This window comes from Nyctereutes procyonoides, unplaced genomic scaffold (assembly GCF_905146905.1).
Source record: "Nyctereutes procyonoides isolate TBG_1078 unplaced genomic scaffold, NYPRO_anot_genome, whole genome shotgun sequence".
In the NCBI taxonomy this organism is placed as follows: Eukaryota; Metazoa; Chordata; class Mammalia; order Carnivora; family Canidae; genus Nyctereutes; species Nyctereutes procyonoides.
The window spans coordinates 11,690,104-12,154,811 of record NW_026575130.1 but is presented as its reverse complement, the minus strand read 5'-3'; the positions used below and the strand labels follow the sequence as shown (position 1 = coordinate 12,154,811).

At 37.6% G+C, this 464,708-nt stretch overlaps 4 protein-coding genes across 10 annotated transcripts; 3 read left to right on the top strand and 1 right to left on the bottom strand.

Moving 5' to 3' along the window:
* The first annotated feature begins 51,603 nt into the window (after window positions 1-51,603).
* Window positions 51,604-173,121, top strand: ARHGEF38 (Rho guanine nucleotide exchange factor 38). Its single transcript, XM_055342357.1, has 14 exons — window positions 51,604-51,925; window positions 84,195-84,379; window positions 108,169-108,292; window positions 126,816-126,963; window positions 133,314-133,331; window positions 143,565-143,764; window positions 146,129-146,262; window positions 151,129-151,233; window positions 153,305-153,427; window positions 157,124-157,435; window positions 160,713-160,856; window positions 161,644-161,842; window positions 161,991-162,250; window positions 172,936-173,121. Exons 1-14 carry the CDS (start codon window positions 51,730-51,732, stop codon window positions 173,119-173,121), a joined length of 2,334 nt encoding a protein of 777 aa, XP_055198332.1. The 5' UTR covers window positions 51,604-51,729.
* INTS12 (integrator complex subunit 12) lies at window positions 168,834-206,957 on the bottom strand. 4 transcript variants are annotated; one of them, XM_055342364.1, is made up of 9 exons: window positions 206,876-206,957; window positions 198,054-198,127; window positions 197,603-197,767; window positions 193,506-193,658; window positions 191,382-191,569; window positions 189,764-189,923; window positions 184,133-184,279; window positions 180,073-180,666; window positions 168,834-168,965 (listed from the first exon to the last, which is right to left on the bottom strand). In XM_055342364.1, the coding sequence occupies exons 3-8, from the start codon at window positions 197,756-197,758 to the stop codon at window positions 180,082-180,084; spliced, it is 1,389 nt and encodes a 462-aa protein (XP_055198339.1). In that variant the 5' UTR covers window positions 197,759-197,767; window positions 198,054-198,127; window positions 206,876-206,957; the 3' UTR covers window positions 168,834-168,965; window positions 180,073-180,081. The 4 variants fall into 4 exon arrangements, with proteins under 4 accessions (XP_055198339.1, XP_055198338.1, XP_055198341.1 ...); XM_055342363.1 differs by lacking the exon at window positions 168,834-168,965 and having other exon boundaries at window positions 179,979-180,666; XM_055342366.1 differs by lacking the exons at window positions 168,834-168,965; window positions 206,876-206,957 and adding an exon at window positions 206,808-206,826 and having other exon boundaries at window positions 179,979-180,666.
* Window positions 206,958-206,969: 12 nt separating this feature from the next.
* GSTCD (glutathione S-transferase C-terminal domain containing) lies at window positions 206,970-332,718 on the top strand. Its single transcript, XM_055342358.1, has 12 exons — window positions 206,970-207,249; window positions 217,113-217,550; window positions 218,347-218,814; window positions 225,643-225,894; window positions 230,014-230,107; window positions 303,053-303,168; window positions 303,322-303,366; window positions 305,360-305,488; window positions 321,782-321,915; window positions 323,816-323,846; window positions 326,946-327,015; window positions 330,209-332,718. Exons 2-12 carry the CDS (start codon window positions 217,134-217,136, stop codon window positions 330,343-330,345), a joined length of 1,893 nt encoding a protein of 630 aa, XP_055198333.1. The 5' UTR covers window positions 206,970-207,249; window positions 217,113-217,133; the 3' UTR covers window positions 330,346-332,718.
* A 43,096-nt stretch (window positions 332,719-375,814) lies between these two features.
* Window positions 375,815-451,730, top strand: NPNT (nephronectin). Of its 4 annotated transcripts, XM_055342359.1 has the most exons (14): window positions 375,815-376,301; window positions 378,564-378,664; window positions 393,432-393,482; window positions 407,710-407,802; window positions 412,205-412,297; window positions 416,685-416,804; window positions 418,128-418,247; window positions 420,426-420,560; window positions 420,850-420,972; window positions 422,785-423,168; window positions 438,354-438,440; window positions 438,924-439,022; window positions 447,349-447,605; window positions 448,970-451,730. In XM_055342359.1, exons 1-14 carry the CDS (start codon window positions 376,231-376,233, stop codon window positions 449,078-449,080), a joined length of 1,845 nt encoding a protein of 614 aa, XP_055198334.1. In that variant the 5' UTR covers window positions 375,815-376,230; the 3' UTR covers window positions 449,081-451,730. The 4 variants fall into 4 exon arrangements, with proteins under 4 accessions (XP_055198334.1, XP_055198335.1, XP_055198336.1 ...); XM_055342360.1 differs by lacking the exon at window positions 393,432-393,482 and having other exon boundaries at window positions 375,816-376,301; XM_055342361.1 differs by lacking the exon at window positions 412,205-412,297 and having other exon boundaries at window positions 375,817-376,301.
* Window positions 451,731-464,708: the final 12,978 nt, after the last annotated feature.

Genomic DNA, 464,708 nt, shown 5'->3' with positions numbered 1-464,708 from the left:
CAGGTGGCACCCACCTGCTTCATCATTCATTCTGTTCCAACCCCAGCCATCATCTGACTGTGACTGCATGAGCAATTGCATGAGCCAGAACCCTTAGGTGAGCCTTTTTTCAGCTTCTAATCCATGGTAATAATTAAGCAGAACACTGTCACTAAGAAAAATCATTTGTGATAATTATCTGTGTGGTAGATGGCATTAATTGCTCCAAATTCTTCATCCTTTCCTGTCTCCATGCCCTTCCCATGTATCTTTGCAGCTCCTTGAGGTGGAGTATATTTGACAACCCCCTTGACTGCCAGTTCAGCTATGTCATTTCTTTTGGCCAAAAGGATATTAGTAAATATAACACAAGTAGAAGCATAAAATGAACTTACATATTTGGGTCTGTTCTCTGTCTCTGCCATCAGCGTGAGAAGATTATGCCTTGATTATAGCCAGTCCACTGGCCCAAAGAGGCCAAATAACATATGGACTAGAGCTATCTCAACTCAGCCTAGCCTAGATCAGCTGACCCTCAGCTCATCTGCAGTTTCATGAAAAATAATACATTATTATTGTTTCCAGACATTGAATTTTTGGATGATTCGTTTTGCACAGTGGTTAACTGAGACACTAACCTTCTTTGAAAAATATATATCCTCTTCAGACATGCAAAAAAAATATGTATTACTCTGCATAAGTCCTATTTTGTTCTTTGAAAAATCATTCTTTATCTTATAGTCATAATTCATTAATCCTCTGTTTTGGAAGATATGGCTGAGGTTAGCTGGGGTGTGACTCCTGTCTTTGCTATTCATAAGCTGTTGATCTGGGCAAGACTCGAACCTCTCTAAACTTGGTTTCCTCAGCTGTATAAAGGGAATAAATAGTATCTACTACAAAAGATTAGTGAGAGAATTGAATGAGATAATCCATGGTGTTAGCTTTATGCTTTTGTTATAAGGAACACAATCTAAACTAGTCTAAGAAAAAAATGGCGATTAGTTGACAAGATACTGTATATAATTGAAGGAAATACTGAGCAACAGAACTGCAAGGACACAGCTAGTTCTTAAAAATAATTGAAGCTCAGGTCTTTTTTTTTTTTTTTTTTTTTTTTGAAGCTCAGATCTTTAAGTAACTTCTTTTTCTCTTGCTTTCTCTCCAGGTATTGTACCTATCTCTCTTGGCATACCGTTATTACTCTTTCCTACCAGCTTCCTTAGTAAAGCACAACCATGGCTGCTAACAACTCCCAAGTCTGACGCTCCTACCACCATATTCTCTCTGGTCTTAAGCTCAGAATTCTCAGTGGTGGTTCTAATTGCTGTTCTTGGGTCAAGTTATCGATCTTGAATCAACTAAATGTATCCAGGGGCATATTCTGTGAGATGGCAGCTCTTGTATATACTACATTGCAGAGAGAGGAGGATAGTAGATTCCATTAGAAAGGGCACTGTTACCCAGAACAGGTACGAGTATGATATAACAATTCCTTAGATGGCCACTATACACGTTAATCATATAGTACAGTGGCTAGTTTACTGTAAAGGCACAGCATATATTACCATCTTTTGACTGACTCAAAAATTGTAATAATCATCACTGGGATATTATCTAATATCCATATACCTAATTTATAACCCATTTTTGCAGCACAGTCTAATGTAAGTTTCTACTGACATTCACCTTCAGCTTCAAGCACATTGATAGACCTTCCCTGGTAATACATGATTTGACAAGTCAGTGAAACCTTGGGATTTTTCTTCCTTTTCTGAGACATCTTTGATCAAAATTCCCTTTATAGGCCTTGTAATGGTGAATTTTATGTGTCAACTTGACTGGGTTAATGGATGCCCAGATAGTTGGCAACACATCATTTCTGGGTGTGTGTCTGTGTGTTTCCAAAAGGATTAGCATTTGAATCAGTAGACTGAATAAAGAAGATGCCCTCATCAGTGTGGGTGGGCATCATCCAAACTGTTGAGGATTTGAGTAGAACCAAAAGCCAGAGGAAGAGTTAATTTGCTCTTTCTGTTTGAGCACCATCTTCTCCTGCCTTTGGACATTGGTGCCTCTAGTTCTTAGGTTATTAGACTCAGACCAGGATTTATACCATTGGCTACCTGGTTCTTTCCTGGATCTCATACCATTGGACTGGAACTACACCACCAGCTTTCCTGTACCCAGCTTGCAGAGAGCGCATCATGGGGCTACTTAGCCTTCATTATTGTGTGCGTCAATCCATCATAATAAATCTCTATCTACATACATCCTATTGATTCTGTTTCTCTAGAGAATCCTAATACTAGCTTGAAGCCTGTTTTTATCACAGAAATAAATGAAATTATCATATGGCATCTTCTGTCTACTGTACTTGAATTACACTAAGCTGCCTGTGCACATACTGCAGAAGGGAAATTATACACATTGCAATAAAATGGACTGTGTCCTAGAAGATGTATCTTCCCACATAAACACACTTAAACAAATAAAAGAAAGAGACTTGCCTTTTCTTTTACAAAAATTGTGAGGAAAGTTCCCAAGTGATAAAGTCCTGTCCTCCCAACAGTGAAAGTAACAAGTAAACAAAAGTCTCTCTAGCTATCAGATTCCACTCCTACCCCTCCTCCCCTCTTAGGAAAGCAGTAGCTGTATAACTAACAAACAGATTTTCCTCATCTTCCTCTGAGGAAATATTTGTCTCTCTGGCTAGTTCTCTCCAAAAGGTGGGTGAAGAGCAGATAATGTAGTATCGGGGTGCCACGTGGCTCAGCTGGGACCCAACTCTCCTGCCTTTCTCCTTTCGCTATGAGTTAGGTGGGACCATTTGAGGATAGTCTGAAACTCAGGTTTTACAGATGTTCTATCTTCAGGTGTTTATTTAGAACCCTGAGAGAGTTTTCTGCCCCTCCTTTCTGAGTATTATAATTAATACTGCCTGGAAAGGTGAATTCTTCCAGTCAGAAAAAATTTGGAGGTTCTTCAGGAAATAGATGTAGTAGACATTAACTGGTATGATCACCTGGCTTCCAGGGATCTCCCCAGTAGTCAGTCTTTGATAATCCTCTTCTTTAAGGGCTGTTACTTCTGTGCCCACTCCCACTCCGGCATATGGTCCAATGGAAGCTGTGTGGTCTTATCTCCATGGTTGGGGAAGTTAAACATAGGCTCACTACTCAGGCTAGGCCAGACAGAGACCTTCCCTGGGATTGTTGACACTGGAGCAGTAAGTAATACATGTATGAGTCTAGAGCCATGCCCCACTACTCTACAATACAAAGAAACCTGTCCACAGCAGTGAGAAGCAGAAAGAACAGAAAGCACAGAGGGAGAGCTGATGGCATTTTAATCTTTGATTCCAATTACTGGAAATCCTGGAGCTGCACTAATTCCTGTCTTTCCAAGAGGTGATTGTTTAATCTTGCATTGGCTCTGGGAGACTCACCTGTTCCCTGCCAACAAATCCTCTTTATTATTTGCACTTCAGTTATGTTTCTGTTACTCACAACCAAGAGTCCTAACTCCCTAGAAAGCAAGTAGCTGCCTTTAATTCAAACAGTGTGAGAGTTCAGCATGTTCAGAGCCCCCAACCCTGGACCTTGCCAAACCTCTGTCACCCTCAGTGAAATCAGGGATCACCCTCCCACATGTAATCATCTTGTCCTGGGTAAACTAACAATCCTAAGGGCCCCTGTCTATAATCAGCTTCTTATTTCAGAAGAGGAGAACGATTTGTCTACCAAGTTCTTTTTTTCCCTCATAGGGTTGAAATTATTCTTTATTTCAGCCCTTTCACCATTTCTTTACTTAGTGGCTTAAATTTTTTGCAAGAGGTCTCATGATGGTGTGCCCCCTTTGAAAGCTACTGGTCACTACAGACTAAATGTTTATGTTGCCCCAAGATTCATATGTTGAAATCCTAATGCCTAATGTGATAGTATTAGAAGGTGAGGCCTTTGGGAGATGCTTTAGGTCATGAGGGTGAAGCCCAATTAGTGCACTTGTAAAAGAAGCCCCAGAGAGCTTGCTAGCCCTTTCCTCCATGTGAAGACACAGTGAAAAGGTGCCAGCTATGAGCCAGGAAGAGGGCTTGTACCAGAATGTGACCATGCAACACCTCAATCTTGAGCTTCTCAGCTTCCAGAACTGTGAGAAATAAAAATCTGTTGTTTATAAACTACCCAGTCTGTGGTATTTTGTTATAGCAGCCTGTATGGACTAAGACACCAGACATCACCAAAAGCAAAACTAATGGATAAGCATTTTTCTCCTCAGAGAACTGAACAGCATTTTGATTTTTGTTTCTCAGACAGGAGTGCCTGTGGGAAGAAAATAAATATTTATATGTTCTTTCCAGAGCCCCAAGCCTGTCTGAGGAGCCTGCTGACCAAGTACAAAAGAAATTATTTATCCCAATCCTTGCAACTCTGCTTGCTGGGGTTTTGACTTATTTTGTAGTAGGGGGGCAGAGGATGAGGGAAGTAGATGTAGGGATAAAATTATATCTGTATCAAATTTAGTTCTCCAAATATGAACTGCTGTCTTCCAACAACACCAGTTGATCTGCAATCTGGAAGCCATGAATGTTACTTCCTTCACTGACTTCTATAGAATGACTCTTACGGATCAGGAGAATATTGGAGGTGGGGAGAGGGAAGTATCAATATTCATAAAAAGTGGGTCTCTTTATTCTGGCTACTTATGGCTAAGTCTCTGTGAGTGATTAGTAGTGTTGCTCCAAAGGAACCTGATTTTTCTAAACTGTGTTCCATAAAACCTATGTTTCACTGCAGGAGTCTCTTGCACATTTGTAGTAATATTTTCTCCTTTCTGTTGGTTGATACATGATCAGAAACTTAACATGCAACTTTTAGCCTCTCCCAACATAACTGAAAACCTGTTGGGCATTCTATTTACAGAGAAGGAGGCATTTAGGCATCAGGTCCTTAGTGCTTCAAACAGTGTCTGACACATAATAGACTCAATAAAAATGTAGCAATGAATGAATTTAATGTTCTGTGACTGTGTATAATTCTTAATGCTAGAAAGAGGCCCAAAGGAGAGAAAGCAGGCTGTATATGTCTTGTTTTAGAGTTAGTGGGCTCAGTCTTTTTTGAGTTACAGAACCATTTTAGAATCTGATGAAGCTAGAGACCTTTCCTCCCGCAAAGTACCTAATACCTGCAAAAGTTGGCTTAAAATTTTAGGAGGTTTCCTGACACAAGTGTCTATGGCCTTTACATTGAGAATGTCTGATACAGTAGAATACTAAGTAATGCAGAAAAAACTCATAATTATTGGAGAACGGCTTTGGAACTAATTTGTGTTCTGACAGCCTTATCAATTCTTCCTAGCCTATTGTCATGATGATGAAATTGAATTAAGCAATCTTTAAACAGTCATTAAAAAAAATAGAAGATCTCTATGATTGGACCGTAGGCAAAAAAGGACACACAGAAAGAATATTCCTCCTCTGTATGGACTCCCACTCCTAGTCCCAATTTAGAAGATTCTTATCATATCTACACTGTCAGGCTGGCTGTGACTGTCACGATATGTGATGTTAATGATCGTCTTATGACAAAATTTACCATCTGAATCTGAACATTTACATGGACTGTGCCCTCTATTTCTTTTAAAGTTAGGAGAAGAAGGAGGAAACCAAATATTTCATAGGGGAAATTCCCTGATAGACCTGCTGACATCTGCTTTATCATTCCTCACTTCAATCAAAGTTCAATAACTCTAATAGGTACTTCAAAAACAACAACAAAATTTCTCTAGTAATATGCTTCAGTATATCTCTGTTCCCTGAGAACCAGGAAGGTTTACAGGATGACATAGAGCTATGGCCATATAAGTTTAAAGCTAAACAGAACAGGTTATCTAACCTGACACTTTGGCTTCACAAATTAAATACCAAGACACAGAGAGGTTGAAGTAACCTTTCTACAATCTCTATAACTTTTTCAAGGTCTTCATAACAGATTCATCCCCTCCCTGTTAGTAAATTATTCATCTACACGCATTACCCTGTGTAATTGCAATTTCTCTCAATGGAGTAAATTGAAGTATATTTTTCCATCTAATTGATGTTGAACTTGGTCATGTGAATGAAATGCCAATAAATGTTAGCATCAACTTTAAATGTGTTTGTCTGATTTGGTTTGTCCTCTTGCACTTCTGCCATTCTATCGTTAGAAATAGATAGTTCAGGTAGCTTCTGGGCCCAGATGATGACATGTGGAACACACCTGATCCTGACTTGGAGTCTGGTGTTTAGTCAAGCCAAGCCAAAAGCATCACCGTGTTCAAGATCAAATGAATAGCAGCCAACACACAGACCCATAAGGAAGAAAAGTCTTTGCTATTTTAAGCCATTGGGGTATTAGGGATTGTCTGTTAAACAACATTACCCACAGTGAAAAAGCTGATAGAGTCTTAGAATTAGCAAAAGTAGAATATTCAAACACTTTTCCCCAAATCATTGTATTGGTTGTGATTTGAGTCATGTGCATATAATAGAAAAACTCAAGTAACCACGGCTTGATCAAAATTGAATTTTATTCTCTATTAGAAAAATTGTTCTAGAGTTAGGCAATTCAGACCTAGTTTAGTGATTTTATGAGGTCACCAGGCTCTTTCCTATGCATGGCTCTGCCATCCCTAGAATATGGGCCTTGTTCTTAATGGCCCAAAATTGCTAGTAGAACTTCTACTAGCTTTCAAGATTCAGGAAGAAGAGTAAGGAAAGGAAGAAAAAATTATGCATGCTCTCTCTTTTAAGGAGAAGTTCTAGAAGTTCCAGAGACTCTCTACTGAGATTCTATTGGCCAGAACTCAGTCAAATTACCACAAGTAGATTACAGGGGAGACTGAAATAGAGACTTCTGGCTAAATAGCAATGTGTCAAGCAAAAATTACAGGGTTGAATTACAAAGAGAAGGTGAGAATAGATACTTTGAGACAACTAGCAACTTCTATCATAATGAACAAATAGTTGCTGCCCTACAGAAAGTGCCCAATAAGTGTTAAGTGGGTAACTAAATGAAAATGTGAATTAATTTTTATGATCTCAATCACCAAAAAGGAAAAAAGGTGAGAAAATTTACTCTTTTAATAGCTAACCTATACATCATACATCAGTGTGCATATATCAGTCATCGTGTTGTGCATCATATCCCTAGTACTTATTTATCTCATGACTGGAGGTTTGTATCTCGACTAACTACCTGCCTCCAACTCTTTCTCTCTCTCAACTTCACCTGCCTGCAAGTCTGAACTCTTTTTCTATGAATTTGGCTATTTGTTTGTTTGTAGATTCTACATATAAATGATGTAATGTAGTACTTGTCTTTGTTGGTCTGACTTATCTCACTTAGTATAATGTATCTGAGGTCCTTTTATGTTTTTGCGAATGGAGAATATCCTCTTTTCTGATGGCTGGATAATATTTCACTATGTGTATATACCACACCTTATCTATCCATTCATCCATTGATAGGCATTTAGGTTGTTTCTATATCTTGGGTATTGTGAATAATGCTAGGATAAACATGGGAGTGCATACACCTCATCGAAATCCTGTTTTCATTTCCTTTGGTTATAGACCCAGAAGTGGGATTGAGTGGTAGATTTATTTTTAAGGTTTTGAAGAACTTCCATATCTTTTTCCACAGTGGCTGGACCAATTGATAGTTCTATTAGTGCACAAGTGTTCTCTTTTCACCACATCCTCACCAGCACCTGTTGTCTCTTGTTTTCTTGATGATTGCCATTCTAATGGGGATGAGGTGATAGCTCATTGTGGTTTTGATTTTCTGTAGAATCCTCAACAAGTAGCTTTTAGAAAGCTCTATATTCAGATAAATAATATTTTATTAGATCAGAAGGCATCTAAGTGAAATATTATTAGATAAAGAGGATACTAAGTGGGTTCATTCCACCATTAGCATCTAGTCTTATCCATCTCTCACGATATCCACCAACTATCACTTCTCCCAGCCATTCTCATGCCCTCGCTATCTATTCTATTTTTCTAGATTACTTAACTAGCTTCTGGTGGTGGAGGCTTGTAACTACCTCCACAATAACCATTTCTAGTTCTTCCTTAATGACAAAATCCCAGATTTATTTGGAGTTGCATGTGCCCAGCTGAATGAATCATTTCCCAGCCTCTCCCATAGATAGGCATAGCCATGTGATGAAGTTCTGGCCAATGAAATGGAAACAAAAGTGTTGGAGGAGACTTCCTGAATGTCATCCTGAAGTTGCTTGGCTCACTTTGCCTCCTTCCTGCAGCCTAAGCAGTGAAAGTAATGGTCAATGTTCCAGTAGCCTACTGGGTAGCTAACACCGATATGATAAAGGGAAACCATCATATTAGCCCTGGACTATCAGCTTCCTTAACTTCTTTTACTTAAATAAAAAGTAAACTACCGAGTTTTAAATATGATTGTTGGAGTTTTTTCTACGGTACACAGTTAGGCTCTTAGTGGCCAATGGATGGCAGGCTGACGCAGAGTTACTGAGGACAGTTTACTTAAGGGTATAGGCAGAATTAAGACACAATAACATTTTACCCACTGCAAGGAAGCCTGTTCAGCCACTATGCATAAAGAATCAAGGAGAGACAAAAAAAAAAAAAAAGAATCAAGGAGAGAGCCATTATTGGGCTCCAGGTTGCTATAGAATTTGGCCTCCTGATTGGAGCACTGGTCTTCTAGCAGATGTACCCATCAGAGAATAACTCAGGATAACAGTCACTCTGTCCTCACTCTTTACCGGCTCTCTTTTCTCCTGACATATGTCCTCTGTTGGCCAAATTCAACAATAAATTAGAGGATAGAGGCGTCTGTTTAAATAGTCCATGAAAATCAGCCTTCAGAGACACCAGACAGAGTAAAGTAGGGTAGACAGTGAATCCAGAGGAGCAAAGGGAGAATGTCCAGCACCACTGCCTACTTACTTTCCTGCCTTCAACTCCATTGCCCCCTCACCAATCTATCCCACCTTCCATAGCTATTTTCTTAGAGACTAATATTATCATTTTCTCCTTTGCTTAAAATTCTTCAATGTATCTTAGTTGCCTAAGAAGGCAAGTCTAAACTGAGTGACCAAAGTCATCACCATCTTGCTTCATCCCACTTTTTTAAGCCTATTTTTCTGCCATTTGCTACAGTATCCTATGTTGTAACCAAATTACAACAATCACCATTGCAAACAATAGCCCATGCTATTCCTGTTCCCGTGCTTTTGCTCTTCAAGCTCAAAGGGCAGGGCACTCCTTTCTCATCTGTGAAAACTTCATCCATATATTAAAGTATAGCTTAAAGACATGAACCCTGTGGAAACTTCCCTGACATCTTTAGGCAAATAGTCTTTAATATTCTTGTGAATATTAGCACCTTAGTGTCTGCCCTTACCAACTACCAATTGGACCAGTTGGACTACCAACTGCCAATTCCTTCCTCCACTGCTCACAACATAGTCTTTCTCAGCAAATGGAATGCCAACTGCCCAAGCCATGCTTAGGAATCTTTTTTGGCTCCTATTTTTACTTCCCATTTCCCATATCCAATCTTCCAGCAAATCCTAGCAATTATATGTTCAATATAAATCCATAATTCAAAGCCCCCACCCTGGTTGCTCCCCACTGTTGTCCAGCTGTTATCCAGTTCTTGTTGTGCTACCATAATAGTCCCCTTTTCATCAGTTTTTACCCGTCACCACTCTTTTATCAAAGTGATAGAGTCATCCTTTTTTTTTTAAGATTGATTTATTTATTTATTTATTTATTTATTTATTTATTTATTTATTTATAAGACAGAGAGAGACACAGGCAGAGGGAGAAGCAGGCTCCATGCAGGGAGCCGGATGCGGGACTCCATCCCAGACCACTGAGCCAAAAGCAGACGCCCAACAGCTGAGCCACCCAGGCGTTCAGAGTCATCTTTTTCTTTTCTTTTTTTAAAAATGCTTTATTTGAGAGAGAGAGAACAAGCACACGAGTGGGAGTAGGGACAGAGGAATAAGCTGACTCTCCACTGAGTGAGGAACCCAAGGTGGGGCTTGATCTCAGGACCCTGAACAGATGCTTAATCAACTGAGCCACTCAGCAGCGCTCCCCCTCTTTTTTTAGGCATCATCCTTTTAAAATAGAAATGAGATAAGGTCACTCTTTTTGTTCAACTTCTTCAGTTGGTTTTTCATCTACTCTAGAGTAAAAGTCAAAGTCCCTTCAATGCCCTACACGTTATGATGCCCCTCACTCACCCTACACACACCCACACCCACAACTTCTTACTTTGGTAGCACTTTCTTTATAACTCCTTCCCTCACCACCAGCATTCCCTCTTCTTTTTAACACAGAACTATCCATATCCTGCTGATTTTCTATGTTCTTGCTAGTTTTATGTATTGTCTCTTGTCACAATAGTGTTAACTCCATGATGACAAGGACTTTATTCACTGCTACCTCACCAGTACCAAGATCAATGCCTGGTATGCAGCAGCCACAGAGTATATGGAAAAAATAATCACGTAAGTTTCTCTTCTTTTTGTAGTTATGTAATTCCCATGTCTTTCTAGTAGAGATGTAAAGTGAGGTGCACAAGAAATTTAAAATTTTTAATTGCCACATTTTAAATGCTAAAAAGAAATAAAAATAATTTTAATAATATATTCATTTAACTTAATTTACCCAAATAATTTTCATTTCAATATGAAATCAACATAAACACTATCAATGATATATTTTAATACTTTTTTCACACTAGGTCTATAAATGTTAGGATAATTTTTACATGTATAGTACATCCCAATTTGGATGAGCCAGGTAATAGGTGTTCAATGGGCACATGTGACAAATGGCTACTATATTGGACAGTGTAGCAATATAAATATAAAGGTAAAAAAAATGCAAGGAGATAAGAAAAATACTCAATAATCCAGTATTTCTGAAGCATGTAGCAAGTAGGAGAATACAGAGGCTTCAACTTGAAAAAGCCATAATGAAGAGGGTAGTTGGGAAAAATGGGCAGGATCATTTAAGGCAAACAGGTTGTTTTATAAAACATCTGAAGTTGTAGCTGGTTGTCGTTACAAGGAGATGGATGTTCCAGGGACAGAATGGGAAGAGTGGTCAGGAGAGATAGGAATGGGGACACAAGCACAGGATGAAGTGCAGAATGGCAGGCCTGCCTTTTGGGTGGTGTGTAAGGTCAGAAAAATGAGAAACCTTACAGAGCTACCTGGTCAGAGTTTCCCAATGGAACTCTAGTGAGGTGTTTTTTGTTTTTTTCCTTTCTGATATCAGTAGAGGTTAATGAATGGCCCAGTAAGCAAATCACAGAACTTTGCTCAAAGGTACAAGTTAATGTTTGGTCTTCCAGTCCAAGTTCATAGTTTGAGAGTAATGTTACACTAGAAGTACAACTCAATGAGAGAGAGTAAACTGACCAAATGTATCTCCAATATTAAACTTTTAATATTCTTTAGAATGCTTCTTTACTCATTATTTAACTGAGAAGAGTGTCCTGGCCTGTAGTCAGAAGAAATGCAGGGTAATTTTTTTGGTGATTCTTTCAGAAGCCTTGGCAAGAAAAAAAAATATGTTTGCATAAAGAAATAATAATATTATTTGAAATAATCCAAATTTGAGGGATAGGAAAATTTTATTATTTTTTCTCCTACTCACTGTGCTACCTATGGCTTTTCCAGAGATGGTATAGTTTAGAGGAAAAAGAAACAAAGGCAACACTGTTGTTTAGTTCATATAGTTTTTGCCATTTGGCCTGCCCCAAAAAAAAAAAAAAAAAAAAAAAACTACTGTTTTTGCCATTTGGGCAATGTTCTGTGTTTTTAAGAGACCTTCAGTTGGGGTCAGCTCACCTTCCTAGGAAGTTACCTTGGGAGAGTCCCTTTCAAAACAGCCCAAGCGATTCATACGAGGCCCACATGTTTTGTGTACATCCCTGCCCTACCAAATTGCCCCCTCCTAGCCCTGTCATCTTTTCTCTGCTGTGATAACCAGCCTCTACTTTCAACATTTGTTGGGATTTAATGAAGTATCAGTCCCCAGGGCTCTCAACTATAGATAAGGGTGAAATGCTTCTGTTCTGTCCCCCAGTTTTGGGTGGGGGATGTCTTAATACTCTGGAAATAAATGAAGATCATCTAAGTAAGAACTGAAGCTATGTGATTGGAGCCTGCTATTCAAAGGGAATCAGGATCATTACTTGCATTTGGCAGAGACTAAAAATGCAATCAGGGGAGGGGGATTGCTTGAAGATTAACAAAGGAAAGCATTCAGGTATGCTCTGGGTAGAGGTGTCCGTATGGAGAAGCTAGAGCAGAGCTACCTAGAGCAGAGAATCTTAGATGATGGGTTTGAGGAGCATGTTTAGCTTTTCCTGGCTGGTCCTGAGTTGAAAATGAGGGCAAAAAACAGGGAAGCTGGCAATCATCGACAATGTCCTAACTGTTCCATCTGATTGCTACAGAGGTTGTGGTTTGGCTTCCGATTGCTACAGAGGATGTGCATCAAAATTCTTTTGACATACACTGTCTGGTCTTTGTTCATTTGTATATTCAATCCGTCACAGTTATCCCTCTAAAGTAGTCCTACTTATCCATGTCCATTAATTTGCAAACTTCCCCTCAAAATATCTTCAAGGTAGGCTAAGGTCAAATCACCTGATTAGTTTTTAGGCTGGCTCTTTTGAGTCACCCTTTGATTTGAAGAGTCTTCTCTTATATTAAATCTTTATTTATATATTTTGTGTATAATAAAACATTTTGTTCTTAGGTTTACAGCCTCACCAAAAACTGAGAAAACACTTGAATGTCTTATTACATAGGTCTCAGGATAGAGGACTAATTTGAGAAGTTTGGCAGCAAAAAGACTAAGAGAAATTGGATAGCAGCTAGAATGAACCATCAGGCAAACAAGAGTCCCTTTTCTTTTGGTTCTCTTTTTCCCTTCTCTTTTTATCCTTCTCCACCTCCCCCACTCACCAAAAAAACATAAGGCCTCACAATCAGTCCAAGCTCCTTGGCATGGCTATATTCTTCAGCCCTCAAGACTCGGTCCAGCCTTGTCCTTCTCATCTCACTTTCTACCATTCCCAAACACTATCTTGTACTTCCACTACTACTTGTGCTTTCACAGGTGCTGTGAAAACCAGCATAGTAAAGACAGGAAGAGGGTATGATATATCCAGATTAGGAGAGTGCCTCTAATATAAAAAAATAGAGGGTCTATTAAGATTATAAATTGGGGAGCACCTGGGTGGTACAGTTGGTTAAGTGGTGGACTCTAGGTTTCAGCTCAGGTTGTAACCTCAGGGTCCTAGGATAGAGCCCCACATGGGGCTCTGTGCTTAGCACAGAGTCTGCTTGAGTTTTCTCTCTCTCCCTCTGCCCTCACCCTGTGCTCTCTCCCTCTTTAAAATAAATAAATAAATAAATAAATAAATAAATAAATAAATAAATAAATAAATCTTTAAATAGAAAAAGACTAGAAATTGGCCTAATCAATTATAGAGTGGCAATTACTGCAACAACTTCCATTTCTTTAGTTTCTGAATTCAATAAAATAATAAAGTTGGTGACTCCTCACTCAGGCTAACCTCATATGAGAGTAAGCTGTGGGAAAAATTATGAATGTCAGTAAATCGGTACAAATATAGAGTATGAACAAAGTATTTTACTTGGAATTCCAGAGAAGAATTTCTAGGGTTCTCCATCTTAGTGTTCCCAGCCCTGACTTTGAAATGAAGTGAAAAGATCCTGACCTTTCAATTCGTGAAAGTTGCTATAAAGTTGTGATTTATTTTTGGTACTGGGAAACTTTACCAAAAGACCTAAGTATTGATATGGTTGCAATCTAAGTAGCAATTTGAGTGATGTAGTATAATGTGTTCCAAAATCTGTTTGTTTTTTCCTAGTTTTGAGAAACCACAGGCAAGCTAAGTGGAATACTCATAGATATTAGCCCAACAGAGATTTTTTCACAATTTACCATTATTTAGAAAGGAAATGTTCTATTGTTTCACAAGTTTGTTCATCACTTCTGAAAGGCTATCAAAGGATGCAAATAACCCATTAATACAGTCACTCAGCAAATATTTATTAAACACCAAGTACGCACAAGCAGTGTTCTAGGCAGTGGAATATTGAAGTGTATAAGACAGACTCCCTGTCTATGATGAGCTTCTAATCTCTTGTAGGGATTTCAAGAAGTGCAAAGAGCTAAGAAGACAAAACATGGAATTGCCATTCAGAGTGAGGGGAGTTGCTTTAACTAAGGCAATAAAAAAAAAAAACTAAGGCAATCAACTCTAGGTACTTTCGCTTGAGTTTAGATTTGAATGAGGAGGAGGAGGCAGACATGTGGAGATCTGGGGAAGAGCAATCCATGTGTGGGAAAAAGCAAATGCCAAGGTCCTGAGATGGAAAGAGTTGATGCATCTACGAGGCAGAAAAGCCACTGGGGGTGCAGAGTACAAACAAAGGGGAGCACAGAGGTCAGGAGAATGAGGACAAATAGACCAGCAGTGATCTCATCATGTAGGACTGGTGGGCAGTAGAAGGACAGGGGATTTTTTTTCTGGTTGTACAGAGAAGGCATTGGATGAATTTAAACTGAAGTATGGCATGATCTGAATCAGATTCTCGAAAGCTCACTTTGGCTTCTGTGTGAAAGATGGACTATTAAGGAGACAGGAATTCCCCCAAAGTACATGATGTCACTATTTGAAGATTTGTTCTGCTCAAAAAACAATTTAGGGTCACCTGGGTGGTTCAGTGGTTGAGCGTCTGCCTTTGGCTGAGGTCGTGATCCCCAGGTTCTGGGATCGAGTCCCGTATCTGGCTCCTTGCAGGGAGCCTGCTTTTCTCTCTGCCTGTGTCTCTGCCTCTCTCTCTCTCTCTCTCTCTCTCTCTCTATGTCTATCATGAATAAATAAAAATTTTTTTTAAATATTTAAAAATAAATAAAATCTTTAAAGAAAAACCAATTTAGAGGTTGTTGCCACAGTCTGGTCAAAAAATAATGGCTGACCAATATTCATGGCAGGATATATTTTGGAGATGGAACTTGTAAAGCCTACTGATGAAGTTGTGTGATAAAGAGAGGAATCAGGATGACTCTTCAGTTTGGAGACTGAGCAACTGGATGGATACATAGAGGCTGAGAAAACTTTTGGATAATTTAATTTGGAGGGCCAGCAGAAAAATCCAAAGCTCTCTTTGTCTAGTCCAGTTTAAGATGCCTGTGAAACTTATATATCAAGAAGCAGTTGGACATACACAGTGAGAAATATCAGTTGAGTTATACAGCAGTTTGGATTTCAATCCCATTCCTGCCACTCAGAAGCGGGGTTTCTTTGGTTGACTTAGTTAATTTTCTTCATCTCTAAAACTGACATAATGATTCTGAAAAAAGTAATATTTAATCCCAAATCTTAGTTCAAAACTCTTTTCAACTGCACTTTATCCCCTCATTCTACAGCTTCCCTTTCCGGCCGTTATTTGAACACTCTTCAATTGTGTAATTATGTAACCTATTTGCAAATGTGGCCACATTGTGTTATTTTTCCAATCAATCCCCGAGTATCCAAATGCCTATCCTAGTAGCTTGCCTCACCCTTAGCTGACCAGGGGCTCCCGAGAGCTGTGTAGCCCACACTCCAAAGTCACCCATGCTGTTTCTTATCAGCTCATGTTGTCATCAGTTGAAGACTTGTTCTGTCACTTTGGCATATTCCACAAGAACAACCTGCTGGGGTCAGTTTGATGGCCAGGCCCCAGGGGGTCAATGCTGAGCACCAAGGTTATCACTTTTTAGTCTATATGCAGGCTGAGATATTTTTCCTCAAAGCTCAACTGCTGTGTCAGGGTTGTCGAATCTATAGAAGTTTTCAATGTCAACCATGCACTGTACCTGGGCTCCCTGCAGCCTCACCACTCATGGGACTCCCCATGTCACTCCTGTACTCAGACCTCCCAACTGTTGCACTGTGTACAATATTATCTTCCTGGTCCCTTCAAAAAAAAGTTCCAAACTCCAATTTCCTTAAGTGCATTCACCCTAACATATATAAATAAGAGACAACCATATTAAGCATTTTTGTCACAGAATAAAAACTTGCCCAAAAGTGACATGTAATCTCCACCCTTAAATATAGGGAGGCTTTGTTTTTAAGCACTCCCAACACACAGAATCTTATTTACACTCTGCCTTAACTGACATTAACTAACACCTAATTTCAATGTATTGAAATTTCTTTTTTTTTTAATTTGTTTGTCTTTGCATCTAGAGTTTAAGTTCCCAAGAAGGCATATTCACACATAATTTATCTCTGGATTCTCATCCCCAGACACTAAATCAAAGATTGATGAAAAAGGAAAAAAGAAAAGTTTTTTTTTTTTTTTTTTCGGTTGGGACCTCGAGCAGTATCCAGCTGGTTTTGGTTTTCTGTGATATCTGTCATTAAATAAAACCCTTCTTTCTATTTGATACAAGAAATATGGGTCATTGGTAGTGATAAGAGAGAATCGCAGAGGATGATTTGCGCTGATTTTTTAATATATTTTGAGAATCATCGGTAAAAATTATTGCAACTGCAAAGCAAAATGTGATGTACTGAACACTGATGTTACCAAGAACTGTGAATGTCACATTTCCTAGCCCTTACACTTTCCCAAGTAATCACCATTCTTCAATATTTGACTTATATTGCTTTATCCCTTCATTTAAAATTTTCTACTAATTTCTAATATTCCATGTATTGTCTACTAATACATCACTCTGCTAATAACTTGAAATGAACTTTTAAACAATTTTGAGTTACCCTATTAAGTGTCAGTGAAGTGTCAGGTAAATATATCAATAATAGTTATTCAATAGCATTAATTAAAAGCATTAATATGGTATGTCTTGAAAAATTATGTATTGCATATTTTTAGATATATAACTTTATATATATACATTTCTGATAAGAGTGTTATATGCCCACTGTAAAATACCAAAGTAACATAGAATAGATAAAGTTGAAAAATCCACCTTTATGTGGACTTTTTCAATAAATATGGTATAGTACTATAAATGTATTTTTTCTTCCTTATGACTTTCTTAATTACATTTTCTTTTCTCCAGCTTACTTTACTGTATGAATACAGTACATAATACATATAGCATACAAAATATGTGTTAGCCAACTGTTTACATTATCACTAAGTCTTCTGGTCAATGGTAAGCTTTTTAATAGTTAAGTTTTTGGGGAGTCAAAAGTTATATGTGGATTTTCAACTAGCCAGTGCTCCTAATTCTCATGTTCCTCAAGGGTCAACTGTACAGATATATATTTTTTAAAGATTTTATTTATTTTATTCATGAGAGACACACAGAGAGAGGCAAAGACATGGGCAGAGGGAGAAGTAGGCTTCCTGCGGGGAGCCAATGTGAGAATCAATCCCAGGACCCCAGGATCACAACCTGAGCCAATGGCAGACGCTCAACCACTGAGCCACCCACGCATCCCCAGATATTTTATTTTCTATGCAGTTAAATTTATCTTTTTTTACAGTTTCTGATTTTTATGTCAGACCTAGGTAGAATTTTGTCAAGTTATGAAATGACTTAACCATATATCCCGCCTATACTTTATTCCCTCATCTTTCATTTAATTATGACTTCATATTTATATAAAAATATTCTTGCTTACATGTTTAATATCCATGAAATAACTGTAAATTTCCAAGTAATATAGCAATATATAATTTGTGATTGTAACTTTAAAAATGAGAAATATTTAAAAAGCTGTGTCTGAGAACTCAAGACAATACTTCCAGAAAAGAAGGTGCAAATTTAGAAAACAAGTGAATAAATTAACATGTATTTGCTAATATTTATAAAGAGGAAAGTATTTTGTTCCTTATAAACATTGGGCTTTTCATACCCTGCTGAATGTTTTATGACTTAATTATCTGTGGAGATGCAGGTCAATTGAACAGATATTAATTAAGGGCCTCCACTTGGCCCAGCAGTACAAGGGCTCTCAGAAAAAGAGATTTGCTAGAGCCTTCTAAAGAAAGAAGTTTCCTCATTTCTTACAAAAAGCTTCTGTGTCTCCTTGTTCATGGATTAGGGAAACATTAAACTTTGTGTATTTGGTAACCATTCGATACCACAAGGGGGAGCCAACAGTAGAATGAAATTGAACTGACCCCCAAGGATTGCAGAACTGAGGAAGAAACATTTGCCATAGGATGATGTTGTTTAGCTGCTGAATCAAACCGGTTCTGATCTCTCTTTAAACTCACCAGTTATTTGAACTAATACATCCCTGCACATGTTTCAGCAAGTTTCTGCTACTTATACCCAAAGTTATCCTAACCAGCATAGTGGTCCTCTTAGGTATTGCATAATTACTATGCACTTTTCTACACCGACATTTTTCTTGTGGTGTTGTGATTATCAATTTGTACTTGTCTGTATCCTTTTTAAATTTCAAGCAGGACTTTTATCTGTCTTGTATATCAGTCTATACCTACTCAGTACGGTGCCAGGGATGTCTAGATACCTCAGATATTTGCTGAATGCATGAGAAGAAATTTTGCTATCTGAAACCTTATATTATTTGATTTCTTAACTTTCACTTATGCAATTTTCCTTCATTCATTTATTCTTTTTGTATAATAAAGATTCACAAAACATCCCGATCCATGTACATGCCACCTGCAAAAACCGAATTATTTATATTGCATATTCCCCATAGTCCCCAATTTCTTCTTTTTATTGAGAAACAAATATTATCATTACCTACCAAGTAGGCAGACCAAGTTTTTAAAATGGTATTGCTTTGTATGGTTTTTAAAATATATGCAGAAAAAATTATACTGTATTTAACAGCAACCTATTTTTGACACTCAACATATGTGTTCTTGACATTTATCAGTATTCATTTCATATAGAACTACCTCATTCATCCTAACAGCTGTATGGGTTTTCATTATGAAAAGACAAAACATGTTATTTACAGAGTGACCTGTTACTGGATTTTTGCATTGGTTCCAGTTTTCACTATTAATCAATACTTTGGTAAATACCTGTTAATGCCTTCTGTGAGAGGTCTTCTATGATAATAGGCCTAAGCAAGAAATTGAGGGTCACAGGATATGCACATTTTTAAATGTATTGGATATTGCCAAACTCTCTTCTCTCCAAAATTGCCACAAATTTTCAAATTTTTCTGTATTATTAAATTGATTTCCAAAATAGATGTACCAATTTATGTCTTCCACCTACAATTTACCAATTTATACTTCCACCAACAATCTAAATGAGTAATCATTGGTCCATATGACTGCTATCATTTGGAATTATTAGAATGTTTACATTCCACCTAACTTTCTCATTATTATTGTGTCATTCTGTAGTTTCACATTTAAGCACAAAATAGTTACTATTTTTGCAATCAATTTTTAATTAGTTTTACAAAATACTTTGCCTTTTTTTTTTTTTTTGCTGTCTTTTATATATCCCGCCTTTCCTCTGGAATATAGTCTTCTTCATGAAATACATCTTGTAGTAATTATCATGGACCTAAAAATATATTTTACTCTCACTCTTGGAACACAGTTGAGCCAGGCACATTTATTTTTGATTTTCTTCTCTCCATCAAACTTCAAAGATGTCACTTTCTCTTAAGAAAAATGTAAATTCTACCTGAGTTCCAGTGGTGAGACTCTTTTCAATCTTATTCACATAATTCTTCTGAGCAGTTTCCCACATTCCCATCACTGAACTTCAGTAATGATCAATTCATGGTCAGTCTCGTTTAATCTATCTCCCTACTCATCCCCCCCCTTATATTATTTTAAAGCAAAATCCTAACATCATATATTTTATCCATAAATATGTTAATATGTATCTCTAAAATTAGACTATCTTCTAAAAAATTTAAAAAAATAAAGACTATCTTCTTTTAGCTTAATACTACTATCACAGCAAAATACAGCAAAACTAAAAATAATTGTTGAATTATCAAATATCTAGTCAGTGTTCAAGTTTTCAATTACCTCACCTACATCATAATTTTGAAACAATTGTTTTGAGTCAGAATCCAAGTAAGGTTATAACATTGAAGTAGTTACTATATCTTCTAACTCTCTTTAAATCCTTAGGTTTCCGGGATCCCTGGGTGGCTCAGCGGTTTGGCGCCTGCCTTTGGCCCAGGGCGCGATCCTGGAGACCCGGGATCGAATCCCCCGTCGGGCTCCCGGTGCATGGAGCCTGCTTCTCCCTCTGCCTATGTCTCTGCCTCTTTCTCTCTCTCTCTCTCTCTCTTTCTGTGTGACTATCATAAAATAAATAAAAATTAAAAAAAAAAAAAAAAGAGCTGGCAGGGAAGCCCGGGTGGCTCAGTGGTTTAGCGCCGCCTTCAGCCCAGGGCATGACCCTGGAGTCCCGGGATTGAGTCCCGCATCGGGCTCCCTGCATGGAGTCTGCTTCTCCCTCTGCCTGTGTGTGTGTGTCTCTCTCTCCCTGTGTCTCTCATGAGTAAATAAATAAAATCTTAAAAAAAAAAAAAAAAAAAAAGACGGGCACTGAGGGGGACACTTGTCGGGATGAGCACTGGGTGTTATTCTGTATGTTGGTAAATTGAACACCAATAAAAAAAAATTAATTAAAAAAATAAAAAATAAATCCTTAGGTTTCCCTTGCAACTCAAGTTTTTTTGTAATTTTTAATTAAATAACTCAAGTCGTTATTTTCCTGATTGCTGATGTAATTTAACGTGTTTCTTTATCATCATTATTTCCTATCAGCTGAACCAGATTTGTTAACTGTGTGTGTGTGTGTGTGTGTGTGTGTGTGTGTGTGTGTGGCAATGATTAGCAGTCATTGATGGTCAATACCTAAATCTGTTATGCCTTTTCATTAGGAAATTTTAATGTATTAAGGGCCTAAATATAGACCAGTCATTTTATCAAATTTCACTGAAGCATTTATAATTTACCATTCTCATAACCTGAACAAAAGAATGGTTGTTTTGTTACTGTTTTTTCCCAGCCCCTGGCCTTCCAACAGTTTGGCTACATGGATGTCTGAACCACCACTCAATATAACTTTGTGATTTGGGCTAACACACTAGTACTCTCATGACATCCCAGTGGATGAATCGGTAACAGGCTGGGCTCAGCTACATCGAAAACTTTCAGATCTCTGCACTAGATTAAAAAATGCACTGAAAATTGATGTCAAAGCAAGTGCTGAGAAAGCTTTTGGCAGCAGTGTAAAAAATGGCAAATGTAAAAAAAAAAGGCAAATGTAAAAAAGGAATAATGTTTCCTGGCAAAAGCTTGAAATGTTATATTTTCAAGGTAAATATATGTGGGCATCTATTTTGGCAAATTGAAAATACTCTCACTTCATAAAAAACAAAACAAATCAGTTCATCCTAGATTGACAATGCCAATAAACTAAAGTGTGGTTCAAAAAAACAAACCAAAAAACTCCCTCAAAGTAGACACTCTGCTTCCTCCAAAGTAGGAAATAGAAGAGACCATGCATGCTATTGGTTTCCTTGTGGGGAATTTGGGATTAAAAAAAAAAAAATGGTTGAGAAAACTTGGAAAAAGCAACAGAGAGAGCATGAAGAACCAGAGAAACTGTTCTTATCACAACAGAAGAAAAAAAAAAAAAGAACCAGAAAAAGAAACAACCAGAGAGATGTTGAAAGTAGGAAAATGTGGGGGTGGGGGTTGGGAAGAGACGACATAAATAATAAGTCTGAAGTAAGAAAGAAAACAAAGGTAAGACATAATTCAACCTCCTGGTGAAGTAGCCTTGCATGATTTAACAAGTAATGAAAGTATTAATATCCTTCAATTCAGTTATTCTACATTTAAGAAGCTATCCTAAAAAAAAAAAAAAGTCTGAAATTGAAAAAATAACTATACCCAAGCTGTTCAGCCATGATTAATTAAGTACAAAACTTAGAAACAACTATCCCAAGATATAGATCTGGGGATGATTAGAGGAATAACAGCATATAGTATAAAAGCAGTCATTCAAAATGTCATTTGTAAAATATTTCATAATCTGGGAAACTGGATATGCTACAGGATTAATTATTTTATATATACACATATGTATGTGAAAACATGTGTATGATATGGTATTGATACATATACAATGATAAAGATGTGTAATGATCACCATGAGATAAAGTGAAGGTGTGGCTGTACAGTCCTTTGGTAAAACCTCAGAAAACTCTAAGGGGAAAATTTCTGTCAAACAAGAGGCTTTTAAGAAGCATATGGTATTTTACCTAAGCAGTTTCAGCAGAAGCCTAAGGTAGAGAAGGGCTTATCTCAAAAAAGTTTTTTGTGTGTGCCTTTTGTCTAATGAGGCAGATCCAAATAAGATTCAAGGAAAACAAAACAAAAATTTAAGAGAATTGTATTGTAGAAATGCCAGCAGTTTGAATGGGAAGGGATAGAAATAACACAAAATGAAAAGAGACCTTACATGATCTCAAATTTCTAGAGAAAGATGATATTCTCATACATATAAAAAAACACACAAAGGTATCCTAGAGGTTCTGAAAGAGAATTCTCTAAATAACCCTGTTTCTGGGTGGTGGGACACTGAGTGGTGTCTTTTTTTCCTATTTCTTCACTCTTACCTGTACTTCATAAATTTTCCATAAGTGTAAATTACATTGATGAGCCCTCCAAAAAACATAAAAACAATCTCAACAAAAGGCAAAAAGTTCAAATGAACCAAGAGTCATTACCTCTTAGACATATGGGTCAGTAATAACCGTCCCTCCTTCTAAGCTCTTGTCCCCTTTCACCACCTTCGTTGACAAGCTTCGTGAACATGTGATCTATGTTTAATCCTGCATTTTTTTCTTAGTTTTCTCTTTGAGCCCTTGAAATCTGGCTTGAGTCACTCCAGTCTTCTGAAAATGGAGTCTAATCCTAACTTTCTGCTTTCTAACTAACATTCTCTCAGCTTGTGATAGTATAACTTTCTTCCTTTTAAAAATGGTAGGAAGTACTTAACCGCAAAGAGAATGGACATAAAACTGTTTTCATCAGGGAAGTCAATATGATTCTGTTCTAGAAAAATTACTCTGCAATCCACCGGAAAAGTAAATGTACCAGAATGACCGTTTGTATATCTGTATTTCCTTTTCTGTGACATCTGTTCACAATCTTTTTTTCTTTTCTTTTTTTTTAAAGATTATATTTATTTATTCAGGAGAGACACACAGAGAGAGGGAGGAAGAGACCTAGGCAGAGGGAGAAGCAGGCTCCATGCTGGCAGCCTGATGTGGGACTCGATCCCAGGACCCCAGGATCATGACCTGAGCTGAAGGCAGACGCTCAACCACTGAGCCACTCAGACATCTCTGTTTATGACCTTTGACCAGATATTATTATTAAGGTGTTGGTGTTCTTGTCAATTTGTTTGAATTCTTTCCACTATGATGTTGTTAGAAAATCTTATTTCTTTTTCATTTGTATGATTAATTTCCTTCCTGTTTCTTATTTGTCTTATGATTTTATTTTGTATATTTGGGTCTTTGTTTTTATTACAAATGTAATAGATATTTCCTGTAACAGATTCAAACTGTACAGAGACATGCATTAAATATAAAGCAAAAGGTAGGATAACATGATGTAGAAAATCATCCTGTACTTAAACCCTCCCCCTTTCATGCCTTCTTGGTTTGTTTATAGAATTTTAAAATTCTGTGATGTATCTGTGTATTTTCAAGAGTTTTTTATCTCTCTAGATGCATGGTGCTTTGGATCTGAGGAAGAGAAAGGGAGGCTCGTTTCCTCCACTGAAGCCCCAGTATCCCTTCTGCTCAACATTCTGAGAGGACAAGTCACTTATTTCAGAGAGGAAAACTTACTGATCCTTAGTCACACTTTTCTAGTACTTCTATAGCAAGTATGGCAAAATATTTTGGTGACTGAAGGGACAATATGAGCTTACCCTTTGTTTCTGATGAAATCTGATAAATCATCTATAAGAACAAATAACAAAAATTTTTAAAAAGCATCAGGGAAAGCTATGTAAGCATAGCTTTATGAATACAGCTCCTCTACAGACACAAAGACATCAAACATCTGTTTCCACAAGAAAGCATTGATGGGCCTCTTAATACTAGTATCTACACTTCCATCCAGTGCATTGTTTTCTGCAATCCAGGAACACTCTAAAGCTTGGCAGCCACATAAAGCCAAATATATGGTAGCTTTAGACTGCTAGCATTTGCTGATCTTTGTTTTCCTTGTGAAAGTTAAAAGGGGGAAACACAGAATTGTTTAACGGACTCAGATCAACAATTTTTTTTACCTAGGTTTAAAACCTTCATAAATTTCCTAGTATGATGATTTGTGTTTGTATTGTTGAAGTCCATATTGTTTGTTTAACCAAGCAGATTGTGTATATCAATTCCCTGGACACAGTGAGAGCCATTGGAGTTTGCCTTTAGACATAGCTAAAACTTCCTCTTTTTCTTCTTCCTCCTCCTTCCTTTTTTTTTTTTTTTTTGACAGTTCATTCTTTTCAGGCAAAAAACAAAAATCCAGGAGTCCAAGCAATACATTCTCCTAACCTTTTCCCCTTGTTCCTAACTATCAGAACAGTAAATATAACCTCTTTTCAGAACTGGTAGACTTTGCCATTCACTTTTTCATTCATTCTATAAACATTTTTAGAATCACTTTTATATGCTAGTTCTCTTTTAGTCATCAGAGATAGAGATGAATAGAGTGCAGACCTTGCCTTTAAGTACCTTCTAGAGGACAAGTCAGAGCTACAAAATACTGTTACAGTGATGTCAAGCATATATACATGAAGGAAAAAAGCAGGATTTGTAAAAAGTGGCTGCCAGTATACACATAGAGCCACTACAAACACCTGAGGGGATGAGGGAAAGCTCCCTAGGGAGGTGATCTTATAGTGAAGTGTAAATTTAGAAGACTGAATAACATTTATTCGGGTAGACAAGGCAAGAGCACGGAAATAGCAAGAGTGAAAGAATAATGCGTAAAAGAATTTTTCCCACTTTTTTTGTTTCTCTGTTCTCTCAGTCAATAAATTCTTTCCTGCTAGTTTCTTTCAACCTGTCATTTTTAAAAACTGACCCATTGAACAACAAAAAGTAAGTTTTAATGTATATAAAACTGCTCAAAATGCTCAGAGGAAGGATACTCCATAACTATCAATGTAAACAGTTTATAAAATATCATTAGGTTAACAGATTAGTGTTTCTGGAATCCAATTTTAACTTTCAGAGGGTGCCTGAGTGGTGCAGTTGGTTAAGCATCCTACTCTTGGTTTCAGCTCAGATTGTGAAATCGAGCCCTGCCTGGGGCTCCACACGCGACAAAGAGTCTGCTTGGATTCTCTCCCTCTCCCTCTCCCTCTGCCCCTCCCCTCCACACTCTCTCTATAAAATAAAATAAAATAAAATAAAAGTAAAATAAAATAAATAAATCTTTAAAAAATTTATGGAAAGGTAAAAGAAGAACATGCTTGCAAAGATTTATGTACAAGGTATTTAATGTCATTATTTATAATGAAGAAAAAAATGGAAATATTTAAATTTTAACTTGAGACAACCATTTCTATTAATTATACACATTAATATGTGATATAGAGATATGCTCATTACACATCCCTCATTGAAATATTTACAAGAAACTGCAAAGTATGGCCTCATATTTATATAGAAATGTATATAGAGAGATATATAATTGGAAAAATCATCAGAAGTATATGCTATCTGAAAAAAAAAAAAACCCACCCAGTGTTCTTTCTAGCTTTTGGAATTATAAATAATTTTAATTTTGGTATCTTTTCTATATTTTCAATGCTGTCTATAATGAACATGTCTCATTTTATAATCAAAAAAGCACAGTAAAATTCAGTGGTAGAGTTTGGAGGATAAACATATTCATTAATAGTTTAATGAACTTAATAATATTTCAGTTCTAACCTTTGTTAATTTTCTAAATTAAAGGCCAAAGCTAAGCACAAGGAACACTTGCTTGTCTCATAAAGAAGAACCATGAAATTGAATTTTAATCTGTTGGATAAACACTTCTTAAAAGTAAGGGAGACATACAGATTCAGGTACTTCTGCTTGAAATCAAAATTTCAAATATTTTACTGCCTTCAACTTTGTATAAATGACTTTTTAAAACATCACACATATCTCGAATTAAACATGCTTACTTTGTATGAACTTTAATACATTAAGAGATTTCTGTGATGGATAATTGAGATTGAATTATTATTGGGTTAAGGACAATTTTCCTTTTTTTGTACCATACTCTCTTGTACCATGGGTTAGCAGCCAAATACAGACTAACAGTTATCGATAAGGTGACCTTTGCTCTATCGATGGTGTTGCTTAGAAATAGGCTATTAAAATTTGTTAGTAACCGTATCGGTTCTGATTTTAAAAGCAAAGTTCTAGAGGCGCCTGCGTGGCTCGGTCAGTCGAGACTCTTAGCTCTGTCTCAAGATCTTGGGGGTCATGATCATGATCTCAGGGGTCCTGAGATCAAGCCCCATGTCTGGCCTATGCTCAGTGAGGAATCTGCTTGAGGTTCTTTCTTCCTCTCCACCCACCCCCCTCTAACTAGGGCACTCTCCTTCTCTCTCAAATAAATAAAATCTTTACTTAAAAAAATTAAAGTTTCCAGCATTTTGCTATTATTATTTTTTAAGATTTTCATTTATTTATTAGTGAGAGACACAGAGAGAGAGGCAGAGACACAGGCAGAGGGAGAAGCAGGCTCCATGCAGGGAACCAGATGTGGGACTCGATCCTGGGACTCTGGGATCACGTCCTGAGCCGATGGTAGACACTTTTCTTTCACAGATGAGAAATATGTAATCAATGAGGAAGTGACTTACTTATTTGTTGAAAATCATAGTAATAATTGTATTTCTTCACTGTTGGCTACGTGTCAGTGTCACACACATGGTAAAGGGGGGGTGCCCTATTATAAGAAGTTGAATAGGCAAAAATCATTAGAATGCAATTTCTTTAAAAAGTAAGTGTCTGGGGTACCTGGGTAGCTTAGCTGAGCAACTGACTCTTGATTTCAGCTCAGGTAATGATCTGAGTCATGGGATCAAGCCTTGTATGGGGCTCTAAGTTCAGCAGAGAGTCTACTTGAGATTCTCTCTCTCTCTCCCTTTGCCCCTTCCCCTGAGCACACCCCCTTCTCTCTCTCAAATAAATAAATCTTAAAAAAAGATAAGTGGGCTTTTTTCCCAATAATATGTGTATATAGTACAATGGTTATAAACTTATACCCGAGTTTGAATTCTGACTCATCACTTACTATTTGTAATGTTAGAAAATTAATCCCCTTAACTTGAGTATCCCTCTCTGTAAAACAAGAGTTGTACCTATATAACAAGGTTTTTGTGAGGATTAAGTGCCATGATCCATGAGAAGCACTCAGAGTGCATTGCACATAGTAAGTGCTCAATAAATGTTAGCTAGTAATATACTTCCATAGCATCTTGCCACTGGGTACAGAAAGAAGCAGAAAACCCCCCATTTTGTTTTGACTCTCTTATATTCAATACCTACTAACAGGATAACTTTTCTCATTCTTTGGAATGTTCTAAATAGGAAAGGTGAGATATTAACTCTCTGTGGTAAGTATTAAAAGCTCTTGTGATTTTTCTACATCTCCATTAAGATGGTCTTAAACCTGAGTTAAAAGATTGAATATTTTCAAATCACCCAAATTGAACTTACTCATGTGTAACAGTGTTGAATAAAAGCCATAAGGGTATGAGAATGTGTTCCTAGGATTGTGCCATGATGTCATATTTTCCCCAATTAAAAAAAATAATAAAAGTTTAGCTTACCTTAGAGACACATTCTATTCTTGCATCCATCTTATATATTAGGTACACAGGAAATTTTCTTTAGGAAAAAAAAAATAACTTGCCTACCCTCCACCCTAAACCAAACCAAGCAAATAATAAGCACGCTAGTTCAGGAAATCACACTTTTGGTGCCAACTTGAAGCTATATTTTCAGGAGGTCCTGAAGCCACAGTAGAGGTATATTCCTCTCTCTTTTATCCTGAATGCCTTAACTGACAAGTGGAGGAGAGCTTTGGAAGCTAGTTTTATTTGGAAAAAATCACAGATTTGATGTAGTAAGATAGCTGAGCCACCAACTTTCATGTCTGTTCTATCTTGAGCTTTCATTATTGTCCCAATATTCATCACTGCTTTTGCCCAGTACTCAAATCAGATGGTATTTCAGATAATATTTCATTTTCTCTTTTGAGTTCATATTTAGGCCTATGTCTTGATTTGTTCTTCTGTGGACAAACATGTGGAGAATGTGCTTTCAAGTCACAAGTTGAAGAGAAAGAGAAGTTACCAGTCTATAACCATTTTCTTCTCCATTTTGTTTACAGTTAAAACAGTACTTTTCTCTAGATTGTTGAAGGGAGGAAAAGAGAACTTGGTGACTATTCTGGGGAATAAATCACTCCAAAGAAGGGAACTCTTAAAATTAAAAGTTTTGCTATGAAACGAGATTGAGTAACCCAGCAATTATATTTAAGGGAAGCATTTCATTGACTAAGAAAAAAGTTATTGATTTTGATTTAATATTATCAATATACTTCTGGAAATGTTTTACCTATTATGAGGGTTATACATATTCACTGGTAGAGTTGAATGTACTCCATTTTGTCTATTCATTCTAATATTTTAATTAACTGTAAAAATATAACTTAAGGGCAATTTCATCATCTAAAACTATTAGGTACAATCTTCTAGTTTCTATAGCTCCTAATAACTAGAGGTGGAGAGGTTTACAATGACAGGTCCTACACCAAATTCTATCTCTCTCTCTCTCTCTCTCTCTTACACACACACACACACACACACACACACACACACACACACATTTTATTAAACAAAATCTATTGGCAAATAGGCTAATAACAGTAAATACAACTTTGTAAAAATTGGGTATGTCCACATTATCTTTCCTTTGAGCGCTCCAAACACATGCATTAAAGGTTTACTGGAGGCAGATGCATGTATTTTAGGGGCAAGATTCAGTTTACTTATTATTTGCATAAAACAAGCAGAATACTAAGAATCAATGACTGGATGTGGTAGTATGTAAGGGTCAAGGCTAAGGCACCATCACTAAATACACTTACTATAGGATTTGCTAGATTCTTACTTGCTGAAGAGACTGGACAATTTATCCTATGGAATGCCCTCACTTTCCAAGTTTTCCTCTTTCTGGTGTCATTTATTTTGTGCCTTCAACTAGAATTCAAATCTAAAGTCTGGGTTAGAAGCTATCATTGTTTTTTTTTTTTTTTTAAATCTTTTTTTTTTAATTTTTTTTTTAAATTTATTTATTTATGATAGTCACAGAGAGAGAGAGAGAGAGGCAGAGACACAGGCAGAGGGATAAGCAGGCTCCATGCACCGGGAGCCCGATATGGGATTCGATCCCGGGTCTCCAGGATCGCGCCCTGAGCCAAAGGCAGGCGCCAAACCGCTGCGCCACCCAGGGATCCCAGAAGCTATCATTGTTGATGTTGTGTTTTTCTTTTTGTATCACATCTTACACCAAATTCTCTCTCTCTCTCTCTCTCTCTCTCTCACACACACACACACACACACATTCATGCTCACATTTTATTAAATAGCAGTTATTGACAAGCAGACCAAACTATGACCTAATTTTGGTCATTCTATCTATAGTGACACTAAGACCAAATGAAAGTGGTAACAGTATGACCTTAGAGAAACAGTGGTAAACAAAGCAGAAAAGATCCCTGATCTCATGGAGCTAAAATGTTAGTGGGATAGAGATTCTATAAACAAATAAGTAAATACGTAAAGAGAATAATTTCAAATGGCAATAAAGTTATAAATGAAACAAAGTAATCAGTCAGTGAGATAAAGAGTGTAAAAGGTGGTCCAGGAAAGTCTCTATAAAGAGGTGGCATTTGAGCACAGCCTGAAAGACAAGAAGCAGCCACCAAAGTGAGGACCGAGGAAATGGGATTCAGAGAGAGTGGAAATATACTTCCATTTGTGGCATAAGTGGAGTGAGTTTGGGAAAAGAAAAGGGCATTAGTGATTAGGAGAAATGTATTTCCTGCTATGTGGTAGACCAGATGTATTAATTCTTTGCCGTCAAACACATAGAAATAATAAATATAATATTAACTGTTTACTTTTAAGTGGATTTCTACCAGGTGACTAGAAAAATTTCCCCACCAGCAACACAAAGACATCACACCAAAATCTAACTTTCATGAGAGCAAAGGCTTTGCCTGCTTAATTCACTGCTACATTTCTGGTCCTTAACACAATGCTAGCATTTGGCAGTAACTTACTAAATGTTTGTTGAATGAATTAATTAAAGTCTTAGCCTGAGGTCTAAGTGAAGAAGTCTTCCCTGTGAATTTGTAACCACTGGCCTCCTCTCACTTGAATTTGAGGACTTAGAGTTGAAATTTGAGAATATATGTGAAATTTGCTAAACTCTGAGATGAAAAATTAACAGAAAAAGTGATCCCAAATTGTGACACCCCTGGGGAGCCTAGAAATAGCAAAAGGACACACTTTTAATCAAGATTTTCTACAGAAAAAAAAAACCCACTAAAAATAAGCTTAGAATTTAAAATTATAAAACATACAAGGATACAGGACAGGAGGGTAAGAGTAGATTTATGAATTTCAAGTAGTAGAAAAAGCTGAAAAGTAGAATAAATGTAAGTAAGTTTAAAATTATTACAACTACAGAGGTGCCTGGGTGGTGCATCTGACTCTTGGTTTCAGCTCAAATCATCATCTCAGAGTCATGAGATCAAGCCCTGCATTGGGCTCGGAGCTCAGTACAACAGAGTCAGCTTGAGATTCTCTCTCCCTCTCCCTCTGGCCCTCCTGTTCATTCTCTCTCTCTCTCTCTCTCTCTCATAAATAAATAAATCTTTCCAAAAAATTATTACAACTATTTAAAAAAAGGATTCACAACATGAGAAAAGAGAAAGACTTTATTTTTTTTTTTAGGATTTTCTTCATTTATTTGAAAGAGTGAATGAGAGAGAGAGCATGAGTGGAAGGAGGGGTAGAGGCACAGAGAGAAGCAGATTCCCCGAAGAGCAGGGAGCCTGACATGGGGCTGAATCCCAGGACCTGGGACCATGACCTGAGCTAAAGGCAAATGCTTAACTGACTAAACCATCCAAGTGCCTCAAGGCTTTATTTTAAAAAGAAAGACCAGTAGATTTGAAAAGGGCCAAAATTATATTTTAGAATTAAAGAAATGGTCATTCAAAGTTCAAATGGATGAATTTCGTAGCAAATTAGACGGGTCTGAAGGGAGATTTTGTGAATTGGAAGCGAGAGTTAAAGAAATTAGCCAGAATGCTGCACAATAGACAGAAATTAAGAAATAGAGAGGAGGGGCAAGATGGTGGAAGAGTAGGGTCCCCAAATCACCTGTCCCCACCAAATTACCTAGATAACCCTCAAATCATCCAGAAAATCTACGAATTCGGCCTGAGATTTAAAGAGAGACCAGCTGGAATGCTACAGTGAGAAGAGTTCGCGCTTCTATCAGGTAGGAAGACGGGGAAAAAGAAATAAAGAAACAAAAGGCCTCCGAGGGGGAGGGGCCCCGCGAGGAGCCGGGCTGAGGCCGGGGCGAGTGTCCCCAGGACAGGAGAGCCCCGTCCCGGAGGAGCAGGAGCTGCACCAACCTTCCCGGGGCGGAAAGGGGCTCGCAGGGAGTTGGAGCAGGACCCAGGAGGGCGGGGATGCCCTCGGGCTCCCGGGGACACTAACAGACACCTGCGCCCCGGGAGAGTGCTCCGAGCTCCCTAAGGGCTGCAGCGCGCACGGCGGGGCCGGAGCAGCTGGGGGGGGCTCGGGCGGCGGCTCCGCGGAGGGGGCTGCGGGGCGGGAGCGCGAATCCAACAGCGCAGGCCCCGGAGCACAGGGTGCGGGGACACATCCCAGGATCCGGCCTCCCCCGGGACAGGCAGAGGCCGGGAGGGCCCAGGACAGCAAGGACGCTCCTGCCCAGGGCTGAGCAGATCAGCGGCCCCGCCCCGGAGCCTCCAGGCCCTGCAGACAGAGAGCCCCGGAGTTACTGCGGGAGCTGACTCCAGGGCTGCAGAGCTGGCCCCGCCACTGCGGTTGTTCCTCCTGGGGCCTCACGGGGTAAACAACCCCCACTGAGCCCTGCAGCAGGCAGGGGCAGAGCAGCTCCCCCAAGTGCTAACACCTGAAAATCAGCACAGCAGGCCCCTCCCCCAGAAGACAAGCTAAACGGACCAGTTCCAGGGGAAGTCAAGGGACTTAGAGTATACAGAATCAGAAGATACTCCCCCGTGTTTTTTGTTTTGTTTTGTTTTGCTTTGCTTTTTGATTTGTTTGCTTCCCCCACCCCTTATTTTTCCCCTTTCTTCTTCTTTCTCTTTTTCTTCTCTTTTTTTCTTCCTTTTTTCTTTTTCTCTTTTCTTTACTTCTTTCTCTCCTCTCTTTTTCTCCTTTTCCCAATACAACTTGTTTTTGACCGCTATGCACTGAGCAAAATGACTAGAAGAAAAACCTCACCTCAAAAGAAAGAATCAGAAACAGTCCTCTCTCCCATAGAGTTACAAAATCTGGATTACAATTCAATGTCAGAAAGCCAATTCAGAAGCACCATTATACAGCTACTGGTGGCTCTAGAAAAAAGCATTAAGGACTCACGAGACTTCATGACTGCAGAATTTAGATCCAATCAGGCAGAAATTAAAAATCAATTAAATGAGATGCAATCCAAACTAGAAGTCCTAACGACGAGGGTTAATGAGGTGGAAGAACGAGTGAGTGACATAGAAGACAGGTTGATGGCAAAGAGGGAAACTGAGGAAAAAAGAGACAAACAATTAAAAGACCATGAAGACAGATTAAGGGAAATAAAGGACAGCCTGAGGAAGAAGAACCTACATTTAATTGGGGTTCCCGAGGGCGCCAAAAGGGCCAGAGGGCCAGAATATGTATTTGAACAAATCCTAGCTGAAAACTTTCCCAATCTGGGAAGGGAAACAAGCATTCAGATCCAAGAAATAGAGAGATTCCCGCCCTAAAATCAATAAAAACCATTCAACACCTCGACATCTAATAGTGAAGCTTGCAAATTCCAAAGATAAAGAGAAGATCCTTAAAGCAGCAAGAGACAAAAAATCCCTGACTTTTATGGGGAGGAGTATTAGGGTAACAGCAGAGCTCCCCACAGAGACCTGGCAGGCCAGAACGGGCTGGCAGGATATATTCAGGGTCCTAAATGAGAAGAACATGCAACCAAGAATACTTTATCCAGCAAGGCTCTCATTCAAAATGGAAGGAGAGATAAAGAGCTTCCAAGACAGGCAGGAACTGAAAGAATATGTGACCACCAAACCAGCTCTGCAAGAAATTTTAAGGGGGACTCTTAAAATTCCCCTTTAAGAAGAAGTCCAGTGGAACAAAGACTGAATAGATATCATGATGACACTAAACTCATATCTGTCAATAGTAACTCTAAACATGAATGGGCTTAATGACCCCATCAAAAGGCGCAGGGTTTCATACTGGATAAAAAAGCAGGACCCATCTATTTGCTGTCTACAAGAGACTCATTTTAGACAGAAGGACACCTACAGCCTGAAAATAAAAGGTTGGAGAACCATTTACCATTCAAATGGTCCTCAAAAGAAAGCAGGAGTAGCCATCCTTATATAAGATAAACTAAAATTTACCCCAAAGACTGTGGTGAGAGATGAAGAGGGACACTATCTCATACTTAAAGGATCTATCCAACAAGAGGACTTAACAATCTTCAATATATATGCCCCGAATGTGGGAGCTGCCAAATATTTAAATCAATTAATAACCAAAGTGAAGAAATATTTAGATAATAATACACTTATACCTGGTGACTTCAATCTAGCTCTTTCTACCCTCAATAGGTCTTCTAAGCACAACATCTCCAAAGAAACGAGAGCTTTAAATGATCTGGTCCATCCACTGGACCAGATGGATTTCACAGATATCTACAGAACTTTACATCCAAACTCAACTGAATACACATTCTTCTCAAGTGCACATGGAACTTTCTCCAGAATAGACCACATACTGGGTCACAAATCGGGTCTGAACCAATACCAAAAGATTGGGATCGTCCCCTGCATATTCTCAGACCATAATGCCTTGAAATTATAACTAAATCACAGGAAGAAGTTTGGAAGGACCTCAAACACGTGGAGGTTAAGGACCATCCTGCTAAAAGATGAAAGGGTCAACCAGGAAATTAAGGAAGAATTAAAAAGATTCATGGAAACTAATGAGAATGAAGATACAACCATTCAAAATCTTTGGGATGCAGCAAAAGCCGTCCGAAGGGGGAACTACATCGCAATACAAGCATCCATTTAAAAACTGGAAAGAACTCAAATACAAAAGCTAACCTTACACATAAAGGAGCTAGAGAAAAAACAGCAAATAGATCCTATACCCAGCAGAAGAAGAGAGTTAATAAAGATTTGAGCAGAACTCAACAAAATCGAGACCAGAAGAACTGTGGAACAGATCAGCAAAACCAGGAGTTGGTTCTTTGAAAGTATTAATAAGATAGATAAACCACTAGCCAGCCTTATTAAAAAGAAGAGAGAGAAGACTCAAATTAATAAAATCATGAATGAGAAAGGAGAGATCACTACCAACACCAGGAAATACAAACGATTTTAAAAACATATTATGAACAGCTCTACGCCAATAAATTAGGCAATCTAGAAGAATTGGACGCATTCCTGGAAAGCCACAAACTACCAAAACTGGAACAGGAAGAAATAGAAAACCTGAACAGGCCAATAACCAGGGAGGAAATTGAAGCAGTCATCAAAAACCTCCCAAGACACAAAAGTCCAGGGCCAGATGGCTTCCCAGGGGAATTCTATCAAACGTTTAAAGAAGAAATCATACCTATTCTACTAAAGCTGTTTGGAAAGATAGAAAGAGATGGAGTACTTCCAAATTCATTCTATGAGGCCAGCATCACCTTAATTCCAAAACCAGACAAAGACCCCACCAAAAAGGAGAATTACAGACCAATATCCCTGATGAACATGGATGCAAAAATTCTCAACAAGATACTAGCCAATAGGATCCAACAACACATTAAGAAAATTATTCACCATGACCAAGTAGGATTTATTCCCGGGACACAAGGCTGGTTCAACACTCGTAAAACAATCAATGTGATTCATCATATCAGCAAGAGAAAAACCAAGAACCATATGATCCTCTCATTAGATGCAGAGAAAGCATTTGACAAAATACAGCATCCATTCCTGATCAAAACTCTTCAGAGTATAGGGATAGAGGGAACTTTCCTCGACATCTTAAAAGCCATCTACGAAAAGCCCACAGCAAGTATCATTCTCAACGGGGAAGCACTGGGAGCCTTTCCCCTAAGATCAGGGACAAGACAGGGATGTCCACTCTCACCACTGCTATTCAACATAGTACTGGAAGTCCTAGCCTCAGCAATCAGACAACAAAACGACATTAAAGGCATTCAAATTGGCAAAGAAAAAGTCAAACTCTCCCTCTTTGCCGATGACATGATACTCTACATAGAAAACCCAAAAGCCTCCACCCCAGGATTGCTAGAACTCATATAGCAATTTGGTAGCATGGCAGGATACAAAATCAATGCCCAGAAATCAGTGGCATTTGTATACACTAACAATGAGACTGAAGAAAGAGAAATTAAGGAGTCAATCCCATTTACAATTGCACCCAAAAGCATAAGATACCTAGGAATAAACCTAACCAAAGAGGTAAAGGATCTATACCCTAAAAACTATAGAACACTTCTGAAAGAAATTGAGGAAGACACAAAGAGATGGAAAAATATTCCATGCTCATGGATTGGCAGAATTAATATTGTGAAAATGTCAGTGTTACCCAGGGCAATTTACACGTTTAATGCAATCCCTATCAAAATACCATGGACTTTCTTCAGAGAGTTAGAACAAATTATTTTAAAATTTGTGTGGAATCAGAAAAGATCCCGAATAGCCAGGGGAATTTTAAAAAAGAAAACCATATCTGGGGGCATCACAATACCAGATTTCAGGTTGTACTACAAAGCTGTGGTCATCAAGACAGTGTGGTACTGGCACAAAAACAGACACATAGACCAATGGAACAGAATAGAGAACCCAGAAGTGGACCCTGAACTTTATGGTCAACTAATATTTGATAAAGGAGGAAAGACGATCCACTGGGAGAAAGACAGTCTCTTCAATAAATGGTGCTGGGGAAATTGGACATCCACATGCAGAAGAATGAAACTAGACCACTCTCTTGCACCATACACAAAGATAAACTCAAAATGGATGAAGGATCTACATGTGAGACAAGATTCCATCAAAATCCTAGAGGAGAACACAGGCAACACCCTTTTTGAACTTGGCCACAGTAACTTCTTGCAAGATACATCCACGAAGGCAAAAGAAACAAAAGCAAAAATGAACTATTGGGACTTCATCAAGATAAGAAGCTTTTGCACAGCAAAGGATACAGTCAACAAAACTAAAAGACAACCTACAGAATGGGAGAAGATATTTGCAAATGACGTATCAGATAAAGGGCTAGTTTCCAAGATCTATAAAGAACTTATTAAACTCAACAGCAAAGAAACAAACAATCCAATCATGAAATGGGCAAAAGACATGAAGAGAAATCTCACAGAGGAAGACATAGACATGGCCAACATGCACATGAGAAAATGCTCTGCATCACTTGCCATCAGGGAAATACAAATCAAAACCACAATGAGATACCACCTCACACCAGTGAGAATGGGGAAAATTAACAAGGCAGGAAACCACAAATGTTGGAGAGGATGCGGAGAAAAGGGAACCCTCCTGCACTGTTGGTGGGAATGTGAACTGGTGCAGCCACTCTGGAAAACTGTGTGGAGGTTCCTCAAAGAGTTAAAAATAGACCTGCCCTACGACCCAGCCATTGCACTGTTGGGGATTTACCCCAAAGATGCAGATGCAATGAAACGCCGGGACACCTGCACCCCGATGTTTCTAGCAGCAATGTTCACAGTAGCCAAACTGTGGAAGGAGCCTCGGTGTCCATCGAAAGATGAATGGATAAAGAAGATGTGGTTTATGTATACAATGGAATATTCCTCAGCCATTAGAAATGACAAATACCCACCATTTGCTTCGATGTGGATGGAACTGGAGGGTGTTATGCTGAGTGAAGTAAGTCAATCGGAGAAGGACAAACAGTGTATGTTCTCATTCATTTGGGGAATATAAATAATAGTGAGGGGAATGGAAGGGAAGGGAGAAGAAATGGGTGAGAAATATCAGAAAGGGACACAGAACATAAAGACTCCTAACTCTGGGAAATGAACTAGGGGTGGTGGAAGGGGAGAAGGGCGGGGGGTGGGGGTGAATGGGTGACGGGCACTGAGGGAGGCACTTGACGGGATGAGCACTGGGTGTTATTCTGTATGTTGGCAAATTGAACACTAATAAAAAATAAATTTATTATTTAAAAAAATGAAATGCAAAAAAAAGAAATTAAGAAATAGACATTAAATATAGACAAATATAATTGTCTTAATTTGGCATGGATCTCACTGGAGTTAGAGAATGGGAAAATAGAGTGAAGAATAAGCAATATTTGAACAGATAATGTTGGAGTCTTTCCAAAATGATGAAAAACATTGAATTCTCAAACTTGGGAAGCAAAGTTCTGAGTATCATCAATAAAATAAATTTCCCTTAAAGTGCATCAGAATGGAAGAAATCTGGAGAAGAGTGGCATGTGAAGAAATTGGAGATATAGGCAGGGACCAGATCAAATGGGGTTTGGATTTAAGTGGAGGACTGATGGTATGTCATTTGCATTCTTGACAGATGGTTCTAGCAACTATTGAAAAACAAATTACAAAGGCCCAGAATGGGAGCAAGAATAGTAATCTAGGGCAGCCCGGGGGGCTCAGCGGTTTAGCACCACCTTCGGCCCAGGGCAGGATCCTGGACACCCGGGATCGAGTCCTACCTTGGGCTCCCTGCATGGAGCCTGCTTCTCACTCTGCCTGTGTCTCTGCCTCTCTCTCTCTCTCTCTCTCTCTGTATCTGTCTCTCACGAATAAATAAATAAAATCTTTTTAAAAAAAGAATAGTATAGTAATCTAGGCCAAAGATGTCAGTGGGAAATAAACTGGGTGTGATGAGGTCTAAGGTGAGGTATCTTTGGGGAACAAATGAAGGTCATGAAATTCAGAAATAAAGAGAAATTAATTCTCTGTGGCAAATTATGACAAAACGAAAACCAGAGGAAAGAGGAGGCTGGGCAAGTGATTCCTACTTCCTTTTTCTTCTCCATGGGATTCTCAAGGCCGGGTTTCTCCGTGCAGCTTGACCCCAGCCACTCCTTATGCTGAACAGCTGCATCTATTCATCCACCTGCTTTGACATCCCAGCTCATTGTGAATAGGAGTGACTTTTAGAACATTTAACCTCAATAGTTAAACTACACCTTTTATTTCTAAGACTATGATCAGTATATTGGAGATATACAAAGTCTTCTTAAACCACAGAAGTTAGTTATTGTCTAAAAATGAAACTATGAAAAATCTATAAGTAATTGATGTGATCAGATAGTTTATATGAGTAAATTTACCTCGAGCAATTCTTGATAAATGAGTGGTTTATTAATTGAGAAACTCTAAAATTCTAATCAAGGTGTAAGTTTTGGCACAAGACACCAGAAAAATGTAAAGAATTATTATTAAAGTCACCAGTAGAAAATGTTACAGAGAAAATGACTTTTTAGGAAAACTTCAGACCTATTATGGAGGTAGGCCAGGGGGACCCAGAAACGAACAATTTGACATGAGCATTTTAAATCACCTTGGACTGCAACTGAATAGGTCTGGGGATAGGTCTTAAGTAATTTGAAAAAGTCTACTCCCCTCTTCTATATTAGCATTCGGGTATGCTTTTATGGAAATTAGTGCTTATCAGAGCGGGAAACACTGAATCAGCCTGCTAAAGAGAGGCACTTCAGTAATGAGGTAGGAGACCAGATAAGGCATAATATTAGTAAATTGCATGTTTCCAATTCACACTTTTCAGTAAAATATGGTTTTGGAACACCCATGCAAGGCTTAATTTGTGGATTAATGATTAATGATGAAAAGCAATGTCTTGTTATGGTCTGGATCCAATTTGTTTTTGACCGATAATGTGTATTTATTTAAAAAAATGGGACCAACACAACCAAGGCCACGGCACTCACTGTATGTCACCAAAGTCAGCAGAAATGCAGAGTATTTCACTATATCATTGCTCACTGAGGTCATTTTGGCACCCCCCAACTGGATCAGAATTCTGGAAAATTGTGGTCTATTCCTTGCCTGGAAGTACTCCTACTGTGAACAGTAAACAGCAAGGCACTCAATAAGTGTTCATTGACTGGCTTAGTGACTTCACCTTTCATCTTGATTTACCTTCAGAAAAACAATTATTTATTTTTTAAAAGATTTTATTTATTTACTTGAGTGGGGGGGGGGAGCAGCAGAGGGAGAAGGAGAAGCAGGCTCTCCGCTGAACAGGAGCCTGACGTGGGGCTTAATCCCAGGACCCCGAGTCGAAGGCCAGTGCTTAACCAACTGAGCCACTTAAGTGCCTCTGGAATAAATAAATGACATAAATAATTTCTTGAAACTAAAGTCAAAATGAGTCTCAGCAGAAGTGATAAGATGAAGTACCTATATACATGCTGGTTAATTCACCCTGTTACAAGTTTACGATTACATAAGCCTCCCTTGTGACTTTTTCTAAATCATCACACACATCGCAACACCATCTTTCTATCTGCCCTTGAGCATCCCCACTCCCCTCTCCTACCTCATGACACACATGGAGTCACACATCTTGCCATAATTAGATACAAAATGTTTCTTTTACAGTTTTCTAGAGAAGTCAAGATTCCTTCCATTTAGATCAAGCTTCTTTTGCTGGTAACAGCTTAAAGCAGTAGGTATCCCACAGTCTGCCCAAGACTGAATTAAGTATCCTGTTGAATACTCAGCTTATTGAATTTCAGGGCACACTTCTCTTTTGAGGTACATATAGTCCCAGATCAGAGTCTCTGAGCTATTTCTCCTTTCTTGCCTTTTATAGTCTCACTATTGTTGCCTTCTAAAGTCTCTATTTTCTCAACCTACTCGTATTCTAAAAAAATTATTTTAAATCTAAATTGCCAGCTTTCTAATCCCACTCCAAAATGGTCTGCACCTTTTTTATACATTACCTATACTAATATTAAGGCAAAATTTAATATTTTTTTGATTTAATACATTTAAAATCAAATTCCATATTTGTCTTTTGTTTGTCTGCAGGTGCTCTGGGTCACTCCTAGTCCACATCTACATTGTTATCAGGAAAGGAAGGGAGAAATGTTTGTGCAAAGAATGCCCACAAAGTGAATTTGCAATAGTGAATTAGGGAGTGAATTAGGGAGATTATGTCTGCAATAACAACATGTACTATTAAGGGGGGAGAAAGTTTAGGCATCCTGTGTCTCCATTCTAGTTCTGGATTTGTGACTAACCCACAGGATGAGCTTTCACAGTCATGTAAGCTTTATAGATCTCAGGTTCCTAAAATGGGAAATACAGAGGTTAAGGCTGGAAATCTAATTCAACATTCACTGGCTCTGACAATCAGACAGTATTTTCTTTGGGAATCACTCAGAGACTATAGAAAAGGCAGGGACTACTCATATATGAAGAAAATGTGCTTTGGTGGGAAGGCCACAGGTTAGAGCGCCTGACACCTGGACTACAGTTCCCTTTTCTGCCCTCCACTAGCTGATCTAGAGTGAAACTGTTTAACTTCTTTTAGTCTGAGTTCTGCATCTGTATAACATAAGATTGTTCTGAGGATTGCATGAGCTACAATATTCAAATGGCATGTGCATAGTAGGTGCTCTATGAAAGGTAATTATTTATTTGTTTATTTATTTATTTATTTATTTATTTATTTATTTATTTATTTATTTATTTTAAAGAGAGAGAATGTGAGTGGGGAGGGGCAGAGGGAGAGAGACAATCCCAAGCAGACTCCCTGTTGAGCATGGAACCTGACTTGGGGTTTGATCTCATGACCCTGAGATCATGACCTGAACTGAAATCAAGAGTTGGTCTCTTAACCGACTGAGCCACCCAGGCATCGCAACCCAATGGTAGTTATTACTAATGCTGTTGTTTTACTTCTTGGTTTGAGGAAGAGACAGCATTTTGCTTGGGTGATGTGAAGGAGAAATCAGTCAATTGATACTATAGACATACTAAACTAATAAAGAACTTAGTAACTGGTAGCTTGTTTAAAAAAGTCCACTACAAACAGAATAGAGAATCCAGAAATGGGCCCTCAGCTCTATGGTCAACTAATATTTGACAAAGCAGGAAAGACTATCCACTGGAAAAAGGACAGTCTCTTCAATAAATGGTGTCAGGAAAATTGGACAGCCACGTGCAGAAGAATGAAACTGGACCATTCTCTTACACCATACACAAAGATAAACTCAAAATGGATGAAAGATCTAAACGTGAGACAAAAAAACATCAAAATCCTAGAGGAGAACACAGGCAACACCCTTTTTGAACTTGGCCACAGTAACTTCTTGCAAGATACATCTATGAAGGCAAGAGAAACAAAAGCAAAAATGAACTATTGGGACTTCATCAAGATAAAAAGCTTCTGCACAGCAAAAGAAACAGTCAACAAAACTAAACAACCACCTACAGAATGGGAGAAAATATTTGCAAATGACGTATTGACGTATCAGATAAAGGGCTAGTTTCCAAGATCTATAAAGAACTTATTAAACTCAACACCAAAGAAACAAACAATCCAATCATGCAATGGGCAAAAGACATGAACAGAAATCTCACAGGGGAAGACACAGACATGGCCAACAAGCACATGAGAAAATGCTCCGCATCACTTGCCATCAGGGAAATACAAATCAAAAGCACAATGAGATACCACCTCACACCAGTGAGAATGGGGAACATTAACAAGACAGGAAACAACAGATGTTGGAGAAGATGTGGAGAAAGAAGAACCCTCTTGCCCTGTTGGTGGGAATGTGAACTGGTGCAGCCACTCTGGAAAACTGTGTGGAGGTTCCTCCAAGAGTTAAAAATAGACTTGCCCTACGACCCAGCAATTGCACTGCTGGGGATTTACCCCAAAGATACAGATGCAGTGAAACGGCAGGACGCCTGCACCCCGATGTTTCTAGCAGCAATGTCCACAATAGCCAAACTGTGGAAGGAGCCTCGGTGTCCATCGAAAGATAAATGGATACGGGAGATATGGTCTATATATACAATGGAATATTCCTCAGCCATTAGAAAGGACAAATATCCACCATTTGCTTGGACGTGGATGGACCTGGAGGATATTATGCTGAGTGAAGTAAGTCAATCGAAGAAGGACAAACATTAAATGGTCTCATTCACTTGAGGAATATAAAAAATAGTGAAAAGGAATAAAGGGGAAAGGAGAGAAAATGAGTGAAAATATCAGAGAGGGCAACAGAACATGAGAGACTCCTAACTCTGGGAAACGAACAAGGGGTAGTGGAAGGGGAGGTGGGCAGGGGGTTGGGGTGACTGGGCACTGAGGGGGGGGCACTTGACGGGATGAGCACTGGGTGTTATGCTATATGTTGGCAAATCGAACTCCAGTAAAAAGAATAATTTTAAAAAATGTCCAATACAAAAAGCTTAAAGTAGAAAGGGAAAATTCTCCTTTTCTCCCCTCCAGCACCACTGTCCATGTATATATCTAAGTTTTTTCTAGATGTGAAATTATATGTACATAAGTGTAATTGCTCTAATAAAAATCATATTGTGTTATATATGCTGCTAGATAAAAATACTTAAATGATAAGTGGGAAGGAGCAATGGCTATTTCTTAGTTTAATAAGAAAACAGCTTTTTTTGAGGGAAAATATTAGCTATAACCAATGTAGAAAGGAGACATCTCATGTTACTCCAATTCTTTTTACAGAATTAATTAATATTAATAATATTTACATATATTATTTCTTTGAGTTTATTTTTATTAGACATTATTCACAATATTTTAAAAGATAAGTGGAGCTTCACTACTAAAAACCATTATTCAAGTATTATGTTGTTTGTGTGCAGTAAAATCATATCCACATTGTTTAATTTGCATGAAGTTTTCTAAGTGCGGATAACAAATAAATACGAAAAATACCTCTTCCAGGTGCTACCCGGCACTTTTCCGGCAAAGCCACTTACTTCCAGCAGCCTAACAAAGTTTTGCAGGCACAGAGAATGGTTGGAAAAGGATATAGATTCTCTGTGTTATTTGTTACTCTGAGAGCAAACTGACCTAGTTATGGTTGCTATGGATACTATAATTTTGAATTTAATAATATTCTCTGAAGGAGTAGTAATACAGATCTGCAAAATGCTGAGCCCAATCTGAATCTCATACTTGAAAGGTGAAAAAAAAACCTGCATCAGAGAGGCTGAATGACAAGAGAAATATCAGAAGATTTGTAGAGAAATCTCAGAATTAACCAGACTGATGTCTATGATTAGTTGAGTGGCCAATGTGCTTTTCAGAGTCACTCAATCCACAGAAAATGGTTTTTACTTAAGTGATTCCCACGAGCCCTGGTGGCACTCATTAGAGACATGCCCTTTCTGCTGGGCATTTACAACTAGTGCTTCTGCCTCCCACTGAAAAAAGCAAAAACATCTACTTGGAGCCAACATACTGAGCTCTTGTGACAAAACAATTTAGGCACAAAAGAAAAGGAAGTGAAATGAGAAAAGAATGCCTTGGAGGTAGAAGAACAAAGGATCATTTTTTTAATGATCATTTAGTAGCCATATATTATGAGTGTGCAGCATATAGTCTTGCATATAAAATATGGCACAATGATGTGTGAATTTAACTACTCAACCGTAATATTAAGATTTTATTTTTCAATAAATGTTTCTGAATTATTCATAAGTACAATAAAAGAAAGAGGGAGCTGGCTGCTTACAACTAAAATGAAAAGTACAGGGGGACCTGGGTGACTCAGGGGTTGAGCATCTGCCTTTTGTTCAGGTCGTGATCCCGGGGTCCTGGGATCGAGTCCCGCCATCAGGCTTGCCGCAGGGAGTCTGCTTCTCCCTCTGCCTGTGTTTCTCCCTCTCTCTGTGTGTCTCTCATGAGTAAATAGATACAATCTTTAATAAAATAAAATGAAAAGTACATATTGTTCTATCTCCTGCTTAGAAGCCAGTTAACTACAATGAGGTCTAAATTTTGGTAAGTAAAGAAAGGAGAAACCAGAGAGAGGGACAATTAAAAAGCCTTCTGACTTCTCCCTGGGAAATAAGAATAATTCATCTCCCATATCAAGTGTTTTGACCCAAGCTGCTATTCTACTGGAATAGCTGTTAAATGAGTTCTGGAAGATGGTGAACTATTACAAATTGAATCCAATGCTCCGACTTAGATACTAGCATCATTAAACAGACAGTTTTCAGAGATTCCAATGGCACCTTTTCTTGTTAACATAACTGGTTTTGATCATAGTTGGGCTATCCCATCTACTCACAAAGATTCTTCCCTTTTCCAAGATAAATCCCCCCAGACACCACCCCCCCCCAACACCCGCGACAACCTTGAAAATCTTGTAACGGATGATTCATTACAGCTAAGACAAAGACCCAGGTATGATCATATGTCATTGCTAAAATTACTTCAGTCAAGAGGATGAAAACTTTAGAAGGTATACCTCCTTCCAAACCTCAGCTCCCATCCATTGTTTGCTGACAGGATTATTATGCTGCTGCTTGGTCAGGTGCATTAACAGAAATTGTTGCTTTCAGGAAGCATAGCAGCGAATATAAAAACCCAGCTACAAGATAGCAGGGCCACTATGAACAATTTGCAGTTGAATAGGGAGCTCTCAAAGCTGGCTTTATGGTCATCTCACACGTGCATTAATGACCTCATCTTTGAGGAAGTAATATTCTCTGTTTTTCTCTTTTGTTTCCAGATCTATATCATCCTTTCCCAGAAAAGGAGCTACTAATCAGAGAGAGAGGAAAAAGAATACTGCTGCTTGCAGCTCAGCCTCTTCTCATACATTAGTAGGCCACACAAGACCTTAAACTTCTATGTCTGACCCTCATAACTACAAACATTTATTGATTTCACATTGCTCGTCATGAGGGTTTCAAAGGCAAATAGCCTGAAGAGCTCATAATCTAACGAGTCGCAGAATCTACAGAGCTCCTTCTGCTATGATAGAGGTATGCTGCGATGTGGTCCCAGAGGAGGGTGGGAATGATTGTTCTCAGGGACAGAAGGGAAATGTCTCTGAGGAGGGAACATTTAAACTGGCTCTTGAAGGATAAGTAAGCATTTCATGGATGGGGAGCGATATTCCAAGTAAAAGACACAGCTTGAACAAAATCAATCTTAAAGAAAATATAATATGGAATATGTGATGGGCAGGTGAGTCAAATTGCATTTCCCATAGACAGCCACAGCAATTTCTCCCATGCTCTTCTTACAACGTCACTTTGATACTCCTCCCCCATTGAAAGGTGGGGTCAATGTTCCCTCCCCTTTCATCTGGATAGGCTTTGAAACTCCAATAGAAGTGATGCTGTGTGACTTCACAGGATAGGTTGTAAAAGAGGATATGGTTTCTGTTTGGTTCTCTTGAGATCCTCCCCTTTGTAGTGCCAAGCCATGATATCAGCAGGCTGACTTCCCTAAGACTGCCATACTGTGAAGGAGGCCCAAAGTAGTCCACAAGGAGCAGCCAAAGGGGCCCTAGAAGTATATGAAAAGACACAGGAGTCTGGTCACCCTGCAGTTGTTTTACCTGCCCACCATTTTGGCTTTAGCCAACATCGACCTAAAACCACATGAAAGACCTGAGTCAGAACTGCTTAGCTGAGACTTTTCCTGAATTTCTGACCCACAGGAGCCAGGAAAGCACACTAATAATCATTGCTTTAAGCAACTAAGTTTTCAGGGGTGACTTGTTATTCAGCAATCAATAACTAGAACAGCAAGTAATTGGAAAAGAACCTGGACAGTCTGATTGAGGCCTACAGAATATTTGGATTTCCTTCTACATGAGATGGGAAACAATCCATCAAGCTTTTTAATCTGAAGGATGACATGATCTGATTTATGGTTTGGAAAGGAAATTCAAGAGGCACTGGGCAAGATGAATTGGCATAGAGAGACACTGGAGACCAAGAGATGCTTGAAGGAATTCTCGGAGTTAAATTGTAGGTAAAAATCACTCAAGACATTGATAAAATTTCAGATCTTTCAGATTGACCTCCCCCCAAAAAGACATGTAATAGGGAATTCTTCCTAGATGCCTTGAACAGACAAAAGAAACACATGTTTGTGGTCTGCTCGCTGCATATGAGGCAATTTGCTGTGAACTTTAGATATAGCACTGAGGCCGAGACTGTGGGTGTTGCTACGAGAGAGACCTGAATCTGTCCTTACTCCATCATTTACTAGTCCTGTGATCTAGGGAAAATCATTTAACTTCTCTGAACCTGTTTTGGGATCTGTAGCACATGGATAGGAGTCTACCTTCACTATTTTGCCAAGGTATAATACTTACATATAATTGCTCAGTAACAATACATCATAGCATACTTTCTCAGAAGTGTCATTCTGGGTGCCTGGGGGGCTCAGTCAGTTAAGCATTTTGGTTTTGGCTCAGGTCGTGATTTCAGGGTTGTGAGATGGAGCCTGAGGGCTCCATGCTCAGCAGGTAGGTAGTCTGCTTGAAGATTCTCTCCCTCTGCCCCTCCCAACCCTGCCTCAAATAAATAAAGCTTTTTAAGACATTAAAAAAAAAACAAAAACAAAAACAAAGAAGTGTCATTCTCACATGATTCAACTTCCTTACCTCCTTTCATTTTGGATTCTCTCTCTCTACCACTTTACTGAAATCCTGAAAAGTTTATAAATGGCCAACTTTGTACCAAATTAAAATAGTTATTTTTTATTTTCATTTTGTCTGACTTTTCAGCAGACTGACCATTCTTGAATTTTAGAAAATGCTTGGGACGCCTGGATGGCTCAGTGGTTGGGCATCTGCCTTTGGCTCAGGGCATGATCCTGGAGTCCCAGGATTGAGTCCCACATCGGGCTTCCTGCGTGGAGCCTGCTTCTCCCTCTGCCTCTCTCTCTTTCTGTCTCTCATGAATAAATAAATAAAATCTTAAAAAAAAAAAAGAAAGAAAATGTTGCCTCCAGCCCTGTGATGCCACATTCTTCCACTTTTCTCCCACCTTCTATAGCTGCGTGCTTCTGCCTTCTATGCTGAGTTTTCCTCCAGCCCCACTTCTAAATGTATTGTTCTTTAGGGCTTGACTTCGGTCCTTCTTTTCTGGATATATTTTCTTTTCTTTCTTTCTTTCTTTCTTTCTTTCTTTCTTTCTTTCTTTCTTTCTTTCTTTCTTTCTTTCCATTCTATTTATTTATTCATGAAAGACAGAGAGAGAGAGAGAGAGAGAGAGAGGCAGAGACACAGGCAGAGGGAGAAGCAGGCTCCATGCCAGGAGCCTGATGTGGGACTCGATCCTGGGTCTCTAGGATCATGCCCTGGGATGAAGGCAGGTGCTAAACCGCTGAGCCACCCAGGGATCCTTGATATATTTTCTTTCTAAGTGGTCTCATCCATCCCCGACTTTAGATAGTATGTATATTCAGGGGCACCTGTGTGGCTTAGTCAGCTAAGTGCCTTTGGCTCAGGTCATGATCCCAGGATCCTGGGATTGAGCCCCATGGCATGTTTCCTGCTCAGTGAGGAGTTTGCTTCTCCCTCTCCTCCCTGCTCATGCTCTCTCTCTCTCTCTATCTCTATCTCTGTCTCTCTTAAATAAATAAATAAATAAATAAATAAATAAATAAATAAATAAATAAATAAAATATTTTTTAAAAATAGTATATCAGAATATATTCTGATGACCAGATTTTTTTCATCTAAAATCTAAATAGTTTCCCCAAATTTATAAAACCAAAGGCTACCTATTTGATATTTCCTTTGAATATTCACAGGCATTTTAACCCTAATGCATCCTAAATGGAGTTCTTGACAACTCCCTCAATTTATCTCTCCTCTGGTCCTTTGTTTCCTATTGCAGCACACAACATCAATATCCTCCCAGTTATCTAATCTTAAAACCTAGAATTTATCCTTCATTCTTCTTTTTATTCTTCTGCCTCAGTCAAACCACATACAAATTATGTCAGTTCAAATTTTAAAATATATTTAAATTAATCAATTTTTCTCCTTCCCTACCACCACTACCCTAGTCCAAGCATCTCTCACCTGAATTCCTACAATGAAATCCTAACTTATAATAAATTATTTTCCTTCCTCCAATCCAATTTATTCATGACATTATTTAAGAGATGTTAATTCTGTTTAGAATGAGGATTTTTCCAATCCAATGGCCCCCTGGGATTAGAATCCAGAAGTCACTTAATGCTGGACTTGAAAAAGATACATATATCATTTAATCCACACCCTACAGCAATAAGGACAGTCTAGGTTATGCTGCAGTAATTTTTTAAAAAGCCCCAAATCTCAGTGGCTTAAAGCAGCAAAGAGTTCTCTCATGCTCAAATTACATAACCATTATAGGGTGACTGGGGGCTCTGCTCCTAGTCATCCTCATTCCAGGACTTATCCTGATAGAGCAGCCACTGCCTGGAATCTTGCCAGTCATCATAAATGAGGGAAAGAGAGCTATAGCAAATCAGACGCTGGGTCTTAACACTTTCCCAGAAGTGACATATATCACTTTTCTCAGGGACACGGGGTGGTTGCAACTGCCCCATAAGATCAAGTTTAGACAAAAGGGGAAGTTTGAAGCCAGCTGTGACAACACCTCTGAGAAACAAAAGCTTTCCCAGAATCAATGCACTTTCCTCTGTTCTAGCACATGGCCCCTGAGGTCTCATTTGGCAGGCCTGAGAATACATGGCCACCCCTAGCAGCAAGAGAGCCTGGAAAAGAGGCAACAAAAATTATCATTAGGATTGGCCAAGCCTACTTCTGCCTTGAACAAAAAACGTGTTGGGTTGGCAAGGAACGCCATGGGGGTAGAATGGGCTGCGATGGATATTAAAGCAACTGACAATGCCTACCTCATTTGTTGATCGATTAAAAGGTAGTATTATTTTTAAAGTTGATAGAAACTTTTATTTAAAAAAAACAAAGTATAGATCAACACTGAATCCATAGTAGCAATATTATGTATCTTCTCTACGGATACAATTTAAAAATACAATAAAGCTTGTACAGTCAGTTCTGCTATAAGACTTGTTATGAAAACACAAACTGGTTCCAATAAGATTGATACCTTAAGGAACTGTTTGGACATTACACAATTTCACATTTGCTGACGTGTGATTCCAACCACTTAAAACATGAGGTGAATGCAGAAAACTGTATCCAGATGCCCTGAGCCACAAAGGAGTACACAAAATTCACACATGCACAACCCTCCAAATTACCAGTAACCTCAGGTCACTGCCTGGGCTGGGAGCCACACTCATCCACATCTGCTGGTATCTATTTCCATCTGATTTCACAGACAGCTTGTTTCATGATCTGTAAACTGTGACCCTTCTAAAGCCCACTTCCACGAGTATCCTTCAGTTCTTTTTCAGTGTAAAGTGCCGTATTTATTAGACGATTTATGTATTTCTTAACCATTTATCACATGTAAAACTGTGCTACCATTTTTTTTTACAGTTTTCTATGGGTCACTAACAAAGTTTTGGAGTGCTGTGTGCTTAATTCCTGTAAGTCCTACAGTTTTAATGGGCCAAGCCTGCAGGACTGTACCCAAATAGTGTATCTCTGTTATTTACCAGGTGAACACGGGCAGACATATTATATATATATATGTATATATATATAATATTAGAATACAAGTGAAACTTTTTAATGGGAATCAAGAAAGCTCATTTTGCATCTTGGTAGTGAGTGTGCCTTTTAAAGTATTTATTAAATGCGCTTGGGAGTGCTTGTTAAAAAAAAAAAAGGCTATCAATTATATTAAATAAAAACCATTCAGTATGCCAAGCTATATATAGATGTCTCTACAGTGGGTGAAGATTTGTCATTTATCTTTTAAGGTAATTATGCAAATTATATTCAGCCCACACATCTTGAATCGGAAAAAGGGTTTTCATCTTTTTTCCCTCATTTATAAACCTCGTCTAACAAGAGTTAGCCACGATCCAGAATGGGCAGCACAAAGTTGAATTTTGGCAGTAACTTTACAATAAAAGATAATTTACTTTCCTCTTTAGAGTCTCTCTTTTCTTTAACGAGGGCAGACAAAACACTCAGCACATTCCCAGAGCTTCTGTGAATTTCCCCCTTGAGAGATCTCAGTAACTTGGAGGAAAAACAACTTCAAACAAATTAATGAAAGGCCCGACAGTATTTGCCTTCCTCCCTCCCAGGCCCGGCCCCTGTGCTTTCCACTCTCTACACGTCTCTTTTCAGTTTCAAGCATTTTCTCTTCCCTTCTTTTCCCAAGGTGAGCTGCTGCGTCCTGGCACTCCCTCTGCGAAAAGGGAAAGGACCTTCCAGAAATCCCCCCCTGATGCCACAGTGCCTATTTTCCTAAACGCCAGGACAGAGAATACAGGGCTGGGACCGTGAAAGGGTTGATTTCAGGCAAGGGTCCCGGGTGGACAGGAGACAACAAAAGACTCCAGGATTCTGTGGACATTTCCTTCTCGTCTTGGGCCTGCTGCCAGGCAGGCCTCTTAAATGCGATCTCTTGTTGCCTCAAGAATGTGGATCAGGGTCTGCCAAATACATTTTTTAGCAAATAATCTAGGAGTGCTCAGAAAGGCGGAAGGGTGACCTTTGAATGCACAGAATAGGGTAGGATTCCGTACCCTATTTCTGTATCCCATTGGTTGGGATGCCAATGTACAGCCTAATCGCCCCACACTGACTCCGGGGGCCGGTCACACATGAGTGACTCTGGCTGAAAGTCCCACGCAAGCCCACGTCCGTCCCAGGCACGGAGGGCAAGGCCGTGTCCCAGTGCACCTGCACCCTGGGGCACACAGAACACCCACAGGCTGCAGGTCACGCTCCTGTGCGCTTCCCTTCGGCCCTGCCCCACCTTGTTCTTGCTTTCTCCCCCACCCCCCAGGCCCTCTGCACACAATGGGATTTTTGTTTGCTCCCGTAGCAGGTGACAGCGCACTCTCTGCTTTGCCTAGCTCTGTGCTGCTGGTCTCTCAGGTAACAGGTGGCAGCTTCCCCTGTTGGATTCTAGGTATAAAAAAGAATGACCTCATCGGGGTGGAGCTCTGGGGCTCGGCACAGGTGGCAGTCACAGCCAGGTCACCCCGGATCCAGGCAAGCCGGGGAAGCCGTTTAGTAGGAAGGGGGCAGTTCAACGGGTCACTCTAGTGGCTTCAGCCCTGACCCTGAGGCACTTGGGCAAACAGCCGTTGCCTGCAAGCCTCACGAGCTTGCCTTGGCCTCAGATGGAGCCCAGAGAAGCCAGGGGGAAAGAGAGCATGGGCACCAAGAGAAAGAATCTGACTTTCCTGAGGCCCAGGCTCTACATGCTGGAGAGAAGGAAGACGGACACCGTGGTGGACGGCGGAGCCCCTGGGGAGCACTCTGGTGCCTTGAGGAGGAGCCAGTCGGACAGGACGGAATACAGCCAGAAGCTGCAAGGTAACCGGCACGGCTCGGTTGTCCTAGGTCACTGCGCTCGCAGCCCCGTTCTCCTATGCCTCCACTTGCAAAGAAATCACTTAAGGCAAAGCGGAGAAATGGAATAGGACCTTCTCGGTAAACAGGGAAACCAGGCAAATAAGAAAATTAAAAAAAAAAATAAGAGAATGAAAGTAAATGTCATTCATAAATTACAGGAAAAAAATTATCATGTGCTTCAATACTTAACGAACCAATTCTGATTTTTTTTCTGAATATATGTATTTTTTCCTGGCAAGGGTAGTATCTCTTCTGCAATCTTCCTCCCTTCCTTCTCCCTCCTCCAGCCAGTTTAAGAAGTGGGAAGCGCTAGAAAGCAAATGATTTAAAAACCGACAAGAGATGGTTTCTCTCAATAGATAGGTGTGGGATGTCGCACCGTGAGATCTATCTAAGTAATTGTAGTGAACTGTGATTGTGGTTATCCTAAAGAGGGGCATGGAACTGCAATCATGCCTGTGAAAAACGAAGAATGTTAGTCATTGGGTTGGTATAATGGGATTTGTTGAAAATCACAGAGGTGTTCATTCCTTTAGAGTGAATCGAGCTGTATCCAAATATGGTAAGAGATGTTTAGCATGCTTAGATTGAATGACTTTTGAGGAAATAACTTCAGTTTATTTTGTGATGGTCATAAGATAGTTTGACATATAACAGTTATTATATAAAATGTCCAGTTTAAGGCCCTAAATATCTATCCCTTCCCATCCACCCTCTCTTTTTCCTCCCTTTCTCTTGAAGGTCACTTGTTCAAGCAAACTTCATTTTGATGTTGATTGTGCAATGTTTTAAGTATCCACTGCAGTACCTGTTATGTGATCCCCAGAATCCGCCTCTCCTGCTTTGAGCACACTGTGTGTTTGAGCTCTTATAATCCCATTGTGAGCTGTCATTCTGGACTGACAAATTATGATGAAGCTAGAAAGACCAACAAGACACACTTTTACTTAGTAGGTCTCTTTTCCAAAAGAAAGAAGAAAGAAAGAAAGAAAGAAAGAGAAAGAGAGAGAGAGAGAGAGAAAGAAAGAAAGAAAGAAAGAGAGAGAGAAAGAAAGAAAATGCTCAGACTTTGTAACACAAATTAAGTAAATTAAACACATTTAAATGAAATCTTTAAAGATTCCTAGTATGATTTAATACTTAAAAAAAAAAAAAAAAACAACCTGGTAGCTCAAGATTAAAAAGCAGTCAAGTTGTATCCTTAAAGGACTTTTCAAAAAATGGGAAAGGGGTATTGTTCAATCTTTTAAATTAAACTTTCTCAAGGCAGTGTATACATTGGAAGGAATGCAAATTTTAAAGCTATACACATTTGTCTTGCAATCCTGGCTCTTCAATTTATGACCTACAAGATTTGGAATAAATTACTTCTAATTTCCCAGCCGCAGTTTCCCTGTTTGTGAAAGAGGGACGATGATACCACTTAGTATTTCTGGGGGGAATAAAATTAGGTAATTATATGAAATATCTCGCATATTGCCTGACACAGGATATGTGCTCAATAAATATTTTTTATTTTAGGAATAATGGGAACAATGTTGATAAAATAAGACTTTCCCCCTATTAATCAAATTTACTAATCTATTTCAATTCTTCTTCTGTCTTTTGATGAAGAGACCGCCTAAACAAATTCAGTAAAAAGAAACCCTGGCTTTATCTCTAATAACATGTTTATTCTGTCTGAGATTTGCCAATTCAGCATCTTTTTGGTTCAGATTTTTCATTAACAAAATAAGTGAAAAATTTTGCTACTCACTTTCTAAGCTTAATTAAAAAAAAAAATTCATCTGTGACCACAAAAGAAGGCAGATGTTTGTTGGTTACTTGACAGAAGACCTCAGTCTGCTTATGTACTCCATCGGATTTGTTGTTTCCCTCTGCTTTGTAGGATCCTATCTTTGAAGCTAGAAGAAAAGACTCAGGAGTTAACCATGTTCCTAGAATTGTCTATCTAGGAGACACATCATCATGTAAAGATAGGTTGGCCCCCTGATAAATAACATTTTTCAGATGTAACTCTTAATAAAATCCAAGTCTGATATGTAATGCCTCAGAGAACTTTTAGCATGATTCTCCTGTAACTGCTTTGGCAACAATAAAAAACATTTTCATATTACCATTTAAAGCAATCAGTTTTGTTGGGTTTGTACTCTGGTCTGCATTATGCCCATTATCATACAGATGAATACAAATCACTTTAAGAATTTTTTTTATTATTGCAATGCCAAGAGTTTTTCCTCTGCCTACCTTGGAATTGGTAGTTCCCTGGGAGGCACTGAATATGGATCTGAGCTGGTTAGAGCTCTCCGTGGATGGCCCAAAGCTATTGTGAGATCACAACATGCTTTTCAATGCTGGAAGGAGGCCTTAGATTATTTAGCCAGTCTTTCAGGGCTGTGTTGCTATTGGAGTAATACGGTTCACTGCTCTCTCTCCTTGACCAAGTTCTCTGGGTTCTGGGAAATCTTAGACCTTTTTTGTGGTGCCTCTGGGCTCACCTCTTAACTCATACCACACAGTCTACTTGTTCATTCACTTTCTGGCTGACATCACTTTCGTGTGAATCCTAAATTGTAATTTCCTTAAAAATTGCACACTGTTTGAGAGCTACTAGATTAAATAATAGAACATAGTTCTAGGGGCACCTGGCTGGCTCAGTCTGTAAGGGTCCAACTCTTGATTTTAGTTCAGGTCATGGTAACAAGGACCATGAGATTGAGCCCCACATTGGCTCCTCGCTCAGCATGGAGTCTGCTGGAAAAGTGATCTCCTTAGGGGTGCCTGGGTGGCTCAATAGGTTAAGAATCTGCGTTCAGCTCAGGTCATGATCCCAGGGTCCTGGGATGGAGCCCCACATTGGACTCCCTGCTATCAGCAGGGAGCCAGCTTATCCCATTCTCTTGGCTGTTCCTCCTGCTTGTGCTCTCTCTCTCTCTCTTTGTCAAATAAATAAATAAAATCTTTAAAAAAGAAATATCTCTCCCTCTGTCCCCCCTATGTGCACACGTGCATGCTCTCTCTCAAATAAATAAATAAATAAACCTTAAAAAAAAAAACATGGTTCTAATGAGAGTATCATAAAATCTTTGTAGGAGGCTGTGATCACAGACTTATTAGTCATTAAGCCTCAAGTTGTACAATAACAATTCTTTGCTAGCCTATTCTTAATGGCTCTTTTATTCCTTCAACAGATTTGTTCAGTTAATTGGCATTTATTGGATATGCTATGTGGTAAGCAAAACCAGAATATGTGCCAGGGATTACAACTACAAAATCATTAAGAAAAAAAAATGTCTGACCTTTACTCCAAAGGGGCTTAAAGTCTCATTGGGAAAGATAAGACAGGTAAACAAATGCAATAAAGTGTCATGACGGAGTACAGGTGGGATCAGAGGGTCCATAAAAGGAGGAAATGGTCTTCTCAGAATTGGGCAGAGGAGCTTGGTGGAAAACACTGTCGTTAAGAGTTGATAAGGTGGGCGGGGGGAGAAAAAGCTGAAGGGGGAGAGAAGTGTGTTTTAACTTCTTCATCGTACTTACCTCGGTCTGAAATTTTGTGGTTTGTTTTCTTGTTTATTGCCTATTATTGACTTCCATTTCCTCTCCCATCTTTCATCCCCCACTCCATGAAAGAGACCTTATCTGTCTTGGTAACTATTCCATCTGTGCACTTAGAATCATGCCCAGCACACCATAAGCACTCAGTATCTTTCAAACAGAATGAATGACTTGAATGAACTGGTCCAGGTAAGGAATCAGTGTGAGGAAAGGCATTGGAGCCTGAATTAATAGCCCTTGTATCTTCAAATGTGAGGATACATGTCTCTATTAATAAAGACAACTCTCCAGTAAAAAGAAATAAACATATTAGGGATGAAAATGTACAGAATTGCCTAGATAATAAATAATTCCCAGTGGGAGCCTATTTCATTCCTGACTCTACCTTTTAGAGCACAGCAGACCCTCCTTTGACTCATTCCTCTTCTTCCATTCATCACAAGAGCTGCATCACCTTAACTTCCCACCTAGCTCAGCTACTCATTGCCACTTTACCGGGAGTCACAGAGAATGATCAAGGCAGGGGAAACGTACTGGCTAATTTATTCAGACTCTTTCTTTAAGGAATGATTTTGTGCATGATTATATGTGTGAGCTCTACATTTGAAATATGCCTAATTTAAAGTTATGTTTGTACAAGTGTGCCTGTGTATATACAAATTACCTATCTATCTAAGTATGTAGATACAGTTGTGTATGTACTTGAGACATTTCTGTAATGATTGAAACTTATTGTACTTATTGTCATTGTTTAACATTCAGCAGCCTTTTCTGAAAACCATACATGACTGATATAACTGACATTATAGGTTTCCTCTCAGTGTGGGTGATCTGGAATGACTATTTATAACCCCTCCTAATTCAAGTATTGAAGCCTAATCCTCAATGTAGTATTATTTGGAGGTGGGGTTGGGAAAGATAATCAGGTCGTGAGGGTAAAACCCTGCTGAATGGGATTAGTACCTTATAAGGACAATATGAGAGCACTCGCTCCCCCTCTCTCTGCTCTCTGCCATGTAAGGATTTGAGAAAACAGCCATCTACCAGGTAGGAAGGGGGGCCCTTACCAGACACTGGATTGGCCTTGAACTTGGACTTCCCAGCCTCCAAAAGTATGAGAAATAAAATGTTTGTTGTTTAAGCTACCTAATCTATTGTAGATTTGTTATAACAGCCCAAACTAAGACAGTGGGTCAGTTGCTTTTATTCCATATGGCCACAGTAAGCCTCTGGTTAATTTTTTGGCTAATGCATATTCTTGCTTGTCAAGTATCAGGTGAAAGAGTGACATTTTATGCCATTACTGTTGCTGATAACACAAGTCAAATCCACATCCCCAATTCATAATAGGTCTGTAGTATTTTCTTGTCTTTCCTTTTTTCTTTTTTTGCAAAGACTGTCGTATCATTCTCATTAAGAAAGGATTGCTTTGGGACACCTGGGTAGTTCAGCCATTGAGCGTCTGCCTTTGGCTCAGGGCATGATCCCAGAGTCCTGGGATCGAGTCCCACATCAGGCTCCCCTTGAAGAGTCTGCTTCTCCCTCTGCCTGTGTCTCTGTGTCTCTCATGAATAAATAAATAAAATCTTTAAAATAACAAAGGAAGGATTGGTTCATTGTTTTTATAAAAGTTTCAAGTGTTCTTATTATGGTGATGATAAGGAACCAACCTACCACATGAACGTGTTACAGAATAACACATATTGCAAGTACAAGGACAAATGTCTCAAATAATAAGCTAGATATGGTAAGATTATGGGAATATTTAATTTGTTATGATTTTTAAGAATACAGACCAATCTGTAAGTGACCAGGAGGAGCAGTTACCATTAGGAGATTTGGTGGTTTCTGTTGTGGGCTTGGTGAAGGATGGAATAAAACTAATTGTGCGGCTGTCTATGCACGTTTCTATCCCAGTGCTACAGCACTTTGTGTGCCCCCTGTTCTCTGAGTATGGAGGAAATCCTTTTTTTATGGGCCTCCATACACCCTTTAGTGAAGCAGGAAATACTTGGATCAGGGGGGGTAATACCAATGTAAATAGGGTGTTTTTCACGGTTTGAAGGGTAAATCTTTATAAAAGTCCAAAATTTTCAGGCCTTTGTAAATCTACATCATTTCTGCCTCATCACACTCAAAGAAGCCAAAAAGGAGCATGATATTTTACTTCCCTCTTTTTTAGTAAAGATATTTTACAGTTTTGGGGGAGAGTTATTTGAATTAAATAAAGGGTGAATCCCAGGAATCAAGGAGTTGGAGCTATTCCACTACAATCAAATTGTGATAAGAAAATTTATTCCTGTGCTCTACTTCTGGGACTTGAGATATAACTTTTCTTAAAGGCAGCAAATCCAGCCTCTAAGTGTGTTTTTTGATCCACAAAAATTATGGATTTATGGAAACTAGAAATGAGAAGTCAAGAGGGAGGGAGGGAAGAATGGAAGAAAGGAAGGAAGGAGAGAGGAGGAGGGAGTGGGAGAGGTATGAAGGGGAGGGAAGAAGTGAGGGATAAAGGTATTTTGGGGGAGGGGAGAGGAGGAAAGGAAGAGAGAAAGAGAGAAAAAGAGGTAATTCAGATGTATAAAGCATAAATAGAAATATACCTTAAAATAATGGTATAGTTGGGAAAAGATGTCTCAGAAAAAAGGATTTAAGCTACATTCCTCTTTGTTTCTGCAAATACAGGAAAGGAAAAGACTTTTTATAGTGTTGCCTTTCTTGACACACTCATGCTAACTTCAGTACTTCTGTGGATATTGATTTCTTGGTAAGGGTGAAACTATTGCAGGAACTCCTGAACTTGTAAGCAAATATCAACCCTTAGAACCAGGCAAGACTTGGCTTCAGGTTGTGCCTGAAAGTGCCCTTCTGTGGCCCCCTTTCCACCAGGAAGATGAGGAGTCCATGGGGCCAGAGTTACTGATGCCGTGAGACCTTTACCTTATTTCCAGACCAAGTTCAGAGTCCCTGGATGATGGAACTTCCTGTTTCAACAGGTCCCAATTCTGACTCTGAGACCTGCTGGGGCCTCTTCCAAAGCACCCTCCTTGGGGCAGACTGTGGTTGCTGATATGCACCCCTTTGGGTCTGAAAGGCCATTAATTATGGAGGTGTGTCTAGAGCTTGATCAAACTGAGATATTCACACTAAGCCTACCAGGCCTCTGGTGGGAGGGAGAGAGCCGAGAGAGGAAAGAGTAAAGATTCAGACCTCGGAACTTGGGAAGAGTGAATGTGGCCCGGGACCTCCTGCTGAAAAAAATCTAAATTTGAACTTGGCCTTCCAGATTATTAGGAAGGTATATTTATCAAAATAGAGAGATATATTTTATTTAACAGTTTGTCAGCTTGATTTACAACTGTTAAATATGTAGACATGATGTGTGAGCCTCCATTTGGACATTCAAGGAAGGCTGTTTATGAGTGGCTTTTGGTAATAAGCTATGTTTAGGAGATGGCCCTTATTCTACACTATGTGTGAAGAGCAAGAGGGAAGGAAAGGCAGAGACTGAGTGACTGATCTCTTCAAAATGGCACTGGCCCAGGGACTTTCACACACTATTATTTAATCTCAGCACCTTTCCAGTTCTGGTTTCATAGTTGAAAATATAGGTGGGTAGGGGAGGAAAGACTTCCCTCTACTCTCCCTGATTCACTGGTTGGGCCTATGAAATAAAGTGGCAACAGGCAGATTAATAGGAGAAAATGTATAGAAGCATTTTCATTTTAAATATTGTCTGCTGGGCAGCATTACAGGAAAAAAAAAGACCCATACTCCCAAAGTGGTGAGATTGAGAGCTTATACAGCACCATAATAGGGACGGGAAAGGGAAATGTAGGGGAGGGTAAATCATTTTAGGAAAGATAAATGGGTTCTGAGAAGAATAGAATGGGGATATAATAGTTTGTGACAAAGTTTGTCTGGATGTGGTGTCAACTTCTAGTTTTCTCTCCTATGATAAGAGTCAATGTTCCCCAGTTGATGAAACTCTTGAGGAGGAGATTTGTGAATCTTTGGAGGATCTATCTTTAAGCAGATAGAGGGAGTTCAGAGAAAGCCTCTCTCCACATTTACTGTTTATCAAGTACCTTCAGCCTCAAATAATCAATATACCAATGCAGCGTATTTTCGGGTGTCACGTCCTAGACTCCTTCAGGTAGTAGAGCTTGGATTGGAACTCTGGTGCTTTAAATATTTGCAAATAAGATGCATCGAAGTCATTCACTTAGAAGGTATTCATCTAGATGGTTTATTAGTAACAAGAAGTCAAAGCAATTTGAGAGTTGGGGTATATGTTTTCTAACGTAGTGACATTCCTCTGCTATGACGATAAAGCCTGACACTTCCCTGCAGGAGTGTTGCTGTTCAATAAATATTCTGTTTGTTTAATTGTAAGGAAACAAAATTACAAAGTTAGGTTAAGCAAGCCTGGCCTATAGTAATGGCTTGATGATCTCCATTTCCCACTTTCTTGATTATCTTGACACTATTTTTTATTTTTTTGTTTTTAAGATTTTATTTATTTATTCATGAGAGACACACACACAGAGAGGCAGACACATAGGCAGAGAGAGAAGCAGACTCCATGCAGGGAGCCCGATATGGGACTCGATCCCAGGACTCCAGGATCACACCCTGGGCCGAAGGCAGGTGCTCAACCACTGAGCCACCCAGGAATCCCTTGACAGTATTTTTAAAAATTTTTTCTTGCCATTATTTTTTTATTTGCATCTAAAAAACTAATATACAACCCAAACCCTGAGAACCTTATTCTACAGCCATGGGGATGGGATGGGTGGGAGTGATGGTGGTGGGGCATGCATGTGCAAATGAAAAAAAAATGGAATTATATACTGGGAACAAGCAGCTCATTATGTGGTAGGTGATATTTCCATAGAATTCTATGAAGTCAGTCTAAATTGGGAATCTTAAATGCAGCAGGAAAATAGTGTTATGATTAAAAAGCCTTTGTCCTAGGTTGCTCTGAACAATTTCTGTCTTGATTAATGAATCAGAGAATAAATGAACACTCTAGGATACCTGAGCTGAGGCCCTTGATAGAGAATGTAATCTTGACTGTCTGACATCCAGTTCTGACTCAAGGGAGAAAACTTAAAGGTCATGTCATCAAGCTACTGATCTGAGAACTCTGAGTCACCACAGCCCCTCACAGAATTGTCTTTCCTGAATGCTTCTTAATGTTAGGCCTTCAATGTCACTACAAAAAGCTGTCACAGATTTCTGCTTCTGTCTTTGTTGTGAAATAGTTGATGAAGACATTGTTTACTTCTCTCGGTGCCATCCAGTTTTATTCAAGGAAAAACTTGCCTCCTTTTAAGAATTAGAACATGTCTCCCTCCCAGATAAAAACAAGCAATTTACTGTATTTATCTTCCTGGAGCTTGGAGTCCAATTTGTACTGAAGGCTTGGACTTTAGAGTGGCTATTTTGTTTGCCTAAAAGTTTCTTCCCTAAAATCTCTCCACAAGGGTGGATTCTCATCATCGAGGCCTCTGCTCTCTTTCTGGAAGAGTCCTTCTCTGACCATCCTACCTAAAGAGGTGTAGGGAAGGAAAGACATTTCCTTTATCCTCTTAGCTTCTATGCCTGGAACCTGTGAGTTGACATGACAAAAGACAGATTGACAGGAAAAAAAGGATATAGATTTTATTTGATGTTAACATTTTTACATGGCATGGATGGCATCATAGAAGAAAATCCCCAAGAAACAGACCCATGGTTAGATACCATTTTATCAAAGAGTTATAAGTTGTGGAGATGTGAGAAGACAAACGGAAAAAGGGCTTGGCCTAATGGTGTGAAATTGTGGGAAAGAGAACAGGAAATATGTGGGGGAGAAATCATGGACCATAAAGGTTATTTTTAGTGAGGTTTGTACAGACTCACCTTGATGTCAACTCCCTATCTCTGGTAATAAGAAGGTTATCTTCCTGATACTGGGAGAGCATCTTGCTCACAAGAAATGTATACTTTGTTCTTAGGTACAAAGTGGGAGGAAGGAGAGCTCTTCCTGCATCTGGTATTTCTCAGATCCCTTCAGTTCTCAAAATAATCAATATGCCAAAATGGCATATTTTCAGGTGTGCAGGCATTTCTGGGGCCTTTGTACCACCCTACTACACTCTAAAATTATGCTGTTTCATTTTCACTTCTCTTTTCTTTCTTTTTTAAAAGATTTTATTTATTTATTCATGAGAGACACACACACACACAGAGAGAGAGAGAGAGAGAGAGGCAGAGACATAGGCAAGGGTAGAAGCAGGCTCCCCCTGGGGACTCGATTCTAGGGCCCTGGGACCACGACCTGACCTGAAGGCAAACGATCAACCACTGAGCCACTGAGATGCCCCATCTCTTTTCTGTTTAAATGTAATTCTCCTTGGAGATAGAGATTTAGTCTTATTTTAACACTTAAGCAGTGCCTGGTATATGATGCTCAGCTGAATGACTGAAAAATATTGAGTGACTAATTACAACTATGTTGATCATTATCATTGATATATTCGTCTTTACAATATTGTTATTCCTATTTCCCCATTACTTAATTGTTGTCAACTTTTAGGTTAGCTGCTCTAAATTCCTTTACTGTAAAGGGAGAGAGACTGTAAATAAATAAATCTAATTAAAAAAGAAAGGAAATAATTTCTTGGCCAAAGAAATGAGATCTCAGTTTTAATTAATTTATTCAACAAACATTTGCTCGGTATTCGTATGTGCCTGATATTGACTAGATCCTGAGAATACAGACATACATCAGAAGCAAGCCCCATCCATTTAGTGACAGGCAGTGAGCCAATAATAGTAGAAATGTGCGAAGTGCCTGAGGTGTGCCCGCAGGTCGAGTTTCTGGGTTGCAGGTTCCGAGATGGAGATTAGGGTGTAGGAGCTTCTTATGTTCTTGTGACCAACCATCTGGGGAAGAGTAGGGAAAAGCAAAGAGCTGAGAGAGAAGCAGTTAATACTCTTATCTAGTCTCAATGGAAGCCTTAGCCAACTTTAAAGGCAAGTCCTAAAGATAACATGATCCTTCGGAGTTGTCACCAGTGGTATGAAGGACCTGAGCCTTTATATCACCCTTCAAGTTACCTGCTGGGGCCACCTTGGGAAGGAGGTAGGACCTGGGAGATATTCTTATCTGAGACAATCCCTGAAGAGGGCTTGTCTGCTGGGGGGCACTCCCTGCAGCTAGGGCAATAAATTTTTTACTCCTAAAGGGGAACTAATCAGCTCATCACAATATCCACATCATATTAAGTGGTTATTATGATATTAGAGACACAATAAAGCAATGTAAGAATTGTGATGAGAAAGAACTTTATCACACCTCTAAAATGGCAAAAGTAGAAACATTGAAATCTGAATCTTGAAATCTAGTTTGGATTGTTTAAGGGCACGGGGGTGGTAGGCATTCCAGACAGAGATTAAATGTGTCCTACTACATGGGACAAGGCATTAAAACTGGTTTCCCTGTTAGAGGGTTCATTAAGAAATGAAAAAGATGGTACTAACACCACCTGAGCATGTGTACTAGGCACATAGGTACATTATGTTATATTACCCTCTAAACAACTTGGCAAAGAAAGTATTGCCCTGATAATGTTCTTTTTTTCCCCCCTGATAATGTTCTAACAATATGAGATCCTGACAGGGTCCAAAACATAACAAGACAAAACCCGAAAAAATCACAATACAAAAAGGTATTGTCATGTATTTATAGATGATAACACTAAGGTTAAGGGAGACATAGCCATCAGGCCCACAGTCACAGAGCTAGTAAACGGTGAAGATGAAATTTTACCAAGGTTGACTTGCCTCCAACATACATGCTTTTTAACCACCATGTAGTCTCCATTATTCTACCCTTAGCTTTTAGCACTGGTACCTGTTTTGTGACTTACTCTTAAGGAATTTACTGATTTTGATTAAATTTTGAACAATACTCAAAAATATCAGGAGACTCTTGGTTTCTGCCCCCACATCCATCTACAATCTTGAAGTAAACAATGATCAACAAGTCTATCTCAGGGGGATCCCTGGGTAGCTCAGCGGTTTGGCACCTGCCTTCTGCCCAGGGCGTGATCCTGCGATCCCGGGATCGAGTCCCACATAGGGCTCCCTGCATGGAGCCTGCTTCTCCCTCTGCCTGTGTCTCTGCCTCTCTTTCTTTCTGTGTCTCTCTCATGAATAAATAAACAAAATCTTTTAAAAAAACACACAAAAAAACCCAAGTCTATTTCAGTGGCTGTATTATTTTACGCTTTTCAACAAAATGTTATATGTGGAAGTTAGAAATAGGCACAACTGTAATGATGAGGGGTATACTTGATAGATTCACTAGAATGTTCCACTCTAAGAATACAAATCCGATTATTTGAATTATTTAATCTTGAAAACTACTACTCATCACTAACAACAGAGCACATAGCAGGATGAGGATGTTTGATGAAAAACTGGGTTGGAGTGTCAAACCATATTGCTCCTCTGACTTAATAGTCCTCAGTGCTTTTCCATGTTCTATAGCAATGATGTCCAAAGAGATAAAGATATCCCAGGAGTTTTTCAAGACAACCCATTATGAAAGAAAAATATAAGTTTATTTTTCAGTTTTGTCCTTTGAAAATATTTATTTTTTGATTTTTCATTATAATGTACATGACACATTAATACTATCCATATACTAGAGATTCGTGCTCAAAACAGTTTGACATATGATCAAAAAAATTGAGGATGAGGGGTGCCTGGGTGGCTCAGTCAGTTAAGCGGCTGCTGCTGGCTCAGGTCATAATCTCAGGGTCCTGGTATTGAGCCCCACATCTGGCTCCATGCTCAGCGCGGACCCTGCTTCTCCCTCTTCTTCTGCCCCTCACCCTGCTTGTGCTCTCTCTCTCTGTCTCTGTCTCTCTCTCTCTCTAGCTCTTTCTCTCTCAAATAAATAAAATCTTTAAAATAATTGGGGATGAAATTATGACCATATTACAAGAATGAAGCTTGAAGACATGATACTAAGTGAACTAAGCAGATACAAAAGAAAAAATATTGTATGATTCCACTTACTTTAGGTACCTAGAGTAGTCAAATTCATAGAGGTAGAAAGTCGAGTAGTAGTGGTCAGAGGCTGGGGAAAAGGGGAGGTCAGAGGCTGGGGAAAAGGGGAGTGGGGGTTAGTGGTCAATGAGTACAGAATTTCAGTTTGGGAAGATGAAAAAATTATGGAGACAGATGGTGGTCATGGTTGATGTGCATGGTTGATGTGCATGTACTTAATGCAGCTGAGCTGTACACTTAAAAATAGTTAACCAGGGTAAATTTTCTATTATGTATAATAATAAAAAATAATAAAGGTTGGAGATCTCTGGTTGTCACAATGGATATAAGGTTTAAGTTACAACTTGACTCCATCTTTCCACGCTCATCTCTGTGGGCAGTTTTTCTTTGGACTGGTATGCCTTGCTACATGCTATTTCTTCGGCCTGGGGTGCTCTCCTCACCCTGTTTGCTTTACAACCCCCCTACTCATCTTTTCAAGTCAATTCTTCTGAGTCATTTCACACAAAATATATCACATCCTCTATACATTTCTCATATTCACTATTTACATGCTGATGTCTTTTACTTGATTGAAACTCCCAAGAACAGGAACACTTATATCTTCAAGACTGAGGAAAAGGTGGCCAGTACTCAATGATCATATTTGTTTAATAAATGAGTGAGTAAACGAATAAATGCTAAACAATAAGTAGGTGCCATAGCAGTTGTACAATGAACATCCTGAATGGGTAAAGGAGGCCCTTCCCTGTGATGGGTTCCTTTGAAGCCAGGTCTTGATCACCTTACTCACTTCAGGGTCACAGCTCCTGGGTGCGGATTTAACCTAGATGATATTTAATCCAGACAAAAATTAATCAATTTTTATCTTATCTCATAATCCCCTTCTCTATATTGCTGTTTTTTTTTCTTAGATCACCCTTACAGTTCTGCCCTCATTAGCAAGGGCATACAAAAATCACATCTACTTCATGATGGAGGATCTACACGTTATTCCTTGGAATGCAATCTCACATGCTTACAACCAGATATGGTTAAAAAAAATTAAGTTACTCTTGATCTGGGCAAATGAAAGGTTCTAAGAAGTGATTCTCCCGTTTTCTCTGTTAACCAGTCTACCCATATAAAAATAGAAATAGGGGATCTCTGGGTGGCTCAGCGGTTTGGCGCCTGCCTTTGGCCCAGGGCACGATCCTGGAGACCCGGGATCGAATCCCACGTCGGGCTCCCGGTGCATGGAGCCTGCTTCTCCCTCTGCCTATGTCTCTGCCTCTCTCTCTCTCTCTCTCTCTGTGACTATCATAAATAAATAAAAATTAAAAAAAAAATAGAAATAATGCACTTAAAAATAGTTTAGAGTACTGACCAGAGTTTGACTTGCTTGTGAATGTCACATCAATGAGATATCTAGAATTGTCCTTATGTTATAATGGTGCTCCAGTTTTTAAAATATTCAAAACTCAACCAAACATTTAAAAATACTACAGTTATAATCTCACAGGGTGCTTTTACTTCATTACTCTGAGCATTTCTGCATAGAGCGAAATTTTAAATTAAGATGGGAAATTAGATTTCTTTTAATGAAGGAATTCTTGGAAGATGAAATCAATACTTCCTGACAAAATCAAAGCTTCATTATATTGTAGCTACAAATAAATTTTCTTATGTATTTGATTTTTCACATGTAGAGTATAATCAACATTTAACTGTAATTAAATTTTTTTCAGTGAATCATTAATCAAATAAGATTTTGGATTGGGATAAACCTATCAGGAAAACTCAAGCCTTGTATCATTTTTTGTATGTGTTATAAGTATGTACAAATTCACAGTGCAAAAACAATTATACCAAGCAAAACACTCAAGCCACAATTTGATTAATAAAAGCCTGTTCATATACTCACAGTATACACTATGTGCACATATGCTACACATTTATGTATACTAGATACATCTATACTTGTACATGGCTCACTCTTTTGTGTATGATATTTGGAACCAATCTGTAATAATTAAGTTGAATTAAAAGATCTCTTTCAGACCTGCTTCTCATTCGTCTAAAATATATAAAAAATGGAGAATGGTGTAACTCCTATATCTAGGTCAGCATAAAGTTTTTGGTGATAAAAAGAGGGGAAGAAAGTAATCACACTCTGATAATTTGTCCACAGATTGCCTTAAATTTATCTTTACCCTAAATTCATGCACAATTAGCAAATTGATTTTTTAAAAAGAAGACAGTGATGCTTCTCCCACTCTTACACCATAACTTTCTTCCCTTCAGAATTCTGCTCAAAAATGACCTTAGTAATGAGACCTTCTGTGACTTCTCTTTATACAATAGTAACCACTGTCCACCACCTGCTTTGTTTTTTATTTTCATAGTGCCTTATTACACTCTGGCATGATATGTATTTCTTTATTAATCAGTTTATTGTTTTTCTTCCATCACTAAAATAGAAGTTTCATAAGAGCTGAGGTTATTCTCTTTTTTCACTGCTGTATTGCCAGCATCTAGAATGGGACTTCTCAACATTGGCACTACTGATATTTTGGACTAGATAATTCTTTGTTGGAAAGGCACTGTCCAGTACATTGTAGGATTTTAGCAACATCCCTTACTTCTACCCAGTAAATGCCAGTTACATTCCTACTACCCCCAACCCTGACAGCCAAAAATGATTCCAGATATTGCCAAATATCTCTGGGGGTGGGGGGTCGGGGGAGCAAATTGCTGGTTGAGAATTACTGATCTAGAACAATGCCTGGCACAGTGAGCACTCAATAAATATTTGTTGAATGAAATAAATATTTGTTGAATGAGCAAACAAGTGGATAAAACCAGTATTTCTCATCCAGCCAAAATCTTGCATTTTCAACAATAGAACAATTACAACAGAAAAATTGAATAATACAGTGAGAACTTTACAAGTTCTCTTTCTATCTAGGGCTTAAAATTTGTCCACTTTGACTAATCTTCTCCTGCTAAAGACTTTGAATAACGATATTTCCAGAAAGTCCCCATTTATTTAGTTCCTAATTGTTTGGGCTGCACTATGCTGCTTACTGTAGGGACCTGTAAAATTCAAACCAATGCCACTTAAGTTATTTTTTCAAGCCAGGTAAGCTTTGTTGCATTCCTTTTTGAAACCCACTCTTTTACTTTCTGCAGCAATTAGTAGTCAGAGGAAATAAATCACATGCCCTTCAAATGAGAATAAAATATTTCCCTGCCCCAATGTTTGAGCTTTCAAATTCTGAACAGTGGAGGGTCTGCTCTTTCACGTTTTCACTTAATACTTCACTGGCTCCTCTCCAAAACCTGTCTGACATGCAATTATTTTCAACCTATTTCACAGAAGGCCTGCTCCATTCATCTTCCTGTGGGTCAAATTTCCATTGAAACTGATAAAAGATTTTACTGTGTGAAACTTAAGTCAGTAGGGTTCAATGCAATGCTAAGCCAAGGTTTTTTGGGTTTATGGGGGCAGACATGAAATATGGTACAGAGAGGGATGAAAGAACATCCATAATCATATCTATGGTGTTGGTAATGATCTGTCTGGAATAAAACCCTGGATAGAATTATGGGTGGTGTTTACACTTATGGGGAGAGAGGGGCCTGGCCAGGTGGGGGTTGGGAGGGGGTGATGGTCAAAGTCTGACCTCAATTTATAACTCTGGTACTTAAGGTAAAAGACTTTCTTCTTTAGAAATTAGTTCCCTTTTCTCTATAATGAGATGGAACTGGATAGACTTTATCACCTTGTCTCCCTTACCTGCTTTTTCCCCATTGTTCCCTATTTCTTTAAATGGCACCATTACCCTGTTAAAAGGCAGAAATCTATAAGTCAGCTTTGATTTTTCTTCTCCTTTACCCCATACACTGATTGGTCACCTGGTTTGCCTCTGAAATTTCCCTTGATCTCTTCAATTCTCTCTATCCTCTTGGTAACCAGCCTGCATAACTGTAACTGCCTCCATCTCTCCCCCCATTCCAAGACTGGGTTCATGGCCACTTCATGGTCTCCCGGCCTTCAGGCTTGCTCCCTACTTTCTTTCTGAAATCTGTTTCTACTGAGGCCAAAGTGATCTTGCAAAGAAAATCTGATCTTAAGAATTAGGAGTTCTTAGAAATTCCAGATTCCTTAATTAGGCCTTCGAGATCTGTCTCCTGATCATTTTTCTAGACACATCCCCTTACCACATTCTCTGGTGTTTGTCCTGAAGCATTTTTCAAATCTTCGTTTGCTGCTGAGCCTTTGGACACACTACTCCCTTTGCTCAGGGCACTTTCCCTTCTTCGTAGTCTAAAATTTTCCGATTTCATTTCTGTGTCACTTCTCCAGCAGGCCTGAACTCTATACAGGTTGTGCAGGTCACAGTTTGTTGTGATTGTATTTGTACACAAGTTTTAAAATATTGAACTTTAAAATTACAAAGGGATTTGTTTGCACACCCTTTCTAGAGTAATTTTCTCTAAAATCTTTCACAGTTGTCACATTCAACTCCTAATATAGCAACAATATTTTGGTAACCTGACTTTATCAAATAATTTCAAAGCATTAAAGCAGTTTTCATGAAAACACACATACCCTTACTCTCATATTTCATCAATTTAAGTTTAATTAAATTAATGTAATTACAATAATAAGTACAACTGAATCAGGTTTGCTGTTGCACACAACCAATTCTTGGAAAACATACATCTTAATCATTAAGTGAATAAGCGCATGGACATCATTTGGTATGTTTTAGGAGGGGAATGGGAAGTATTGATTTAGCCTGTGACTTTAATAATCTACCTTTACTTGTATAGTTACATTTTTTAACAGAAAAGACTATTATTTTATTTACCATTGCATTCAACATAAAGCAAATCTAATTATGTAATTTAAAAAACTGATGTTAAATTAAATACAAGTTTTAAGGGACTCTTGGGTGGTTCAGCGGTTGAGCATCTGACTTCGGCTCAGGGCGTGATCCTGGAGTCCCAGGATCAAGTCCCACATCGGGCTCCCTGCACGGAGTCTGCTTCTACCTCTGCCCGTGTCTCTGCTTCTCTATCTCTCTGTGTCTCTCATGAATAAATAAATAAAATCCTTAAAAAATATATAGGATTCAACTCTGAAAACTATAGAGCTTATCAAATTGCTAATACCTTCAAATTCTGATAATTTTTATTTGTAGTTAATTGTGACCACACTTGTGGTTGTGATGAAATTATGAATTAATTCAGGGTCAGGTTCTCGTGTTATATTAACCTTGTATTCTTCACAGTCAAGTGACTTTTCAGGTTGCTCAGTGAATAAGTGTTGAGTGGTGTATATGTGCCTGCTTGGTCTGGTCTTAGGGATGTGGGGGCGGGTGAGGGCTGGTGTGAAGGCTTTGGGCACAACCTTAAAATTGATGTGTGAAAATATTAGTTCTAACTTTTCTTTATTAAGAGATAAGTGAGATTACAGAAATCAAAATCCATGAGTATTTATTGCTAGTCATTGATAAATAATATCAACTAGGAGCTTTAATCCAAGTAAATAAGGACCTAGGATTTTAAAAGAGTCATAGCTTATGTACTTTAGCAGGATGTATATCCTATTTTAGTCATCTGCTTGCTCTTTCAACTCTCCTGAGAAGCACAACATTTTCAGTGAATTTCTCAGAAACTCATTTGCATTGATGATTTCGCTTCTGGGTAAATGGGAAAAAATCAGATTTTTAAAATTCGAGGGTTTGTATTATGCCGAACAGTAGGCAAGGGCTATATCCCCACCTCATTTGAATTCAGCCTAAGTAATAAGAGTGCACGTTTGGCCTGGTCCTGAAATGACTGTGTTGAAGTCCTCGCCGTATTGTGTTTTTTCCCAGCGCAGGTCCAGAATGAAGGAAGGTAATTTCCTGAAGGATGCTCAATCTCTCTTCCTACCCGTGGAACATTTCCAAGAGGGGGGAAAAAAAGAGGAAAAGCAGGTGCAGCCATTCAGAACCAGATATAGAAAAATGGCAAGTAAATCATGGTCATAAAAATAATGACTGGCATTTTTTGAGAGGTTTCTGTGTGTCAGACACTGAGTTAAGCAAGTTGTACACTTTATCTCAATTCTCATAACCTCCCAGCAGTGAGTAGTGGTTAAAATGCAGGTTTAGGAGTCAGACTGGCTCAGGTTTGAATCCACTCACTGTGTTATGACCTTGGGCCTTAACCTCTGTGTGTTTCAGTTTCCTTCTGTGTAAATGAAAGGAAGAGAATTTAAACATCTACCTTGTAGTGTTTCTGTGAAGATTTAAGAGCTAATACAAGCCAAGCTCCGTATTTAGCACAAAGTGAGTACTCAAAAAATGTTAGCCCTTATTACCATTACCATCACTAAAGTCGCTATACTCTCTCTGCAGATGAAGCAGTTTTGTGAGGCCAAATGACTTGGCCAAGGTCACTCAGCTAGCGGACGGCAGAGCCAGTACTGAACCATATGTCGGCCTGTCCAGCACAATTCCACCACACATAACACAGCACACCCTGATCATGACATAAGAGGTCAGGCCAGAGGACAGAGGCCCCAGGCTTCAGAGCTAAGCACTTCTGGTTCAGATCCCAGCACTCCCGTACAGTCTATGAGTCCCTGGATGAATTTTACTTACATTTGCCGTGTTCAATGTATTCATCTCTAAAATTAGGGTAGTGCCCCATTTTTAGTGTTGCGATGAAGATTATAGATCAATTTATATTTTGGTAAATGGATACACAATAGGTACTTGATAATGGGTGCCCCTATGTTAGGCTATCACAATATATGATAACTGCAGTAATATTGTTAAATGCTTTAACATCAAAAATAATTTTTAAGGATATATGCTTGTATAAACAAAACATGGTATATACATATAATGGAAACATTATTCAACCTTAAAAAGGAAGGAAATCCTGGCATGTGCTATAACATGGATGAACCTTGAAAACATTATGCTAAGTGAAGTAACCCACTTACATAAGGGACCGAGAGTAGCCAAATTCATAGAGACAAAAAGTAGAATGGTGGTTGCCAGAGACTGGAGAGAGGAGGAAATGGGGAGTTGGTGTTAATGAGCATGTAGTTTTAGTTGGGAAGATGAGAAAGTTTTGGAGACGGATAACGATGATGGTTGCACGCCAATGTGAATGTACCTAATGCTGCTGAACTGAACTCTTAAAAATGGCTCACATGGTGAGTTTTGTGTTATGTATATTTTGCTTCAATAAAAAATAGGAGAAAAATATATCTTCTGTAAGAGGAAAACATTATTATTAAAATCTTTAAGATAAAAATCACAGTCTTAAGATCGACTCCTGCTTGTCATATTTTTGGTATTTTATGTTAATTCCACCAAGAAGTCACTTTAGTCTTTATATTTTGTAAGACTGAGAGGGTACGCTTGACTATTTTTATCCACAACATATGTTCCTATTTGAATCGGCAGGTAAGTATTAATCAATGTAGATATTCTAACAATACTGTCAGAGGAGAAATAATATTGTTGTGATACCAAGAGAACATTTTTATTATACACATTACCTTGAAATAACATTTTTGCCAGGAAATTTGATGCTGCGTACATGTGATGCATGATAGAAGAAGCCCAGCTAAAGTACATTAGTCATGTGTGCCGCACATGATATATAGCCCAACAGCCTGTGAGATACAAGGATATAATTAACTATGAAGGTCATTCCATCACCAGGATCATATTTGGAACAAAGATGTATTCCGTTATGCTATTTACTCTATTTATACTTCAACTCCTCATTTTTATAAGCTTTCCTTTCTATGTGATTTTTAAAACTCCCATAAGGCCTCCTTTTCTTTCTTTTTTTTTTTTTTTAAGAAAGAAAGTCTTTTTTTAAGAGTTGCCTTGCATTCCAAACCCAAATCAAAAGCGTTGTGAATTTTGAAACATGACTTGCTTCTGACATTGAAACTTTTTTCCTTTCTTTTTTTTTTTTCGATTACTATAATAAATCTTAGATTTGGGGGAACATTTTTGATACTGAGAAGGCCTCATGTATGTCTGTTCTATCTGCATGTGCCGTACTGTTTCATTACATTCCTACTTACTGCAGTTCTCTTTTTTTCTTGCATTTGTTCTGCCTCAGTAAAATACCAGCTCTAATTATTCACCTTCACCTCTCGCCCTTGAGTTACATCGGAGCCTCTTGGACAGCAGGAGGAAGAGCTGATCTTTGCGCTAAGCTCCTCCAAGCCCTTTTGCTTTTTTGCCCATCCCTGCTCTTCCAGAGAGCTCTTAGCCTCAAAAAGCACTGAGATTTCTAAACTTTCAAGCAAAATCTTTTCATATGTTGAATGTTTTCATCAGGAGTTCGGAGAAGAGGAAGTCTCTACGACTGCTTCTTTTGTATCTTGTCTTCTGCTATCCTGAGATGTTTGGATCCTATTTTTATTTCACTGGAATTCTTACTGAGGTAACATTTTCAGAGAGATTACAGGCGTGGCTGCTTCCCAAGTTCTCCTATACTCGAAACCAATGGTCTTTTGTCCTGAATAGAAATAACAAGGGGGCCAAGATCAAAGTCTTTTTTCTCTCAGAATTCTTCACACATTATTACCATGTCTTCCAGCATCTAATGTTTCACATAAGAAATTTAATTCAAGTCCTAGTCTGTTCCTGATGTGTTCATTCAAGAAGCTTGTAAGAGTTTTTTATCTTTGGAATTTAGGAATTTCACTAGAGTAGGTTTAGGTATGCTCCTCTTTCTGTGTTTCCCATATATAGTGAAAGGCAATTTAATATTCCAGGACTAGAAAATTTCGTCGGTTTCATGGGTTATACTTTTTAGTTGTTTATTTCTCTCCACCAGTTTGAGTGTCCTTCCTAGATTAACCTTCCATATGATGCATGTTTCCCTCTTCATTTCCATCCTGTTCTTTTCTGCACTTCAGTCTTCCATTTGGGACCATTTCCTCTCTGAGCAAGGTATATCTTTTGGAATTATTTTTAATGAGGATATTTTGGTGGCAAACTAAGACCTTGTTTTTCTAAAATATGTTAATTTTACCATGATTTTTGGGAAACGTTTGCTAGACATACAGTTGTAGGGTATGTCAGTTTTTTTCTCTCAGCCCTTTGAAGGTATTATTCTACTGTCTTCTGGCTCTGCCATTGCTGTTGTGAAGGCAGCCATGAGTCTAATCGTTGCCCCCTTTTTAGGTGATTTGTCATTTTTTACTGCCTGTTCTTAAGTTCTACTCATTCTCATCATATTGAAGTTTCAAACACTATGTCTAGGTGTGATTTTCTAATTTTTTTCTATCTCGTTTGGAATTCATTATAATTTCTGATTCCGAGGATTAATGTCTCTCAAAAAGTCTGAAAAGTCCTCAGCAATTAGTACTTCACTTCTTGCCTCTCCCTTACATTTTCTCTTACACCTTGTGAAACTCCAATTAAGCATTTATTAGATGCTCTCGTTCAATTCTCAGTGTCTCCTATGCTGTGTTGCATTTGGACATCACGTCACCTCTCTTTGTTAGATTCCCTGTAACATCTTTGGCTTGATTCATTAATTCTGCTTTGTATAATTTACGATTTTACCCCATTATTGAGGTTTTTATTCCACTCAGTTTTAAAACTTTCATTACGAATTTTAATTTTCAAAGTCATATTTCATTCTTTTCAAATCTACTTGGTCATTTTTATAATTTCCTGTTTCTTGCTTATAACTTCAAACCACCTTTTGTTTCTTTAGATCTATTAAATATACTTTAAAAATACATCTCTAATAATTCCAATATCTTAAGTTTTGTGGGTATAACTGTGCTGTTTTCTTTCCTTATATGACTCATGGCATCTTGTTTCCTTCTGTGTTTTGGGGCTTTTTTGCATGTGATCTCATATTCCTTGTAAAATATCTGTGGGAATTATACAAGACCTAGGTTGAAGTTCTACTCAATTTCATTGTTTTGTTCTTAATTTTATTTCTTGTATTTTCTTTTGCTGTACTGTATTCTCCCCACCCCCATTTTTTTTTTTTTAGATTTTATTTATTTATTCATGAGAGAAAGAGAGAGGCAGAGACACAGCCAGGGGGAGAAGCAGGCTCCATGCAGGGAGCCCAATGTGGGACTCAATCCCAGGATCTGGGGATCAAGATCTTAGCCAAAGGCAGACGCTCAACCACCGAGCCACCCAGGCAACTCTCCTCGTTTAATTTCTTATTTAGATTGTTATGTCATTAATTTTCAATCTTGCTTCTTTTCTTATACATGAATTTCAGGCTACACATTTTCTGTAAGCAATGCTTTAGCTATATTACACATGCATGTAATAGTTTTCTTATCTTTTGAATTCAGTATCTTCTATTTGTTTTTATGATTTCTTCTATGGCCTATCAGTTTTTTATTTAATTCCAAAACAAATAGGACTTAAATTTTTGTAGTTGTTGTTATTTATTTCTAACTTATTCGCTTTATTGTGGTCGTGGCTCTTAAGTACTGAGTCTTTGAAATTTATGGCCTAGAATATGTTGTATTTTCATGAAGATTGTGCTAATCCTTCAACAGAATGTGAAATCTCAAATTATTGAGCACACATTTTTTTTCTACCCTAACTGATCTGTTACTGAAATGTGTTTATAAAACCATTACTACAGATGATTTGCCAAATTGTTCTTGTAACTCTTTTACTTTTTTCATCACATTTTGAAACCATGTTATTCAGTACACACAAAATTAAAATGTTCATGTCAGGAAGATACGATTAGGAAGAACAAATCATTGTTATAGAGTGCTCACTTTTTACTTTTGTCTTCAAGTTTGTCAGATATAAAAACAGTTCACTATCTTCTAATTAGTATTGGCTCAGTAACTTTTTTTACTTTTTACTTTCAAACCCTCTATGTGTTTATTTTCTCTCTGTTGTAAACAACACATAGCCACTTGCTTTTTAAAACCCAGTTTGGTATTCTGGTCATTTGATTCACTCATATATTTGGCTCTACTCTCTTGTACTTATTCCTCTCTGTTTTCTCTTTTCTTCTTCTGAATTGCTTTTTTTTTTTTCTCATTACCTTTTTTTGTATCTGAGGGTTCTGCAAATTTACTATTTCTGTGATTTTAATGGTTGGCCTACAAATTTTAACACACTTTCTTAATTGAAAAGCATCTAAATTTTGTCGATACTTTTATCTTTCCTGCAACACTTGGAAGATATTTACGTGTTCAAAATACTGCACAATTGTCTCTCACCTTAATTTGAGAACTTCCCCACCATTTTATTTAAAATCACACACTTTTTGAACACTTCCTAGAGACCTCATTGCTTTACTTTTCTCCATACCACTTTTAGTACACTAAATAACTCTGTATACTAAAAAACTAGAATTTAAGCTCCATGAGGAAAGGGATTGTTTTTTGATGTTTTTTACACTGCTGTGTCCCAGCCCCTAGGATGCTTTGAGGCTCATAATAGGTTCTTAATTATTTGTTAAATGTTCAGTGATCACGAGCCCCAAATTCAGATAAGAGCCGAGCGATGTCCCCAAGTTATTGGGGAATCTCGCCCATTCTGCTTTTTTTTCTATCACTACCCAGAACCAAGGCTGAGACAAATGATTTTTATTGTGGTCTCTCCCTTCTGGAGGATTATATATATTAGCTCACCTTTTCCTAAGTGTGTCTCCTTTCTGCTCTGGGCTTTATGCTGTTTCTCTAACCAGGCTCTGTGCTCTTCAAGATCTTGTCCAGATTCCAGTTCCACCTGTCCTGCCTCCTTACCACAGACATACAAATCCTCACCAACTTCCATAGATGCCTTCAGGTGGTTTGGAGGTTTTAGCCTCCCTGAAGGAGTATGCTTAAAGTTTGTTCCTGCCCTTGGGAGGTTTCTTACATATTTTTGAAGGTTTGTCCATTTATTGGAAATACTTTAGGATAATTTTTAAATTTAATTTTAAATGAATCTTTACATGTTTTATCTCGCTTTTTCCAATGCCTCTGAATCTCCATCAAGCAAGTTGGGATTCCTTTTTCATGGTCTGTGAAATATATCTGGCATGTCCTTTCTTCCATAGTCATCTATCTATCTATTTCTTCTCTTCACTGGCTTGTTTTTAAAATTTATCTCATTGAAAACTTTTGTCCAACTGTATCTTCCAAGTGTGATTTTTCTGGCCTGTACTAGAAACCAAAACATTGAACAAAGCCTAAGAAATAGATTGAAGGAAAAAGTCCAACAGGCAAACCATGCTTGTTTTATTAGCAAAGCCTAAGTTGTCAGCAGGAGTAGCAGCCATTTTTCCTGCAGTGGAAAATTTTGGAAATATTGCTTTAACCCTATTCATTCAGTTACACTTGCAGAGCATCCTGAAAAAGCTGAAGCAGGAGATGGCAAGGTGAAACAGCAGCTTGCAGAATTTCCTGGCATAAGATGAAAACAGGAGCTTTCAGAGCTTCCTGGTAGCCGCAAGATGAGAACAGCTCAATATCACCAAGCTAAGCCTGCTGTTCCCGGAGACACTACTTTGGGAGCTATCCCCAGTGATCTTGCTTGCTGCAAGCAATAACCTCTCCCTTCTTGAAAGCAGCCTTGGTCAGGTCTTATCAGTTATTCTCACCAAGTGATGAACTCCTTGTGTTGAGTCACAAAGTTACTATGGCACAGGCAATCTTGAACAAGTATTTCAGGAAGATTTACTGAGGAACCTTGAAAGGTGGAGGGGTCTTACAAGCATGCTCAATGTTCTTAAAAAGAGCAGTCTAAGCACGGGAACGTGATATTTTAGGGATTAGTATATGGGGGATATTCATTTCCTGTTGTTGCTGTGCCAAATCACCACAAATTTAATGACTTAAAATAACACAAATGCATTCTCTCACAGTTTCCCTTAGTCAAAAGCTCAAGTGCCTGAGTTGAAAGTGGCTTAGAGCCTCACAGGCTGTAATCAAGGTGTGTATACAGTTGTATTCCTTTCTAGAGGTTTGAAAGGAAAATCCATTCCTTACTCTTCCAGCTCATTGGTACCTATTTCCTTGAAGGCTGACAGCCAAAGATTGTCCTCAGCTTCCAGAGGCCGCCCACATTCCTTGGCTTTTAGCCCCCATCCTCCATCTTCAAAACTAGCCATGGTGGGTCAGGTCTCTCTCACTTTAACTTCTCTTGTGTTCTCTTCTGCTTGCTTTTCTGCTCTTTAGAAATAATGTGATTGGATTTATTTATTTATGGATCTGGATTTATCCACATAGATAATTCAGGATATCTCTCCATCTCAGAGTCTGTAACCTTAATCATATCCAAATTTCCCTTTGCCATGGAAGGTAACTTTCCAGTTAAAGGTTCTGAGGATTAGAATGTGGACCTCCCTCAGGGGACCATTATTTTGCCTACTACAGTGGGCAAGAATCCAGATTATAGAAACCAAGAGAAAGCCTATTAATAGCATAAAGGTAAGTCAGTACCACTAATGTCCAGAGATGTTTTCCAAACCCCAGAAGTCTCTTCAAGCAGAAGTACAACAGGAGATTTGCAGAGATCCACAAGTCAGACTAACGGCTGGGGCTCAAGTAGGCAGGATTTGGCACTAGTAGAATGCCCTTATCCTAATGGCCACTAGTAGTCTTTCAGGTACCACCCACAACTTTATCTGTGCTGGTGTGTTCTCCCTCTCCGGAATGGCAAAGAACTCTGTAGAAGAAGAAGGCACCAGTCTCATCACCTGCTAAAGCTATCTCTTGGGCTTCTCTTGGACTTCACTTTGAGGATGGAAGCAGTTGACATTTTCAATGCAATTGGCACTCAGTCTATTTAGATTATAGATCACTAGCAGAATATCTTTTTTTTAGCTTTTCTTTTTCTTCTATCTCACCTTGTAGATTAACTAGCTGTGGTTGAATTCAAATCTCATTTGTATGATTGTGCTGAAAGTAGCAAGAAAAAATCAGTGCACGCTAATATTTTTATTTTTTTCTACCACTTCCCCTAATTATATGTCTTGTTATGCAGAGATATAGATTTGACAAATATTTTGCTATTGAATAGTGATGGTTACCACTCCCCAGACTGCAAAATGTCTTCCTAATATCCTTCCTCCCCTACTAAGCTGGGTTTCATATTTTAGGTTATGTTACTTATAGCACTTATACTTCCAGACACCAAAATCTCTATCAGATAGGAAGGTATTTTTCTTAAAGCAATAGCAAAATGTGGCTTAACACATAGAAATTTATGTATCTCAGGCAAAAAGTCTAGCAGTGAGAGGACTCTATATCTTTCCATGCTGCCATCCTTTGTACGTAGGTCTTAATCCCCATGGCGATCACACCATGATACCAGCATAGCTACTGCAGGACTTACATCCACATTCCAGACTGGAAAAAGAAGGCAAGAATCATGAGATGTACAGGAAGAAAGAAAAGGTATTCCAGGCAAGTTTTCCTTGTCCCAAGTCCTGAGAGCCCTTCTCAGAGATTTTTGCTTATATCTCATTGACCATAAGTCGACAATAGATTGAAAAAGAATCTAAAAAATAAGAATTTTTATCTGTTCAGCATTCAATTTATAAAAGACAAATAGGAGATTAGATATTGGGCAGGCAAGTGACAGTGCCTGACAAGTATTCTGCTATTATAAAGAATAAAGATATATATATATATATATACACTGAAGAAAAGATAGCCACTGAATACTGTTAAAGTTGAAAAAGCAATTTCAGAAGAATATGCACGAGTCCATTATTACAAAACAAAAACCAAAAAAAAAAAAACTAACTATGTATGTTTGTACATACATGGAAATATTTGAGGAGAATTATCCCCTAAACAGAAATACAACTAATAATACGGTGAAAATTATATTATAGGTAATAAAAGTTACATCTAATAATTAACCAACATATACACAATATCAACTATATTAGATATTGCCAAGCACCACTGTATTTAGCAAACATTAACTCATTTTATCTTCATAATCACTTTATAAGATTTTATTAATGTTACCCTTAATTTACAGATAAGGCAGGACACAGAAAGAGTTAAATAACTTGTCTAAGGCCACAGATCTGATAATGTTAGAGGTGCATTTGAAACCCTGAAAGTCTAGGGTCACCTGGGTGCCTCAGTGGTGGAGCATCTGCGTTTAGCTTAGGTCGTGATCCCTGGGTCCTGGGATCAAGTTCCGCATTAGTCCTGCAGAGAGCCTGCTTGTCCCTCTGCCTATGTCTTTGCCTCTCTCTGTGTGTGTCTCATGAACAAATAAATAAAATCTTTTTTAAAAAAAACCCTGAAAGTCTAGTGCACAGTCTGGGAACTTAATCCCTATAATATGTATAGTTTTATCATACAGGGAAAAAAAAATAAATCAATTATCTCTCTTTAAAATCCACCCCAATGGGGTGCCTGGGTGATGCAGTCAGTTAAGCATCTGCCTTCAGCTCAGGTCATGATCTCAGGGTCCTGGGATCCAGCCCCACACTGGGCTGTTCATTGAGGAGTCTTCTTCTCCCTCTGCCCCTCCTCACTGCAGGTACTCCCTCCCTCTCTCAAATAAAGTCTCAAATAAAACTCCCCCTCTCCCTCCCCCCCTCTATCCTCCCCCTCTTTACAAAAAAAAAAAAAAATAAAATCCACCCCAAAGCAGTAGTAACAATAGGGATGGCAACAAAGCAGAAGGAGCGTACATGAACTCTAAGCGAAACCTGGGCTGTCACTGCAGATTGTCTTCAGACCTCCCCAACTATATTCTTACCTTTGGGTGCCTTTTCATCTTCCTAAAAACCAAGGTTTTCTCCATACATACATCCAACACAGGGAAGTTACTCAGGATGCCAAACCCCAGCCTGTGTCTTACTTTGCCTGGACAGGAGCACCCCTATTTTATCTCTTTTTCCTTTCTCATCTGAACATGGCTGTCCCCATACTTCAGAATCATGCGGTTTTCTTGACAAGTTGATGACTTTAAAATGGGATAATTGTTTGCCTGAGGTAGTGGAACAGTTTGAGAGTACAGAGAAATGAAGCCTAGCATTCCAATGTCTATAGACATAACAAATACTTAGGTTGTTTCGAAGATCCCAAGGATCTTCTACATGGCTCATTTGATTCAGTCTTCTTGATGACGCTATAATGATTTTCATTCCTATTTTACAGATGAGGAAACTGAGTCTCCATAGGGATAACTAACTTGTCCACCATGTTCTTACTGCTAAGATTGGCAGAGCTGATACTAAGTCTGATTATTCTTCCCCCAAACTGCAGCCACCTCCTTTTATATAAACTTCCTTGGCCAGGAATTTCCACATAAGTTCCCAATGAAATCTGTTGCTAGAATAATGAAAATTGATGATCACTGCTGGAAAACTGAAGCTTGAAGGTGAAAGAAATAGAGGGTAGGAAAGGCATGCCATTTACATGCAAATGTTTGCAAACACGGTGGCATTTTTTTTTTTTTTTTTTAGATTTTATTTGACAGAGAGAAAGAGAGAGTGAGCAAGATTGGGAGGGCAGAGGGGGAGGGAGAAGCAGACTTCCCACTGAGCAAGGAGCTTGACTTGGGGTTCCATCCCAGGACCCTGGGATCAGGACCTGAACTGAAGGCAGATGCTTAACTGAGCCACCCAGGCGCCCCCACAGAGGCATATTTTGATTAAAACCATCTACATAGGGCAGCCCCGGTGGCGCAGTGGTTTGGCACCGCCTGCAGCCCAGGGTGCCATCCTGGGGACCCAGGATTGAGTCCCACATCGGGCTTCCTGCTTGGAGCCTGCTTCTTCCTCTGCCTGTGTCTCTGCCTCTCTCTCGCTCTCTCTGAATGAATAAATGGATAAATCTTTAAAAAAAAAAAATCTACATAGCCTTTTGACCTGTCTCACTTTAATTCTGACATAAGTTTTGTAGTTTATGCTAACTGCTAGAAAATATTCATTTCTAAAGGTCTGTTTTTCCTTCTTTTGTAAATGCTTAACTCCTCTGTTGCTGTATTGAGAAAGAAAAGGTTATTATAGCTGACTGCTCTTTGGGTGATCTATGCTGGTAATAGTCATGTATTACAAATAGTTTTATATGTAAAAACATAGTATAACTAAAAGATGCAAGTTTTAAAGGTGGGGAATGATCTTATAAAAATAAAACTTGTGTCCACAGTGCATTGTGTAGTTTGTTGGTTTCAGAAAGGCAAATAGAGATCGGACCATGAAATGATGCAAGCCAGGCCTTTCTTTGTTCCTGCAGTAAACTTGAGTCAAAAGAGCAAACAAAGGTATCTCATGAGGTTGCTCAACTTCAAATTCTCTGAGAAGGTTTTATACCTGAAGGGAGAAGTTTCTGAAGATGAATATCTTGACCGATATTTTATTTCAACCACCATGACCCCCTAACTTGGTTCTGAACATGTTGTAGAGCTGTCATAGAGTATCTAGGCAGTTTTTAATTAATAAGTCTGATGTTGGACATTCAAAATGCAGCAGCTGGAATAGCTGTGAAATAAGTTGAATTGACATAGTAATTGAGTCCTGGAATTCAGAACTAAAGGGAACCTGAGAATGTATTTTAGGGATATTTCTTTGCCCATGCTTGGGAAAGACTCCTTTCTCCTTGCTCACCCCCAAATAGTTGATAGATGATTTATATTATGCACAAAAAGTTTGGAACTTAGAAGAGCAGATTATCAGAACAGTCTTTCAACAGGGTTCCTTTTATTTTCAAGGAATTGGGTAAGAACTGAATACTATCCGAATCGGTTTGTCAGCTCTCTACTAGGGAAGTTTCTTTCTATGAGTTTATTCATATAACCCAGGAGAAAAGAAGCCCCACCACACCCCCCTCTGCCCTCTCAAGGAGGCTCACAAAGGTCAAGTTGTGTATACAATCTGCTCACTGCATCTGTCCCCATCAGTGACCTGCCTTCCTCTTTTATAAACAAAATAATTCATAGTAATGATGCCTCACTGTAACTTTTCCTTTCAAATGTGGGGTGCTAAGAGGCAGGCTCCTTCTACTTTCCAATAAAATATTAGCAAGCATCCAAAAATTCTCATAACATCATTCAAGATATGAAAGCTGAAGACCACCTCATGCATTCCTTCTCTCTCCTTGTACAGACTTTCTCTTCTTAATAGAACTTATGGAGATGACTTCTTTGGCACCAAATGTCCCCAGCCTTGTAAAACTGTGTGCTCAGATGCCATTTGTTAAGTCCATCTTGTTTTCTGATGAGGGAAGAATAGTTACTGGGCAAATGGTCTGGAAGCATATTCACCTGCAAGTCAGGATTGCTTAAAGACCAGTCTAGGGCACCTTCCAAACAAACACTGGAAATACCTTCACAGCATCCTCCACAGATGTGTGATTATTGAGCCTCTGCCTGAAATCCTGGAATGAACAGGCCAGGTAGTGAGGAGTGCTCATTACTTCTGAAGTGTCTCTTCACACTCTAGGAGCAATCTCTTTAACGTTGAGCCATTACGTTGAACCCTCTACTATAATGATTCTCCAGTTGTCCTGGCCTTGTTTCTGGAATTGGCCAAGAGAATATCCTCTTTTTATTTCCATTTCCATACACTGTGACCTGTATACCATTTCCCCTACAGACTCTTTACAAGCCCTTTTGTAAAGCTCTACATTTTTTGGAGGTGGTGTCAGCACTGAAGGTGTCTCACATATCAGTTACTAGAATCATATTAACTTTAAAGGCAATAAAATTACTTCTTTGACGGCAGACACTAGGATGAACATGGAGTTTGTGATGACTTCAAGCTTGAAGAAAATTCATTTACACACACATGCACACTGCCCTACTATCTATCACTGCTCTGATTTCATCTGTGACCTAGTTTGTGACTTCCAAAATTCTACATTGCTGTGGGAAGCTCATTTTTGAAGACATTTAGCTTTCTCACATTATACTTTATATAAAATCTTGGCTGTATGTGAAGCTTCCCATTTATCTCAGTGTCTCCTTGGCACTGGGGTTTCTTTAATTGAAATTTTCCATTTGGCAGTTCAAGAATTTTGAAATAACGAGATACGCACGATAGTGAAGATGCACCATCAGAAATCCTAGTTGACATGTATCCCATTCCACCACTTCCACACTCCTCATGGGTTTGGATTGTGAACTGAAAGAAAAATTTCACTCACATGAATTGCTTTCCATTTCACTGAGGTTTGCATATTACTCACTGAGAATGAGGGGGAATTCTTTCTAACAATAGGGACAAAATGGGAAAATGTCCCATTTACTAGTTAAAAATCATCCCTTGATTTAAAAGCAAATGTGCCTAGAAGAGGTTCTGAACTGATTTTTATACATTTTATCTCTAGCCTGAAGACCAGGTTTATAACTTAATATAGTAGCAATGGGATATTTTAAAGACAAGCCATGACAGTCACGTGTCATTCAGCCAACTTGTTAGAAGGATCTATTCTCATGTCCCTTGTTGCTCATAGTTTCATGGGATTCCAACCTTAGGGCAAACTACCACACATTTCTTCCTAAGAACATACTCTGAAGGCACTATGCCTTTCTCCCTGCTAACAGCAGTCCCACAGCGGATCATTTGTAATGATGGAACAAGAAACTGCAGCAGAATGTCTCACGTATACATACATGTTTTTATTTAACAGAAAAGATGACTCCACAGGCCGGGGCTTCTGCCACTGAGACCCTAACTCAGGAGGAGCATCGGATGCAGAGAATGATGGCAAAGCGTTTGAAAATCATCAAGGAACTGATACAGACGGAAAAAGACTACCTCAATGATCTCGAGCTGTGCATTAGGGAAGTGGTTCAGCCCCTGAGAAATAAACAGGTAAATGCAATCTGGAGGGTCACCCCATCTCCCAATCATATCCTAAATAAGACCACCAGCACCACGAAATGAAATCACCCAAGTGGTAGTATCTGCTGCAGTGAGGGTGGAAGGATGGGCCCCGTTCACTGAGTCCTGGGTTTGGGGTGGTGGAAGGTAGCATCAGATTCATACTTCCTATGTCAGCAGAGGGACACCCAGATTCTCCCCATTTGGCCAAGAAAACTGTATCCTAAAATATGGGGAAAAGGAAGCTCAGTTTCTGCCACTTTGAAATTTTTATGTGTTCTTTCTTGGATTCTTCTGGAACTGATAAAACATAAGCAACAGGTTTTCAGCAGTTTATGAACAAAGCACTTAATTTGATTCAGAGGTGATCAAGGATTTGGAAGAAAAAAATCATCCCTTGAAAAAAAAAAATGTGCTTCCCCCCTACATTGAGAGCTCAACAAAACAGGATTATTTAGCCAAGTAAAATTCAACAGAGAAATTAACCTGAATGTAAGGTAACACTTGAAGTGTTCATAAGTTAATTATTCTCCTCCTTTTTAATCAAGGCCTTTTCAGAGAAATTCTTGCAAAGAATTAAAGTACAGACAAAAAGACATTTGAATCATACATATGCACACACGTAAACCCACATACATATCTGGTTATTTTCATCCACTTAACACATGTATTAAGTGCCTAATAGGTAATCGACCCTGTTCCCAGCACTGGGGTTATAGTTCAGTACAAAACAAAATCCTGCCCTTATGGGATACTTTGTGGTGGGATAAAGGAAGCATGAGACAATAAATAATAAATAAATAAACACATATAAATTAAAATACATCAGATGGTGTTAAGTATAGCAGAGAAAACCAAAGTGGTGACAAGGGTTGGAGCCTGGGCATAGAGGAGTGATGTTTCTATTTCAAATACATTTTGCCATGGTTAAGTGATCAAATATATTTAACCTTATAGATTCTGGGTTTGGCATCTTAATACATACCCCATGATTATAAAAATATTGTCAGCCAGTTTTCACAACTTCAGTGATCACATCTCTCCCCCAGTACTTACCCAAAAGCGGAGTTTATTCTTGACACAAGACTCCTCTAAGAAATACTAGGAAAAAACATCTGGCCTACAAATTAGGGATAGCCAGGGTAGATCAAGGTGACCTTAGATATAAAAGTTGGGGGGCACCTGGGTGGTTCAGTGGTTGGGCATCTGCCTTTGGCAGTCCAAAGACGGAGTCCCTCATCAGGCTCCCCACAAGGAGCCTGCTTCTCCCTCTGCCTACGTCTCTGCCTCTCTCTCTGTGTCTCTCATGAATAAATAAATAAAATATTTTTAAAAAAGATATAAAAGTTGAGTTTGGTTTTGGTTTTGGTTTAAGACAATGTAGAAAAAGCGGTGAAGCAGACTTAGAATTTTTCCTTCATAGGTGGTCACTTTTAGTTTGACTCCCTCATGACTTTCAGTAGGTACTTATTATTTGTCAGGTCCTATTCCAAATAATAGGAATTGGTATTATCATTCAATCCTCTCACAGTTCTCAAGTTGAAATGTAACTGGCCACTTTCTGAATCTGAAAATTTCTTATTCATCCTGTAAGATTATGAATAACTTTAATGGTCATGATACTAAGTTGCTCTCTGGTTTCATTGCTAAATCTCTAAAAATATTTTTTATTTTTTTTCATTTAATATAAACTGGCTCTGTTTGATGTAACCTCTATTCTGGCAGGCATTAATGGTCATTAATAAAATTTTTATTTACATAATTATGAAAATGTTAATTTTAAATGCACATAGCATCAGACTTGACCACCAACTACCCTCCCTTACCAGGTGAGGTGTTACCAGTCACTCCTTTTCTCTGAAAAATTTAGAACCTCGCCCACTGCTCCATACCTTTTCCCTCTCTCCAGATCTGACATCAATGTCAGGTGATTTCAAGAATCCGGCAAATGGCCCAAGCAACCTGCAGGCCTCTCTACCAGTTCCTTGACTTGCTTGCATCCTAAGGTCTTTCCTTCAATTCCATCTCAGCCCCTCGCTGCTGGCCCATCCCTTTGAGCTGTCATTCTGTTACTTCACCCCCTCAAAATCAGAATTTCAGGCTTACCATTCTCTAACCTTCTGGCCCACTCCCACTGGTTCTCTTTCCCTGACAAGTTTTTGACGCTACGAGGGCTAATGTCCTTTCTCATCATTTCATTGAGAAAACAGACACAATAAAAAAGATGGATCTTCTCCCGACACCACATCTACCAACCTACCTGCAACTCTTCCATGTAACCTGGCTAGTGGTTCTACTTCTAATCAAGGGCAACCTCTTTACTAATGCCATGGATTCCATCTCCTCAGGCTTCCTCAAGGATTTCAGTTCTGCCAGTGTCTTCTTCCTCCTGTACATTGATTTTTACCTTTCCATGGATCATCCTCATCACCATTACCCATTATCTTAAAAAAGCAAAAACTCTCTCTTGACTCTAAAAGAATTGTCTATATTCTCTTTCCCTTTTTTAAGTTGGATATGAAATATTTAATATGTGTAAAACCACATGTAATTAAGACAGTTCAAAATAAGCACAATTTGGGGCACCTGGGTTAAGGGTCTGCCTTCTGGTCAGGTCATGATCTCAGGGTCCTAGGATTGAGCCTCAGGTTGGGGCTCCCTGTTCAGCTGGGAGTCTGTTTCTCCCTCTCCCTCTGCTGTTCCCCCTGTTTGTGCTCTCTTTCTGTCAAACAAATAAATAAAATCTTTGAAACAAAACAAAACAAAAAACCAAAATAAGCACAATTTATCAAAAATCTGTCCTGGTGATGAATTAATGATCAATATATTTTTAAAAAAGACAATATGGAGCACCTGGGTGGTTCAGTCAGCTAAGCAACGGACTCTTGACCTGACTCTTGATTCAGCTCAGGTCATGATCTCAGGGTTGTGATATCGAGCCCTGCATTGGCTCCAAACTCAATGTAAAGCCTGTTTAAGGTTTTCTCTCCTCCCACCCTGTCCCTCCCCACCCCGGGCCCCCCCCCCCACACTCTTTCCAAATAAAATGGCAATATATAAGAAATGCCTTCCTTCGAATTAATAGCACATTTTTGTATCAAATGGATTAAGAAGTTTATTCAGTATGCAAATGTTCTCAATTTTAAACCATCTATCACATCAATGAGTTAAACTGGCCCCACCAATATAACTGCCATTGCTAAGCTGTAATCTCATATACATGCTCTGATCTTTGTGTTCTTGCTTTTGCTATTTTTTTCTTATTGTTTGCTTCCTATATAACTCTTATGAAGCAATTCTCAGAACTGGTGTTTCAGACCGTATACAATAAAGCGTTTCGGTCATGATGACATGTGGTTTATTTGGCATGTTTAACGTTTACTCTCAATACTTTGAATTACCGTTCTCACGCTTTTAACTCCCATTTCCCTTTTTATTCTATTCAGATTGTTTATAGCTTGTTGATTTTTCACATCTGGCACTTCTTTTTGTTTAGATCTTTCAGTGCTCTCTGTCTGCCTCCTTGTGGAATTTGGTTCCAGTCTAGTGGTCTACTTGTCTTCTCTACTAATGTTGAAAGAGTAGTTACTTAGAGGTTTCTCAGAGTCCTCATATCCAATCCACCATTCCCCCATTTCTTGATACTTTTAACCTTGATAAAGCAAATGGATGCTCAGGAATTCAGATGAAACATTTTTACAAGTGCCTCAGTAGTTAATTTTTGCCATGAGTTTATTAACTTTACCACCTTTTCAATGTTCATTAGCTCCTTCTGTCCTTACTTCCCCTCTGTTTAAATACCATGGTCTTTGCACACAAACCACCTGTCATTGGCTAGTGTCAAAATTTATAAATTAACACATACAGTGTTTATGTAACCATGGGAGTAATCTGCAAACCATGCTAGCTAAACCCGAGGCAACATAAGTAAATATTGTATATGTACTAGTTGGTCTGGCAGAGACTTTAGAAAGTCATCTGTTCCATGTCTTTTCTCTTTGCCTCCATTGCTGAAAAGGCTATCTTTGCTGCATTGTACTGCCTCCATGTCTTCTCTCTACACATCTGGTTCATGCTTTTCAGTCTCAGAAGAGACAAGTTAGTGTATGGAAGTTACAATTGGAAGAAGGAAGTTGAGGGGCACCTGAGTGGCTCAATGGTTGAGTATTTGCCTTCTGCTCACGTCGTGATCCTGGAGTCCTGGGATCGAGTCCCGCATCAGGCTCCCCACGGGGATCCTGCTTCTCCCTCTGCCTATGTCTATGTCCTTCTGTGTCTGTCATGAATAAATAAATAAAATCTTTTTTTTTATTTTTAAATATTTTTTTCTTTATTTATTTATGATAGTCACAGAGAGAGAGAGAGAGAGAGAGGCAGAGACACAGGCAGAGGGAGAAGCAGGCTCCATCCACCGGGAGCCCGACGTGGGATTCGATCCCGGGTCTCCAGGATCGCGCCCCGGGCCAAAGGCAGGCGCCAAACGCTGCGCCACCCAGGGATCCCAATAAAATCTTTTTTAAAAAAAGGAAGAAGGAAGTTGAAAAGCACTAGGTTATTTGAGTGAGCTTGCATGAGGGAATCTGGAGACTAGTGAATGTCTAGACCTAGCCCTTGAGTTGACAACTATCCTGCAACAATCATGGTTACAAATCTTAATTGTAACATCAAGGCTGTTGTATAAACAAAACTTCACCTAACTGAAATCGAGGTCAAACTCAGCAGTCCCATCTCCTTTAAGAGCAGCATTGTGAGAGGTTTTGCAAAGAAGGCAAAAATTATCGACAACATTCAGTGTTGAAACATTTAGTGGAAAAACAGGTTCTAGTTATTTATTATCTAAACACGGCAACAGGAAAGATCGTACATTTTTGGCAGTAAGTCAAATCAAAACCAGAGCAAACAAATCTAACAATGGAAAAGAGTTTTGTGTGTAAGGAAAGGACCAAAAAGTGACTGAAAAGAGTAGTTGGAGGAATCTAAACATATGTCTTTAGTTTTCCTTGTTTTTAATTATTTCTTGAATTTAAAAAATTTACATAATACAAAGTACCAAAAATCTCAAAGACACAACAGTGTCTTATAGTTATTCATTTCCTTCTCTAGAGGCAAACACCATTACCAGCTTCTTTTTACCCTTTCTATTCATAAGTGCTTTTGTTTGAATGTACGTTTGGTAGATTTTTATTTATGTAATATTATATTTAATATTACATATTATTTTGGATTTGCTCATATTATCTAATTGTGTGAATTATGAAATTTTGTGTTTTCAGAAAAAAGGGCAAAAATAATCTATAACTTTGTGTTGATAAGAGTTCAACTGGAATTTTCTGTTAAAATTTGGGTACCCTTGGGCAGCCTGGGTGGCTTAACAGTTTACCGCTGCTTTCAGCCCAGGGTGTGATCCTGGAGACCCATATCGAGTCCCACGTCAGGTTCCCTGCATGGAGCCTGCTTCTCCCTCTGCCTGTGTCTCTGCCTCTCTCTCTCTATGTCTCTCATGAATAAATAAATAAAAATCTAAAAAAAAATTTGGGTACCCTATATAGCAGTAATTTTTTATAGCAGTAATTTTGTAAATAATTTTTATTAGACAATATGTAGAAGTAAATAATCACCCATAGCTCTATCACTTAGAGAAGTTAGTACTGTAAATATTTTTGTTTATTGACTAAGCACATACAGACATACTTAAATATTTTGTATACTTGGCACCATACCCTATATACCATTATGGAGTCTTTTCTCCCTGAAAAATCTATTTTCATGTTTCTTTTTCAGATTTATTTATTTATTTATTTATTTATTTATTTATTTATTTATTTATTTATTTATTTTAGACACACAGAGAGAGAGAGGCAGAGACACAGGCAGAGGGAGAAGCAGGCTCCGTGCCGGGAGCCCCACGCGGTACTCGATCCCGGGACTCCAGGATCGCACCCTGGGCCAAAGGGTTAAAAAAAATTTTTAAAAAGAAAAATGTGGGGATCCTTGGGTGGTTCAGTGGTTTGGCACCTGCCTTTGGCCCAGGGGATGATCCTGGAGTCCTAGGATCGAGTCCTACATCAGTCTCCCTGCATGGAGCCTGCTTCTCCCTCTGCCTGTGTCCCTGCCTCTCTCTCTCTCTCTCTCTCTCTCTCTCTCTCTCTCTCTCTCTCTCATAAATGAATAAAATCTTAAAAAAAAGAAAAGAAAAATTTATTTTTATTTTGTTTATTGGGAGACGATAAATTTGAGGAAAACAATATCAATGCTCTCTTGTATGCAGAGCCCTCAGTTGGATAGTGGTGCCACCAGTGTTATCATGCAGGTCCGGGTTAGCAGCAGGGCATTCCATGTCATTATGGCAGGGACTGCACTATGTCTAGCCATTGTTCTGTATAACATATGTGACATAGCACACTGTACTATGGTTCCAAAGAGGGTGAGGCAAGTCCTAAAATATGGAAACATAAAAGTCAGGGAATTAGAGAGGACAAATCCCTAACTTGCTCTTTTTTTTCCCCAAAGGGGCAGGGAAGGGAAGGGATCACAGAAGCCAGGGCATTCAGCTTTCTGCTCTGCCTCCCACCTGAGTGAAGTTGCTATAGTTTCAACTATATGGTATCAGCCGTGTTACAGAAGCTTACGTGAAAAGAGAGCTTGCCAATGTCGCAGAGCACAGTGTAGAAAAAAGCCTCTCAGAAAGGAGACTGGGAGGAGAGATATAAATGCATTGTAATAATGAAAATATTGTTCAAATACTGTAATACCAAAAATATCTATATACAACAAAAAGCTGGCCATGGCCCAAATTGTGTCTTATGAATTTAAGCTATAGTCCCTACATTTTCATTGGTAAATGATTTTTATATCCCTTTGGAATTTGCTGTGATTTTAATGGAATCCTCCTCACTAGAGTGAACCCACTGCTATTCTATATAAAGGGGATTGTAGCTTCAGCACATGTTCTGGAAATCACCTAGCCTTCTATTTCTCACCCTCTCTTTCGTGGTTTTGAGCTGGATGTTGCTGGTGTCTGTCTTGATAGCTCAAAGCTGGGTTCTGTCTCTGCACGGTCTAGCCTCTGGCTGCCTCACTGCGTGTCCAGAGCTCCCACGAGTTACACGGTGCACAGATGCTGTGCAGCAGCCCAGCTGGACTGCCTGCGTGGATCTCAATTTTAGGTTTGCTCCTTGGATGCATTCTCAGAGATTACACTCTGTTCTGTCTGAATGTCCTCCTACCGTCCCGCCCCAGCCCCTGCTCCAATAAGACAAATTCAAACTTCCCACTTCCCCACAAGACGAATTCAAACAATGTAATGAAATTTTGCTACTCTCACTGAACAAAGGACAGAATTACAGTTCTAAATTACGGTTAATTTATTGGAACACAAGAGGAAAGAACCAATACTGAAATATTTTATCTAGTAATTATTAAAGTATACTTAGCTTTCAGAGAGAAAGAGATGATGGATAATTAGGGCTTCTTAAAGCTATTTTCTAAAACTTTGGCTACATAACAAATAGAGGAAACTATAGGTGAACAAACTACTTTGTCATGAATTTTTAAGTGTCCTAGAAGGACTCTTGTCAAATTATCTTCTCTAGCTGTCACCTTCCTAAATTACTTTTACTGTTGCCAGAAGTCATAGCCATTCATTTTTGCTTATTAGGGAACCATGCAATCTCTTCCCTCTTGCTTTTTTTCCCATCACCTAGTTACTCTTTTTTTAAGACCTAATTTCCTAGAGCAGTTTTAGGTTCACAGCAAAATTGAGGGGGAAGGTACAGAAATTTCCCATATAATCCCTGGCCCTACATGTACATAACTTCCCCCATTATCATATCCCCCACAAAAATGTCCCATTTGTTACAGTTGATGAACCTACCCTGATACATCATAATCACCCACAGTCCATAGTTTATGGTTCACTCTTGGTATTGTCTATGGTTTTGTAGATATAGAATGACATATATCCATCATTGTGGTATCATGGACAGTATGCTTACTGCTCCAAAATCCTCTGTGCTTTACCTGTTCATCGATCCTCAACCCCAACCAATGGAAGTCACTTATCTTTTTATCATCTTTCATAGTTTTGCCTTTTCCAGAATGTCACAGGGTTGAAATCATCCAATATGTACAGGCATACCTCATTTTATTGTGCTTTGCTTTACTGCCCTTTACAGATCATGTGTTTTTTTAATAAAAATGTGTTGAGCTAGTCTATGGATGCAATTTTTCCATTAGTATTTGATCACTACATGTCTCTGCGTCACATTTTGGTAATTCTTGCAATATTTTAAATTTTTCATCATTATTATTTTGTTATGATGATCTGTGACCAGTGATTATGACTCCCTGAAAGCTCAGTTGATGATTAGCACTTTATTAACAATGGTATTCTTAAATTAAGGTAAATTCATTATTTTTTAGACAGAATTGCTTAGACACTTAATAGACTATAGTTTAGCATAAACATAACTTTCATAAGTACTGGGAAATAAAAAAATCCACTTGACTCATTTTGTTGTGATATTCACTGTACTATGGTGGTCTGGAAGCAAACCTGCAGTACCTCTGAGGTTTTACTGTAGCCTTTTCAGACTGGCTTCTTTCACTTAGTAATATTCTTTTTTAATTTCCTTCACATCTTTTCATAGCTTAATAGCTAATTTCTTTTTAGGGCTGAATAGTACTTCATTGTCTGGATATGCCATAGTTTATTTATCCATTCACCTATTGAAGGACATCTTGATTGCTTCCAAGCTGAGGCAAATATGAATAAGGCTGCTATAAACATCCATGTGTTGGTTTTTATATGGACAAGTTTTCAGTTCATTGGGTAAAAACCAAGAGGCACAATTCCTGTATTGTAGGTAAAAGATATATTTAGTTTTATAAAAACCTCTCAAACTATCTTCTAAAATGACTGTATCATTTTGCATTCTCACCAGCAATGAGCAAGGGTTCTTGTTTAACACTCTCTGCAGCATTTGATGTTGTGAGTGTTCTAGATTTTGGCCATTCAAATACATGTATAGTGGTAAATCATGGTTGTTTTAATTTACATTTTCCTGCTGACTTATGATGTGGAACATCATTTCTTATGTTTATTTGCCATCCATATATCTTTTGTGTTGAGGTATCTGTTAAGGTCATTGGCCCATTTTTAATTCGGATGTTTCTTTTCTTATTGTTGACTTTTGAGGGTTCTTTGTATAATTTGAGTAACAGTCCTCTATCAGATATGTCTTTTGCAAATAATTTTTCCCCTTTGGGGCATATCTTCTCATTCTCTTGACATTGTCTTTCACAGAGCAGAAGTATTTAAACTTAATAAAGTCCAAATTATCAATTCTTTCTTTCATGGATCATGCCTATGGTGTTGTGTCTAAAAAGTCATCCTTATACCCAAAGTCATCTAGGTTTTCTCTTATTTTATCTTCTAGGTGTTTTTATAGTTTTACATTTTACATTTAGACCTGTGATCCATTCTGAGTTAGTTTTGGTGAAGGTATAAAGTCTTCATTTAGATTCTTTTTTTTTTTTTACATGTGGATGTCCACTTATTACAGCATCAATTTTTGAGAAGGCTATCTTTGCTCCATTGTATTGCCTTTACTCCTTTGTCAAATATCAGTTGACTATGTTTATGTGGGTGTATTTCTGAGCTCTCTATTCTGTTCCATTGATCTATTTGCCTTATCTTTTGCCAATACTACACTGTCTTAATTACTGTAGCTTAATAGTAAGTTTTGAAGCCAGGTAATGTCAATCTTCCAACTTTATTCTTCTCTTTCAAAACTGAGTTGACTCTTCTAGGCCTTTGCCTCTCCATATAAACTTTTTTTTTAAGATTTTATTTACCTATTTGAGAGAGAGAAAGAGTACAAACTAGCAGGGGAGGGGGAAGAGCCCCCGAAGCCCAAGGCAGATGCTTAACCGACTGAGCCACCCAGGCATCCATCCCTCCATATAAACTTTAGAATTAGTTTATCAATATCCACAAAATAACATGCTGGGATTTTGACTATGATTGCATTGAATCTATAGATCAAGTTGATAAGAACTGACAACTTGACAATCTGAGTCTTCCTATACATAAACTTGAAATAGCTCTTCATTTATTTAGTTATTTAATTTTGTTCATCAAAGTTTTATAGTGTCCTCGTATAAGTCCTGTACAGATTTTGATAGATTTATATCTAAGCATTTCAATTTTTGAAGTCCTAATGTAATGGTATTGTGTTTTTAATGTTAAATTCCACTTGTCCATTGCTAGTATACAGAAAAGCAATTGACTTTTGCATACTAACTCTATATTCTGCAAACTCGTTGTAATCATGTATCGGTTCCTGGAGGCTTTTTTTTTTGTTTCTGGGGGGTTTTTCTGGATTTTCTACATAGACTATCATGTCACCTGGGAGCAAAGACAGTTTTATGTCCTCCTACCCAATCTATGTATCTTTTGTTTTCTTTCTGTTTTTTTATTTATTTATTCATGAAAGACACAGAGAGAGGCAGAGACATAGGTAGGCAGAGGGAGAAGGAGGCTTCCTTCAGGGAGCCCCATGTGGGACTAGATCCCAGGACCCCGGGATCACTACCTGAGCCAAAGGCAGATGCTCAACTGCTGAGCCATCCAGGTGCCCCCATTTGTTTTCCTTTGTGTCTTATTGCATTAGCTAGAGCTTCCAGTACAATGTTGAAAAGGAGTGATAAGAGGAGACATCCTTGCCTTATACCTGATCTTCCTGAGAATGCTTCACATTTCTCAACATTAAGCATAATATTAGCTGCAGGGTTTTTGTTGAAATTCTTTATCAAATTGAGGAAATTCTTTTCTATTCCTAGGTTATTGAGAGTCATTATAAATGGGTATTGGGTTTTGTCAAATGCTTTTTCTGGATCTACTGATATGATCCTGTAATTTTTCTTTTTTAATTTGATGATGTGACGAATGACATTGATTGATTTTTGAATGTTGAGCCAGCCTTGTATATTTGGAATAAATCCCGCTCAGTTGTGATGTATAATTCTTTATATACATTGTTGGATTCAATTTGTTAATATTTTGTGGAGGATTAATATTTTGCATCAGTATTCATGAGAAATATTGGTCCACAGTTTTCTTTTCCTATAATGTCATTGTCTGGTTTTGATGTTAAGTTAATTCTGGCCTCATATAATCACCCAGCTACTCTTCATGTCTCTGTTAACTTCCAAAATTTTCAGATGTATTTTGGGCCTCAAAAATATTTCACGTTGGCACATTGACCATATATTATTTCTTAAAGTCAACTACTTTCTAAAACTCTGTTTCCTCCATAGAAACTGCCCTGAACTAAGTGGAATCAGGATGTTAATTTCTCGTATACATGTCTTATTTATGCAAATAGTCACCATACTCCATCCTTAGTATGTTCTTTGATACCATACCAAATCCATTGCATGTGTACTACACTTCTGCAAGCTATTACAATTGGGGAAACTGGTAAAGGAGACACAGGATCCCTCTGTATTATTTTTTTTAAAGCATGTGAATCTACAATTATATTTTAAAATTAAAAGCTTAATTAAAAATATAATGCCCTTATTTTTTTCTCACTTCCTTTCCCTTTTTAACCACATGATCCTTTTAAATAAATACGTAAAAAAATTATAAATAAATAAATACATAAAATTATATATGTAAGAACAAAATCATTTCCTATGACTCTACCTTGATTTCTGTCAAACTCTTCAATTCATTCTCTTTTTATTGTAGTTTCAGAAAGATAGAAACTACATTTTTAGTTAAGGACATGCATTAGGTTGTTTAGAAGAAACTCTATAGTATATAATAATTTCCTGTATATCAGGGCACCGGGGTGGCTCAGTCCATTGAGTGTCTAACTCTTGGTTTCATCTCAGGCCCTGATATCAGGGTCATGAGATTGAGCCCCATGTGGGGCTCCATACTTAGCACAGAGTCAGCTAGAGAATCACTCTCTCTCTGCCTCCCTCTCTGCTCCTCCCCCATTGCCACTCCTGCTCACATGCTCACAAGCTCGCTCTCTCTCTCTCTCTCAAATAAATAAATAAATAAATAAATAAAATCTTGAAAACAATTTATTGCGCGTCTTGGCTCTTTCTCATGCTATGCTTGGAATACCAGAAATCTTTCTAGATTATAAAACAAATGTAGGGGAAAGCCAACTAAATCCTTCTTTCACTTCCCTGTCGTACTTAATCTAGTCCCTTCTCCCATATGGTCTAGCAGTTCCTGAGGTCAAACTCCTCAGTCACAGGACTTCACAGACTTCAGAGGGCAGAGATCAAAGAAAGCTAGGCTGATAATATGAAAACAAAAGCTGCTCACAGAAAGTCAGAAAGCAGAGTATAAACAGGAATTCTGGTCATTATATTAAGTAAAAATGTGAGAAAATCAAAGCAACTCAAGCTAAGTATAATTGAGATGCTGGGACCAATGACTCAGAGAAATACATTTGAATTGCTGATTCTTCCTCTTCTTGGCTTTTCTAAGCTAATGTGCTTATTTTAAAATATTATACTCTTGCTGGAAGTCTGCTTTAAATATCAATACACATATTTTTCAGTTAATTAAAATACTAATTTTCATGGTTAATGAAAAATCCCATGATCTAAATGGCCACACCTTTATTTATTTTTTTAATCAAAGACTTAGTTTTCATCCCCTTTGTAAAACTCAAACACTTATTACATAATGAGTCATTGTTATCCCATGATAAAGTTAGATACTTGAAATCATATTAGAAAAGTCAGAAAAAAAAATCAATGCCTTTTTTAAAACTTTTTATTTTATTTTTATTTTTTTTTAACTTTTTAAAACATTTATTAGTAAAGGAAGTTTCTTGGGGCACCTGGCTGGCTCAGTAGGTGGAGCATGCAACTCTTGATATTGGGGTTGTGAGTTTGAGCCCCATGTTGGGTATAGAGCTTACTTAAAAAAATAAAAAAATAAAAAAGAACAGTTTTTCTGTGCTGGAGAAGATTATAGTTATGCAGTGTTAAATTTAAAAATAAAAATCACACAAGTAAAAAATGGTGCTGCCAACCACAAAGTGACTGCATTAATACATAATATGTAACTGGCCTCTTTCTCAAGTACGGACAGAGTCATCACTGTTCACTTTCCTATTTTCCTTGGGAGGGAATTTTCTGTCTTGTCATCTTGGAAAGCTGTCAGATTGGATTCAGATTTAGTTGGGTATGGAACTGATATATCAATATTCTAGTATGTGAAAATTCTTTTTATGGGTAGGAAAACTCTTATCTTTGTCCAGAAAACCTCGCTCAGCTCAAAAAATGAGGGATTTTTTTAATCCTTGTATTACAGTTTTATGTTGGAAGCTTTCCTCTGTGTTGTTACATTTATAAGCACCTCATAAGCTCCATTTTTAGAGCAACTTCAGTTTTCTCTAATTTTTATAATCTATATTCCAGATCAAAACCTGCTGGGCCAAGTGAGGAGATAAATGAATGAATTTTCCAGTTCAGTGCAGAGATTGGAACATCCAGAATTGAAAAAAGAAAAGAAAAGAAAAAAGAGAGATGTGATAGACAGATGTTGTAATATCTAGGAAAGTCATCCCTTCAGACTAGGTAGTATGATCTTGTGCTCATCACCTCATTTCTCAGAACTGAATTGCATAAACCACTATTTTAATTTGCTTTTATTTGTGAAAATAAACAACAAAAATTCAGTGGCTGTAATTATTATAATGATTCTATAAACCTCGAAATGAAATGCCAGAGATGGTGGAGAGCTTTGCTTAGGCAGAGATCAATATGGCTGTGCAAATCAGTACAGGGCCATAAATCTTGTACTCCAAAGACTGTGCTGGGTCAGAAAGAAAGCACATATTGGGGAAACAAGTATTTATTAGTAAGCACTGATTTAAGGCACTTTGGATACAGACAAGGTTGATGATTACATGAATTAATTAATTAATTAATTTTAGACTATTTAGAATATATAAAGACATGTGAAACTCATTCTTACCATTGAAGACTAAGGATCCCTAGTTAGAGGTGACAAGACTCACAGCTATGGAAAGATAATGTGTAATGCAAAGTAATAATTGATAAGTGCAGACAATAAGTGCTATTGGAGTTCACGGAAGGGACAGATCACTTTCAGACAGATTAACTACGCAATATTTCATGAAGAATGTGGTATTTTAGTTGAAAATGCAAATTAAAAGATTAAATGTTTATCAAGTGTCTATTGCATACAATGCCTCTGCTGAGTTCTACATGGGAATCAAGGAAATTTATGTCATAGTCCTGCCCTAGAAGAGTTTATAACCTGGTCAAGAAAATGACTTATAAACACATAAAAAGCCAAATAACAATTAAAGATATATTTCAAGGCGATGCTAGAAATGATCACAACAGAAGGTGGTTCATGATTAGTTATGCTAATTAGTTATGCAGCAAACAATTGCTTTAGACATTATCAGAAAGAGACACTCACTTCCCTGGCCTCTTAACAGCATTTGATAGAAAAATAGAAAAATTTTCTTTTTTTGCCTCCCAAGACTCCCCATAAATCTGGTTTCCTCATATTACTCCAACTTCTGTAAACACCAAACTAAATCAAGGCTCAGCCTGTGGCCCTCTTCTCTTTTTTGTCTACATTCACTCTGTTGAGGATCTGATCCAGTTTCATGCCATTAAATCCCACCTACATGCTAATGGTTGACAAATGTTTATCTCCAGCCTAGATGTTTTCCCTGAAAGTATGTTGAGCTTATAGCCAATTCCCCAGTCAAATCTCTATGTCATGGTCTACAAAGTGTCTCCAATTTAACATTAGTCCAAAGATAAACTCCTAAATTTCACTTTAAAATGTGCTCACTGTGCAGTCTTTCCCACCTTGGTAGATGGCAGCTTTGTTCTTCCAGATGCTTAAGCAAAAAACCCTGGTGTTAACCTTGACTTTTCTTTCTCTTAAACTCCATATTGGATCTACTATCAAATTCTATTAGCTCTGCCTTCAAAATTTATGCAGAATTAGACCGCTTCTCACCTCCTCCATTACTTCCACTCTGATTCAAGGACCCGTCAGTAACCACCTACCTGCCTCATGACCCATCTCTCTTTTTCCATCCTTGTCTCAAATAGGCAGTGTGATTCTTCTAAAAATATCAGTCAGATCATGTTCCTTTTCTACTCAAAACCTTCCAATAGCTTTTCATCTCATTCTGATTAAACCTAACATTCTTATGATGACCTATGAGGGTTTACATAAGCTGAAGCTGATTCCTTCAGCTCTCCTATTTCTACATTTTGGCTTTCTCTGTGTTCAATGAACAAACCAGGAACACAATTGTTTCAAGCCCTTTGCTCTTTTCTTTGCCTTGAATGTCCTTCCCTTAGAAAACTTCATGGCTTGCTCCTTCTCCTCCATCATGTTTTCACCCAGTAAAACATTCCTTGGTCACTTCACTCTGTCTTATACTGCATTCCCTCAGAAGCAGCTCCAAATAAAAAGCATTTTAGACTGAGTCATTTATTTGAGAGATGATCCCCTGAAATAGCAGTAAAGAAATAAGGAAATGAAACAGAGAAGAAAAAGAAGACAATACAGAGTCTATTCAGGAACAGATTGTTTCTGAAACCCACTGGGGCTCATATCCCATTGGCGGCTCTAAGGCACAACTCAGAACACACCTCAGAGTTGTGTCATGTGAAGAGTATTAATCCATCAATACCTGTTAGACATTGTTTGAGAGATGAGAGATGTTTCTGGAAGTGTTCATTCCCAACATCCTGGACTTCTCTGTGTGTAGACAGAGCAGGAATCTGTGGTCAGAGAAAACTTTTAGATAGAGAATCAAAGATACTAGCAGCAGGAAGCCCTCCAATGTATGTAAGAACATTTAGGACCAAGGGGATTTGAGTAAGGCATTCCCAGTGCTTCAGCTTTTCCCAAGTTCCCCATCTCCCTTTCTTTGCTTCATTTTATCCCTATAGCATTAACCCTAGCTATATACCATATATTTTTCTTATTTATCTCTTTTACTTATCTCCTTTAAGAGGCATGGATTTTTGTCTCATTTGCTCGTGGCTGTATCCCCAAGACCTAATACAATGTCTCGGACATGAACAGAAATAATTGCTTTTGACTCTTTATGAATGACTTCAGGTTGTGTGAATGGCCTGGGAAGTTCTGGAGAAGGGATAGAATCTATACCAAATAAACACTGGTTAAGCAAAGGCATGGTCAGGAGAGCAGTACAAGAACCCGAGAGTTGCAGGCAGAGTTGTAAGTGAGCTAGCATATGGCAAGTGTGAGGACAAGCCATTCCTTTTGATTGGGGCAGATGGTTCTTATAAAATAAAAATAATCAGAGTAAGACAAGATAGGTCTTGGCCAGATAAAATTGTCAGTCTGAGGAATCTGGAGTCTTTCTGTAGGCAACTGGGAAGAACTGAATGTTTTAAAGGAAGAGAATTCAGGATGCCTGAGTGGCTCAGTGGTTGAATGTCTGCCTTTGGCTTGGGCGTGATCCTGGAGTTTTGGGATCGAGTCCCACATTGGGATCCCCTCAGAGAGCCTGCCTCTCCTTCTGCTTATGTCTCTGCCTCTCTGTGTGTGTCTCTCATGAATAAATAAATAAAATCTTTAAAAAAAATGAAGAGAGTTCATCATGGTTGTAAACCTCATTAAATGTATGGTTATGAAAGGCTGAAAGTATCAGGCAAGCTAATTTGGAGAACCAGGAATAAAGATGAGTTTAGAGGCTTTTTCAGAGGCACAAAGTAGAACCTGGTAGAGTTCTATGGAGTCACAAGAAAAGTCTCACAGGAGATAATGTGGTCAAACTATTGATATCCAGAGTCCAAGTGACCCAAGAGTGAATTTGTCATGACCTTGGGGTTTGGAGTCTGGAATTCGGTGGTTCAGTCACTACATAGAGTGCCCTTTCTCAGAGGCCCCGGGAATTTCTTAAATTTGACTGGTCTCTGGCCTGACTTTCACTCACCTCTGCTTTTCCTCTGGCACAAGCTGAATGAGATCTCTGTCCCAGAATCCCAACTTCATTTTCTGCCAAGAAATTGACATCTCTGATAGAGGTCTGTCCACATTACGTCTTCTGGCCTGGAATGTTTCCAGGTAGTTATCGGGTAAGTTGGGCATTTAGCTGCAAGATTAGTCCTAAGACTTGCTGTCTAGCCATGATATTGATTCAATTTGTAGTTTGACTCAATTAGCCAGTTTAGAATCTAGTTTCACAGCAGGAAATCTCACACACACAAATCAGTAGTTTTGAGAAACCTGATGAAATAATGGCTAGTTTACCCTGAAAAGCTTTGTAATCTAGAAGCCAACTGTCTGAGTAAATGCCCTGGTAATTAGATAATTATCCTAGCCCTGTGGTTGCCAGGGCCTTCTGCCAACATCCTCTCTTCCTCTTGCTGCAATTTCTGTCTCACAAGCCTTTCCTTCTCAATTGTCTCACTAAAAAATAAAACAAGACCTGGTTCTTTACTCTCAGAATGGCCCCATTGGGTTTCCACTTCTTGTAGGTTTTTACATTTTTTCAGCTTTCCTCCGTCTTCCTCTTATTTTTTACAGTTAGCGTCTTAATATCATTTGGCTTATAGCTTCCAACATTAATAATGGGGCAAATTAATCTAGGGAACACACCTAGGTCTCTTCATAATACTGTGCATGGAAATGCCTTATAGAAGGGGTGGATGGGACCAGTGTTCTGTTAGACGGAGCCAGATGATGTTCAAGGTGGATTTCCTCAATATGAATTCTAATTAAGGCATGATATTGGAACCTATGTTGAACCTAGATTTACTGCATCAAATAGAAACCTTGAAGTCTTGTCCAGAAACAGTTTCCAGAGAAATATTTGATTGATGGTAATCACCATGACCTGCAAAATCAATGTTATTTATTGTCTTCTCTCTTCTACAATTGTTGTGTGTGTTTGTAATTCTGAAATTGTGTGATTTTGATCACCAAAATAGAAGCTTAAAAAGATATTTCTAATTTGAGGTCAGGACAGTAATACCCAATTGAGGGCTTTTAATCCACTGGTTATTAGAAGAAAAACAATGTTTGTAGTTGCTGCTATAATTCACCAAGACTTGCTAAAAGCCTTAAGAAATACTAACAACTTTAGCTCAGTAGTTATACTTATGCAGTTTATCAGATGGAAATAATCATGTGTGTAAACCAGGTTTTAGCTAGGAGAGCTGCTTATAATAATGAAAGTGACATTCTATTTAGATTTCAAAGATTTAGTGACTGGTTAAATGAAGTATTTCTACATAATGTTGACATTAAAAATGGTGCAACTGAGGAAGATTAATGACATAAAAAGATGTTCCTGTTAAAGTTTAAATAAGACAAATTTTATTTTAAAGATTTTATTTTTATTTATTTATTTTTTTAAAGATTTTATTTATTTTTTTCATGAGAGACACAGAGAGAGAGGCAGAGACACAGGCAGAGGGAGAAGCAGGCTCCATGCAGGGAGCCCGATCTGGGATTCGATCCCAGGACCCAGGGATCATGACCTGGGCTGAAGGCGGTGCTAAACCGCAGAGCCACCAAGGTGTCCCAGATTTTATTTGTATTTAGTTGAGAGAGAGAGACCACAAGCAGGGGGAGCAGCAGAGGAAGGGGGGAGAAGCAGGCTCCCCACTAAGCAGGGAGCCCCACATGGGGTTCTGTCCCAGGACCCTGAGACCATGATCTGAGCCTAAAGCAGATGCTTAACCAACTGAGCCACCCAGGCACCCCTAAAAAAGACAAAATTTAAAACATTATTTGAAGTATATAAATCTTTTGTGCAGATGCACACACTGAGAGAGAGAAAAATAATTTTAGCAGGACATACCTCAGAGTATCAGTGGTTCTTGCCATGCAGTAGAATTCTAGGTGATTGTGTTGTCTTTCATTTACTTATCTGCCCATCTTTAATTTTCTACAATGAACATGAACTACTTTTATAATAATAGTGGGTTTTTTTTAAGAGTTTGTTCCTAGATTTCTTTTCAATATTCACCTTTAAAGGTGTCTGTGGTTGGAGGTCTGCATGACACCTACGAATGTTTAGTTATTCTTCCTGTGACTGGGTTATAGGCTGAATGTCCCAGGGCTCATTAAACAGAAAACAATAAACAGACATTTCCCAAGTGTAAACTCAGGGGAAATTTGGCCTTTGTCAGCAAATTTTCCAGGTATACTAATAGCCAAACCTAGTACAACAGTTGGGCTTCGTAGATAAAATTAAGTAGAAAGTTATAAAAGATCCACTTCATGTGATATTTTTAACAATCAAATGAAGTGATTTTGATTTGTCTTCTTCAAACCACTTTTGATCTTTTTATACTGTACTTGTTATTCAGAGCCCAGTAGAGTGATTATGAGGAACATTTATTGATGACTCCCACAGAGTAACTACATCATTTGAATTTAGTGATTAGATTCCATTTAAATGTTCAAACCTCTATTTGGTAACTAGGTATGTGCCTAGTAGTACATTAGATACAGTGGGGGTATTCAAATACCTCACAAAGACAAATGTCCTGGAGGAGCTCAGTTTTGACATAGAGACAGATAAATTAATAAATATCCCTGCATATATGGTGAGCTTCATAATCAGCATTGAGTCATGCAAAGAAAAAGTCATGGAAGCAAAGGAGAAGGAAACATTAATTTTAATCAAAGGAGCAGGAACGTTTTCTTAAGAGGAAGTAAGATTTAGGGCTAGAAATAAAGAAAGTGTATTACTCCCTTGTTGGTTACAGGTAACAAATAAAAATCAAACTAACTTAAATAAAAAGGTGATTTATTAGCTTCTGTAATAAGGATATCTTGCTTTAGGCAAGGGAAATCTAGGCTTAGCCTTCCCTCTCTTTCTATTAACTTGATCAGAAACTTTCCACAAAAGATGGCTGCTAAACATGGAAACTTACGTACTTAAGACTTACAATCCAGGCCTTTCTGTTTCCCAACAACCATTCATTAAAAATCAGGGAAGATTCTCATTGGCTCTGCTTGGGAAACTGCCCATTCTGGGCCAATCCTTATGGCCAGCTAGGTCACATGCCCACCCTGCAGGGAGTGGGGAAGAGGGTAGGCATCATAATTGACAATTCCATCAGATTAGATAGAGTTAGGGAGCTGGAGCTTCCCCCCCCCCAAAGAAAGCAACAGAGAGGACAGAGAGATGGGCAAAACTACTGGACGAACACTATCTTTACCATCTTCATTTCAGACAGGTAGAATGTTGCAAGGTAACATGAGGGCAAAGCATTTGCGAGCAAAAGGGAGAGCTCAGGCTGGGATGTGAATGCAGGAAAATGCAAGGAATGTTTTGAACACAGTGGGTGTAAGGTGCTGGTGGGGTACCAAGTAATTCTACACCAGTGATTATGACCTCTGATTTGATAAAATGTTATAGGTATGTTTTCCTTTACTTAGATATTTATACCTGGGGAGTTTTGCATACATGAAACTGTAAGTTCAGCATTATTTAAGTGTAATGGGAACTTGCCATTTGAAGCATATCCTGTGATGAATATGTTTGTAAAGCATTCAGTTGCCACCAGAAACACTAACCTTTAATTTTTCTGTTTTGTACTTTTAAATTTTTATGTATTGGCTTTGCTTATGATAATGTATACTTAGACTAAATCTTTTTTCCAAAAAATAAATTTTAATCCATTTAAAATTTAACTCAACTTAAGCTTTTAGAGCATTGCCTGTTTCTAGTAAATGATTAATAAATGTATATAAATGCTCCTTTGAATTTATATCAATAATTATAAAGTCATCTACCAGTTTTAAAAGCCTGTTTGGATCAGACATTTGTTTGTTCCTGGCAAAGCAATAACTGAATGAAAATTTATTTTATGATTCACAGAATCCCCAGGGGCCCAGGGTGATACAGGCCAATTGATGTTTTAATCCTTTCTGTCCTTCAAAAAGAATGACAGTGATGCTATATTTTTGTTCCTTAGTATTTGCTACATTGAGCTAAGATTATAGATAGAATATAGAATTAAATCCTTGCAAGATTAATTTAAAATCTAAATTAGACAGATATGCAAGATTCTGACCTTGAGAAATAAATTGTAGAAGTGACAACCTAGTGAAAAACTCAGAAACAAACCAAAAAATCTAGAGATGGCAAAATATTCTATCAGCACTTGCTGGTAATGGACTAAAGTATAGGATTGAAAGGTCAATTTCCAGTTCCAGTTCTCTCCTGCACTTCATAATTTTGAGCATGGCACCTCTCTTCATTCCATATGAACTTCCCTATCTTCAAACTAGTTCATATCTCACAGAGAAGCTGCAGTGATATATGAAATAATAAATACAAAGTATTTAAACTTTTCAGAATAACGTTTTCACAACAGAATGAAATAATAATTTCAAAATGAAATAGTAATACACTGTATCAATCACAAAAGCAAGCAAATTGAGAAAGAAATTTTTTATTAGAAAGATTCATTTCAAAATATGATTTTAAGAAAAATTCAACCAGTACATCCAAAATGAACCAATCTGGGGCCACCTGGGTGGCTCAGAGGGTTGAGTGTCTGACCCTTGGTTTTGGCTCAGGTTGTGATCTCAGGGTCATGAGATGGAGCGCTGAGTCAGCCTCTAACCCTCAGCATGGAGTCTGCTTAGGACTCTCTCTCTCTCTCTCTCTCTCTCTCTCTCTCTCTCTCCTTCTACCTCTTTCCAAAAAACTTGATTCATATACAATTTTTGGAAAACATATTTTTCACTATGCAAATTTACCCCATTGCAATTTAATTAAAACTCAATGCATAAGACCATTCCTTAGAATAAATAATGTATTAAATCAGTGGTACTCAGAAATATGTGACATTTTTAACCATTTAAAATTATAATTTAACAAGAAGAGTGATGTGACTGTTAACCTGCCCTTTTGATATTTTGTATAATATTAAATATATTTTGTAAAATAGAAATTGAAAGTCTTGGATATCCACAGATTTCAGACAAAAGAGCCATATGTGCCCTATCCAATTAAAATGAGTACTTAAAGGAATATTTTGTGAGATATTTAGATACCTTAGGAGCTAATAATGATTGCAATGTAATAATATAGTGTGGAGATACGGTTTCTTTTAGAATACATAAAAAGTTTTTTAAATTTAAAATTTTAAATATAAAATTAAATAATACTTAAAACATTGAAATAAACCCACTACATGGAATCACGTGGAATTTGATTACAAATGAGGCTGAGAGTTTTCTTGAGGACAAGACTGATGATAGGAAGGTGAGGAATTTCCCAAGATGGTTGGGAGGAATGTGGATAGCTAGATCATATTCTATAAAAAATAACTGACACAGTCACCAAATTTTAAACAAGGTGGAATACAAAGCAATACTTCACATTTAATAACAGATTATCCTTATCAAAATAATATTTCTGTGGTATGGGGAATGACATGAGTCAACGCCAAAAAAGGATCGAATAAAAAGATGAGCAACCTGCCTCCTCCCCCCACTCTCCTCACCACAGACTTAGCACACCCAAAGAGAAGATGCTGAGAGCCTGAGGAAGAAGCTAAGTGTCAATTTTCATCTCCAGATTCCTCCACATTTGCCTTTTCCCCTGTATCCCTTGTCCCTAAATTCCCTTAGTTTCTTGGCCTCCTTTTTTGGTCCTTAGCTGAACTCGCTGTCTCTCTCACTCCTAATATGCTGATCTGGTCTGGAACCAGCAACAGTGCTTTCCACCTGTGAAGCCCTTCCATTACTTGATGACTGATGACTGATTATATATCTATGACCTCACATATAGCAGTAAGCCATGGATAAAGGCACCTATTCCTATTCCCTGTGGTAGCCCAGTAGAGCCTGTACCAATCTCTTCATGAGCCAACAAGACACTATTTGATTATGAAAGATAAGACTTAAACTCGAGAAAAAGATTTAGAATAAGATCCAGCAAAATGAGGGCACATGTCTCACTTAGATAGGTTAGGGTGGTTGGCCATCCCTCTACTAATCATCCAGTGCCTATGACATAGTTCGGTTTCTATTACAATTCTTGATACATAGAAGGCCCTCAGGAAATATTTAATGAAGGAGAGATGAATGAATAAATAAAATATTATAAGCACCAGCTCTATCTAGGAATGATTATACTGGTTTTTGAGGCCATGCATGGGTTACAAAATATGATGAATCTTTAATTAGTAGAACATGTTTGGTGAAATTTCCATTCACATTTCTTTCAAGAAAAAAGGCAGGAAGCAACTCAGCACATCTACTTGTCATCGCTTTTAGAACATCTGTGGTTTTAAAACAGCTTTGAAAATAGTTACTTGCCTAGAGAAAGGTCTGACTTCTGCTGTATAAGCATTAAAGTGTTCTAAATTCATACACACTAGTAAGTACATACTCTCATAGATGGCAGTTAATAAAAATACTGATTAGGTGGCCTAAATCTTCTTCATACTCTGGTTTTATAGGAATATGTATATGTGCATTTGACTCATTAAATACTTGGTCAAAATGAAGAAAAAGGCAGATGGAACGGATACAATATCTCCCTCCCCCCCCCCTCCTTTTCCTTGCATGAAAAACTGCACATTTACTTTAAAAATCCCAAATAAGAATGTTTACTGCAATGGTCAATGGAAGCAGCATGGGCTGGCATATAAAATGCTGACTGTTTAGCCGGAGAAAACATCCTAAATACAGTGTGTCTCTCTCCATCAGCTGGTGTTCAGTGTTTGTGTTTCTTCAGATTGATCGGCTGGACGTGGATAGCTTGTTTAGCAACATTGAATCTGTGCATCAGATATCAGCCAAGCTGCTGTCATTGTTGGAAGAGGCCACAACAGACGTGGAACCGGCCATGCAAGTAATCGGTATGTTTATTCTCTTCTCGAGTTCTATAATACAACAGGAAATAATATTTTAATAACCTCCCTGTGCTTTGGTTTTATGTTTCTGACTCACCAAGCTTCCCAGGAGATGTATAAATGCTAAACCCATCTTCAGGCTCATTGTAATTACACAAACTCTGTATTTGTCTTCAAATGGGTTTCTATCCATTTGCTGAAGTCCCACAGTAGCACTAAGCACACCATTTGCTTTTTAATTTTCAGTCTTTCAACCTCTTTGCCTTCCAGATGTTCTCTCATTTTGTTTTATGGCTAACACTTACTCGATCCTTAAAGAATTAAATATTTAAATACTTTAATAGCTTTACTGATTTTAGTCACAGTGTTTTCCAGATCTTACACTTATGAATCCATTGACTTTGAGATTGTAAAATATTTTGCATGAAGGGTTTTTATAATTTATAAAACACACAAGTTCTACTTTTCCTTTTTTCTCCATATTATTTGCTTTCCAAATATATTTTTATTCTCAGTCTTAGATTATTTCCTTACTCTGGTAAGATTTTGGAAAAAATACAAAGATCATTGAAAGAGCATTGAGCCAAATTTTGTTTTATTCATTCTATTTCTTGGGAGTTCCAAAAGGAAAACTACTGTGGACTTTTTGAAGGCAAAAGCCACATCGGGGTGCTATGGAGACTAAGACTTCTTTGAGGTTTCTTTCTTTCTTTCTTTCTTTCTTTCTTTCTTTCTTTCTTTCTTTTGTATTTTTCTATTTCACATATAACATGCAATGTATGTTTCCTACAAAGATATTAAAATAAATCAGGAGTAGAAGAATAAAACACCTCCTTCAATGCCACTATCTGTCATATAAAATGATCACAGTTATCAGTTTGATGTGGATCAACTTTCTTTGAGACGTATACAGAGACACAAACACACACTCACACCTTATACTTTGTTCATTGTGTCTTTATTTGTTAATGGAAGTTAGAGTTTCAAAAATGAAATTGATCTTGGTTTGTATTTATGGAAGACCCAAAGCAAGACTGATTATAAATGCAAAGGTGAATCAACCTATTTGTAGTGTTTTATAGACAGAAAGGTCAGCTCACTCAAAAAGATTCTCCCACAGGAAGGGTTAAATTTAATCATTATTTGTGACTAAGTGTCCCTATTATGTACTGAATGTTTGTGTTCCCCTAAAATTCATAGGTTGAACCCTAACCCTCAATGTAATGGTATTTGGAGGTGAGGCCTTTGGGAGGTAATTTGGGTTTAGATGAAGTCATAAGGGTGGGGGGCTCCCCCCATAATGGGATTAGCACACTTATAGGGAAAGAAAGAGACCAGTGTTCCCTGTCTCCCTCTGCACTATGTGAGGACACAAGAGGGCAGCTCCCTGCAAGCCAGGATGGAGGCCTTCACTAGGAACTGAATCTGCTGGCACTTGAATCTTGGACTTCTCAGCCTGCAGAAATGTGAGAAATAAATGTCTATTATGTAAGCCCTTCCACCCTTCAGTCTTTTGTTATGGCAGCCAGAGCTAACGTAGTCTTCAATAAGCTGTAGATATGTTTTCTAAAGGAAGGACTCTATTCATTATTACTTTAGTGTGGATTCATTGGCCATTTATTAATTCCCTCAATGAATAGTTATTAAATAGCAGCATATATAAAGGTACTGAGTGGCATTGTGGGGTATCAAAAGATGAAAAACATCGTTCTGTCCTTCAAAAGTTTGCCATTGAAAAGCTCCTTGTATTGAAGGTATTTGTGTAATACACCATCAGACTATTTTCTACACTACTGGACAACTTCAGAGCATAAAAAGAATATTTCTAGATGGGGAATCATAGAAGGACCCTTGAAGATGTTACTTGGGCTTGCAGTTAGTCCAGATTTCAACAAGTGAGGTCCAGGTCTAAAAAACTAAGTGAAAGCAACAGCATGAACAAAAGCATGAACAGCAAATGCCAAATGGCTAGCATGCTTAGGAAATGGCGAGAGATAAAGCCAAACAGGAGTGAAGGATGAATCTGAAGCAAAAGTGAATCAGAAATGAATTTGGGGGCATCTGTGTGGCTAAGTCGGTTAAGCATCTGCCTTTGGCTCAGGTCATGGTCTCAGGGTCCTGGGATCAAGCCCTGCATCAGGCTCCCAGCTCAGCAGGGAGCCTGCTTCTACCTCTTCTCTCTGCTCATGCTCTCTTTCTCTATCTCTCTCTTTCTCACTGTGTCTGTTTCTCTCAAATAAAATCTTGGAACAAAAAATGAAATGAATCTATAGATGCACCTGGGTAGCTCTTGGTTTCAGCTCATGTCATGATCTCATGGATTATGAGATCAAGCCCCAACTGGGCTCTGTGCTCAGTGTGGAGTCTGCTTGAAGAGTCTCTCCCTCTGCCCCTTCCCCTACTCTCACAGGAGCAAGTGGACTTTCTCTAAATAAATCTTTAAAAAGAAGAAATGCATCCGTAAGTGTAGAATAGAGACAGACTATACTTGGAATCAAATTTGGAATTTACTCTACAGGTACTGAGGAGCCATTAAAAGATTTTTCAGCAAGGGTGTGATGAGACATACAAGTTTCTGGAGAAGGAAAACTATGGTAAGTATGAAGAGAATGAATAGAAGGAGAAAATGAGTCCTAGACTAGTAAATAGGTGGTTATAAATAATGCAGGCATATGGTAACAAGTATCTAAGCTAAGGTGGATACATTGAGAATAAAAAAGAAGGGTCAGATTCAAGAGAAATGTTGAATAAAGCATAAATAAGATTTAGGGGTAGTTTCATATGCTGGAGTCCGAGACAATTCCAGGCCTAAGGAGACAAATAACCTAATTTACCTAGAACATCCTGGTTATAGTCTATTGTTCTAGCATTCAGTCCAGTTTAGCCTTTGTTCTGGAATGTCTCCTTTTTAAGGAGGATCATTATTAATCAGTGTACTACAAGAGATTCAGGAAGACTTCTACATTGCACTCCAATTTCTAACTGGTCTCTCCTAATAGAATATAAGAGACAGGTGTATTTAATAGAGTTCTCACCATAACACATGGTAAACTCTGAAAGACGGTCTATCTCTCCTATCCCAACCTTTTGAAGTAGAGCAAGCACAGCACTGGCTGATAAAAAGATAACATTTGGGCATGAAGCTAACTGCTTCCTGTTTCAGTGGTGGCAGGAGATGTATCTGATGCTACAGATTCTGATATCCATGGGTTATAGCAGCTAGTATGTCATGGCCTATGATGGGTGGCCCATGCTGTGACCTGTGAGACGCATGAAGCCACCAGGATAACAGCCAGTGGGTTTTAGTGGGACATATAGGGAATTAAAGAGTAGATGTGGGGCACTTGTGTGGCTCGGAAGGTTAAGCGTCCTCCTTCGGCTTGGGTCATGATCTCGGAGTTCTGGGATTGAGCCCTGTGTTGGACTCCCTGTTTAGCAGAGTCTATTTCTCCCTCTCCCTCTGCACCCCCAGCTCATGCACGCTCTCTCCCTATCTCTGTGTCAACTGAATAACTAAAATTTTTAAAAAGGATTAGATGTAAGTGAAATTGTTTGAGAAATAGAGGCTTTGCAGTTCTGCTACAGAGTATCTGGATACTGTTGCTACAATAATTTGGTAATTTATCTTATGATACAAATCCATAACTTTTTAATTATCTGGTTATGCTTACTTTGTTTTGCAATAAACCCTTTCAGAAGCAAGTGTTTAATCTATGCATGTTTAATAAAAATTAAGTATTGATTTTCTGTTGCTCAAGAAAGTTGATCATGAACACATAACACACAGCATACTCGCTATCCACAATGGGATTCTTAATGCTATGACTGACCCGAAGACAAACAGAAGACAGAAATGGGCTGGAGAAGCAGCAATGCCTACACCAAATTTTAAAGCCTTGGTATTCGGCATTTGCTGACCATGCTTCTGTTCATGCTGCTACTTCTACTTGGAACCCTCTTCCTGACCTTCTTCCCACTTCCCATTTGGTGAAATCTTACCTATACTTTAAGCCCAAGTGCATGTGGTTTAACACGTGCAGCTACAGAGGCGAGTTTACACCGAACACTTCATGCAGCATGACTTCATGAGGTCAAATGACAGTTATCCTAAATTAATCTCTTTTATTTTTTTTTAAATTTTTATTTATTTATGATAGTCACAGAGAGAGAGAGAGAGGCAGAGACACAGGTAGAGGGAGAAGCAGGCTCCATGCACCGGGAGCCCGACGTGGGATTCGATCCCGGGTCTCCAGGATCGCGCCCTGGGCCAAAGGCAGGCGCCAAACCGCTGCGCCACCCAGGGATCCCCTAATCTCTTTTATTTTTAATTCTGAGTTACCTTGGGCACATGAGAAATGTAAGGCAATGGTTATTAATGAGTCGACAACAATAGCAGAAGAGTTTACAGTTAAATTATGACAAGTTTATAATAGTGTGAGCATATAAAGAACCAATTAATTCCAGTAATGATTTAAAAATGTTTAGCCAGGGTCATCTGAGTGGCCCAGTGGTTGAGCATCTGCCTTTGCCTCAGGTCATGATCCTTGGGTCCTTGACAAAATAATGGATTGATATTCTTCTAAAATGTTAAGGTCTTTAAAGATGAGGTAAGACTGGGGCACCTGGGTTGCTCAGTGGTTGATCACGCCTTTGGCTCAGGGCGTGATCCCGGGGTACTGGGATTGAGTCCCACATCGGGCTCCCTGCAGGAAGCCTGCTTCTCCCTGTGCCTCTCTGTCTCTCATAAATAAACAAACAAACAATAAATAAAGCAAGTGGAAGCCTGGATAGATTCTAGAACAGTAAAAGAATGTAGCATTGAAATTCAAATACAGTATTTGATTTAGGTAATAATAATAAAGAAAACTTTATTTCCCTTTCTGACAACTGTACTGTGGTTACACAAGATTTTTTTAAAATTTTATTTATTTATTCATAAGAGATGGAGACAGAGAGGCAGAGACAGAAGCAGACTTCTTGCAGGGAGCCTGATGCAGGACTCGATTCCAGGAGCCCAGGATCATGACCTGAGCCAAGGGCAGATGCTCAACCACTGAACGACCCAGGTGCCCTGGTTACACAAGCTGTTAAGCCTAGTGAAGCTGAGTGAAGGATATCTGTAAACTACCAGTACTAATTTTGCAATTTTCTGTTAAGTAAAAAATAAGTTCAAAGTAAAAACTTAAAGATACTATAGTTTACAGAGAAAACTCAATCAAATGTATCTTTTTTTAAAAAAGATTTATTTATTTATTCATGAGACCTAGACTGAGAGAGAGTCAGAGACACAGACAGAGGGAGAAGCAGGCTCCCTGCAGGGAGCCTGATGTGGGACTCGATCCCGGATCCTAGGATCATGACCTGAGCCAAAGGCAGGCGCCTAACTGCTGGGCCACCCAGGCGTCCCTCAATCGAATGTATTCACAATTTTTTAATTTACTAATCATAAGTTGCAACTTTGAGGAAGATGATAGAAAAATACATAAAGGAAGTTATAACAGTAAGGTGTATATGAAAGAGAAACGGTTGGAGTCATATTTTAATTTTTCTACCCTTGACATCTGGGCTAGCCTTGTGGCTTGATTTGACCAATAAAATGTGGCAAAACAATGTTCTACAACAACCTTGTGACATCCACTCTCCTGAGGAAGAGGGAAATCTCAAACTACCCAATCATTTCAATCAACACAGTCAAAGCCTTGGACTTTGATGTGAGCATGGCCTCCTCAGCCAGGTGGCCTCTGGTTACAAATTGCAAACACATGTATAAACAACACCTGGAAAAGCCAACCCAGCTGAGCCTTGTTCAAATTGTCAATCCAGAGAATTGTGAGCAAACAAGAGTTTTAAGCCTTCCTTTAAGTTTTGGGTGATTTTTTTTCCTGCAGCAATAGCTAATACAGATTCACAGACAGCGATTCATTCAATTTAGATAAAGAAAAACTTAATTTGGAAAGTGGATTTTGAGCTTGGACTCGAAGGACTTAGAAAGGTGAAGATTAAAGAAAATGACTATTTTTTTAAAGATTTTATTTATTTATTCATCAGAGACGTGGAGAGAGATAGAGAGGCAGAGACATAGGCAGAGGGAGGAGCAAGCTCCATGCAGGGATCCCAATGTAGGACTCAATTCTGAGTCTCCAGAATCACACCCTGGGCCAAAGGCAGGCACTAAACCGCTAAGCCACCAGTGATCCCAAAAATGACTTTTTAAAAATATTTACTTATTTATTTAAATGAGAGAGAGAGCATGAGTGGGAGGGGCAGGGAGAGAGAAGGAGAGAATCTCAAGCAGACTCTGAGCTGAGTGGGGAGCTCAACACGGGGCTCAATCTTGCAGGGCTTGATCTCACAACCCTGAGATCATGACTTGAGCAGAAACCAAGACTCTGATGCTTAACTGACTGTACCACCCAGGCACTCTGAAGCAAATGACTTTCTAAATGACAAATGACATAGAGGCCCCAAGGCAGGAGATTATAGGAAATTCTTATAAAGACAGCATAGTCCTGTCTAATGTGACTGGAGCATAGCACCAAGGAGACCTCCATGACCCATACATGGTAGCCATATCAATCCAGAGTTCACTGGCAATTTCTATCACTGAATCTTTCACCAAAGCTCTTACATTTTACAGTATAACCTGATTTTTGGTGAGACATTTCCTTTTTTTTATTTTTATTTATTTATGATAGTCACAGAGAGAGAGAGAGAGAGAAGCAGAGACATAGGCAGAGGGAGAAGCAGTCTCCATGCACCAGGAGCCCGACGTGGGATTCGATCCCGGGTCTCCAGGATCGCGCCCTGGGCCAAAGGCAGGCGCCAAACCGCTGTGCCACCCAGGGATCCCTTGGTGAGACATTTCCAAACTCATGTTACCACAAAATGAAAAGCACAGGAGTCCCATTTCTCTGTCCTTAGATGGCACGAATGAGAGGTTGTGATTCATAGCTCTAGTGCCAAAGGGAAAATTTCCAGATACCCAGATAAACCAGGCAGAGGATTTTACTCAATAATAACATTAGGGTTTGGATGAAGTTCAAGTTTAAGCACAGAAGCATATGTTTGTAGATATGAGAGCTCTAGGGAATTGTCTGGACTATCATGCCAAGGTAGAAACTGGATTTTAAAGTCTTGACTTCAGCAGACTGTCTAAATATGACATGGGTTCTAAATCTTTAGAGGTGGGAGTATGAGATGTGGCTCTTGTTTCCCCTTAAACTGAAGATTACTCTGTAACGATTTAAGAAAATAGTGAGCAAAGACAAAACAGGTAAAATGGTAGTATAGGGTTTAGAGATTTACATCCTGGCTCATCTGATTACAAGATATTTAATATTAGGCAAGTTACAAAATCTCATTGAACTTTGGTTTCTCATGTAGAAATTTGAGGTAATAATACCCACCGCACAGAGTATTTGTGAAGATTAAGCAAAATCACGTATAAATAATGATGGCCCAGGGCCTATTCTTAATAAATATTCAGTGTATGAGATTACTAATTTGTTATCCTGAGAATATCAAATTTACCTATCTATTTACAAAACTAGATCTCTTATGTATGTAACCGTTGAATAAAATGTGATTTTTCCCCCAGAGGTCTTGATCATGTTTTTCAAATAATCAGATTCACTGGATCTGTGTAGTTTCTAGATGCTCCCAATATCTATGCATCTTGATGGTTCATAGATATAATAAGGTAACATGCTTTCTTCTATAAAGCATAATTTAACATATCAAGTATCATTTCCACATTTGATATATGAGCAGCAATGAACAGCAATGAAGCAGACACTTTCCAAAGATGGCCCTCAATGGCCCTCCTGATATTCACGCTGCCATGCAGCCTAGTGCCATATTGACCCTGGACTGGCCCTAAGACCCACTAATTCATGCAATGCAGTGGAAGTGATGGTGTGTCAGTGACTGGGGGCATAAGACTTAAAGCTTGGCAGTTTCTACTTTTGTGATTTGAGGAACTAGCCATTTAAGAAGTCCAGCTGCCCTGCTGGAAATGCCACATGAAGAGGTCACATGGAAAAAGATTAGACCTGAGACTGTGTAAAGTGAGAAAGTGCCCCAGCTGTCCCAGCATCCCAGCGGAGGCCAATCTTCCTGCTGTCCCTGACAAGGCACCAGATGTATGAATGAGCTGTCTCGGAACGTCCAGTCAGTTCAGCCCTGGGATGACCGCAGCCTCAGCAGGCATCAAGGAGAGTAGAAGAACCACATGGTTGCTTCCAGCCAACCCACACAATTATGAGAGAAAAATCAAAATGGTTGTTATTTTAAGGTACTGAGTTTTGAGGTGGTCAGTCACACAGACAGATAACCCAAACGGAGCTCGCATTCTCTTATATACATTTGCAACAATGCTATAATGTTTCAAAGCATTAAAAAAAAAGAGCTATGAGTATGTTTGAGTCTACCTTATGGGCCTACCTCCTGCACACTATACTGAGAACCAGAGCTGAAGGGAGCTTGTGGTAAAGGAATTGCAATTTTTCATGTGCCTTTTCCTGAGGGTGAGTTTATCCTTTGAGAGAAAGACAATTTAGAGCTTTCTGTTCTTTGAAGATGTAGTGGGTGATGCACTGCTGTTCTACGGCAGTACTTTGTTCTCCTAAAGCACTGTCTCTTGTATGTCCCTGAAGCAGGAATCTGTGCCTTTAGCAGTGATTTTTGTGAGAAGAGCATTAGTCACTGATAATTCATGTCATGTTGCCATGTGGGAGACGCCATAGAGTAGCTCACCGGAATAATTTTCCTACCGTGTGTGTGTGTGTGTGTGTGTGTGTGTGTGTGTGTTGTACTTAGGACACAAGTAGGCTCAACGTGATGAACTCTGGCCAGCTGGGACAGGTTGAGAGCATCCCAGATCTGCAGCCTGGAATATGTGAGGCCAGTAGGGGTAAGACCCTGATGCAGCAGCTGAAAGGTCAGGGCACTTTATCCTACATGTTAGCACAAACAGAAAAGCTATCAGCTTCAGGGAAGATGACAGGAAAAAAGGTTTTTGTGTTTTTTTTCGGGGTCCAGCATAGGCAAATCCATACAGGAGAGGAAGAATCAGCAGGAGGCAGTGGACAGCAGGATACAGTGTGGGGTTGGGTTTACAATCTCCTGAGTGCTGTCAAGCTGGGTCCCAGGGTTACAGGGACTTATTTCTTGTAATGAAAATAAAGCCAGGATGGCTTAGTAACAAGTTCTATAGTTCTGTTCTCTGAGGAGAACGTGACATTACAGGATGCTATGCTGTGGAGCTGCTCACAGAAGTCAGCGGCTTAGCTGTGTAGGCAGAGCTGAATGGAGCTGTGAAAAATCAAATACTGTGCAGAACACATGTAGAAATAAAGTTCTCCAGCCTACAAATGTAAGAGTTCCATGAACCCCCGAACACTTTCCCAATACCCAGGGACTGAAAGTGAGAAGTGTACTTGCAGGCGTGCAAACCTCAAAGTTGCAAAGTAGCCCAGAAAGAGCATGGACCTTGGGGGGAGACGAATCTGGGCTTTCATTCTGGCTCTGTCACCACTAGCTCTGTGGCCGGGGCCGAGTCAATCAGACCAGTGAGGACTGTACTTGCCTACCTAGGACAGAAACCTCACCAAGAGGACTTAACCAAAAAGGGGTCTTTTTCTTCACATGACAAGAAATCCAGAATTCAGTAGTACAGAACTGGGGCAGCTGCTGACCAGATGCTCACAGTCTTTCCTTCCTAGGACTTGACTGTGTGGTGTTTGGCCTCCTGGCCTCACCATGGCTACTCCACTACTAAGCGTGGCTTCCTGCAGGCAGTAAAAGCAAAACTACCTCTTCCCAAAGCTTCTTGTCACTTGGAAGGAAGTCCCAGAGACTTCAACCTATATCTCATGATTTAATTTCCACACACACATTATTATCTCATTTCATACATGAACACATTCACACACAAATACACACTTGCCCACATCCTTGACCACCCCTAACTAGCAGAGAGTGGAGAAAGGTCAGTATTTTTAAGTGGATGCTTTGCTGGTCTAAATTTTGTTAATTGGAACAAGGAAGAATGGATAAGCAACTAGTAGTAGATGCCACATTTCATCTGTTCATATGTTTTTTAAAAATTTTATTTATTCATGGGAGACACACAGAGAGAGAACCAGAGACACAGGCAGAGAGAGAATCAGGCTCCTTGCGGGGAGCCCGATGCGGGACTCGATCCCAGGACTCCAGGATCACTACCTGAGCCGAAGGCAGATGCTCAACCACTGAGCCCCCCAGGCATCCCTCATCTCCAAGGCATTAGAGTCCAAGACATGGGAATACTCCCATTAGAATGTAAGCTCCCCGAGGAGAGGAATTCTTATCTGTTTTGTTACTGATGCTTCACCAGCATCTGGAACAGTGTCCTCAGTAGTGCTGAAAGAATGAAATGAATGCTGGAGATGATGAGGAGTGTCCAGTGCCCTGGCTGGCACACAGAAGGATCGCGGTGATCATTGTTGCTGGGGTTGTCACCAAGCCTGCCAATGGTTTGTCCTATGTCATCTTCAGAGGCTGGTAGGCAGTATAGAGCAACTAGCTGTAGCAGAGGTATGTACCTCAAGAGAAGTACATAGTAGGGTGAGAGAAATCGAGTCATGGGTTCGTTGGTTTAAGAACAGGGTCATAGGTGCTACCCACCTCAAGGAGGGAAAAGTTATAGCTCTTCCTAATCCAGCCAGTGGAAACCTTCTAGCTGTCAACTCTAGCTAGTGTTTTCCTAATGTGACACTTGTTATAAAAATCCCCACCTAAGGGCACCTGGGTGGCTCAATTGGTGAAGCGTCTGCCTTCGGCTCAGGTCATGATCTCAGGGTCCTGGAATTGAGCCCTGCATCGGCTCCCTGTTCAATGGGGAGTCTGCTTCTCCCTCTCCCTCTGCAGCTTCCCCTGCTTGTTCTCTTTCTCTCATATAAATAAATAAAATATTGTTTAAAAAACCCCACCTAGAGTTTATCTAGGAAATCAAAAAGGTTCAGGAAGAGATCATGAATTATCATCAAAATAAGGAATGGTATTCTAGAATGTTAGCATTGGAGCAATACTTAAAGAGCATCCAGTTGAACCACTTCACTGCGGGAGCCTGATTTGCCCCAACTGCCATCAAGAACTCTGGACACAGAAGGAGACCCTAACTCTTCCTTATCCAGGTCCTGCTAGGTACTTACCCAGTCCATCTCCAAGCCCACTGATGCCCCCCAGTCAATCCTGCCCTGCTGCCAGGTATCTCCAGCTGCCAGATATGCTGCGTGGGTGCTGCCCCAGTTGTCCTTTAATAGACCCGTCACAATGATCGCATTGTCCTCCCAGCACCTCCCCCCACTGGCCTGGGGACAAGACCCCACACCTCACTGTGGCTCCCTTTTGTTCTCTTTTTTTCTCCTCATGGTTTCGCTAGCCTCACTGGCCCCACTTCCTCACCTCCTCATCCCCTTCACACCATGCCTGTGCAGTTGCTGTTACCATGTCACCAGAGATCTCAGACTTGTCAAATCTCATTGCCAAATCCATTTTTCTGAACTTACCTTACTCTAGAGCTTTGGAAAATTTTTTACCAAAATATTCCTGATATCAGAAGAGAAATATGAGCCCCAGGGGACGTAGAGTTATTACCTGAAGCCACTGCCACAGACACAAAACAGCTTGGAAGTCTCATTTTATCTTAAGAACTCACAAAAATTTCCCATTCTACTCTTTTCTGTGAAAATGTTTTTTATTCCAAATGTATTCATAAAATCGATACTCCAGGGATTATTTGTTTTAATCTCATGGTTCCCCGCACCCCTTGGCACCTATATTCAGTGTGAATTCCATAACCCTAACCAGGGTCACTAGGGTATCCTCAGTTGTCAGTTTTATTCCCAGGCTAGGTAGAAACTAAATGAGACTAAAGGCCAAGCATAGTGATTTCTGTAGGCAGCATTTACTCTTCCCATCTTTTTCTTCCCACTTCGCCTCTTCACTTTCCCCTGTCCTGAAGAACAGAAGGGGGCTAGGAAAGGAAGGAAGGAAACACATCCATGATCTGGCATTTGGCTGACTAATCTACTGTCTCGTTCAGACCCAGCAGCTGGGCTTTCATCCAAGGAGGCTAAGCAAACTGGGGAGCTCTCCTTGAACCTCCTGGTGAAAGCTGCCAGCAAAGCTCTTTCATCTGGGAATGGCAGGTTTACTCAGTTGTGGGTATCCCTCATGGGAGTGACAGCCAGAGGCTCCTATCATTTTACCCAGATCTTGGACGCTCTTTCTAGAGAGTAGGTTCTATCTCCACCTTTATCCTCAAAGCCTTCATGCCCCCTTCTCTGTAGTGTGAATACTCTGTCTTGACAAACAAGTTTTTCTTAGAACTACAGAACTTGGGAGATATATCTTTGGTCATAGTTTATGCTTAAAACTTTAAAGTGCTCTTTAAACATCACTGTCGTTGGGTTTAGAGTTGAACTTATTACATATTTTTTCTTGGTAATACAAACAACTTTGTACTTTAAACTCTGTGTCTCGGTCATCTCAGGCTGCCATAACAAATAACCATAGACTTGGTGGTTTAAACAATAGACTTATTTCTCACTGTTCTGGAGGCTAGGAAGTCCAGATCAAGGTGGCTGATTCCTGGTGACAGCCCTCTTCCTAGTTTGCAAACAGCCACCCTCCCATTGCATCCCTCACAGGGTGGATAGAGAAAGCTCTGATGTTTCTTCCTCTTCAGGGCACTAATCCCATCATGACAGGTCCACACTCATGATCTAATCTAAACCTAATTATCTCCCAAAAGTCCCACCTCCAAATACCATCACACTGGGAGTTAAGGCTTCAGCATATGGATTTTAGAGGGAAATAAATATCCAGTCTGTAACACTGTTCATAAGTAACAATTTCTGTAACATTTCATACAATTTTTGAGTTAGATTTTATGGGTAGTAAAGAGGGTTGCATCAACTGCCATGAGTCCTCCCAAAATATTTACTTGTGGAAGAAGAAGAAACAGTGTGTTGATTAGAATTAAGTTCATCCAGGAGAAACAGCAAACAAACAAAACATTATTATCCTAAATACAAGATGCCCATTTTTTATTGTGTAATAGTCTAAATAGTCTAATTTTAGGTCTATATGGCAGTTCTGCTCCGCAAAGTCCTGTAGGCTACATACTTCTTCCAGGTCACACTTAGCCTTATCTTCACGTTCCAGGTAGCAGAACAAAGAAAAATATGGAGAAGAAGGGATAAATGATGAGCTACCTGCCTCTTAAAGTTCCCAGATGTTGTCACTGGACAACTTTTGCAGGCTTTAATTACACAGCCACCCCTATCGCAGGAAAGGCTAGGAAATGTAGTTTTTATCTTGCTGCAGACAAAAATGTTGTTGCTTCAAGGGGAGTATTGATACCTGGGGACAATGGCTCACTCTGTCATCCAATGACTTATTTTCCATATTTCTCACTATTTGGCCCTTGGCTTGGCTGACACCAATACTAGTTTTCCTCCCTTCTTTCTGACTGAATCTTCTCAAGCTCTTCTGCAGACTCTTTTTCCTCTAGGCTCCCCTCAATGTTAGCATGCCCCCAGCTTTTGGTCCTCAAGCCCTCTTCTCACTCTGTACTTTCCTGCATGATTGTATCAAAGTCATGGCTTCTGTTTCCTGAGTTTTACATACCTACACCTCTTCTTCAGATCTTTTTTTCTTAATCCCAGACTCCTACATCCAATTCCACAAAGAACATCTCCATTTAATATATTTTGGGTAACCCAAACTCAGTACATCTAAAATTAAACTCTCTGTCTTTCCACATAAGGTCTCCATATCTTATCATCATTGTCTATTCACATGAGTACTAAAAACCAAGATCATAGGATATGCTTGGAATGACCCTCTTCATCTTGCACATATGTCAATGTCCATTTTCTTGCCTTCTTCTCCATCCCCCCTGCTTTTTCTTCAGTGGTTATATGCCCAACATCTACTGGGCATTTGCCAGCTATGGATATATTATACATTTTAACTCATTTAGTCTACAAACAACCCTACTATTATTATAGCTCCATTTTACAGATCAGGAAATTAAAGAACAGAGAAGTCAAGTAACTTACCCAAGTGTTCACAGGAGTAAATAGTAAAATCAGGATTTGAAAACAGGCAGTTGGCTTTAGAGCACTCTACCTTAAGTGCCAGAACTTCCTGTATGAGCCCTCATTATTTATGTCTTGTATTACTATAGAAGCTTTTTAATTGGATTCTCTTTTCTAGTTCCACTAACTCCTTCCTCAAATCCTGTCTTTTGTAGGACTAATTCCCAGAGTAAACTTTCTAGAATACAGGCTAATCATGTCAGTCTGATGCTTAAAATCAATCATCAGTGCTTCTCCATCACCTGAGGCTAAAGTTCCAACTCCTTAATGACACACAACATCCTTCATGATTTGACCCCAGCCTACAAGTACAGCTTCTTCTGGAACTTTACCAGAAAAGCTGACCCCAGCCTACAAGTTCAGCTTCTTCTGGAACTGTCCAGCCATTCCAGACCACTTGTACTTTCTGAGCAGACCTTACTCTCTCAGTGTGGCTCTGTGCTTTGCATTCATTCATCACCCCTATTTCAAGGGCAGGCTGTTGCAGAAATCGCTAATAAATCCTCAATAGCAGAACAGATAATCCTTTGTGTTTTATACAAAGTATGGTAAATGGGAGTTTACTCTTACTGGCCTTCATAAGTTCATGGAGGGAAGTGTTGATTCTTTGTATCCGAGGTACCCACCAGAGTGCTTGGTGTGAAATAGTCACTCATTAAATTGTTGAGACAATGATGAAATAACTGCTTCATTCCTTTTTAAGATTTTCCTAAACAAAGCCTAGGACAAGAAGATCTCTTGAATATCACTGTTTTTGTACCCTGGTTTACTGCCTTGCAGGGGAAATTCACCTTGCAATGGGGTCAGAATAATAGAGAGGCCATATTGTTTGGTCTGGCACATCTTGGGGATGGATGTGAGGATCTGGAAGTAAAGAAGAGGTGGGCCGAGAAGGGAAACATAAATATATTTATGTTAGTGTTGGGAACAATTTGCAATACCTGAATAATGACACCAGGACATAAAACATGTTCAATATTTTGGGAAGTTGTTTGTGGAAGAGATAACTAAGGGGGAGAAGGTGCTTTTTCCCCCCTCTGCATGGTGATTGCTTTTGGGGAAAGCCAATGCAGAAATTCTTGGGTTGTAGAATTTTTTTTTTCAAGTACACGATAGTTATATTTATTTTATAGTGTTCTGGCGCTTTTGTGACAGGCAGCCAGAAGTGAAATTACCTTCACTGGTCTTGGCTCAATCCTTCCTCCACTCCTAATCATCCCTTCAAACCCACATCCATTAGACAGAACAGTTGTCCTTCACCACTAAAGAAATGCAGCCCAGAGTTATGTTACCGTGGAAACAGAATCACTTTTTTGCTGCAAGACACATCGCTTTATCTGCATTATTATGAAGCAGAATACATCGGTAGGGCTAGAAGGGGAATCAAATACTCTACCCACCAGTGTTGTACTTGGCCTTTGGGTGAATAAATGACTTTCAATTAGAGTGCTTAAATATCTTTTAACTTCAATAATTGTTATTAGAGCTCCAACAGAATTTTACTTGGAAAAAAGTAAAAAATTTGACTCTGCTGTTCAGAGAGAGCTATAAATTCTTTCAAACTGCACCACTTCTGTTAAAAATGTGTGTGTGTGTGATAGAGAGAATTTACAATTAATGGTTTCATTGTGTGTGAAATAAATGTGTTTGTCCCTTGTTTTTTGACTTTCTGACTTGATCCTATTGCAGATTTATGAAGTTGTCCTTCCCTCTTCCTTTGTTTGTCTCTAAACTGCTTTGTAGTGAGCACATATATTTACAATCCCATCTTCGGTTGGGCTGTGTGTATTCAGATCCTCTCTTCTTGACTTGCTGCTGAGCTTCTTCTGGGTCTGCCACTCACTCCTGCTTCTGGGTCATAATAGTCTCCCTCAGCCAAGACCCTTGCTCTCATTTGCCTGCCTGGTTCCATTACCAGGAGGCTCTCCTCATCTCATACCCAACCCTAAATTTAGTTATACTATCTTATTTTATTTTCTCTTCTTGTAACTGCTCTATTTCTTATTGTTTGTGTTGTGAACTGTCTTGAAGACCAAATCTGCAAGAATTACACTGGTAGAGGAATCAGTTCAGTAAAATTCCAAGAACAAAACAAAAATCCATCATCCCTTCAGTTTCAAAGTTGCTCATAGACATTGAGTTTCCTTACAAGTCTAAAGAAAACACTATTAAAAAACAAACAAGGGCAGCCTGGGTGGCTCAGTGTAGCACAGCCTTCAGCCCAGGGCGGGATCCTGGGGACCCGGGATCAAGTCCCGCATCAGGCTTCCTGCGTGGAGCCTGCTTCTCCCTCTGCCTGTGTCTCTGCCCCTCTCTCTCTCTCTGTTTCTCTCATGAATAAATAAATAAAATATTTAAAAAACAAACAGGACACATGTTCACATGCACACACATGCAATCTAACTAGAATCACAGAGAAATCTCATATAATGGGAAAGGAAGATGAGTCTCTTACTGGCTAGATATAAATGGGAACAGAATGTGATACATTAAAAGCACTAGTGTCTTAATTGTAGAGATAACAGGGTAGCATTAAGAGACAAGTGATACTTAATGAGCAGCTAGTCAGTTCCAGGTGTTTTTTACATGTACATTCCATTTAATTCTTAAATTCATCCTCAAGAGTGATGAGAATTGAGACTCAATTGCCACCCAAACCCTAGATAACAGTAATATCTGATTCTGTGTTCTTTCCAACAGTATCACTTTGTACGTGTGCAGCAAAGCTCTGACATGTGGAGGGCTAATAACACCTAAGTTAAACTGAGGAGAATATAGTCTCTGATCCTGGCATTGCCTCCCCTGGACAGGACTTTGGGAAAATCATTTATTTATTTCAAACTCTGATTTGTCCATCCTTATCTAATAGGGATAAATAACCTTTTATCTCCTCATACATACAGGGAATTAAGTGGTTAATGTGGGCAAAGCACCTTGAAAATACAAAGGGAATCCTATTTCTGTAGGAAGAATGACTGACTATTGTTACTATAATAGTAACAATATAATAGATGCAGATTGGTAGGTTCATGTAATTCACAATCAGTCCAGTCCCAAGTCATTGTCAATCCCAAATTTGTACTGTCTTTGAGAGCAGATCCCATCATGTATTTCTTCTGTGTCTCCCAAATCATCTTAACACAGTGCTGGGGTGTGCAGTGGATGCTTAATACACATTTTCACATAATGGAGTGAGTGATTAAATCCAACTATTGTTCAATATCTTCTTGAGTCATCAGTTACAGATGCAATTTTATCATAATATCAAAAAAAGATTTCTTAAATGCCTAGACATAATTAGCCCAAGTTGCTTTAAGAAGATACAGTCATAACCCTGGTTTATAGTACTATCCAATTGAGGGTTGTTTTTTTTTAAGATTTATTTATTTATTTTGGAGAGAGAGACAGAGAGAGAGGGTGAGAGAGAGCATGGGAAAGGGGCAGAGGGAAAGGGAGAGAGAATCTCAAGTAGACCTCGTGCTGAGTGTGGAGACCCACACATGGCGTGGTCCCATGACCCTGATATCAGGAACTGCATTAAAACCCAGAGTTGGATGCCTAACCGACTGTGCCATCCAGGTGCCCCTATTCAATTGAGTTTTAACAGGAATAATGGCCAATACTTTCTATTATGACATATAAGGAAATATTTTATTTCCCTAAACTCCATTGCTTGCATTTCAGAGAATCTTGGGAAATGTCAGTGGAATAAATAGCAAAAAATAATTTACTTAGAACTGAAATTTCACCTCTCATAAATTAACAATAACTGCTCCATTTTGAGCATTTACTGTGTATGTACTGTACACACACTATCCCTTTAGTCTTTATAATGACCCTATGAAATTGGATCTATTATTGTCCCCATTTTATAGACAACGAAACAGATTCAGAGTAGAAATAACTTGTCTAAGTCATAACCTGTCCAAGTCTGTAGCACAGCCTGATCCAAACCCACCCAAGGCTGAGTCTAAAGTGTTGCCCTTAACCAGGATCTTGCACACCAGCCAAGCACGTAGAAAGCCAGCTTTCTTTTGCTGCCTATCTTTGTCAAGTTCTTTATCCTTCATTTTCTACAAGAAAGGAAGGAAGAGAAGAAAAAAAGGAGGGAGGGAAGAATGAGGGAGAAAAGATGAAGGGAAGGGAAGGGAAGGGAAGGGAAGGGAAGGGAAGGGAAGGGAAGGAAAGGGGAGGGGACAGAAAGGGAAGGGAAGGGAAGGGAAGGGAAGGGAAGGGAAGGGAAGGGAACCCCTCCTAAGTAACCCAGGGAGAAAGTGGGACCTATCCAACTTAACACTGATCAACACTGTCAAAGAATAAACATATGGAGTGGCTGCTTGGTCTGATTTGATGTCATTTTGCCTTTGTTTTGCATTTATCAGGAGAAGTATTCTTGCAGATTAAAGGACCACTGGAAGATACTTATAAAATCTACTGCTACCACCATGATGAGGCACACAGTGTACTGGAATCCTATGAAAAGGAAGAAGAGCTGAAGCAACATTTGAGCCACTGTATCCAGTCCTTAAAGTAAGGTCTTTTCAAATGATGATTTCCATGCCTAGCAGGGAACATTTTAACTGGGTGTAGATGAAAGTTCTCACATAAATCCTAGATTTGATGAGGCTTGCTGGGAGCTCTACTTTGTGTTCTCTTTATGAAAAGCTGACATGCCAGAAACCCTGATTGACTTTTTCCTCCCCCCCTGTGAGCATGACTAAAAATAACATAGGAGATGATTCGGGGCTCTGTAAAGATGGAAAAATGCAATATCAAAAAAATGAAATGTGGAAGAAAAGGCCCTTCTTAAAGCTGTTGTTAGCCGCCTGCCCCCACATGAGACAGCAGTGGAGCATGTGGACTAATAAAGTTAGTGGAATGTCCTGTGACTCTCTGAATGGCTCTCACCTTCCCCCGGATTAAAGAGGGGATATGGGTGAGGAAAGGTCAGACCCTGTTAAAGTTAGTTTCGGGAGAATTAGTCATGCCTTCCTTCCTCATCTCTAAAGTCTTGGCACTACATAATATATGTTGTTTTTAACCTGGAAGAAATGATTCACTATAAAAATCTGAAAAACATAAGGAAGCACAAATAAGATAAAAAAAAAAAAACTTGCTATCCCATGCATTAGCTCCTTGCTAGACCATGTATTAATGACCACAGCTTGGTTTTCTTTTTGATTTTTTTCATGTACATGAAATATGGACATGTGTTTGGGCTGATCCTTTGAAATGGAATAGGTATCTTACTGTATATATTGTGTTCTACCGCATGATGCTTAAAGCCAGAATTTCTGCCCTACTCCACTTCTTAGTGGTTCCACTGTGGTCTTTCATTTCTGAGGAATATCCATTATCAAAGATTTAACCAGAGAGGGTTGTGATATCTAAATCAAAGCATACCAGCCAGTCTGAGCACTCCCCCCCTCCTTATATATTTTATAGTAGGGGGACAAAAAATGGGGTCCTAATGTGGTCCAAGAGATGGATAGCTGAATTAAAGTGAAATTAGCAGACTAAATGAGACTAGAGTAGTCCCCCACCTTATCCATGGGGGATACATTTCAGTGGATGCCAGTGGATGTCTGAAACCAGGCATAGTACCAAACTCTATATATACTATGGTTTTCCTATACGTGCTGACAATTCAGAAGGAGGAGCATCTGCTTCTGGATCACGACTAACTGAGGTAATTAAACCCCCCAGATAGGGGAACTACTGGACTCTGGAAAATGTCTTTCAGAAGAGAACTGGGACTGAAAGTGGCCTTAGACAGGGCGCAGAGAATTTTTAAAAATTAACTTTATCACCTTCTACGGGTCATTAAATTGCTGCAGTTCTTTACCCATTTTCATATCATGGAAAAGAATATATTCAAGTCACAATGTCACAAACATTTATTTATGCTTATGCTATAGCAAGCATATATCTGGGTGCTGCAAATTCAAAACTAAATAAGAATTAGACCCTGTCCACAAGGAGCTTGATATGATCAGGTAATTCTTAAAGATAAGATGTGACAAGTAGTTCCAGTTCATTATTTCTCCAGTATTAGCAGTTTAGTGTTAGAAGTCAATTCAGAGAAACCTTAAAGTTTGAAGTTGTATCCACCTTAATAAATTCATGAATTAGGAGCAACATCTTCTAAATATACAGATACTTGCTTTCCTGTGGAAAAATAATGATGTTATACCAGGTGTGAATGAATACTTTTCTTACCTTAATTGAGTGGCAAGATCTGATCCAGTAATGTGTCTACCTTGAGTCATTGTCCTTCTTCAATTTCTAGAAATAAAAGAGAGGAAACTCACAGCAAGTGCACGACTCACACCTTTGGCCATCACTCCAACTACAACCCCAGGAATGGAGGTCCATACCAGGAGCAGAAATAGTTAACTTACTTTGGCTTATGCTCCTAACAGTTGACTGGACATGGAGCTGTCAGTTCAGTGGGGGTGAATACTAGTTTATTATTCATTAAGACTTCTGACTTCTAAGAGAAAGAAATGGACCCTACCAGAATATTCCACTTGGCAGTGTGGTTCAGTACCATAGTCCCTAAAAGCAGCTAAAGGCAGAGGTAATTTTGAAATATCAAGAAGTCTCAATTACTGAAAATGACTTCAGACTCAATGACTTATTTGATCTTTTTCTGAAAGCCTTGAGTTATTGCCTTGGTGGGTGTCCCAAATCTGGTATATTCAGCACTATTCTGATTTTAGAGAATAATTTCAGGCACTGGAAGGTGCTAAGGTTTAGAAAGCACGAAATCCAAGTGAAGTAATATTGGCACAACTATTTCTTAAGGGAAAGAAAAATCAAAATAAAATAGCTTAAGTTAGAGCTATTTTCCCAAAAGTTGCCTTTCCATGAAAATAAAGTTGATGATGAATTGTACTGGTCTGCCTGAAAGCTGAGAGCAGAATTATTGACATTACTATAATACTGACCCCAATTGAGCTAAGCTTTAAATTCTGAGAAACAGGTTTTTAAACAGGTTTATAGGCCAAAGAGAGCCTGGAACACCCCAAGGGCTTGGCTTCCCTTGCCAAGTAATCAGTCAGAGCTATTACTATGGCTCTGCCTTTTCCTTGTGGCTAAATAACGGAGCCTAAGTGCACAGTTGCCAATTTCTAATGAATATTAGGTGTGGCCTCCATTTTCTACCGTGCAAGGGGATATTGGAACAACAGGGTTTGAAGCAATATCCATGAGAGAGGTAGCTTCAGGTCTCAGAAGTTAAAGCAGATTTTTAAAGCTTAGGTTGCATTTGAACTAAAATTAAAACATGTTTATTGAGGGCCTAATAAATATTTATTAAGAATGCTAGATAATATTCGAAAAAAATATGTATGCATAGTTCTTGCCTCCTAGGAACACACCTTCTACTTGGGTAGATAAACAAAACCATCTGGAAAGTTTAATAACAATATCAGAGTTAATTTAAATAACACACCAGAAGCTGTCACGGTGAGGTTCAAGGCTAATTTCCAAAAGGATGGTAGAGAGTTTCCTGGTTTTGTAACAGACTTGAGCTCATAACCTTTGGCTATTCTTTGAAGCCCATTATCTTTCAAAAGAGAAGATAATATTTGTATCTAGAAAATATTTTTCAATCCCTTTGAAATGTTAGGACAGCACTTCTTGTATGAGTTCCCCTGTGTCAGATCCACAGGAATGTGTATTAAAGGTGCAGAGTCTCATGTTCTGCTTCAGATGAAAGAGGAAGAAAGGAAAGAAAGAGAAAGAAAGAAAGAAAGAAAGAAAGAAAGAAAGAAAGAAAGAAAGAAAGAAAGAAAGAAAGAGAGAGAGAGAAAGGAAGGAAGGAAGGAAGGAAGGAAGGAAGGAAGGAAGGAAGGAAGGAAGGAAGGAAGGAAGGAACTGTGGGGGTCCAGTCCACGAAGCTACATATTAGCTAGATATTAACAAGCACCCTGTGATAATTGTGGATACATACTCAGCTTAAAAGAACACCTTCAGAGAAAGAAGCACATGGATTTTCTTCATGACTATAGATACATTCAGGGCTTGGAGATCTTAAGAAAGAAAAGACTAAAAGTATCTGGAAGCACAATATTACATTTACATCTGTAGCCTGCAAACTGGAAATCTGCATGTTTTTATTTGTTCAACAAGGAGTATTTACAGATTCTCAGTAGTGACCCCTTAGACTGCATGAAATGTTATTAATACAGTCTCTAAATTTATGGAAGTCATTTGCTAATGCTCTAGTTACTTAGCCTCTTTGGGGTTATTTAAGGTTTCTGATCTGAAGGAGGAAAAAGAAAAAAAAAGCTATAAATGTAAGTGCTACTATAATTAGAATAGCCTGTCTGCTACCTCCTTTTTCTGTTTTTCTAGCTATAAATACCACCAAATCTCTGCTGCCTTTCAGAGGCCCTAGAGATCTGTTTATTTTGTAATAGGAAAAGAACTAAAGGACTTTTCTGAGTTTTTTGGTAGCTAGAACACAAGTTTCTAGCTTTATGCCTCATTGTTAAAAATTTATATGCATTTTTCTTCTTCCAGACCGAAGCGACTATCCTCAGGAGGAAAACTAACTCTAGTCATGGGGGTATTTTGGCTGTTCATATGACTACTACAGCTCCTCCATTCAGAAGGAAGCTGAAAGCTCATGCAAAGCAGAACCTAAAAGAATAGAGTTCAATATGTTTGCCACATTTTATATTTCTTAATGTTATTCTAATGGAATGTTCCAAATTAAAATTAAAATCGTTTTTGGAAATTTTTTCAGTTCCTTGTTATGTGGCACCATGTTTGAAGAAAACTATAATCATTAAGATATAGCCACATAGGAAATGTGTTCATTGTAAGTCAAATTATAATGATCCCATGAAGGTAGGAGGTGTGGAAGTATTCATATTAAGTTACTTTCCCCATAAAAGGATAAATGAACACAATCTAATTTCTTCCTTCCTGAATTGTCCTTGGCTGGGGTTAACTTCAAAATTTCAGCCTAAAAGGGAGACTTTAAAAAAAATGATGAGCAAGTAAGGAGACCCTATAACATAATGCTACTATGCCATTACTCCAACAGGGTTTCCCTGTTAGAAAATCTCTGAGGTTCCTTTTTATACAATGCTACACTTACGTTAAACACCATGCTAATTTATGTCATAGTATTTGTTTTATTTGGTTGAAATAAATGAAAAAGAAAAAAATCTATATCTTTTTTAGGAGTTAAAAGAATAATCTTTTCTTTCAACTTCAAATTTCGTGTTTTGGCTCCCAAACGATCATGTTGTTCACTTGTTCTCTTCCATAGAAAAATGCATTTATATTATTATTCAACTTCTCCCCAAAATTTTCTGATCTATGATCTACAGAGCATACTAGGAAAATGAAATTCTCATTAGAAGGGGACAGAGATTAAGACAAAAATGTGAGCTTAAAGGAAATGAATAGAAGGAAATACAGGGTTCAGGGTGGCACAATTTCTTTCATTGACATAGAAGAGTTCTTCAAACAACAATAATTGCCTGAAATGATAGCAGCCGCTGATTTTTTAAACATTAGAATTCTTTACTTGATTCCAACAAGAAGATCTTAAAGTCAGCACAACCTAGTTATTTTGGGGTATCTAGGAATCCGTTCATATAAGATGTCTGAAGAGTGAAGGAGTAATTGTTTTTACATATACGTATACCATTGTTTTTTGCATATATGGAGTACTGGGATTGATTTTTTCAAAATTAAGTCCATTAAAATTTATGAAATTCAAACTACATATTTATCATGGATTTTCTCAGTGAAAATGAAAAAAACATCTACTATTATGAGATGGGGGTCACAATATTTTTTTTTACACTGAAAATATTCAGGGCAAATGGGTGGCTCAGTAATTGTCTGTCTTCTGCCCAGGATCCCAAGGTCCTGGGATCCAGCCCAGCATCAGGCTCCCTGCTCTGCGGGGAGCCTGCTTCTCCCTCTCCCTCTGCCTGCCAGTCCCCCTGCTTGTGCTCTCTCTCTCTCTCTCTCTCTGTCAAATAAATAAAAACTTTTTTTTAAGTGACAGTGTTATGGAGAAAAAATAAAACAGGGAATGAAGATAAAGAGAAGCATAGGAGGCAAGGCAAAATTTTTTAAAAATTGGTCCAGGAATGTTTCATTGGGAAGAAGAAACCTTTGAGCAAAGACCTGAAGGAGATACAGAGGGCACCATATAGATACCTAAGGAAAGAGCAAGCCAGCAGAACTGCAAGTGCCAAGACCTGGAGGCAGAAGCCTGCCTTTGGATTTCAGTAAGATCAAGGAGGCTGTGTGGTTGCCATAGTTTGGGGGAGTTTGTGAACAACAGGAAATGAGGTAGAGAAGAAATCAAGAGAGACAGATCAAGTTGCCTTGGAAGGACATTCATTGTACTGAGCAAAATGGAAGCCACGAAAGCTAGTAATAGTTACTGGAAGTTTTTGTGGGAATTACCTTATTAAATAGGCGAATTTTTCATAACTTGCATTAGTACTGTATATAGAGATATTCTGTAGTGCCTGATGGTCATTTCCGGCAAGTCATTTATACTTTACTCTGGAGTCTTGTAATCTATTTAATGGATTCTCTTTTTCTCATGATGTAAACAAAAAATTGATGTTTAAATCCATTTTTGCATAATCAAAAACAATAGTTCTAAGATCCAAATCAATAGTTTTTTTACCCTAGACAGTATGAAACAAAGTTAGTGTATGTACACTACAGATAAAATTTTAGGGATGTGATTATAAAATAATGAGACCAATTCTATAAAACGTTCATGGAAAAATAACACCACTTTATTTAGTGAAAATTTAAAGATTTTATAATGTTTGCATTTACCTCAAATATGCAGATTTACATTAATTTACTTTTCTCCTCCTCTCTTACAGGAAAATATATATGCAAGAGTAAGTACCTTGTTTTAATAATAGAAATCAAATGTAACTATAATGGGAGAGTGGGGGAATGGCATAACTGGGTGACAGGCATTAAGGAGGTCACTTGAGGTAATGAGCACTGGTTGTTATATGCAACTGATGAATCACTGAACTCTACCTCTGAAACTAATAATATACTATATGTTAAGTAAATTAAATTTAAATAAAATTTAAAAATATATATATAATGGGGATAAAGCTGTTGAGTATTTCCAAAAATTAGAAGTTTTGGTTTTTACAATTATGTCCATTGCTTTTAATACATTATTTCCATTTATCTGAGGTGATCCTACATATTAAATTATCTCATGTACTTTACAAAATGTTTTTGAAGACTCCTGGTATATAATTTATTTAAATCACAAGTTTGTTGGTGCCAGGAACTTTTTAGGAACTGCTCATCACATATATTATTTAGGAATATTAATGTGTTCAAAAACACACCTTCTTAAGAACTACATTAGACTTTAAAAAATCTTAGATAAATACTCTACTGGTTTTGAAGTTTCTGTAGATTAATGTACAAAAGAAAAGATTGTGCATTATAGTAAATATTGGGTTTCTTCTAATTTGGATTATTATATGATTTATAGAGAAAAAACAAACACACACATATATATATAATATGTTCAATATACCTAAAATATTAATAGGAAATAACTTGTCACTAAGACAATATAGAAATTATAAAGTAGCACACATATACACACACTTTGGAAGATGTCCATTTTTATAGAAGGGAAAGCATAGTCTAGTCTAGTACTGAATGGATGATACTGGCTTAAATACAAACTCATATTTATAAGGACTTTAAAAAAAGCACATTTGCTTTAGCATGGTCAGCAATAATCTAAGGGCCTGAGTTCCTAGTCTGTGTGTTTGTTCTTGTACATGTGTTTGTGTGTGTGCCTCTGTATTCTAAATTCCTGAAACTGTACATCAGGAAATAAAAAGCCTACAATATAAAAATTATATTACTTAATTTAATCTGTAAACACCTGTCATTCATGCTTTGTTACAGAGCAATGATGAGGAAAGATAGAATTCCAGAAGTGAGGTGCAAGAACCAGGCATCCATCATAAAGGGGACTGAGAAGTTAGTTTTTGACATAGCAAACAGGCACCAAACGCAACCAGTCCTCTCACTTTATGAGTCTTTTCTTCCAAAAGTAAAAAAATATATATGTGTATATATACACATGTGTGCATATATACATGTATATATATATATATGTGTGTGTGTATATATGTATATATATATATATATATACACACACACATCCTACAGTGCAAATGTAATTTTTTTCAATGAGTTCCCAATTCTGAGACAATTGAATTTGGAAAAGTGCATAATGGGTGGGGGCCTTTGTCCTTTCACACATGGGGGTCTTCCTGGCTTCTCTTCAGTGATAGCTGGTGTGGTTGGAGGGGGTGGGGAGATTAAGGTCTCATTAAAAACCCTGTGCCCCTGGCATTGTGCCTAGGACCGGAGATTTACATAGAGGAACTATGTGAATTACAGAAGAACTTCCTGTGCTACAAATTCTGCTCAGGTTTCTTTTCCTAAAGCTTAGGTCTTTATAACCAAAAGACCAAAAAGAGGGAGAGAGATTCAGAGAAGAGTGAGAGATTCTTTTAATATAGTTAGCATGCACAGGCTCCTACACACAGAATACAACAAACAGTACATTGTATTGAAATGCTTGCTTAAAAAAATCTCAATAGCTTTTAGGACAATCCCGCTGTGTGGGAGTTAGCAGGCTTTGTATGCCCCCTCTAGCCTATTCTATACATCAAGAACTGGAAAAGAGGACGAGCAATCGCAGCATGTGGCTGGATGAACATCAAAGCTACATTTGCCATGAGTTATTTTCCTTCCTGCTTCTCTCACTCTGGTCATGATGTGCACATGCTGCCACATAAAAGGGTAAAAAGCAATGTCAAGTGCTTTGTAATTGTTTGGCTCCTTAGCAGCTAAGGCCAGGAATATTGCAGCCAAGAGTGCATTTAGGAAATGTGGGTTTTTTGATACTTCAAAAAAAAAAAAATCTCCCTACTTATGGAAACGGAAAATTGTGTGTGGGTTCTTTTTTTTACAGTTTACATTTTAAAAAATGCAGAAAAAGACAAGAATACTTATAACTCCTAAAATGTTTATTTTGAATTATAATCTTATGCAAACATCATAGACAGTATTAAAAGTGACAAGAATCATAGAATCCTGCACCAAAAAGTCCCCCTAAAAGCATTTGATATAAGTCCCATGTTTGAAAGCAAGAAAAACATAACTATTCTAAATTTAACTATCTCCAGAAATGCAATGTTTCATCTTTATGCTTTTTCACTTTTTTTTACACGTGCTCTCTGTCTTGATCAGATATTTCTACCTTTGGATTCAGGGTTTCTATCGATCTCAAAATGTTATAAGTTATTTCTCCTTTCTTAAGCTTTATATTTTTAAAATTATTAAAGAAACACTGTGAAATATATTTTTAAAATTATTAAAGAAACACTGTGAAATACAGAAAATCAAAATGAAGACCGTGGGGACAATCGGTAGTCACATTCCACAGTTAACTGTTGTAACATTTCATGAGTCCCTCACTTCATAGCAATTTTTTCTCCACACACATGCATATTGACTAACATGGGACCACTATATATTTCCTGTATGTCAACTTCCTACCTCATTCATCAGTATATCATGGACACCTTTCTATGTTAGTAAATATAAATCCACATTGCTTTATGACTGCATAATATTTTACCTGATGTATATACCATAATTTAGTTTACCAAACCCTTATAGATACTTGAATGGTGTCTATCTGTCCTATAAAGATTGATGTTTTGTGTTCATTCTTATAAATGATCTCTGTACAATAATTTGATTTTCTTAGAAGGAGTTTCTAAAAGTGGAATTGCTAGATCCAAAGGCTCTTGATACTTAGTGCCAGAAAATTTAAGAAAAGTTGAACTAGGGATGCCTGGATGGCTCAAGGGTTGAGAGTCTGCCTTTGGCTCAGGGCGTGATCCCGGGAACCGGGATTGACTCCCACATGGGCTCCCAGCAAAAAGCCTTTAATGTTGTGTCCTGCTTAAAAACTATAAGATTGTTTTAAAGTGTAATCCCTGTTTCCTTTACATTCTTATGTAATTTCATTTTTAACATTAGAATCTTTGATCTATATGGAAATTATTTTGGTGTAAAGGATTCATTTTTGATATTTTCTTCTATATAACTAGATAATTATCGCAATGCCTGATACTGAATAATTCATTTTTTTCTATTGAGTAGGAATGTCAAATTTATTATGTACTTCATTTTCTTTTTTTTCTTTTTTTTTAATTTTTAATTTTTATTTATATATGATAGTCACAGAGAGAGAGAGAGGCGCAGAGACATAGGCAGAGGGAGAAGCAGGCTCCATGCACTGGGAGCCCGATGTGGGATTCGATCCTGGGTCTCCAGGATCGCGCCCTGGGCCAAAGGCAGGCGCCAAACCGCTGCGCCACCCAGGGATCCCTGTACTTCATTTTCATACATATTTGTATTTTATTTCTTGATTTTTTTATTTTGTGCTACTCTTCTATCTATATATGAACCCATACCAAACTGCTTTCACTTCTACAGCTTTATATTTTAGTGTAAGATATAACTATGGTTGACCCTTAAACAGCATAGGGCTTGGGGTGCTGACTCCCATGCAATTGAAAAGCCATGTATAGCTTTTGATTCCTAAAAAACTTTACTAATACTCTACTGTTGACCAAAAGCCTTACTGAGAATATAATTAGTCAATTAACATATATGTTGTATGTTCTATAAATTATATACTGTGTTCTTATAATAAAGTAAGCTAGAGAAAAGAAAATTTATTAAGAAAATCATAAGTTGAGGGCACCTGGGTAGCTCAGTCGATTAAGCAGCTGACTCTTGATTTTGACTCAGGTCATGATTTCAGGGTCTTGGGATCCAGCCCCTCATTGTGTTCCGCATTCAGCAGGGAGTTTGCTTGAGGATTCTCTTTCTCCCTCTGCCCCTCCTCCCAGAGCTCGTGCTAGCTCTCTCAAATGAATAAATACATTTTTTTTAAAAAAAGATAAAAACAAAGAAAATCATAAGGAAGAGAAAATATACTCAGTATTGTGCTGTATTTATTTTAAAAATCCATTGTATAAGTGGACATACACAATTCAAATCCATGTTGTTCAAGGGTCAACTATAATCTCCGCTCAATACTCTTCAGAATTTTCTTGAATATTTTTGCATGTTTCCTTCTTTAAAACTTTTGTGTTCTTGTAAAACTATATGTACCATCGTTTAAAAAGCCACATAGCTGGGCACCTAGGTGGCTTAGTCTGTAAGTGTTTGCCTTTGGCTCAGGGTCATGATCTCAGATCTTGGACTAGAGCCCCACATTGGGCTCCCTGCTCAGCTGGGAGTCTGCTGCTTCCTGCCCTGCTTGTTCTCTCTCTCTCTCTTTTCTCTCTCTCAAATAAATAAAATCTTTAAGAAAAAAAAGTCAAATAGTTCTATAGGATTTAGGAAAATTAGCAATTCCCTCTTCTCTCACCTGCTTCTAAAGAACATAGGCATTTTACTTAATATTTTGGTACTTAATCTTCATGATGTTAAAAACATGTTTGGTTTTTCCCATTGTAAGTATTATGTTTTGACTTCCATCTATGGAACACAAGAATTTCTCTCTCCCTATGCCATCTCGACTACACACACACACACACACACACACACACACACACACACCTCCACACACCCTTCCCATCTCTCCATTTTTCCCATGTGATTATATTGTCATTTGGATTAGAACAGTAGTCAGTGTTTGATTTATTATATTTGAGTGTATCTGAGTAAATTTCTTTTCAGAGCTAAACCTTGGAATAAACTGATTACTTGTTTTTCTGGGAGTTAACTGTTTATTTATTTTCATTTTCTTAGTTTTCTTTGTTTTAATCATTAATGCCACACTCACAGCCAGTTATCTCTTAAGACAGCTGGATGCATTATGGATGCTATCAATTTCATCTCCCTAAAACAGCTTCTCTCAGAGCTTTCTGACCTGTTGAGTTTGGACCAGGTGACTGGGCACAGCTGTCTTTGAGGACTTGTCATCCTGGAGAATCTCTCTTTTTTTAATAATAAATTTATTTTTTATTGGTGTTCAATTTGCCAACATACAGAATAACACCCAGTGCTCATCCCGTCAAGTGCCCCCCTCAGTTCCCGTCACCCATTCACCCCCACCCCCCACCTTCCTCCCCATCCACCACCCCTAGTTCACTTCCCAGAGTTAGGAGTCTTCATGTTCTGTCTCCCTTTCTGATATTTCCTACCCATTTCTTCTCCCTTCCCCTCTATTCCCTTTCACTATTATTTATATTCCCCAAATAAATGAGACCATATAATTTCGGAGTCCTTCTCCGATTGACTTATTTCACTCAGCATAATACCCTCCAGTTCCATCCACGTCGAAGCAATGGTGGGTATTTGTCATTTCTAATGGCTGAGTAATATTCCATTGTATCCAGTCATCCTGGAGAATCTCTTTACCTCTTTCCTGTTTTTAGTGCATCCTTCAATAGGTTCCCGTGTTCACCAAGAATACATGGGAAGTAAAATTTTAAGAAATTTTATATCCAAAAATCTTTATTTTACCCTCACACATGATTTATAGTTTGATCAAGTATAGAATTCTAAATTAGGGAATCCCTGGGTGGCTCAGCGGTTTAGTGCCTGCCTTCGGCCCAGGGCATGATCCTAGAGTTCTGGGTTTGAGTCCCACATCAGGCTCCATGCATGGAGCCTGCTACTCCCTCTGCCTGTGTCTCTGCCTCTCTCTCTCTCTGTGTCTCTCGTGAATAAATAAATAAAGTCTTTAAAAAAAAAGAATTCTAAATTAAAAATCCTTCATCTTTAGAATTTAAGGGTAATTCTTCATAATTTTCTAGTTTTCAGTATTGCTATAAGACATTTAAAGTTTTTTCTCATTCTTCACCATTTGTTTGTACCCATTTGTTTACATATTTCTCTGAAGGATTGTAGGGTCTTCTATTTGTCCCCAGTAGTCTGAAGTTTTAGGAATTCCCAGGTGTGAATCCATTTCATCCATTGTGCTGGGTTCTCAGCCAGTTCTTTCAACATGCTAACTCCTGTTCTGTTCTTGAATTATTTTACTGATGATTTCCTCCCCATATATACTCTGTTCTCACTTTCCGGGACTCTACTTATTTCAATATTGGATCTTTTAGACCAATCTTCTAATTTTTCACATTTTTGTTCTCTTTTCTATCCCTTTGAATTTTTTATCTTCTTTCTGGAAAGTCCCTGAACATTTTCTTCAATACCTGTGAGATTTTATTTGTTATTATCCTTTTAATTTCCAAGAGCTCTTTCTTAGTTCTCCAAAGGATCTCCCTTATTTGTACAGCACTCTAAAAATTAGGCTGTTTTGGGGCAGCCTGGGTGGCTCAGCGGTTTAGCGCCACCTTCAGCCCAGAGCCTGATACTGGAGACCTAGGATTGAGTCCCACTTCAGGCTCCCTGCATGGACCCTGCTTCTCCCTCTGCCTTGTCTCTGCCAATTTCTCTCTCTCTCTCATGAATAAATAAATAAAATATTTTTTTAAAATTAGGCTGTTTCTTCAGCAAGTTTCCAACTAGTCCTTCTTATTCTAATTCCCACCTCCCTCTCTCTCCACTTCCATAGTTTCTCAGGGTCTAACTAAAGAATCTTTGGAGAAATGATTAAATTATTGTCTCTCCATATTACTGGTTCTCTCCAATTTGAATCTCTCTGGTAATAAATCAATTACCATTCATTCATGTTCTTTACATCTTCTGAAATTTCTTAATGGTTCTGTATTTATTTTCACAATTTTTTATTTGTGTCAAATCCTATTTGTTTATTATTTGTATAGTGATATACAGTTTTTTCTAAAATTGACTTAAGGTGTTTTAAAGGGAGAGTGAATTGAAAATAAATTCAATAATGATGTACATGTTTTGTGGCTACTGTAAAATTAATATTAAATTTAGGATAGTTGTGGTCATAGAACAGAGGAAATTCAAAGTAATATGATCAATAGTTAAATGATTATTTTTCCTTCCTCTGTTTTCTCCCTCTAATTAAGATATATTGGTGTATCTCAATGTTGTATATCTGATTCTTCGTCCTCCACCACAGTTTTTACATTGTTTAAATGTCATTTTTACTTTCATTGTGTGACTGTTTTCTTGTTTCTGATGCGAAGCTCTTTATAGCAAAACTGGGTGCTGCTAAAACAAAGCCAGCTGTGTTTACTTGACTTTGTAAAGTCCTAATAATTCACAACAAGATTAGTGTAGCTACTTATGGTACTAAATATTTGCCAAAGTATTCATGATAAAACAGAGGAAGATGAAACAGAATTACAAATTAATGACTACCTTAGTTTTTAGCCTAGTGTATATGGGAAATTGTTACTTTTTGTTGGGGATACATGTGATAATGGGTGCTTGGCTGAGCTGGGTTATATCACACATACAACTCATTTTCCTCTTGCAGTTATCAGAACTTAATCTTACCCAAAGGGATTAGATGGGGTGAATGCCTGGAGTGTCATTATCTTAAAAGACATCCTCTATCTTTTCTACCATATTGCTTGTCTGTATGATGCAGATATCAGAACATCATTGCTCATCACTTGGGCTGTCCAAAGTACATGTCTGAAGACAAAAGTGTCTGGGAGATTTCTCATTTTTAAGAAAGCCTTTCTAAATATTTGCATTTGTGATACTTTTAAGAGAAACAGTAATCATTCATAATTGGTATTATTATCGTTTGAAACAGAAAAGGGAGGTAATAGAACTTTGATGTCAAAACGGAATGGAAAAAAAAATAATGATAAGATAGGGACACAACTAAAGGGTTGAGGCTGGTTTTTTGAAAGATCTTAATAAGGAAGAAAGAAGGCAGCTCAGAGATACTAGACTGTCCTTTAATGCATCTGGGGATGTTTTTATAGTTAAAAAATTTAAATATGCATATAGCAATAGACCACACTAATAAACTACCTTATTAAAATTGAATTTTCTTTGAGTTGTTTGATTATATTTTGATAGCATTTCAGTGATTTTTAGAAGATTAAACTAATATTTGGTGACAAAGGGAAAATGCAGAAGAAATTCTGATTTTATTCATACAGATAATATGATTTCTTCTAATTATTTTAATACCTTCCATATTCCAGACCTGTTCTTATTTAAGGGAATAATTTCTACTCAACTGTCTAAACTATTGTATTGTTGAAGAATCTCTACTTAAGATATATAAGAAAATGCCGTATTTCATATTTGAATATTCTGCTTTTGATATACCATTAGTTAGAAAATATATTTTTAGTTACTTTTTTTTAGCATTCATAATAGATTTACAGTTTTTCCCATCCACTTCACCCAGTCCTCTGGGAAACCAAAATATCTCCCTCTCCCTATCTCCCTCATACCCTCCTTGCCATCCTGTCTCCTTACCAAATAGATTTGGTATAAATGGGAAGAAGGTACAAGATAAATCATATTAAAACAACTCTTTACTCCCTTGCAGACCTTTAATACTTTGATTTTCCTTAAAAAAAAAAATATTGCCTTTTGGTTTGCTTCCATCTTTTTCTATTATAGTATCATCTTTTTCTCAGCATGTGACAAAACTCCTCAATCTATTATTCAGGACCATTGTGCAATTTTTTTTTGGCAAAAAATTCAATTTAAAATAAAAACACATTACAGAAAATCTGAAATCTATCACTTCAATCTCCAAATATTCATTGAGAAAATACTATATGTTGTGCCAGAGATGTAGTGATGACAGAGAATTGCGCATAAACTGGTAGGGAAACATAATGATTCCAGAGGGTTAATAAGTGCTATGATAAAAATAAAAATGAGGAGATGTGGACAGAGTGACTGATGTGTATGAGTGTGTACACATGTGTGCGCATGCACATGATCATTTAAAGTTTCTTAGTTTCTCATTTATCAAATGAAGAGTTCAAATAGATGATCTCTAAGGTGTTTGCAGACCTTTTCTAATGATAAACTTTTCTAATCTTGTCCAAAATTTTTTAGATCCATTTCACCATTCCAATGATGTGGTATGTTGTCTATCTATATTGATATTTAGAAATAATAATTGAAGAATTAAAAAAATTAAACTATTAGGATGTGAAAACTATCAATATTCTTATCTACTAAAAAACCAAATGAAAACAAAACCCAAAAACCAAAATCCAAACAAACAAAAAACCTAAAAGAAAATAAATGTGTATATCTGTCCACCAGAAGGGATTCAAAGCCCAATTTGTATCCATGCTCATTTATAGTGTCTCTTTATTTGCCCTTTTGCAAAAAAAAAAAAAAAAAATGAATGACAGTGGATTGGACAATGACATGACCAGTTCAATTTCTATGAACTGCTTGGCTAGTTGGAATGGTTGTAATCTCACTTCAGAAGCTCCTAAAGGAAGAGTCAGGCATGAGCGTTCACTTTTGTGTAGCCATTTGAAGATCTGTTGTTTAAGAAGAATTCTATGTGGAAAGTCATGGAAAGTATCATGTGATAGCAATGATTAGTAACAGTGGTGGTATTAATAATTAATTTAGGGAACTATTGCATTTATTATAAATCTCTTTTGGAAACCGTGGTAGAACCTCTGAAACACTATGAATTCAACTATTCAATTTGGTAGAAGAGAGGAGACAATGCTTTCTTTTAACGATACTTGGCAAGTCATCTTTTTAAATAATTAATTTCTTTTCCTCACTGATAATCACAAAAGTGCCATCAGGAAAATGCATTTTTCTTGGTTGTCATGGAAAAATGCATTCTGAAATTGTTTCCAACTATTGTTATGAATTTTGTTATTTAAAAAAATATATAAGTGGAACATGGATAGAAATCCTGCTTTGAGTTCTCAATGGACAGATACACTCACGTGTTCTTGTAAGCTTTTGCTTGGTAGTAGGGTCTTTCAGCCTGGCTTCTTTCGGTCATCCATCGCTCTTGCTTCATTTTTAGAAATGGTATGCAGCCACATGGAGGAAAAATAAAGGAGAAAAACAGTTTCAAGATTAATCATAAAAATCACAAAAATGAAAAGGAGTAAGACAAATGTCTGTGAAACTGATATTAGTTATGTCTATTGTAGAGGCAAGCCAAACCTACTGGACATGGGCTCTTTGATGATCAAACCAATCCAGCGTGTAATGAAATACCCGCTCTTGCTGTGTGAACTCCAGGGCTCCACCCCTCCCTCTCACCCAGACTTTGGGGCGCTGGGGGATGCCTTTACTGCAGTGAAAGACATTAACGTGAACATCAATGAATTCAAAAGACGGAAGGATTTAGGTAAGAAGAGACATGATGAATTGAGTGTTTACTGTGATTGAAGTGTTCTGCTTATGCTCCCGAGAATCAGAATATCTAAGTGGTTACAGCAGTTTTCAGTGATCATGTTCGCTTGATATCTAGAGTTAGAGGTTGGGAGCAGAGTGTAGCTTTGCCTGGCCAGCTGAGTTCAGGAGATCATGAGGCAAAAAAAAGAAAGAAAGAAAGAAAGAAAGAAAGTAAGAAAGAAAGAAAGAAAGAGAAAAAGAAAAAGAAATTTAAAAAAATCAAGTAGCCCTATACTTGAATTCTTTTGACCCCTCATGCCTTGTAACATACTGTGGGCTAGAGATACCATAGCACATTGTTCTCCTGTCACTGGTGATATGTGTGGTAAGAAGGAGACATGGCATGGCCAGGAAGCTAGAGTAGTGAGAATCTAGAGCCAAATCAGTGATGAAACAGGCCCAGCTAATACATCAAGCTCATCTGGTTCTGGCACATAAAGAATGGAGATTTTGTAGCAATAATATAATATAATAATCCCTCTATTGAAGGGAACAAGTATATTTCTTTCTCAAATTAAAAAATTATTGTTACGAATTTGTTAGCCAAGATGTAAAATTCATGTCTGAAGTGGAATGTAGATTTCAAAACAGGAGGCACAATTATAGGGTTCCTATCATCCCAGATGTAGTAATGTACTGGGATAGATTGTGTGTGTCCTTTGTCAGTGTGATTTGTGTCCATAAGTTCTTAATTGGCTTTGTACTTCTAATACTAAATGTCAATTCAACATTAAAGCAATGGTAGGACTTTAGAGCTAACTGCTCCAACAACTTCATTTATTTACATTGTTTTTCTTTTCTAAATTTATATTTAAAAATAGTATGTATTTATATTAATAAATTAAAATTACAAAGAAGGGACTAGAGAAAAAAAGTAAAAGTTGTAGAGGAAAAGACACCATAAACAAATTAAAAGACAGTCCATAGGCAAAGGATTACTATATAGAGTATATCATTACTGATATTTAATCAATAATAAAAACATTCTAGGGATGCCTGGGTGGCTCAGCGGTTGGGAGTCTGCCTTCGGCTCAGAGCGTGATCCTGGAGTCCTGGGATCGAGTCCCATGTTGGGCTCCCTGCAGGGAACCTGCTTCTCCCTCTGCCTGTGTCTCTGCCTCTCTCTCTGTGTCACTCATGAATAAATGAATAAAATCTTTAAAAAATAAGAAATAAATTCTAATACAAAAAAAAAAGGTTAGTTAAAGAAGGAAGCAGTTCAGAAAGACCAATACATTTCTAAATGTTAAGCTTCATTTATAATCAGAGAAATGCATATTAAAATCACAATGACATATCATTCTCATCCTATCAGATTGGCAAAAAAGATTTTTAAGGGACAATGTTAGGTGCTGAATCTCAATCTGCAGATGAGAAGTCTTCAGACTTTCTACGTCTTTTTTTTCTATTTTCTTTCTTCTCTTCTCCTTCTTTCCATCTTTCCTGAACACGTGTGGCACTACGGTTTGCTGGGGTTTGCTTTTAAACTTAATTACATATCATGTTTCTTCTAGTTAATATTGGCCTTCAGTGGTTCCCTAGTTTTCCATTTCTGAGTATGTCATAATTTAGTTCACTGTTCCTCTATGGATAAACTTTTTGATTGTTCTAAAATTGTGCTATTGGAAAATGTGCTGTAGGGAACAAAACGTTGTATGCCTGATATGGAAAGCAGCTTCTCTGCACAGATTTCCTGTCATAGGCTATACGTTTAGAAGGTTCTGCCCATTTGTTCTCCCTAAAAAATGTATTGGTTTAATCCTCACCAACTGTGTGTAAGATTGCCCATCGCCCGGCACCCTTACCGGAACTGAATTGTAGAAGTATTTAACATTTTGAACAATAGGAGAAGTGAAAATGATCTTAAAGATAAAAAGATAAAGCTCAGAGAGGTGACTCAGCTTTCCCCAAATGTCTCAGCTAGTGGAGAGCCAGCTACTCTAGAGTCTAAGGTCTCCTTATGTTGGGTGCAGTTTCCTTAGCTAGGTCTTGAGGCTTCATTCTAGAGACTGAAGACAATATATTATCTGAGAAAAGAGAAAGTTTTTCTCCAGTGCCAAGTATTTTTAAAATGTGATAAGTACATGGATCTTGAGCTTTGAGGAACTCAAGTCCCTGGACACCTGAGTTTCCAGTCAGTAGGTTGGGCAGCTGGGCTTATGCCTGGGGAGTGGGGCCAGAGCATATTGCATCTGCATCAGAGGGTCAAAAGTCACTTAGACTTCTATCTTAAATATGGATCTTGAATTCTTTGGATGAAACATACACTCCCCATGTTGCACATGTTCAGATATGTGATTGCATTCTTCCATTTCAGTTCTAAAATACAAGAAGAATGATGAGGATGAATCACTTAAAGATAAATTGTCTAAACTAAATATTCATTCAATTAGCAAGAAATCAAAAAGAGTGACAAATCATCTAAAGATTCTGACCAGAGGAGAACCACAGGTAATTTTTCTTCTTGGGCCACATACGTTCTTCTGGGGCATATGAATGCTGATATTTTGCTTATTATCAGAGCTGTTTCTAGAACACTGAGAATCAAGGTAGTGGCCAGATGTTGATCTTTTCTTTCTACCTCTTTTAGGGGAAATGGAGTGTGGGTGGCTTTGACACTATTTTAGCTGTAGTGCTTCCACTGAGGAAGCAAAGGAGAGAAAAGGACATGAGGACAGGGCTCAACATGAGATGCCCCGAAGTCCTGATACTCACCATCAAGTAGCATATAATCTCACCCAAGGCCTTGTCCTTCTTTCATCCCTATCTTATCTCTGCTTTTAAAAATCTCACTTTCCTTTTGGGTTCCCTTAATGTTCATTTGATCTTCACTTCACCTATTTAAAAAGGGGTGGTTAAGTGCATCCCTTATTTTTTTCCTATCCTAATCCTCTTCCTCACCCCACCCCACCCCCCCACACACACACGTTATGTCACTGGGCAACTGTTCTGTGTCAGCTGTTTAGCCTGGTTTGAACCACATTCATCTCAACCCCAAATAAATAATGGATGAATTAGCAAAGGCTCTCAAACTTTAATGTGTGTAACAATTAGCTGAGGAGCTTGCCAAAAGATTCCAGGGTTCCACCTAGTTCAAGGGTGCAACCTAGAAGCCTGGTATTTTTGCAAAACTCCAGGCGTTTTGAAGCTAAATGACCTTCAAGTGAGTGACCAATGGAACACAATTGAGAATCACAAGACAGAAAGCTCACAGCCTGGATATGGAAATTAAGTGGGCTTCTAACAAAAAGTAGGCAGGACATTTCCTTTGTTACCATATAGTATGTTTTTCTTCTTCTCATTTGCCTGATTTCATCCCTTTTTGTTAACATCTCTAAGGTTTTTAGTGTGAACTAGAGGCAACCATATGGTAGTTCAGTCTTGGTTTTGTTGGCTTTCCTCCGTTCTTTAGCTGCCATGGTCTTTTTCCTTTTTCCATTAAGTCTTTGCAGTTTTCTGACCCTAAGATGGTAGTGGCCTCTTCCTCTTCTGAATGCCTAACAAACTTGCTGAGTGTTTTCCAATCTTGGCATCATGAACATTTGCTGAAGTTAGCACAGTGCAAAAATTAAGAGCAAAATTTTTGAAGTCATTTAGATCTGAATTAGAATATCACTTCTGCCATTTGCCTTGGGGCACATACTTTAAAGCCAAGGTGGTCATCAGGATTATAAGGATCTAGCCGTGGAGGGCTTGTGAGAATGAAATGCGGTGATGCATATGAAGAAAGTACCTAACACAGTGGGTAAACACTTAGTATATATTGGCTGTCATCATCATCATAGTCATCCTCATTTCACATCACTACAGTGTATTATTACTGCTTACTAACTTTTAATGTACAGATTTCTTACTACTCTTGTAGATGTAAACTCATTTATGTATGGTGTATTAATCAGGTCCTTTAATTTCTGTATTTTATGATGTTTAGACAACTTGAAAAAGCTTCTGGCCATGACAGATGCTCGTCCCAGGACTAGTCAGTCCATTCTTAGAGATAGCAAAGGGCTCAGCTGGGATCATTTCTTTCATATGTGAACCAACCAATCCAGCCCCAAACACCTTCCAATCAATCTCTCACACACCAAGCCAGTGTTCCTCTGTCTTAAATCATCCTAGGGCCAGGTACCAGGCAAATAGAGACTACCACTAAAGCCCAAAGCCCAGGGGAATTTCCTGAACTGGCCAATCCTAAACTGTTTATCCTGACCCAGCTATTTCTATAGGGTTTCCCACAAAAACCACAATCAAGGCTCTGGCCTTGACTTTCCCCTTGCTCCTTTCTGCTCCTGACCAAAACCTAGTGATTGTCCTATGGACCTATATGGCACAAAGTAACCTTCTCTTTAGGACTTGTCAGTATATCAACTTCTTCCAAGCCTTGTTTCTGTTTCCTCTTGTGGCTGCACCTATTTTACCATTCCATATCCAATACGGACATTCTTAGAATCCGTGGCATGTATCATTCTTGTCAGTACTTCTTTATGCTCTTCTAGGGGCTCACTGGGTCCTTTGCATGCAGGAAAAAAACTCCAGGCCCCTCTCTCAATGTGAAACTATAATGTGAGACGTTTGGGTCATTATGGTGTACGGTCATAGATCAGGGAAAGGAAAATCAAAACATTTGAACTAAAAACAACAATAATAAAATTGGATTGGGAATTCAATTTGAGAAGAGACGATAGCCTCCATAGGCATGTCTAAGTGTCATGCACACAATTCTCCCCTGCTCTTTAGGTCTTTGCTTTTGACTTAAGACAATTCAGTTGAGGAACAATAGGCAGGTCTTAATTCTGGGCAGGTTTTTGTAAAAGCTGTTACATTCTTTAACATATTTATCATCAGCTTCTGATATTTTCCATTGTGAACTAAAAGTGAATTGTAGGTAAAGTGGCCTGAAGGGATATTAATTAGATTTTTCCCCCTTAATCTTTTGAGAAGATGTCCTGTCAGCAATGAAGCATTTCACTGTTAATCAGAAAATCAGCTGCATAGGCTGAACTGCAGAAGAGATAAATCTCAAATCAGTCAATTTTGCACTTGTCAGCAGCTCAAGTGAAATATTTGGTGGAGTTAGGGTATAAAACTATTACCCGAGAGGAAGATTCTATTCAATTCATCACACATGTATTGAACTCTATGTACCAGACACTGTGTTAGAAATACAAAGAAATTCTGAATTCAGACTCCTCGGGTTTGAATCCTGGTGTTACCTACTAACGTGAGTAAATTTCATTAATTTCCTGTATTATTTATGGTAAAGACCAAGCTCCTTTCAAAGAGATTCCAAAACAAAGTAGGTTAAGCCAGATAGTCATTTATTTCTCTCTTATGATAGTCCTAAGATGTGAGTTCAGACAGTTGCTGCTGCACAAAATTGTTCAGGAACCCAGTTGTCCCCAAATTGGTACTGTGCTGTTTCCCCAAACATACTGTCTTCATATGCTTGGTTGAAGTTGGGTCACTGCTGTGTCTTCAGTCTTGCCCTAAGGATAATGCTGTAAGGCCAAAGTTCAGAAGTGAAATACAACCCTTAGCTAACATCCTATGTATTCAAACCAGTTATGAAGGCAGAACCAGCTGCAGGGGAGACTGGAAAGGGTAGCTCCTAGCAGGGCAGCCATGTGTCCAACTTAAACTAACCATGTGTCCAGGAGGAACATCAAGCTATGTCTGCCACAGCTCCCAAGATTCTGTTTATCTCTAAAATGGGATTAATTGTGGCACCTCTGCCATAGAGTTTTATAAGAATTGAAATGAGAGCATGGAAAGCAGGTTTTAGCATAGTGTCTGGAACAGAGTTAGTGTTTAATAAATGTTAGCTATTACTATTATTGAGACAAAAAATACTTAATCTCAAATGCCTGCAATTGACCAGTGGAGAAAATCACTTAAATAATTAACAAGTGTTGTGAGAGGACATTGGGGAGCAATTAATTCTCTGTAGTGAAAAGAATAGGAATTCAAGGGAGGATTCACAGAATGGATGACAGTTGAGTCCTCAAAAAAAATTAAACAAAATTTTGTAAGGCAAAAGAAGGGACAGCAGCATATTCCAGCAGAAGGAAACAGCATAAGAAAGGCATGGCTCTAAGGATGTAGAACTGGACAATATTTCTCATACTGGGATCCTGGATCTCTTACTTTAGAATCATCTGGATCCCTGCCAAGATGCACAAAATAAAACAGCTAGTGATAGGTCCTTGAAAACTGCATTTAAAATAATCTGCCCCAGCATATCGTTCTATACATCAAACTAGATTAGCACATAGACACCCTAAGGCAGAGGGTTTTGAAATTTGTGTGACTTACAAAGAACTGTGCACCTATTTAAACAAAAGCTTCTTAGATAAACAATATTATGGGACTTAAAAATAAAATTAAATATCACCATTTTCTGTATATCCAGTTCTGAGGTCAACCATCTCCCCCCAACCCCCTCGGGTCACTCATCTCCCCCACCCCCACCCCACCCCCTCAGGTCAACCATCTTAAATGAACAAACCTATGAACTGAGAACAGCTATGGTTACTAACCAGTACCAAACTGAAGAATATCCACCATATTCCACAAATCATTTGCATGTTCACATAGATTTTGCCAGCATGAAGCTGGTTCTGCCCTTCTTTTGTCATAATTTTGATAGTTAAGAAATACTTCACACCATTAATAATAATTATGGTATTATCAAGAAATCAAGATAAGATATCAAGAAATAACTGAACACATGTGACCACTATCTTAACTCTGCTGAGTTTTCCTCACAGAAGGAATTTTTGCTAAGATTATATTCAATTTTTCAAATTTGAGCTGGGTAAGAATTACTGCCTTTCTTTAGCCAAGAAGCTAAGTATATTTGCTAAATAACCACTGTGAAATTAACTGAGATGAGTCATATCAACAAAACAATAAGTTTCAGTCAACAGGTCAACTTTTCATTTTAATTTTTATTTTATTAATTATTTTACATACCCACAAATTGAGCATAATTTAAAAGTACATATATAATGCAGGCCATTAAAAACTGCAGAGAAAAGTTTTACCTCCTCCAGCTACCATCACATAGATGAAACTCTGTGAAAGCTGAACAGCAGATTAACCTGCACTATGTGGCTCTGCTACAGTAATTGAACAGCAGTTGTGCTGTGTGCTGGTACACAGCAAGTACTGTGCTAAGGCAGTCAGCATGACATGAAAGGTTTTCATCTACACAAGGAGTTCTTTTGTCATGTGCTGGGCTAATACAGTCTGTGATATTTTTTTAAAACATCAGATCTGCTTGAGTTATAAAAATAAATAATTTCATCTACATTTTAGGTGAAAGACAATACCTTTAATAGAGAAGAAAAGCTATTTAGATCCTTAGAAAAGACGGTGAGGCATTGTGTGAAGAACATTTCACTCTCCCTTCAACACATACAGGTAGGTAAGACACAACTGTTTCCAGCGTTTCTACAAGAAGGTATTGATGTCCATGGTTATTACGAAGAGTAAATGTGAATGTTCATTCATTTATATGATCTAATTTATATGATAGATTTCATTTATACTGTATCAAATTTGGGAGCTGAAGACTGCAGGGGAGGGAAACCAGTTTAAAGATTTAGATTTTGTTCTTTGCTTCCTTATCTGCTCCATCTTTCTCCCAACCAAAGTCACCATGTGGCGGGACATTAACTCACAAGACTGCCATGTGGTGCTAGACTATTAAAATGCTTTTCTTATAACAGAGCTGAATTCATTAATGCAAAATTGATTCAGCAGAAGTTTTCTTTATTGTTGGATTATACTAACATATACTAACTATATGTTATATAGATATATTTATATAATTAACATATACTAATATATACTAACTCTTGTACCCAAATCACAAATTTGCAATTTTAAAAGTGGGACTGAAAGAAAAAAAAATCAAAGGAGGACATCACATGAAATTAGAGAAAGACTAAAGAGCATAAAGCATAACATAAAGGCCATATAAAAAAAAAAAACACAAAAACCCACATGTGGATTTCAAATTCAGCTGCAAGCCTTTGAGAAGCCAACTTAAAAAAGGATGTACTATCTCACTAGTCTAGATGAATAGAGCACCTCTATTTATTTTATAACCAGTGTTTCGTAATGCCCCCTTTACAGTTCTGAATGAAATTCACAGGTAATTCAACCTTACATAGGTAGGTCTACATAAAAGAAAATCAATGTGAAAGATAATAAATTCCTTTTTTTTAATTTTTAAAAAATATTTTATTTATTCATGAGAGACACACACACACAGAGACAGAGAGAGAGAGAGAGAGAGGCAGAGACACAGGCAGAGGGAGAAGCAGGAGAAGCAAGCTCCATACAGGGAGCCTGATGCAGGATGATCCCAGTTCTCCAGGATCAGGCCCTGAATTGAAGGCCACGCTAAACCGCTGAGCCACCCGGGCTGCCGAGAAAATAAATTCTAAAAAAATAATTGGAGAACTACAATATGCAGATGTTCCCACACAACCATAGTAGTGTGGGACAAAACCACCCCCACAAATTCCCAGTCACCCAGGAGCTTTTTCTGCTAATGTTAATAATCATAGGCTTAACCAAACCAATTTGAAGTGTGGTATAATTATATTCAGTAGAGAAAAAATGGATCTCATAAAGAAGATGTGGTGTCTTCAACAACACCTTGATCATGGTTATGACTGCAAGACATAGTAGAATTCCATGTAACTCAGTTAACAAATGACCCTCTTCCCATTTTCCAGTTTTTACCTTGAATATCTATTTTTGGAAGCAGATGTTTGTATGCATAGGTAAAATATCATACCAACAGAGGATTAGGTTAACAGGTATCATGATTTGGAAAAAAGATTCTGTGTTATGTTGATTCTGTGTTATGTTGGTTTATTATTATGTTGGTTGGTTAACAAGCCACATTCTTTTTTCATTTATTAACTGATGCAAAGCCTGATTTTACAATCAAGTTTGCTAATCTCTTCTTAAAGCTCTGCTTTCTGTGAAAAGAAAACAAAAACTTAGTTATAACAGCCAGAGAGCCGTGGGAACTCTATCCTTCATATATATTTCACGAAGTGAATGCATCTTGGGAACATCTACAGGAAAGTCTTCTATTTCCACTACTGATTCAACAAAAACACGAGCATCTTCTTTTAAAAAGAGCATTACATTCACTAAGGAAAACCGAAGACATAAATCAAAGAGGAGTGATTTCTAAAATAAAGGATTTGTAAGAACTGAATGGTCAATAAGATGAAGTCCACTTAATAGAAGGTGTCATACAGAGTAGTAGGAGAAAGTGACAGAGGGCAAGTAAGAAAATAATTATTACAAGTAACCTCATTGTATAGAAGATTCATGAAATTTTTTTCCTTCCTTTTTTAATCTCTCAGTGGTAATGGAGGGTTATGATGATGAAGTGTACATTTGGGATCATTTAATTATAATGAACTTCAGAACTTTGCCTATTTTGTGATTTTGTTTTTGGTTTCAGGATGCCATGCCCTTAGCACTGCAGAGCATGATGGAGCTCCAGGAGATTTCACGCAACAAAAATGAGGAGGAAAGGAGCCATTCAGAGGCCCTAAGTAATGCCCCAAATCCCTGTGGTGACTTTGTAAGTTATTTATATTCACAGATAAACTAGGAAGTGGGGTTAAAAGAAAAGCTATTTTTTATTTGTTTTTCTGGAGTTAGAAATAAAACATGCACTAAAGCAAATATGAATGTCAAAATCAGTAGATTTAAACAGGAGGGTTTTTTTTTTTATTATTGACTATTTTAAAGTGAATTAGTGAAGATCTCAATTACTATGATTAAAATTTAAGAGGGTCCCAGACTGTGTTTCTAAGAGTAGTTAGTGTCTATGTAGCTTTTAAAATCAACATTTAGCTTAAGTCTGCATGTGATAGATCACGGATTTATTAAATTGGCAAGCTATAATTTTCCTAAAGCAGTCTCTGGAAAAGTCTGGAGTCCTTACAGGAGGAGCGAAGCTACTCTCTGATGATGTGACTTTGATTAACACACAATATATCTGGAAAATAAAGCCTTCTTATTGAGAAAGGGCTTTTACCTATGAGTCATACGTCTTCTATGCTGTGGTAAAATATTTGTTTCCTATGAGTTCTGTAAAATATACAGAATTACCAAACATAGCCCAGGAATCAAAAAACATGCTTGAGCCAAGAAAATATTTGGCTGGTAAAGTTTGAGTAGTACTGATGGGGGAACACAGGGCTAGCTGAGGACAAAGCACGAGCTCTGGACAGCACCTTGACAAGTCCTTGAAACAGGCAAAGGGGCACTCCTCTACGGTCTCAACTGCCTCGGTGTTAATACTTTGCTAAGGGCAAAAGGCAATCTTAGCCGACCCTCAGGAGCCTGTAAGTCTACTCTAACATACAAAAATTCCTTTAGAAATATCCTTTATCTCTAAACCCCCGAGATACATGTTGGCAATCATCCCCCAAGCACCTGGCCCACTGTTATACATCTGAAGGGTCTCATGACTCAGGTTTTATTAGATGGTAATAGGCCACCTTTTCCCAACAAAAGCTCCCCCCCCCCCCCCCCCCCGCCAAGGTCCTGGAAACCTTGCTTCCAAAATTCCTTAGAGAGTATGCTATCCTGAAACCCCTCCCAACCCCCAGGTATATAATCAGCCACCCCTCACAGGCCTGGGGCAGCAGCTCTTCCTGCCTATGGGTCCTGTCCCTGTGCTTTAATAAAACCATCATTTTGCACCAAAGTTGTCTCAAGAATTCTTTCTTGGTTGTTGGCTCTGGACCTCACTTATATTCCAAAACTTCATCAGTACTAATTTTAACTTAGTATCTTGTGTTCCAAAGGTATTATTATTATATCATAGTAGTATGTTATATAGAAGCTATAATAGACTCCTTCATCATTTTGAAGATCCTTGAAAGTGGCATTTTTGTGTCGGCATTATGGCATTCTGGGTCAGATAGTTCTTCATTGAGAGGTCCTTGTGTTCCTGGAGGATGTTTAGCATTCCTGGGAAACCAAGCTCTAAATCTCAGTAATGTCCCCTCCCCCCATCTCAAGTAGTGACATCCAGGGAATAGCCTCACGTATTTCCAAATCCTAGGAAGTGATGCAGCCCCACCCCCCAGTAGAAACCTCTCAAAAGCATCTTATTTCGTGGCATTGGGGAATGGAAACTCAGGATTACATCTGAACTAAGATGATCGATTAGATAAATGAGAATAAGAGAGCAAGAGAGAGAGAGAAAGGTTTTTACAATGGATGTTAAATGGAAACAGTGTGGCCAGTTCTTTATACATTTTCTGGGCTTAATTACAGAGAGCACATTTTAGAAAAGTCCTTAAGGGTTTGCTCTTTAGCTTAATTCCAATGTATTAAGTCAATAAGTATTTATTGAGCACCATGTAAGAGCATGGTATACAGCTGCTTCAGCATGTCCAGAATTTGATGGAAGAAGAGCAGTGTTCTCCACTTTGCATGAAACCATAAGATGATAAATTAGGATAAATTAAAATAATTATCAGGGTGTTCCTGAGTGGCTTAGTTGGTTAAGCATTTGCCTTCAGCTCAGGTCATGATTTCAGGGTCCTGGGATAGAGCCCCTCTGAGCAGGAGCCTGCTTCTCCCTCTCCCTCTGCCTGCCTCTCCTGCCCCCCAGCTTGTGCTTACTCTCTCTGTCAAATAAATACATGAAATCTTTTTTTTAATGAAATAATTATCAGAATGATCAGTATAAAAGCAACTTTTTAGCTTATGAATAAAGTATATTAAACTTTTTAAAATGAAATAAATATTAATAAGAATTCAAAAATCTTTCTAAAGGCAGAGCAGTGTTTTTATCTAACCTTGAAAAATACTTACCTACCTTGAAAAATACTTGTCTACATGTTTTGAGTAGGAAAAAAATATTAAAAGAAAATCTGATTCTTATTTGCTCCAATCATAATTCCTATGTCCATGTGAACTGGAATCCGTTTATGTCTAAGGTCACAGGATATGATCATAGACATAAATATATATATGCATATATATAAATATACACACACATATACACATACATAGTATAGGGCATATACTATGTGTGTATGTGTGTGTATATATATAGTAACTATGTTGTAATATTGTAATTATATTACCTGTAGAATCCAGTCAAGTTACAATACTGTAATTTATCAGAACAGTAAACAGATTCTTTACTTAGTCAAAGGACTCATTAAACAGTCTGCAGGTGTATATTGATTATCTTATAAGCTAGACATCAAATTTGATCTGTTTAGTCTACTGCTAGTGTCAGTAAGAGATTGGTTTCCCTTCTCTTGTAGATTTCCCATGAGTTCAGACAAAGTTACCAGAAGCTGTTTAATTAATAAAAGCTGCTGCTCAGATACTGACTCCGTAGGACATATTTAGGGTACAAAAGAGAAACCTACTTCTGAATTGCTATAATATAATCATGTAACCGACACATATATGATAAAGCATAAAGTCGGCAGTCAGCAAACATAGGATACTAGCTGCACTTCAGAATAGAGGGGGAGGAAAAAGAAATAGGAGAAAGTAAAGCTAGGATGTTCTGCGGCTGGCATGGGGTTCGCTGTTAAAATGAGGTTCATTTTCAATGGCTTGGACCTAAAAACAGAACCAGCATTAGCTTAGTCCTTCAATGTATTTAAAGAGAAAGCCATAACTGTTGTCATTTCTATCATAGGAGCAAAATACCTATAATAAGGAGGTACTTATCGGTATAGAATATAAAGTTCCACTACCCAACATGAGCCAGTAGCGTAGCCAGGGAACTGGGCCGATGTGGGAGGAACAGGGTACAGTCTCTTCTAGGACTACCTCCCTTTTATTGTCAGGAAAGGAAGGGAAGGATACGGTGAATCATTTGCACAGTCTTAGTGGTCAGAGACTGAGTTTGCCTCCCACCCCAGTCCTGGAGTAACTGCGCTTGGCTCTGGGATTAGAAAGGAGAGGAAAGGGAAAATGTTGAAGGAGATGACCCCAGTGACAAAACCAGGGGCTGGAGAGAGAAAGGTGGAGTGTATTTTGGGCCTGCAGGCTTTAAGTTTTCTATTCCTCTTCTTGCTCACTCTACACGCAATGTTAGAGTCTCGAGTCCCTGTTTCAAGTCCTTGAGCAGGTTTAGCGAGACCAAAAAAGGATCACATCCTCCCTTAACTTGGCCGCAGACTCTCCCTCCTGCTCTGCGCTCCCGCAGGGAGGAAGTAAGCCTACAGGTGACAGCGCAGGACACGTATGGTTGTTCTTACTGGGTCACAGGACTGCTCTTCTCTCTCGCCAGGCGGCCCATGTGCAGCGGCTGGTCCTGATGCCCCTGTCGGCCCTGCTGTCCCTCTTCACCGGGCCTCAGAAGCTCATCCAGAAACGCTATGACAAACTGCTGGACTGCAACAGCTACTTACCTCGGGCGGCAGGAGACGACTCAGACTTGGCCAAAAAGGAGTATGAGGCCCTCAACGCCCAGCTTGTGGAGGAGCTGCAGGTGTTCAACCAGGCGGCTCGGAAGATTCTGCACAACTGTCTGTGCAGTTTCGTAGCTCTCCTCAGGGACCTGACCCTCGCCGCTCAGCAGGTTCATTCCACGGTGGCGCCGGTAAGCGGGCGGCTACCTAGGCCTGCAGCACCTGCTAGAAACCACAGCCACGTGGAACAGCCCTGTTGGTAGTGTGCACGCAGGCAGGGTGTGTGTGTGTGTGTGTGTGTGTGTGTGTGTGTGTGTGCGCACGCGCGCGCGGAGGTGGGGGCGGAATTTAACTGAAGCCCATAGTCCTTCAGTTTCTTTCTGTTTTCTCCACAAGAAAGTTTCCTAGTTCAGGTTTATTGGGACATGCACACTTGTTCTTTCTGGAGGTTTCTTTTCAAATGCCAAACACCTTTTAGCTCTACCTGCTTGATGCTTTGCTGAAGCTTATCAGTTTGTATTTTGTACTCTCTTCCTAGTCAACTGTTCTTCAGTGCTCACCATGACTATTTAAGGAGTGGGTCCCAAGAGGAGGCCATCTCCGTGTGATGACAGAAACAGGAGACCTGTCAAACCAGTCTTTTTTGCTTTTGTTTTCCTCTATGGAAAAAAGTCTAGTGTGTGTGTGTGTGTGTGTGTGTGTGTGTGTGTGTATCTGCATGTAATTTAGCTTTCCATTAGGATATGATTTTATGACTACTTTCCTGAAGAAGGAAGATATTTACAACTTAATGTCAACTTAAAAAAATCAGTGTGGTTTCTTTGCCCTTCATTTCAGTGAGTTCTTATTCAGCTGGTTAGATATTTAATGGACACCATTTGGAGGAAAATTAATTGTCCTACTTTATTTTTTACTGTGTATTTAATTAACTTTTAACTTATCCTTTGAATTAAATTAAGTTGAATAAGCAGGTGCTACATTTACATGGTTCAAAAGGCGAAACTACATACAAATGTGTAAGCAGTCTCACATAGACTCCTGTTCCCTGACCACCCATCCCCCAACTCCACCCCCTTGTTACTAGTTTATCCATTTAGAGTTTCTTTATGCTATTAGAAGTAAATGCAAAATGCATATATTTTTCCTAGAGAAAACTAGGGTATTACAGCACCATCCTGCAATTTGCTTTTTAACCTCCTTAGGATGCATACATGTCAGCACACAGAGAACTTTCTCAGCCCTTCTACAACTTTATACTAGTCTACTGCATAGCTATACAATAGTATATAACCAGCCCCCTATTTTTTGGATAACAACTTTATTGAGAAATAATTCACATACCACATATCCCACCCATTTAAAGTATGCAATTTCATGGTTTTTAGTATTTTCACAAAAGTTGTGCAATCACCACAATCAATTTTAGAATATTGTCATCACCCCCAAAAGAAACCCAGTACCATTAGCAGTGAATCCACATGTTCCCCCAACCACTCTCCCACAGCCTAGGCAACCCCAATCTATTTTCTGTTTCTAAAGATTTGCCTATTCTGGGCATTTCATATAAATAGAATTATATAATATGTGGTTCTTTGTGACTGGCTACTTTCACTTAGCATAATGTTTCTGAGGTTCATCGATGTTGTAGCGTTTTTGTACTTAATTCTTATTATTGCCAAACAATATTTCATTGTATATATACACATACACCATGTTTTATTTACCCATCATCAGTGGATGGACATTTAGGTCATTTCTACTTTTTGGCTACTATGAATACTGCTGCTATGAATATTCAAGATCTTAGTAGATGTTTGTTTTCATTTCTCTTGAGTACAGACCTAGGAGTAGAATTGTTGGATCATATGCTAACTGTGTTTAACTTTTTCAAGAACTGCCAGACTATTTTCCCAAGTGGCTGCACTATTTTACATTCTCAACAGTGATGATTGAAGTTCCAATTCCTTACATCTATCTGTCTTTTGTTTTATAGCCATCCAGTGGGTGTGAAATGATATCTCACTACGGTTTTGATTTGCAGTTCTTTGATCATCCCCCTATTTCAAACTTTTTAAATTGAAGTATAACTTATATGTAGTAAAGTACATCAGTCTGAAGTATACATCTCATGAGTATTTGCAAATATATATACATCTGTGTAACCACCAACCACATCTAGATATTAGCCCTTTCCTGTTCCTCATAAGGGCCACTCATGACCATTCTTCAGCTCTAGTCCCTCAAAGGTAACGATTCTACTGACCTGTGTTACCAGAGACTGTTATGTTTGGTTTGTATCTCATAAAAATGGAATCATACAGTATGTATGGTTGTTTTGTGTATCAACCTATTCCTACTGATGGATATTCAGATGATTCCAGTTGTCTGTAACTGAATAACAAATTATATCAAACATGGCAGCATGTGGCAACCAATGGTCATTTATTTCTATTGTCTTTCATAGTTCTGGAGGTTCCCTGGGTTCAGGGCAGTTATTCTCAGTGTCTCTGTGAGATTGCAGTCTGATAATAGGCTAGTCATCTCAAAGACTTCCTCAAGACCTCAAGATGAGATGATGATAGAAAACTCAAATAGTTGTGGATGAGGACAGTTAAGGCTCCAGAGACGTCCTCCCACCTGATCTTTCAACACAGCTTTTTGATATGGCAGCCACATTGCAATTGGACTTCTTCCATGGCTACGGAAGTCTCTCAGAGTGTCCCAAGAGAAACCAGCAGAAACTGGATAGTCTCTTTTAGCCTAATCTTGAAAGTCAGATAGCATCACTTCTGTTGTTCTGTTCACTTCCACATTCTATTCATGGAGGCAATTTTTAAAACCCATGCACTTTTGAGGAGAGAGGACATGGACTCCACTTCTTGATGAGAGTCACGTCAAAGAATTTACTGATTTGTTTTAAAACCACCACAGGCTCTTAACTAATGCTTCGTGTTTTAGCATTGTTCTCCTTCCTACTTTCCCACCCTACCATGTTGGAGGACCCTACTGCCATCAATTCCTGAGCCCTTCTTCCAAAATTTCATTGCTTTTTGTTTCTCTTCTATTCTTTTATTTAAGCTTAAAGCTTTATTTTTATTTTTTTTAAGGATTGTATTTATTTGAGAGAGAGAGCACGAACAGGGGATGGGGCAGAGGAAGAGAGAAAAGCAGACTCCCCACTGGGCAAGGAGTGTGATGTGGGGCTTGATCCCAGGATCCCAGGACCATGACTTGAGCTGAAGGCAGACACTTAACTGACTGAGCCACCCCAGTGCCCCTAAGCTTGGACCTTTAAAACAGTTATCCCTATCATTTTAGTGAGGCTTTTGGAGATAGCAAATTAGACCATTTTTATCCAGAAGTTCTAATATTGCCCTAATTTTTTTGCTGTTTGTCGTAACTCTACTAAATTCAATACCTAATATAGTTAAATAGTTGAGAACAATGCTGTATCATTTCTACCTATAGGTACCACTGTTGGCCCCGAGAATCTCTGAAATTCAGAATCGAGTACTGGAAGAGGTTCAAAATCTTAATTTTGTAAAAGACAACAGTGCCACTTTTATTGAAAGGAAACTTAGTTTTGAAAAGAAGAAACCTTTGCAAATTCCGGTGAGTTTGGTAGGATTTATGACAATGACTATCACTTCTTTTCCTTGTTCAAGTCACATTAAATTATTTTCCACATCACTTACCTCATTCTAATATCCTATAATTTACCTATTATATATAGGATTTCTTGTCTATGAGTTCTATAAGGTCATAGATTTTTACCCATTTTGTACATGATGTATTCCAAGCTGCTAAAATGATGCCTGACAACAGATATAAATATCTGTTGAATGAATAAATAGAATTGTATAGAGCAAAATCATAATAGTTCAACTCTTTCATTTTTCTAGATAAGAAATTCCAGGCTCCAGAGACAAAGTAGCTTTCTCAAAATCACTAGAGGCAGAGCAGAGAGGGGTCTAGGCCTCTTGACCCTGCCCAATTTACTGATATTATTTCCCAGAAAAAGACATGCACATGTACAATTTACTTAATTATTATTTATCAAGTGTTCAATATGCAAGAGATTGTCTACAGTATGGAAAAAAATTAAAAATTGTTGCATCCAAGAGGGATTAGAACCTCTGCTTTCTTATACTCAGTTGAATTTTCTTTCTTCTCTGCAACACTGCCCTCATGTGCTAACTAAAGAATTTTTCACTGCATAACTCAGCCGGATGCTTCACAATAATAACTCCATCAGTGCTTCAACATTGAAATAATCCCAGGTCAATGTGTGGCTTTAACATTTAAAAAATCTCCAAAGAAGAAATATTTGCTGGCTCAGTGACAATTTTATTGTATGTATACATCTATCTAAACCAAAGTTTTTCCTTACTTCTCCCAGCCAGAAGTGCCACGTCAAACTGACATTCACCGCTCCAAACTTCTATCCACATATGGTAAAGAAGAACTCTACCAAGCAAAGCGCAAGTGCAATGCTACACAAGAATATGACATCAATCTTCTGGAAGGGGAGTTAGTGGCTGTGATGGAACAGAAGGATCCACTGGGGAGTACAAGCAGGTGGCTTGTTGACACCGGAAGTAAGTTTTTTGTGTAAAATGCACAGAACTACCACCTCTTTTCAAGTTGAGATTTTTCCCAGGAGCCTCTCTGTGCTTCTCTAAACACAAATGTTTGGTAAGGGTATACAAATGACCTCGTTTCTTCTTTCTTTTTATTCCTATCCAGTTATAAGAGGCTATGTGTATTCTTCCTTCTTAAAACCCTACAATCCAGCAAAAGTGCAGAAGGTGGATGCTGAAAACAGGTTCGGTGATGATGATTTTGATAACATCAGCCTCTTTGTGTCCTCACGGCCAGCTAGTGACAGTGTCACAGGCACCCCAGAAAGTAGCATAAGTGATAGCAGCTCATCTCTTAGTGGTACATATGGAAAGTTTGAAACAAACGGCACTGATGTTGACAGTTCTCAAGAGGTAGATGAACAGGTAAGAGTTTGAACCTTGATGTAAAACTGCTTGGCTGTTCAAATCATGAAAGGTCTCTCTCTCTAATAGCATTCTGTCTTACCGTAAGACTTGGCGGAAGAGTGTCAGCTTTGACAGCAAGGAGACCTCGCTTTATGAACACTTATTCTCTGTGCCCCTTTATGGAGGGATTTTATTCTCTGAGCCTATTTCATCAAATGAGGGAAGGAGGATGATAATTCCTTCGTTGCAGACTTGATGTGAGGATTAGAGAAAATGTGTACATGTAAAGTACCCAGCACAGAGCAGACACTCTGTAAACAGTAATCATTATTATTACTACCCTGCTGGCATGTATTTAGAGTGAAGCAAAGATGGTCTTCTTATACTCCTCCATCACAGAAAGTTCAATACAACAGATTGCCACCATAAAGAACATGTGGGAAATTGTCCATGATTCCTTCAAGAGCAGTATCTTCATTAAGCTATCTATATAATTGGCCATTTTTAATCTCTTGTATAATGCCATTTACTATATATTGAAACTTTTGAGACTATGGGGACCATTCTTTCACAAAATAAGTTGACTATGATGAAGGGTTCCTTTTGGCTACCTCAGAAAGTTTCAGTATATTTAACTGTTAATCCTCAAGTGGTGACCAACTAACTGTTTCTCTTTTTAACTTGCTTTTTTCTTTAGCGGATATTAATTGATTTACTTTTTTTATAAGAGTAATATATGTTACTTCTGAAAAGTTAAAATGGTATAAAGATATATGTAAACTAAAAGTAAAGGTCTTTATTCCTTTCTCCCCTAACCCTACCCTTCAGAGACAGTATTAGGATTCACGTTTCAGAGATTCTCTGTGCATGTACAAACAATGCAAGTGGGAATGTGTATATGTTACATAATTGGCTTTTTTCCCCCACTTAACAATGTATCTTTGACACAACAGTACCTAAATATCTACCTTATTCTTTAAAAAATTCTGCATAGTAATTTATTTTGTGGATATATCACAATTTATGTAACTATTACTCTAATAAGACATTTAGACAATTCAGGTCTTTTTATAATTTCAAACTATTTCAAGCAAGATCCTTGTTTATCTATTTTTGTGCACTTACATGAGTACATATGTAGGAAAAATTCCTAAAACTATTGGAGGGTCAAAGGGTATATATATCTAAAGTCTTGATAGACATTGCCATACTGCCCTTCAAAAATAGTTTTACTTAGTTTCTTTCATTGCTGATACATTGATTGTTGTCCAATTCATGACCAGTTCTTTAAAAAAAAATATCTAGGGATGCCTGGGTGGCTCAGTGGTTGAGCACCTGTCTTTGGCTCAGGTCATGATCCTGGGGTCCAGGATCGAGTCCCACTTTGGGCTCCCTGCGAAGAGCCTGCTTCTCCCTCTGCCTGTGTCTCTGCCTCTCTCAGTCTGTGTCTGTCATGAATAAATAAATAAATCTTTAAAAAATATATCTTTATTAAGGACTTATTTACATACCATAAAATTCATCCATTTTAAGTATATAATTCAATGACTTTTGGTATATTTACAGAGCTGTGCAACTATCACCCCAATCCAAGTTTAGAATATTCCCTTCATCATGGGATGCCTGGGTGGCTCAGTGGTTAAGTGCCTGCCTTTGGCTCAGGGCATGATCCTGGAGTCCTGGGATTGAATCCCACATCGGGCTCCCTGCATGAAGCCTGCTTCTCCCTCTGCCTGTGTCTCTGCCTCTGTGTCTCTCATGAATAAATAAATAAAATCTTAAAAAAATATATTCCCTTCATCCCCCCAAATCCTTTGCACTCATTTGCAATCTGTTCTCTTTCTCACCCCAGCCTAAGGAAATTACTAATTTACTTTCTTTCTCCATATATTTGACTTTATTGTATATTTTGTATTAATGGATTCATACAATATGTGGTGCTTTGGAGCTGGCTTCTTTCACTTAGCATAATATTTTTGAGATTCATCCATGTCGGAATATACAAATGTACTTTGTGGGGGGGGGAGTTGTTTTTAAGATTTTATTTATTTATTCATGAAAGACACAGAGATAGAGAAAGGCAGAGACACAGGCAGAAGGAGAAGCAGACTCCATGCAGGGAGCCCGATGTGGGACTTGATCCCAGGACCTCAGGACCACACCCTGAGCTAAAGGCTGATGCTCAACCACTGAGCCACCTAGGTGTCCCTGTACTTTGTGTTTTTTTTTTGTTGTTGTTGTTTTGTTTTGTTTTGTTTTTTATCACATAACAGTATTTCATTCTATGGATATAGCATACTTTGTTTATCCATTCACCAGTTGATAGACATTTTGGGTAATTTCTATTATGAATAATGCTGGTATAAACATTTATGTACAAGTCTTTGTGAGGATTTCATTTCTTTTGAGTAGATATCTCACAGTAGAATATCTTGTTGATATGGTGAATTTATGTTTAACTTTTAAGAGAAACTACCAGACTGTTTTTCAAAGTGGCTGCACAATTTTACATACCCACGAGCAATGCATGTGGGTTGTGGATTGCAGTTTCTTCACATCCTCACCTTATTTTCTTTTTTTTTTTAAATTATTATTATGATAGCCACTCTAGTGGCTGCGAAGTGGTATCTCATTGTGGTTTTTATTTGCATTTGACTAATGCTGTTGAGTATCATTCATGTGCTTACTGTCCATTCCTGCATTTTCTCTGGTGAAATGTACATTCAAATATTTGCCCATTTTATAAATTTGGTCATTTTACTTATTATCCAATTGTAAAACTTCTTTATGTACTTTGGATGCAAGTTCTTTATCAAATATAATTTGTAAATGATTTCTCCCAGTCATGACTGATTCTTAATTCATCTGGACATTGATCTATGTTTTTATCACTCTTTTAAAGTTTCAAAACACTATTTTTCTATTACTTGTTCACTCTTAGTTTATTCAAAGTTTCTAGAAAAGAGAATAATATTGTAATACCAATAGATTTTTTTTGCCTCTGTATTCTGTTTATTCACACACACACACACACACACACACACACACACACAGAGGCAGAGACACAGGCAGAAGAAGAAGCAGCAGGCTCCATGCAGGGAACCCGACACAGGACTCGATCCTGGGTCTCCAGGATCACACCCTGGGCTGAAAGCAGCGCTAAACTGCTGAGCCACCGGGGCTGCCCAGTAATACCAATAGGTTAATGAAATTTTACCAGTGAAATCTATTTGGGATTACATATCCTGGCAGACTTTGACTTATCCCAATAAGTCAGGATATTATTATCCCAATAATAGAAGGGCAGAAATTTGAGGACAAAATTTGTCAAGACATCCTAAAGCTGGCTTAACATTGAGCTCTAATTATTGGCTCCACAGGGACTTAAGTACCTCAAGTAGGCTCTTTGGGCATGGGATTTGTAGTCTACTTCCTAATAGCTGCTACTGCAAAGTAATTCCCTTTGAGTAATCCTATCAATATGTTTCATATGAATTAGGTCCATTAGAAGGTTCCATTACCAAGAGAGGAAAAAAATGAGATAATTTTCTTTTGCTCAAAACAAAGTATATTGATAGTATCTCTTCATAGAGTGCTACTTGCTTTTTCCCTCCGAGTTTGGAATCAATTCAAAATAGACCTTGGGGTCAGGGACATACATATAAAGCATTATTCCTAACAAAACTGGACTAGAAAATGCAGCTTGGATCAATGTCCACGTAGGATCCCTGAATACTTTCCTTTTTGTTAAAATAATTGAGTCCAAATTTTGCAAGACTCTCACGCATATGAGCAAAGTCTATCCCAGTAAATTTTTTTTTAAGATTTCATCCATTTATTCATGAGAGACACGGAGAGCGAGAGAGGCAGAGACATAGGCAGAGGGAGAAGCAGGCTCCATGCAGGAAGCCTAATGTGGGACTTGATCCTGGGAATCCAGGATCACGCCCTGAGCCAAAGGCAGGCGCTAAACCACTGAGCCACCCGGGTGTCCCAATATCCCAGTAAATTTACCATAAGTTGAAGATAATGCACTTGTTAGAAACCCCAGTTCAAGGGAGAGAAGAAAAGACCACATAGGAATATTTCCCTTGATGTCTTAATTCCAGTCAATAGAGGTACATGGGCTAGTGGTTTTCAGACTTTTCCAATTATGCAACTACTGTTCAGCCCTTGAAACAGAAGGAAAACCTTGGATGATCTTCCTAATCCTTATCAGAAGGCTATTTTCATTCTGTTGACTCCTAGAAGGTGTGAAGAAGAAAATGTTTAACTCTCATACCTATGGTGTGACAATCTAATAGAACAATGAATGCATTATAGAGGTTCCTATAAGGTGATTGAAAGTGGGAGTAAATTGTATCTTTTTTTTGTGAACAGTGAGAATACACTGTACATTGTAATATGCACATTTGAGGTGCACTACAAACTAATTTTCTGTGTGGCTATTTAGACTTTTGTTCTTGGTTGTATTTTATTATCAGGAACATCAACTGAAACATTGGTTTAACTGAATGACAATTTGAGTCACCATTTCTTCCCTATCCTTTCCTACTATGGCAGTAGCACTTTTTTTTTTTTTTTTGCTTTCTTCCAGAATTGAAATAGCATATTGCCATTGGTGTTATAGGCTGTAATCTATTCTTATTGATGGTTATAGTGGACCCTGACAAGAGGACAGGTAGATGGGTAGTCTTGACCTATCCCTGATATTCAGGGGGCATCACTGGGGTCCTAAAAATCAGTCATAAATAGGCAAGTTCAGACTGACTTCGGAGTAGTGGCTCCAAAATTAATTTTTATACTCAAGCTGAGTTTTTAATGTGGATTCCACAAATAAATGGAATTTATGAATGGGCTTTGAAGGATTTATAAATCCCCTCAAATACATTGGAAATTTTGTGCTTATATGCATAACTATAGTAAAAGTCCATAGCTTTCAACAGATTTTCAAAGGGGAATTTTACTTTAAAAGGTTAGAAACCATTGCTCTCAAGACTTAACTTGCTTATCCATTCTTCCACCCACTCAAGAAAAAAGATTGTTGGATTAAGAGCCTCCTGCATTTCCTAGAATGGTTCTAGTGGATCAGAAGTCTTATGTACAAGGTGAAAATATAACTTATTATCTATAATGGGACACTTTTGTTAATGAAAGAGAGTGCTTACTGGATGAGGTATGACAGGTGTAATTAGGAGGTATGGTCAGTTTGCTTACTGGGGCCTACGGACCAATCAATTCAGATTCCTCCATGCATATCCCACACAGAGAGCATACATAGGCTTTCCCTGGATGTTTTAGAAGCTCCCTAAATGATGATCCAGCACCTTTGTAGAATAATGGGGAAGAGGTCATGGATTTTTGCAACCTGGCATTTATACTAAAGGACTTAATCTTTAATTTCTTTACTCACTACTTTATGTTCTATCAAAAAAATTAACAAAAGCCAACAATTATGCCATCCTACTCTAATGTATTCTCCCCTTTCACCCGTCAAAGACCAATGACATGATTTGTATTAGTTTTCTCTGCCATGTAACAAATTGTCACAAACTAAGTGGCTTAAACAACATAAATACATTATCTAACCATTTCTGTGGTCAGAAGTCCAGGTACAGCTTAGCTAGGTGCTCTGCTTGGCATGTCACAGAGCTGCAATCCAGATGCTTGCTGGGCTGTCCTCCTTTCTGAAACCCTGAGTTCTCTTCCAAGCTTGTGGTTGTTGGCAAAACTCAGTTCCTTGTTTTAGAAGGACTGAGGCCTCCATTTTCCTGCTGGCCTTCAGCCAAGGACCATTTTCGCTAACTGGATGCTGCTCTCAGACCCTTACCATGTGGCTATGTCTGTAGGCAGTTCACAGAATGACTGCTTCTTCAATGCCAGCAGATGAGCATCTCTCTGGTTTTAAATCTTTCCCTTCAGAAATGGCCTGAATTCTCTCTTAAAGGGCTCACCTGATTATGTCAGGCACACTCAGCATAATCTTTGGCTCAAAGTCAGTGTATTAGGGACCTTATTGTGTAGGACATGTTCAACAGGCAATGTCTGTGTTAGAGTTCTGCCTACCACCATATCTAAGATGCCTTGCTTGGTAAGCAAAGTATAAGACTAACGTGATGCAATTTTCAGCACTTCTCAAAGTGGACCAGATTTAATAACAGCTAAACCCAGTTTTAGAGGGAGGTTTAATGTCTGAGAATCAGTGCTGCTTCCTTTTCATGTAAATAATACTGAGAACATAAGTTTTGAATTAGGAACTTCTAAAAAAGTTAGTTGTTATGGCCCTAATCCTAAATTCACTGTCTGGTCCTTCATCTTTACATGTTTCAACTACTTTTTATGATGATGCTACATGTCTAGTTTATCACTGTTTTAGAAAGTGCTTAAAAGCCAGCAGGTCATAACATAATGTATTTAAATAGTCATTAAAATGATGCTTTAGAGAGCTATTTTTTGACATATTTTAAAGTAAAAGGCAGGCTGCAAAAATTATGTATACTATAATTCCGTATTTATTGGCACTTTAGGTAGGTAGGCAGAAAGAAAAGGAACAAGGGATGGATGGAAGGAAGGAAGGAAAGAAGGAAGGAAGGAAGGAAAAAAGGGAAGAAATACAAGGTATTAATAGCAGTTGGGTGATTTCTTCTTACCTTTATTAAAATCATTTCTTTATAAAAATTACTTGCGTAATAACAATACATAATTGATCACTGAAGAATGTGAAAGCTTGCTCCTGGAGAGAGGAAGAGAAGAAAGAGCATTTTTCATTCAATATAACTATCTTGGCTTTCTGAACTACATATAATACTATAAATACTGGTTTCATAGCTTTTTAAGTTTTGGAAAGGAAGATTAAAATATTATTTTTGTTAATTGAAGAACTGGGATGAAATCAATAAAATGAGATTCACTGAAGACAACTAATGTGGCTCACTAAGGGAGGAATAATTAAGTGCACAAATATAGAATAAGGGAATACTGAACTGTCAATGCTACTACAGGGAAAGATCTCGTGGTTATAAAAAGTGGCTAATAAATTGAATATGAATCAATAATACAATACAGAGTGTTATCTAAAAAAATTAAATGCCATAGAGAACTGGGTTGTATTCATAGACTATTGTACATAAAATGAACCAGAGCTTTAGAGAATGCAAAGAAGCAACTAAGAAAATATATTTTAATAAATGCTGAGGAAAGAGGAAGGATCAGGTGTTTATGGCTTAACTTAATAAAATTTAATTAATGCGTCTGGACCAAAACATTAACATGGAAGTTTAAAAAGATAGAGTCTAGAACAATTAAAATATTCCAAAAAATAAGAAATTTTTCAGCTTTTATGTATAACAGACTGAAAACTTCTAACTTGTGTTCTAATGTTATCAACTGCTGTCTCTTTAAAATTGAGTATCTATCTTATGTTAAATGGGAGGCATAAACATAAAACTAAAATATGCTCATCCTAAATTAATTTCAGACCATGATCCCTCAAAGTATTTAAAGTATGTAATTTTGTGCTTTAAATTCACAATTTCATGAGGATTTATATTTAGTGTTTAAAATACATGCTCTGCTGTATTTCATACCACATAGATTTTTTAAAGACTATTATTATTTATTATTATTTATTTATTATTATTTATTTATTTATTATTTATTATTATTTGACAGAGAGAGAGTGTGAGCAAGCAAGCATGAGCACACAAGTGCGAGGAAGGGCAAAGGGAGAGGGAGAGACAGAACCTTCAGCCGACTCCCCACTTAGGATGGAGCTGGACACAGAGCTGTATCTTACAACACTAAGATCATGACCTGAACCAAAATCAAGAGTCAGATGCTTAACCAACTGAGCCAGCCAGGCACCCCTCATACTAAATAGATTTAAGTGGAAGATTTTATATTCCCTTTGAGAGAACATGTGCCAAAGTGAAAGACCACCACAAATATTTAGGAGTCATATATTAGTAGGTAATTCAACTTGCTAAACAATCTATAGCTGCATTGGCAATGCATATATGTTGTGCATGAAAATTATAAAATTTGGCTAAGCAACTGTTAACATGGTCTCTTGCAGAGAATCAGAAACTATATTATGGCACATCATATTCCTGAAAGCTTTTGCCCACCAAATCCCCCATTCTGCTCTTGTGACCCTAATCAATTTCTTCATTTTCTAATAAACAAAAACATTAGCAGCAACATATTAGAGACCTTAGTCCCTTTCCACAAGAATATACTATGCATATCCTTTCTAGAAAAAGAGTCTGCTTCCTAAAGTAATATGAGAAATAGATCAAGCACAGAATTTGGAGTTAGAAGATGCAATCCTAGCAGCACGAACTCTGTGACTAAAGTAAGTCACAACTCACAATGAGGGTGTAGCACATTGGACATGTAAACTGTCATGAGCATAGAAAAGTGGTTATTATTGCTGCCACTCCATTACTCAAGAATTTATAGCACCTTCCTTTTTATTTTCTTCTTTAATTTTTATTTTTAAAAAAAGTTTTAAAGATTTTATTTATTTGAGAAAGAGAGAGAGAGCAAGCTGAGTCAGGGGGAGGGGCAGAAGGAGAGAGAGAATCCTTAAGCAGACTACTCTCTGAGCAGGAAGCCTGGGGGGACTCAACCCCAGGCCCCTGGGATTATGACCTGAGCTAAAGGCAATCACTTAACTGAGCCACTGAGGCATCCCCTTTAATTTTTAAATTACAAAATAATCCATGCCCAGCCATCTGTCTTGTGTGTATCTTCTATGATGCAAGGTTATCTCTTTTACATTCTTGTGTGATATTCAAGACTTTCAGCCTTTTAAGTCAAATTAACATATATCTGAATTCCTACTGTGTACCATCATTGGTCAGTAGAGAAAAGTTTAAATGTTCCTTTCTCTCTCTTCTTTTTTTTTTAGGTAAGTTTTACACCCAACCTGGGGCTTGAACTCATAACCCCAAGATTAAGAGGCACATGCTCTAAACTGACTAAGCCAGCCAGGCACCCCATAAATGCTCCTCTCTTTGAGGTGGAGCTCATGAGAGTTGTTGAGATAAAATCAGTGATATCAAAATTTCATCAAAAGTTAAATAACAGTTCAACATCTACAGAATAACTTAAGCTGCTAACTATATAGTGCCCTCTCAACATTCCCCAGTCTCTTTTCCTACTCAGTGAAGTCATCTTATTTCTTACCGTTTCCTTTTAATATTCGCTCTCAATTTTGAGAAAGTTAATCTACTTGCCTTTCCAAATATACTGTTTTCATTCTATGTACCTTGGAATCTGACATTTCCACCCCCTTTATCAACTTTGTCACGTATACAAAGTTACCTCTTTAAAAAACCAGCTTATGTATATTACTTATGTGTATAGGGTGTTTTTTGTTGATTGTGTGTGTACCTTTTTGGGGCCCCATTTTTTCCCTAGCTGCATTGTAAGTTCTTGGATAATATAATATCTGGCACTTATAGGTACTTAATACATTTTGATTAGATAAATGAATGAATAAAATGTTGTTAGTCAATTGCTTAATTTTATGATATAACATTTCTGTTATCAATCTTATGATCTTAGTGGAAGAGTGACTAAACACTTACTTAGGGGCTTCTTATGTTCTAATAATTCTGAAGTATTCCTTTGAGGTTAGAGAAAAATTCTTTTGACGGAAGTATGTTTTATTAATTTCTTCTAGGCCCCTCAAGATAATTTAAAAGTTATAAATTTAATGCATTATCATGATAAAGGTTTAGAAAACAAGAAAAATGAAAATCATCTCTAATTCTACTACTCAAAGGAACTAATACTACTAGACTTGTACATCTGATTTTATATACTTTTTTTTTTACCTTCTATTTCATCATAAGCATTTGTCCATGCTATTGGTCTCAGAAGACAGCATTTTTAATGACTACAAATTTCCTTAGTATAAAGATCTAGAATAGATTTTACTATTCCCTCTTACTGAACACTTAATGCTATTCCCATTTCCCTCTCACTTCTCATTTTGTGAATGGGCACTGCAGCAATATCATTGTGCAAAAATCTCTGCCAATGTTTCTATTTCTGTAGGAGAGATTCTTAGAGCTATTACTGAATAAAAAAAGAATTAACATTTTAAAAAGTCTTTTAGGGGTGCCTGGCTGGCTCAGTCAATAGGAGCATGCAACTCTTATTAATCTCAGGGTCATGAGTTTAAGCACCACATTGGGTGTGGAGCCTACTTAAAAAAAAAAAAAATCTTTTAACAGAAACTGCCAAACTGGGTGCCTGGGTGGCTCAATTAGTTAAGCATCTACCTTTGGGCTCAGGCCATGATCCCAGGGCCCTGAGACTGAGTCCTGCGTCGGGCTCCCTGCTCAGTGGGCAGTCGGCTTCTCCATCTCCCTCTGCAGCTCCCCCTGCTTGTTCTCTAATAAAATAGCATCTTAAAAACAAAACAAAACAACACACAGAAAAATCCCTGCCAGATTGCCTTCGAGCATGGACAGTTTAGACTCTTCCTCAGAGAACAGTAAGAATGCATGTTGAACTATATTCTCATCTGGGTCATGGTTTAGCAAAATAAATCCAGCAGAAGGAACTGGGGAATGTGATGTTGAAAAAATAAGAAAAACTTAGCCTTCTTTCTAAAAGCTTGGATATCTTTATTATATTTGTCTAAATATTTAGGTTCTGCTTCCAATAATGTCATTTTCTTTTTTGTCTAGATTTTCTATGCAGTTCATGCCTTTCAAGCACGAAGTGACCATGAACTCAGCCTTCAGGAATACCAAAGAGTCCACATACTTAGATTTTGTGACCTAAGTGGTAATAAAGAGTGGTGGTTAGCTGAAGCTCAGGGGCAGAAAGGTTATGTGCCAGCTAACTACCTTGGGAAGATGACTTATGCTTAAGAAAAGGGGCCCCTGACGTTTGTTTTCTGGCAAGTTATTGATTGACTACCTCATAAAACTTACATTACAAAATCTTGGTCTAGAAGTCAAGAAACCTCCAAACTACATGAACTGATCCTGTATCAAGTTTTAAGGAAGACTGTGGTTCCTAAAAAGATTATTTCAAAGTGTATTTTGAAGAACATGTTGAAGGAAACACCTAAAGAAGCAGCAAAACAAACACCTCAAGCTCAAAAAACAAACTGCTCAAGCTCCAACTATCAACTACTTAAAAGTGGAGATCTTTGAAAGGATAAATGTGTTATTAACATGAAAGGTTGGACTTAAGAATAAGATTTTTTCAATTTATTATGTATTTGCCTCAAATATTTTTTCTATTTCTCTTATTTTCTTTTGCATATGTGCACATATATACTTATATACATATAATCCTATTCATTATATGGTTTATATGTATATATGTATACTATATGATAGATTATATACATATATGCATAAACCAGGGAGTATACTAAATACACATAAGAATAGGAATTAATAGTCAACTAGAAAATCTTTGATGTGGTACATCTCTTTAATGTAAGTTTTGAATTAAAAAAAAACCGGAATAACATTATAACATCTAACATTTACTGAATGCATACTACATGCCAGAAATTGTTCTAAATGTTTAAATAGGGTAACTTTTTTGATGCTCACAACATTATGACAAAACTGTTCACCAGAGAGGTGAAGTAATTTATCCCAAGTCACACTGCTAGTTAAGTGGTAGGCCTGGACTCAAACCTAAGTCTGATTCTGGGGTCCATACTCTTAACCACTATGCTGTACTAACCTTCCAGAAGTGTATACATTCGCTATAGCAAAGCACCTAGTGATACAAATAATGGACATTGATATGGACCATTTTTCTCTCAGGTCCATATTTAAATATTGAGTTCTTCAAAATCAAGGGCTATAAGAACTTTTTATGATGTTAGTCTAGAGAAAATGAAGTATCTAGGTTTATTATTTTTATTTTTTGCTGTTTAAACATTTTTTAAAGCATAATTGTTTAAAAACAATCCTACATGATCACTAATGTTACTTAAATGAAGAGGTATTTTTGGATCGCTCAATCATTTGGATGATGAATGGGGAATGTGTGTTCCATGTTCTGAGCCAAGATGTAAATATTTTTGGTTGCTGATTTGTACTCAAACAAGGCAGGCATTAAGGATAACATTTGCTGAAACACAATGTCCTGGGACACTGAACTTTAATTTGGAAATAGCTCAAAACTGTCTGCTAAGATTTCAGGCATATCTTGTCAAGACATTTTAATTGACTGGTAGATGCTTCTTTAGAACAGCAAAAAGATTATTTGACTTAGTCGTTTTCTTTAAAAACCAAAATAAGGTGGACTTTCAGTGTTCAAATAGAATGTGCTAATAGGACATTAGATTTTAAGATTTGATTGTTACTTTGAAAGATTTCATCTCTATAGTATATAGTTACATATATTACTAGGGAATATAAACAACAAAATGAAGTGGTGCTTTTCAGAGGGCTGTTTAATGCATGTATATGACATGTACAACCCTAGAAATTCATAAGACATCTACATGACAGAAAAATTTGCATTTTAAAATTTTGTTCCTGAAATACTTAATCTAAAGGTGATTTTATAAGGTTTTTTTTTTATAAGGTTTTAATGTTAAGTTGTTTTTGCATAACATTTTCTCATTTTGAGTTTGGATACCAAAAGAAGATTCTCTTTTTTGGATATACAGGGACTTTTTATGTCTTAAATAGTGCTTTGTACCCAATGGTTAAAAATAAGTAAATTCCAGTTTGCCTAAAGAAAAAGGAAATCCAAACTTGCTACTTCTGGTAACTATGAATATACTCAATAACCAAACTAGTGGGGAAATTATATATATGTATATATACACACACACATATACATATGTGTATATATATATATATAGTTACATTTTTGGTATATAAAAGTATATATTTGGGATCCCTGGGTGGCGCAGCGGTTTGGCGCCTGCCTTTGGCCCGGGGCGCGATCCTGGAGACCCGGGATCGAATCCCATGTCGGGCTCCCGGTGCATGGAGCCTGCTTCTCCTTCTGCCTGTGTCTCTGCCTCTCTCTCTCTCTCTCTCTGTGACTATCATAAATAAAATAAAAATTTAAAAAAAAAAAATAAAAGTATATATTTAATATATAACAATATATATATTATGCTTCCCTCAAAATGAAAAATTATGTAAGTAGCACATATCTACTTCTCTGGCTGAAATAAGTGACTAGATGTATATGAGAAGCTTTGTCTACTTGTGTGGTCCTAGGCTTGATGCTTCCTGGCTGACCTTTTTAGAAACCACACCACTAAAATCCTAGCTGCAGTTAACTGCTGAGCAGGTGTTGTAATGAAGCCACCTACTGCAGTCCATCCCTATTGTGAAGAACATATATTACTATAAAACTGTGTTTTTTTGTTGCTATTTTAAAAATTCACCTACATTTCATATGCCACTCTGGCTTTATTTTTTTAACATCATACAATCCCTTCCTTTTCCTCATATGTTGTTGTTATATTTTTGAGGTCAGACATTATTTTGTTGGGCCTAAGGGAAATAAAATCCACAGATAGTTATGGTGTATGTAAGTCTTTAAGAAGTTTAAAAAGATGAAACTATTGGTGACATCATTGGCATTAATAATTTCTTTGTATTTAAAAATTTAAATGTTATTCACAATATAGAATTCTCTGAAATAGGTATTTTTACCAAGAATGAAGGAGAAATTTTTGTGGCTGTTTTTCTTTGTAAAACAAATAAACAAGTGTATGTATACATGTTATATAGTATTTATTTTTAAATATCTATGCTCTAAAGTAATATTATGCACAATGTTTGGAAATTATAAAAAAATCAGTAATACAAAATTAACCATGTGTACTTGAATCATGTGAAAAAGTCACAAAGCTACTAACTGAACATTCCTTGTATTTTAGAAAAATATCCTCTTTGGAGCACTTGGGTGGCTCAGTGAGTTAAGCTTGTCTTCAGCTCAGGTCATGATCCCAGGACTCTGGGATCAGGCTCCCTGCTCAGTGAGGAGCCTGTTTCTCTTTCTCTCTCTCTCTCTGCCCCTCCCTCTGCTCATGCTCCCTAATAAATAATTACATAGTCTTTTCTTGAAAAAGAAAAATACCTTGAGTTTTCATTAGTATAAAATAATTCTATGAACATTGAGCTATGCAGAAGAAAAATAATGCACAATGTTAATCATAAGTATGTAGCATTGCATGAAATACTTTAAGTGCTGATATAGTCCATATTTTGCCTGAAATATAATTTGGACTTTTAGAGATGGCTATTAAGTGCCTGTCACTATTTGTGATGAATAATTCATATGATTTACAAAAATTAGTTATTACTGAAACATGAAATTGAAACTCTTCACTTTTCCCATAGCTTCTTAGATTTTTGTCTATTGCAAAACCTTCTCAGAGCCATATGAATAGAGATGAAATCTTTATATTTGAAGATGGCAAGAAAACTACTTTAATGAAATCCTATTTGCTATAACTATGGCTTCTTAAGGTACTAAACGTACTGCTCAATACTGAATACATCTAGCCCTCACAATATTCAAGCCAAATTAGACATATAAATCTACATTACAGTTGATGAAGAAGTAATTAGATTTCACTGACTGGGAGGACACTAGATTTTACATTATCTGGGGAAATACTCCAATTTATAGAATGTTACTATTTTTAAAGTATAATTTTTTGTTACTTCCCTCCTATATGCACTAAATAATATATATAAAAACTCAGCCATTAAATTATCTGTGATCTACAAAATAATCTAATATAATGCATCTTCACTCCAGGACTACTAGAATTCCAGTTAAGTCTACAGGCAAGATTTGCTTCAGTTTTTCAGGAATACAAATCATACTTTAGCATATACTGGAATTAGATGTTCTTGTTCAAAAATCTAGGGAGTATATTCTTAATAAAGTTTATCCTACTTTAAAAGAAAACTATACAATGGTACGTAAATGTATTTATGGCTTTTTCTAATTGCTTATATAATTTTTATAATTATTGCATTAATATAAATTTATTTTTATAAATGTATCTCCTATATATCCTATGATCACAATATAATTTATAATCCCAGTTACTAATAATCAGTACTACCACATCCTTGTTAAGCATCAGAATCAGAAACCTAACCTTAGAATATTAGATGTCTTCTGTTTTATCTCAATTATCATCTATGTTTTATAGAGGAGGAAACCAAAGATGATACAGCTCATACACAGAGACTGGGATTCAAAATCAGATCTTCTGGGGAATCCCTGGGTGGCTCAGTGGTTTAGCGCCTGCCTTCAGCCTAGGGTGCGATCCTGGAGTCCTGGGATTGAGTCCCGCGTCAGGCTCCCTGCATGGAGCCTGCTTCTCCCTCTATGTCTATCATGAATAAATAAATAATCTTTAAAAAAAAAAAAAAACAGATCTTCTGACTTTAAGTCAGTGGTCATTTAGTTTTGCTTTTGTTTGGTTTTTGTTGAAGCCACTAAAATCCACCAGAAAGCACAATATGTAAAAAGTGCTATTGATCAAATTTCTACTAGAATAGGATTTGAGTTTACAATCCTAAAAGTCTACCATGGTTCACCTACTTATCTTCCAGTCATTGGCATAATAAATATTTATTGAGAAGGGCTGCAGTGGGAATACAATCACGTGCAGGTCAAACAAGATGCTTGTCCTCATACAACTTAAATTCTAGTGCAGGGGGAAAAAAAACAACTATGTATAATAAAATAAATTAAATGATAAGTACTATTAATATAAAGCTGTCTACTTTCATACATGTTCAGTTAAAAAGCTTTATAGTTCACTTAAGTATGGAAAGATCAAGATCTAAGATCTACCTGAAGACAAACTCTAATATAAAAGTACCTGTATAAAATACCAAACTGCATTATATACATTACTCTAGATATATGCATACTTACATATATACAGGTTCCAAATATATATTTATACACACATATAATCTATACAAAGAGCCAAGCTCAATGAAACACAACTTCCTAAAAAGTCATCTAACTTCCTCTCTGAAATACTGCAGAAATTAAAAGTTCCTTCTCTTTCAACTCTATCCAGCACATATGTTCTGTGATGGGATAAAATTTTTCACTTCAAGTGTTAATGTGCAAACTGTGCATTACTGTGTTAGTATCTCAGAGGTACTGAGGTCACATGAACTGTTAGTTCTTGAGCTGAGTTTGTATCAGATCATTTTGTCCAGCTTAGTCCAAACTGGCCCTCAACTATAAAACTATCATAAAAAATAATGATGATTTTATGGGTTGTTTTTGGTTCTTTGAGCCTAAAGAAGATTTGAGGTTCATGCTAAATGATGTTTAAAACCTTTGTTTCTCATCACACAAACATTTGTAGGTAGATTTTAAACATGTAAATAGATGTTTACTCCACATGCAAACAATGGGATTATCTCAATCCAGAATTCTATTTTACTATGAATAATTTAGTGTCATTATTTAAGGGTGGTTTAAAATAGTATCTTTCCTTAGAAAAAGACCAAGTTTATTTAAACAGCTTTATCTTCACAGAAATCTTTTATTTCTCAATTTATTTTAGAAGATGTTAGAAAAATTTATTAAGGGAAAGGGCTTGAGATTAGAGGTTTATAAAGATTCAGTAGCACACATCAAAGTTGAAGCAATAAGGCTGTTCATTGTCTAACGAATGTAGGAATTTTCTGAACTTCTAGTTTCTGGATGAAATGAGGTATTCATGAGGTACAAAATGGCTGTTTTTTTTTTTTTTTTTTTTTTTACTGTAGTGCTAAACTGTTTCTCTGGTCCAGAAAGCCTCATTTCTTCTGTCAGAGACTATATGTAAAACAGTGGTAGAATAATTTGTTAATTTACCAAAAAGGTTACAACTCAGACCCCTCAGATTTTATGATTCAACATAAACATAAACATAACAGACATATTTCAAAACAATTTCAAGATTTAATCATGATATAGGAGCTTTTTTAGACAAAGTCAACTAAAATTAAAATACTATAACACTTTTGGGCAGTAAAAATAAAGCAGCCTTTTTTTTATGATACAGGAAGAAGCTATCAGTATGTAAACAAGTCAGAAATTATACATCCACAAAAATTCTTGGAATGGGTATTTTGCTCAAGAATTCTCAGGAATGTGTATAACCAGGATAAGTAAAAACTTAACATTTTTAGGAACATACTATGTTTGTATGTTAGACTGGCAATGTGAGGAACAGTAGGTAACGGGAGAAAAGTACTGCATTATGGGAGTTTGCAATCTATTGGAAGAGATAGACCCCTAAATAACTGTTATGAAGTGATAAGAAAGGTAAAAATACAGAAATGTGAGAAATAAATTATTTAAAATTAATTTTGAAAATAGGGAGATGAAATATTTGAGGGGAGAGGGAGGATCAATCAATATGAGGCCAGGGACTAACACTGAATATCTGGAATATTGGGGGGAAAGCATAAAACTACATTGGGTCATTCCTGCCACTTTGTAAGGCACTTTATTCAGCAGGAGTAATTCTTGGGACTTTGCTAGTAGATGCACTATTTCTTTTTTATAAAATTCATGTATGCTACCAGTGTCTTGGGATTCCAGAAGTTCTCATCAAAAATTAATCAAATTATTGTTTTCACACACTATGGAAACTGTTAAAATAAAAATGTTAAACAGACTTAAAGTAGATATCCAAATTTTGCTTTAAAACATTTAGCATTTTAAGGTAAGAAATAATAGAAATTTCATTGTGATTTTTTTCTCATTGTGAAGATTTTTATTAAGTTATAGTATATTACAGTTTATGTCTTAATAATAAGATCTTAGGGTAATGTGATATAAAAACCTACTTGGCCACATTACTTCTTGAGTTTCTTCTGGGCAGCTTTCTTCTTGACCATCTGTAATCGTTTCATGGCATTGAGCTGTGATTCTTGTGAAGTTGGACCTTTAGGGCATGCTGAGAGAGAGCTGCTTAATTCTGAAGTGGTTTTGCTAGTGGTACTTCCACTAGGTCCTGATGTCCCACTATTTCCATTCCCACTGAGTTGGCTGGTGTTTCCCGGAACTAAACTACTTGGACTCGGAAGACCTACTTTGCTAACATTGTCACAACTAACAGAACGACTCAGGCCAGTTTTGCCCAAAGTTAGAGGTGGAGGTGGTTTCAATGGTACAGCTGGTGCAGTGCTATTACTAGCACCTATTTTGGAACCTATTCCACCTTTAGATGATGTTGCCAGACCAGTCAAACCCACAGGCTTCTGGTTAGTTGATGAGGTAGCAGGTTTCCCACTGTTGTTTTGGGTTGCTGAACTCAATTTTGCTGTTGATGGACCAGCAGAGGAAGTTTTAGCTGCAAAAGCTGCCCATCCAGTTAGGCCACTAGTTACTGAAGAGGAAACACTGGTACTAGAAGAATTTCCTGAAATAGCCGTGGACGTCTAAAAAAAAAAAAATAAGATAAATACTGCTTAAAAGTGAAATGTAATTAACAATTATATCTTTATAAATATATGATGTTTAATTATACAAATAAATTTATATATATAAATATATATAAATAAATAACAGTTAATTGTTGGACTTTACATTACATTTATTTTATGTTACAAAAGTAATGACTTGGGGAAATTTAAATCACACCACCAAAATTAAGTTCTTATGAAACTGATCTGAAACAACACAAACAATAACATTTATCCATAGCTAATAGACCGTACCATTTCCAAAGCACTTTGGATGTCACTTTCTTATTCTAATGATTCCAAAAAAGAAATATATGAAATTCCTTTTTGGGAATTGCTTTAAATTCACTTATAAGCTCATCAGAAAATCAGATTTAATGCTTTAACTTGTTTTTCACCAAAAAAAGGTATTATCTATTTCAGTAAAGTACCCTATTCTTTACACATTGCTCCAACTGGCTTGTGAATTATTTCAAAAATAGAATCCACTCTTAATGGACAAAAATGTTTGTGCCCAGGTCATTTAGAAAACATCTGAGATAAATAGATGAGATAAATTATCATTTGATAATTACTTACTGAGTGAATGTGTCAGATTCTGAATTCATTTTTTTAAAAAAATGTTCCAACTCCAATTTTGAGCAAATAACTCCTGCATTGCAAAATATATATGGAAATCTGTGTGTGTGTCTCTGTGTTTGTATGTATGTATATATAGTGTAATGTTAACTATTTGGAACTGTACAGCTCTGGTGATGTATTGAAAAGGTTTCATAACCTTATTTTCACAATTTGTTCATGTTTCCATTGAAACAACCATACAAGAGATCCCTGCTTCTGTATAAAGGATTTTATTAACTGCCTCATAAGCTACACAGTGACATTTTAAGCAGGCCTGTCTTATTCCCAGATGAATTTCTTAAAGATATAACACCTTAGTTTCTCAAATTAACTCCTTGGCCAGTCAAAAGCTAACAATGATACCAATGTCATTATATAAATAAGTACTGCTCTTATTCACATGAGGATAATTTTTTTTTTAAACTTCATCAGGCAAAACTTTTTTTTTCAAGTTAATTTTAAACTGAACTTCTCACTAGCACTCTTTCTACCTTTATATTCTTAAGATTCACAGAAGTGTTAAATTTACATATTGGTAAAATATTAAGTTTTACGAATAGTATTTTACTCAGAAATATGGCAATTACCATGCCTAAAATACATGCAGTTGTACTTCAGACCTGAACTCGGGAGTCGATAAAAACATTGCTAATTCTTACAAAGTAGCCTTCAATATTATCTGCATGTAAACACCTGCAGACTCCTTGCTGAGGATGGAGCCTGACACGGGGCTTAATCCCAGGATCCTGAGATCATGACCTGAGATGAAATCAAGAGTTGGCCACTTAATTGACTGAGCCACCCAGGCACCCCTGCATGTAAACATTTTTAACCAATGTGAAAAGTAATCATGATAAAGTGCTGAGATATTTATAAGAGGAAGTCCAGGTTTTAGTTTACATACTCTAAAAACTAGGATTTTTTTTTTACAGTAACTATCTCATAAGGTTATCCAGAGAAGATAAGCCACACATAAATTTTAAATTCCTGGAGGAACATACACAGGTAATGAGAAAAAGTTAGTAAAGGAAGCAAAAGGATACAAGTATAGTAAACTTTTAATTTTCTTTTTATGAAAGATCTAATTTTTTTCCTTTTCTATTAAACATAAAACTGTCTGCCATATGGCTAAATGATCTTTCAACAAACTTCACAGAAGAATATCCATCTGAAGTAATTAAAAAGACCAACACTTATGAAGTACAAACAGAAAGCAGATTTTGTATGTACAGCATTTTAGTTTAATGGCTTGCAGTTACTTGTATTGCCTTTCAACAGAATGACAGATGGCTTATCAGGGCACGAAAAAGTAAAATAACACAAACAATGGAAACCAAGAAATTTTTTAGCATTTCAGCATAGATAATAAATTTCTCAGCTATTTTTCAATTTTTATCTATTAATATTTTCTTGCCCATTATCCTAGTTAGAAAGCCATTTGTTTTTTTTTATTATTTTTTCCATTTGTTTTTTAATATGTGAAAGGAAACAAATTTTTCCATACTAAAAATATATTCACTTTCATCATAAAAACACCAAGACTTCTAAATCAAAATAAACATGACAGCCAAGACCTTATTTTCCACAAAATGATTTCATGTTGGATTTCTTAAAATTATACTTTAGTAGTAACAAGTTGGTATAAAAATCTATCTAAAAGTGATTTAAGTATAAAATACAGCAACTCTAATTACTTTCAATAAATTATTCTTCCTTCTATTCCAATTTGCTAAGTTTTTACATGGCAAATGCAGATATCCTTTAGATATTAACTTCCCTGGCAAAGTAAGTTTAAAAATGATCTGCAAATAAAATTATCAGTATCCTTCCCAAAGTACTTTATATTTATATATTTTTTTTTATTTGAGAGAGAGAGAGAGAGAGCAAGGGGAGTGGCAGAGGGAGAAGGAGAGTAAGACTCTAGATCAGACTCCCCACTGAGCACACAGCCCAATGCAAGGCTCATTCCTATGACCCTGAGATCATGACCTGAACTGAAATCAAGAGTTGGATGCTTAACCAACTGAGCCACTCAGGCATCCCTTTACATTCATATTCTTTATCATCACACCAAGGTTCTTGAACTTTGCTACTTATGGTCAGTAGGACAGGGTAATACCTAGAATTTTCTGGGATCGACTTTTGAGAAATTGGGGCTAATATTTTCTAAAATCTTTAGTACTCTGCTTAAAACTGGAACGTGTAGTTCAGTAAAAATATTGTTTTTGTTATAAAATTAGTTTACAAAAATATTTTATTCCATATACCAAAATGCCACCAGATATTATATAGTGTGATTTCAAAGATATAAACCTAAGAACGAGAAAGGTGACGCTTTCAATAGATAATATGCTCCCTTAGTATAAAAGATAGGTACCATGAAAGTTCATGATAATAAAGGAAAAAAAATAAGATGAAGAAAACTTCTTCAATAGCCAATAAACAGAAAAAATGCTGCAAGGCCAATCAACACAAGTAATGTGAAGAGCAAAACTGCTGCTACTGAGGGCAGAGGTATTTAGAATTGAAAGAAAATTCCTGATTGGAGGTAAGTGTCTGACTACATGGAAATGATAAAGAATACAACTTTGGAATGCTTATAGATGATCTTTCCTAATTGTGATAAAAAGAGAAATAGCAGAGTTAGATATTAAATAATTATAGAAATGCTCCCTTTCTAACTACTGGTAATAGTAATGCAGTCTTTTCCCAACATATGGCCATTTAGTATATAAAGTTCCTCATCAATATTTTTTTTCAAGTATTTTTTAGTCAACTAAATTTAAAATCCAATCTTAGATAAAAATGAAATGTACTGTACCTTGACCTCTGTTCTCTTAAATGCTAGAAAAGTTGTCTCTTGTTTGAGTTTAGTTTCTGGTTTCTTAACCAATGGATCTTTGACAGCTGGAGCTACAGAAACAACTGTGGGTGCTGGTTTCTGTGGTGGTTTCTGAGTTTTCTGAGCCTGTAAAAATCAGTGGATTAGATACAAAATCTTAATTGAATGCACAAAAAAAAAAAAAATCTGTCACAGGACTCTTCACTGAATTGAAATACAGTTGAACATTTTTTTAAAAAAGATTTTATTTATTTGAGAGAGAGATGAGCACTGGGTTTTCTTCTATATGTTGGCAAATTGAACACCAACGAAAAATAAATTTATTAAATAAATAAATAAATAAATAAATAAATAAATAAGAGAGAGAGAAAGAGAGAGAGAGAGAGAGAGAGAGCGCGCACCAGAGCGGGGAGGATGGAGGGAGAAGCAGATTCCCTGCCCAGCAGGAAACCTGATTGTGGTACTTCATCCCAGAACTCCGGAATCATGACCTAAGCCAAAGGCAGAGGCCCAACTGACTGAGCCAGCCAGGTGCCCCTACAGTTGAACATTTAAAAAATATTGTGGTGATACTGAAAATATAGATTCTTGGACAAATTATTTATATCATCATCCTACAAATGGTTTTACAGATTTTATTCATTTCTAAACAGTAAAGGTAATATTAAGCTTTTAGAAATAATGCAGATTAGGTTGATTAAATATCATTTTAACAAGACAAATCAAATCGTTTCTTTAAAAAAGGAAAATCACAAATTATTTGTAACCAGTTAGCTTCATTTGTTTTTTTTTTTTTAATTTTTTTTTAAATTTATTTATGACAGTCACAGAGAGAGAGAGAGAGAGGCAGAGACACGGGCAGAGGGAGAAGCAGGCTCCATGCACCGGGAGCCTGATGTGGGATTCGATCCCGGGTCTCCAGGATCGCGCCCTGGGCCAAAGACCGGCGCTAAACCACTGCGCCACCCAGGGATCCCCTGTTAGCTTCATTTGTAATGAAGTACATTTATTTATTATGGTTGGTCAAAGACTCAGAGGAGTTTTATTCTTGATGTTCAGACACAAACCTCTAACAGAGGGTGAGTTAAAGAGGTGGTTCAGATCATTTATATTATTTCAAATACAGAATGTAGATAAAAAACTATTAGTGATAAATGATGTATCTTTTTGAGGTTTTCCCACACTGCAGAAGAGGCATACTAAACCCTTTGAAAAAGTCCACAAATATAATTTTCTATGTTATCAAAGAGACTTCTGTATCTATACTTCTTTTATAAGCATTTTAGGTTTTATTTTGACCAATAATTGATTTTTTCTTTATAACTTGGTAATTTATTAAATTCTCTTCTGAACTCTAATCATTTTTCAGTTTATTATTTAATGTTTTCCAGCTAAATAATCATAACTATATAAACAGTATAGTGTAGTGTTTAAAAGCAGTTTTTAGAGTCAAATAGATATAGGATTAAAACCCAGCTCAACTACTTCCCTAGCTATGTTACCACAGAAAAATATGTAAATCTCTAAAATCTTCATTCTCTTTGTCTGCAAAATAGGGATAAGACTACCTGCTTTTTTTTATTTATTTATTTATTTATTTATTTATTTATTTATGATAGTCACAGAGAGAGGGAGAGAGGCAGAGACATAGGCAGAGGGAGAAGCAGGCTCCATGCACCGGGAGCCTGATGTGGGATTCGATCCCGGGTCTCCAGGATCGCGCCCTGGGCCAAAGGCAGGCGCCAATCCACTGCGCCACCCAGGGATCCCAGACTACCTGCTTTTAAGGTGGGTTATGAGGATGCATTATGATTACATATGTGTCTAGTATAATGTCTGGCACATGTTGAGTGCTGACAGTAATAGTTTTTATTTATTCATCATCATTTATATAGGATAAGAAAACTGAATCTGGAAGAACCCCATGCATACTAGATGGGGAAAGATGCTCCCAGCCAGTCCACATCTTTGACAATCTTCATATAACCATGCAGAACTATATCAGGAATTTTATTTATTTATTTGTTTGTTTATTTATTTATATTTTATTTTTTATTCATGCAAGACACACAGAGAGAGGTAGCATAGGCAGAGGGAGAAGCAGACTCCCCATGGGGAGCCTGAAGCAGAACTTGATCCCACAATCCTGGGATCACAATCTGAGCCAAAGGCATCTAGACACTCTACCACTAAGCCACCCAGGTGCTCCTATTAGGAAATTTATTAATAATCTGTTCCCATTTCTGGTAATTTCAATGCAGTCTTTTTGCCTGAACTTTCTTGCATAATCTTGTGCTACAGTTTGCTCTACTATATAATTTTGGCCTTTATGTTTCAATTAATCCCATTTTTTATATTACATGTCTTGCATATGAAAGTATAGGTACTTTCAAACATCACTTATAAAACAACATTCAGGTCAAGAATATAATTAGGTATGCTAGAAGACTACCTGTGGTAAAATAACTCTTACCAGCAGGAAAAGAGGGCCATCTTATCCTTTATTGCAAAACCATGTTATGAGAATGCAGCCCTCAGTAAATCAGAAATTCATGGTTCCATAACCATGGCTTTCAATCTTACACTTCCTTCAACCCACATCTACTATTCCAGACGTTAGACTCTGAAGACTGACCTAACTTATTCTGGTGTTAGCAGATGAAGACTCCAACTACTCCCACAAAGGGCCTTTGCCTAGATCATGTTTGGATCATTTTCCACTTTTTCTACATCACCCAGCTATCTTATGAGTTGAGTACAAAATACCCAGAAGCCTTAGTCCTTTGCTGATAATACTAGTTTCGGGAATGAGGATATTATCATTGACTTGGTGCTGCTCAACAAAGGTACTATAATTTTTCACTGGCTTACTGCTTCATACATTGCAGAATGTATGAAATTTCCCACTCAAGGCAATAATTGCCAATATAAAAGCAATAAAAAATACCACATATTTCTAAATGCTGCTGAGTAGGTGTGTTATTAGCTTAGATTGAAAACCACTGCAGTAAGTCATGAGTCTCTGACTTAGTGCTGAGGCAAAACCCATTACCTGGTAAAGAGAACATTACAGAACTGAAGAATGATCTTGGAGCCTGTCACACACTATCACAACATTCTTAACTAGGTCTTCCCATAATAATGTGTACTGAGGAACCTGCCCTAGTTGGAAAAATTAATGTGAAGAGAATGGGGATATAAGATGCTATTTATAGTATCTCTGAGATACCTTGAAGCAATAACCAACACATATGTCAGAACTGCACTGAAAGCAATTATAGGTAGAATGACTAAATTTAGCTTCCGCACTATTTCCAAATTCCTTTCTCTCATTAAATTTTGTGTTTACTGGATCCTGATCATCAGGCTCACTTCAGATAATAACTTTTGTTATTTCTCTGAGTCTACTCTTAGTGAATTCTACTCATGTTTTAACATTAGTCATGGCTCTCCATTCAGTACTTTGACTCCTGGACATACAGATTGAACTTACTGACTATTTCTGGTACTAACCCACATTTCCTTCATTTACATACCTTAAGCACAGAACAGAAAGTAGGATGTGTCCATTCCTGAGCTCTTCTCTGGTGCTATGCCAATAAATTAGACATGGTCTTACTGATAAATGAATTACACACGGAATTTGTAAAGCAGATAAAGAATAAAGGATATCCCAGATGAAGAAAAGCTGAGAAGCAAGAGATATGAAAACAGGAAAGTTCACCCCATATTCAGGAAATTATACACTTAGTCTGGCATGGCCAAAGTGTATGGGTGTATATGGTGAAGTGGTGAGACAGATGAATACAAAGACACACTTGGGTCAAAGAGAGAAGGTCCATATATTCGCCCTAATGAGTATAACCTCATTAAAAAAGTAACTGAGAACCATTGGGCATATTTAACCAGATAAAATTAGACAAAAATTTTAGAGGAATAATTCTAATTGTTTTAATTGAAAGTGGATTCAAAGGAAGCAAGGAGACTTTATTTTTTGTAATTTTTTGGAGCCCAATGCAGGGCTCGAACTCACCACTGTGAAATCAAGACCTGAGCTAAGATCAAGAGTCAGATGTTTAACTGACTAAGCCACCCAAGCAATAGACAAGAAGTGGAATGGGGTAATAAGGGCAAAATGAACGGATTTAAGAATTGTCTAAGAGGTATAACTAGCAAATTTGGTAAACAAAGGGATATGGAATTAAGAGATGCATCAAAAATAATGTATCTAGTTTAGGCAACTGGGGGAAAAATTGAATGGAGAAGAAAAATAATTTATTTTTAAAGTTACAGTAGGATATCTGGTCAGCTGCCAAAGTTCATTCCATAAAGAGGGCTAGAACCATAAATATAGATTTGGTATAAACTGTCACAAAAAATGGAGGAGAATACACTTTGAAGAGAACAATGGTTACTTTACTGAGACTTACAATAAAATAACATTAAAAAAATCTTTGAAGATACACTAAAGAAAGATTACTCTCACAAATCACTTGTTTTTACTATTATCAATTCTTAGTGACCACTTCTGTCAATGCCCTAGAACGCACTATATTGCTCACCCATAATCATTTGGTTGAGGTCCTGAGAGACTAGCATAAACAATAAAATAAATAAAAATCAGAGTGAGCCAGAAAAATTATACCTTGTCACAGAAATTCCCTGTCACAACTGAAAATATACATATTATTGAAATTTTACAACTTTTCATGGTAATAGAAACATTTCCTATTTCTGATTTAACTTATTGACAAGTAAAATAGGTACCTTGAATTTTTAGTTTTAAGTAAGTACTTCTGACTTTAAAAAGATGTATTTGGCCAGAAAAGTCTATGTAGAAATTTATTTAGTTAAGTGAAAACTCTTCTATCAAGAGACCCTAATCAAGGCTGGGGATGAAGGAAAGGAGAAGTCATTAAAGTAAATAACAACTTCTTTATTTCTTTAAAGGAAAATGATGAAGTTCATTTATCTGCTTTTTAAATGAATAACAGTTACAAAAGTATCCGATAAAAGTGAAAACACATTTCAGTATAATGTAAAAGGCAGTTCGATTAGCAAGCCGTAAAAAAGAGAAAGTACATTGGAAAATGAGATAAATGGTCACTCGAGGACAATGAAGACAGAATGAGGAATAAAGAAACACAGATGGAAAGATAGAGACGCATATACAAATAATGCTGCTGTACATAGTTTTGTGAATTTGAGGGTTTAAGCCCATTCAGGGATAGACATTTTTAATGTGTCCTTACCAGACTCACCAAAAACGAGGGCTTTGTATCTCACCATTTCCTAGTATCTTATAGTATTTCTAAATGTTTATAAATACAGTGACATCTAGCAAGGAGTATTTGTATCTTGTGGGTTTCTAATCCTGTTTATGTTACAGTAAGCTAAAAGCTGAACAGAGAAAAATGGATACAACATGGTCTAGTCTTCAGGCATAGATATATAAATCATACATGTACACTATACATACAAACATTTAAATCATCAGTATACATTATTTCTTTCAATAGTTTAAATGTTCAAATTTTTATTTTGAAAAGCACCCATCAACAAAAAAATGACATAGGCCATTTAAAATAGAGAAAAAAAAATGATTCCTACCATTCTTTTCATTTGTCTGGTACATCGGGCACAATACCACACAAGACGAGGGTCATTCACTTCCTTGTCTGTCACCTGGGGCTTATGGCAATCTTGGTGGTAGAGATTATGGCACTCCTGACACTCCACTAATTGATTACCAGATGCCACTGTCATTTGCCTGAGGAAATATACCATCAAACATTGTACTTATTTGAATATAACAATTTAAAACTATTCTATGGTTGTTTTGGTAAGTGTGATAGGTAAAAGAGGATTAAAACCCCAGACAACCAAAGAGCAAAATAACAAACTCTACCATGTAGCTTACACAAGCATTCCATGCTCAAGCATCAAAGTAAGGTACGCTAGTAACTGAATTTGGCTATATTCTCCTAGCCATTTCTCATTGTAATTTTTTTCTTTCTCCCAGAAGGGAGCAGACTTTGGCTATTACTCCAACAGTCTCATAAAAATTTCTCTATCTTTCTATTAAATTCCTTTATATTTGTTATCTACATGTTGTTCTGTCTTCTTCATTAATATATAAGTTCATTAAAAATAAGCTGCCTATATATTTAAATTGACTTACATATGAAAATAGAAATAGGACCTAATTATCTACAGTGTTTGGCATATTACCTTGCAGGTATGGGTGTTCAATAAATACATGTGTTATCAAGTGAATAGAATGTAGCAATATGTATATCAAGAAAACATAAATTCTAACACCACAAAAAAGCATTTACCACAGCCTTAGACTGTCATAAGTCTCCAAATGGGGGGGTTAAAGTTACTAGTTCTCTCTCCATTATTATCTTACCATTCATTTATTTAAAAAATACAAACTTCATGGTAGATAAAGGTTGAAATAAATATATGTGTAAACAATGAAGCTGTAACGAATGATTCAGAAGTACATTAGCTCATTCTCTGTATGGTTCATAAAAGCTTATAGTTATTTACTCAGTCCCAATGCACTTGACTGTAACATTTTCATGACAAAACAGCAACAAAGATGGTAATCCTTTTGGTTGTGCCAGGCAGTACAAGCCATTAACAATTAAAAATATAGCCTCTGGCATCAAGCAGTTTAAAATTCAGCTTTTCTGATTTTTGCAATTCATCTTCTAATGAAAAAAATTATCCATGTTTTTGTAATTACATATCCATGTTTTAAAACAATGCCCAGAATAACCCACACAATCCATTAATTTCTTTTCCATTACTTGTAGGAAAAGATGTTGAGTGTTTAGAAAACATGCAACTGCCTATTTTATAAGTACTATCAACAATTCAAAGAAAAAAGCAACACAGACTTCTTAAAAAGAACAGAATTAAATCTGTTGAACAGACTCTTCTTCGTTAAATAAAGCAATAATTGCTTTCCCTAGAACCCAAGAATGCAGGAACTGTTACTATGACACAATAAAGATGCCACAGTGAGGAAAAATATTTGACAATTTTCAAGATGCTAAATTGCTATGTAAGCATCTTATAGAGAATAATCTACTTATTTCCTACCCACCTCCAAATTATAAAAACAAAATATAAACACCCAACAATTGATCTGATTTTTTCCCTCTTGTTTGCTCTTTACAAAAACAAACGAATCTTTCCACAGAAAGGTACAACTTACCTACAAACAACACAGGCCAATCCCATCTCCATGGCAAAATCATCAGCACTAGTCTCCTCAAAACTGGAAAGGTCAGCCATAGCTAAATCCTTGCTAGTTTGGACGGTAATGGGAGAAGACCTTGTCTCTGGTTTCTCCAATCTAGGTTTCTTTGGAATATCAACTCCTTCTGTGATATCTGATTTCATCTATTAAAAGCACACAATCAGAAAGTAACATGTTAGAATAAACCTTAAGTCATGGAGAGATGGATAAAATAGACAAAGTATGATGACCAAGTCCACTTGCTAGATATTTTGACATAGGGACAGTCATAAACACCAAAGATCTGCAGAAGGTTTATAGTAAATTCATAATCAATACATTATAAGAAACTAGCAAGGTAGAAATAAAAAAAATCAAAACAGTTTAGTATGTATCTGTATTTGTCTTTGTATTCTTTTATCCATTAAAGAATTCTTGAAGTTCAATGCACTTATATGGCCTTTTCCCCCCTTCATCATATGCTTTGAAATGAGAAGCCCCAGCGCTAATAAAGCTATCATAAGTCTACTTTTTTTTATTTTAAATATTTTAAATTATAAACTACTGATATTGGGAGTGCCTGGGTGGCTCGGTCGGTTAAACTATCTGCCTTTGGCTCAGGTCATGATCCTGGGGTCCTGGGATTGAGTCCCACGTCGAGCTCCCTGCTAGTGGGGAGTGTGCTTGTCTTTCTGCCCTCCCTCCCTCCTGGTTCTCTGTCTCTGTCTCTCTCTTACTCATTATAAATATATAAAATCTTTTTTTTTTTTTTTTTTTTTATGATAGTCACAGAGAGAGAGAGAGGCAGAGACACAGGCAGAGGGAGAAGCAGGCTCCATGCACTGGGAGCCTGATGTGGGATTCGATCCTGGGTCTCCAGGATCGCGCCCTGGGCCAAAGGCAGGCGCCAAACCGCTGCGCCACCCAGGGATCCCTAAATATATAAAATCTTAAACTACTCATATTTGAAATATATTGAAAAGAAGTAAATAACAAACCATCTACCGTCATCCACACTGCCCTATTTGCTTCAAAGCAAATTCTGGCTCCTCTCTTTAAGATATAAATGTTACAGACATACCTGTCAGATTGGCAACAATGAAAAAGTCTGATAAGACATGGAGAATTTGCAATTCTTATACTTTATTGGCAGTGTATAAATTTAGTATATGCACTTTGGATAGCAATTTGGCAATGTCTAGTAATACTGAAAATGTTACTATCCTATTACATCTTTTTATAGGTATACATTCTATAGAAATCATGTGCTCAAAGAATTTACCTTGAAAGCAGCTTACTGAAGCTCCATTGTAATAGAAAAAAAGGAGAAATAACCTAATTGCTCATCAGTAGGGGAATGGATAAACTGATTTATTCATTAAACAACTATTATATGGTAGCTGAAAGACTCATATCTTCATAGATCAGCACAGGTGAATTTCAAAAGCACATTTCCTGAGGTGAAAAAGTTGCCAAAAGATATACATGTGTACCTGTATGATACCATTTATATAAACTTAAAAGCACAGAAAATAATACTATATGATTTATGAATAACCAATATTAAGAAAAAGTATGAAAGCATATGAGACTAATATATTCCATCTTAAGGCAAGCAATATCAAAATTTTTAATGTATTTTTTACTAAGTGCTAAAATCTTAATAACTAACTATGTGCAAAAATCATTCAAAATAGGCAATCCAAGAATTATCTGTATCTCTGTTAAGGTACACACCATCCTATAACAAATTTCATGTTTAGTCACTTTACATCTTTATTTTCTCCTGTCTATTTTCTCAATAACTATTTCATCTAGAATATTTAAGTTATTGATTAAAGTTAATGCTTGAAATTAGCACATCCCCTAGAGCTCAAATGTGTATTGAAATGACTTCAGTAAATGGTTAAATAATGTTTCTAAATTTTACTCACTTTTCAAAAAAATAACATCTATAATTATCAAAATATATTTACTGAATAGTTATTATGTACTTTACCTACTATTATGCAAAAGAAATGAGCACAGAAAGAAACAATGTTCCTGTCTATAAGCACAAGTGATTAATTCCTTTTAAAGTCAGATTAAATTAATTCTTACTTTTTCAGCTGGTCTCTTTTCAGCTTCTTTCTTTACTTTTTCAGTTGTGAGGGCCTTGCCATTATTATTACCAGAAGGAAGACTGGATGACGTTTTGGGCTCTTGCTTAACAGAAATAGCTTTTGTGCTTGAAATTTTGGGTGGCTCCACATCCTAAAATATGGAAAAAAAAAAAAAAAAGGATGTCTGTAATTAAATGTTTTAACAAACTGTAAAAAGCGGATCATAAATGTAAATAATTTTCAGGTAAAAATTAAGATATGTTTTGACCAATGTAACATCCATTTCTTTAAAAGATTTATTGAGAAACACCTGATATACAAACTGTATCTTTAAAGTGTAAAACTGGTAATTTTCACATGAAACTATCACTACAACCTATATAATGAATATAACCACCATCCCCCAAAGTTCCCTGTGGCTTGCTATAATTACTCTTAGAGGTATACATCCTAGAGAAACTGTCTCCCTCCATCCTCAGGCAACCACTAACCTGCTTTCTGTAACCATAAATTAGTTTACATTTCCTAGAAATTTATATGAACAGAATCATATGGTATGTACTCTTTTTCTAACTTCTTTAACTTAGTCTAGTGACTCAGGTTATTGAGTATATCAACAGTTCATTCCTTATATTACTGAATAATATTCTACTGGATGGACATACCATTTGTTTATTATCTATTGGATATTTATTGGTGGATATTTGTTTATAGTTTGGGGCTATTACAAATAAAGCTATTATGACCATTCAGGCACAAATTTTGGACATTCACTTTCATTTCTCTAGAATTAATGTCTAGGAGCAAAATGGCTGAATCATATGGTAGGTATATGTTTAACTTTTTAAGGAACTCCCAAACCATTTTTCAAAGTGGTACCATTTTACATTTCCACCAGGAGTATATGAGAATCCCAGTTCCTCTGCATCCTCATCAACATTGGTAATGGCTAATCTTTTTAATTTTAGACATTCTATTTGGTATATAGTGGTATATCACTGTGAACTTCCAATTTCCTAACATCTAATGATGTTGAACAGGTTTTAAAGTGCTTATCTGCCATACATATATATCTTCTTTGGTAAAATGCTCATTAAAACTTTTAAAAAAATAGAGTTGTTTGTTTTTTTCTGACCCTAAAATGTTCTTCATAGGTTCCGGATATAAATCCTTTATCAGACACTAGATTTACAAATATTTTCAGTCTCTGGCTTGTCTTTTCACCCTTGTTCTTATTTTACCACTTTGTTGATATTTATACTTGCTATCTACTGCTAATAGTATAAAAAGTTTATGTATATGATAGGTCCTTGGAATCACCCTGCAAAAGAGGGCATTTCCTCCCATTCTAAATAAATCAGAACATCTGAGAGCAGTCTGCTTTTCTGTAATAACACATAAATGTATAAAAATACAGGAATGATATACATTAGCTTCAGAACAGTGGTAATCTCTGAGGAAGAAGAAATGGAGAGGGGGAAAAAGAATGGGGTTATAAAGGGAGAAGAAATGTGTGGGAAATATCAGAAAGGGAGACAGAACATAAAGACTGCTAACTCTGGGAAACGAACTAGGGGTGGTGGAAGGGGAGGAGGGCGGGGGGTGGGAGTGAATGGGTGATGGGCACTGAGGGGGGCACTAGACGGGATGAGCACTGGGTGTTATTCTGTATGTTGGTAAACTGAACACCAATAAAAAATAAATTTATTAAAAAAAAAAAGAATGGGGTTATAGACTCATTGGTAGCTATACTTGATTTACTGTGCTGATTGTCTAGACCAAGTACTGGAAAACTGAGGCCTAGAGGCCAAATCTGGCCTACTGCCTGGTTTTTATAAAATTACATTAGAACACAGCAATACTCATTTATTCATGTATTGCCTATGGCAATTTCATGCTACCATGGCAAAATCACATTGTCCTAAAAGAGACTATCAGCCCACAGAACCTGAAACATTTACTATTTGATTCTTTACAGAAAGTTTGGTGACCACTTGTGTAGACGTGGGAAAATGATGGAAAAAATGTTGGTAATGTAGATTAAACTTAAAAGTGTATCATGTCTATAACATAAAAAAATAAAAACAATCTTGCAGGATTTGAAAACTATTATCGAACTCAGCAAAAGAGTTACAAGTCTTGATGGATGAGTTAAGTTCTAAGTTCATTATTTCTTTTTCTTTTTCTTTTCTTTTCTTTTCTTCTCTTTCTCTTTCTCCTTCCTTCCTTTTCTTTATTCTTTCTTTCTTTCTTTTCTTTCTCTCTCTCTCTCTTTCTTTTTTCTTTCTTTCTTTCTTTTTCTTTTCTTCTTTCTTTCTAGAGCCCAACTCGAGGCTTGAACTCACAATCCTGAGATCAAGACCTGAGCTGAGATCAAGAGTTGACTTTGATCAATGCTTAACTGACTAAGCCACACAGGTGGCTCTCAGTTCATTCAGATTCAACTTATTCAATGATGCGAATGAAAATATCAACCAATTTTTATGTTGAAACTTTATTTGGAGAGTGAGTTGTTAATATTTGTAAGCATACCACTGCCTCCAAGTGATTTTTATTCTAGAGATAGAAATGGGACAGCTAAAGGCTACAATTAAATGAATCTATACCTTTTAAGTACCTAACAGAGTATTTTCTCTTAAGTTGATCAAAAGTAACTCCAGTTAGAAATCTAAGGACAGGAAGCTTTTTAATCAAACTTCTCGTGTACTTTAACAGATGAACTTCCTTCTGTTTTAGAATCTCAAAATACAGTATTGTTTCTTTAGTAATAATAATTTTTTCTTGTTGAGATAGTATCAATATCCAGAGCAGAATGAACTTACTAGTGTATTGTGTGGAGTTGTATAATTTGGTGAGTTGGAACTCATTGAACCTACCAGAATGAGGATGGTAGAAGAAATAATGACACATTGGCTCTACTATTCAAAAGACAGTAAAAAGGCTTGAGAATACAAGAGCTTGTGTTGAAAGGAGACTGGGGGCAAAATACCACTGTTTACTTGGGCACTGGGAGTACCAGGGAGATACTATACTAAGTGACTTACATACTTTATGTTCTGTTAATTTTCACAATTATCCCCATTCTACTAATACAGAAAATAGGGACTGGCTGAAAAAAAGTTACTATGCACCTCAGATTTAAAGATTTTATTTATTTATTGAGAGAGAGAGAGAGAGAGAGCATGAACAGGGGTAAGGGCGGAGTGACAAGCAGATTCTCTACTGAGCAGGGAACCCTACGTGGGGCTCGATCCCAGGACCCTGAGATCATGACCTGAGCCAAAGTCAGACACTTAAATGACTGAACCACTCAGACACCCATCAGTTTCCTTATTTTTAAAAATAAATAATACTATCTTAAAGAATCATTATCACAGTTAAAATTAATTATACACATACACCATGCAGAAAAGTACCTGAAACACAATAAATGTTCAGGATATAGCATCTACTACCACACAACTAATAAGAGGCAAGCTGGGATTTAAAACAGGTTTGGGTGCAAAATGTTTCTTCTTTTTTTTTTTAGAGAAATTTTTTTAATTTTATTTAAATTCAATTTGTCAGCATAGAGTACCAAAATGTATATTCTTTTCACATAAAGCTTTGTTACTATCAAAATTGAAGCCACATAGTTCTCACAATTTATCCACACATCCCTTTTCCCTTAAATTACCCTACCCATATCCAATCCACTTCATTGCAAAATCCCTGTCCTTTCACTTCATGATTTTTGCCCACAAAACATTAAAGGATAATTATAAGCTATAGTTTCAGCCAGTTGCTTAAAAACTGTTTTGATCCTAAAGAATTAGAAATTAAATCAAATAAAAAATAAATAAGTAAATAAGTGGGTTTCTCTACACAAAAACTAGTAGAAGAGAATATCCCTCCCACCCAGCTAACTTTTCTATGTAGTGTAACAATTCTCTGAAAGCATGAAGGAAGAAAAGAACACTAAACAATATAATTCCTTCAACCCTTAAGGAAAGATTATTTTGGCCAGGAGACTGTTTTGAGATGATCTAAATATTAATACTATTCTACTACTGGCCTTACAAAACTCACCCCCAAGTTTTTTATTCATGTAGGTACCTTTTGAGATGGACGATAACTTGAATCAATGCCTCGAGCCAACGATTCATCAAGCAGTGCCTTGAGCTTTTCAGCAGAATCCTTACTCTTTGAATGTAAGAAGCCTAGTGCTTTCAAAAAAATGGGATCAAGTTCCAAGTTCACGGTAGCAGCCATTGCAAACACCTGAAGGAAAAAGAAAGGGGAGGGGGGAATTAAAGACAATGAACAGTTATCTATTTTATTCTTTTATTTATAATAGGCAATATTGTGCCCAAGATACAAAATCTGAAATGTCTAAAAGGTTATTACAGGAAAAAAGTAAATGTCTTTGTTATCCCTACCAAATTCTTTTTCCCCGAAGCAAGGACATGATCAGTTTTGTACGTATTCATATCCATGGCTAAATTTTAAATCCAGATAAACTCTTCCCTGCCACAGAGCCCCCTCCTGTTTTAAAATATACACTTACAGTTCAGTATACAGGAATTTGATGTGTTTAGGTCTAGCTGACATCAAAATTTCTTCTCTCAAACCTGATTTCCACTGCCAAAAAAAGAAAAAAAAAATGGTGGAGATGAGGTATCACAGGAGGGCAATGGTTAGAGGAAGCACCAAGTGATGAGCTATAAAGGTCACTGCTACAGCTTTAACTTCAACTATGTATTTTTTTAATCTCCTTAGTCCTCAGCTCCAAACTTGAATGCCTCAGAAAACATTCTAATGATAATCTTATTGGATCACACTTAGATTGTGGTATCTCATGCATTAACCTATTTTTAGCAAGGTTTCTGAGGAATGGTACCATAGCTACTATAAATTATAAATAAAATCATACATATATACTTATATATATGATATAAAATCTCCCCATAGGGCCTATGGTAATGCTCTGTGTCATTAGAAGCTTGAAATATAGTGAAGATGTACATCAAAGGCTTATGAAATTCCAAAACATTAAAAAGTTTTGTTTTCAGTTAATACCAATGCTATCGTGTGATTCTACTTCTTGTGTCACTTTTTCAAATACTTCTCCAGGCAAGGAATTATTAAAATAAAAGTGTATACTTTGTGTTCAATCCTTTGATCAATATTCTAGGGCTTGAAGTTGTCTTCTATCCTTGAGGTTAATATTGTAATAATGCAACACACTTGCACTGTTAGAGTTATGGATCTGTCAGCAAATTCCACAGTAATTTCTCATTTTCAGGGGTTTATAAAGCCATTAAAACTTGCTGTAGGTTGAATCTTGGCATATGAAAGTTCCGACTGAAAATGAATTTTGTTTGTTCCTTACCCATCTACTTCTCCCCAATTCCTCTACAACTTTGACAGGAAATACACACACATACACACACACACACTCACAACCTTACGCTTTTTTTTTTAAGTTTTCAAGAAAGTATTACATACCTATCTGATAGCCTCAGAATAATTGTCAAATTCTGTGCTCTACTAAAATATTTGAATCATTCATGAATCCAAAAGCCAATACTAAAAGAAAAATAACCTATCTCAAATAGCTGTACTAGTAATTTAATGAAAATCGAGACACAACCTCTGTCACTTCTTAAAATTGTATTATTCTATACACCACTTATATAGATAATAGGTACAGAAAGGTTATTTTTAAATTTACTCAGGTATATGCTGGTCACTATACATATTCTCAGGAGAAAACAATTCCCCACTAAAATGTCCATGATAAAAAGAATAAACCTGCCATTCCTCCTGAGTGCTCAAGGGGAATACAGCCTAATCTTTTTATTGGCCTAACTTTTTATGGCTAAAGACCATAGTGTTTACTCACCCAGAACAATGTGTTTTATGAGGCTGACCAAAGGGTTAATACTTAGAAGACTCCCTTTAATATGCTAGAAAAATCATTACTTGAAATTCTATGCTGACAACCAGAAGTGTTTACTGTTATGTATTTCCATAATCACATACAAAAGGTTTGCATTACAGATTAGGTGACAAGAGTCAGCATGTAGATTATAAAACTATAGAAGTAGTATCATCAACACTAACATTCCAATTGGAACCTTTGAGTCAGTTCTTTTTATACAACCCTGCAATTATAAACCTGAACATGATTTGTACCCATGTCCTAAATCACTAACATGTCCCTCCAACCCAGTGGTCTTCATAATGGAATATAGGGGAAAAAAATGTGAGAATTTTTAATTAAAAAAAATAAGCTTTTAGTATGCAGAATGATAGTAGTATATGCATATAATTGGTAACTAACATATATATGAAGTATGCTCAATTTTATACACATGGAATAATGAAACAAGTTTAAAGCCACTGCTTTTGTCTATCTAGCAACTTCTAGTTTCCCTTTCCCTATTATGTATACATCAAGGCTGCTTTATGGTACATACTACCTTTTCCTTGAGAAGCCACCCAGTACTATCAGCTCAGATCTTCTCTCTCTTTCCACATTAACTTCATTAACTTCATTGCTAGCTGCCCATCATCTTCTAGCCCCCAATCATTACCAATATATTCCCCTATTTTTCTACTTTTTTTTCTCAAGCGCTCCTTCTATCTTTTTACCTTTGCTATTTCCCCTTGACATCACCTTTTTACCACCATCTCCCAAATGGTGTTCCTTTAACTTTGTATTGAAAGAGCAAAGAGGTCTATGGAGACCTTATTCCATACTGCTGTTTTTGGAAAAAGATTCCATGACCACCAATCATCATCATCTTTTCTTGAAATATACACCTGCACCTTCAAAGTTGCTAAGTATGGAATCATGCTCATTTTCTTCCTCTTCCCTATCTTCATATTTGGCAATGCTAAAACTGCACCTATATTGATGATCTTATCTAGCTTCTTGCACTCAGTTTACTTGGATCTTCAGCCCTCCAGGAGCTTCATCTTCAGCCACTGAAACCTGAAACTAGCTACAATTATTCTCCTTTTTGACTATAATCCTCCATCGTTCTATCTCTTCCACTCCTCTGATCCAGAAGCCTCTTCAGGGTACCAGGTCAACCCTCCTTTTGGGTTTTTTGTTTGGTTGATTTTTTGCCCCATTTCTTTCTTCCCATTCCATCTGCACTTTGAATTTATAGAAGCCTCCAGTTCCTTGTTCCCCCTGCTTTGTCCAATAATGGTACCTCCTTGCTCCAAGTCTTTCCTTCATCACAGAGAAAACAGTAATTGGGCCTAAAATACAACATTCATAGTGATATGTTTTATTCTTTATTTTTTTTTAAGATTTATTTATTTATTTATTCATTCAGAGAGAGCGAGAGAGAGGCAGAGACACAGGCAGAGGGAGAAGCAGGCTCCACCCAGGAAGCCCGATGTGGGACTCGATCCCGGGTCTCCAGGATCACACCACAGGCTGCAGGCGGTGCCAAACCTCTGTGCCACTGGGGCTGCCCTGTTTTATTCTTTATATTTTAGTTTTCTATTTTACCTTCCCTCACCCTTTTTCTATTGTCTTCTCTGGTTTCTATTCTCCTTTTTTACTGGCAAATGCACACATAATAAAATTTATTTTTCATCTATTGACATCCTCAAAGAGGTCAGCAACTAATTTATCAAGTATCTCCTTTATTATTTCCAAAAATATTTCCCTGGAGTTACACCAAACGATATTACTTTTATACAATTCCTTCCCTGTATATTCCAAAATCCATGATCAAAACAGACTGGAAAAAAGCCATATCACTCTGAGGATTAGAATTCAAGAAAAAAGTCCTGTGTGTGTGTGTGTATTAATATACATATGTATGTATATAGATATAGACACATGAAAGAAACTTAATTCTTTAAATGTAGGTTTAATTTAAAATCTAGGTATTGCTTTAAAAAAAGGTCAGAAAATTAGCAATTACTGTTTTAAAAATGCCAATGACCTAGGAATGTGGTAGTAGTGGTACTGGTAGGAATGAATTCTTAGCTCATAGTAGGAATCATCTATGGCAAATGCTTATAACACAGAAATTTCCAACTAATAAACAATGATCTCTTTTCTCCATCTCTTTTTCCTTCTTGATTTATTTTCAGTGTGTCATTTTACATCTCATCCAGCACATATTCCAAGGTCCAGCCTTTCAAAGACTCTCTTTCCTAAGCACCCCTGTTCTACAGTCCTATGGTTTCATCTACTCTGTAGCCAACCATCCTGCTATTTACCTTCTCCCTGCCTGCACCCAAACTAAGTGCAGAGGAGAGGAATACACACACTGTATCTTCAGACTCACCAGTCTTATCTAAGCACTCTACACAGTTTAGTAATCTTGTCATGCTTCTCTCGTCAACTCACTTCCCTACTTTCTGCCAAGACCAGTTACACTTTCCATTTTCCTTGAAACTGCTACCCTATCTCAGCAGATGTATTAGCTGACTTCACAGAGAAAACAGAAGCTGTCAGAGAGACACTAAATCATCTACAAACTTATCTGTACCTCTCCTTTCCTTTTCCCACCTGATAAATGAAAAGGTGGCTCTCCATGTACTACTACCTGTACCTGGATCCTACGTTTTCCTTCTCCATCTGGATCCTGCGCTGTGGATTATTTACTAGGACTTCTCTACAGCCCACCATCACAACCCCTTTCTACCAGCATCTTTTTTAACATTTAAATATATTCAAGCCTCTTGTACCCTGTCTTCTTCATTTTATACCAAAACTTCCTCAGATAGTCATTCTCATTCTATGTTCCCTTTCTTCATTCTTCTATTTATGCTGCATTTCCTGCAATTTGGCCTTTATCCTATCATTCCATGTTCTTACCAAAGTATTCATAGCTTTAGATAAATATAATAAATCTTGTTTTCTCCTCCTGCTTTTTTCTTAGTCTTTTTGTAGGTTCCTATTCCACTTCAACTTAAATAAGTTCCTCAAGATTAGGTTCTGGGTCTCTTTTTGTCTCAGTCTGCATGTGATACCTGGATCAGCAGCACAGACATTACCTAGGAAACTGTTGGAAATGCAAACTCTTGGTCTCTACCATGAGACCAACTGAAGAAGAAACTCTGGGAGTGGGCCCAGAATCTATATTAAACCTTCTAGCTGATTCTGATCCACTGTAAAGTTTGAGAATTACTGCTCTAGACAATTTGATCTAGACCCTTTTGCCACTGATTATAAATTTATTTCCCCAGCCCATCCATCTCTTCCAAGATCCAACTGCTAGCTTGACTTGGCTGTCTCACTGGTGCCTCCTATTCAACATGTGCCTAATAGAGCCACTCATAACCTCTTTGTCTCCAATCAGATCTCTTAGGATTCCCTTTCTCAAATGATACTCACCCCATTGCTCCAGCCAGAATCTGAGTATCCACTTTAACTTCTCCTACTTCATCACCCCCACCCAGCCCAAGTAGTCAATCACCAAACCGCCTAAATATATCTCAAATTAATCTGCCTTTTTTTCTTTTTTTTAATTGACATTTTTATGTGTATTTTATTTTTTATTATTAATTTTTTTATTTTTTATTGGTGTTCAATTTGCCAACATATAGAATAACACCCAGTACTCATCCCATCAAGTGCCCCCCTCAGTGCCCGTCACCCAGTCACCCCCACCCCCCACCCACCTCCCTTTCTACCACCCCTTGTTCATTTCCCAGAGTTAGGAGTCTCTCATGTTCTGTCTCCCTTTCTGGTATTTCTCACTCATTTTTCTCCTTTCCCCTTTATTCCCTTTCACTATTTTTTATATTCCCCAAATGAATGAGACCATATAACGTTTGTCCTTCTCCGATTGACTTACTTCACTCAGCATAATACCCTCCAGTTCCATCCACGTCGAAGCAAATGGTGGATATTTGTCGTTTCCAATGGCTGAGTAATATGCCTTTTTAAAACCTTACTACCACCACCCTAAACCAAGCTACCATCATCCATTGTCTGGCCTGCCATAATAGCTTAATCAGTCTTCCCACAACCACTCTTGTTCCCCTCCTTGTCCCCCTCTGTCTATATCACTCACTTGGTGAATATGCTCTTTTCACCTCTCTCTGTCCAGAGGTTAAAGAACAACATCCTTAACAAAGTTTCTAATGCCCTACAAGATCTGGTAATACTTGCAAAGTAGTTACAAGAGTATCTAGCACAGAGTACACATTCATTAGATGTTACTAAGTATCTCAGGCTATTCCAACTCTCTGTTGTAGCCACATAACTTAGTTCAAGTCTTTCAACCTACCATACTTACTCTTTCTTCCCTCAGCACTTCAGTTAAAAGTGTCCCATCTTACTCATCCTTCATATCTCATTTTTTTTTTCACATTTCCCCCAACAAAACAAGAAGTCTTATTGTTACATGGTACCCAAACATCCTGCACTTATTTGTAATAGTAACTACACTGCTAATTATGTGAACAGATCTTTCTCACTAGAATGTAAATTCCATGACAACCAGCACTGGATTGATTTTCCTATTCCTGTTAGCTATGTGTGTAGCAGAATGCCTGGCAGGTAGCAGGTATTCATTAAATGCTGGCCAAGGGAACACACACTATTCACTTCTTCAGTTAAAAACTTTCTCCTTGATTTCTATTACACTTAGCTTTTCTGGTTTTTCCTCTTCTCTCTCTTGACAACTCTTACTCTGGTTCATCCTCAGCTCTGTCACTCTTGGTATTATCCAAGTATCTGTCTTTATCTTCTTTAGTTCTACTTCCAATTTCTTCCTTGGTTATCTTCTATCTTCTATAGATCATGTTTTTAACTACCATCTCTAGGCAGATGATTTCCTTTTTATCACCACACCAATCTCACTTAGGCTCAAATCCCACATTTCCAATTGCTTAGTAGATATGTCTACCTGGTTGCCCTAATGGTATCTCAAATTCAGTTATGGCTAAAATTGAGATTATGAATACTTTCTTCCAAAAGTTCGTCCTGTACTTTTTCAGTGAATGACACAACTCTCTGCTAATCCAGTCTGAGGCCTAAATCCTTCCCTCACTAAATCCTCTCTTATTCTGTATAACCAAACAATCAGTAGGCCTTCCCTATGGTTTCTGACTTTGCAACATTCCTCACATTTGTTCCATTTTTCACTTCCACTGCTACTACTCCAATTCATGTCTTTTAAGTTTTGTGGTATAGCAGTAATTTAGCTATTCTCCTTGACTTCAGCACTACTGCCATACTAATGTTCCAAAAACACATTTCTTCTTCCTTTTTCATTTTCTTCCTCAAAAATCAAAACTTCCTGGGATGCCTAGGGGGCTCTGTGGTTGAGTGTCTGTCTTTGGCTCAGGGCGTGATCCCGTGATCTGAGATCAAGTCCCACACTGGGCTCCTTGCAAACCTGCTTCTCCCTCTGCCTAGGTCTCTCTGTCTCTCAAGAATGAATAAAATCTTCAAAAAAAATTAAAACTTCCTACTGTCTTCAAAATAAAGCCCAATTTTGAAAAGACTCTCACTGGCACAAAAACTTAATTCTTATACAGAAGAGCCATTCACTTGTCTTGACACCTCTACTTATTTTTTTCTCTGTCCGGGAAGCTTTTTGCCCATTTTTTAGATGTCTAAATTTTATGTTCAAATATTATTTCTCATGTGGATTCTTCACTGCTGGTGTGTCCTTATCCATCCCAAACACTAACTAAAAATCTCTCCCTCCCAGGGTACATCATACTGCTTTCTCGTGGTACTAGGACTTTCTACCGTGAGCCATACTTTTGTTGTTGTTTTGCACAAGAGTTATATTCCCTATAAAACTACTGAGTACTTTAAGGGAGGAGAATCTACATTTCTTTTTCACTATCACGTTGCTACCTTGCAAAGTACCATAAAATAACAACTATTAGAATTATTAGGGATCAAAGTAAAGTGTAATGGTCTTTTCCCTCCTACACAACTCTAACCAATTTACAAAGTCCCTTTGCAAAGAGCAGGAAGAAACGCAAACCCATCTTCCCTGTACCTCCTGCACCTCCACCAAACCTCTCAAACATCAAAAAGGCAACAGCAAAAGAAACATAAACAAAAATCACGTCTTTGATGACTAGAGACTTGTACAATGTTCCTCTCTGCAGTACTCTCTTCCCAATCCTTTACCTGGCTTAACTCCATTAATTACACTGGACTGTAACTTCATGAGGGCAAGAAACTTATTTTATTCAGTTATGTATCTAGGGTTTGAAACTTAGCCTCTCAAAAATATTTATTGAGTGAAGGAGCTAGGTTTTATTTAAAAATCACTTTCTGGGGGCTTCTGTGATCTTTCCAACCGAAACTGGATATTCACAATGCTTTCCCCAAATCCCCAATTTCTCATTCTACATGCTAATCTTTTTTCAAAAAACAGTCCGGAGTTGGGACACCTGGGTGGCTCAGGGGTTGAGCATCTGCCTTTGGCTCAGGTTGTGACCCCGGGGGTCCTGGGATGGAGTCCCCGCATGGGGCTCCGCGCAGGGAGCCTGCTTCTCCCTCTGCCCGTGTCTCTGCCTCTCTCTGTGTGAATATATAAATAAAATCTAAAAAAAAAAAAAAAAAGTCCAGAGTTGACCATCTGCAAGTGCAAGGACACAAGATAAAGGAAACCACCTATTCACACCGAGTGCAATACTAGGGTTGCCATCTCCTACCAGCTCTAGCAAGCTTTTCCCTTTCATGTCTTTGGAAGCTCTTGAAAACCCCCCCTTTAAAAAAAAAAAAAGATAAAAAAAAATCTTTTAAAGCTGCTGCCCGTTTCAATCCTCTACTGAATTCTTGGCCCTGGGTTACACTGATATCTTAGGGGCATGTCTGGAAACGCAGGGGAAGCGGAAAGACCACGACTCCAAACCGACGGGGTGACAAGAGAAGCTGAAAAAAAAAAAAAGGGGGGGGGGGCCGAAGACACTCAGAAAAGGGCTGTCAGTCCTTGGATCAAAGCAGGACACCGGAGGCCTAGCATGGGAGAAGGTCTTCGAGGAGGAAGTCCGAGAGGACAGGCGAGGCGGAGGGAGGGAGCTGCCCAGAGAAGTCGCCAGAACCCTGCGTGGAAGGGCGGACACAGGGCTGCGGGGCCAGTCCCCGGGGCCGTGCCGAGCCGGAGAGCCCCAGCCCGCAGCACTGCAGGAGGAAGCTCAGCACCGCACCCCCCCCCCCGCCCCGCCGCCGCCCCCGCCCCGCCGCCGCCCCGCCCCCGCCCCGCGGAAGGGACAGGGCAGTCAGCCTGGGGCGCGCGGCCGCCCGCCGGTGACGACGCCTCCCCATCAGCAGCGAGGGAACCAAGACCCCACGAAGCTACTCTCCCACCTCGCCCCTCGCGGAGGTCTCGAGCCTCCCAGAGGCGGCTGGGAGCCGGGGAGCTCGTCACAACTCACCGCTCCGCCCCGCTGATCGGTCCGTTCCCGGGGGCCCCTTCCGAACCGCTCCCGGAACTCGCCGGCTCCGACTACGGGGAAACAAAGGTTCCTGCCGCGGCGTGAAGGGGGGAAGTTTTCGGCTGTGCGACGGGAGGAAGTGACGTAGCCCCGGCTTCCGGTCCGCCGGATTATGAATGACGGCGGACGCGGCTGTTTCCAAGACGGCGTGCCTGCTGTTTGTCGCTTCCCGGCCTTTCTGGCCGCCAGCGGTCCGTGGGCGAAGACTCGCAGAAGCTGCCTCGGAAAACTCACGCGGGGTGGGCAGGCGCAGGCGGCTCGTGTCGCTGACACACTCACGCACCCTCCCTGCCTGGCCGCGCCTCTGCGACCAGGTAAAGAGGGAGCTCAGGCTGCGGACTCCGCGGTCCCCCTGACCCCCCCGACACCCCCCCCTCCCCCCCGCGACTGCTCTTTGCATCCGGAGGCGACCCGGCTGGTGCTGCGAGACGGGGATGGGGAGGAGGCGGGGGGTCGGGAAAGGCAAGGGCTTGCAATGAGTGTCCCGACGTTTCTCCAGCGCTGGGGCCCCTCCTGGGCGGTCACAGCCTCTGAGGGAGCTGGTGGAGGGCCCCGGGCCCCTTCTCAGGTTTCCCAGGGCCAAGTCCCCGTGGAGGGGAATAAAGCAGCTTCTCTTTGCAGGAGTCCGTGGAGTCGTTTACCGTTTGCTGCTAAGTGTCGCTTTAAGACCTTTTTGGCACGCTTTAACTTTTTTTGTCCCCCCCCCCCCTCTTTGACACTTATTGTTTTATTTTTTTTTAAATATTTTATTTATTTATTCATGAGAGACACTTAGTGTTTTATTCCGTGCCTTCCCGGGTAGAGAAAGCAGTTGTACGTGAGTACTGCTGAGCAGTTGCTCCAAAGGACGTGCGTTGTTTGCGGCTGTTTTCTTTTACACTGTATCAAAGCAGCGTTTCAGTTCGGTTTCAAACAAGTTCGAGTTTGAGTAGAAAGTTTGACTTGCATGAAACTTGCTTCGGTTTCGGAAACGTTCACTAACGTTTGGACGTTAACTTCCCACCTCGTTTGGAATGAGGTGACTTGTTTTTTTATCCCTTTCTTCTTGAGCCCGGGGTCCCATTTCTTGTCCTAGATTCTTGAATGTTAGCATCTGATAATCTATCTTGTGCTAAGTCATTGATTATTAACAGCGTAGTACTTTTTTCTAAGCCTGCCTATAGAAAAAGTATTAGAGAAAAATGAAAAAGCTGGCAAGAATGTGGCGATTTGTAAACACGGTCATTGAATGTTGTGAAAATAAATTCTCTTACAAATACAACTGAATGATTTGCTGTCATATTTAATAAATCAAACCTTAAGCCATGTTGAGTTTTTTTTTTTTTTTTTTTAAATTTAACTGCCCGGTGGGGAGTATACGCAACCAAGAGGATTGCCTTAAGGCATACTCACAATGTGAAGTCATGTTTGAGTTATACCTGAAGACATTATTTTAAGAGGTCTAACTTTAAAAACAAATCTGTGATGAGATCGGTGAGATTTGAGAATTGTTTTATCAGATTATCTATTTTATTATTTGTTTACACTTCTACATGTTTGCCTACTTTAAGCAAAGTTAGATTGGAACTTCTGTAATATTGGCCCCATCAAGTTTAAAAACAACAGCAACCTGTGTTTACTTTGTAGCTTTGGTATCACCTGTGATTTGAAATAAGTACTGAATATCCCATTAGCCTTTCTCATAGCAACAATTTAGCAGATCTTGAAACTTAAATTCTCTAGGCCAGTCCACTACAACATCTATAGTATATACCATTCCTTTTTATAAATTGTTTTTTTTTTTTTATCATCAAGTATTCAAAGTAGCCCACGGAATTCTGTTAGGATTAGTGCTTAGACGACAGGGATTTAAAGCATTTAGATCATAACCAGCCTAGGTATTGTTTGCTATGGGGATTCAGTCCTTTTATTTCAGGCTTGCAGGCATTTCTGTTTCTAACATGTTAGCATTTTATGCTGTGGTCCCCATTAATTATGAGGTCAGGCTTAGCTGCAAGCATTATGATTCTGTGGCAGCAGATGATTCTCTGATTCTCCAGAGAGATGACACACTTCTGTTATGGCTAAAGTTACTGCAAACTTTTTCACCTTTAAACAGTTTCCCCTCACCTTTTGCCCATTTTAATTATTGAACTCTGTCCTCTAGGACTTAGCTATATGTATCCCCACATTACATAATCTAATAAGCACTGAAGCAGCTCAGCTTTTTTTCTTTTTTAACCTTTAACGTCCAAGGTAGCTGCTATTGAACTCTGTAGGGGCAAGCTTTTATATAATATAGATAGTAAGAAAATAAGGTGAGATTTGCAACCAAATTGTGCCATTTTGTGAAATGTACAAAACACAATCTAAGTTCCAATATTCATAATGAACATTTGACATACTAAGGAACTTGAGTTCAAATTTTAATCTTTAATAAAAATGTAATTTCATACCTGTAAACTGTTGAACTATTTTGTTCGATATAGGCGGTTAATATGCAAGTAGACTTAAGGTATCACATACCCTACCTTGTGTGACTTCTTGTCATAGTTAACAGGTTTTTTCGGTACTTGTAGGGGTGGAGAGCCGTGGGGGGGCCTTTTCGTTTTCACATAAATTACTTACCTTTACTGAGAAGTTTGGAAATACACAGCATAATTTGTGGCTTGCCAGTCAAAATTTGTTTACTAGTGTTAATGGATAAGGAATTTTGAGATAAATTACAAAGGAATAATAATAGCTAGTATTTATTATAGGCATTGTTAGTTTCTCACAGCATGCTATATATGGTAAATCTTCTTGTCCCCACAAGAAATGGGAAAGCTAAGGTACAAAAAAGTTTTATATTGCTATTAAATATCAGAACCAGGATTTGAACCCAGTCAACTCCAGAGTCTAGGCTCTTAGCCATTACTTTATATTTCTTGGTATACAACTATTCTACTTGTTAAGAATATAGACTCGAGTAAGGTTCCTAGTTCTCTTGACTATCGGTATATACAAAAACTGTATTTTCTTTATAAGTTTAGATGGATTCAAGTGATACTTTTTCCAAATCAGCTTATGGAGGTCATCTTGTTTCTTCATTTCAATTTATACACAGTTGGCTCTTAAAATAGATTTATTCATTTGGAAGAATGCTGTCAAGAATGAGGCTAATGTACCAAGACTAAAGTTCTCAATAGTATTGTCATTAGAATGATTACTGATATTTATGTATATTCATTCATTTCTTGAGTAAAATTTGGGTACTCATATGCATTGGAGTTATAGGTCAGATAGTAATATAAAGGAAAAAAGGGGATAAGGGGTCAGGAGGTGATGGAAGTGCTTTTTCTATTCAGGTTGTCACATAGCTCTTGTGCTACTATTTAGAGACATCAATGAAATGAAGGAACAAGCTAGGCATAAGGAACAGCAAGTACAAAAAATTCTCAATTGGAAACATGCCTGGCTTCTCTCAAGAACAGTAGGGAGAACTGGCTGGAGAGAAGTGAGCAAGAGGGAGCAGAGTTAGGGGGGTCAGGTCAGAAAAGGATAGCTAGGGGAGGCACCTGGGTGACTCAGCATCTACCTTTGGCTCAGGTCATCATCCTGGGATCGAGTCCCACATCCCGCATTGGTCCTGCTTCCTCTGCCTATGTCTCTGCCTCTCTCTCGGTGTCTCTCATAAATAAATAAATAAAATCTTTAAAAAAAAAAAAAAAAGATAGGTAGGGTCATGGCAGCCATAAGCCATAGTAGGAAATTTGGAATTTATTTTAACTGTTTCAGGACGCCATTGGATGATTGTGAGCGAAGGGTGTGAACTGACTTATATGTTTAAAGGTCACCGTGACTAGTGGAGAGTGGGGAAATATTGTTAATGGATATTTGTAGTAGTCTCTTTAAAGCTGGTGATGACTTAGGTTGATAGAGGTAACGGTACTAAGAAGTTGGATTCAGCATATATTTCAAAGGTAGAAATAGTAGCTTAGGAGAGAAAATGAGTGAGACTTCAGAATTAAGGACCTGACCGTCTGGGTGAATGATGTCATTTTATCAATAAAGGGACTACTAAGGGATGAGGAACAAGTTTAGAAAAATGCCGAAGGGAAGATGGCAAGTAGCATGTAAGATGTCTGAGGTTCAAGGGAAAGGATGTGACTGAGATAAAAATAGGAGTCATTGAGGATATTTAACCTGTGGTACTGGAGATCACCAGAATAGTACTGTTTACATTGTGAGTTGGCCCATTAATGGATCGTGAAATCAATTTAGTGAGTACTAACCAGCATTTATTTTTTTAAAGTTTGATTTAAAGATTTTATTTATTTATTCATGAGAGAGACAAGAGAGAGGCAGAGACATAGGCAGAGGGAGAAGCAGACTCTCCACAGGAAGCCTGATGCCAGACTTGATCCCAGGATTCTGGTATCACGACCCGAGCTGAAGGCAGACGCTCAACCACTGAGCCACCCAGACATCCCAAGATTGATTTATTTATTAGAGAGAGAGAGTGCACTGGAGCCTGTGCACGGGAGGGGCAGAAGAAGAGGGAGAGAAAATCTCAAGCAGACTCCTCACTGAGTGGGGAGCCTGAGGCAGGATTCGATCTCATGACCCATGAGATCTTGACATGAGCTGAAATCAAGAGTCAGACCCTTAACCAACTGAGCCACCCTGGTGCCCCCTAGCCAGCATTTAGAGAGTGGAGAGGGGAGGAGGAAAGGAAGGATGAAAAGCACAGAATAAAAAAAAATATCAGTTTTATCCCATGTAGTAGGATATTTCTTCATGATCCTTTTGTTTCACCTTTATTCATGATCCTTTTTATTTATTTTTTTAATATTTATTTATTTATTTATTTATTTATTTATTTATTTATTTATGATAGTCACAGAGAGAGAGAGAGGCAGAGACACAGGCAGAGGGAGAAGCAGGCCCCATGCACCGGGAGCCCAACGTGGGACTCGATCCCGGGTCTCCAGGATCGCGCCCTGGGCCAAAGGCAGGCGCCAAACCAACCACTGCGCCACCCAGGGATCCCTCATGATCCTTTTTATTAAGTATAATGAGTTGCATTATTAAAATCTTAATTGTGTGGCATGGTGAAAAGGTTTAATGTCAGTAATCAGGAATGAGTGTAGTTGAAAATAGGGCAAAGCACTGAGCTACAGATGCTAAGAGGTCTGTGAAGTATCGGATAAAGGGAATTAGGGAGAAGCTACCAAAAATCTTCATTGTCAAATGATTGTTTTTAGAACAGAGGTTTTTATCAAGGATTACTGAGACCAGCACAATTGCTTAAAATAACATGATTTCTGATGAATTTCACTTTGGTGAAATTGTTGCTGCAATAAGATTGCAGTATGCTTCACTTTCTGAAATTTTAGTTTATAAAATAGTGCTATTTATATAAGAAAAATAGCTATTCGTAAATATTTTCAGATAAGATCCCTTTATAAATTCAATTAATGTTTTTGTATTGATGGACAATTCTCATCTGTGTAATGGAATTACAATGTAAGGATTGTGAGGATTAGAAGTAATGTTTAAAAGTTATATGTGTTATAGCACATGGTTGGTGGACAATAAAATGTATGTGATATTATTAGGATTGTATTCTTCAGTCATTTAACATTTATTAGCACCTGTTAAATTCCAGGCACAGTGATAATTTCTTATTTGATGTAAAACAATATTTTGTTACAGTGGCATACTCTTTGGTCTTTATGTACTAGGTAATATATAACTTAGTTGTTTATCCACTATGTAATATTTAGTTGCCCCAGATCCAGACTTTAACTGAACACAAAACTCAAAAAAATTTTTTCAACTTCTGACCAAGTATGCTTTTCTTTTTTTTCTTTTCTTAAGATTTAAAAGAGTAAGAGAGGGATCCCTGGGTGGCGCAGCGGTTTAGCGCCTGCCTTTGGCCCAGGGCACGATCCTGGAGACCTGGGATCGAATCCCACGTCGGGCTCCCGGTGCATGGAGCCTGCTTCTCCCTCTGCCTGTGTCTCTGCCTCTCTCTGTGTGTGTGTGTGTGACTATCATAAATAAATAAAAATTTAAAAAAAATAAAAAATAAATAAAAAAAATAAAAGTGAGAGAGAGAGCATGTGTGCGTATGAGCATGAGTGGGGAGAGGGCAGAGGGAGATGGAGAGAAACTCAAGCTGACTTCTCACTAAGCTGAGCAGGCATAAAGCTGGATCTCACAACCTTTGACTCATGACCTGAACAAAACCAAGAGTTGGTCACTTAACTAACTGACTGTGGTACCCGGGTGCCCCCAAGTATGCTTATTTTCAATACATTTGTTATATTTTTTCTTTGTCTTTCTTTATATAAACATGTATGAAGTGAAATAGTAAAATATGTTTAGATTTTAAAATCCTATGAAGCTCATTTACCCTTTCATATGTGAAATATTTCAATTTATCAACACCAAGATATATTAATTAGAATGAGAATACAAAAAAAAATGGTGTAGATGCCTAAAATGTTAAACCAGTGACTACTTCAGTTACGTTTTAAATTTTTTTTTAATTTTTATTTATTTATGATAGTCACAGAGAGAGAAAGAGGCAGAGAGAAAAGCAGGCTCCATGCACCGGGAGCCCGACGTGGGACTCGATCCCGGGTCTCCAGGATCGCGCCCTGGGCCAAAGGCAGGCGCCAAACCGCTGCGCCACCCAGGGATCCCTTCAGTTACGTTTTAAAATATCTTTGAAGGGGCACCTGGGTGGCTCAGTTGGTTAAGCATCCAATTTTTGATATCAGCTCATATCTTGATCTCAGGGTCATGAGTTCAAGCCCAGTGTGGAACCTACTTAAAAAAATATATCTTTGAAGATTCACAAGTAATGAAAAAACCAGGTTTAAATTTTTTTTACCTATATATTCCCTGTGCAACATTCCCAAACAAATTGGCATGTCCAGGGAAGAGAAGTATACTCCATTAGCTCTGTTCAGCTCCTAAGTCTGTGGATTTATATGCTGCTTTCCCACTTTATCTCAGGAGTAGTTGCAGTGTGGCATCTATCAAAGCTAAGCAAATGACACTACTTCTGAGCGTGGCAGGAATGTAATAATGGAGTAACAGGAGCTGCGCCCAAACCCTAGAGACCCAGAAGATGATTCTACAGTACCCACCTTTTTAAAGTTCATGACATAAAAATAATGATAGAAGGAATCTCTAGATAGATATGTAGAAGAAAAAGGGGTTTCTTTTGAGTATGATGGTTGCAAACTTAAAGCAAAAACTATGTTTTACTCTCTTGAAAAATTAAACACATAGTACAAGCCAAAAACATCAAATTTGTACAGGTTTGCTAATATTTAATATTTATTTTAGAAATTACATTAGTATTTAATGGGAAGAAATTGCCCAGGGAGAGTAATTTTTTTAACTCCAAGATCATTAAGTAACATTTTTTAATCTCCTAGGGGGGGAAAAAAAAACAAAAAAACACCAACATCTATATTGGAAAAATAAATTATGTTAAGAATCAACAGTACTTTGCATTTTCTCTCCGGCATCTCATTAATTTTTAGATATCTCCATGGGCAGGTTATTGCTATTCTATTTTGTTGACATTTAGCATTTATTAAGTGTTCACAGTGACAAAAGTTTATAGAATATGTAAAAGCCTATTCTCAAGGTTCTTATTCTTATAGGCCTTGGAAAGTGGCAAATATACACGTATTCTAATTTTTAAAATATTTCTTAAATTACAAGCTGTAAAATAGCATGGCATTGTTTTCAGTTTTGTTTGGCTTTTTAAAGAGTTAGGACTAGTCTCATAATTACTATTTCCTAGACTGCTGGGCAAATGAGGAAATCAGTCACATTTTCTTTCAAATCTGCTTCTTGAAGCACTTAGGAATCTTCTGTTATAGTATACCACTATCAGCAGAGGGAGTTAAGAAGATCAGTAAATTATCAGCAATAGATTTACAGGAGCAAACTCCTCAAATAAATTATTAATTACCTAGAAAATGTGGTCTCTTTACCTGTGAGCTTTAATAAGCACCCCTTAATACTTTGTTTTAAAGTATACTGTAAGTACAAATAAATTAAAATTTAAAAAAGACAAGCTAAGGAGAAAATGGTTCCCATGGGTTAAAAAGTTGTTGCATTTTAATCACATGAAATAATTTTCCCCTAGAGATCTTTTAAAGAAGTAACAAACCAAGGTGCAGATCTGTTTTAATAAAAGAAATATAAAACAGTAATGAGTACTTGCATGATCAAGAGGTTCTCTCAGTAATTTACTAACTATATCTTTTTGTTATAATGAATTATTAGCTCTTTAATAACAAAAGAGCTGAGGACCAAGACACTTAAAGATACTCAAGTGTTTTGCTTTTGATTAAAATGAAACAATAACTAAGGAGTTTAGAATAGAAAGGAAATTTAGAATGTTAACAGTTTCCTAAATTTCAGAGTACACTAATATTTCAAATATACTTGAGTTGCAAGTATACTTTTTAAAGGCTTTTGAAATAATTTTTTCCTCTACTGTCTATTACAGGTTTCCATGGTGAATGCTTTTAAAGAGTGCCATCTAGTGTTAATTTTGGAATTGTGATTTATGGGATCAGAACACGGGGAATTTTAGACCTAAGGAAAGTAGAAATCAGTTACCATAATTGACAAAATTTTTAAGAACTCTGACTTGAAAACACCCATCAGTAATTTGACCTCAAGACTGTATGTCTGCATTCTTAAAATAACCGTGTGTATTCATACGTGTAAAATACATATATCAGGCCATGTTTATATATGTTTTATATATATAGTATATATAATATATAATGTTACAATGTTTATGTATAATATGTATAATTTATATAAATATATAAATCACATATATACATATCAAGTGTTTTAGGCATAGTAGTAAATAAAACAAAATTCCTATTCTTATAGAACATTCTATTTGTGGGAAACAAAATATACAGTATGTTACCACAGTGGTAAGTGTGAAAGAAAAGCATAGAATAGTGTTTTCAGAGAGGGTGGGGGTTGTGATTTTCAATTTAAATACAATAGCCACCGATTATCTTAATGAGAAGCTGACATTTAAGTAAATACCTGAAAGAGGTGAGGGGGTGTTCCAGGCACTAGACAGAACTGCAAAATGCCAGAGGTGGGAATGTACCTAGTATTTTAAAGGAATAACAAGTCACTTTGGCTGGAGTAGTGAATGATGAGATCAAGGAGATCTTTAGGCCTTTGTAAGAGCTTTGCCTTTTCTGTGAATAGGATGGGAAGCTGTTTGTCAGAGTAGCGATGTGATCTTACTCCATTTTTAGGAGGGTCCCTTTGGATACTATATGGAGAATAGACCAGAGAGGGAGATAGAATGGAAAGCAGGATTAGAAGATTAATTGCTATAATTCAGAGATAGGTGATGGTGGCTTGGATTATGGTGAAAGCAATGAAGATATTGTGAAATAAACACTTTTGATATATATTGAAGAGCCAAAATAAGTCTATAATGGATTGGTTATGGAGGTGTGAAAGAAAAGAGTAATTAAAAATGACTCCAGATTTTTGGCCTGAGCAGGTAGGAGAATGATTATCCATTAACCGAGATGGGGAGGATACATGAGCAGGTATAGGTAGGAATGAATGTTTCTGGACATGTTAACTTTGAGATATCTCAGTTATCAACATCTAAGTTATGGGGAACTTCAAATATTTTTCTCTTGTGATTCAGCATGCAATAGCTCATCGTATCAAAATCCATTTACTTTAAGAGAATCCATTTCTCACGAGGGAATGAATCCTCCACCTCCTCATGACTATTGTGTTGTAGAGTCATAAAAAACCAGTGGTGTGGGAAGACCAGTGTTGCCAAAGCTTCTCCAGACAACTCCTAGGATCCTTGATTATTTATTTCCCATTCTATTAATCTCTTGTTCTTATCACATTTCTTGATTGGGACTGTTCTATTGCTAAGCACCTGAGGTATGCTTATTTTAAAGGAGCTGGGTGTAAAATCACCCCCTGAGACTAGTTAATTGCATAGGGTAGAAATATTTCCTTTGGAAGCCATGTATTCAGAAACAAATTCTTGCAGAATTTTATCTATCACAAATCTTTGCTGATTTCTAGACAAAGTTTTAAAATACTCATCTTTTATTTCAGCTTCTAAATTACAATACTGTAAGTCCTATAACCACTTCAATTTATGCTGCAGGTGACCCAATAAAAGAAGAAAATGAAAGGCATTAAGAAAAGTCTTAAAGAAGAATACCTATACTTGGACTTTTTTCACCAAATAGAAGGGTGCATCTTTCCTCTTCACACATCTGTAACTTTATTTTTGTTGTCATACTGTGACTGTAAAATCTTTAAAGTTTGTTTAGTCCTCACTGGAGAAAGTAGAGATATTTCACTAGAAAATGTAGTGCCTCAGGAAGTTGAAGTACAGATTATTTCAAGACAAGAGCTTCCACCAATAGTCCAGAATTGCTCTTTACCTGCAGTAGTAGAAAAACCAGACAATTTCTGTAGAGCAGGACTTGCTGTTGTACTGAGACATATAATCCAGAAATCGTATGAAGCTGACTCCTCCAAGAAAGAGATTTTGGAACTTCTGGGTTTTAAGAAGACTTGCTTGAAAGCCTGTGCTGAAGTAAGTATGATGGCTCTCTTGTTACTTAAAGCCATAAAGTGATTACACATTCATTTGAGCATTCATTTTAACTTTTGGTGGGAGAATAAAGTCCTGCTTACTTAAAGAATCTATAGTAAATAATGAAATAAGCCCTTTATGTATGCTAATACTTCAGTACAGCATTGAAAAATAAGAATTCAGCATTTAATTTGTGAGGTTTGGAGACCTTGGTTTTAGAGAATGACTTTTTTTTATCTTTTTTTTTTAAAAAGATTTTATTTATTTATTCATGAGAGATAGAGAGAGGCAGAGACATAGGCAGAGGGAGAAGCAGGCTTCATGCAGGAAGCCTGATATGAGACTCGATCCCGGTACTCTGTTATCATGCCCTGAGCCCAAGGCAGACGCTCAACCGCTGAGCCACCCAGATGTCCCTCTTTTTTATCTTTTGTTTTAACTGAGAACTTTTAAAGGAAATTTTACACATGAACAGGAGCTCAAGTAGCAGTGTCTTGAAAACCATGCTTTTTTTAGGGGTGGGGGTGCATGTACTTTGAAGGCTTTAGGAAGGAAGGTTTTATTCAGTAAGAGGATACAAGAAGATAACATGTATTCCAGGCATAAGAATCTTTAACTGTTTAGTGTTAGCATTTTTGAAACACTGTAATATGTCCCTTGATAGAGCATAAATCTTAACCCAGGGATGGCTTGGCTTCAATTGTCAAAACTAGTCTTATTTCCCAATAGAAAGTTTTCTTCAAGCCATATTGAAAGTAAAGGCTCCTTTCATTTCTTGTATTGTTTTGTTTTGCAGGTTAGTCAGTGGACCAGGCTATGTGAACTCACCATCCCTTTAGCTATTGAAAATTTTCTCAAAGAATCTTCTGACCAGCACCCAACTATCCCTGCAGAAATACTACAGTTAGAGAAAAAGCTTAGTGAGCCTGTAAGAGTGCATAATGATGACAAACTCCGTCGGCAGAAGCTGAAACAACAGAAGGCTGCTGGGGTCGGGCCTTCCCTTGCTAAGGAAAAAACAAAGAACAAGGTGCATAGACAAGAAATGTCTGAAGAATTGGACTCTTCATCCAAGAGCCTGGAACTTAAAGTGGCATTCTCAAAGCTCACAGTACATGAAGAACCAGCTACTACCAACAGAGAGCCTTCTCACATCAGAAAAGCAAAAGCCTCTGACCTTCCACCTCTGGAGCATGTGTTTGCAGAGGGCTTGTACTTCACTTTGGCAGACATCGTGCTCTTGCCTTGTATCCATCATTTTTTGGTAAGGTTTATCAGGAGTGGATACATTACTGTAAGTTTCAATCTATGAAATTGCCTAGGTTTGCATTTCTATTCCATTTCTTACTATCATTATGCTCCTGGGCAAGGAATTAATAACTGTCTCCATTTTCTTATCTGTAAAAATGAATAGTATCTATCTCATAGGATTAGTGTAAGGAATAAATGACAATTCGTGTAAAGCATGAAGTGTTTGGCATATAGTAAGCTCTCAATAAATGTTAGTAATTATTTTAACTTCTAGTTTTGAGTTGCTAAAATTTTGGCAATTGTTATGATTATTAATTTCAAATTGCTCTTTTGATTACCTTCAAATATTGGAAATTCCAGTATTAAAATACTAAAAAAATCATGCCAGCTGTATTTTATAATTAAGTAGTCAAAGTACTAATTACATTATGTTAGGCGTTATTAAATCAGAAATATTATCATCGTGTCTGTACATCTCTGTTTCTTATAAGATCACATTCAGTAGCTGGCTGTGCCATAATCATTGTTGCGGGAGAATATAAATACGAAGTTTTCTTTGTTAATATGAGTGTGTGTGCGCCAGTATGTGTGTGTGTGTTGTTTTTTCTCCTGGTGGAGAAAAAAAGAAAAATGTAAAAATAATATTAGAGTTCAAACATGGGAAACTATAGTTCTCTTCAGCTTTCTAATTGGTTTTCAAGGGCTGCATTTTTCTTGCTTTGAAGCACTTCACCTTTCTCCTAAAAAGGAATCAGATACCAAATTTCATTCTTATATATCACCAACACTTGAGGTATCTCTACTAACAAATGAGAAATGATTTCTAATGAAAATCTGTTTGGAGGCTAATGCTTCACTAATAAGTTAGGTGGTATTAATCAATTGGAATTTTCTTGAAGAACATTTTTTTTTCCAAAATAGTAATAAAATAAGATTAAAAACAAAAATAACTTCAGAATTAAAGGATGTTAAAGAGAGTTTCAGGAATTGTTTAGATGTTGATTAGCATTTTAAATGTCATATGTATTCATAGTATCCATGGATCTGGGTGGGGAGAAGACTTTTTTTTACTTTTTTTTTTTTTTCTAGTCAAATGATTTCTAAATTCTCTTACTCCTGACCTTCCCCTTTATTACCAACTTCAGGCATTAGAGCAGTCATGTGAAATACTTTATGTTTGTGGCTTCTTGGTCTTCTTGGATAACTGCATTTGGTTTTAATTTTGTAAGGATTAAATCCGCATGTCACATCCATTAATGATTCATTTGAGAAATTTATTGAAAGCCTACATATGTAGCAGATGCTGTTGTAGGCACTGGCAATAGACTGATGAACAAAACAGATGAAGTCCCAACCTTCATGGAGTTAATATTCTAGTAGGGGAAGATAGACATGAATAAGTACAACAAATAACTAATACATATTTAAATAATAGTAAGTAGTACAAAGAAAATAAAAACAAAACCAATAGAGTATCTGCTTTCAAACTCAACAAAGCAAATATAAAACTAGATTTACCTATATGCAGTTGATTTTAGATCATTAACCAAACATCCATTTTCAGCTAGTTTGCATTTGATTTTAGCTTAATTTAAATACAATTTACCTAAATTAGAATCCATGGAAGCTGAAGTATTTTTAATTGAGAAGGAATTTTTTCCCCTCTTCAATCAGGTAGGATATCTACTAACTGCTGTTAAGTAAATTTACCTAATACTACTGAAGAACTTTGTTTTTAGCTTGAAATAGGGGAAAACTTATACACTCAGCCTTTATTATTACATGTATTCTAGGATTAAATTTTTCTCTTTTGACACTTATATGTAAACTAATTCTCATATTTTCCTTTATATTTTTCTTGGATCTGCACAATTTCTTTCAGAATTAATCTTTTTTTGCCAAAGAAAGATATTATTAATATTATTTTTGTTATGTTTATTTTGCTCCTTTAAGTCATCTTGGGTTATGAAGCAGTTGTTTGAGTTCAGGTAGTGGCTATGATGCATAGCCTTTATAGTGATGGAGTGGCCGTCCAAATGGTCAGACTCATAATCAAGTTGGTGATCAGGAATGAACGTCAAGTTACTAGATTTGAATCAGAAACATAGAGCTGAACCTAGAGCAAGGATATTTGGCCACAGAAATAAGGCCAACAATATAAGAGAGCAGTCAATTTTGCTAAGTCAAGATTTGGAATACCAGAGGTCAAAATTAGAAGAGCTAGGGAAAATACACAGTTCTGCTAAACAGAAGAAAGCCAAACATGCAAAACAGTAGTAGAGTGGCCAAGGTGCTGTGTCTAAACCTGCTCCATGTTTTTCTTCCTTTTCAGTGAATATTAGTTTGCAAAGGTAACCCAATAACCCAGTACTTCATTATGGAAGGCACCTGACAAAACCCTCTCCTCTAGAAAATTTTAGGAATAGATTTTAAAAAGAATAAATTAAATGCACACCTCTTGTAATTTCCCTTCTCTAAGTCATTTGCTAGCATCTTCTAGTAGTTAGTAGAGCAAGCATAGGGAGACAGCAATGAATAGCTACACTCAGGCAAAATCCTGCTGTTAGCTGATGCCAGAAAATTGTATAGTTATTTTTAAGTTGCTACTAGTAAACACGTATACTTTGATAGGACTATGTAAAAGATTATTCTACTCCCATAAGAAAAAATTTGCTATTTTATAAAATATTTTTGTAATTTGAACACTTTAGGATTTAACTTTTTACATGTTAGCTTCAAATGCTTTGAATTGAGTTTTTAAAAAGTATGACACATTTATTGCTAAAGTAAAATTATTGTGGAAATTGATTTTTAAGCAAGAGTACTTATGTTAAATGTCTCTTTCACTGTCCCTGTAGACGTAGCATTAGGAATAAAATAAGAATCTTTTAGCTGGCATTTTGCAAAAACCATAGATGACACTTATTTAGTGGTTAATTTGTATATTCCATATCCTCTCCTATGCATTAGGTCCTTCAGGGTTTTCAGTTTTAACCCACCAGTTCTAGTCTATAAGTAAAAGCAGAATTTAGATTATATTTCCAGTTAGTTTACTGCTTACACTGCTCACCTAAACATTTGTTAGTTATGACATATTTTCAAAAGACTAAACATGACTAAGGAAGTGATATAAAGTAAATACAAAATATTTGCTTCTCCCTCTGCCTGTGTCTGTCTCTACCTCTGTGTGTGTGTGTGTGTGTGTGTGTGTGTGTCTCATGAATAAATGAATAAAATCTTTAAAAAAGGTGGGGAGGGGCGGCTGCTCGGGTGGCTCAGCAGTTTAGTGCTGCCTTCAGCCCAGGGTATGATCCTGGTGACCTGGGATCGAGTCCCACATCAGGCTCCCTGTATGGAGCCCGCTTCTCCCTCTGCCTGTGTCTGTGTCTCTACCCTCTACCTCTCTCTCTCTCTCTCTGCCTCTCATGAATAAATAAATAAAATCTTTAAAAAAAAATACAAAATATTTCATATAATAAATGGTTGGAAAGTGATGCAGAGGAGGAGATATTTTGGATAAATGTAACATCTTACTTCACTCCAGGCAAGTTTTGCTGCCCCTTGTTACAGATGACTACAAAACCATTAGGGTTTCATTTTATGCTCTTGGTAGCAACAGTTTTTTATCATTGTTTAAGAATAAATGATCTAATTTTCCTTTGTTTAACTGTGATATTTATAATGGTTTTGATCTTATCAGGCAGGTAACTTAAAAAAATCATTTTTTAGGAACAAATATAATTTTCATCTCACACATTCTTCATTAGCCACTTCTTTAAATATATCTTCTTAAGTATAATGAATGTGGTTCAGTACCTCCTGAGCTGTCTGGATATTAGCAGAGCAGCCTGGCATGTTGATGAAATGGGATGACCCGTCATGCAGAGTAAATCTCCTCAATTTCTCTTAAATATGAATTATTGTTACTTAATCAGAACTTATTTTCCAACGGAAGGAAAGATGCTTTAGCATCAAAAAAATAAGAACAAGTCACAAGGAGAGGAAAGGAAAGGTGAAGAAATTAGAGCGTTTCTTAATTAATTTATCATGAACTAAACTCAGTTCACTTAGCACATAAGCTATTTCCAGGCAATTAAATTGAATTTTGGTGAGGGGTACCTGGGTGCCTCAGTCCATTTTAAGCATCTGACTTGATTTCAGCTCAGGTCATGATCTCAGGGGTCATGAGATCAAGCCCTGCCTCGGGCTCATACTAGAGCCTGCTTAAGATTTTCTTTCTCTCTTCTTTTGACCCTCTCCCTATTCACTCTATTAAAAAATAAATAAATAAATAAATAAACAAACAAACAAACAAACTGGCTCCCAAAGTGCCATTTAGACAGCATATTTTAAAGTCTCTAACTCACAGTAAACAATGCGTTTTGCAGGTGATTGAGCATTCTTAATACAAATATGTATCTTGTATACATTAAATATACTTATAAGGATTATAAAGCAACCCACTTTACTACATGCTGTGGACTCTGCTATTTTCTGTTTTATGCCATTTTTGAAACTATGTTGATTTCACAACTTTCTTATGGGCTATAAACTGCTGTTTGAAAAGTGCTAATTTAGGAGATTATTCTTTGAAGCTAATAAATAGTTCCTTGATCATTTGTTCACTCAACAGACTATTGTTTGCAAGGTAGAATATTATTTGCAAGTGCTTGCCATATACAAAGAGAGTCCAACATAAACCTTGTTCTTATAAACAATTGCTTATGTTTATTTAAAGTCCAGTTAAAATAGACTAAAACATAGATGCATGTGAATTTTTCATTAATTTTCTGTCCTTTCTGGCTTCTGCTTTGGGACTCATTATTGCTAGATATATTTGTCAAGATTTTCTTGATTTGACCTTTTTATTCATCTGTTTGTTCATCATCACCAGTCATAATCTGTTTGTGACATTATTACTGTTTCTATGGAAACAACATTCAGTGCCTCAAAAAGAAGTAAGAGCATTCTAAATTTTTAAAGAAATTGAAGTTTGATGATGGTGGTAGGAAGAAAGCATCTGGCCAAGAAAAAAAACAAAAAGATAATTTAAATCAGTAGTAATGGTTTCACTTTTTTTTTTGGTTTCACATTTTCTCATTTGAATAAAAGCCTTACTTTAAGTGCTGCTTTATAAAAAATGCCCTCTAACTAATGCTAGTTTTTTTTCCACTTCTAAATATCTATAATTGTATCTTATCTTTTTACAATTTTACTTCAGTGAAATTTCCTCCTTACTCCATCAAGTCTTTTTTAAAAAATATGGTTCTGAGAGTGTTTCTTACACTACTTTTATATAATACTGCTTTAATTCTGTGTTACGGTTCATACATTCAGGGAAGGCTTCACTAAAAAAAAAAAAAAAAAAAAAAAAAGAAAGAAAAGAACTTTAGATCACTATTAAAATAAGAGTACACCCTCTCCATTTCTCTCATTCCCATACTTACCCAGTGAGTGCATAACTTCCATTGAGATTTCTCAAAATAAACCAGTGAGTATAGACTCTATATAGATACCAAATTATGGTCATTTAAAATTATCACATAAGATACTTTGAGGAAGTCAACACTTCAACTTATTTTAATTTTCTCCATTAACCACTTAAACTAGTGTTCATACATAAATATATATTAAGTATTTTAGGTTTTTGTCTGAGCAGTGTCCACTTATTCTCTATATTCAATGTGTTGAGACTTATGAAACATAATGAGGATCAGGGACAGTGGAATGTGTTCTTGCCCAGGAATTATAGATGAAGGGGTTTCTAGATTTGAAGGAAATTGACTAAGAAAGAGTTTTTAGAGAGGCATAAAAATATACAACAAAGATGATAGAAACTAGAATTTAATATATAATAAATATATAAATAAATAATAAATGTAATAAAAACAAAACTGATATAAAATTTTCCAAAATGATTTTCAACTGCTATTTCAAATGTCATGTTCTACTGATTATCTTAGAATAATCTATTTATATTTTTTATCCTTTTTCTGCTAATATTGGTCTTTTCCATTAATTTTTTTTTTTTGGCTTATAAGATAGTATGTGAATACATTCTTAGTTTGTGTGTATATAATATTATTATTATCCAAGTAATTCACAAATACCTTTTGGGCCTCTTATTATTTCTAAGACATTAGTCCTTTGTTAGTCTTATTTAAATAATATGTTTTGATTTTTAAAATATCTTTTAAAAATAGACTTTATTTTTTAGAGTAATTCTAGGTTTAGAGTGAAATTGAACAGAAAGTGCAGAAAGTTCCTATATATCCTCTATCCCCCCATCCCCACAGCCTCCTTTACTATCAACATCCTGCACCGAAGTGGTACATTTATCACAATTGATGAACCTACATTAACACATTACTATAACCCAAACCATACTTTGTATTAGTGTTATATGGGTTTCGAAAATGCATGATATGCATCCATCATTATTGTATCATACAGAATAGTTTAACTCCCCTAAAAATCTGATAAATGTAACTTCATGGATGAACCTCAAAAACTTAATGCTAAGTGAAAAAGACATTTTATGATTTCACATAGATGAAATACTGGAAAAGGCAAATTATAGACATGAAAGCAGATCAGTGGTTGCTTATAACCAACTGGGGAAGCAGAGATTGACTGCAGGTGGTCACAACCGAATTTTTTGGTGTGATAGTGTTCTAATACTGGATTGTGGTGGTAGTTGCACAACTATATACATTTGCTAAAATTCATTGTTTGAACTATACACTTAAAATGTGTGAATTTTATGGTATGTAAAGGTACCTCAGTATAGCTATATAAACAAAAAATATATAATAACATGTTTTGTTCTTTGCCCACCTAGGTAATTATCTGCAAGAAACTTTCTGAAAAGCTGATAGAATTTCCACTGCTGGCTGCTTGGTACCAGAGGATTCAGGAAGTGCCACGAGTAAAAGCAGCAGCTTCTCGGTGTGGGATCCAATTTCTCCATTTACCAGAGTTGCTGAACACCTCAAATGAACAATATTCAAACTTAAGTGAGATCCCAGGTGTAGAGGAGCAAAATGATGCTTCATTTATAGGAGGACCAAGACCCACTATGACCAAGTTAATGGTACTTAAAATGTTTTTATTAAAATTTTCTTTGAAAAATTCCATGTGATAATGTTCCTGAGCATTCTGCCTCAGCTTGTAATCATTTATTGACATTACTTTTGCTTTAAATTTTATTTATAACTATTTTACATCACCCTTACCCAATTAATATTTCTATGTCTTTTGCATATAAATGAGGTACAGTAAACTGAAGATTTTTAATACTGTGTGTCTTTGGAGTCAAGTAAGTCAAAAAAGGTATTTTTCTCAAAACTTTTTTTTTTTTTAATATTCAAGACCTTGACCAAGGTCATATCATGTCTGTCAAATGTATTGTTTTAATCTGATGTTTCCCTATTGCAAGGTTTTGGTCTCAGCTTTTAAATTTTGAGATGATTTGAAGTTAAAGAATATGAAAATGAAGATCTCAATTTACTTTTGAAAGTTAGGTCTAAATTTAAGATTTTTTAGTTCTTTGAATTTTGCTTTAATGCCTTTTTATATAACACATATGATGTTTCCTCTTTCCTGCAGTTTCTTTTCTTTTTTTTTTTTCTTTTTTTTTTTTTTTTAGTTTCATTTATTTACTCATGAGAGTCACACAGAGAGAGAGGCAGAGACATAGGTAGAGGGAGAAGCAGGTTTCCTGCTGAAAGCCTGATGCAGGACTCGATCCCAGAACCCTGGGATCACAACCTGAGTCAAAGGCAGATGCTCAACCACTGAGCCACCCAGATGCCCCTACAAAGTTTGTTTCTAATAATACTAATTATAGAAATTTTCCAAATAGGTTTTGTTTTCTCTATCATTCTAAACAGTTTACAAAAATGTTTTGCTTTTAACTTCAACTATTTGAAGATTTATTTGAATAGAGGGAAAATCAGGAAGTCATTTGAGCTATTCATCTCAGTCATACTGGAAAAATACATTATATTTTCCCACTTGGATTAGGAAGAATTTGTGTTCTATGGTTAACAAAATGTTTGCTGAATTAGAAAAGCACAAGATTTTAGTAGAGACATTAGCCCCTTATCTCATCAGTTAAGCTTTGTTAGCCCAATGATAAAACAATGAAATAGGATTATATAGTGAATTTTGGAAGAAAGTATCAAAGCATGTCCAAAAGCTTGATGTGTCTGATCAGATGACCATACTGTATAGAGATCTCATTTTCACCTCCTGAGTTTTTAAAAATAATCATCAGTAGAGTAAGTTGCTTTGTTTTTAAATACTAATTTTTTAAATTTCAACAAACTAAAAAGCTAGTTTTAATTCACACTTACACAGTCTTGGAAGAAAATTGGTGATTCAGATTTTTCTACCTATGCTGTTCTAATAATAAAATGACATTAGGAAAAACATTTGTATTTTGTATATCTTAAAAAATATATTTATAGGGCAGCCTGGGTCGCTCAGCGGTTTAGCGCCACCTTCAGCCCAGCATATGATCCTGGAGACCTGGGATGGAGTCCCACGTCAGGCTTCCTGCATGGAGCCTGCTTCTCCCTCTGCCTGTGTCTCTGCCTCTCTCTCTCTCTCTCTCTCTCTCTCTCTCTCTCTCTCTCTCTCTCTGTGTGTCTCTCATGAATAAATAAATAAAATCTTTAAAAATATATATTTATAAACAATGGGAAATAACAAATTTAAATTCAGGAAAAGTTAACAAATAATTATAAAAAGAAGCCATCTTGTAATAACAAGATAAAAAGGAATCCTGAAATTTTAATTTACAGGGGGGTGTGTTAGTTTAGATCTCCTAAGCAGACTCCAAGATGGGATTAGATACGCAAGAGTAGGCATCTACTGAGAGAAATCTGTGAGGTAAAGTGGGGAGTGAGACAGAGGAGGCTTGGGAGAGCTTTCACTCTGTGATGCAGTTTTGACCCCTGTGCATGAGACAGGAAAGGAAGAAACATTGGATTAGAAAAGTTTTAGACTTTAGTGCAGATCTAAGAAAGTTTTGGCAAGCCAGTTTGGGAGTCCTTGAGCCCAGATCATCCGTCAGATAGTTCCATGTTTCTCAGAAATAGGCCTGACATGGTATTTCAGCCACTTTAAGTTATTGGCTTGGGAGCAGCCCGTGGAGAGAGTACTAGGGATCAGGTGATTTGGATTCTAGTCCCAGCTTAGTAGCTAAGCTAACTTGGTATGTTGTTTAACCAACGGGTCTTAATTTTTCCATTTACAAATTAGGAGAGTGTAAATAGATATTCTGTAGGATCCTTTTCTGATTTCACGTCTTATGGTTATATAAAAGATGACTGGGACAGTACATCAACAGTTAAAAAAAATAAAGAAGGTTCAAATCTGAAAATAAGTTAAAATTTCTATTTTCATTTAATTCCAACTTGAAAGTATATATTAGATACAACCAAAGTGCCTTTTAGCAAGACATTGTTTTTGCTACTTACTAGTGAATTATTGAATTATATTTTGAAAAATAGTAAATATTATATCAGAATAGTAAATCATAAATTATGCCAATGTATGATTTTATTTATACAGCAATTATTAGTTTTTGTGTAATCACAGTATTTTGTGCCAATTACATAAGAATAAATGAAATTGGTGCCACGTGGAAGTATAAAATAGTAAAATATTTCTTAGGAACACTCACATCTCGCTTATTTCCCCCTTTGGTTTTCTTTGGCATACTCTTGCCTCTAAAATTGCCCTTATTCTCCAAAGGTTTTAAATTTATTTATTCAGTCAGTCCAAAAAATGTGTATGTTTAGTCATTGTTTTGAATGTGAGATATATGAAGAACAGATTGGACGACTTCCATGGATAGGCCTTCTATTCTGGTGGTGGAGGTTAATAAAGAAAAAACACAGATGTGTTAACATATTAGGTAATGATAAATGCTACAAAAAGTAATGTGGGTGAAAGGGGTGGAGGTTATGTGAGTTGAAGTCCTTTTTGAATAGTGGTCAGAAAGGCCACTCTAATTTCATAATTTTCAGTAATTTTCATAATTTGAAGTAATTTCATGAACTGAAATTAGTGATAGATTCTCAGAGATTTTGCTTTTGAATACAATATTTCTAAAGATAAAAAAACTATGAACTATGGATACCTATCCTGTGGGCTATATACCCAGAATGTGATTGCAGGGGGTCTAGGAATCCATATGTATGTCACACAACTATCTGCAGATCAAATAAAAAAGGTACAACTTTTGACATGGGGAAGGAGCCTGAGAATTTTTTTTTATATTCTGAAAAGTGGTCCTCAGTTTTGAAAATGTTGGGAACCATTTGGTTACGACAGAGGAATCCTTTTTTTTAGAGGCATTATAAGCACTTATAAAAGATTGGTATGGATGATGTTTTAGGGTGTTATGCTGAAGTTGGGCTTTTTGTCCTATAAATATAACTCCTAGGCTGTGCTATTTTCATATATGTAATGACAGATATTGATGGAGATGCAGAATCAGTTTTTTATTATCCTTGAATGTTTTTGATAAAATTTTTAACTTCAGGTGACTTTTCTTTTTGACACCAAATTTATATCTAAGTATGAGTATATTTATTTCTATGTAGTTTTAGGTGATAATTTTAAAATATCATTTTTTTTATTATCTCAGTATTAAAAAAAATAGGAAAGTGTGCTATCAAAAAGACATATATTTCGGGATGCCTGGGTGGCTCAGGCTCAGGGCATGATCCCAGAATTACAGGATTGGTTCCCACATAGGGCTCCCTGCATGGAGCCTGCTTCTCCCTCTGCTTATGTCTCTGCCTCTCTTTCTCTGTGTCTCTCATGAATAAATAAATAAAATCTTTAAAAAAAAAACATATATTTCTTACGTAACTAAATGTTTTGAGGATCATGTAATGATTGTTAATATATATGTTCCTTCTTGCCACTAAAGAAAAGAGAAATTTGACCTTCTAAAACACAACAGGGGGGATCCCTGGGTGGCTCAGCAGTTTAGTGCCTGCCTTCAGCCCAGGGCGTGATCCTGGAGTCTGGGGATCGAGTCCCACATCAGGCTCCTTGCATGGAGCCTGCTTCTCCCTCTGCCTATGTCTCTGTGTCTCTCATGTATAAATGAATAAAATTTATTTATTAAAAAAAAACACAACAGGATTTTATTAATTCATTAATTTGTAAAGAGTCTATTTCCTATTTCCAGGAAAAAGGCATTGAAGTGATGTTTTCTCCCCACCCTTGCCCTACTTGGACCCTTGATTGGGATAATCTTCCTACAGCAGTGAGCCCAAAGGAAGGTGAGGTTTTGGGTTTTTTTCTCCTCTAAATTTTGATCATAATCTAGATGCCTTCTTTAGATCCATCCTCCAATTCTCTAATTCTTTCTTTGGCTTTATCTAATATTCTGATTGTACTATCCATTGAGTTTTCTCCCCTCCCCCCATTATTTCCTTTTTTAAAGTTTTTATTTTAATTCCAGCTTGTTAACATACAGTATTATATGAGTGTCAGGTGTACAATATAGTAATTTAACACTTCCATTCATCACCCTGTGCTCATCACTACAAGTGTACTCCTTAATCCCAATCACCTGTGTAACCCATCCCCAACCTATTTCCCCTCTATAACCATCAGTTCTCTATAATTAAGAGTCTGTTTCTTGATTTGTCTCTCTTTCTCTCACTTTTATTTTTTCCCCTTTGCATGTTTGTTTTGTTTCTTAAATTCCCTGTGTGAGTCAAGTTTTCCTTTTATTTTTATTATAAAAATTTCACATGCACACATTGTTCAGATTCAACATTTCTCACATTTTCCTACATTTGTTTTATCTATTCCATTTTCTTTCTTTCCTAAAGTATTTTGAAGGAAATTCTAGATAACATGTCATACTATAAGTACATACATGTAAAAAATATGGCCATCTTAATTGCCATGCCATTATCACACCTAATAAAAATTAAAAATTCCTTGATCTTTTAACAACCAGTACATAATCATTTTCCCCTAATTTTTAAAAATATTGTTTGAAAAGAATATTTCATAGTTTTTAGTTAAATAATTATATTTTTCATTGCTAGAAATTATATTTGGATTATTTTTATAATAACCCTTTCCTTGCTCATGTTTCAATTTCCTTTTTTCATAATTGTTTTAGGCATTGTTATTTTATATTCTGTATCTGTTATTTCTGATAGCTATGTCCATAGAGATCTAATTCTGCAGTTTCTTTTTCTGTTGATTTCATTCCTGGTATTTTATATCTCTATCAGTTTTGTAATTATATATTTTGTATTCATTTTGGGACTACTTAAAACTGTGGGACTTTTGTGGGGCCTGGGTTAAGAGTACATTTCCATAAAAAGGATTTATATTTGCTTATGCCAGCATCTCAAGGTACTGGAACTTAAGACCAGTTAAAATTATGTTTTAAGCTTAAGATTACTTTAACCTTTTCATTTGGAACTGAGGTTTAAATAGAAGTTATCTTTTATCATCTTTCTTTGCTGTTGAGTAGGACTTTTTTTTTAATGTATCTTTTCATGGGGAATATAGCTTTTCAAGGTTTCTACTTTCATGTGAAACTAGTTCCAGCTTTACATACTGCTAGGGATCCAGGACTAGCCTCCTTTCTTTATCTTGCTATTAAAGTTTAGATCCCTATTAGCAAATACCCTTCTGACAACTGTGGTGTCAGTTCAAGATTATTACCCTACTTTTTAGTTCTTTCCCCTTTGTTAAGGCCCTGTGGGTTTCCCTTACTCTCAAAAATCCATTTAGATAGTCAAAGGATGATTGTTGAGTTTTATATATCATTTTAGGTGTTCTTAGGTAGAGAACATTTTCATTACTCAATGTTCTACTTCTTTAATTGTTCACTTATTCTTTAGTTTTATACCAGGCCAACTATAACTTTTGATTTCCAAATGCTCTTTGAAATTGTTTACCTACTTTTTTCATATTCTTCTCCTCTGTGATGCTTCCTAAGTATTGTCTATATCTCACTAATCAATTCTGTTCAGTCAAGGAACTAATTTAGAATTTTTCCAGAATAGAATAAGATTTTGTTGAGCAGTTAAGAACTCTGCCTCAAAGATGTTTTATAAAAACTAAATTAAAAAAAAAAAACCTAAATTCATTTTTCAGTCTTTGTTAAATATATGAAACATAGTCACTATTGAATTTCTTAATGTTTTAATTTTAAATATTTTCTGACATTTTGATAATTTTGTATGTTTGTTTTTATTGTCCTTGCAATTGGATTGTTCTGTGTACTCTGGTTATAGTAGATTTTGGACAGGTTAAAACTGTAGTGAATGAAAATCAGATTTTCATTAATATTTATATGTACCAAGAAATGAATACAGAGATTTGTTTTTGTTTTTTGTTTTTTAAACATTTTATTTATTTATTCATGAGAGACACCGGGAGAGAGAGAGGCAGAGACACAGGCAGAGGGAGAAGCAGAGAGAGAGAGGCAGAGACACAGGCAGAGGGAGAAGCAGGCTCCATGCAGGGAGCCTGACATGGGACTCGATTCCAGGACTCCAGGATCACACCCTGGGCCAAAGGCAGGTGCTAAACTGCTGAGCCACCCGGGCTGCCTGAATACAGAGATTTGTAAGTGCCACATGTTTTGCTTTACTCATAATTAATTTCCTATGAAGCCAAAATAATATTTTCAGTTATTAATTAATTGAGCAATCAATTACATCTGCTACCAATTCAGAGCTCTAACATTAAGCATTCATGTCTGGTCGTCTTACTGGTTAGAACTGCATATCTAACAGTCTTTATGGAATATATTACTCATTATATCCCTTTAATTGGATCACCTAGTTTTCATAAATATTATGACAAAGAAGGAGCTATAACAGCAGAGCTACATGATTTATTTACGTTTCATTCTCTGTTCTTAGAAGGTTTATATAGTCTGTGTTAAACTAAGGCGGAATTGTTGCATTTTAGATGGTCTGTTTTCAGTTCTGGCAATTTCAATATTGCACAGTAATAGGATCATTGTGAAATGAAATTATTATACATACAGGTATGGAGCTCACTATGAAAGTGTTCTCATAATTCGTGTTCTGATATTTTTAGAAGAGATTAAATTGTAATAAGATTTTATTGGTACTAAGTTCATTTGGATGTCACAAAGGCCGACTCCTTATGTGGAATCTGTTGAGTTACATCAAGATTATGGTACATGTAATAAGAATCATTCTCTTTACTAACAAAGGCTATATTGATCCTCATGATGCAGGCTTATTTCTTAAGCTTGTGTAATCTCCCAACCTCTGTTATTACCCATTTTGCTCTTCACATCTTACATACCATTCCCTGAACTTTTCAGTTTCCCTTATATGACCTATATCTATTATCTCCTGCCTTAACTTTTATTTTTCCTCCCGCCTTATATATTCTTCTTCCCACTTCCCATTCTGTTGAAGTTATACTCATCTTGTAAGGATCAGTTTATTTTTTTATTTTTTATTTTTTATTTTTTTTTTAAGGATCAGTTTAAATGCTGCTTCTTCATTAAGCCTTCTGCATGTGCTATGGAGTCAGCCTGCCTAAGTTTCATACCTGAATTATTGTACTAACTGCTAGAAAATCTATGGCAAGATTCTCGACTTCTCTATGCCTCAATTTGCCTCACCTGTAGAATGAGGATAAAATAGTATATACATTAATGAAATTGTTGGTACATTCAATTAATTATTATATAAAGTACAATATATTAGAATTAGTCACTCCCTGTCAACATTCTTCAGTACTTTCTTATACTTCATTTTCTGTATTTATGATATGCTTCTCTTACACTGTAATTATTTATATGCATGTTTTCCTTCTCTAATAGACTGTGAGCTCCTTATAAAATAGGTACTCAATAATTTTTTATTCAATTCATTTGAGTTGAGACTATAGATCCTTTTTGTTAACTTCCCAAATTTCTGCTTAAACCAGGCAACTTTGAATTCTTTTGTCTCATATAGATTTAATTTACAGGGACACCTGGGTGGCTCACTGTTGAGTGTCTGCCTTTGGCTCAGGGTGTGATCCCGCAATCCTGGGATCAAATCCCACATTGGGCTCCCTGCCTGGAGCCTGCTTCTCCCTTTGCCTATGTCTCTGCCTCTGTCTCTGTGTCTCTCATGAATAAATAAATAAAATCTTAAAAAAAAAGATTTCATTTACATCATCATTATTACTACTGTCATTATTATTACTATTACCACTGCTAGTACTACTATTATATTTTATGGACTGTTTGAGAATAAGTTGACTTTATGCTACTTTACCTCCAACAGCTAAACTGCTTTATGAACAAAGACATATTTTTGGTGCTTTTCTCATAGCCATAGTACCATTATTGAAATAGGCTATGTAATTCGGTATGTACTATTATCTAGTTCACAGTCCAGCTGATTGTAGTACATTTAATTGTCATGTCACTTTAGTCTTCTTTCATGTGAAAGTTTCTTAGCCTTTCTTTATCTTTTACATGGACTGTTTTGAAGAGTTCAGGCCAGTTTTTTTGTAGAACATTCCTCAATTTAGATTTGTCTAGTTTCCTCATGCTTAGATTCAAGTTAATGCATTTTGGCAGGGACATCACCAAAAGGAAGTTGTGGCCTTCTCAGTGCATCATAACAGAAGGCACGTTACATCAGTTTGGGCCTGGTGACGTTAACTTTAATCATTTGGTTAAGGTGGTATCTGCCAGGTATCTCTACTGTAATGTGACTATGTTGCTCTTTTGAATTAATAAGTATTTTATAAGGAGATACTTAAGACTACATAATGCCTTATTTTCGAAATTTCACTCACTAGTTTATATTCATTTGATGCTTCTTGCCTGTGATAGTTACAAGATGGTGATTTTTCAGCTCCATCATTTTTCTATATGTATTAGTTGCCATGCTACTGTAAGAACATTTTTCCCATCTATAATCTATGTATCTATTATTATTATTGACTCAGGAATTATTTTATTTTGTGAAGAATATACCTACTAACTTGAATTCCAGATTGAGTTATTTTCATTTTTAAATGTATATGGTCAAAGTTCTTGTACAGATAGTTGTGATTAAATGGTTCTATATAAGATGAATTATACAAAAGTAAGAAATGAAACATGTAAGTTAATATTAATCATATACCCTGATAGAAAATCTTCAACCATCTCCTACTGCATTATATATACATAAAATATATTATACTATATTATATATTATATTATTATATATTACTTCTGATCTCAAATAACTGTGTAATTTCTCTTCTAATGAACTAGGATAAATACTTGTGAAACTGAGGAGTCCTTTTGTTAAGTCTAGAGACACTTTTGTTCTTCCCTTCTAAATTTTTGCCCTCTGAGTATGAAAGAGAATGATAGAAGACTAAGAATAGAGCTACCCTAAGCCACTCCATGCAATATTTCCCTATAGCTATCTCTATTCTCCAATAGTTTTTAGGTGAGTAGTTCCTATATTAGGAGTTGCTCCTAGCCTAGAATAACCATATCAGTCATATGAGGGGAGGAGTCTCAGAAGTATGACCTTATAGAAGATAAAGGTAACAAGAAGATGATTGTTTCAATTACAATCTGTTTCAAAATCACACTGTCTTAGAAATATGGACCAATTAGGTTTACCCAAGATCTTGGTTTTGCTGTTGAGCTACATGAGAGCATCATCTCCTGGGGAGACTGATGTGAAGGTAGTGCATTATTAAAAACCTTAAACATTACCACTCATTCACCTTCCCATCCCCCCCACCCCACCCAGTGTAGGATATGTACTTACCAGTTTGAGGTAAAAGAAGAAAACTAATGGGAGCTTTTCTGTAGAAGGATATCCTAAGTTCCATCTTTCTAGAGGGCTTTAAGCCCTGTAGATTTTATTTGCTTGAGGTAGATACATATGAATTCTTAGAAGAAGAATGACAAACTGATATATTCTAGCTCCTTTTATATAAATCATTGCTGAATTTATAGTTCTAAGAGAATATATAATTTTTCAATCCTAGTGGATCTATCTTAGTACCAAAATAGTTCTATCAACATTTGTATATATATATTACAAGCATATTTTAAATATATTTATATATTTATTTGCATATTTTTATATATTATATAATTATATTTATATATAATTTTTAAATACTATATATAATATACATACTATAATGTATTACATAATAGCATATGTAGTATATAATATATAGTATTATGTAGTAATATCATTTACGTATTTAATATCTATTATATTTATATACTTATATATGTAATATATGTATAATATCTAATATAATAATTTAATAATACATAAGATAGACATGATATTATGATAATATATAATTTTGTAGTTATATACAATATGTAATTATATATAATATAAATATATATAAATATAAATGATTTTAAGTTTTATGATGAAATACCCAATTTTAGGTAAATATCCAGTTTTTTCCCACTTAATTTCTTTTTTTCTTAATTTTTATTTATTTATGATAGTCACAGAGAGAGAGAGAGGCAGAGACAGGCAGAGGGAGAAGCAGGCTCCATGCACCGGGAACCCGACATGGGATTTGATTCCGGGTCTCCAGGATCACGCCCTGGGCCAAAGGCAGGCGCTAAGCCACTGCGCCACCCAGGGATCCCTCCCACTTAATTTCTATAAAATATTTAGAATTGGAAAGAATGAATTGATCCTTGACATTGGGGAAAAAATATAAAATAAGATAGTGATATATGGTATAACTAGTAAAATTGGCTTCAATGCAGTCTGTGCTATCACTCCCACCTTTTTTTGTTTGTTTGTTTTTTTAAGATTTTATTTTAGACACAGACACAGAGGCAGAGACACAGGCAGAGGGAGAAGCAGGTTCCCAGCTTTGGGAGCCTGATGTGGAACTTGATCCCAGGAGGATCAACCCCTTTGTCGAAGGCAGAGGCTCAACTGCTAAACCACCCAGGTGTCCCTACCCCCACCCTTTTGTTGTATGCTTCTAAAAGCCAGCAGGATCACTTTTCCTTTCTTCTTCTAGTGGAAGTGATTTAGGTAAGGAAGGGAAGAATGTGGTCAAACAAGGTCTTTGGAGAGGATTGGATCCCAGGTGGAGAAAGGAAGGACTAAATAGCCTTTGCCCCTATCTGTGATTCTTATCAAGGTTTTTTTGTTTGTTTGTTTTTTGTTTTTTTAAGATTTTTATTTATTTATTCATGAGAAACAGAGAGAGAGGGGGGCAGAGACATAGGCAGAGAGAGAAGCAGGCTTCATGCAGGGAGCCCGATATGGGACTCAATCCTGGGACTCCAGGATCAGGCCCTGGGCCGAAGGCAGACGCTACCGTTGAGCCACCCAGGCGTCCCCTTAACAAGGTTCTTAACAACCCCAGGGGACAAGGCAAATAGCATTACTTATTGCTGTTTTTGCCGGATGGCCAGGGAAGCGCAACATTTACCATAACAAAGAACTGTCTCACCCACAAGGCTGGAGTAGTGCCCTCCTTGGGGGAATCTAGAACATAAAAGCTTGTTTTGGGGCCTCTAGACAAGGTATTGTGAAATTTCATTGTTTTAAGCCATTGCTTTTCAAACGAGGACATCCATCAACATCATTTGGAAAGCTTATTAAAACAGGTTCCTGGGCCCCAACCCAGAGTTTCTCTTGCAGGTCTCAGATGGGACCCTAGAATTTGCATTTCTAAGAAGTATTCAACTAATGCTTCTGCTGCTTTGGGGATCACACTGTGGAGTAATTACCATAGGTAACTGATATAGTACGTGCATTGGCTACTTTGATGCAACTTTTGCCACCAAAATAAGATGAACAACAAGGTTAAAGCTTTCCAAAAATTTTCTTTACAAACTGAAACATTATGTTTCTGCTTTTTGCATGTATTGTATCAAGTACAAGAGCTTGTACCCACCTCTGAACCATTTGGTGACTATGAAACTTCTACTTTAAGTCAGGTATACTAAATTATACTAGCAAATGTAAATGAAAGTAGCAGTATCTTATAATGTACACAGAACTGTCTCTTTTAAGAGATTTTTTTCTGAAATATTAATCTTAGATTTTTATATTTTCTACTTCACCACACTAGATAAGGCATAATTTACATATTTCTTTTCTTACTTAAAAAGTATTCTCTAGGGAGAAAATGTAAAGATATATATCTCCTAACATTTTTCTTTTAATTTTTTTAATTTTTTTTATTTATTTATGATAGTCACAGAGAGAGAGATAACATTTTTCTTTTATATTGAACAGTTTTAGATTTTAAGGCTATTACATTTTGAACTTTTTGGCATTTAAAATACTAAAAGCACACGAAGAGAATGAGATCAAAGGTTTGATTTTTTTTTTCCTCTTTTCTGGGAAAAAAAATTCCTAACATAAATGTTTTTCATTTTCCTAAGTTATACTTAACTGTGAAATCTGAAACCTGACCATATTTGACTCAGAACCGTACAAATTTATAACTGTTTTCTCTTTTTTCAAGGGTAAAGTTCTCAACAAGCATTTTGGTGCTTTACCAAAAGTAATACGACTTTTATTTAAACTGCAATTTAATCTGAAACTAAAAGCCTCTAGAAGATAGTACGTATAAATATAAACAGAATTTATATGAAATAGTTTATAACAAGGTTGCAAAGAACAAGTTTGTTATTTGCTTTAGTAGTACTTTTTTGAGTGAATGCCAAACACTAATGTACAGGTGTAGAGATATATGTATTATAAGTTACCTAGTATCGATATGAATGATATAGAGCAGACCATGTGTTAAATTCCTTCTTTCTTTTTTCTTTTCTTTTCTTTTCCTTTTTTCTTTTCTTTCTTTTCTTTTCTTTTCTTTCTTTTCTTTTCTTTCTTTCTTTTCTTTTCTTTCTTTCTTTCACAGAAAGAGTGAGCATGGGGGGTACAAAGGGAGATAATCTTGAGCAGACTCCCCACTGAGCACAGAGCCCCACTCAAGGCTCCATCTCACAACCCTGAGATCATGATCTTAGCGGAAACTAAGAGTTGGAGGCTTACCAACTGAGCCATCCAGGCACCCCCATCTCCTTTTCTAATAGAAAATTAGAGAAGTCAGCTACAATAAGAGCAGAAGTAATTAAAGTGGTAGAGGTGGGTAAAATTTTACCAGGCAAATTCTTCCAATTATTATAGCATTAGACATTTCTTATATAAAAATGGTCTTTTATAGAATACTGATTATATAGAGGTAGTACTGGTGGTAAAAAAAAATATCTTTGTATAGGTTTTAATGAGCAAACTTGAATTTTTTAATTGGGAAAAAGGTAATGTGCTATGTTGTAATTTTTATTGAAAAGGAAACTAATATAAAGTAGGGAGAGGCACATAGGTGGCTCAGTTGGTTAAGCAGTTAAGCATCTGCCTTTTGCTCAGGTCAAGATCTCCGGGTCCTGAGACTGAGCCCCACATCAGATTCCCTGCTCAGCGGGGAGTCTGCTTCTCTCTCTCTCCCTGTGCTCCTCCCCAATGCTTGTTCTCTCTGTCTCTCAAATAAATAAATAAAATCTTAAAAAACAAAAAAAGAATTAGAGAAATAGGGGTGCCTTGGTGACTCAGTTATTTAAAGTGTTGAACTCTTGATCTCAGTTCAGGTCTTAATCTCAGGGTCATGAGTTTAAGCCCCACATTGGGCTCCAAGTTGGGCGTAGAGCCTACTTAAAAAAAAAAAAAAGAAGTGGAGAATTAGTAGAAAGGTATCTTTATTTTTCAATGTTACTTCATGTGAAATTTCAAAAGGTTTAAGGTTTCTTCATGGAAGTGTTCAAAGTTAAAAAAAAAAAGAAAGAACCATATATAATACAGAATTTTATTATAATTATATAGTAATAATACATTGAGTTTTATTTATTTAAGCCTTTTTTATTTGAACCTTTAAAAAATAAACCTTTTAAAATTTCACGTGAAGTAGTACTTAAAATAATTTGATCCAATTCTCCTCAAATTATCTACAGGTTTAACATAATTTTAATTGAAATCCCAACAAGATCTTCAAGATCTTTTTGTAGATATAGACAAGCTTATTCTAAATTTTATATGGAAAAGAGAATGTGAAAAAGAATAGTAGAGAAAATCACTCTCCTCAATGTTAAGATTTACTGTGTGGCTACAGTAATTAGAGATATACGCATATAGATTATTGGAAAAAAATGGAGAGCCTACAAAAAGATATAAAAGCAACTCAATGGAGGAAGGATAGTCTTTTCAATAAATGTTTTTGGATCAATTGGACATCCCCAGGCAAAGAAAAAGAATATCTAAGTATGAAAGTCAACTCAAAATGGACCAAGGATTCAAAATTAAAATTTTGAACTATAAAACTTTAGAAGAAAATGTAAAGGTTGTTTTTTTTTTTTTTTTTTTTTTTTTTTTTTTTTAGAGCTTTGGGACTGGGGATAGAAAAAGTGCTCTTACACATGACACCAAAAGCACAATTCATAAAAATTTTTTTTTGATAAATGGGACTTCATTAAAATTAAAAATGTTTGCTCTGCCAAAAACTCTGTTAAAAGCATAATAAAACAAGCTGAAGACTAGAAGAAAATATTTGCAAAGTACAAATATAAACAAATCTGACACAGAACTTGGATCTGGAATATGCTAAGGACTCTCAAAACTTGATAGTAAAAAACAAAAAATTCTTTTTTTAGAGAATTAGAAAATGGGTTAAAGAGGATGAAGAGGCATTTTACCAAAAGGAATATACAGTTGGCACATATGCACATGAGATATTATTATACATCTATCAGAATGGCTAACATAAAAAAATAATAGCAACAGCTCCAAATGTTGGGGAGGGAATAGAGAAACAATCATTCAAGCATTGTTGGTAGGACTGTAACATGGTAAACCCCTCTGGAAAATAGTTTGGCACTTTCTTACAAAACTACTCATACACTTACCACAAAACTCAGCAATTACACTGTTGGGCATTTATCCAAAGAAATGAAAACTTATATTCATACAAAAACCTGCATATGAATATTCATAGCAACGTTATTCTTAATAGCCCCAAACTGGAAACAACCCAAGTGTTTCTTCAGTGGATGGGTGATTAAACGAATCCCAATTAGTCCATACCATAGACTATCACTCAGCAATAGAAAGGGATGGACTATCGATATCTGTAACAACCTGAATGAATCTCAAGGACATTATGATTAATGAAAAAGCCCATCTCAAAGGCATTTATTTGATGTTCTCAAAATAATAAAACTAGGGAGATGAAGAGCAGATCAATGGTTGGTAGGGAACAGGGATTGGCATGGCATAATGCTACCTGTAAAGGGAGTTCCCTTATGATAAGGTGGTTATTTCAATATATACATTGGATCAAATTTCATAAAACTGTACATACACTCACAAATGAATGCATATAAAAACAGCAAAGTCTGTAGTTAATAGTATTTAATAACAATAATTTCCTAGTTTTGATATTCTACTACAATTATATAAGATGCCACTATTGGGGAAGCTGGGTGAAATGTTCACGGGACTCTATGCACTATTTTTGCAACTTCCTGTGAGTCTATAATTATTTTTTTAAAGATTATATTTATTTATTCATGAGGGAGAAAAAGAGAGGCAAAGACACAGGCAGAGGGAGAAGCAGGCCCCATGCAGGAAGCCTGACATGGGACTCCATCCCGTAGTCTCCAGGATCACGCCCTGGGCTGAAGATGGCGCTAAACCGCTGAGCCACCTGGGCTGCCCAGTCTATAATTATTTTAAAATAAAAAGTTAAAAATATAATTTAAGTAAAAACATTAGAAAAAAATCAAGAAATAAAGAATAGTGAAATATTTCTTAGCTCATCTTTTTCAAAAATATTAGAAAACGTCTGGAGATCATTTAAATCAAATCATAGTTTGATGAAAGGCTCAAACAACAAAGATATCTTGATGTATTTCCTTTATAATGCATGGTAACAAAATGCTAATATACACAGATAAATATTGACTTTACTTTGGCAGTACATTTCACAGGCTGCTATTCTCAAGCTCTGAGAAAAATGGAGAAAGCCAAATTGACGTAGCATAATTTGAGTTTTTTTAATACCAATATTACTTCAAAATAGTGATTAGTATGGTCTAGGAATAGCTCAAGTATTAATCCTGGCTGAGTTTGCATTAGGGCTCTTGCTGTGCCACCAGAAAACCTAATGGTTCTTTGAGGATGTCTTCTTGTCATATTAGTTATACCAATATGGATGTTACCTTTATGAGAGAGGTAGAGAAAGTTCTTTCATACTGAAAGCTTAGCAGTATCCAATTTCAATTATACATTTGCATTTCAAAGTACTGAAAAATGGGACTGAGTATTTTGTTTTGACTGTCAAAATGGTTGAGTAAGTTTTATTTTGAACTTTAAATCAGTTCAGTCACATGTGGAAATGACATAGTTGTATAACATTGTACTACTAACTAAATCGTCTGGAACCACTTTGTATAAACAAGGCCTGAAAAAGAGTAGCAGGATTAAATTCAGGTTTTATTACTTCAACATCTTTAACAAAAATAAGTACAGGACCAGTACCTACCATAGAGGTAGTGATTCTTTAGCTATGGTAACAGTGATAAAATGTGTTCATAGCTTTGGTACCTTAAATTCACATTGCATCAAGCTCACTGGGTTTTGTTTTTTCTTTTTTTTTTTAATCTCTTTTTTTCTTTTTATGTTTTTAAACCATGAAACCAGATTGTCTTCTTAGGAAAATACAGTACTTTTTTTTTTTTAAGTGTATTTAACTGTGGCATGTGATTAAAGAAAAAAAAAGTTTAAAAAGTCTTTTTTTCTCTTGGAATTAGATTTGCTGTAATTCTTCCCAGTATTATGTTATGCTTTGTTCTATTCTCTAGGGTTAGACTTCAAGAACCCTATTTATAGACCATGTTTTTAAGTACTTTGCAAGCAGACCCCATGATGACTGATTAGAAGAAAGATTTTAATGGCCAGTTTATCTAGAATGCTAGAATGGATTACATAGAATCTTCTAAGAATGTTGCTTTTAAAAATAAAATAAAAGTATTTGACATGAAGACATATCTGTGTGATTAAACAAATTTATCTGAATTTAAATTGATTCGGTCATATGTAGAGTGTAAAAATTACTTGGAAACTTTTTTGTCTATATACAAATGAACAAACTTAGAAACTTTTTTGTCTATATGCAAATGAACAAATTGAGAATTTATTGAATAATCAAGGAGATTTGTGTCCATTCCTGACTCCACTAAGTCATTTGTAATACCCCTAGGCAAGTTTGAAAGTTATCATGGTTTGTTTTAGGAATATTATAATTCACTAATAAGAAACCTCAAATTACCTATTCCAGTGAATATTTTTAAAAATTAATATGTCTCAGAGATTGAATACTTATTTCTGAAAACCAGTACCCAGCAATCTCTTCAGTTGCAACATAAACTGAAGTTGGAGTGGGACCATTGTAACTTTGGAAGACCTTTCTGGTAAACAGATCCAGAGTACTTTACTAGTCCTGCTGTGTTTCCAAAAGCAACTGAGTTCTCTTAGGGATGGAGATGTGTACCCATTTTAAGCGAAGACTTTTCCTAAGAATTTCTTTCAGTTTTTTTCTTTTAGAGTTTTTCCAGTAATCGCTGATAATGGGTACTGTAATGACAGGCTTGATATTTTAGAACAAGGCAGATTTGGGTGAAACTTCACAGGAATTTTGCATTGTTATTGTTATTAATGGGTGAATTTTCAATAAGTGCCCATTTTAAGTGGCGTAAAATTTACTGTTGGTGTCATCTAGAAGCAATGAAGAATAGGGAAGAATCTTTGCCACAAAACAAAGATATCTGCAATATTTTGTTTCATTGTTTTACATCATTTCTAATGAAAAATGAACAAGCAACCCAAAACACAGTTATTTGCAGTCATATGTAAACTTGATCTATATAACTAATCTGAAATCACTGACTTCTGTTTATAAATAATGTAAAACTAGATCTGTATTAAGACTATTATATATATTTGCAAAAAGTATTTCCACGTAAAATTTAGTTTCTGGATTGCCTTTCTAGACTTAATTTGAATATTTCACACTAACTTAGTTTGTAAGCTTAAAAATTCTTAATATTGCTTAACTTTAAAGAATTATGTTTTGAAAAGTATAAATGTTTATAATTGCATTTAAGAGACAAAGAGAAAACAAATGTGGATCCTTATTTTTCTGCTGATGGAAACTATTAGTATTATTCATTTCAGCTTAAATTGGCATTCTCTATGCTAGTCCCAGACATTTATGATTAAAATCAGCTCGACGACACAATGAACTATTTTTTCCTGCACTTTAAACCATCTCTTCTCAGTGCACAAACCCATTCATTATTTTTATTTAATTAGGTCTAATTCACATTGGAGAGATACCTGAAGCAAGGAAATTTCCCTAATAGCTATGCATTCACAATAGCTCACAGGCTTTGCAATAATATTCAAGATCGAATCATCAGAAGAATTAAAAGAAATTATCCTTAACCATAGGATAAAAGTGTGGTCATAAATAGAAAACTATCATTATTTAAATGGGATCAGTATGTAGTATTGGTAGTCAATAGTTTAATGTTTCTAGATGTGAATTCTATGTACTTATTTGTGGAAAATTGTTAGTTTTTATATTGAAGCCAGTGACTACATTAGAAATTTGACTGTATACATGTAAGTGCAAACTTTTATGCTTCCTAAGACAAGAAAATATCTAGGAATTTTTGCATATGATTACATAGTAAATATGTAAATTAGAGAGAGTGTGCATGACAGGGTAGGGACAAAAGAAGAGAGAAACTCAAGCAAACTCATCACTGAGTGCAGAGCCTGACTCAGAGCTGGATCTCAGGACTCTGAAATCACTACCTGAGCCCAAACCAAGAGTCAGACGCTTAACCGACTGCACCACCCAGGCACCCCTGGACAATTCCTTATCTTAAAAGCAAGTTATATGATGGTTTTACTCTGACTTGTCTGCTGCAGTGAGAATACAAAACTGTTTTTGTGGCAATGTGCACATTTAACAAACTAGACATGAGAAACTATTTGTCGGGTTTTTTGAGGAGGAAAGATGAGATAGAGCCAAATTTTTTTAAACTTTATTTTTTATTTTATTTATTTATGATAGTCAGAGAGAGAGAGAGAGAGAGAGAGAGGCAGAGACACAGGCAGAGGGAGAAGCAGGCTCCATGCATCGGGAGCCCGATGTGGGATTCGATCCCGGGTCTCCAGGATCGCGCCCTGGGCCAAAGGCAGGCGCCAAACCGCTGCGCCACCCAGGGATCCCTAGAGCCAAATTATATACATATTTTAACAATGTTATTGACTAAATACTTCCATGCCCTTGGGGATATATTCACAATTAATTTTTTTCTAGCAAAACAGGGAAAGAAAACCAGGTTGCCAAAGGCAGTATTAAAGAAAATTACTTAGAAAATTGTTTTCTAGTCATGCCTATCTGCTTTCATCTAGTCTAGATGGTTTACTGTAAAATTCAGTAATTGTTGGATTAATCAGACTATGATCTAAACAAAAAGGTGTTTTTAAATTATTTTCTTTGTTTAAAAAATAAGTGCTTTTGACAAGTTTCTTTCAAGTGACCTTAAAACTCATTGCTTTAGCAATATTCAAATTTACACACCTACTTTTCATTAGTTATTAGATTGTGTTTTACACCCTTGAACCTACCTTTTCTTTTTCTTTTTTCTTTTTTCTTTTTCTTTTTTTTTTTTTTTTAAGAGAGAGTGAATGGGGGAGAGGCAGAGGGAGACAGAATTTTCAGCAGGTTCCATGCCCAGAGTGGAGCCTGTGCGCTGGATCTCACAACCCTGAGACCATGACCTGAGCCGAAATCAGGAGTTAGATGCTTAACCAACTGTGCCACCCAGGCACCCCTCTTGATCACGTTTCTTAGAAAGCAATTGTATTGTCAATTCCCAATAGGAGAAGATGGGCACATTCAAATTGGGATCATTTAGTGACAACTTATAGGTAGAGAGATTAATTACCAAGTTATAGGCAGGGTATCTGGGCCATAAAGAGAAAGGGCAGAAGCTGGGGGTTAGAGGCTACAGAGCTGTTTCCACCTCTAGGCCTGGAGAGGAAGCAGAGGAGAAGTCCCATACAGTAAGCTCCTTGAACAGCTAGTTCCTGTCTTCCTCAAATAGACTGAGCTCCTTTAGGGTGCAGAGCAGATATTCGTGTTTAACTCTTATGATATCTTAAGATATAACTCTTATGCCTAGCTGAGTGACGAGCACAAAGAAGACAGATATGTAATGAACACTTGAGTGCAATAATAAGAGGCATTTGGGGTTGAAAATATATTACTGAATCTAACCAATGAGTGTCCTCAGAGGAAGAAAACGATAAATTAAAATCCTAAGATCTGATTTTTAAAATCTTAACTGAAAGTAACAACAGTGTCTGCAAACATTTATGTCAACTCCGCACATAAATGGAGATTTTTTTTTTCATTATTACCATGTGAACTCATGTTTTTTTTAATGGAATGGTTAGTGAAATGACATCAGATTAATCATCAAAACCAGTGTTTTTGGGCAGCCTGGGTGGCTCAATGGTTTAGCTCTGCCTTCAGCCCAGGTTGTGATCTTGGAGATCTGGGATCGAGTCCCATGTCGGGCTCCCTGCATGGAGCCTGCTTCTGTCTCTGCCTCTCTCTCTCTCTCTCTCTCTCTCTCCCTACCCCCTCCCATTCTCTCTCTCTCTCTCTCTCTCTCTCTCGCTCTATGTCTCTCATGAATAAATTAAAACAACAACAAAACCAGTGTTTTGAGATAACTCAGTCTTGGAATAGTGCCACCAGCCAACAGAGCATGAGAGTTTTTGCACATCTTCTTCAGTGGGCCATCTTGCTGGGCCTGGGAAGAGATAGGAAACATATGTGTTCACTACCTTCAGAGTATGGAGACTGGTTCAGCAAACTGTGTGATGCAACCTAATAATTTAGCCAGTTAACAGCACTAGCTTTTTGCTAAGATATGAAAAAAAAAAAAGTAAAGAAGGGAGAATTCAGGTACAAAATTACAGTGAATTCTAAGTCAGTAAGGGTTGCCTCAAAAGATAATAGCCTCCTAATATTAAACTTGGAGAATCTGCTTCAGCAGCAGGGTTTCCTATTTGGAAGCCCATCGGAGAAGATAACTCCAATAAATCTATATTGTTCTGTAATGTCATGTAGAAGTTTCTTTTTACTTATTACTTTTGTCAAGTGTTCATTAGCCTCTTTGCATGCCTTAAATCTAAGTCACCTTCTGTGTCTCTGTGCTTTTATTGCCCTCAATTAAACCTGCTTGAATTTGAAAATTCTATTTCTGCAGTTGCTCTTTATTTGCACATTACTGACAGACCTCATTTACTCCTGTCAGGGAGGGACTGGGTGGTACTGAGTGTCCCTAGCTCCACTTTCCCGGAGGGAGAAAAATCCCCAGAGGTTCTGAGTAAGACAGGAACACGTTCTTTTGCTTTGTTGTCAGATAAAGGAAATGTCTTCGCCTTCAGTCCCTGAGGCCAGATTTCAGGTGTTTTCCCAAAGGAACTTCTCATAAGGAAAATAGTCCTCCCCTGAATAATTTTTATCACCTAATAAATGATTCATATTGATACTGTCAGCAGTGTGGTGGGCACCTGACTGAAGGGGACATATGAGTGGCAGCTCATAGCAATAGGTTACCGTATTTCGGCCGTCAAGCTGAGATCCTAGATAAATCTAACTCACTTAGATTCCCCTCACCTGCTTTTTAAGGATATTCTTAGCATTCACTTATACCATGCCAAACTATAGTTTATTTGGAATTAGTTGCTTTTTCTAGGGCAATTAACACATCAGAAAAAGAGATCAACACTGAAACAGATGGAAAATGATTCCTGAGTGGGTAGGTGTAAGTGGATGCAGTTTCGTAACTGACCTGGCTAATATGTCTGACCTATTACTTCAAGGAAAGTAGTAGCAGGTGTTGATATTTTTCCAGACATCAGTTTGGTCATGTTTGGTAGGATATGCTTAGTGCAGTGTGAAATTGACATTTCAGAGCTCCAGGTTGCCATTTACAGTGACCGGTTTCTATTGATGAACTTTTGCTTTTTTTACTTACAAGCCCACCTAAGCTTTTAAAAATTGATTCTCAGTTTTAAATTGATTCATGCCTTTATTTCGCATGAGATTATTTGAATTTGCCTGCATATCTTTACTTTTAAGTGTAATATCTATTGAGGAACACTTCCATTTCACTCTTTCCTGCGTGTTTCTAAGTAAAAAGAAATTTTACAGTTTGAAAGATCCATTAGTTAAGAGTAGCCTTAATTCATCCCAGAGAATTACAGTCTATTTCTTTTTTTTTTTTAAGATTTTATTTATTTATTAATGAGAGACACAGAGAGAGGCAAGAGACACAGGCAGAGGGAGGAGAAGCAGGCTCCATTCAGGAGCCTGATGCAGGACTTGATCCCAGAACTCCAGGATCACGTGCTAAGCCGAAGGCAGACTGCTCAACCACTGAGCCACCCAGGCGTCCCACAATCTATTTCATTATATATATATATATATATATAATATATATACTAAAGTTACGCAAGTTAAAGAATAACTATTTACTGAATATTTTGCATGACAACTCCCCTGCTTACATAATGAACAAGACAAACTAAAAAATGTTGGTACCTAATGAAACCTGTCACAATTTCTTTTATTATAGAAGACTCCTCAACTTGGAAATTTCACATAAGTAGATCAGAATTTAAGAATACAGAGAATATTAAGATTCTTCCTAAAAATTTATTTTACGTGAAGCTTTGCATTGTTAGTCACCATAGAAAACATCTCTATAAGGATGAAGCAAAACAGAAATAAGGAAAAGGGAATAATTATACTTCAGGATGAGTTGAACATTTTTCTTCTCAGCTTTTACTTACATCTTTTTAAAAACATGTTGTTATAAAGTACTCTGTGTGCAAGACACTGTCTTAATATTATCTCATATAAACCATACAACTCAGTGCTGTATTATTATCCTGTACTTACAGATGAAAAAATTTAGGTACAAAGAAATTAGGTTATTTGCAAAGGGCCCCACAGCTAGCAAAATGTAGAGCTGGGATTTAAAGCCAAATTGTGATTTAAAGCATGGCCTCTGGAGCCAGGCTATTTTAACTGGGAACTCTATGCTGCTCCTCCGTGTTTGCAAGTAAGAGACTGCATACCAATTTTCAGTGTTCTCCTATATCATGCATTTCATCATGCTTTACCAAAGCCACTACTATAAACATAACAGTTATTTTGGTATTATTAGAAATATGAAGGACACATCCGAGATGTACCAGAGAATTATACATTGCATTAAGATTTAGAATCAAAGTTGCATCTTTCTGAGTTTGCTGACCACATTTCTCCCATTTCCAGCCATTCAAAGGTTTTGATACTGAATCAAAAATATTTATTTAGTAATAATTTGATGTTTCCTCAGAGTTAGTTGTGACCCTGTCACTTCCAGGAGTCACTGAAAAAGACATCTTAGAATCATTATTGGCCCCCAAAAAACAAGCCTTCTCATGTTTACAGTTTCGGTTTGCATTTGGCTGCTTTCTCTCTTACATATATTCTTTAGTTTCTCATCACTCAGAAAACTTTTTCTCTAGAAGTGATAAAAATTAAAAGGGGTGGATTATAATGAAAACAAACTAAGACAGGAACTCACATCAAGAGTTTAACAATGTACCTCTAAATTATACATAGACTATCAATCAATGTATTTACTGTATTTATATTTGAAATATTTACTTATATGTTTATTTGCAATGAAAATGCAAGTTTTATAGAAAAATAAACTTGATGTTTCAAAAGTAAAAAACAAATTTTTAATATTTTTAAAATACTTATGCTGCTGTCACATATCCAACTTAAATGTGCTAAATGTAATCTTGTACAACTGCTAATTTATGCTGTAGAACATCTGTCCAGTTGATAATTCTTATTTTTAACTGTGTAATAATTTGTTCATTTGTGAGTGGTTATCACAGGGTGAGAGAAAGACATATTTATAATTAGTGTTATATCTCCTTAAGCTGCCATAACAAAATACTACAGACTGGGTGGCTTTAATAACATTTATATTCTCACATTTCTGGACACTAGAAGTCTGAGATCAAGGTTCCCGAAGAGTTGTTTTCTGGCGAGGCCTCTTCTCCTGGAGTGTAGACAGCCTCCTCACTGTGTTGTCACATGGCTCTTCCTCTGTATTTACACTTCTAGAGTCTCTTCCTCTTCTGATATGGACACCAGTCCTATCAGATTAGAGCCCCACTTTATGGCCTTACTTAACCTTAATTATAATTTAAAGGCCCTTTCTCCAAGTACAGTCACATGGGGGTTAAACCTTCAGCATATGAATTTTGAGAGGATACAACTCAAAACAACATATAGCTTCAGTAGTATCGGTGATCTGCCAGGTTCTACTAATCATATTTCTTAATTTTAACATTCTTCTTTAACTTAGCCCACTGAAATTGTGAGCTGTTTTGTAATCACTTCATATCTTTTAGGATTAGAGAAAGGATATACTATTGTGGTAGCTTTCAAAAATTTTACTTGACCTACATATAGAAATAGATTGTATAGGAGGCACCTGGGTGGCTCAGTTGTTTTAAGCGTCTGACTCTTGGTTTTGGCCCAGGTCATGATCTCATGGTTGTGGGATGGATCCTAATGTCGGGTTCTGTTCTCAGTGAGGAGTCTGCTTCAGATTCTCTCTATTTTTCCCTCTCACTCACTCTCTCTCTTGCAAATAAGTAAATAAAATCTTTAAAAAAAAATAAAAAAGAGGGACGCCTGGGTGGCTCAGCGGTTGAGCGTCTGCCTTTGGCTCAGGACATGATCCTGGAGTGCGGAATCAAGTCCCACATCGGGCTCCCTGCATGGAGCCTGCTTCTCCCCTCTGCCTATGTCTCTGCCTCTCTCTCTCTCTCTGTGTGTGTGTGTGTGTGTGTGTGTGTGTCTCTTATGAATAAATAAAATCTTTAAAAAAAAAAAAAACAGATTGCCCACCACAAACCAATTCACTGTACCCATATAATTACATATACACATGTACTGTATTAACTGAAATGAGTTTATGTTACAAATCTCACCCTCTTATAAGCAATGCACCATGATATTTTCTATTCTTTTCCATTCTTATATTATGTTCTTTCATTAATTTTTTTTTAAATAATGCTCATGACCCTTTCAATTGCTACGACCCCGTAAATTGACTTATGGGTTGCTACCAACAACTTGAAAAATTATTTAAGTAAGAACTCGTTTGACTAGTATTCTCTCTAAAGGTGGCATATTGTTGAGTGTGCATTCCTAATAACTTACTTAGCATGTAACCACATAGTATATTTTTAACAAAGAGTTTGGCTATGCAGTTGTTGGCCACTCCCAAGGACTCAGTGGCTAGAAGAAAATTCACTAGGAAGTGTAACCTTTCATTTGGAGAATAACCTAGTTTCTTTCAAATCTTGAAACAGATCAAATAAGAGAGCCAGGAGCTTCCTACATTGGTGGTGTTGGCCCTTGAAAGCCAGATTCTTGTAAGGATCAGGTGTAAATGCACAAGATAGGGCAGCCCAGGTGGCTCAGAGGTTCAGCCGAGCCTTCAGCCCAGGGCCTGATCCTGGAGACACGGGATCGAGTCCCATGTCGGGCTCCCTGCATGGAGCCTGCTTCCTGCTTCTCCCTCTGCCTGTGTCTCTGCCTCTCTCTCTCTCTCTCTCTGTGTGTGTCTCTAATGAATAAATAAAATCTTTTAAAAAACTAAATGCACAGGATATAAGCATTTAACAAATATCTTGATATACTCATTGTCATCAACCATCTGTATCCCTTTTACATTAATTAGAGATACTGTTTTATTCAAAGTCCTTTCAGAAGATAGAAACCATTCCAAGTATTTTGTACAGGGGTAATTTAATACAAGGTGTTAATTACATGGGTGGTAAAAGGTCTAGAAGCCAAACCACAGGGTGGTGACTTGTTCCAACAACAGCAGGAAGTTGCTGGAAGAGACCGTGTTACTAGAACCCAGGGTCTGGGATCAACCTGGCAAAAGCTGGAACCATGGAGAGAAGGATTGCCTGGGTGAGTTAAAGCTACAAAGATTACGACCAAAAGTAGAGAAGGGAGAAAAGAAATACTTGGGCTCTCTTTTCCTTGTACCATCTGGTCTTCTGCAAATACCATTCATTGGTCAAAATTGCTGGAAGCCAGCCAGAGAGCAGGTGAAACAAATATGATTCCCTACCATACAGATCAGAGCCAAGGGAGGGAATGGATCTCAGGCAAAATAATCAAATGACTGGCACAGATACCAAGACTAATCTGTTTATTCTTATTTGATTGATTTCATTTTATTCATTATACCCATGTAACGATTTACAATTGTAAATCACATTCATGTCTATAGATTCATAGATTTAGTTTTAGGTTTTTGGAAAACCCACCTTTCTCTCTTGTGTTCTCATTGAATAGATATTCCATGATTTATTTAACTTTTTTTTTCTTGTTGAACATTTGATATTTTGCTATTATAAATTACTCTGCAGGGACGTCTGGGTGACTCAGTGGTTGAGTGTCTGCCTTTGGCTCAGGTCATGATTCTGGAGTCCTGGGATCAAGTCCCGCATCAGGCTCCCTCTGAGCCTACTTCTCCCTCTGCCTGTGTCTCTGCCTCTGTGTATCTCTAATAAAAATCTTTAAAAAATAAACAAATAGGGCAGCTTGGTGGCTCAGCAGTTTAGCACCGCCTTCAGCCCAGGGGCTGGTCCTGGAGACCCGGAATCGAGTCCCACGTTGGGCTCCGTGCAGGGAGCCTACTTCTGCTTCTGCCTGTGTCTCTGCCTGTGTGTGTGTGTGTGTGTGTGTGTGTGTGTGTGTGTGTGTTTGTCTCTCAAAAGACAATCTTTAAAGAATAAATAAATAAATAAATAAATAAATAAATAAATAACTCTGCAGTAACTATGTTCATGCATATGCCCTTTCTCCCATATTGTTTTAACTATTATTTTAAAAGTTATATACCCAGAAAATGAATTACTGTGCCAAATGCATGAACAGATTTATGACTCTTCTTATTTATTATCAGTTTGCTTTTCTACAGCATTATTCCAGTGTATCAACACCAACATACGATAGAACCAATTTTAGTGACTTGTCTACATTAGAATAGGGTCATTAAAAAAATCTTATTGGCCAATTTAGTTGGTGATTAATGGCACTGGGTTTTAGTTGTTGGCTCTGATTACTAGGTTGTTTAATACACTTTTCACATGTTTATTAACTAGTGGTATTTTTTTTAAGATTTTATTTATTTATTCATGAGAGACAGAGAGAGAGAGAAAGGCAGAGACACAGGCAGATGGAGAAGCAGGCTCCATGCAGGGAGCCCGACGTGAGACTCAATACCGGGTCCCCAGGATCACACCCTGGGCACTTAAATCACTGAGCCACTGGGGCTGCCCTAACCAGGGGTATTTATTCTTGCATATTCTTCTAACAAGCTTTCTTAGACTAGAAGTAAAGAAACCAGAAAACAATTTAACATCAAAACAAAATGAAACAAAACAAAAGCTACAAGCCTTGTTTCCATCTTTAAGTCATGTAGCCTAGTTGATAGACTAGAAAAAAACATTCTGAAAGGTCCTTTAAAGACTCTTTCCTAAAACATCCAGCCTGACTGGTTCCCTTAGTAGTTCACAATTACAGCATCCTTTGTTTCTTTTCTTTATCTTTAGGACTGGGGATTGGGAAGTGGTCCCTCTTTCAAAAACTAAGCAGTTAATTGCTTGAAGTCTGATCTTCTGTTTTACAACCACTTTAACACATTACTAAGGTTAGAGAAAATAAAGTTTTCCTTTTCTTTTTCATGAGAGCATTTTATAGTTCTTTACCTTTTTCTCTTGATTTGAAAACACATATATTCAAAAATGAAAACAATTGTGTTTTGGCAGGAAATAGCATAATAATTTGTATATGCTTAAATCTGTATCTATACGTTTTTATATATAGTATGGGCTCTTGATTTATTATGATTTTGAAAATTAGTTCTTAGTATTCTACAGGTATGAAAGTTTTCTTTTAGATTTAGGAAGAATCTTAGGGATTATCAGTCCTACTTTTATTCTTCACACATTCACTAACATGGGAAAATACCTTAAGAGTTTTAAAAGAAAAATAAAACTCTTTCTTATCAGGGCTTACAATAATAAGAGGTTTAATTGATCTCTTTGCAAATGTTTTAATTTCTTTGAGAACATTAGACAGCATACTTTCAACTCACAATAATTATTTAATTAGAACTTATAAGATATATAATGTGGCTGGCTAAGGATATGCTGACTTTTACCTAAATGTTAACATGGTTAAGATTTATTTCCTAGTATTGGCCATCACAAAGTATTATTTATGACTTATCCTTTTGTTGAGAAAATTATTTGGGATTTATACTGTGGTCATATAATCTATTCTGTAAAACAAGCACAGAGCAAAAAGGATGAAGGATAAATATACACATTTTCTAAAATGTTTAGTTTAAATGGGCAAATTATTTTACATTACTAAATACATCTGGAGAGGATTTATACCAACTAATTAAAAATCAATTTGTTTAAATATTATTAAACATAATAAGTATCCATCTTTCCTATTTACTTTAAGAAATAAGAAATTATTTTTTAAAATACATTATACATAACTAACTGTCACTTCCTGCCATGAGGATAGAGAGCCATCGTTAAGTCCAGGTCTATGGAGGGGTAAACTTTGAATGTCTGATGATGAAGGAAGCAGCCAGGAATGCATGAGTGAAATTAACAAACCCTCCCTGGCCACATTTTATAAATCCACAATTGGAAGGTGCAGTTTTGATCTGTCTCAGCTTCGTCTTACACTCTCCCTGTCTTCCCCAGATTTGTATTTTATTTTTTTTTATTTTTTATTTTTTTTATGATAGTCACACACACACACAGAGAGAGAGGCAGAGACACAGGCAGAGGGAGAAGCAGGCTCCATGCACCGGGAGCCCGACTTGGGACTCGATCCCAGATCTCCAGGATCGCACCCTGGGCCAAAGGCAGGCGCCAAACCGCTGCGCCACCCAGGGATCCCCTCAGATTTGTATTTTAAATTGCTATTTTTAGTTCCTTGAAAGTCCTATATGATTTTTTGCCTCTGTGCCTTTGCAGTTGCTGCTTTTTCTTCCTAGAACCCCCAGAATCGTTATTATTTGTTCATGCCAAATTTTTAATTGTTGCAATCTTTGGCTGGTGAATTATATAGCTGATTCCCTCATTGTCTGTGTGTGTGTTTGGTTGGTTGGTTTTTCAGATTTTCTGCCATTGATATGTATATGTAACTTTTACAATCAGAAAACAGATTTCATTTGTTTGTTTATACCCATCATATATTTTTATGGAGCATAACAGAGATTGCCAGAAGGGAAAATCTTATGAAAAGTATATTTTAACTTCAGAGTAGCAAATTGAGTAAAATATGAAGCTTGGGTAGGTATTAAAATTTCAGTGCATGTATATCTGTTATTTCTCTGTGCTATTTCTGATATTTTTCTTGTATACAGCCTTTATGCTGAGTATATTCTGTTTTAGCATTTCCCCACAGAGTACCTTGTGGAGAATTTTGCTTGACAAAAATTAACCATCTGCCACTGCTAATTTTAAAGTTTCTAATTTTATTTATCTTGTTTGAATTTCTTCTCTAGGATAAAGAAATTTTCTTGGATGATCTTTATAAGGACCATCCATCTCTGGTACACTATAGTGTGATTTAGGATATTATTAATAAATGCTTTCTTATCTCCATTCTCTTCCTTCCAGCCCACTCTTAAATTGTTACCAGATTAATCTTCATGATGTATAATTGATCAAATCTAATATCTTCTTTCTTTTAAAAAAATTTTTTTTTAATTTTTATTTATTTATGATAGTCACACACACACACAGAGAGAGGCAGAGACACAGGCAGAGGGAGAAGCAGGCTCCATGCACCGGGAGCCTGATGTGGGATTCGATCCCGGGTCTCCAGGACCGCGCCTTGGGCCAAAGGCAAGCGCTAAACCGCTGCGCCACCCAGGGATCCCCTAATATCTTCTTTCTTCATGCATTGGGATTACTGTAGATTATTACCTACTAAAAGCCTACTAAATACTTGTAAAAAACATGTCTGGAACATTCTTAGAACTAGAGATACTGAATTGATTCCAAATTTATTCATCTCACAGTAGTGGGGATATTCAAATCCTATAATTTTGTATTTAACCTTCTTAGTTGGTATATGTACACATATCTTCTAATGTTAATTTCCCTTATGCAGAATATGGATCTTCCAAGCAGAACTAGTTTCTACTTCTCATGGTCATTTCCAGAATTGCCAACATTTCTCCATCACTGCCAGTTTATAATGGATTTCCTCCCTTTCTCACATATCTATCTTTCAATACTAAGCTGTCACCTAAAAACTTTTACTCAACTCTCTCCTTCTCTTTGTATGGCAAATTACTTTTTCACTTTGTACTATAAGTTATTTTGGTGCATATGTTCTTTATTAATTAGACTGTTATCCTCAAAGGTAGGAGGTAGTTTAAAAGCATAGGCTTTAGAGTCAGATACACTACACACTATCATTTACCAGTTATGCCTACTTAGACAAGATACTTGTTTTCTCTTAAGGCTTAATTTTCTTATCTGTAGAAGGAGGATGTTAATAATGACTTTTTCACAGGGCGACTGTAAGGCTTAAATGAGATAATGTTTATGAAATACTTAGTACCTTGCTTGGCATGTTGATAAGTATCCAGTAAATTCAATGCATTCTTTTTTTTTTTTCAAATTTTTATTTTATGATAATCACACACAGAGAGAGAGAAAGAGAGGCAGAGACACAGGCAGAGGGAGAAGCAGGCTCCATGCACCGGGAGCCCGACGTGGGATTCCATCCTGGGTCTCCAGGATCGCGCCCTGGGCCAAAGGCAGGCGCCAAACCGCTGCGCCACCCAGGGATCCCAATTCAATGCATTCCTAATAACACCATTGTTTTATTATATAATTAAAATTATATTAATAATCCCTTCTAACCTGTGACCTTTTACTAATAACCTACTACTCTTTAATACATATTTCTAGAAAAAAAATTAACAAATGTTGAATGCTGGGTTATAGGAACTCAGAAGAGGGAGTGATTAATTCTGATCATGGGATTGAAGAAGACTTGGTTGTAGTTGGCATTGGACTTTTCACCTCTGAGGTATGATTTTGACAGGTAGAAATGGCAAAAAGGGTCATTCAAGGCCAAGAGAATAGCATGCAATCTCAGAGATGCTGTCTTAAACAATAATAGAACCTACTTCATAGGCAGGGTTTTTTTTTGTTTTTGTTTTTGTTTTTGTTTGGAGTATAAGTACATCTAAAATAGTAGCATAGTAAGAATGTTGAAAATATTAGCTGTAACTGCATACATAGACTATACGTTGAATAAAAAAACTCGTGTGTGTGTGTGTGTGTGTGTGTGTGTGAGACCTATTCTTCCATATTAGTTTGAAGTACCTCTGTGACAACATTTCCTTAATGTTGTTTGCAGTACGTGTTAGAGAATTACAAGATAGCATTTATTTAAAAATATTGTTTATTTCAGCTACATAATATTCTTCCTATTTGAATTAGTGAGATAGTACTTTGCAAATAGTTTTCAAATTATCAGCTGTTAGGGATTATCATGCCATTGTTTCTCACTGGTTTAGCTTAATTTGATAGAAAACAATTTAAATGACAGCTTACAATAGCTGCAACTGCTTGATGTGTAAAACAATCAAAGTATATATGTTATGTGAAATCCATGGTCACTTTTTTTTTTAATTAAACACAAGTCTTGAATTATAGTAATTTCTATAGCAATGTAAGTAAGATTTTTTTTTTTTTTTGGTCATATTCTCTTTAAATTTTTTGTTTTGGTATACTTTCCAGACTTAGAAAAGTTGTAAGAATAGTACTAAGAATTCTCATATACCCTTTACCCAACATTAACATTTTGCCAAATTTACTTTATTTCCTCCTGCTCACCCCCTTCCTCTTCTCTCTTTCATTTTCTGTTGACTGTTTAGGTTGTTGCAGGCATGATGTCCATTATTTACTCCTGAATTTCCTGTGTTTCCTAAAAACAAGGAAAAAAAGTATATTTTCTTAAATAACAAAAAAATAATGATCAAAATTATGATGTTTAACATTGATAGAATACTACAGGCCTTATTCAGATTTTGCCATTTGTCCCAATAATGACCTTTTTAAAAAGATTTTATTGATTTATGATTTTTTTGAGTTAGTGAGAGAGGGAGCATGAGCAGGTAGGGGACAAAGGGTGAGGGAGAAACAGGCCCCCCAGTGAGCAGGGAGCCGGATATGGGGCTTGATCCCAGGACCCTGTGATCATGACCTGAGCTAAAGGCGGATGCTTAACTGACCCTGTCCCAATTATGACCTTGATAGCAACAGAAAAATCCCACATGATGAATTGCGTGTAGTTGTTCTATCTCTCCTCAGTCTTTGTCTTTCTTGACCCTAACAGTTTTGAAGAAAATAAGCCAGTTACTTTGAAGAATGTCCCCCGATTTCAATTTGGCTGATTTTTTTAAATGATTAGATTCAGGCAAAGTACTTTGAGCAGAAATATTATAGAAGTGATATTGTTCTCTTTTCAGGGCATTATGTTAAAAGGTCAACAAAAATCTTAACATGAGTATTAGTTTGGAAAAGAAACACTTATAATTCTTTAAAATATTTGCAAATTTATATTTCTCAGTTTATTTTATGGTTTTCATTTGGCAGCCTATCAGTAAAATATTCAGTAAACAATAGGACTTTTCCCTGCAGTGTTCTCTGTCCAATTATCACTGTTTGGCAATATATTTATTGTTAAATGAAGATAAATACAGAGACTCTTTATTAAGAAATTAGTATTTCTGCCAGTAAATGATGACATGGGTTTGATATGAAACAGAGCATCATAGCACTTTTTCTCCTTTGTTTTTGTTGGATATAAACAAAGAGCTTGAAGTAAATAGTTGGTTTGAGAGATTTACTTTTGCCAAATTTTGCCACCAAAGTCTGAGACCACTGAAAGAAAAAAATTGAGGCATTTCCTAGTAGCATTAACTTAGTATTGGTTGACTTTTCAGACATTGAAGGGAAGTCGTTCTCTGTTAGGTCAATATTAATTTTAAATCAGCAGTAGTCTTTACATAGATAAATACCTAATACTCTGACCTTAAACCTGATCTTTCCTTTTAACTTATTTCCCCTATACAGAGAAGAAATGCTGCCTGAATACAAAACCTGCTGCACAGATGTTGTATCTAATTACATGTTTCAGATTGCTCTTTGCCAACAAATACATGTTAATAATAATGAATAATCAACCTTGCTTAACAAGAGCAGCACAAAATGTGCTTCTGCCATTTCCCATGATGGATAGACTCAGGGGTACTTCAGAGATGGTATCCTCACCACATTGGTGGCCCATAGCTTATTAACAGCAACCTGCTCTAGATGATGAAGTGTGAAATTGATAAGCCCCACAGGGAATTTGATCTGTGCTTTCCAGGCTGTCTTAACAATATTCAATTGCTGTGTTCATTGGCTCACTGGTTTCCCTAAGGCCTCTCTTCATGATGCTCTGGAAAATTTTTCCTGGCTAAGTTAACATATGTGCTACTGTATCTGGCTAGCAACCAGATTGCTAGGATCAAGCTTCTAGGAAATTTTACTAAGTTCTGTTCCCCAGCTGGTAACAGGAAGTCTGAGCCTTATAAAACCTGATTGGATAGAGACAAATGGATAAAATATTTAGTGGATCATTATGAGAGAGCAAGATAGATTAGAGGAGAAAATGTATTGTTATCACCTCTACCCCTTTTTTCAAAGCTCTTACAAATTAGTTTGTTAGTGATTCATATTCTTATGTTCCTATAGTATTAGTAGAAAAATTCCAGGGAGGCAGGAGAGAAGCATGCAAATATAAACTTAGTTTTTAAGCAGGCCTGAATATAAAGCCTTCTCTTAGCTGTACAATCCCATGCAAATTGGCTAACCTCTCCAAGCCTTAGATTTCTCAACTCAGAATTACATTTATTTACTTCCCATCAGTAAGAAACATATGTAAACTATCTTGCACAGCGCCTAGCTTTACTTTCTCCTCTTACCCAGTACCTTGATATTTCTGTTGAGACATAGATAATGGAAAAGAAATGTTAGCACTACCTCATAATTTTATTTCATCATGAGATTTTGCTTTTCTTTGGACTTCAGAAATTTAATTTTTCTTCCTTTTGAAACAAAAATGGCTCCGTGGATCTATTTGCATTTTTTAGGGAATATTCTGCAGCAGAAGAGAAGTTGAACAAGCAAGCAGAGAAAGGTGAAGATATTTCTGTAGGTGAGGGAAGGAAGAATTAAAACATGAACATATGTTTGGTAAGGTTTTTAAAGATGAAATCTACATTTTCCATTTTTTTTCTTGGTCATTTATAACCCTGACTCTTAGATTCTGAAACTATTTATGGTTTGCTTCGACGAAGATAATACAGGTTTGGGAGAAGCAGCTCTAAGTCAAAACTGAGCCTTTCACTCAGCTGCTGGGGATTGCCCTGAAGAAAAGTGTGCAGCCTCTCAGTGGGGGGCACTTCATATTCTGAAGCCCAGGGACGCTTCCCAGCAGGAATTGTTTTTCAGTGAGATGCCTTGAAAGATGTTTTTGCTTTGTTTAAATGCCCTGTCAGAATAAATGTGCCACTTCTTGCACAGGCCTTGTACAAGGTCAGCAACCTCTAGAACTCTGATTGCCCCCAGCAACACTAAGCAGTGGTCATAGGTAGCCAGCACAAGCAAAGTAGTTGAGAGAAAAAGAAAGGAAGAGGAGAATAGAAGTAGAGGAAGAGAAAGAAATAATCAGGAGATAGACAAAGTCAATTCGTGGCTTTGTAATACATAGGAATTACCATTGCTTCATGATTCTTAATAATCACCTCTGATCTTTTGTTTTAATAAATACACAAAGAATTTATTTCAGATTTTTCATTTCAAGTTATATGGAAAGAATTACTGTTTTCGTGTGTGTCTTGTGTATAAAAAAAGGACCCTACCAATTTCATCTACCCTCAAGTAATTTTTTTTTAATGTCAAAGTCATCTTGTCGTTAATAGCAACTGTGCCAGAACATAAATTCACCTTATTTGTACAGAGCACTTTTCACATTCTTTCCTTCTGTTTGAGATGGACAATTTGTTCGAATTTTGACCTTTCCTGCTCTTAGAGGCATAAGTTTGGACTGATTTATTTGGATAAGATTGGATATTGCACCTGGTGTGGATAATACTAGATTACATCTTCAGGAAATTGAACTTTTCTTTTTACCCTTTAGAACAAACAGCTTTCTGAAATGAATATGTTAGGGACAGTGTTAGGTTTTTTTGTTTGTTTGTTTGTTTGTTTGTTTTTAACTTTTCTCTGTTACCTAGAATCATTTAGTTTTACAAAAAAAAAATATAGTTTCCTATTTTTTTAGCAAGATGGTGTATACATTTTCTGAGGCTGAATTTCCTGGTATGTTCTTGATAAAATTCAGTGTTTTTTTTTTTTGCGGTGGATGTGTATGCTTTAAAATTTATTTAATACAAGTCAGACTTAATGGAAAATTGCAAAACTAGTGCAAAAACTCAGATTCACCAAGGTTTACATTTTGCCTCATTTGCTTTATTCATGCTCACTTTCCCTTTCTTTTTCTTTCTATCTATCCATGTGTTGTTTTTCTTGAACCAGTTAAAAGGCAATTATAGGGGTTTTCTTCCTTTAGCCCTTATATTGTTTTACAGAATCACAATATAATGACCAAAATCAGGAGCTTTTACATTGATACTACTATATCCATAACCTATGTTAAAATTTCATCAGTTGTTCCAATAATATCTTTTATACTTATTTTTTTATCTTGTTCAGGAATGCAGTCCTGGATCATATTATATTTAGTTTTCATGTTTCTTTAGTTTCCTTTAATCTGGAATGATTACTAGGATTTTCTTTGTCATTTATGACCTTGATATTTTTTAGATATTTTTTAAGAGTACAGGCAAGTTATTTTGAAGAATTTTTCCATCACTAGGTTTGCTTGATATTTTTTAATAATTAGCTCGGATTAGAGATTTGGGGCAGGAATGCCACAGAAAAGGTACATGATGTCAGTTTATCTCATTATGAGTAATGGTGATGTTGGTTACCTGGTTAAAATGGCATATGCCAGGTTTCTCTTCTATAAAGTTACTATTTTTCCCCTTGTGATTAATAATTCACGGGGAAGTATTTTGAGATTATGTATCTTATTCCTCATCACATTTCTTTTTTTTAAAAAAAAATTTTATTTATATATTCATGAGAGACACAGAGGGAGAGGCAGAGACATTGGCAGAGGTAGAAGGAGGCTCCATGCAAGGAGCCCAATGTGGGACTTGATCCCGGAACTCCAGGATCACACCTGAGCTGAAAGCAGACGCTTAACCGCTGTGTCACCCAAGTGTCCCTCTTCATCACATTTTTCATTTAACATTCATTGATGATTCTTGCCTGAATCAGTTGCTATTAATTACTACAAAGTTTACAAGATGGTGATTTTCTAGTATTCATCAATCCTCTATATTTATTAATTGGCAAACTAAGGAATATACTTATTTACTTATTATTCCCTGTGTTTATATCAGTATGAATTCCTGGATTCTTATTTTTCAGTAAGTTACCTTCCATTATTATTATTAATTTTGATACTCAGATTATCCTATTTGATCAACAAAAGCCCCTTCCAACTGACTCCTACATCCTTTTGACATGTCCCCATCATTCGTGGAGAACTTCATTAAATTCTGTCACCTTGAAATGATCCATATGCCTAAATATTCATGACCCTGGATTATGCAAAGCCTTTGGGATACAACACCAAAATCATAAGCAACAAAAGAAAAAAATAGATTAATTAGACTTAAGATTTAAAAACTTCTGTGCTCCTAAGAACATCATCAGAAAAATAGATACCTATGTAATGCTAGACATAATGGGAGAATATTACTGCAAATAATATATCTGATAGGGACTTGTATCCAGAATATATAAAGAACTATTTTCTCAATAATAGCCAATTAAAAATGGACAAAGAAAAAATAGGCAAAACATCTGAGTAGACATTTCTTCAAAGAAGATATATGGATGAATAATTAGCACATAAAAATATGCACATCATTAGTCATTAGGTAAATACAAATCAAAGCACAATGAGATACCACTTTCCACCTAATAAAATGGCTGCACACAAAAACATAGTAGCAAATTTTGGAGAGTACAGTTGATTGTTGAACAATATTAGGAATTAGGAGCACAGGTCATCTGTGTGCTCCACCCATCCCACCCACGCAGTCAAAAATCCATGTATAGTTTTTGCCCCCCCCCCCAAAACTTAACTACTAATAGCCTATTATAGACTGGAAGCCATACCAATACCATAAATAGTTGAGTAAGACATATTTTGCATATGTATTATATAGTATATTAGTACAATAAAGTAATAAAGAAAATGTCATTAAGAAAATCAAAAGGGGGCAGCCCAGGTGGCTCTGGTTTAGTGCCACCTCCAGCCCAGGGTGTGATCCTGGAGACCTGGGAATGAGTCCCCGTCAGGCTCCCTGCATGGAGACTGCTTCTCCCTCTGCCTGTGTCTCTGCCTCCCTCCCTCTCTCTCTCTCTCTCTGTCTCTCTGTCTCTCTGTGTTTCTCATGAATAAATAAATAAAATCTTTAAAAAAAAAATGAAAAGGAAGGGGCACCTGGCTGTCTCAAATCAGCAGAGCATGCAACTCTTGATCTCAGGGTTGTAAGTTTGAGCCCCACATTGGGTGTAGAGATTACTTAAAAATAAAATCTTTAAAAAAATTTTAAAAATGAAAACCAAAAGGAAGAGAAAATACATTTATAGTACTGCTATATTTATTTTTTTAAAAAATCCACATATAAGTGTGCCAGTATAGTTCAAACTCATGTTGTTCAAGGGTTAACTGAATATAGAGAAATTGATATCCCCCTATACTGCTGCTGGGAATGTAATGGCACAGCTACTCTGGTAAGCAGTTTGGCAGTTCCTTGAAAGGGTAAACATGATCATATGACCCAACAATTCTACTTTTATGTATATACCCAGGGGAAATGAAAACATAGATCCGTATGAAAACTTATACAGTAAATGTTCATGTGTGTGTATATGTGATCTATGGATTAACAGTATACATTTATGTTACTTATATATATTAAGAACTAGGAACATGTTTACAATAGTTTTTATTGGTAAGGAATTAAGTGTTCAGAAGGGTTAGGAGAGCATGACTTTAGAGCAGTGGTTCTCATACTCTTGCATACACCAGATTTAACAAGGATGTTTGTTAAAATACAGATTTCTGGGCCCCAACCTCAGTTTCTAGTTCAGTAGACCTAGGATGGGGCCTGAAAATGTGCATCTAACCAATTTCCAAATGATACCAGTGCTGGTCCTTAGAAGGCTTGCTTTGAGAAATTGGTTTGTTGTCTTTTGTTATGGTAAAGCTTACATAGAAGGCTTGTTTTCAGGACCCATTCCTAGACATTAAGAATCTGTAGGCCAGGGTTTGGCTTTAAGTTTTGCACTAACAGTGACCCCAGGTGATTCTGACTGAGCAGGCCAGAGGATCATCATTTTGTGAGAAACAGTGCTCTTGGGCTCACAAAGTGGAATGATGGGATAACAATGTCAGGCAGGGAGGAATAGCAGGGAACCTGGGAAGAAACTGGGAACGTATTCTTCAGATGCCCTCACAGCCTGGGAATAAAGTCAGAGTCAGGAAAATTCTCTTTAGATTTCCTCCTAAACGACATTGAAAGAAACCTAAATGGGCAGCCCGGGTGGCTCAGCGGTTTAGTGCTGCCTTTGGCCCAGGGTGTGATCCTGGAGACCTAGGATCAAGTCCCATGTTGGGCTCCCTGCATGGAGCCTGCTTCTCCCTCTGCCTGTGTCTCTGCCTTTCTCTCTGTGTGTCTCTCATTAATAAATAAATAAAATCTTAAATATATATATATATATATATATCATATATACATCTTTAGTTTATCACAGTCTACCTGCAAATACTATTTTCAGAAAGTACATTAGAGTAAAATAAATTCAGGCACATAACAGACATATAGTTTGAATAAAATATATCTCGTTGACTTAGGATATAAAACATTTTGTATATTGTTGACATTTATAATAATAAAATAAATATGTTCCTTATGTAATTACTGATTTTTTTAAATACAAAGGCTACTAAACCAGTTGTATTCCTTAACCCAAATATGTCAAACTTCTAAAGTGGACAATGTGAATTTTGGAATATTTAATTAGTCTTTATAGACATCCCATTAACAATACATATTTTATAAGAAAAATGTATTTCAAGTTTTTCTTCTTAATTGCAGTGTTGCTAATAAAGCAGACTTGGGGCCATAGCATATCCAAAGGCAAATGAACAAAGCTTGAGTCTTACTTCAAAACTACCATGGATTTTTGAACTGTGAATTTTACTATAAGAACATGAATTTGAAGTTTGTATGTCTGTGTGATTTCTCTTTTTATGCATTTACTACCAACATAATATAGTCTTTGAAATTTAGAGCTTCTAGAAAGGAACTCAAAAAATCATTTAAACTTTTTTTTAACAGAGAAGAAAATAGATTGTACCACTAGTTACTTATTGCTGAACCCCAAAACTTACTGGCTTCAAACAACTAACATTTATTATCTCAGTTTCTGTGGTTCAGGAATCCTGGCAAAGCTTATTTGGGTCCTCTGGCTCAGAGCCTCTCACAGGCCTGCAATTACTGTGTCAGCTAAGCTGTGGTCTCACCTCAAGCTCCATTTGGAGAAGTTTCTCTTCCAAGTCCATTTGCATGTCTGTTGGCAGGATTCATTTCTTGAGAACTGTTGGAATGAGGGTCTTGAGTCTTCACTGGCTCTTGGCTGGAAACATTAGTTCCCATAGGCATCTTCATAGGGCAACTCACAGCATGGCAGCTGGTTTTGCTCAGAGTGATCCAGGAAGAAAGCAAGCAAAAGAAGGAAATCAGTCTCTTTATGACTTAAACTTTGGAATTACATCCCATCACCTTCACTGTATTCTGTTCATTAGAAGTGAGTCACTAGTTTCAGCCCACGGTCTAGGGGAGGCAATTACACAAAGGTGTGAGTACCAGGAAGGAGGATCATTGAGAGCCATCCTGAAAGCTGCCTACCTCAGAGACCCAGAGAAGTGCAGTACTCAAAGTCATGCATACATTCTTTAGTTGCACAGCAGGGTCAGCTGTCTGATATCTCATTTCTCATGAGATACATGCTTTCACATTTTGGTCATGAAAAAGGAATTGATGAAATGATAGCCCTTTCTCTTTGAGAGGAGAAATATAGAACTATCTGGTTATTGATGAGTAAAACATCTTTTTTAAAAAATGCTTTTGAATGGTTCCCTTTTGTCATTGATACGTCTAGGTGCAAAAGTTACCTTTTCAGAAGGACATTCCCCGACCACCCTGTCTATACTTGCTTCTTCCCTTACTACTGTCATTGTCAGGTTCTCCTGTGTAATTTTTCATAGCCTGATCTATTTTTTTTAGATTGCCTATCATCTTTCCTCTCTCCCCACAAGAATATACACGCCATGAGAAGAAGTACTTTTTCTATCTCGTGTACTACTTACTGCATTTCTAGAACTTTGTTCCTGAAACATAGTGGTTGTTTAATACTTTTTATTTGTTGAATGAATAAGTAAGTATCCCAAATACATATAGTAAAAGAATCTAGATGTCAGAGTTTTACAAACTTTTAACCTTAGTGTGTCTGTAAGTTTTTTTCACAGTACCCCCTAGACCAATGAAATGAATGTGGCAGGATTTATTGTTGAAACTTATGATCTTATCTAGTGGTTTGTGTGGTACCCAATAGATGTTCATACAGCTGTGTTTCCTTTGGACATTTAAAATACCTTACAGTACCCCCTATGAATTTGCTATAGCTCCCTGGAGAACCATAATCTAAGATGTTTTGTTCTGTTTTGTTTTGTTTTGTTTATATATATATATATATATATATATATTTTTTTTTTTATGATAGTCACATAGAGAGAGAGAGGCAGAGACATAGGCAGAGGGAGAAGCAGGCTCCATGCACCCCGAGCCCGACGTGGGATTCGATCCCAGGTCTCCAGGATCCCGCCCTGGGCCAAAGGCAGGCGCTAAACCGCCGCGCCACCCAGGGATCCCTTGTTTTGTTTTAAATGCCATAAATTGAAAGCCCAGATGTTCAGGGAAGAAGCTCAGTCTCTTCTATGAAGTCATGAGGTACAGAGAACAATCCAGGATCAGAATCATTGGCAGATTAGGGTCAGAAACATCGACCTGGAGGAATCAATCACAGTACTTAAGAAGTTAGAATTAGGATATATTTAAAAATACTAGAGTCAGTATATGCAATAAAGACAATTCTGAGCTTTTTTTTTTTCATTCAGTGGCTAAGGAGTACCTAGCACTTCATTTCCTAGTGGGAAAGATTTTATTTATTTATTCATGAGACCACAGAGAGAGAGAGAGAGAGAGAGAGAGAGAGAGGCAGAGATACAGGCAGAGGGAGAAGCAGGCCATGGAACCCAACATGGGACTCGAGCCCGGGTCTCCAGAATCAGGCCCTGGGCTGAAGGCGGCGCCAAACCGCTGAACCACCCAGGCTGCCCAATTTTTTTTTTTAAGATTTTATTTATTTATTCATGAGAGACCCACAGAGAGAGAGGCAGAGACATAGGCAGAGAGAGAAGCAGGCTCCATGCAGGGAGCCCAATGTGAGACTCAATCCCATGACTTCGGGATCCCGCCCTGGGCCAAAGGCAGATACTCAACTGCTAAGCCACCCAGGTGTCCCTTCCCCAACTCTTTATAGATATTTCACCTCAGATTGTTCAGCACCACCTGGTTCTGCACAGGACCTTGCTTTGGGGTGAGGATTAAGATAGATACAGATCAAAATTGTTTACAAAGCATAAGAATTAAATAGTTTATATTTCTAAGCACTCTATAACACCAAGAGCTTTTCAAGACATTTTTTTGCCTGTATTCAATTTTCAAGTTTTAGTAAAATGTCAAATAAATACTCTGCTTTGTACTCAAAGAACTTTAAGCTATTTATAGTTTCATTTCTTTCCCTTCTGTTTAATTGCTAAAGTATCTTTAGGATTATATTAATAAATAACTTAATAATTATATTAATTTATCTATATTAGCTTAATGTATATCTTAACTCTTCTATGGATAAAATATGACTCATAAATATGTAGTATTTTAAAGATTCAACTGCACTGAGTCAAGACAAGTGAAATAATTTTAACTCTTTGTCAAAGTTAAGTTATAAATATATTTTGCTAGAAAAAAAAGAACTTCCAAAATTATAATTTTCAGACAGATGCACACTGATGTGGTAGGAGTGTTGTAGAAGACAGAAAATCCATGTCCTAGCTCAGATCTGCTGCTCATTTGTGGCATAACCTGGGGTATGAGACTGTAAGCTTGCATACTTTTTCTCATTTGTAAAAACTGAGGACAGTTTTCCTAACTTCACATGATTATTTTAATAATTTTTTGTAGTTTCCACTGTGTTTAATAAATGACATAAAATATGATCTTAGAACCATTAGAGAAGTGACATTCTTTTCCACTTACCTTGTAATTGAATTGAAGCTCCATTATCTTGTGGAGCCTCAGTTTCATATCTGCAAAATGGACATGCTAATAGTATTCTCATAAGCCTATTGTCAATAATAGTTGGGAATAATGCCTTGTAAACTGTACTGGAGTAGACTAGCATGAGTTGATTTTAATATCAAAACTGTAGTCTTAAGTATATGGTATTGTCATGTCGAGCAGGATTTCTGGGCATTGAATATGGGCCAGATGACCCATAAGATCCTTTGTAAATCTCTTGTAAGATGTGTAAGATGATCTGTATAAAATAGCACTATTTTTAGACTTACGAACTTTTACTGCTGGAAGGAAACTTAGAAATCATCTCCTTAAATGTCCTCTACATTATTCTAGCTTTACTGATGCTCCATCCAGCAGCCAGTTTTATGTGCAAAGGGAAAACACTCATTCTGAAACTCAAAATTCTTGTTTTTGTGAATAAGAAAAGCCTACAGTTTTCATGGCATAAAGCTTTTTAATGTTGAGATCAATGGTATAATAAAATCTGTAATTTTTATGTATATAAATCTAAATTAGAATTTGTTAAAATATCCAAGGTGATGGTGAATATTTTTTGTAACAGCATAAGAGCACTGCTGATATGTATTAAATTCTTACCATATGTGAAGCTTTAGAATTGTTATCTGACTCTTAACCCTCCTCTAATCAGTCACAACCTGTTTTTTTTTTTTTAATTTACAACCTGTTAATTGGAGGTGAGTGAAACATTCCTAATCTGTAACAACCTGTAACAATTAGGTGCTCGCTAGTATATTTAATATGGGTTAACACCAGACTTCTGTAATTTTAGGAAGACCTTAAAAAGACTGCTTATATTCTCTTAGCTTATTGACTCACTAAGCTCTGTCTCTGATCAAAATGTATTCAAGTGTACAAACAGATTTTGAGTGTCTAAATCACTTGGATCCTTGAGCATTCTTTTTTCTAGCCACCTGGTAGCTCAGTAAAATAGGGCAACAAAAGATGGAGAGAGGTTAAAAGGTAGCAGTTTTCCTCCACATCACTTTTTATACTTGGGAATTCAGAGACTTTATCCTCAATCCTACTGTCCTTTAAGAAAATTTCCAAATGGTACCTCCATTGTCATCCTCTGGAAAATGAAGAAAAGGTAAGAGAACAGAATAATATTTTGTTTGAAATGTTGCCTTGACTTCTTCTCTAAATGATAAATCATTTGGATGCGAAGTGATTTCTGAACTACTTGGAAGAGTAACTGTGGAGTTATTGGAAGAGTAGATAATCAGAAAGCATGAATGGCAAAAGCCAGAGATATTATTGTCAGTTGGTTCCTCCAGCAGTATAGTTCACTTTTATTTGAAGTGTGCCAAAAATATCTATAAGAAAAATGAATAGTAAAAAACTTAGCCACTTAAGTGAGGGAAGAAAAGGAATGGGAGAAGGGGGGAACTGTTGAACAAAAGATAGAAGAGATATGTGACAATCAACATAAAGAGCTCATTTCAATCTTGACTCAAGTAAATCAATTACAAAGGGATATTTTTTTAAAAAATTATTTTTTATTGGTGTTCAGTTTGTTAACATACAGAATAACACCCAGTGCTCATCCCGTCAAGTGCCCACCTCAGTGCCCGCCACCCAGTCACCCCCACCCCTCGCCCACCTCCCCTTCCACCACCCCTAGTTCGTTTCCCAGAGTTAGGAGTCTTTCATGTTCTGTTTCCCTTTCTGATATTTCCCACTTATTTTTTCTCCTCCTTTCCCCTACAAAGGGATATTTTTGAGATAGCTGAGGAATTTGTACACTATTAGGTGATATTAAGAAATTATGACTAATTTTGTTGGATGTGATATCATAATTATGTTAGAAAAAAGAAAGCCTTCATCTGTTAGAGATACATACTGAAATAATACGACTGTTGGGGTTTTCTTTAAGATTACCTCCAGGGAAATATTCAGGCATGGGATAGATGGAACAAGATCTGCAAAATAATGCTATTTATTGAAACTGGGTGTTAAGTAACATAGAAATTCATTATACTATTCTCTCTACTTTGGCACAAATTTTTTAAATTCTCATATTAAATTTTTAAAAAATCAGGAGAGAAACAATGTTAGCCACTTTCTCCCAGCAAAATATTGATCATGATTGTTGGTGACTATCAGTTGCAAAGTTAATTATTCTACTGATGGTTTTAGAGTTAAAGAATCTTGCCTCAAATTTTCTACAGCATTCTTTTGTGGAGAATGTCTAGTTTTTTCTTTAACAGCCCCATATTCTTGGTGGAGAGCAGGATCAAAATCCCGACTATCAACTCTGTATGAAAATGTCCTCTCGGGATCCCTGGGTGGCGCAGCAGTTTGGTGCCTGCCTTTGGCCCAGGGCGCGATCCTGGAGACCCAGGATCAAATCCCACGTTGGGCTCCCGGTGCATGGAGTCTGCTTCTCCCTCTGCCTATGTCTCTGCCTCTCTCTCTCTCTCTCTTTCTGTGACTATCATAAATAATAAATTAAAAAAAAATGTACTCTCACCTATTAAGTAAGTTTTCAAAAGCGATCTCTGTGTGTAATCTTTTTATATTCAAGTTTAATATGGATAAAACAGAATAAAATAATAGACAAAATTATAGTTAATGTGCAGAAAGGAAAAACAAGAACAGATGGTGAAAGGGAATTAAATTGCACAGGGTATCACTGACCAGAACCAAATGTTAACTATATTTTCAAGGGGGAAAATTCTCATGAGGGGACTAATTTCACATGTAGTAAAACTATAGACACATGATAAAAATTGTGGAAGATATTGTTGTGGAAGATATTACCCAAGGCCTTCTCTGGTCAACTCAAAAATTAAGCTTAGCTGCTATTTTGCATTCTTTCCAAAGAAAATATTTCCCCTCCCCCCCAAAAAATGTATTTCAGGTTTTATTTTGAAATTATGAAAGTAACGTAATATTATAAGAGAAAGCTTTGAAAAGAGACATACTATACAAATCCAACAACTGGTGTCATTTGTGTATCACTCTTTCCAGTCTTTTTATTTGCCTATGATGCAGTCTGCAGACAGAATACATGGCCTGATTTTTTTGCACATAAAGTTAATTAATTAGCACCTTCTGTATTAAAGTCTTAAATCCTTTGCAATCTCACAGACTCTCTGAAAAGTATCTTTTGTTCATGAATACAGTACCAAAGACATTTTCTCAGAAGTCCTAATTAAGCTTTGGGTCTTAAAGTATAATTGTCCATTGGTTTCTTAGTTTCCTTTAATATATTTTATTAGGACTAACTCTGACACCCAATTCATATGAAATATATTTGCTTAAAATGGGTATGTGCATTAGCAAGAGCAACTCAGAGGGAAGATTAAAAAAAGGAAGAAGAAGAAGGTGGAAGTGATGGAATTGGGCTCCATTTTGTGTATTAAGTCCTGTGTTTTGACATGTTCATTTCTTACACTATCTATAGTTAGAAAGTTTTCATTCCAATACTCTTACATAAGAAAAACCCCTCTTGAATGTATTACATGGTTCAACTGGTCTTACGCAAGAGATATCACTGAAACCAGTGGTGTGATTCACAATTCAATGATGCACGTTTGAGATTTGCCTTGATAAGCTCTGAAAAAGAAGATGATAAATTCTCCGCAAGGGCAACCACTTTCCTTTTTATGTTGGAAGACAGCTGCCCATCTCATCTTTGGAGCATTACTTATTTGCAATTGTAAGAAAAACCCTGCTGAGCCACTAAAAATATTTAAATAGTAATCCGCTGCCAAAAAAGGTTCAAAAGAAGTAGAAATTATGGTGGGAAAAATTAAAGCCAAAATTATTTGTCTTTTGATTCTAAGTTGGCTCTGACAGATGAGAGCTACCACCCCCTTGTTAGGGTTTTAAAGACAGAGATTGTTTTCTCTTGATTAAAATTTCTAAATGAAATATTCTTTCTTAGCTTAACTTGTTAAGCCCCTCAAAAAAGAATTCTGTGTACTGCATATTTGGCCATACTTGGAGTTGATACATCAGCCCCATTCTGAAAAAAACCTGTCACATTAAAACAAGTCTCATGAGAGTTGAATTGTAAATAAATATGCCAAAATATAGCTTTCTTATATCTAAAAGGTATAAAAGGGTTTTTTTTCCTCTTCTCTTAAATAGATCTTTCACCTGAAAATTAGAATTTGCACCAAAATCGTTCTCACAAGAACCAAAAACAAAAAACAATAAATATTATATCTGACATTTCAAAAACATAATGATTCATTAGAATGGTGGTATCCTTTTGCTCTGGTGGTGCCACATTTTCCTGATGTTCCTACTGCCTCTTGGTAGTTCCTTATAGATGTCTCTTGCTGGCTCCTTCCCTGCAGGGTGCTTGTCCTTGGCTGTCTTTGCTTCTAATCTTGCTCTCTCTCTCTCTTTTACTTCACAGCTCAATTCATGAATCTCTCAAATCTGTATTTTCAACCAGATCTTTGAACTCCGGGCCAAATATCCAGTTGCCACATGGAATTTCTTACTGATCCTCTACCAAAACCACTCTTCTGTGACCCCTGACTGTAAATCACTCTTTCTCTTGAGCCATACCAGAATCCTAGTGGTCAGGGCACAAGATTGGGAATCTGTCAAACCTAGGTTCACTTTTGTCTTGACTACTTAGGTGTTTGATCCCGGACAAATTGTGAGCCTGTGAAAAATGAGACTTAATCCTAGCTACCTCGGAAGATTGCTATAAGGCCTACATGAGATAATGTACATAGAACACACAACCCTTAGCATATGGTGAATACTAGAGAAGTGCTGTTACCCTTGCTTTACCCCCATCCCCTCACTTCATTTTACTCCTATCCAATTAGTCACTAAATCTTATGGTTCTGCTGGATTTTAAATTCTCTCATAGCTTTTCACACCCCCACTACCTTGTTAAAGGCCACCATCATGTTTCATATTGATTATTGCAACAGGCTGCTAATAGGTTTCTCTGCCTATATTCTCTACCTCACATCTAGAATGCTTCTTAAAAACACAAATATAGATATCTCTTACTTCCACTTCAAAATTTTTCAGTACCTTTCCATTGCCTTTGGATAAAGCCCTGCTTCTTCCCTGGCTTCTAACTTCCACCCCTGTCTAACTCTCACCATTCCCTGACTCTCCCTGTGTTTTATCTATAATCAACTATTTTCAGCCCCACTGCCTGAAACATTCTTTCTCCTCCTTCACCCCATGTTTGGGTTTGATTCTCCTAGAAGCTCCCTTTGTTCTGAGTATTTTTGTTACCATAGTTCTAAGTACTATATATTTTAATTATTTGTTTACTTGTCAGTGCTTTATCCTCTCCAAGACTATAAGCACTTTGATTAGGGACAGTGTCTGTCTTATTGGTTAGGAACTTAATAAGTATTGGAGGAGAAAAGTAAAGAAGGGAGAGGAGGAAGGAGGGGAGAAGAAAAGCAAAAGAATTCATTCTAGGTGGGGCCTGGGTGGCTCAGTCAGTTAATCATCTGCCTTTGGCTCAGGTCATGATCCCAGGGTCCTAGGATTGAGCCCCTTGTTGGGCTCCCTGCCCAGGAGGGAGTCTGCTTCTCCCTCTCCCTCTGCCCCTATGCCTGCTTGTGTTCTCTCTCTGTCTCTGTCTCTCTCTCTCTCAACTAAATAAATAAATAAATAAATAAATAAATAAATAAATAAATAAAATATTAAAGAAAAAATTTATTCACACATACACACATACTCTATTTTGGTGTTAGTGAACTGAGTTGAGTTGCAAATGAATTTTGCCTCGATTTTAAATTCAACTTCTATTTCACATTTTACCCTTCTTAATACCATACCTATGTTTTTACATGCATAATTAAGGGGTGGCACTTTATAATATGCACCTTCTATCTTAAATCTCAGCCCAATGAATGATCTTGTTTCTCATTCTCCTTGTCCCACCACCCCAGCCAAAATCTGCCTCTTTTCTACAAGCCAGTAAAAGGGATTAATGGGTTTCTGGTTATTTTTTATCTGTATAAATTATGTGAGCAGCATGAAGCCCACCCTGACAGAGCTATGCTGTGCTCTTTTTGAAGCTGGATTAAAGGCTCAGTAAGCAGGGTGTGCCTGTTAAATTAAAATGTTGTAAAGCTTGAAGCCTGGAAATATGTACTGTCGATATTTTCAGTTTTAATAGGATTAGGTCTACTATAAAAGAATTCAAGAACATATGTTATGTTCCTATAAAACTGTGTTTGTGGGTTAATTTTCTTTGAAAAGAGATGAGTTGCTTTCCCCTGTATTTCCAAAAGAGATTTGTTTGTTTATACTCTGGGAATTTGAGAAATATACAGAAAATTAGCATCTTATAAGGTATTTTAATCCCTATTAATCTATATAATAATGTTCATGTTCTTTTTTTAAAAAAGATTTTTTATTTATTAATGAGAGACACAGAGAGAGAGACATAGGCAGAGACATAGGAGACATAGGCAGAGGGTGAAACAGGCTCCCCACAGGGAGACTGATGCAGGACTCAGTCCCAGGACCCTAAGATCATGACCTGAGCCAAAGGCAGACACTCAACTACTGAGCTACCCAAGTGCCCCTCTTATTCATGTTCTTGAAATAAAACATTAAAAATTGTGACATTCTGGAAAAGGTAAAACTACAGAGGTAATAAAGAGATCTGTGACTGTCAAGGGGTGGGGATGGGGGAAGGATGAATACATGGAACATAGAGGATTTTAGAGAAGTGAGACTAGTTTGTATGACACTACAAGGGGGGATACATGTCATTACATGTTTGCCAAAACCCATAGATTGTACGACATTGAGAGTGAACCGTAACATAAGCTTTGGACTTTGGATGATAATGATGTGTCAATGATGAGATGAGCATTGGATGTTATACTATATGTTGGCAAATTGAATTTAAATAATATATATATATGTATAAAAATAAGAATGATGATGTGTCAATGTAGGTTTATTAATTGTTACAAATATGTCCTCTGGTGCGGCATGTTGATAGTTGGGGAAGTCATATATGCAGAGGGCAGAGGGTTTATGGGAACTGTGTAGTTTTTGCTTAATTTTGCTGTGAACCTAAAATTACTCTAAAAAACAAAGCCTATAAAAACCATATTCTTTTTACTATCTTTAGTATGTTTTTTTCTAAATTGTCCAAATGTTTAACAATTCTGTGCTCCACAGAACATATTCTATTGTAAAATATAGCTCTGTCAACAAAGTATATTCATATATAGAAATGTTTTATTGGAATATTTCACATTTCCAGAATTTGAATTGGATTTTTCTTTTTATCTCACAATGATTCCTTTTTTTAGTTTATTTTTTCTCCTTTTGTCTTATTTTTTCCTTATATATTGTGGTTGTTTTTTACTTGATTTCTTGGATCAAATGCTTAAGTCATTTATATTTCAATGCTTCTTATTTTCCAATAGATGTAGTTCAAATAAAGGTTCTAAACTTCTTTCTGAAACCTGCTTTGGCTATATTCATAAGTTTTGATATATAGTGTTCTTACTGTTATTCATTTCTTAAGAGTATGTGGTTCGGTTTTGAGTAATATTTTCATCCTATAGTTTATGGAGTATTTTAAATTTCTAGGTGCTGTTTGTTTTGATGGCTTTATGAGTTTTTATTGCATTTTTATCTAATCCAGTGCATGATCACTTTTATAAAATATTCATTTAAAAGTGTTTATTTGGTCAATATCAGACACAAAGTTTATATGTATACAAGTATATGTGTTAATAAATACAGTATCTCAAGATTTTGAAACCTCTGGAAACATTAGGCTTGTAACCTCCTGGCAAGAACTGGTTGCTGCTGAGCAGGAAGCCTGCCCCTACCTGCACTTAAATAGGGAGCCATTAGCTCCTCAACTCCAGCTAATTGACTACATGCACACAAACATATTAACATGTATAGGTATTCCCCTTGTTCATTAAACACTCAGTCCCCTTATTTTGTTGATCGAATTGGCAAATATGTATTACAGTATCCACTTTGATAATAGCTTGTCAAAGTCTTCCTCCTTTATAAATTATTTGATACATTTTGATACTTTGTTATTCTATGCACAAAAACTCCCAACTATTGCATCCCAGTAGAGTCTACCTTTCATTAGGGTGCTAGTTGATTATTTTGGCACTAAATCCTTTTATCTGATATTAATATTGTAACTTTTTGAAAGCTTTTTATCTGGAATATTGTTATTCACCCCTTCATTCCTATTTTTTCTATCAATTTATGTTGAGTTGTCTTTTTTATTATTATTGATTTCGAGCTTCATATCTTATGTAGCCAAATATAACATTTACCATGTTTGATCTTATTTAGGCTTTTTATCTTTTACTATTATTCATCACGGTTTCTTACTTGTTTAATCTTTTTTCTCAGTTTTGTTAGATTCATCACATTTTCTTGCCTCCCCCCAACGCCCACCCTTTTTACTTTTGGCTTGTGTAAAGGCCACAAACTAGTGGCCCTTAAAACATATAACAACACACTTGTATTGTTTGGCCTACACATAGCTAAAACATTTTTTTTTTATATTTGCCAACTGTAAAAAAAATCGGTATGTGGATATTTTTTGGATCTGGCTAAGAGGAAGTTGGGTTGAATATACATTTAGTTTGGATTTGGGGGCTATATTTTGTGGCTTATGTTCGCTTCTATATAAAGTTGAATTCTTGCCAGCCATCCTGATGGAGGCTTGGCTTCCAAGAAGTTCCTACAGACCACTGTGTTGACTCCATTCCTTTCTAGGCAATAAGTTTCCAGCACTTCAAAAAGATCGATTGGGGTAGGAGGAAGGTAGAAGATGGGTAGTAAGAGAAGGGAGATACATGTGTATGTGTGTGTTTGAAATCGAGCAAAGGAGGCCTTATTTGTCAGTATAGGTTCACAGGCAACAACACATCTGTCAGGAGTCTGGTACTCACACTGAGTTTGTTAGAGAATGTAACTCTCATGTTCTTTCCTACTACTTTGACTTTTTTTCTTACTTTTTACTTTCCTACCCTTCCCCCCTTTGGAAATATATGAATAAATAATTGGGGTAATAGCACCTGAGGGTAGTTGTATTAACATACTGTACTTTAGAAAGGAATGAGATTCTAAAAGTTTGCTAAGAGTGCAGAGCATGAGATTAATATATGGAAAAACAGGAACTCCCGGGGCACCTCAGTAGGTTAAGCATCTGCCTTTGGCTCAGGTCATGTTATCAGGGGTTCTAGGGTGGAGCCCCATGTCTGGCTCCCTCATCAGTGGGAGTCTGCTTCTCCCTCTTCCTCTGTCCCTCCTTCTCGCTCATGCTCTCTCTTAAATAAATAAAATCTAAAAATAAATAAATAAATAATAAATAAATAAATAAATAAATAAATAAATAAATAAATAAATAAAAGAGAGAAAAACAGGAACTCCCTCACCTGCATGTCATTCCTAGTTCATAAACAGTATCTTCTGTCCCATGCTAATCCCATCAAGTAAGCTCATGTTGCATCCCTATCATTTCCTGGGTGTCTTATCAAACTTCTCTCCTGTGTTTCACCTTAGGCTTCAAAGCTTAGCTGTTTGAACATGGAGTCTATCCTCTGTCTCTACTTCCTCCTCTCATTTACTGTTAACCCTCTGCAGTCTGCCTGCCATCTGCATCACTTTACTGAAACTAAGCTGTCTAGAGTTGTCTCTCTAGGGTGACGTTCTCTCTGTCAAAATCACTGTCTGTGTTTCAGTCCTTAACTCACTAAGCTTCTTTGCACAGTGTATCAGTATTGTTTAGCCCCTTCTGGGAAGCAATCCGAGTGCTTGCATCTGTATTAGTATTCTGTCCTGGTTGTGGCTTTACCTTAGTCTTTGGTGACTTCTCTTTCTCTCCCTACTCTTTAAATTTTGATATCCCTGGGGCACCTGGGTGGCTCAGTCACTTAAGCTACTAACTCATGATTTTGGTTCAGGTGAGGATTTCATGGGTTATGGAATTGAGCCCTGCATTGGGCTCCATAGTCAGTGGGGAGTCTGCTTGGGATTCTCTCTCCCTCCCCTCTCCCTCCATTCCCAAGTGTGTGTGTGTGTGTGTGTGTGTGTGTGTGTGTGTGTGTGTGTGCGCATGCGCTCTCTCTCTCTCCCAAATAAATAAATGTTTTAAAAATATATTTATATTCCCTAGGGTATCTCTAACACTTTCTTCTCTTCTAAATCCAACATTCTTCCTGGGTCATTTCCTCTTACTTGCATGCCCTTCATCACCACATATGTGCTTATAACTCCTAAACTCGTGTTCCTCCTGAGCTCCTGAAGCTCTCTAGTTAGAGAGACCAAAAATGGGACCAAAAATAGGACATGCCCAAAAAAACTCATCCTTCCCTATTCCCATATGGTCAGTTCCTTTCCTGTGTTCTGTCCTTCCTCTCAAAACTGTTTCCCTTTTATCTTATTGGAGAGTACAGGTTAATGTCTCCTCAATTTCCCAAGTTAGAAACATGGAAGTCCTCTTCAGTTCTTCCCTATTCCTCATTCTCATTTAACCCTTCTGCTTTCTAAATATGTCTCAAATTCTTCATCTCTTTGCTATCCTCTCTAATGCTTTTCTGTCTAGGTATCATTTGTTCAGGTTTAATTGCCCTCCAAAGTCCAAGATTTTCCTCCTTTTCGCTCATCCCTTATAGGCCACCCCCCCACACACACACACACCCAGAAGAGAGTACTTCTCAGATGTGCTTCACAGCACTCATTATATATCTATGTTTTAGGACTCTTCACAATGTTTTATAATGATCTGTTTACCTGCCTGTTCCTGTACGCTGCCTTCCCTACACTTTGAGATCCTTAAGGATAGTGACTGTATCATATTCATCTTTGTGATCTCCAGTACATAACACAGCACCTGGTCCATGGTAGAAATAAAATTAATGCTCATGGAATACACTATTAAATTAGAAGCAATAGATATAAACCATTAAAATTGGTTTTGTAAAAGGCTGTACAATCCATTTTTTTGAACTTATATAAAAATTTACAAATACCACTTAGGCATTTTTGTCAGATGTCGCTGTGATTTCTTGGGGACTTTTCTACGCTTTAAGAATTGTCAATCTGGGGGTCCCTGGGTGGCGCAGCAGTTTAGCGCCTGCCTTTGGCCCAGGGCGCGATCCTGGAGACCCAGGATCGAATCCCACGTCAGGCTCCCAGTGCATGGAGCCTGCTTCTCCCTCTGCCTGTGTCTCTGCCTCTCTTTCTCTCTCTCACTGTGTGCCTATCATAAATAAATAAAAATTTAAAAAATAAAATAAAAATGTTAAAAACTCCTCTCTTTAAAAAATAAAATAAAATAAAATAAATAAAAAAAGAATTGTCAATCTGAAATTTTGCCAGGTATGGTTATGAAGAAAAAGTGAGAAATATCAGTTTCATTTTTATAAAGTAAAAGAATGATTTTTATAAATTCACATGGCACAAAATGTTAAAATATTTTAAATTATTCTACATAGAGGCAAAGCATGGAAGGGAATATTAGAAATGATGTCAGTTGCTACTGATGTATAATAGTTGCTCAATAAGCATGGCCAATTCCATTATTTATGATAGTTATCTTCTATAAAATCATTGGGAATACTGAAGTAGGAAATACTGAACCATTCATTGCTTCTAAGGAAATAATCTGGTCACATTTTCGTCAACCAATCCATACATAACTTTATGTGTGTTTCTCTTTAAAGGCCCCTTATTTAAGAGATTGTTGATTCACTAACACTGAACTCACAGCCAAGAGCACTATCCTGTGTAGCTGAACAAAGCTAATGTGACACATTTTCTGTATAAGACACATTATAATCCTCTCATACTTGGTATCACTAGACAGCACTTCAACGCTATGCTTGGGGGCCATTTTAAATGGCAAAGTCACCAACAATAAAGCACCAACATCTGAAAAAATATGGCACTAAATTTGAAAAGGACACTTATTTACAGTATGAAACCTGATACAAGAAGGCAAAGTATTGCTTTGTCCAACCTCAGTTAAGAACATGTGTCTCAGGGCACTCAAATTTTTTTGCTGCTCTGTGCATGTCCATAAATGACCATGAAGACACCTCAAGTATTGATTTTTGAGGTTACAAATAAATTTTAGTGAGTAAGCAAATTCACAAATAGAGAATCTGTGAATAATGAGGATTGATTGTATTTCATTTTCTCATTCTACTCTACGCCTTGGGATATATCAAGATGAATGAGTGCAAACCTTGTTAAGTGAATTCTGTTAGGATTTGGGGGTTAAGGGATAAAAACTGTGTTTTTTTTTAATCTTAGAAATTTATTTAACGTAATAAAAGAACCTAAAATGACAATTTAACACTCTGATCTAATTTTATAAAAATTGAATTAAAGATGTAAATAGTTAACTATTATGGGTAAAAGGATTTCTGTATGAAGTTCATCCATATATTACTTGATTTATCTTTGAGCTATCGTGAGCCTGCAATATTCTCTGAATTTTTAACAAAGGAAAAATGAGTCAAGAACAATAATTGTGTCAAGTAAATAAAATTAGAAGTAAACTTCTGATGTCTGATTTTTTGTTTTTTTAAAAGATTTTATCGATTTACTCATGAGAGACAGAGAGAGGCAGAGACATAGGGAGAGGGATAAGCTCTCCCTACTGGGAGCCTGACTCAATCCTAGGACCTGGGATCACACCCTGAGCCGAAGGCAGACACTCAACCACTGAGCCACCCAGGTGTCTCTGATGTCTGATTTAGAACGGCTACTTACACTAAGACTACATAAAACCACCTGTCATTTTCCTGTAGTAATTTGTTTACTTTTCTATCTTTTTAAAATTTTATATTTCAAGGTCCATTATACAATAGGTGTTTATAAAGCCAAATTTATGGAGTCTGACAGACATGGTTTCTATTACCTCTTTTTTGTACTTATTAACTATGTGACTTTGGGCAAGTTAATCAACTTTTCTGAGCATACTATTTCCTCAACTGTAAAATGGGGATAAGGAAGGATATCCCCAGTTGTAAAATGGGAATCATGAAGGATATAATTTATCCTCAGTGTAAAATGAAAGTAGTGTTATGAGGATAAAATAAAAATCATATAGACTGTAAGACCCATTTAGACTAGGGGCACCTGGGTGGCTTAGTGGTTGAGCATCTGTCTTCAGCTCAGGTCGGGATCCCAGAGTCCTGGGATTGAGTTGCACATCAGGCTCCCCGGAGGGAGCCTGCCTCTCCCTCTGCCTGTGTCTCTGCCTCTCTCTGTGTGTCTCTCATGAATAAATAAATAAAATCTTAAACACACAGACACACACACACACACACACACACACAACTATTTAGACTAACTAAGGCCTGGCATATAATGATATTGCTTACTTTGTTTCATTTCCCCAGAGAGGATGAGTATTCTCTTTAAACACTTGCATATTAGAGAAGATGGTTCTGTTGCCTTCATAGGTAAATGTAGCTGTGTAAAGATTTCTTAAGCCACAACTATCTTCTGTCAAAACTCTTTAAATATTGCTCCACTATGTGGCATGTAGTTGCTGTCAAGAAATCTGAGGCCAGCCTGTCTTCTCTCTGTAAGTAGATAACCAGTTACCCTACCTAAACGTGTTTCTTCTGATCATATTCTTTTTGAATTCAGTTTTTTCCCAGAGAAGGCAGTGTCTTTTCACTAATTTTGCTGTGGCAGGTGAGTTTTTTCCAGATATAATTCATGTTTATTTTCTGTCTTGGGAAGTTTCCTTCCCTCAAGAAAACATTTCATTGAATAATACATTCATTCTATCTATTATGGTCTCCTTTATAGAAGCACTGGTTATCTATAAACTGACTTTCCCTTATTTCTTCACTACATTCTTCATACCTCTCATCTCTTTAACTTTTTTTCTTTGCCCTTCTTGTTTTCCTTTGAGAAGTTGTTTTTTTTTTTAAGTCATAGTCTATTTTTTCCATAGTAGAAATTCTGCCTCTTAACATTTTTAATGAGGTACTTTCTGTTATTTTTGAAGGAATAATACCTCCATGAAGGTCATGTATCTGGAACCATGGAGAACACATCTGTGAACCAGGAAGTATGCCAAAAAGTCCCTGGTCTTTTGAGGTAGTTAGGCACCAACCTCTAATGTGAAGGCCAGGGGCTTAGCTGGGACTATGCTATGGTGCTATTCATTTCTCACAATAGTCCTATCATATAGGATTGATATGTACATTTTACAGATGAGAAAGCAGATACTAAGAAAGATTTGGTAACTTGACAAGGTCAGAGAGCTAATAAATGCCTGAGCCAGACTTGAAATACCAAAACCTTTGTTGCTTCCATAATACCACTTTATCTCATAGTAGTACACATTTCCCCTAGAAAAGCTCCCATTTGGTTTTTCAGACATAATCTATTTCTTCTTTTTGTTGGCACTATACTCAAATTTCATTGGCTGGGCTCCAGGTCTACAGGGAGGAAATTGAAAATAGAGAATGTTAGAATAAACACTGTAGCAGCGAGAAGTTTCTTGGCAATAGTTAGAGAGTGAGAAAGAACTATCAAAAGCAGACTAAATTTACTAATTCTAGTAAAAATTAGAATATACATCTCTATAACCTCTGAGGACATTACTATAATGCTGTATTGTTTATAATTGATATTCATAAATACGTCTTAGATTCATTAGGGAAAGATTATATTCAAATCTTTAAAAGAAGGCTAACAAGTATGCAGCTGTTGTAAGAAATTTCAAAATCATAGAAATGTTTTCAATTGTTTATAATTTCAAAAAAAAAAAGGGAAACATTCCAAATGACTATCAACAGGAAAATAGATAAACTATACTATGACTCTACAATGGAAAACTTAGAATAGTGAAAATAAAGTACAGATTCATATATCTACATGAATGAATGTTATAGTGAAAAATGCATTTTGCAAAAAAAAGTCTATAATTCCACTTATCTGAAGTTTAGAAATATTCAAAACTAAATATAATATTAGGAGTATATATTTATGTTCCACAACTAAAAAGAAAAGCAATTTAATGGTAACCACAAATTCAGGATAGTGGTTGTCTTAGGGCAGTGAAAGGTATATATATATACCTTACTATATATATATAATATATATATATATATTTATATATATATATGACTTCAAAAATATAAATAATATCCTATTAAGCTGGGTGTTGGATATCACAGTATTCATTTTATCATCTGTGTTATTTGTAATTTATGTGTAAAATACAGTTGTATATACAAAATGTTTAATGACAAAAATTTTGGTTCCTAAGAAGGGTATATTTTAGCTACCTAGAAATTTTTAGTTATAAGAAATATTTCCAAAGATATCAAATATAGATGATTCATTATTGTTACTGTTACAAAAGAAATACAAAAATAGATGGTATATCAAGGAGTTCATTTAAAAACAATATTTATTTACCTAAAGAAACTTTTTTATATTGGAATGTTGGATATTAGCACATAAGGCAGTTTTTATAAGGGAATTTTTGAAATAAAAGTCAAATCCCTAAACTATGATGCCTTCTGTCTTTTAAAATGTATGGTTACTTTGGTTACTTTGGCTTAATTCAGAGTGCAATTCCAGTAACAAAACATTATATTAAATTCTAAAGAGAGGGATCCCTGGGTGGCACAGCGGTTTGGTGCCTGCCTTTGGCCCAGGGCGCGATCCTGGAGACCTGGGATCAAATCCCACGTCGGGCTCCCGGTGCGTGGAGCCTGCTTCTCCCTCTGCCTGTGTCTCTGCCTCTCTCTCTCTCTGTGTGTGTGTGACTATCATAAATAAATAAAAATTAAAAAAAAAATAAATTCTAAAGAGAGTATCACCTAATTCAGAGAATTTACATGTCATTATATTTAATGTTAAGCCCTGAGAGTGTTTTAGAAATTCGTGGTGGCATTTTGCTCCTCTAGTAATCATGACTGAGTGTTGACATGTTTCAATAATATTCTATTATAAAAACAGTTTATTTTACTTCTTAATATTATAGCTAAATAATTATTTAGATTACATAAACTGTATTATCTTTGAATTCATTTCAATATAATTAAGGGGAATATTACAAAATATTGATAATGGAAGGGGTGTCAGAACTATTAGGGCTGAGAAAAAATAATCTGTGCCCACTTGGAGTATAGGGACAGACTTGTCTGAAGGGTTACAATGAAGACAGAGATATTCAAAATAAAATAAAATTGTATGAAGATTTAGGAAGCTTTTTGTATTTCCCCATAGTGTTTGTATTTTCATTGTATTATAATTCATAATTAATAATCTAATGCAGATTGACATCCATGATTAAGAAGAAAAACCTATTAATTTTCACCTCTTGCTTTGGAATAAAAGGATTCAGCTTCCTTCTGGTTAAAATCTAGAAGGCATATACATATTGTGAAAAATATTTTTCATTGACAAATGTTTTTTACACAAAATAATTTTAATTTCATATGTAATTTTGGGAATGAATATTGAATTCTGTTTTGTTTTTTATTATTTTTAACAGGTGGTTTGGAAACAGCACACTATGATGCCTTGTATTAAGAGGGTCTCTCTTTATATGCAAAATGCTTTACTTTTCCTGGAAACTAATCTCCTTAAAAGCTAATACCCAAATCAAACAATGTACCCTTTTCAGTGCTGAATAAAAATAGGTCAGGAAGGGATTAAAAGACTGGCACTGCACTAAAGTGAAGCAATGAAAGTTTTACTCTTTAAGCTCCCCCTTGTTATGTGAGAATTCATAAATTACTAGTTAATTCAAACCCCTTCTTTCTGCCTCCTCTTCCTTGTCCCTCAGTATGTAAGCCCCTATTGTTCATATATGTATGAAACATTGTTTTCTCAGAAATTTTTCCATTGCATCTGTTAGAAATTATTTAATATCAATCAGCATTGAGTCGCGTTTGCATCATCTGTGTAATTAATCAACGAAGAAACTTAAGATGGATTTTTGTGTACCATTCATTTCCTCAATTTCTGCCATGTGTGGTTCCTTCTTTATCATTCCTCTTGCCCTAAGTATCTAATGATCAGCACTATGCCCTGAGCCTTCCTAGGGCTCTTATCAGGCTTCAAGTTACTGAAGTATTTGAGTCAATAAACTTATTTGAAAACCTATTAGGTACAAGGAAGTGTAGAGTCCATGTAGAGTAGGGTAAGATACAAGAATTGGAAGTCTCATTGAGAATCCCTTAAAATAAGATGGTGATAACAGGAGTACAAATGTAAATTCCATCTATTCATGAAGATAGCTGTGTGGCTCTGGGGGTGCTCCTTAAGTATTTTGAAACTTTTTTATTCACGTGGAATGCAGAAGTTAATATACATGCCTTTTTATATAAGGCATTTTCACAATAAGAGTTAACAGATACAAAGTTCTTAGCATGGTACTGCCATGTATAAGAATTTCTATAAGTGCTTTAATATTCCTAGTACTATTGTTTTATTTGGCCAGTTAACCATGTTCATTATCTCTACATTATCTGTTTTTCTCCAAGTCTCCTTTTCCTTGCCTATAAAATGATTGAATTAGATGATGAGTTCTAGGGTTTCTTCCATCTTTATAATTACATAGATCTTTGTTTAAGGAAATCCTTAACTCATAATTCTCTGCTTTGTTTTGTTTTTAAATATTTTGTTTATTTATTCATGAGAGACAGAGACATAGGCAGAAGGAGAAGCAGGCTCCATGCAGGGAGCCCGATGTGGGACTCGATCTGGGGACTCCAGAATCATGCCTTGAGCCAAAGGCAGACGCTCAACCACTGAGCCACCCAGGTCCCAACTCGTAATTCTTATATAAGATTTTCTAAGTCCACGTGGTATATACAACTCTTTCATATCATCTTCTCTCTTGAAACATTCAATACTGCTTCCCTTTTTCTCTTAACTCATAGGTTTAAAATAAAAGCCGCCAGAAGTTTCTACATGCTTCCTCCAGCAGTTGAACCAACATACCAGCTTCTATAGCCATCCACAGCAGGTTCTCCTGCTATATTCTTGTTTAAGCCTGAGCCTTGCACTGTGCACTGTATCTCTTCCTCTTACACCCTCAATTGTTTGTTTGTTTGTTTGTTTGTTGTCCTGGATCATGCTCATCAGATATCAATAATGCTGAATTACCTCCCAGTTTTTTAAATCCTCTTACCCTACTTAGCCCTACAGCTGCCACTCTTTTTACCTGCTATGGTTTCATCTTATCTTCCTCCACTCCCTTCCCAAACTTTTGTTAAAAAATTGCTAACCTTATTTTTTAAAGCTGCATAAATATACCAGGACTGAATCCCCATGTAGCATTCATATTTTTATGAAGGCTATTTTTTACTATTTTGTCTTACTTACATTATCTCTTTAATATATTCATTTCTCCTGAACTGTTTGAGAATTCTTTGTATACATTATGACATTTCACCCCAAATATTTTCTCATATATCTCCTAAGAACAAAGGCATTCTCTTATATAATGACAATCCAATAATTACACACAGGAAATTTTTTAAAAGATGTTATTTATTTATTTGGGAGAGAGCATAAGTTGAGGAGGGACAGGGGGTGGGGAGAGGCAGAAGGAGAGGGAGAAGCAGACTCCTCACTGACCAGGGAGCCTGATGCAGGGCTTCATCCCAGGACCCTAGGATCATGACCTGAGCTGAGGCAGATGCTTAACTGACTGAGCCACCCAGGTGCCCCTACATACGGGAAATTTAACAGTAATACAATACTATTAGCAAATTTACTGACCATATTCAAATACTCCCAATTATTCAATAACACTCTCACTCTCTTTAATATCCAGTATCCAGTCAGAGACTATCCATTGCTTTTAGTTGTCATATATCTCTAGTCGTCTTTGATCTAGAAACCTGGGCTTTAAAATCCTTTTTGTTTTTTATGATATTGACTTTTTTCTTTTTAAGAATCTAAACCAGTTGTATTGCAGAATATGCTCAATTTAGATTTATCTATTTCCTCTTTCAGATGGAGGCTAAACCATTGGCAAGTTTACAATAAAATGACTCCTAAACATTTTTTGGCAAGCATACTACAGAATTGATGTTATGTCTCTCCAAGTGCACCACAACAGCCAGCACATATCAGTTTGACACATTATTTATAAATTTGATCACTTGGTTAAGATGGTTTCTCTCAGATTTCTCCATTGTAAAGATACTGGTTTCCCTTTGTAATAATAAATAATGCTTAGAAAGCTACTTTGAGCTGTCTTATTCCCTAATAGTTTTTCCCCATTAGCTTTAGCATCCATTGATGAGTCTTACCAAAATCAATTATCACAAAATCATGATTTTCTATTTCTATTATACCTTATACTTATTAGTTGTCCTTCTCTTTTGAACCCACAAAAATTAATCTTTTGCCCTACCACTCCAACAAAACTACTATTGTCAAGGTCACCAAGGACTTCCATTTACTAAATCTAAGGGACAAGTCGCAGTCCTTATTTTCCTTAATATATCAACTGCACTGGACAAAATTAATCATTCCTTTCTCCTAGAAATACTTTTTTTAGTTGGCCTCTGAGAAACCAACAGGAGGATGCCTTATCAATCTTCTTTGCTGGTTCTTATTATAGCTTCCAATCTTCTTTGCTGGTTCTTATTATAGCTTCCAAATCTCTGGGCATGAAAAAAAACCTCAGGATTTAGTCTTCATACTTCTACTACAACTCAACATGTAGTAATGTGATTCTTTTAGTTGGTTAGGCTCAAAATTCTGGAGTCATTCTTGACCCTTCTCTTTCTTTTACCGTCTATATCCAAGTCATTAGCAATTCTATCAGCTCTATTTTAAAAACATATGCCTAATCTAATGATTTCTCTCTAGGTCCATTGCTCCATCCTTAATCTAAACAACTATCATGTCTGGCCTTGACTATTTTTGCAGTAGTATCCTAGTCAGACTCCCTGCTTTTAGCCTTGCTTGCCTATAGAAATCATTTTTAAAAGTCAATGTCATAAAATCCATCCATCCATGCAAAATAAACCAAAATTCTTACATAGATTATAAGGTCTTCCATACTCTGGCCTTTGCCTACTTCTTCCATCTTCTTCTCTGCCTGTCTCCTATTTGTTATCCTCCTTGTCTGGAAAACTCTTCCCCCAGATAATTCATGTACTTCATCACTTCATTCAGATCTCAAATAGCACCTTATCAGGGAGCCCGTTCAGATTTTTTCATTTAAAATAAGTCTCTCCGTCACTATTTGTCCTCCTCCTCTGTTTACTTTTCTTGTTAGCCCCTGATGTAGTATATGTTTATTTGCTTTGTGTGTATCATATGTCTACCCCTTACTGAAATGTGTGTCCTGTGACAGCAGGGATTGCTATATCCCCAACCCTTAGAGCAATGCTTAGCACAGAATAGGTACCTAATAAGTGTTTCTTAATTGGCTGTTGGATTTCCTCTTCCTCTTCTATTATTGATACAAGAGGAAGAGGATTTTTCCCCACTTTCAATGAAAGTTTTAGTTTATAAACTGCTCTTTTTTCCTCTTCAAATATTGAATACAATGTTCCAAAGTATTCCTTAGCAAAGAAATTATGTTTTTGTGAAGTGTATAAATTAATGGGTTATTTATAATTTTGCTATTTGTAATTACTAATTGCAGTATGTTTTTCCTTGGTGTTTGGATATTATTCCTTAAAAGGCAACTAAAATTCTCATATGATAGCCTATTATTGCTTTTATTTTATTACTAGTGAAAGTACAAAGTCTTTTACTAGATCATTTATGAATTTTAAAGCCCATCAGTACAGGAGTATTTATTTTAATGTTCTACATACTTCTCTAGGAAGTCTATTTTCTATTAGTTGATGAAATAAAGTTTTGGCTTCTTTTATTTATTTTTTTATTTATTTATGATAGTCACAGAGGGAGAGAGAGAGAGAGAGGCGCAGAGACATAGGCAGAGGGAGAAGCAGGCTCCATGCACCGGGAGCCCGACGTGGGATTCCATCCTGGGTCTCCAGGATCGCGCCCTGGGCCAAAGGCAGGCGCCAAACCGCTGCGCCACCCAGGGATCCCAAGTTTTGGCTTCTTTTATTAATTTGAAAGTAGAAACTAACACATGTTATAAGATTAAACTAATGGAAGTTGATGGAAATTCTTGGACTAACCACCATTTCCTGGTGTTTTTTTCTTCTATATGTTTGTTTTTTTGTGTATCCTAGATATGGTATGTAAATACTGGGAGAAAATATATAAGACTTCAAATCTGATTTAGTTCTTGGAAGTGACCAAGATATGCATCCTGTTTTAAAGAGTGAGGAAATTGTCATAACTGTTTTGTGTGTATACAGAAATGTAGGTATTCCTCATAAATTCCTTTATGCTACCATGTCTGTATCTTCAACATCAGATAGAGACTGGTAGATTTTAGGGGTATTTACTAGGGAGGATATTTAGATTTTCATACTGTTTATTTCACTGGGTATCTAGAAATGTTAAATTTCAAGCATTATTGTCAAGTTCTTATAATCAGTTATTTCAGTACATATAATTAAATAATGCATCTATTTTAACTGTGATGGACACTATGAGTCCTTGTTCTCAGAATATTTCAGAAGTTTACATTAAATATGTTACATCACTTTCTTTCCTAAATTAATATTTAAGAAGAAATATTGTGATGGCTAATGTCTTCAAGCTTTCAAACATAGCTTTTATAACTCATTCTCAAGAAAAATGTTTTTGGTGCCTTTGGTTCCTTTTTATTGATGACTCAGTCTCTTGAGACTAACTAGCATGTGACTGGGTTTTGTATATATTATGTGTAATTTCTGGAGGCTCCTAGGAGACAGAGTTGTCCTGAAGTGGAAAGTTTTGAAGTCTGCAGAATCTGGTTTTGTGTCTTTGTTGACTCACTGCATTCACTGGAACTGAATTTGAAGGAGTAGTAGTTTTTTTTAAAGATTTTGTTTATTTATTTGAGAGAAAGAGAGGGAGAGAACACAAGTGGGGGGGGTGCCAGGAGGGGCAGAAGGAGAGGGAGAAGCAGACTCCCCAGTGAGCAGGGAGCCTGACATCAGGGTTCAATCCCAGGACCTCTGGGATCATGACATGAGCCAGACACTTAACTAACTGAGCCACCCAGGTGCCCCTTTTTAGCAATATTTCCTAAAATGGTTCCTATAGAAAACTAGATAGTAATAACATTCAGTTGTCAGATGATTTTGGGAAACACTGTGTTTCTATACTGATTCTCCTTAGAGCCTTTATTATGCCAACGGGCATTGTGATTCTCCAAAAAAGTTGGATAATGTGTGAATTTCCTAAGACTATCTGATGGTGGAAGCCACTTTTTCTCCCTCCCAATATCTCTTAATATCTGGAGGGACCAGTGTTCCACAATCAAAGTATAATCAATGCTAATTCTTCTGTGTCTTCACAGCTCAGACTTGTAGGTGCAAATGTAGTGGTCAATAGCTGATTAAAAACTATAGTGCATGGGTATGCACAAGTGTATATACAAAAAAGTAAAGAACCAACCAAACAGAAAACCAAAATAATCACAGCACACTTGACATTGGCTTGTTCAAGGAATGCTTCTGAGATTCAATCATTAAAAAGAATTTTCAGAAACACAGAACAGAAGAATCTGAAGTAAAGCTGAAGTAATTTAGGATAGGTAAACTTTCTTTTTAGAAAGATACATCTCCCTATGTCTCTCTCTCTGCCTCTTTCTCATGGAGCACTTACCCTGAATGTACAGTAACCAGATAAGTCCCGAAGAATTTTTTTTTAATAAGTGAAGCCATTTATATACATAGGTTTCAAGTCCAGCACTCCTTACATTTGGTATTTTTCTGAAAATTTGACTTTAGTATGACTTTCTTTTTTTTTTTTTAAAGATTTATTTATTTATGATAGACATAGAGAGAGGCAGGCAGAGACACAGGAGGAGGGAGAAGCAGGCTCCATGCAAGGAGCCGGATGTGGGACTCGATCCCGGGACTCCAGGATCGCACCCTGGGCCAAAGGCAGGCACTAAACCACTGAGCCACCCAGGGATCCCCCTTAGTATGACTTTCATACTGATTTTGAGATTAGAATTAGGTATATTACCAAAATATAAAAGAACAATGTTCAATAATGATGAAACTTTCTCTGCTGTCAGAAATATAGATGAAACATATCTATACCACACAAGGAAGCAGCAATAATGCATACTGAAAGAGAAAAAGTTTCTATTTTTTTTCTAAAACAGACAATAAACTTTATTAATATGTAACAAACAAATTGGTAATCCTATATATATTTGGGTCCTGTTCAAAACTATTTTACTGTTAAGAATTTGTGATTTCTGGGGTAGTAGATAGAAACACAGGCTCTGAAGCAAGACTGGCAAAATTCAAACCCTGGCTCTACCATGGAGTAACTATGTGACCAAGTGAGTTACTTTATTATTTTAGTTCACATTTATTCATCTGAATTGTAGTAACAGTACCAACCTCATGACAAAGGACTGAAATAATAAATAAAACATCCTTAGCACATTGTAATCATTCAGTAGTCCTAATACCAGTAAATAAGAATATCCATTCAGTAACTATATATATGTATATATATATATATACACACACATATGCACATATATAGACACATATATATGATGAGAGTAAATATAATTGTAATTGTCTTCTTTAAATATCCCTGCCTTCTCTCTACGTGATGGCTCCTTTAACAGTTCCTTTCATATGGAGTACTTTTTCACTTACTTCTCATGGCTACTTCTTGTCATTCAGATCCCAGTTTTGTTACCTGCTCAAGAAGGCATTTCCTCACTATCTAATCTAACAATATTCACCAAGTTAATTTCAACCATATTTTATTTTAATTTTCTCCTTATCATTTATCATTTGATTTTTTATTGTCAAACTCCTTTCACTGCAATATAACAATCTCCTTTGTTCTCTATTGTGTCCTAGGACCTTGGTAAATGTTTTTAAAATATGTGCTAATTTAATAAACTAATCTGTAGGGGTGATAATGAAAAAAATCAAAGAAAAGGAGGGAAATCCAAAATTCCAGTTTAGGAAAAAAATATCAATTCCTGCCTTCCACTGTCCTACTCAGGCCCTGAACTTATATGTCAGTAAACTCTTATCTCCCAAGTGGCTCAGTTCCAGTGTAGCTTAACTCTTTTAGATCTGTCATCTCTTGTGACTTAGGATAGGGCCTGACCACCTACATGTTATCAATGGTATGACCTTCCTTTTTCTAACCCTTTGTGTTTCTTCCCTTTTCCTAAACTATACTGGCTGGACCACTGCTTAAGACTACTGTTGCTAGACCTTTGTAAATACCAATACTTGACCAGATTGAGTTTCTTCAGAATTCTAATTTGGATCACTGTCTCCATCCCCTACCCATGCCTATTGCTGTGTGTTAGTTCCCACAGTCTTTTTCTCTCCACCATCCCTTGCTGTGGAAGTCCAACATTCTTTAATGTTGTATCCTTGTAAGTTAGGTTCACAAGGTTTGAGACCATTAAAAAAGAAAAGGAACAGTAGAATTGAAATTTAAGACTGCCTTTGAGTTTGTATGGTACCTATGTAACTTGTAATGAATACCACTGCCTTGGAGTGTTCACTTTTACGTATAATAACCATTCTTTATATTGGTTATTGTCATTCTACCTAGCACCATTTCATGATAGGTAGGTGCCTTCATAATACTTTTCAATGATGATAATCCTTAAAAGCCCAACGGTAGGATGTCATTCTAGTCATCTATTTCTAACTAAAAAATCACTGCAAAGCTTAGTGCCTTTAAATAACAACTATTGATTTTATTCACAAATCTGCATCTTGGTAGGGCTCAGTGGGAAATCTTGTCTGTTTACACAGCATCAGCTGGGCAGGCTTAGCTTCCTAGAGCATGGTGCTGTATTCCTAGAGCAAATGACTGAAAAGACAGAGCAGTGGAAGCTGCCAGAAATGGACATTATTGTTTCTGTATTACACTGATCAAGCAATCATAAAGTTCAGATTCAAGGGAACAGGCATAGAAACCACCTCTTAATGGGAATTCTATAATGTAGAATTAATATTATCAAAGAATTTGGGATCATATCACCTTAGATATTCATCATTTTCATCTTTTCAATAAAAAAATCAAATAAGAAAAATCTGTAGGTATATCATAACAGAAATTAGAATATTATGCACAAAAGAAGCTGTTTTTTGAAATTGCTTGACTCTGGGAAAGTTAATACTCACCATTTTGAGCTACTAGAGTATCACTTAACCTAAATATTGTGAAACGTACCACATTTGAAGCCAAATTGAGGATTATTTGAATGATTTCAAAAGTTAATAAAACTATTAAAATACCTTACCATTGTTAACATAAGCCTCTGAAAGAGGGAGAAGAAATAAATACCTATTTTCTAGAGTTAATGTTTTTATTCTAAAGCATTTCTACTTGATATTGTGGGCAACTGGGAAGATATTGTGACTTTTAAAAAAAAACTGAATTCCAGGACAAAGTAATATTTACTTTGTGTGGTGTAAATAGCATTTAAATGGAATGAAAATATATGTGTTCAATTAACTCAAGGATCTGGTATTCTGAAGTCAAAATGTTTTATTCATCTTAGAGAAAAAAAAATAGCAGTTTTTAAAAGGTTTTAAAATTTCCACTGTTTACAGTATTTAATCCCTTCTGTAAACAAAACAAGTTTTGATTTGAAAAATAATGTAACTATATTTTCTCCAACTTTGTCCCTTAACCCAGCATTTTGCTTAAATATTTTTTTTAGTTATCAGTTTTTTAAAGATGCTCTAGAACTGGATATAGAAGAGTAAAGGTGCATGCCATATTTGGACAGCATCTGCAGTACTGTAACAGGAAAAATCTTTCCAATCTATTTTCATTTCATTCCTCCTGGATAATCCGATTTTGCAACAAATTGATTACTCAACCTCCTCATGTCACTTTTCTATAAAATCGAAAAGGTTGGTACAGTCCCAAGGTGAGGAAATGGTCTCTTTCTGGGAAGGGTGACCCTCAAAGGTCAATTCATTAAACAGAGTGACTTATGAGACCTCCAAATAATGCCTCAGTGATATATTCCGAAATACTGAGTCCAAAACTTAATCTTTTTTACTGGTAAGCCTGTGCTTGGAAATTTTACTTAAAGGAAAAACTGAAATAAACTGCATTTTATGACTGATTCTAAAGAACATTTTACCCCCTAAGATGGAATTTTTAGGGAAATCCCTTATTTTCCTCCTAGAAAGCACTTCATTTCCTTGAACTCTCACACTAAAAAAAAGTACCAGGGGATCCCTGGGTGGCTCAGCAGTTTAGCGCCTGCCTTTGGCCCAGGGTGTGATCCTGGAGTCACAGGATTGAGTCCCACATCAGGCTCCCTGCATGGAGCCTGCTTCTCCTTCTGCCTGTGTATTCGCCTCTCTCTGTGTGTGTGTCTTTCATGAATGAATAAATAAATAAAATATTTTAAAAAATAAAACAGTACCAGTGCTGAAATTCTGATATCACAATTAATCAAAATCATCTGTGTAAGAGAGATCAAGTCATAGCAGGAAGAAGACTGAACCTGGCATATAGAAATTTTTGGTGGGAGTACCAGCTTTACTACTTACCAGGTGTGTGTCTTTGAGCAAGTGCTAAGTTTGAACAACCTCATTAGTGCTCAGTGTCCTCATTTGTAAAATAAGGAAAATGCCATCCACTGTGACGACCTGACAGAGTTTTAAGATTGGATTATATATCAAATATGCAAGCATTTAATAAACTGCAAAACATCGTATAAACAAAAAGTGCTATCAACCATTTTAGAAACTTTGATGAAATATAATTGTATTTTTGTAAGTTATAGCTGTTAAAATTTCATTAAAATATCTTGTACAATGTGGTTAATACAATATATTTTCTAAGCTCAAATCAAACATTTTGTACTAATTATACAAAACATAACTTTACTAAGGGGAGAGACCAAGTATAATAGATCTTTGTGTCCCTAACATTGTCTAGAACAGTTCTTTGTAGGTCAGGTTCATTGGTTGTTTCATTGTCAAATAATTAAGATATTATTCTTCAATTTAGAGAGGAATAAATTGGTCTCTTTTTAGCATTTTGAATTTCTAATAATTTTTGAATGCTCTAATACTGTGAATAACAAAATTATCAGAGTGAAAATAACCATCACATTGTTACACAATTGTTGATTTCATAGCCTGCACTGTGGAATGTGTGAACAAGTAGGGAAAAGAGGAAAAAAGTTATCAGATAATTACTATCCATTGTTGCAAGAAAGTTGTCACTGTGAGATTAGCATGGCTAAGAGGATTAGTGATGCTAGTCTGCAACTAACTTTGAAAAATGTAAATCAAAAGGACTATTTGAAATGTTTAAGATTTCCAATAAGTCATGTCTAAAATTTAAAACGAAATTGCACTAACCTAAAGTATAAACTTTATGTTGCTGCTTAGTTTTACACATCAACTCAGGAATTTCTTTAGGAATTTAACTCCTGCCTTTCTAACTTTTTTTTAAGTTCTTATTTAAATTCCAGTTAGTGAACATGCGGTGTGATATTAGTTTCAGGTGTATAATTTAGTGATTCAACACTTATATACCACACCTGGTGTTCGTCCAAACAGGTGCCCTCCTTAATCCCCATCACCTATTTAACCCATTTCCCCCACCCACATCCCTCCAGTAGCCCTCAGTATGTTCTCTGTCAGTAAGAGTCTGTTTCTTGGTTTGCCCTTCTTTTTTCCTCTATGCTCATTTGTTTTGTTTCTTAAATTCCATATGAGTGAAATCATTGGAATTTGTCTTTCTCTGACTTACTTCATTTAGCATCATATTCTCTAGCTCCTTCCGTATCATCACTAATGCCAAGATTTATTTTTAATAGCTGAGTAATATTCCATTGTATATACTTACCACTTCTTTATCCATGCATGAGTCGATGGACATTTGGGCTGTTTCCATAATTTGGCTATTGTTGATAATGCTGCTATAAACATTGGGATGCATATATCCTTTTGAATTAGTATTTTTGGATTTTTTGGATAAATACCCAGTAGTGCAATTACTGGATGATAGGGTAGTTCTATTCTTAACTTTTTGAGGAATCTACATACTGTTTTCCAGAGTGGCTGCACCAGCTTTCATTCCCACCAACAGTGTAAGAGGGTTTCCCTTTCTTAACATCCTCACCAACACCTGTTTCTTATGTTGTTGATTTTAGCTGTTCTGACAGTTGTGAGCCTGGTACCTGTCTCATTGTAGTTTTAATTTGTATTTCCCTGATCATGAGTGATGTTGAGCATCATTTCACATATCTGTTAGCCATTTGAATGTTTTCTTTGGAAAAATGTGTGCTCATTTCTTCCCATTTCTTAATTGGATTATTTGTTCTTTGGGTGTTGATTTTTTACAAGTTCTTTATATATTTTGGATACTAATCCTTTATTAGATATGTTATTTGCAAATGATTTCTCCCATTCCACAGGTCACCTTTTAGTTTTGTTGATTGTTTCCTTTGTTGTGCAGAAGCTTATTATTTTGATGAAGTCCCAGTATATTATTTCCCTTGCCTTAGGTGAGTTATCTAATAAGAAGTTGCTGTGGCTGAGGTCAAAGAGGTTGCTGCCTGTGTTCTCCTCTAGGATTTTGATGGTTTCCTGTCTCACATTTAGGTCTTTCATCCATTTTGAATTTATTTTTGTCTAGCTTTTTTTTTTTTTATGATAGTCACACAGAGGGAAAGAGAGAGAGAGGCAGAGACACAGGCAGAGGGAGAAGCAGGCTCCATGCACCGGGAGCCCGACGTGGGACTCGATCCCGGGTCTCCAGGATCGTGCCCTGGGCCAAAGGCAGGCGCCAAACCGCTGCGCCACCCAGGGATCCCTTGTCTAGCTTTTTTGATATAGCTTTAAGTAGCTGTCTTTTTATTCCCTCACCAAAGTTCTCAGAAACTTTTACATTTCCATATAAAACAGTTTTGTAGTTGACTTCTTTTACTTTTCAACAAGCACAGCATTGATAGCTAACTTGTTTTCATGCTTAGTACTTGCAGAAGTAAGCATATGGCCTTTAAAATCCAGCTTGTCTTAATTGCACAGAAAATAAATTCATTAAACTTATTGAGCACCTGTTATGTGATCTATCAGCCTCCTCTTTCCATTTAATTGGACCCAAGTTTCTGAATCTATTTCAGGGAGACAGAAGCAATTTTAGCTAATAGTTCTTTTGGTAGTTAATATAATTAATTGTGCCTATGTATCATTTAAAAAAAGCTTGAGTTATAATTGACAGAATTATTTTAGTTTCATGTGTACAACATAATGATTTGATATTTGTATATGTTGTGAAATGAGCACCACAATAAGTCTAATTAATTAACATCCATCACTACACATAGTTAATTCTTTTCTTGTGATGAGAACTCCTAGGATCTATTCTATTAGCAACTTCCAAATATGCAATACAATATTATTAACTATGGTTGCCATGCTATACATTACATCCTCATGACTTATTTATTTTATAACTGGAGGTTTGTACCTTTGACTCCCTTCTCACATTTTGCCCACCCCCATCCCTGCCTCTGGCAACCACCAAACTACTCTCTTAGATTCCAGATGTAAGGGACATCATATGGTACTTATCTGACTTACTTCATTTAGCATATGCCCTAAGGTCCCTCCATGTTATTTCAAATGGCAAGATTTCATTCTTTGGTATAGCTGAATAATATTTAATTGTGTATCTGTCTACCACATTTTATCCATCACTCGCTGATGAACACTTAGATGTTCTTCATATCTTGATTATTGTAAATAGAGCTGCAGTGAACATAGGGGTGCAGATATCTTTTTGAGCTAGTGTTTTCACTTTCTTCAGATAAATACCCAGAAGTTTATAATAAAATGTTTTCACTATTTAACAATACTAATACTTTATAGTATAAAAGATTAATTATTTTGGGTAGTACAAAATGTTTGAAAAAGTAACTTTGTCTTTTTAAAAAATTTATTACAAAATACTAAATGTAAATGTAATCAGGAGCATGGAAAGCTAGCAGGTAAGGTTCCTGAGGTTCTAAAGCAAGAAAATAGGTTTCGAGCAGAGGGAACAAATTTGTAAAAGGTGCCACCTCACTGACCTTGATAAATTCAAGGAACTATTCATTGTTCAGAAAGACTGGAATATAGGAGATATATAGGAAAGTTCCCAAAGGTGAGTTTGCTCAAGTAACAGGGCTCAAGTCACTAGAGGTCTTGTTTTCTTGCCAAGAAATCAAAAACTTTTTTCTTAAGACAGAGAGGTGCCTTTAAAGGTATTTCAAGCAAAGAAGAGATATTTAAGTAGGTAGATGTGGAAGGGACTTCAGTTTTGTAAACTGGAAAAGCATGGTCAATGACAAGCTATGGCACAAAAGACAGGACCTAGTGAGCATAGCATTTCAGAGCAATACCAAGAGAGGAGACCCTGGGAAGGAGAGTGAGAAGAAAAGCTTTCTTGATCTAGAACACCAGGTTCAAAATGAGTCCATGAATTCCAATTAGTTGATTCTAGTTCATTTTCTTAATTAAATGACATAATGACAATTAGCATCAGTTGAGGTTGAATGCTCCAGAGAATTCTATTAATAAACTGATTTGATTTGAGGGTATACTCTATCCTGAATAAAAATGATGCAGGCTAGCACTGTAAAAAAACATCTGGGGATGAGCACTGGGTGTTATACTATATGTTGGCAAATCGAACTCCAATAAAAAATATACATAAAAAAAAGAACATCTGTAATATGTAATAATGTAAAAATAACCATGTTGTCTATTCAAGTAGAACTGGTCTCTAAGGAGCTCTAAACACATCAAACGTTAGAGGCCACGTTCTCTCTACAGCGCAAAGAGGCAGAATAACAAGCAAGCTCCTTCCCATCTGGTCTTGCTCATGTTTTCAGGTCTGTCTCATGCTTTGCCACTTCTTCACCAATCCTCATTTTCAAGCACATGAGCCAATTGTGGTTTTCTTCTAAATATATGCCATCTTGTTCTTAGTATGCTTTCCCTTGCCTATCTGGCAAGTCTCTGTTCCTCCTTAAGACTCGGCTGAAATGCCTCAAGTCTCTGTAAAGCTCTCTGTGATGTCTCAATTAGTCCTTTATTTTCAGCACGTATACATTTGCATGTAATGAACACCCACAACTCCCTTTTAGATACTCTTAAGAGAGCTCCCTAACGGACAGGGACTATGTTGTATTCGCTTTGAAGTGTGTCCTCAGTTGCTGAGAGTAGTAGGTGCCTAAGTATGAAAACCATAGCTACCCTGGGGATGGGACCTGGGTTTCACTGTCTATTGCCCTGCATGAGGGATGCTGGTGTTCTTTTTTAAGATTTTATTTATTCATGAGAGAGAGAGAGAGAGACAGGGAGAGGGAGAAGCAGGCTCCCCGCAGGGAGCCCCACATGGGACTCAATCCCAGGACTCCAGGATCATGCCCTGGGCCAAAGGCAGGCGCTAAACCACTGAGCTACCCAGGGATCCCCTGATGCTGGTGTGGTTTGTTTGTTTGTTTGTTTGTTTGTTTTTTTATGTTGGTGTTATAATGTGCTAATATTCTAATGGTGCTCTTCCTTTGCTTAGAAATTGATTCCTTGACCTTCATATTTTCTTTCTGGGCAATGCAAACAACATGAAGTTGTCTAAATAATCAAGTTCCTCCAAACTTGAAGTAGACAAGGCGAAGACTTCACTGTGGGAGAATTACATCACAGAACAAATGAGATCGTTTGTATTTAAAAAAAAAAAAATCTGGTCATTTGGTTCTTGGGTTTCTTTTTCTATGATGACACTTTAAAGAACCAGCATTTTTAGTCAAATTAAAAATAGATTATAAATTCATGCTTATAAGCAGCGTCTTAGGCACAAGAATGTTGGATATAGATAGAGAGTAGGACATGATTTTTTAATTAATACTATATCTCAAAATACTGCTTTATTACCTTGTTCAATGTATTTGAGATCCTCTTCATGTTTCCTGGAGCCTCATAATATTTATAAAACTAGAATGGGAAGGACGAATGTTTTATTAGAGTTGGCTTTTCATAAAGCATCTGAGCATCATGCTACTGTATTTTTAGCTCAATCTGTGAATATTATGTGTAGCTTAATAGTGTCTATTTAAACACAACCCTGAAAATCACCTCTTTGCCTTCAACCTTCATATCAACATGAATTCTATATTTGCAACCTTAGCTAGAAAAACAGATTTTCATCAACATTTGCTTTTGAAGCAAACCTAAGTTAGATAATTCTAAATGTCTAATAGAAATGTGATACCAAACTTGATGCTAGTTATTCCATTAAATAAATTTTCTTTTCTCCTTGTTCTTAACAAATGGTAATTCCTTTTGACTTTATAAAGATCCTTTGGCTAAGAAATGTTAATCCCACAAAATGAAGACTAAAATGTTTATGCTCATTTCTTGCTTTTCAGTGGCTCCATCAAACAGCAGGATTTGTGACTCTAGCTTTCTGACAGGGCTCAAAAATACTTTTCCAGTTTTGCCTTCTGACTCCCTCACTCTCCTCCCCTTCCTGTTGTTACTCTTCCTCTTCCAAATCAGAACTGCATTGCCATAAAAAATTAGGCAGATTTATGAATGGTTGGATAGATGGATGGATAAATGGATAAAAATGTGATAAACCAAGCTTGGTAAGCTGTTAATGGTAGAATCTAAGTGGAGGTTTTAGAGGCATTCATTGTAAGATTCTTTCAACTTTGCTGTGTTGAAAATTGTCATAATTTCTTAGGAATTGTAATCCAGGAAGGGTAGGATGACAAGGGGCTTCACTTATTTTGTTTAAATTTTTTTACAATATATTATTAGGGAAAAATGGAAAGAAAGCTATATGAAACTGTCTTCATAAGTGAAGTCACCAGACTATTGGTTTAAATGCCCTTCATGTTTGAAATTCACATTAGGCCATGCTAAATAACTAAGAATGTGTACAATCATTTAGTTATATAATAATAAAACCACATCATTATAATAGGAAATTGGATATGTAAGTGTGGTAGATATAATCAGTGGAATACTATGCATCCATTAAAACTTATAGAAACAGATACAATGACATGGAAAGATTCATATATAATTTTTTATATGTGTCTAGAACATTGTGAATTTATGGACACACCTAGAAGTACATATATACAAAGATATTATCTCTGAATTATTATATTATGGATCTTTTTCTCTCATATAGATTTTTGTATTCACATTTTCTATTTTTTTCTTAAAGGTGTTCCCATGTTTTTTATTTTAGTTACCTAAGAAAGAAGGAAAACAGAGAAGAGAAGGAAAGAAAAAAGCCAAGCTATTTTTCTGTGAAAATGGAGTAGAGAAATGTTGGTATCTGTAAATAATTTTTGATCAAGCCAAAAGATTATCTGGGTTTTCCTTTTATCTATATCAATGAAATCTGCTCTCTTATATTTTCTTAATCTTGCTCTTACAAAAAGTGCATGTGAAATATGTAAAAACAAATAATTTCATTCATTCTTCTGAAGTTATTTTCGTGGACTTAACTAGTGGCTTTGAAGGAAAGTTAAGATGTTTTCATGCTGCGAGGCCCAAGGCATTTCATACTTGGAAATGCCCTATCTTTAATCTCCAATTTCATTAGATTTCTGTGTCTGACTCATGAGGAAAAGAAGCTTCAAAGCCAAAATGGTAAAATCTAATTTCTCTCTAACTATACTAACTATTGATAGATTTCAGACAATGTGACACCTATGTTCCAGTGGTCCTAACCAGAAGAATTAAGAGTTCAAAGATGCCAGTTAAATAATAAAAATGTTTTTGTGTATTATAGATGTCTTTTGTCCAAGGAGATTTAAAAATGCACTAGAATTAGGTAATCTTTAGCAATATGTCTCTGGTAGGGTAAAAGGAAGTAACAGTCATTACTGTTAATTTGTATTCATCCAGTGAATTTATTGAACATTTATGGCTCTGCAATTAATATTTCACTTATTGTTTCCTCTCTAGAACATTTTTTTCAATAGCTACTGCCAGAAAAGTTGGACATGAATAAATGTAAAAATATGTATAGAAAGAGTTCATTTCTGGATTCCAGTTCTCTGGTCCTCTCTTGGTGGATGATGTGGAATTTACAACTTATACATTTACCCTGTTCCTGGATGCCAGTGTTCTATTCTATGAATGTCTTCTCACTACCCCACAATGCCTAACATTTCATTGTCTTCATCTCTTATCTTCCCTAGGTAAAATGTCCAGTGATCGAGCTTTGAGGAAGCAGCAGCAATTAAACAACCTTGTTTATGTGGTGACAAATCAGGCCAAACCTGGTGACAGAATTGTGGATTTCTGCAGTGGCGGGGTATTATATCTCTCCTTTTGTTCTCTTTAGCCTTTCGCTATGTGACTTTACTGTATTATATTCAAAGTCATGTTTTTATTTGGCAAGGCTGCTGTCTCAGAATGAGGAAAAAGCCTTACAGACCAAAGTTGTTTCTTTTTCTGCCTTTTCCAGGGCCATGTCGGGATTGTCCTTGCTCACATGCTACCATCATGCCAGGTAAAATCTGAATAACCAATAAAAAGAAACGATGGAAAACTACCCAGTTCACTTAGCTGGGTCTGTCTTACCCCTGCTCTTTGAATGTATAATCATTCACTCAGGTCACATTACATGACACACATAAATTTTTTTTTCTTTGAACTAAACTTCTAAAAATCTTCAAGTAGGATCACAGTAGAGTTTTCAATTTTTATAAAACGGTTATATTTTAAAATAATTTTTAGAAGGAAACACCATTCTGTTGTTAAATAAAATAGTTAATAGTAAAACTAGTTTAATTGTCCATATATTTTTATACCAGAAATACTAGCTTCTGAAACTTATTAAGCATATTCTTTTAGTATCTTGATTTTTATCCATTTTACCAAAATTGTAACAGAATAACAAAATCTGTTAAAGAAAAAAATAAACTCCAAATTTACCACAGTCATCCATCAAATGCTTTTCTTCCCCTGTTCTCATTAAGTCATTGTCTATGAGGATGCTTATTGCTGCAAATGCTAAAAATGTAAATATAATTTTAGTCACCAGCTTTAACTCAGTATTGTAGCATAAATGTTTTTTCCCTATTGCAAATAGTTTTAAATATCATTATTAAAATATCACCAAAATGTAAGTACACAGTATGTTTTTAAGTAAATGTACCATAATTTATGCAGTCATTGCCGCCATTTGTTAGGAGTTTATTATTTTTAGTCTTCTGCCATATGAAATCATTTCCTTGCAGTGATCATCTTTTAGCATAAAAGTCTAGAATTTGATGACTTTTAAAAAAACACAAAGCAAACAGGGCAGATTCTTTGCTCATGAACTCCCTGGAAGGTGCAAAATAATTATGGTGACTCCTCACAGAAGAAAATGGTGAAGAAGAACTCATAGACTGGCCAGAATGACATGTAACAGACAGCTGGGGGGCAAGGGGGTATCATTCTTTTCTTTTCTCCAAAAATAAAGGGCAAAATAAATAAGGAATCCTGGGGGAAACTAGCAGCTGTTTTTGTTATCAAGGAAAGCAACAATTTCGTGGTTGGAGTTAGAGGAAGAAAGCTCATAAAGAAGAACCCTGGAGAAGCAGGGTCAAGGATATGGTGTTTTTTCCCCCTTCTCCACAGTTCTAGAAACTTAGAGATGTTGAGACTTTAAAGGTGAAATCTTGGCTAGAATAATGGCTGGAAAGCCTTTGATGCCAAGTATACTCTGATAGGTTTTTATACAAAGGAATGCAGGATTTTTCCATAAAGACAAGCATAAGGACAAAATAAGGGTAGAACTAGGAATGATAGTGATGAAAGTGATTTAATTCTGCCCACTTTTCTTTGTCAAAACCAGTAATACTCTCCAGTCATCATTGGCCTGGATTCCTAGAGACTCCTAACCATTTGCCCTTCCTTCTGAAGGTTGCCCTTCACCCCAACCAATCCAAAGTATACATTGCAACAATGGAACCTTCTTTTATCACACGATCTGGCTGCTATTACCTCTCCAGAATTATGTCTACCCTCCATACCCTGTCCCCCCATCCACCATCACCACCACACACTGTGCCCCAGCTACACCAATTTTCTCAGTTCTTCAAACACACCCTTGGGCCTTCTTACATGTTTCTCTCTCTGCCAGAAATACCCCTTCAGTCCTCTAGCTAATTTCTATTCATTTCTCAGGCCTCAGTTAATATGTTATTTTCCATGTTAAATTACTAAAACCTTCCTTAGTCATGAAGCCTGAGTGCTCTGATAATGCAATATGTCTTCCATTACACACATCACTATATTATAATTGCCTGTTACACTTATATCACTCCATTTGTAAGCTTTAAGAGTTTGAGGACCTTGTTCATTTTTATACCACATTATCGGACATACTTCCTGACAGAGGATAAGGATCAGTGTAATATGTTCTACATTAAAGCTATGAAATACAGTAATAATACTTTGCCCTAATGTCTGAATTATGTTACTGAATATACTGTTGTTTCCTGGGTGAAATCTAGGTTACATTAATAGAAAACAAGGAATTATCTTTAATCCGTGCTAAGAAGAGAAGTGATGAACTAGGTTTAAGCAACATTTGGTTCATTCAAGCAAATATGGAGTATTTTACAGGGATGTTTAATATTGGGGTAAGTAAGCAATTTCAATTTCTTTAATTTAATTAAGAAAAATTATATGCCTCAGACTAATTAGATAAGATACTTTTATATTCTTTGCCAAGTAGGTGTATAACTTTTTATTTCAACTATCTCTAAAGTATAGCATATTAATGAATATTATTTCATTCATAGCACTTCACCAGTATGTGGTAGAGGTAACATTTGTTCCTCTCCCATATATGAGCTTTATTTTCTTCACTGCAGAATACCTGGTGCCTAAAACAATGTTTGACATATAGCAAATGCTTGAAAATAGTTCTCAATCGAATGAACGAATGAATTCTTATGACAATGACCTCCCTTAGTTTATTTTACATTTTTTAAAGATAACAAAGAAAAATAAAGAAATGTTGCTGTTATTCTTTGTATTTGTTTTGAATATTTTTTCTTATTTTTAAAGGGCTATATGTTTACTATAGAAAAATACATAATAATACAAAGAAGAATCACCAGTACTACCATCAAAACCCTTTGGTCATTATATTTATGCACACATACAAACGTATATTTACACATATGTTAACATTACTGACATATTATCATACTACATGGATCTTGCTTTAACTCAACATTGTCATAAATCTTTCCCCTACTCATTGATCATGTTTTTTTTCATGTTGTCATAATGCATAATTATTACTATGATGGGCAACTTATGCATTGTTTAAGACTTGGATACATTTGCCAAATCTCTTTCTAGGGACGTTGTGCTAATCTGCATTCCCAACTGTATGTGTTCATAAAACATACACAATAGGCTAGTCTAGCTGGAACTCTTTTTCAGAATAAAAACTCAGACTTTCATAGTTCTTATGATCTTTCCAGTGAGGTCCATTTCCTAAACATCAACTACTGGGAATTTGTGGGATTTATTGTTATCTTTTACAGGGAAAAATATATGCAATTTGTTTCCGTTGCAGACATGATCTAGATTGGTTATCTCAAGCCAAGCCGATACGAAGAGAAAAAAAGCCTATAATTGAGGAAATTCAGGAAAATGCAAACATCTGAAACAGTGAATTCAAATTAACTATATGTTTATGTACAACTTAAATTTTACATAAATGTCGACATAAAATCAAAGCTTCTCCCAGGAAGTGAGCCATTAAACCAGTTGCCCATGTTACCAGTATACCAGCAAAATATTTAAGGTGGCAAGAAATTGCTGCCCATTTACTCACCTTTCAAATCAGAAAATTCCAGTCTTATCAGCCATATATCTCTTTATCTTTCTGTGGTTTATAGGTGCTAAATCATTCTGGCATATTCTTATAACTTCCAAGGTCATAATTCACTAACACTACCTGAGAATGTGTGTCTTTTTGATGTGATATTTTTTCTATATTTCATAATAATATATTCATAATGACTTTTTTCTTTCATAATTACTTTTGTCAAGATATATAGAAAATGAATTAAAATTACTTGGAGGATTAAACCAAAATTAGATTTACTCTCAAGAAAATAATTTTCCCTTGGAGGATAATTGAGGCATTGTTACTAGATAAATAAAGCTGAATGCATCAGTGGCTCCAACTCTATATTAAATAGATTACAGTGAAAATAGTGTAGCTAGAGAGGAAATCAGAATAAGTATTGGAAATGCATTAAAATTGCATTAATCAAAAAAAATAAAATAAAATAAAATAAAAAATTGCATTAATCCATGATTTTGTGATATTTCAAATAAAGGTTTAGTTAGCATTTATCTTTGCTTAGTAAATATTTTTTCTTTTATTCTTTTTCTTAAAAATAGTAATGTAAACCAGATTTTTTTAAAAGATTTTATTTATTTATTCATGAGAGACACACACACACACACACACACACACAGAGGCAGACGCACAGGCAGAGGGAGAAACAGGCTCCATGCAGGGAGCCTGACGTGGGACTCAATCCTGGGTCTCCAGGATCACACCCTGAGCTGAAGGCAGCGCTAAACCACTGAGCCACTGGGGCTGCCCAGTAAACCAGATTTTAAGGAGAGAATTTTAAAATTTAGAATCAACTATGTTTAGGAACTTTAAGCAAATCATTTATATATAAGAATTAAAATACTAATTATTAGCCATACTTCTGTTAATATAACAACCTACAGCAGGCAAAAATGAAAAGATTTACTAACTTTGTTAAACTAGTTTGATCTGAAATAAGGAAAGGAACAAATCTAAATATTTTCAGATCTTTTAATTAGGTCTTCCAACACTTCCACCTACTGCACCTGCCCAATATAATCAGAATCAATGAGATGACACTGCGTTTGTTCCAAAGAGTCAGCATGTAGTTTTTGGTTCTTTAGAAATACAAATGCCTAATAAGCTTATAAAAAATTCAAAGTAAATTTTAACTTGAACAACAGTGATATGCCATCCTTGCTCTTAAATTTTGCAAAGGTTAAAAAAAAATTACTACTCTTCAATTGCAGAGCTTCCATGAATAAGCCTAATTATACAGGAGTTTTATATTTTTTACTTTATATGATATTTGCAATGATTTATTAATGACATGAAAAATTAGTTATAATGGTAAACAAAGAAAATAAACATAATGATAAAGAGTGTGGATTTTAACATTGGGTAATTTGTGCCAAAATCTCAGCTTGGCACTTACTAGCTGCATGACTCTGGGCAACTTATTTAAACTCACTAATCCTAATCAGTTTTTCCATATATAAACTAGGCATAAAATAGCTGACTCATAGGATATTGATATAACGTATGTGAAACACTTAGCAGGTTGTCTGCCATTTAGGTAGCACTCAATAAATTGGGCCGCTTTACTGTGTACAGTGTGATCTCTGCACTTAAAAAAGATGGGAAGAATATGCTAATATGGATTTTTTTAAAGGTAGCTATCTCTATATACTATATGATAATATTTTTTCTTACTTTCCATATTTTCAAAATACCTCTAATTTAACATGTTGCTTTTATATTCATGATAATGTAAGCAATAAAGATAGAAGAATAAATATGTGTTTAATATTGTAGAGAGATAGATAGCTTATTTAGCCAAGAAAGGCTAATAGATCCCTAAGGATTAGTATACCATATCTAAAAGAATTCTGAACATATAAAATCTGTATCTTTTTCTTTCAAAACAAGTATGAATTATTTTTTTCTAAAGATTTATTTATTTGAGAGAGAGAGAGTATGTGCAAGCAGGGAGAAAGGTAGAGGGAGAGAATCTCCAGCAGATTCCCCACTTAGCACAATGACTGAGCCACCCACCCAAGCACCCCCAATAGTTGTAGTTGGCTTATTCTCATTTTGATTATAATGACTATTCGTGTCCTGACGAAAATTTAAAAGTTTTTTCAAAATTAAGAAACATCCAGAAGGTATTTTTTTCCTCCCAGTTTCAATATATGCAGCTGCATAGTGCTGAATTAAGTATGTTATGAGTTGAATGTTTGTGTCCTCTTTCAAAAAATGCATATGCTGAATTCCTAACCCTTAACATAATGGAATTAAGACCTGGGGCTTGGGAGGTAATTAGGTCATGAAGGTGGAGCCTTCCTGAATGGAATTAGTACTCTTGTATGACAAGAGAGCTTCTTTCATCCCCTCTATCTGCAAACCACAAAGGGGTCCCTCTCTAGACATTAGATCGCCAGCACCCTGATCTTGGACTTTTCCACCACCAGAGCTGCAATAAATGTTTGCGGTTTAAGCTACCTACTGTATGGTAATTTTTTTTAAAATAATAGGCCAAACTGAGACAGTATGTATTGATTACCAACCTTTAAAGGAAAATTTAAAAATTGCTTCACAAGTGGCCTTTTTAAGGCTGTTTTTTTTTCTTCTTTTTTAAATATTTTATTTATTTATTCATGACAAGGAGAGAGAGGCAGAGACACGGGCATAGGGAGAAGCAGGCTCCATGCAGGGAACCCAATGTGGGACTCAATTCCAGGACTCTAGGATCTCGCCCTGGGCCAAAGGCAGGAGCTAAACTGCTGAGCCACCCAGGCGTTCAATTTAAGGCTTTTTTTAAAAAAAGAGGTCTGTGTATTGCCTTCTTATCTAATGCAGGATAAACAATCTTCATTTTTGTGAAAACCTACTTTACAAGATTATGCTTTTTAAGACCTAACTTACAATGTGTATTAATACAAATGCTCTCAAACAATATTACAAAAAACCTGTTGTCAAACAATATTATAGAAAGGACCATGACTATGGAAAAACACACTGCACTAAAAAAAAAAAAAAAAAAAAAAGTCAGTGTTAACCTTGCCATCAAAATGTTTTAGCTGGATAATTCCAACAGTAACAGAGTCTTCTGAACCAGGCAATAAGGTATTGATTTCTAACAGTATTGGTGACTATTTTCTATATTGTCAATATATATAAAAATCTCAAAATGGTTTATTTTTGAGCTATGTATTTATGTTTTTTATCTTACCCATAACAATTTTAATATGATTGTTTATGGTTTATCAGTGCTGAGTGCTTAATTACAAGTTTATTTCTAGTTATATGTTACTTTACAATTAGAAGCATATGCACTTATACAATGTGATTCAGTAGCACTTTTGATCAGTAATTTATATAATCCTTGTTTTTAAAGTAAAAGGAACTTGAGGAAGTATATAGTCTACAGACACAATTTTGAAAAATCATTTAGACAAAATGGAGGACTTCCCAGGTGAAGAAAGCAGATAGAAATATTTTAACCCCCTTGTCTCCAAGGAAGATCAGATCCCCAAATAACAAGAAGAACAAAAACCAGAAGACTCATACTCCGTTTTTGATGAGCCTACATTCAAGACTCTGTAACTTGAACCACAATAGATGAAGGCAGAAAGCAGACTAAAGAAAAATGGTAAGTTGAGTAGAAAAGAGGAAGATCAAACTGAAATGCGTGAGGAGAGGGAGTGACTATCAGGAAGCAAGTCACTTTGCTCTCAGAATCCCAGAAAATGTCAAGGATTCAGAATGCCAGAAACCTCAGAGACAGGGGATAAGAAAGAGCTGAAATCATGTTTAATTAAAAATAATATTTAGAGACCCAGATTCCTACCTCTATCTTATGTACACTCCCTGACTCCTGCAAGAAACTAGAGCTTTTTTTCTGTGAAAAAACTGAGCCAGAGATGCTCAAAATACAGGGATACTGGGCATAGAGGAGGGCAAGGGTGCTGTGCCATACTGAAAACAAGAACTCAGTGAGAATCTGCACACTGAATGATGGATCTCTTTATAGCTATAATTTAAAAAAAAAAAAGGCAGCTAGCCACCTGATCACTCAGTCACTAGTGAAGCCCACCAGTCTTCAAGCCTTTCATTTAGTACTTCCAGTCAACCTGGATCACTTAGTGATCACTCTTTTAGTGATCACTCTTTAGTGATCACTCTTTAATATGAACTGACAGCCAAGGAATATCAAACGTGGAAAACTTCCAAAATAGAAGATAGAGACCAAAGCAACAAACAGAACAAAGGATCTCATTCATGGAGAGATCAGAGAAGATATTACATGAATGAAACAAGGATAGAATTAAGGGGCGGGGGAGATAAACCAACAGAGAACAAGAAGGGACTTCTTGGAAATTAAAAATATGTTGACCAAAATTGAAAAAAAAAGAAACCAAAACCACAAGTAGAAAATCTAAAAGATGAAGTATAGGATATCACCTATAAAAAAAGAACCAAAAAAAGAAATAGAAACTGAAATAAGCATTTTAAAAAACAATTAGAGATTCAGTCTACAGAGTCCAATACCTCAGGAATAGGACAACTAGAAAGAAAAAACATAAAATGGTGGGAAGGAAAATATCCAAGAACTAATATAAGAAAATGTGTCAATAATGAAGGGTTTCTCTTGATTAAAACAGACCACTTTTGGGGCGCCTGGGTGGCTCAATTGGTTAAACGTCCAACTCTTGGTTTCAACCCGGGTCATGATCTCATGGGTCATGATATTATAGGTCATGAGACTGAGCCCTTTGTTGGGCTCCACACTCAGCTTGGAGTCTGCTTGAAGATTCTCTCCCTTGGCCTTCTCCCTGTGCATGCACATATGCACACATATTCTCTCAAATAAATAAATCTTAAAAAAAAAAAAAAAAACCACTACCAGAAAGCTATAGCAATCAAAACGGTATGGTACTGGTACAAAAATAGACACATAGATCAATGGAACAGGAAGAGAGCCTAGAAATAGGAAGAGAGCCTAGAAATAAACTCACACTTACGTGGCAAAACAAAAACTACAACAAAAGAGACAGGAACATATAATAGGAAAAAGACAGCCTCTTCAAAAAACGCTGTTGGGAAAACTGAACAGCTACATGCAAAAGAATGAAACTGGACCACTTTCTTACACCATACCCCAAAATAAACTCAAAATAGATTAAAGACCTAAATGTGAGACCTAAAACCATAAAACTAGAAGAAAACATAGGCAGTAATCTCTTTGACATTGATCATAGAAACATTTTTCTAGATGTCTCCTCAGGCAAGGGAAATTAAACTATTGGGACTACACCAAAATAAAATAACTTTTGCACAATGAAGGGAACCATCAACAAAACAAAAGACAACCCACTGAATGGAGAAGATATTTGCAAATTATATATCTGATAAGGGGTTAATACCCTAAATATATAAAGAACTTATACAACTCATTACTAAGAAAAATAATAATCTGATTAAAAATGGGTGGGGGACCTGAATAGATCTTTTTCCAAAAAAGCCATCCATATGGCCACCAGAAACATGAAAATATGCTCAACATAACTAATTAGGGAAAAGCAAATCAAAACCACATGAGAGATCACCTTATTATACCTGTCAGAATGGCTAAAATCAGAAAGACAAGAAATAACAAGTATTCACAAGGATGTGAATTAAAAGGAACCCTTGTGCACTGTTAGTGGGTATGTAAATTGGCACAGTGACTGTGGAAAACCATATGAAATTTCCTCAAAAATTTAAAAGTATAATTACCGTATGATCCATTAATTCCACTACTGGGTATTTGCCCAAAGAAAGTGAAAACACTAATTTGAAAAGATATATACAGCCCTATGTTTATTGCAGCATTATTACAATAGCCAAGATATGGAAGCAAGCCAAGTGTCCATTCATAAATCAATGCATAAAGATATACACACACAGAGCGCCTGGGTGGCTCAGTCAGTTGAGTGTCTGCGTTCGGCTAGGGTCGTGATCCCGAGGTCATGGGATCAAGTCCCATGTGGGGCTCCCTGCTTAGCAGGGAGTCTGCTCTCCCTCTCCTCCCCACTCATGCTCTCTCTCTCTCTCTCTCTCTCACACACACTATCTCTATCTCTCCCTCAAATAAATAAAAATCTTTAAAATATATATATATACACAACACTTATACATAATGGAATATTACCAAGCCATAGAAAAGAATGAGATCTTGCCATTTGCAATAACATGGATAGATCTAGAGGGTATTATGTTAAGTGAAATAAGTCAACCAGAGAAAGACAAATACCATATGATTTCACTCATACATGGAATTTAAGAAACAAAACAAAAAAATAAACCATAAATACAGAGAGCAAACTGGTGGTTATGGGAGGGGAGGTGGCACAGAGAGAGGTAAAATAGATAAAGGCACCAATAATTCACTTATCTTGAACACTGAGTAATGAATAGAATTGTTGAATCATTATACTGTACACCTGAAACTAAGGTAACACTGTATGTTAGTTATATTTCAATAAAAATAAATAAAAAGCCTATTTGAAAAATGACAAACCAAGGTGTATTGTGAAAATTTAGAACATCAGGGATGAAAAGAAGTTCCTAATAGTTTCCAGATAGAGGGGGGAAAAAATGGGGAAGCCATATAAAAAAAAAATTGGAATCAAAATGCCAACACAATTCTCAATAGCAACAATGGAAGGCTAGAAGACAGTGAAACAATGTCTTGAAAATTCTGAAGGAAAATATCCAACCTAAGATTCTATACCTAATCAATCTATCAAGTGTGAAAGTAATAACGAAATGTTAATGTCTCAAGAAACGTACTTCAGGGCAGCCCGGGGGCTCAGCGGTTTAGCACCGCCTTCAGCCCAGGGCATGATCCTGGAGACCCGGGATCGAGTCCCGCATTGGGCTCCCTGCATGGAGCCTGCTTCTCCCTCTGCCTGTGTCTCTGCCTCTCTCTCTCTCATGAATAAATAAATAAATAATCTTAAAAAAAAAAAAGGAAACGTACTTCAGGAATCTTCTAGAGGATGTGCTTCACTAACACAAGAGAGCAAATAAAAAATAATAATAAGTAGTACCTAACACAAAAGGAGGTGAAGAGAATCCTCAGTATGATGGCAAAGGGAATCTCAGGATCAGAGCTAGGCAGAAGGCCTAGAAAGAAAGCACTGAGTCATTACTTAAAGGTCAGAAAGCCCAGGAAAAATGTCTTCAGGAAAGAAAATTGAGAGTGATTGATTAGTTGGCAGTTTTCATAGAGCAGAAAGTTATATGATAGGGCATTTTACAGAGTTTGGGGTAGAGAGAGGCTTGGATATATATATATATTTTTTTTAAATCGTACAACACACTTAGCTCAGCAGTGAATAGTATATATACAAAGCAATAATAATAAAACATTATGTAAACACTTAGCTAGAAATTGGAGGTAATATTAAGAGGACAATAAAAGGAAAAAGAATGTAAATGTAGAAAAACAAACCAAACCACACAAAGACAAAACTTCATCTCCTATAATGGAAAGTCAATAGTAATGTCTAATATTTATAAATAACGGGAGAGCAATATATATTTATTATATAGAAAAAGTGCTAGATTTCAGGAAAGAAAACCAGTGAGTTGAAAAGCATTGGCCTTGGTTGCCAGATGTTCTTTCAAGGGTGGAAGAGTGTACAGAACAAGGACCCTTTGTTATTACTGTACATGCCTTTTAGCATTACTTGAATTTCAAGCCAATTATCTATAACATAATTGCATGAAAGTTTTTAAAGGGGTTGGGGGAGAGAACATGAGTGCATAGTTGGCACCACGCCTACTTCCGTCTAAGATATTTGGTTAAGAATCCTTTGAGAAGCAAAGGTTCAGAGCCTAATTGGCTGGGCAAATTTAGAGATCATCCAGTTCAACCTTTTCATTTCACAGAGCAGTTGAGGCCACCTGTATCTGCAGAGAGGCATATCAAGTTAGTGTGAGAGCCGAGCCTGGAATCCAGTCAGTGCCCTTCTGTTTGCTTCTTACATCTCAGAAAGGAGCAAATAAGAACACAGAGAACTAGAACAAAGTTTGGTATCAGGCAGTAGGAGTTCAAATCTTGGCTTCATCACTTGTGATGTTAGACCAGGTCTTGCTGGCTAGGGACTTTGGACATGTGATTCCAAATGGAGACAGTAAGAGCTACTTAGTATATTAAGACAAGAATTAAATGATTAAAACAAAAAAATCAATGTAGATTTTGACATCTAGCAGATACTGAATACATGCTAGTTCCCTATGGTGTTGTAATTTCAGAAGATAGTAGGACCAATGAAATGAATAAAAAGAGAGGGGATATATTTGTAAAGAGTAGGTATCTAGGATGGAGGCCCCAAACTGTCTGAGTTAGGGTCCTTGATTTGCTGTGTGACCTGCAACAAGTTACTTACCCTCTCTGGGCCTCAATTTCCTTATCCTAAAATAGTACCTACTTAGATAGTTGCACACTGCTGTTCACAGCAGCAATATTCCCAATAGCCAAGAGGTGAAAGCAACTCAAGTGTCCATGGACAGATAAACAACATATGATGTATGTATATATTATTTAGCCTTTAAAAAGAAAGAAATCGGGCAGCCCGGATGGCTCAGCAGTTAAGTGCTGCCTTTAGCCCAGAGCGTGATCCCGGATCTTCCGGATCAAGTCCCACATCAGATTCCCTGCATGGAGCCTGCTTCTCCCTCTGCCTGTGTCTCTGCCTCTGTGTGTGTGTGTGTGTGTGTGTGTGTGTGTGTGTGTGTGTGTCATGAATAAATAAACTTTAAAAATCTTTAAAAAAAAAAAAGAAAAAGAAATCTTGTCATGAACCTTGAGGTTGCTAAGTAAAATAAGCCAGTTGCAAAAAAGACATACTGTGAGATTCCTCTTATATGAGGTATCTAAGGTAGTCAGTCACCTGCATAAAAACAGAAAGTAGAGGGGCAACTGGGTGGCTCAGTCAGTTAAACATCTGCCTTCAACTCAGGTCATGATCCCAGGGTCTTGGAATCAAGCCCTACATCAGGCTCCCTCCTCAGCAGGACCCAGCTTCTCCCTCTCCCACTCCTGTTCCCTCTGCTTGTGCTTTCTCTGTCAAATAAATAAATAAAACCTTTTAAGGGCAGCCCCAGTGGCTCAGTAGTTTAGGGCTCCTTTCGGCCCAGGGCGGGATCCTGGGGACCTGGGATCGGGTCTCGCATTGGGCTCCCTGCATGGAGCCTGCTTCTCCCTCTGCCTCTCTCTGTCTCTCATAAATAAATAAAAATTTAAAAAAAAAAAACTTTTAAAAAACAAAAACAAAACAAAACCAAAAAGCAGAATGGTGGTTTCAACCTATATGATTCCCAAATTGAGTTGATTAATGTATTAAATACTTTGGATTCAGTTATTACTGTCAACAGCATACAAAAGGAATCATAGTTTTGACCTTTGCATTCTTAGCCACTACCATAATATTAGTATATACACAATGTCCAGTGATTGTTGAATGAATGAATGAATCCTACAATTTCTAGAACTCTAAGTAGTACTTATAGGCCTTTCATGATTAATAAAAAATAATAGTAGATTACTCAACAAAACCACCTTCATGTTGCTGTAGCTCTCTACACCAGTTGTCTCATGATTTTTTACAGTGTATTTCTTTTAATAAAGGTTGAAATAAGACATAAAAATTGAAATGGCTATGTGAATCTTAAGGCTTAAAATTTATAGGTTTTCATCTGCTTTAGTTTTCTACTTCTCTTGTTAAAAAAGAAACGACCACAAATTTGGCAATTTAACACAAATTTATTATCTCACAGTTCTATATACATCAGAAATCCAGATGGGCTTGACTAGTTTCTCGCTTCAGGTGTCATTAGATAAAAGTCAGCTGTTGGCTTGATTTGGCTCTTATCTGAAAGCTCTGAGGGAGAATCCACTTCCAGGATTATTCAGGTTCTTGGTAGAATTTAATTCCAGGCACTGTAGGATTAAGGTTGCAATGCCCTGGCTGGCTCAGCCAGGATTCAGCCTTTAGAGCTATCCATAAAAGCCAGCAATGGTGGTTCATGTCATTCTCATGCCTCAAATCTGACTTTCCCATGTGTCTCATCTCACTTGCTTCCTGAGAAAGTTCTCTACTTTTAAGGCCTTATGTGATTCAATTGAGCCCACCCATGTAAATGCAGAATGATCTTGGTAGTAAGTTTTCTTAAGTAAGAGAGGGTAAGTAACTTGTTGCAGGTCACACAATTTCTTAAGTAAATTGTAAGTAGAATTGTAAGGTTCTTAATCTTAGTTACAGCTGAAAAAAGTCCTTTTTGCAATGTAACAGGTTTCAGGTATAAGCATGTAGACTCATTCCTCCTATTACACCATCCCTGTCTCTTTTTCCTCTGAAGTTTGTTTATATGAATCATGTCATTTTTTTAAGATTTTATTTATTTATTTATTCATGACAGACACACACACAGAGAGAGGGAGAGGCAGAGACACAGGCAGAGGGAGAAGCAGGCTCCATGCAGGGAGCCCGACATGAGACTTGATCCATGGTCTCCAGGATCACACCCCAGGCTGAAGGGGGCGCTAAACTGCTGGGCCACCGAGGTTGCCCTGAATCATGTCATTTTTTCTTTAGAGTTTCCTACAATTTGGATTTTGCTGATCATACCCCCTGGTGTTGTTTCACATATTAACCTGTTCCAAATATTGCTTGGAAATTGGTAGTTAGATTTAGATTGTAGAGACATAATCAGATCAGGTTTACTTTGGGGTAAAATTTCATCATAGGCAGTGTTGTGTTCTATCAGTAGGCATTTATGTCTGGTTGTCTCCGGTGCAGTGTTGGCAGCATTTGTGATCATTGACCTTAATTTTATTTACTTTAGCAAGGATTGCAAAATGGTGATATTCTAATTTTATCATTCCATCTTCCCTTAACTTTCCTTTATTAACCATTTGGTTATGCTGAGGTACAGTTCACATAGGAAAGGCTGGATAAAACTTGATTCTTTCCCTGGGTTTTCTGGTTTTCAAAGTGAGTTGGTCATCTACTGAAAGTGACCAGTTGTTTTTTTGTATGATTATTGACCCATCAATTTAATGTTTGAAATACTTCAACCCATTGCACTTATTATTCTTACTAATGCTCAGTATTCCCATGTTTATTCAGCGAGAACCTCTTGGGGTTGGCTCCTGAGTCCTGTTGATAGGATTTCAATAGTATTTCACAATGTCTGTGCTTTCAGTATAACATGATATTCCAGCTCATCTTATGCATTTCTTGCCTGGCAGCAGCTATTTCTACATAAAGCTCTAAATTCTTTTAAAGGAAAATGGCTATTTGGATTACTGCCATTTAGGTACTGGAGATAGTCATTGCTACTTGTTTGGTCTTTGTTTCCAGGCTTTGTTGTGGTCTTGCTCAGACCACAAATTTTTTTTTTAAAATCACTGTGGTACACACTGACACTTCCAATTTAAATTCAGGACTATGGGATTTTAATTTAGCCTCACTTAGCTATCTCATATCTCTTTCTTCTTTCTCCTATGCTTAAAAAAAAAAATCTGCTTCCTAATGGCACCTAGCATATTTCTTACTTGCTTTTTCTCACAATATATACATTTGAGTCCTAAAACAAAAATACAACCACTAACCATGATTACTGAAAATAGTTTGAGAATTTTTTAACAGTATTTTTCATTTTTTTAAAGATTTTATTTATCCATTCATGAGAGACACAGAGAGAGAGAGAGAGAGAGAGAGAGAGAGGGAGGGAGGGAGAGGCAGAGACACAGGCAGAGGGAGAACCAGGCTCCATACAGGGAGCCCGACATGGGACTCGATCCCCAGTCTCCAGAATCACACCCTGGGCCAAAGGCAGGCGCTAAACCACCAAGCCACCCAGGGATCCCCTATTTTTCATTTAATAATGTCTGCCATGGCCTTGTAGAGAAATATTCCTCATTCTTTTTCAGAGCTACAGAGTAAGCCACCAGTCCTCTGTCAATGGAAAATTGGCTTGTTTCCATTCTGTTGTTATTTCAAATATTGCCTCAATGAAGAAATCTTTTTTTGTTTTGGCCAGTGTATCCCTTGAACAGATCTTTAGAAGTGAGATCACAAATTACTCATGTAATTTTGCTGGATATGCTAAATTTTTCCACCATAGGGTTGTGACATTTTTTAAATTCCCACTACCCATGTATGACATTGTCTGTTTCCCCACACCCTGGCCCATAGAATGTCATCAAATTGTAGAATTTTTGCCACTTTAATAGGTGATGAGTAGTATCTTAATGTACTTTAAATACTTATTTCTCTTATTTTAAGCAATATTGAACAACTTTGGTTTAAACCATATTTACATATTTTTGTTCCTGAATTATCCAAATCTCTTGTACACTTTACTATCAGATTATTATACTTTTCTTTATTTTCAGAAACTTTCTATATGTTAGGGATATTAATCCTTTGTTTATGCTATAAGTTGTCAATTTTTTTTTCTTAGTCATTTGTCTTTTACATACTTTTTGGGTTTTTTGCCATTAATTTTTTTTCATTTTTACTTTGTCAAATTTATTAACCCTACCCCTTATCATATGTAGAATTTCAGACATAGTTCAGTATTGCCACTCCCCTAGGTTGTAGAGGAATTCACTCATGGTTGTTGTTATTGTTTTGCATTTTAAATCTCTAATCCATTTGAAATGCACTATGTGTAGTGAGAGGAAAGGATCTAATTTTATTTTTCATGAGCTATCAGGTTAACCCAACATCACTTATTAAAAAGCCCATCTTTGGGGCTCCTGGCTGGCTCAGTTGGGAGAGCACATAACTCTTGATCTCAGGGTTGTAAGTTTGAGCCCCACATTGGGTATAGAGATTACTTAAAAATAAAAACTTTAAAAAAATAAAAGTCCATCTTTTTCCCAGGGATCTAAAGTGCCACCTTTGTTTTATACTAAACATTCATATTCAAATTGTTCCATCCATCTATATCTCTCTTCATTTTTTAGCCTGTTATTTCTGACCTGCATTTGAGAAAAAATGGAAATTAGGAGCATATGAAGTAATAAAACCTTTTAGGACAAAAATCCATTGTGCAAATAGTTTTTAGATTTAGTTGTTTTGTTTAAATGAGGGAAATAAACTCTTTCTTTTGTATGTAACAAAGAGAATGTGAACGTAAGTAAAGAGAGATTTATAAGAGTGAATTGTCTAAACTTTTCTTTAAGAGCCTTAAAAGAGTTTTGCAAAGCAGCCTGATGTAATTAATTAATGTATGGGTTCAGGCTCTGGGATCAGGATCCTGCCCCTCAGGAGCTGCTTTGTTGTGGGCATGTTCTTAATTTCTCTGAGCCTTAGTTTCCTTACTTCTAAAATGGAGATAATAAAAATCTTTTCAGGGCTGTTGTGAGCATAGAAAAATCTGCATGCCTTTACCCAGCATAGTGCCCCCACACAAGGGGCACTCAAGGAGTGCTGGTTCTCTTTTCTTTCCCTCCAGGGGAAAATGCTTCTATAACTTTTATGGTGAGGTTTTCTCCAGCTACTCATGAAAATAAGAAGTAGCCTGATTTTCACCCTGCAAAGCTGATTAAATAAAAGGAGCAGATGAGAAATTAAAATTCTTTACTCCCAATTATCAAGTAGTGGCTGCCTTCACCGGATGGCAGCCTTCCCAGGCTCAGTTTTCAGAATGAAACAGGAAAAGTGGATTGACAACAACCACAGGGATTGTTGACTTCTAAACTGATGTAAGCCTGGAAGGAGGGAAGATTCAGAAGAAGGGTTGAGAACAGAGATCTGGCTATCCTCTTCCCAATATGACATTGCTTTTGGTTTTCCAGTTCAAGAGGGGACTCTAGCTTATGATACTCACATCCAGAAATTTCCAGAAAATCTCCTCTTCATTCTGAAAGCCCCCTTCCTACCCTGAAGTTGTCAGAGATCTGAGGATTTTTCTGACAAAATGTTTTATTTTTTAAGATCCCCATGTCAGGGGATCCCTGGGTGGCGCAGCGGTTTGGCGCCTGCCTTTGGCCCAGGGCGGGATCCTGGAGACCCGGGATCGAGTCCCACGTCGGGCTCCTGGTCCATGGAGCCTGCTTCTCCCTCTGCCTATGTTTCTGCCTCTCTCTCTCTCTCTGTGTGACTATCATAAATTTTAAAAATTTAAAAAAAATCCCCATGTCAGATTTTCTTTCATAGGATCTTGTTTTGCTTTATTTAGCTAATAATTTTCATAATTGTCTAGATTGGACACAATATAGATATAGTTAAGGAATTTGTTTTAAACATATTAAGATCATTTTTAGAGGTTTTTTTTAATGAAAAACTGAAGCCCTAATCAGATTCCAATTCATAATTTTATTCCTTCCTTTATAAATAAACCCATTGAAAGTAGTTCATGCAATTTATCAATGTTATGAACTGTTACATGAATATGAAAAGGAGCTCCATAAATATGATTGATCAGTTTTCATACAACATTGATCAGATTATGTTCATACAGCATTTGAAAGAAAATTTTCAAATACATATTTATTTAATTTTTGCAACAGCGTGCTGTTATATGTATTATTAACCACAGTTTGTAGTTGAGCAGACTGAGGCCTAAAGAAGTTAAATTTTAAATGGCCCCAGATCTCATAGGCAACTACAATGTGAGAGTAGAAATTCAGATTTCAATCTATTGTTCTTGCTGCAATGCTACAATGGAACTAAATTCATAATCAGCAAAAACACTAGTTTAGACTTGCATACATATTAAATTTTCCATATTTAACATCTTGTCAGATTTTCCATTGAATGAATGTTATGCTTCATTTGCAATGTTCCATTTGTAATCTTTCAACCTTGCTTAGTTTTCTTAATTAATGTGAATAGCTAACTAGTTCTTTGGTATGTCCAAATGAGAACTATTTAAACTGTTATGGAATAATATTCTGGTAATTTGAAACCTCCAGAGGATCAGTCCTCACAAAAAAAGTTAACAACAACAACAAAAAAGGACAGAAGTAGCACTGTTAATAATAACTTAGTGCTGATGGCTGATGTCTGGTTTTGTTTTCCAGGTGGCATTGCATGCTTGTGGAGTGGCAACAGACATGGTGATTGAGCACTGCATCAAAACACGGGCTTCCTTTGTCACATGCCCTTGCTGTTACGGTTTCATTCAGAACACCTCAAAGTTTAATTTTCCCAAAAGGTGAAATTTAGGGTTCTACCTAGGGCACCAACTGGGGAATATAACTAAAGCATGAAAACCATTTGATACAAAGTTGCAATGAGATTTTGGTTTTGAACTCAACTTCCTCTTTCCAGAAAGTCAGGTACTGTTTATAAGTTATATAAGGAAGAGAGGATCTCCTCTATGGATGCTTTTTGATTTTTCTCCCTGACTCAGCTCCTGAAATTTAGAAGCAAGTCCATCTGAGAGTGAGCCAACTAGAAATCTGATAGTTTTAGCACTTCTCATCACCTATGAGAGGCAGTAGGTGTAGTGGTTATGGTTAAGTGCTTAGGACCTGGAAGTCTTCCGCCTAGGTGCAGATAGGCTCCTCAGACTTTTATATGTTGTTTCACATTAGGTAATTTACTTCAGCTCTTTTTGCCTACATTTTTTCATCTACAAAATGCAGGTTATAATAGTAACTACCTCAAGGTTTTTGTGAGAATTGAATGATATATATGTAAAGCACTTAGAAGCAGCATGGAGTAAGCAGCCAATAAAATGTGAGCTGTTGCCAGGTATAGTAGTATTTATATATACTGCCCATGGGTGGTGAGTAATCTGCAAACTGGACAACCACTTTTACAATCCTTCTTATCCCACCTATGAGAGGGAGACATTTTAATTTTCAACATTTCAGCTTAACCTACTGGAGGGCTATTATCTTGGTGTTGATGACATTTCACCCTCTGAGTCATAGTTATTGAGAATCATGCTGATCATTTTAATTATAGGATAGATTAAATATGTTTTGAAAATTCTATAATGTGTCAAAAAAAGACTTTTCATCATTTGCATTGTTACTTTTAAGAAATCTTAGTAAATTTCCATCTGAATTTATTCTTCAAGGCTTCTGAGTAAGGTAATAAAATGCAAACAAGAGCCTTCTTTTTCTTTGTCTTTGATTTTTCTTTATTTCCTTGTTTTGTTCTTTACCACAGTTTGCAACTAGTTGAGAGAAAACCAAAGGAACTTTGGTAAAGCAAAAAATAAAATAGAACTTCAGGTTTATTCAATAGCTGAAATTTCACTCTGTTCTGAATCTATACAGATAAAATGTATATTTTACCACCCAGCAAGAAATCTGTAAGTCTAGCACTAGAAAGGTTCTTAAGAATATTAATTTGAGTTACTCAGCCTGTGGCTTTACCTAATTTATTTTAAAGTCTTACTTTACTGTATGTGACCATTTTCAGGTCCCTGTAGATTTATTGCTATTTTTCTCCTTCTGTCATTGGAAGACCACTCCCAGGCCATTATCCCTCTGCACTAATTACACCAGACCACTAGGGATGGCCCCTTTCCTGAAAGCCACTGAATTCGTCAAACTAACCTGTCCTAGCTTGTTCATCCTGCCTTGCCATTTCTTCCTATGGAACCCATAATAATGACTCTTGCCCACATTTTATCCCACTCCCTCTGCCTCCTAACCAGCCCTGGTGCTGTGTGTGCCATGTGGCCCCATGTGGCATAGCATGACCTCTATCTCTCCAATGGCAAACATCTGATGTGATTGCCTCACCGTACCTGAATAGTAGTAAAACCTACATTTTAAAACACCTGAATCTGTGTGCACCCATGTGGGGAAAAGGAAAAAATATCTCTAACATTGTAAATAATCTTTGAAAAATTCTTGAAAATTAATAGCATATTGATAGTATGCTTTGAGCTTTTTATAAAGACATTTCAGACTGTCATAGTTTTTAGTTTAAGACAGCATTATATACTCCTCAGATAAAATACTTAGTTTTTTTTTTTAATAGTTTCTTCTATATTTCCATGCAGAAACATAGGCTATTCTGCTCCTAATCTTTGACATCTCTACTCCGAATCTTTGGCATTTAAGATAATGATTCTTTTTTCTTTTCTATTTCAGTGAACAATTCAAGAAAACTTTATCATACAAGGTAACCTTAAAAAGTTCTAGATGTCTTGCTAATATACTTTTTATTCCTTCTTCCCCTCCCCAATTTCTATTGGGATATATAATTTATAGTTATCTTGGAATTACACATCATCATGTAATATGGGGGGTGAGTTTGTGGGGGTTTTTTGTTTTATAAATCAAGATTAAAGTCCAAGTAGGTGGCAAGATTTGTGAAGGGTCTGAGAGTTTACCCCGCAAGCCAACATGCTAGCCTGCCACAGTTTCATGGATGCCGGCAGATGGGAGACTTCCGAGTCAGAGTCATGGCAGTAGGAGTAGCCAGACTGTCATCATTTTCGTTGTGACATCCTGAGACCCAATTCCCACAGGGCAGCAAAAAAGGGCCATGTAACACCTATATACACAGTGAACTATATTACAGGAGAGGGAAACTGAATTTAGGAAGCCCAAATGTTTTAAGATTTAATCTTTAAGCAAGCATCCCTGGCCTTTGCTCCAGAGGGAGACAGTATGTATTTGCCAAAGTTCCTCACTATATAAACATCTTTGAGAAAACAATCTAAAACACAAGCAAATTTTTTGGTCAAAGGTCAGATAGTAAATATTTTAAGTTTTGTCAGCTACTTAAAAATCTCCCACCTACCCTACTTTGTTCGTACCATTGTTGGGCTTTTGTTGGTGGTTTACAATCCTTTAAAAATGTGAAGAATGTTTTTAATTTGAAAGCCATGTAAAGGGGCAGCCCCGGTGTCTCAGCGGTTTAGCGCCGCCTACAGCTCAGGGCGTGATCCTGGAGACCCAGGATGGAGTCCCACGTTGGGCTCCCTGCGTGAGGCCTGCTTCTCCCTCTGCCTGTGTCTCTTCCTCTCTCTCTCCTCTCTGTGTATTCTCATGAATAAATAAATAAAATCTTAAAAAAAAAAAAAAAAAGAAAGAAAGCCATGTAAAGAGAAGTCATAGGCTGGATTTGGCCTGTAGGCCGTAGTTTGCCAACCCCTGGTCTGGGACAAAAGCAGCACTTCTGCTCATAAGACATGAAGAACCCACAAGAGAACTGTTTCTCAATGGTCGTGAGAACATTGCATAGTTTGAGGTGCCAATCTGAGCAAAATACTTTCCAGCTTTCTGAATATCCCCACTAATTGGTCAATAACATGACACAATGCAATCTAAAAAATGGTAACGATATTTGCCAGAAATATATGAATAATCCCACTAAAACTTGATAAATTAGTTTAGATTCTTAGTTCACTTCTTGCAGAGACTCACTAAAAATACATAGTCTCATTTTACACAACAGCTCCCACCTTTCAAGATTTTTCCCTTCTCCATCCAACAGTCAAGTTAGTGGGGGACAGTGACCTCAAAATGTTCATTTCCACCACCTTGGCACATATATCTCCTTCACCTCTACTCTATAACCTTTAAACAGGTACCTCCAACTTTATCTCCCAACCACCACCCCCTTCCCACCCTCACCCTGCTCCGAGCATACACAGATACCTATGGAGGGAAGACTGTTGATGCTTTCATCCGGAACCAGACTTTCCTGGTCTTTAACAGATTTTAAGTTTGTATGTCTGCCCCTTCGTTGATGCCAGTTCATGGCTGCCAAACACAAGTTACTCATTGAACCTTTTTATTAGTATCCTATCTACTGGCCACTAAATTTTATAGTGAGCGTTACAGTGTTGCTGTTTTTTTAATGCATAAAAGCTGAGAGAGGGGTACCCTTCAAAAAGAACTAACATCACACAGTCACTTCAATTACCTTAAAAAATGAAGGCCTCGGGCAGCCCGGGTGGCTCAGCAGTTTAGTGCAGCCTTTAGCACAGGGCCTGATCCAGAGACCTGGGATCGAGTCCCACATCAGGCTCCCTGCATGGAGCCTGCTTCTCCCTCTGCCTGTGTCTCTGCCTCTCTCTCTCTCTCTCTCTCTCTCTCTCTCTCTCTGTCTCATGAATAAATAAATAAAATCTTTAGAAAAAAAATGAAGGCCTCAAATTGAATGTACAAAAGACTAAGGGGAAAAATGAGGAATCGGAGTTCAACCCTTTGGCTGAGCTGTCAGGTGAGATCACTTACACACTTGGACACTGCAGCTGTTCTGAATGAACAGCTGTCATGGGAGCATTGCAGTATCTCCACTCTGCCGATCACTCACCTTTGGTGGCTTGAGGATCTCAGAGTGCCATGCAGACTCATCAGCTCTCTGGCCCTATAAAGCCTTGTTCTTCTTGCATGAAAACAGTCTTTCCTAAAATTGTTAAGCAGAACAATAATTTTCCTCCCACTTCCTCAGGTCATCATTAAGGTTCCCCTTAAAGCAGAAGTAGATACACTTCAGCAGCCCCTTGGAGTAAGAGAAGAGTGAGTGAGCTGGCTTCCTCTCCTCTCAAGGGACAAAGAAGAGTTCAGAAAAGCATAGGAGTAGCCAGCACTATACTGCTCGGTATCCCAGAGGACTACGGAAGCCACAAATAAGTTCTTCGTCTTCCTCTGGTGGTAGAAAGAAAAGCCACTTAGACTGTCTTCTTGGAGCCATGTTCCTGAGATTCAAATTTTATTAAAGGAAAAATATAAGTGAATTTTGGGTCTTTTAGTTTAATACATGGTACCAAATCACAAACTGTAACCATATTTTTACTAAAAGCAACTGACAAAATGGCCCTGAGAATTTTCCTGGCATCTGTTCTTAAGAACTGCGAGAGAACTGAGCACCTGGGTAGCTCAGTGGTTGAATGTCTGCCTTTGGTTCAGGGCATGATCCCGGGGTTCTGGGATCAAGTCCCGTATCAGGCTCCCCAAAGGGAGCCTGCTTCTCCCAATGCCTATGTCTCTGCCTCTCTCTCTCTGTATCTCTCATAAATGAATGAATGAATGAATGAATGAAAATAAAGAATAGTCTATTTGAAGAGGAAGAGTTATTGAGGGTACCACTTTCTGAAAACTTGTTTCTTTCAGAAGTATTATTTGTGCAGTACATTATTCAATTAAACAATGTTGAATTCCAGGAAAATGAGGTTGTTTTATAATTTTTACAATTTTGAAGCAGAATATTAAAATAGAAAAAAATAAAAAATAAAATAGACCCACATTCTATTTATTTTTCTTTTAGGAACACATGATTCTGTGCAGATTTGCGGATCAGACAGCTGTCCAGCTTCCACCCCAACGAAGACTCATAGGTATGTGTTTTCACAGAGCAGCTGGTGAGTAGATTATGTACAATATGCCTCGGAATGAATGAACTGGCTCTATATGGGGAAAACTGGTCATTTATCAACAAGAAACTTAAGTTTGTTTTTCCCAGAAAAGACAATCCATTTTGAAAAGGGCTTTGTAGGTATGAGTATTTTATCCCATTTTTGTTAACATTAATACTTTTAAATTCATTTTCAGTATTTGTACATTGAGTAGAATTATGTGAAATCTCTTTCTTACTGTTATGAACAAACTGAAGGATCTACCAAAAGCCACAGAAAAAATATAAAGATGGAAAAATCAACTATGCATGCCAAAGTTAATTTGTCAAAATATGTACATGCATTTTTTCTTGGAAAAAAAGTGTACTTGTATATTATTAATCATAGACTAATTTATTCAACATCTGTAACAGTAAATATTACCTTAATTGGAAAGTCTGCAATAGCATTTTGTGTTTAAGTAATGAATTTATCCAAGACTTTGCTTTAGAAAAAGAAACCACATTTAGAAAGACAATAGCAGCTAACAGTTACTGCACATTTAGGCACTAAGCTAAATCCTCTTACCCATTATCTTAGTAAATTCTAATGAAAATACTAATGGGGTATGTATTATTACTTAGGACTGGGACAAAAGCTTGTCCAGGATCTTTCACCCAGTAAATGATGGAGCCACACTATGTACCCCTATTAGGCCAGACATGAGGCTCTTACCCACTTTGGCAATGCCTCCCAGTGATGGAGTCACATCACTGGAAGGCTAGGTTCTAAAATTAAGGTTTGAGAAGATTGAATGGAGTCAAAAATAATCTTAAAAATTATTGAGAAAAGCCCCACATTGGAGGCCATCATAGTATATTGGAAAACAGATTGCCATTTCTTTGGCTGAGCACCAGATATGATAATTAGCTCACATCCAGGGATTGTGTTGTATGAGGGGTAGTTATCTTCAAACTCTGAAGTCAAAGTCAGCATAGCAAGATACCTACAGAAAGACCTTTGAGACCTGAGGCTGAAGAATGAAGTGATTTCCTTCCATTTCTCACACTCTGGAGCATAAACATATGGAAAAACTCTTCCTCTCTCCTGAATGCAACCTCTCTCTTTTTCACTTTTTTTTTTTTTAAGATTTCATTCATTTATTCATGAGACACACAGAGATAGAGAGGCAGAGATACAGACAGAGGGAGAAGCAGGCTTCCTGCAAGAGGCCCAATGGGATTTGATCCAGGACCCTGGATCATGACCTGAGCCAAAGGCAGATGCTCAACCACTGAGCCACATAAGTGTGGCTCCCACTCTTTTTCTCTTCCTCCTCCCTTCTCCATTCCTAACACTTTGAGCTAGTTGAGTGTACATGTGAATGTTCAGGGAATGCTAGAAAGGAAGTCTCTGGAGTTGAAGAGGAGGAGCCTTTGCCATGATCACTGGCAGGAGGGGAAAGAAAGTCACATTCAGAGTTATAGACTCCTTCACATGTCAACATCTGTACTCTGCATGTGCCATACTTTTGTTCTGTGAACATTTTAGGCATCTGCGGCCCCAATGGTAGACTACCAACAACTGAATTTCAGTTGTAAAGACACTTCTTTAACATGTGAAAACAGATTCCTTTACGTAATAGAAAAGGAAAAATTAACTGGACTGGGATCAAAGCCAAGGGTAAATGAGCTGCAGTGTAAACCTAGGGTGGGTACTGAAGGAATGCAGGGCATCTTTTCTGACAGAGAATGTTTCATTTTAAACTGAAGAGTAGATGGGGGTTGGGGAGCCTTTACAGATGTCTTAAAAGATGAATAGTATTTTAAGGGAAAAAAGGTATGTCCACCTCACAACTGCTGATGAAGGGGGGGGGGCAGATTTCACCTAAATCGAATTTAAGACATTTCTTTTTATATCATCTCTAATACTGTTCATCCTTTTTGGCATAGGAGCTTTTAAGGAAAAAGCATAAAATAAACATTTTAAATCTGAACGTCTCATTGCCAATTCTTACCTACTGATTTCACCTTCCACAGTTTTTCTGTGAGCATTCTGCCTTACACAGAAGAGCTTCTCTGGGTGGCTCAGTGGTTGAGCATCTGCCTTTGGCCCAGGGCCTGATCCTGGGGTCCTGGGATTAGTCCCACATCAAGCTCCCCGCATGGAACCTCCTTCTTCCTCTGCCTATTTCCACCTTTCTCTGTGTCTCTCATGAATAAATAAAAATCTTAAAAAAAAAAAGAAGAAGAAGAAGAACTCCGTTTCAGTTATCTGGCTTCCCTTCTGCAGCTGTTCAATTTTAGCAGTTTCTGTAGACAAATAAATTACTTAAAAATAATGTTTAGTCATTATTATAAATAGGAGGGAAAATGGAATGAAGTTCGGCATAGCCTTTTGGAGAATGAAATTTGTATATTGAATTTAAAGAAATTGAATGTATAAGAGTAAACCATAGCTTGGAATATATTCAACCCCAAATCATTTTTATTTCCAGAGCTACCTTTAGCATAGAAATTTGCATTTGCCAAAGGAACACAAATTAGCTGCTGTGCTTGCCAGTCAGGTTTTCTCTTTTGTTTTCCAAAGATTACAAAGAAAATTGAATGCCACTGTTTTATAGGGGTGCAAATTGATTATATTATATGCAGTATTACACATCCATCTGAAATAACCAATGTACAGTTAAAATTTTTCTCAAATATTTTCCATTTCTCATTTTTCTTTGCCTAAAAATTCCAGGTTCAGATGTAGTCTTTCAGATATCTCTTTGTTAGCACCATACTTTAAATATTATTAAAGATAGATGTTATTCTTCTCACAATATTACAGGTAATTCATAGGGAATGCCGACGCAAGGTCTTTGAATGTATTTTTAACCAAAGTGGGAAATAGGATCTGTAGTCTATATTTGAGATTTATTTATAAATACATTTTAAAAAGTTAGCATTCTCAAAAACGAAAGTTAACACTCTTTAAATTATTAGCAGAAACAAATCAGTGAAATGTCATATGTAATTGTCTTTTGTCCATGTTGATCAAGAATTAAGGTGACAGAGACTAAACAGACCTTGGGGGCAAACAGCAGTTTTCATATACTTGTAGCTTTTTGTCACTGTGTAGAACACTTTAGACAAATGGAAATTGTACTGTTTCTTGTAGGGTGTCTCATGGTACCATTGTACTGTAATTTCAGGAAAACAGTGCATGTGCCTCGTGGATCTGGATAGAGCAAGAGCTGCAGAAGAACATGGTTACTCCGTTCAAGTAATATCCATGGAGCCAGAGAGCTGCTCTCCCAAAAATAACATGATTGTGGGAGTCCCCATTTAGAAGGAGATACTCACATTTGATGTTCAGCCATCCATCTTCATGATGAAAGCCCAGTGGCATCTAGGAAGTTCTTGGCATAACTAGAAAACAGCATTAGCCATCTTGAACTTATTGTGCTCAGGAAGGAAAGCAGCAGGAAAATCACGAAAAAAAAGGCTGCCTGCAAAGCATCACAAATGCTCTTGTAATGTCTGATTAAAGGGCCGCTGGCTTTCATAGTGAGAATCCCCTGAAGTCTCAGCTGCTGACAGAATAATCCTCACCAGTGGAGGTTCCATCACTGGAATAACAATTTCCTTCTCAGTTCACAGCGTTTCTGATCTTGCCAATTTGATGTTCAATTCAAAACGATGAATTGGAGCCTTTGTCATCATTGCAGCCTTTACAATCACTTAGGCATTCAAATGGAGACCAAAACTAGATTCAGTAGGATTGGTTGGTTGGTTGTATTTTTAACAATTGTACTTTTTCTATAATTTTTAAAAATATCCAGTCAGGCAATTACAGTATGGTTAAATTTTTAAGCCAGGTTGAGTTAGACTTCCATTTCATTTCATATATTTCTTTAAATATGTTTCCTGTAAATTACCAAATGAGATCATCACTGGTTCAAACACTTTATATGAAGAACATTAAAATAACTGCAGGAAATTTCCTGTTAGGGGAGCATGTAATTTTGACATAACTTCTAACTAATACATTAATTAATTCCAGTTTATGAATAATTATTGAGGATCCTTTATTTTCAAGACCCTGGGCTAGATTCTTCTAAGGATAGAAGGATGAGTTGCAAGAGACATGATGCCTTGCCTATGGAATAATCATACAAAAGAAAAATTAATGAATTTAGTTCTATATGTCATAATATAATATATGGCCATGGAATTTGTTTTCTAGATATCAGTAATATATTTTAGTTACATTATTTTGGTAAAATCTATTGAATGTAGATTGGAAGTAGGAGGAGTACAGAGTTTGTAAGCTTATTTGACTATTTCTCCCTTCTCACATTTCTCCTCATTCCACCAGCCAAAGTTTTTAAAGACATGTGACATGAAAAAAAAAAAAAAGACATGTGACATGTCCTTTCTTACATGCTGCTACTTATTTAATTTGTACATGTCCTAGGTTATTCCATTTGAGATAAGATTTATTTCATTTATTTGGATGTTTTCAACCCCTGTAAGATACATATCATGAGGAAAAAGTTTAATAAACAACTCTTTCATCATAGTGGGTTAAAATGTAGGAATAATTTATTCAGGGGAGAGGGCATTGAATTCTTGTTTTCTGAGATAAAATTTAAGAAAAGAATTAAACATCAGCCCTCAGTATTTGTCATTTTTACTATAGATATACCATACTCTTTTATCCTGGACTTTCTTTTTTAAATGGAGGTATAATTTACAGACAGTAAAATAACAGGCTTTAACTGTTGAGTTTGAGAAGTTTTGACAAGTGTATATACTCATGCAACTGCCACCAGAAAAGAGATATAGAATACTTCCACCAGCACAGAAAGTTCCCTCATGTCCCTTTCTAATTAACTTCACCTACGCCAAAGGCAGAAATCTCTGATTTTTATCACCCTCCATTTTTTCTGCCTATTTTAGTCCTTCATATACATGAAGTCATTTAGTATGTAGTCTTTTGTGTCTGGCTTCTTATGCCCAACATAGTATTTTTTGAGAAATATCCATATTGTTACATGTATCAGTAGTTTTTCTTAAGTAACATTCTACTATATAAATTTATCAAAATGTATTTATTCATTCTCCAATTGGTATTTATTTAGATTATTTCCACTGTGAAGATATTACAAATAAGACCTATAAATATTCTTGTCCAAGTCTTTCTATGGACATATGTTTTCATTTCTCTTTGGTAAATACCTAGTAGTAGAATTTCTGGCTTGCTGAATAAATGAATGTCAATCCAAACAATTTCCAAAGTGGTATACCATTTTATATTCCCACCAGCAATGTATAAAAATTCTAGTTCTTCACTCCACCCTCACAACATTTGATACTGTCAATCTTTTTTATTTTAACCATTCTGGTGGACATTAAATGGTACCTCCCAGGGGCTTTAAATTTCATTTTTCAGATGACTAGTGATATTAAGCATCATTTGTAAAGTGAACGTTCAAGTCTTTTACTCATTTTTAAAATTAGGTTTTTTGTAGTTTTTTTAATTGTTGGTTTATAAGAGTTCTTTATATATTCTGGTTAAGAGTTCTTTGTCAGATATATGTATTAAGAATATTTTTCCCAGTCTGTGGCTTACCTACTCACTTTTATAATGAATGTTTTAATTTTCAGGAAGCCTAATTTATCTGTTTTTGCTGGTCAATATTTTCTGTATCCTCTATAATAAAATTTTATCCACCCTGAGGTTATGAAGATTTTTCCTATTTTCCTATAGAAACTTTATGGTTTTTAGCTTTTTACATTTAGGTCTATAATCCATCTTAAATCAATAATTCACATAGAGTAGGTAACTTTTGAAGAATATGGATTTATTTTGGCACCATTTATTTAAAACCTTTTTCTCTTCCTATTGAATTGAGTTGGCACCTCACTTGAAAATTAATTGATGTATATGTAAGTCTATAAGGTCTCTAGCATTAATTGTGATTACTGTAGGTTTATAGTGTCTTGAAATTAGGTGATCTTCCAATTTTATTTTTCATTTTCTAGATTGTTTTAACTGTTCTAGATCCATTGTATTTCCATATAAATATTTATTTGTATTTGTATTTATTAATTTAAGAGAGAGAATGAGCGAGAGAGAGAGAGCACATAAGCAGGGGTGGAGGGAGAGTGAGAAACAGACTCCTCCTCTGAGCAGGGAGCCTGATACGGTGCTCAACTCCAGGACCCTGGGTCTTGACCTGGACTGAAGGCAGACGCTTAACCGACTGAGCCACCACATAATTTTTTTAATTAGCTTATCAATTTTCTTTTTTTTTAAGATTTTATTTATTTATTCATGATATATATATGGGGGGGGGGGAGCAGAGACACAGAGGGAGAAGCAGGCTCCATGCAGGGAGCCCAACGTGGGACTCGATCCCAACACTCCAAGATCAAGCCCTGGGCTGAAGGCAGGCGCTGAACCACCGAGCCACCCAGGGATCTCCTCAATTTTCTTTTTAAAAAAAAATAGCCTGCTGGTATTTTTAGTATTGTCTGGAATCTTTAGATCAATTTAGGGAAAATGAACATATTAGCAATATCAAGTCTTAAAATCCACAAACATAATATATCTTTCCACATATTTAGGTCTTCTTTAATTATTCTCAGTAAAATATTCTGATTTTCAGTATAGATGTTTTCTTTTATTTATTATTTGTTAGTTTTGATACTGTTACCTTAAGTTTTTGCATGTTGTTCGCACAACTCAGAATAGCCTCCTCTTATCCCTCCCATTAACTTAAGCTCATTCATCCTTCTGCTCTTAGACTGACCTCCTAAAGAAAAACTTTCCTAACTTCCCTGGAATTAGGTACCTCTTAACAGATTGTGCACCATCCAGAAGAGTGTTCTGTAATCCACCTCAGGTGACTCAAAGCACCCCCGCCCCCCCAAAAAAAGCCCATATGATAAGGATCCAGAATTTAAAAAGTGACCACTTGTTCTCAGGCATGGAATTCTCCAGCTGTGATGAATGTGGCTAGTCGTGGATATGGGTGTTAATGATTGCCCTCAGGACACAATTTTTCTGTGTAAATCCTTTCCAAGGCTCCTTAGCCAGGGCAAATAAAAGAGGTTGGATGCAAGCAGCAGGAAGGTTGTTGCAATGACAATAATACCAGCAAGTGACCTGGTTTCACCCCTGCACTTGTCTGTCAAAAGCAAAGCTGCTCCTCACTGATCCACAGTTGTAAGATTAGAAGCCAGAGATCATCTTTCAAGCCTGGCTCAGAGATAGAGAGGTATAATTATTAATGACTAAACAACTTTATCTTATTTAGGGAGACATTTCAGTCATATTAGAAATCAAAATATTTTCAGAGCACACATGCAAATAGACGTAATGAGAATAATTGAACATTCAACCTCATTCTCAAGATTTTGGCTACAGGTGTTATCCACTCCATGGTTCAAGAAAATCACCATTAATTGAACTTCCACATACACCTGTTTTTCCAGTGGCTTTCATAATAAAATTAAAGATATGTTCCTGTGGAAGTGATATAATTAAATCATTAAAAGGAAGCCATACTTTTTTAAGTCACAATTTTTAAAAAACAGATTCTCAATGCCAAGTATTTAGGTATTTTCAAAAGATTTTTTTATACACCAGAAATACATGTCTGTTGAAGAAAACTAGATGACGTGGCTAAACAAAAAGGAAAAAAAATTTAAGTCACTGTTAATACTTCGTTTTATATCTTCCTAACTTTTTCTATAAACACAGGCACACACAGAGACTAATTTAACAAACACTAATATAATATTTAATATTTGCTAAGCTTTCCTCTAAGTCCTTTGTAAATAACTCATTCAATCCTCATAATGACTCAAAGAGCTAGATACCATTAGTCATCTCATTTTATAGAAACTAAGGCCAATGTTTCATAGTAAGAGCAGACCCAATCTGAACTAAGCTAGTAGTTGGCATAGTTTATATTCTATTTCAGGCTCCTTAGCAATCCTATTGGGATTGGCTGAGATATACTATAGTAAAAAATCTCTCTGCCTTCTGAAGTTCTACACAAGAAAGATGTATGTTTCATTCACACTACATACCCACCCATGTCAAATATGACTCTGACACATTATCTTCACACCTGACCAAGAAGCTTCTATTAGGAGGATAGCTGGTCTCCTGGAAAAGGAAAATAGACACGGCAAAGTATCAGCTAGCTAGTAAAGAGTCTTTTTTTTTTTTTTTTTTTTTTTAGATTTTATTTATTCATGAAAGACACACACAGAGGGAGGCAGAGACACAGACAGAGGGAGAAGCAGGCTCCATGCAGGGAGCCTGATGTAGGACTCGATCCAGGGCTCCAGGATCACGCCCTGGGCCGAAGGCAGATGCTCAACCACTGAGTCACCCAGGCGTCCCACTACTAAAGATTATGTTCAAATATGATCTACTTCACTTCCCCCATTTTGTTGAGTAAACTACATAGCCCCTTCTGAGTTTAACAGAGTGGGGATGAAAACCCTTGGAGAGAGGTTGCAGATAGTTGCAAACAGCAATGTAATGTACCACCAACAATGTAGTTGAAGGAGGAAGAGAAGAGGAGGAAGGGGGAAAAGGGAACAGAAAAAGGCCATTGCATCCCCAGTTCAGAAATGGAGATTCTGAACACAACTGACTTGGAGTAGGGCATTGTATTGAATTCATCAAAGAGGGAAGGCATATGCCAAAAGCATTTCCTGTCCTTGCTCTGTGGACCCTTCACACTGACTATTGGAAAGGAATTTTCCAGAAAAACATGAAGGGAGTTATTTTCTATCATTGTACAAGAATGGAGAAACTTTTCTACTAAAGCTGTTTGGAAAGATAGAAAGAGATGGAGTACTTCCAAATTCGTTCTATGAGGCCAGCATCACCTTAATTCCAAAACCAGACAAAGACCCCACCAAAAAGGAGAATTACAGACCAATATCCCTGATGAACATGGATGCAAAAATTCTCAACAAGATACTAGCCAATAGGATCCAACAGTACATTAAGAAAATTATTCACCGTGACCAAGTAGGATTTAATCCTGGGACACAAGGCTGGTTCAACACTCGTAAAACAATCAATGTGATTCATCATATCAGCAAGAGAAAAACCAAGAACCATATGATCCTCTCATTAGATGCAGAGAAAGCATTTGACAAAATACAGCATCCATTCCTGATCAAAACTCTTCAGAGTGTAGGGAGAGAGGAAACATTCCTCGACATCTTAAAAGCCATCTACGAAAAGCCCATTCTCCATGAGGAAGCACTGGGAGCCTTTCCCCTAAGATCAGGGACAAGACAGGGATGTCCACTCTCACCACTGCTATTCAACACAGTATTGGAAGTCCTAGCCTCAGCAATCAGACATCAAAACGACATTAAAGGCATTCAAATTGGCAAAGAAGAAGTCAAACTCTCCCTCTTCGCCGATGACATGATACTCTACATAGAAAACCCAAAAGCCTCCACCCCAGGATTGCTAGAACTCATACAGCAATTTGACAGTGTGGCAGGATACAAAATCAATGCCCAGAAGTCAGTGGCATTTCTATACACTAACAATGAGACTGAAGAAAGAGAAATTAAGGAGTCAATCCCATTTACAATTGCACCCAAAAGCCTAAGATACCTAAGAATAAACCTCACGAAAGAGGTAAAGGATCTATACCCTAAAAACTATAGAACACTTCTGAAAGAAATTGAGGAAGACACAAAGAGATGGAAAAATATTCCATGCTCATGGATTGGCAGAATTAATATTGTGAAAATGTCAATGTTACCCAGGGCAATTTACATGTTTAATGCAATCCCTATCAAAATACCATGGACTTTCTTCAGAGAGTTAGAACAAATTATTTTAAGATTTGTGTGGAACCAGAAAAGACCCCGAATAGCCAGGGGAATTTTAAAAAAGAAAACCATAGCTGGGGGCATCGCAATGCCAGATTTCAGGTTGTACTACAAAGCTGTGGTCATCAAGACAGTGTGGTACTGGTACAAAAACAGACACATAGATCAATGGAGCAGAATAGAGAACCCAGAAGTGGACCCTGAACTTTATGGTCAACTAATATTCGATAAAGGAGGAAAGACAATCCACTGGAAGAAAGACAGTCTCTTCAATAAATGGTGCTGGGAAAATTGGACATCCACATGCAGAAGAATGAAACTAGACCACTCTCTTGCACCAGACACAAAGATAAACTCAAAATGGATGAAAGATCTACATGTGAGACAAGATTCCATCAAAATCCTAGAGGAGAACACAGGCAACACCCTTTTTGAACTCGGCCACAGTAACTTCTGGCAAGATACATCCACGAAGGCAAAAGAAACAAAAGCAAAAATGAACTATTGGGACTTCATCAAGATAAGAAGCTTTTGCACAGCAAAGGATACAGTCAACAAAACTCAAAGACAACCTACAGAATGGGAGAAGATATTTGCAAATGACGTATCAGATAAAGGGCTAGTTTCCAAGATCTATAAAGAACTTACTAAACTCAACACCAAAGAAACAAACAATCCAATCAGGAAATGGGCAAAAGACATGAAGAGAAATCTCACAGAGGAAGACATAGACATGGCCAACAAGCACATGAGAAAATGCTCTGCATCGCTTGCCATCAGGGAAATACAAATCAAAACCACAATGAGATACCACCTCACACCAGTGAGAATGGGGGAAATTAACAAGGCAGGAAACAACAAATGTTGGAGAGGATGCGGAGAAAAGGGAACCCTCTTACACTGTTGGTGGGAATGTGAACTGGTGCAGCCACTCTGGAAAACTGTGTGGAGGTTCCTCAAAGAGTTAAAAATAGACCTGCCCTATGACCCAGCCATTGCACTGCTGGGGATTTACCCCAAAGATTCAGATGCAATTAAACGCCGGGACACCTGCACCCCGATGTTTCTAGCAGCAATGTCCACAATAGCCAAACTGTGGAAGGAGCCTCGGTGTCCATCGAAAGATGAATGGATAAAGAAGATGTGGTTTATGTATACAATGGAATATTACTCAGCCATTAGAAACGACAAATACCCACCATTTGCTTCAACGTGGATGGAACTGGAGGGTGTTATGCTGAGTGAAGTAAGTCAATCGGAGAAGGACAAACATATGTTCTCATTCATTTGGGGAATATAAAAAATAGTGAAAGGGAATAAAGGGGAAAGGAGAAAAAATGAGTGGGAAATATCAGAAAGGGAGACAGAACATGGAAGACTCCTAACTCTGGGAAACGAACTAGGGGTGGTGGAAGGGGAGGAGGGCGCGGGGTGGGGGGGAATGGGTGACGGGCACTGAGGGGGGCACTTGATTGGATGAGCACTGGGTGTTATTCTGTATGTTGGTAAATTGAACACCAATGAAAAAATTATTAAAAAAAAAAGAATGGAGAAACTTCTATTAATTGGGGTTTCAGATTTGCAAATCCTGCCTCATATATTGAAGTGTTTGATCTGTAATGCCAAATATTCCTTTAGGAAGGTATTAGATTTTACTACTAGGAAAGTATGATTATTCATATTTCTACACCCTAACCAACACAGGTATTATCAGATTTTTATTTTAATATTGGCCAATTTGATGGGTAAAAATGCTATTTTGTTTTGATATTCATTCTTGAAATTATTCATGTGACTGCATACTTTTCACATGGTTTTGACCATTTGATTTTGTGAATTGCCTTCTCATCCATTTATTAATTTAATCAACACGTATATTGAGCTCTTGCTTTGAGGCCAAGTAATTGTGTCCATATTTCTTATTCATTTTTCATCTGGCACTTTGATTTCACATAAGGATTACTAAAGGTTTATTTATGGATTAAAGTCTGTTAATCGCATTACAATTTTTTAAGTTGGTTATTATGGAGGAAGGTGTTGTTTTTGTTTTGCTGTTATAAAGTTAAAAATGCACATTTGGTCACATATGTCACTCTTTTCCCTGTGATTTCTGCTAGATTTTTCCCACTCAGTGATAAAAAACAATCCTCCTATATTTTTGGTATTCTAGTTCTTTAATAGTTTTAGTTTTTACACTTAAATCTGTAACCTAGCAAGTATATCTTCTGGTGGATGGTTTGAGGTAGAAATCTAATATTTATTTTCACATTAGTTACTTTCACATACTATTATACAAATCCAGCTTTTCTATTGATTTGAGATGCCATTAATAGGATAAGTATACTGGGGACTTTGTTCACTTGTATTACTTTCTGTTGAATTTTTTTTTTTTTTAAGATTTCATTCATTCATGAGAGACACACAGAGAGAGGCAGAGACAGAAGCAGATTCCCTGCGGGGAGCCTGATGTGGAACTCGATTCCAGGACCCAGGATCACAACCTGAGCCAAAGGCAGATGCTCAACCACTGAGCCACCCAGGCACCCTCTATTGAATTCTTATACCAGAATCACACTCACTAAATTATTACAGCTTTATAATACATTTTGACAGTTAAAAAGGTAAATTTTATTTTGGGTGGTAATATAAAGGGTTTGTGACCTGCAACATAGAGAAGGTTGTGAACTTCTCCAATTACGCCCTGTAGCTAAAACAGAGTGCATTTTCCTAAAGAGAGGGACCACAGTTTTAATTAGATTCTCAAAAGGATCCATGATCACAAATAACATTAAGTATCACCTGATCTAAAGAAAGTGAAAATGTAACAGAATTCAATGTTATGCACTAAAGAATTAGCCAGAATCTTTTTTCAATATTTACAGTAAATGAATCATTATTTGCTTTTTCATAGCACTCTAAAGAAGCCAGGTTCTGTTCGTTTGTGTTTGTTTGCTTTTAGGTCTAGTTTATGGGACCCAAGTAGGAATAGTTTATAGTCAAGTAAAAAAAAATAAAAAATTCAGCAACAAAAAGGAGAATATTTACTGGATGACTGATCCAGAGGGTCCTGAGAATTTTTATGAGTTGAATACTGTGTCAGCTGGTGTCCCTCCTTCAAGAAGGCTTTTTGCCCAACTAATCTCAAGTGGCCTCTCCCAGTCCCTCTGTCTCCCCACAAAACATGTGTGTATATTTATTACGTGTTCTTCAGTAGAATCTAAGCCTCAAGCAGTCTGTTTTATCCGCCGTTATCCTTTCAGTACTTACTCCAGCATCAGGCACATAGTAAGAACTCAGTAAATACTTAGAGAATGAATATGATATTTTAACACCTTCCACATGGGGTAAAAATTCATAATAGGTTTTCCTTTCCCCTCTGCAGACATATATTCAGGCATCAGGCATGAGGGGCTTTTATATTGTTTGGGTTTGTGTTGTCTTTGTTTTGTTTAATATTTTAAGATAGGTTTAGCAAATCCAGTGCTAATGAAAACTAAGAAGTGACAGTTACTGCCTATGTTATCTTAATAGTTTTTATGAAAAAGATACTGGTAAGTTATTTCCCTGTTCATTGAGCAAAAGGAAAAAGGGAATGTGCTTAAAGAGATAAAGTGTTCAACAAAGTAGTTTGATATTTTCCATGATAAGCCTGTCCCAGCATAGAGCATGGCTCAAACAAGGTGCCTAATAAATATCTGTTAAGTGAGTGATATTGAATGACCATAAAGAACTAAAATAGTGGAATGTAGGAACTATAGGGATGTGCAATTTCTCTGTCACTAGAGGTGTTTCAATGAAAAAGAGAAGCTTGCTCTTCACACATCTGACAACTGGGCTCAGTCACAGATCACTTTTCACCATCTGCCTGCATTTCAGTCAAAAGGGAAGCATATGCAGAGGCTTGCAGTCCCACAGACTATTTTTCCTGTACAATGCCTACTCCTTTGTATAGAATGGTTCACCCAATTACCTGAGAATAATAGATAGCCCAGCATCCGGAACGCAGCACATATTTTGTTGAGAACAACAACGATATCCTATAAGAAGTTCTTCGTAATTAAGAAAAGTAAGCTAGAACTTCTTGGATAGGAAAGGAAATCCAATGTTGGGGGAAAATTTACCACAAGTAGTTAAAACTGCAGTTTATGTACTTAATCAATTAGGAGTTGACTATCATAGTAGTAAAGGTGAACTTTATACATAATCATATTTATTTCACTGCATTTTAAAATCATCTTATTTCTTTGATTTAATCCTGTCTATTCATATTGGATCCTTCATAAATCATCTACAGTTTACTTTGAATTTAATGAGACTAAAAATACACAGTACATTCCTGGCTAGACGGCAACTGTTCTTCGCTTATTATATTTTGAGTGTAGAACTGCTGCAATGCGGAGTGATGACAATGAGACTCTGAGAGGACGTCTGACTATTTGAAGTCACGTTTGCTGCTGAATTAAGAGCATATACTTTGGGAAAGCATCCGTGTGTGTATTTGGAAAAGTGAAAGGAGGTCATGGGGAGAGAGGAAACAATGCCTGTAAACTAAGATCGCTCAATTTCCCCTCCATCTCAGCCTAAAAAGAGCATCTGTACCTTATTTCTAAAGTTGTACTAGCAATAGTTTATGTAGCCAAAATATGAATTTCAACACTTTTAGTAAATTAAACTCCCAAATTTCATGAAGATTAAAGTCAAGCTGATTTTTCTTAAGACATCCAGAGCAAGAGATCTTCTTACCTTCTCTCTCAGTAAATCTTTGGTGTATTTTCTTAATCTCACCTCAAGAAAATTCCATTTTAGCCGAATTCTTCATGCTACATTTAAAATGAATTTCAGGAGCTATGTGAGTGGAAAAGAATAACAGCTAGGAACTAACTTTCCTTCTTTTAAATCTGAATGTACTTCAAAAGTATGACTTTTAACTTACGTTTTCCTTATTATTATTTACATAGCATTGTCAGAATTAGCATCAGACTGAACAGTCTTAATTTTAACTTTTGAGTCTTATTTCCTTAGTCTTTCAATATTTCTAAGGCTCCCTCCCAAACCTAGCCCAATTTCCACCTCCTCCTTCAGTGTAAATCTTGGATGCATTCTAGAAAAAAGTAGGTGTGAGGGAGGGGCAAGATGGCGGAAGAGCAGGGTCCCCAAATCACCTGTCCCCACCAAATTACCTAGATAACCTTCAAACCATCCTGAAAATCTACGAATTCGGCCTGAGATGTAAAGAGAGACCAGCTGGAACGCTGCAGTGAGAAGAGTCCGCGCTTCTATCAAGGTAGGAAGACGGGGAAAGAGAAATAAAGGAACAAAAGGCCTCCGAGGGGGAGGGGCCCCGCGAGGAGCCGGGCTGAGGCCGGGGCGAGTGTCCCCAGGACAGGAGAGCCCCGTCCCGGAGGAGCAGGAGCTGCACCAACCTTCCAGGGCGGGCGGAAAGGGGCTCGCAGGGAGTTGGAGCAGGACCCAGGAGAGCGGGGATGCCCTCGGGCTCCCGGGGACACTAACAGACACCTGCGCCCCGGGAGAGTGCGCCGAGCTCCCTAAGGGCTGCAGCGCGCACGGCGGGGCCGGAGCAGCTCGGAGGGGCTCGGGCGGCGGCTCCGCGGAGGGGGCTGCGGGGCGGGAGCGCGAATCCCACAGCGCAGGCCCCGGAGCACAGGGCGCCGGGACACAGCCCAGGATCCGGCCTCCCCCGGGACAGGCAGGGGCCGGGAGGGCCCAGGACAGCGAGGACGCTCCTGCCCCGAGCTGAGCAGATCAGCGGCCCCGCCCCGGAGCCTCCAGGCCCTGCGGACGGAGAGCCGAGAGCCCCGAGCCCCGTAGTTCCTGCGGAGGCTAAATCCAGGCTTCCAGAGTTGCCATAGCAACTGCTGCTGTTCCTCCTGGGGCCTGGCGGGGTAAACAACCCCGCTGAGCCCTGCAGCAGGCAGGGGCAGAGCAGCTCCCCCAAGTGCTAACACCTGAAAATCAGCACAGCAGGCCCCTCCCCCAGAAGACCAGCTGGACGGACCAGTGATACTCCCCTGTGTTCCAATACAACTTGTTTTTGGCCACTCTGCACTGAGCAAAATGACTAGAAGGAAAACCTCACCTCAAAAGAAAGAATCAGAAACAGCCCTCTCTCCCACAGAGTTACAAAATCTGGATTACACTTCAATGTCAGAAAGCCAATTCAGAAGCACTATTCTACAGCTACTGGTGGCTCTAGAAAAAAGCATTAAGGCCTCACGAGACTTCATGACTGCAGAATTTAGATCCAATCAGGCAGAAATTAAAAATCAATTGAATGAGATGCAATCCAAACTAGAAGTCCTAACGACGAGGGTTAACGAGGTGGAAGAACGAGTGAGTGACATAGAAGACAAGTTAATGGCAAAGAGGGAAACTGAGGAAAAAAGAGACAATCAATTAAGGGACCACGAAGACAGATTAAGGCAAATAAATGACAGTCTGAGGAAGAAAAACCTACGTTTAATTGGGGTTCCCGAGGGCGCCGAAAGGGACAGAGGGCCAGAATATGTATTTGAACAAATCCTAGCTGAAAACTTTCCCAATCTGGGAAGGGAAACAGGCATTCAGATCCAGGAAATAGAGAGATCCCCCCCTAAAATCAATAAAAACCGTTCAACACCTCGACATCTAATAGTGAAGCTTGCAAATTCCAAAGATAAAGAGAAGATCCTTAAAGCAGCAAGAGACAAGAAGTCCCTGACTTTCATGGGGAGGAATATTAGGGTAACAGCAGACCTCTCCACAGAGACCTGGCAGGCCAGAAAGGGCTGGCAGGATATATTCAGGGTCCTAAATGAGAAGAACATGCAACCAAGAATACTTTATCCAGCAAGGCTCTCATTCAAAATGGAAGGAGAGAGATAAAGAGCTTCCAAGACAGGCAGGAACTGAAAGAATATGTGACCTCCAAACCAGCTCTGCAAGAAATTTTAAGGGGGACTCTTAAAACTCCCCTTTAAGAAGAAGTTCAAGTAACTCTGAACGTGAATGGACTTAATGACCCCATCAAAAGGCGCAGAGTATCAGACTGGATAAAAAACAGGACCCATCTATTTGCTGTCTACAAGAGACTCATTTTAGACAGAAGGACACCTACAACCTGAAAATAAAAGGTTGGAGAACCATTTACCATTCAAATGGTTCTCAAAATATACCCTAAAAACTACAGAACACTTCTGAAAGAAATTGAGGAAGACACAAAGAGATGGAAAAATATTCCATGCTCATGGACTGGCAGAATTAATATTGTGAAAATGTCAATGTTACCCAGGGCAATTTACACGTATAATGCAATCCCTATCAAAATACCATGGACTTTCTTCAGAGACTTAGAACAAATTATTTTAAGATTTGTGTGGAATCAGAAAAGACCCCAAACAGCCAGGGGAATTTTAAAAAAAGAAAACCATATCTGGGGGCATCACAATGCCAGATTTCAGGTTGTACTACAAAGCTGTGTTCATCAAGACAGTGTGGTACTGGCACAAAAACAGACACATAGATCAATGGAACAGAACAGAGAACCCAGAAGTGGACCCTGAACTTTATGCTCAACTAATATACGATAAAGGAGGAAAGACGATCCACTGGAAGAAAGACAGTCTCTTCAATAAATGGTGCTGGGAAAATTGGACATCCACATGCAGAAGAATGAAACTGGACCACTCTTGCACCATACACAAAGATAAACTCAAAATAGATGAAAGATCTAAATGTGAGACAAGATTCCATCAAAATCCCAGAGGAGAACTCAGGCAACACCCTTTTTGAACTTGGCCACAGTAACCGGAGAAGGACAAACAGTGTATGTTCTCATTCATTTGGGGAATATGAATAATAGCGAAAGGGAATATAAGGGAAGGGAGAAGAAATGTGTGAGAAATATCAGAAAGGGAGACAGAACATAAAGACTTCTAACTCTGGGAAATGAACTAGGGGTGGTGGAGGGGGAGGAGGGTGGGGGGTGGGGGTGAATGGGTGATGGGCACTGAGGGGTACACTTGACGGGATGAGCACTGGGTGTTATTCTGTATGTTGGTAAATTGAACACCAATAAAAATTAATTTATAAAAAAAAAAAGAAAGAAAAAAGTAGGTGATGTGAGCAGAATAATGAATGCCAATGACTCTCTTAATTATCTAAAGCTTTCTAAGTCTTGATATCTGGCAGAGGAAGACCCTGCTTCATTCTTCCTTAAAATAGTCTTGGCTATTCCTATCCTTTTGCTCTTCCATCTAAAGTTTAAGATCTGCTTGTAGTGGTCCATGAAAAAGCCTTATTGGAATTGCACTGAATTTATAAATTGCTTAGGGAAGAATTAACATCTTAACAATGTCTAGTTTTATTTCCATAGCACTGTATATGAACAAGGTAGCTACCATCAATTCATATACAGCTTTATCTTATACACATTGCTGATTTTAGCAAATGCTTTTTCTATATCTACTGAGGTGACCATCTGTTTTTTCTCCTCCTCATATGTTAATGAGGCTAATTCCATTAATATATTTTCTTTTTTTAATAATAAATTTATTGTTTATTGGTGTTCAATTTGCCAACATACAGAATAACACCCAGTGCTCATCCCGTCAAGTGCCCCACTCAGTGTCCCTCACCCATTCACTCCCACCCCCCGCCCTCCTCCCCTTCCATCACCCCTAGTTCGTTTCCCAGAGTTAGGAGTCTTTATGTTCCGTCTCCCTTTCTGATATTTCCCACTCATTTCTTCTCCTTTCCCTTCTATTCCCTTTCACTATTATTTACATTAATATATTTTCTAATGTTAAAGGGAAAAACTTAAATTGCTCAAGATAAGTATTTTTCCAGTTACTGTTTTATTTTAATTTTGTCATCTTTGTTCATAAGTGCTTTTATCATGTGATTGTTGCTTTCTAATGTTACCCTGATCTGGTTTGGGTAGGAAGATCAAGACTATTCTAGCACCATTGACCCATTATAAAAAAAAATATTTTTTATGTTCTCTAGAACTATTTTTATAAGATTGGGATTGTCTTTCTTGAATGCTTAGCTCATGGGCTTATAAAACCATGTAGTATATTTGGGGAGAGAACAAAAGAAGAGGTGCTCATTGCATTTCTTTGATGATTATTGGTATATTCATATTTTCCATTTCTTCTTGAATTGTTTTTCCAAGGTGTATTTTTTGAAGACATTGTCTGGGTTGGCTCCTTTATTTCTTTAGCTAGGCTAGTGATGAAAACTTAAAAGAAAAAAATCTAGGCTCCTAAATGACTTTGAAAAACACCTTGTATTATTTTTGGCCCTCTAGCACTTTGTATTCTCACTTAACAGTTATGCTGTCTGGACCATGTTTTCTAAATTTATTGCCTCATGCAGCTGAATCACCTAACCTTCCTAGAGCCAAGATAAATTAGAACTATCTCTTTTTCTTGATCTACCTGGGACTTTTATCCTAATAGATCAGGTTAGCCTGACAGCATTTATTCTTCATGAAGACTTGCTGGCAGCTATCAGCAAGGTGCTTGCCAAGTTTTTTCTTTCATTGATTTTTAAATGTGTGTTTACTATATAGAATTTATGCTCATATTGCTATATATATATATATATATATAGTTTTTGGAGGTCTTTACTGTGAATATCATCAAGGGTGCTTTCCAAGAATAAGTTTTAGAAACACTGTAATAAAAAATAAAATAAAAATAAAAACAGACAATAGAATGGAATTTCAAACAGGTTCCTTAAAGGTTCCTGTTGTCCTTAAGAAGATATGTGGAATGTAGGTAGAGAGAAATGTGTACAAAATCCTAAGTATTTTCCTATTTCCCTAGTCATAAATTAAAATGTATTATAAATTTATGTCACTGGTAAGAAGCACTAATGGATAGCTCTGATGATGTTCCAAAACAACTGAATGAAGACATAAGTTGCCATCAGAAGCAAATTAAAAGATTATTAACAAATATGATGGGAGAGGAGGATCATCTCAGTGGTTTCTTATCCCATGCTAGGCATTCCAGAAGAAAAGAGATATAGAAGCTGCTGCTTCTTTACAGTGCATTTGTCTGCCCCTCATAGCATGTGTGTGTGTGTGTGTGTTCAAATTTTTCCAGTTCATAGCTACTGTAATTCATCAATTTTTTGAAAGAATTAATTCATGGATTGCCATTCATGGTCCTGCATCCAAGGGCCAAAACCAGCCCTTTGCCTGTTATTACAAATAAAGTCTTATTGGGACATATGTATTTTCCTAATGTGTTATTTATTTGAGAGAGAGAGTGGGATGAGGGGCAGAGGGAGAGAGAGAGAGAATCACAAGCAGACTCCTCACAGAGCCCAATGCAGGGCTCTATCTCATAACCCTGAGATCATGACCTGAGCTGAAACCAAGAGTTGGACACGTAACTAACTGAGCTATCCAGGCATCCTGTTTATGTATATTATATAGCTGTTTTTGCACTACAAATGCAGTGTTGAATAGTTTCAAATGAGTCAAAAATATGTACTCTCTTGCTCTTTAGAGGAAAAACTTTCCAATCACTGAATTAAACCTTTAGATGTCAAAAAAGCCAGAGAATAGCTTAATCTAGGGCAAGTGACCTTAAACTGGGGTTTATAAATAGGTATCAGGGGTCTATCATTCTAAGAAACAATTTGCATTATTTATTGTATGTGTGTATTTTACTGGTTAGAGGGTCCCAAGTCTTTCATCAGATTCTCCAAGGAGTCTTATGACCCAATATGTATTAAGAACTAATGGTTTAGGTGAATATTGCTCATTTGTTCTTTGGAAGGCTTTTGGAATGGGGCAAAAGAAAAAGCAGTTCATAAAACTGACTCAACACAAGGAGCTATCACTTTACACCTGTTAGGATGGCTATCATCAAAAAGACAAATAGAAGGGATGGCAAAGACGTGGAGAAATTGGAATACCTGTCTCCTATTGGTGGGAATGTGAAATGATTCAATCCTATAGAAAAGTACCTCAAAAAATTAAAATAGAGCTACCACATGATCTGATTATCCCACTTCTGGGTATATATCTGAAGGAAACTAAATCAGTATCTCAGAGAGATGTTTGCACACACACGTCCATTGTAGCATTATTCACAGCAGCCAAGATGTGTAAACAACCTAGCTGTCCTTCAGTGAATAAATAAAGAATATGTGGTAGGGGCAGCCCCCGTGGCTCAGTGGTTTAGCGCCACCTTGAGCCCAGGGCCTGATCCTGGAGACCCGGGATCGAGTCCCGCATCAGGCTCCCTGCATGGAGCCTGCTTCTCCCTCTGCCTGTGTCTCTGCCTCTCTCTCTGTGTGTGTGTCTCTCATAAATAAATAAATAAATAAAATCTTAAAAAAAAAGAATATGTGGTGTATATGTATACAGTGGAGTATTATTTCCCCTTCAGAATAAAGGAAAACTTGTGATATGTGACAACATGAATAAACCTGAGGATGTTGTGCTAAGTGGAAATGAATGAGTCACAGAAGGACAAATAGTGAATGATTCCACATACATAAGTTATCTAAAATAGTCAAACTCACAGAAAAAGAACAGAATGGTGATTGTTAGGAGATAGGGGGCAAGAGGGAATGGAGAGTTGCCGTTCAACAGGTACAGAGTTTCAGTTATGCAAGATGAACAAGTTCTAGAGATCTGCTATACAATATGTGCCTATAGCTAACAACACCTTATCGCGTACTTAAAAATTTGTTAAAGGGTAGATTGCGTAATAAGCATTCTTATCACAAGAAAAAAACATGACACAAGGGGTTGTTTTTTTTTTTTAAGGTTGGGAAAGTAAGCAATGTTAGCTAAGGGAATTTTGTGTGTGTTTGTGTGTGTGTAAAAAAATTTTTTAGAACTCTCTGGAGTTAGCTCTAAGTCATTTATTTCTTTTGACTCTGTACCACATATTGTTCATAATATCTTTTTTTCACAACATTTCTCAAGGAGTATTCATCTCTTGTTTTACAGATGCATGAGCTCAAGCTCATTGAGGATATATAATTTATTCTAAACAGCAACTAGTAATAGTAAAGATGTGAAATGGAGTATGATTCTTAGCACTGTGTATCGCACACTGTGCTCACCAAAGATTCGTATATTATCAGAACGGTCTGTGACATGTAATCAAGGAATTTAATGCCAGTTTTAAATTGAGAAAAATCTTCAGTTGTTGCTCCACTGGAAATCTCAATGCTCAAGGTCTATTCCCACTGGATACGTTACATAGCTCTTCCCCCTGAACTCAGAACAAAGAGCTCACTGACTTTCCATAGTCCAGGGAAGATTTTTCTCTTGCCTGTGGCCTTCCTCAGAATCCTCCTTTTCTCTCCTCTCCTGGTCCTTGATACATAGCTTTACCTTAGCAATGAATACAGACTTGCAAAAGGATAGCTGTTTTCAAGTTGCTTGTTTTAGACACTGAACAGACCTTTATGTCAAGAAAAAAAAAAAATCAAGCTTGCTCATTCTGTGTGGGGGGGGTGTGAGTGAAGGTAATAAGTGAGGGTGGGTGAAGAGAACCAAACCACAAATGAATTTCTAAATATATTATCTTCTGGCAGTGAGAAGCCATTCAGTTCTTTGTGGAGGGAAGTGATGGATGGAAGCACTGCTTTATCAAATGGGAAACTTACACATTTGCTGAAACCTAGAATCAAGATTTGGCCTTCTTACAACATAATACAAATTACCTCACAAGCAGTGGGTGGCGCTTCCAGAGATCTCACTACTTTCGGCTGGAATAAAAGGGCTAAAACAGGTAAAACAGATTAGGTAATGAATATCCAGATTTAGACTGGTTGGGGATTTCATCAGGCAGCAGGGATTGTAGAGGCAAAGGAGGAACCTAATGGGGAAAGCATATTTTTCACTGTTTCAATCTCTAGTTTCTTCTAAGTCTTCAAAGTACCCAAATTTTGTATCTATGGGGAATGCTGAGATTATGATGAAATAAAGTCTACTTAGGTTACTTGAAAAATAACAATTGCAAATTCACAAATGACCACCATTTACCTTAAATGGTAACTTGCAAATAGAATGGAGTTGAACAGGCTTTCCTATTGCCCATCCCCTGCCTTACACCTTTGGTGACTTTGGCACATGAGAAAAATAAATGAAAATTGGAAAATGTAGCTTTTCCACTATAAAATCCCTACTGTATTAAATCACCCTTTGAAAACTAGTAACTGGTAATTTCTTTGTGATACTAGTGTTCCAACGCTACCTTTTTCAAGTTATTTTCTGGGAAAGGCATTCTGCTTCCTGGATGTACAAATCATTTATATGTTCAATCTATCATTCTGTATTAAATTGCTTTTGGTCTTTTTATATCACTGTGCTCGAAGAACGTAAGGTCCTGGCAATGACATTTGTACTTCCTGAAGTGGGTAACATCCCTTCTGGGTAACCTTTTGTGAAATCACATGAACAGCAGCTAGCCTAACACTGGTTGTCTTCCTTTAGGCAATGACATTTGAGCTGCTACGGTTTCATCATGCGATCTCAAAGCCAATTACTCATCCAGGTTTTCAGCAGCATTAACGATGATGACTCTTTTCTTGCTGAATTTATGAAATGTACCTTGGCATTTTCAATTACCCAAGTATTCAAGAAGACAAGCTCTTCTGTGAGTGTTGACTCAGGCCCACACCCATGCTGATGAGAGAGGTCCTATAACTGTACAGCCAACTCCCCATAATAAGGGAATGTTCAGCACATAAACTGAATCGGTTTCTAATCCTATTACTTTAATCACCAAGGTAAAATTCTGGATTTTTCTCAGTAAATTAGAGGAGCAATTTACAGCTAATCCAAAGTATCTTTTTTTGGTATCAGTTTGGCTCCTTGCTTACAATTTACTACTAATAATATAATAACTGATTAGAGGAGGCAACATAAAAGCATGTTAATTAATTCTTGCAGCTAGAACTTAGTTAAAACATAGAAAATAAAAATTTGTTTGCAACCCAAAACAGGGTTTAGATTTGAGAAAAGTCATGGACCCACAAAATAAATAATCTATGTATAAAGAATAGGGGTGCCTGAGTGGCTCAGTTGTGAAGCATCTATCTCTTGATCTCAGGGTTGTCAGTTTAAGCCTTACATTGGGCTCCATGTTGGGGTAGACTCTACAGAAAAAAAAGAAGAAAAGAAAAAGAATGGAGCATAGTAGGATTTTTTAAAGATTTTATTTACTTATTCATGAGAGACACACAGAGAGAGGCAGAGACATAGGCAGAGGGAAAAGCAGGCTCCATAAAGGGAGCCTGATGCAGGACTGGATTCCAGGACCCCGGGAGCCCAGTGGGGCCCAGGATCACGCCCTGAGCCAAAGGCAGATGCTCAACCACTGAGCCACCCAGGTGTCCCTGGAGCATAGCTTTAAATGCCTCCTCTAAATAGCAGAGACTCTGCCAATTTAGAGGCTTAGAGTCTGGGGGTTTCCTTAAGTTGTCCACACACACCCTAACCCACGTCCCACCCTACAGGTGTCCTCAGGCAGCGGACACTGGGGAAGCAGGTGCAGAAAGCAGAAGGTAGCCGGTATTGGTACTACTGTCTGCCTTCCTCTTCAGGGAAGGAGTCTCTGGTACTCTGGTGCTTTAACAACCGCAGCTCCTTCCGGGGCCCTTTGCTCTTCCTTGTGGTTCCAGTCTGGGCTTTGGTTTCCTTCTCTTGTCCCTATACACTCAAAACTGTTTACCTGCTTCCCGCTTTTCTGAACTCCTTCTCCATTCCCTTCCCCCAGCCTACACCTGCTGTGGTTCTGCAGTCAAGGCTCTTCACTTGAATCGCCTGCGAGAACCTCCGTGATACAAAGTCTAGAAATGAATAGAGACAGACCGCTTTGAATGGTATCTTTTTCTTTCTCACTGACTATATTGGAATGTAGGTGTTGACAGGTGAAAAACTTGCGATAAAAGGTCTAAATTACAAATTTTAACAATTAAGGGTTAGCTCCTAATAGCCCTTTTAACATTTATCCTCGTGGTCTCCTAGAGTTACGCTGCCCAGACAGAGATCAAATTGTCTGTGCTTATAATGTGATGGCATAGAAGCCGGGATTCTTTCATTTATTTCGTTTTGGTAAGTTCTCAGTCTGGTATTCTTTAAAGGAAAATGGAATTGTATAACCCTAGCAAGCACAGACTGCTTGTTTGTAAATCTCAGTATTCATCGGTCATCAAGTCAAACACTTCAGCAAGTTTCAAACTGTTATATGCTAAAGTAGATGACGTTTAAAAATTCCAAGAGCAAATCAAAAAGCAAATCAAAGTAAATAAAAGAACTCGAAATAAATAACTCACGTATTTGCATATGCAATCTGAACTTGAACTTTCAACTTTTCAAATCAAATATTACTTTCTTTTCACTTGTGCAGATATCTAAGTTAATATATCAGCCATCCACGTTAATTTGTTATATACTCACCCAATACCAGCATACTAGTAACTACATCTGTTAAGTGTGTGTTTTCTTCTTGTTAATATTACATTTCAATATATGTTTACAAACATATGTGTATATATATATAAGTTTATATATAATATAATATATATAATGTGTTTTAGAGAAGTTGTTTAAAAGTTTTTTCAATGAAAAATGGTAATATTTTGGGACGCCTGGGTGGCTCAGTGGTTGAGCATCTGCCTTTGGCTCAGGGCATGATACTAGGCCACACTGGGCTCCTGGCACGGAACCTGCTTCTCCCTCTGCCTATGTCTCTACCTCTCTCTCTGTGTGTCTCTCATGAATAAATAAATTAAAAACCTTTTACAAAAAGAAAAATGGTAATATTTCTCAGAGTATAAAGTTTAGTCCATCCTAAGTAAAATAAAATGGTCCCTCAGAAATGTCTTTTCTTTGCATTTGGTCTCAAAGATTAGTTCTCTAAACAGTCTAGTTATCAGAATTGCCTGGAAAGCATTTTTAAAACAGATTAGTGGGTTGAATCTCAGCTTCTGTAGAGACTGGGGCATGATGATAATATGTCTGTTGTATTTGTCATTATGTACCCTAGAATGTAACACAAGGCCTTCAATAATCATTTATGGAATGAATGAATCAGAAAGTCTGAAGGTAGGGTCTAGGAATCTGTATTTTTAGAACTGCCCCCAGGTAATTCTAATGACCAATCACTTCCAGAAATGCTGATTTTTAACTTAGAATTTCAGACCTGAAGGAGGTCGTAGTCATCATCCAATTTAACTCACTTGCTCTGGAAATGGAAGAACATGAAGTCTGAGACATTATATAGCTTGTCACATATAACCATAATATGTTCATAGTTAGCCACACATTTTAGGAAAAATGAGACGAGAAAATGGGACTAAATGTTAGTTTTTACCTTAAAAAGAAGCCATTTTGTAACTTGGTCTTAAGGGCTATGAGAAGTCAGCTTCCATGGAGTGAAGGGCAATCTTAAGCTGGGCTTATGATGGTGCGTGCCTACCTAGATTCTTGGTCAGGATGCTATGTCAGGGATAAGTGAGATTTCCCTGCTCTGCTCCCTTTCTCTCCACAGGCTTTCAACCAGTTATATCAAATACTGGCAGTATCTATAGTGGCCTTCTCCTCTGTAAGTACTTCTCAAATAACTCTCATCTTCTCCATACATCATGAATTAGACAAATAGTAGTGAGGTCATTTTCCTTCCAAAGAATCTGCCTGTAATGTAAAATTCACTTGCTAACATGATATTTTGTGCAAATACACAAAAATGTTTAATACCCAACCTTCTTACTTTGGCCTGCATATTAACACGATTAGAAAATATTTGTGGCTAGATAGTCATCGGAAAGTAAACATTTACTCACCTAGCTAATATTCACAAAATTATTTCACTATGTTTAAATGGAATTCACTGCTAACCACAGTAATTCTTATCTCTCTTTAAAGAAGTTATGCAGTCAATGTCTTTAGAAGTACTCAATATGCCAAAATAAAAGTGCTGGCATAATTTTTTAAAACATTGCTAAAGTAAAATTTAGTATCTGCTAGAAAATGATCCTCATTATTTTTTTAAAAGGGTGTATATTGTCTCAAAGACTGTAAGTAATAATGATAAAACAATAATAGTAATTAACATTGATAAGGCACTTACTAAGTACTAGTTATGTGTTAAGCACCATGCATAGAGCATTTCATTTACCCCCCCCAAAAAAGTAAGATACTTAGGGAAGTATAATGTGTGAATACTTGTGTGTATATACATATATATAAGCATATATATGGCATATCTACTTTTCAAAAAATATGTACTTAAACACATATAGAAAATTTCTGGGCAGATGTTAAGACATAGTTTACCATTTTCATTTCGGCGATCACTAGCGGTAGTCTACCGAGTACTCATTCCCCATTCCCCTTCTTTCAGGCCAACAGAATGCTAGTTCTGCTCAGGCAGCCTTGTGCCTGGCCCCAGAGGGTGAGTCCTGATTGACCCAAACTAGCCACGGTAAGCTGTTTCTATGATAGTCTAGGGATAGGCAAGTGACTCAGTTTTTGCCCGGGAAATAAGAGATAAATGCAAGTCTACTTAAGATTTCTGGAAGAATTTTCCTTCTCAGAAAGCAAAGATGTGTATGAGGAGAAAGCTCTTCTATTGCATGTACCCCTTCCATTCCCGCTTAGGAACCTTTCATTTGAAAAGGTCCTGCCTAGAGCTGTGTTACAACCTTGGGACAATGAGGTGTGATATTGTGAGTGAAGGGTGGGTAGCTCCTTGGTTGTGCCATGAATTAGAGCGCCAGCCCTAAGAGGCCCACCTCTGAACTTCATGTAACCGAGCCAGGATTAGTAGAGGGTTGTGACTTGCAGCCAAAGCATCCATGATGTATTTACTGGTAGAGCTACTTCTGTGGAGTGGGACTAGGGGTACAGGAATGGAAAACAGAGTCTTATGGGTAGTTGCATATCTTGTGCTGCTTTAATTTGCTTTACCATGTATGGGCAATACTTTTATTTTTGTAAGAATGTATTTCTTTATTAGAGAGAGAGAGAGCAGAGAGAGGAGCAGAAGGTGAGGGAGAGAGAATCTCACGCAAACTTCCTGCTGAGCACTGAGCCCAACCCGGGGCTGGATCTTAGGACCCTGAGATCATGACCTGAGGTGAAATCAAGAGTCGGCTGTTTCATTGACTGAGCCACCTGGGCAATACTTTTAAAACTATAAAGCAACTAGGTAAATTTTTTTGCATCTGCATTTCTGAGCAACTGGTACATTAACCTCAGGAAAACTGAGAGTCAAATATTCCAAATAGCACCCTTACTCCTTAGCCCACAATTTATACTCAGGCACTCTCTGCACCAATATTATACATAAATATCATCACTTGGAATATTTGAGCTCATCTGAATTTTAACATAAAATTTTTCTTCTTTTCAAACTTTGTAAGCATTTGTATGTCTCCCAAACCATGCAGTATAAGAGGAATCCCACTAGCATAGGTTTGTGAGGGAGGTGTTAAGTGGTGTGCCTAATATGATTTACTTCAGGCCCCATGGTTTCTTTCAGAAGTAAGGGCACAAATGAAGAGTTGCATCCACTAGCTGGGGCCAAGATGATCCATTCAGGTAGACCGATATGTTGACTGGGATGAGGAAGAAGGGCAGAAGCATCAGGGAATGCCAGCTAATATGCTCGTCAGAGTTCCTCCAAGGTAGGACCGTTATCTTTGTACAACCTAATTGATGTTCACATCAATTCAACAACTATTGGACTGTAAGAAGGGTTATAATCCCCATTTGGAATGTGCTTGTGCAGGATTCCTGGGGACTAGGTTTTCCAGGGAATCCATTACTTCATTCTCATTTCCCCTCAAGGGTCTCACATAATCAGGCTTCTTGTGTTGGAGGAGTGAGATTTACAGAAAGTGAACAGATGTTGGTACTCCAACACTACTACATGGAGAAATGACAAATGACTGTACCACAAAAAGCTGACATCTTTGAAGTCATCAGCAATATTTACATCAGGTGGATAACGGGTGAAGAATCAGGATCAAGGGGATCCCTGAGTGGCTCAGCAGTTTGGTGCCTGCCTTTGGCCCAGGGCGTGGTCCTGGAGTCCCGGGATCGAGTCCCACATCAGGCTCCCTGCATGGAGCCTGCTTCTCCCTCTGCCTGTGTCTTTGCCTCTCTTTCTCTCTCTCTCTCTTTCTCTCTCTCTGTGTCTCTCATGAATAAATAAAGAAATTCTTTTAAAAAAAAAAAGGATCAGGATCAAGAGAACTGGAGCAAAGCCAGTCTTAACACTGCCACTACTATAAAACCTCCCATGTAGCAGTCCTTCAATTCAGGATCGCATTTGCTTCATGTATTTATAATGCCAAGACCTGTTGAATTATTCTTAAAGTTCTTGAAAATCTCACTTCTTTGTCAACTCCTTATAGTCTCATAACTACAATATCCTTCTTTGCAGATCTTTACTTCTCCAATGCATGTATAGAAAGCTGTTACATTAATCTTTCTCAAACACCTCTGTCTTCATTGTACTCCCTATTTAAGATATACTAAGAAATAGAAACAAATATTTGAACAAATGGGAGATCCAAAAATCAATCATTTTAGTGACAAATGAGGGGATCTCCATTTTTTCCTACAAGATATTCCTTCTTTCACTTATTTTGTCCCACTCGCACATATCAGCGTTTAGGGATTTAGATAAAATGACCATGAACCTATTTAAAATATTTGCTTTATTTAATCGTTTATATACCTCATGACTTAAAATCACAAATATAAGACTATAGATTAGCTTAAAATAGTTTTTCACCATGAAAGGCAAAAAAATTATTTGAACTCTAGTAGCTTCTACATCAGTGTCTTTGTCATCTTTACTTTGTTGTCATCTACCAAAAGCAAGCACGTACATGCTCTCCCTCTGGGGGATTTACTTCAGAGGAGGATGAGAACTGAGGATCCTAGAGCTAGGCTCTGACAGGAGATCAGAAAGGAGAACTCGAGTCCCTAGCGCAAGACCCTCTGTAGGAAACGCTTTGAGTAAGGCATCTCCTGACACTCGCCCGTGGGTCTGTTGTGCTATTCCAATTGTCACTTCTATGTTTCATTTTGGTTGAGACGGCATAACAAAGTCCTCATTCTAACTAACTCCGTCCCTGACTCTTTTTTTAAGGTTTTATTTATTTATTTATTTATTTATTTGAGAGACAGAGTGAGCAAGAGAGAGTGCACACAAGCAGAAAAGAGAGGCAAAGGGAGAGAGAGAAGCAGGCTCCCCTGCTGAGCAGGGCACCCGACATCAGGCTCCATCCCAGGACCCCGGGATCATGACCAAAGGCAGATGCTTAACCAACTGAGCCACCTGAGTACCCCACATCCTTGACTTTTAACTTCTAGAAGATGCTGTGACATACCTCTTTCTCTTAGCCCTTAGTCTTTACCCACTTGGCTAAGGGCAAATAACTATGAGATCTTTTCCTAGTAAGAACATCTCCAGAATCCCAAAATATAAAACAATGTTCCTTTAACCATAACTTTAATACCATCAACCTCAGAACACTCAGAAGCAGAACAGCTTTTATGTCGCTACTTTCTTGTAATCACGGTACAAAATCTGTGGGTCTCCTTTAGCTATAATTCAAACCTAATGAGAGTTTCCTGCACTAAGGCTCTATAACCAATATATTACCAGCTACTTTCTCCTCTTTTATGGGGGAAAGTAGGGTTGTCATGAGGTCACAGAGAGTGTAATTTTGTAGTGATGAGGTGAGATAATCACTTCCCTACCAACCCAGCATGCCCCTACGTGCACATACTCTCAAAATGGAACTTTTAAACTGAATTGGGTTACAACTAATTGAAACATACATTTATGCTGCCCTAACTGTACGTGCCGTACGTGATATGAATCTATACCCTGTGAAACCATCAAGTCCAGGAGTGCCACAGACAGAATGTGGTTTTGGAATGAGACATCCCAGAATTAGAAACCAGACTCAGCCACTTACTAGCTGTGTGATCTTCAGTGAGTTACTTAACCTCTCTAGATCTCAGATTTCTTATCTGAAAACCATGAATAACACTGACCTACCAGAGCTGTTGTTTTTCCTGGAAAAGCAACTGAAAAATTCTGCTTAGTTGTCCATCTTCCTTTACCTCTCTGCAAATAAAGGCCAAGGATTAAGTGTCTGCCAAGTGTTAATGTCCAATCAATTACAGATGCATTTTCTTTCCCCTCTGGGAAAAGATTAAAAACTATAGTTGGATTTAAAATAAGAGTTCTTAAAGTGTTAGAACCATAGAAAAGATTTAACTTTCTTTTAGCTTTAGGCTGAAAATGATAGCCATCAGTTATACACAAAAGTTTAATACTAAAAGATTCAAACTTAAAACAATGCAGTAATCTACTACCACAGAAGCTGGATTCCAACGGTTCTTGAGTGGCTGAGGTCATGATCCCAGGGTCCTCGAATAGAGTCCCATGTCGGAGGTTCCTGCTTATCGGGGAGCCTGTTTCCCCCTCTCCCCCTCACTCATGCTGTCTCTATCTCTCTCTCCCTCAAATAAATAGATAAAATCTTAAAAAAAAGAAACAAACTGGATTCCAGAAGAAAAATGATCAATAATGCATGCTTCAAACTGAAGACAAAATCAAAATGATAGACAAAATTAAATTTTTGTTTTAATTATATCTGAAAAATTGGGGGAAAAAAATCCAAATTTCAAAACCCTCCAAAAATTTTTACAACTGTAGTGTCAAACAAATGATTATTTTCCTTGAATAAAATAATCATTTATTTTATAAACTGAGGTAAACATTTTAATATTTAAAAGGTTGCATGTCCTACCTTTTCATTGAAAAATTAACTGTTAAAAATAATTCAGTAATTTATAAAAATGAAAATATTGTGCCACTAAACTATTCCACTGCCAGAAATAAATTCTCATCCTGAAAAGATGGCCTTGCAAAGTTAAAAGTCAAACCAGTTGATTACATCTCTTGAGGTTCCTGATGTCTGGCCCCCAAGTCATGGTGGGACCAGGTTTTGACTCTGAGCTTAGATCCTGTTTGGGGAGATGGTAGCAAAAGAAGCCGTCTCTCTAAGAGCGTCCTGATCCAGGCCCTGCTCCAATTTAGAAGCCAGCTCTAACATGGTTAGGTGAAGGTATCCAAAGACAAATGAAAATGGTACTCTCTGCTGACTTTCCTGAAATTTTTCCCATTGTCCCAGTGAAGCTACGGCACAATAAAGTGGAAGTTTGCTTCAAAACTGTGTATTGATAATTATTTATTGTCTGCACCTGAATTAAATATCTCTATCTAATGTATCACATTATGTTGATCTTAGATATACAACTTAACTTCATCAGTGCTTACTCTAAAAATTGGTTAATGTTCAAATATGTCACTAAGTTTTATTTCTATTTTAGAATATCATTTCATTGGTGGAGAAGAGGTTAAACCTCGTTTAGTGGAGTATAATTTATTTACATACATATATATAAAATGTCCATTTTTCCCTCCTAATGGCATTTTCCCAAAACCTGTCCCAATATTTGGACTTATTCTTGGCAATTCTTTCAGACGTTGTGGAGATTCCAGGACACTGAAGCATTGGATCTAGATCACAGAGATTAGAGACACCTTTGAGATTTCTTCCCCAGGCTCTTTTTTTAACAAAACCCCCTCTCCCTTGCTCAACCAGAGCACCAGTTGTGAGCCTTTCCCCCCACCGCATGTTTATATCAAATAAACCTAGCTCTCCTAGAAAAAAGGTGACACCTGACTCATGAACTGGACCAGCTTGATTATTTTTCTCTTGACAATTTGAACTGAGACACAGGCTGAGAGTCAGGTGGTGATGGTCACCAGAACTGCACGCCCCTGCCTAATGGGAGACTATCGCAGCTACTGAGGGTCATGCTGTGCCTATGAGGAGCTCACAGAGAGCCAGTTTGCAGGGCAGGGCTGCACAGGCAAGTGTAGGTAAGAGAAGAAAAGCTGCATGGCTCCTGAAGACTTACCAGAGTCCAAATCTAATTCCTCATGGGGGCCTGGCTGTCCTTTCTTTGAATTCCATGAGGAGCTGCTGTATAATAAAGCCTCTTTTACTCGAAGTCACCAGAGGCGGTTTTTGTGTTCTGTAACCAAATGAGCCCTAGGGAAAATGAAGAATTTCTTGTATAAATTCTACAGGTCTCACTCCATTCATAGCAAGGGAGGATTTGATAATGACCTTCTTCCTCCCAAGATTTGTGGACTCATTCTTCGGAAACTACTGACTTTCACACGATGTTAATTACACTATTGGATCAGATATACATGGCCCTATAGCAAGTCAGACCATCCTATTTTGTCATCCAATTCCTTTGTAGAGTGAGTTGTAAAATTTATGACTCACTTTACTTTTGCCCTATTCTTTTCCCTGTGAAGGTGTTTCATCTTCCTTGATAAAAAAGAATGGTAGCAGTTGAACAGCTTTGCCTTCTTCCTGGCATCTATTAACATTTACTATCTTCCCCAGGCAGTAGGTCTGTTCTTTTCTCTGTGATGTTTCTCCTTTTAAACATTGCTAAACAAGCTCTGATGGCTTTAGCATTTTTGTCAAGCTTCAACTTATTTGAAATCCAGCAAAAAAAAAAAACAAAACAAAAAAACCTATTTCTGATATGAAGCCAGTTTAATTACTCTTTAACCTAAGGGATATGGTAAAAGCAAAATGAATTTGGGAAAATAGAAGAAAATAGGAGAAAAAATATGTAATAAAAATAACTGTGGTGGGGATCCCTGGTGGTTCAGCAGTTGAGCACCTGCCTTCGGCCCAGGGCTGATCCTGGAGTCCGGGAATCGAGTCCTGCATCAGGCTCCCTGCATGGAGCCTGCTTCTCCCTCTTCCTGTGTTTCTGCCCCCGCCCCGTGGTGTGTCTCTCATGAATAAATAAAAAAATCTTTAAAAAAATAATTATGGTAAATGGATGAGTTAAGAGTTCACTCTCTGGGGTGTCTGCATTGCTCGGATAAGTATCTGATTCTTGACTTTGGCTCAAGTCATGATCTCGGGGTCCTGAGATCTAGCTCCGCTTTGGGCTCCATGCTCAGTGTGGAATCTCCTCGAGATTCTTGCTCTCTCTTTTCATCTGCCCCTCCCCTGCTCATGTGAGCTCTCTCTGAAACAAATAAGTAAAATCTTAAAAAAAAAAAAAAAAAAAAAGAATTCACTCTGTGGGGAAAATGCACATGACTGCATAAGTTCTGAAGTGTGTCCTTTATCTGAGTGGATAGCTCGAAACTTCCTATGTGATCATTTGCCTTTTCTTAGCATCTCTTACAAACAGGGTCTTTCAAGAACAAAGTGTGTGCTGTTTTGACCGTCATAATTAGGATGCTTCCAATCTTGTCCTGGGGACACATCACTCTCTCTCCCTCTGCTGTTCTTGCTAATGAACAACAGTATAGCAAGAGCAGTAAGTGTGATGATTTCAAACAGGCTCTAAAGCCAGACTGTCCAGTTTTAGATTCCAGCTCTGCTACTTAATAACTGTGTGACCTTGCAAGTTACTTAACCCCTTTGTGCCTCAGTGTTTTAATATGTAAAATGGGCTAATACTAGTACCTACTTAGTATTAGGCAGAAGGATGTGAGAAGTAAATGAGTCCTGGTATAATGTACCTGCTCAATAAAGACCCATTGCTAGTTCTGTTGTTATTAGTGTTATTTGAGCAAATCACAGGATCTAAGGCATTTAAGGGTAGGCAGTGTGAGGGATAACAGAAAGTTGAGCCATGATCTTCCCATGGGGGCATCTACTATTTCCACTGGGTGACATAAGTGAGGGAGTTATGAGGAAGGACCATGAAGTCAGGCTTTACTTCTTACTAGCCTCATGACTTTAGCAAAATTACTTAAATTCTCCAAGCCTTGGTTTGCTTGTCTAAAGTCAGGTATAATAATAGGGCTTAGCACATCATAAGTGCTCCAAGTTTCTTACACATATAATGCATAGCAGGCCTGGGATGCCTGGGTGGCTCAGCGGTTGAGCGCCTGCCTTCAGCCCAGGGTGTGATCCTGGAGTCCCGGGATCGAGTCCCACATCAGGCTTCCTGCGAGGAACCCTCTTCTCCTTCTGCCTGTGTCTCTGCCTCTCTCTCTCTCTCTCTCTCTCATGAATAAATAAAATATTTTTTAAAAATGCATAGCAGGCTTTAAGTCCAATTGACTGTGTATTGTCCTCAGGTAAATGCTATAAGCATTTTGAAAATGATGAATGCTGCCTCCAAATGTTCCCCAAAGTAACTGTCAAGAGACAGAAACACAGAGTAAAGCAACCCCAAGTCCTCTTGCCTATGTTCCACACAGGCTCTCACACAATGCTGTTCTCTTAAAGTGCACTTAGGAAAGGAAACAACCAATAAATTCTGTATGACTTTTTTTTTTCTTTTGGCTGCTTTAAGATTTTGTCTTTGGTTTTACCAGTATTGTCTGGGTATGGTTTTCTCTATTATGAACACCCTGCTTGGGGTTCATAATGCTTTTTAAATCTGCGACTTGATACTTTTCAACAATATTGGAAAATTCTCAGCCGTTATCTGTTCATACCTTTATTCTGTCCCATTCTCTCTATCCTGATCTCTCTCTCCTTCTAGGATTACAATTACACATATTTTCGACATTTTCACCTATCCCATACGTCTCTTACTCTTTGGTATGTTTTTCATCCTTTTGCTGATCTGTGATTCAGTCTAAATATTTTCTTCTGACTTATCTGATTCTTTTTCAGCTGTGCCGAATCTGTTATTAAGCCCATCCATTCAATTCTTAATATCAGTTATTGTGTTTTCAGAATTCCAAAAATTCCTAGAATTTCTTCTTCCTTTTTTAATTATATTTTCATTTCCTGTTCTCTGCCAAAATTCTCAATCTTATTGTTTAATTTCTTAAATGTACTCATCATAATTTTTAAAAATTCTACTGAAAAACTCCAGTATCTATATTCCCAATGAGTCTGCTTCTATTGTCCTTTATTTTCCTTTCTTTCTCATCTTATGTGCTTGATACGTTTTAATTGATTGCCAGACTTTGATATAAAACATTTAATGATAACTTGTGGCTATAGGTTATGTTATCTTCCTCCGGAAAGGGTTTGTTTTGCCTCTAGCAAGCAGCTGGGCTACAACTGCTAGTTGACGTAAATCACCTAATCAATCAGACTTTGTTCTTTGATAGGGCTAGTCTGTATCCAGTGTACTCATACTCCTGGGGTGGACCCCTTCAGGATTCCAGCCAAATACCCAGGGAATTTACCAGGTCCCATTCCTCTTGGTGAGCTATGAACTCTAATTTTTCTCCCTCACCCCCAACTATGTATCTGTTGAAAGTCTGCTCAGTAGCCCACCTTCAGCTCCTACCTTTAGAATTGGTAGTCACCTAAAGAAGAAGAGCAGTTCAAGTTTAGACTCATTTCTTTGGGCTTCCCTGTGTCCCCATATCCATATCCCACAAACCCGGTTCCTTATCACCTAGATAGCTTTTCTAATTCTCAAAGAGAAGATTGGTTCAAAATATCCTAGTCCACCATCGCTAGAAGCAGAACTCTTGCCTATGTTTTTGTTATATATCTGGTGACTTTACTTTTTAGATTTCAAAGAGCAGAGGGATTTCTTAGAAAGTAAGTGCTAGGGTTCCAAACAGCTTGCCAAACAAACCTTTAGTGGAGAAAATAGGTTTTAAAGACATGGGTAAGTCAATGGGAAAAGTTGGAAACATTCCTAAAGAGATCAAATCTTTACCACAGGTGGCACATCCAACCGTTATTATATATGCTATTTTATGTTATAAATCATATCATCAGTACCTTGAGGAATCTTCTGTGGGATCCCTTTCAGTTTCCAAGGTGTTACTCAAGTCCTTGGGAGCCATTATTCCCAACCTTCTAGGTTTTAATGTCCTTTCTCCTAGCCCATAATGCCAGGGTTACTTTTGATGAGTAAAAAAAAAAAGATTGATTTGTTACGATAAAAATGGCAACTGCCCAATGACAATAATGGGTCTTGCGCGATGCTGCTGTTGTTGGGTTTAGGAAAATAAAACCAAACTAAATGACTGCAAGGGATGAAGCTGACAAGGTTGGATAGGACTTAGATGTAACATAGTACAATACACACAAGAGTTGTGCAAAAGATAACCTGTTAAATTATTTATTGGAAAAAATAAATCTCTCTTCTTGTCTATAAAGAAATTTGAGCTGATCGAACCAAGGGTTGACATGAGCTGAGAGGACATGTCCTGCCTAGCAGGGAGCATCTGGCACAACTCCTAGAAACCAAACCAGGATATCAAATCCAGTCAATGCTTTCTTTTCCTTCTCCTAAGTTGGTATGTATCATTTTCATCTTTATTTCATTAAAAAATAACAAACTCTTTATGTCTCTAGTCCAGGTGAATCCCTCCCTCTCTGGAAGCTTAAACTGGCTATTCTGTTGGCAGAATTCATACCTGTTGTTGAAAGACAGGAGCCTCTAGTTCTAGTCTCTATCATAGTAAGAGACAGGAAATCCCTGTGGCAAAAAAAAAGAAAAAAAAAAGCCATGTTCATAAGAATGCAAATATGGTCCAGCATTTCTTTCTATCTCAGATGCTCTGGAAAGAGACAGAGGTGCAGACACCCCATAGCTTTCTTTACATTCAGATATGCCAGAGCATAGAGTGTGATCCAGATCATAAATGTTGGGGTTATGCATCCTATGTAGACTTACTTTTCCTAACAGCCATCATTACTTGAATGTTTTCTTTATACCAAGCACTGTAATGATGGCATTATATTTTAACTCATTATATTTTCACACTAACTGCAAGACACATGTTGGTTGTTTTATATTCTTATAATATAAGAATAAAGAATATGTGAAAGTCATTCAAGTGTGGCCACAAGAGGATATAAAAGAGAGGCTCAGGAAAAAGCAGGCTTATTCTAGAGACAGAAGGCATGCAGAGTGGGGCCATATGGAAAACACCAGGGGTGATGAAGAGGCAGAAGACATGGGATGCCTGGGTAGCTCAGAGGTTGAGTGTCTGTGGAGTTCTGGGATCGAGTCCCACATTGGGTTCTCTGTGAGGAGCCTGCTTATTCTCCCTCTGCCTGTGTCTCTGCCTCTCTCTGTGTCTCTCATGAATAAATAAATAAAATCTTTAAAAAAGAGAGAGAGAGAGAGGCAGAAGACAGGAGTAGGAAGGAGTGCTTAGGCCCCGGCCTTCATTGGGGTTTCTGCGGGAAAGGCAAGGCAGGATGGAGTAATGAGTTTAGGACTAACTAATTTGAATAATTTTGGTGAGTTTTGGTCTATAGGGCTGGTCCCTAGTTGCCTGGCACCTGGTCCTGGGATCAGGAAAAGTGGTATTACTTCTGGGATGCACAGGCCAGAAAGAAGAGGTTCTGGATCAGTTAGTTTGCATGTCAACGTCCTGCTCCAGGCTGGGCCGTTTTGCTATCTCTAAGAATTAGCTAGGAGAAGGGTAGTTTCTTTCCAGCCAGAATGGTTTCCCATGGTGTCAAAACAATATAATATACAGAAATTATATTTATATATATATATACATATATATAATATATTAGTATTCCTGTATGATGAAAGGAAACTGAGGTTCAGGAAGGTTTGGTCAGAGTTCACCTAGTATTTATCAGAGCGCGGTTAAATCAGAAGTCTGACTGACCCTAAGTGCTATCCTGCATTAATTTTTCCTTAATTAAAGTTTTGCCAAATCATAGTGTACTCCTAGACCTGTGTTTAGAAAAATGAGATAATACCTCCAAAATGTTTTGATTTCTTTGGTGGATTATTTTGCAGATTAATTGTAGCTAATACACACATTTACCAAAGTTGCAGAGTTGGAGACACTCTGTAATTAAAAACATTAATCTAAAAACCAAACAATTAATTAATTAATAATCAAACATTAATCTACAAATACCCTTCAGTTGTTTGATTTCAATGAATTTTACACTTCTGCTTGTTGGCACTGGGGAGTGAGGCCTTGCTCATTCAATAATCCATATAGCTTGAGATGTATATAATATTGTGTTTCATTTTTTCCACTTGGGACAGAACAAGTAAAAGGCTATGCATAGCCTTTTCAACAAAGCTTTTCAACAGAGAGTTGTAAGGTCTTGGAATTGTATTTTGCATCTCCATTTAAGAAAAAAACAATCTATTCTATGAGAGACAGATCTTACTGTTTGAACAGAGGGGGCAAATGAGAATATAAAGAATGTGAACCACCTATATAGGGAAGATAGTACAATTAGTATAGTGATAGAAGCAGAAAAGAAAAACTTTTATGGGAAGTACTAAAACAACAAGCAAACAAATAACTATGCTAAAGCTTTTAGATCAAACCTAAACGTTAATAGTTGGGAGACTATGTTTTTACTTTTTATTTACTAAATTTATTTTAGCTCTGCTTCTTTCCAAAATGGACTCAGAGAAAAATCTCAAGAAATGACAGTATAAAATAAGGGTAAGAAAGGAAAACTGTTTTTTTTCTACTTACCACACTTAAAAAAATATTTTATTAATTTACTCATGACAGATACAGAGAAAGAAGCAGAGACATAGGCAGAAGGAGAAGCAGGCTCCTCCCTCGCAGGGATGCAAGGAGCCCTATGTGGAACTCTATCCCAGGAGCCCAGGATCACAACCTGAGCCAAAGGCAGACACTCAACCACTGAGCCAGCCAGGTGCCCCTACCTACACACTTCTGATACCAAATGTGTGGGTTTTCCATACCAAGTAATTCTCCAATTCTCTGGGGACACCAGCTGGGTATCCTACAATTTAATTCATTATGACACCAACTGCCCCACAGGCTAAGGGCTCAGTCCTTCAGACACCAATCACAAGTCGTTGGTTGTTACTGATACTTGTGACTGACCAGGTATAAATCAGGGGTTCCCCAAACCATCTCCTTAGGTCCAATACTTTGCTAGAATGGCTCACAGAACTCAGAGAAACATTCTTACCAGTTTATTAGGAGGGATACAACTCAGGAAAGACCAAGTGGAAATAATGCAAAGGGCAACATGTGGCAGGGGGCGCCCTCTCCAGGCTGCCATCCTCCTGTCACGTGGTTGCACTTGCCAACCTGGAATCTCTGGATCCAGTCCTTAAGGAGTTTTATGAAGACACTTCCTTACCTAGGTATGATTGATCAAATGAAGCATTGGTGATTGTACTCAATCTCCTACCCTAATCCCTTCCTCAAATGTGTAGGATTGGGGCTGAAGTTTGTAGGGCGCAGCAAGAGTCACATCTTCATGTAAACTCAGCTATGGTTGAAAGGGGCTTATTATAGATATTATGAATAACAAAAGATGCTCCTCTCACCCATGCCCTTCAGGAAAGGGTAAGGGTTTTAGGAGCTCTGTGCCAGAAATCAAGGTGAAAACCAAATATCTATTTCTTATTCTATCATAACATCGGAGATAATATAACAGAAAGGGAGGGGCGCCTAAGTGGCTCAGATGGTTAAGCATCTGCCTTGGGCTCAGGTCATAATCTCAGGGTCCTGGGATGGAGCCCAGCATCAGGCTCCCCACATCAGGCTCCCTGCATCAGCATCAGACTTCCTGCTTGTTAGGGAGCCTGCTTCTCCCTCTACCTCTGCTGCTCCCCTTGCTTGTGCTCTTTCTGTCTCTCTCTCAAATAAATAAATAACACCATAAATAAATAAAACAAACAAACAAAAAGAGGAAAGGAGGGCCAGTGAAAAGTAGGAAAAGAGCACACATGGTAACCAATCCTAAGAGTTAAAATGACTCTTGTGGTAGAATTTTAACTCCTGACTTCCTGGGAGATTTTTTAAAGATACATTTATATAACTATATATATGGATATAGTTATTTTCTATGGGTTCTTCCAAGTTTATGTGAGATTTTAATTATTGTCCACAATTTTAAGTAAACAACATGAAACCCAACTACCATACAAAATTTAGATTATTGGGGAAAACTCATGGCAAATAGATACACTCTTTTTAAAAAAAAATCATTAATAGAGTTTATTTTTCAGAGTAGTTTTAGGTTCACAGCAAAACTGAGTGAAGTTACAAAGATTTATCCTGCTCCCACACCTGCATAGTTTGTCCTATTATCAACATTCCCCACCAGAGCAATTTATTTGTTAGAGCGAAAGCACATACATTGACACACTGTAATCATCCACCGAAGTCCATAGTTTAACACTAAGGTTCACTCTTAGTGTTGTATATGCTATAGATTTTGACAACCTATAATGACATGTACCCACCGTTATAGTATCCTACAGATAGTTCCCCTGACCTAAAAATCCTCTTCCCTCTCTTCTCATTAACCCCTGGCAACCACTGAGTTATCACTGTCTCCATAATTTTCTGCTAGCCTCTTTTAAAAGGGAAACTTGAGATCAAAGTAAGTTTTCATCAGAAAATAAAAGACGTAACATTTTCTTAGAAGAGACCTTTTTTCTTGGCCCTGAAGTCTGTAAGAAACTAGTTACTTTATGGGTTCAAGATAGACACATCAGATAACATCCCCATAGTCTTCCAGAAAGTATGGGTGCAGATCTTATTTAACTATATTTTGAAATAAACTCATAAAAGCTGAAAGTCCAACTCAGTAAGAGTCTTCCAGATTCTAAGTTAAGTTCCAAGAGACTAACCGAATGCAGGTTAATATTTGGGAAATCCAGAGTTGATATAACACATCCCCTATCTAGGCTGCCTTCCATAAATATCATTTATTTTAACAAAGACTTTTATAAGCACTAAATTTTTACCTAAAGAACTGGTCTTCTGTGTTGTCTGAGAACAAAAACAGATCCATGTTTAGAGACTAGAAGATTGATCATTTATTATGAAAGGTGAAAAACTTAACTAGTACTTCCCCCATGTGGCAGTGAGATGCAAGACTATTTAGGCAACTTTGATTTTGCTCAAATACTTTGACAAAGTCAGCTCAGTTGAGATGAGATACTCATAATACAGCATGTCAGAGTTGGTTTAGGCATGGAAAATGTTCATGCAAATGTTTCTAGTTGCCTACCTTGGACATAGAAAAGTCTAGTAGTGAAGTATTTCATTCCCAGAAGTAAAACTTTTCCTTGAAGCAATCAATACTTGTCCAGCTGTGCTACTTGTCCTATGTGCTGGACTATGTACTTTTTACAATTTACCTAATTTAATTGGGTGAATTATATGTTTGGGATCCCAAATATATTGACTTGCTGTATGATGAAAATCAATGATTAAATGAATTTCAGAGAATGATTTTCAAAGACAATGATTTTTTTTTTAGTATTGTTATAATTAATGTTAAGCTTTCTTTCTGGCTGTAATTAAATACTAAGTTCACTAACTTCTTGAGGCCACAACAAAGACAATGTCAGATATTCAATTTAAAATTTTCATTTCCTCTATGGCATACTGGAAAAATACATTTTTCAAATTTTCTTGCAGTTAATGTTGGAGCCATCTGTCTAGATAGTGGACAATGGAACATCCCCAGGTAGGCTTGCTCGCACTCTCTGTCGCTTATCCATGTGGCTAGATAGGGAGAACTCTAGAAAGACAGAACCACAGGATAGAGGGAGCCTCAATCCCTTAATAGCCACTTGTAAAGAATGGCTTATGAGACTGTCTAACCTGTGTTAAATTTTGCACTAATGAAAGGAATATCTATTGTGTCAGGCCAAAGATATTGGAGATGATGTGCTAGAGAAGTTAGCTAGTGTTACCATCCCTGGTTTTCTGATCCTAAAAATTCATTATCAACATAAAAGAACCTTTCTGTTTTTAAAAAAGATTTATTTATTTGAGAGGGGGAGAGAGAGAGTGGGGAGGAGCAGAGAGCAAGAGAATCTCAAGCAGACTCAGCACGGAGCCCAACATGGGGCTAGATGTCACAACCCTGAGATGAGATCATGACTTCAGATGAATCTAAGAGTTGGTTGCATAACTTACAGCGTCACCCAAGTGCCCCAACTTTCCATTTTATACCTAAAAACATGAATCCAAATTGTGTTAGAATTTGTATAAAACCACCAGGACATAATTTTTAAAGGGCTGAAAAGTAGAAGACTAAAAATAAAACATAACTCTATAACTACTGAAACTGCTTTCTAATTTGGTCAGCGATTTGTGCCCTTTTCAGTTCTTCCAGTGATATTAAAATAAAATTAAAGATCTATCAAATAAAGTCTTCCATTGTCTTTGGCAGAATTATTTTAAGGTGGATGAGAGACATCAACAGTAATAGTTGTGCCTGAAGTTTGTCAGTGTCTCATGTGTGCTATATAAGACCAAACACCAATGCCTTTGGTTTGTAAAGAGAAGGCTGGCATAAAATTTTAGAGCTCAATCTTTTAAGTTGATATTTTTTTAAAGATTTTATTTATTTATTTATTTATTTATTTATTTATTTATTTATTATTTATTTATTTAACAGGGAAAGAGAGATCACAAGCAGGCAGAGCTGCGGGCAGAGGAAGAGCAGGAAGCAGAATCCAGGAGCCACGGTTCATGGGGCTCGTGGGGCTCAATCCCAGACCGTAAGATCATGACCTGAGCCAAAGGCAGATACTTAGCCAACTGAGCCATCCAGGTGCCCCTAAGTTGATAATTTTTAAATTACATTTTAAATTTTCTCATAGGTGTGTGTTTATATATTTAAATTACTGTTTTTGTAATTATCTTTCCAAATATCCTTATTTTTTCCAATAATTTTAAAAATACTATTCAGCTATTCTAGTTACATAATCATATCACCCTAATGAGGACTTTGCTCTTATTTTCAATAATTCATATTTTTCCTTGTGTGACTGCATCAAATCATATTTCTAGAATATTACATAAGTAGTGATATGGGCGTTCATCTCTCATTCTTGACATTAATAAGAATTTCTCAGTATTTACATTCTATATTATTCTGACTTTTCATTTTTATTATTTTATTAATGGTTTATGGGTTTTTAAAATCAGGAATCAGCAGCACTGATTATGGAGTTTGCAGCAACCCCAGGTCTTCTTAGGTTTAAGTAAACATTCAGAACATTTAGGCTCACAAGACTGTCATGGCCACATTTGGCACATACATACTCAGAAGGATAAGGGACAGGGACCACAGTTTGCCTTCACAGTTGCTTCAAGTGCTCCTCTTCATTGGAACTTCTCACACAGCAGAACAGCTCAGGTGCTTCATGACAAACTCTTTACACAGGCGTGAAACTTGGTTTCACAGCCTCATGACCTTCTGGAGCCAATATCTCATTGACATAGTGTCCAAAGTCTCTTCAAGGGACAAACCCATTTTTAGGAGTCACTGAACTCAAGTTCATCCAATGCTATGGTTTGCTATCCGGTGTATTTAGTTCTCTGTGTCTAAATGCAGTTTATCAATCAGTGGTCCATTTTTACCAGCAACATAGCAACATAGTTCACAAACCACCTTATCAGGTTGCCAGGGGAACGGAGCTAGAAAGTTAACATAAGGTCAAATTCTCATGCAGAAGGGGAAAGGATTTTGTTAACCCCTTCCCCACAGAGAGGTTTTCTGTCAACTTGATTGTAATGGATTATTTTAATATGTTAATAGGTTATACTTCTAATCATTTACCTAGGGCTTTTGCATTTCTATCAGAAATGAGCTATGTATATGTGCATATGTTTGTGCCCACGTGAGAAAGCTATTTTTTTCCGGACTTAAATATCAATGACTTCTCAGGAATAATTGCAAGCACTCTTCTTTAGATATTTAAAAGAGTTTAAGTAGTATTGGAATGATCTACTCTTTGAAGGGATATGCTCTGTGGTATACCTAGAGCTGCTGTGTGTAGGGCTAGAAAGGCGCTAGACACTCTATTTCATAAAATCATTACCTATGATCACATGGATGACACAACACAAGGGAATATCATTGTAAAAAAATGAAAATGATAGTGTATTTCACTGTTCCTGTTGCTTTGACAAGGCACCTTATGAAAGAGATGAGCTCAGCCAAAAACTGCAAGCGGGAATGGGAAGAAATGAGAACGTCCAGAAATTTGGGGCCTCCTAGGGTCGAAAAAGACAACTTCTTTGATGCCCCAAACATTAATATCAATAAAGGGATCTAAGCCTTGGGGTGCAGATCAGAGTAAGGGTGTTGCCCTTCCAGACAACCCTATTTTTTCAGCTAGCTTCAAGGTGGCCTCCATTAAGATGAAAGAGTAAGGTATGGACACCAGGAAGCAAAGAAATAAAGCAGGCTTAAGAACTAGGAGTAGAAAAGATTTTGGTTATGGTTATTGGTACAAGAAACTGCTGGAAACAATTAGATCAGAAGCCTATTAGGGTTTGAAAGAAATCTGGTAGCCACAGAAACCATGAGTCTGGCCTCAAAATATCTGTCTCTGTGAGCCCCTTAGAGCAACACTCTGATCCTTAAGTTTGTACCAGTAGGAAAGGAGCTGTAAGTGATATACAGCCTCAAAGGAAGACACATGCTCCAACAGTCCCTTCTGGTGTGGCTATGGAAGATGAATGGTCAAGGTTGTAGGAGCAGAGGTGACCCGACAGTCTGACCAAGGCACTTCTTCCACTGCTAGAGCAGAGAATCTCCGTAATTCTTGCTCAGCTGAGAATCAGAATTGCAGTGAACAAGCAGCCATATGTTCCTTATCCTTCTTTTTTTTCTTATTAGGAGTTCTTCAAGCAGCTATCCTGTTCTTTTGCAGTCACTGTATGTGGGATGGGAGGGAAATAGCTTGCTGACAGCTGACTATGATAGAGAACACGTATTTTCTCCCTCCTTTGCCTGGACACCACCCCTACCACACAGCCTCACCTTATTCAGTCTGTTTAAATGTCCCCTCCCCAGAGGGGACCAAATCACTGTACCTAAAATCACACCCCATCTCTTATCACCTTATTCTTCCTTTACCCTCTCTTTATATCTGTATCCTCTCTTCACAGCACTTACACCCCGAAGTGATCCCCCACCACAGTGTAACCTCTCTCGGGGCACAACATTGTCTTTTTCCCAGCTGAAGTCCTAGTACCAAGAAATGGCCAAGACATTGTACGCTCTTAATAAATATTTGTTGAAAAAAAAAAAAAGACAAAACAGTTGAGAGATTCTAATATTCAAGCGTTTAAAGTTGTGTTTGTTTGGTCCTATTTTATTATTTCTCTGTATCACATGGTGATTAGTGATCATTACTTGTTAGTGAGAACACTGTGATTACTACTTGCAAGGTGGCATTATTGGGTGGGAAACCACACCAAAAACCTATCCTATTGTGAAAGTACAGCTATTGCTAAAAGGAAGCTGTTTTGATCAGGTTGTTTTTAAGACTGAGACAGCAAAATGTCACTCCCATGAGAACTTCACCTTGTTTCTGGAATAGTGGTCATAACTGGTTAGCATACTAACTAGTTAGACCTTGGAATTCCTTTAGAGTCTCCTCATTCCATGATTCAACAAAGACTGATAAAATCGGCTACTGCTTACTCAAAGGGGAGGCTAAAGTTCACCAGGAAGAATTCAATTCAATCCAGTCCAACATTTAATATTTACTGAATTTAAGCCTCGTGCCAGGACTTGAGCCCTTGCCTTCCTATTGGTTACTGCCTCAAGGAACTTAGAGTGGTAGAGAAGCTATGCATTAAACACACTGCATTAGGAGTTACAATATGGGATGCATGGGTTGTAATTATACCACAGGATTCTCATCCAAGCAAAAAATCAGAAAAGGCTTCCTGGGTAAATGTCAGCTAAACTTGGACGCAAAGGGCAAGTGGAAGGCATCCAAATGAAGAAGGAAGATGAATGGAGTGTTTTCTAAGCCAAAGGAAAAGATATGGAAAAAAATTTTAAAAGGCATGCTGATGGGGCATAACACTTTTGCTTCAGATATTGTCCTATTTTCACCTCTCACCTGTCCTCCTTTCCTTCTATCTCCAGCTTTTAGCCTCTAAGTTAGCCCCTTCTCGATAATCATCCATTGCTCTGGTGGGGCTTATTTGCAAATCCAATCCAGGAATCAATAAACAAGGAAAATGGCTGAGGAGTAGCCACTGGGGCCTGGAAACAAGCCTACATTACACTTACAAAAATTTGATTTTCTGCAGAAAAAATATTTTGACTCCTACATTTTTTGGACTTCATTAGAAAGATCTGAAATAGATGACACCAAGCTGTTTGCCTAAAATAATGTCCCAAGCCTGAATTGGCATGGATATTTCCTGAGATTAAAATAGAAGCTTGTTTTGCTAACAGAAAACAACTTGGAAATCAAAGAGTCGTTTAAGTTGAAACCATTATTTTTCCTTTTCTTGCATAAAACTCCTGTTTTTATACACACTAAGAAATCAGGATAGTGAGATCACTCTGCCACAGAACTTTCCATTGAAGATTTGAAGTTTCAGAAACCTCAAAAAGAAAATAAAGATAGAAAAAAGTTTGTCATGAAACAAACTCATTCAACAAACAGTTACGAGCACCTACTACATGCCAGGCACTGTTCTAGGACTAGCAAAGAAATCTTCCCTTGAAGAGTTTGCATTCTAGCAGAAGGAAGACATACAAACAAGAGACAAATTGTATAGGACATTAGAGGATGAGTGGTATGGAGAAAAGACAAAGGAGACCAAATCCTGGAGCATCCCAAGGGAGCTGGTTTGCAACTTTATTATTTTTTAAAATATTCTGTATTTATTCATAAGAGACACTGAGACCTAGGCAGAAGGAGACCCAAGTTCCCTCCCTCCAGGGAGCCAGATGTGGGTGCAGGACTCATCCCTGGATCACACCCTGAGCTGAAGACAGCTGCTCAATCACTGAGCCACCCAGGCGGCCCCAGTTTGCGACTTTAAATTCGGGTGGTCATGGTTGGAGTCCTCAGAGAGGTGACATCTGAGCAACGTCTGAACAAGTGAGAATGTGAACCTCGCAGGTATCTGGGTCCAGGCAGACGTATCAGCCAGTCAATGGCGCAGAGACAGGGGCATGGCCTGAGTGTGTGAGAAAGGCAGGGAGGTCCTGGGCTAGGAGAAGAGAGAGAATAGTTTAGGTCTGAGATGTATGAGAAAGGGCCCATTTCTGCATCGGGGAGTCTTTGGGGCAGAGTTTGAGAAGAGGGGTGACTCAATGGGTATATGTTTTAACGTGCATTTTAGGATGATCTTGGTGTGTTTTTATTCGAGCAGTCTTAATACAGTATGTTTTACTCTGCAACAACAGAACAGTCATTTAAAATGGTTTCTAGGGACACCTGGGTGGCCCAAGCAGTTGAACGTCTGCCTTCAGCCCAGGTCCTGATGCTGGAGACCCGGGATGGAGTCCCTGCCTCGGGCTCCCTGCGTGGAGCCTGCTTCTCCCTCTGCCCGTGTCTCTGCCTCTGTGTGTGTGTGTGTGTGTGTGTGTCTTTCATGAATAAATTAATAAAATCTTTAAAAATAAAATAAAATAAAATGGTTTCTAAAGGATCTCCCCAAGACCAGACACCACAGATTGCTAAGTAGTAACAGCCCGCCCTGGCTGGCCTGCACGTGCCCCCGGAGGGGCAGGCATTCCTACGCTGCTAAGTGCTCGAAGTTGCGCTGGCAGAGACAGACACAGTCTGCACGTTTCTTCTGCAAAACTCCGCTGGAGAGCCAAACGTTTCTTTCGGTGGTTACAAAAAAAAAAAAAAAAACAAAAAACAAAAAACAAAAAACCTGCCTTCGCCAACTCTGCGGGAGAAGCAAACTCCCGGAGCTTGCCTTTGCTAATTTGTCCAAGTCGCGCAGTCGTGCTGCGGTTTCACCCAAGGCGGACGCTGCGCAGCTTCTCCGCCCCCGGGGCAGCTCCGGCTCCCGCTGCCGTCACCACCTGTTCGGGCGGAACCCGCGGGGCGCGCACCTACGCCCGGGTCCCCTCCCTCCGCGGCGCGGCTCCCCCTTTCCTGCCGAGCGCCCTCAGCCGGGCCGGGCTTGCAGCCGCGCTCGCAGCCTGGCGCCCGCCCCACTTGGCCGGCCCTCGGGAGACGCCGCTGCCCTCGGCGCTCCGGCCCGAGCCCTCCGCCGAGGAGCGCCCTCAACCCCGGCCCCGGGGGCCTGGAGCGCGGCCGGGCCGGCGCACGCGCGCCCCTCCCCGCGGGCGGCGCGGCTCCCCCCGCAGCACCTCCCCTCGAGGGGAGGGCGCCAGAGGGGCCCCCGGCGCCGCGCCGCAGACCTGCTCGGGCTGCGCCTCGCCGCGCGGCTCCCTTCCGACAGCCGCTGCAGGCGCGGCGGGGAGCCCGGGGACGCGCGCCCCGCACCCGCAGCCGCAGCCGCACCCCCAGCCGCACCCGCACCCGCAGCCGCACCCCCAGCCGCAGCCGCAGCCGGCTCCCGGCATGGATTTCCTCCTGGCGCTGCTGCTCGGCTCCTCGCTCTACCTGCAGGCGGCCGCCGAGTTCGACGTGAGGTGAGCTGGGCCGCGGGGCCCCCTCCCCGCCGGCTTGCGCGCCCGTCGAACCGCGCTGGCGAGCAGGGGCCGCCCGGGGCTGCGGAGGGGGCGTCCCCCGACCCGGCTGCGAGTCCCCGAGCCCACCCCGCGGCTCCAGCTCGGGAGCTGGGGGCGCGCGGAGCGGAGGAGGGGGCGGGGGGGTGATGCGCCGAGGTGATGCGCAGGGGGCCCTGGCCACGGAGCTCGGGCGCGTGGCTTGGACGGCTCCTCGGGCGGGCGGGGAGACTCCCGGGGGGCCGGGCCGGGCCGGGCCGCAGCCCGGGAGCCGTCGGGGCGTCCACACAAAGGGTGGACAAGGACCGAGACGGGGCCGCGCTGCGTGTGTGTTTGTGTGTGTGAGCGCGCGCACAGCCCCCGGGACCTCGGGCGGGGCGAGCCGGGCCGCAGCGTGCTCCGACAGGTTCCAGCGCCCCGGCCGCGCCGCCGCCGCCACTCAGCCGCGCTCCTGCCTCCGCGGGATGCGCTCGGGCGCGCGGTGCCAGACCAGGCCCGCCCCGAGCTGCTGCTCCCGAGGATTTTTGTTTTGTTTTTTTAAGATTTTATTTATTTATTAGAGACCCAGAGAAAGGCAGAGGGGCAGAGGGAAACGGCTCCTTGCAGGGAGCCCGACGCGGGAGTCGATCCCGGGACCCCAGGATCACGCCCTGGGCTGAAGGCGGCGCTAAACCGCTGAGCCACCGGGGGAGATGTTAAGCCGGGTCTCCTGGCTCTCAGTCTTCCTCTTTCCCAGAGACACCCCCACCCCGGCCCCGGCCCGCCCCGACCCGGCCAAGCGTCCCCCTGCGCAGCCCCCAAGACAGCCGCACCTGTTTTACTTGTAATCTTGGAACAAATCAATTCCACGATTGATTGGCTCTCTTGTACCTGGAGGGGAACGGCAGCCCAGGGGAACCAGTGGAGCGCTGGTGGGAGGAAATAGAAAGTTCGGGGTTATTTTGTACTTCGGGCTTGCGGGGGGGGGGGGGGGGCAGAAGGGCAGATAAGAAACTGGGAATTGAACAGATCAGGAGTGTTTTTAAGAAAGTGTGGGTAGCGGCCAGAGGCGATTTTATTTTATTGGAGCAGTTCTTTGCTCACATTCGGGTACGTTGTACATTTCTGGCACGCACATTTGCAATAGGAAATACATCACATGATGATGCGGAAGATTTTTAAGGTGGCTTTGATTTTAAAACAGCCAGTTAAAAGTTTGAGCCTCCCGGGTAAAAACTCAGGTGTGAATCTGAACAAAGAAACGGTTTTACCAAAGAAGGTGCAAAGTGGAATCTGGTCGATAAATTGGCATCCTGAAATTGAATACTTTTAGTCCTTACTTACATTAGATGATACGAATTGTTGACGCAGAAAAGTTTCAAACCACAAGCACACTTGAGATTTAGCCACACTGTAAACTGTTCTCGGTTTTATTTAGACTTCTTTTTCTAATACTTTTGTTTCTTCTGGGAACATTTTTTTTGCCAAAGAGTCCTATCTTGAAAAGAGGTCTGTTTCATTTGATTTTGAGGAAGCTCCCATCTTTCTGCCCCTTCCCACATCTGCCTCTTTCCAAGGCAGAAACATAAGGCAGAATTTTTTTCTTTCCACTTTGACATGTCATAGTATTTAATACTTTTCAGTTTATGATAAATCAGTCAAAACTGGTTTTCCCCCAAGTAACAGGTGTGGGTCTTTGAGGAATCTGTTTTATTTCAAGCTTCAGAAACCACCCTGTGAGTGTCAGCCTTGAGGATTCTTAGTTTTAGCTGTTGCTATTTCCATTTAAGAAAGGATCTTCCCTTCCCTTTCGCCCTACTCCTGTGTGTAGTGTGTGTGTGTGTGTATGTGTGACTCTCTGAAACTTGGAATTAGATCACAGAACTATTTTCCTGAAGGTGTTTTTTTTTTTTATTATTTATGATAGTCACACAGAGAGAGAGAGAGAGAGAGAGAGAGAGAGAGGCAGAGACACAGGCAGAGGGAGAAGCAGGCTCCATGCACCGGGAGCCTGACGTGGGATTCGATCCCGGGTCTCCAGGATCGCGCCCTGGGCCAAAGGCAGGCGCCAAACCGCTGCGCCACCCAGGGATCCCTCCTGAAGGTGTTTTATCCTTAAATTTCTGCAAGCATGAAGAAACGCAAAGAAAATTGTTGGGTGTGATTTAATCTTTTAAAAATAATAACGGGAAAATATATTTAACTTCGAAAATGTCTTTATTTATTTTGAATCTTTTTGTTTGGTAGGTGGCCCAGGCAAATAGTGTCATCAATTGGCCTATGTCGTTATGGTGGGAGGATTGACTGCTGCTGGGGCTGGGCCCGCCGGTCCTGGGGACAGTGTCAGCGTGAGTATCATCCCCGGGGGCTTCAGCTCCCTAGGAGGTTCGGCTTTCCACCATCATTCATGGCTTGACTCTGCACACCAGTGGGCTCATAACTAAGCGAGGCTTGGTGGTGTGGTTCTGACATAGAAGTTTTCTATGATTCCTTATCCTGCCCTTTTTCAACATGAGTCACTTGTAGTAAGGTACCAGCTCTGTTATGCAGAGAGCCACCTATGATGCTTATTGTAGCATTTGTCCCCACTATCTCCTGCTCCTGTTTTCTCATCAGGCTTTTTCTTTTCTGTGTTCCAGACTCTAAGATGGGGGTAAGATAATAAGTCTAGACTGTATTTACACTAAACACATTCTGAACTTTATAGCACTAATAAAATCCTTAACATACCTGTTGTGGACAGTCGCCTATTTGTAAACCTTTTTTTTTTTTTTTTTGAAGTGAGATTGTATTGACTGTGTTCTAAATGGACCACCCACCATAATCAAATAACTCCTCTGAAGAAAAGATCGCTTTTAAGTTCTAGAAATAATCAACATCGTGTAATCAGCACCAAATCAGAACACTGATTTTTACCTTTTCCATGGATATTTTAACGGTAGAAATTAGAGCCGCTTCATGGAAGTTTGAGAAATTTGTTCCTCGCCACTTTATCTGGACCTCAAAAGTGTATTCCACTTCCCCTGCAAAAAGATCTGCAAATGATCAAGTGAATTTCTGGGGGCATTGTGCTATGTTGGGGCGTCTGGTGAGATCATAGGAACAAAGTTGGGTTCCTTACATGCCAATGTTTTATTGCTCATGAGGAAGGGGCTTAGAGGAATAGAATAGAGAAGTGAAATGAAGAAGGCTGGAGCTGGACAGGGTGGAGCCTGCCTTAGATACGGGCTGACAGTGGGAGCAGTTGGGTGGATTTAAGTTCAGGAAAGCTAGGAGTTCCCACAGCTGTTTTCATCTTTGAGAATTATCTGCATGATATATGCCCTTAACTTTGCGGAGGAGGGAAAGTAATAGTCACAGGTTGACATCCCTGGTTTGAGATGGAAAGGGTGAAAGGACTAATGCTTGTCTGTTACCTGCAAGCCACTGGGCCAGACTTTGTATGGTTGGGCCGTCGCATCTTTTTGTAAGGGGAGAAGATGGTAACTGCAGTTTCCAGTAAACAGAAGAACTAGGCAAAGCTGCTTTGCCTTACTGGTTACTTGTTTTTAAGGGAAGATGGTCGAAAAGAAGAATGATACCTGGCCGAATAGTCTTCTGGCAGTTATATCGCAGCGTCAGACGTATTTGCACAGCTGGAGGCCGCAGGTGTGGAATCTGAAGAGCAATCAGACTGATAGTTGGAGGGTGAAGACAGGACCCTTCTCTTGGCCCAACACACACACACACACACACACACACACACACACACACACACCATTCCAAAAAAAAGAGGATAGTTTCTTTACAGAGGAATGGAGATAATTTCCTCCTTTGCTGTCTTAATTGGCAGGACACTCCCAGAATGCACGTTGAAGTGCTTTGGGGTGCTCACAGCACCCAAGCCCTACCTAGAACTGTTCTGGCACAGTGCCCCGGGCACAGTGGAACACACCTTCTCCAGAGGCAGAGGGTGGAGGAGGATATATGCACGCTGCCAGATGTGCTGAAAGAATTCCAAGGAGAAAACTCCTCTGTCTCTGAGAGGTTCATCAACTGTGGAGTTCCCCGGAAAGAACCTCTCAGAGCTGTTCTTTTTACATGCCATTAAATTTTCTCTGGTATACACCAGCTTGGTGATTATAAATTTGAACGAGTGTAAAAGACCTTGCAGAGTTACAGTGACATTACTGAATTTAAGCATCCAAGTAAGTTCCTAGCAAAGTAGCTCTCCCAGCAGATACGAGACACCATCTTATTGTTTTTTGTACTTTTCATCTTGCTGCTAACAGAATGTAAAGTGGCGAAGTATAGTATTTGATAGTATTTTCCTTTTTCTTTCTTTGTATTCCTTGAGAATCTGAGGAAGCTGTAAGAATAAGTCAGTTATTGGAATGATAATGTTATAAAAACATATAGGATGATCTTGTACAAATCACAGTTTATGTTAACTTAGATTTGGTGAAAGTTTGAGAGGCAACATAATGGAGAGCCACATGGACTCTAGCTAGACCACCTGGGTTTAAATTTCATTTCCGCCTCTTATTAGCTGTGTGATCTTGAGCAAGTCATTCAGCTTCCATGTGCTTTTTTCCCCCCTCATCTCTAAAATGGATATAAATAGTACAATATCTCATAAGACCATGAATGAGGTGTAAATGAGTTATTCGTAAAGCACTTAATACAGTTCCTGGCAGAGTAAATACTATTATGTGTTTGATGGAAGTAAAGAAATATAAGGGGGGAAAAATATAAGGGAATACTGCTTTTGAAATAGTGTAATGGGATGGGACATACCCATGCTATCAGATTTTTTGTTTTCTAGGCATGATAAATGTAGTTTTGCATTTTGCTGCCCAAAATAAAAACAATGGTTCTAATGTTCTCCATATCACAATAAAATAAAATGCCTTTAAAAAGAGCCAGGTGGATCTTTACCATTAATGTTGTAGATGGCAAAGTTGTAAAAATGATCAAAGATGGATGTTTCCTTGTGTGTGTTTTGTTTTTTCAGAATCTCAGATGGTCCAAATGTCTCTTGTCAGCTCAGAGGTCACCTGTCTTTGTTTTGCTATAAACAGATAGAGGAATGTAGGGGTGAGAGGTCAGGTCAAAATGAGAACAACGTGAAAGAGAGGCTTGTTGGGACCCAAGGAGAACTGATTAATTTTTAAAGGAAGCTTTTATGAAATTGAAACTTTTGTCAAGGAAAAATGCCCTGCTATTCATTAACACTTAGAGCTGGCAATGGACTACCTATAAAAATTCCAAAGAGAAAAAAAAATTCCAAAGAGCTTCTGGGAAATTTAATGTGAAAATTGTTTTTGCCTTTCTAATAAAAGGCAGATAATTTCAGAGTTCTTACCCATGAAGAGCATTCTCCTTTCCTTCGCAAAAGTCCCCTGCTTCTTGTTTTTCTGAATGATTCGCTTAAGAATTTTCCTTCAAATTAGCACAACAAAGCAAAAGGAAACTATTCCCACCTAAACACAGAACCTCCCAATGTATTCCTTAGAAGATGTGTAAGTGGGGGAGGCCACACCCTCATCATATTTTTTATCATACCTCATGGCCCAGTGCAGTGACCCTTTGGCGTTTAATCCATTTGGTTGACCATACGTGAGACCTTTTGACTCTCTTCCTGTGAGTCAAATAGATACGTTTATGTAGAACATTCTGTGTTTCATGTTCACTTGCTACTCCCCTTTACATGATCTTGTCTGGAGAGGCCAGTTTAGTCTGCAGGGAGCTAGTATTGCTCAGCCTCTGCTCCTGGTCACAGTGTCTTACCACAAAGCCACTTTCAGCTGGGCTTATCTTTCCCTCAGGGACGGAGGAAGGAAGGATGCTACCCAGACAGGCCTAGGAGCGCTCTTCTGCTTCCTGCCCATGCCACCTGACATTCTATCCCACCATTCCTGCCCAGCTGCAGAAAGCAAGACCTACTCCAGAAATAGGCAGCTTGTGTTTTCATAGTTATTTTAGAGGTCATCCCCTTGCCTTCTTTCTATCCTTTGATTCTTTGTTTTATATTTTTTAAAGTTTTTATTTAGATTCCCATTAATTAACATACAGTATAATATTAGTTCCAGGTGTACAGTATGGTGCTTCAACACTTAGGTACATCACCTGGTGCTCATCACAAGTGTCCTTAATCCTCATCTGCCTCTTTAACCTATTCCCCCCCCCCCCACCTCCATTCTTGATCCATAAACAGATCTCTCCATATTGAGAATTCAGGACTTGATTTTCTGATTGTCTGGGGCTTTATCTTTAAATGTGGCTCTTTATGGTAAAGTGAAATTTTCTGAATCATAGCACCTTAATTACTCTGATTGTCACAAAATACTTGTTTCTTATTCTGTAATTATTCTGTTCCTTCACTTTTCCATCCTGTTAATGGTACATTTCACTTTAATGATTTTAACAATTTCTCCTACCAAGTGGAGGTCTCTGTAAAAAAAGAATTCTCAGGATTTGTGTATTTTATTTAAAAAAAAAAAATGAGTAGGCTGTGTGGAACCAACTCTTAACTGAAAGCATTAGATAGTTTGGGACCTGTGAGTGTCACTGACTTTTATACCTGGTTAGCTATTTATTAAAGAGTTTCCTTAATGTAGAAAGAGTAGAGAGGATCTAAATATTGTATGTCTGTATGGTTGTTTTTCTATTTACTTACAGATTTGGCTATATATGTGGCTATGACAGTAGCGTTTCCATTGAAAGCACTTTTTAGAGGTGTGAAGAAAAATTCAAAATACAACAAGTTCCAGGCTTCAACAAAGCTATTTGGTTTCTGAGTTCTTTGGCTGTCACTGAGCAATTTGTGGTTTCTGAAGGAAATTATGTGAATTAGAATGTTTTTGTATCATTTTTCCTTAAAACCAGGCAAATGCAGATGTTCTGATATATTTTTCTGAAAATTTTGGGAAGACATAAAACCTAGAGTTTGACTTTGCTTTATTAGTTCTAAACCTCATTTCCTCCTCCCTGAAGTTAAAGGCTACAACTGTACGATTGTCATGGAAAGTGAGACTTTTAAATTCTTATCAGCATTAAATAAATGTATAGGTTAGTGCAACAGAGGAACGGAGAAATGTATTCTGAAACGATCTTGGAGTTGCTAAATAATTTTGCTGGATAATATATATTACTGGCTCAGGATTGTGGACCCTTGAAAATTGAAGAACAAATTCTTAAATTTCTGTATTTCAAATGAAAAGGTTATTAGTTTAGGTAGAGATTTTGATTTTGTAAACAAAACATTTAAATTTCATGTTTCACTCATTACTTTTACCTGGGTTTAGAAACTTAATCTTCTACATGGAACATAACTTACTAAATTTTGCTCCCTAAACTGGTTTCTTGTCCCTAGTCACAAAATTATGTAGTTTACACCTTTCTTTGATTATTTAGATTTTGAACACTTGTCTTTATTTTTTTAAGTTTTTAAAAAAGATTTTATTTATTCATTAATGAGAGAGACAGAGAGAGGCAGAGACATAGGCAGAGGGAGAAGCAGGCTCCCACAGAGTCTGATGGGAGACTCCATCCCAGACCTGGGATCATGATGTGAGCAAAAGGCAAATGCTCAACCCCTGAGCCACTCAGGCGCCCCAAACACTTGTGTTTAAAATTATCAAGAATAAATGAGAAATACTGGAATTGGCTTTGAAGACCACATATAGTGTTCCCCCACAGAAAAGTTATTCCTAGTAAATGCCTTCCTGTTTTTAGCCAACAGCAATGGTGATCTCCATTGAATGTGCATTAGCATTTTATAATTAAACCTTCTTTATACTCATAGTCACACCTACCCCAAGAACACCTGGGAGTCTCAGGTGGGCTTTTTGGCCCAGGGCCATGTTGAAGATGGCCCTCAGATTTTGGGGCCACCTTGATGGACCTGAGCCCACTTCACTATCTTAATGTTGTTAGCTTCCTTCTCTATTTTGGGGGGTTGGAATGCAGATTCTGTTTCTGTTTTTTTTTTTTTTTTTGTAAGAATAAAAGCAAAGCAGTAGACAATCCTGTAACTACTTTTAGCACTAATCCTGCATCTCCAAGTCCTCAGGAAGTGTAGTTTTTGATTAAGACTCTTTAGGGGATCCCTGGGTGGCTCAGCGGTTTCGCGCCTGCCTTTGGCCCAGCGCGATCCTGGAGTCCCGGGATCGAGTCCTGAGTCAGGCTCCCGGCATGGAGCCTGCTTCTCCCTCTGCCTGTGTCTCTGCCTCTCTCTCTCTCTCTCTCTCTCTCTGTCTATCATAAATAAATAAAAATAAATCTTTTTTTTTTTTTTTTTTTTAAAGACTCTTCAACTACCGGGACTCCTGGGTGGCTCAGCAGTTGAGTGTCTGCCTTGGGCTCAGGGTGTGATCTTGGGGTCCTGAGATCAAGTCCCACATTGGCTCCCTGCAGGGAGCCTGCTTCTCCCTCTGCCTATGTCTCTGCTTCTCTCTCTCTCTCTCTTATGAATAAATAAAAACATTAAAAAAAAAGATTCTTCAACTACCACTTTCCGTGAAAAGGTTATTTAAGAACACCGTGTACTTTGGGTAACTTCAAGTGGTCTTGGAATGCAGATTCCAAACTAAAATCAGTATCTGAAGAAGTTTGACCTTTTCAAACAGGTAGTGTTTGAGGATATGTAGTCTTGAAAGTTAAGTTTCACAGAAAGTACTTGGTTCTTTATTCTTTTCTCCCCTTAGAACTGATCTTCATATAATAGTCTTAAGATTTACTGATTTTATATAATCCCCTCATAAAGTTAATCTGGGAAGGTTTTAACCTTTATGGATTAGAAATGTTAGTACTTCCCAAGCTGGGAGGTCAGGTCACTTAAAGGGAAACGCTCTAGTCACTGCAAGGTCAGCCGCTATATAGGCCTTCAGATACTGGCTGCAGGGATGTGCTGCTGCAGAGTGCACCTGCCTGTACACACTGGTACCATGGAGGCACTTCTGGCCCAGAGGCAGCTCTGTTTTTCTATCTGAAAACTTTCAGATAAGCTTTGAAAAACATAGTATGTTTTTCCTCCCTTACTCCCTGTTAGAGCAAGTGTAATAGCATTTTTGAAGGGTACTTTTTATCTGTAGAATTCATGTTAAATGCATTTTGAGTCTATTGAATTCAACTGCATGCTTTTAAGTGATAGTCCAGTGATGTTGAGTGATTCCATGCAGCATCCCCCAGTGAGTAATGGAAGATATTCATCACGGGGGTTGGGTCTTCATGTGGGAGATGAAAGGGAATGAGAGGAGGGTTCTGATGGCCTAATCCTCATTACTCCCACCTCCTTCCCACTGCACAGATATTTTCACCCTTTCCCCAACAATTTGATGCAGGTTTAAAATTTTTTCCCATCAATCTTTTTAAAATATCCACTTTGTAAGAGAAAATGCATTTATTCAAATAATCCTCCTCAGAGCAATGAATATTATCAGCTTTCTGTGTACCTTTCAGGAAGATTTTACATACTAATGGGCAAATTTCTAGGTCTTCTCTACCCCCATCTCTTTTATACAAATGAAAGGCATGGTGTATACATTGTTCTGTACCTTACTTCTTTTCTTTAACAATGTATCTTGGAAAGCTTTATCATCAGCACGTGAAGAGCCTGCTTACTTTTTCTTATGGATTTGTAGTATTCCATTGCATGGCTATACTGTAATTTATTAATTAACTTCTTACTGATGGACATTTATGTTCATTATGATCCTTTACTAATACAAACAATTCTAAAATAAGTAACCTGGAAAATCTAGTATTTCTGCAAGATAACTTTTTATGTGTGGTCAAATGGCTAATACATTTGTAGTTTTGATCAACTGGCCAATGGTTTTTTACTTGGTAGTTAAGTAGTAATGGAAAATACTGGATTGCAGTGATGATGTAAAGGTCTGCCAATTCCATACCCAGATCTGATCTGTTGCTTAACTCTAGGATACTCTGATCCCTACTCTCCCCACCCCCCCAACCCCTTCTGGTAGGTCAGTGGACCTTTGACCCACTTTTTCATCTGTTTCCTCTTGGACCAGAGGTAACTGGCTGATATTAGGAGGATGGAATGCGGTTTGTCCATTTGCCAGGATCTCTGCCAGGCATCCTGCCTATTATCAGTTGTGTATTTTTTATGGATGTGAGGTCGTTTTTACTTGTAAGAAAGATTTACACATTCTCTAGGAGTTGCTTAATTCATTGATATTTTATTTATAGGTCAGTCATAATTTTTATCACTGTGTATAGGGGATTTTCTTTTTTATTATTAGGATTATGTAGAATTTTGATTTCTGAATAAAGTTTTTTGGGAGACATGTCATGATAAAAAGATTTTCAGAAAATACTAAAATATTGTGTCAAAATACTTTTAAAAAGTGACTTTAAAACCGTAGAGGCATAACTTTTCCATTATTCTAATCTTTGTCTTAACTGTATATTAAAATCATTTCATTTAAAACAAATAAGTGGATGCCTAAATGAAAAATCGAAAGACTTGAAGAGCGAGAGAAGGTAGTGAAGGTAAGTCTAACTTCCCTGTTTTCATGACACCTAGTTCCAACCCCCAGGAACTGTTTCCTATTGATCTTTGCAGAGATTTGTAAGCATTTGCAAAATCATTCTTGTTTATAAATTGATAGCATAAAATAAGAACTACTCTGTATCTACCTTTTTCATATATTACATTTTGGAAACCAGTCCTTATTTTTTATGTAAACTTGACTCATTCTTTTAAGTGGCTGTATAGTATATCATTATGTGGATATACCTAAATTAAAAATCCCTGTTTATGCACATTTAGGTGATTTTCAATATTTTGGTTTTATGAAATGTGCCACAGTCAAATATCTTTGAATATTTATCATCACTGTTAAATACATTTAGATATGGGAGAGTTAGGGACATCTTATATTTATGTAAGTACAGTAATGAAAGAACTCTTTATTTTTATAAATTATCTTCTATAAAATATATAACTTAAAGGAGTTTAAATCATGGATATTACATAGTGGAAACCTCCTATTCAGCCACTTTTTATTTTTGATTCCTTAGAAGAGAAGTTTAAAAGATAAATAGAATTGGTTTCTTCATTTCTATGTTTGTGGTCTACCTTATTTGGTGTTTGGGGAAGTATATGAAGTGACTTCTAGGAATGCATGCAATAAAATAGGAAAACAGAAATAACCAGGGCTGGGGGAGAAAAAAAAAAGGGTAGAATAAAAGGGAAGATGTCAGGAGAGAGTTCTTAACATGTAGATATATGTAAAGCACAGGATCTTAAACGTGCCTTATAACTTGGGTGTTAGCTTCTGGTAGCCGAAGGAAAAAGAAAAGTGTTATTGCTCGTATAATTCATGATATTTGTTAGGGGAAACCAGACCAGTTATTTAGGGGAAATTATGGCTTTTCCCTCATGTAGTTCTAGAAGAAGACTTTCATGTGGTCCTTCTCAGAGTGGGGGTGAATGATAGAGTGGAAGGGGCCACACAGAGCAACATTTCTGTCATGAAGCCGGTGGTGGTTTTACAAAGCTATCTCATAGAAGATGCTCTGAACTAAGATCAAGCCCCTACTCTAAAAGTGCAGTTCATGGAAAGTTTAAGAAGCATTTTCTACATACTTAGCTTTCTAATATCTCGGCTCAATCCAGCCCAGAATAGCTGTGATTCATGAACTCTCTAGGGCTTTATGGAAAATTCCAGGTTGGAAAAGACAGTTTTAAGTTAGATCTCTAACAACATTTTGAAGTTTGCTGTATTATTAAAGTCTAATCCATACCCTCCCTCTTCCCTCCTACCCTCCCTCCCTCCCTCCCTTCTTTCCTGTGTATTTTAAAGATCAGCAAACAGTTGGTAGAGTTGGTATCCAGAGACATTGTGAATGGAGTGTAGATAGATATCTCCTATGATCCAGTATAAAGAAGTTCTGCATATAAATCAGTGGGAAAATTTTTTATATCAATTTTATATGAATTACTTTTGTAGTCATTGGATATCAGTATAAAAGCTTATCACCATTTTGCTATGGTTTTATTCATTTCTAAGCAAATAATGGCTTGGGATAAGAGATGAGGCGCAAGCTTTGCTTCCAGGCATCACTTACCCTTCTCGAGCTGTTACATGAAATAGGGCCAGTGAATGCAGGAAAGACAAACTCCTTGACCAGTGCTCATTTCTCCAAAGATAGAGATCTGCAAAGGAGCTCAAATGATCCTTATTGTTATCCCAGTTCCCCCTGGGTCTCATGAAGGGCTGCTTTAAGCCACTTATACCTGAACAGACTCAAAGCAGAGTCTGTGGTAAGTACTCTTCATGTTCCTAAACAGACTCAGTTTTAGCTCCTTTTCACTGGGGTGTGAGGAACCACTGATTGTCCTGCAGTCCTGAAGCCCCAGGGACAATGGAACCTAAAACCTGATACACTCTATATTCAGAGAATCTCTCTCAAAGAAAGACAGCTCAGTGTGTGTCTTGAGAGGGCACCAGTCCACTAAGTACCACACTTCCTTGGGAGAAGCAGACAGAGAAAGGGGTTTTGAATACCTTTCCTCAGAGATTAGTACCAACCAAGAATCTAACCTGTCCAAGAATTGTTACCCTCTGTCAATCAACCTAGGAGGGAGTTAAAGAATTTATATTGCTAGAGCCAAGCAATATTTTTTTCCATGGGAACAAATAAATGATCAGTTCTCAAAGAACATAGAATGCAGCCAAAGTAATTTGGCTTGAGAAATTTCGAAGTCATATCAGTTACTACAATGGAAGAAAAATACTAGTAGCATAGCCCTAATGTGATTGACAGTGCATCCTTGGGAACCTGCCAGGGCAAATTAATTTCAAAATGTACAACCATTTCCTAAAAATTGGTTTGTTACAAAGTATAGAGTTCAGTTAAATAATGTCAGATTAAAGAAATTTTCCATTTTAATGCCCTAAAGCTTTTCAGTTTTCTAATTTCATCACTTAATTAATAGTAGTGCATAATTAAATAGACAATTATGGTCATAATAGAATTTCTAATAAAATTACTAATAAAGCCAGCATAAAGAAATACATTAAAGCCTAGATAGGATAAAGTTCTGTTATATGTGGTAAAATAGTGACATATCTACGTGTTCACTCCATGTTCTTTAATAGATTCTCTCAACAATTGTAGTTTTCCCTTAGTCTAAGTGAACTTGTTATTTTTATTATGGAAGGGAAAAGATATGAATAGACAAAATAGTTTCTTAGCTTTAGGATATAGTATTTGATTTTGGAGGAAACAAAACATTTTTTTCTAGTTATACTTTATTAGAAACCCTCATTTTCTGCCATACATTTAACTAAAGACTGGAGAGACATCCTTGGTATGTACCAGATGTCAGGGGAGAGCCAGTTTGAGACTAAAGATTTGCCATCAGTTATTTGCATGTGGATAATCTAGAGTCACTTAAATTCTAAAACTGAACACTTCATTTGTAGATTAATGATGTAAATTCTGTAGATTAATGATGTAAATCCTCTGGAACTGACATGTTTTCCTATTATAACATCATCAGATCATAAGGTTAGGGTTGCCTTTCATAGATCTTAGTGATTTATGGTGAAATTTTACAAAATATGTCATCATGGTTTAAATTTGTACTAATGTACGCAAAGAAAGAAACAATTTGGAATTTCCAAATTTATTCTTCTTTGACAAAAGCATTGCTGCTTTTCAAAAATCTTTCACCTTATTTTCATCCATTAGGGTTCTCAAACTCAGTTTCTAGGAGAGATCTCTAGGAGAGATCTCTAAACAAAGGTATATGTTGCAACATTTACAGAAACTAATTCCACAGATAGACTACCCAAATATAAGCTTCCTGCCACCCAAAATATTTTTCTAAAGCCTTTGATACCTTCTGTTTTATTTCAGGGTTAAAATATGTAGGTACTCAGTAATTACCTGCCAAATGTTTGCATGCCAGAAAACAGCAAATAGAAAAACACAAATGGCAGCTCAGACTTAGCTGTATTTTTTTTTTTAACATTCATGTATATTTAGAGCTGATTTTATATCATTATATACTTACTGTGGTAATAGTTTCTTTCTACTGGATAAATTGTCTCATGTTCATATGATTACATAAATATTTCATGGTGTTTCACATAGATAATGGTGGTTTCAAAGTCCTTTGTCTCTTGGATTGAGTTTTATTTATTTTTGGATTGAGTTTTAAAATCATTGATGAACTAAAAGATTCATCATATCTTGGTATCTATATATGGCCACAAATAGGTATTCTCTTATATAGTTTCGTTTCCCAACTATGGCAGAGTTGTGCTTTTTTTTTTTTTAAACTATTGGGGAGATTAGGGAAAAATGATAAGAAATGATTTGTAGATATGTTAAATGTTTCTGTTCTCTAATCTGATGAATTCCGTAGCTTGAATACTTACTTATAAGTAGTGATTTGAAAGTTGGGATCATCCAAATTACTTAAGATGCTCTTCATGGGATATGTTGTCCTGAATGTTGGTGTCTTAAATGTCCGGTGTTGGATAGTTGTCTATGAACAGAGATTGCCAGGCTAATATGAACTTTTTTGACAGTGAGAAGTACAGTGTGAAATTTAAGATTGGGGTGTGGGAAATTTTTAGTTACTTTTTCTAGCTACAGATGAGAGTTGAGCGGTAGAAGGGCAGTGTCAGGTAGGACTTTTCCCTTTCATGCATGTACCTGACATTTGTCACTTGTGAAAATGTGCATATGTCATGTTGTGCTCTTTTCTTAAGAGGCTGTGTGACTCCTATCAGGGTCATGTGGCAATTTTATCTGTCTCCTTAGTCTGGGACATTTCATTATTTCCTTCTCAAAGGTTATACTTGGCCTAACATTTGGGCATTTTATAATTAAATTTACAGTAAATTGTATACTAGAAGATAGGCATACCTTTGGATAATAGCTGGGCCCAGTTCCTTAAGATTTTCTTATCCCTCATTTTTTTAAATTTCCAAAACCCAGGATTGACTTCAAATCTGTAAGCCTGTGTTTTGCAGGCTAGAGAAACTAACTAATCTCCAAATAGTTGTTTCTATAGATTATATTAGTCACAATTTCATAAAAGCATCAGAGTGCTTATTATTTTTAACCATGCTGATGTCACTGACAACCCTCAGCAAAGTGCATAGTATCAGCATTCAGATGAACTGAGGCAGTGGTTCTTGGGCAAGTCTCAGAAGAGAGTTCTAGACTCCTGAACTATGAGTGGCTTTGCTTCAATATTGCATGTATGTACTACTATGGCTGTTTTACAGTGACCGTGAGAAACAGATTATCAGGATAAGATGGGACAGATTTTTTGTATATTACCTGCTACTAATGAATCCTATTTTAATGATTCTCACAGCGGGATTTATACCACAAAAAATACATGTAGGGCATTTATTTTTGGCAGCTTTCACAAAAATTGTGGTGATGGTTGCCTGTAAAAATTTCCTTATGCATCAATAGAGAATAGGCCCCAGAAACTTCCTGGAAATAATCTATTCTGGGTTTAACATTACTTGGATTTAAAATGCAGTTTTGTATAGTTTTAAATGCAAATTTAAAAATAGAAGACTTGGGCTAAAATTTCATGCTAGAAATCTTATTAAATGGATATACATATTGATACCATAAAATATACTAAATCTATGTGTGTCAAGGCTGATTTATATTAAGTAGGAGAAATGTGACCCAACTTTAAGATATTATAAGACAAAAATAAACTATACAGAACTGTTTGGCTGCTTAGTACTAATATAACTCATTAGAAAATAATGATGTTTGCTATTCTTTATTATTTACCTTTACTTAAAATCATTTAATATATTTTTCTTGATAAATTAGATGATTAAAAATTGGCAATTAAAGAGTCTTAAAGAAACGGTATCCTTTTATATATTTCCCTTTTAATACATAACCATAACCTTAAGCAATTTTCCTTATTATGTGATCCAGAATGTAATTTGCAATTTATGCTTTGATTTATTTTCAGCTTTTTGCTAAGATTGTACCTGATATATTTCATTATTCTATTTTAAGAAATGTGTCAACATCAAGATATGGTGAGTTCTTTTAAAGTAACAACATCAGCAACAATAGATCCAAAATGCTAATTGTTATGAACTTAACCAACGTGAAAAACATTTCTACCAAGTAGATAATGATGTGTGTATATATATCAATATGTGTGCCTTTAAAAATACAGAACAATCATTCTGGATCAATAGTTAAATTATTACTTTAACTGAATCAATTTGGTCTTGGAATATTTCTCTTCTGCTATTACCCCAGAGAAGGCTCCATTCACCTAATCTTAATTTATGCAAGTAAACGCACAAATAAAAAGTGAATATTTTATGCTTTAAAGAGGGAAGGTAGTAATTCACAAGAAGTAATAAATCATCTCTTCCCTTACCTCTAGGACATCTAGGGTGGTCAAGCCCTAACCATTATTAGTATTGTTGCAAGTTTCTTCCATTTACTTTCGTTAAACTGGGTTATTTATGTATCTTCAAGTGAAATGGCTGAGCTTTCACGGTAATTCTTGTTGCTATTGACAACCAAAGCAGCCATGCAAGAAGAAAATGCTGTGGAAGGAAAGAAAAAACAAACCTTAATATTTCCTCCCCAGAGTTGGAGAGAAAAGGGGATACAAAGTATGTAAGAAACAGGTAAGTAAAGATCTACCAATTAAAAAACTACCAGCCTTCATTACTAATTGATCAAAAGTTTTAATTTTTTTCAGATATTTTGTCCAACACTCATTTAAATAAAAGGATACTGTCTCTTGGAACCAAAATTAATATTCTGAAAATGAAAAATTGGATTGGAAGGTACAGTGCCACAAGAGGTCTGAAATACTCTAATTTAGAATTTGGACTATGAAAGAATAGCACAACTTCAATTATTGGTTAATATTTTTGTTACAAAATGTTTTTGAATGACAAAATGGTGACTAAAATATTACTATTTTAAACATGTCCTAGATTTTTTTTTTTGTTTCAGAAAAGCACTGAGCGTTGAATATGTGTAAGTCTCCGGGAATGTAACAAGTTGCTAAATACCCAAGTCCAGCCTCCTTACAGAGAAAAGATCTGGAATTTCTTTTTTTGGACATTTGTTTTGCAGCTTTCTACGTCTTAAGGCAGAGAATAGCCAGGATAAGGTGCCAGCTCAAAGGTTAGATGAACATATTTCTTGAAATAATTTTGACTAACCTATGCCTTGAAAGGCATAACTTCTAAATAATAACTTTACAAAGCTATCAATAAAACTTAATATTAGTTGTGTTTTTGAGTTGCCTATTTCGGGGAAAACTATATTTTTTAGAGATCTTCTTATTCTGTTCGTAATTATGTCAGTTAATTTTATATCAGTTATTACATTAAACTTTTCCCTTTCAGTTTATAATTCCTTTTTCCTGTCTTATGAACCTAATAAATTGATCTCCATTCTAACCTAAAGGACAGTTTATATTTTTAATACTTAAAGAAGGAAATTTTTAAAAAGTCCACCAAATGAAATTACTAACACCAGCCTATCATTAACCTGAGGGAACTGTATCTCATATTCATTAATTCTCCATGGAAAAATTCAGGTAAGAAATATTTTTATTTGTATGAAATATACAAAATGTTATAATAGGATCTATGAGTATTTCTGTTATATTGTTTTTGTACTTAAAAGGTTCCTTGTGTGCAATATTTTTGGAAGTGAATAGTGTCACTTAACAAATCACCCTTTTGACACTAGTGGAAAATTTTGGAGAAAGATTTGAAATTCTATTTAATGAAATTGGGGCCAAGAAGACAATGTACTTTGATAGGTGAAAGATATTATCACATGTCATAGAAGATGTTTTTAAGAGAAGAAAGGATTTTAACAAAAACATTTGGGGAAAAATTTTGATAGTGCTAGAAATAAAAGTTAAGGAATTTCCTTGTTCGGGGAGACTTTAAAAAAATCAGAGTGTATGTCTTAGAATTAATAAGAGCAGTAGGAATAACTAGCAGAGCTTGGCTGAGGTTAAGGAGGCAGTGCCAAAGAAAGTACAATTGATTCTTGAACAATAGAGTTTTGAACTGCATGGGTACACTTATGCATGGATTTCTAAAATATAGAGTAAAGTACCATAAATATATATTTTTCTTCCTTATTTTCTTAATAACATTTTCTTAACCTTGCTTCATTGTGTGAATGTAGTATATAATACATACAGAATAAAATATGTGTTAATCCACTGTTTATGTTATTGGTAAGGCTTCCAGTTAACAATAGGTTATTAGTAGTTAAGTTTTGGGGGGAGTCAAAAATTACGCATAGATTTTTGACTGCATAGGGATTGACACCCCTAACCCACATGTTGTTCAGGGGTCAACTGTAGAATGTGGGCTTTGTCATCAAGAGATCTAGGTTTAGGACTTAGTCCTGTGACTTACCAACTGTAAGATACTACGTGTTTTGTTTAACTTTTCCTGAGACACAGTTTCATAATCTTTAGCCCTACTTTGCAAAATTATTGTTGGCCATGAGTAACTCATGCAGAACAGTTCTTGATAAATGTTTGCTATTAGTGTGGGGTCAAGGGTTCCCCGGGTGGCTCAGCAGTTTAGCGCCACCTTCGGCCCAGAGCGTGATCCTGGAGTCCCGGGATCGAGTCCCACATCGGGCTCCCTGAAGGGAGCCTGCTTCTCCCTCTGCCTGTGTCTCTGCCTCTCTCTCTGTCTCAAATAAATAAATAAATAAATAAATAGATAGATAGATAGATAGATAGATAGTGTGGGGTCAATATATAGACTATATAGAGAGAATAATATATAACAATAAATAGAATACTTTGAACACCCTCTTATTTGACTGGGGTTCATCCAATCCACAGTATAGCATGTTTTTTAATAATTTGTTTATACACCATCTTTTTTTCCCCAAAAGATTTATTTATTTTAGAGAAAGAGCATAGGGGTGGGGTAGGAGGAGCAGAGGGGGAGAGAGAATCTCAAGCAGACTCTGCACTGAGTGTGGAGCCCTACTCAGAGCTCAATCCCAAGGCCCTGGCATCATTACCTGAGCCAAAGTCAAGAGTTGGACACCTACCCCACTGTACCACCCAGGCACCCCTATATGCCCATCTTTTGAAAGTAATCAATTGGAAGTAAAAGATTCCTTGCATTATTCATTTCTGAAATAAAACTTTCATTGAATAGCTGTTTTTCTGAACTATTCCTTTTCTACTTCTCTAATAATATCTATTTTGCAAACCTCAGAGTGGAGTATGGTTTTGGTTAGCTAACCAAAGGAAAAGGAACCAGAAGGAACTAGAATTGAATTGTAGAATTACATTTAGAGTTACTATGATTTGACAAACATTTGAGAGCTTACTAGGAGCTAAGTTAGGTGCTGGGAGAGGTACAAAGATTAGTAAAACACAGACTCTTGTTTGTGAGGAGCTCATTTGGCAAGATGATTGTCTCTTATTCCTTACAGGACTGTAAAGTAGGAAAGAGGGAGAAAGAGTTGAGGTTGTTCATAGGAAGAGACACTTCTTACTGGAGAGGATCAAGGAAGATTTTATGGAATTGGTGGTATTCAGTTGATTTTATTCATCAAACAGATACATATTGAGTGCTATCTGTACTGCTTGATAACCTGCAGTACAGATAACCACTTGCAGATATCATCCCAGTAAGATGAAGCTCTGGGCATCCATGTTATTCACTGTCAGTATTGAAGGCCCACATATTAGGACAACACTGGGTGGAGGTGTGTTTTGATCTAGGATACTGTAAAAGCCTATCTTGGGTGCAGGATCCCAGCCCAGGAGTGATGGAGTGGTGGCCCAACTAAATCCTGAGGGATTAGGAAGTCAAGTGAAGGGTACCCTGGCCAGACAGAAAAATGCATTGAAACTTTAGAAGCCAGAGCGAGGGGGCACACTCTGGGAAATGTAAGCACCTTTCTCTGGCATCGGGGTATATGTTTGAAGGGCATCAGATAAGAATTTCAGTGGGTGAAGTAGCAAAGGGCTGACTCATGGAAGGCCTTTGAGGTCACCTTTAATTAGCCTTTGTCCCAAAGTTACAGAGGAACGTTGTCATGATGCTAAAAAGGAAATTGCATAATTGAATTGATATTTCAGAGGTTGGAAGCTGTGCTAATAGGTCAGATCTAGCAAACAGGTGACTTTCATTTCGCTCACAGAGTATTTTCACATTGCTTGAAATAGTTGACAGTATTTCACAGGAAACATGGATATCAGACTTTGTTGAAAAATCAGTAGTCCTGCATTGCTGCAAGGAATTGGTAGGCTGGAGTTGCTTAGCAGCTGTCCCGTTTGGAAGAAGCATGTACTCCATTTTGCCTTGGGGCTCACCCCTTCAAGGCAAATGCCTGGGACCTGTAGGCATTTGATGATGTGGGGCTAATTTCTGAATGTTTTCCTGATTGACAGTTTAGAGAATAGCTTTTTGAGGCTTGGGACTCCAGGATATTACAGTAAACCTGGGGAGAGATCAGGCTTTATCTTTAGTGGTGGTGAGAACATAGAGAAGGAAAGATACTTTTAAAAGATAGATGCTTTTTTGTCAAAAAAGGAAGGAGAGGGGATCCGTCAGTGGCTCAGCAGTTTAGCCCCTGCCTTTGGCCTAGGGCGTGATCCTGGAGTAGATGTAGGAAAGGTAAAATAATGTGTGACATGTCGGCTGAAATGTTACCTACTCGTTTTAAGTTTTTGAAAAAAAAAATCCTTTCCAGTTTACCATTTTGGCTGGGAGAAAACCACCCTGCACAACTGTTTTCCCCTTTCAGTTGGCTTTTTCTGTGTGATACCACTGTGACTACTAATTCTAAGCAAATATTCAACTAAAAGTGAATCATTGTTAGGAATAAATGACCACACTTTTATTTTTAAAGTTTGTATTCTTTCTTAACTGAGCGTACTGAAAACAAGCCCTGCCTCAAGTCTTGGCTTAGATGCTGCCTTCCATTCTCTGCCTTCCTTCCTGTAGCGGGGAAGGTCTGCATTCAGTTGTAAGATCTGCATGGAGCCTATCTCGCACTGTCCTGCACTGCGGTTATTTGTGGATCTGTCTTTTGTTCTGCCAATTTGTTAGTTCCATGAAGCTGGTGACTGTGTTTTATGCATCTTTATGTCCAGTGCAGTAGTTTCCAATGTTCCTTGTCCAGTTAAGCTCAGCTTGGGACACTCTTGAAGATGTAAGGACCAGGCACTTCTGTATATAGGGGACAAAAAAGATGAACAGGATGTAATCTCAATAACCCGATGTGGCTTTCAGGGAGGACAGTTGGGAAAATGAATATATTTAATTTGCCTATCTTAGGACCTGCTTTTTGTATTTTGTGGATCTTAAGTCTTGATTAAGGTTACAAAAAGAAACCAGTTTACATTCTTGGAAACACATTATCATCTGATGTGGCATCTGCTGCATTGCATTGATTGCCCATTGATTATTTGCAGTGATGGATACACTTCTGATGCTCTGAGTACAAGGCCCTCCAGGCTGACACTGCCTTCATTATGAAGGACTGTTTTCTGCCCTTTGGGCCTTGTGCCATCACTTAATTAGCCAATCTTTTATTAATGGTCATTTTGGTTGTTGCTAAATTTCTGTTTAAGGTTCTTCATAGCTAAATTTAGAACAATTAATGAATTAATGTTTTCCGAAAAAAAAAAAAAAAAGCAGGAGGCCAAAGTGGTACATGCCTCACATCCTGTAAGTCTGTGCATAGTCACAAAAGTAATTCCATTCTTTTTAATAGTAAATATATGGCTCAACTCATTATGTATTAGTGGCTTTGATTGCTAAAAGAAGTGAGAATAGTTATATTAAACTTTTCTTGCCTTTTGTGATGATCACTCAATAAACCTCAAAATTACAGTTGAAACAACAATTTTAACAAAAACAGACACTTTAATGTTCTTCATTGTATTCTGAAGAATTCTTATATTACAAAATCAAATGTCTTATAAATTTCTTTTTGCTCCTTTCCAAAACCTTTTCTCTTTTAAACTATGTAATTGATCATTACCTCTTCTGTATCCTTTACATGCATCTGTTATGAAGACATCTTTACTTCTTTTTCTCCTTACTAGACTTGCCCTCTTGAGGATGAGGAATTGGCATCTTACTGATCTGTATTTCCTCAGTTCTTAATACAGGGTCTTACACACTGGAGCTTTTCCTCTTTGCCATCCTTATAATTCTCATTATAGCTAGCATTTTATTGGGCTCTTACTATGAGATGGGTACTATCCTAACCACTTTATTTGGTTTTTTTCTCGGTGACTCTCCCAACAACCCTGTGGATAAGTTCTATATGCACCATGTAGGTTTACTATTTCTTTAGTAAAAAATGGGAATTCTGGCTAGTTTCTCTGGTCCAATCTATGATATGCATTTTAGAGCAGAGAAGCTAGGTAATCTACATAGGTCATATGTTTCCTAAGAAGTAGAGCTGGGACGCCACAGGTCCAACTCTAGCACCTGCATTCTTAAACCCTTCTCAAGAGTATACTGATCATTGAACAATGGTTCAGAAATTAAGTAATAATATTTGTCAAGGTGTACATATTATTCTACTGGTATATATATAAATTTTTCCCATTTTTGTATTTGAAAATTTTCAAATCCACAGAAAGATTGAAAGTATAGGAACAACAAACACCTGTGTACTCTTCATCTTCTACAACTGTTAACATATTGTGTATTTTTTTCCTCTCTCTCTTTGACTGAATCATTTGAAAGTAACTTAGAGACATAATGGCACTTGATGCCTAAATATTTCAGCATGCATCTCCTGAGAACAGGATCATTTACCTACCAACCACAATATAATTATACTTAAGAAATTTAACACAGGGCAGGCTCAGTGGTTTAGCACCACCTTCAGCCCAGGGCGTGATCCTGGAGACTTGGGATCGAGTCTCACGTCGGGCTCCCTGCACGGAGCCTGCTTCTCCCTCTGCCTGTGTCTCTGCCTCTCTCTCTGTGTGTGTGTTTCTCATGAATGAATGAATAAATAAAATATTTGAAAAAAAAAACAGATTTAACACAGATACAATAATATCATGTAAGAAACAGTTTATTTTTATTTTTTTTAAGAAACAGTTTATATTTAGATTTCCCCAATTCCAGTAATGATTTTTATGAATTTTTTTCTTTTGCATCCAAAGCCAGTCAGGGATCACTTAGTACATCTAGCTGGCATCCCTTTTTGGTCTCCTTTGATTTAGAACAATTCTGCCATTTTCATTTTCTTTTCTTTTTTTTTTTTTTTTTTTTTTTTTTGCTTCTTGTCAATGACATCTTTAAAAGAGTCTACATCAATTGCTTGGTAGAATGTTCCACAGTCGATTCAAGTTAACCCTCTTTTTGCAAATATATTACATAGGTGATCATATATTACATATATCCCATTGCACATAATGTAGTTCTGTTTTTGGTGATGCTAACTTTGATCACTTGATTAAGGTTCTGTCCTTCAGATTTTTCCATTGAAAGGCACCTTCTTTTTATAATTAGTAAGCTGTCGGATAATACATTGAAACTGCTTGTTCTGTTTCCCAACAAACTTCTAACCAGTGAAAGTTTTAGCATCTGTGGATAATTTTTGCTCAAATTAGTTGTTTCAGTCGTGATTATAAATTTGCGTTTTTCAAATTCAGTCATTCCTTCTACATGTTAGCGGGCATTCTTCTGTAAAGAGGAGCTCTATCTTCTTTTGTAGAATCACTTTGGACTTAGGATTCTTTTGTTACTTAACTGTTGTTATCAATTACTGTCCTTATTTTTCTTGGTGCTCAAATTATCTCATATTTGGTTAGTGGGAACATCCCCAGGCAAAGTCCTATGTCCTTTTCACATGTTTCCATCATTCTTTGAATATGTCTCTGCGTTTTGTCACAGCAAAATATTCCAGCTTCCCTAACTCAGCCCTCATTCCTTTAATTGTGGAATGGTATTTAGAAACAAAGATCTGGAGACTAGGTGTGCTGGTTGCTGCTGTTAACCTACTTAAAAAACAAAACTGACTTCACACTTCCAAATAAACAGTAACAATTTCTTACATGTTCATAAAGTTTCATTTGGCATTAATCTAAATTCCACCCTTATGTCACATTAGAAACATCAGAATTGCAAGTAACCTCAAAATTATGGCATCCTTTAGAAGAAATTTTTTTTTTAAGATTTTATTTATTTATTCATGAGAGAGAGAGAGAGGGGCAGAGACAGGCAGGGAGAAGCAGCCTCCATGCAGGGAGCCCAACGGAATCGATCCCAGGACTCCAGGATCATGCCCTGGGCCAAAGGCAGGGGCTAAACTGCTGAGCTGCCCAGGGATCCCCTAGAAGATTTTTTAAGTGGAAAGGTATAGGGCTTAATTATGTTAAACAAGTTGGTTTGTGATACAAAGGTGCAGATTCAGGCACTTATTTTCTTTGACCTACTTCAGGAATTAAAAGTTAAATAGTGAGTGATGAAAGGAGTGATTACTAAATATCCCTGAATTATTTGTTCCCAAAGACAAAAATAAAGTTATTGTTAGGTCTTGGAAGATGACATTATATAGACCAGAAACCCTTGGTTATTTTAACTTCATGCGCTAAATGATCACTTGATTGATTGACTTAATATTTGGTTATAGTTCATGATTAAGGTCTAAAAAATAATATTGGACAAAACGTGAGAGTGAAAAAAATTATAGATGGAGCAGTACTTCAGAAGAGAAAGTAGTTATACACTTCATCAGTGACTCAGACTCTGGAATCTGTCACAGAACCAGCAGTGAAGTGAAGATTACTTTATGTCTGAATATTCTGGCAAATATACTTTAATTTTAAAGTTATAGATTATATTCTTAACTTGCAGCTTTTCTTTCCCAAAAATACAACTTAAATACCTTTACACCCGTAATCACTTTGGCCTTCTCTGCCCCTCTCATCCTTTCCTGCTTGGGGTTTTTCCTTTCCTGTCACTTCCAAAGCACCTTAAAATCCTAGGTTTTTTGGCCTTTTAACACAAGAGGAACTGGTGGATTAACCATGAAGCTGGGATAATAATTTTTTTCTGAAATTGAGCAAGTCACTTTCTGTGCTTTCACTTCTGTGCTGCTAACCTGAGGATAATGTCGTTTTCCTGCCTTGTGTGTATATTGTGAGAATGAATGTAAACAGTCCTATCAAATGAGTTCTGTATCACTGAGAGCATTTAGTACATAATATTTTATGATGGTAACAATGAGAGGTACTTTTATTTGAGTTTTTACTACAGCAGGAATTTAGATTTGAAAGTAAGATAATGGACACCAGGATACTGGGAAGGCTGCAGAGTTATTTTCCTCTGAAGATCTTAAAGTCTGTAGGAATCTTTCCTCTGGATTTTGTTGTACCTGTACCATGGGGTAGCTCAAGGCCCTTTCCAGTGAGCCCTATACGATTCTGCATCCCTTCCTTCAGGGCTTGTGAGTACAGCACTGAGCTCTTTCCTGCTGTTTTCAGTAATTGTGTCTCTTCCAAGGCCAATTGCTCTGTGAAAAAGATATTCTTCCTCAGAGGTTCCTATTCCCCTCACAATGAGTTTTTCTGTAGCTGGGTTCTCTGAAGCTTGTTAGAGGTAATGAGAGCTCTCTGAAATCTCAGAGATTCATATCCGTTCATTCTCCTGCCTATATACTTGTATACTGTGTCACCTTTGTTTCTAAATTACATACCCTGGAGGACAAGGATCCTTGTTCTTCTTTTAATGGTGCCATATTTGACAAGCAACATGTTGTAGATGGCAAAAGTTACAAATGATTCTTAGGACTCTAAAAACAGTCTTATTTTCATTAGTAGATCTTTCTCAAGTTACTAATAACACCTGAGATTGAGTTGATTTTTCCCTTGTCACTCTCCAGAGCCACCACCTACTTGGGCATCTCAACATGTCCTTAGTTTTTCAAATGTTGACACTTGACTCTCTGTGTGATTAGTTTACATAAGAAATATTATATAGAACTGATGGGGAAGTTTAATTGTCCCCTAACTTATTTGAAAACTCATTACCTGGCAATATTAGAAAACTGTTCAACTCTCAGAACCCCAGTTACATCAGGATAAATTTCCAAGAGTAAAATTCCAAATTGCAGTCACACAGAAGAGATGTGGGCATGTGACATGAAAGGGTTATGTCTGCCTTGCCAGTTGAGATGTATTTCTTTTTCTAGTTCAAAAAATGACAGAGAAGTTACTTTAAGGACGCTTTGGAGATTATACTGTGGGAATATTAGAGAGTAAATTTTGAGTGTGATTTGCCCATTTGGGCTTAATTCTGGCATTCAGTTTTGGGGGTAAAATCTATTATTCGTTGGCTATCTGATGCTCACTTGACTTCTATTGACTGAGCTGCTAAACCATTTGTGATAAAAGAAGAGAGTGGGCCATCAAATATGGCCCAAAGTTTTTGTCTCCAATCCATGTGACAGAGAATCAGTGCTGCTTTTTCTGATTAACCTTTAGCACCAAGAGACACATTATTTCCTCCAAATCAAGTGTATCATCTGTTTTTGATGTTTTAGAAGACCACTCTAAAGTGGACTACTAAAAGTAGACCACTTACTCTTTTGATTTGTTTTTTTTTCCCCTTCCTGGTCTGCCATCTATAGCAGGTTGTAAAGGTTCGTGTGTGCTGGCTCCTGAAATCTCATATTACAGTGGAGACAGTTACCAAAAGGAGGACCAGTTTAACAGAAGTTGGAATCATATTTCTCTATCTCAAGATGAATATGTATTTTTAATCTAATTCTTTAGATTTAGAAATGAAATTCTTTAGTTACTTCTGTGATTATATGGTATTATAGATATAAAAATAAATTTGACAAGTTGTATTTCTTTACCGGTATCTACTCATAACATTTCTATCTTGTGTACCAAAGAAAACATTTGCGAGCTTGATAATAAACACAGATAAAGTCAGATTCCACAATTTTGTGTTTAAGGGCAGTCAATTAGGAATTGTATTTAGCTGCAAGAAACAGTGACACAGGGGATCCCTGGGTGGCGCAGCGGTTTGGCGCCTGCCTTTGGCCCAGGGTGCGATCCTGGAGACCCGGGATCGAGTCCCACGTCAGGCTCCCGGTGCATGGAGCCTGCTTCTCCCTCTGCCTGTGTCTCTGCCTCTCTCTCTCTCTCTGTGTGACTATAATAAATAAATAAAAATTAAAAAAAAAAAGAGTGACACAAGGAATAGTGCCCTAAATTGCTAGGATGGTAATTAGGGTTAATATTATGAGTTTTTGCTCTGTACTCCTCTCCCTTCCCTGGATCACCTCAGGGTCATAAAGTGGCCACTGTAGTTCAATGACTACTCAGCCCCCTTTTGGAGTAGCATTCCAAAAGCCCCACCCAGTAAATTCTGTTTAGGTACAAGCAGCCGGAATTTAGTCACTTGGCTACCCCGATCTACCAGGGAAGATAGGGAATGTAGTTTTCCATTGCTAACTCATTCTTCGCTCCCAAAATGAGCAGACGGAAAGCCATTCTAGTTTTAAAGAGAAGGGAAAATGGATCCTGCTACGCACCCAGCGATCTCTGCCACCAGTACCTTTTATGATCTGCCCTAAGCTTTTTTTTGAGCTCCTCTGCTATTGTAAGCACTTGACAGTCTGCGCCAAGACTTGGCACTCCCCGAGAACCCCTTCGCTTCCCTTCCGCACACTTCACGCATGTTCTGAAAGGCTTTGTCTTCCATCCCAACTGTGTCAGCCTCTTAACCTCTAGGGCGTTGCTCAGATCACAGTTTTCTTTGGGAGGGGGTGGAGGTGGGGTGCTTTCCAGGACCTGCAGTCATAGTTGTGAGTATAATATATTATGACCATCCTGCCCTCCCCCTGTCTTCTTTCATCCCCTTTCTCTGAGTTCTTGGTAAGTTTTGGCCAATATATTCTAGTTTCACAGCTAATTTTTCATATCCTCAATGACTCGCTCATCTCCCTTCCCTGACACTAGTCTAGTATAATACATGTATATAACAAATGTTCAACACATGCTTATTGAATTCCATTGCAGACCTAATGCTAGCAAGATAATAGGAGAAAGTCCTTTATGCAATGTTTTCCCGAGTGTTTTCTTTCTGTAAGAGAAAATAATTGGTGATATCAGCAATTTGAGTATCCTATTCCACTAGTACCTGTTGGCTGATATATAGGTCATTGGTTACTTTAGTGAGTAGTCTATTGGGTAGAAATGCAAATAGCAGTTCATCTGAAAATTACTGACACCCTAAACACGTAAGAAACATTTACAGTCTTGGCCTCATGGAATGTGTGCAGTTGATGTGCCCAAGATTAGGGCACTTCACTGAGAACAAACAACAAGAAAGGGCGGGGGATAATAAAACTTTTGTTCCTCTACAGCACCTGAAAGTATGATAAATGGTCATCAGGCTGGCCAGGGGGTCAAAAGACAATACAGCCTACACATCTAGAGTTTATATTATAACATGTCCTCTTCTAAATAAACTTTTTCATGTTTTTAAGTAGTACTTCCTAAACTACCTTTTCATGTTTTTAGAGATATTTTCAAAATCTAGTTTTTTGGGGGATTATTACCTCAACTTACTTTTACTGATTTTGATGTGTTTTTTTTTTTTGAATTATGACACTCTAGGTGACTCAGTAATAATTGATTCATTCAAACATTAAAATTTACAGAAAATCTTTTTTTTAAGATTAAAAATTTTTAACTGGCATTTCTTGATTATGGGGCCTGGAAATTATATAAAGAATGGTTTATTTCTGGAATTTATTTTAAAAACTACATATATGCCATCTACTGGTATGCAATTGGCTGAAGAATAATATTGGAAGGCCCTTCTAGATAGTCCATTTCTTCTCACAGATCTGAACAAAATTGCTTCCTTTTGAATTTCATGCCATGTCTAAAATCAGTTTTTAAGAATTATTCAAGGCAACCCTGGGTGGCTCAGCGGTTTGGCGCCGCCTTCAGCCCAGGGCCTGATTCTGGAAACCCGGGATTGAGTCCCATGTCGGGCTCCCTGCATGGAGCCTGCTTCTTCCTCTGCCTGTGTCTCTGCCTCTATCTCATAAATAAATAAATAAATAAATAAATAAATAAATATCTTTTAAAAAAAATTACTCAAGTGCATTTGTCTACCATCTACATCTTAATACTTTGTTCATCCCTTCTTCCTACAAGCTTTTAAATACTTCCTGAGCAGCACTGTCTAAGGATTAGTAGTGATACAGGGTCCATTTGGGGTGACAAGCAAGGAGGAAAGGCTTGAAGTCTAATTGGAGGAAAGGCTTGAAGTCTAAGCTCCGTGGGGTGCCAGGTGAAGAAAAGGTCAGCGAGAGTCAAGAGAGGAAATGTAGAAACAACAGAAATAATTTGCACATCAGTTTTACAGGAGTGTTCAAGTTTTAAAGGAAATGAAGTTTGAGAATGGTGAGAGAGGAAACTAGAAGCATATCCCAGAATGGAAACAGCCTTGGCTGATACAGGAAGTAACAGGTTTCAGGGCCTTTAGAACTCAGGATCATTGTGGCCTCCATTCCACTTGGTCTTCAAGATGTGTCTGCTCTTCACTCTGTGCTTATTGAAGCCTATCTTTTCCTGTAACAAACAGATTGTGCCTTTCTCATGTCAACTAGACTTTTTCTTTTCTTTTTTTTTTTTTAAAGGATTTTCTTTATTTATTCGTGAGAGACACAGAGAGAGAGAGAGAGGCAGAGACACAGGCAGAGGGAGAAGCAGGCTCCATGCAGGGAGCCCGATGTGGGACTCGATCTTGGGACTCTAGGATCATGCCCCGAGCCCAAGGCAGACGCTTAACCGCTGATCCACCCAGGCATCCCCAACTAGACTTTTTCTAGTCCATTCCCCATATCACCACCAGGTTAATATCCCCAGAATTTTTATTTTTATCAGATCATTCTCCTGAAGATGATGATTAGCTTCACAAACTTCCCATGTCCTGTAGATGAAGTATATATTCCTCAGTCTGAAATTTAGAGAACATCATTTGATCCCACTCACCTATGATTGTTTACAGCTCATTTTCCCACTGACATTCAGCTAACTCTTTAGCTTGACTCTGGCTTGGTGCCCCCTGAGTAAATGATAGTCGACTTTGCTGTATAATTCCTCTTACCTTGGAGAGTCTTTGCCTTCTCTGTCTACTCATACTTTAAGAACCAACTCAAGTCTCTTCTGAGGCTTTCTCTACAAATCTCTGTGAATATGCTTATGTGATGATTTCTTCACAAATTTCATATGTACTACCCATTTTGCTCATAAACAAATATTGCCTAAGTGAAAAATGATCGTTTTGTCTCTTCATCTACGTTATAAGCTCTCTGAGACTAGTGAGAGTGCTATACTATGAATTTTCTTCAATTTTAATATCTGGCGTAGCACCCTATGCCTATTTGGTGTACAGCAAGGTTTCTCATTCTGGCACCATCACACTTTGGGCGGCATAATTTGTTTTGGAGGGGGCTGAGTATTATGGGATGTTCAGAGTATCCCTGTATTCTATCTTCTAGATACCAGTCTAGAAGCACCCTCTCCCCAGTATGACAACCAAAAATGTCTCTATGTCAAATGTTCCATAGGGGGCAAAGATAGCCTCAACTGAGGATCAACAGTGTATCAACAGAATAAATTCTGACTAGTATCTTGGCAGGAATGAAAGACTGAAAAGCTTTGAGTGATGTTTTATAGCATTTTGGAATCCTGAGGAAAGACAAACTCAGCTGATAGAAGATAATAAATGTAAAATAGAACTTCCTATTTCCTGTGAGAGGCCATAGCAAGGGTTAAGGCAATTGTACCATACCTAGGGTTAAGAAAGATCGAGAAGACACAGTACTCTTAAGTGAAAGTTCCAAAAATAGTGAGTTTTGGGTTTTATTTCATTTAGAGCCATTTCATACTAGAAATAGCATTTCTAGTACAATAAGTATTATTTGGTGGGAAATTTATCTGGAGTTCATATATACCCGTCTTTGGACTAAGAATTACTTTTCAAACCATATTTGGGGGAACGAGTTTGAAATTACAGACACAAGTTACTGTAAAATTGTAACTATTGACAAACATCAGTTGTGTTTATTCTTAGTTTTACCTTTTTTAAAAAACTATTTTAACATTATACTTGAGTTTAGTCAGTTTATCAGATTCAATTGATACACACACATACACATACACACATATGTGAGAGTATTTAGTCTGAACAATGCTTACTACTCCAAAGCACAGTGATTTTACATATTTCTGCTACCCTGTTGTAAGTTCTTAGTCTTCTCTATTATTAATCAAACTACCACATGATATAGATGCTGTATGGCTGATATTCTACTGACCTAGAAATAACACATCCTCTTTTCACAGCTGTATGCCAACCACAGTGCAAACATGGTGAATGTATTGGACCCAACAAGTGCAAGTGTCATCCTGGATATGCTGGAAAAACCTGCAATCAAGGTAGGAAAACAGTCTGACACAAATTAATCATAAGCCCCCTCTAATTCTGCCTAATATGAAAGTTTTAGGTTCTCATGCCAAACCACTTTGCAATGGCTGTTGTTTCTAAACTGTGTGAACTGCCATTTTCGGAAAGATAAAAATATAGTAGTAAATCTTAAATATACACTTCACTGGAGGACAGTTAAAAGAATTTCATCCTCTTATTCCTAGTCACTGATACTAATTAAAATGTCTTTTAAAGAAGAGAATCACAGCATCAGTAAAGTAGAAGCCTTATATTCTGCTAGTCTTTCTTCTTCCACGAGCTAGTTGAGAAGCCCCCGCAAATTGTTAGCTTCCTCGGACCCTGGTGAGATGGAACCCCTTCAGTACTCAAAGTCAGGTAGGAAGTCTGACTTGAAATTTTGAGGTCCCTTCAAACTCTGAACCCTTTGGTTTTTGAGATTAAATTCTCTTCAACTGTTACTGGTTTGCAAAGTTCTCTGAGATACATGATTTTGACAAATTTATTTTTGTTTTAAGTTACTTATAAAAGCAAACATTTAGCACAGTGCCCCAGGTATTTTATATATATTATCAATCTTTTATCTATTATAATGTCAGGAGGGAGAGTGCTATTTATGGTAATTAAATGATAAGTAATAGCTTCCTGTTATTTTTTTATTGAAAGAGATATCAGGGATAGTAAGTCTAAGCTCACAGGATTAGTTGGTAGAAGACCTAGTATGTCAACTTAGAACTATTGTCCATATAATTCATATTTTCTCTGAATTTAGTCTTAGATGAGAAAATATTATTGCAAATGTGATTTTCTAGCTTGTGCTAACAAATCGGACAAAGGTTGTCTTTTTAATTCATTTCAACCCCACATGTTCTATTATTAGCAGTAAAAAAAAAGAACAAACAAACCCAGAAATAGGGAAAAGCTGGGGTTAGATTTCACCAGAAAGATAGAAAGATAAAAGAGCCCATTTTTTACTTATTTCTTAAATTAAAATAATCCTTTCTATCCTTTTCAGTTGGAACAATTACATGGGGCCTGACTGTCCCATTGATAACTTACTTGACCTCATCAGATATGGAGATGATATTGTGGAAACAGTCTTGTACTTCAATATCTGATGTTCCTTGATGTGTCTCATGTAAACTCGTGATTTATGGGCATAGTTTCCACAGCCGTCCAGAACACTGGTGTTTTAAAAAGTATAAGGAATTGTTTCTGAACTATCAGATGAAATCCATGCTAATGAAATGTGACAGGCCCAATGGTAAAAGAAACTGTTATTCTCAGGTGTGCTCTGTATTACCTGTTATTTGATTAATTTTTTCTAATGCTTCCTTTATAATATTTTTTAACTTGCAATTTACCAAACATACCCGGGTAGTCTTTTTGAAGTAAGTAGAGTTTTTGTTATCTCAGTTTACTCCTTTAAAAATCCATTTGACGTTCCTTCCCCAGTCTCAGTTTTCAAGTAGTAACATGTCCGGTTCTGATTATTGAGTTATCAGTGTTCATCTGAGAGTTCCAGCATGCTTCCTTTTTTAAAGTGGAGAACATAAACCATCAGAGGTTTCATTAATATGTCAGTGCCATAAGCCTTGTTGTCCTGATGCCAGGAACTTATACAAAGAAGGTTATTATAATAAGCCAGTGTTGAGATTGCAGAGGAACCCATTTAAATTTATTTGCTTGCAGGAGCTACATCAACTTTAATATGCTTCAAAGACACTGAAACTATTACTGTAACAAGGATCTATCTTTGGGTATCTCCTGTTTTCAGAAAACCAGTTTATCATGTACTTTTTACTGTAATGCATACCTGTTTCTCTAAAGAAAAATTGAAATATACGGAGTTGAAATCTTGCCTCCTAAAACTATATTCCTTAGGGGGAAGAGGATTTCGTTAGTAGCAAAACGGGATTTTATAGCTGCAAAAAATAGTGTTGACACTGAAAATGTAATTTCAAGTCTAATCTTGAATATAAAACTTTAACTTCCAGTAAACCTGTATGTTTTGATCATCTCTTTCTTTGTCTTCCTTAACAAAAAAGCAATTGTGAGGAATTCCCAATGGCATGATTTATGCTCTTTGAGAGCAGATTTATATACTCTTTGAGACTCTTTATGGTCTCTGATTTCTGAGTCCTGAAAACTATTATTAGAATGACTTGCACATGCTACGTGCACATTAAATATTTGCTCAGTGAATGATTGTTTCACGTAATGGTTCTTGGTCCAGGACACCTTAATTGTAAGGGTTCCATGGAGGCATCCAGGCAGCACCTTAGGCAGCCTCTGAATCTGTGGACTGAGAGCCCTTGTCAGGGAGACGGGTGGCTGTGAAGGAGCTGGGGACGTGGGACAACTGTCGAGAGACACCAAGAAACATGAACAGAGCAAATCCTCTGTGCCTATAACATAGCAAATCAATGTAGACTCTTTTTTATCTGGGCCATACATCTTAAACTGGCAAATAATCCTTCAGAAATATGGGAAATCAAACAGATGTATTTTTTCTTGAGGAGAGAGGTGTTAAGAAGAAATACATTTGATATGATTTAACAGAACTGGAAATTAGCTCTTGGTTACAAGTTGGTTTCTGGGTAAGGCAAGTATTTGCTAAACGATTTGTTGCAAGTTGTGTACAATAAGAAATAACCTTCTGGAAACTTGATTGGTGAAGTGAACAGCTTGTGTAAATGACAAGCTTTTAACCAGTGCTTTCAGAGCTGCCTGGGGGGCAGCCAGAAGAGCAGGGCAAGCCCACTTTGGAACTGGCTTAATTTAACAGCCTTGTCTCAAGATTAGTGTGAATCTGCTGTTGGTGCTTGCCTTTCCCTCTGAGTCATTTCTGGATTTGCTGTAGCTAGATCACATATAAAATCAGAGGCTTGGACTGATCATTAGCATATTCTGTACAGCATACGATACCTTTCACAGCAATGAGATTCTAACCCGGACTCTGGCAAGATTTGCTTTTTTTCCCCAAGTTTTTATCTGGGAATTTTATTCATGCATAGTCTCCCCTTCTTTGAGTCTCTGTATCCATACAAATTCTCTTTCCCTTCAGCCAAAAAGGGATACTGTTACAGATAATAAATTTTTTTATAACTTTCCCATTGGGGGATGTTTTTATTTTTTAAGATTTTATTTATTCATGAGAGACAGGGAGAGAGAGGCAAAGACACAGGCAGAAGGAGGAGCAGGCTCCGTGTAGGGAGCCTGATGTGGGACTCAATCCTGGGACTCCAGCATCACGCCCCGAGCTGAAGGCAGGCACTCAACCGCTGAGCCACCCAGGCGTCCCAGGGGATGTTTTTATTGTGTAATATGTCTTGTCATTGCATATTTTCAGAAATGAAAGACAGGTTTTTTATTGCATGATGTGCTTTATAATAATTTCAGAAGATATAATTTATAAATATCAATTCCTAATGTTTGACAAAGGTTATGTTTCATATGTTGAATTCCTCACCCCAAGAAAAGAACCGGTATGTTGTAGCACAGAGCCAGACAGTAAACTTTGGTGGCCTAGGTTAATCTGAAAGTTGATTGCCGTTCTTACCCCTAGTATTAAGGTAATTTCTGACAGCCTTATTTTTTGAAAGATGTGTGGCTTCAACCCAGAAACCAATGTTCATTTAATTTGACTGTTTAACTGGCTGTTAATACTATGAAAATCTTAAAACAGGAGTGAGTGCCTTTTTGACTCTACTTTTGAGTCTTAAATATCTTACACTATTTTGGTAAAGTTTTGTTTGTTTTTTGTATTTTGGTAAGTTAATAATGGCAATAGTTAACCTTCTTTGTAGGAAGCTTACTGTATATTCTTACTAAATGTGACTTAAACATAACATAAGTTCTTACATTTGAATGAAAACGTTGATGAAATATCATGCTATTTATTTAAATAATCTCTTTATGCAAATCATAAATTTGTGTATAATTTTGGAGTATTTTAAGCTATTAGAGGAAAAGTTCTTAAGTTGAATATTTAGGACCTCACTGTCACTAAACAGAGCAGATTGATTGTAATCAATATTCATACAATCTGTTTTCTGAGTTTTCTTTGTCGATGACTAAAATAATGCTTTAAAAAATGGCCACCTCTTCTTTGGTGATCTAGAAGATTGGTGTGAGAATGATGCATGTCTATAAAATGTACATGTGTTTTGGGGAGGCAAGATGACTGTGATAAATTTTAAGGAAAACAGATATTCAAATTTTGAGAAGAGAAACTGGAAGAACTAGAAATCCATTTTTAAAAAGTATGTGAAGCATTCTTTTTTAAATCCACCAACTTTGTGTAATTGTTTAATATATACTTATAAAGATTTTTAGGGGTAAAAATGACATCAGTTCAAAGTTGACTCTTATTACCTTCTTCCTGGTGTGAAGATGAACACTTCTACCCAACTCCTCTTGACCAAGGCAGTGAACAGCCTCTTTTGCAACCCCTGGATCATCAAGCCACAAGTTTACCTTCAAGGGGTGAGCGTGCATTATCTCAGGTGGTCTGCACTCCCACCTGCACAGCTTCCTGCAGTTTTGTCACTTCTTGCAAATGTTCTGAAGACTAGCCTTGGAGTACGTAGCCTTCAGAATCCTGAGCATGTTAAAGAAGTGGCAGGAATACCTGCTGCTGATTCTCTGTGCTCTAAAACGTCTGGAGCCTCTACTGTCCTTTTACTGCTTCTCTTCTTCTTTTCTGGGTTTCAGAATGTTTTCTAAAAATCAGATAGCAAAATAACTTTTATTTTCATAGGTGAAGTCAGGAATTCCAAAGCAACAGAGATTGGGGTTTTGATGGCTCTTGCTTAGATTTTGGAAGTGATGAAGTCCTCTTCCCCACCTGCAGTTTTGTCACTTCTTGCAAATGTTCTGAAGACTAGCCTTGGGAGTACGTAGCCTTCAGAATATTTTGAGTTACCTGGAAATCAGACCATAAGTTAACTTCTTTCTTTTGGTGTACATTTTGCAATATTAGATAGCCTAAGTTCTGGTTCCGTATAGTTTTTAAGTGGCTGTGTGATTATGAGCAAGTTATTTAACCTTTCTGAGTCTTAGCAAACCAGTTATTAATAGGGGTGGGGGAGAGTAATTTCTGCCCTATTCACCTGCAGGGCTGGTGTGGGAACAGGAACACCAAAAATACTAATGTTCTCATTTTGATGGAAAGTTTTGTACAAAAGTCAGGTGGCAGCATGATTTTACAGTTTTTGTTCTAGAAGATCATATGCTTCATCCACTCATAGACTTAGGAACTTAGAATGATTGAATTAAAATAGTTTAAATTATTAATTATTGTCTCTGCTGATAGGGAACTTAATGCACTTGTGTACCTTCTGCATAAAGAATTAGGACAATAGGATTAATTTCAACATTGATAATAAAAATAAAAAGTATGGCAGTTGACATCTGTTTGCCCGTGACCTCTACTTTAGACATATAAAATGTAAAAGGTTGAATTTCTGAGACATTGCCCAGTTTAAGGTTCAAAGAAGAAAAAAGTCCAAATGTGTTAAATGAATGAAAGATTATTTCCCTTAAAAATTCATTGGGTTATCTTATTCAGTGAATCTATGCTAGATTTTTCAATCTACTTTTCAGTGTCTGCATGCTAATAAAATTTCTGATTCTTTTTTTCCTAAAATGTAATTACAATGCTGTGCAGCTTGCATTTTTGTTCTGGACTAGCCCTCTTCTGACTCTCCTCCCTCCCCCCACCTCCCCAAGCTCCTGAATCCATCAACCTGCTTAAATATACTCCTCACTGTCATAGGCGTTCTTTAAGAATGTGTACATAATAATTAAAGCATTCAGAATTTAAACAGTTCAATTGTACAATGATACCTTTGATGTGGTAAGATAGGTACATGACAAAACTCATTAATTTTATTATAGATTCTCTTTATAATTTGTGTTATAAACTTCTAGAGAAAGAGCAAGATAAAAGTGATTTTAAGTAAATACACTAAAGTTTTCTTTCCTATGTTCTTATATCAGCTTTTAAGATTGATTTGAGAAAGTGTGATCAAGGAACATGTTCCTTATATTGTTCTGTTTATTATTATAGGAGAATTTACTATGAATTGGAAATGTTTTTGAATTTCTGACTTGATAGTAACACAGGCATTACTAGATCAGTAGTCTATGAGATTTTGAAAGCAGTACTTATTAACTCAATTTTATAAGGCATTAGGTCAATAAGAAAATAGAGTTAGAATAATAATAGACTAGAAGCCCTGGAGAAAATTTAGAAAAAGTTCATCACCAGGACACCAGATGCTTTTAATCTTTTGAAGCTCCCTGCTTTTAGCAGAAGTCTTACATTTGGTAAATATTGATAACATGGATTATTGTGGAATTCTATTTCATAATTTCTGCAGTGGTTTTTGTAAGGGTCAGTGTGAAGTTTTTAGGACACACATGCCTGTAGCAGATGGGTAATGATGGCAATCACTGGAGATGTCAACCCCAACCATCTCTCAGGGAGTATCGCCACTCTGTCACCAGCTGTTACAGTACAGCTTTCTCAAACTGTTTTCAATGTATTTGGATCTTTATGTGTCAAACTAATAAATAGTAAAAGAGCCAACAAATGTCTACATTTACCCATCAAATGCTTCATGTTTCTATCCTCTTCCATAGTATTTCATAGAGTGATTCCCAGGTGGGGGTTGTTTTTGTTTATTTTTCAATTACGATGTCTTGTTTTTCACTTTGTTTCAATTTCATGATACTTAACCCCAAAGTGCTTTTTCTCATGGGAAAGGATGAATATGGACTGAAGACCACTAGCAGCCCCAGTCTGGATCACGAAAACTCTCATAGCAATCTTGGGAGCTTCTTTATTGGCTGAGACTAGAGCTGCCTCAACTTGGCTTCAGCTTCATTTCATGGACAGGGTGTCTAAAGAAATTTCCATCAGCATAAGTGTCCCTTACATATGAGCTGCTTAGAGCTACAAACCTCTGACCAGTTTCTATCAGGAACTCACAGAAGTTTCTGTGGTTCTTTAAAAATAAGCCTAAGGGTTCTTAATTGATACATTTTCTATCCATCAGTATCCTTCCCTTAAGATACAGAATTCAGTCTTACTCTGTGGCTTTTTTGTACTGTTCTGTTCTATATTTGCTTAGTGCAAAAAATATTTAAAACAAAGCCTTTCTCTAATAATGTGCTCAGATTTAAATACCTTTTAATATCAATCCAGGACTTAACCAAAGCCAGGTGTGAATCTGTAGGGATATATGGATGTATTAGGAATGATAACTAACTTCTCTTAGACCATGAGAAGAGAGTCCCTGACTAATTTTTAGTAAATATTGAAATACAAGGCAGAAGAATATGAGAGGTAGAGTGAATTTTTTTGTCTTTCTTCCTTGATTTAAAATTTTTACTTCATTTAACAGAAGGAGAAATCAAATTTTGTTGATACTGTAACCTACAAGGCACTTTCCTTGAGAAAAATTTTTAAAAATACATTTTAAGATGTGATTCTGTTTTAAATGCCCTTGACTGAGCACGAGACAAGAAAGTAAAACATTGAAGAAAGCAAAGGAGATGTTGAAGATCTCTAGTTTACTTACCCTTCCTAGGATTTGTCCAGCTGGGGACCTGCTCACTGTTGGGTTAAGGTTAAAAAAAAAAAAGACTCAAATTGGAAAGTCAGTAAAACATTTATAAATGTAATAGTTATGAGGTGGATTTAAAACCATGTAATTTGGTGGTTTAATTAAGTGAAATATATAGATTTCCAATAAATGGGCAGGTCAGATTTAAGTTTGATTAGATTAAAACATCTTGCCACTAGATATATCTATATTTCTGATTTGGTCACAAGGATTAATAGATAATGAAATTATCTAATCAGGTGCTAACACTGGAAGTTCTGGACAAAATAAACATGTCATATTTTTGTAAAATGAAGTCTATATTTTGGGCATTTCTATTTTAGTGTTTGTCATTATTAGTTTTGGTTCACTTGAAGCAGTATTCAACTTGGGTTAGAAAATTCTTATGTGGAGTTTTTGATTTATGTTGATATTTAACCCAAACAAACCCAAAATACATAATAATAGTCCATTATGTATCATTTGTTAGTATTTCCATATGCCTTTCTTAACTGCCAAATGAATGAAAATATGTGGGAGGGTAGGTTTTGTGGTGGTTTGTTTATGATTTGAATACGTCAGTAAAGCAGGAAACTGAAATTTCTTCTTTAATCTGAGATCAGTGTAGAATCTGTAAGATTGAATAAGAGAAACCACAGTAGTGATCACTCTAATTCATGTAGCTTTTACCCTCTGAAAATAGAGCCTTCCTGGAAAGGTCAAAGCAGTTGAATGTTTTAAATTACTTCCTGTAAACTGAGATAGGCTCACAGAGTATCTTTTTAAGAACAGAGTGGAAGGAATTGAAAGAGGAAGATCACATAGTCAGAATGAAGCTGGTAGTAAACCCAGATATTTGGAGGGTATTGGAGTCAGTTAGGTAGATAGCAGAGGAGCTGTACCCATGAGGAGGATAGTAGGGATGATAAGGTAGGCATGTGTCTGTGAGGAGAATTTTTCTAACTGTCCTTTGTGGACAGAGACCACAGGTACTGTGTAGTCTAAACTCCAGAAGTTCACACAACCCTCTCATTGTTATAAAGCATTTGGTCATTTCTGATAGAAAGCTCTTGGTCACCCCTAGAGTAACGAGCATTAAAATTAAGGTGGGATAAGCATGCTCTATCTCTTATGTTAACTACTGGTTACTATAGCTTGTCCTACTTTCCTTACTCATTCTTCAATATAGAGAAATATTTTAAATTTGTTGACATTAGCATTGAGGTCTTCTCATTTGCTGCATCAACCTCCACTCTTTTCAGATCTAAATGAGTGTGGCCTGAAGCCTCGGCCCTGCAAGCACAGGTGTATGAACACTTACGGCAGCTACAAGTGCTACTGTCTCAACGGATATATGCTCATGCCAGATGGGTCCTGCTCAAGTATGTCAAGAATCTTAACTGTTTTATAAGTGCTCTGGCTTGATTTCATGCTGTGCTCTGATAGGGTGTGTGAAAATAGCCTCCCAGGCCCTCCTTACCAGGATGTGAGCATGTGTGCCTAAGGAATGGAAAATAAAAGTTGCCCATTTTACACGTCTAGCATTATATTACCATGGGTGTCTGTGTTAATTTGATTTGGAAGTGGTATTTAAGAAATGTAAAACTAAATATATTTTCTAATCTTTTTCCCAACACATTTTTGCCTGTCTTCTATCTGCGCCAAGAACTGTTCCAGCTAGAAGAACATTAGTGACTATGTAAGGACTGTGTTGCTGTTCATAAGCATAGACACTAAACTCTTAGCTGGTAGAGAATCCATCAGGTCTGTTGATTGAGTGCAAACCATTCATAAGTACCTTCTCACTTCACTTTTACAGTTCTTTATAATAGTCTAAAGACTAAGCTATCACTTTTCTAAAAAACAAAATGTACATCAATTAGAAAAAATAAATAATTCCAGTAACATTAGATTTTGTGTGTCTTTGTGAGAAAGAAATGGATCATGCTTTCCTACTATCATTGGGGTGTGTTTCTAAGATGGACAGTACCCTGAAATTTTCTGTAGGCTGAACATTGAATTAAGTTTGTGTTTATATGATCTCTGACAATGGATGACTTTTTATTTTTCCTGAGTTATCTGGTAAGCTAGTTATCAATTAGGCAATTATCAGTTATCTCTAACTGGGTTGTATTTTATTAAAAAGTTCAGCTAATCTTATTTAGCATTGCATATTTAACATGGAACCTTTAGAATTAGCTAAATTCATGTTTAATACCATGTGGCAGTGATGTTAGAATCCTCTAGCATACAACCTGGTAGGAAGTCTCCTACTGTCCCTAGAAAAATTTAGTGGGAGATTGAGAAAGTGAATTGAATGTTTTAGTTAAGACCAGAATTTAGCACAAGTAATCTAGAAAATTACCTCAATCCTCCACTTTCCTTGACCACTGGAAGCATTTCCAGATAATCTATGTGAGATAAAGTTTTATATTTGTCTTTTCATTTTTTAAATGCATTAAACGTCTTCCTCAGATATTAACAGAACTGGTTCACTTCTTAATCTTCTTGCTCCCTGGGGGGGAGTGAGGTCTTTCTGTGCCTCTCTCTTATTTTTGGCTGTCTTTCGACTGTTGAATAACTGAGGCCTTTTTGTCTTCATTGTTGATTCAGTGCCTGGTAAAAAACAAAAAACAAAATACATTTATTTCAGTTATAGAATTTGTCCTCTGCCTCTCTGAATCAACCAGTCACACTCTTTCCAGGTACCCTGACATGCTCCATGGCAAACTGTCAGTATGGCTGTGATGTTGTCAAAGGACAGATCCGGTGCCAGTGCCCCTCTCCCGGCCTCCAGCTGGCTCCTGATGGGAGGACCTGTGTGGGTGAGTTGTAAAATCAAGCATCTTTGTCACCAGCCTCTCTGGGATAAAAGGAGAAAGTGAAAGATGATGGGAGTAAGGAACAGAGGCAGCTGCCTACATCAGGCAATTGGCTAACCTTTAGAAGATAGCACATGTCTCGAGAGGACCTCTCTCTTCAATGGTTGATGCAGACCTTGTTTCCCTAAAAATGAGGGACAGGAAGAAGCTTCAGGAAGAGGAAACCCCATGTGCAAGGACTCTGAAATTTAAAAGAGCACAGTATCTGGGGAAAGCAGAAGAGCAGAAGGGAGCATTGAGTGCTAAGGCTGAATAGGTAGGCACGGCTAGATTGTACCTACTGCATTAGAGTTAGATTTTTTTTCCCTGTCAATTGGGAAGACAGGATAGGATTGTGGTTAATAGTCTGGGCTTTGATTTCAAATCTAGCATTGCCATGTGCTTGATACGTAACCTGAGGCAAGAGACTTCCCTTTGAGCTTGAGTCTCCTCATGTTTAAAATGGGAGTAATGCCACATAGAACCATCATCGTAAGGAAAGATTGAATGGGATTATGTATACAAAGGGCTGAGGAGGGCAGCCCGGGTGGCTCAGCGGTTTAGCGCCACCTTCGGCCCAGGGTCTGATCCTGGGGACCTGGGATCGAGTCTCACATCGGGCTCCCTGCACAGAGCCTGCTTCTCCCTCTGCCTATGTCTCTGTCTCTGTGTGTGTGTGTGTCTCTCATGAATAAATAAATAAAATCTTTAAAATAAACAAAGGGCTGAGGAGAGTACCTAGCATGTAGTACATACTCAACGAATAGAGGTAGTGATTCAAGAGAGATTTATTTAGTACTTTCTATGTTTCAGACGCTGTGCCAAGTGCTAAGATATATAGTAGTGGACAAAGCAGACAAGATTTTGATCCTTGTGAAGCTGATACTCTAATGGGGAAAACAGAAAAGAAACAAATATCTAATAAAATTATGAACAATGCTAAATGTTAATGTGAGGTACTAAGGGGAAATCACAAAGGGTCTATTTTAGAAAGCAATGGTCAAGGAAAGCCCTTAAGTAAGACCTGGACCACTGGTCATGTGGATAATCACCGAGCAGGTGGAAATAGTGCAGGGTGCTGCAGTGAGAGACCAGAGACTGGCCTGTGTGAGGTTTAGGAAGAAAGGCCAGTGTGGCTTCAGTGCTGAGTGAGCATGAGGGCAGTGGCTTGACATCTAACTGGTGAGGTACCTAAGGACTACATAGTTATTGCAGGGTGTTCATGGACATCATGAGGAATGAGGATTTAGTTTAAAAAAACAAGTAGAAGGTGTGCCTGAGTGGCTCAGTCGGTTAAGCATCTGCCCTCAGCTCAGGTCATAATCCCAGCGTCCTGGGATTGAGCCCCATGTCTGGCTCCCTGCTCAGCAGGGGAGCCTGCTTCTTCTTCTCCCTCTGCCCCTCCCCCCTTCTCTCATTCTCTCTCTTTAAATAAGTAATTTAAAAAAATTAAAAGCAAGTAGAAAGAGTTGAGGAGTTTTAATATTCCAATCTTAAGGTTTTTTTTTAAAGATTTTATTTATTTATTCATGAGAGACACACACACACACAGAGAGAGAGAGAGAGAGAGAGGCAGAGACACAGGCAGAGGGAGAAACAGGCTCCATGTAGGGAGCCCAACGTGGGACTCGATCCCGGGCCTCCAGGATCAGGCCCTGGGCTGAAGGTGACGCTAAACCCCTGAGCCACCTGGGCTGCCCCCAATCTTAAGTTTTAATAAAACATTGTGACAGTTGAATGAGAATGTTCTAGAGGGGTTAACTGGCAGGGAAAGGACTAGTTCAGAGGCTCTTGTAACAGCCAAACCTGGAAGATGGTAGCTAGGGTAATGGTAGGGGATGAAGAGAAGACTAGGCCTGATTAACTGGTCCTGATGATATGAGTTTAGGGGAAATGGGGTTGTTAAGGGTGCCTGGTAGATAGAGGTGCAGTCTTTGTGGAGATGCCAGAAAGCTCCCGTCAGGAGGATGCTTTGAAATTTGGAGATGTGGAATTTATGTCACCTGTTGGGGCAACCAGCTGGATAACATTTATGATGAGCTGCTCTGTGCCAGGCAACCGTTTGCTGACGTTTATTTTAAAATCTGTTCCATCTGAACATGCTGTTGCGCCTTCTAAGGCACAATTGATTTCTGTTTCTAGATGTTGATGAATGTGCTACTGGAAGAGCCTCCTGCCCTAGATTTAGGCAGTGTGTCAACACTTTCGGGAGTTACATCTGCAAGTGTCATAAAGGCTTCGACCTCATGTACATTGCAGGGAAATATCAGTGTCACGGTAATGAACCTCAGCCATCACTTTGTTTTGCTTCTTCCTGTGATGTGGAAAGATCTCTTCACTGTGGTGGTGGTGGGGATGTCAGAGGCAGCAGAGGGTACTGGCATTACATTGAACAGAAGTGCAGTGCAACCATTTGGTAGTTCTGGATGCGTATGTCCTTTGTTTCTTCTGTTTATCTGCTGGTTTTATGTGGCCCTTCCAAAAAATTTTTTTGGAAACTATATATTTTTGATGGCATCATACATATCTTCCAAATAAATAACTTCTTTTCCACTTCCTGATGTAGATATAGATGAATGCTCTCTTGGTCAGTATCAGTGCAGCCGCTTTGCTCGATGTTACAACATACACGGATCCTACAAGTGTAAATGTAAAGATGGATACCAGGGGGACGGACTGAACTGTGTGTGTGAGTAATGCTCATCTCCCAGCTTTGACTTCTAGCAGGAAATACAAGATTACACAAAGGCCATTACTAGGGAAAAGGAAGAACAAGATTAGTTATCAGAAAAGTATATTTTTTATAACTAATAATGTTAATCTGTATTTTCTACAAATCACTTGCTCAGGTATTTTTTAAAAATTAAAGACTGAGGGGATCCCTGGGTGGCTCAGCGGTTTAGCGCCTGCCTTTGACCCAGGGCGCGATCCTGGAGTCCCGGGATCAAGTCCTGCGTCGGGCTCTCGGCATGGAGTCTGCTTCTCCCTCCTCCTGTGTCTCTGCCTCTCTCTCTCTCTCTCTCTCTCTCTCTCTCTCTCTCTCTCTCTCCTCTCTATGTCTATCATAAATAAATAAATAAATCTTTAAAAAAATTAAGGACCGAGTAATACATTCTAATCTTAAAACATTCAATTCCTTTACTAAAATCTCTCAGAAGCTTCCCTTTGGCTGGCAAGAAATTATGGGGCTATCCCTGAGAATTTGATTTTGTTATAGTCAGAAATAAATTAGCATTCGATTATGACAAAGGGAAAATCTGAATATATTATATTTTTTTGTTCCTCTGTTTTAGGTCTCCTAATTCTATTAAATCATTCTGATATTTATTTTCTCTAAGTTTAGGACTGTTTTGCTTTTTAAATCCTTACGAGCTCTGTTTGGAGTATGGCTATGTTAGTAGATAAACATGAAAAAAATAACCTCCAAGATGAAAGTTTTACAAATTAAAGGCCACAATTTAGCATACCTTTCATGTGACAATAGATAATTTTTAAAGTTTTGGAATAAAATATTTACTGAAAATCATGAGCCATAAAATCATAGAGATTAAAGGATTTTTGAAGGGCCATGTAGTTATACTCCTAGCCTAGAGTATATCATTTCAGGAAGATTAAATACTAATTCCTTTTGGTGAAGATAATCACAGAAAAAGATTCCACAGATAATCATGGTGACTTCTGAAGTTTTTTTTAAGCAATTGTATAAAGCAATTAGTAAGGGGAAAGCAAACCAACTTTAAAAAATACACAGAACATTTAGGTGGGTGTTTGAGTCAGTTAAGCATCTGACTCTTGGTTTCAGCTTAGGTTATGATCCTCAGGTCTGTGATCTCAAGATCATGAGATTGAACCCTGTGTCTGGCTCCTTGCTCAGTGCGGACTCTGCTTGAGATTCTTTTTCCCCCTCCTTTTGCCCTTCCTGCTGTGCTCTCTCAAATAAATAAAATCCTTAAAAAAATACAGAACATTTAATGAAAATGTTTTACATGAGTTGAATTTATATAGAGTATGGAAGAGAAAAGTATTAATCTTTAGACAATCAAAACATGATTTTCTAATAATGTGTGCTCTAGGGACACCTAACTTAGATTCTGAACATACAGTTCTCATATTCTAAGAAAACGTAGAATGTTTCTGCATTTTAAAAATCTCAAAGATTGTTGTCTCCATTTTACAAATACTTGAAATTCTTTGTGTTGTAAATAATATATATCCATTATAGAAATACCAATATATTTTTTGCATATATCCACATATGTGTATGAATATGTATCTATGTAAGATATATAGGTATAAATAAGTTATATAGATACATATTCATATATACACATAGTTGTTATTTGAAAAGCAGCATTACTTATGGTAGAGGAATATTCTAAATGTGAAAAATAAGCCTAGTGGGCATGACATTTTTTAAGGTGTTTTTTCACAGTTTGATTCCATGACCAAACTTCTAGTGAGAGATGGTTACACACTAATTTGAATCTTTTGACTTTTTCAGATATTCCAAAAGTCATGATTGAACCTTCAGGTCCAATTCATGTACCAAAGGGAAATGGTACCATTTCAAAGGGTGATGGAGGACACAGCAATTGGATTCCTGATGTTGGAAGTACAAGGTGGCCTCTGAAGACACCATATATTCCACCTGTTATTACCAACAGGCCCACTTCTAAACCCACAACAAGACCTACACCAAGGCCAGCACCAGAGCCTACCCCACCTCCACCCACAGAACTCAGAACATCTCCACCAGCAACAGCTCCAGAAAGCCCAAGTGCCAAACTGACCCCTGTAGCACCAGTTGCCACTACATCTTCAAGATGGATTACAGTTGATAACAGGATACAGACAGATCCTCAGAAACCCAGAGGAGATGTGTTCAGTAAGTCATATATATGTTAGCACATATTTTGGAGGATTTTTTTTCCCAGTTGTGTTGAGATGTAATTGACATACAGCACCATATAAAGTTTAAGGAGTACAGAGTAATGGTTTGACTTACATATATTGGGAAATGATTACCACAATAAGTTTAGTTAATATCCATCATCTCACATAAGTAAAAAGAAAAAAGATTTTTCTGTGATTAGAACTCTTAGGATTTACTCTAACAACTTTCATATAAATCCTATAGTAGTATCAACTATAGTAATAACATTGTACATTATATCCCTAGTACTTCTTTATCTTATATCTGGAGCTTTGTATCTGTTGACTACTTTCCTCTAGTTCACCCTTCCCTACCCAGCACCCTTAGTAATCACAGATCTGATCATTTTCTAGAAGTTTTTAAAGATTCTATCTATAATAATGTGAGAGTATATAGTATATGTCTTTCTCTGTCTGACTTACTTCACTTAGCTTAATGCCTCAAGTGTATCCATATTCTCTCAGATGGCAGGATCTTCTCATTTTTTTAAAGCCTGAATTGTGTATACGTCACAAAGGTGTATTTATACACCTTTTTTATCCATTCGTCCATTGATGGACACTTAAGTCGTTTCCATGTCATGGCTATTGTGAATAATGCTGCAGTGACCACAGGAGTGGTGATTTATCTTTGACATAGTATTTTCATTTTCTTTGGATAAGTACCCAGAAGTGGAATTGCTGGATCATGTGGTAGTTCTAGTTTTAATTTTTTGAGGAACCTCCATACTGTTTTCCATGGTGTCTGCACTAATTTACATTCCTTTTGACAGTGCATAAGGGTTCTCTCATTTTCTTTTCTCCACTTCTTTGCCAGCATTGATCATCTCTTGTCTTTTTAATGATGCTGGTCCTAACAGACACAAAGTAGATATCTCATTGTGGTTTTATTTACCTAATAATTAGTGATGTTGAACCTTTTTCATGTGTCTTGCCCATCTGTGTGTCCTCTTTGGAAAAATGTCTATTCAAGTCATCTGCTCATTTTTAATCAGATTACTTGGGGTTTTTTGCTATTGAGTTATAGGAATTCCCTGTGTATTTTAGATATTAGTCCCATATCAGATATGGGATAATGTTGTTTTCAAATATTTTTTTCCATTTCATAGGTTGTCTTTTCATTTTGTTGATGGTGTCTTTTGCTGTGTAGAAGCTTTTGTATTTGTTGCAATCCCATTTTTTTTTAAATTGCTTTTGCTTTAGGTCTCATAGTCAAAAAATTATTGCCAAGACCCATGTCAAGGAGTTTTTCCCTGTTTTCTTCTAGGAATTTCCTGGTTTCAAATCTTATGTTCAAGTCTTTAATCATTGAGTTAATTTGTTTATGTTATATAAGATAAGGGTCTACTTTCATTCTTTTGTATGTGAATATCCAATTATCCCAGCACCATTTATTGAAAAGACTATCTTTTCTTAGCTCCCTTGTCAAATATTAGTTGACCATTTATGCTTGGGTTTACTTCTGCACGTTTTTAATAAACTCTTTACGAGGACATTTGAATCATAGACCATGCCTTGAATAATAATGAGACATAAAAAGAATTAGCTGTACAAAGTATAAATCATATGTTCTTATTGTTAAATATTATAAAGAACTGCATAAAAGGCAGTCAGCTGGGCCGATTACAATGTGTGTATAATATCACAAAGTCATATAGTGGATCTCAGTTCCTATCCAGTGTAAGAATTCTAACATGTTCAGATTTACTCAAAAACTCTCAGAGATTTGGGCAGCCTGGCAGAGTCAGGCTCCCTGCATGGAGCCTGCTTCTCCCTCTGCCTGTGCCTCTGCCTGTGCCTCTGCCTGTCTCTCATGAATAAATAAATAAAATCTTAAAAAAAAAAAAAACTCAGAGATGGGAAACCTAACTATATCACATCCTATTTAACTTTTAATCTAATCATTCATTTAATCAGTAAACACTTTTGAATGTGTTTTAGAATTCCAGACCCCAAATTAGGCAGTGGATTTACAAAGATTAAACAGAAAGGGTATAATAATCTAGTGGGAAGGATGGTCGCCCAGAAGATAACTGGAATACCATGTTAAGAGAGATTTGTATGGCAACTTATGGGAGGAGAGCATCTAATCAGTCTCTGGGCAGGAAGTTAGGGTGGACAGGGGTGAAGAGCTTGAAGAAAGGTGAATACTGTAGTTCATAGGGACCACACACATCAGAGGCACAGAGGTAGGAGCAGCCCAACATCTGCAGTAACCTACTGGTACCCTGGGGGGTTGAGGAGAAAACCAGACAGCTGTCCCTTTTGACCCTCAAACTGTTTCTATCTTAGGACTTTTGCTCCAACCGTTCCCTCTCCCTGGGACACTCTCCCCAGCTCTCAGCTTGTCTCACTCTCTCACCTCTTTATACAAATGTCAGCTTACCAGGGAGGCCATATTCAATACTATGACTTTCAATACCCTGTATTCAATACTGTGACTCCTACCAACCACCAGCAGCACTCCTCTCTACTGCCTTTCTCTTTTAAATAGCATTTATTACCTTTTAATAAATTGTATTATTTACTTATTATGTCTATCGATGGATCTCCCTACTAGAATACAAATTTTTTGAGGGCAGGGATCTTTGTTTTGTTCATTGGTGTATCCCAAGAACCTAGCATAATGCCTGGCTCATAATTGGCACTTGAACATTAGTTATGGAACAAAGGAATGGATAGATTACTCATAGCATTTTAAAATAAATTATCATCATATAATCAGATTTTCCATATAAAAGCTAGTTTGGTATAACACATTAAATCTATATTTAAGAATTAAAAAATATTCTTTTCTGATTGTTCCTTAGTTTTTCACTGTGGTTTTACCACCATTATCCTCTCTTTATTCCCTCCCTCCCTTCCTCCTTTCTTTTTAGAGATTGGCATTGTATTCAGTGGATTATTAAATCTGAAAATCTGATAGGAATGAGAAGGCAAGTGATGTCAGTTTAGATATAATGTCTCTAGCTATATATTGACTAGCTCAAATAATTTTTGCTTTGTAATTTTATTGGTTAAAAGTTGGCCTGTGTGAAGGTAGGCACATCTTTTTAATGTGAGAAGGATTTAAGAAAGAGTCCCTTAAAAGAACATTTCTTGTAGGTGTGTAAACAAAGTATCATTGAAGCTGGAATTTTAGTCCTTTTACTACTACAAAGGAAAGGTTTTCAAGGGACTCCTGGGTGGCTCAGCAGTTGAGCATCTGTCATTGGCTCAGGTCGTGATCCTGGGGTCCTGGGATCAAGTCCTGCATTGGCCTCCTTGTGGGAACCTGCATCTCCCTCTGCCTATGTCTCTGCCTCTCTCTCATGAATAAATAAATAAAATCTTAAAAGGGGGGGGGGGTTCAAAACAAAAAAAAAAAGTTTAAATTTTCAAATAAGCAATCCAGATGGGATGATTATCATACAGCCTTTTCACATTTTAATTTGGGGCTTAAAAACTTTCATCTAAACCAACATCAATTAATTACCCAAGTATGATGTCCTTATTATGTTAACTTAAAGAAATCATCCCAGTTATATCCCAAATCTCTAAGGGTGACTAAAGTCCCTCACAATAACCCATCTTACTGTTAGGATATTCTTTCTTATGTTTAATCTAAATTCTTGAAATTGTAGTTTATACCAGTGCAGTAGTGTCAGATAATTGTGGCTGATGGACACAGCTGGTCAGTGTCTCCAGACCCCACACTCCATGTATTCAAAGAACATTCTCTGGAAATTACTACACTGTCTCTTGTTTGGACTCGGTAATTTCTATTTCATAAACCTCTTAGACTGTTCTTCAAAAGAAAAAGAGAGAGAGAGAGAAAGAGACAGACTGTTTTCAACCCACTTAGCAATCTTTTTGGGTTCCCCTTTGGGTCTAGGGTAGGACTGGAGACCCTGCATTTCTAACAAATCACAGGTAATTCCTAATCCCTACCACACATTTTGTTTTTCACATCTGTCCCAAATGGTCCAAAGATACATAACAGTCACATCTGACCTAATAGTGACTGTAAGCGGAATTTCTTTAAACGTGTTTTTTCTAATCTAAATCATTTCCCTCTGTTGCCAAGTATATTATGGTGCAGATTTGTGAGCAGCCATTTACTCCCCAGATGTTTTTCCCTGAAACAGTCACGCAATGGCTGGGATATAGTAGGCACTCAAAAATATTTATTGGCTAGAATAAAATTTTATGTTGGAATCAACATTTTATTAATCTAAGTTATTCTTCAAATGTTTGAACTAGCTAAATTTAACTTGTTGATTCTGATAGTTTGTCCCCAAATGATCAAAAGTTATTTCACATTATGGTCTTTTTCTTATCCCAATACAGCTTAGTTTAGTAATTGAAAACAAACATTCCTGGGGCACCTGGGTGGCTCAGTTAGTTAAGTGTCTGCCTTTGGCTCAGGTCATGATCCCAGGGTCCTGAGATCAGGCCCCACGTCAGACTTCCTGCTCAGTGGGGAACCTGCTTCTCTCGCTCCTTCCTTCTGCTGTTCCCCAGCATATGCTGTCTCTGTCTCTCTCTCTCTGTCTCTGTCTCTGTCTCTTTCTCTGTCTCAGGTAAATAATCAAAATCTTTTAAAAAAAAAAAAGAAAGAAAAAGAAAAATATTCTCTAGAAAACTCCAATATACCTCCAGATTTTGAGCATGATGTAGGGAAATAATGAAAAGGCATTAAGAGGAAATATGAAAACAAGGTTGAGGCATGTGAAACCTAGGAGAGAAAACATTGAACCAGAAGATTTAATTTCTATTCTCACCTCTATTATTTATGAGTTATTTGACTTTGGACAAATTACTGTGCATTATTAGCTTTCATCTGCCTGGTTTCTGAGACCAGTGGGTTTGATCTTGGGCTCTGGAAGAGCTTGGTAGAGGGGTTAAGGGAGAGTGGAAAGAAGCTGGGCAGACCTAGAGCAAAGAAAAAGATTTAATTGGTAGGATGCCTGTTTGGACACCAGAGATATGCTACAGGGATTGATAAAAAGTTGGAAACTGAGCACCAAAGACAAAAATCTAGTATTAGAACAGGTAGGAGTTATCCCAAAGCAAATTAAAAAAAAATTATGGAGAATCTGAAGTAAAGGAACTTAGGGAAAAATGCAATTCTAGTCTAGCAATACCATGAAATACTATGCAGTGATGTTTTTTGGAAAATATTTAGTGCTTTGGGAGAATACTGATGTTATAAAAAAGGGCAAATGAGAAGAATATACAGAATTGTATATACCATTTGACCCCAATTAGATATAAAATAGATGTCTGCATATGTCTGGGTGAATTTAAAAGTTTGGAAGAATAAAGAACAAATTAGTAATTGTGAATCTGTCCAGTTTGTGGTCCTTGTGATAATTTTTCTTGTCCTTTTGTTGTCTTCAGTCTCTGATGTTTACTCTTCCCATTGCTGTTGGTCACTGTTATTTATTCTAGTAGTGATTCTTTAGGAGAGGCATCAGCGGTCATGGAATCTCACTCTCCCCAGGGAGAGAGTGAGCTGTGTGTTTTGAAAAAGTACCCAATGGAATTCTGATTCGCATATTTTATTTAGAACATACTGGCTTTTTAAAATGCATTAAAGGTTTTATTAACTTCTATTTTTAACTTTTCAAAATTGTCTTTACAATTGAGTGTGTCCAGTATATCCAGTTTTAGCTAGGAAGCTCAGGTTACTGCAAGGAATATAATACCATTTGGACTAGGCAGCAGATTTTTTTTCAAAGAGCTGTCAGAAGCTCTTTTGAACCAGAATAATCTAGGATGCTTATTTAAAATGGAGATTCCTAATCCCTACCACACGTTTACTAAATCCGACCTTTTAAGGAAGTACTTCTTTGTCTTCAGTGTGTGTGCGAGTCATGTGGAACTTTGTTAAAGTGCAAATTCTGATTTTAGTGGGTCTAGGGTAGGACTGGAGAGTCTGCATTTCTAACAAGCTCACAAGTAATGCCATTGGTCTGCTGACCACACCGAACAGCAGGGCTCTCTAAACCATAATGGGAGCTCCAACCAGTAGAACAGTGTCTCTTGAATGAAGACAGAACAAGCCAGATGTGGAATGTTTTGTTTTGTTTTGTTTTGTTTATTTTATTTTTAAATATTTTATTTATTCATTCATGAGAGACAGAGAGAGAGGCAGAGACACAGGCAGAGGGAGAAGCAGGCTCCATGCAGGGAGCCCAATGCGGGACTCGATCCCGGGTCTCCAGGATCACGCCCTGGGCTGAAGGCGGCGCTAAACAGCACCGGGCCTGCCCAGATGTGGAATGTTTTCAATGGAGCAATTGTGCCTAAAATGTGGCATGAAGCATCTGGCTCACATAAAGAAGTGTTGCCGAATAAAGATTATAGAACATAATGTAATGTGTATCAGGTGCTCTTATGAGCCGCCTTGTCAGAGATCCAGACTCATTGTTGCTTTGTTGTTGTAGATCCTGAGAATGTGTTGGAATTCCAAGTACCATGCAGTACAAAGAAAACTTTCCATTTTCGTGATCGCTGCTCCACTGCGTGCTGTGTACCATTTCCTTCTCTCATCTTCCTTCTGTGGCTTTTACAGAGTCTGTGGCTGGTGTGATCACATTGTTCTTAGTCATGAAAATAGGATCTCTCTTCTGATTCTCTGTGGTAATGAGTAAAAAGATTGCTTCTGCTGAGGGGTGAAAAGGTCTTCAAACTAGTTTGCTTTCTGGTAAACAGCAAGGCTCTAGGGAGACCCTGAGAAGATGCCCGCTGTCTCCCTGAAGATTCCATTTCTGCTAGCGTTTTGAAGGAGTGAGTTGTCACTGCTTACAGCTCAGGATGTGGTGCTGTGAATTTTGAAAGTTTTCAAGATTTTTGATTTATATTTTAATTTGATTTTATGGTAGCTGGCAAAGAAAAAAAACATAGTTCTCTCTGGAAGGTACAAATTGAATTCTTGGCGAAAGCAACCAAAAGCAGAAATCAAAAATTTTGTAAGTTGTATGTACATTTGTCTATCATGTTGTTAGGAAAAGTATTGTGCTCATAGCCACTCTGTGATTTGGACCATGTTATGAAATCTTCCTATGCCTTTGTTTCTTCATCTGTAAGGGGAAATAATAGTATCTACCTCATTGAGCTGCTGTGAAAATGAGATGACGGGGTGCACCATAGTGCTTGGCATGTAATAAGAACTCAATACATCGTAGCTATTACTACTGCTGTTGATATTGTTGAATTCAATTATATGCTAATGATACCTACCTTAACTTTCCTACTTAACTCATAAAAAATACAGCCCCATTTTGTGTGCAGTTCTGAGTCTATATTTTTATGATGCTTTTTATTATGGTTCATTGTATTTTAATATTATTTTCAGCTAACCAGGTCCTTTTGAACCAAATTGATTTGCTAGTGTGAGCTATTGGGTGAGCAGAGAAAACACAAATGGAAAGCTGCTACTTCACATATCATTTACTTTTTACCAAATAATGGGAATCTCCTGTTTCATTTAGGTGTTTATAGTAACTAGGGGAACACTTGTCATGTTGAGAGAGAGACAGGATCCTCTCAACTTCTCTGCTGTGCAGATGGTAACAACGTTTTGAGAGAGGAGTCTATCTTGGTGGGAAACATTACAGGATGTGTGTGATACATATCAAAAATCAAAGCTTTTTTTCCTTAAATGTGATTTCTGTGGCCCGAGGGCATTGACACTTGTCCTGCACAGCAGGTGGGCTTCTGCATGGCCCTTAGGTGTTCATGCAACCTCCACTGCCCACCTGCTCTGCAGGCTCCTGGCAGGGCCACCCTTCATGGTTTCCTTTGGCTTTGGAAGAGGGAAAGAGAACAGAACCTGGCAAGTATTCTCTTGTCCCGGAAAAGTTGTGTTATCATCCTTATGGTTGTACTTAGAAAAGAACCATCTCAGATATTCTGTTCTCCTGGGATTGCTTCAGGCAGTGCTTTGAGTTATTCTGAAACTTTATCAAAGGAGAAATAGGTGAGCCATGTAAATTGGGCTCCTTACTGAGTACTGGAGGGGTGTCTCTGTTCTACCTTTCACCAGAGATTTCATTATTTCCACTTCTGCTCTTTACTCTCAGCCCAAAGGGCTGTCTTTTGAACATTTTAGATTCTTCGTGTGGGATGAAAGCTTTGGCAGACAAGGACTTCTTTCTGTGGAGCCCAGAAACCCTTTTCTTTTTGCTAGTAATCAGTATATGGCTAAGAATTTTCTCTAATGTGGTTAAGGAAATTTCAGAAACTCCTTTCCAATCCTTTTATTTGCTTCTCTCTGGTCATTTAAAGCTATAATGCATATGTTCTTCATACACAGAGGGAAAGAAGGGTGGGTGGGAGGGGGGTTGGGGGACAGGAGAGAGAGACTGGAGACTGCCTCATAAAACTCCCGTCATTCATCCCCACTCGGTAGTCTATAAAAATCCCCTAGGTTTTGCTTCTAGAAAGAGCCTTCAGAATATTAGGACATTTGCATATGCACCATTCTCTTCCACTGAACCAAAGCCCTAACCATAGAAGCAATTTAAGACAGTGTTATCTTTAATCTTCTAGTCTCACAACAAATGCCAGAACTAGCCTTGGTAATGTCATGGTAGCCACCTGGAACAGAAACAATTTGCAAAGCTACCTTTAATGAACAGTGCTTACATTTTGCTACAGTTAATTCTTTGGAAGAAGTCTGGCAGTGGGAGGTGTGTGTGTTAATATTTACATTTACTTCACTGTGCCTACTCCCAATGTAATGTTTTTTGGGTAGCAGTATAGTTGACTGTTTGGGAAGCCTCACTTATGTACACAAGCTATATATTAATATCATCTTCCTGGGGAAAATATATTTCATAGAAAGGGTTGGGACAAAGTATCTTTTTTAAGAGATTTCCTGCTTATTTGTGTGGTCGATTCTTCTCCCGGGGCCCTGGCCCTCCAGCCACTATGAAAGAGTACCAGGTCCCTAAGCACAACCACGTTTCTATCCATTTGTCTGTATGCCTCACTACCTGTACATTCCCTTTGTTTTAGTTCATGCAGAAGGTTGTAAGAAGCATACAGCATGTGATATTTTTTGGTGGGTAAAACATTGGCCAATGGAAGGAAAAATTTTAGGAAATGAATCTTTTAAAGAATATATGAGCACTCTTCATTTTATGTTGATTTTGGTCATAATCACTCTCTGACCTCCACTTTCGCCTGCCTCCTATTCATTCTCCAATTCATTCTCCAGTCAGAATTGTTAGCATTTCTCCTATCCTTCTTTTAATCTCTAAAATTACACCATTCTAAAAATTAATGGTGGGGATCCCTGGGTGGCGCAGTGGTTTGGTGCCTGCCTTTGGCCCAGGGTGCAATCCTGGAGACCCGGGATCGAATCCCACGTTGGGCTCCCGGTGCATGGAGCCTGCTTCTCCCTCTGCCTGTGTCTCTGCCTCTCTCTCTCTGTGTGTGTGACTATCATAAATAAATAAAGAAAAAATATTAAAAATTAATGGTGCAACTACTACACAGTATCAGATAAATGTTTGTTTTTATAAAATATATATTACATATTTAAAGTGACTATTAGCTTAAATACAAAACAGAGAAAAATAATTAGAAAAATCATGTACAAGTGTCTATCCTGGTTATGCTTCTATTTTTAGGCAAGGCTAGTCATTTATCTTAACATTTTCTACATTGATTAAGGTAGTTCTTTTGAATCAAGGAGTGTTCAAATTCGCTAATATATTTCAATTTCATAACCTCACAGTTAATAGCAGGTACCAAGACTATTCAAAATTCTCTTTGAGGGCAATGGTGGCTCAGTTAAATGCCTGCCGTTGGCTCAGATCATGATCTCAGGGTCCTGGGATTGTGTCCTACTTGGGCTCCCTGCTCAGCAGGGAGTCTGCTTCTCCCTCTCCCGCTGCCGCTCTGCACTCATGTGTGCATTGTCTCACTCTCTCAAATAAATGATAAAAAAACAACAAAGTTCTCTTGAGCAATCAAAATACAAATAACACACGTATAGTTGCTATGGGGTAGGAGTCTGTATATGTGCTTTCACATAATTCTCTTTTCTTTCGATGTTTTAGATATGCTTTTTCTTCCTTAACAGAAATTTTCTTTTTATAAACCTAAAAATAAACAGTTACAGAAGACAAAGCAAATCAAACAAATGGGAAAACATCGTTTCATTTCCAATATTCAGACCACTATAATTAGCATATTGGTGTATTTCTTTTTTTTTACTTGATGTAAAATTGACCTACTACGTTATACTAGTTTCAGGTGTACAATACAGTGGTTTAATATTTGTATGCATATTGAAATAACCACAACTCTAGTTAACACACATACTTTTCAAAGATTTTGAAAAATCTTTTCTTGTGATGAGAACTTTTAAGATTTACCTTATTAACAACTTTCAAATATGCAGTGCAGTATTATTAATTACACATTTTGGGTAGTAACCTCTTATCAGATACTATTTGCAGATATTTTCTATTTAGTAGCTGGCTTTTTCATTTTGGTGATGGTTTCCTTTGCTGTGCAGAAGGTTTTTAGTTTGATATTGTCCTACTTGTTTATTTTTGCTTTTGGAATCAGATCCAAAAAAATCACCGTTGAGACCAATGCGAAGGAGCTTACTGCTTATATTTTCTTCTAGGAGTTTTATGGTTTCAGATCTTACATTCAAGTCTTTAATACATTTTGAGTTCATTTTCGTGTATCCTTTAAGATAGGGGTCCAATTTCATTCTTTTGCTTGTGGCCATCCAGTTTTCCAACACCACTTCTAATTGAAGAGACTGCCATTTTCCCATTGCATATTCTTGGCTTCTTTGTTGCAAGGTAATTGACCATATATGCTTGGGGTGGGGTGGGGTGTTGATTTTGTCACTCTTTTTTCTAGTCTTTTGTTTTGTTTGCTTGTTTTTCTTGTACATAGTTGAGATCATACTGCTTGAATGACTTTTTCCCACTACTTATTTCAATTAGTATTTTCACATAAACTGTAAAATATGGGGTAGTGAACCTTCTCTTGACACTTCAGTGGAACACTCTTAACAATCCATAGTGGTATGTGTGAGAAAGGAGAAATAGTTTAACAACTTGGCAGAGTTACAGAATGGAGTACACAAAACTGTAAGAACTAATAGCTGCTGAGCATTTTAGGTTTCCAAATTCCTTGGAATGTTTCCCAGTGACCTGCAGTGAAGGTGTGCTTGATCAACTGCTGCTGAAATTAGTGTTTTAGGCACTTGGTTTCCAAGAACTATTAATGAAACATCTGGCACTTTGCAAGTCGTTAGATGACGAATTCTCCGAGTTGCTATCCTCCAAATGTGTGATCTCTTCCCTTCCTTTTTCTTCAAATGCATCCCACGTAGTTTTCCTCATTTCTCAGCGTCCTTCCTCCAGGTACCATGAATTCCTTTCTCTAAATGTTCTGAGCACCTTCTTTGTAACTGCTGCCTAAAACATCCCACCCCCAACACCCCTAACACTTTGCTTTTTGCTTGGAAGTTTCCACATTCTTTTCTTCTTGGTCTAAATGGTGTTTCCTTAGGATCCGCTTGATCTGCCTTTATGACCAGTTTATTACGGTGAGGGGAAGTAACCCTCATTATATAATGCATGCAATGAATTGTTTATGAATACTTCTAATAATAAAATCTTTAAAAAAAAAAGATGTTTTTAAGGATATTTGCAAGCTGTGTTCACATAGTGTTATATCAGTGATACCCACTAAATAAGCATAAACATTTGTAATGCAGAGGTTTCTTTTCTTTTTTTTTTTTTAAAGATTTTATTTATTTATTCATGAGAGACACAGAGTGAAAGAGAGAGAGAGAGAGAGAGAGGCAGAGACACAGGCAGAGGGAGAAGCAGGCTCCATGCAGGGAGCCCGACGTGGGACTCGATCCCGGGACTCCAGGATCTGGCCCTGGACTGAAGGCGGCGCTAAACCGCTGAGCCACCCGGGCTGCCCAATGCAGAGGTTTCTAAGAACACATCTTGTAAGCACTATAGAGAATAGTGTTATATAGGTGGAAGCTGCACTGAATGCAAGTGACACCCATTCTGTAAAGAATGAAGTGATGAGTTCACTTATAACATAGATGTTTCTCTTTTTTTTTTTTTTTTTTGACATTTTACTTACTCGTTTGAGACAGAGAGAGAGAGAGAGAGAACACGAGCGGGGGGAGTGGCAGAGTGAGAGGGAGACACAGGCTCCCTGGTGAGCTGAGAGCCCATGTGGGACTCTATCCCAGGACCCTGGGGTCATGACCTGAGCCAAGGGCAGATATCTAAGCATATGAGCCACCCAGGTGCCCCAACATAGATATTTCTAAGACAGCTACTTGCCAGCTTCTTATGACAACTGTTACATCAGTGACTGGAAGTTATCCCCATGTGGTAGTAGATGGGTTACAGTGTTAAGATCACATGTAATAAAGATGCTTCTAAGAACAACAATAACAAAAAACAAGCCCACTGTGCCAGAAAACCTTAGCACAGTCCTCCCTGTCTATACCAAGATGTGTTTACCATTTGACAGCCCTTCAGCTAGAAAAATGGGGGCCGACAGACTGCCATAATGTAGCACCATAATAGGGTACTGTATGATTTGAGCTGTTCCAATCCAGAGATAATTTGTACAAGTTACAACAAGAGAACAAAAATGATTGTTCTATAGAATATTTTGACCTTCTTTGTATCATGGGAAATGAAGCAGGTTTGCGTACAACTTTATAATATTTCTCGTAATTAAGGGGCAGTCTCCCTCTTAGAATCCTAAAGGAAGAAAGGAAAGCTCTAAGTGGATGTCCCTTCCATCAGTCATTTGTGTGAAAAAGAAGGTGGCCAGTTACCTCACCCCTAGGGCACCTGTGTAGGGATTTGTCCCTAGAGCCTGACTAGCTTCTCTTCTTCCATCTCTTTTAGGCTGGGTATATGGGTCATCACTGTTTGGACTTTTGAAACAAAAAGGAAAAAGCTTTAAAAGCAGTAAGATAGGGATCCCTGGGTGGCGCAGCAGTTTAGCGCCTGCCTTTGGCCCAGGGCGCGATCCTGGAGACCCAGGATCGAATCCCACGTCGGGCTCCCGGTGCATGGAGCCTGCTTCTCCCTCTGCCTATGTCTCTGCCTCTCTCTCTCTCTGTGTGTGACTATCATAAATAAATAAAAATTTAAAAAAATAAAAATTAAAAAAAAATAAAAGCAGTAAGATAACAAAAAATCAGTGCAAATATTATGGGACTGTTATTTAACTTAAAAAAAATCTTGCTAGAAATAATAGGAATAGTGTTGAAAAAGAACCCTTCTGGTTCTTCCGTTCCTTGGTGTTTGACATCTTTTACTCCCTGCCTTATAAAAATAAAAATACAGTTAATGAAGTTCTAGTAAGGAAAAGGGAGTAGCTCTGGTCTCTGGCCAGGAATTCCCCTTCACAGATTTCCCACATACTCCCCACTCTCCAACCCAGTTACTCTTCAGTACATCATCTGGTGTTTTTCCTTCGCAGCCCTCATCAACATTCAGAATTGTAGTGTGGATTGTTCTACATGTTTAATGTTTGCCTATCTACTTAGAATGCAAGCTCTCTGAGGGCCAGGTCCTTGTTAGTCCTGTTCACTCCTTTAGCTGTCTCCTTGGCCTGCCATGGTAGCTGGCATATGGGGGGCAAATATACATTGAACTAACTAATGCTTTAAATGAATGACTTCATTTTTTAAAAAGTAGATTCTGTTTTGTTTTGTTTTGTTTTGAAGGATTTCATTTATTTAGTCATGAGAGACACACAGAGGCAGAGACCTAGGCAGAGGGAGAGAAGCAGGCTCCATGTAGGGAGCCCGATGTGGGCCTCGATCCCGGGACTCCAGAATCAGGCCCTGGGCCGAAGGCAGACGCTCAATCGCTGAGCCACCCAGGCGTCTCAAAAAGCAGATTTTTGAGAACTGTCCCAGTTGGTTCCTTTGAGGAAAAGGGTTGACAAAGAATATAGGTTTCTGACAAGATTTTCACATTTGCGCAGTAAACATTTACTGAGGGCCTGTCACCAGGTCGAGCCCTGGAAATGCCATGTGAATAAGGAATGATTGCTGCCCTCCAGGTCCTCAGAAACTAGCAGAAGGACAGACACACATATGTGAATAACTGTAATTCTCTCTTGAAGAGTATAGTAGGGTGTACACATGGGTCTTTGGAGAGTCCAAGGGGGAAAGATTTAATTCAGCTGGGGTATGAAAGTTTTTACCCAGGCATGATATTTACATTGGGCTTGCACAAAGAGGGGAAGTTTGGCAAGTTAACTAGCATAGGAACTAAAGGATCCCAAGCTGGTGATGGGGGCAGAGATGTGAAAATGAATGGGGTGTTGGGACAGTATTGTGTGTTGGGGGGGGGGGGTGCTGTAAATGCTGCACCAAAGAGTTTGGATTTGATCTTTAAGGAGCCAAGGAACCTAGCTGTGGTAAGAATTGTGGATGGAGTACAGCAGCGGGCAGCGTCCATTGGAGGGGAGATGATGCTGTGGTTAGAAAAGTCAAGCCATTTGGGAAGCCCAGGTGGCTCAGCGGTTGGGGGTCTGCCTTCGGCCCAGGGCATGATCCTGGAGACCCGGGATCAAGTCCCACGTCGGGCTCCATGCATGGAGCCTGCTTCTCCATCTGCCTGTGTCTCTGCCTTTCTGTGTGTCTCTCATGAATAAATAAATAAAGTCTTAAAAAAAAGTCAAACCATTCACTGCTTTGCAGGCATTTTCTGTTAAAACGGCCTTAATTTAGAGTTCATAGTGTATCTTTCATAGAAACCGATTCTAAAATTTGACAGAGATGAACATTTTGCTAGAAATTTGTAGCTCTTTTAAAATGTATTTTCCAGGCAAAGACTTCTTAATGTATTTTTATGTTGAATTTTAGAAACTTTTGGAAAAGAGTTTTAAAAATTGTACTTTGATACATGTTACAGTGTGAGTCCCTCCCTATAGAACAAACATAATGAATCTTTTTTTTTTTCAAACATAATGAATCTTAATGTGACATGTAATTAAATACTTTGGATTCTTCCAGGTGAGTGAAAGACCTAGGTCTTCTCCCTCTATGCCATAGTTCAAGGCATGCCTTTTTATCAATACATCGTCAAAACCGAACCAAACATTTTTCTCTTGCAGTTCCACGGCAGCCTTCAAACGACTTGTTTGAAATATTTGAAATTGAAAGGGGAGTCAGTGCAGATGATGAAGCAAAGGATGATCCAGGTAGATACCTATGCTTTTAGTATGTTATAATGACATTTTATTGTATCCTTCCATTTCCTGAAAATGACTTTTAAACTGTATATTGTTTAGTTACATCTAGGAAAAGTGTACTCTTTTTTTTTTTTTTTTACAACTTGGTTTCCTCTGTAGTTATACAGTTATCAAATGAAAATAATTATATATCATCATTATTTTCTTTTTAAAAAGTATTAAAGCAGCACTTAAACTGTGAAGAGGAAATCATATTTTGTACATGATGACATAAGGTCATAATTTGGCAACATTCATGTGTTCTATTTTTACAGCTGAACACACATGCACAATTGTTCTAAGAAAGGATTCATGTGATTTTCCTTTGATCTCATGGAGAGAAGTTCTAGTGGGATAGTTAAGTGTGGCTAGATAACCCTTGTTCACAAATTTGTTTTTACTGTTAGTCATTGAGTTTGCGGTCTACTCATCTTTCTGGTTGTTTTCTTATAGGTGTTCTGATACACAGTTGTAATTTTGACCATGGGCTTTGTGGATGGATCAGGGAAAAAGACAGTGACTTGCACTGGGAACCAGTCAGAGATCCAACAGGTAAAACCAGTTCATCTTTATCAGTTTGATCCTGTCTGAGGACCCTAGTTTTGACAATCTCTCTGTTTGCCCTCTTCATTCAGTAAAGAAAGATCTCATCCAGCATTTCGTGTTCTACTTTTTTTAAAGTGAACTACACTTGTCAGCAATAAACTAAAATTATATTATGGGAAGACAAGTAGTTCATTAAAAGGCCAGCTAAATTTCTCAAAACACTTGGTAAGTAAAACATTTAGACTCATACTAACATATAACTTTCAAGTTACTTGTAGTGCCCCATTCCCAAGCATGAAAGAAATAATGGTACATCAGCCATGGTGGCCATCCCTAGTTGTTTTCTCAGTTATGTCCTTTTTTTTTTTTTTTTTTTTTTAAGGATATGACACATAGCAAGAAGAGACACTGCAAGTTTTTGTGAAGTTTGAAATTTTTTCTAGAGAAATATTCACATCTAATCTAGACATTGAAGAAATTAATTATGAATTACCACCACTTATTCCCCAAGAGAATGTTTTTAGAGAGGTAGATTTAGACATAGTTCCTTGGAAAATTAACAGATTCATAAATCGCATGCTTCCTAATGTTAGAAAGTTTCAGAGCTTACAAGATGTTTTGTCATCCTGTTTGAGGAAGCAAAGTTACATATTGTTGTTGGTTTTATCCTCCCCTCAGTAATTACATCTTTAATGGGTGGGGCCAACTTAATGGAAGGGTGAGGAGTGAAATTTCTTTTCTTTCCTTTATATCCTGGTTCTAGACTTAAGAATGAAAGATACAAGACATGAAGACAAAGTGTGTTTTGTGTTTTAAAAAATTAGTTCTAGAGTAGCATCTCAGGTATATAGATAGAGCACAAAACACTGAAAGTTAACTTGAGAGAAGATACGCTCTGTTAAACCAGTTCTTAAAATTCAGTGTGCATACAGATCAGCTAGGGGCCTTGTTAAAATGGAGATTTTGTTGCATTTCTAACATGCTCCTTGGGTATACCTGTGGCATTAGTCCTTGTTGCACAGTTTGAGTAGTAAGTTATTAAAAAAATTAACCCAAAAATATATTCATTAGGTCCCTCTAAGGTAAAAACAGAGCAGATTTTTAAAAATGAAAATTTGAAGGCACCTGCATGGCTCAGTCAGTTAAGCGTCTGACTCTGGATTTCTGCTCAGTTGTGGTCTCCAGGGCCTGGGATCCAGCCCCTCAGAGGGGAGTCTGTTTGCCTCTCCCTCTGCCCCTCCCCCAACTCCTACACGTGCGAGAGCGCACACAGGCTTGCTCTCTGTCTCTGAAATAAATCTTTTTTAAAAAAAATGAAAATTTGAGGTAAGCTTTTAAAAATATGAATACTCAATAAATTCCAGATGGGTTTTTAGATTTATCTTAGCTATAAAATAAATTTTATTTTTTTAAGGTTTTATTTATTTATTCATGAGAAACAGAGAGAGAGGCAGAAACATAGGCAGAGGGAGAAGCAGGCTCCTTGGGACTCCATCCCAAGACCTCTGGATCAAGACCTGAGCCAAAGGCAGACACTCAACCACCAAGCCACCCAGGTGCCCCTGAAATAAATTTTAGTGCCCCCCGCCGCGCACACACATTTAAAGTTGACTCTGAGCAGGACATTATTATTAATGTCATAGATATCTATGGCTAATTTTTTATTTAATATCTGCTGTAGTCCTGATTCCCTCATCATCTCATTGGTTCAGCTCAATCCTCTTACCTACCCTGTGAAGCAGGTGATATTGTTTATGTTTCACAGAGGAAGTACTGAGGCCCAGAGCTTGTATACATTGCCTGAGGCCACAGAGCTGAAGAGTGGACTTTGTATCTAGACCTCCCTGTACTGCCTATGGCCTCCCTCCTTTGGTAGTGTGCTCTATCTGCTGAGCAGATCTCAGGCCTGTAGATTTGACTGACCACTGACCTGAAGTAGTTTGCTACAGAATGAAGGATCTTTAACAGTCATGTAGGATAGAATGGTGAGCATTGTTCATGGTCCTAATGAATAACTCAAGTAAGATACATTGGTAGAGTTATTCATGCTAATAAACACAGAGGAATTCAGTATTCATTATACTTCCATGTGAGCATCCTATGTAGAAAATCTACGTAAGATGCTTGATTTTTACAATTTAGTTACTATATTTTAGAACCAGTTTTATATTTTAACATTTTTTATTATTCGTTACATATGTAAATGTTTAAATTTGTTGTGACCCAAATTCCACTTGCCCTCTGATAGAAAGAGAGGTTTGGAAGTTAGAATTGTAAACCAAAAAATTTGAAGCAGTCATTTGGCTATGATAGCATAAAATAAATTGAAAGAAGTGGTGACTGTTTCTGTGACTGGGTAGCCCGGACAATTACTTCTGGCCCCCGAAGCGGGGGGCCATTCTTTCTCTGCTCTTGTCCCTTCTCCTCCTGCCTTCTGCTGATAGCTAGTAGGATGCAAGGGAAAGTTACTCAAATAAGAGGGGTGAAAAATTATTAATATGAGTGAAACCTGTGTCATCACTGCCAAAAAGTGGGGTCATTTCCATAGAAATATGGTATTTTTTTTTCCAGAATGGCAAATTCACTTTGGTGGGTTCTTTCTAGTCTGAGAAGAAGAGAGAGAACTGTAGGTCCCTTCTAAAAAAAACGACCTAGTTGGAAAGGTATCTCAAAGTCTGTGGGAAAACAAGTGAAGAAAAGAATGTTTAGCTTGGAGAAGAAATAATGGAGCAAGACTGCTTTTCAAATATTTGACCAACAATATCTATCATAGTTATTCTGGAACCACAAGCAGATGAGAAGTCAGATCAGTAGGTAAAAGCCATAGGGAGATCAATTTTGGTTCACTCTCAGAACTTCCAAGCATCAGAGCTGTCTAAAAAGAGAACAGGATAACATAGAAATAGGGAGCTCTCCGTTGTGGAGGCATTTTGTGTTGTTTTGAGCATTAGATAAGGGTTGGATTGGAAAATCTGCTACACCACCTCGGAGAGCCTCTGACTGAGAGTGGCATGCCCCTAGGCCTTCCCAAAGAGATTGCTGAACAGCTGGACTCACCATTGCTTGGGCAATGGGTGGGAGGCCCAGACGATGGCAGAGGGGAAGTGGGGATAAGAGTGCACGGCATATGTCAGGCTAGAATTGTTGAACTTTTTAGAATATGTCGGGGAATTCTAACCAAATACTGATGGAAACCTACTAATAAGCCTTATTATGGAAAGTGCCTATGTTTCTTCTAGGAAGTTCAGGGATGTGACTGTGTGTATATCACAGGCTAAGACCAGAGAAGAATATAACCAATTTAATAAATTATTTCTGTGTATTATCTAAGTATCAAGCCAACTGTTTCTATTTAGACTATACCATATTTGTAAAGGAGCATATGTTTGGATTTCCACGGTTATGACTGATTTTAAAGTGCATTTCTTGTGTAACATCCAGATTTGCAGATATTCTCATGATAATATCTCTAAGAAAACCATCAAACTTACAACTTTGAGAAACAGCTGCGAAGTACTTTCAGTTGCTAGCTGCTCTTCCTGGTGCTTACTAGGTTTTGTTTACCGCATTCAGTCTTGAAATTAATTGTGAGGTAGTGAAATTAATACATGCCTCTAAGGAATGGAAGATTCTGCTGCTGACAGATGTGGTGACGTGCTACAGGCCTGTGGCTGTGGCCCTGAAGACACACCCTTCTGTAAATGTCAAGGCTGGACCTCTGGGCCCCTTTTCCTGAAACCCTGAGGATCAGGGTTAAAGGAAACTGATTCAGGGCTATGTCTGCTACTGATAGCTACAAGGTACTCACTTTAAAATAGCAAGCAAGCCAGCCTGTACATGCAAGTATGCCTATTACAGCATTAAACATTATTTTGAAATATACGCAAATGGAAAAATCAACAGCAAAAATAAAAGCTTCCTCCCCCAGCCCTGGCTCCCAGTCACCTTCCCCAGATGCAACCAGTTTCTTGGTTATCTTTCCAAAAACACATTTTTTTCTATACAACAGCACCCTGCTCTGTAGCTTGCTTTCCTCACTGAAAGATTATATCCTGTAAGAGTTAACACACACGTGGACTTTGAAGCCAGAAGGCTTGGGCTGAAACCTAGTGCCATCACTCACTAGCTTCGACCTTGAGCAAGTTGTTTAAATGGAAATAATAGTATCTATTAAACGTATGTGTGCATTTAAAGCACTGCCTGGCCTACAGTTACCATTAAAATAGTATTAGCCATTTTTTTAAAGATATTATTTATTTATTCATGAGAGACCCACAGAGAGAGAGGCAGAAGAAGAAGCAGGCTCCAAGCAGGGAGCCTGATATCGGACTCGATCCTGGGACTCCAGGATCATGCCCTGAGCCAAAGGCAGGCGCCCAACTGCTGAGCCACCCAGGCTGCCCCAGTATTAGCCATTGTTGTTGAAGGTTGTCCTGTATCAGTACATACAGAACACCCTTATTCCTTATGGCTGTTATTTCATTCCTTCTTAGATGTAGCACACTGTATTTAACGAGCCATCCACTGAGGCACATTTCAGACAGTGCTGCAATTAATAGCCTCGTACATGTATCATTTCATATATACTTAAATACATCTGTAGCATGAATTCCTAGATGTGGAATTGCTAGGTCAAAGGGAATTTGCATTTTGACTTTTCATAGTTTTCTAAATTGCCCTTCTTAAGAGTTGTAGAAATTTATGCTCCCACCAGTAATATTTAAGAAGCTTCCGCAGTAGATCTTATTAAACTATTTTTTTATCCTTGCCAAGCTTATAGGTGAAAAGGCATCTCCTTTTAATTTTTCTTTTATTGTGAAAAGTTGACCATCTTTTCATATATTTAAAGTAATTCTTTTCCATGATGCCCTCTATTTTGTGTGTTATTATTAATTTGTAAAGTTCTTTATGTTAAAAGGGAACTTAGTCCTTTTCATGTGTTACGACTATTTATTTTTTTGCTTGTCTTACTGTTTTATGATATTTTATCTTAGAAAAGCGAAAGTTTAGAGGCCACTTGTGATGAGCACTGGGTGCTATATGTAAATGATGAATCCCTGAACTCTACTCCTGAAAATAATATTACGCCATATGTTACCTAACTGGAATTTATTTTATTTTTATTTTTTTAAGATTTTATTTATTTATTCATGAGAGACACAGAGAGAGAGGCAGAGACATAGGCAGAGAGAAGCAGGCTCCATGCAGGGAGCCCCACGTGGGACTCAATCCGGGGTCTCCAGGATTATGCCCTGGGCCAAAGGCAGGCGCCAAACCGTTGAGCCACCTAGGCATCCCACCTAACTGGAATTTAAATAAAAACTTGAAATTACAAAAGAAAAATAAAATTAAGAAATTTGCTAAATTATTAATGGCATACTTGGAGCTATGAAATATGTCTATATTGTTGACATAGAAAAATGACTGATATATTTAATGAAAAAGGAAAGTTATTACACTGTAAAAAATGTTCATATTCAAGTGCATTAGTGTTCACGTAGTTACATAGAAGTTCAGAAGTTAAAATGTTAGTAATTATCACTGGCTTTTGGGATCATTGCATATTTAAATTTTCATTATGCTTTTATATTTATCTCATTTTTCCTGCAGTGGGTATTACTGTATTACTTCTCTTGAAAACAAAAAAAAAAAAAATTAAGCTCTTTGCATTAGAGAGGTAAATACCAGCAAACTGTAATGATATTTGTTTTACCTGGGCTGGTTTCTCAGCTAAGCGAAGAAATTAAAAAAAAAAAAAAATCACTGTAAAATACTCCCTTATTTTTTGACCACACAGTTAACAGATAAAGTAATGGACATTATGTTGTTCTCTTTGTAAATTGAAATTTTAAAGCATAAAGCAGTCGAGTTAAAAATAAGCACATTTAAATTTTATCACTATGTACTATTTACAAAAACATCCAAAAACAAACTTTAGATATTGTGACTCTTTAAACTGAAACCATGGAAATACTTAATTTTATATTTAAAACAGTATCTTGGAATCAGAAGTAAAATTTTTATGTAATAGGTAACTTGTTGGGGGTGCTAGATCAGTTTTCCCCTTAGCTACTGTTCCACCCTTGTAACACTTCCTTTTATTAAAAAGGGAAAGAATTCTTCATGGTAAAACAAAAACCTGGTGCCCACAGAGCAGCTCTACAGAGAAGGAGCAATTGTAGCCTCATTTGTCATGATTTACATTTTAGTTTTAAATACCTCTACAGAAGGACTATTTGGCTCTTGTTAGGATGCCTTGGTTTGTTGTGTTGTTTGCAGGCCGTGTCTGGCATAGTGATGTTAGTGTACATTCCGCAGGGTCTTAAGGTAATCCTTGTTTTCTTAAAACTTTCAGGTTAACTGTAATAACCTTGTATTGTAAGTCTTAACCCAAATACCTGTGATGATTCAGAGCCGACTTACGAGGAGACATTTAAGCCCCATCTAAATGTTTTGGCCCACAGTATTGTTTGGATTAATTTGGTGGGGCACAGGAGTGGGAGGAGGCTAAGAAATTCTGTGTGTGTTTTCGGTGGGTCAAGTACATGCCTCAAGGATCTGTAGCCCTGAAGTGGGTTTTTTTGCTATATTCTTATGACATCATTTATTCAACAAATGACATCAAAGCCCTACCATATGCTAGGATATAAAATGGGGTAATGTGAGGGGAAAGGTTAGTTCTGATACCAATGAGTTCACCGTCTCCGTCTCCTGGAGGACAGAAACCTATAAACCAGTGATTCCAGTCTGAGAGGAGCCAGGGCTGAATAGGGAGTCAGGCAGTTCTGAGTTCAAACCATTCCCCTGCCCCTCATTGGCAGGGCGACACCTTGGGTGCCTTCACCTCTTCAAGCCTTAGCTTCTGCAGGTGCAAAACAGGCCAAGCCAATGTTCCTTCAAAGACACATTAGTGGGACGCCTGGGTGGCTCAGTAATTGGGTGCCTGCCTTCGGCTTGGGTCGTGGTCCTGAGATCTGGGATCGAGTCCTGCATCAGGCTCCCTGCAGGGAGCCTACTTCTCCGCCTCTCTCAGTCTGTGTCTCTCATGAATGAATCAATAAACCTTAAAAACAAAAAACAAAACAAAAGCAAAGACATGTTAGCAGAGCCCCAGCCGCTCCTGTTTAAGAGCCGAAAGAGTCAGCCACAGGCGGAATATACACAGATCCCCCATTTGGTCGGGGACTCAGAGAAGTCACTGGAAGAATAGGACATCCCCCAGATTATCATGCCTTATACAGAGTAAGTATAAGAAAGGACAGTTTATCTTGTAACTGAGAGATAAGTAGCATTTCTACCAAAACAGGTACATGTGTTCAACATTCCAACCACAGATTTCTTGTGGATAATTCAGTGCTGAAATGCAGTGTTATTTTTCAGTTGGCTGTAATAAAACAGTTGGGAATATCATTTGTACATGGATGGACTGAGTTTCAAAATACTACTTGCCACTTTCCCTCTCTCGAAAAGCAAGAGAAGAGCACTTCACTGCTGCTTAACTACCCCATCCCACCCCTATGCCACAATGGCCCTTTCCTCTAACAATTTAAATTTCCACAAACAATAGCCCTGGAGATCTGAAGACACCATCAAAGTGACCTGTCCGAAGTGAAAGTTTTTAATATTTTGTGTACACGTACATGTAATAAAAACTTACATATTAATTATATATAATGGTGTAGATTTGTTTTGATGTAAAAATGTCTTAAACTACTTACCTACAAATAAAATTGATGCTCCAGGAAGATGTAGAGGATTCCAGAACACCTCTGCATCTTCTTGGGGTTAGGGGTACTCCAGTGTAAGAAACATAGCAAACTTACCTTTTCAAAGGATCTTTCCTGCTTTAGATATTTTTTTTAAGTGGAGAGAAGAAAGAAGAAACCTATTTAGTGCCCCTTTAGATTACTGTGTCTTCTACCGCCTGGGGGTTAATTATCCACATAAAAAATTCTCCCTGGCAAATTAGAGTCAAGCAGGCAGCCAGCTTGACAACATAATCATACGTTGGTGAGGATCAAGAGATTGTGAGCTTGTGTCTGCCTGTGTATGTCTGACCATATTCGACAGGAAATAGTCATAGTGTTAGGATCGCGAATTATTGTGTCCTTGCCATGATTTGCATTCTCCATGAGCCAAGTGTTTCCTATACACACAAGCCATAGACTATAGGGGAGGGATAGAAGTAAGCCCTATTTTTCTCCAAAAATCTGGAATTCTGTACAAACGACTGCCCCGGTTTGCAGGTGCCTCAAAGTCGAGCTGCGCCCGTGCTGTCTGTGCTAGAGAGCGATGCCAGCACGTACACACAGCCCTGCTTTTCCCATTCCAGGTGGACAGTATCTGACAGTGTCGGGAGCCAAAGGCCCAGGGGGAAAAGCCGCTCGCTTGGTGCTACCTCTCGGCCACCTCCTGCATTCAGGGGACCTGTGCCTGTCGTTCAGGCACAAGGTGACTGGGCTGCACTCCGGCACGCTCCAGGTGTTTGTGAGAAAACACGGTGCCCACGGAGCAGCCCTGTGGGGAAGAAATGGTGGCCATGGCTGGAGGCACACACAGATCACCTTGCGAGGGGCTGACGTCAAGAGCGTAAGTAGAACCGCCAAGGAGGCAGAGCTGGGGGGTTCTCCTTTCATAGGAGAACTCTAGGGTCCGGGCTTGAAGAAGCCTTGTTCTTTTCATTAATTCAGGCACGAAGGTTTGGGTCTTCCTGGGTATGAGAACCCCATTCGTGACTCTTCCTATAATCCCTTTTTGCCGCTGCTTCCATTCTTCATTGCAACCTTTGACCACCACCGCTCTCCCTTCACGCTGGTGAAAATCCTCTATTTTTAATGAAAAAAGAATTCAGGAATTGAAAAAAGTGAACAACTTGAAAGGGCGAAGGTGGTGAGCTTAACTGCACCTGCTTTCCCTTTTTCTATAAACGTCTTTACTTTTCAGAGTTACCCTAAAGTATTTTTTTCTTTTTTGAACTATTTATTTTTTTTTGAACTATTTCTTTAAAGTCTAATTTTGCCTCAGAGATCATAGTTAAGCAGCCTTGGGTGGAAACGCAGAACAATATGCTTGGGAAGTCCTATTCTATTCAGGACAGGGTGTGGGAAAAGCTTTGATTGAGTATATAAATTTTATCTGAAGTAATCAAGTCATCGAAAACAATTAAATGATCTATAGCATCCCACAGAAATGAGGTATTTGGAAGAGCATCTTTATGCTCATATTCATACTTGCTATTAGAAGATTGTGCATCTGTGACGAGAGGTATGGTTCCTAGAAACTATGTTGAAAGGGATAGACTCCGTTAATATAGCTTTTATCTGTCTTGGATTTGTTTTACTCTTCAAAAAACACTTAATATTGTTTGGAAAAATAAAGGCATTTCAGATCATTGCATTGAAAAGTTTAAAAGAGAAAGGATGCTCTGCAGGAGATAAAATACAAGAAAGTGTGTGTGCTTTACAGAAGTCAAGCAACACCGTGGTTAGATTGGAGTGTTTGGTTGGAATCCATTTTAGGCAACAAAGCCGGCTCAACCCAAGGAGGAAAGGGCCAACGGCTAGGACGGGCTGCATGATTATGATCTTTCAGATCTTTGGCCCTTATTTCTATACCTTTATATTCCATTTCATGTTTTACTTCTAATTTTGGTAATCTTTGGCAAAGTGTCCACCTCATAAGCATTCCGAAGTTGAAGTGGTCTGTCGTTCAGAACAGCTTCTTTGAAGAGTAACTGCTTCTGAGTGACCTGGTCTAACAGTTTACCGCTTTTAGTTTGTACCCAGAGGCCAGCTCACGTGACACCGGCTGACACCGGCTCTGTTCCAGTCTTCCCTTCAGTTGAGGAAGTTCACAATTTGGTTGTGGGGAATAGCTCGCCTTTATTTCGCGAAATGAGCGGGTGTTGGGAAGGGGCAGAGGAGGCTTGACCTGTGTGTGCGTTCTCTCCCCAGGTCATCTTCAGAGGTGAAAAGAGGCGTGGCCACACTGGGGAGATTGGATTGGATGATGTGAGCCTGAGAAAAGGCCACTGCTCCGAGGAACACGAGCAACTTCCCAACTAGCAATGAATTGCCCTGTTGCTCTTTTCTTTTTCCAATCTTCACCTCCTACCCCCTTCTCCCTCTTATCAGGCCTAGGATACGCAGGGGTCAGTGGGTCAGGAGAAAGTCGGGTGGGTGACCCACACCTTGCTGGCCTGCTTTTGTGCAATTCCAATGAAAAGTGACGTCCCCTTGAAATACAAGGGGTGCCTGTAGACACATCCAAGCCAGCTTTGGGTGTTATCCTCCATCCTTGTCTCTTTAGGAAGGCCTTTGACATGTGTGCCATCCTTCGTCCCGGTTACAAGGTATTCCTAGTAGCAAATGATGGGAGAAGTTTGCAAAAGAAATCTGTGCAAATGGCCATTCTGTTAGCTGTTCAGTGTTGTACCACAAGTAGTATTGACTTCCCCTAAGATATGTTGTACAATGTGCTTGTGAAATTGGTTTCTCCTTTTAGCCCGTTAGCTCTGGCCTGACCTGAACTCTGACTTTTACTGCCATTCACTTTATAAAAGAAGGGTGTGTAACATATCAAGATGCATTTATTTCTCGTTATCTGTATTTTTCTTTTAAAGACGATTATGTAGAGTGGGCACGAAATGCCTCGTTAGTAGTATTATGTTTTGTGTAAATGTGCTATTGGTATTAAGTAGTTATGTCTTCCTAGTATTTACAGACTCTAGTTGCAAGGGAAAAGGCAGCTTGTGATTTCTTGAATTAAAAACTACCCAGTGAAATGTCATCCAGCTCCATGACCTTATTTTGGCCACAAGAGAAAATTGGAAGAGATGTCAGGGGTGGTAGTGGAGGGATGAATTTTTTTCATGGCCTTGATTCTGATCACTGTAAAGGATAGTGAACCATTCAGGTAGACAAGAAGCAGCAGTTAACATATAAAACCCTCGCTGTTTCAGGTTATACTTTAAAGCCAACAGTTTTCACAATAACATGGCTCTCTTTGGTCAGCTGTAAAAAGCTTTGTAAAAGTTCTGATTGTTTCAGAGAAAAGATTCTGTTTATGGAAGGGTGAGGGGAAGCATGGGGGAAGCTCTGTGGGAACAGATTTTCATTTAAGTCCATATACATTTAGGCAGGTCTAGCTCATTACTTATGTGCCTCTTGTCAGACGGGGTTAGGAAGCAGGTCCTATGCTTGGAGGCATTATTTTGTTGGATTCACACATGCTTTGGAGCAAGAGGACAAGATTGGAATTCTCAGATCTAGGAACCCCCAACTACATTTCCTTCCTGGATATTTTACCTTTATATTAAAAAAAAATACACAACTTTAATGAGGCATCTTACTCCTGAGGCTTTTCTTCATTTCTGATTAAGTAATCAAACTATTTTCTGCTGTTTTTGCCAGGAATCACAAAGATGATTAAAGGGTTGGAAAAAAAGATCTATGATGAAAAATTAAAGGAACTGGGATTATCCAGCGTGGAGAAGAGAAGACTGAGGGGCAAACCATTGCTGGTTTTCAAGTGTATGAATGGTTGGTACAGAGAGGATGGTGACCAGCTGTTCTCCATATGTGCTAAGAATAGAACAGGAGGAAACAGGCCTAGACTGGAGTGTGAGGGGCCATTTCCTGGCAGGGACAATTATTAAATTAGAATGCTTTGTTTAAGAAAAAAAAAAAAGTGAATCTCTGTCTCTCTCCCCCTCTTTCTCTTCTGTCTCACTTTCTTTGAGGCTTTTTAAAAATTAGATAAAAATCTGTTTATTTAATATGGCTACAGATGTTCTTATGTCAAGGTGGAATAACAGATTACGGAATCTTCCAAAAGACGTTTTGATCCTCTTACTACGTAATGAAAATCTTCAAAACTGAGTCATTCGGATGAGGCCAAGGTCTAATTTAGGCATTTACCCCTTGGTCCCTAATGGAGGAGAATCAAAAGGGGAAAAAGCCCACCAAATGCAGAGCTCACTAAAAGATCTATGGCAAACCCAGCAGGATTAAAACAGGAAGACAAATCTCAGTATTCTTAAGAGTATGATGGACATGTATTTTAGTATCTTAATAATATTGTAATGTGGTTGGGTTCATTTTTTTTCCTTGATAACCCTTTCACTTGCTTAGTGGATGGTATTTCGGGTTTTTAAAGAGACCATAATAAAGAACAGAAGTTGGAGAGTTTTTTGTCTGGTGCGTTCTCTCTGCAATGTGTGTGACCCCTTCACATGGCCACTGATGAAGAGTGCCATGTTCAACACCTCTGTCAGGGTCTTTGCTTCACCTAACCACTGTGATTCAGTTCCTTTATCAATTGGAATTTGCCAGGTTCCACAAAATGGTATTTTTTTAAAAATAGTTACAATAGGGTATCTTTGATCATTTAACTTGGTGGAGGCAGGACCGGAGCTGGATGTAAATCAGTGAGCCTTTGAGTAGGGGCCAGGCAGTAGGGCTTTAGATCCATTGTTAATGATTCATTTCCTTTGTGGTCCTGTAACTGCACAACTGAAAAGGAAAAGGGGGAAATCATTGAAAATGTCACTTTTAGGTGCCAATAATACATTGCACTAAACTGACAGAAGTTATCCAGAGTACTGTATGACATCTTGTTTATTATTTAATGTTTTCTAAAGTGAAAAATGTTAGTGGTTTTCCAAACAGCCAAATAAAAATAATTCTTTGTAAATAAAAGCACTATTAAATGATACTTGTCTGTTATTATTTTGAGTTTTGTTTTTGATTGCAAGAATATTGGAGTAGTTTGATGTTTCCCAAAAGTCATCTATTCTAGAACCCCCTTCTTGGAAAACTGGGAAAAAAGATGGTACCCACATGAGGATGCCTTTTCTCATCAGCATGCACAGGAAGAGATCAGAAGATCCCTATAGCAAATGTCATACCTTGGCAAATTGCTTTAGTTATGTTTTCCTATATCTCACTTAGTTGTAAACATTAGCCTCAAGTCCTTTCATAGGAAGGCAGGATAAGCTAGAGTATATAAATATGTATGAATTCCAAGTGAAAAGTCTTTTACTAGTGTTGGTTTTGTTGACTTATAGTAGTTTACTCATATTCCAACAACTTTTCCTGATGGAGAAGACGACTATAAGGAAACAAATCTAATGAAATCATGCAGGATTAAAAGTCCTCCTGATGAGGTAATGAAGGGAACCCCCACTCTAGCACTGCAAACTGCAGTGGGGAGAGATAGTACTGGAGGACTCTGAACAAATTTTCCTGTTCCAGGGCACAGAAGAAACATTTTGGCTTAAAAGAGCAACTAGTATACAAAAGATCCAGTGCTAGCCAAGTATGCAGAGAAGGGGGGACCCTCTTACACAGTTGGTAGGAATGGAAACTGGTGCAACCACTCTAGAAAACAGTGTGGAGGTCCTCAAAAAGTTAAGAATAGAACTACCCAACAATCCAGTGATTCTACTACTAGGTATTTACCCAAAGAATCCAAAAATACTAATTCAAAGAGATACACACACCCTGATGTTTATAGCAGCATTATCAACAATAGCCAAATTATAGAGACAGCCCAAATGTCCCATTGACTGATGAATGGGTAAAGAGGTGGTATATATGGTATATATATAGATTATATATTATATTTAAATATATAATGGAATATTACTCAGCCATGAAAAAGAATGAAATCTTACCATTTGAAAAGACATGGATGAAGTCAAAGAGTGTTATGCTTAGCAAAATAAGATAAAGACCATATGACTTCATGCATATGTGGTATTTAAGAAAAAAAGTCGGGAGGGAAAGAAGCAAACCAAGAAACAGACCCTTAACCACAGAGAACAAACTAATGGTTACTGGAAGGGAGGTGAGTGAGGGGTTGGTTTAAATAGGTGACGAGGGTCAAGGAGTGCACTTGTGACAAGCACCAGGTATTGAAGTGCTGAATCACTAAGTTTTACACCTGAAACTAATATTACACTGTAGATTAACTGGAATTTAAATTAAAACAAAAAGAACAAAGAGCCAGCCTCAGAATGTTGCCGAATGGTGGGAGAGCTGCCGGAACTTTCTGCTGGTCAGAGGGGCCGCTGAGTGCCATGGCTTACATTCCCCATCCATCTTGATAGCATGGATGGAAGCAGTCCACATGCCATGTCAGGAGCCCTGGGCCCCTAGCCAACACCAGCCCCAGCAACTCCACACCAAGGCACCCCAGCACAGTACAGCAACAGTGGGACACCCCTCATCAGCATGCACTACAGCTCCATCTGTTTCACCAAAGTAACAGGTAAGACACACCCTGAAACACTCCAGGCCTCTACCAGTTTAGCTCCAGACAACTTCCTAGGGTGCGTGTGGAGCACCCCAGGACCCCATGGCCCACACTGCACCCAACTCTAGCTGCTCTGCCAGGGAGCTCTCTCTGCAGAGAGCCTCAGGACATACTGTCTTGCACCCACCTCAGCTTCAGCTATCCTGCCAGGGTGCCCTCTGTGTGGAGAGCCCTGGGACCTTCACCCCCACCTCAGCCCATACTAGAAAGTACAAAACACTGCTGAAAGAATATAAGACCTAAATAAATAGAAAGTCATTCTATGTTAATGGATTAAAAGATGTAATGTTATTAAGATGGTAGTACGACCAAAAGTGATCTGTATATTCAGTACAATCCCTATCACAATTCCAATGACTTTTTGAAGAAATTGGAATACCAATGCTCAAACTGATATAAAATTTAAATAGGCAAAATGATCCTGAATATGAAGACAAAGTTGGAAGATTCATACTTCCCATTTCAAAACTTACTACAAAGCTACAGTAATCAAAACAGTTTGGGACTGGCATAAGGACAGACATACAGACTGATGGAATAAAATTGAGAGTCCAGAAGTAAATCCATAATTAAGGTTAACTGCTTTTTGACTAGGGTTCTAAGACCATTCAATGGGGGAAAGAATAGTCTTTTCAAAAAATGGTACTAGGACAACTGGATATCCACATGCAAAAGAATGAAATTGGGATTCATACTCTTCATACTATTACCAAAATTAACTAAAAACTTATCAATGACCTAAATATGATAGCTAAAACCATAAATCTCAGAGAAGAAAATATACAGGTAAATTTTCATCATCTTCATATGTGGCAATTCTTTTTTTTTTTGTGGCAATTATTCTTAACTATGACACCAAAAGCATGAGTAATAAAAGAAAAAATAGATTAAATGGACTTCATGAATATTAAAATATTTTGTACATTAAATGACATAATCAATAGAATGAAGAAAATATTTGCTGATTGTTTACCTTATAAGGGTCTAGTATCCAGAATATATAAAGAACTTTTAGAACTCACCAAAACAAGAAACCCAATTAAAAAATGGGTAATGGATTTGAATAGACATTTATTTTTTAAATGATCTATATGAATATCAAAAAACACATGAAAAAAATGATCAGCATAATTAGTCTTTTGGTATTCTGAGGCTTAATTTCCAATGTGTGTGTTGGGGGGGGGGAGGTGGGTGCAGTGGGAAGGAAGGTATTCCTCACACCAGCAAATAATTCTAGGAGACCAGCAGGGTATCCAAGAAGTCACCTTAATTCTGGCACTATCTACCCAGAGAAAACATCAGGTTCCATAGGTCAAGTGTTCAGTCTTACAGCACTGCCCTCCAGCCTCACTTCAGACACAAGTTGCAAGCCCAGGCTATAAATCAGAGGTACTCCCAACCCACCCCCCTCCCCCGGGGCTTAATTTGCTAGAGCCCGTCACAGAGCTCAGAGAAACATTTTACTTTCTACTTCACCAGTTCATTATAAAAGAATATAACTAAAAAACAATTAGGTGGAAGAAATGCATAGGGAAGGGGTGGAGAAAAGATATGGAGCTTCTTTGCTCTCCCTCTCTAGACTTGCCACCCTCCCAACACCCCCTACCTCCCCACCCCCACTCCCACCCCTGGTCACTAACCTGGAAGTTCTCCAAATTCAGTCCTTGCAGGTTTTTGTGAAGGCTTCGGTACCTGGACATGCTTGATTAAGTCATTGGCCACTGGTGATTGTTTCAACCTCCAGCCCCTCTCCCCTCCCCGGAGATCAGGGGGATGAGACCTAAGGAACATTTCCAACCCTCTAATTACACTGTTGGTTCTCCTGGCAACCAGCCCCCACCCTTAGATGGGGTCCAAAAGTCATCTCATTAACATAACAAAAGACACCTTTATCACTCTCATTACTTAAGTTTCAAGTGTTTTAGGACTTCTGTGCCAGAAACAGACTGAAGACCAAATATCTATTTATTATAAATCACAGTATTCCAATTAGTCATTCGGAAATGCACATTAACACCACAATACAATATCGTTTCGCACCCACTAAATAGGTGATAATCAAGAAAATGGAAAGTTACGCTTTGGTGAAGATATAGAGAAATTGGATATTGCTGGTGAGAATGTAAATGGTATAATCACTGTGGAAAACAGTTTGGCAATTTCTCAAAAAGTTAAAGACAGAATCACTCTATGACTCAGAAATTCCATTTCTAGTTATGTACTTAAAGTATTGAAAACAGGTATTTAAACAGATACTTGTACACAAATTTTTACAGCAGAACTCTTCACTAATAGGCAAAAGGTAAAAATAGCCACAATGTTCATTAACAAATAGATAAGCAAATGAGGGTACATCCATACACAGAATATTATTCAGCCATTAAACGGGGTGTTACGGTGTTGATGAACCTGGAAAACATTATGTGAAGTGAAAGGAGTCAGACAGAAGGTCACATATTCTATTATTTCATTTATATCAACTGTCCAGAATAGGTAAATCAATGGAAACAAAGTAAATTGAAGGTTGACAGAGGGGAAATGGAGAATATTTAATCGGCAAAAGATTTATTTGGAGTGATTAAAACGTTTTGGAACTACACAGAGGTAGTGGCTGCACGAACTTTGAGTGTAGTGAATGCTCACTGAGTTGCTCACTTCAAAATGGGTAATTTTGGGCAGCCCCGGTGGCTCAGCGGTTTAGCGCCGCCTTCAGCTCAGGGTGTGATCCCGGGGCCCCAGGATCGAGTCCCTTGTCGGGCTCCCTGCATGGAGCCTGCTTCTCCCTCTGCCTATGTCTCTGCCTCTCTCCCTCTCCCTCTCCTCTCTCTCTCTCTCTCTCTCTCTCTCTCTGTGTCTCTCATGAATAAATAAATAAAATCTTAAAAGGGTAATTTTATGCCAGGTATGTTTCATCTTAATAAAATATTTGTTTTCATTTTCAAATAATATAGCAGAAAAAAGGAGAAAGAACAATAGAGAGATGAGACAGAGAAAAAAGAGCAAGTTGGTAGATTTAAACCAAACTCTTATTGTTAAATAATCTTATTATATCTAAATGATCTAAACACCCCGATTAGAAGAAAGAGATTGTCAGATTGGATAAAAGCAAGAGTTAGTCATAGCACACAAATAAGAAACAAAAGGAAACAACATTTCTGGGCTTGGAATATTTAAATTTGCTAACCTGGTATAGAACATTGCTTTGTGGGATCCCTGGGTGGCTCAGCGGTTTGGCGCCTGCCTTTGGCCCAGGGTGCTATCCTGGAGTCCTGGGATCGAGTCCCACGTCAGGCTCCTGGCATGGAGCCTGCTTCTCCCTCTGCCTGTGTCTCTGCCTTTCTCTCTCTCTATGTCTATCATGAATAAATAAATAAAATCTTAAAAAAAAAAAGAGCATTACTTTGCCAAACAAATGGCAGGGCCTTCAGAATAAGGAAGTCATAATTGAGGGCACTTAAATAAAGTTGAGGCAATGATCCAGGAAGCCTGTATTTTAGAAGACAAAGCTACATTCATGAATTGGGGATAATTTACTAGATAGGATTTTCAGGGCTCCAGAATGCTGAAACCTGAAAACAACTTGGAATTATAGTGGAGCTTAGTTCCAAGTTGATTTTCTGGGGCTAATTCACTAAAAGCTAATATTTGAGACCTCATTCATATAATCTGGAATTTAATTTCAAAGAGCACAGATTACTACACAGAGGGCTCTGTTCCATTGTCTCATGCATCTCTTCCTTTTCCAGACCAAACCCCCTCCCATATTTTGGATTTACCTGCAGACAGTGTTTTTCAGATGTGTTAAATGATCTAAAGCAGTTGTTCCCAACTGGAGGCAATTTTGACCCTCAGGGGATATTTTGGTAGTGCGTGGAAACCTTTTTGGTTGTCACAAGTTGTGGGTGCTACTTGCATGTAGTGGGTAGAGGCCAGATAGGCTGTTAAACATCCGATAAAGCATAGGACAGATCCGCACAACAAAGAATTATCTGGCCTAAAATGTCAACTGTGTAAGGTTGCAAAAACCTGATCTAAATCAATAATTCTGAATCGATGATCCCCACGGACCTAGCAGCATCAGTAGCAGGAAGGTATTAGAATCATAGATTTTTTCAGGCTCCATACCATCTACAGATTCAGAAGCTCTGGAGGTGGAGCCCAATAATTAGTCAGAACACGCTCTCGACGTGATTTTTTAAGTGTCGAATTGAGATTAAACGTCCTTACTCTTTCCATTTTCTACTCTCTAGGAAGACTGATTTATTTTATTCATGAGAGACACACACAGAGAGAGAGGCAGAGACACAGGCAGGGGGAGAAGCAGGCTCCATGCAGGGAGCCCGATGTGGGACTCGATCCCGGGGATCACGCCCTGAGCCCAAGGCAGACGCTTAACCATTGAGCCACCCAGGGGTCCCAGTTCATTATTAATCTTCCCCAAACCTTCTTCCTTCTCCCCAAAACTGCTCCCCATTGCTAATCACTCCTTCTCTGAATGAAAGCAATATCTTATCAAGGCCATTAATCTTTGAAATCTGCCACGTTTTTAAAATGTATTTTTATGTATCTACATCATTGACAAATTTTAATAGATCTACCTCTGAACTAGTTCTTCTGCCTTTGTCTCTCACCAATCAAAAAATGCTTAATTTGGGGGCCCCCACCTGAGTGAGTGGTGGAGCCTCCCAACGGGCCACTGGGAGTAGATGAGCGAGTCCCGCTCTGGGGAGTTCAGCTGGGCCGCAGAGCAGCACAGTGCAAGGCCATTTTCGCCTACCTTATAGGGCCAAGACGCCAGAGGGAAGAGCCAGTGCCCAGACTGTCTGCAGCCCGAACCAGCTGTAAGAGGGGCTGAAGCATGACGGTGAAGGATGTGTGTTCCTTTACTGCCAAGTAGGAGAAAAACCTTGTTGGAAAGATCCAAATAGTGATTCCAGAAAAAAACTTGAAAGTCACTGCATTGCCTGTGCTCCCTAACTCTGGAACACCTACAAAAGTGGCCAAATCTGAATGTCTTCAGACCAACCTCCTAGAGATATTATTCTTTGAAGATTAAGACTTGATGATGGCAATTGTGTTTTAAATCCTGATTGGCTGCAGTATAAAAAACAACTGCATACTTGCTTTGAATTCATGTTAGCAATCAATCAATAAGTTAAAAAATGGTATATGACTAAATAGAAAGTGCTATTAAAATGTTCAGGAGGGGTGCCTGGGTGGTTCAGTGGTTGAGCGGCTGCTTTTGGTTCATGATCCTGGGATCCTGGGATTGAGTCCCACATTGGGCTTCCCATGGGGACCATGCTTCTCCCTCTGCCTGTGTGTCTCTGTGTCTCTCATGAATGAATGAATGAATGAATGAACTAACTTTAAAAAAGTATTCATGGGGGATCCCTGGGTGGCTCAGCAGTTTAGCACCTGCCTTCGACCCAGGGCCTGATCCTGGAGTCTGGGGATCGAGTCCCACATCAGGATCCTTGCATGGAGCCTGCTTCTCCCTCTGCCTGTGCCTCTGGCTCTCTCTCTCTCTCTCTCTCTCTCTCTCTGTGTCTATCATGAATAAATAAATAAAATCTTAAAAAAAAGTATTCATGAACGGTCAAAAAAATTGCAAAATTTGAGGGATGTCTTTTTCTAATGTGAAGTTAAGAGAGAGAGTGATGATTTAATTCACTGGGCATTTTACATGACGGGTCAATAGTACCCCTCTCCGGAAGGCATTTTGTCTCTTGGGTCGGCAAGAGCCATGAATGCAGAGCAGAGATTTCTCACCTATCTTTCTGCATTGTACGTACTTTTGTAAACTCATTTAAATCTATTATCAGTTAACAATTAAAACAAAACAACTAAACACACCTTCGTTCCTGCAGGGTTGAACTCACCATCCAAGTAATCTGAAGAGCTGCTGGCCGGGAGCAAGAAGTTTGGGATATTTAGGAATAAATAGGGCACAGCTTTTCTACTTTTTTAGTAGAAATCAGATGCATAGCCATGAGTTGTGCTTTTCATCCTTGTTACTCAAAGTATAGTCAGCAGACCAGCTGCAAAAGCTTCACCTGTGTGCTTTTAGAAACAGAATCATGAGCGCGCCCCCAAGCCTAATGAAGAAAAATCCATGTATAAGTGATTCGTATGTGCATTTAGTTTTTTGAAGCACAACTTGAGAGAGTAAAGCTTTTATAGAGCTTAGCTTTCACCCACGTGCAAACCCCTGGAAACACATCTGCCCAGCTTTACCGTGCTTTAGAGCAATAAGTTCTCAAAGTGTGGTCCTGAGACCAGCAGCTTCAGCATCACCAGGGAACTTAGAAATGCAGCTTCCCAGGCCCATTCTACTGACTGAGATGCTGGAAGCAGGGGGTGGGGCAGCAGTCTCAGTTTTAAACAGCCCAGCAGGGATCCTTTTTTTTTTTTTAAGATTTTATTTATTTATTCATGAGAGATACAGAGAGACACAGGCAGAGGGAGAAGCAGGCCTCATGCAGGGAGCCCACCGGGTCTCCGGGACCACACCCTGGCTGAAGGCAGCGCTAAACCGCTGAGCCACCCGGCTGCCCCCCAGCAGGGATTCTGGTGCCCACTAGTGTTTGAGAACCACCGCTTTAGAGATGGCAGTTCTGGATCACAGAAATGCACAGAGGCCCCTGCCTTCTCTAATGATTTACTGAGTACCTGCAAACACCAGCACTGCCCGGGGCACCATCAAATACCTAAAAAAGATTCAACATGGTTTCAGGGCTAATTCCTAATTAGGAGGAGCCGAGTCGATGTTATTCCATTGGTACCACGAATCCTGGGGTTACATAGAAAACACGAAGCATTTTCTATGTTGTTTAACTTAATCCTTGCTGCCACCTGAGGATATAGATGTAATTACCTCCTGCAACAGATGAGGAAACGGGAATTTGAGAAAGGTTAAGTGCCTTTTTATAAGTTCTAGTAAGAGCCAGGGTCAGTCTTTGAAACTAAAAGCTGTTCGAAAAGTTAAATGGAGAAGTTTTAAATACTGTTGAAAACCCCAAAATGTTTTTTACCTTTTGGGGAGCAAATTTCAGGTTAATGAAGAAGGATTCATAAAAAGTAAGATTCACAGCTTCTGCTCTAATGATTCAACAACAGCAAACACTGAATACATAGACAGCAAAAGCAAATGAGGCCAAATGTTAACATCTGGTGAATATTGGTGAGGGATTTATGAGTTTTTATTGCACGATTTCTGCCATTTTTCTATAAAAACTAAAACCCTCAGGGCTGTCCACATTGGCCTCTGTGGTCAAGTAGGGGGACACTACTTACCTATCCTTGCACATGTTTTCAGGACTCTGTCAATAGCTTCTCAGTACAAAAAAGCTTATCTCTGCATTGCAGGTAAGCACAGAATGGATGTATGAAGAACAAGCAAGATACAGCTCCATTTTTTCCCTTTTGCAGTGCAGCTTTATTCATTTATGCTAAAATCCTTTATTGAGGTCAATAATTCACTGTCAAAGGGCAACTCTGGGTTGCAATTTTATTAATATGGTTGTGCTCTGTTTAACCCCAGCCAGAAGACTGGTTTCACACGGGGACGTCTTGGGGATTTTCAGAGAATCTGGTTTTCCATGTGCTGCTTGGACCCTGGTGCTATAATTCTCAAGCACTGTAGCCAGTGACTCCATTTGGCTACCTCCCAGATACTTCAGAGACTGTTCTACTTTCCATACCACTTTGCTCATTTTTCACAGCTAGTGTTTCTGAAAGCTGTTTTGATTAAATACTGGACTGGGGGGAATAAAGAACTAGAAAGACATTGTTGAGATGAGAAGGATTTATTTTTTTAAACATTTTTATCTATTTATTGATTTGAGGGAGAGAGTGCCCACGAGCTAGGGGAGGAGCAGGGGCGGGGAGGAGAGGGACAGGCAGACTCCCTGCTGAGCACAGAGCCTATAAGGGGGTCCCATCCCACCACCCCAGGATCTGACCTGAGCCAAAACCCAGAGTCTGAGGCTCAACTGACTGAGACACCCAGGGGCCCTAGAACTGATTTAGATAATAGCATTTCTGTCAAGAATGAATGATTACAGTTCCACTCGTAGGGAGCCATCCTGCCCCACGGCTTGGGTCCTCTTGACTCCTGTTCCTGAGTGGACAGCAAGGAGAGTAGGGTAAGAGCCAACAACTGCGGATTGCTCACGGTTGCCACATACTCTGGCATTTGCTGCCCCACTTGGCCTCATGATACTTGATTCCCTCATTTGACTGCAGCGCTTGAGTGTAGGTAGTATTATGTTATAAACAGGGAATCCGAGCGTCACCGAGTAACCAAACTTCCAAAAGTCACTTGGATAGTAGGTACCAGTGCCGTGACCACTCCCCACCCCCCGCCCCCCGGGACTGATCTTTAAAGTTGTCTCCTCTGCTGCAGAGCCAGAGCGGCCAGTCGCAGAGGCCCTGTGGTGCATCGTGCAGCCCGGGAGCGGGAAGAGGCTTCGAGGCCCGGGCAGCCACCTAGTTGCCCCCAGACCACTCAGTGCACAGTTCTGAGGACGCCAGAAATGATTAATGCTGATGGTGGAATATCAAGAACATTTCAAAAGAAGGGGAGAAGGAAGGAAAGTGCAAGGGAGGGAGAGAAGAAAGGAAGACTCGTATCTCAACCTGGAAATCGCCGTTGCTACTACCTTGGTGTACGTCTTGTCAGGCCTTCCGTTGTTGCCTGCACCTTTGCTATCCAACCTACAGGTAAAGGCTTATCATTAGCATCGCTTAATGGATAGCTTTCCTGAAGCTGAACACGCTCCTAGCACCTTCCTCATAGTATTCTATTGATCCCTTCGTAAACGCTGAACTGCTACTCCAGGACTTTGGGCTGCCTCTGTGGACAGGCCCTCTAGGGACTCCAGAAGCCTAATTATGCTGCAGGAAATGATTCACGATCTGTTTGTAATTGCTGGCTTCTTTCCTTTCCTTCACTCGCTCCGCTGAACCATGGAAACATTCCCTGGAGGCCTGGGATGTGATAATGCACGAGGTTAGGTTCTCAGAGAAGCCAGAGATGAGGAGTTGGTAGTCCTTCAGAAGTACCCATCAGAAAGCGCAGGCCAGTAGGAAACTTCTCTTTTTAGATCCCAAATCATTTCATTTATTTCTTTTCTTTTTAAGATTTATTTATTTATTTAGTCATGAGAGATATATAGAGAGAGGCAGAGACACAGGCAGAGGGAGAAGCAGGTCCCCGTGGGGAGCCCGATGCGATGCGGGACTTGATCCCACGACCCTAGGATCATGACCTGAGCCAAAGGCAGACGCTCAACCTCTGAGCCACCCAGGCGGCCCCCAAACCATTTCATTTTACAACTTCAGCAAAAGTTTGCTGCTCTCTCCCAGTGGCTCGGGGGGGCCACCTGACCGGGAATTAGCAGTGGGCATTAATGGAAGGCAGAGATCTGAGGGACTCAGTTCATTTCAGTGAATTATTCTTCTAAGGTTTTGGCAAAGTATGATTACAATGAGGCTAAAGAAGAAGTGCAGGTGCCATTGTGGAGAACTCAGCTTTATTCTGGAAGCTTACCACAGCAGGCAAAAATGCCCATGAGCCGTACAAGAGGTGAAAATCAGGTGCATTTGTGGCCAGGCCAATGTCAGTGTTGGAAAAATAACCTGTGTTGGGCCTGCGGATCAAGGGGGATCGGGAGGCACCAACAAAGTGGCGGTGGACCCCCCACCTCGTTGCCCCCACCTCAGAACTTTCCCACCACCAGCAGACCGCCCGACGACAGGTCATGGGGGGACAGGACCTATGCAGAAAACAGGCACCGCACCTTACCCAGACCCCACGTAAGGGCATGAGCAGTTTCACCCCTTATGGACACAACCCCTTACCCCTCCCCCCTTAAGAAGCTGGCCTGTTTCCCCTACGTGACCTCCCCACTCTCTCCCTCCCCTGCGGCCTGCGGAACCTCGCCCGAGAGCACGTCCCATTAAAGCTTGCCTTGACCAACTTTTGCCCGGCCTCTCTACTCCATTTCCCTACGGATCCGATTAAACCTGACAAGCTGCAGTTGTATCTCCGAATGACTATGCGCATCCCTTCTGATACACAAAGTACACTATATTATTTTCTACTTTGGGTTGGCTCTAAAATGGCATCTTACTCAACTGCTACTTAAAACTGCCAAATGCTTGGGAAAATTAGGTCATTTAGATTTAAATGCTGAAAGAATTCTTCATAAAATACCAAAAATGTCCAGGGACTTCTGGGTAGTATATGAAAACAAAACAAGCAAAACAAACACAAAAAACACCTTGCCTCATTTCGCTTGGAAAGCTGTTGCTCTTTAGATCGGATGGTGTTCACTGAATAAAACAGGATTCCCAACAGAGCTTAGTTTAGAATCATTTGGGAGGCGGTTTGGTCCCTCCCTGAGGGGCTACTTGAGTGAGCAGTCCTGGTGTGTCCTGGGACATGTGGCCTAGCTCCGTGTCCCCGGCTCTCGGGCCCTTGGCTTCCAAGCCCAGATCACTCCAAAGAGGGTAGATGCCTCTTTACAAATCAAAGGTCCTGGTTCTCATTTGGAAATGGGGTGCCATCAAGCTTTGCAACAACTCTTGCCTGGCTATCTGTTGCCCCTCGGGGGGATGTTAGCTGAGGGGCTCTCAGGGCCTCCACCCTCTCTCTCCTTGTGGGCGGCTGATGAGAGGCTGCAGCTGTACTGGATTGTTCCAAAGGATCTCTTGGTTGGGCAGCAGTGCCATTAACATGGAGAAGTCAGGCTCTGGAGGCAGAAGACAAAATGGGGTGAAGAAAAGTTTCCCCACAGCATGTTCTGCTGCTAACAAAGAAGAAAAGTAATGACCTTTGAACCTCCGTTTTCCCAATGTCTGTCCTTTGTGGCGAGGAATGAGAAAGATGTACCAACTGTTTTCTATATTTGCATTACGGTTAATCTTTAAAGGTATCTTTTTGGTCTAATAAGAACTATGTGGAAAATGGACTTCTTCCAATGTCCCCTCCAAGCCTGCTGAGAACACACCGCCAAGTCTACTGTCTGGTTCCTTGGGGCACAGAGAGCTCTGTGGCTCCTGGGGGGGAGGCGCCCCGCGCAGAAGAGTGAAGACCTTCCAGGGCCTCGCCTTCTCGCAGTCTGCGCGGTGACTGGGTCCTGGTTTGAGTCAGACCCTCATGCTAACTGGGACTTGAGGTATTTACGCTACCACCTGCTCATGGATTTTTTTCACAGACTTCCTTCAAGACATCCCCTGACACCAAACCCTGATGGTTTTCCACCCTAAGAAATAGCTTCTATCTTTTGTTGCCATCTCACAACATTTCCACAAACCTGGCAGCCTGAAAAGGCTTTCGTTTATTGTCTCACAGTTTCTGTGAGTTGGGAG

What these genes read in the sequence shown, in the direction of transcription:
- GSTCD (XM_055342358.1), top strand. Translation starts at nt 217,134, where the DNA reads ATGAAAGGCATTAAGAAAAGTCTTAAAGAAGAATACCTATACTTGGAC. An exon ending in CTTGTATCCATCATTTTTTG is followed by an intron (nt 218,815 to 225,642) that starts GTAAGGTTTATC and finishes TTGCCCACCTAG; the next exon opens with GTAATTATCTGCAAGAAACT. An exon ending in CAGGGATGTTTAATATTGGG is followed by an intron (nt 305,489 to 321,781) that starts GTAAGTAAGCAA and finishes TTTGTTTTCCAG; the next exon opens with GTGGCATTGCATGCTTGTGG.
- INTS12 (XM_055342364.1), bottom strand. Translation starts at nt 197,758, where the DNA reads ATGGCTGCTACCGTGAACTTGGAACTTGATCCCATTTTTTTGAAAGCA. An exon ending in GTTATCGTCCATCTCAAAAG is followed by an intron (nt 193,659 to 197,602) that starts GTACCTACATGA and finishes TCCATATTTTAG; the next exon opens with GATGTGGAGCCACCCAAAAT. An exon ending in TTGGCCTGTGTTGTTTGTAG is followed by an intron (nt 189,924 to 191,381) that starts GTAAGTTGTACC and finishes ATATTTCCTCAG; the next exon opens with GCAAATGACAGTGGCATCTG.
- ARHGEF38 (XM_055342357.1), top strand. Translation starts at nt 51,730, where the DNA reads ATGGAGCCCAGAGAAGCCAGGGGGAAAGAGAGCATGGGCACCAAGAGA. An exon ending in AGCCCCTGAGAAATAAACAG is followed by an intron (nt 84,380 to 108,168) that starts GTAAATGCAATC and finishes GTGTTTCTTCAG; the next exon opens with ATTGATCGGCTGGACGTGGA. An exon ending in CTCAAGAGGTAGATGAACAG is followed by an intron (nt 162,251 to 172,935) that starts GTAAGAGTTTGA and finishes TTTTTTGTCTAG; the next exon opens with ATTTTCTATGCAGTTCATGC.
- NPNT (XM_055342359.1), top strand. Translation starts at nt 376,231, where the DNA reads ATGGATTTCCTCCTGGCGCTGCTGCTCGGCTCCTCGCTCTACCTGCAG. An exon ending in GTCCTGGGGACAGTGTCAGC is followed by an intron (nt 378,665 to 393,431) that starts GTGAGTATCATC and finishes TTTGTTTTGCAG; the next exon opens with CTTTCTACGTCTTAAGGCAG. An exon ending in AGGGAAATATCAGTGTCACG is followed by an intron (nt 420,561 to 420,849) that starts GTAATGAACCTC and finishes TTCCTGATGTAG; the next exon opens with ATATAGATGAATGCTCTCTT.